We start from the raw sequence: 539,394 nt of genomic DNA, 5'->3' as shown, positions 1-539,394 counted from the left end.
TTTTAAAAACAACCTAGAAACAGCTAAAAACTTCTAAAACCATTATGCTCCCAAGATTCACATTGTTGATGTAAATGCACATACACACAAAAATATCATATATATGCTGTGAGATCTTGATATAATGGAGAACTTTCATCTTAGTTTGTAAAGTGGATTCATAATCTGATGAGCAAATTACAATTTCTGATGGGATCATAGAATCATAGAATACAGTAGTAGAGTTGGAAGGGGCCTATAAGGGATAAGTTTGTACATCACTAATGATTTTTATTTAACACTTATGAAGTGCCTCAATTTTCCTAAGCCATTATACACATATTATACAACCACAAGAGTAGCTGTATACTATAGTCAGCATGGATTTTTCTCATTCTGCAATATTAAATTGAAAACACCCCCCATGCCATGCTGATGCTTCCCATAAGCTCATTTCAAAACAAAACCTTACAAACAAAACATATAGTCCTGAACTCAGAAATGCTTGCTTAACAACCCTCTAAATTTTAATGGCAATAAACAAAATAGTCAGAGAGAATCGAGAGTTCAAAGTGTAAAAAGAGAGAAAAACCAGACCCCTTTTGGACTTTTTCTGTCAGAGTTCTCATAATTTGTTGAAATTCATTAAAAATCAGCCATGTTCACAGAGTACCTGTAATCCTATTACTGACCTTGCCCCATACTCTGAACTTCATCACCTGCAGTTTAAAAGTTAAAAAAAATGCCTGGCTGGTTTTAAATTAATTTAAGAAATTTAGCATTGAACACAATGATAAGGCCGGGCATGCTCAGTAAGAACCAACTGTCAGTGTTCTAAAAGCCAGACTCCCAGCTGCTGGGCTTGCCTAATCAGGGGGCCACACCCACACCAGACCTTTATTTCACTTTAGACAGTCATGGCTTCCCCGCCAAAATCCTGGGAAGTGTAGTTTGTGAAGGGTGCTGAGAGGAGACCACTATTCCCCTGACAGAGCTCCAGTGGCCAGAGTGGTTTAACAGTCAGCCACTCTGATTGAAAGTCTGTGAGGGGGACAGGGCATCTCCTAGCAACTCTCAGCACTCCTTCACTAACTACACTTCCCAGGATTCTTTGGGAGAAGCTATGACTGTCTAGAGTGAAATAAAGGTCTGGTGTGGATGTGGTCTGGGACAGCTTTGGTTTAAATTGGGTGGACGGTTACATGTGCCTGCTGTAGAATAAAAAGGTGGGAGAAACCCTGAAAAAGAATGATAGCGTTCACAGTGTTTTCCTTTCGGAAAGGAAAGGGGCTTCCCCTCTGCCCACTGCCCACCCATCCAATCTCCTCTCCTCCCCTTTCCTCTGTCCCCCTCCCCTTCCTGCCCTCCTCTTCCCCTCCTTGCACCTCCCCCAGGTCAGTTTCACCTATCCTAAGCATGACTGCACAGCAGTAAATCCCATTGAACTCAAAAAGCATGCAAATGCTCAAACCTGCCATCCCCTCCTTCTCCTCCTCCTCCCTCCTATCCCCTCCCTCTTGCCCCTTCCCTCCCCTCCTTCCCCCTCCCTCCACCGTCTCCCACCTAACACAACACTCCCTGTCTAATTACAGCAAATTATAGGGTTTGCTGAAAACACATCAAAGTGAATTAATAATGAACACTGATTCACACATTGTTATTTATCACCATTTCCCAGTACTTGACTTGCATAGTTGAATATGTGAACTGAACCAGATACAAAGCTGCTGGGTGGGAGCTGCTGGGAGGGGAGGCATGATCTTGGCTAAACCTGACCCAAGGAATGGATTTCATTATGAGCATTGCCCCTACCACCAATAATTCAAGCACTGCCGTGGAGTTAACTGTGATCAAAATCTGCTCCTCATGAACTCCACACCACTCTCAGAGGCAATCTATCCAGTCAGGCAAGTTCCTGAGTGGGGTGTGGTACTGCTGCCAGGGGGTTGGATCTTGAAGCTGTCTCTCTCTTTCTCGATCTCTCACTTACGCATTCTGGGTGAGACGCCAGAGACAAGGCCTGGAGATGCCTGCTCTACCTGGCACCGGTCGTGCCCAATTCTCCATGGCCAACTCTAGCCAGAAGGAGCAGGTATTGAGTCCACAGACTATGGCTGTTTTGTACATAAACAAGATTATGGGCCTGGGCTGTTGGGTGTTCTTGACTGTTTTCATAACTCCTGGTTTCTCCCTAGGCATGGATCCCCAAACTCTTCAAGAAGAAAGTGTGTACGACATTTATCGAGCAACCTGGTGAACTGGGGTGAGTGAAGCCTGATTTTTGCTCCCCTTCCCCAAGACTGAGAATAGGGAAGGACATGCAACCCCGACTTCCAGCTCCTGGGCTGCACATTCTAACTGTGCTGCCTTCGAGTTCCCCCTTGCTTCTGTCTCTACGTGATCTCTGTCCCCAAGGTAGGGATGGGAGGAAACTTCGACTCAGTTTGCCTACTTACCTAGTTTCTGAAACAATACAAGAACTGAAACACAGCCATCCTTTGAAATTTGCACTTCTCTGAATTATGCAGAGCAGTTCCCCAGCCAAATAACGTGTACACAAATGCAGACACTAGGGTAAAGTGTGCTTAGAAATGCATATATAAGTGAAAATAACCTAGAAAAATGCATTATATTGGGAGAAATGCTTTGGACAAATGTGTATTTTAGGGAAAAGTGCACACAAAAATGTATGCGTTAGGAGACATTGGCTCTAAAATGCTGATGAATTTTCATTAGAACTATTTCTCCCCCAACACACTGATGTGGGAATGTGGAAAACTGAATTTAAGATGGGACATACAAGAAACTGACAGAAACTGAAATTGACAGATTTGCCCATTCCTACTCCTAGACCAGAGGTTCTCAAAGTATGGTCCATGGACCACCAGTGGCCTCTGAGCTTTCTGGTGGTCCGTACCATATCCACGTTGATTTTTATTTGTGTTTTTATTTCTTATATTGCATATTATTGTATTAAAGTTTGATTTTTTTGGAATGCAAATTATAATAAATAAAATACAATATAGGAAATAAAAGAAGCAATAAAAATACAATTTAAAACCATACATCACCTAGCAGGGTGCATTACTATTGCTAAAACAGGCAGAAAAATCATTAAGTGGACCACCAAGACCTTCAGCAATTTTCAAGTGGTCCAGGGGGAGAAACGTTTGGGAACCACTGACCTAGGTGACTTCTAGGCTACACTCCTAACTTGTTTTCTATTTCATCCCAGCACTGCCCCATTGTCCCATTTGCAATATCTGCATGATGTCCCATGTCATTCATGCTGCCCTTAGCTCCCATGCTTTCCCCCAATAATTGTCCTCTTTGCTCAGTACTTCCCTTTTTCATCTCAGTTCCCTCCAATGGCTTCTCTATATTAGGATGGCCACTGAAACAAAAAAAAAAGGAAATACATCACCAAAAAAGAAAAGAGGGCACAGATCTGCATAAAATCTGCATGTGTCGATTTATATGTTTAGATGCAAACTGAGAAATAATTACTATAATTTAAATAGAAATGCAACACATCTCATCATGGTGGGGAAGACTGCAGCCAGGTGACCTGCTATGCCTGCTTGGTCTGCTATCTAGGTGCTACTAACTGTTGCTGGACAACTTCAAGGCCCCTCTCCTACTTTCCCTTCTTATAGTTTTTTTTAATCAGACTTGGATCAGGTAGCTGTCAAATAGAGCTCCTTTAAATAGAGGACTGTCCTCTGTATAGTAGGACACATGGCAGCCCTACCATATACATACACACCATATACACACACCAATTTCTTGCTTTTCCCTCCCCCCCATTGCATACTTGCCTACATTTCACAAACAGAAACTGGGAAACTCCAAACATGTTTGTAAAATGGTAATTCTCATACCAAAGATCAGTATCTGTGCTGTACACCCTCTTCGCAAACAGCCCGTTACACCTTGCTGAAAACAGCCTGCTCTGTTTATTCAAATGAAATGCTATTTCATTTACTCTGCAAGGGGCCTGTACTGACTTCTAGGGTGTGTGCTAGTGAGGAGTGATGCCATCAGCGCAGACTTTGGAGCAGAAGTCCAGGGCCCGACTCAGCAGGATGAGTAGGAGGGTCCCAAAACACAGCAGGGCTGGCTTACCACATTTTGAAGTGATACTACCATCCAAAGATGGTTAACAGTCATGGCTTCCCCCAAAGAATCCTGGGAACTTAAGTTTCTTAAAGATGTTGAGATCTGTAGTTCTGTGTGAGGTCTCCTAACTCTCAGCAAACTATAGTTCCCAGGATTCTCTGTGGGAAGCCATGACTGTTGGCATGGTAAAAGAGTGTTTTAAATGCATGGTGTGGATGTGACCCAAGACTATTGAGTTCAGAGTCTAAAATGACTTAACTGAACTGCTGATGCAAGTACGCTGATCATAAGTGTTTCCTTTTTCTTAAATTGAAAAAGGTTGTTGGAGCTGTTTGTGTCTGGCACTGTAGAATAGTAACAACAAAAGACATTTATCTGCATTTAGTATCTTGATAGGCAGATACATGGTGCCTCAAGGGGAGGCAGTGCACTAGCATTTTGTGTTTAAGCAACCAGGAAAGAATGAGCCTAGTCAGATCTGATGATATTATTTAAATCCAAAAGCGTGTTATACCAGACTAGCAGAATTGTCCTACAATGTTACCATAGGTAACAGTTAAAGTGAGTCTCTCCAGCTACAATGTGTGAAATAAGAGGCTTTGCATTACTAGACAGTGCATACTTTGTGTTCATGTGCGTAGAAGTGTGCGCTAAAGACAAGATGCATCAGTTCCCCACTCAAATATTTAATTTCCTAGGGAGTAGGCAGAGATGATGATGATGATTAGCATAATAATAAGTATGTGTTAAAATGTAAAATAAGGAGCATTCCCTCAATTTTTTCAAAAGGCAAAAAGAGGAGGCAAAATAAGGGCGATGACTTACTGAGGTCAAGTAGAAGAAAATATGGAAAACAAGATGGAACATATGCGGTTGATACTCACAGTCACCATTGTTCTTGTGCCACACTTTTCTCTCCATATGTACATGTTATTTTCTTCAGTTTCAAGGGACTGTTCCTAATGCAAACATTTAAAAAACTGTGTAGATCCAAAGGGAGAAATGTTTGAACTAAAACCCAGAGTGGATTCCACTGCCCCACTGACATGCAGCAGCTAGCCATGACTGGTAAATGGACTTTGCCTATGGGGCTCCAAAGCTTAAGGCTACATCCTTCAGATTTCTTCTCTGTGCTTTCCCATTCTGTAGAGGTCCCTGCTTGTGCCAGTGTGGGAGCCCTCGCAGCAAACACGTCTCCGTAGCTACGGAAGATGCCTTTGGAGCAGCCATCGTCAGCAAATGGGACTCAGCTCAACACACAACAGAGGGGCCCACTGATGCCTATGGCGAGGTGGAGTTTGTGGGCACCGGTCGCAGGCCTAGCAAGGTGAGGGTGTCCTGGTTGGGACAAAACGCTAAGCTAAGCATGAGATAAAAGGGGATAGATTGTGGAAAGAGACTTGGGTGCCTCAACAAATCCAGGGCAGTTTTACCATATGGCTCTACAATATAAAATAGGAGGGAGGGCACTGTATGGTTGGGATGTGGCATGCTGTGAGCTTGGAGTGACGGAGCTATGGATGAAGATCGGAGGGCCATCGTCTAAGCCTTTTCTTTTTGCTGTCCCTACTGCAGTTCATTCGCCTGTCAGACATGTCAGATCCTGCAGCTGCCTACGCCCTGGTAACGCACCATTGGAAAATCCCACCCCCCAACCTGGTGGTGTCAGTGGTGGGGGGTGAAGGTGAGGTGCGTGTGAGGGCCTGGCTTAAGGATGTGCTGAGAAAAGGGCTTGTCAAAGCAGCGCAGAGCACAGGTAAGGGCTATCTTGTGGTCTGTCTTCATTCTCGCCTTTTGTGCTTTCAGTATTGGTGGTTGGTCTCATGTTCAAGGTACTGGTTTTGGTGTATAAAGCCCTATATAGCTTGGAACCAGGATACCTGAAAGATCGTCTTACCCCTTATATACTCAGTCAATCACTGAGCTCTGCAGGTGAGGGCCCCTTGCTGACACCATCTCATCAGGAAGTCCGTTCTGCACAACACTGGTGTTGTAGCACAACCTTTGGTGTTGTAGCACCGCCCCTTTGGAATTCATATTTAAATATTAGACAGGCACCATCTCTGTTGTCTTTTCGGCACCTATTGAAGACTTTCCTCTTTCAATAAGAGATCCCAGTCTGTATCTGTGTTGGCATTGTTTTTAAGATGTTTTCAAAGATGTTTTCAAAGCATTTTTATGTTGTTTTATTTTTAAGATGTTTTTAGTGTTTTATTGCTTGTTTGTCGTTCTCGGCTCATTCTGGGAGGAAGAGTGGGATATCAATTTAATAAATTAATGTGATCACAGGAACATAAGAAGCTGCCTTATACTGAATCAGATGGTCTATCTTACTCAGTATTGACTACACCACTGTCCTTTGATTTTGGGTCCCCAGATGTTGTTGGACTACACCTCCCATAATCATTTGCCCAGTGGCTAAGCTGGCTGGGAATGATGGGAGTTGTAGTCCAAGAACATCGGGGGACCCAAAGTTGAAGACCAATGGTCTACACTGGCTAGCAGTGTTTCAGGCAGGAGACTTTTCCAGCCCAACCTGGAGATGTTGGGGTTGGGACTTTCTACATGCAAGGCAGATTCTCTACCACTGAGCTGTGGCCCTTCCCTAAATCAAAACATTGCCCTGATGCTAGGATGATCCATGGTCCTGCTGACACCCATAGCTTGCAACACTGAATTGCTGTGAGGATCTTTGTATCTGATTTTATCCATTTTTTGTACTGCACAGCAGACTACAAGATCATATAAAACTAAATATGTAGCATTATTATTATATAAGATCAGGCTGCAAAGCTTACTTTTTATATAATGTTAGGTGGGGCAAAAGGAAGGACTTTACTAACTGTGGTGTTGGCTTTTAGGTAGTGGGCATCTGATTTTCATACAGTACAGGAGCACAGTGGATCCCACTATCTTTTCTAGAGGTGCATCTTTGGAACTTTGCTCCAGCTAAATAAAAGTGTCTTATTGTGGGCTATTCTTACTCTCTCACTGTACAGTAGCTGAGTCAGGGATCAAGAACTGGTGGCCCTTGGACCAAATCCAGTTTCCAGCAAAATAGCTTGCTGACCAGTGCACTATACTGCCATCTGTCTCAATTGCATTAATTAAAGTACTTAATTGAAACAGTGAAGTGGAGGCCTGAAGCTATTTTAGACATATAATTATATACGTGTGTATATTCTGCTGTAATTCCAATGAGGGTGACCTTACAAATTAGCAAACAGAGCGTTCTTTCCCCCCAAATGATTAATTATTTCCACCCTGCACATATTTCCCCTGGCTTCAGTTCATTAGTTTTATTGGTTCACTGCAATGTTAATGTCCTACAATGAGGGCATACAAGATGGAAGGACAGGCAGGAACAGGAGAGGCAACAGCAAAGGAGAATGTCACATTTCAGCTGCTGCTTGGATTCTGTAGTACCAACCTAGTGTGTCATTGGATATACAGAGAAAATATTTGTAAAAGTTCTGCTTGGTACTTAGTATGTACTTTAGAGGCAGAGTGTGTTTCTCTGCCTGCATGAGTGCATTCAAACAGAATGCAGATTTGTGAAACCAACGATTTCAGGCCTGTGTTCTTGCAAAGAAATTACATGCATAACTGAAGGAGAAGGAAGCTACAGGTGCTGCATGTTCCTCTCCATAAGGGTGTTTTATTTGTGTGTTTTTCTTTTTGCTGTCAGTGTGTGTATAAGAGGGAGAGGGACGGCTGTTTTGGGGTGTGTTTATAGCTGTAATAGTATCAAAGAACAGGCACACTGCAGGCTGTCTGAGTGGGTGTGGGTGCTTGAGAGACAGAGGGCGTGAGTACTGTACATAGAGCAACGTTTCCATAGAGCGGGCTCCTCTGTGTGTACTTTGTGAGATAATCAGTTTATGTATGGGTCACAGGGCTGCTCTTTGTCCAATAGGTGTGTCTCAATGATTGTCCTCTTCTTGTATGGACATTTTTCAACCACAATAACAGGCTCCACCTGGGAGGAGGGGGGACCCTAAGGTACAGGCAGTGTACTGACTGCTTTCAGCAGATTCAGAAAAGCACGCTATCTTTTAACAACACTTTTTAATATGTTATTTTACTTCCAAGAAAATGCTTGAGGTTGTTGTTTTTTTTTGCACACTTTCACATTTTGTAATGCACACCACTTTATCATAAACTTCCCCCACCTTTCCTACTCCTGCTGCTGCACAGGTGCCTGGATTATGACTGGTGGGCTCCAGGCTGGCGTAGGCCGACATGTTGGCGAAGCAGTGAGAGACCACACCACAGCCAGTACCAACCCCAGCACCCATGTGGTGGCTATGGGCATTGCTCCATGGGGCATCATCGAGCAGCGCCATTGTCTTGTGAACCCCAAGGTATGCGAGGTGATAGAGGAAACTGCTGATGGGTACAAAGTGGCCACAGAGTTGATGGGATGGGCATGGAAGGGTTTATGACAGAATAGGTTATTTCTGCTGTTCCTTCAATTATTGCCTATTTTTTCTCCTTCTGAAGGGTTGGTTCCCAGCACGTTATCCCCGGACAGTCCCGTTGGGCCCTTTCTGCCCTCTAGATGCCAACCACTCTGCCTTCTTCTTGGTGGACAATGGGACGCAGGGCAGGGCAGGTGGTGAGGCCTACTTCCGTGCCCGCCTGGAACACTACATTGCCCAGCAGAAAGTGGGAGCTGGTGGTGAGAGACTTTCCCTGTACATAATTATTACATTTCCTTTGCTTGCCTCAGGTAGGGTGGCATCTTACACTGCCCTAAAAGAGGAACTGCGTCTCCAAAAAGAGATTATTTCCATAAAATTTGCATATGCCAATTTATCAGAGCTTGGAAGTAACTCGTTAAAAATAACGAGTTACTTGTAATTCACTACATTTTTGCATAACGAGAGGGTAATTTCGTTACATTTGCTTACCACTCGTTACAGAACGAGTGGTAACTTAATTACTTTTCAGCTGTAACTGTAACGTTTCCAACGTTCCATTTACCGTTACTTGGGGGAGGGGAAGTCTGCTCCTGTGATTGGTGGCCAAAAGAATGTGCCTCACACATGGCGAGCCAGAATACAGAAGCAGAATGGAGGTGAAGAACTGAGATGAGTGGCGATGGTGTGTGCGCGTGTGCATGCGTGCGCCTCCACCACTTGTCCTGCCGCCCCTTCCTGCCTGCCTCCTCCTCTCCTCTCATGCCTATCGCTGGCTATCGCTGGCTGCCTCTGCCCTCCCTGCTTGTCGCTGCCTCTCCCCTCCCTGGGTGTCATTGCCTCTCCCCACGTGCGTGTCATTGCTTCTTCCTTCCCTGCATGTCGCTGCTTCTTCCTTCCCTGCATTTCGTTGCCTCTTCCCCGCGCCTGTTGTTGCCTCTCTCCCTGGGTGTGGTTGCCTCTTCCCCGTGCATGTCGTTGCCTCTCTCCTCCCTGGGTGTCATTCCCTCTCCCCACGTGCGTGTCGTTGCCTTTTCCTTCCCTGGGTGTCGTTGCCTCTTCCCCGTGCCTGTTGTTGCCTCTCCCCTGGGTGTCGTTGCCTCTCCCCACGTGCGAGTCGTTGCCTCTTCCTTCCCTGCGTGTCGTTGCCTCTCTCCTCCCTGCGTGTCGTTGCCTCTTCCTTCCCTGCGTGTCGTTTCCTCTCTCCTCCCTGGGTGTCGTTGCCTCTCCCCACGTGCGTGTCGTTGCCTGATCCTTCCCTGCGTGTCGTTGCCTCTCTCCTCCCTGGGTGTCGTTGCCTCTTCCCCGTGCCTGTTGCCTCTCTCCTCCCTGGGTGTCGTTGTTGCCTCTCCCCACCCTGCTTCTCATTGCCTCTCCCCTCCCTGCGTCTCGTTGCCTCTCCCCTCAGCACAGAGGAAAGGGTCCCCAAATTATGCAAGAACAGACAAAGTCAATACTACAAGAGTAAGTAATTGTATTGGTAGAAATTATGATAGTACATAAGAAACAAAAGGTATACATATATATATATATATATATATATGAAATAGAGCAATATTAACAAAATATGTGCAAAAAAGACTCAGGGAACTTCCAGAAGATTTGTTTATTGAACATTCAACCTGATTTGTTTGCAGGGAGATTTGATGACATTGCATCAAAACAAGCCTTGTCCCTTTCCAGTGTATTTTCCTGTTACTTTTCTCATTGCAAAAAAATCTGATATTCAGTGGAAGGTTTGTGGCGCAAGACCCCCTCATCAACTACAATTGTATAACCTGAGTTTGCTGGTATGTGACTGAGTCCCACCCAAAACTAGTGGCAGTCTGAAAGTGCCTTCATGTAGTAGCCAAAAAATATATTGGAAATGCAAATATTCTTTTCAAGCTGAAGCTAAGAAGAATGTATTACAGAGTCGTTGGACGAGATCTCCAGATTACATTTTGTTCCTTTGCTTCATCAAAACCAATTCAGAAACGAGTGTGTAAATGTAACTCACATATAATAAATGAGTTCTTCTACATATCTTAGAGCACTATCACTTCTGCAAATATATCTCGATGTCTACTATGCAGGAAGTGAGGGGAAGGCAGAAGTGAAGAAGCCTAGGCCAGGGAGCTTGTGCCATCAGCTCCTGGGGTTGGCCTGGAAAATATTCTGTATTTCTTGCTTATTCAAAATATTTTAAATGCCCCCCCATCTGTATGTTGATTTTAAATAGTAGCAAAAGACAATTGGGTTGCATGATGAGGATCAAAAGTTCACAACACTCTTCACCCCTCCATAACCCCAAGAAATTGGTCCTAAATTTAAACTATAAAAAAGAACAAATATGACACATTGGCTGTACATATGCATGCATGCATGTCCTCACACACAGAGTTAATTTTCATTTAGGCTGCCTATCTAATGCAGAAACATCATACATTTTGACTGTTATGTCCTTGAATATAAGAATCAAAACTGGTTATAGAAACAGCTAGCAGCCCTTGTTTGTGATCAGGGTGGTGGTGGGGAAAAGTCAGTGCAGTTATGAAGCCAAAATTCCACAGTGCAGTCCATAAAGGTGGCATAAAGGTGGCATGCAGTCCATAAAGGTGGCAACAACAGTGGGTCTAGACATCAAGCAACTTTCTTCTGATGACAAGTACAGATAGGTAGAAACAAGAGCCGTCCAAGAATTATGATCTGCACTGGCTGAGTGGTATGAGTGCTGAGTGACAAGCAGGGAGGGGAGAGGCAGCCAGCGATAGCCAGCGATAGGCATGAGAGGAGAGGAGGAGGCAGGCAGGAAGGGGCGGCAGGACTGGTATTACCATGTACAACTGAATGTTTACTCCTGTTGCAAACCATTGTTGTTATGTGCCTTCAAGTCGATTACGACTTATGGCGACCCTATGAATCAAGATGCAGTAATGGCCACCAGCTTGGATGGCTTTAAAAGAAGATTAGACAAATTCATGGAGGACAGGGCTATCAATGGCTACTAGCTGTGATGGCTGTGCTCTGCCACCCTAGTCAGAGGCAGCATGCTTCTGAAAACCAGTTGCCGGAAGCCTCAGGAGGGGAGAGTGTTCTTGCACTCGGATCCTGCTTGCGGGCTTCCCCCAGGCACCTGGTTGGCCACTGTGAGAACAGGATGCTGGACTAGATGGGCCACTGGCCTGATCCAGCAGGCTCTTCTTATGTTCTTATGTTCTAGAGCCCTCCAACAGCATCTTTCATGAACCACCCAGTCCAGATCTTGTAAGTTCAGGTCTGTGGCTTCCTTTGGAATCAATCCATCTCTTGTTTGGCCTTCCTTTTTTTCTACTCCCTTCTGTTTTTCCCAGCATTATTGTCTTTTCTAGTGAATCATGTCTTCTCTGTTGCGCTGTGTGTGTTTGTGTGCTTAATTAAGTTTAAAACAACACAGCAGCAACAGCAGCAGAGTAACAGCAGATGTTGAAATGCAAGTGTGCCAGCGTGTGTATGCGTTTACCTAAGAAAGCAGGCTTTTACCCTGCATCAGCATCACTGAGACTTGAGACTTAGTAAAATAAGAAAAGCTAGTTTATTTATAAAAATACATTGTAGATAGAAAGGCATACCTAGTTCTAACTAACTAGCTAAGTTGGAGGTGTAACACCCAGGTGCGGGAGTTAGCCCCATGCTAGGAGAGAGAGCAGAGAAGGAAGGAAGTGGAAAGGGCAGAAGGAGGAGGGGCAGGTAAGCTTCCCTAAAGACTTAACAGTCTAGTGACAGAAGGAAGTCAGTCAGAGCATCACAGGTAAAGATAAACAAGCCTATCCATCTGGAGGACCCTTGCTCTATCTCCCTTCTGGAACACAAACAAAAGAACAAAACAGGAGTTGCTCTTGCCCCACTTCCAACATTCTCATGATGTGTCCAAAGTATGATAACCTCAGTTTCATCATTTTAGCTTCTAGTGACAGTTCTGGTTTAATTTGTTCTGACACCCAATTATTTGTCTTTTTCACAGTCCATGGTATGCACCAACTTCTCCTCCAACACCACATTTCAAATGAGTTGATTTTTCTCTTATCCACTTTTTTCACTGTCCAACTTTTACATCCATACATAGAGATTGGGAATATCATGGTCTGAATGATCCTGACTTTAGTGTTCAGTGATACATCTTTGCATTTGAGGACCTTTTCTAGTTCTCTCATAGCTGCCCTCCCCAGTCCTAGCCTTCTAATTTCTTGACTATTGTCTCCATTTTGGTTAATGGCTGTGCCAAGGTATTGATAATCCTTGACAAGTTCAAAGTCCTCATTGTCAACTTTAAAGTTACATAAATCTTTTGTTGTCATTATTTTAGTCTTCCTGATGTTCAGCTGTCGTCCTGCTTTTGTGCTTTCCTCTTTAACTTTCATTATTGTCATGATCTGTGGGTGGGTAGGAGGCGACAAGGGAGGAGGTGGAGAGTGAGACGGGGTGGAGTGGAGAAAACAATTTTAAAAAATGGAGTGGAGGGGAAAAGGAGCCAGAGGGCAAGAACATGGATAAAGGAGGAGAAGGAGGCAGAAGCAGAATGGAGATAAAGAACTGTGGAGGTGAAAGATGACAACGTGTCTCTGTGTGTGTTTGCACTTGGCACACAAAGTGGCCTCCACCACCCTCTCTGGCTACTGTGCTGCATTTGCAGTATTTTAACTTTTTTGCATCTCAGGGGAAAATGTTTGTTTGGGTGAGTGTCCCTTAGTTGGTGGCAGGGCAGGGGACGGGAGGTGGTTGAGTGAGAGAGATTATGCTGGCTGGCTGAGTGGGGGGGGAGGGGGGTTGCACTTGGTTTGACGTGCAAAGGTCTGAGTAGTGGCCTCTGCCTCCCTCCCCACCTCCCTTACCAGTGGAGAGACCACCATTGCTATCTTATGGATAAAAAGTATTATTCTACTACCTCTGTATGTGTGTGTTTATTTTTAATGTTGTTTTAGGCTACTTAGATGTGCAGCAGCCAAGGCCAGCACCTTGTAGATTTTTTTTAAAAAGTAACTGAAATGTAACTGTAGTGATTACTTTTGAGAAAAAGCAAAGTAATCAGTTACTTTCGGAGCCACTGCAATTGTAACTGTAATTACTACTTTTTGGGCCATGTAACTGTAACTGTAATTTATTACTTTTTAAAAGTAATCTTCCAAGCTCTGCAATTTATATGTACAGAGGCAAATTTAGAAATAATTTCTGTAGGTTAAATGGGAATACAATATATATCACCATAGTAGGGAACTCAGTCCTACTCAGAGTAGACCCCTTAGCACTAATTCATTCAGCAGGTACCTACTGAAGACATTTGTTTAAGAAGGCTTTCCATGAGGTGTAACCCAGTCATTTATGGAACATCAATTTTATATCTGAAGAATATATAAAATTGCTGTTTTGGCATTTGTAGGGATGATTTTATTGTTTTTAGAGTTTGTTGATCTGATTTTACTGTTTTCAGAGCTTTTTGTGTTTTAGCCTCTTTTTTAAATCTTGTACACAGCTTCAATGGCTTTATGCTGTGAAGCAGTCTATAAATTTATATAATAATAATTAGTAGTGGTAGTAGTTATGGCCATCAGCTTCAATGGGTCTACTCTGAGTAGGACCAACACTGGATACAACCAGTGTGACCACACGACCTGCGTGCCTGCTCAGTCTACTGTTCTGGTGCTAGCTGTTGATGGGTACCTTCTAGCTTCTTCCTGCTCTCCCTTCCTATGGCTCTTTATTTTAAAACTGAACTTGGGACCAGATAGACCTTCAGACAGAGGACTATCCTCTGTAAAGTAGGGCACATGGCCATCCTAAAGCCACAGTTTTTCAACTTGCTCCTCAATAATGTTACTATCAGTGAACGCATCTCCTCACAGTTCCTTTGCCGTCTATCCAGTTGCAAATCATGCCTGATCCCCGTGGACTGTAGCTTTCCAGATGCCAGAAAACAAGCATCTTTCTCTGTTTTAATCTGGTCCATCCATCCCAGTTACCACAGTTAAAAAACAGCCCCCTTTTTGTCTGTCCAGGTTCTTGCTCCTGGTCTCCTCAGCAACACTTATTACTGCCATTTCTATTTGATGTTCATATAGTGTCAGCAGTGAGCTTCCTCAGATTCACAATTCTTCATAGAATGACAGGACTGGTTCCTCTTAATTAAGCCACGTGATGCTAGGCCTCATGATGAGAGGGCTTGATGCTGTGCCCCATTAGAAAAAAGGCCTGTCTGCCACATCCCAGAGGGTGAATAAGGCTGAGGCCTACTTCTCTCTGAGTTAGTAGACCCGTTTTGTGGCTGTATTCCTTCAGACAAGTTCATAAATTATGGAATTTTATTTATTTATTTATTTGCTTTATCTATTTGATTTATATCCCACCCTTCCTCCCAGCAGGAGCTGGGAATGTCATCCATACAAACTTCTATGTCAGGAGAAATCTAGATTAAAAGAAACTTACTTTCTAACATTTAATTTTCTACATGGATTTTTTTCGTATGGAGAAACATTCAGATTCTGCTCCCCCATCTGAAATGGTGCAGCTCAGAGTAGACTCAGTTTTACTAACCTAGGTAACTAACTAGGCCACAGTTTGCTGCCTCCTAATATGCATTTTATTTATTTATTTATCTGTTACATTTATACCCACCTTTCTTTCACCATGGAACCCAAGGCAGCATACATGTGATTCCCATGCAGTCTCCCATCCGGGCACTGACCAGACCCAGACCTGCTTAGCTTCAGCATTCTGTGACTTGCTCTGCTGCTACATTTTTATAGCCATCCCCCTGGCCAATTAACTCCAGATATATTTCCTTCCTGTGTGTTATATGCCTTCAAGTTGATTACGACTTATGGCGACCTTATGAATCAATGACTTTCAGTAGCATCTGTTATAAACCACCCTGTTCAGATCTTGTAACTTGTTCAGGTCTATGGCTTCCTTTATGGAATCAATCCATCTTTTGTTTGGCCTTCCTCTTTCTCTACTCCTTTCTGTTTTTCCCAGCATTATTGTCTTTTCTAGTAAATCATGTCTTCTCATTATGTGTCCAAAGTATGATAACCTCATCATTTTAGCTTCTAATAATAGTTCTGGTTTAATTTGTCTTTTTCGCAGTCCATGGTATACGTAAAGCTCTCCTCCAACACCACATTTCAAATGAGTTGATCTTTCTCTTATCCGCTTTTTTTACTGTCCAACTTTCACATCCATACAGAGATCGAGAATACCATGTTCTGAATGATCTTGACTTTAGTGTTCAGTGATACATCTTCACATTTGAGGATCTTTTCTAGTTCTCTCATAGCTGCCCTCCCCAGTCCTAGCCATCTTCTAATTTCTTGACTATTATCTACATTTTGGTTAATGTCTGTGCCAAGGTATTGATAATCCTTGATGTTCAATGTCCTCATTGTCAACTTTAACGTTACGTAAATCTTCTGTTGTCATTACTTTAGTCTTCTTGGTGTTAAGCTGCAGTCCTGTTTTTGTGCTTTCCTCTTTAACTTTCAACAGCATTCATTTCAAATCATTACTGGTTTCTGCTAGTAGTATGGTATCATCTGCATACCTTGAATTATTGATATTTCTCCCTCCAAATTTCACACCTCCTTCATCTTGGTCCAATTCTGCTTTCTGTATGATATGTTCTGCATATAGATTAAACAAATAGGGTGATAAAATACACCCCTGACTCACACCCTTTCCAATTGGGAGCCAATAAGTTTCTCCATATTCTGTCCTTGCAGTAGCCATTTGTCCAGAGTATAGATTGCGCATCAGGACAATCAGATGCTGTGGCACCCCCATTTCTTTTAAAGCATTCCATAGTTTTTCATTATCTACATAATCAGACTTTTCTGTAGTCTATAAAGCACAGGGTGATTTCCTTCTGAAATTCCTTGGTCCTTTCCATTATCCAACTATTCTTGCGATATGATCTCTGATACCTCTTTCTTTTCTAAATCCAGCTTGGACATCTGGCATTTCACACTCCATATATGGTAATATTTCCTTCCTGGTATCCCAAAATATTTGTCTCTTGTTTTGCCATGTATCTTTTTTCTAGTACTTGCATTTTCTAGGTATCCCTTGCCTAATTTCCCTATCTCATTGATGTTTTGCCTGCAGGTGCTGGGAGTATTGAGATTCCCGTGTTGGTGCTGCTCATCAATGGAGACTCGGCTATGTTCAAGGTAATGGGTGTACGAGCTTGGGAATGGAAGGGAACAGAAGTGGGGCTTGTGGGAGACACATACTCATAGAGCAAAAAACTGTGAGAAGAGACACAACTATAGGGATCAGAGAGAGCACAGGAGAAGGAAATTTGTAAAGTGGGATGGGCAGACTTCAGGCTTGTTGGGTCTACTTTGATTTTCACAAGAACCCCAAGATCTACCAACCTGAGCAAGGTGCAAAAGACATACAGTTAGAATAAAAGAACAGGTTGCCTTCTGAGCACATTCTGAGCCTAAGAATTTGTGTTCAGTAGCAGAACTGAACTGAAATCACAAGTCCATTCCTGGTTGGTTGCAAAAGTCCATTGCTGGTTGGTTGCAAAAGTCCATTCCTGGTTGGCTTTCTTCATTTCAGCAGCCTAATTTAGGTGGGAAAGTTGTTTTGTTGATGTTAAACAATTGGGAGTAACTGATTCGCTGCAAATCACCCAGATATCATCCTTCTGCCCACCCTGGTGTAAAGATGTGTTGATATAAAGATGTTGGGTAAAAACAGCGGGGGGGGGAGCTTCAAAGACTAGAGAATGGAAAGAGGCTGTTGAAGAGAAACCCAGTGACAGAAAGTGGAGATGTGGCATGAAAGGGTACAAAATTCTCCTTGTGAAGGTGCAGTTGGAATTCCTACTTTCTGACTCTGTAATAGGGATGTGCTAGAATTCCACCCAATTTGGATTTGGTACCGAAGTTTTCATTTAATTTGCTTATTGTGTATCATTATGGACCATTCTTTTATATAGCAATTCTCCACAGCTATTTTCAATTTTTTTAAAAAAAAAATACACCTCTAAAATTGTTGTTGTTATGTGCCTTCAAGCTGATTTCGACTTATGGCGACCCTATGAATCAGCAACCTCCAACAGCATCTGTTATAAACCACCCTGTTCAAATCTTGTAAGGTCAGGTCTGTGGCTTCCTTTATGGAATCAATCCATCTGTTGTTTGCTCTTCCTCTTTTTCTACTCCCTTCTGTTTTTCCCACCATTATTGTCTTTTCTAGTGAATCATGTCTTCCCATGATGTGTCCAAAGTATGATAACCTCAGCTTCATAATTTTAGCCTCTAGTGACAGTTCTGGTTTAATTTGTTCTAACACCCAATTATTTGTCTTTTTTGCAGTCCATGGTATGCCCAAAGCTCTCCTCCAGCACCACATTTCAAATGAGTTGATTTTTCTCTTATCCGCGTTTTTCACTATCCAACTTTCACATCCATACATAGAAACCGGAAATACCATGGTCTGAATGATCCTGACTTTGCTGTTCAGTGATACATCTTTGCATTTGAGGTCCTTTTCTAGTTCTCTCATAGCTACCCTCCCCAGTCTTGGGCTCATTCATATGGCAATTTAGTGTGTGTCTGGTGCTACTTGCATCCCCTTGTAATTCGCATGGTTCACATGACGTTGCAGGCAAGCACGTATTAATACAATCCAATTATAATGCAAAAAGGAAAGGAAAAACCGTCACAGCTGCGTTGCGGTCCTTGTAGAAACTTTGCTTCAATTTTTTTTAGTGGGCAGGCTCTCTTTTTTTTTTTTTTAAATAATTTTTATTCAAATTTTTCAAAAGACAAACAAAACAAAGTCAAACAACAAAAACATAACAATACAACAAAAGAAAAAAAATAAAATAGTTGACTTCCGATTTGTCGCAGATCAGCTATAAGTATATAATATATATCAAACCTGTCCCTTAATATATACATACAGGATCACTTTTCTCCATAGGCTATCTTAGTTAATCGTCAAATCCCAATATCATCATTTTATTTTGATCTTTCAACAAAAAGTCTAAGAGAGGCTTCCATTCCTTAAGAAATGTGTCTGTCGATTTTTCTCTAAGTAGACATGTCAATTTATCCATCTCTACTAAGTCCATTAATTTCAATAGCCATTCTTCCGTTGTTGGTGTTGATTCCATTTTCCACTTTTGTGCATATAATAATCTTGCTGCCGTAACCATATATAATATTATTCTTCCATATTTCTTTTCTATTTGTTTATCCATAAAACCCAATAAAAAAAATTCTGGTTTTGACTGAATATTTATCTTTAGAATTTTTTGCATCATCCTACCTATCTGTGCCCAAAATGATTTTGCCTTTTTACACAGCCACCACATATGATAAAATGATCCTTCTTGTTGTTTACATTTCCAACAAACATTAGAAACATTACTATACATTTTTGACAACTTTTCTGGAGTCATGTACCAACGATACATCATTTTATAGAAATTTTCTTTAAGATTATAGCATAATGTAAAACTCAAGCCTTTTTTCCACATATTTTCCCATTGATCCATTTGTATGTTATAACCAAAATTTTTTGCCCACTTTACCATACACTCTTTTACTTGTTCTTCTTCCATATCCATTTTCAGCAAGAGTTTATACATTTTTGCAATTGTATTTTCATCATTTGTACACAAACCTATTTCAAAATCAGATTTACTTATTTCAAACCCATACATTTTCTTGTCCATTTTATATCTTTCTAACAATTGTAAATAGGCAAACCATTGAGAACTATATCCTTCCTTTATCAGTTGTTCTCTCTCTTTCATTATATATTCTCCATGTACATTTTCTAATAGTTCTTGATAAGTTAACCATTTCTCTTTTCCAGCCATTTCTCTTCTGTAAAACGCTTCTTGACTTGAGACACATAATGGTATTTTCGAATAGAACCTTGGTTTATATCTATTCCATATTTTCAACAGAGGACGTCTTATAAAATGATTATTAAAGTCTACATTTACTTTTACTTTGTCATACCATAGATATCCATGCCATCCCCACTTCAGGTTATGGCCCTCCAAATCCAATAGTCTTTTATTCCTCAATAAAATCCATTCCTTTATCCAGACTAAACAGCAGGCAGCAAAATAAAGTCTCAGATTTGGTAATCCCAGTCCTCCTCTTTCTTTGGCGTCTTGTAGTAATTTAAATTTAACTCTTGGTTTTTTTCCTTGCCATACAAATTTAGAGATATATTTTTGCCATTGTTTAAAAGGTAAATCAGAGGATATTACAGGTATTGTTTGAAACAAAAACATCATTCTCGGTAATACATTCATTTTTATCACAGATATTCTACCCATTAATGACAATTGTAGTTTATCCCATTTTAGCAGATCTTTCTTAATCTCTGTCCATAATTTTTCATAATTATTATGAAACAACTTTGAATTTTTATTTGTCATAATGATACCTAAATATTTCAACTTTTTCTCTATTGTAAAATCTGTCTTGTCCATTAACTCTTTCTGTTCCCTGAAAGTTAAATTTTTCACCAACATCTTTGTTGTTTGATTGTTGATCTTAAATCCTGCTAATGGTCCAAATTCTTTTAATTTGTCCATCAATACATTAATTCCTTCCAAAGGGTTTTCTAATACAATTATCAAATCATCAGCAAATGCTCTCAGTTTATATTCTTCTTTTTTTATCTTTAATCCCAAAATCCTTTTATCTTGCCTTATATCTCTAAGCAGCACTTCTAAGACCAGAATAAATAGAAGGGGAGATAATGGACATCCCTGTCTTGTACCCTTTTGTATTTCACATGAATCCGTTAAATCTCCATTAACAATTATCTGAGCCTTCTGAGATGTATAAATCGATCTAATCCATTTATAAAATTGTCTCCAAAATCCATTTGCTCCAAAACCTGAAACATAAATTTCCAATTCAAATTATCAAATGCTTTCTCAGCATCTAAGAAAATCAAAGCTGCTTGTTTATCATTTTGTTGTTCTAAATATTCCAACACATTCAAGACATTCCTGACGTTGTCACGTAATTGTCTTTTAGGTAAAAACCCCGATTGATCTTCCTGGATAAATTGTTGCAATATTATTTTCATTCTTTCTGCCAAAATCATTGTAAAAATTTTATAGTCATTATTCAATAGAAATATCAGCCGATAATTTTTTGTTTTAGTTAAATCTTGCTCCTCTTTAGGTATTAATGTTATGTTAGCATTTTTCCAACTATCCGGTATCTTTTCCTCTTGCAAAATAGAATTCATTGTATACTGTAAAGGTAGCAAGAGTTCTTCCTCCAAACATTTATAGTACACTGCAGATAACCCATCTGGTCCTGGCGCCTTTCCTGATTTAATTTTGTTTATAGCTTCAGATATCTCTCTTGACGTGATAGGGCCATTAATAGCTTGTCTCTGAAAGTCTGTAATTTTAGGCAAATTCTGTTTAGATATATACTCTTCTATTTTTTAAGATGGGATTTCCTGACACTTGTACAATGTTGAATAATATTGATGAAAAATCTTTTTGATTTTTACATTATCTGTCAGCATCTCATCTCCTTCTTGTATCTTTAAAATAATATTTTTTTGACGTTCTTTTCTTAATTTATATGCTAACCATTTCCCCAGTTTATTTGCAAATTCAAAAGTCCTTTGTTTAGCAAAATTTAATTTCCTTTCAATTTCTCTAACTGTCAGCATTGATACTTGATTCTGTAACATTTTAATTTGATTTACAATAGAAACTTTAGTTGGATTCTTTTTCAATTCTTCCTCTTTTTGTTTTATTTCTTCCAAAATTAATTGCATTTTCTGTTGTTTCTTTTTTTTAATTCAGAGTTACATTTAATAAAATATCCCCTCATAAATGCCTTACTTGTATCCCAAACAATATTTTCATTTGTTCCTTTATGTAAATTATGTTCAAAAAACTCTTTTAATTTCTTCTTACATTCTTGTACTACTTTGTCATTCTGTAATAAAGATTCATTTAGTCTCCATCTAAATCCAAGATTTTTTTTTTAAAACGTTAATATCACAGGATTGTGGTCCGAAAAAGTTTTTGGTAATATATCCATTTTAAAAATATCTTTCACTAGATTTTTAGACACCCAAATCATATCAATCCTCGAGAATGTTTTATGTCTTTCTGAAAAATAAGTAAATTCCTTTGCGTTATCATTTATATATCTCCAGGTATCCACCAATTCTAAATTTTCCATCAGTTCAAAGCAAATCTTCGGTAATTTACCCTGTGTCTCTTTAATATTTTTTTCAGAAAGTCTATCAATTTTTGGTGAGATTACCCCATTCCAATCACCCATGACACACCAATGATCATATGAAAACTCTGACAATTTTTCCATAAGTCCTGTGTAAAACCTTGTTTTATCTTCATTGGGGGCATAAATACCCACTATCAAAATTTTTATGCCCTGTAAAGTAATTTCAACCCCCACAAATCTACCACTATCATCCAGTAATATCAATTTAGGAAGCAATTGTGGGTTAATGTAAAGAACAACTCCATTTTTTTTTTAATCCAGCCAAAATAAATTCTTCACCCAAATTTTTACAAATCAAATATTTGGAATCTTTCTTCTTAATATGAGTTTCTTGTAAACAAATTATATCCAATTTTAATTTTTTCAAATAATGAAACACTTTCTTTCTCTTCTGCGCCGTGTTGGCTCCATTTATATTCCAAGTTAGATATTTGTAATCCATCTTTAAGCGTGTATTTTGAAATGTACCTGATGCTCCCTTTAATCCATCATCTTCCTTCCCCTCCTCTGCATGTTCCTGTTGACTTTGTTTCTCAGGAATTATATCCATATCTTTGAGTTTATCTTCTTCCATGTCTTTTGAAGCTTTTCTCAAGAAATCCCTTGCTTTTTGAACAGTATTCAATTGATATTTCTGTTGTCTGAATGTAAAAATCACTCCTTCTGGAACATCCCATCTAAATTGAATTTTGCATTGCTTAAGTTTTTCTGTAAAGAAAGCATATTCTTTTCTCTTACGTAAAAGTCTAATAGGAATTTCTTTCATCACCAGTATTTCCTTACCATCAATTTTAAAGGTATTGTTGAAGTGTTGTTGTAATACCATATCTCTGGTCGTCTTTTTTATAAAGTGAACAAGCACATCTCTTGGAATTTTTTTCATTGTTACGTATCTGGAATTAACTCTATAAACTTTATCTATTTCAAATTTCATCCGATCTTCATTCAATTCCAAAAATTTTACTAAAGCATTAACAATTTTATCTCTGATGTCTTCACCTGTTTCCTCAGGGATTGCACGGAATCTCAAACAATGTTCTTTATTTCTCAATTCAATCACAGCCATGTAGTCCAAATTTTTTTCTAATTCCAGATTTAATATATCTGTTCTATTCTCCAAGATTTGTACCTTTTCTTTAGTATTTTTTGCATCCTCCTTTATTTGCCCAATTGTCCCTTTAATCTCATCCACTTGTGTTTTAATATAGTCTTTTATATCTATCAATTCAGTTTTCATTGGCAGGCTCTCTTTTAATGCCCCATCACCTGCTCCCTCTCTCTCTCTGCTGCCCACAAAAGCTGTTTTCTGAATATGGTTTCTCCATATACTGTCCTTACAGTAGCCTTTTGTCCAGAGTATAGGTTGCGCATCAGGACAATCAGATGCTGTGGCACCCCCATTTCTTTTAAAGCATTCCATAGTTTTTCATGATCTACACAGTCAAAGGCTTTGCTGTAATCTATAAAACATGGGGTGATTTTCTTCTGAAATTCCTTGGTCTGTTCCACTATCCAACATATATCTGCGACATGATCTCTGGTGCCTCTTCCCTTTCTAAATCCATCTTGGACATCTGGCATTTCTTGCTCCATATATGATAAGAGCCTTTGTTGTAGAATCTTGAGCATTACTTTACTTGCATGGGATATTAAGGCAATAGTTTGATAATTACTGCATTCCCTGAGATCCCCTTTCTTTGGAATTGGGATGTATAGAACACTTCCAGTCTGTGGGCCATTGTTTTCTTTTCCATATTTGTTGACAAATTTTTGTCAAAATTTGGACAGATTAAGTCTCAGTGGCTTATAGCAACTCTATTGGTGTGCCATCTGTTCCTGGTGATTTGTTTCTTCCAAGTATTTTAAGAGCAGCTTTCACTTCACATTCTAAAATTTCTGGTTCTTCATCATACAGTTCCTCCATGAATGAATCTGTCATCCTTGCACCTCTTTTATATAGTTCTTCCTTTTATTGATTCCATCTTCCTTTTATTTTATCTCGGTCAGTGTGTTCCCCTGTTGGTTATTCAACATCCCTACTCTTGGTTTAAATTTCTCTTTAATTTCTCTAATCTTTTGGAATAGGGCTCTTGTTCTACCTTTTTTGTTGTCCTCTTCTATACAATAACTATTGTAATAGTTCTCTTTGTCCCTACGTACTAGTCACTGTATTATTGCATTTAGGGTTCTGACCATGTATCTATCTCCTTTTGCTTTTGCTTTCCTTCTCCCTTTAACTATGTTAAGAATTTTGTCAGTTATCCATTGAGGTCCTTCTCTCTTTTTAACTGGAGATATTGTCTTTTTGCATTCTTCCCTGATAATGTCTCTGACTTCAATCTGTTGTTCTTCTGGTTCTCTATCAACTAAGTTTAAAGCCTCAAATCTGTTCCTTATTTGAACTTTATGTTCTTCTGGGATGTTATTTAAATTGTATTTTGGCATATGGTTGCTTTGTTGTTCTTCTTTAGCTTTACTCTGATTTTCGATATTACAAGTTCATGATCTGTACCGCAGTCTGCTCCTGGTCTTGTTTTCACTGAAAGTATGGAACTTCTCCATCTTCTGCTACCAATTATATAATCAATTTGATTCCTATATTGACCATTTGGTGATGTCCACATGTACAGTTGTCTTTTTGGTTGCTCAAAAAAGTGTTTGCAAGAAACAAATTATTGGCTTCACAGAATTCAGTAAGTCTTTCTCCTGCTTCATTTCTGTTTCCTAAGCCCCATTTCCCCACAATTCCTATCTCTGTTCCCTGCTTTTGCATTCCAGTCCCCCATGATTATCAGCACATCTTGTTTTGGTGTGTGATCAATTTCTTCCTGTACTTCTGCGTGAAATCTCTCCAATTCCTCTTCTGCATTTACCGTTGGAGCATACACTTGGATGATGGTTATGTTCATAGGTTTCCCATTTAATCTCATTGATATCACTCGCTCAGACCTTGCGTTGTAGCTCCTAATTGCTTTTGCTACATTACTTCTCACTATTAAAGCAACCCCATTTCTTCTTAATTTCTCATGTGCAAAAATCAACTGCAAACTGATGTGGAAAACTGAAGTTAAGATTGGAAAAAATAAGAAGCTGAGAGAACCTGAAATTGATAGATTCTCCCATTTCAAGTGCTCCTGGGCTAAATAGCTTGGCGATCCCTGGCTTAGTAGGTTCCTCAGGGGCTCGTCTTCTGTCTTGTTCTTTCCTCAGCGCATATCTGAAGCAGTGCATGCCTCGATCCCTTGCCTGCTCTTGGCAGGATCTGGGGGAGCAGCTGATTGCTTGGCTGAGTTGCTGGAGGAGACACAGCCTGGAGAGTCCCTGAAGTCATTGGCGCTGAAGAAGTTGCAGGGAAAGTTCCCTGAGAATGAACTGGAGGACTTGGCAGAGGAGGTAGGAACCAGAATTGCCCCCTCCCCACAAATTCTTCTTTCTCTAAAGTGTTCCCAAGTGTTCCCATTCCTTCCCGTTTTCTATGGGATTTTGAAACTTTTCTTCACCAGTCCTCAGGGTAGTGGGCTCTTGAAAATCTCTCTCTGGAGAGGGGAATTTCATTTTATCTGAGGGATCTCCAAGGGTCTCTCAATGTTTTTTCTTACCAGGTGGAACGTATTGGGGCTCTGAGAGAACTGGTGACTGTCTATTCGGACCAGGAGGGTCTAGAGGAGTTTGAGACAATCCTGCTCAAAGCACTGATGAAAGGTGACTACCCTATCACAGATACCCCTGGTTCATCCCTGACTTTGGGGTTCCCCACTCCCATCAACCTCTTTCCAGGTTGGATATTTTTTAAATAGAAAAGTGGGCTACAAATGTTTTAAATAAACAACCTCAGCTCCCACCAATGATGCTTACTGACCATAACCCTCAGTCTTCACCTCTGAACCTAACCCTATAATGGAAGTTGGTTAATGTTCCAGGAAGTCTTCAGCTAGATGGTTTACAAGTCACTAGTTATGACACGTCTTTGTAGATGGCATCTCTAGGATGCTGTAGCAATGTAAGAAAGGAACCTCCAGAAGTGACATCTAGGACTGTCAGGCACTTGTTCCCATCTGACCTCACTCTTGCAATATGAAGTACAATGGATATGACGTACAAAAAGAAGCCAAAGCATGACAAAAACAGCCTTCAAATTCAGCTTCTGGTCAATAGTGATGCAAGCAGAGTAACAAGCAATTTAATTAGAACACAATAATAATGGAAATCAGAGAAATGAGCCAGAAAAGGTCTGATCTGGATGTTCTTCTGTGGAGTGACAGTGAAATCCAGTGAAAGTTCTTATCAAATGGTAGGCAGCCAGAGTCAACAATCACGGGTATTGGCGAAGGGCCTTAGCTTAGTGTGGCAGAGCATCTGTTTTGAATCAAGAAGGCCCCAGGCTCAATCCGTGGCATCTCCAGGTAGGGCTGGGAGAGACCCCTGCCTGAAACCGTGGAGAGCCGCTGCCAGTCAGAGTAGACAATACTGAGCTAGATAAACCAGTGATCTGACTCGGTGTAAAACAGCTTACTTATGCTAGCTTGTTATGATAAGGGTAGGTTATTAGAACAGATGGACACAGAGCAAGAGCCATTAGGAGGGTCAGGAATGAGTTCTGCTTATCAGGAACTAGTGAAGACTGAGATTAATTGAACATTTCTAATTCACATTTAATTGTTTAAATGTTGTTTTTAACACAGAAATAAAATAATAAAAATAAATACAAAAGAAAATCCATTATATTATATATTTTAGGATGATAATAATAATTATATTAGCATAAGTCACAAAACTGGCTACCCTTCCAAATGTTCTATATACATTTTGATCAGATCTATTTTAATTTAAAAATGCACCCCAATTCTTCTTAAGAAAGATTTCTATTTTTTCTTCTCTCTGCCCTGCTTCCTATTTAAAATTGTATTGTTTAGGGTTCCGTTTCCTTAACTAATCCCAGCAAGTAACCCAGGCACTTGATTTTGAAACTAACTCTCTCCAGGGATCCTACCCCACAATCATCTCCTCCTCCTTGCAAAGATCTCATCTTCCTTTCTCATCTTTTTCTTCCTTTACTCCCTTGTAAAGATTACATCCCCGCTCCTCACACCCACTGCCCTCTCCCCACTTAGAGCACTGCAGAGGGAGTGAGGGGAAGCCAAGGCTAAGAGGGTCTCTTCTTCTCCTCTCCTTGCAGCCTGTAGGCGATCAAATGAGGCCACCACCTACCTGGATGAGCTGCGTTTGGCAGTGGCCTGGAACCGTGTGGACATTGCCAGCACCGAGCTGTTCCGTGGGGACATTCTCTGGGAGGTGAGTCAGTAGGGACGAGAGGGAGGACTTCAAACTCAGAAGAGAAGAGGTGAGAGGAGGAAGGAAGCTCATTGAAAGAGGGGGAGAAGAGACGGAGGAAATCTTTGGGATGCAGCAAGAAGGCAGGATAGAGGGCAAAGAGACGGGAGCCAGCAAGAGCAAAGAAGAGCTGTTTCCATCATCCCCACCTTGGCTTCTGCCTTATGCAGGTTTGTAACATATTTTTATCACCTCCTGGAACAAACAAGAGAGAGGGAAGAGGGGACAGAGAAGCCCAGTTATGGTGTAGGATAAGCACAACCCTGGACTCCCTATTCTACTCCAGGTATCTGTGGACATACAAGGCTGCCTCTGTGCCTGAGGTATGCGCTCCACATCAGGCACACCAAAGGGAAACACACAGGATCCCCTTTGAAATAATCCTTTGATGATGACACCGGAAGGAAGAGAGATGTTAACTCTTTAAAAAAAAAAAGACTTTATTGTTAGTTCTTAGCTCCTTTCATGCACTTGGCAGGAGGACTTTTTTAAGTACAAGAGTGCAGATATGTACGTCATTTTAGACTCTGGACTTAATGGTCTTACAGGAGATCCCTCTTCACTTTTCAAAATGTGGTAAGTCAGCAGCCCTGCTGCATTGGGGGGGGGGTCCCTCCTACTCATTCTGCTGAGGGAGGCCCTTGACTTCTGTCCCAAAATCCTGCCCTGATGGCATCACAAGGAGCAAGGAAGGTAAAGGAGAAGAATATGGTTGGGCCAAGAATTTTCTTGAGGAGCAGAACATGGAATGGGGGGAGGCAAGGTGTTGGGATGGTGCAGGGGGCTCCTTTGTTTGAGATGAGTCGGGATTGCCAGCGTGGAGCGACTATTGCTAGCCCAGGCCACTTCCATAGTAGTTGAAGCATGGTGGTAACTGCTCTGTACTGTAGATAGCTTTCAGAAGACCAGGTTGACTGTGACCATTGGGTAGTTCCCATCCGTTATACTCATGGAATGTATAATAGACTCTGTTCCCACCCTGCACCTTGTATTCCCCTCTCACCATTACCCCTTCTCTTTCCTGCAGCCTAGCCTGCTGGAGGACCCAATGCGTGATGCTTTGCTAGGGGACCGTCCTGCCTTAGTGCGCCTCTTTGTGGAGAATGGCTTGGACATCGGGCAGTTCCTGACATGGGGACAGCTAGAGCATCTGTATGCAGGGGCCCCTGAAGTCTCGCTGCTGCACCAGCTTCTGGAGCGACACCAAGGGGCAGGATCGGAGCCCTCCCCACCTCCCGAATACCTGCTGTTGGAGCAATCTTTGCCCGATTGCCACTTGCCCCAGGTGGCTCGCATCCTGCAGGAGCTGCTAGGGGACGTCTGTGCTCCCTTTTATGCTGGATTGCAGCCTTCTGGTCACAAAGGAGCAGGGGTAGGTTAAACATAAGAGCAAATGTATCAAGCTAGCAGTGATGCTTGGTTGTTGAGACTAGGCTGGGCTGTCTGCCTGTCTGGCCTAGTTGCCTTCTCCCAACCCATCACAGACAGCAATGCCAGTGGGAAAGGCCTCTGACTGATCAAAAATAGGAAGAGCCCTTCTGGATCAGGCCAAAGGCCCATCTCATCCAGCATCCTGTTCTCACAGTTGCCAGCCACATGCCAGTGGGAAGCCTACAAGCAGAACCAGAGTGCAGCAGCAGTCTCCCTACTTGTGATTCCCAGCAGCTGGTATTCATTGCCATGCTGCCTCTGACAGTAGAGGCAGAACATAGCCATCGTAGCTAGTAGCCATGTTGGTATTCTTCTTGTGTATGTGTATGCATGTGTGTGTAGTAATGCTGGGAGCACTGGGGATTGTCAGGTGCTCTAGGAGACAGAAACAAGATGAAGATTTTTTCAGAGGTGGTAGCTTCATCACTCGAGTTGATTTTTTAAACTCACTTCCTCCTTTGAGGAGAGGGGTGGCTACAGTGGTCTGTACAAAAGCACTCTAAAAATATGCCATGGGCCACCCCAAGACAGACTAAATTAAAAATCCCACTCAATTTTCTCCCACGACCAAAGATGTTCAAATTTATTTTCATGATATAAATGTTCTGCTGTTACATGGGGCTCCTTCCCAGTGGTCTCCTGATCCAGTTTGCCAGTCAGGTTCACTCCCTACATAGTTTCACTAATGCTGAAAAACAGCAAAACCAGGTAGAGTGGGCATTTTCAGAGGATCATTGGCAAGCACAAAAAGGATTAAGGACTCCCCTTCCGCCAACCAATTTTTCCCTATGCGTGCCCCTATTTGCTTCAGGATTGTTTCATCCTTGCTGTCAGGTAAAGAGAAAGACGTTACTAAAGGCTGTCTTATCTACAAGCTGCACTGTTATTTTTTACCAGCTGTGTAATTAATTGTTGCTGAGACAATTATTGTTTTGCTGCGTTGCTTTGTTAAGAGATTGTTGCAGTTAGGGATGGGTGAATCTGTCCATTGTGGTTTTTCTCGTTTTTCCCAATTAAGTACAGTTCTCCACATTTCCACATCAGTTTGTGATTTTTTTTTAAAAAGCCCTCTTGAAGATTCATCATCATTTTAGTACGAATTTCTCTTACTTTACACATGTATATATGCAATTTTGCCTAATATACATTTTTTTGCAAAACAATTTCCCCTAAAATAATGCATTTTCTATGTTATTTTCACAAATATACACATTTTTACGCACACTTTACCCTCATAAATGCATTTTTGTACACATTACGTGAGTGAAGAAGTGCACTGTAAAACTCAAGAAAAGTGCAAATTGCGAAGGATGGTTGTGTTTTGATTCTCATATTGTTTTGAAAAGTGCAGATTACATAGGTTGGTCTTTAAATGTGAACTGAATCAAATTTCTTCTCCATCCCTAGCTGCAGCCTATGGTTTTTTGACAATAAATTGACGTTTATCATCTCACTATATATAATCATAAAATCTCACTGAAGTTTGGGGCTGTAGAATTTGGCGATGTAGCTGGTTCAGAAAAAGATACTTCATAATGTCACCTTTTTTTTAAAAAAAAATAGTTTTTAGCCCTCTTTGTGGAAGAGTATTTTGGAAATAAACAGTCAGGCAGTGCCTACAAAATAGACTGTAGTACTTCAGTAAGAACTGGAGGTGGTAAACATGGTGACTGTAGACATTAGAGAAAATTGAATTTGTTAATCTTGATGTCTCATTTCTTTCCAATCTTTAAGTTCAGTTTGAGAGATTTCCACATAGTTTGAACATTTTTAAAAAACTTCTCACAAAAATTCAGGAATTGCCCATTTCTCCTAATGTCCATATTTTTGCAAGCAATTTTCCCTAATATAATTACATTTTCTATGTCATTTTCACAAATATATGCTTTTTTATGCATACTTTCCCCAAATATCTTCATTTTTGTGCACGTCATTTGGTTGAAGAACTGCATTGCAAAATTTGGAAAAGTGTGAATTTCAAAGGATAACTGCGTTTTGGTGTGCAGATTCTTTCCGGAAGTGTAAATTTAAAAGTGAACCAAGCCAAATTTCTTCCCCAACCCTACCTGCCACTCTCTCTAAATCTCTTATTCTACTACCCATATACTTCTACAGTCCTTTGCTTATCCATTTGGTAATCCTCAATAAATATCTGCAAAAACTAGACTATTGATTTCAGAATCCACTTTAAGGCAACATGCACATATTTGAATAAAGGCTAACGACTGTAACTGGGATTCCTATGTTTTCAGAAAAACTTTGAAAGGTTGCTGAGGCTAAAGTTGGGGTGGAGTGTTTGTTTTGTTCTTCGGCCATAGATTCTGGGCAGCTTTTGTACATCAGCCTCAGATCTAAGCCGTGTGTGTGTGAACATTTTCTGTCATGTGCTGACCAGCCTGTCTCTCCTCTCCCAAGAGCAAGGGATCATTACCCAATGGAGATCCCATGTACCGCTCCGAACTTTCACCAAACCCTTGGACTGACCTGTTTATATGGGCTGTGTTGCTGAACCGTAGGGAGATGGCCATGTATTTCTGGGAAATGGTACGTATGATGATGATGATTAATATATCTCCATCAATGTGAAGGACATCTTACAGAGCTAAAAAACAAGTAGATAGACCCTTGTTTATAGTCCAAATTTAGACTGCAAATCTAAAAAGGAGATTGAGGTATACCTGTTATTAATCCCTCTGGTCCATCGGCCTGCCCCTCGTGGACCAGTATGCGCTATCTAGAGAGTGAGGAACTGGGCTCCCTGGGGAAGGAACAGGCCCCACTAGGTACATCTCACACTCATCCAAGGACTACCCATTTAAGGGCTATTATTTCCAATGTCAGTAGGCTTAGCCCATCTTTGGAGATTATTTCCCCCCTAGAGGACTCCTTGAAGTGACCAGGAAAACTCTCCCCCCCAAAGAACTCCACTAAACCCCATCAGTGGAAACCGAGTATCCATACCCTTCTTGGGGCTGACCCAAGACATTGCCAGAAGAATGTTCCTTCTCCCTCTGGCGTCACCTACTTTTGTACGCCCACCCCAGCGGACACTCCCATAGGGCAGCAGAGCCACCTGACCAACTTCAATTGTCCCCTCGCCCTGGGCTGGTTGCCCTCCAAGGTACCATGCCATACGCCCTCAGTGATGCCTCCACGGGAGCCCCCCCCCCCGGAAACTCAGCCCAGCCGGACAAATTTCATAAATCTTTTATCATGGAACATTGCAGGATAACGTGCTGGAGTCTCCCTCGGCAGGAGAGTTTATTTATTTATTTATTTGTTTGTTTGTTTCATTTATAAACCGCCCATAGCGAGTGGCTCTCTGGGCGGTGTACAAAAGGTTAAAATACAAAATCACAATAAAATCAGCCTACAAACAATGAACACAATCAGGAACAAAAGAAAAGAATTTTTTTAAAAAAATTATAACATAAACGCTTAAAATGCCTGGGAGCATAGCCAGGTCTTAACCTGGCGCCGGAAAGATAGGAGCGTAGGCGCCAGGCGTACTTCTTCGGGGAGGCTGTTCCACAGTTCGGGGGCCACTACAGAAAAGGCCCTAGATTGAGTAACTGTCCTCCGGGCTTCTCGATGGGTTGGTACCTGGAGGAGGGCCTTAGATGCTGAGCGAAGTGACCGTGTAGGTTCATAGTGAGAGAGGCGTTCCACAAGATATTGCGGTCCCACGCCATGTAAGGCTTTATAGGTCAAAACCAGCACCTTGAATCTGGCTCGGAAACAAATAGGTAGCCAGTGCAAACGGGCCAGAACAGGTGTTATATGTGCTGACCGGCTGATCCTCGTCAGCAGTCTGGCTGCTGCGTTTTGCACTAGCTGAAGCTTCCGAACTGTCTTCAAGGGCAGCCCTACGTAGAGCGCATTACAGTAATCCAGCCTAGAAGTTACCAGAGCATGAACAACTGAGGCGAGGTCATCCCTGTCCAGATAGGGGCGTAGCTGGGCTACCAACCGAAGGTGGTAGAATGCATTCCTTGCCACCGAGGCCACTTGCGCCTCAAGAGACAAGGAAGGATCGAAAAGAACCCCCAGACTACGAACCTGTTCCTTCAAGGAGAGTGTAACCCCATCTAGAACAGGGTAAACATCCACCATCTGGGCAGGGAAGGCACTCACCAACAGTGTCTCGGTCTTGTCTGGATTGAGTCTCAGTTTATTAGCTCTTATCCAGTCCATTATCGCGGTCAGGCAATGATTCAGCACATCCACAGACTCACCTGCAGAAGATGAAAAGGAGAAATAGAGCTGCGTGTCATCAGCGTACTTGTGGCAACGCACTCCAAAACTCCTGATGACGGCACCCAGAGGCTGCATGTAGATGTTAAAAAGCATGGGGGACAAAACCGACCCTTGAGGGACTCCACAATGGAGAGTCCAAGGTGTCGAGCAGTGTTCCGCCAAGTAGGAGCGGAACCACTGCCAAGCAGTGCTCCAACTCCCAACTCCGCGAGTCTCCCTAGAAGGATACCATGGTCGATGGTATCAAACGCCGCTGAGAGATCAAGGAGAATCAACACAGTCACACTCCCTCTGTCCCTCTCCCGACAGAGGTCATCGTACAGGGCGACCAAGGCTGTTTCAGTGCCAAAACCAGGCCTAAAACCGGATTGAAACGGATCCAGATAATCGGTCTCATCCAAGAGCACCTGGAGCTGACCGGCAACCACCCGCTCCAGAACCTTGCCCAAAAAGGGGACATTCGCCACCGGTCTATAATTGTTCAAGTTATCTGGGTCCAAGGAAGGTTTCTTCAAAAGAGGTCTCACTACTGCCTCCTTGAGGCTGCTAGGGACTACTCCCTCACTCAAGGAGGGATTTATCACTTCCTTGGCCCAGCCGGTGGTACCAGTCCTGCTAGCCTTGACCAGCCAAGATGGACAAGGATCTAGAGCAGACGTGGTCGCCCGCACCATTCCAAGCACCTTGTCCACTTCCTCAAGCTGCACCAACTGAAACTCATCCAATAACGAAAGACAAGACCGTGTTCTGGACACTTCAATGGATTCATCTGTCATAACATCAGAGTCTAGGTCCCTACAGATGCATGCGATTTTATTTTGGAAGTGCCCTGCAATGTCGTTACAGCGAGCTTCAGATGTTTCAATGGTATCTTGAGGACCAGAATGTAAGAGTCCTCGTACAACCCTAAAAAGCTCTGCTGGGCGGCAGAGAGATGTCCTGATAGAGGCAGCGAAGTGGGACTTCTTCACTGCCCTTACCGCTTTTATATACGATTTAGTAGAGGCACTTACCAAAGCATAATTGCATCCGTCTGGAGTTCGTCTCCATCTGCACTCCAGCTTCCTTCTCTCTTGCTTCATCACTCTCAGCTCCGGGGTATACCACGGAGCTGTATGAGCTCTGCATCGAAGAGGGCGCGCGGGAGCGATCGTGTCGATAGCCCGGGCCATCTCCGTATTCCACAGTTCGACCAAGGCCTCGACAGGAGCGCCAGTACTATCAGCTGGAAAAACTCCCAAAGCCCTCTGAAAACCAATAGGATCCATAAGCCTCCGGGAGCGGACCAACTTAATAGGTCCCCCACCCTTGCAGAGGGAAAGAGTCGTCGTAAGTCTAAAACTCAGCAGGCGGTGATCTGTCCATGACAATGGAGTAGATGAAAAACACCCCACCTCCAGATCACCATCTCCATGACTAGTGGCGAAGATCAAATCAAGAGTGTGACCCGACACATGCGTTGGGCCAGTAACAAATTGAGACAGCCCCATGGTTGTCATGGAGGCCATGAAGTCTTGAGCCGCCCCAGATAGGACAGTCTTGGCATGAACGTTGATATCCCCCAACACCACAAGTTTGGGGGACCTCAACAACACCTCCGAGACTATCTCTGTCAGCTCAGCTAGGGAAGCTGTTGGGCAGCAAGGTGGGCGGTACACCAACAGGATTCCCAGTCTGTCTCCTTGACCCAGTACAAGGTGGAGGCACTCTAGACCAGTCGTCATCTGGACAGGATGCCTGGTGAGAGAGAAAATACTCCTATAGACCACAGCGACCCTGCCTCCCCGGCCCTCAGATCTACCATAGTGCTGCACCGTATACCCAGGTGGGCAAAGCTGAGAGAGAGCAACTCCTCCTCTCTTCCTACCTATGCAGCAAACTACTGTCCCACGATTCTTGCTTCAAAGAAGAGAAATCCTTCTGGAAGGATGGATGTCACTGTGGGTACCCCGCAGAGTCACAGTGAAGGAAGGTGCCAACCTGCGTGGTTTGTTTTCAAGGGCTCTTGTGCACATCTAACTCCCTGCAGGTCAAGCCTTTATAGCCTGTGCTGGTCCCTCACTTGCTTGTACTTGCAGAGATGGCCTGTAGCGGTAACACAGTGCACCATGCTGTTGCACAATCCTCCAGAGTTTATTTGCCCCCTGAGAAATGGTTGGCTGTTATGCATCCTGTCCGCACAGCAGCACTTTATTTTTCCACAACTTCCACTCTTGCTGGCATGTTATGACCTTCAGAACAGGAGGTCGGAGTACTTTTCAAAGATGCTGAGGTTTTAGAAGTAATTCCAAAAGTTAATCCTGTGTAGAAATGCCTGAACGTTCTCTCTCTCTCTCTCTTTGTATATGTGTGTGAAAATCCCTGATTTATTTATGAGTCTGTATTACTTAATTATTTTCTGTGTTCTCTGATACCCAGAGGTCTTGTAATTATAATTGCTGGTCTTGGACCGTAATAAAGATTTTACTTACTAATCCCTCTGGTACCTGAGAACTTGAGAGTCTTCACAGCTCTTCTGATCCCAAACCATCGCAATGAGGGACCCACCAAACCAGGCAAAGACTCACAAACTAGAGCCCTTATAGGTTCTTGTGCTTTTTAAAAGGCTAAATGCAACTACTACATGGGGATAAATAGCAGCTCAGAGGGAGCAATTTTGAACTGCAAAATAGCACAGGGGAAACGATTGAAGACTCCTCTTCCAGTGTAACAGTCCTGGATCAGTGCCAATCCGAATCAGGAGTTCCCATGGCTGCATTGCATTTACCCTTTAAAAACTGCAGGAAATCTAATCACAAATCTCCTACTGCTTCATCCAGTTGCACACGTCCTTGTGGAAAATCTGCCCCGAATTGCTCTGTCAACCTTGATTATACTCCCTGGGACACTCCAGCATGTGAACCTGCTCCTACACACACTTCTTTATCAGAAGCCTTGTGCTGTGTCCCATCACCATCTGTCGTGCGGAAGGTGGACACACGAAACAGGTCCTGTACTGAAGGCCTGAGTGCATGGGCAGGTTCATAACGGGAGGAAGGACAGAACTACAAGCTTTCTCAGGCCTGAGTAAAGCCAGACTTCAAATTCAGTGCTAACACGCACAGAACCTGCTTTTGATTTGACGAAAGGCTGGTTTGACTATAGGTAATTTCTCCTTCTAGCTCTCAGTTGGTTGCAGGTGTTTTGCCCATTTCCTTGTCTCTGACTCTCCACTAATGGCCATCCCTTTCCCTCCACCTTAGGCACCTGATGCAGTGGCTGGGGCTTTGGTAGCAGCACAGATGCTACGGGAGCTTTCACATCTAGAGCAAGAGGCAGCGGAAGAGGCAGCCATGAAGGATCTGGCAATGCGCTTTGAGAACTTGGCCATTGGTGCGAGAGAAGTAGAGATGAGATAAGAAGAAATGGGGGCTAGGGGGTGGGGGAAGAGGGATCTATTTGCAATCATGACTGCAAAGCTACATAAATTCTTTCTGGCTCAGAATCTATGGGAATTTAGGTGTCACTGTTTTTTGAAAACAGGCTAATGGCATCTGGAAAAGGGCTCCATTGTGGGTGACAGAGCTTTAGTATGGCTAACATCTCCAACTAGCCTATACCTTCTGTACATCCTACTGCCCTTTGAGACCTATGCCAAACTCTACAGTCCAAACCTTTGCATTCAGATAAAGCATGCAGAACCATCACATTTATTGATAAAATATTGCACAAGTATTCAAGGTCAGTGGTTCCCAAACTGTTTTCCCCTCAGAGCACTTGAAAATTGCTGAGGGTCTTAGCAGACCACGTAATGATTTTTCTACCTGTTGTTGCAATTGTCATGCCCTGTGCCAGATGCTGTATGATTTTTCAATTGTATTTACATTGCTTCTTTTATTTCTTACATTGTATTTTATTATATAACAATTTGCATTCCATGTAATTCAAATTGTAATATGATAAAATACTGTATAAGAAATGAAAGAAGCAATGCAGATTCAATGCAAAATCAATATGAACATTTAATGTGGAGATGTAGACCACCTGAATGAAACTTATGGACCACTGGACTTAGATCTAGTGTGGTTCACCATTCAACATGCTGGAGTTGGACTGAAACTCCTGATTTCAAATCTGTCCTCAGCTATAATCTTATTGGCGGTTTTGCCTGCCTCTGTTCACTGTTCTGTAAAATGGGTGAATAAATGTCATTATTGGATAGCAGAGAGGATAGAGAAAAACATTTTGTACTTCAAGAGTGATATATCAGTGTTAAGACTACTACATTAGCGTAATGGCTATTATAAATGAGGTTGATTTGTGGGAGATCCTTGAAATTCCTTGACCTTGTGCCCCCAAATATGCCCCTCCTCCTTACTCTTTCTCCTCCAACTCCAGGTGTGTTTGGTGAATGTTACCGTAATAGTGAACCACGGGCCTACAAACTGCTGGTGCGCCGTTCCCAACTGTGGGGAGGAGCCACTGTCCTCCAGCTGGCTCACCAGGCTGATGCCCGTCTCTTTTTTGCCCATGATGGCGTGCAGGTATGGCCACGTGTATGTTCAGAGCACTAGATTGCTGCAAGGATACTAATTGTTTGAATGTCTCCTACAGTGTTGTGGCAACATTGGACATTCTATTCTGGATAAGGTCTTTTTCCTTTTAAGAGTTATTAAGCAAGTAATATTCAGCAGGATCAATAGCAAACGTATAAAAGTAGGAGCTGTGTCTGGGGAGCATCTGCATGGCTTAAAGCTCTTAAAGTGACAGAATCCCCATCCAAGAGGGAGCATGTCAGCCATGTCACATGACCGAAATATGTCATCCAAACTGGACCAGTGCAGACTGGAAGATGTGTGTTCAAAAACCTTGGGGCAAACCTCCCTGGATCTAGTAGCTGTCTTAGGGGCAGTGCTCAGTGGAAGAGCATCTGCCTTGCAAGTTGCACGCAGAAAGTCCCAGGTTTAATCCCCGGCATCTCCAGGTAGGGCTGGGAGAGATTCTCCATCTGAAACCCTGGAGAGCTGTTGCCAGTCAGACCAGTGTTATTCAATCTTGGATCCCCAGATGTTGATGGACTACAACTCCCATCATCCCGGACCATTTGACCGTGCTCTCTGGAGATGATGGAAGTTGTAGTCCAGCAACAGCTGGGGACCCAAGGTTGAAGAACAGTGGTGTACCCAATACTAAGCTAGATAGGGCAATGGTCTGATTCAATATAAGGCAGTTTTCTATGTTCCTAATTTTAAATGGTAGGCTTAATGGCCCTATGAGGGCCCCCGTCTTTATGTGGCAATTCATATTACTTCCCTTACTTCAAAATGGGGTAAGCCAGCCCTAGTATGTTTCAGAGCCCTCCTGCTCATTCCACTGAATGGGGCTCTGGACTTCCGCCCCAAAGTCCTTCCTTGATGGCTCCACTGCTTTGGGAATTCTGTTCTTGGGCTAAAACTCCTTCCTCAGAACTAATTCCTATTGACTTTAATGGCTTTGACTTCTAAGCATGCATGCTTAAACTTGTAGCCTGGATGGGAAGAGCATTGTGTAACACTACACATATTTAAATGAATGCTAATAACGGAAAAAAATGTTGAAGGGCCCCAACCTCCTCTGCTGACTCTCTTCTGTGTTCTCCCCCACAGTCCTTACTCACCCAGAATTGGTGGGGGGAGATGGACCGAAGCACACCCGTCTGGCAGCTCCTCCTCACTTTCTTCTGCCCCCCTCTCATCTTGACCAACCTCATCACATTCAGGTAGGTGCTGCTGGGCATGGCGTGTTTCATCACAAGGCCAGCCACAGCACTCAGGCAGATGGGTGAGGCACGTGCCATGATTATTGTTATTGTTATTATCATCATCTTATGAATAGGGATGGAGGAGAAGTTCAGATCAGGTTGCATTTAAGGGTGAATCTTTCAAATACGCACTTTCTGAAACGACATGAGAACCGAAACACAAGCCATCCTTCAAAATGCACACTTCTCCAAAGCTTATGATGCAATTCTCCAGCCAATATTGACCAGAATGCATATGTTAGGGAAACGTGGGCATAAAAATGAATATACTGATAAAAATAACATACAAAAATGCATTATATTAGGGGCAACTGCTTGCAAGAATGTGCATTAGTGAAAACTGCATAGAAAATGTGAGGAGAAATTCACACTAAAATGCTGATGAATTTTCAGGAGGATTTTTTTAAAAAAAAAAATGCAAATTGCTGCAGAAATGTGGAGAATTGAATTTAAGACTGGAAAAATTAGAACCTGAGAGAACCTAAGTGGACAGATCCTTCCATCCCTACTTATGAAGCACCTTAAATTTTCTAAGTGCTGTAGATAGTCCCTACCCGCAGGGTCACAATCTAATTGACATGACGCAAAAGGAGAAAGGAATGGGCAACAGCTACTCCTCCACTGGCTAATGGGTAGAGCTACTGAATGTCAGAATTTGCTAGGATGGCTTCTCTACAGAGGAAAGTGCGAGCATGTGCAAACAGCTCCCTTTGCTCAGTAGCACTAGTTCTCACTTTAGTGGGGCTTTCAAAAGAAAACACTAGGGAAGCTCAGCATACTGGAGTCGCCCTTCCAGGGAGGATTGTGGGATTTCACCTTCTGGAACCTGGGAGACATGGGTTCAAATCTCAGGTCATCAGGCCTGGATTTGCTGGCTACCTTTGGGAACTTGGGGCTGAACTTTTACACTCCCTTTTGGGGAATCAGGATGACACCCCGATCCTGACTATGTTTACTCAGAACTTGAGTATGACTTCACTTTTGACAGGGCCATGGATGATGACCTCCGGCTGGATCCCTCAGGCCGGATTGAGCTGGACAGCCTTGACACGGATGTGAAAAGCACCATCAGGGACATGCTGTCTGAGTAAGGGAAATGGTCATGTTCTTGGGAAGGAGGTGTGAGGAGTGGGAGGAGAGATCATAACTTTCAGGGCTGCAGCCACAATGCCTTCTCGCACAACAAAGACACCCCTAGGAGCCAATAAACATGAAATGGAAGAGTTAGCTACCGAGAAGAGTCTTCTCGGTGGCTGACTCACCTCCTTTCACTCTGATTGGCTCCAACTGGCAGGTGAGGTCAAGGAAGCATGTTAGAAGACTCTTCTCAGTGTCTAACACACTTTCCTTTCATGCTGATTGGCTCAGAGGATGCTGGAGACATAGGGACTCTTTTTTGCTCCCAAAAAAGTAAATGGTTTAAGACCCCCCCAAGACCCTGGATGACTACATCCCTGGAAAACACCTTTCATTTGCAGCACTGATATGGGTTTCAGAATTCAGCTTTCCTTTCTATGGGATTTGGGTTCCCTTGTAGAATATTGGGTTTTTTTTAAAAAAAATTACTTTTTAGCCCACACAGCCCAAGGCTTTTAAACACAGTTGCAGGCATGTCAGAAATATAGAAACACTTGGTCAGAATTGTGTGATTTGTACTCCCTATTCTTGAAGAAAGGTTAGGAGCTACAGCCGGAAGTAGAGGCATTCAAAACTGGGGTAATACTGAATAAATGAATTGGCAAGATTAATCAGTTGCAAAGTCTTTTAATTTACTTGATTAGGCAGTGTGCATGTGTGTGTGATATTCAGTTTTTTATGTTTTTATGTTTCTTACAAACATTTCCCAACATAAAACTAATGTCACCTTATAATAATTGATTCTGAGTTTCAGTGTTTCAAAATAAAATATCATACAGAACGAAATTACAATACCATTTGTATCATTTGTAATTCAGTAATATGAGAGCATTGGTCAGGGGTCTGATTACTTTTGCAAGGCGCTGTGTGTATATAACACACCCACACCCACATATATATGCACCTTTAAATCAGTATTATACCACAGTTATGGCTTCTCCCAAAGAATCCTGGGAACTGTAGTTTGCCAAGCATGCTGAGGGTTGTTAGGAGGCCCCTCACAGAGCTACAGTATGTGTGTGGTATAGTGGTTAGAGTGTCGGACTGGAACTTGAGAGACCAAGGTTCAAACCCCACTTGACCATGAAGCTGACTGGGTGACCTTGGGCCAGTCACTGTCTCTCAACCTAACCTACCTCACAGGATTGTTGTGAGAATTACAAAATAATATTTGTACACCACCTTGTGCTATTTGGAGGAAAGGTAGGATATAAATGGTATAATAATAAATAAAATTCCCAGCACCCTTAACAAACGACAGTTGCCAAGATTCTTTGGGGGACGTCATGACTGTTAAAGTGGTATCAGAGTGCTTTAAATGATGCTATGGACACACTTGCAGTTACACTGGTTGTGTTGTGAATCTGAGGACCCACATCAGTCAAACTCTGCCCTTTTTACTGAAACTCTGGGATTTTTTTAGAGTGGATGTGTTTTCCCTTCAAGCCAGCCACACACTGACTTCAAAACTGTTTGTTCCATCAACCAAACAGTTGTGATTCCAAAGTGTGTCCAATGGAAATGTTTTGCTGGGGGTGGACCAAAAAGGTCTGACATCAACAGTGGGGCTGGTGGTTGGACTCGATGGCCTAATAGTCCCCTTCCAACTCAATGATTCTATGAATAAAGATGAGCACAGCTGGATGCAGATTTGTTTCAAACCGCACCCAAACAAAATGATTTTGCTGCTTTTTAAGGGGCTAGCATGTAATCTTATTTTATGACAAAGCCTGACATACATGTGCATCATAAAAGCAAAGCATGTTTTTAAGCTTCTTGTTTCAGAATTAGCTTTTGTCCATATGTAACTTGAATTGAGTAATTGACTAAAACCCATATGGTGGATCAACTAAGTTTTCTTTATTTGGGAGCAGCTCTAATTTGGGACTATCCCATAGAGGACTCTCATCATCTCTTCTCATCCTCTCACTCTCTGCCCTGTCCCAGCAATTCGGATCCTCCCTCCACGTCTTCAGCTCGCAGGTTCTGGCTACGACGGTGGCATCAGTTTTGGGTGGCTCCCGTGACGGCGTTCCTGGGCAACGTGGTGATGTACCTTCTCTTCCTTTTCCTCTTCTCCTACGTCTTACTTCTGGATTTTGACCCTCCGCCTCCCAAAGGCCCTTCCGGCGCAGAGATTGTTTTGTACATCTGGGTCTTCACCCTGGTCTGTGAAGAGGTGCGCCAAGGCTGCTTTGTGGGTTCTCATCCTTTGCCACTGCGGATACGCCGATACTTCCAGGACACTTGGAACCAGCTTGACATCACAGCTCTGCTGCTCTTCATGTTGGGGCTGGTGTGCAGGTGAGGCTGGGCTGCAGCAGAGATGAGGACATGCCAAAAGAAAGCGTAGAGCCCTTCACTTTCTACACATGACTGCTGGCTGTAGGCCTGGAGAACCTGTGGCCTGATGCCTAATTAACAAACTTGACTACAGCTCTCACCATCCTTGACCATTGGCCCTGCTGCTTGGGGCTGATGGGAGTTGGAGTCCAGCAACATCTGGAGGACCACAGGTTTCCCATCCCTACCATAGGCCTTCCTGAAAAGCCAAGAATCATGCTCCATGAACACGAGAACTACATGCTGCATTGTACCAAATCAGACTGCAAGTGAGGGATCACATATTCGAATTTTCCTCTGCACTAAACAAACATAGCAAACCACGGAGAAAGCTCAGCTACATTACAGCCCTTCTTCCTGATTTTCTGGTTGCAGTGAGGTTTTGATTTAGGGGCAACATTCAGACATACAACCCTGAACCTGTTGTCTGAAGTGGCATAGTCTAACATTAAAATGGTTAGGAGACAGAGTTCTGGCAAAGGGCTTTGCATTCAGACAAGTTGAGCCATAGCCTCTTTCCATTTGGGGGTACACTTCTGTGCTACTCTTTTTACTGTAAAGCAGATTGTGAGGCTGGGTATTTACTGGCTCTGGAGAAGTGAAAAGGGATGGTTTGTACGCAGGAAAGAAAAGATTCCTTTCCTTGGTTTCTTACCTCACTGTATGCCTGACAGGCTGTTTCCACAGACATATGAATCTGGACGCACCATTCTCTGCCTGGATTTCATGGTATTCACCCTTCGTCTTATCCACATCTTTGCTGTCAACAAACAGCTGGGGCCCAAGATGATTATTGTCGGCAAGATGGTAAGCAGATGTATATGTGATGTGTCCATGGAGTGAATCTGCAAATAGAGAGCCTTTGAGCATGCAAGAGTGGCTGTCTAAGCTGGGATTTTAGGATGAAGTGCAGATATGGATCAGGGATGTGTATGATGAATGGTCGAAGGACTCTGTGCTTAACTGTGAACAGAATATGTAAAATGTAATGAACGTGCCAAGAAAGAGAAACTGAAACCATAAGTATGTGTGAGTGGTCAAGAGATTTTGGACCATATGTTCCTCCTGTTACAGGAAGAGCAATTTAGAGACAATTCTGAGAGGTTTGGAGACGTTGCTGGGTTTGATTTGTTTTATGCATATTTATGTTGCAAAGATTACTTCCCTCTCGAACCTTCCGTTCTTCACATGCTTCATCTTCTTCACATACTTCATCACCACACAGGCAGATTAGTTTCCTTTGATTAATAGACTTCATTACAATATTTAGATAGAATTGAAAACTGATTCGAGTGAGCAGAATTTATTAAAACACCTCCCCCTTTCTTTTCACAAAGCTCCTGTATGTCAAAGTGGTCATTTCTGCTCTCTCCATCATCTCTGTTTAGATGAAGGACGTCTTCTTCTTTCTTTTCTTCCTTGGGGTATGGTTAGTGGCCTACGGGGTCACCACCGAGGGGCTGCTCCTCCCACATGACCGACGTCTCCCCTGGATATTCCGGCGTGTCTTCTACCGGCCTTACTTGCAAATCTTTGGACAGATCCCACTCGATGAGATTGATGGTGGGTGTTCTAGGGGGCAGAGGCTTCCTTTCTGGACTCGCATCCAGCTTGCTGTATCTCAAAAAGGATAGTGCAACCACAGAGAAAATAACAGGAAAAGGCAACCAAAATAAGGTTTTGGAGGTCTTTCCCTATGAATGATTGAGGCCTTTTGGTTTATATACTGCTGAGTTTTAGATGCTGAGGGACAAGGAAGAGGAAATGATTACTGCCTTTATATGCCCTGCTTATAACTCTGGTCCCAAGAGGCATCTGGCTGGACACTGTTGGAAACAGAACTAGAGGAAGCTGTGGTCAGATGATCTAACAGGGCTCTCTCCAGGTTTTAATCAGCCAGTGTCTTTTTTTATCTCCTCCTTTTCTGTTTACACTCATAACAAAGCATGAAAACAACAAACACTATAAATACATCAACAATACATGATTATACATATGAAGACAAATTCAAAACAATTTCATAACAAATACGTAAGAAAAAGCACATTTATTATCATCATCATCATCCTGCCCTTCCTCCCAAAGGAGCCCAGGACAGTAAACACACAAGCGGTAAAACAATCAAAACATCTAAAAACAATTCCAATACAGATTCAGACGTTAAAAGGCTTGTTGGAAGAGAAGATCTTCAATAGGCAGCGAAAAAACTAAGAGACAACACCTGTCTAATATATAAGGGAAGGGAATTCTGAAGGGTAGGTGCAATAACACTGGAGGCGTGATACTGTGCGGAACAGACCTCCTGGTGATATGGTATCTGCAGGAAGCGCTCACCTGCAAAGTGCAGTGATCAACTGGGTATAAAAGGGGTCAGATGCTCTTTCAGGTATCAAAAGAAACAATTCATTCATAATTCATTTCTAACAGGAGTAAATACACCCTCTGCCCTCAGAGATGGTAGCAGCAGAACAGGCAAAGGGAGGCAGGGCCAGTCCGCAGTCCCAGGTGTTTCATGATCAGGGTCAGGCACACTCTGGCCTAGATGGCATGGTGGCCAAAGCAGCAGCAGCAGAATTTTGTACACTAATAAGCTTGGTAAGCAGTGGTGTAGTTGTTGGGGGTCATAGACCCATTACTTTTTTGGGAGCAGGGTCCCAGCCAGGTCCCTATGTAAGAGCCAATCAGCATGAAAAGGGAGCATGTTAGCCACTGAGAAGAGTCTTTGCCCTTTCATGCTAACTGGAGCCAATCAGAGTAAAAGGAGGTAAATTAGCCACTGAGAAGACTCTTCTCAGTAGCTAACACACAGCCTCCCCTTTGCTGATTGGCTCCTAAAGATGTCTGTTGTAGTGGAGTGTGAACTCATGAGATGACAGGGACAGCAGGAGAAATGTGTGAAAGTGGAAAAGGGGGCATGGCTGTGACAGAGTGTGGAGTGACTATCATGAAGGGACCCTGCACTTTGGAATTTAACAACATACTACTGTCGGTAGGGCAGGAGCTGCAGAGAATTCCAGGTCTTTGCTTCCTGTAGTGGTGGTGCTGGATCAGTGATAGATCTGATTTAGACAGATTTCCTCAGGTATTGCAGAAAGTTGTACTCTAAGGATCTTAACCTCATTCTTCCCTTCCACACATCCCCAGCTGCCTTGATTGCGGCATCAAACTGTACCTACGACCCAGTGGCCATCTTGATGGAAGACGCCAAGCCTTGCACCAACACCTATGCCAACTGGCTGGTGCTTACTCTCCTTGTGATCTTCCTGCTAGTAGCCAACATTCTGCTTCTCAACCTGCTCATCGCCATGTTCAGGTAGTACCACCAACTGTCACTGATGCCTGTGCCTATCGTGAATGAGTGTGTACCGAGCAAGTATACAAGGTTTTAAAGCAAGTATGCACCATAACTTGTCCACATACATGAAATGTGTATAAACAATAGGCATCAGAAGGCGCCTTATACCAAGTCATACAACTGATCCAACCAATCCAGCATTATTTACCCTCCAGCATTTCAGGCAGAGGTCTTTTCCATCACCAGCTTCTTGATCATTTTAATTGATGATGCCAAGGACTGAACTTGGGACCTTGAGTTTGAAAGATTCCACTGCAATCCATCATCAGTAGAAGCCACGTACAGGCTGTAAAAAAACCTCCAAATGGAACATAGTGATCTGCCTTATATCTGGTTAGAATATTTGTCTATCTAGCCTAATATTGTCTATATAGACTGGCAGCCGCTCCCCAGAGTTTCAGACAGGGAATCTTTCCCAGCTTTACCCAGTGAAGCCAGGGATTGAACCTGGGGCCTTCTGCATGCAAAGCACAAGCTCTAACATTGATCTATGGCACATATGATATCATTGATCATATGACCTGTGGCATACTTATGAGCCTGTATGATGCAGCGAGTGGGAGAAAAAAATCACAGGCATTAGAGTGTGTGTGTGAGTGAGTGTGCAAAAGGTCCTACATTCAGTGAGCATGCACAACAGCTGTTTAAGGGATCATTGTGTGCGACTCGTGGACCACACTGATTAGATGGCCCTTGTGTCAGTCATAAAGCCACTCCCTCATCCTTCTGAGAGCAGGGCTGTGCACAGCACTTATTGGGCATCCCTTAGGTCAGTTTATTTATTTATTTATTAGTTTTATTAGTCACCCATCTGGCTGGTTGTCCAGCCACTCTGGGCGACGTACAGAATAAAAACATACAAATACATTAAAACATTAAAATCTCAACAGTAGTAATAAACCTAACTCACCCCAAAAGCCTGTCTGAAGAGCCAGGTCTTCAAAGCCTGGTGGAAGCTCATCATAGCGGGGGCATGACGGAGATCGTTTGGGAGGGCATTCCACAGAGTAGGAGCCACAATAGAAAAAGCCCTCTCCCTAGTCCTCACCAGTCTTGCTGTTTTAAGTGGTGGGATAGAGAGAAGGCCTTTTGAGGCTGATCTTGTTGCGCGGCATCCTTTATGAAGCTGGAGGCACTCTTTCAGATAAATTATGATAAATTCAGATGTTATGAAGCCACACCTTCTTAGATCAGATTTTTAATCTGAGAAAACACTTTAAATAAAAGCAAGTGGAAAAGAGAATGTTAAGCAAACATTTCACCAGATAACCATGAGAAAAATAAAATGCAAAAAGAAAAAAATTGACAGATCTCCTGAAGCTTGAGGAGAGGGGCAAACAAGTGCAACGAGGTATAGGGTAAATGACTACAAAAATGATAAAAACAATGAATACAAAAGTTTTTAAAAATTAGGTCTAAATCACAAGTTTCAAGACATTAGGCAAAACTCAAGTAATATACATCTTAAAATTCGTTAAGTAGAACCCGTAAGATTTCTCCTATGAGCTATAGCGGCTACACAGAATGAGGAGACCTTCATAGTGATTTGATGGTCCTGATCGGCCAGTAGGTGATATACAAGGTCAGTCTCAGGACCCAAGTGAGGTTTAGGCAAATTTGGGGAGATAAAATTAGAGTGGAAGTCCAAGTAGAAAGGGCAGTGTAACAATACGTGGCACACTGACTCCACCTCCCCAACCCCATAAGGGCAAACCCGTTCGCAGAGGGGAACACCCTTATACCTACCCTCAAGGAGTGCTGAAGGGAGGACGTTAAATCTCGCTAGAGCGAATGATTTCCTGTGCTTAGGGATGTGCAAGTTTGTTAAATAATTGGCAGATACAAAAGGTCTCATACTGGTACAATAATAAGAGTAAGCAGAGTAAGCAGCGGCCAGGCTCAAGTTATTTTGAAGTTCTATGTCTTTAAGATGTTGGATAATGGCTATTTTTGCCTTTGAATAGCCTAGAGACCCAACCACCTGGAGCAAGAATCCAAGGGCCTCCAATTTTTTAGTCATTACCTGCTTCCATTTGGACTGGAAAACATCCACCAGCGTCAGAGGGGCCAGTCCAGTAGGGACAAGTAACAACTTCAGCCAGTAGCTGAATCTGTGCATACAGGCGCGGGTCTCGATTAATAGGGTTCCCAGTTCTAAGCGTAAGGCCACGTTGGAGACACAACTAGGGACACCCAGTATCGACCTCAGGAACTTGGATTGGATAGATTCCAGCGGGGCATAATTACCACCGCTACAGATCTGAGTCCCATAGAGTAGTTGAGCAATGGCCTTGGCATTAAATACCTGTACAGCCGAGGGGACATATTGGCCGCCTTTTGTATGGAAGAATGAAAGCAATGCCTTGACCGTTCTCTGAGCAGTCTCAGCAGACCTATTCAGGTGCGCCTTCCAGGTGCCCGAGGAATGAAACAAAATTCCCAGGTATCTGAAAGCTGTGACTTAGTCGATAAGGTGATTATCGATTTGCCACCGTTGTTTACGTCTTCTTCTGGAGAATACTAATACCTTACATTTGGCATAATTGATTTTTAGTAGTTCTTCTGTACAAAAGGAGGCGAGCTCTCTCAACAGACAGCGCAAACCAACGGTCATTTGAGATAATAGGACAATGTCATCAGCATACAGGAGTGAAAACACATGCCTCTTCGCCAAGTTGGGGGGGTGGGAATTTACCCCCTCCAGCCGTTTAACTAAAGAGTTGATATAAAGATTAAATAAGGAGGGTGCAAGAATGCAACCCTGTTTCACTCCGTTAAAAGTTGGAATAGGTGCAGATAAGTGTCCGGCTCGATTACATCTGACCCTTAGGTGGGTCTTCTCATGTAGACAATGAATTAAGCACAGCAGGCGTCTATCAATATTCGTGGCCTATAGTTTTTCCCAAAGTCTCTCCTGGGGTATAAGATCGAATGCTGATTTAAGATCGATAAAAGCAGTGAAAAGTGCTCCCCCCTTGTGGGAGGAATATTTTCTGCTAAGTGCTGGAGGATGAGGCCCTGGTCGACGGTAGAGCGCCCTAGTCTGAAACCGGCTTGTTCGTCTGCCAAAATATTTTCATTCTCCATCCAAGTGGATAGCTTCTCAAGGAGATGGCTAGCATATAGTTTGCTGATGACACTTAGCAAACTAATAGGTCTATAATTTGATGGATCCGATCTTTTACCTTTTTTATAAATGGGGACAAGAATGGCCATCCACCAGTCCTCAGGGATACAAGCGGATTAATCGATAACAGTAAACAGTGCCGCCAGAATGGGCGCCCACCAATCTATGTGTTCCTTGAGGAATTCCGGAGGGACATTGTCAACACCAGGCGCTTTGCCCATCTTGAGCTTGTTAATAAGTGCTGTTATTTCAAAGGTAGAAACTGGGGGCCAGCTTGGTAAGGTATTAAGCTGTTGATATTTTGGCTCTTAGCAAAAATGCCAGCAAAGTAGGACTCCCACTCACTAGCCGACATATGATAATCAATACACAACGGTGCAAACTGGCACCCCCTAGAGACCAGCCTCCAGAAAGTTCCAGAGTCTTTTTGTCTGGAGGCTTCTATTAAGCTTTGCCAAGCTTCTCTTTGGAAATGTTTCTTTTTCTCTTTGATTAAGATTTTATAACGTCTTTTGATACCCAGGTATTCTACAGGCAATGTTGGCAAGTCGCAAGCCCTATACCTCCTATAGATTTCAAAAAGAGTATTCTTCAATAGGACGCATTCCTGGTCAAACCAAGGCTTAGAGACCTGCACAGTAGCATGAGATTTTAAGTGATTTTTAAAATATAAGCCATTATTTAGAGATCTCAATAATTCTTGAAACAGTAAGGAGATTGACTCGGGGGCAGTTTCGAGTAAAAACCTGCCACGGAGACTAAGACTGTCTGCGGAATATAAGAATTTGGACATCTCCTGTGCTAGAGTAGGAGTCCACCTAATACAGGCGGCTCTTCTCTCCACCGCTAGATTATACATTGGTTCACAGACCAGTGATGGCTTCCCATTACTCAAGCTAAGAGTGAGCACCAGGGGAAGGTGATCACTCTCAGCTCTTATATCTACCTTACAGCTAATCACACAACTTAGCAAATTGGATGAAACCAAAACATAATCGATAGTAGATGCCCCGTAGCACGTTACATAGGTGTATTCGCCATGGAGATCTCTCACCACGCCTCCATTCAACATAACCGAATCAAGGACGTGGATCATCTGTAAAAGGCAAAGCCCGGCGAGATTACAACCTTTGTCCTTAGATTGCATGAAGGGAAGAAAATGAGGCAATTCCACAGCAGGGGGGACAAGATGGAAATGTTCATACAGGGCTATGTCGTTGTGACCCGTCCTTGCATTTAAGTCCCCCGCCACGATAAAATAAGCTGAGGGGAACTTGGCCATAAGGTTGTTAATGTATTCCTCTATCTTAGACGATGTCTCTCTAACTAATAATTTTTTAGTTTTGGCGGGGAGGTAAACATTAATCACCACAAAAGTATCGGAAAACAGGTTAAATGATAAAGCGAGAGCAATATCCCCCAGCCCCTCTACTCTCGTCTAACATATACCAAGTTTGGTTGAGCTCAGTATTGCCAAACCACCTTTTGGGCACCCACCCCTGGTACTGGGAGCTGCCTCGAGTGAATGAGTTACAAAACCGCTTAAGGCTAATTCCTCAGTGAGCCAAGTCTCTTGGAGCAATATAATGTTGTAGTTATTAAGAAAAGTAAGGAAAGTGGGCTCAGAGCACTTGTTTAACCAGCCCGCCACATTCCAAGAGATTATTGAGAGATGATCATCTACCCGTGCTGCCTTATGTCAATGAAAGGAGCAAGGTACGTTGCTAGTGATATCCGGGTTTGCCACAGGAACTCTGAGGGGAGATTGTACAATGCCTGGGGTAAGATGTGTGAGTTTTTGAGGAGCAAAAGTGGGGAAGCTGAGTTTGTCCTGCAGCAAAAAAAAAAAAAAAAAAAAGGCCTGCATTATCTCCGGTTTTTAGGTATATCCTTTTGTGGCTTACAATTACCTAAGATATTTCTATCCCACCCTCCCCCACCCCCTCAACAACAGCTACACATTCTCCAAAGTGCAAGGCAACAGCGACATCTATTGGAAATCCCAGCGCTACAACCTGATCCTGGAGTATCACAGCCGCCCAGCCTTGGCCCCACCCTTCATCCTGATCAGCCACCTACACCTTTTCTTCAAGCGCCATGTCCGCAAAGTGAAATCATCAAAGGGACGAGACTTCCGTGAGTGCTGTGGAGAAAGGCAGGCGGGGCAGGCTGGGTGAAACAGAAATTATTCTCCAGAATGGGAGATGGCACAGCCGTCCTTTCCCCTGTGCCCACTATCATACCTTCTATTCTTTTCTGCACTCTCATAAAAGCCATGGTGTATGCACACCTCTGGCTAAAAGGCTTCAGCTCCTTAAACAGTACAGTCCATGCCTACTCAGAAGTAAGTCCTCTTGAATTCAATGGGGCTTACCTCCCAGTTAAGTGAGATTAGAATTGCAGCCTCTTTTTTCATAAAGCAAGTACCCCATTGGCTTGGTCATAAAGTGGTTACCTTCTTCAGCTCCACTGTATAGTGCCTAACAAGACCTGATAAGTCAGCCATGCATCAGAATCTTTTGCAGCAGAACTGGAGGCCAAAGATTCAAGTTGCCCTGAAGAAGACATACAAAACATGTTGGGCTTAAAAGCTATATTTCTATGCACCTGGAGGATTCTTCCCTTTTATTGTTTGTATTTGATGCCTTCCCATTTAATGGTTTTGCTTGTTTGTTTTTATTCTGATGGCTACATGAAACCTCTAGGTTCAGAGTCAGTAATACCAACTGCTGAATACCAACTGCTGGGTAGCCACAAAGGAGAGGGCTGGTGCTTTCATGTCCTGCTTGTGAGCTTTCCAAAGGCATCCCATGAGAGACAGGATATTGGAGGAGAAAAGTCTTTGGCCTGATCGAGTAGAGCTCTCTTTGTGTTCTTATCCTAGAAATAACAGAATTAGAAGGAACCTCAAAGGTCATCTAGTCCAACCTTCTGCCAAAGCAGGAAGCCCATTGCTACAGCATCCCTGATAGTCCCCTACCTTCTGTATTATGCTAGATGTGTTTCCAGATGATACTAAATGATTCCAAATGGTTACATTTCATGCAATTTGTGAGAAGCTCCAAAATATATTTTTATTTATGTATGTGTACATTTATATCTAGTCTTTCCTGAGCTGAAAACTGTAACTGGTAATTGAGTAACTGGATTTACAGTGCACGCACACACACGCACACACGGTCTTTACTCTTCTCCTCTTATTTCCCAATTGTGTTTTGGGCAGTGCTGGAGCTCTCTGAGGCCCAAGATGGACGGCTGCTCACATGGGAGTCAGTGCAGAAAGAAAATTACTTAGTTGCTCAGGCCCGGCAGAAGCGAGATTGTGACACTGAGCGACTCCGGCGAACCTCTCAAAAGTGAGGATGTGGGAGTGGAGGCCAGGAGGAGTGTGGAAGGGAATCGGAGAGAAGAGGGTGGTATCGCATATACATCTTCTTTGGGAAGGAGCTATTTATGCATTCAGTTCACCAGAATGATCAACAACCGTTGACTGTTTTTCTTCCACACTAAGTATGGATGAATCTGTCAGTTCTGTTTTCTCTCAATTTCTCAGTTCTTACATTCAGTTTGCTACATTTCTGCATCAATTTGCAGATTTTTTTTTAAAAGGTCCTCAGGAAAATTCATCAGCATTTTAGTGTGCATTTCTCCAAATATACACTTCTTTATGCAATTTTCCCTAATAGAAGGCAAGTTTGTATATTGCATTCACTAATATATGCATTTTTATGTCCACTTTCCCTTAATATGTGCATTTTGGTACACATTATTTGGTTGGAGAACTGCATCAGAAAATTCAGAGAAGTGTGAATTTTGAAGGATGGTTGCATTTTAGTTTGCAAATCATTTAATAAGTATGAAATAGGCAAGTTCATGTTAAAATATGAACTGCACCGAATTTTTCTTTCAGCGCTGTTGCACACTATAGACAATTTTTTCCAAAGTGGCATCTACAGAAAAGGAAGGGAATGTAGCCAGGACAGGGAAAAGGGGTTGGAAATAGGAATGCTCAAGGATTTGGTTTGATCCACATTTTTAAGTGAACCAGCTTGATTCACACTTCCTGGCTAATGGCAGATCAGAACATAATTTTTCCTCTGTTTTTGCACTTCTCTGAATTTTGAAATGCAATTCTCCACTCATTTCATATTTTAGATTAAAATGTGTATTTTCGGATTACATGTGTGCAAAAAAATGCATATTTATACCCAAAAACCGAATTTTCTTGCCAAGTAAAAATAATTGCAGAAAGATGTGGCAACAGAACAGAGCAAATTATGAATGAACACGTGGGAAACTGACATGGACCACAAATAAACCAATGCTTCTGTTCCTAGCTGGAAATGGGAGACTGGTTCAGAGGGAAGACTGTTGTAGGTTTTGCAGTAGGACGAGGTGATGCCGAAGCATTTGGGCTGTACTGTGTGGGTGGGGAGTCTCTGTGTCAGAGGCTGGAGAGAAGGTGAGAAGGTAGATTTGAGAGAATAAAGAGGTGAGTTCACCAATCACCATCTTCATGTTGTTATTTACTGAAAACTAAGCACTGTACAAAAGTCAAAAGGAGAGACGCCCTGTCCAAACAGGTTCACAATCTAATATAAACTTATTTGGGGGGCAATTCCTATGTGGACACTTTAAAATCCCAGACTAGGGACAAATGAGAAACTTGCTTCAGTTCATTTTCAAGCCAGATCTACCAAAGTTGCACCACCTGAAACAATATGAGAACCAAAACGCTGCCATCCTTTGAAATTCGCATTTACTTGAATTTTTGCAATGCACCAACCAAACAATGTTTACCCATATGCATGTGTTAGGAGAAAGTGTGCATAAAAATAAATATAGGAGTGAAAATGACATACAAAACTGCATTATATTTTGAAACATTGCTTGCAGAAATGTGTACATTAGTCAAAACTGCCTACAAAATGTATTTATTTTGAGAAATTCACAGTGGAGAATTTTCATAAGGATTTTTAAAAAATCACAAATTGCTGCAGAAATATGGCGAACCGAATTCAAGATTGGAAAACTGAGAGAACAGAAATTGACATATCTTTCCATCCCTATCCCAGATTAACTAATCTAGAATAAATACTATTCCCAGTATCTGCCCTCAAATTGTTAATGAACATGGGAAGCTACCTTTGCCATGATAACTTTTGTTACCTGTGTCCTCCCAACCATTAGGGCCTTATTATTTATCTTCCTTGAGATCCAGTGTAGTTCAGTGGCTAGAAATTGGATGTGGAAAAACTCAGGTTCCACACACACACCTGCCCCCCAGCCATGAAGCTCACTGGGTGGGCTTTGAGCAAATTGGCCTTTCTTAGCCTCAACCCACCTGACAGGGTTGTTGTGTAGCTAAAATGTTGCTCTGAGCTCCGTGGAAGAATGGCAGAGTAGGATGCAAATGTTTTAAATAAAAACAAATGTTGGGTTTGGGATACCCAGTCTCTGATGTGGGTGCTGGAGTCTCAGAGACAAACTGGGGGTATACTTGAAATGTTGGGACATAGGGTTTTTAAGGGGAGTGCAAAATTAGATGACTGAGCTGGGAAAAGGTTGAGGGGCTGTTTAACTGTTTGAGTTTGTATTTTATCTTACATCAGGGACTCAGGATGGGTAATATGTCAGAAAGACAAAACGTAGTTATTTAGAATACCTTCCTTGCTAACCTTGACCCATATACACACCAGCTCCCATGTGTCTGCTCAAAAGGAAGGATCCAATACAACTTCCAAGATATGCTCAGGAAAGAACTCTGGCCATGCTCCAGTAGAAGGGGGTTCCCACCAATAACTCCACTCTAGACATATTCCTAACATCCCACTTTGTGCATGGATGTTAATGAGTTATCATTATGGCTTTTCTGAGAGTTTATCCAAACCGTTTTGGCATTCTTATCCTCGATCCCCGAGAATGGGATCCAGGCAGCCGTCAGAGAGAGTGGGAAGAATGGCAGCCAGAGAGGTGCAAGGGGTATGTGTGAAAAGCGTCCCTCTTGTTGTAACTCCCTCCCACTTCTAACCTTGCAGAGTGGATCAGGCCTTGAAGCAGCTTTCTGAGATCAAGGAATCGGAGCGACGCCTGAGGACCCTCGAGATGCAGGTATGAAGGATGGTGCTAAGCCGTTTGTAGGAAGGAAATGGGAAGCCACCTGGAGACAATAGGGGGCAGAGGCATTCAAAAGGGCAGCAGCTGAACAGTGAGGAGCTGCGAACAGAAGGGGAAATTGGGGGGGAGGGGAGGGTGTCCATACTTGTGCTGAAGGCCTAAGAAGATGACTTTCCAGTAAGTCCCACCAACTGAGATGGCATTTCTCCCCCACTTACTTCCACTAGATGGAGTACTGCACCAATGCTCTGTCATGGATAGCTGATGTCTTGGCCCAGAGCGACATAGCAAAAGGGATGCCGGCTCCTCCCACTCAGAAAAAGGGTAGGTAGACTGGTGGGTCTCAGAAATCCTTAGGTTGTCATCAACTAAGAGTAGAGTCATTGAAATTAATGAACCTAAGTTAGTCATGTCTATTAACTTCAATGGGTCTACTCTGAGTAGGACTAGCATTGAAAACCACCCTATGTGTATACTGACTTTGTGAATGAGCAAAGATCCCAGTACACTCAAACATAATACTGGCTATATAGATCTCTCTCTCTCTCTCTCTGTACAGAATCCCATGTTCATTTCTATAGGAGATCATTTCGTCAATGTCTAGGGCACTCAGTAAATTAGTGTGAGGTGCAGAGAGGGCAAGTAATTTGGGTTTTAGTACTGGGCAAGATTTCCATAATTCTTTGTAGACATCATGTTCTTTCTCATACTTCCATGCATACCACAGTGCCTCAACCATTCCCACTTCCTTTTCCCTTGCCAGTGAAGTGGATCTTAAGTTGAAGATAGATGTCATACTCTAAGAGTAATAGAGGAGGTTTGATACCCCATTATTTCCCTTAAAATAGATGTACTTATTTTCTATCCTGAAGATAGAATGTTTCAGCAGTTTTTCAGAGAGGTTTAGATTCAGGAAAAGTAGACTAAAAGTAGACTAGCATTCATGACATTGCCAACACACCTTTCCACCACACCAATCGGCAGTGGAATTTTGCAGTGGGTTTTAAATGTTCTTAAATAATAATAATAGTAATAATAATAATAGTAGTAGTAATAATAATACAAGGGAGAGGATAACTACATGTATGCATAAAATCATATATGCCTCTCTCTTTTATTTAAAAGCGGACAGCTGACACTCTGGCCACTTTGGCACAGGAAGCAATTGCTGATTAAATATATTTTCATCCAAGCTGTGTGCAAATGTGTACTCAATAAGCAGCTGCTGCACCCTGGAAGCATATTAGCTACCTTCTAGTCAGACTTACCTATTATTCTTCAGAGGTGAGCTGAGGGAAAACTAGTTCTGCTGGTTTGTATCAAAATCTGGCTGTGCACAGCACTGATTGCGTGGTGGCTATGAAGTCACAATGCCACCCTTCCTTCCTTCCATCCATCCATCCCTTGAGCAGTTTCACAACCTTTTAGAGATTGTTGGTGCACTTTTTTAAAAAAATGCATGAGGTGAACAATAAATTAAAGGCATTTCTGCGGCTTTAAAAAAAACACAGGACAGCTTGCCTGAAGCATGAGGGTGACAAGACTAATAACTGAATCAGTGTTTAAATAACTGTCTGCCTTTTGAAAGTGAAGACAGCTGGGAGCTAAGCTAACCTTGCAGACTTGCAGTAGAAAAAATGCTGACTGCTGTTTCAATCTTCATTTATATGCACCTCATCCATCTAGCAGGTGTGTACCCTTGTAACCCCCGTTTTTAGTTTTACTTACTTGTTTTTAAAAATTGGATTCACATTGCAAGTGAAGAGCCTGCTGTGGTCACTCTTTATAATGTTAATGTGCAGAGCTACCTGAAGGGCACAGTAGCCAGAAGCAACTGTGCATCATCCGTCTTCCTCATCCTTAGTCACTCTACCTTTCTCCACAAAGCTCACCTCTGACAGCCAAACTAGACATGAGGACATTAAATGTGTCTTGGAATTTAACATGCGAGGTTTTTTTAAAAAACAAAATGCAAATAGCATCAACTACTAGGGAACCTGCCATGGAGTGGAAGCTTAATCTTTTCATCCCCTGCTGTGGTCCTGAGGAAACTCCCTCCTTTGAAGATGCAGCTTGAATCCTACAGAGACTTCAGCTGCATATACACTGTACCTTGAAAGCCCATTCAAAGTACATTTCCCCCTCCCTCTCAAAGAAACCTAGGAGCTGTAATTTGTTAAGGGTGCTGGGAATTGTAGTTCTGTGAGGGGTAATTCACACTTCCCGGGATTCTTTGGGGGTGAAGGATGTGCTTTTGAATGGTATGGTGTGTACACAGCCTACACATTCCACTTTTCACCTACCTGCTAAACATATGTTGGTCTGCCAGTCAGAATGCAGTGTCCCCTGGTGGAACATTCTGCTATCACTATTAGAAACTCACATGCTAGTCTCTTTCCTTGCAGACTGAAATTCTCCATGGAACTTCCAAAAAGAACCAGCCCTTTCTGAAGAGAGAATTGCTCTGATCACTTGCCACTGACAAAACCCCAGGCATGTCTATGACTGGGACCTAGGTGAACTGGGAAGAGCTTGGGCTACCAGAGAGACCTTGCCATAGGTGATGGGCAAACTTGGGATTCCATGATGTCCCTCGCAATCTAGCTGTCAACGTTTTACAGTGGGATAGAAGAAGACCAAGAACGACCACTATCATAACCCACTTGCACTTGAAAACCCTGCTAGCTACACACCAGAAACCTCTCAGAGCTACAGGGACCAACATTCTTGAATTCTGAATTCCAGTTCCTGTTGAACCATTCTGGACTTCTTAAGCGTGGGATGAAGAATGAACTATCTCTCGGCCTTAATTTGTATTTCTACAATGGGAACAAGAATGATCTACCTCAAAGAGCTGAGTGACAGTTAAAAAACCCTAAGCACTTTACATGGTGGAAATGCAATTAAATGGATAATAATCATGTTTCATATGCATGTCAGTACATGAATCAGCTGCTGACTCCTTTTGTTAGATTTTGTTTGATGACATGCTAAAGGATGGGTAGAACACTCTCCACAGGAGCAGTTGGGAAGGAGCCACAGCTCAGTTGAAGAGCCTCAGCCTTGTGTGCAAAGTTCCAGGTTCAATCCCTGGCATCTTTAGTTAAAAGGATCAGGTAACAGATAAAAGGAAAGACCGTTGCCTAAGACCCTGAAAAGCCACTGCAAGTCAGTTAGCAATACTAGACTTGATGGACCAATGGTCTGACGTGTTATAAGGCATTTTCCTTGGTTCTTATGACAATCAGCCCCGTCTCTTTAGGTGCTCAGCCCACGCTGCCATGTGACTGCTTGCCATTTCATTCCTGGCTGTTTTGCAGCTGGCATAGCAGCCATGAGATCTCTACTGGCAGACTGATTGACTGACTGTTAAGGGCAACGTGTGGGATACCAGATTTATTTATTTCATTAAACATTCAAGACCAGCGGTGGGCAGAAAGGTGACCTTGACCCCCTAATAGGAATGGATAAATCTAGTCAATTTCAGTTCTCTGCATTTCTCATTTATACAATCTTAAATTCAGTTCTCCACATTTCTACAGCAATTTGTGGGGAATCCTCACAAAAATTCATTAGCATTTTTATACAAATGACTCCTCATACACATTTTATGACTTTTTGACTAACATACATGATTTTGCAAGCAATCTTCCCTAATACAATGCATTTTTGTATGTCATTTTCACTAATATATATGCATTATTATGGACATTTCCCCCTAATATTTTTGCACCTATCGTTTAGTTGAAGAATTCCATTGCAATATAGAAGTGTGAATTTTGAAGGACAGCTGTCTGTTGGTCTCTGTATTGGTTCTAGAAGTGCAACTTAGATCGTTTCTCATTAAAATGCAAACAAAATTGAATTTCTCCTCCATCCCTACTCACAGACAGCCCGCCTAGCTATTCGACATGCTGGGATTCTTGCAAAGAATACTGGACTGGCTGGACCTCGGTTGGATAATGCATGGTGATTCTGATGCTTAAGAAATAAATGCATACACAGGATCATGTAACCAAAATTAGTTAGGTTTTGACTGGTAAGAGGTCCTGACTATGCTCTCGTGCCTTGTAAATGTGGATTCTGTTGTTGTTATAAATTAGGCCACTTGTGTGGTGATTGAAGTTAGTCCACCTTTGTCCTAGAGCATATGCAAGACAGTTTTCAAACAGGTCAGGACATTCTCATCTCAAAAGAAAGACACTCTGCACCTGATTAAAGATATTTCATTCTGGTGGTGTGGAGGCTATGGATACCCTCAGAGACACTTAACCCAAGATGTCACAGTTTTAAAAAACAAAGGGTAGGAACCCTAAATATCTAGTACTTTCAGCATGCATGGAGACTTCTGGGTCAGTAGAAGAATGTAATTCTACCTCCAGATTTTATACTTAAAAAAAGAAGAAGAGGCAACCATATAGCAGAGAAAACTAGGATGGGACTCAGAGCCAAAAGAAACAGCCTTTAAAAAAAACCTTAAAGGCAATGGTTGTGGGGGTTTAACCCTTTCCATGTCATTTCTCAGTAGGATCATAGAACTCCCACAGCACCATGGGTTTGGGGGCTGAGCTCAAAGGCATAGCACAGACAGCCAACGTGGTGTCTTCCAGATGTTTTGGATTACTGGGCTCCTACTGGGAGAAAGGGTGGGAGTTATAGTTATAGTTAGTTATAGTTATTATCCCCCTTTAGAATGCACACCTTAATGTGGTGAGGGGGTTTGAGAGTGTTGAAGAAGCTGAGAGCAATGCCGTCAGGAGTCTAGATCAAGAGGCTAGACTCCTAGCAGGGGCACCCATGGCGGAATGGTCAAAGCTGAGACACCAGACTAAGATGCATCCAGACTCAAAGGAAGGCAATGGTAAACCACCTCTGAATACCTTTTACCATGAAAACCCTATGAACAGAGTATCCAAAACGCAACACGAGATAGTGCTGGAAGATGAGACCCCCAGGTCAGAAGGCACTCACCGAGCTACTGGGGAAGAACAAAGGACAAGTACGAGTAGTGCTGTGACTAATGATGCAGCTGGGTCAAAGCTGAAAGGAAGCCCAGAGGCTGATGCGCACAGATGCGAAAGGAGAGTCCGGAGTTGTACAATGCACACAATAGGAACATGGAATGTGAGAAGCATGAACCAAGGAAAGTTAGAAATTGTCAAGCAAGAAATGGAGCATATCAACATTACAATGCTTGGCGTGAGTGAATTAAAATGGACAGGAATGGGACATTTTCAATCAGGCAACTACAAAATATTTTATGCAGGAAATGAGAAATCAAGAAGAAATGGGGTTGCTTTAATAGTGAGAAGTGATGTAGCAAAAGCAATTAGGAGCTACAACGCAAGGTCTGAGCGAGTGATATCAATGAGACTAAATGGGAAACCTATTAACATAACCATCATCCAAGTCTACGCTCCAACGTCAAATGCAGAAGAAGGAGAGATTTTACACAGAAGTACAGGAGGAAATTGATCACACACCAAAACAAGATATGATGATAATCATGGGGGACTGGAATGCAAAAGGAGGGAACAGAGAAGAACTAGGAATTGTGGGGAAATGGGGCTTAGGTGACAGAAATGAAGCAGGAGAAAGACTTATTGAATTCTGTGAAGCCAATGATTTGTTTATTGCAAACACATTTTTTGAGCAACCAAAAAGACGACTGTACACGTGGACATCACCAGATGGTCAATATAGGAATCAAATTGATTATATAATTGAAAACAGGAGATGGAGAAGTTCCATACTTTCTGCGAAAACAAGACCAGGAGCAGACTGCGGTACAGATCATGAACTGATCATATCGAAAATCAGAGTAAAGCTAAAGAAGAAGAACAAAGCAGTCATAATGCCAAAATACAATTTAAATAACATCCCAGAAGAATATAAAGATCAAATAAGGAACAGGTTTGAGGCTTTCAACTTAGTTGACAGAGAACCAGACGAACTATGGACTGAAGTCAGGGACATTATCAGGGAAGAATGCAAAAAGACAATACCTCTTGTAAAAAAGAGAGAAAGACCTCAATGGATGACTGAAGAAACTCTTAAAATGGTTAAAGAGAGAAGGAAAGCAAAAGCAAAAGGAGACAGAAACATGGTCAGAACCCTAAATGCAATAATACAGTGACTAGGACGTAGGGACAAAGAAAACTATTACAATAGTTATTGTATAGAAATAGAAGAGGACAACAAAATGGGAAGAACAAGACCCCTATTCCAAAAGATTAGAGAAATGAAAGGGAAATTTAAACAAAGAGTAGGGATGTTGAATAATCAACAGGGGAACACACTGACTGACCGAGATGAAATAAAAGGAAGATGGAAGCATTACACAGAAGAACTCTGTAAAAGAGATGCCAGGATGACAGATTCATTCACAGAGGGACCGTATCATGAAGAACCAGAAATTTTAGAATATGAGGTGAAAGCTGCTCTTAAAATCCTTGGAAGAAACAAATCACCAGGAACAGATGGCATACCAATACAGTTGCTACAAGCTACTGAGACTGAATCTGTCCAAATTTTGATGCTTTAAAAGAAATGGGGGTGCCACAGCATCTGATTGTCCTGATGCGCAACCTATACTCTGGACAAGAGGCTACTGTAAGGACAGAATATGGAGAAGTGTGAAACGGGTGTATTTTATCACCCTATTTGTTTAATCTGTACACAGAACATATCATACGGAAAGCAGGATTGGACCAAGATGAAGGAGGTGTGAAAATTGGAGGGAGAAACATCAATAATTTAAGATATGCAGACGATACCATACTCTTAGCAGAAACCAGTAATGATTTGAAACAAATGCTGATGAAAGTTAAAGAGGAAAGCACAAAAACAGCACTACAGCTGAACGTCAAGAAGACTAAAGTAATTACAACAGAAGATTTATGTAACTTTACAGTTGACAATGAGGACATTGAACTTGTCAAGGATTATCAATACCTTGGCACAGTCATTAAGCAAAATGGAGACAATAGTCAAGAAATCAGAAGAAGGCTAGGACTGGGGAGGGCAGCTGTGAGAGAACTAGAAAAGGTCTCAAATGCAAAGATGTATCACTGAACACCAAAGTCAGGATCATTCAGACCATAGTATTCCCAATCTCTATGTATGGATGTGAAAGTTGGACAGTGAAAAAAGCGGCTAAGAGAAAAATCAACTCATTTGAAATGCAGTGCTGGAGGAGAGCTTTGTTCATACCATGGACTGCGAAAAAGACAAATAATTGGGTGTTAGAACAAATTAAACCAGAACTGTCACTAGAAGCTAAAATGATGGAACTGAGGTTATCATACTTTGGACACATCATGAGAAGACATGATTCACTAGAAAAGACAATAATGTTGGGGAAAACACCAGGGAGAAGAAAAAGAGGAAGGCCAAACAAGAGATGGATTGATTCCATAAAGGAAGCCACAGACCTGAACTTACAAGATCTGAACATGGTGGTTCATGACAGATGCTGTTGGAGGTCACTGATTCATAGGGTCGCCATAAGTCGTAATCGACTTGAAGGCATATAACAACAACAACAACATAGTTATTATAGCAGGTATGCTAAATGGCTAGGGCTGATGGGAGTTGTAGTCCAAAACATCTATAGGACACCATGTTGACTACCCTGGCTTTAAGAGCCTGTTGCTCTCCTAACCCCCATATTGATTTGCTTTTGCTTGTAATAATGAGAGTTTCTTCAGCAATTTGGGGTTTGAACAGAGAGCAAAGTAGTGGTTATGGATAGACTGCTGTTGTTTTAATTATTGCAAAAGGACTTACATTATGGTTCTGGAAGGCAAGCTCTGTTCCAGAAAGTATAATTATGGCAGTGTGTACTTTGGATTTTTTTAAAACAGGAGCTTTTTCTTGTATGTTTTGATTTATAAATGGCATTCCTCCATTAATGAAAACTGCTAAGGAAGGAAAGATATTTAATCAAAATGCACAAGACCAAAGTCAGATTTTTGTTCACTAAAAATGCAGTTTTCCTTGTCCAAGAATTATTAGTTTTTCTAACGTCGCTAGAGAAATATTATGGAATCATAATGGGTGGTATTTTGTTTTTTAAAGACTGGAGCAAATAGCTGAAGGACGCTGTAGTGCTGTTTCATAGATTTTGATATTTTGTAATAGACTGATTTAAATGTAATTGATAAAACTTTAGTAAAGTGTTAATAAAACATATTCCAGAGGCCTGTTATATGTTAGAAAAAGAATCCTTGACAATTACCACTGTGGACTTCTCTGAAGTATTAAAAAATGACTTTTACTTTCCCAAACATGGGGCAGGATCACTGATGAGAGGAAGAAGTTTGTGGGCCCCTCCCCACAATAACATGGAAAGCACCAGCTTAAATCCCTTCTTCAACACACAGCTATAAAAAAAGTGCAGGAGCCCTTCTGTATCTGTGGTCAGCCTGTTGTGGAGGTAAGGGTCAACGAAGCCATGGTCTGGGCCTTAACTACAAAGGAATACCCTACTGGCCAGTCACCATCATTAATACCTGCTTTATTTTTTAAAGTAAATACTGAAAATCTCTGTCATGAATTGTCTACCAATGAAAGCAAATGTAATTGGAAAAATCACAACATGCTGGTAAGCATATTATGCTGGAAACATTATTTGGAAATGACTTTAGGGGGCCCATGACCCTGAAACTGCACTTTGTCTCAAGGCTGGCCACTGGCCCTAACATTAGGCAAAGTGAAGAAGCAGCCTCAACCCATCCCCAGCTGTTTCCTCTGAGCTCCTTGCCTGGTTCCATTTTCCTGAGCTAGTACTATGGCAGTGATGCTCGATTGTTGCTGGGCTGGGCTGTCAGTCTTGTCTAGTTCTCCCAACATATTGATGACAGCAGTGCCATAGGAAAGGCCTTTGACCAAGTAAGTAGGTAATCAGAGCCAGACCAGGCCACAGACTCTCAACAGACCTCTTAGGTGCAGACATTATTCTACTCATGGGATGCACGCAGGCACTGCAGCATTTGCTTGAGCGAGGAAGTGTCAGGCAGAGCTGTCAGTGAGTGAGTGGGATGACAGTGTTGGGAGTACATAGTGGTGTGCACTACACATTCTGCTCTCTACCCCTAAGTCACCCTGCTGCCCCCAGGTGCAATGGAGGAGGCTGTCCTCTTGGCCAATGTTGAAGTCAAATTCATCTGATGGTCTAGTTGGCTTCTGTATGTGGCATGGAAGTGGGACACCCTCTTGTCCTTCACCTTGGACAGCAAAAGATTTTGGGTTGGTCCTATTTTGTCTTGTGCTTTTGTAGCATTTTTATCGTCTCCATACAGAACGTTTTTCTGGTTCCAGATGCTTTCTTGGTTAATTAGGAATTATTAGGAAACTGCTTTTATACTTGTCTGATGCTTTACTGGCCTGTTTCTGTGTAGAAGAAACAAGGCAAGGCATTTTAAATTGGACTAGAAATAACAACAACAACAACGTGCTATTTCGCCATCTTGCCCTTTCCACTGGAGTGGATTCTTCTAGGACTGCCAGGGAAGAGTCGTTTTCATTGATTCCGCTACCACAGCGTCCCCATTCACGACCATTCAAGGAATCAAAACTGCCGGAACGTTTTCGTAAGGCTTAGCGTGCAGCAACGGAACGCTGTTGCCACGTGCTTCATGGAAGTACTATTCTATAAGCCAAACCGCAGAGATAGAAAAGTTTTAGAGTAACAGCCACACTAACAAGCTTTCGGGTTAATTTGGAAAGGTTGTGTGATGCTTCTCTAGGGCGACGGAGCACGAGGCTTGTTGTTGTTGTTATGTGCCTTCAAGTCGAGTAATGTAAGGGGGTCCGAGGCGGCAATTTAACTGAACTGACCTTTTTTCCTGCTGACTCAGGCGTGTTTTGGGGTGGATTATTTTTGGCGGAAAATCCGAACCAGTCATCGACATTAAGCACTATTTAACAGCCACTGAGACTCAAGTTACACACAGTTGTTTGAACTATGTGTACGTTTAAGAGAACGGATGCGGTGGTGATAGTGGTGGTGTGGGCTGCAAGGTTAATCACAGTAGCGGTGGGGAAAAGGCTTTTTAATCCTGATCCTACAGGATGTTTTTACGATCAGATTTACACACACACACACCCTCTGCTTTTCCATATCTGGGAAGAAAATAGGACTCCTGTCGCTGCAGAGAAGTAATTTTAATCGCAAAAAAGACCTGTAGGGAAATGGTTGCTTTTATTATTTCTGCTCCTACCGCCGCCGCTGCGATCAACTGCACAGCCCCTCCCCATACACTGCATTTCTCTAAAAAATGCTGGAAGCCAGTCTGGATAACAACAGTGGTCTGCACTGCAGGATTGTCGTATATGGCTGTCAGCTTACAGTCCTATGTACACTTATCAGGAAATAAACTCCATTCAAACCAATGAGACTTCTGAGTAGACATGCACAGGTTTGCGCTGTCAGTCTCCCTTTCTGGCACTCTGGACGCCTCTGCGGGGCTGTCGTAAGCCAGGCTGTTTTCACCTACAGTGCCTCTGCCCCCCGCATCTGCAATATGGGTATAAAAACAATGGCTTCACGTTGGAATTTGCAGTGGCAGAGTAATTTTTTAAACGCTTAAAAACTTTTTTATATCATTTTCCACGTGAAACTTAACCCTAAATCGAGACAACACGAAGCAGAAAAGCCTGTCATTTCTGCTGTCTTTTGTTGGTGGAGGTGGTGGGGAGAGCAGTGAGCACATGCAGCTGTCCCATCACACACATACTCTAGGGCAGCCTTTCCCAACTAGTGGGCCACCAGATGTTGTTGGATCACAATTCCCATCTTTCCTGACCATTGGCAATGCTGGCTGAGGCTGATGGGAGTTGTGGTCCAACAACAACTGGTAGCCCACTAGTTGGGAAAGGCTGCCCTAGCGTATGTGGAATCCCTGGACTTCTCTCTCTGTTATTTTCTCCCCGGGAGACCAAGAAAAAATAGCGTCAAAATGAACTTTCTTCTTTCTGGGAGGAAGGGCGGGATATAAATGTAATAAATAAAATAAATAAAAAATTAATAATAAAAAATAAATGACGAAATCTCTAGTTCGCAAAGTGGCTATGTCACTCTAAGGCAAAACTCTATGTAAACCTATACATTCTCCCCTCCCCGGAAATCCCTCTGTGTTCAATGATACGTACGCCTAGGTAGGTATGAATAGGAAGTATTGGCAGCCTCAGCCACACCGCGCCGCTTTTTTTTTTTTTTGGCACTTTCGTTGTAAAAATGAATTTGGTTTTTCACCATAGAGGTGCCAAAAGTTAGAGTGACGCCACTGTGCGTCCATAAAGAATCGGGCAATGGCGGCTTTCGCATTTTCCCGGAGGTTTGGAGTGTGTGTTACTCTAACGTTTCTATCTCTATGTTCGCCAGCATGTGGTTTGCGGATCTGGGCAACGTTCTCCGACGTTTGACCGAGCCCGGGTCGTTTTAACTTTGTTGGTCCGGGTGGTGTGTTAAACCCACTTCCGGTTAGGGTTTGGCAAAAAAGGCTTACTAGCATCATTCAGACTTTTTGTTGAGGAAGCGCTTCCTAAATTAGGGAAGGTCTTCATTTCTTCTGCTGGGCACAGTAACAACAGGGTGGTGATCTTCGGAACTACAAGCCTAACGTTTTTTGAGTACTAGCCCATGCTTATTAAGGGGGGAGGCCTTATAAGGTACCAGCTTACAGACTCCTGTTCGCATACTACCATTTCAGACGCATTTCAATGGGGTACAATTTTGCTACTTGTGAGGTCAGCTTTCTAAACAAAAATACCTAACACACAAATCCATTAGAGGTTATGCAGTTATGTTCCTCTCTTCTACACTCTGGCACTGCTCAAAATTTAATACATGTTTGCTTATAAAATAGTGGGATTTAGCAATTTGCATTTCCTCTCCTTAATCCCCCTTTAGGACAGTTCTTACAAAGAGCAGTCGGTTTCTCCACATGTACCTCTGTTTTTGTTTCACCAATCTACTTTACCTTCTTTCCCTCAATTTATGATCTCTTAGAATGAAAGTTTCCTTTCCCTAATATAGCCCTGCCCCTCTTCCAGAGTTCAGGGTCCAAACTTATTTGTCTTCCATTTTGATGGGATCTACTATCCTTTGGAAGATGAGGAACTTCTAGTCCCCTGAAGATAGAGAAAAATCTTTGAAAACTGTCCTGTGCACCAAAAGAGGCAAAGGAAAGATTTGTGTGAGCCTATTTTTAACCATCCCTTTTCATTTGCAGGCTGCCCAGTGCCATGCGGTGCCTCCTCATCAGCCAAGACAAGCGACACGATCCAGTTATTTTGCCTGATGGTGCGACTGTGGTTCTGGGCAGGGGACCTGAGACACTTGTCACTGATAAGAAATGCTCTCGCACACAAGGTGAGTAATTTTTTCTTTTCTTAGGAATAAAAAAATCCTAGCGCGCCCACACATATATAAAACTCAGAGACCTCCTTGCATTGTGTCCAGCCTAACCTCAAATGTTCTGGGATTCTTTGTGTTGCATTTGCCAGATTTCTCCTCCCTGACAATCTCTTTGACTGGGTCACTCTTAGACAGGAATAGGGAATCTTTTTCATACCAGAGGCTAAATTCCCTTCTGGGCAATCTTCCAGAGTCCACATGCGAGTGGGAAGTGGAGCCAGATGCAAAAATGGGCAGTGCAACAAGTGTACATTTTAACTATAGGCTAGTTTCGACACATACTCACACCCCTTCTCTTTCCTACATCTAGGCAAGCATGATCAAAGAGCAGATTCCTGCCAGGCAAAAACACTCAAGGAGGGTGCAAAGGAGAGCTGGTGAGGGATGTGGCCTGTAGAGAGAAAGAGTATCTTTAGACTTGGGATGTGTGACCAACTCAAGCGGCTCAAAAGCCTGCACTACTTTTTTAGTAACTCTCTACTTTCCTAGAACTCTTTCTAGTGATGTTTCTGATGGTGCTCAAACCTCATCCAAAGCTTGAGTCTTTCTGTCATTCTGCTTGATATCCACCCCACTTGTTTAGTGTCTGCTGTTCTGTAGGAGCTACAGAATGATGACAGATGTGAATGCAGGTACAAATTACTGAACCGAACACCTCCTATTCTCCCAGCTGCTGGGAAAAAATAGCTGCAAAAATTTCCAGGCTTGAGTAAGCTACAGAGAGCCAGTGTGTTGTAAGTGTCCACCGTGCTGGAGGCCCAGACTCAAATCGCTGCTGAGCCATGAAATTCTGCGGTGAACTTGGACCAATCATGATTTCTCTGCCTACAACAGAGTTGTTGTGAGGAGAAAGATCCACATACTCTGCCCTGAGATTCTTAGAAGAAAAGCAGGATACAAGTGAGATATTTGAAATACTGAGTGGTATATAAATGCTTTTAAATAAATAAATAATCACTGCTTTTCCCATGCTGCTTCTAGAAATGCTGCCTTCCCTGCTGCCTGTGCTTGCCTTTTCAGCCACCTGCGTTGGCCCCACCACTGGGCAAAGTGAGCCTGTTTGCTCAGGCCGCACATAAGAGGAGCAGTGATAACACACACTCTCCCCCCCATACACACTGCACCACCCCGTTCCCTCTGAGCTGGTGATCCAGCCAGTTAGCTGCCTCCCCTCACCCATCCCCCAGAATGTGTGAAATGGAATTCCTGTCAGGAGGAGACAGGCAGAGGCAGGGAAAAGTTCCTTTGCCAGCAGAATTCTGGCTGCTGCCTTTGTTTTATGTGCCTTCCTTTCCCCAATTTTTGCTTTTTTTTCAGTGGGAGCTTTCATCTTTCTTGACTTTCCATTGTTTTCTTCCAGTTTCTTGCTCCTGTTTTTTTTTTAACTCCCTCCATTTTCTCTTCCCTCCTTTTGCGTCTCTCGCCAGCCCCTTTTTTTAATTTAAAAAATACTCACCATTGCCACTTCCGGTTTAGTGTTATGAATTGTCATACTCTGCCTGGTTAGAATCAGAACAGTAGAGTTGGAAGGGGCCTATTAGGCCATCGAGTCCAACCCCTTGCTCAGTGCATACCTGACAGGTGGCTGTCCAGCTGCCTCCTGAACGCCTCTCGTGTTGGAGATGGATTCTGTGTGGTGAGATTTGGGTTTTCTTGACGTGCCTTGAGATCTAATGAGCCCTGTTTTCCCTTTCTCTTCTCTCACAGTGGAGTTGCTGGCAAATTATGCCTATAGATCTGTTCGAGTCACGCAGGTAAGATGGGGAACGTCCAGAAGGTGCCAGCTCTGAACCGGGGTGGCTCTACTTCAAATGGGAGCCCTCTTGATTAGGAGTGGGGAAGCAGCTGCTCCTAGGCCTCTGGTTGCAAGTGGTCCTCTGGGCTGGAGCCCCTCATGTTTTTCATGTGTTGGCAGCGAGGGGTGAACCCCACGTCGGTGGAGGAGATACACTTGCGTTGTGGGGACAGCACGACGCTCCAGGAGGGAGAGACTCTGTGCTTGGTGAATGGACTCTATCCATATCGCATCCGCTTTGAGGAAGATTCCCGCTCCCCAAAGAAAACCCTGCTGGAGTTCTTCAGCCCCAGACGCCCTCTGAATGAGGAGGAGGAGGAGAGCAAAGCCCAGCCAGCCAAGCGCCCCAAGACCTCCTCCTCTTCTGAGGATGAGGAAGAAGATGATGACGTGAACCCTTCAGTAGTTGAGAAACTGAAGCAGCTGCAGGAGACGGCAGCTCAAGCAGAGCAGACACAACAGCCTCCCCAGCAACCCTTCTCGCAGCTGGCCCCCCAGCCCCATGACTTCTGGGAGGACCATGGCAAGCTCTTGGTCTTCACGAAGAAAGGGGTGGTGCCTAGCACCAGAGTAAGACCTGTAGCCTGTTGTTCTGAGGAGGGCACTGCTTCTTTGGGGGCTATGTAAGGAATATTTAGGGACACGTACTGGCTGAGGCTGATGGGAGCTGTAGTCCAAAACATGTGGAGGGTGACAGGTTGGGAAAGGCTGGTTTAGGGAAATTGCCCCTTTGTAATGTAATATTTGGGTGAATTGTCTGAAACTGTAAGTACAGAGACAGTACGAAAGAAATTTTAGTGAACTTAGAATAGCCAGTTCTCTACATTCTCTCTCTTTGCCCTGGCCTACATAGGATGGGAGATTGGACAGTGCCACTTCAGACTGCTGGTGTGTGTGAGCGTGTGCGTGCCCTTTTTAACCCACATAAAAACTCCTTGCAAGTAAAATCAAACACAGAATGCAAGGAGGCGTTCAAAGACGTGATCTTCCATTTGGAGTTTGAAGTGGTGCAATCCAGTCTTTAAAACCCCCAAAAGACCTCATTTACACCTCATTCTGCTGAGAGTCAGCGTGGTGTGATGGTTAGTGTGTCAGACCCACGTTCAGATCCCCACTCAGGCCAGTCACTCTCTCTTAGCCTAACCTACCTCAGAGGGTTGTTGTGAGGATAAAATGGGAGGTGGGGATTGGAGAGCCATGTAGACTGGCTTGATTAGGTCTAAGTAAATAAAAGGCGTAGGCCAAGTTACATGGTAGCGCGGCTATGAAACAGAACCCAGGGTGGGCTATGATGATAAGGGGTGGAGCCATCACAGTTTCAGTTGTCAGTGGCTGCCACAGAGTTCTGTGGGACAAAGTAAAAGCACTGTGATGGCATCACTGTTGGGAGAGGGCAAAGCCTGCTATCTGTCACCCACTCCACCCACCCCAACTCCCAGAAACTGTCACATCAAGGGGCTATGAAGCAGATTTAGCCCTGGACCCAGTTCTGTTACTGAGTACATAATTTCCTCTTGTCATCAAAAGCAGCCCCAGCTTCAGGTCCTCCTAGGCAATCATAATTCCAGGCAGTGCACAGACATCATCTTTAAAGAGGCGGTGCAGATTTGTGGGATACCGCATACTTACAACCCCCCCCTCCCTTGCTGCACACCTTCATGGTCTCCAGCATTGGCAGGTGGTATCTGCACTGCAAAGGGCTTGCAGAAAGTTGCAATTTGTGGTTGTCCTGCAACCTTTGACAGCAGACTTGCCTAAGAGATCTTGTAGGAGTACTCTAAGCCAGGAAGTGGGGAAGCGGTGTTGCTTTGGGGGCTCATAGTTTTGAGATGGTTGGGAGGTGAGGCTTGATGCCAGGCTAGATGGTCCCCTGGCTCTGACCCCTTGCTGCCTCTTTGTCCAGGTGGCAGGTTTTGATCTGGATGGAACCATCATCACTACACAGTCTGGGAAAGTGTTTCCTACAAGCCCTGATGACTGGAGGTGAGTGCAAGGCTAAGTGCCAGGGAGGTGGTGATGGATGGGAGGGGATTACAGGTGGCCATTGTGGTTTGGTGGAAGACTCTGTTGGACTAGTGGGGAGATCTGAGTTCACATACCCATTTGACCATGAAACTCATTGCGTTAATCACTTGCTCAGCCCAACGTACCTCTCCAAGGCTATTGTAAGAGTTGGGGGAGGCAAGCCACTGTGTATGCCATCCAGGGCTGCTTGGAGGAAGGGTTGGGAAAATGTAACAAATAAAAGAGAGGCAGTGGTAACAGTGGTTAGAGTTCCAGGGTAGGAGCGGGGAGACCTGTGGTCAAGTCCCTATTCAACCATGAAATCCACTGGGTGACCTTGGGCTAGTCATTTTTCCTTGCCCTGGGTTGTTGTGAGGATAGTAGGTTGAGAAGAGAACTGTGTACACTGCTTTGAGTGCCCGGGAGGAAGGTCAGACTAAGAAATATAATAAATAGATCAATAAATGGAGGATAGCCCTACTCATACAGGGAAAACTTCCAATATAACATGAGAAGAGTGACAGCTTACTTCCTGTAACAAAGGGGTTTGAAACTGGGCTCTGTGCTGCTGTTTCAGCTTTGTGTTTCACATGCTTTCTCTAATATTATCAACAGTAGCATTCTGCCCATATCGGGACAAGATAGGGACCTGTGACTCTCCAGATGATGTTGGACTACAACTCCCATCATCCCTGACCATTGGCCATGCTGGCTGGGGCTGATGCGAGCTGGAATCCTACAACATCTGGAAGGCCACAGGCTCCCTGGGGTAGGGGGAACACACTCAAGAATTGGCCTTAACCCCTTTCTCTGTTACAGAATCCTGTACCCCGAGGTACCCCGCAAGCTGAAGCAGCTTCAGAGTGAGGGATACAAGGTATGCTTTTTCCTCAGGTCACTTTGCTCACCCCAGTTTCCCGTCCACTCACCCCTCCTCATTGCTGCGGTCTTCTCTCTCCCCCATCACCAGGTTGTGATCTTTACCAACCAGTTGGGCATCAGCCGTGGGCGCCTCAGGCCCGAAGTTTTCAAAGCCAAGGCGGAAGCCGTGATTGAGCGGCTTGGTGTCCCACTGCAGGTGAGTTGGGCGTGAGGGGGAGGAGGAGGCCAGCGATGTGTCCCCCAGAATCAGTGGCAGCTGGTGGCTCCATGTCAGCGGGGCAGTGGAATCCGCTCCGGATGTTAGTCCAAACTTTCAAGGAGCTGTCCAGGGTGCTGTTGCTTGAAAGTTTGAGTGGCAGGGAATGCTGGCCTTGGATGCCTGTTGCAGGGCCAGGGAAATGATTATTATATTGTATAGTCTTTTTAAGCACTGCATGCAGAATCAAAAAGGCTGGTTGTCTCTGTGTGTGTGTGTGTGTGTGCATGCATGTGGGGGGCCCTCCTCAAAGATTTAAAACAGGGATAGGGGACTTTTTTCAGTCCAAGGGGCCTTGTGGGTCACTTCCCAGGTGCCGTATGCCAGCAGTTGGCAGGGCCAAAGCCATGCACACGCTTCTTTGTTTATTGATTTGAGACATTTACGTACCGTTCAATCATTAGCATTTGCAAGTGCTGTACATAAAATAAACTATACAGAATAAAATAATAAAATCTTCACAAAACAAGCAGGAACCCAAACGCTAGCTTAAAATGCCTGCTGAAATAAGAAAGTCATGCACCTGCAGTTCAGCAAGGAGGGTGCCTGTCTAATCTCAGTTGGGAGGGAGCTCCACGTTCCCATTTGCAGAGATGCATGCATCCACATGCTCTCCCCAGCATCCGCACACAGAGTTAAACCTCTCCCCTTCTCTCTCTCTCTTTTCTCTCTCCCTCTTTCTTCTCTACTTCCCCCACGCCCAAAGTGGCAATTAGGCTTAGGAATGGGATCTTTATTTCTAAGCCTAATTGCCAAGAGAGATGTTTTCTCCATCCCCAGCCAACCATTCCACCTGATATTCTCCTGCAGTTAGTATAGATTTGCATCCATTTGGAAAGATAAAAGGCAATACCGAAATCCAAAATAATTGAATGTGCTGCTGAAATGTTCCAGGTTCGCATTCGCCAGCAAGTTTTTTATGTGTGTGTCCCCACCCCCTCATCATCCGTCAGACACAGAGTGGGGTTCAACCAGATGTCCCAGATGTCAATAGAGACACCCCCAGGCGATGAGACTTTGGCCTAGAGATGTTTTATCGATGAAGAAAAGGCGTGATTAAAAATGCCACCAATAAATAAATCAAACACAGTCAGCGATAAGACCCACAAATATGAAAATATACTTGTAATGTACTCAACAAACACACACAACAAAGAATACTGCTACAGAACGACTGGTTATAGATCCCTTTTGACCGCTAAGCCTTTTTCAAATACGCGCACTTAGTCCTAAATCCTTAGGAAAAGTTTTCTAAGCAACCTCCTTTGGGAAATGCGTGCAAGTAATTCCTCTTCTGCATTGGCAGCTGATGAGAAGTCTTTTAATTGAGCAGCTTTATTTTAACAAGTATGGGACACAGCGCCAACTGTGTCTGTCACCCCCTCTGCCCTTCTTTCCTGACAGGTCTTTGTGGCCACGGGCTCTGGCATCTACCGCAAACCTGTTCTTGGCATGTGGGATCATCTGTGCAAGAAGGTACCAGGGTAGTAGGGGGAGAGGAAGGGGGGTGAAGAGAAAGGTCTGTGTCGCTGCAGGTTTTGACTCTCATCTCCCCTGACCCAACTTTTTTCCAAGGCAAACTGTGGCCTAGCAGTGTCTTTGCAACAAAGCATCTATGTTGGCGGTGAGTCAAGCACTAGGGTTAGGGTGGGGAACTTTTTTGCTATAAAATCCTGTTGATGCACAGGAAATAGTCTATTAGGGGCCACAGCTAGTGGTGTGTAAAGACAGAGCCAAAAGTGGGAGGGGGGGAGAGAGAGAAAGAGAGAGACTCTCTCTCTCTCTCTCTCTCTCTCTCTCTCTGTCTCTCTCTGTCTCTCTGTCTCTCTCTCTCTCTCTCTCTGCTAGCCCATCCTGTCTCTACGAAGCAATTCCTAAACAGGCAGTCTGGAGAGCAAGAAGGCACTCAGGGCCACATGACATTAGGCAAAGGGCCATAGGCTCCCCACCCTAGCAGTTATGGATGCCATTCAAAGTATAATAGAAGGGTGGGGGCATGATGCACTTAGAACCTTCCTTTGGTGCGAGAGAAAATCAGTTTCAGTTTTGCACATCTTGTTGGAGGTGAAGTCCTTTCTATACTTCTCTATGCCCCAAATTTACATGGTCCTGGATGTTAGCAAGGATCTGCCACAGATCATTTGTTTCCCACCTTGTAGTAATGGATGTGTTCACCTCTGCTTTTTCCCTCCATAGATGCAGCTGGGCGTCCACCAAACTGGGCCCCAGGGCATAAGAAGAAGGATTTCTCTTGCAGCGATCGCCTGGTATGCAACAAATGCATCCCTGTTGCCTCCTGCAGCCTTTCTTAACCACAAAACTTAACATTTAGTCACTTTAGAAGCAGCTAATCTGGTTTGGTGTCCACTTTTCTCCCCCTCATCTTCCAACACTGTTGCCATCAACCTGGTTGTCAGTGGTATCTAAACAGTCCCTCCTGCTTTTACGTGATGAGATGAGATTTTTACATGATGAGATTGTTGCCATGGATGTGTACTTGCAGGATTTCGCTGTACCCTGTATCCATGGCTTTGCTACAGAAACTAAGAACCTGCTCTCTAACATCCTTAGAAAAAATCACATTTTAATCAAAAGCAAGTTTCTAGCACTCAAGATTTTTTAAAATTAAAAGCAAGCTTAATTTGTGTATTTTATTAAAACATTTATATCCCGCTTTTCCTTCTAAGGTTCAAGGTGGCAAAGTTTAAAAGTCGTCCAATGAATCTGAAAGAATCATGCCTTTTATCTCTCACTTTCTCCTTCTGTCACCTTCTCATCGTCTTCAAATACCACAAACAGTTTGGAAACCTGAACGTTAGAACCAGAATAAACTCATGCAATTCTATTTTGAATTTTGCCCAAATTCTTTCCTGAGTTAATGGAAATCACATCAACCCCTGTAGTTGCATAACTGATTTGCGTGCTGTTTTCCAGTTTTTAAACTGGCAGAGGTGGGGAAAAGCAGTTGGAGATCTTAGGAATATTTTGGCTGTATGAGCAGAGAGGAAGAGGAGCCTGTAATGAAGCATTTGAGCTGTGAAATGGGGCAGGGAAGCTATGCTGATGTGCTTTATACACAAAGGTCTTGGCTGACGTTGGCAGCCTGCAGAGAGTCCAGCAGCCAATTGCCAGCCAGCATACTTAAGCCACCGCCTGCCTGGGTACTTTGACAGATAGAAGCAGGGCCAGATGTCTTCTACACCAAATGTAGGCAAGCTTTTCAAAGACATAGTGATGCATTTCATTTGGTATGGAACTCAGCAGCCTGAGGATGCTGGCTTTCTCTTTTTAAAACAAGTCACTAACCCTCATGCTGCAGGGGAAAAATGCAAAATGTGTAGGCAGGGAAGCCTCAGAAGTCAGCAGGGGATTAAGAAGAGAAGCTAAGTACTTCAGTGCCTACCTTATCCCTTCTGTGTGGTCACTGTCCTTGTGGTCCACCTATCTGGAGTCATCTGTTTTTACTATTTGAATTTCCCAGTCCTAGATACAAATTCTTAGGAAAATTTAGAAGCAAATCATACAAGATGAACAGGGTAAGATGCAAATTGCACGTACTTTATGTACTTTGTTTTGGCCATGGAACGTGTGCGTTCTGGATGCCAAGAGTACAAGCAGTTCTCATCTGCTCACACTTCTGGCTCCTTCCCCCACATTAACGGCTCTCCTTCTGTCCATCCTCACAGTTTGCACTGAATGCTGGGCTTCCTTTCCGCACCCCAGAAGAGTATTTCTTGGGCTGGAAGGAGGCACTCTTTGCACTCCCCAACTTTGATCCGGTGAGTAATTTTTTCAAATGTCTTGTAAAGCTGGGTCCCTTCAGATTCCATTCACATAGAGTTGGGCTTCATTTTTTGAGGATTCACATGTCTTCTTTTGTAGTCTATAAAACTGCCTTATCAGGTAAGCAAGTATTATTATCCAAATTGCAGGTTGATGGGGGTGGGGGTGATTTGAGTGTGAGAAAGTCTTGCCTAGGACCACCTAATGAGTTCGCGGCAGAGGTGAGGTTCAAATTGGGAAATTCTGATGATCCCCAGCTATTTCTTAGTCCTGCAGTCGGGAACCTCTGGCATTCCAGATATTTATTGGACTGCAACTCCCATCACCCCTAGCCAGCAGGGCCCATGGTCAGCGAAGAGAGTTGTAGTCCAACAACATATGGAGAGCTACAGGTTCCCTGCCCTTGCTCTAAGGCATCCCCATTTCAAAGCATTACTGAGTCTGGGCCCTCTTTATGGAGGACAAGTGGGGGTATATTTCCTGCCCAAAAGAATCCCTGTATGTGCTTCTGGAGGAAGTTGCTGAAAAGGTTTGCCTGTTGCTGCATAAATGCAGTGTGTGGTGTCCCACTTCCAAGACTTGTGGGAAGCTGAATGCAAAAATACGTTGCGTGCCAGAATGTCATCTGCCTACTCAGAGCACTGTTTAAAAAAGGAAAGCTGTGTGGGTGGTGGCACCAGAAGCACATCTTAAACTGTGGCCATGAAATGGGCTTGCCTGCTAGTCAGTGGAACAGCTTTTGAGCCAACATTTGTGAAATTTAGCCTAGAAAACCTATATGTAATTCTTCCACAGTTGTACATTTTCACACGATTTTAATGTCTTTATTCCTGTTAAAATGTGTGCTTTCCCTACCCACTGAAATTGAGCCCAGTGAGATCTGGCAGACTGCAAAAGCAAGGAGTCTGGCAACCACTTAATGGGCACAATCATAATAGTATTATATACAGCATCTGAGTCTATATATTTTTTATTATTATTATATTAACAAATGTACTTATTGTCATTCCCCTTCCCCCAACACAGCGGGCACTGGACCCCAAGGCAAAGCTGTACGATCCCCCAGATGCTTGCCTGACCTCGCCCTCCCCAGAGCTGGTTGTGGCTGTCGGCTTCCCTGCTGGTGAGTGACCACTCACACTCTTCTCCAGGTTCCATTTCCAAAATGCAGTGCTTTTTCTTTTTTTAAATCAGTGGGAGAAGAGTGGTGAGCAAAAGGTTAGCCCTTCCTCCAGTTTCGAGATAGGTGCCAAATCCAATGAAACCTGATGCCCTTCCCTGGGAAGTTTCTTTAGGCTTTCGAACCCAATTCCTGATAGGAGCTCAGGGTTTCTGTTTGGCTTTTTGCATGCTAAAGCCAGAGCCAGCTTCACCCACAACTATTCTTCAAGCTTTGTTCTCCCTTGGTTAGCCAAAAGGCTGGGGAAATTAGGCTGAGTGTAAGGAGAGCCCTGCCAGATCAGGCCAATGGTGCACCATAATCCAGCATCCCGTTCTCGCAGTGGCCAACCAGATGCCATGGGGAAGCCCACAAGCAGGACTTCAGCACAACAGCCCTCTCCCCTCCTGTGGTTTCCAGCAACTGGTATTCAGAAGCCTTTGACAATGGCGGTCGAGCACAGCCATCATGGACGTTCTACTTTTGCTGGAGGAGTTTATGCTACACAGCAGTAGAACTCTGAAATAAGTCACATTTCCTGACAAGGGTGGATTCTCCAGAAGGAGCAGGGGGGCCTGAGGCTGAAGCTGCCTCTTTGGCTCCTTCCTCTGGTGGGCACCAACCGCCATTAGGCAGATAGGTTGGCAAATCCAGAGAGAAAAGGATGATAATCAGGGATGTTGCAAGGATGGCAGAGGGCAGCTGAATGAAATTGTGTTTAACGCAGGGACATTTGAGCAAGGCCTATGGTGCTGCAGCTGTCCCTTGGGCTCTCCAAAATGCCTGGAAAACCCTGCTCTACCCTGTTTATGCCTCCAGCTTTTAACACCCAACAACTTCCTTTTTTTTCTCCCACTCCAGCTGGCAAGTCAACTTTTTTGAAGCAATACTTGGCCTCTGCTGGTTATGTCTATGCCAACCGGGTAAGTAGGAGGCTACGACCGCAATCCTAACCCCACTTACATGGAAGTAAGCCCCATTGAATTCAAGGGGACTTCATTTCTGAGGAGACATGGTTAGGATTGTGCTGCGTTTGAAACATATCTCCTCCCTCCCTCCCTGCAGGACACACTTGGATCGTGGCAGAAGTGCGTGGCCACGTGCCAAGCTGCACTGCAGGCAGGAAAGAGCGCAGCAGTGGACAACACCAATCCGGACTTGGAATCGAGACGCAGGTGAGGCCTTTTCCGTGAACACACGTGATTACATTGCTACCCCGGTAAGATGGAGCATCCAGAGTTCTCTGAAAAACCATCATGCCTCTTCCCCACCAGGTACATAGAGTGTGCCAAGGAAGCAGGTGTTTCCTGCCGGTGTTTCCTTTTTACCACCTCGTTGGAACAAGCCAAGCATAACAACAGAGTGAGTATTTAGCCATTATGAAGATTATGAAAGGGTTTGGGCTCCTTTTCTCCAGCGGAGGGAGCAGGTCACCTGTTTGAACTCCCGTTCCCTCTCCCATTCTTCCACTTTCTCCCTAGTTATAGAGAAATAAATCAAGATTGCAAAAGGATTTTCTTTCTCAGCTGATGAGCTTTATGAGCCAAACTGTAAGGCCGTTATTTGCCGAGAGATGATGTGCTCTATTATTGTTGGGCTACAACAGACATGTTGCCTTGTTTGGCAGCCCTTAAACAAGCCACCTTTTGTGAGCCAGGTGCCATGCTGGCTAATTTAAATCATTTAGCAAATGAACATGACCTGAGGCAGCCTTTTTTAATTATTATTACATTTATACCCTGCCTTGCTTTTCATGACAGCAACCCAAGGCAGCTTACATATGGTTCCCAGGTGGTCTCCCATCAAGGCACTGATCAGACCTGACCTTGCTTAGCTTCAGCAGGGAGTTGGCCTTATGTCCCTTCAGACATAGCCTTTCCCAACCTTTGGATCCCCAGATGTTGCTAAAGTTCCTATTATTCCTGGCCATCAGCTATGTGTCTGGGACTGATGGAAGTTGTAGTTAGACCCAAAGGTTGGGAAAGGCTACCCTGAGGTTTAGGTGAGATGGCTGGATTCAAATCAACACATCAGGTAATAGTTATGGGATAGGGTGGCAGCACACCATGATCACTCTAGCTCAGGGGTGGGGTGGAGTGGGGTGTATCTGCTGTCCTCAGTCTAAGGTCGTGTGAGTGATGGGGGGGCACACCCACTTTTGGGTTTGGCCCTGCCCATCACAGAAAAAGGTACTCCATCCCTGCTCTAACTCAACAGCCTGTATATAAATTGCCTGTCCCCCAGAAATGATGTGCAGCATTCTTAATCCGCCCATCTGACAGTCGGAGGTATCATGTGCTCTGAAAGTGAACTCTGTTCATTTGGCTACTGTACCTAGTAGGAAAAAAAGAGAGGAGGAAATACCAAGTGCTTGGGGAAAGGGTTGATGCAGGCCTGATGTGTTTCAGAATAGTCCTCTTTTGTTCAGTTAGGGGTGCCTTCCTGGTTTTCTAGCTGCTTTTCTCCTGTGCCTAGTAATCACAGAGCATCCTTCATGAATTTATCCAGTCCTTTTTGAAAGCTGTTTAGCCTACCAGCCAACACAATATCCAGGTTAACTATGCACGGTAGGAAGAACTTCTGCCTTTAACTGGCTGCCTCAGGAGCAGGTTCCTGCAGTTCTTCATGCTCCCTTATTAACCGATTGCTCAAAAGGGGACTATCGCCGTGTCTTGCTCAAGACAGCAGCACCCAACAAGACTAGAGAGCTCACTCTTTCTTTTTCATTTCAGTTTCGGGAAATGACGGAAAAGGGGCATGTGCCTGTGAACGATATTGTCCTGAACAGCTATAAGTGAGTTGCTGAATGTCCTAGAGAGGGGAGGGGAGCAGAGCTTGCAGTGGAGTGGGAGGTGCTGTTTCTGGGCAGCCACCCCCCTTTTGCTGGGTCCTTGTCCATGTCCTCTGAAGAATGGAGAATACAGTAGGGCCCTGCTTTTCAGCGTTCCGCTAATACGGCAGCTTTCAATTAGAGTAAGGCCCCACTCATATGGCGCTTGTTCTGCTTTTACGGCGTTTTTTGGGTGTTGGGCACCATTCTATTGAATGAGTTCTGCTTTTCGGTGGGGGTCTGGAACATAACCCGCCATATGAGTGGGGCCCTACTGTAGCTCTCCTGGAGTAGAATTGCAAAGATACACCTATTACAAATTTAGCAGCATTGTATTCTTGCATTAGAACTATATATTGTCGTTTTGCTATGCACATATAAACAAGCAAGTTACTTGCTCTCATGGTTGTGTGGCAAAGGGGACAATAGCCTGTTTTGAACTTCAGCATGGAGATGAATTAACTGTGTGGGGATAGATATCTCTCCCTTCCTTGTGGCCTTTATCTCTACTCCATCTTGAAACTCCTTTCCGTCTCCTTCTTGCATCATGAAAATACCACAGCCAAGTAAAATTATATGCAGTTAATACTAATTTAGTTCCAGGATAAGGACCTATTTAGAGTCCTAAATAGGCTCTATCTTTGAAACACCACTTAACTATATTTCTATTTGACAGGAATAAGTATGTGGAACCCGCATTGGAGGAGGGTTTCTCTGAAATCCTCAAGATTCACTTTGTGCCTCAGTTCACCGATTCTCAACTAGAGTCACTGTACCGGCAATTTACAGAGGGGTGACGGTACCCCACTATTTGCACCCATCTGACAGAGAGCCTTTTTGAAATGTTCCTCTATGGCCAAAGAAGGCATGCTTACAAAGTGTGAGAGCTCCCCCTGCTGGTCAAAGGGGAACCTTGCTTTGGGCTGTGGACCATCCTCAGGCTGTTTGAAAATGGGAGTAGAGACTAGTATATGATTCCCCCTTCCCCTATGAAATAAAGTTATCGAACTCAAAACTGCTGTTCTGTTTTTTCAGGGATGAGCTATTGACTTCTTCTCCCCCAAAAAACCATATCAGGGGCTTATATTAAGTCTTTTCCCTCCCACTTTTACTTTTGGAAACCACTTTGCCCTTGGACTAGAGTATCTAAAATGTTAGGAAACACTTGGAGAGGGACAAAAGACTGATGAAAGGCTAGCTCTTCCAACAGAAGAAGCCCCAAACTGGTCATGCCTAACCTTCCTAACAGAGCTAAAGTTGCACACCAAATAAGGAGGGTTGACAGGAATAAATGCAAAGCTGACTGCTTAGATCTACCTGAGGAAAGCATCATGTTTTTAGTAGGAACCACAGAGCAGGCAGCTTCAAAGAGGCCAAGCAAACTTTAAAAAAGGTTTCTGAAACATCAGGGATCCTTATGCTGCTGCTTCTTGCCCTACCCATTTAAACACAGGGATTCTCCCAAAAGGTTTATTTTACAAAAACATAATAATAAAAGAACAACCATTCATACACACATCTTGAGCTACTCTCAAAAGGCCATCATGATGTGTCCATGGTCTCTCCCTCTGGAAAACAAAAAGCAGAAGTGAGATGGAAGAACATGCCGCCACCCTGCCATCCCCAAGAATCTTGGAGGTCTCTCCCTGCAAGCAAAGATCACCACCCCACCTCTCATGAATTTCGAGAGGCCCCAGTTGTAACCGTTCAAATTAGCAGGACTCCTCTCATGAGATAAACCAGTGGACATGAAGTGGACCCAGTTCGATATAGCAAGCGCATCCTATAGGCTGGAGTGCCATCCTGGCAAAGGCAGCCAGCATCAATCACAAGGTTGTGCACACGCATGTGATAGCTAACTCCTCCCCCAGTCATTGATAGAATGCCGCTTGTTTTGTACTCAATTCGTGCAAGGGTCTAGAAAGCTGTAGAGCAAGGAAGGAAAACCTGTGGTCTTCCAGGGCAAGTACAACCACAAAGCTGCTACAGCAGGCAAGAAATGCAGATTAAAGACTGGCAGGCACCACCACCATTTTTCAAAAGTTACTGTTACATCTCTGCCACACCCCACCCAGAGCAGGTTGCTCGCTAGGCTCTTGGGGGAGAAACTTGTGCTGTGACCTCTGCTTTACAACTAAAAACAAATGCCATTTTACTCTACTCACACTTTCATTATTTTCTACTTGCATATGTCTCTTGCAGGTACTGGAAATAGAGGGTTGGGAGGAATAGGAGGGGGTGAAGAGGAGGCAGACTGTGCTAAGCTGTGCAGAAGAATCAACACTTGAGAGTTCTCATATTTCTCCATCCTCCGCCCTACACTTTTTACACCCATCCCACAGGTTTTCTCTTATTCTGATCCTGTGAAAGTCATCCTGTGCCCTCTAACTACTGCAGCCCACCCTCAGAACTGACTTTCTGGGTCCCCAGCCTTTAGCATAATTTGTCAACACATGCATTACACCAGGATTCAGGAAAACAAAATAAAACCAGGCCTATTCTTGGCCCCTTTTAATTATGAGCAGAATATCATGATCGTTATTCTGGGAAATACAATGGACTTTTCAGTGGATATGGAGACACTGAACATATCCCATGAATAACTTTGCATGCCCAGGCTGGGACTGAACATTTTTGGAAGATTTTTCAGGATGGATAGGAGGCAAAAGTATATACATGAAACTCAAGACTGCACCAAAGACTGCAGCCCCCATGTCAAGTTCTCTTCCTTTTCAGTCAGGCTTGCATGCAGTGTTTTCCCCACTCCTGCACCTCCTCGCTGCCGCTGGTAGGGATTGGGAAAGAACATTCTAAGTCTGGCTAAACATTTTGGGCAGGCAGAGGGTGGGGGAGGAAGAAGAGAACCCAACACATGTCTGCCATTTTTGGCAGAAGCACCACATTGAGCATTGTGAAGTTCCACCCTCACAAACCTGAATACACATCAAAGTATTCACTGGATCACATCAAAACAAGAGTCTAAGAGACTGTTCTGTTTTTGAGAAGTCGTTCTCAACAGCTTTGACCAAAACAGAGCCCTCCATTTTTGCAAGTGCCTCCTGGGTTTTTTTTGTGACAGGAGTCCTATGCTTCAAAAGCTAGAGTGAGAATGGCCGGGCTGTCCCCAAGAGGAGGTGAGCCCAGCTCAGGGAAACTTACAATCCATACCTCCCCCAATCGTCACTTACTGAGTTCATTGAACATGAAGGCATCCTGGTACTCTTTCATGTACTGAGTGGAACGTGACTCATCCAGAAATAGCGAGTACACACGCTTGATGTCATCCACCTGAACCTCTGTGCCCTGTGGATGGGAAGGGGGCAGGTCAGTGTTCCCAGCAGGAGAAGAATGCATAAACCCCAGGACAAGAGAAGTAAAGTTTCACACAACAAGACCTGGAAATCAGAACTGAGGACTCCCAGTTTCCAAACTGTCCTTGCTTTATGCCCCTTAACCCCTCTTCAAGATCTTGGGGGGTCCTGATGAGAGATCCCATTGCTTGTCCAGCTCCCAGCACTTCCCCTTAATACAGCCTTCACCTACCTGGTGCCCTCCAGATGTTTCTGGACTACAGCTCCAAATTGGAAGTGTAATCCAAAACATCTGGAGGGCACCAGGTTGGCGAAGGGTGCCCTAACAGAACCAAGATGTTCTTACTCCCAATTCCAATCCAAGAGCAGACACAACTGGCAATTTGTGACCCTCAGCTTTGGATCACTTTAAGCCACGTGATTTTACGTTACTGTAAACTGTCCCGAGCAGTAGGCATTAGAACAGGTGTGGGGAACCTTTGGCCCTCCAGTCATTGCTGAACTACAACTTCTATCATTCCTGGCCATTGGCCATGCTTGCTGGGGCTGATGAGAGTTATAGTTCAAGCAACATCTGGAGGGCCAAAGGCTCCCCACACCTGCTGTAGAATGGGATAGACATTTTTATAATTGGTAAATAAATACATTTACAGAAAAAGAAGCTCCTGGCATGCATAAACACTAGGGCCCATAGTGTGTGTGTGGGGGGGGGGGTGTTGGGAGTTGCAAAGAAGACTGAGGAAGGAGGTGGGGAGGGAGAAAAAGCAAGGATTTCTTGGCCATTTGACAATGTGAAGCACTGGAACTTTATCCATCTGTTGGAAGCCATTTGACACCAGGGTGCCAGACTAGGGTCAGAGCTCACCTTCCTCTTGCGACACACCAGGTTGGCTGCCGTGATGAGCTGGATGGCATAGCGCAGGGAGGTCTCCAAGCCGATGCGGGTCAGGACTGTGTAGGCATCTTCATTCATCTCAACATCTTCCTCCTCACACCTGCAAGACAGACTGCAGCTCGGAATACAGAAAGCCTTCTCAAGGTGCAGAGGAAGATGCCAGAGCAACAACAACATGGCAGGAGCATCCTTCCAAGGCAGGACCTGCGGCATTCAGCCCACTCACCGGATTTTAAGGATCTGCTTGGTCTCCTTGTCGCTGTAGGGGGAGGTCGAGATGATGAGCATACGATCCAGCAGGTCAATAGGGATGCCGTGGGGGCTCTGGTAGTTGGTGCCACGAATCCTACATTGAAGAGGGCAAACCATGACTGAGACAGCTGAAGGACCACAGTTCCTGCAGTCTGGTGGCAAGGGATCCTCTCTAGATAGCAGGCATACCCTCCCTCTGTGCAGGGCAGGATCCCAGTATCGCTGCCACATTCCACCCAGCTACATAGAACAGTGCCTCCAAAAGCCACAACTTGATACTAACAACTTCTCTTAAGTCTTTCTGTGACTTCATTCGCAACAACTAGCATCTCCATCTCCTCTCCGCAATACACCAGGGCTGGGGTACCTGTGGCACTCCAGATGTTGGTGGACTACATCTCCCAACATCCCTGACCATTGGCCATGCAGGCTGGGGCTGATGGGAGTTGGAGTCCAACAACAGCTGGTAGGCTACAAGTTCCCCAATCCCTACAATACAACATCCCCAACCCACAAGACATCCTCCCACTGTGCCCTTGTCCACCAACACCCTGCACACTTCCTTGACTGCACAGAGAAAAGCCCAGTACAGACTCCTCTGCCAGTGAATAATGATCTGAGCAGGACATTCAGTAGCAAGAGGAAAGCTTTCAGTGCACAGATGCACACGCTAATGATGTGAGAAAGAACATGTGCAGCTATATCATCTGCTCACAGAATTTGGGTCACTGTGAAACAGAACTTTGATCTGCAGCTAATCAACCATGATGGGCACTACCATCCCTGGTGCCCAATTGCCCAGCGATTATTGGGTCAACTCCTGCCCCACGATGAACTCTGCCAACCTGGTGATGCCTCGGTTGGTAGCCATGATGAGGACAGGTGCCATGTCACTCTCCAGGGCCCGGTTCAGGAAGGAGAAGCACTCAATGTCCAGCATGTGGACCTCGTCAATGAATAAAACCTTGAAGGGAAATGGGAAGAAATCAGAAGTTTGCAGGGGAGAAAAGATTAACATCGCCCACCCACACTCAAGCCAGAGTGAAGCTTAGAAGAAGACAGCACGGAGCATGCAATACACCCTCTAAAACAGAACTCACCCCTGGGATCACCTCAGCCTTGCCTTCCTCTCGCCACTCAGCTACCTTGGCATTGATCTGCTCTCGCACTTCGGATTTTATCTCACCTGTGTCACCTGGGAGCAGACACAAGTTTGGGAAGGGAGAGGGAAGGAGCATTAGCTGCTTTTTTGAATATTCAGTTGCTCCCCTATGCAGCTATAATGCCTGAAAAAATGAACAAATGACTCATCTAACTCCAGGACAGACTCTCAAAATTATTATTTTAATACCAGATGAGAGAGAAAGATATGCCCACCCTTTTAGTTGAAAGTACCCTGCATTGGGATATTCACTTCACATTTTAGGCTCTGGTCCCAAGATCACTGTATACAACATCTCAGGCTATTCTGAATGGCAAAAGCATAAAAGAGGTCTTAACGTATTTTTATCCTGCCTTTCATCCAAGGAACTCATACTGACATACATGGTATACTCTCACACATACACACACACACACCACACACATACACTTTATTCAATGTTTTTATTTATGAGGATGATTTACTGCTCCTACTTCCAAAGCATCTTCAGGGGGAAAGTCTCACAATTCCTACATTAATGTGAGCCTTTCACACTGCAGGCACCTTTGACTTGCTCCATCCCAGGCTCAAGCCCTGTAATATCACCTACTGTAAGGAGGCTTACATGGTACCTACAATGTTATCTTTTCAGCACCAGGTGAAGATCTCTTGTTTCCACAGGCTTTTAAAATAAATGTAGCATTTAATTTGCATTGGTTTTATTCTATGTTGCCTGTGGTTGCATTTTTAATTGAATTTTTAATGATGTAATTTTAAGTGAATGATGTTTAAGCTGCCCTAAAAAAGTTTTTTTGAAGAACCAGATATAAAAGTTTGAAAAAACAAAATAAATAATTCCTAAACTCCTTATATTATAATTCTTATAATTCAAATATCTTTTGAAAAGATTTTAAAAATAAAAATACTTGTCTTATAATTTATCTTTCACCATATTGGACTGTTGCAGACTGTCTTTCATACTGGTTTGTGTGAAAAAAAATTACAAAGGCTCACTGTTGTTATATGGCTTCAAGTTGATTATGACTTATGGCGACCCTATGAATCAGCGACCTCCAGTAGTATCTGTTATAAACCACCCTGTTCAGATCTTGTAAGTTCAGGTCTGTGGCTTCCTTTATGGAATCCATCCATCTCTTGTTTGGCCTTCCTCTTTTTCTACTCCCTTCTGTTTTTCCCAGCATTATTGTCTCTTCTAGTGAATCATGTCTTCTCATGATGTGTCCAAAGTATGATAACCTCAGTTTCATCATTCTAGCTTCTAGTGACAGTTCTGGTTTAATTTGTTCTAACCCCCAATTATTTGTCTTTTTCACAGTCCACGGTATGCGCAAAGTCTCACTACCCTACATAAAAAGAGATGATGAACTGCTACATTAAGAATGAGAACCCTCCAAGTATAGGTTTCCAGTGCACTACTTCCACTTCCCTCCGTCCCTCCCTATCATCATACCAGAGAAGAGTGCAAGGAAGCCCTGCGTGCGACTGTTGATGACATCAATTTCATGTAGCGAGACAGTGTGCACTACTTCCTTGCGCTTCTGCAGCTCTCCGTCAGGGCATTGCACAAACTTTGTCTGGTACAAAAAATACAGGCAGTTAAAGACCTGGATGCTGCCCAGCCCAGCCCCATTAATCTTTGAGCTTGGGGCAGAAAGCACTTGCAGAATGGGTACGTATGAAGCTGCCTTCTGCTGAATCAGACCACAGGTTCATCTAGATCAGCAGTATCTACTCTGACCAGCAGCAACTCTAGAAGGGCCCTCCAGGTGTTGCTGGACTCCAACTCCCATCAGCCCTCACCAGCATGGCCAAAGGTAATGGATGGCGGGAGTTGTAGGGCCACAGGTTCCACATTCCTGCTGCATGGGCTAGGTCTTTCCTAGTCCAACTGCCCAAGATTCTTTTACCTGGAGATATTGGGAGTGGAACTGGAGAGCTTCTGCAGGCAACGCAGGTGCTCCGCTGCTGAGCTATGGCCTGTAATGACTGCAAAGATCACACCGTGGAAGCTGCAATCCATTTCCCTTCCCCAGCTGAGCCTTGGGCTCTATGTAACCACACTCATTTGTGCCTCTCACCCCCATGGCATTACCTGTGAACCCATGGCATCATAGTCTCGTGCCCGGGTAAAGGAGCGTCCTAGTTTGGTGATCTTCCCCGTCGCTTTGTCAATGGTAATGACATCCCTGTAGAAACAGAAAGAAGGAATCATTAGGATTGGGCCCTACCATTTGGCTCTGGGTGGAAGACACTTTACAAAAAAACCACCCACCCATGATCGCTTCAGGAGAGTGAGCTAATTTCCCTTTTCTACCCACACCTGAAACAAGAGTTAAAGAATGCTTAGAAGAGTAGGTCTTCTTTCTTCATGCTTATGGATGGCGAGAAACCTACCCTACACTAATTAGGTTTCAACAAATCCACCAGCCAGGACAATTATGGCAACAGGCCCTCCCTGCTCTGGTGAGGAAATGCAGTGATAGCAAGGCTTTTTTTTTTACTATTGTTTGTGATGAAATTCAAAAGGTATGGAGATAGAGGAAGCTGAATCTAGTCACTGTTCAGCATGCATAAAACCTGAGCTGCATAGCTTCATCAAACACTATCTGTGTTGATAAATTCATTTGATATCATTGCACTATTATGGTGGAATTGGACTTCGCAGCTGGCAACTGGAAATGAATACTTGGCTACCAAGCTGAGCCATAATTTATTCTGTTATAGAGAAATATCGCTATATGTGCATTCTGTAAAATAGCCAACACCTTTAGAGGTTTTTTGTGGGTTTTTGGGACAAGACATAGACTGTTGGACTTCAGGCCTTCCCAAGCAATGCTATCTCTTAGCCCACTTTCAGGTAATGGCCTGCCACCTGCTCCTCTTCTTGACTCACCCCCATCCCCACAAACCTCAGATACATTGCAGTGACAAGTCGACTCTTGACATGTCACACACATCCCCATAAACAAGCCATCCACGATGGATCACCAGGTCTTCTTAAAGCTTCCCGTATGCCATTCCCCAACAATGTTTATTTTCACCACTCCTTCAGCATTAGACTCTGTGGACCTTCCTCATCTGGACCTTTCCTGCTTCAATTTATCACCGGTGCGCTTCCCAGTTGCCCACAGGAACCAGTAATCTCGGCTTCCTCCACTGATATCAGACAGAACAAGAGCCCAAACTCTCTGCACCCTTCCCCACTCCCCACCTGTGCACCCAACCCTGGCTCACCCAGCCTGCACTTTCTCCTTGGTCAGTGACTCGATCATCTTGGTGCCCAAGTCATAGATGGTCTCCATCTCGGTTGTCTTCAAGGTCAGCTTCCCCACCTTAGCACCCTGCAACAGGGAGGAGACAATCAACAACCTCCAGTGCTTGCTACCTTGATAAATAGGCTGCATCACACAGCGCCATCGTCACTGGGCAAATGGACCATGGGCAGCCCACCATCTTCCCCACATGACACTCCACCCTCAACTCACAGTGCCAGTTGCTGGGCGATCTATTTGGATCTCCACCACTTCACCTTCAATTATTTCTGTTTCCTCCCTGCAAGAATAACAGGATAAAACTGGTCTCTGCAGATAAGAAGGTAGAATGCGGAATACTCTCCCATCAGAGTCCCCTCTCACAACTGGTGGAAATATAATTTCAAAACCAGTCAAGGAATCCATAAGCCCTGCTTCTCTGTGAATTCCCACTCCTCAGCCAGGGAATGCAAGACTCTGTACTCTTTTTTAAAAGAAATGTTATATCACATTATCAGTTAAGACAGCATGAAAAGCCACATACAAAATATTACAAAAGCCAAAGAGTAAAATAAATCAACAAGCATGTTACTGCCCAATTTCCCACAATTGCCTAGTTTGTCAAAGTTTCCTAAAATCCTTATTGTTGATTCCCTTCGCTTCAATTTTAATCTTCTAGGGCCCAGTCTCAACTTCCTGTTCTAGAACCCCAATCTACCCCAAAGGAAACAAAAGGCCTCCAGCAGGCTTCTCACTTGATGCGGACACCAATGGAGCGCCGGAAGGCCTGTGTCAGTGCCTCGGTCTTGCTCATCTCCAAGGAGAAGATCTCACTGCCGGCAATGGCTGTGAAAGGCGTGTCAAGGCCCAGTGCCTGTGCCATTCCTGAGACAGAGGAAATATCGATTGATTGATTGCATTTATATGCTGCCTCATAGCCGAAGCTCCCTGGGCAGTTTACAACAATTAAAAAAATTAAAAGCAAGAAATGACAGCTTAGTTATGACACAGGTGAGAGAATTAGGCAAGAGTCCCAGGCGTGTCTTGACCCAGTGATACAGGAGCCCAGCAACTCAAGAGAAAGGAACCACAAAGTAGGAGACCTTTAAGCTTGTACAGATATCCCTACATAAACTATCAGCAGACCTCTTATGGTTTCCAGCATCTTCCCCCTTACCCATGGCAATGGCAGTTTTCCCTGTGCCTGGCTGACCAGCAATCAGGACAGCCCGGCCAGCAATTTTGCCCTCCTTGATCATCTCCAAGATCACGCCAGCAGCTCGACGGGCAGCCAATTGGCCTACCATGCCCTGGGACACCTAGCCAGCCGGGGGAGAAAACACAGTGAAGAAACAGGAAAACCAAAGTGTCCCACATTTTTGTTCTTTCTTCATTTCCACACTCACAGGCACATATTCCTCTCAAATGTATACTCCCCACCTACCCTGTCCCCTCTCATTCCCACTCTGTAATATCCCCTAGTTATTCATCTTTTTACTTTACCTTGCCCTCCCTGTAAATTCACAAATATATCACATAGCTACGTAAAGGCTTATGAACCTTACATTAACATCTGTCGTTTTTGTTCTAGCTACTTGTATTCAGAGTTTCTTCTCTCCCCCTCTCCATCTTTCCCTCCTACATAGATAATGGAGAGGAAATTAGCAAATCTGTGTATTTCAGATGTTGGTAAATCTTCTACTTTCAATAGCAAGTGCCTGGACCAAAGACATAGCAGAGTGAAGGTGTACAAATTAAAAACCAGGAAGATTTAACACTTCCAACCTTGTCTACCATCTACTTGTGGATGTTCAAGTGATTGCAAAGAACAGATGCTTCAGATTTTTACATGTGTAGAAAAGCTCCCTTATATTATACAAGCAATCCCAAATATAAGCCTCTCTACACACACAGGTGCACACAAACAGTCTTCTGCTTGTATACATACTGAAAGCTCCAAGTACTCAATTTTTTCTCATTTGATCAGGTTTTACCATTATACATATGCACCAATCCCACAACTCCCCAAAAACTTTCTCCAGATACCTGTCTGGGTTCCAACGTATCATCTAAGCCAAGCCCTCTAATGTGGGAGTGGGCACCTACAGGACAGACAGACAGACAATTTAGAAGGTCATTGAGCCACAAACTCATCTACCCTTGCTCTGCCCCTGATCAAGTGTTCTTTTTAAGGTATCCATTTCCATGGAGAGAGCAGCATAATCTACAATAAGGGACTTGACGAGACGTCTCTGGACATTTGCCTGAACACATGAAAGTTAAAAGCACAGAGTGAGCCCCAATGTTGCTGTACATGGGGGCTCCAATCAGTTGAGCAAAGCACTTCTATACACATTCAACTGAACATAAGAACATGCTTAGAAAGGCCTCTGTGCAACTTGGAATCCTGATAAGGCAGGGTTTCCAATTGCATGAAGGCTTCTAAGCATGTTTGGTGAAGTGTGCAAAGCCCCCTTCAGACCTTCACACTCAATGTGCATGCCCCCATCCCTTTACACACCTTTAACCTGCACATGCATACACTTTTAACCTTCATGTGTTCAAATACCTGAAGAGGCCTATTGGCATATGGGGGAGAATGGATGCTAACCCAGGACAAGGAACTCACCAATTCGTTCAATCCGGGTGACATCCCGAACTTCAGGGACCTTAGTAGCCTGAAGAAGGAGAGAATTTCGTGAGACTTACCCAGATTCAAATGTAAACTGACATGTTTTGGAGAGATTTACACTATGATTCACGTCTACAGTTAAGTCATGCAACTGGGCATGTTGGAAAGAAGCCAAAGAGAAAATCACAACTCCCTGCTCCATATCCCTTTCAAACCAATAGGAAACACCATGTTGGTATATCAGACCTTACATGACACATGTGACATAAGAATCTTGGCTGGTTCACATGTGTCCTTGATATCCAAAGCCCATTGTGCAAAATGAGTGATTACAAATCAAAACACAAACTTGCTAATTGCAATGTGGCACTCCAATCTGAAGATGTTTACCACAAAATCAGTTCACACATTTGAATGAGAGTTCCCAAGTGCTGAATACAGAGAAAGACAAAATCATAAAACTGTAAAAAAATAACATTTGTGTGCTCATTTACAAGATTTGCATGAGAGTCAGCACTTAACAGCAGCATAGTGGTTGCAGTAGGGGGGGGGAACTAAGTTTAAATCCCCCATTCAACCATGAAACTCACTGCATGATCCTGGGAGAGCCTGTCTCAGATTAATCTACTTCACTGGGTTGTTAAGAGGGTAAATTTGGGGAAGGTGGATGTATGCCACCCTGAGCTCCTTGGAGGAAAACCGGGCGGGGGGGGGATACACGAAATAAGACAGTTCTGTTTGGAGTAGGGATGGGAGACCTGTGGCCCTCCAGATCTTGGTGGACTACTACTCCCACCATCCCTAACCACTAGCTAAGCTGGTTTGGACTAATGGGAGTTGGAGTCTAACAACTTTTGGAGACCCACACAGATTTCCCCATCCCTGAAATATGAACGATGAAGTGTCGGAGACAGCGACCACGCATCGCACTGAGGAAAATAGAGCGGGGGGGGAGGACTCTCTAGACCTCCCTCCTCAAAAGTTCCGAAGAGGCCAGACGATTCACATCGTGTGCATGGTGGTGGGGATTAATCCGGGTCTTTTTCTGGAACAGAAACGAGGTTGTCGCTCACCGCGGCTGTTGCCATGCTGCTGCTCCACTCTCGCGCCGTCTCTAAGCACCAGCCTCCCCAACAGCTTCAGGAGACTGGGAGAGGAAGCCGGAAACAGGAAGCAGACCTAGTGAACGGGTACGCTCTAGTTGACCTCTATTATCGTTCCGTACTCCGGCCCGTTCCTCCCTCCTTCGAGGCTCCCTTATGCCAGCCTTCCCCAATCTGGTGCCCTCCAAAAGTTTTGGATTACAGGTCCGATGGCCGTGCTGGCTGGAGCCGATGAGAGTTGTAGTCCAAAACATCTGGAGGATACAAGTCACGATCAACTCATCCTCCGATAACCTCATGTTTAGAACTCCTTCCATGCATATCTTGCCCCAGAGACACAGTTCAGTTCCTGCTCCCGACACATTTTATTCACGCTGCCATAAGAACATCGCACTATCGATTCAGTGATACAGCTAGTTTTACTGAACAGGGGACGGGGAATCGGAGGATGGAAGAGATTTCATATGGGGAGTTTGGTTCGTAGCTCAAGAACATGGGTCTTTTTCGCTCTTGAACAATTCTAATTGTTGTCTACCTGCAAACACCTCCAGTGCAGGGCATGCTGTTTTCTACTTTTCTTGTATGTAAGACAAATATATAACCTACATACATTTAATTTTGAGTTTCAATTCCAGTAGACGTTGTTGCGTTTATCTGCAGCACAGCAGAAAACTAGAGGCTGCAGTGTGATGTGTATTCCCACAATGGGCTGTGCTAAATGGAAACTGTATTTTGAACATATTTTCTCTGTCTCAGTTAAATGGAGAAAATAGCTGACAATTCTTATGTAACTGGCTGGCTTTGTAACTGCTTTGTGCATTTCCCAGGATCCAGAGGGACCCTGCAAGGATTATTGTTTCCCCAAAGTTTCATATTCCTCTGTAGAACGTCGCCTTCTGAGAATTTATGGCTACTCCACTCCGGCAGACAAACATTCCCTCTTTGAGATAAAAATGACCTCTTTCATCCCTATCTTTACAGCCGTTGGCTTCTGTTCTATTTATTTGTTAAGTTTATATCCCACCCCTCCTCCCACAAGAAGCCCAGGATTTATCTGAATTTTTTGTTCATTTATGGACTAAATGGCCTGTGGAAGGAACTCCCTTGGGGCAGCCTTTGCTGAGCTGGCTGGGGCTGATGGGAGTTGTAGTGCAAGACATCTGGAGGATTCCTACTTGGTGTGGGCTGCCTTAGAGGCCTGACTGATGTCAACACTTTCACCATTTTAGCCTCAAGTGAAACTTGTCTGCCCCAGGGTTGTTGTTTTTTTTGAGGGGGAGGGGTTTTGGAAATTCCATAACTACTGCAACTGAGGAGCTGAGAGTTTAGCTCCTTGGCCGTTTTCCAAGAATGCACTGTATTTATATCTGCTTTGATAAATTGTGCTGCATTGGTTTTATTCTACTGTAACTCACCCTGGTGTCATATGTTGAAGGGGTGGTCTAGAAACTGTCTTTATAAATAAAATGTATTTATATTGAAATAATCTATATTAACATAGTGGCTTTAGCAAGGGCTGCAGTTTAATTATTGTCATCATCTATACATGGTACCTTATAGATAGCCCAATCCTACACATTTCCTCAGAAGTCCTATTGTGTTCAATGGGACTTCCTTCCAGGTAAGTGTATGTAGGATTTCAGCCAGAGTTATATAGACAGGTCTCTACTGTGAAAGAACTTAACAGGAATTATTTTGTTGTAGGAGTGTGGTGGGACCTTATCAATGGATCTTCTTCAAGATGTATCTACAATAACTGTTCTAACACTTTATTTAAAGAGATGGGTATGATAGAAGGTTGATGTGACATGAGCAAAAATGCAAACATTGACAAAAGTACTTAATATTTAAATAGATTTTAATTAAACGTTTTATTAAAAAATTTACAGCATATATCTGTCATTGGCATTCCACAAAAACACAGCCAAATCCCTGAGTTTGAGGGTTAAATTATTCTCAAAGATTTGCAATCCAGTCTAATCTATATACATGTGGAAGACAGTTCCACTGAGTTTACAAAATGTGCTTGCAAATCCTGTTACAGTATTTTTATATCCCTCTCTTCAACCCGCAAAGCTCCCCAAAGGAGCTCACAAATAAAAAAAATTAGAATAAACCCACAAATGTAATAAATAATTATATAAGAGTAGTAAAAAATACATTAAAACCAGAACCAAGCAAGATGTAAAACCAGGGCTGGAGCCAGGCATGCTAGGGCCCTTGGGCACCAACCTGCCCCGGGCGTCGGCACCTGCCTGCACACCCAACCTACCTTTCCCTTGGAGTGAATGCTGGCTGTGCTATGCGCACATGCCTACCATCAACCAAGATGGTGGAGGGGCATCAGCCCCTTAGGGAAGCCTCAGCCACCATCTTGGTTGATGGCTGGCATGCTTCCACAGTGCAGCCAGCAAGGGTAAAGGTAGGTGGGGCATGCAGGTGGGCGTCGCGGACCTGCGCGGTAATAGAGGGGGTGCCTGGGAGCTCCCTCTCTGCAATCCACGGTAGGGTGGGCAGCCAATGCTGCCATGGATAGCGAAAAGGAGCACTACCCACTCACCCTAAGGAAGGGCCCCTTAGGGGCCCTTGGCCAGGCCCCAACCTGGCTGCCCTCTGGCACAGACCCTGCATAAAACCATTTACTAAAAACTGCATCTGAACAGCCTTCCCAAACAAAAAGATCTTCACCTCATGGTGAAATGATAGCAAAGTCAGCACTAGGCAAGCCTTCCTCAGGAGGGCATTCCAGAAATGAGGAGTCATTACTTATTAGGTGCCGTCTTGGGTCACCACCCACCTCGCCTCCAATGACTGTGATCCGTGCAATGGGCTCTGCAAAAGATCTCAACATTTAGAGAGATTCACAAGGGAGCGAGTAGACTTTGAGACCACCTTAGGCTACAGTCCTACACAGAGTTACTTGGAAACAAGTTGCACAGAATGTGATTGCATATTTCCAAACAAACGTGCAAAATGCATATTGTTGCATTCCAAGTTACTAGAGAAAATGCACAGACAAAAAGGTAATAAGGCTAAGAACAGACTCTGTTCATCCTACTTATAGAATCCTGTGGTTCTCAGTTTGTTCTCTCTCGTTGCCTACTTCTTTCAACTTTCTCTTTTTCTACGACTCCCAATATCTCCTTTGCCAAATTTTAAAAAGAAACTCCAAATTCTGGAGGAGCAGTTCTGCAATATACAGCATGCCAAATGGTGCAACAAACAAACAAAACAATTTCTACAATACAATCCAACCACAGAGGTTCTGGATTTGTTAGTGTGGATTTCTAGATCCCATAAGTAGTGTAAAAGTCAAACTCTGCTCCTGGTTGCTAGGACATAACCTTCCTCCTTGAGTGGCGTTTACCCTGTAGAGAGAGAAGATGAGACTTTTCCTGGGAGACAATAAAAGACCACCCAGTAGCCAGTTTTCTCAAGATGTCCCAACAGCATCTTCTTCCCTTTGTCACAGTCCTAAGAGCATTGACGTTGGCTCATGGTAGTGGGGAGTGGCTAGTCAAGTTGCAGATCAAATATCTCATCCTGTGCTACAATGTTCTTCTACAGAGAAAGAAACATTACAATTATCAGTCATATTAAAAGGACTACGGAAATAACACATTTTGAACAGTCTTTATAACATTTTTCCATCATGTCATGACCTCATTCCTTCGGAATGGATAGGAAGAAGCCAACTGGATCAGAAAGACCAGTGGGACAAGTAGGAGAGGTGCTGGACTCAGAGCCAGGCCCCATTACAACATCTCTCAGCCAGGAACACCTCAAGCTAGAGTCCCCCAAACTGGAACCCCCAGAAGCAACATCCCCTGAGCCAGATTCCCCTGAAGAACTGGATCCCTTTACACTAAGGCATTATGTTCCTTAGTCCCTGCCCTCTACTAAGGCGGTGACTGACAGGCAACAGAATTCTAGGTTTTGGACCTAAGGACTACCCATTTAAGGCTCTCCAATCTGCAAGAAGGCTAGTGCTTAGGAGAAATAGTCTGGACCTATAGGAATAGAGGGCCTCAATTTTGCTCTAGGCTTTGTTTGAGCTACCAAAAGCCCTGTAATTCTAGCCTGATCCTACTTGCTGTTGGATTGACTAACAGTGCAATCATAACCATGCCTGCTCAAAATAACTCACTTCCAGGTAAGTGGGGTTAGAATTGCAACTCTGTGGGCTTTCAGTGATGGTCAGGTTGGGCACTTACAACACCCCTGCTAAGTAGGTCACTTAGTCCCGTTTTAAAGATGTGTAACTGAAGGACAGAGAGAATAGGTTCCCCTACAAGATGTGTTGAACAGGTGGCCTTTTTGTGTGACAAGAGCTCTCCTGCTTGTGGTGCGATAATGACCAAGCACTTTTCCAGAACCCCATGTCAGTCTTGATTAAAGGTGCATCCAGTGCAACATTTCGTCAACCCTGGTACGTGCGTGTGTTTTAAATGTTTGCCACTTTTTATGACATGATGCCATGTGTAATCAGGTGGGGTTCTGGCCCAGTCCAAGTAAAATCCATAGTCCCACATGCTCCTGCACATACCCAGCCACCATGCTGTTGCAGCCAAGGCACGAACATGTCCATATACTGGAGGCTGTAGCCCATGAGGGTGTGTACTGCATGGCTATTGATACCGGCCACTTTTCGTGTGAGCTCCATGGTGAGGGCCAGTTTGGCCAGCTGGGGGCTGGGAACCCCAGGAGGGGCACGCGAGGTGAAAGCCTCTGCCAGGCGTGAGAAACTGCGGTATGACATGCGAGATACGGTGTTACGTAGCAATGGGTCAGCCTCAATCTGCCAATAAAAGAAAGGGGAAAGAACCATAAGAATTGGGATGTCAGGGTGAATCATCTGGAGGACAACTGTGAGTTCAAATCAGAAAGACCCTCCCAAGCATTCAGTGAGCACCAAGAATGTGCTTAGATAGTAGTCTTGTGGCAAATTCAGAATTGCAGAGTCCCTTCATGTTAGTCACAGCCATACCCCTCCCCCCTTTTTTGCTGCTGAGTTGAGCTTGACATCTTTGTTAATGCCTTTCCCCACAACAACAGAAGGCCCAGGAGCCGATAAGCAAGAAAGGGCAGAGTGCTAGCTACTGAGAAGAGTCTAACCAATGGCTGACTTACCTCCTTTCACTCTGATTGGCTCCAATCGGCAGTAAAGGGCAAGGAAGCATGCTAGAAGACTCTTCTCAGTGGCTAACACATTATGCTTTCATGCTGATTGGCTCGTAGAATGCTGGAGACACTGGGACCCTGCTCCCCAAAAAGTAAGGGGTCTAACACCCCGAGACCCTGGATGACTACATCTCTGTGCTTAGAGAATGTGTGCAGACCCAGACTATGGGCCAATCTGCATTCTCACTACTTTTCAAATTCCATCTACTTCTTGGAGATGCTCACCCATTCTAAATGTGAAATAAAGCCATGGCTCTCTAGGTGGGAGGTGGTCTTCCCTACAGAGGTGCAAGCAGTTGCTAGGAAGGACATATGAGCTACTCCCAAACCAAAACAGCTTTTGTAAACACCTTGACTAGGGAAGTTCCCAGTTTTCTTTGGAATCGGGATAGCTGTGCATACTAAGTCATCAGCTGCTTATCCTGACAGAAGAGACAGGGGGAGAAAACACTATTGGTTATCAGTTCTGGGTGCCACATTCTAAAAAAGACATTGACAAAATTACAGTGTCCCGGAGGAGGGAAACCAGAAGAGTTAGAGGTCTGGAAACTAAGTCATATGAGGAATGATTGAAAGTGGTGAATGTGTTTAGCCTGGCGAAGAGAGGATTAATGGGAAACTTCATAGCTCTTCAAAACATCTGAAGGGCTCTCATGCAGAAGGTGAAGTAGGGTTATTTTCTGGCGCTGCAGAGGGCAGGACTAGAAAAATTGGGTAGAGATGGCAAGGAATTCAGCTGAACATTAGAAGAAAGTTCCTAAGAGCCGTTTGGCAGTGGAACAGCCTGGTTTGGGAGGGGGATGAACTCTTTTGCTAGGGCAGAGGTGAAGAACCTTTTCCAGCCTGAGAGCCGTGTTCCTTTCTCGGTAACCTTCCATGCCAGTGGTGGTCGTGGCCAGAGGCAAAAGTAGGCAAAGCAAAAATGGTAGATTTCATCTTTGTGCAGTAGGCTAGTTTGTACATTCGGGCACCCCTCTGTCCTTCATCCAGACAAGCAAGAGGCATTATCAGAGTTCAAGAACATGTTCCTGGCAGGGAAAAACATTCCAGCTGTGAAGTAGGGCCAATGATATATGTTGTCTGGGGAGAAGAGATGTGGGATGGGGAGAGTCCCAAGGGCCAGCTAGAGAGGCCTTGAGGTGCACATTTGGGTTGGAAGCCATCAGTCAGAAACCTTACAGAACTCCACAGGCCCTTTGGAGAGCCAACAGCATAATCATTATTTGATGATTGGTTAAAAACAGTCTCCATTTCAAAATTCAAGAGCAGATCGATTAATGCAGCAGATATATGGCAAGCTTTTCCTAGATTGCTTCACTTTTAGATTATAGAGTGTGTGCATGTGTGTGATGTTTGAACACTCTTGCTTGGTGAGGATTTCTGCAAGCAGAAAACTAGCAAGCCAGGAAGAAGGATTCATTGATGCTTTTCTTGCATTATATAACTCAGGATGGTGTATGGGCAATCTTTTATCAAAGAAGTAAGCAGTCCATGTCTTGGGAATGTTCCATGTGTAGGGAGTTTCGTCTTGTGGAGGAGCACTCAAAAATGAGATTTCCCCACAACCTGGTGTGGTACACCCCAGGAAAAGCATTTTCTTTTGGATGCGTAGATCAGTGCAAAGGACATTTGATGTAAAATAAGGATTTCAAACTACAGGAATTCCTAATGGAATGACAAACTTCGGAGTCCTCCTGTTTGCTGTTATTAGTATCAAAATTACCCCTTACAAAAGCACAATTCCTTTGCAGATTAGTAAATAAGAGTTCAACTAACATGAACAAGGCATGGTTTGCAAAAGCAGAGAGAGTTCACAGAGAAAGCAGTGCAAAAGAAGTGTGCAGAGCAATTCTGTTCATGTTTTCGCAGAAGTAATTCCCACTATGTTCAGTGGGACTTACTCCCAAGTAAATGTACATAGCAGAGTTCAGCCTCAATGTTTGCTCTTAAAATATGACAACTTCTTAGACTGTAGTCTTAGGCACACTTCCTTGCTAGCAAGCCCAAACAGAGTGAAACTTACTTCTGAGTAAACATGGGAAAAGGAAGAGAGAAAGCACAAGGGATGAGCTATGAAGAGTAAGAAAGGGGCATCCAAAAAGATAAAGCAGAGACAGCGTGTGTGAGTTTTCACTTGCTAACCTTATAAACTAAAAGTGAACTTATTCTCCAGGTGTGAATCCTTATGTAGCTATCCATTGATAAGAGGGAGCTATTAGCAAGTTTGGGAGAACCCAGAAGTTTGTATAAAAAACTTGCAAAAAAACTTTTAGGGGGGAAATAAAAGGGGGAGCCCCCCCCAAAAGCCCAATGAGGACTCAGTGGCCACAGAATGCTGAATGATTCTTGGGGAAAAGACAGAAAAGTGGGATGTGGCAGGGAGGGGAGAACAGAATAGCATATCCTGAAAAAGGGCACAGTGATCAGGGGAACAGGAACATTCCACACTGCAACAGTTTGTCACGGGTCACACATATACCTCCTTATTGATGACTCCAGCCTGCTCTTCCAGAAGGGCAATCAGCTTCTGGAGGATTTGCTCTTTTTGTCTCTCATCCAATTCTCCCGGCAGCTCCTCCGAATTAACTGTGAGCAGAAAGACCAGTCCAATTCCAAGATACAATATGGACGTAACAAAACAAATTGCTTAAAGGAAACAGAAATCCTAAGCAGAATTTGTGCCTGGGTCCTGTGTTTAGAGGGCCGTTAGTCATTGCAGCCTGTACCTAATCTGGTGTAACCTAATGATGGATTTCCCTTATTACTTTTTTACACTGTACTGCAACACAGTCCCAGCACAGGGAAAACTGTTCAGACCAAGAAGACTGCAGATGCTAATACTTATAACTGGGCCAGGAAAGAAGAAGGTATTACCAAACAGCAAGGGCTACTCCCACAAAAAAAATAAATCCAGTACCTGGTGTGCTGGAAACAGGGTCTGTGGGAAGTGTGTTGATCTTCTCTGTGGGAGAAGGCAATTTTTTTGCTACTGAAGGGCTCATCAGCTGTTGCTGTTTCACCAAGTGGTCCAGTTTCTCGGCCACCAAGGTATACAACTCAGCACTCTCAGCCTCACCATCTATCATAAAGAATAGAAAGTTGTTAAAGCAAGGAGCACAGAAAAACCAAATTCTGCACTAATAACAATGCTGTTCTTCATCTGGATAGCAATGCAACTAAGGTAATACAGTACAGCACTGATAAGATGATATCCGCTGCGTGACTAACTTCTGTTGGTGAAAGGATATGCAAGCTTTTGAGTTACACAGAACTCTTCAGCAGTCAGAAAAGACACTGCTTTGAGAAAGCAATAGTCAAAAAGGCAGGATATCAGTAAATAAATATATTTCTTGAACTGCAGTCTCTGAGTTCCCACAACATTCAGATTGCTTATAACAGGGGATGGGGAGCCTTTTTCAGCCCCATAGCTGCATTGCCTTGTGAGTAACCTTCTGGAGGGTGGATACTAGCAGGGCCAGAAGCAAAAACTGGATGAGATCAATAGCAGGAGTGGGGACTGCCAGGGCCAAAAGTATTCTGGATTAAGTAATCCAGAATAAAGACCACCTTGCTTCAGGTTTTCACTATGTCTATCTCTCTTCTTTTACCACGCAAGCCCAGTCTTATGACAGTCTCCTCAGAAGCAAGCTCCACTAGGTTTGATGGCAAATAAACAGCTATACTGTTTCAAATAAACAAGTGAAAGTAAATTCCCTTTTGACTTTAGCACTGGGCTTGAAGGTTGGATATCCCAGATTCAAACCTTTGCCCAAGATGGACTTTGGCAAGATGAAACACCAACTGACCCCATCCTTCCTTCAAAAAAGCAAGATACGTGCACAGTAGAACTCTCTCATGATAACTGGATGAGACATGGGAGTCAGGACACCTGTCTCTGAAACAAGGAGAAGTCTAAAGAAGTAGCCAAGGCCCAAAAGCCACTGGCATTTTCTTACCATTTGCCAGGGGCTCCTGTTGCTCAGAGGGGTGTTTTCTACAGTAGCAAGTGACAACCGGCAAAGAGTCAGGGCGCCGGGGAGGCCCGCTGGAGCCTGCTGCCTCCCCCAAGGAAGTTCCTTTCTTCCGCAGGAAGTTCTTGAAGGAGAAGGTGCGCTTCTGGCAGGCCCCCTCCCCAATCTCAGCCCCTGCCTTGGGCCGCTTTAAGGAGCCCCTGGGGGAAGTTTGGCTGTCCGAGGGGCTCCGGGGACTGTGCCGCCGTTGCAAGAGACGCTTGATGCTGGTGCGGAAACCATGCTTTGTTTCTTCCACGCGGTTAATCTCCTCATGGACGGGGCTCCAGGCTGGACATTGTTGGGCATGTTCAGCTGGGGAGCTTCAGTGGGAGGACAGGAATGGAAAAATGGGATATCTTAAGCATGCCTACTCAGAAGTAAACCCCACTGAGTTCAATGAGGTTTACTCCGAGGTAAATAGATACTGCAGTACTGGTCCCTTGTCCCACCACCCTAGGAAGCTACCATTGGTCCACCTAGCTCAGTATTGTCTACACTGACTGGCAGCGGCTCTCCAAGGTTTCAGGTAAGAGTCTCTCCCAGCCCTACCTGCAGATGCCAGGGGTTGAACTTGGGACCTCCTGCATATAAGGCAGATGCTCTGCCACTGAGCTACGGCTCTTCCCTAAAGAGGTCAACTTCCCTAGAGGGCCAACAACAGTAAATAAATTCATTTTTTCATTTATTTTTTATTTACATATAATTTTTTCCTGGTTAAGATGGTTAACAATAAATTAAAACAGCAGAGCAGTAAGAGCAGTGGCAACCATGGTCTCTGAAATCAAAGCTGACTGTGCATGAAAGAATGACTTTTGCAACCTTACGAAGGTGCAAAAGCAGAAGGTGCCCTTGGTGCTTGGAGGAGAGAATGGCGAGGAGCACCCCAGTACACTCCAATGGGGCTATAGGGTGCGTCTAGTGATCAGTGCCCAGCTCAGTCAAAAATGAATTGGATTAAAACATTTTTTTTTTAAAAAAAATTAATGTTAGTAAGATAAAAGCATAGATATTAATGGCATCGAGAAGATTTTGACAAATAAAAAGGTCTTCCCCTGGCACTGAAAAGGCAAGACTCTCAGGGGGTGGGGAAGAGGTTTTTCAAAGCCAGGGTGACAAAACCAAAAAGGCCCTTCTTGAGGCAGGGTTGGCCCTACCATTAGGCAGAGTGAGGCAATGGCCTCTGACTGCAGATGCTGAGGAGAAAAGGAGAGCAGCAAGGTGTCGAAGGACAGAGATATGTGTGCCACACAACCTATCCTTTTGCCCCTACATTAGACTGCTGCCCTCAGGTGTGGTGGAGGGATGCAGTCCTATCACCAGCATTGAAATAAGATTCAACTGCATATGGAATGGGTGGAGACACCATCTCGTTCTTTGCTGCAGGCAGCAAAATATCTTGGGCCAGCCCCGACTTCAAGTTGCTAACCACCTTACCTCAAAGGAGACCCCAAAAAGGGCTTTTGAAGATGTTCTCAAGTTTCATCCTTGCTCTCAGCTCCCTTTCCTCCCAGCTATAAACAGCAGGCCTCTTTTTCTCCCAAGGAGAATTCAAGAAAATGCTTCCAGAGGACCCTACAGGCCAGACTGCCAGTATCCTGTGAGCCACATTTCTCCCAGAGAATCCAGCCCAGATTTGGACACTGGAAGAACCTGTTCCCTTCTGGAAAATCCAGGACTCCTGCCCACACTTACCCATCACTGAGCTTTCTGCATTTCATTTTATTTCCTTCCCAATGAAACCACCACTCCTTCCCAACCCCTTTACCTGTGCATGTAACGTCTAGGATCATAGTAGCTACCGCCCACGTGACCGAGGGTCTCTGCCTCTCCATTGCTCAGTGCCCTTTGGAGGAATGCCTCCAGCACCAGCCGCGTCTCTTCTTCCACCTGCCTCCTCGGGGGGCCCAGGCTCCCTGCCATGAGCCTGTAGTATTACAAGTATAGGCTAGCATACAAAGAGAGTAGAGAGATATCTCCCCCTTACATCTATCATCAGCCCTAGAAGACAAAATAAAAGCAATACATTAGCGCTCTCTTCTGCCATCAGTTGCCTCCTGTTCCTGGTCATTCATATAATTAATCACCATACCCCCCCCAACTCTTCACACACCAAGGGCCTTTCAGCTACATTCTTCTTCCCCTCCCGCTAAAATCAGATGATTTGTCTTAGAAGCCATCTAGTTCAGCTGCCTGCTCAAAGACAAGACCATCGATTCATCAACCAGCCCCTCGCAGATTTAACCCATACAATCCAGTCCCCTAAACTGCCACAGAGATCACTGCAGAGGAAAAATCACTGTAGACATCTCAAGTGAGACAGGCAAGCCACAACGCAGCACAGTGAACTAAGCCTCAGGTCAGTACATCCTGTAGAAAAGCGCCTTCCTTACTCCAGATCTGACCCTCCTCCAACACCACAGGTGCACGCACCTTATTTTTATCCGTTCTTCCTCCTCCACCACCCGCCTTATTTAAACCAATTTCACGATCTTTGCCCTTCTAATATTATCCAAAACCGTAGTTCCCCCAACGAAATTGTCCCCCATAAAGCCCATCGCCAGTTTTTCGGCCTGGCAGTAGCAATCCTATGCATATCTACTCAGAAGTAAACCGAATTGCCGCCTCAATTCCTCGCTTCGTGTGCTTGCTCTCGCTCTCTGCCTAACCCCATTTGTCGTTTTATCTCGAATCACTTTCCCCCATCACCCCCACCTCCCCAGCCTTTGGAGGCAGATCAGAAACTCCCCCCACCTTACGGCTGAAGAATCCCATGGTCGCGTCGCCCTCCCCAAGGCACGCTTAACCCACAATCCGAACAGAAGGAAGGAGCCTAGCTAGCCTGAAAAACTTCTACGCTCCTCCATGAAACTTCTTCCAGGCTTTTGCACCGGGACAGATCTGCACATGCGCCGCCCTCTCTCGCCGGCTAGTTCAATTTCATCCCCCTTCACGTGGAAGAGGAAGGAGCAGAGAGAGGGTGGGTCTTTGAGAATACTAAACCCATGGGGTTTGAGTCGTGCTTGGAAGGCGACGTCTGTAGTCTCTGAAATCCGAGCAGATTGCGCGTGAAGGGAGGATTTCTGCGACTTTAGGAACAGTAATGCAGTGGCAAATTTAGAAGTGCAAGGTTCCTTCATGATAGCCACGCCTCCTTCCATTCTCTTTTTTTCCTGCTGGGTTGAGAATGAGATCCTTGTTATTGTCTTCTCCCACAGCAAAGACATCCCTAGGAGCCAATAAGCATGAAAGGGCAGAATGTTAGCTTCTGAGAAGAGTCTTCTCGATGGTTGGCTCACCTTTCACTCTGATTAGCAGAAAAGAACAAGGAAGCAAGTATGTTAGTAGACTGTTCTCAGTGGCTAACATACTCTCCTTTCATCCTGCTTAGTTCATAGGATGCTCTAGATATGGGGACCCTGTTGAGACCCTACTCTCCAAAAAGTAAGGGGCTAAGACCCCCAAGAGTGTGGATTATTACACCCCTGCTTAGGAAGACTCAGAAGTGAAGGGTGCCTTAATCCCTTTCCGCTTGGAGAAGGAAATGGCAAGGAGCATTCCAGTGTGCCCCAGTAGGGCTGAGCTGGGCATCCAGCAACCATTGCCCTGCTCAAGTCAAAAGCACTGGGTGGCTTTGAGAAAATAGCTAATTTATCTGCCACTTAAGTCATCCATCTAAAAAAAATCACTGGAATTTAGAATGGCTGGCAATAAGGAAAAAGATGATGTTGCTTACTGAAGACCCAATAAGATACAAAATTATAATGATTGCTTATTGAAGACCATTTATAGTAATAGCCATTTGGTGAGTGTAAAAGCCTTTATAAAACTGAAGGGAATGATAATTGTTAATTGTGGATTTTCAAACAATGGGGGGAGTTCTACATACAGTTCAGAACAATGTTTCATGATTATTTACTACATGTTTATCCATTCCATTTCATCAGCACAGCAACCCTGTGAGGTCGGCTGGACTGACAGCAAGAACCACCACAGTTTTGCACAACAGCTTCTGAGCTGAAAACATCTATCTGAGCAGGAGGAACCTGAAGTTTCAGCAGCATGACCCATTATGGTCTACAATATATATTTTTTCATCATGGTGCCAATTCTTGGAGAGGGAGAATTACTGTTATTAATTGTTAATTTATATACCATTTAATACCAAAATGGGCTTCTAAGCAGTTTGCAAGTATAAAAACCAGTTACACAAACATTAAAATATAAACATCTCTAATTAAAATACAGAATAAAATAATCCCACTAAAAACTGAAATAGAAATATCCATTATTAAAATATGCAATAAAATAATCCCATTAAAATAACACAGTAAGGCTACAATCAACTATATGTCTACTGAGAAGTAAGCTCCATTGGGTTTAATGGGACTTCCTCCCACATAAGTGTGCAGCCTAAAAGAGGAAACTGGATTTGAGAGATCGAGGGACTGCGGGAGTAGACATATGTGTGTTCAAAAGCCGGCAGAAAGCCAATATAGAGTCCCTCATGCTTCAGCAACAACAGCATTTGCCAATTCATTGATTTGCTTATCCTATTTAAATCTTTTGATCAATAAAATGATTGATTAATCAGGCAGCAGATTTATTTAATGTAAATTATTCTGAACGTTAAGCAGTTACAAATCCTGGGGGGGGAGGCATTAGAAGACGCATTCCCCCTCCTCTTCTGAGAGGCAATCAAATTAGTGTGACATGGTTGTCAGATCAGACAGAAAAGGGGGTGGTATGGCCCCCCTACTGGCTCCAAGCCACTGCTCACTTCTGACTTATCCCTTAGATCTAAACATGATCCAAAAACAACTAAAGAATGCTCCCCCCCAGAACAATTCATGAGCAAAGTTGTGCATTGAATGGGTAATTGGTTACAATCAATGGACTAAGATTAACACACATGCAATCCATTGACACTTGAATAAAGAAGTGACAACCCTATTTACCAGGGTCAGGATATGTCAAGAGTAGAGCTTTGCCTTTTTGATAGCAGAGAAAGTGAATTTTGTTACTTCCCTAATCAGCGAAGGTAGATCACTTAGAACAGAGAAGAACCACCTGCTGTTGAGGCCACATTCGCTCAGGGATAATTTGTCAGGGTCCGTTTGCTGAAGGTGGGCAGTGGCCTGGAGTCAGTGGGTCAGGCCAAAGCCATCTCTTTCTGCTATCCCTTTTCTCCTCTCTGACACCTTCCTTTTCCCTGTTTTTCTTTCTTTGCCACCCATATGATATTAGGCTGAGTGTTGCACATATTTAACCTGAGGGTTGCAGGTTGCCCACCCCAACTGAGGATAGACATGTATGCTCCTTCTTCTTGGCGATCACTCGTGATCGAGTAAGATTGTCTTCCAAAATATAGTATTTAATAATGGATCCGTCTGAATCTGTATCCACCGCCGATGTACCAGACCAGGACTAGGGGCTTCTGGATTTCACAGTCTTGCCCCCGTCGCCATTTGCCAATCGCCATGGGACTTTTGTTATGGAAGATGCCTGTGTGTGAATTTGTTTAGAGCTGAAGGAGTGACTACACTGTGAGCAGAACGGTGTGAGGGGACAAAAGAGACAAGAGTCTTGTAGCACCTGGGAGTAACTGTAACTGAACTCAATGGGACTTATTTCTGAGTAGACATGTTCAGGATTACACTGTTCAAGACTAACAAATTTATTATGGCACAAATGTTTGTGGACTAAATTCCACTTCACGTGCATGTCATGTTATGAGCAGATATGTGTATTGTTGCATGCACTCCAGTCTCCGAGTGGTGAGAGACTTCCAGAGAGGTTCTTGTGCTTTACCCAGGGTTTGGTTTTCTTGGAATGAAGGTCAGCGGAGACTGTGGTGTAGGATATACGGTTCTTATTTACATTATACCGTGCCTTGCAAAAGTAATCATACCCCTGACCAATGCTCTCATATTACTGAATTACAAATGGTACATTGTAATTTCGTTCTGTATATTTTATTTTGAAACACTGAAACTCAAAATCAATTATTGTAAGGTGACATTGGCTTTATGTTGGGAAATGTTTGTAAGAAACATAAAAAACTGAAAATGTTGCTTGCATAAGTATTCAATCCCCACATATTAATATTTGTTAGAGCCACTTTTCACTGCAATAACAGCTTTAAGTCTTTTGGGGTAGGTATGTACCAGCTTTGCACACAGTGTCAGAGGGATTTTGGCCCATTCTTCTTGGCAGATTTGCTCCAGGTCATTCACGTTGGTTGGACGTTGGTTGTGGACCGCAATTTTCAAAGAGCATCACAGATTCTCAATGGGATTGAGATCAGGACTTTGACTGGGACACTGTAGGACATTCACCTTTTTGTTCTTGAGCCACTCCAATGTTGCTTTGGCCTTGTGCTTGGGATCATTGTCCTGCTGAAAAGTGAATTTCCTCCTAAGCTTCAGTTTTTTAGTGGACTGAAGCAGGTTCTCTTGCAGTATTTCCATGTATTTTGCTCCATCCATTCTTCCTTCAATTTTAACAAGATATCCAGTCCCTGCAGATGAGAAGCGTTCCTGCAGCATGATGCTGCCACCACCATACTACACTGTAGGGATGGTGTGTCTTGAGGCAGGGGCAGTGTTAGGTTTGTGCCACACATAGCACTTTGAGTTTTGGCCAAAAAGTTCTATCTTGGTCTCATCTGACCCACATTTTCCCACATTGCAGCTGGGGCACTCTCATGCTTTCTGGCAAACTCCAGAAATGCTTTCAGATGGTACTTTTTGAGTAACAGCTTCTTTCTTGCCACCCTCCCATACAGACCAATGTTATGCAGAGCTCTTGATATGGTTGATTGGTGCACCATTACTCCACTCCCAGCCACTGAACTCTGTAGCTCCTTCAAAGTGATTGTTGGCCTCTCTTTGGCTTCTTTCACAAGTCTCCTTCTTGCTCGAGCGCTGAGTTTTGAGGGATGGCCTTTTCTTGGCAGTACCTGGGTAGTGTGATGCAGCTTTCACTTCCTGATGATTGATTCAGTTGTGCTCACTAGGATATCCAAACACTTGGATAATATTTTGTACCCTTTTCCTAATCTATGCATTTGTATTACATTATCTCTCATTTCTGTAGAATCCTTTTTGGTCTTCATTTTCTTTCAGCTCCACAGCCTGAGCAATGATCCTTCCAGTGGGGTTTTTATCCTGACAATCTGACAGCAGCTTTAATGGCTCACAGGTGGAGGCCAATGGTAAGGTAACTGTGTCCTCGATAGGGCAATTTCTTTCATCTGTGTAAACTGGGAGCTTCCACAGCACAGGAGTTGAATACTTATGCAAGCAACATGTTTCAGTTTTTTATGTTTCTTTCAAACATTCCCAACATAAAACCAATGTCACCTTACAATAATTGATTTTGAGTTTCAGTGTTTCAAAATAAAATATCATACAGAACAAAATTACAACGTACCATTTGTAATTCAGTAATATGAGATCACTGGTCAGGGGTCTGATTACTTTTGCAAGGCACTGCATATACAGCCTGAGTGTAATATGGAGGGATTCTCCATATTAACAGTTTATCAGATCTTGTTTCCCAAAGCCCACATCTTTGGGGGTTCAGACACAGAGAAGGTGTCTCTGTGTGTCTTTCCAGCTTCACCCCAAAATGAGACTGGCATAGACGCACAAACTACTTCCTTTTGGGGGGGAGGCCTCTCTCCTGAAAGAGTTCCTATGGCCCACATTGCTCTCCTGACTGATCCTTACACATGTAAATGAGGACTCATGACAAACTTGGCTAAATCCATTAACTTATGAATGGAACTAGTCTGACCAGTAGAGCAGGTTTCTTCCTTTGCAGATCCCAAATCAGAAGTTGGAAACGGGATTCATAGAAATCGCCCATCTGAACCACCCAATCCCATAACAATATACATGAGGTGAAAGAAAAAGAAATTACAGTGAGGTCAAATAGCAATGAAATATATTTTCTCTAAAGATATTTAGATATTGATCACTTCTCTATTGATCTTGTTGGGTATGGAAATATTACTGACTTGATATAAAGTAGATATCGGTTTATTTCCCGATGACCTGACCCCAAACATTCCAGTGGCTAAGTGAATAAAAGCCTGATTGAACTGGAAATGTGTTCCCCGACCATTTCCCTGTGCATATCTATACTCAGTGTCTTATATGATGTTAGCAACTGTATCACAAAAGAATGCCTGTGCTTCATTTACATGGTTGTAGACCTTGACACGCATACTCTTACAAATGTAGAAGATGTAACCTGAGTGTATTCTTAGTTTAATGATCCCACTTGTAACCGAACCTCCCATGCTCCTATCTATCCTTTGTTCCTCTAACTGAGTGCTTATCTCAAGGTCGTAGAAACTATGCAAGCCTATGTCTGAAAGAAGGCAAGATGTTCCTGGCTTTTGTTATCCTAAGCACCCCTTTTTCCATATCTTACATATTACTATGTCTAGCAATGTTTTTCTATACTTTATGACGTCTGCTCCCCATTTTGTAACCGTTGGGGAAACTATATAAATCTTGTGCGTATCAATAAACGGGGTTCCCACTTCTGAAAGGCAACTTGCTGGCAGGTCTTGGGACCCCTTTGCAAAGGTAATATTGTGTGTTATTTCCTGGCCTCTGGCAATAGATTCTTGCTCTCAACTCCGCACCTTCCCGGGTGTATGTGAGCTGAGTAGACAGTGACAGCTTGCGTTTTGGGTTTGGACCTAACAATTGGGGGCTCGTCTGGGATCTCCTGTGTGAACCGTGTGCTGCCGGTGTGTTTCTCCCCTCTTGACAACAGGCGCCACGAGAGACATTCCCTCGGTTGTCGTGGGAGGTGAATCGGTTGACAGCACGTGGGTAAAGCAGCAGTTGAGAAATCTTTGCCAGACGCTATGGGGCAAAAAGGGAGCGTTCCGGTGGAGGACGGCCCTTTGGGAATAATGTGTAAATTGTGGGAGGAGAAAAAGTTGCCGGTGTTAAAGGGCATGAAAAAGAAAAGGATGATTGAGCTCTGCGCGGAGGTGTGGCTGTGGACAACTGCAGTTTCGGTCCCGGGTGAAAGGTGGCCGAGAGGTGGTTCCTTTGAAGCCGCTCCGTTACGGGGAGTTAGGAGGCGGATTGAGGTAAACCACCCAGATCAAATAGATTTCTGGCTCCTGTGGCAAACTGGAGCGCAGAAATGGAAAGGATTTACAGTAATGGCAGTGAGATCTCTGACCAGTGAGGATCCCCTCCCAGTTATTTTGCTGATGATGAATCAGATAGAGGAATGATTTTAAGTTGTTCTATTATCCCTTCTGCCCTGGTTCCACCTCACAACCCCGGAGGTGGAACTCCTCAACCGAGGCAGAAAGATTTCCCTCCTGACTCAGATGATGAGCTAGGAGAGAGGGAAAAGGAGGAGGGGGCCTCAGGGGGAATGGTCACGCGCAAGCGAAAAGAAGAGGAAGGGAGGAAAAGGAAGGAGAAAGAACGGGAATTAGATCTGCTTTTCACCACGGAGTTGCCTTTGATTGTGCGAGACCAACCGTATCTGGATGCTGCTGGACAGGTCCAGCATACGGAGGTGGTCGAGCACAAGACTTGCCTTGAATGGGATCTTAAGGAGTGGAGTAAGTTAGCTGGAACTTTTGGAGAACAAACAAGAAGAATAAGGGAACTGTTAAGCAGATTGTTTGAGAGCCACAATCCCACGTACGGGGATGTGGAGCATCTGCTTAGGAGAGTTTTAACTGGAGAAGAGCGTAGTAGATTGTGGGCATTGGAGGCTGCATGGGCAGCCAAATCTTTGGCGCGAACGGCTTGGGCAACCAGAGCACAAGCGGCAGCGGCTTGGAGTGCGGGGGACTGGACGCAGCCCCGCCGTACTCAGTTGCAGGCCGATAGGGAGAGGATTTGGGGATATCTGAGACAAATGTCACAGAAGCCCCCCAACCAAGCAAAATTCATGGCTATTAAGCAGGAAGCTAGTGAATCCCCAAGGCAATTTTGGATGCGCCTGTTGGAGGGAGCGCGTAGCTTCACTAATTTGGATCCAGAAAAAGTACAAGATCATCCTACCTTGATCTCTTCGTTTGTCCATCAGGCACAACCACCTGTTCGTGACTATTTTCTTAATTACCGGCCAGGGTGGGGGGGGCAGCTGTGACAGTGATCTTAGAGGTAGCGGATTTCATTTGGGATAAGGAGAAAGAGCAGAGCAAGAAAAAGGAGAAAAAGGAGGATTTTCAGATGTTGGCACTGGCAATTCGAGGCCAGCCGCCGGGTAGAGGTTTCTGAGGTAGAGGGAGAGGATTCCCGAGGGGACCTCGGGCAGGAGACCAGAGAGGAAGGGGGCAGTCGCGCCTGTGCTGGCAAGGAGATAGGGCTTGTTATCAATGTGGAGATTTTACTCATTTTAAACGGGATTGCCCGTGGAGACCGGGAAACTCCGATCAATCTCAGCAATATTCTAATACTTCATATTCAGATTTTTCAGGTGCGCCTGCGAATTTTCCTCCTCCGCCACCTCCAGTGCAGCAGCAGCAGCAGCAGCAGGCGGCACAGCAGCAAATGCCGACCGCGTGGGCGCAGTATAATCGCCAGCCGCCTGCTTCCCAATGACTAAGCGTGGAGGATGGCAATGTACATGTATCAGGATTAATGAATCTTATGTCTTTAGCTGGTCTTTTTCTTCCTTGGTCTTCCCTCACCTTGGAACCGCGGCTCTCCCTTAATATACAGGATATCGATATGTCTTTCTTGATCGATACAGGAGCCACCTACTCCCTGGTTAATATTGCACTGCCGGAATGGCTCAGCAATTATGTGAAGTTAACCATGGGAGTGGATGGAAATCCTACTTCAATGTGTCTTACCTCTCCCCTGACTGTTACTTACAAAAACAGAACTTTTAACCATGTCTTTTTGTACTCTGCTTCTTGCCCTATTCCTTTGATGGGACGCGATATGTTATGTAAACTTGAGGCCACTTTAACCTGCACTCCTGAGGGGGTGGGGTTATTAATGAATATGTTAGGATCATCCGATAGTCAAGTAAGAGAAAAAGTTAAAGGATACCAGTTACCGGAAGATCTAGCTGGATTGCCAGTGGAACTTTGGGGTACGGAAGAAACCGACGTAGGATTACTTCGGTCAGCACATCCGGTAAGAATACAAGTAAAACCTTTTCTTCCCCTGCCACAAGTCACACAGTACCCATTATCGTTGGAAGCCAGAGAAGGTATAAGACCCATAATAGAGGGTTTTATAGAGAAGGGCATCATCCAGCCTCAAAGGACTCCATGTAACACGCCTATCTTACCAATAAAAAAACCCCCAAAGAAACCAGGGGATCCGATTCGTTGGAGATTTTGCCAAGATTTGAGGGCTGTGAACAGGTATGTGGTTCCCTTGCATACATCGTACCTGACCCAGTGACTATTATCAGCCAGATACCACAGAATGCCAAATGGTTTACTGTTATTGATCTGAAAAATGCTTTTTTTAGTATTCCTTTGCACCCAGACTCTCAGTTTCTTTTCGGTTTCGAATGGGACCAAAAGTCTTTCGTCTGGACCTGAATTCCACAGGGCTACTGCGATTCACCCGGAATATTCAGCCAATGCCTACGAGAAGATCTTGAGGGGTTTGTTCCGGAACAGGGTTCGACCCTTGTTTTGTACATGGATGATATTTTGATGGCAAATGAACAACAAGAAGGGTTGCGACAAGATGGTAAGACCTTTCTGCTTTACTTACATTCAAGGGGCCATAAAATTGACCCGAAGAAAATACAGTGGTTGTCACCAAGAGTTAAATATCTGGGCTTTATTTTAACCCCGGATGGACGACAAATGGACCCAGGGCGAGTAGCCACAATACAGAACTGTCCACTTCCGCAGACGAAGCGCCAGCTCAGAGGCTTTCTGGGGCTTATTGGATTTTGTAGGCCGTGGCTGCCCTCTTGTGGTGAGTTGAGTAAACCACTCCATGTGTTAACTGCAAACAAAGCACCAGATTACATAAAATGGGACCGGGACACTGAAAGGGCTTTTCAATTGCTTAAACAGAGTGTGGCTACATCAATGTCTCTAAAGCCCCCGAATTACAACAAACCCTTCCATCTGTTTGTACATGAGAGGGCGGGGGTTGCAAGTGGAGTTTTGACTCAGTTATATGGCCCTAGCCATTTCCCGGTAGCCTTTTATTCACAACAGATTGACAATGTTGCACGAGGTACACCTACCTGCACGCGCACGTTAACGGCAGCAGCCTTGCTTTTAACTAAAGTAAAGGGACTTACACTTGGACATTTTACGACTGTTTGGACTTCATATGCTCTCTCGGCATTGTTGCGCAAAGGTACAACGCAAGTTTTCTCTGCCCAGAGGCAGCAACAGCTGGAAGCAGAGCTCCTGGAGGATCCGAATTTGCGTTTTGAGTGCTGTGGGCCACTGAATCCTGCCACGCTTCTGCCTGATTTACCCGCCCCGCTTCCTGATCATGATTGCGTGCAAGTTCTGCAGTTGACGTTGCAGATCAGACCGGATCTTTCTGATGAACCGTTGCCTGACTCAGAACTCGTTCTGTTTACTGATGGCAGTTCTTACTATCAAGATGGGGTAAGGTATACGGGCTTTGCAATAACGACTCAATGGGAGATCCTAGAGGCGGCTGCGTTGCCCGGGAAATGGGGTGCACAAGCAGCAGAGATATATGCCCTTGTACGGGCTTGCCAGCTTGCTTCGGGAAAAAACGTGACGATTTACACAGACAGCAGGTATGCTTTTGGGGTTATTCATTGTCATATACACCTATGGCGATATAGAGGATTCACCACAGCGGGGGGAAAACCGATTCAACATCTACAGCTGGTGCAGAAGCTGTTACTTGCTATTCTTGAACCCTTGGAAATAGCCGTAGTACATTGCAAAGCACATACTAAGGAACAAGATCCAGTGACTTTGGGAAATGCTTTAGCTGATCAGATTGTGAGACAACCCGCTCTTTTGCCTTTAGTGCTACCTACATTGGTGTTAGCCACGACCGCTTTTGTCCCACCTCTAACTGTCTCTGTTCCCCCACAGGAAACTAAGCGATGGGCTGCCCTAGGAGCAACGATGCAACAAGGGCTCTGGACTATGCCGGATGGCACAGAGTGTTTACCATGTTCATTATATCAAGCAAAAAATCTTAATTTCACATATACGCTCATGGGGTCTGAACTGGCAGTCACCGACCAAGAGAGAGACCTCGGGGTTGTAGTGGACAGCACGATGAAAATGTCGACCCAGTGTGCGGCAGCTGTGAAAAAGGCAAATTCCATGCTAGCAATAATTAGGAAAGGTATTGAAAATAAAACAGCCGATATCATAATGCCGTTGTATAAATCTATGGTGCGGCCGCATTTGGAATACTGTGTACAGTTCTGGTCGCCTCATCTCAAAAAGGATATTATAGAGTTGGAAAAGGTTCAAAAGAGGGCAACCAGAATGATCAAGGGGATGGAGCAACTCCCTTATGAGGAAAGGTTGCAGCATTTGGGGCTTTTTAGTTTAGAGAAAAGGCGGGTCAGAGGAGACATGATAGAAGTGTATAAAATTATGCATGGCATTGAGAAAGTGGATAGAGAAAAGTTCTTCTCCCTCTCTCATAATACTAGAACTCGTGGACATTCAAAGAAGCTGAATGTTGGAAGATTCAGGACAGACAAAAGGAAGTACTTCTTTACTCAGCGCATAGTTAAACTATGGAATTTGCTCCCACAAGATGCAGTAATGGCCACCAGCTTGGATGGCTTTAAAAGAAGATTAGACAAATTCATGGAGGACAGGGCTATCAATGGCTACTAGCCATGATGGCTGTGCTGTGCCACCCTAGTCAGAGGCAGCATGCTTCTGAAAACCAGTTGCTGGAAGCCTCAGGAGGGGAGAGTGTTCTTGCACTCGGGTCCTGCTTGCGGGCTTCCCCCAGGCACCTGGTTGGCCACTGTGAGAACAGGATGCTGGACTAGATGGGCCACTGGCCTGATCCAGCAGGCTCTTCTTATGTTCTTATGTTCTTATGTTAAGTAGCGGCTGGATGGCATCATGCTCATGGGGGGCATTATGGCACGCATGCTTTAGTGGAAGTGGTGACTCGGTCCTGGTATGCTCTGGGGATCCAGCCTGTTTGTACAGCAATAGTGAAAGCATGCCACACTTGCCAGGGAAACGGCCCTGCTCTTCCAAATAGGGCCCCACAAGGGGGTAGACCGATGCCCGCTGCTCCATTTCTTCATATTCAGATAGACTTTGTTGATTTACCGAAAGTGGAAGGAAAGCGCCATTTACTCGTGTTGGTCTGCCCACTCACAGCTTGGGTAGAAGCCTTCCCTACAGCAAATGCAACAGCAACCACAGTAGCAAGGATACTACTGAAAGAAATTATTCCTCGATTTGGTGTTCCAGCAGCAATTGACTCAGATCGAGGAACACATTTTACGGGACAGGTTTTGGCTAAAATCGATGAAGGCCTGGGTATTAAACATCTATTTCATACTCCGTACCACCCACAGTCGTCGGGGACGACGGAAAGATATAATCAAGAAATTAAATCAGCTTTGGCTAAGTATACACAGGAAACAGGGTTGAGATGGCCTCAGGTACTTCCTATAGTTTTGTTCCATTTGCGCACGCGTCCTACGCGGGCTTTAGGGCTTTCCCCATTTGAGTTAATGTATGGGAGACCCCCTGTGAAAGGCGGTTCCCTGCCAAGTGTGGATGTTTCACTACTGGGGGGGATCATATAATTGTATCCCAGTATCTTTCATTACAGCAAAAGCTGTGAGAATTGTGGAGAACTGCCCGATATTCAAAGACGGTGCCTCTCGAGGACCAAGTGCACCCGTACCAACCGGTGGTACCAATCATGTGGGCTAAGAAGTTCGTGAGAGGCGACTTTAATGGAAATGGCGTTAAGACCTCTTAGGGAACAGAAGTAAGGTGTGCAGCTGACTGAGTGTATTCTTAGTTTAATGATCCCACTTGTAACCGAACCTCCCATGCTCCTATCTATCCTTTGTTCCTCTAACTGAGTGCTTATCTCAAGGTCGTAGAAACTATGCAAGCCTATGTCTGAAAGAAGGCAAGATGTTCCTGGCTTTTGTTATCCTAAGCACCCCTTTTTCCATATCTTACATATTACTATGTCTAGCAATGTTTTTCTATACTTTATGACGTCTGCTCCCCATTTTGTAACCGTTGGGGAAACTATATAAATCTTGTGCGTATCAATAAACGGGGTTCCCACTTCTGAAAGGCAACTTGCTGGCAGGTCTTGGGACCCCTTTGCAAAGGTAATATTGTGTGTTATTTCCTGGCCTCTGGCAATAGATTCTTGCTCTCAACTCCGCACCTTCCCGGGTGTATGTGAGCTGAGTAGACAGTGACAGCTTGCGTTTTGGGTTTGGACCTAACAATCTCAATGAAGGTAGATTCCAAGTAAGCATGCTCAGAGTCACAGTCTTAAGTTAATTTCCAAGTTTATTGTTCGGTTATAAATTGTACAAGAAAAGTAACAATTTCATTCAAGTAACCATAAGGGTCCAACAATGAGTTGGGTGGGACGGTGAGTGACTTGTGGGGAGGTGGGGGCACATTTATGTATCTATTTAGGTAACTTATACAACACCCTTTGCACAAGCTACAAGGCAGTTTAGAAGCAACAAATAGATTTATAAAAAAAACCCCAAAAATAAAGTAACAAAGGCTTGTATCCAATGCTAGTCCTATTAAAAATAATGGACATGATTAACTTGGGTCCATTAATTTTAGTGGGTCTACTCTGAGTAAATCTTAGTTGGCTACAACCCACAATCCTTAAAAACACATAAACCACTAAAAGAACAATTAGTAATAGCAGCAGCTGCAGTTGTGCCACCCTCCACCATGCTCTGGCTGGTAAGATAGGGGAATGAGTTTATTTATTTATTGTCCTTATATCCCACCTTTCTTCCAACGAGCTCAAGGTGGCGGACGTGACCTTCCCCCTCTTTTTGTAAACCTCCAAACCACCCTGTGAGGTGGTTAGACTGAGAGACAGTGACTGGCCCAAGGTCACCCAGCGACCTTCGTGGATGAGTGGGGATTTGAACCCTGCTTTCCCATGTCCTAGTCCAACACTAACCGCTACGCCACACTGGTGTATAAGTATAACTGAGTTATAGTTCGGCGGTTGGGGAGACGAACGTGAAATCATGGGTGAGGCTCAATCACATCATCATCTTACCGGGTGGCGAAACGAATGAAGGGGTGCATTTACTTGCCACTATTACCCATGGCCAAGGCGCCTTCCAAATCCCGGCTGAGCAGCGCACACAGACCGTGGCCAGTCGCGGGGAGGCGCCAGCCAAAGAAGGGGTGGTTTTCCAGGCTGGAAAGGGAAGTGACGCCTAGCAAAGGGTTCCCGGAAGCGCCTTGATCCTGTGTGCGAGAGAGTGTTTTCACTTTTTTATATAAGCAAGTGGAGGGGTTGCAGCAGGAGAGAGGTAAAGAAGGGGTTAGAACGTGGGGATGCGGCGGCGAGGTTTTGGGATGGCTCCGCTGGGAGGGGGCTGGGATCAGGGTCTCTGGACAGTCCCGCAGGTGCGTGGCTCCCCCTCCCCCGCAAAAAGGAGCCAACATCTGGGAAATAAAACTCCCTTTCCCCGCTCTCCTACACCAAGTGGAGGTGTAGGTCTCAGTCTTTCGTGCCCCGTCTACTGCGCAATCCTTTCCATGTTTACCCGGAGGTAACTCCCACTTGTGTCCGGTGGTGCTTTCTACTTAGGCTGGCAGCCTTGCTGAGAAGGTCGGAGTCCACCGAGGGTCCCTAATGATAACACTGCCATAGGTAGTAAAACTCGGTGGGGATGCCTGAAGGGTAAAGTCTCCCAAGCAGATGATGACGGGGGAAGGGCAGACTTCGCCTTTTAGATTTGCTCTCTGGAAGGGGTTAGCGGGGAGGATTTATACCATCTGCCCCGATTCCAGCTCTTACCTGATGCACCACTCGGAAAGTGGAAGAGGTACCGAAGTCCCCAACGAACTCCTCAGAGGCCCTGGGAAAAGGCAAATCGTTGTGCTGGGGAACGGCAGAGTCTTTCAGACTCTATGCAGAGGAGGGCCAGAGGCAACTAGAAGCTGACCCAGTGTGTGGCACCCCTTGGAACTAAATGCCTTTTTAAGTAGTAGCACAGGGGTTGAGAGACAGAGCTGTGGATCAAGAAATCCCCAGCTCAGATTTCACCACAAACTCACTAAGCAGCTTTAGGCAAGCAATGCACATCTGTAATGGGGTGGGGGGAGGAATAAGTGAGACCTGTAGCAAAATGTTGCAGTGTAAAGTCTTCTGCTTCCGATGCCAGCCATGCCTTCCTCCAAGGAACACACACACAGAGAGCTGTTTTTTGGCTCCCCCCCCAACAATCAGTCAGCCACTGAGCATGCTCGATCTTCATTGGGCTGTTTTAGGGTGGTTTTTTCCCCTAACAATTTTTATTTTTATTTTATTTTATTTGCATTTCTGCAAACCTTGAGGTTCCTTAAACTTGCTCAACTCTTTCTTTGGCTCCTGGATGATGCCATTTTGACTCGCTTCTGAAATTTGGAAATAGTGGGGATATTAGTAATGCTGGCTTTCTTTGCAGGGTTGTTGTAAGGATTGAAACTAGATAAGTCGTATGAAGAGCTTTGAATGCTTGAAAGTGCTATACAGCATGCAGGCTGCTTGGTCATTATGTAGTTAGGAAGCCTAAAGGCTACTCCCTTGCCCGCAGCAGTGACAGAGAGTGCACGAGGAGCACATATTAAAGATTCATACACTTTTACCCTCCACTTCAGCTTCCAATCAGACACTGTCACATATTGGAATAGTAATTCTGTGCAATATAGCAATATATGTACCTTTTAACCTGATTAACAGAATGAGATGTTTAAAATGTATTTTAAAAGGAAAGAATCTGCACTTTGATCCAGAGTAAGAGCCCCTAAAGATGTATACGCAGAGTCACATACCATGAATGAGTTTAACTTTTTGTGCATGCATTTGGAGAGTAGCAACATTTTTTCACCTTTACATCGGTGCATGTTAATGACTGGAATGATGGCTTCTCTTTGCGTATTGATTATGAACATAGGATCAAGGATGATAGTACAGACGGATTGTTTGGAAGTAAAATATGTGATCTTATGTGTTCCCTGAGATTCTCAGGGCCCCTATAGCTAGCCCAGAACTTTGAGTGTTTCATCTGATACATCTTCTGACACCATGAAAAGTCCCTAAAATGTGCCACTGAAAATGTAAGCAGCTAGCATGTCAAATAATGTAGTGGTCTTCAACTTTGGCTCCCCAGATGATGTTGGACTACAACTTCCATCATCCCGACTGTTGGCTATACTGGCTGGGGACGATGGGAGTTGTAGCCCAATAACATCTGGGGACCCAAAGTTGGAAGACCACTGAAGTAGTGTATGTTGGAGACGTGAGTGTCACTCTTTCTGGGATTACCACCCACCCACCCATCCTTCCCATGTAGAAAGCAAGGGAGAATGGGGAGGATTTGTTGATGCCTGTTTCCTTTCCCTTTCAGGTTGCATCCTGTCCCCAGGTCAGTAGTTTGGCCACCTGCCCTTCCTCTCCACTGCTGTGCTGCAGCCCCATAAGAAGCTCTAGTATGTGGCTGTCAAGTAGCTGAGTCTCTTCCCCACAGGGGAAGAAAGGTGAGATGGAGTTTGACGGCAACTGCCCCATATCTGTATTTTCTCATTGTACATGCGGGGAAAAGTGGGTGAGAGATATCTTGCTATCCTTCGGCCATTCAAAGGCCTGCAATAACAAATCTGCAAGGCACTTTAGGGAGAACATCACTCAGATTTGGATAGAGCTGGATACCACAGTTAGAGCAGGTCTAGTGGAGGCATCCAGAGCACTGTCTGTTCCATCTGTACTGGATCAGTTTCGATTTTTGCAGCCTGAGGATGTGGATAAGCTGCTTGAAGAAGTGCGGCTAATTACCTGCCCCCTTGATCTTTGCTCATCTTGACTTCTTATTGCTAGCTGGAGGGGGTTGATTAATGCTTCATTGGAGGAGTGGGAGGTACCATTTGCCTTGAAGGAAGCAGTGGTGCATCCCCTTCTTAAGAGGACCTCCCTGGACCCAGAAGTGTTAAACAACTGTTGCCCAATGGCAAGTATCCCCTTTTGGGCCATGGTGCTCGAGAAGGTGGCAGCAGTCCAGTTTCAGACATCCTTGGAGGAAACTGATTGCTTGGATCCATTCCAGTCTGGCTTCAGGCCTGGCCATGGCACCGAAACCGCCTTAGTCGCCCCAGCTGATAGCATTTGTTGGGAGAGATACAGGTGGAGTGTGACTCTTCTCATTCTTTTGTCATCAGGTTGACCATGGTGTCCTCCTGGAGCATCTCAGGGAGGTGAGGGTTGGGGGCACTGTGCTTCAGTGGTTCTGCTGCTATCTCCAGAGCTGCTTTCAAAAAGTGGTTATGGGAAGCTGCTGTTCGGCATCATGGGAGCCGTCTTGTGGTGTTCTGCAGGGTTCCATCTTGTCCCCCATGCTATTTAACATCTGTATGAAGCTGCTGAGAGCTGCCATCAGGAGATTTGGAGTAAGGTGTCATCAATATGCAGATGACAGCCAGCTCTGAATCAGGAGAGACAACTGAAGTGTTAGACCGGTGCTTGGAAGAGGAGATGGGCCAAATGTGGGCCAATAAACTGAGACTGAATCCTGAAAAAACAGAGGTGTTACGTGTCCCAAGTTCTCATGTCCAGGAGGTGGGGGGACAGCCTGTTCTGGACAGGGTTGCATTTCCCTGGAAGGAGCAGGTCCATAGCTTGGGATACTCCTGGATCCAACATTGTCAATGGAGGCTCAGTTGGCCTTAGTGGCTAGGAGTGTCTTTTTCCAGCTATGACTGATTTGCAAGCTATGGCCCTCTGTGGATGGGAATGACTTGGCCAATGTACTACATGCTCTGGTAACTTCCAGAATGAATTATGGGAAAGTGCTCTACATGGGTCTGCCCTTGAAGGTGACTCGAAAACTTCAGCTGGTCCAATATGCAGCAGCTAAATTACCGGCTGGGGTTCCATTTAGATCTCATATAACTCCTGTTTTAAAATAGCTGTATTGGTTGCCAGTTCGTTTCTGGGCGCAATTCAAGGTGCTCATATTAGCGTTTAAAGCTCCAAACAACTTAGGTCTCAAATATCTGAAAGAATGCCTCCTTCCCTACAGACCGTCTTATGTGTTATGATCAGCAGAGGGGGCCCTCTTGGTAGTTCCTCCACCCTCAGAAATTTGAGGGGGGGGGAGCTGGGAGAGGGCATTTTCTGTTGTAGCCCCTAAGTTGTGGAACTTCCTCCCCACAGAGGTTCATCTGGCAACTTCACTATACAGTTTTTGATGAATGGTGAAGATGCACTTCTTTACCTTGGCCTTTGACATCTGAAATGTATCGTTTTAGAAGCCACCCTATTTTTTTGTGATGACCTTTAAAAAGTTGTATAATAATAATAATAATAATAATAATAATAATAATAATAATAATAATAATAATATGCATGTATATATGTGTGTGTGTCAGTGAAAAGCTGGAAAAGATGAGTAAGGCAGTAGAAAAGAAGAAGCATGCTGAGCAGGAAGAAGTGGAACCAAAAGACAGCTAGCATTAGTGGAGAAAACAGAAATGCAATTAAAGGATGGGCAGATAGCATAACTGTTAGAAAGAGAGGCCACAATGTACTCTCCCTTCTTCCCATTTTGAGAACTCTTATAAATAAGATATCTTTTGAAGTTTTGCTGACCATTTTTGGGGTGTGATGAAAGCTCCAGAAGGTAAATGTATGAGGAGCGCCCTGAAAAATCTGTTGGGGTAGAAGGTAAGAGCATAAGAAGAGCCGTGACTCTGAGAAGCCCACAAGTGAAGCATTAAAGGCAACGGCTATCTCCAGCGGTTGCTCCCCTGTATATCAAGAGATATACCGTGCCCCAGAGTTCTAGTTTTATGGGCAATGAGAGCCAGTGTGATTAGAGTGTCAGACCAGGACCTGGGAGACCAGGGTTCAAATCCCCGCTCAGCCATGAAGCTCACTGGGTAATCTTGGGCCAGTCACTGTCTCTCAACATAACTCAACTCATAGGGTTGTTGTAAGGACAAAATGGAGAGGGGGAGAGCTATGTATGCCACCTAGAGCTCCTTGGAGGAAAGGTGGGATATATATGTAATAAATAAATAATCAGTCATAGCACGGCAGGAGGTAGGGTCAGCCCTACCATTAGGCAGAGAAAGATGGCCTCAGATGGCTGGTTTGGGATGTCATGCAAAGGCAGCAAAACTGTTGTTTATAATGTATTATTACACTTCTTGTTCCCAGGCAGTGGTCCTCAGGGGATTTTCCTGCCTCAGGTACCCAAATAACTTGATCAGACTTGGGCTACTGCAGACTTTGCATTGCAGAGGGGAGATGGTCCCATCTGCTGTGGTGCCTCAGGCAGCAAAATGTCTTGGGATGGCTTTCTCGGGGGTAGGCAGTAAGAGGCACTTTAGCCCCTCCTTGGGCATAGGAAGATAATGGGAAGCAGAGGCAAAGGTTGAACTGGCCTTTCCCTGCCCCTTTTGGAAAAAAGCTTATATCAGTGGTATCTTTCACCACATATGTTGAATTTGATATATACAATGGGACTGCCTTCAAGTCGATTCCGATGAATAGGGTTTTCAGGTAAGCGGTTTTCAGAGGTGGTTTACCATTGCCTTCCTCTGATGCTGAGAGGCAGTGACTGGCCCAAGGTCACCCAGTGAGCTTCATGGCTATGTGGGGATTCGAACCCTGGTCTCCCAGGTCGTACTCCAACACTCTAATCTCTATGCCACACTGGCTGTCTATATACACTCTCTCCATACTCTCTACATACAATAGGCCAGGATAAATGCTGGACATGTGAGACAAGGAGAGTGGATTTTTATGCACATATTTTGGGGCTGTCCTATTATTCAGACTTTTTGGAATACAGTCTGTAATGCTATGACAGAAATGCTAGGTTATTATATACTCCAGAGAGTTATTATTGGATATTTAAATAACATAATACCAGAAAGTGACTTTGAGGTAGCAATTAATTTGTTAACAGCTGCACAAATATTCAGAGCTCGAAACTGGGAAAAGGGTAATGTGCCATCTTTCATCGAATGGATTGTGGTCTGTTGGGATGATGATCAAATAACATATTTTAAGAGAATGCTAAGCTAATCAGCCAAATAGATTCATGGGTAAATATTCCTAATGTTCTGGAATGATAAAAAAACAAGATAATGTACAATCTTATGGCGCCCTCAGCTCATTGTAATCCCACATTTATGAAATTGAAGTATTATTGCATTGTACAAATTATTATTTAATAAAATTCTGTGAAAAAGAAATAAATGGGAGGAGGAGGAGGAGGACCATACTGCAGCACTCAGAGTTTCCACCATCGAGGTTAAGCGCCTCCCCCCACCCCCGATGCAACAGGAGGAAGTAAATGGTGGTGCTTTTTTCTCTTTCTCAGAGGGTTGGATGAGAAGTGGGGAGGCAATCCAATTGTGGGGAGGAGGAACTGTGTGTGTATGCAGAAGGTCCTAGATTCTGTCCCCAGCATCTCTGGGTAGGGCTGGGAATGTCCGCTGCTTCAAACCCTGGAGAGCTGCTGCCACTCAGGGTAGGCATTATTGAGCTAGACGGACCAATGTTGTGACTTGGTATAAGACAGCTTCCTATGTTAGCTGAGCTGCCTCTGTTTCGTCTGCCTGATTCCAGGCCTGGCTGTGCAATGCTGCTGTGGCTGACGCCCTGAGATGGCAAAAACGGGCACAGATGAACTTCAGTTACCACTGGGTAAGCCACCTACACGCACACCCTGCCTCCCAAACAGCCCACCAACGGAAGCTGGTTTTTCAGAGAATGTTTTAATTCTTTGTTCTCTCATCATTTCCTTCCTTTCCTCCCCCTCCATCACAGAAGAGCCCGCATCACCGGTCAAAGACGAGTGGTCGGAGGCAAGGCCAGAGTCTCAGAGCACTGTGAAAATTGAGGTGGTTTGCACAGACGATGGAGAGAGCTCTACGCACAGTGCGGGTGAGGGGGAGAAGAAAGAAGGGGGCTTTGGGCCCAGGCGCCAGCAGTCTTGAGTCGGCCTGGCAGGGGAATGGTTGTAAGGAAGGCTAAAAGATTTGCAGCAGTTGGGATTTGAGACTACAGTCTTTGTGTTTCTTCATTTGAAAGAGTCCCTCCCCCTCCTGATTTTCGATAAGACCTTTACAGACATGATTTTAAGAAGCTTTCACAAAACACAGCGTAAACAAATAATAATTCCAGCAGCTTTTCAGCCACAGTTTTGAAGGTGGTTTGTTTGAAAATAATCCAAGTTAATGATGACACAATGCTTGATGTAACTAATTTGTGGTTAATCAAATGCAGAAGTGAAAGACCCCAAATTCCTCCCCTCAGCCAACTGGGAGGAGGGGAATATGTGAGCCTGGGAGGAGGTGAGACTGGCTCACATCTCCCTAAATCAAGGAAGGGGAACCTGTGGCCCTCCGGATGTTGGTGGGCTACAACTCCCATCATCTCTGACAACTGGCCATGCTAACTGGGCTGATGGAAGTGGGCCCATTTGCACTATACTGTACATTTAAAGCAGTGTCATACCACTTTAAATAGTTTTAGGTTCCCCTAGAGAATCTTGGGAAATGTAGTTTGCTTAAAGAATGCTGAGAGTTGTTTGGAGATCCCCTACTTCCCTCAGAGAGCTACAATTCCCAGAGTGGTTTAACAATCAACCCTTCTTCCCAGGGAACTCTGGAAATTATAGCTCTGTGAGGGGAATAGTGGTCACAGTACCCTTAGCAGATGACAGTTCCCAAGATTATTTGGGGGGTGGCATGATATTGCTTTAAAATGTCTCCTGCAGATGGGGCCTAGGAGTCCAACAACATCTGGAGGGCCACAGGTTCCCCACACCTGCACTAAATTATAGCGTTGCATGATGCCTCAATGCAGCCTTTGTAATCAAGAATTGAGGGGAAGGGCCCCACAATTCTCTCAGTCACATTTCTTCCCCCTGCAGCTGAGGAGCCAGCCCGCAAGCGCAAGAAGGGCCCTGCCCCAAAGATGTTGGGCGATGAAGTGTGCAGTGTGTGTGGGGACAAGGCCTCAGGATTCCACTACAACGTTCTCAGCTGCGAGGGCTGCAAAGGCTTCTTCCGGCGCAGTGTCATCAAGGGGGCACAGTATACCTGCAAGGGCAGTGGGCAGTGCCATATGGACATGTACATGCGCCGAAAGTGCCAAGAGTGCCGTTTGAAGAAGTGCCGGCAGGCAGGCATGCGAGAGGAGTGTGAGTACCAGTAAGAAGAGACAGGGCTGGGGTCCGGGGTTTGCTTGGGGCCCAACAAAAGGAATTTGTTTGCTTGCTTTGTTTGTTCTAGAGATTTATATCCCACCTTTCCACTATAATAGCTTTCTGGGCGGTTTACAAATTCCAGATTAAGTTTGCAATTGTGGATCAACAAATCTTGGTAGCCAGTCAAAATTTGTTCTCATTTGACTACCCTCTTCAGTTTCACTCCAGAGGGAAGGGGACAGAGTCTTCTGACATCATGTTGAGCTTCTGACATAACTGGGGCTGGAGGGTGTATCAGTGAACCCTTGCCCTCCTCCACAGCTGAGGAGAGGGATGGGGGCTTAGTCTGCATTGTGCTAAGTCTCAGACATTCAAGAAGTTGGAAGAAGTCTTGTGGCTCTCTGAAGCTCAGTGCAGCATCAAGGAAAGTTCTTGCCATTCTCCTGGGCTTCCTAAATCATCCTGTATTGCCAGAAAGTCCTGCGGCCCTGGCAGACAGTTAAGGGCTGCCCTCAAGCCTGTGCTCTCACTAGAGCAAAAGAGGTACTTGCCACTCACGAACTGGTAAGGGTATTTGTAGATCCTTGATTGCCTCAGTAAATAATAAAAATGCTGGTGATAGACCAAGTGGTAAAAGCAGATTAAAATAATATGGAGCAGGGATGGGGAACCCGTGTCCCTCCAGATGTTGCTGAACTATAACTCCCATCATCCCTGACCATTGGCCAGGCTGGTTGGAGCTCATGGGATTTGGAGTCCAACAGCATCTAGAGGGATGCAGGTTCCCCATCCTGGATTTAGAGAAACCAGATTTAGAGAAACCAAAACAAGACACAGCAAAAAACAGTTGGGCGAATGGGGTAGACTTGTCTTAGTGTCTAAGAGAGAGCAATGATGACAAGAGGCAAATTCCAGGGAGGAATTCCACATCCAGGGAATATCATGCTGCAGAGGATTGGGTGGGTGGTGCTGGTGTAGCAGGAACTCTTGAGATAATGCCACTGTGCTGTGATCCCATCCCATCTTGCTGACCCCTTCCCTCCCTCTTCTCTCTAGGTGTTTTGTCGGAAGAGCAGATCCATAAGAAGAAGATCCGTAAACAACAGGAGGGAGAAGGGGCATCAGGAGGGGAGGGGGGTGGAGGCGAGGTCCTCCGAGTACCACCTCTGCCCTGTGATCCTGCTTTGCCCCAGCCTGAGCCGGCTCCCCTCACGCCCCAGCAGGAGGGCATGATCCGGCAGTTGGTAGCAGCACAACAGCAATGCAACAAGAGGAGCTTCAGCGACCAGCCCAAAGTCACGGTAATCACAGGCAATGTTAGAAATGAGAGGATGTCTGTGCAAAATATACCAGAGATATGATGTTCAGGCTTGGTTTATATCTCTTCACTGCTCAGAATACTATTTATATTTCTAGCCCAGTTTTACTCCTGAAACCCTGAATGTTGCACTCACCTCCTTAATGTAAGCCATGTGGTACACGGCCAGGACCTACTGCGTCTTCCAGAGAGCCCTAGAGTCCAGGAAAAGTAGAGAAAGCTGTTCTAGAGGATTTTTTCTAGAAAGTGGTTCCATCCAATAGCTGAGTGTTTAGCCCAGTTCTCGTGCAACACTAAACCATACTTTGGGGTTTCAGGACTAGCTGCAGCAAGCCTTGAACTTGTGCATTCCCTTGCCCTTTGGTGCAGCCATGAGGAGGAGATTAACCACCATTTAGGGTTAAGTCTGAACCCTAAACTGCAGGTAATCTTAATTATGGTTTGTGAGAACAAGCCAGTTTCATAAACTATGGCTTGAAGGAGGTTTGTTTCCACTGACCATAGTTTGTTTAACCACAGTTTGTCTGCATTTGGATGTTGCTACAAGCTGTGGTTACTCTAGATGGGAGCAAAAACTTCCAAATGCCTCCTCATGACCGCTCTGGAGGAAATGGGGGAGCATGCAAACCCAAGGCTCACTGTGGCTTGTATTTGTAACATGCAGATGCAGCCTCGGTGTCAAGCTAGGGCAGGAGCATGGCCTATACATAACTACATAGGGGATGGAACCATTGAAGTAGTTTGGAACCCTTCATAAACGAATTTGAAGGATCAGCGCACACACAGCTGCTTTTTCATGGTTACTATCATGCACATATATCCACCCTGACTTATCTTGTCTGGCACAATATGGATCTCTCTGTCTCTCTATTTGCATGTGCCTCCACAAAGACCAGCCTTGTATTTAACAACTTGCCTGGTCACCTTAGGTGACCAGGAATCCTATGCAGGTGAGTGAGAGGGGTCCCATTAGCTCATAGTTTCTATGGATTGCTGCAATGTAAGACAAGTCTGTTCTTTCACAGCCAGCATAAAAATGCTGCAGGCCAACAGAAGGCTGGATCACTCTATCCTTCCTCCAATACTGTAGTCTGCTTGGTAGAAGGCCATTTTTACTAGCCTACAAAGAAGCTAGCAACCTGCATTTCCATGCTGGCCACTGAGGTCGACTTTCCCTCTTCTCTATCCGCGGCCAGCGTGGAAACACAGGCTACTAAAAATATTGCTGGCTAGTTACTTGTATGGCCTTCAGGCTTCCATAGGTCTCCCAGACATACTTGCCCTCCCTGGAATTCCCACTTTCCCCCAGTCTTGACCCAGAAGGGCTCTTTTCCTCTCCCAGCTCCAATGCATCCTTCCCTGCAAGTCATGTTCCCTGCTCCAGTGCAGACCCCCATTCCCCTCATTGCTCATGGCCACACCTGGTGACAGGTGCTTTCAAACGGATCATGGATTAGCACTGAATCAAGGTTATGTGTGAGAGAGAAACAACACTTTTTGGAAACAAGGGACGTGGGGTGGGATTTTCTGTTTCCCACCAACCCTTCTTGCCGCTCCGGACTTTAGCAAAGGAAGCAGTGTGGGGCAGGGGGATAGTAAGTCCTGCTGAGGCTCTGACAGTGGAGCGGGTCTATGAGTTTCAAGGACGTGGGGACAGCTAGGTGTTCTGGAAGGTGTGGGGATGAGGTTCAGTCTGCTGGTGTTGGAGTTTATGAGAAGCCAAGAAGCTGATCTCTCAGCAGAACTGCATCCTTGAACATTAAAGGATGCACCTTGTGGGAGAGGGGCTCCTTGATCTTTCAAAGGGGAGAGGGATCAGGGGGGATTCTTGGAGCCCAGATGTTTACATTTGCAATCTATTTCATTCCATGACCCCCCATCTTCCCTTCTTCCTCTCCCCCCCCCCGCACAAGGGTTATTGTCTTGAATGAGGAGGAAAATGTACTCAGAAGGGGCTCCCCTGCTGGGTACGTGGGGATCACAGTAATCCTGGTGGTTGAGAATGACTAGGGGATTAGGAGACCACGGGAAGTCTCCTGGATCTTGTTTGGAAGGGATCCCAGGCTTTTGTCACTGGATTTGATTCCACCTTGTTGATTACAGGGCTTGGGTAAGAGATGGTGAGGTATGGAGGTGAGAGGAGGCCTTGGGATTGTGCCAGTGAAGGCTGTGCAGTGCTAAGTGTCTTCTGCCCTAGGCCAACCTCATTCTCCTTTCCATTCTCCTTATGTGTCTCTCGGATTTTCCGCCATTCACCAGCCCTGGCCTATGGGTAGTGATCCCAACAGCCGGGAGGCACGCCAGCAGCGGTTTGCCCATTTCACGGAACTGGCCATCATCTCGGTGCAGGAGATTGTGGACTTTGCCAAGCAGGTGCCGGGCTTCTTGCAGCTCTCTCGGGAGGACCAGATTGCGCTACTCAAGGCCTCCACCATCGAGGTGAGCAAGTGTGGGAAGGAGTATCTTTGTTTCTCCCAATGCATCACTTAATAACGTTGAGTCCAAAGTAGCTTAGAAGTTTTACTTGCAGTCCCAGAACTGTCAATGCTCTTTGTGTAGTCCAGGATGCTCACAAGAACTGCTGGATCCTGTAGCAGTGAAAAACATGGAAGCCAAATCTCTGTAGGTGAGCACGTGCTTTGCGTTTAGAAGGCTCCAAGTTCAATGCCTGGCATTTCCCACTAAAAAGGAGCAGGTAGTGAGTGACAGGAAAGAAATTTCTGCCTGACACCTTGGAGGGCTGCTACTAACCAGAGCAGACAACACCGGGGCCAAATCTTCTCCTCTAATATAAGGCAGGTTCCTGCATTCCTAACCTTACAGCAGCAGGCATGCTGCTTCCAAAGGGAACCAAGGGGTAAAATTCTAGTGTGAAAGCAATCTGAGAGTAATTGCAGAGTGTTGGTGAAACAAAAGGTCTGATTTCTCACTGAGGTGAGAAACCACTGATGATGGGCTTAGCATGTTGCAGGTTGGCATGCTCACATGATTGAGTTCCAGGGGGAAAAACACACATAGAAAACTAACATTTCAAGGAGAAGTGTTCTAGCTTAGCGCTGAAATGCTTTCTGAATGCATTGATTTTTTATTATTATTTTAGTGGAGGAGAATTCAGTCTGGTGAATTTGAACTGGTACAACCCATGCACATGGTTGCCACCTCAGTGAGAGCAAGAACTTACTCTAAAGTTATTGGAACAGAATGGCTGCCTTTGGCGTTGTGCTACACCATAGTTTAGCATGATAAGTATGAGCTGCACTGAGCCTTGGAGCCTCTCCTACTCCGGTGCAGCTATGAGAAGGAGTTTGGAAGCTTTTGCTTCCTTTTTGTGCTAAACTGCAGCTTGTTGTGTTGTTGAAACTGCCACACTGTAGTTAATGTTAATTTTGGTTTGTTTAAAAGAAGCCAACTTCAAACCATGGGTTATGTAGCTGGCTTTTTAAACAAACCGTAGTTAACATGAACTGCTGAAGAAGGTTAGGATGACACGCTAAACTGTGAATATGGAAAAGGGAAGCAACAGCTTCCAAACTCTGTGCAGCCACATCGGAGGGGAGGGAAGAGTGCACAAGCCCAAGGTTTTCTTCTTGTCTTGCTAAACGGTGGTTTAGCACAGTGTTGGAATATAGCCAATGTGAACAGTTGTTTGTGTTTGATATTTATTTTTACTGTTTTTATTGGGTTGGTTCCAGACTGAGTTGGTAGATTCAAGGGACTCTGTTAATGATGGCTTACTGAGCAACCTAAGTCAGGGGGAAACGGTGGAAGGGGAGCTGACAAGAAGATCTGTGGCATCCAATTGCCATTTGGGAACTTGCGGGCTGGCTGAACGTTGGCTCAGCCAGGAGGTGCACTCGGAGACTGCAAAGTAAAAGCTGGCTGTCACAAATACCCCTACTGGAGAGTAAGCACTCAGGACCTGCAAGAGCACTCTGAACATGAGTTGGATATGGCCTGTTTCCTCCCTTGGCCCCCCTCTGATACGCCCCTGGAACACCCTTGTTTGAGGCCTTATGCTGGCTGGCCTTACGCTGGCTGGGCTTCCCTGGTGGACTCCTGGCTGAGCCAGGATGAGGAGCTTCTGCAGGAACCTGCTGGCTCAGCCGGGGGTCCATCATATAGTATCCAACTCCCATCAGGCCAGCATAAATAGCATTTGGATTTTGCACCCTTAATTTTAAGTCCCATTTATTTCAGTGTGAACTGAGTTCAACCGGACCAAACCACTTTATTATTGTGTTATTTTAATTACATTGTATATTGCTTCTGCTAGCACCTTGGCCATCCACATGTGGAAAAGGAGTGGGATATATCCATTTTGTAAAAGATTTTGTAAAAGATGAAATGAGAAAGAGAGTGAGTTTAAATTTGGTCAGGGGAAAAAAGATGTGCAGACTGTATGTGGCATAGTCAATCAATCTATAAATGTGTGCACCACACATGTTGGGCAGCTTGTTAAGAGAGGGGTACAACTTCACACTCAGCCTGCCTCCACAGATCATGCTGTTGGAGACAGCAAGACGCTATAACCACGAGACCCAATGCATCACGTTTCTTAAAGATTTCACCTACAGCAAGGACGACTTTCACCGTGCAGGTGAGATGGGAATGCAGAGGGAGAAAAGGTATTGTGGAGTGGGAGGGGCTCTTTTCAGAAAATTCTCTCCCTTGGTGCAGCAGGCCAGAGGATTCTGGTGATTAAAAATCCGGAAGGAAGACCAATATCTTTAAGGGTGTATAAGCATTTCTCTCTGAGTTCACAAATAAAGGACATATCCAGGTCTTACATTTGATTACGCTCATATGGCCAGGGTCTGTTCTCGTATGGTGCATTAAGCTCTCCAATTCAGAACAGCTACTAAAAAAAAGAGAGCCTTTTTTTAAAAAAAGTGTACTTAAAGAAAAACATGTAGCCTTCCTAAGAAGGGTTGCTCCACCACCTTATATACTGGGTTTTCCCCTCTCTCTATATATCGATTGATCGATTGATAGAATGATAAAAACAAATTTAATACATAAATATATACTTTTAATGTTTGCCCTTGTTTTTACTTTGGCAAAGGCTATAAATAAGCACACAGAGGGAGAAAGCCCCATCAGTTTCCTCTTCCAGGGTGAGATGAGCAAAGCTCCAGGCTCTTTCTAAGCACAGAGCTAGTGAGAAAATGAGAGGGCAGCATCGCATCCAAAGTGTTTGAACAGAGTTCCAACTCCCCACCCAAAAGAATCTTCTTGCCAGCACTGGTTTTGCAGTGAGATTGGCAAAGCTTTGGCAGACTTGTCAAGGACAGAATTGGTATCTAGGATGGAAATAGCAGGTGCGTTCTTTTTCTTCCAAATTTTCTCCATAGATTTGAAAGTTAAAGGTTTTGTGGTATGGGGAAGTAGGGCTTTTTCTATTTTCTTTAAATGCCATTTTGAGGATTCTAATATGAAATTGAGGAAGCATCCAAACTAGGAAATGTGGTAGTAATGGGTGACTTCAACTACCCAGACATAAACTGGCCGCATATGTGTTCCAGTCATGACAAAGAAGCAAAATTTCTAGATATTCTAAATGACTATTCCCTAGACCAGTTGGTCATGGAACCGACCAGAGGGACGGCAACCCTGGACTTAATCCTCAGTGGGGACCGGGACCTGGTGCGAGATGTAAGTGTTGTTAAACTGATTGGGAGCAGTGACCATAGTGCTATTAAATTAAACATACATGTAAATGGCCAATTGCCAAGAAAATCCAACACGGTCACATTTGACTTCAAAAGAGGAAACTTCACAAAAATGAGGGGATTGGTAAAAAGAAAGCTGAAAAACAAAGTCCAGAGGGTCACATCACTCGAAAATGCTTGGAAGTTGTTTGGAAACACTATATTAGAAGCTCAACTGGAGTGCGTACCGCAGATCAGAAAAGGTACCGCCAGGGCCAAGAAGATGCCAGCATGGTTAACGAGCAAAGTCAAGGAAGCTCTTAGAGGCAAAAAGTCTTCCTTCACAAAATGGAAGTCTTGTCCGAATGAAGAAAATAAAAAAGAACACAAACTCTGGCAAAAGAAATGCAAGAAGACAATAAGGGATGCTAAAAAAGAATTTGAGGAGCACATTGCTAAGAACATAAAAACCAACAACAAAAAATTCTATAAATACATTCAAAGCAGGAGACCATGTAGGGAGGCGATTGGACCCTTGGATGATAAGGGAGTCAAAGGTGTACTAAAGAACGATAAGGAGATTGCAGAGAAGCTAAATGAATTCTTTGCATCTGTCTTCACAGTGGAAGATATAGGGCAGATCCCTGAACGTGAACTAACATTTGCAGGAAGGGATTCTGAGGAACTGAGACAAATAGTGGTAACGAGAGAGGAAGTTCTAGGCTTAATGGACAATATAAAAACTGACAAATCACCAGGCCCGGATGGCATCCACCCGAGAGTTCTCAAAGAACTCAAATGTGAAATTGCTGATCTGCTAACTAAAATATGTAACTTGTCCCTCGGTTCCTCCTCCGTGCCTGAGGACTGGAAAGTGGCAAATGTGATGCCAATCTTCAAAAAGGGATCCAGAGGGGATCCCGGAAATTACAGGCCAGTTAGCTTAACTTCTGTCCCTGGAAAACTGGTAGAAGTATTATTAAAACTAGATTAACTAAGCACATAGAAGAACAAGCCTTGCTGAAGCAGAGCCAGCATGGCTTCTGCAAGGGAAAGTCCTGTCTCAGTAACCTACTAGAATTCTTTGAGAGTGTCAACAAGCATATAGATAGAGGTGATCCAGTGGACATAGTGTACTTAGACTTTCAAAAAGCTTTTGACAAGGTACCTCATGAAAGACTTCTGAGGAAGCTTAGCAGTCATGGAATAAGAGGAGAGGTCCTCTTGTGGATAAGGAATTGGTTAAGAAGCAGAAAGCAGAGAGTAGGAATAAACGGACAGTTCTCCCAATGGAGGGCTGTAGAAAGTGGAGTCCCTCAAGGATTGGTATTGGGACCTGTACTTTTCAACTTGTTCATTAACGACCTAGAATTAGGAGTGAGCAGTGAAGTGGCCAAGTTTGCTGACGACACTAAATTGTTCAGGGTTGTTAAAACAAAAAGGGATTGCGAAGAGCTCCAAAAAGACCTCTCCAAACTGAGTGAATGGGCAGAAAAATGGCAAATGCAATTCAATATAAACAAGTGTAAAATTATGCATATTGGAGCAAAAAATCTGAATTTCACATATACGCTCATAGGGTCTGAACTGGCGGTGACAGACCAGGAGAGAGACCTTGGGGTGTAGTGGACAGCACGATGAAAATGTCGACCCAGTGTGCGGCAGCTGTGTAAAAGGCAAATTCCATGCTAGCGATCATTAGGAAAGGTATTGAAAATAAAACAGCCGATATCATAATGCTGTTGTATAAATCTATGGTGCGGCCGCATTTGGAATACTGTGTACAGTTCTGGTCGCCTCATCTCAAAAAGGATATTATAGAGTTGGAAAAGGCTCAGAAGAGGGCAACCAGAATGATCAAGGGGATGGAGCGACTCCCTTACGAGGAAAGGTTGCAGCATTTGGGGCTCTTTAGTTTAGAGAAAAGGCGGGTCAGAGGAGACATGATAGAAGTGTATAAAATTATGCATGGCATTGAGAAAGTGGATAGAGAAAAGTTCTTCTCCCTCTCTCATAATACTAGAACTCGTGGACATTCAAAGAAGCTGAATGTTGGAAGATTCAGGACAGACAAAAGGAAGTACTTCTTTACTCAGCGCATAGTTAAACTATGGAATTTGCTCTCACAAGATGCAGTAATGGCCACCATCTTGGACGGCTTTAAAAGAAGATTAGACCAATTCATGGAGGACAGGGCTATCAATGGCTACTAGCCATGATGGCTGTGCTGTGCCACCCTAGTCAGAGGCAGCATGCTTCTGAAAACCAGTTGCCGGAAGCCTCAGGAGGGGAGAGTGTTCTTGCACTCGGGTCCTGCTTGCGGGCTTCCCCCAGGCACCTGGTTGGCCACTGTGAGAACAGGATGCTGGACTAGATGGGCCACTGGCCTGATCCAGCAGGCTCTTCTTATGTTCTTATGTTCTAATGTTCTTAATATGGATCCAAGGTGACCCATTTGTTTGCCTTGGGGGATGAAGAAACTGGGTCTTAGTCTGCTTTGCAGGTGATTCACGCCATTTATCCCTTCAGGCATCAACAATTATCTCTTATACATGTCAAGTGAAAGGGCATCATAGTGACTCCTGGCTTGCCGTGGCATATCTGATGAGAATTTGCATTCATTTATAGCTGCCTTTCTGCCCCACTGACAGGGAGCCACCAGCCACCACTGCTTTGACACCATAAATGCTTTAATGCTCAGGCCCAGGATTTGTATAGGACAGTCTCTTTGCACACCAGTCTGTCTGCTCCCGTAGATTTGTCAAGGAATCCCTTCTCTGCATCCTTGTGATGACCAAGGCACGGGTAGCTGCAGTGTGGGAGAGAGCCTTTTGTATGGCTGTGCTCAGGTTGTGGCATTCCCTACTTCTGAAGGTCTATTTGTCCCCCTCTCTCTTTGCCTTCTGCCGGCAGGCATTGCACCAGCCAGGTTCTTGTGTGTGGCTGAACCCAGCCTTGTAAATAAGTCCACAAGAGTTACTGCCAGATTTTTTTACTAGCCTGCTGGGGGCTAGCAGAGCACAGACAGAGTGCTCTGTCTTTCCTGCAGCAGTCTGATGTGTTTCTATGCAGAGGAGGGGGGCTGCCTTCCTCTCACAGTCTGCTTGATTTCTATGCCGGGCATAGAAAAACGTCAGAGCACTCCTTCACCAACCCGCTGATTCACTTACATGCAATTGCATGTATTCCTTTCTATGCATTTCCTGGTCACCTGCAGGCTGCAGCTACCAGATGGATGCTTACAAACAAGGCTGCCATAACTCCTGTGTTCTTAGACTAGTTTTATCTGCTGTGCCAATCTCTCTTTTCTTTTTTGTTACTACTTTATTATTTTGTTAGTTTCTGTTGGATAGCGATGTTTTTCTGTATTTGCATCTGCCCTGAGTGCAGCAACACAGTGGAAGGGCAGGATATAAACCGTTTAATATCTTTATCTCCCAGATCCTTCTGACCCCCATTCCCTGCTGGCCTCATTTCCCCTGTGGGTGGAGCCACCCACCTGACAGTCACCTGACATCACAGTGACGTTGGATGATCCATTTTCACCTGCACTGGTGCTTGCAAAGCACAATGCACAAGGCTTTGCAAGCCACGATGATTAGCTGACTGTCAGGTCTTGCAAAGCGCCATGCATGGGGCTGTGCACAGAGCTTTTCAGGTGCTGCTGATCAGTGGTGCCTGCCACCCCCCTTTTTTTGGCCCAGGTGTGTCTTTACCTGTCTACACCTGACAATGGTGTCAAGAGTAGGCCATGTGGCCGTATCTTGGTCCAAATGGCCTCGCAGACCAAATGGGTTGTACAGGCTGGAGTTTCTTTTTTCTTTTCTTCAATTTTATTTTAATTCATTTACACAAATACAGGCACAACCAATAAAAAATAAATATTCATTTTTAAAAAATAAAGCATTGACAAATCAGGAGATAAAGGACTAAAGGGGAAAAATTAGACAGGAAAATACCAAAAAACAGAGGAGGAGAGAAAAGGAAGAAATAATATAAATTATTATTACAGCGTTCCTAACAATATATGCAGTTGCACATTCTCTTGTATTTTGTTAGATCAATATACAACAAAAGGGAACCATCTCTCAATAAAATAATTATCTCTTGCTGTCCCTCTCTCACTCTGACTATATTGGTTCATTTCACAATTAAAACATTCTCCTGTAATTTTGTGATCCAGTGTAGGGAGATTTATCTTTTTTCCAGTGTTGGCTTATTGTCAGCTGAAGCACTGGTCAAAAAGTAGGTTACCATTTCTCTGTCCTCTGCTAATATGTAATCCCTTATGTATCCTAAGAATACAGGTCAGAGGTTCTTTACTGCAATTTTAAATAAATAAACAAAAAGAATGATAAATGTGCATGTCTCTGTGTGGCGAGTGAGATGCATCTGTTCTCTTTCCCTGACACTCTGGCTTCCGTTCCCACTGCCCCACTCCCTACAATCAGGTCTGCAGGTTGAGTTCATCAACCCCATCTTTGAGTTCTCCCGGGCCATGCGACAGCTCCAGCTGGATGATGCCGAGTACGCCCTCCTCATTGCTATCAACATCTTCTCAGCGGACCGGCCAAACGTGCAGGACCACGGCCTAGTGGAGGCCCTGCAGCAGCCCTACATCGAGGCTCTCAGTTCTTACATCCGCCTCCACCGCCCACAGGTGTCTGGGTGGGGCAGAAAAGTAGGGCAGTGAATTTAGAGGGCGTGCGGGCAGGCAGGCGATCTAGGAAATCATTTTCACAGGGCCGGTGGGTGGATGAGGTGTGTGTGAGAGGGGCAGGTGCAGAGTAACATTCCTCTGAGGTTTGAGACCCAAAGGGAAAAAATCTTTGACAGAATTTGCCGTTAGGGTGCAAAACTACATTTGGCCTCAGCCAATCTTACTACAAGAATTCCCTGCCAATTTAAAGAGAGAATCCTGAGCCTGAAGCCTTTTATCCTTCCCACTCGAAAATCAGGCAGGGTTGGGAGAAAATCCTAACTCAACTCAAACTGCTTCCTCCCCTTCAGCTGCAGAGAAGAAAAACCTCCCAGTCTAGCTTAGTTGTGTCTCCTCTGACTGGTAGCAACTCTCCAGGGTTTCAAGCAGAGGCTTTTCCCAGCCCTACCTGGTGACACCAGGGACTGAACCTGGGACCTTCTGCATGCAGAGCAGATGCTCTTCCACTGAGCTGCGGTCCTTCCCTTTCAAAAGACCTATAGTAACAGCAGTTCTGCTTAACTGGGATGAGGTCTGCATCAAATTAAACTTTTACTGGGGTACAAGCTTATGCTCCACATTAGGGTTTACTCCCAAGTAAGTATATTTAGGATTGTCGTGTTACTTGGGTGTAGGCTCCATTGAATTTGATGGCATTGACTGCCTGAGTAAAGATGTGTGTTCATTGAGTCACCTATTTGTTAAACAGATTACGTTTTAGGGACTTGACTGGCCGGAGTCCATAATGGGTGAAGCCAAATTTTAATTGGTGAGCTTATGATTCAATGCACTCTCTAGCACCCAGTTATTTTTAAATTATTTGAAAGGCAATGGTTATGTTGGCAGTATTAAGCAGGTGCATAGGGTGTCCAACTGCATCCAAACATAGTCAAAAACCAGCTCCTTGATCTCAGGAACCATCATGCAAAATTTGGTTAAAAAATCAGTGCAGTCTTGAATGGTTCAGTCCGCCATCTTGATTCAAAATGGCATCCAACTGCATCCAAGCATAGCTGAAAACATGCTCCCACTCGTAGAAACACCATGTAAAATTTGGTTTCTGATACCTTAAGAGGTGTCAAAATGCACAGCAAACAAACGACTTTCCAAAATGGATCTGCAACTATAATCCCAGAGCTCCCTGTTTTTGGCTGACGACACCTAAGGACAGAAACCTTGTCGTTCTTTTCCGACTTGGTGAAAGGAAAAGTTCCCACTTCCCTGAGTCCTAACCCTATTGTACTAGGTGACAGGTGAGGTTTGGGGCTGACTGCCACCCCTGAATAACATTTTATAGCATTTTTGTGAGGGGGTGGAGTGGAGAGTGGGCATGTGGAAAACGGTCAGTTTCCCTTTCTTCTTGAAGCATCCCTGCATAGTGCAGTGAGAGGAGGGTTTTACCATCATAACGCACATCCTTCCCCCACTCCACTGGGTAGGGACCTGTGTAGGCCAATTCCCACTTTTACCTTCAGCTGCCCCCCACCACTCCATCAACTGTCATCTCAATATTCCATCACCTAGGAAGCTCACGGGTCCTTGTCAGGCTGGTTGTTGTTGTTGTTGTTGAGGTGAGGAGAGTATCTCTTTTATCTTTTTAACTTACATATTTCTGAGAACCTTGGGGGTCCCCTGAGCTTGTAGGAACCACTGCCTTATTTTTGGCATAGCCCTGCTTTGCTTCCAGACTGACAGCCAGCAGCAGTGCCTGAGTTTAAATTGTTCCCTCTGATGGCAAATGTGCGTGATGGGAGTGCCTGACACTTTCCTCCCCTCATTTCCTCAGGACCATCTGATGTTCCCACGCATGCTGATGAAGCTGGTGAGCCTACGGACCTTGAGCAGCGTGCACTCTGAGCAGGTCTTTGCTTTGCGGCTTCAAGACAAGAAACTTCCACCACTTCTCTCTGAGATATGGGATGTACACGAGTAGACGTTTTGAGGAGGGGGTGGATGGGGGAGGATACAGACCTCCCTCCCTCCCTCTCTATTGCTCTCTCTCACACACACGCACACTTTTCTCTCTAAGCCCCGGGAGACGTGGTATCCTTCTAAGGAGTCTTTGAACCTCAGCATTAAGACTTGTAACTGATGGACTATGATCCCACCAGAGGAACTTCATCAAGGGGGTTTACTAAGCACTTTCCTCCCAATTCCCCTTCTACTTGTATTCCCTCCGATGCTTGCCTCCCCTCAGTTCTGGTTTTGGGGAGGTGTCAGTCACGATTGTGCTTTTTGTGTGTGTGGTGGTGGGGAAGTGCAAAGGAGCTTCTCCCCAAAGACTTATTCCTCCTGGTAATGAAAAATGAACATCACACTCGCTCACACATACACACACACAAAATACCATGTGGCATTATAGGTTGACAGTACCCACATGTGCCCCACGAGGGAGAGGAAAGTATTGCAGTGGGAAAGGGAGAGGGGTTTGCCATATGCCTAGTATGTGGGGCAGATGCCCAGACAAAATAAACTCAATCATGACAAACCAAGCATCTGGCCTGGTGTCAACAGTACGTATGAAAGGAAAACAACTAGAATTTGGGGATATTTGAGGGATGGGTTGAAAGCAGAAGCCTGGAGCGTGTCACACAGTAAGGAAGGGAGGGTTATTAATGATTTTGATCAGAGATTAGATCAGTTCATGGAGAATAAGACTATGTTATACCTCTACTGCCAGAAGCAGTATGCCTCTGAATCCCGGTTGCTGGGAGTTGCAAGTTGTCCTGTTCAGAGCGGGATTCACGAGGCTGAGACGAGGGTGCAATCAATTCTTGTTTTATTAAAGTAATCGATACATCAAAGGCAGCACGCCTCATAGGAAACCCTATGCTAACTCACTACAATTTCCTAACTACACTCTAGACATGCTCTGCAACGTGTGGAAGGAGTTGATTCAGTGCCCAATTCTGAACATGGCAGACTTAAATAGGTCTTCGAGCATAACCTCTCACTCCTGCGCACACACGCCCTCTGCCCCGAATGCTTCTCCAGATGTCGTGTGTGCGGTGAAGGGGGGGGAACATCCAAAGCCTCATCGGACAGAACAGGTTCCTTATCAGCAGGCTGGGGAGCAGTGGGCGGGAAAGCGTCGGACGTCTCTAGGACCCTGCTTGTTGAAGGAGGAGTTACTGCTTTCTCAGGAGCATCCCTTAACGGTCCCGGGGGGTGTGCTTGGAGGCTGAGGGCTGTCTTCTCGGAGGGCAGGGCTATCCGTGGGAACTGACGGGGCAGCAAGCTCACTCTCCTCCTCAAGGTCAGGACTAGCCTTAACAACAACTGGAACGTCCATGCTTTCTAACTGCTGTGGAGCCTGAAACTCATGACTTCCCTCTCCCCGCTCCTCATGAGAGGGCCTGGGCTCAACACAAGTGGGGAGAGCACCGTTGTACTCAGGGTCTGCTTGCGGGCTTCCCGTAAACATCTGGTTGGCCACTGTGAGAACAGGAAGGCAGACTAAATGGGTCTTTGGCCTGATCCAGCAGCCAGGTTCTTCTAAATAGTAGGAGTCTTGTAGACTGAGGAGAATTGGAGCATGCTTTGATACGTGGTGGGAGTAAAGTGCTCCGTTGGAGTAGCAGGCCGGAAGGGTTTTCTAGGCGCTATAGAGAACTAATTGGCGCAGAGAGAGGAAATGTTAGTGTGTAGTGGTTAGAGTCATGGGCTAAGGCTGGTGGGACTTGGGTTCAAATCTTCACTTAGTCATGAGGCTCACTGGGTGACACTTGAGACAGTAATCATCTCTCAGCCTAACCTTCCTCACAGGTTTATTGTGAATATGAAATGCGGGGAGGGGGGGAGGGAAGAACCCTATGTTCAACTCTGAGCCCTATGGAGGAAGGATGGGATAATAACTGAATGAATGAAATGGGACCTAGAAGTCCTAGGTTCTTGGAAAAGGTTGAGTGACAAGGTTCTTAGTTTATTGGAGTGGCCTTGGAGCCAGAGGTGAGAGCCAGTGTGGCATAGTGGTTAGACTGTTGGACTACGACCTGGGAAACCAGGGTTCAAATCCCCACACATCCATAAAGCTCACTGGGTGACCTTGGGCCAGTCACTGCCTCTCAGCCTCAGAGGGAGGCAATGGTAAACCCCCTCTGAATACCACTTACCATGAAAACCCTATTCATAGGGTCAACATAAGTCGGAATTGACTTGAAGGCAGTCCATTTACATTTTGGAGCCAGAGGGCTGGGACCAGACTAAGGATACAGTGGAGTAGACCCCATTGAATTCAGTAGGATTTAGCTGAGTAAACATACTGGGATGACATTACAGTAGGGCCCCGCTTTTCGGCGGCCCGCAAATACAGCGGTTTTCAGTTAGAGTAAGGCTTCACTCATATGGTGCTTGTTCCACTTTTACGGCATTTTTCGGGTGTCGGGAGCCATTTTATTGACCGAGTTCCACTTTTCGGCGGGTTTTGCTTTTAGGCGGGGGTCTGGAACGTAACCCACATCAGTGGGGCCCTACTGTAATTTAGTTAGTCTATAAATGTAAATGTACTGCCTTCAAGTCGATTCCGACTGATGGCGACCGTATGAATAGGGTTTTCATGGTAAGCAGTATTCAGAGGTGGTTTACCATTGCCTTCCTCTGAGGCTGAGAGGCAGTGACTGGCCCAAGGTCACCCAGTGAGCTTCATGGCTGTGTGGGGATTCGAACCCTGGTCTCCCAGGTCGCAGTCCAACACTCTAACCACTACACCACACTGGCTCTAGTTAGTCTGTAGTTCCATTGAAATCAATGGGATTTAAGTGATTACTAATTTGTTTCATTAATTTCAGTGGGAACTAGATTCCCAATTTAGACTATATCGAACCCAGAATCCCTAGGCCCAGACCATTCTGCCTCTCCAAGGCTCAAGCCTCTTAAACTTTCCCCTGCTGTTCCTTATCTGGAACTCCCACGCTGGCAATTGGTGGGAAAAACCCAGCACTATCTGGAAAGTGGGGGAAATTCCTCTTCCTGGCTCTAATGCTGGCCACTAGGGGGCACCCAACTCCACAGATTCTAACTAGTTCATTGGATTTCTATGTATGAAGCTGCTGAGGTTTTCCTCCCTCTAGATTATTTTCTGCTAATAAAGTACAGGTGTTGCCAATGTAAATGGAAAAGAAAAAACCCTAAAATTTCAGGCAGGAAGTGGCTGTTCTTCTGTGTAATGAGATCAAGTCTCTAGGCTCAAAACAATTTATGCAAATAAAATGCCATTTTGCATAAAGTTGCTCAATTAGGATCTTTTATTCAGAACTTTTTTTTAAAAAGTGTTTGCAGAATATGGAATTATTATTTGGAGGAAGGAAAGCAATTTGATGCATACAGGGAGGGGAGCACGGCTGTAAACCATGAAATACAGATACATCAGTTATACAGTACAGAGGCATTTTTCTCTTTTTAATCATGGGATCTTTTGCAAATTATTGCCTTCAGGGTTTACATTAGGGGTGGCTAACCTGTGGCTTTCAAAATGTTGCTAGACTACAACTTCCAACATTCCTGATCATTAACTATGGTGGAAGAGGCTGATGGGAGTTGGAATCCTGTTGGGGAACCACAGGTTAGTCACTCCTGGTTTAGAACATAGGTGCATGAGGACTAGAACCTTGGGGGGGGGAGTCCCAATGGTGCTGACACTTGAAATGACTGTACCAGTCCAGATGCTATCTGTGTAGAATTAGAAAAGACTACTAATGATATGAGCGACCCCATCTTTTCCCCAGACTTTAGGGCAGGCATGCGAAACCTGTGGCGGTCCAATTATTGTATTTTATTTATGGAACGTTTAAATATCCCTTAATCAAAAAAACAAAACAAAACCTCTAAGTAGTTCACAAAAAATATAAAATATTCGCAAGAAAATAGTGATAGAATCAACAGACTTTAAAAACAAGTCAGCATAAGAAAATTATCAAAATATGGATAAAATGTTGATGAGCTCTTAACTCCCAACAGCTCCAGCATAGTCAATAGAGATGATGGGAGCTGTAGTCCAGCAATATCTGGAGGGCCACAGGTTCCCCTCTTCTCCTGTTCTAGGAGTTAGCTTATATTCCTTTCTGTGTTCTCAGTGATACAGATCCTGTTACTAAAAGTTGGTATTTTCAGTGTAAGGCAGAATTGGAGGGGGTGGGTTAGTCTAAAGCCCTAACACAACACACACACCCAGGAAACGCTTTTGCCTCCCCCCCCCAGGGCATGTTTATTCTCATAGGAGCAAATTAAAGAAAAAGGTGCAAAAATCATCTTTACAAGATAAGGTCATGAGATGCAACTCTGGGTTTGATCATGTATAGAAACAAATAGACAAACTGGTACTTCTCAATATGTGTTGAAAAATGTTTAGGAAGGAAAGGATAACTTTGGGTTGTGCAGGTCCTTTGATACAGAAACATTTATTTATTTATTTATTTATTTATTTATTTATTAGATTGAGATACTACAGTGGAGCTTGTATTTTAGAAGGTGAAGGGTAGAGATAATCAAAAAGACTTGGAGAATAAAAATTGATCAAATTTTATGGTGCAGTCACAGACCTGTTCAAAACAAAACAGAAATGAGAGAATAAAAATGTCTTTGTCTTGCACCAAAATAATAATAATGTTGGTGCCAGGCAGGTCTCTCTGGGATGCCACCACTGAGAAGACTCTCTTGTAGCCACCCACCTTAACTCAGATGGAGGAGAGCTTCCAAATATGACCTCTATAAACAGGCAGATTGGTAATGGAGCAGGCATTCTTGAAGTAGCCATGCAAGGCTTTAAAGGAATGGACAAACTTTGAATTGTTCTCAGGAATGGAACGGAAGCCTATAAAGATCTTTCAATTTTGCAAAGATATATTCCTGCTGACCAGTACCAGGCAATAGCCTAGCTGAAGTACTTTGAATGAAGTTTCTAAACAGTCTTCAAAGGCAGTCCAACATAGAATGCAGTACACTAGTCAATCCTAGATCCTCCGTGGCGCAGAGTGGTAAGCGGCAGTAACGCAGCCGAAGCTCTGCTCACGGCCGGAGTTCAATTCCAACGGAAGGAGGAAGTCGAATCTCCGGTAAAAGGGGTCGAGGTCCACTCAGCCTTCCATCCATCCGTGGTTGGTAAAATGAGTACCTGGCATATGCTGGGGGGTAAAGAAAGGCCAGGGACGGAACTGGCAATCCCACCCCATATATACGGTCTGCCTAGTAAACGTCGCAGGACGTCACCATAAGAGTCGGAAACGATTCGCACTATAAGTGCGGGGGCACCTTTACCTTTTTTTTTAGTCAATCCTAGGGGTTGCTATAGGATGGACAACAGTGACCAGGCTACATTGCAAAATACTAGTCTATGCAGTCATTGTTTTGTTTCCTTGATTTTCTTTACCCCTGTGTTTGATCCAATAACAATCAATCCCTCTTTCCAGGGAATCCTGTGAATTGTAGCTCTGGGGGGAACAGGGGCCTCCTTAAAAAGTGGTGTAGTGGTTAGAGTGTTGGACTGCGACCTGGGAGACCAGGTTCGAATCCCCACACAGCCATGAAGCTTACTGGATGACTTTGGGCCAGTCACTGCCTCTCAGCCTCAGAGGAAGGCAATGGTAAACCCCCTCTGAATACCATGTACCATTAAATCCCTATTCATAGGGTAGCCATAAGTCGGAATCGACTTGAAGACAGTCCATTTTCCATTTAAAAACTCTCAGCACCCATAACAAATTACATTTCTCAGGATTCTTTGGCAGAAACCATGACAGTTGAAAGTGATATAATACCAACTGCCAGTCTGATGGGATTCTGTTTATGAAATGGGGGAGCCTCCACCTAAGGCAGCAAGATTTCTTCAGCCAGCCATGGATACAGGATAATTCTATGCAAAACTTAAGAACAAGGCCACAGGGAAGGAGATAATTAATTGGGTGACAAGGAAAGGGGGAGAAGCTGACCCGGAGCTACTGCTTAATAGGGATTGGGGAGAAGTGTGACTCAGTTTGCATTTAAAGGCAAAATTACCAAAGTTGCACTTTTCAAAACAATCTGCAAACCGAAACATAGCCAGCCTTTGAAATGTGTACTTCACCAAATTTGCAATACAATTCTGCAGCCAAGTAACATGTACAAAGACGCATATTACTAGGGTGAAGTGTGCATATAAATGCATATATTTGTGAAAATATATAAAATTATATTGTATTGGGGAGGAAATTGCTTTGCAAAAATGTGTCTTAGAAGGAGATTGCATATAAAAGCATGTATATAAGGAAAAATTCACTCTCAAAATACTGAAGAATGTTCATAAGGACTTTTTAAACAAAAACCACCAACCGGTATGGGAAGGTGGAAAACTGAAATTAAGATTGGAAAAATGAGAAACAGAGAGAAATCAAAATGGAGATACTACCCCATCCCTGCAAAAACACATTATATTGGTGGGAAACTGCTTTGCAAAACTGTGTACATTAAGATAAATTTGCAATAAAATGCGGAGAAATTTTCATTAGGACTTTTCTTTAAAAAAAGTCAATAAATAAATAAATTTGCAAAACTGATGTAGAAATATGGCAAACCAAACTTAAGATTGAAAAAGTGTGTAACAGAGAAATGGATGTATTTGCCCATCCCTACTAGCCCAAGAGGAAAAGGAGTGCTGAGTGCAGCACACCTGGTATGAGACGAAACAGAAAAAGAAAGAGGAAGACCTGGTCCAGGGACTGAGAGAGGAGGCGGAGAGGGATCAGTCAGAAAAAGGGCTTTGTTTAACCAGGAAGAAGGGAACAGAGGACAAGAGCCTAGCTAGGGAAAGCCCGCAGAGTTGTCACAGGGCCAGCTGTGAAGTCACCAGCATCTTTAGCTAGCAGAATGAAGGGGAGAGAGTCCCACTGAATGTACAAGGACTTACCTCTGAGGAAACATGTATTGCATTGTGCTTGAAATGTCTCTGAGGACCCCTTCTGTTAGAATGTGCCAGATAGAGAACAGAGGCAACTCACCCACCCACACACCCTGTCTGTCAACCCAGCCCACACACTGTAAGCAAACAAAATAGTAGGCAGCTGCATTGTCCGTTAGGGAAACAAACAGCCTGCTAATGCCTTTATTGCAGCTCAGGATGGGGGATAAATTTGATTCGGTCATATTTAAAGCTGAATTTGTCAAATTTGCACTTTCCAAAACAATATAAGAACACAGACATCCTTCAAAATTCACACTGATGCAAATTTTGCTATGAAGTTCTCCAAACAATGTTCATTAAAAAAAATGCATATAGCAGAGGAAAGTATGCACAAAATGAATATGCTGGTGGAAAGAACATACAAAAATGCACTATGTTAGGATAATTTGTTTGCTAAAAATGTGTATGTTAGTCAAAGCTGCATTCAAAAATGTATTTATTAGAAATTTGTACTAAAATGCTGAAGAATCTTCATGAGGATTTTTTTAAATTGCAGATTGCTGCACAAATGTGGAGAACCAAATTTAATATTAGGAAAATTAGAAACGGAGAGACCCGAAATTGACAGATCATTCCAACCCTAATGACAGCCTTTACCATCCTGGTGCCCTTGAGATATTTTGGACTACTCACTGGGGCTGATGGGAGTTGCAGTCAAAACCATTCAGGGGGCACTAAGTTGGCAAAGGATGCTTTACTGGGATTAAATAAACCACACATGCTTCTCCCACCTCTCTCCATTTTATCCTAACAACAACCCTGTGAGGCGGGTTAGGTTGAGAGAATGTCTGGCCCAACATCACTCACATGACCAAATTGGGGATTTGAAACTGGGTCTTTCGGCTCCTAGTCCAACACCTTAACCACCAAGCCATACATATACTGTAATATTTGTTACAAATATATTTTTATTGAATATGTTTTCTCTAAAAAGAGGCACGAAGATACTCTTCAATGCCATTATCTGTCATTTTTACTGATGACAGAAATTACAAAAGGATGTAGCTACTGAAGGTGGAAGACTGAAGGGAAAGACTATAACATTTATTCTGCAAGTCAATGTTGTTACAATAATGATTACGAATCCTTTAATGTGTCTTCACCTTCATATGGAAAGAGACAGTGGAGCTACTTTATATCAGGGAGTGGGGAACCCTGTTCCAGAGGGCCATCTTCCCTTGTGAGCAACCTTCCAGGGGCCACATCTGGTGCTGTAAGGGGCCAGAGGCAAAAGTGGGCAACTCCAGAGGCAAAAAGTAGGCACAGCAACAGAGATGACTCTTACCTTTGTTCAATAGGCTACATCCCAGCCATGCAACTAACACTCAAGGAGGGTGCAAAGTACAGCCTGCGACAGGTGTGGCCTGGGAAGACAGGATGTGGCCTATGGAGTGGGGGTGGTCTTCTGGGCACAGTGCCAAAGGCCAGACAGAGAATGCTGGAGGGTCACTTTCAGTCCCCAGGTTCCTGAGCCCTACTTTATACCATTTATTTACAATACAAATTACTCTGCTTTCTTCAGGTTCAGGAATGGACAGCAATAAACAACAGCCTAAGGAGTGTGCGGATCCAGGCTCTTCCTGTATTAAGTAGCACCTTTGTTCATTTCCCCAAATAACTCTTTGGGATCACTAAGATTCTGTTTTGTGTAAATAAAGCATAATTGCATTGCATTGCATTCATCCTCTGATAAGACCTGATCAACAGACACCCCTCCCGTTTGTATGATCTTTTGGGGCAATGCCCTTTTTTCAGCCTTAATCCTATGTCTTTGTTACTTTTTCTGAGCACTTTCCCCTTTTCTGGGAATCCAAGAAAGCAGGGGATCCCCCACATCCCTCCCTCTTCCCTGCCCAAACTCAGCAACCAGGGACTTTCCAAGCTGTTATCGTCGTTCTTTCACTTAACCCCACTTCATGGCCTTGAATGAAGTTGGTGGCAACTGCCTGAACCTCCACTCATTATTAGAAGCCATCAGGACTTCCTAGACTTTGTAGCAGAGGAGTGGGATTTAATGGGGCATTGTGGAACACAGACGGAGCCAGAATTAGATTCTGGCAGGGATAAAATGTCTATTGGAGGGCTACTCCAGTTTCCCTAAAGAAAACTTGCCTTATCAGGACTGGAGCTGTCTTTCGTTTTGTGTACTTGCTCCTTCTGGTATCTCACAGGAATGCAGGAAGCGGCCTTATACTGAGTCAGACCATTGATCCACCTAGCTCAGTATTGTCTCCACCGGTGGTTCTCAAAACATTTTCCCACATGGATCACTTGAACATCGCTAACATCGCTGATGGTCTTTGTAAACCACTGCATGATTTTTCTTCCTGGTGTAGCAATTGTAATGCACTGTGCTAGATGCTGTATGATTTCTCATTGTATTTATGTTGCTTCTGTGATTTCTTACATTGTATTATTGTATTACAATTTGCATTCCACTGAAATAATTTGCATTCTGTTATAAGACATCAAAGAAGCAATACAACTACAATTAACAATCAACATGAATATTTAATGTGAACATACTGCAGACCACCTGAATGAAGCTCAAGAACCACTGGTGGTCCACAACCCACAGTTGGGGAACAGCCGGTCTACACGGACTGGCAGTGGCTTTCCAGGGTTTCAGATGGGGTTCTCTCCCAGCCAGTAGAGGCTGGTCCATTAGGGCAAACAGGGCATTGCCCCACCAGCCTCAGTCTGCCTTCAGCAAGCAACACACACCTACCTTTTTACCTACAGTCCAAAGGGTGGCTGGCACTGCCTATCAGTGCCGCCCTCAGTCTCAAAGTTGCATTTGTAAAACTCACCAGGGCACAAAATTAGGCTCTGCTTGTCATTGGCTCTCTTGGAGCCCCTGCCTTCTGCCCTACAAGTCCCCATGGGCACCAGCCACCACTGGTCCCAGCTGTACCTGGAGATGCTGGGAAGTGAACCTGGGACCTTCTGCATGCAAAACAGGTGCTCTGTCACTGAGCTGTGGCCTTTCCATCTCATCAGTGGTGTCCTGGAACTGGGAACCAAGAGTCATAGGGGTGGGAAAGGAATCTGTGACCAGGAGTCTTTGGGGGTCACATGGGGTCATAACCCCTTATTTTGGGGGGAATTGGGATCCAGCCAGGTCCCTATGTAAGAGCCAATCAGCATAAAAAGGGAGCATGTTAGCCACTGAGAAGAGTCCTTGCCGTTTCGTGCTGATGAGCCAATCAGAGTAAAAGGATGTGAGTCAGCTACTGAGAAGAGTCTTCTCAGACTCTTCTAACACACAGCCTCCCCTTTCATGCTGATTGGCTCCTAGGGACATCTTTTGTAGTGGAGTGTGGACTCGCAAGACAACAGGGAGAGGAAGGGAGATGAGGGAAGTGGAAAAGGGGTATGGCTGTGAGGGGGCATGGTGTAACTATAATGAAGGGACCCTGTACTTCTGAATTTGCCACTGACCTACTGCCTGTGATCATCCAAATGTTGCTGGACACTAACTCCCACCATCCCTGACTATTGGCCATACCAGCTGGTGGGAGTTGGAGTTCAACAACATCTGAAGGGTCACCTCTGTACAAAGGGGTGGAGCTCAGAAAGACAGGGGAGGTACTGTTGTTGCTGGCCAGAAAAAGTACACATTTCTGACCTGGAAACCTTTATAATCCTTCCAGGACAGAGGGAACTTTTACTGAGGGATGCTGCTTTAAAATGTAGACCTGATGGCTCCTGATGTGCTATATTGTGGCTGTCTATTCAGAAGCAAGCCCCATTGAGTTCAACAGGACTTAACTCTCAGGCAAGTGTGTGCAGGATTGGAGCCTAACACATATTTTTGCTGTTTATTAGAAGTTAATCTTTGTTAGGAGTTAATCTTGACAAACATTCCACAACATTTGGCTGGTGATTTGACCAAATATTTTTATGTGGCCAAATGCCCAGTCTTATCAGACGGGGTTATCCTCACTTACATATTGCACATGGGTTTAGAGAAAATAACTGTAAACAGTTGGAATAAAATCCATGAAAATTCATTACATTTCTATACAAAGCTCAAATATATGTTAGAAAAGCACTGTGACCAAATACTAGAGAAGTAATTATTGATAATGCATTCTTCTTAGCTTTGCTGTGCTAATTTATTAGCAAGTATAATCAATGGGAGAGAAAACCTTGATCTCAACTGAGTTCCACAGAAATACAAACTAACAAATATAAAATCCCCAAAGCCAAGGTGCTGTTTTGCGAAGTGGTATTACAATTTTCAGTTCCACACAAAAGCATCAAGACACGCATCAACCATTGTTGTGGCAGAAGATGCACAGATCACACTAATCCACATATGGCAGGGATGAGGAACCTGTGGCCCTCCAGAAACTGGACTACAATTCTTATAATCTTGACCACTGGTTGTGCCATCAGAGGCTAATGGAAGTTGGAGTACAACTACCTTCAAAACAAATACCTTCCTTTTTACTGGGGCTTTTAGCCCTTAATTTGAAAGGTTTTAGGTATCAATGGTCTCTTTTAATGTGGCAGGTCTTGCAAGACCTGTCTATTTGTACTGATTTTTTAAATGTTGTGTTAATTGTTTAATGGGTTTGTTATAACTGGTTTTAAACTTATTGAAAGTCACTTTTGGGTCGCTTTGCAAGGAAAGCAAATCATCATCGTCATCATCAACAACAACATCTAGAGGTCCACAGCTATCCACAATGTGTGGGAATAAACTGAGCACCTCCACCCCTCCACTAAAGATTTAGGCTGCAATGCAATACATGTATACTCAAAAGTAAGCTCCATTGAGTTCAATGAGACTTACTCCCAGGTAAGTGTGTTTTGGATTGCAGTCTCAGCTTATTCCAAGGTATGGGGAAAAGTCATTGGGGTAGCCCACTGGCCTCATCCCCTTCAGGAACCCCCAATGTCCACACATTGTATGTGATGTGGACATCTCCAGAGTAGAGGGTTACACCTGATGTGCATAGATTTCTTTGCAAATTGGAACCCCAGTAGCATAGAGTTCTATTTCAGGTGGAAATGTACAAGCATAGACTTCCCCTCTTCAGTGAGGTAGGGCCAGACTATGTCTGTAGTGAAGTGGCAAATTCAGAAGTGCAGGGTCCCATCATGATTGTCATGCCACACCCCCTCACAGCCACGCCCCTCACTCTCTTTCTTGCTCTCCATCGTCATCTCCATACTGCTTAGTCCTTCCCATGTGTGTCTTCTCCCACAACAGCAGATGTCCATAGGAACCAATCAGCATGAAAAAGAAGAATGTTAGCTACTGAGAAGAATATTCTCAGTGGCTGAGTCACCTCCTTTCACTCTGATTGGCTCCAATCAGCAGGAAAGGACAAGTACGAAAGTTAGAAGACTCTTCTCAATGACTAACATACTGCCCTTTCATGCTGATTGGCTTGTAGGACACTGGAGACATGGGGACCCTGCTGGGACCCTACTCGCAAAAAAGTAAGAGGTATAAGACCCCCAAGACCCCAGCCAATGACATCCCTGGGCTACCAACCTGTTCCTTCAGAGGAAGTGCGACCCCACCCAGAAGAGGCAACTTCTCCAAGTTTATTGGCCCTCATCCAGGCCATTACTGCATCCAGGCACTAGTCCAGAAGGATTCAACTGATATATCAAGGGGAATCAATAGGGTCACACTCTTCATGTCTCTCTCTCAAATAAGCCAAAAACAAATAAAGCAGAACCAAGAGCTGAAAAACACAAAAAAAACACAGGCAGAGAAAAAATAAAACTATACCTGGGGACAGGGTGGGGTGGGAGAGAAATGCTAACAGCCAACATATCCTATACACACAAAACCAGCCTAGGGAATATATTCCCAGACCACTTGATAAATGCAAAACACGGAGACAAGATGCTCAGTAAGTAAAATAATTTCTGTACCGCATATAAAAACTAAGAAAATGGCTTTACAAAGGCAATCTGATAGCCAATTGGCCAATGAAATATACATGAATAAACAATGGTATTAACAAACAATGGTAGCTTCATCCCAACAAAATACAAGGAATGTATATAATGGCACACAACAATTGTATTCTGAAGATAATGACTGCACCATCCAGATTATATTCTGAAAATAACTACACCACATCAAATACATACAAGAACTGTATATCATTGTGCAAAACAATTATATTCTGAAAATACTGACTGCACCAGCCAGATGTGTTCTGAAGACAATAACTGTGCCAAATGCATTTTAACTTATAGTCTTCTTCAGGGACATAGAAGTGCATAGATCCACAGAGCTTTAAATATATAAATACATAAATATGTTTTAAAAATGAATATCTATCACTAACGTTCTATCAACTTAAATAAAACAGGGGCCAAACAGGGACCTCTAGCGCCCAGCAAAGTTTCAAGAAAGCTCCTATGGGAAGAAGCAGTTCCTAAAATAACCCGGTTCCACATTATCCAATATGTTGCCTGTTCGTGATGACCAAACTAAAAAAACGTTATTCTCCCCAGACGAGTTTTAACTGGCTGGTACGGCGAAAAATACATTTAACAATGAGGGAACCATGATGTTAACAACAGCAAGATCTTTCGATAAGGTGAGCCTCACCAAGAACAAAGGCGCATGAGCTATAAAAAAGCTACAATGGATTAACGAGGGATCTCAAGTGGGCCTGATGACAGGTCAAGTGCGATAAGGAGAGCGCAGGTGGCCAACAGGCAAAAAGCCAGACAAAAGAAGAGGCTGTTGGGAAACACAGATTTGAGGGACTTTCTCGTCTATTACTGTATTTTAATCCTCTTCTGCAACAACAAACCAATCTTTTGTGCATTCTGTCTTGCTAATTCTGCTCTTATTATAACTGCTTTGTTCCATCTGAGAATACTGTTATAGCAGTCTTTGGGTGAACCAAAACTAATCAACTGCCTCCATGGAGACCAATCCACACAAGGAATTTCCCCATTACTTCAGCATCTGGCTCATGTGCGTACCATATGATGCACTCATCAACCTGAGTTGTCCTCCTGCAATTTCTGCCTTTATATCCTAGCATTTTGCAGAGCTGCTTTATGGTGGGTTTTTATTTGTTTATTGCAGTGTCCCGGTGCTAGTGGTTTCGGTATGGAAAAGTGAGGCGCTATGTCATGGCACTGTACTGGCTGCTGATCAGCTACAGGGCCATGGTCAAGGTCTTGTTGTTACCATATAAAGCCCTGGACAACTTGGGACCAAGATACTTGAAAGACCGCCTGTCCCCCTATAGACCCCTTATTAGACCTGTAAGATCACTTAGATTATTTGGGGAAACTATTCATGGCACCACACCCTACAGAATATCAAAGGGTAGTAACCTCAAAGTGGGCATTTTCTGCTGTTGCCCCTGTACCATAGAATATCCTTCCCTCTGCCATACATGAAACAGCAACCTCAGGGCCTAATCTACTTTCTATACATTTAAAGCAGCATCATACCACTTTAAACAGTCATGGCTTCCCCTAAAGAATCCTGGGAATTGTAGTTTGGTAAGGATGGTGAGAGTTAAAAGGAGACCCCTATTCCCCTCAATTTGCAGTTACCTGGGAAGAGAGATTGGCTGTTAAACCATTCTGAGAATGGTAGTTCTGTGAGGGGAAGAGGGGTGTCCTACTAGCTCTCAGCACCCTTACCAAACTACAGTTTCCAGGATTCTTTAGGGAAAAGCCAGATCTGTTTGAAGCGATATGATACTGCTATAAATGTATAGTGCGCATGTGGCCTCAGCTGCTTCAAACATTTTGTAAAGACTGTCTTTTTGCCTAGGCTTTCCCTGATCCATAAGACTGGATCCTGCTTTATGCATTTGAGTCCTCTGCATTTCAATTTTATTTGCATTTATATGCTTTTATGTATTTTATACTGCTGTTTTATTGGTTTTAGGTTTTTTTAAAATGCTGCTTATACAACAATGCATTTACTGCACATTTAGCACACATTACTTCGGCTATGGGGCGGTATAGAAATTTAATAAATAATAATAATAATAATTTCCTCCAAAGAATTCTGGGAACTATAGTGTACTAAGGGTGATAGGAATTGAAGTTCTGTGAGGGGTAAACTACAGTTCACAGGATTCTTTGGGGAAAGTGATGTGCTTTAAATCTGCTATAAATAGATGGCATGTATAATATTGTTTTTTTAAAATGTACACTGCTTAGAGATATTTGAAATATTAAGCAGTTTATAAATGCTTTTGGCCGAAAAGCGGGATATATTATTATTATTATTATTATTATTATTATTATTATTATTATTATTATTATTATTAATCTGACTGGTCTCAGTCGGTGTGGCTTCAGCCTCAGAACCAGTCTGGTGAGTTTTCTTCCCTGTGTTCACCTTAGTGGGGAGGAGTAGAGTTCTGTCCTCTATTTGCCAGCTGTTGTTGGCCAGGCTGGATGGTCAGCCATTTAATTTAATTCATTGCGGTCATATACGGGAACAGAGCAACAGTAGCTCTGTCAGAGGTGAATTGCAGTTTTCAGGATCCTTTGGGGGAAGCCATGTGTTTTAAATGTGTGTTAATGTACTTTTAAATGTACTGTGTGGATGTTACCACAGTTTCAAGATTACTGAGACAGAGCACTGAATATGGAACTGGGTTCAAATTCCCACTCATTCATGAAGGGCATTGGACAAAGGTCATGATAGTGGTCACTGAGTGACAGTCACAGTTTCTCAGCTCAACAGGACTCAAAGGACTGTGGTGAGGATAAAATTCTAGACCCTGTCCCTGCACCTCCCTATGTTCCTTCAACAGTGGGATAAACATGCAATCCATCAAATGCAGCAATTCACATGAATTGTGCCAAGAGTAAAAGTTTACCTATATCAGTTTAACCTGCACAGATATTGCCAGCAGAATGTGGTGTGGTGTAGGTGGCAACTATTTATTTATTACATAGTTATCTTGCTTTTCAATCCCCACCCCAAAGGCTCCGAGAGCAGATGGCAAAACAAGAAGTCAAAACCACAATAAAGCCACCAGAACAAAAATACCGTAACTGGGTAGAAAGAAGCTGAGGGAAGGAATCCTTCAGTCTTCCTCACTCCTGGCACCCTGTCAGGCCTTCACTACAAATGGTTGTCACAATTCCCAGCCAAGAAGCCCTGGGAATTATAAAACGTATAAAAGGTCCAGGTGTATATATTTCTAACACAATTTTCAGCATCTTCACTTGACCATTTCTTTGATTTATTCATTGGAGAAAGTGTTAAATTGCTTTGAAAAAGTGGCTTAAATGTGTTGTGTAAATGTGACCTAAGAGGCAAGACCCTGTGGTGGGGACACCATTTGATCCTAGTACTTAAGCAGCAATAGAATCAAATGATAGTTCCATCCCTATACCATGGAAAGGGGGAAATCTAGGCTAGTACTTCTGCTGGAAGCAGGGATGGGAGAACATGTCAATTATGGATTCTCTTTGTTTCTCATTTTTCCAATCTTAAATTCAGTTCATTTCCACCTCAGCTTGTAATAAAAACAAAGACCTCATGAAATTCCTCAACATTTAAAGTATGAGTTTTTCCTAATATAATTATTTATATATGCACTGTTCCCCAATACACATTTTTGCTATGCAATTTTGCCCTAATACAATGCAAACAATCTATATGATATTTTCATACAAAATGAAAGTTTGCATTTATATGTAAGCTTTACCCTAGTACAGTAGGGCCCCGCTTATATGGTGGGTTAGGGACCAGGCCCCCGCCGTAAAGCGGAAATTGCCGTAAAGCGGAACCCATTGACTATAATGGGCTGCGTCACGCGAAAATGACGCAAAAATGTCAGAAAATGCCGTAAAATCGCAAAATCGGCTTTAAAACGGGGAATTTCCCCGAACTGAAAGCCGCCGCATCAGTGGAATGCCGCAAAACGGAATGCCAGTAAGCGGGGCCCTACTGTATATGCATTTTTGCATGCATTACTTGGCCAGAGAACTGCATTGCAAAATTCAGATAAGTGCAAATTTCAAAGGATGGGTGTGTTTTGGTTCACATAATGGTTCAGAAGCTCTGAGTTATATAAGTGTGCCTTTAAATGCAAACTGAATCAAATTTCTCCCACTTCCTTAGCTGGAAGTCACCCTTTTAGCAAAACAAATTATAGGAAGTGAGTGTTGGAGAGGGTGACCACATAGTTTCAGAAAAAGAACTTATGGCGAGAAACACAGAAGGAATAAGCCTTTTAGGACTTTAAAAATGGCTTGAGGTGGTAGGGACTCATGTGATACACTTTGTTGTGACGTTGCAGAAACCATCCAAAGGATGCCTATAGTTACACTGAAAAACATTTTCATTAATTAAGAACTTAAGAAGACCCTTGCTGGATTAGAGCAAAGGTCCACCATTCTTTTTCTCATAGTGGTTAATTATATGAATCCAGGAAGCCCAAAAGCAATACATGGAGTTCTCCCGCACTGTTGCCCTTACTGCAGTAATTGATATTCTGAGATAAATTGCCTCTGAATCTGGAGGCTCCATTTTACCATCATGGCTAATAGCCATTGATAAACCTCTCCTGCACTGATTTATCCAAGCCAGGCTTAGGGAACCTTTGGCCCTCCAGATGTTACTGAACTACAACTCCCATCAGCCCCAGCAAGCATGGCCAATGGCCATGCATGACGGGAGCTGTAGTTCAGCAAGATCTGGTAGGCCAAAGATTCCCCACACACCTGATCTAACCCCTTTTAAATTGACTTAAACCAGTGCCCATCATGCCATCTGCTGACAGTTGAATCCTGTAATTTAAAGACACAGGCAAACAAAGGCCCTAAGTATTTGTGGAAAAATTTCCCCTGAAAAAACTGAAATAGATCTTTCTAAATATGTATATATTAAAAGCTGGATTTTCAGAACTTATTTATAGCTGATGTGTCCTGCCCTTCCACCATTAGCAATGCATGGTGATTTACAGCCTGATTCTATGTACAGGATAAATATTTACACAAAGTATATTCACGGGACTAATTCCCAGTTCAATGGGGAAAAGACTGCAGCCTTTGCCTCCCCACTGTCGTAGGAGATAGGCTGGAATGAGAGAGAGTGACTTGTCCAAGGCCATCCACCAAACTTTTACAGCTCCTGAGGATTTGAAACTGGGTCGCCTAGATCATCCTTCATATTGTCTGTATTTCATTCTTCTTTCAACGAGCATTGAGAGGCATACATGGATGGGGGCTACACCATCTTATGCTTGCAACAATCTTGTGAGGTAGGCCAGGCTGCAACAGCAATTAGTTCAAAGTTATCCAGGATATGTTATGACTGGATGGAAGCACTGATCTCCTAGGCTGAAGTTCAACACACTAATAATAACTATTACACCACCGTACTGTCAATTGCTCAGCAACAAGTACAGTTTGAACCTGTAACCTTCCGGAACCTAATTCAGCTCCCTTGCCAGTTAGGCTCCACCCCTCACTGTAAAGCCATTCTTTTTTTTTTTTACACAAGTACATCAAAAAAGAATTAAAGAACGGAAAAAGGAAGTGCTTTTACTTGAAGTGGGAAATAGAAAGAGAAATATTTTACACAATTTGGGGTTTTACAAGAGAAACAAGCCTATTGCATAGCACTGGGGCAGTCTTTACAGAAATTCACACAAGTTATCAAAGCTTTACAGATCATGTCATTAACTTTATTTATTTATGGCAATTTATATACCTTTAATTACAATTGTTTCAAAGCAGTGCACATCAAGTTGAACAAATACAATAAAGATAAAATCAGTTAAAAACTAACTATACAAACAGAAATGATTTTCAATGCCTGCTGGAATAAAAAAAAGTCTTCAGTAGGAGCCTGAAGTTCAACTGGTAGAGGGCCTATCTGATCTCAGCTGGAAGGGAGTTCCATCAAATTGGGCTCACAGTACTGAACATACAGCTCCTGGTGGATACGAACCAGGCCTCCAAGCCATGGGGGACCACTAGGCCCAAGGGTAGCCCAACATACAGCACATTGAGGTAATTGAGTCTTGAGGTAATGTGTAGTTAGGCCCTCCATATCCAATGTAAACATGAAAACTAATTATTTATAACTGATGGTGTGTGTGTCTTTTGTCCAACAGGCTCTGAGTTAGCATTGGTTGTCTGCTTTGAGTTACCGCTCTTGATTTTGAAGGGCAGCCTTGCATCAGTACAAAGAGGGGTCCCTATCTTGGCCTTTTGGATCAGATGATGATTCATGGGGTCTGTCCAACACCACACCCCATCTCTGCCTGTTTGGGACCAGTGCAAGGCCTTGCTTGGTTTAGAGTGCAGGTCTTCAAGTTGCCTATGTGCGTGATGGAGACTATCAATCCAGTTCATCCTCTACATTAAACAAGGTTAGGTCTATACATCAGGGATGGGGAACCTGGTTGTAGCCTCCCAGATGTTGTTGGTACTCAATCTTCCAGCAGTCCCAACCAGCTTGGCCAAAGGACAGGGATGCTGGGAGTTGCAATCCAAGGACATTTGGCAGGCCACTAGTTCTCCATTCCTTCCATATATGTTTACTCAAAAATTCATATAAGTGAATTCATGATTTATTCCCAGGACAGTGTATAAAACTGAAGGCACAGTATAAAGGGATCACAACTAACCAACCAAGGCGATGTGGGAATGCTGCAACAAACACATACATTTGGGCTTAAAGTAAAAGATGGCTGCGTAACTTGGGGAACGTGGACTGACAAGTGAGGACCAGAAAGCATGGAATCTTACGCTGGGCCAAATTTTGTCCAAGGTCTACCAAATTGCTAGCTTCTAGATGATATAAAGCAATTCATTCAACTACAGGCGGGCCCTGCTTATACGGCAGGTTCCGTTCTGGACTGCCGCCGTAAAGCAGAAATCACCGTAAAGCGGAACCCATTGACGATAATGGGGTGCGTCATGTGAAAATGATGTCAAAATGGTGCGCAACGGAAAAAAACCGCTGTAAAAGCGGAACAAGCGCCTTAATGCAGGGACTTTCCCTAATTGAAAGCCGCCACATTAGCGAATCGCTGTAAAGCGAAGCGCTGTAAAGCGGGGCCCTACTGTATATATAAAAGCTTCCACCTTTGCTACAATGCTACAACTTGGGAGGGAAGGAAAAGACACATCATGCTTCAAGTTCTTCAGACCTAGTTTCATAAGCAGTGCTGTCATTTCAACCACTCAGTTCAAGGAAGCAGGAAGAGGGGAGGGGGGGAGAAGGACTGGAGAGGAGCGGGAAAGGATAACCTCTTCAAAGCTGCTTCATTTAAAGGAGGGAACCTCAGGCCCCTATGGGGCAAATGCACACACATCTCCCTGGCCTTGCCCTCATCAAGTGCTTTTGCCTACCTGGCTGGAACGTTTCCTTGACCTGTGTTAATGCCTCTTGCGTACCAGGATGGAGGTGGAACTTGCTTGCATTAACTTCTGACTTTTGCATGTCTGGCCTGTACAGTTTACTGTACAATGCTATTTATTTGTTTGTTTGTTAAATGTATATCTTGCCCTTCCTCCCAGGAGCCATGGGCAGCAAACAAAAACTCTAAAAGCAATTTAAAACATCTTAAAAACAAAAGTTTTTAAAGCATATTAAAACAAAACATCTTTAAAACATCCTTTAAAAAACAACTTTAAAAACTTATTAAAAAGCAGTTCCAGCACAGGCGCAGACTAGAATAAGGTCTCTACTTAAAAGGCTTGAAAGAGGACAGTCTTTGGTAGGCAGTGATAGTGCCTGTGTAATATTTAAGGGGAAGGAATTTCAGAGCATTGATACCAGAACACTAAAGGTCCACTTCCTATGTTGTGCAGAACGGACATCCTGATAAGATGGTATCTGCAGGAGGCCCCCACCTGCAGAGCACAATGATCAGCTGGATATATAAGGAGTAAGATGATCTTTCAGGTATCCTGGTCCCAAGCTGCATAGGGCTTTGTACACCAAAACTAGAATCTTGAACTTGGCTTGGTAATCATCACGTTGGTCGCTCTGCCCAGTTGTCTCTGGCCTCACCCACTTTTTTGCCTCCCACCTCCCACCCACCATTGACATGTAGCCCCCAGAAGGTTGGTTATTCATGAGGGTATGGGGCTACACCCCTGATCTAAAGTAAAAGGAACCAGTGTGGTGTAGTCATCAGCCCAATCTATCTCTAAGGGTAGCTGTGAGGAGGATTAAAGTGAAGGGAGAATGTATGTTCTTACAAACTCTTTGGAGGAATGGTGGAATAAAAAAATTAATAATAAAAGCAAACAATAAAAATGACTGGATATTGAACTTGGACTTAGATGGATTAGAGGTGAAAATCCTTGCTGCTCAATAATGAATAGTAGGCAGATGGAAAATAGCGGGGAGGAATACAGGGTTTTTAAAGTGTGGTGTAGTGGTTAAGGTGTTGGACTACGTCCTGGGAGACCAGGGTTCGAATCCCCACACAGCCATGAAGCTCACTGGGTGACCTTGGGCCAGTCACTGCCTCTCAGCTTCAGAGGAAGGCAATGGTAAACCCCCTCTGAATACCACTTATCATGAAAACCCCATTCATAGGGTCTCCATATGTCAGAATAGACTTGAAGGCAGTCCATTTTTTTCATGATACTTACAGTACAATCCTATCCTATAGATGTTTACTCAAACGTAAGCCCCACTGAGTTCAATGAGGCTTGCCTTGCTGATGTGTCTAGGACTGAAGCCTCAAACTTTTACAAATTGCAGACTGACACTTTTTCAGAAGAAGAGCCCTGCTGGATCAGGCCAAAGGCCCATCTCACAGTGGCCAGCCAAAGGCCCATCCCACAGTGGCCAGCCAGATGCCCATAGGAAGCCTGCAACTAGAACCTCAGTGCAACAGGTCCACCGACACACACACATTTCTTTGCTTAACATCCAGCCTGAAAAAGAATTAAGGCGAACTCAAAAGCTTACTCAATACTTTGTGACACTGATCCTAATAAAGATAGGACACTGGTGCTTAGCAGCAGCAGCAGCGTACTCCGCTTGCCTGCAACGTAGATCTTGCCAGAATCTCCCACCCATGCCCGCCTGCCTCCACTGTCCATTCCAACCGAGGTTCCAATCGCGTGCTTCCTGCCCCCCTGCAATTGCCCTGGCTCAGCTTCCTAAGGATGAAGAAACCTTCGTGCTGATGCTTCTTCACGTGGACAGCAAAGGTGGATAGCATCTACTTCGTCAGAAAGAAAAAAAGGGGGGTGGAGAAAACCCCAAGATGCCAAGAAAAAATGCTTGTGAAGGTAATCCAAAGTGTTTTATTAAAAGAAAATGAGCCCATGGACAATTCCTTATTACAAAGAATCTCCATTAAGAATATTTGAAACAATTAGCTATAAGATAATTTCGAAGTTACATCTTATTTCCAGTATGTGAGTATTTTTTTTTTACAATAATTTTTATTCAAATTTTCATAAAACATACAAAACAAAATCATAAAACATTCAAAGACAAAAAACAAAACAAAAATGATTAAACAAAAAAATAAAATGTTGACTTCCCATTTGTCGCAGATCAAATCAGTTGTAGGTCTACAATATATAACAATCCTGTCTCTTAAATTATATTATAAAATCACTTTCCTCCAGTAGTTATCTTAATTAATCATCAAATCTCATAAACATTACTTTATTCTTTCCACAAAAAGTCAAAGAGAGGTTTCAATTCTTTAAGAAATATATCTATCAATTTTTCTCCAAATAAACATGTCGATTAATCCATCTCGTTAATAATAATAATAATCTTATTGTCATAACCATAGTCCAAATAAACATATCGATTAATCCATCTCATCAAAATCTGTTAGGTCCAATAATTTCAATAGCCATTATTCCATTATCCATATTAATTCCATCTTCCATCTTCAAGAGTCCTGTTAAGTCCAGTAATTTCAGTGTCCAATCTTCCATTATCAGTATTCCATAATAATCTTGCTGTCATAGCCATAGTCATATAATAAGAGTCTGATGGGAATTTCCTCTATCCCAAATATTTTCTTGCCATCAATTCTGAATAAGTTGCTGAAATATTGTTGTAAAGTCATATCTGTGTTCTTCTTTTTTACAAAATGCACTGGCTCATCTCTTGAGAGTTTTTCCATTGTCACATGGCTGCAGTTAATTCCATAGATTTTCTCTATATCAAGCTCCATCACGTCATTCCAGTCCAGAAGATTATCCAAGCCATTGATAACTTTATCTCTAATATCTTCATTAATTTCTTCAGAGATAATGTTAAATTCCAAACAGTAGATTTTATTTCTAAAATCCATAAACTCCAGATCTTTTTCCAATTCCACATTTGTTCCAATCTCCAGGGCTTGTATCTTCCCTTTATTTTTTCTTTTCTCATCTCTGATCTCATTCTCCTCTCTCACAGGATCCCCTATTTCTTTAAGCTCCTGCGTCATTTTGCTCAGTTCAATTTTCAGCTCCTTACTGCCCTGTCGCAGGGTTTGTTTCGTTATCTCAATCTCATCCATTATTTTCTGAAACATAATTACTTCCAGATTCTCAGCCACTTTCTTGATTGCCATTTTTAAAACCACGAAAACAAAACAAAACAAAACAAAAATAAAGAAGAACCACTTATTTCAGCAACAATTGGGTTAATATTCCAGGCTTGATGACATCACAGTATAAACAGAGCAGCCTGCCTTATCTCTCTATGTTCAAGAACACAAAACAAATTTAGTTCCCAGCATCAAAACAGTTAGTGGCGTCGTGAAGAAGCAGATTCGTCAAAATAAAATAGACCAAAAAGAGAATAGTCCCAGACAATATAATGTTCCTCGGAATAGAAATCCCTCTTCTGTTTATATCTTTAGAATGCACTTCCAGGACAGCTTTTTGCAATAGAAACAGAGATAAGCTGTTAATTTCGTGAATAACAGAGAAGAGTTATAGCTCACCCAGAAGTTCTTTAAAGCTGATTCATTTGACAAATCTCTTTTTGCTGCAACAATTTAAACCAAGTAAAAAAAATAATAGAAAGAAGGGTGCTTGCCTGTTAGTCCATTTTCTCTTTGAAGAAAAGATAAACGTATCGCATTAATCAGATAGAGCTTGTTCGGAAGTCCGTCCGGCATTGCTGGCTGGACCTTTTCTCATAAATTAATGAAATCCAGTCCTCCCAACAAAAACAGGCTTTTGAGGTTGATCTCTATGTTTCTCCCTGCCCGGGAGAAATTTCATCAGTCAAAAAAAAAAAAATGTTCTGACTGATTTATATCTGAATAAGCTTCTTTTGAGGCAGGAGCCCGTCTCAAAAGCAGGCACAAGCGAAGTCACCCTTCCCGGAAGTCATTTCCAGTATGTGAGTATAATGGTTGTTGTGTTTTTCCCATACCATGTGATATTGAACTGTATGATAAAACCCAGTAAGATCAAATTACTGAATACATATTTGTATGTTTTAACTTTTAGCCCCTGACAAAGGCAAAACCTGAGGTGGCCGAAACGTGTTGGGCTCATTTTCTTTTAATAAAACATTTTGGATTACCTTCACAAGAATTTTTTCTTGGCATCTTGGAGGTTTCTCCCCCCCCCTTTGCTTCTTCAGGTGGGAAAAGTGAAACCGCATCCAACAAAGAAACAAGAATTACGCCCGTGTGTTGTAGTGGTTAGAGCGGTGGACTAAGGCTGGGGAGACCCACGTTCAAATCCCCACTCAGCCACGAAGCTCACAGTCTAACCTCACAGGGTTTGTTGTGAAAATGGGAGGGGGGCCATGTACACCCCCCTAAGCTCCATTGGGAGAAAGGCGGGATATAAATGTAGTAGGTAAACATGAATGAACGAACGGACTTGGCTGCACCCAGATCCTTGCGCTTGCTCTGTGCTTACTTTGTCAGCAACTTTCCCAGAAGTAAACTGGCGGGAGGGCTCAAACATGTTTCTGTCACCGCTAAACAGTGTCTCTTATCTCTATGAATCAGTCAATGTTCCTTAACCAGTGCAATATCGCTGAGTACACATGCGCCTTTGCCTACACTGGTTTAGATATCCACGACATAAAAATGTCTTTCCTAAGCCAAAGCCCAAACTGCAGAAGGCCCGCGGGCGTTTACGCATGCTCGGTTAGCTAATTTGTCACTCTAGATATGGCGGCGGCGAACGACCGCTGGAAGGGATGCGAATGCGTGTTGCAGCCGATCACTCGCGTCAGGCCGTGTTGAAATTCTCGTCGCTCCCCGGATGAGGAAAAGTCACGTGCTGGAGCAGCGATGGCCAATGGGAAGAGGGTTGGCATGGCAACAAGGGCCGAGAGAAGCAGGCTCCTCCTCTGAACTAGTTGGCGGGAGACTGGTCGGGGAATAGGGGGACTGAGGTGAGAGTGTACAGGGGGGAATGGAGAGTGGTATGCAGCTGGTTTTCCTATCGTGATGTGCGTGTGTGGACGTTCATGGGGATTGGGGCTGCCGGTGTGGGGAGAGGGTGGGTGAAGTGTGTGAGCCCACTGGTGTTCCTTGGGGGAGAGACTAAGGTAGGGAACCTGTGATCCTTCAGATAATGCTGGACTATCCCTGACATCATCCCTGACTATCCCTGACAGCTGGGACTGATGGGAGCTGGAGTCCAGCAACATCGTCAGGGCCACTGGTCCCTCCACCCCTGATTTATGGGCTAGGGTGTATGAAGTAGTGGGGGCACTTGGAAGCAAATGAAAGGGGGTGGATGAGGGATGCTGAAAGTCTGGAGGTGGTGTGGGGGTTACTTCTGGGAGAGGTATCAGTAGAGGCCCTGTGGAAAACTAGGGCAAGGTGTATGTGGTGCAAGAAGAGGAGAGTGGATTATTGTGGCATAGGATAGATGGGGTTAATTGTGGGGGAGAGGTGGGTAGCTGGGAACTATCTGAAGGTTGGAGGCATATAATCCTTAGGAGGATTTTTGGGTGGGTGGTTCTGGTGCTGCTTGCTCAGGCATGTTACTATAAGAATTGCCCTTCTGGATCAAACCAATGGTTCATCAAGCAATGCCGGGAAATGGCTTTAAAAAGAATTATGTGAAATGCATGGAGTACAGCCCTGATAGTGATGAATGAATGCTTGATGATCTAGTAGTTTGGTTCATCATGACCATCCTTATTTGCTTTAAAGAGAACTAAGCACCAAACTCACAATAGATATATTATCCTGGAAGGTTGAATGTGTTCTTTGTTTGCCTTTTGGAATAACAGCTGATGGAAACTGTCATTTTGAGCAGAGAAACAATTTGGAGGGGGAGGAGTTGCTTAACCATTTCCCTTCCTGCTATTTATCTGCTTGGAATTTTTCTTTGCTCGTTGTGTGTGTTGGGAGGATGGAGATAAGGAAGTCAATAACATTTCTGCTCAGGTGGGAAAGCAATTGTAGTGAGGATTTTGAATGGATAAATGGCAGAAAGGGGTAATGCTAAGCAGTCTGTCCTTGCTGCTGATTGCAGCTTCTGAGGCTGCTTTTCAGTCAAACAAGCATACTTTTGTTTTTACATATCTCTGAAGCCTGAAGTACCATCGCCAGACCTTCAGTTTAGCTCTTCTTTCAGTGCAAATGCATGCAGCAAAATAAAATGACATCTTCTCTCTGTGTGCTTTGCTTCAATACAAACAAAGTTTATACATATTAAGGTTGGTAGTGCATCAGGAGGAGGTGAAAGCTGGTACTACTATTATCGGTATGTGTAGTGGCAGGAACACACCAATTCCATGAGAGTAGAGGTCCTAGACTCTTTAGCAACATATAATGTGGAAAATGGCTACAAAGGGGGTTTTGGAGTATTCATGGTTTCGTTCAGAGAGAGCCAATGTGGTGCCCTCCAGATGTTGGAATATCACTCCCATCATCCTTGATCATTGGTCATGCTCACGGGTTGATGGGAATTGTAGGCCAACATAATCTGGAGGGCACCATCCCCTTCTGATTCTGCTTTGGCTATGTAACCAGGAGGAGCTGTGGAAGCCTTTGGGGAAGACCTTGACATTTATGATGAAGAGCTTTGGCTATTGATATGGGACACTCTACATTTTTCTAGATTTGCCAAGATGGAAAACAAAAGGAAGACTTCCCTGGGAGGTCCTGGTGTGGGGGATCCTACTCTTTCCCAACGGAAAAGGCTACGAGGTGATTGGGAGGAGGATGGCCCCTCACAGTTTGAAGAGGAACTGGCTTTCCTGGATGAGGTGGAGACAGAGATGGCTCTGGAGGTGAAGGAAGCACAGTTGACACCTGATGCCATCCCTCTTGGTGAGTACATGGGTACCAAATAGGAAGGGGACTACTTAGGACAGTGAACCAGAAGGATTGAGGACTGACATACCAAGATTCACATTTATTGCTTTAATTTAGCATTTGGTATTTCTAATGGTTTTATTATGTAATTTTTAATTGTGCCCCTGAGTAATGTTAAAACATGTTGGGCACATTGTATTAAGGCGACACTTTTCAAACACCAGTGTGAGACTTTGCCTCTCCTTTTTTAATGTTTATTTTTGGTGCTTCCCCCCACCATCTTCCCGCTCTTGTTGATTAGCAGAATAAACTGGGGAGGTGCAAGATCTTTAGCCACTGAGGATCTGTAATTGGTCAAAAGGAAACTGATGCTCACGTTTGATCTGTCTTTCTTTGCTCCCTTCAGGTAATCTTTTCTCATCGGTGCGGAATCCAAAGTGGCAGAGGCCACTGCCTCCCAAAATAAATCCCAAAGAGGAGGCTCTGTGTTTCCAGCAAGTGGAACTGGATTATTATGTGGGTAAGTGCGTAAGCAGGTTGAATGCCAATGGAGAGGTCTTGAAGGTGTTTCAGGATGGATGGGCTGGGAATCCCTGGTTCTCTTCTTCCTGAGAAGGGGTTTGCTAAACTAAGTAATCCCTTTCCTTACTAAACAATAGCTCTCTGCTACTGAAGGGGAAGTCTGAAGCTGTTAAAATTCCTGGGGCTTTTGATAGCTAGAATAGACCCATAATGTTCCTAGCCCTGCATACTGGGTGGAATGGGCAAAGTCTGGAATTCCCCAGAGAGACTGTAGTCCTATTTTACTGATAGCTGGGTGGAAGGAAGGTACCATAGCAAACTTGTAGGAAAGCATATTTGGAAATCTGTGTGCAAAGCCTTAAAAAAATCTTGTCTTTCATTTTGAAAGAAAAGAAATGGGAGTTGCTAGCCCTTATGGTTGTGGAATAAAAAATGTACAAACATAAAGAGTTGTATGCAATGCTAGTCCCACTCAGAGTAGACCCATTGAAGTTAATATTCATGACTACCTTAGGTTCATTAATTTCAGTGGCACTGCTCTAAGTAGGACTTAGTTGACTACAGGTTCATTTGTTTCAGTGGGTGTACTCTGAGTAGAACTTATTTCTATATAAATCAAACTGGGCTGATTCTGCTAAAAAAGTTTAAATTAGAGGTGGCCTAAAACACTAGAGCAGGGGTTCCCAAATTGTGGTCCGTGGACCATGAGCTTCATCCTGGTGTACCGTGGATCAAATGGATTAAATATTCATATTGATTTTTAATTGTAATTTTATTGCTTCTTTTATTATATTGTATTTTATTATATTACAGTTTGAATTCTATGGGAATACAAATGGTAATACAATAAAATACAGTGTAAGAAATAATAGAAGCAATATGAATCTAATTAAAAATCATACAACATCTAGTGCAGCACATTACAATTGCTACAATAAGCAGAAAAAGTGTTCAGTGGTCTGCCAAGGTCCTCAGCAATTTTCACATAGTCCATGCGGGAAATGTTTGGAAACCACTGGACTAGAGCATTCTTTCTATATTACAGTTCCCTGGAGATTTTTTTTTAGTGGGAAGATCATTGTAATTTCAGTAAATAAATAAAAACAATATATTATTTTCAACAACTGATCGAGCCTTCCTCTCTTCCTGAGGCAGGTTCTCACCTCCCTGGATTCCCAGGAGCCACCCAGGGTCCAGTTCCTGTGTTGCGGATGTTTGGTGTCACTCTAGCTGGCAACAGTATCTGCTGCCATATCCATGGTTTTGCCCCCTATTTCTATGTTCCTGCCCAGGCTGGTGAGTGTTCAGATACAGGGGGAAGCAAGGGCCCCAGACCATCCTCTTTTCTTCTCCAGCTTAATCAGTTTCCTGCTCCCCTTCCTTTTTCTCCGAATTTTTCTCTCAGGATTCCAAGCAGAGCACCTGGCTGACTTTCAGCGGGAACTGAATGCAGCTGTCATCCGCGACATGCGATCCAATAAAGATGGTGTGAGCCAAGTTGTTCTGGCAGTGGAGATCTGCAACAAACAAAGTGAGCACGAGGGGGGGGGATAAGAGAGTGTGAGCACCCTCTTTGACTGGCAAGATCTTGGGTTAGACCAAGTGTAGGTAACCTTTGGCCCTTCTGTTGTTGCTGAATTACAACTTCCATCCTTGGCCATGCTTGCTGAGGCAGATGGAAAGTCTAGCTCAGCAACACCTAGAGGGCCAAAGGTTCCCCACACCTGGGTTAGACCCAGATCTGGGGTGCCTGCTGTGCCTTAAAATCACAGCAACCTCACTCTTTTAGCACCCTGAATAATGTTGCCCTTTCATGCCTAATCCCAGTGGTGCCCTCATGCTGCTTTGACTGTTAACTCTCCAGTGCTGTTGTAACGGCTAAGTTGGGCCTGGATAGATAAGGTAGTGTTGCATGTACAATTGGTGTAAAAGTGTTTAGGAGCTCTAAAGTTAGTGACCAATCTTAGTGCTACCCCAGCCTGTGCTTGTAAGTAGCATATCCACATACTTGGTAGCCTGTGACAAGTTAGAATTGCTGCCAAGCATCAAGGTGGGAAACTTTACAAAAACTGTGACGTTGATGAACTTACTGTTTGGAGGGTTTCCAATCTCCGCTACATGTGCAAAGTTAGAGAGAAGAAGGAAGATGCGCATCTGAAAGCTGTTGATGTCAAAAGAGAAGTAAAAAGAGCAGGAGATTTGGATTTGGGGTAAGAGGATCCACAGTCCTCAAAGGAGGCTGAATTCCCCCAGTGCCCTAAGACTCTTCCCCCCCCCCTTACTTCAGACATGTACGGCTACCATGGCGAGCATCTTGTACCCTTCCTGAAAATTACTATGGCAATGCCCCGACTAATCGCTCCAGCCAAGAGATTGCTGGAACAGGGACTACGGTGTGGGACATTGGGAGTGCACCACTATCAAGCCTATGAATCCAATATTGACTTTGAAATCAGGTAGGACCCTCCTCCGCACCCCGACTCCCCCAAAACAAGGTTGCTTGTTTGTTTCCCTCCTCAGAAAGCAGGCACTTTTATCCTGCTCTGTTCCACCAGCCAGAGCTATGCAGCTTCAACAGAGTGAGGTTTCTGCCCTCATCATTGCTTGGAAATGTGTAGCATTTGAGAATGCTCAGAAACTAAGGTGAGAGGACTGGATGAGGTTTTGGTGTTAACACATATTTTCATGTGTGTGTTCATTGAGGTGCTGTTAACTTGCTTATCAAAATCAAATGGCCAGGATCCTGCAGTGTGGAACGCAGCTACAAGCAGGATACAAGCACAGCGGATGGATTATGAGTGTGTTGGTGCCCCATGAGAAGGATCTATTGAAAATCCTGTTTGTCTCTGTTCCCTCAATGCCCCCCCACTCTCCCTCAACGCTTCTCTTTTACTGCATTATATTTAAGGTTGGTGGTGAAGATGTAAATTTTCAAGCTTCTCTACCCAGCTCCCATCAAACCCAAGATTTCTTTCCCAACTTAGGTTCATGGTGGACCAAGATGTTGTTGGCTGCAATTGGATTGAACTGCCTGCTGGAAAGTATCGCCTGCGACAAGAACAGCCGGCTGGAGAATCCAGCAAGGAGAATCCGCCCAAGGTGCTGGGGTGGGGAGGGGGCAGGTTTCCGAAGGTGCAGGACTGAGCCTCCAGGGAAAGATGTGAGTGGAGATGGGTGCATTGGCATGATGCTTAGTTAGATGGATCTGGCCAAAGTTTGATGTCTAGGGTCCTGGTTAGGGTGGCGCCTAGAGGAGGACATCTTTTCTGGAAGATTTAAACACAGTGTGTGCAGACTTAGGTTAGGAAAGCACAAGGATCTTCAAAACTGAAGACTTTTTGTTAATGACTATAGGAACACCTCATTAATTTTCCTTTTTTCTCTCTACCCATAGGTGTCACTCTGTCAGATGGAGGCTGATGTGGCCTGGATGGATTTTATTAGCCACCCGCCTGAGGGAGAGTGGCAACGCATTGCCCCTTTGCGTGTGCTCAGTTTTGATATTGAATGTGCTGGTCGCAAAGGTATCAAGGAAGGTTAAGGGTTGAGAAGGCTTAGGTTCTGGAAGTGGGATGCTAGTTAGCCAGAGTCCTGCTGGCTAACTCCACAAGTTTTTCTAAATAATGGCAAGGGTTTGTAAACCTAAAATGATCTCAGCATAAATAGGCTTTCTCAGTTAGGCATACATTTATCACTGAGATGGCTCTTCTTTAGGTCATTCTTAGAGAGAGCTGGGAATCTCAGGTAGCCCATTAAAAATAATGTGTTGAGTGGTGGTTTGTGCAGGAGGCCTGGCAAGCTGACAATGGTTGTTTGCCCAGGGCAAGTGGCTAAGGGTGCCTTAGCTGTATGAGCCAAACAGATGCTTTGGGTGAACAAAACAGCTATGTGAGAACAGTGGATTAATAGTGAAAGGCTTTTAATTGATTTCAGAGTGAACAATTTCTAGCTTAGTCTTACTGTATTATCGGGGCAGGATGTCACTAGTTCTGAGGCTTAGAGACACCCTGCTCCTGACAGTGTGTGAAGATCTTGTCAGATTAATAACTTTTGGTGTGGTTATGTTAAGGGAAGGAGTTAAATCATGAGAGAGGATTAATTGTTTGCTAGGTTTCAGAGTAGGTGGCCCATTACATAGTCCCTGAAAGGCAGTGGAGAGCTTTCCGTTTTTGTATTAACTGTCCCATTCTTTGTTGGGTTTTTTTTCCCCCTCCCATTCAGGCATTTTTCCTGAACCGGAGAAAGACCCAGTGATCCAGATTGCCAATATGGTCCTCCGCCAGGGGGAGAAGGATCCTTTCGTGCGCAATGTCTTCACCTTGCAGAACTGTGCCACTATTGTTGGTTCCCAAGTGCTCTGCTTCCAGAAGGAGGAGGAACTGCTCAAGGTAATGGTAGCGATTTCAGGGCTGGAAAATGGGATGGCCCTGTGGTGCTGATACAGGATGGAGAAGCTGAGCAGTGGTGGTGGGGGAGGTCCTGAATAACATGATAGAATGGTGTGTAAAAAGGGTGTGTGCAGCTGTATGTACTGGCTTAGTCTGTGGGAGAATAAAAACAAAAAAAAGTGCTTAAAAATAACAGCTGCGACCCTACTTGGAGAGGACGGATTTTGCCTCAGTTCCTCATGCTTTAGTGACACCCGGGCCGGACTGCTGTAATGCACTCTAGGTGGAGCTGCCTTTGCAGATGATCTGGAAATTTCAACTGGTGCAAAATGCACCTGCCAGGATGTTGGTGGTGGCCAGGAAATCAGAACATGTGATGCCTGTGTTGTACCACCTGTTTTGGTTGATGATGTGTTTCTGTAGTCCAGTTTTACAAGTGCTGGTACAGTATTGACCTTTTAAAGCCCTAAGCAGTTTGACTTGGAGAACATCATCCATTTATCAGCCTTCCTGCACTTTGAAACCCACTTCAGAGGCTCTACTTGTGTGCCCCCCCGAGATCAATTATGTTGGTGGGTATGGGATGTGGGTACAGGGCTTTCACAGCCCTGGCTCCACATCTAGGGAACTCTGTCCTAGTTGAAATTCATATGGCCCCATCATTACAGGCCTTTAACTGGGGACTGATGACCAATGTGTTTAAAAATGGCTTTCTCCTACAGAAGAATTTGATTTGGTTCTGCATGGCTTGGTGCTTCATGTTTATCTGAATGCATTGTTCCTACTGGACTGAATATGATTAGCGTTATTTCTGATTCTTGTTGTTTTATTACCTGTAGCGTTAGGGTGTTCTTTGGTTTTAAATGGATTGTTATGTACCGTGAGTTATATGTTGGAAGCTGCATTGAAAAGGGTTGACCCTAAAAGGTAAGCTATAAATATATTCAACAGAGATTTCCTTATTTAGACCACCAGAAACCTGAGAGAAGGAGGGTGACACAAGATTTTAGGGGCTTTTCTTTTCTTTTTGCTATGTCTCTCCTGAAATCAAGTGGCAAGGCTTGGAAGGACCTCAGCCTGAGATCCTGGAATACTGGACTAGATAGACCCAGTGGTCTCAATATATGGCAACTTCAAATCGTCAGATATTACAACTTTCTTCCAGGCTTGGGCAGAATTCATACGAACAGTGGACCCTGACATCATTACTGGTTATAACATCCAGAACTTTGACCTTCCTTATCTCATCAGCCGTGCCCAGACCCTCAAGGTGAGCCCAACTTTCCCTAATGCTGGAGATATTCTACCTGCCTCCCCAGATGCAATTCTGTTGCTATTCCTGTGTTGAAACAGAGGTTGCACATCATTTTGTCCTTCTAGGCCAGGAGTACAGAATCTTTCAAATCTGTGGGATGTAATGTCAGTGGAAACTGCCCCCCGCCTCCTGCCCCACCAAATGCATGAACTGTCACATTTGCAAAGGCACATCTGTACACCTTGATATGTTTTGACCTTTAGAGGTGTGCGTAGGTGCATGTGCATCAGCAGACAGGAACAAAAGCAGGAGCAGTTAAAAACTTGTTCTCTATTTCCCATAATCTGGGATATGAGTGGGGAAAACCCACCTCCTCTTCATTCTCTCAATATCAGCTGCTTGGAAAAGAGCATGCCAACAGCTGCAGCTATGGACTCTTGCCTTGCCTAATGGGCCATCTTAGCAGCTCTGGGACCTGTGGCTGCAACGAGCAACATCATCATCATGGAGAAGTCACATCAGGGCAGAAAGAAAACAAAGTCTGTGATCCTGAATCACCTCAGTTATTTCTATAGTCATCAAACCCTGAAGTAAACCTTGGTTTCTCCGTGCATGCCCTGTGCCTGCTGCTCCTTACAAGTATCGGATTTGCACTCGTTCCCCTCCCCCACCCCATGCTTCCCAGGAACACAGTCTTCTTTCTCGGTGCTTTACTTGCCTCAAATTGCTAAGGATTTCATCCAATTAAAGACATTTTAGTTGAGAGTACAAATTTAATCAATTAATTGATTAAATCTTTTTATACATTTGTACATAAGGCAAAAAGAAGAGTTTTGCGGAAAAAACGCCAGAGTTGGATCCAGTCTAAGGGTTTTTTTTCTAATAGTTTTTAAACTGAATTTTCTAAAAAGAAACAAAACCCCACAGTCAAACAATTCATAATAAATAAAAAAATGTGTTCCGTGCAAACACGGGAGGAGGAGAAGTGGATGGTGGCAGGGAGATGGCTGGGGGTCAGCCATTCAAGCAAATAGATTTGTTTAAGGAGTCCATATATTGGAGAATTTCCCATCTCTTGTGTTTACAGATGCCCATCTTCTGATAGGCTGCCAGCTGAGCCATGTCCACCTTACGATTGTGGGTGGGAATGGGGGTAGACTTCTCCTTTCAGTTGGATCTGGTCTGAGTTAGTTACACTTAGGTCCTGTTGAAATCAATGGGACAAGTTACTCAAGACTTAAGTTCCACTGATTTCAATAGGAACTAGGTCATTATTTCAATAAGGCCTTGCAGTAACCATGTCTACTGAAAAGTCCTATTGAATTCAATGGGGCTTACTCCTAGGTTAGGGCAGTTAGGATTGCAGCCTCAGTGCAACTAAGGTAGCTAGAATCCAGTCCATTGTTCTTTTCGATTCCCATGATGCACACACATGTGGCAGCAAACATCCTCCTGAAAGATGTGTTCTCTCTCACACACGGAATACCTCTTTGAGGTGGCATTTGCCATCTGAAATTTTTACAAAATACCTGGTATTTAAAATAATTTTGAAAATCTTCCCAGGTGCACTTTTCATGAATCTAACCAATTAACTTACACAGTGTTGTAGCCTTACCTATAATCCTCTGTGCACTGCTATTATCCTGCTGCCATGCCTCACACCTTCCTTTGTTGCATCCCCCAGGTCCAGATGTTTCCCTTTTTGGGCCGTATTCCTGCACGTAAGTCTGTCATCCGTGATTCTTCCTTCCAGTCCAAGCAGATGGGCCGGCGGGAGAATAAAGTCATTAACATGGAAGGCAGAGTCCAGTTTGATCTGCTTCAGGTAAGGGAGGCTAATAGACGCATTTTACAGGGGACTGTCAGGGCCTCCCAGATACAAGGCCAGCATTCTGTCCATTGGACCATGTTCAGTCTCCTAGCTTAGCCCTTCTGTTTCTCCCCTCTCCAGGTTTTGCTGCGGGATTACAAATTGCGCTCATATACATTGAATGCTGTCAGTTATCACTTTTTGCAAGAGCAGAAAGAAGATGTGCAGCACTCTATTATCACAGACTTGCAGGTAACAGTTGGCAATCAAACCATATGGCTCACCAGTTTTCCTGTCTGTAGAACAAACCTTTGGTGACTTTTATTCCTGACCATCCATTTCATCTTGCATCTGTTGTATAATTGATTTTAATGTGATTGCCTCAATATCCATAGTAGCTTCTCCTAATAGAAAAGGGGTTGCAAACCTGTGGCCTTCCAGTTGTTGTTGGACTTCAACTCCCATCAGTCTCAGCCAGCATGGCCAATAGTCAGGGATGATGGGAACCATAGTCCAGTAACATCAGAAGGGCTGTAGGTTCCCCATCCCTGTTGTAGAGAATCTTTCTTCTGATGCCTGAAATATCCTGAGTGCTTGGATTAGCCATACAATGTTCCTGATAGATACTGGGGAACACTCTTAGCCTCCCATTCCTCCCAGAACTACAGTTCTTAATGTTCTTTAGACTCAAGGGCTGGCATGAAGTTATCTTTATTTATGCCCTTTGCAAAGCACTGTGTGATGAGAACTACTTTAAGATTTCTGTTAATATACATGCTGGGCTCATACTGTCTCTCCCAATCCTACCTGGAGATGTCAGGGATTTAACCTGTTCTCTCCCGCTGAACCACATCTGCTTTCTTTTGTTTCTCTTCATCCGGAAGGAAAGGTATGATCTGCTTTTCCTGAATTCACAAGCCTTTTCTCTCCCCATCCCCCTGCAGAATGGTTCGGACCAATCCCGCCGTCGGCTGGCCGTGTACTGCCTCAAGGATGCCTACCTGCCCCTGCGGCTTCTGGAGAAGCTCATGTGTGTCATCAACTACATGGAGATGGCAAGAGTCACTGGTGTCCCTCTTAGTTATCTTCTGGCACGTGGCCAGCAAATCAAGGTTGTCTCTCAGCTCTTGCGCCAGGTGAGGGCACCTGGATTTTCTCATGAACTCTGAATGGAGACAAGGGAAGTCTCGGGCCACAGAGAAGGGTTCAGATAAATTATTTGAATCTTGGAGACTTTACGCTATTAAACATGTGCATAGTAGTTCTCAATTTAATTTATTAAATTATTAAATAATGTGCAGAGCACTTTACATTCTAAGGCTGTATTTATATGTTCACTTACCTGGAAACAAGTCCCATTAAACTCATTGGGGCTTATCTCTGAGTAGACATGCATAGAATTGCACTGTAAATATCATTTGTCACAAAAACCCTGTTAGATTGCTTCCTCTCCTCCTCCACCCATACATTTTACAGGTGCCTATTCTCTTAATTCATGACTGAGTAAATATTTTAACTCCCCAACTCTAACCACTACACCACACAGGTTTTCTTCTACTTTAATTAAAGAAGCCTTGGGGAGGCTATTTCTTCTACCGCCCTGGGCTCCTTTGGGAGGAAGGGTGGAATATAAATTGAATAAATAATAAACAGATAAATAATACCTCTCCTCTGTTTGTCCTCTCCCTGCTTTCCACTGTCACAATCTGCTCTGTAGGCAGCTTCAGCTCTCTGGCTACTATATGAACTCCCTACCCTTTAAAGGAAGAATTGCCAACATATTTTTGGATCTGCTAGCCCCAGTCACCAGGAAGGAATTGCCTTGAATGCCATGTGTAGAAAGCCACTTTGAGTGCCATAAGAACGCAAGAAGAGCCCTGTTGGATCAGGCTAGTGGCCCATCTAGTCCAGCATCCTGTTCTCACAGTGGCCAGGCAGATGCCTATGGGAAGCCCAGAAGCAGAACCTGAGCACAACAGCCCTCTTCCCCTCCTGTGATTCCCAGCAACTGTTATTCAGAGGCATACTGCCTCTGACAGTGAAGGTAGAACCTGGCCATTGTGGTTAGTAGCCATTATCCTCCATGGATTTGACTAATCCCCTTTTAAAGCCATTCAAGAGTGCCATGTATAGAAGAGCAGATAGACGTGATGGGTGGTGATGATGTAATAAATCGCAGTAGCCAAATGACTAGCCAATTATAACATTGACCCCAAACTGACATCATCTCTCCATCCAAAGGCCATGAAACAGAATCTGGTTATGCCGGTGGTAAAGTCAGAAGGTGGCGAAGATTATGCTGGTGCCACTGTCATTGAACCGCTGAAAGGGTAAGGGCAGCTGGAACTGAAGCCAGGGAAACAAGCCTCCCTCAGCCCCTGTCTAAAGTCAGGGTGAAGATGGTCCTGGTGTTGGACGCAGCCTGTTGGGAGTTGGTGCAGGAAAGCACTGGGTTACATCGGGGGTGGGGGGGTGGAAGCCGAGATTCAAAGCTTTGAATGGGAGGAAAGGAAGGGACAGTGTTGAGGATATGAGGGCTGGAGATCAGGCTGCTCCACTTTGGGGGCAATGGAGGAGAAATCTCTAGCCCAGGGGAAAGGATTCTGATGAGAATGAATGGGGTGTGCGGCTTGCAGTGGGAGAGATGGAACAAGGATTGGGTCCCTGGGTAGACCTGAGTCAGTGGTGTAGCAGCTTCTTGCGTTTCTGTGTATGAAGGTGGGAAGGAGGAGTGTAACAGACACACTCTTCTCTTGTAGCTATTATGATGTGCCCATAGCCACCTTGGACTTCTCCTCCCTGTACCCTTCTATCATGATGGCTCACAACCTGTGCTATACTACACTGTTGCAACAGGGGGCGGTTGAGCGCTATGGGTGAGTAGAAAAGGATAGTAACAGCCACCTTTTGCTGGGCTGCACAGTTAACTGAATGGAACAACAGCCTAAGTATGGGAGGAGCCAAGTAACTGTATTGCAGCCCTGGGGTGGGAGGGAGACGCTCCTTCCTAATGCCTAATATGGGAGAACCTAAGTAAGAGGGATAGCCAAGCAAGCATTGTTAATGTGCAAGCCCACCTCACCTCCATCAGTAGTTCCTGATGTCCCATAGAAAAGAGGGAGATCTCTTTTTGTCTCTGGCAAGGTCTTACTGGGGATAAAATGAGTAAGGGAATTTTGGAAGTGTGAGGATGGGAGCTACCCAAATGGCGCGTGTTACTTACTGGAGGGAGGGAGGGATTGGAGACTGGGATGATGGTGTGTAAATGGAAGTGGCTAGTGGCCAGGCTCCCAAGGGAATTTGCTCTCTGATGGACTGTTGCCTCCTCCCACTAGGCTTTTGTCAGAGCAGTTCATTCGCACCCCAACTGGGGATCATTTTGTGAAGGTGTCTGTTCGCAAAGGGCTGCTGCCTGAGATCTTGGAGAACTTGCTGGCTGCCCGTAAGAGGTAAAGTGGGAGGCACATGTGCAGGGCTTAAAGCAGGAAGAAGGGAGAGCAGGGAGGAGGGGCCAAACACTCTGTCACCCCCTTTGTGCCCAGCATAGAAACCAAGTGGGATGCCAGAGGAGACAAGCCCCTTCCTTCTCATCCAGCATAGAAATGCAGAAGGCAGGAGCTCTCCATCCCCCAGCAGGCTAAGCAACTTCTGTGGGCTTGTTTACAAGAGTGAATTTAAGGGAAGGATGTGGGCGGGGGGGATAAGAGATACCTAAAATGCTTGGAACCCTGGAGTGGGTATTAAGAGATCTAGGAATGGAAGCCAGAATATCTTAGCTTTTGTAGTGGCAGGCAAAGGATTTGTGTATGTGTGTGCGTAGCAAAGGTATGCCATCTAGTAATGTAGAGGCCAGAAGGTTTGGAAGGCAAGAGTCCTGGTTGTTAAAAGTTAGGAAATATACATAATGGATGTGTATTTGGGTCTCTCAGGTGGCAAATTATTTCCTAGCAAGTTGGGCTAGTCAGAGTGGTCAGGACAGAATCACTGATGATCATTCCTTACCCTTTCTTACTCTGTCCCATTTTTGGCTCAGGGCCAAGGGTGAGCTGAAGCAGGAGACTGATCCATTCAAGCGCCAAGTGCTGGACGGACGGCAGCTGGCCCTCAAGGTCAGCGCCAACTCTGTTTATGGCTTCACTGGAGCCCAAGTGGGCAAGCTGCCTTGCCTTGAGATCTCTCAGGTAAGCCTCCCCCCCCCCAAACTTAGAAGAGTTCTCAGGTCATGATTTAATTTTACAATATGTTAACGTCAATTAAACACAAGGAAACTACTAGTACATATTTCCCTGTTATCAGATCAGCTGGTTGCATATCAGCAGTGTGTGTGGGGCAAGTCAGGTGGTTATTAAGTTATCCCTCATTTGCTATCACTGGAGCTGACTGGAGTGAATTTCTGTAGGTATCCTTGCTGTAGTGATCCTTGGTCTTGTCTTGCTGTCTGCTTGTGGCTTGTCATAATTTATGGAGTAACCTTTCTGAACCTCTAAATGAAACGACGTTCTGGCAATTGATTGGCAGTGGGTTCAGGAAAGGCAGAAGGAAGTACTGCTCACACAAAGCACGGTTTAACTCCATGGAATTCACCGCTATGAGGTGCTTTGATTGCCAATAGCTTAGATTAGTTTTTTAAAATATTAGCCATATTCATGAAGTGTGCAGCTATCTAAAGGCTAGCTGTAAACTTGACAGATGAATGGAAACTACATAGCCTATACCCCTGCATACCCAGATGCTGGGAACAAATGGCAGGAGAAGGCCTGCTTGGTATCTGCTCAGTCACTCTTGGAAATGGAATATGAAATACTGAACTTCATGGATTTTGGCTTTTCTAGCTTTAATTTTGCAAGGTTGGTTAGCCAGTGGGAGAATATTTTTAGTATTGTTTTCGTATTGTTGAATACTGTCCCCATATAAACACTTGTGGATGTACTGTTACCACTGGGGGGGGGGAGTAAAAAAAAAGAACACAACTAGAGCCTACAACAAAACGTTGCATTGTATCCTTGCCTCTTAATAGAAGTGTTCCTTTTCAGTGTGCCAGCCAGCCATGCCCTCTTCCAGCAGGTCATTCCATCCCCCATTTTAATTTTTTCTTTTCCAACTGACACTCTGCATTCTGTGGCTTCTGAGTCAGTTGGGCTGGTGTCCCTTTAAGTTTCTTTTTAAAAGATTATTTGTTCTTTTGCAAATCTTAGCATTTCCCTGAAAGTGCTGATACCTCCCTGCTTTACTCTTGATGGCCTTGTTTTCTGGCTCAGTTTCTGTCGACACTCGCCACCTGAGTTCACTATTAGAGGGAGTTATAAGAATTGCTTCACTGGATCAGAGCAAAAAATTGTCTTGCTAGATCAATCTCCAAAACATCTCCCACTTAACTAAAAGGACAAAACAGGCTGACCTCTGTAAACTCAGGAACTTCTGTCTGCCCTGGCTGTGAAGAGATGAAGTTCCCACCTTAGCTGAGAAGAACATTAATGGGAAGGATGTGTTCTTGTACCACTTAACAGATGTTGCTAGAAAGATCTACCTGGTTGGGTGATGCCCACAGAGATCTTGTTCAGTATGGGTGGATCTGTTTCTTGAAAAGCCCATTGTTTCTGGAAAAATGGACTTTCATATATATATTAAAAAGTATGTTAAGCTTCCTTGAGCATGAGAGGGAAGCTGGAGAGTACTTTTTAAATAACAAGCCTTTTATGGAACAATAGATTGGGGAAGCCCAAGGCTCTGGTGGTTTTTAGTGGGAGCGACACATTGGCCTGAGGAAAGCCCTGTAGCAAGGGTTATATGGATGGGGTGGAGGGCAGGGTTTTGGGTTAAATGTTTAAGCAACTGTCAGTGGGAATCTCCTTGAGGCCTTTCATTTGTCCCCCCAGAAAGCCTTCATATGTCATCTTTATGCCTCTTTTCCAGAGTGTGACTGGTTTTGGGCGTCAGATGATTGAGAGGACGAAGCAGCTGGTGGAATCCAAGTATACTGTTGCCAATGGTTACAGCGCTGATGCTAAGGTTTTTATTTATTATTTGATTTATATCCTGCCCTTCCTCCCAGTAGGTTGGAGGGGAATGGGTGGGCTCCATCTATATTACTGGGCTATTGTTGTGAGAAAAAGGAAGAAGTAATGGGAGTGGTGGAGGACATCTACAGCAGTGTTTTAAAGTTAGCTAAGAATCATAGAAGGGGCCTATAAAGCCATTGAGTCCAACCCCCTGCTCTATGCAGGAATTCAAGTTAAAGCATAAAGCAATGTGAACTCAGTTCTGAAAATAGTCTTAAAGTAGGGCAGTGCATTCATAGAGCACATTAGTGAGTAATAATTATTAAAATTGCTGTCACTAGATCCAGTATTAGAGTTATAACTGTACGATTTCACATGGTGAGTTTCATGCAAGGTTATCTGCTGCCATTTATTTTGCAGTATTGACAATAACTGACTGAACCTCTTAACTGAATTGGAAAGGAATGTTGGCCTGTTTGAGAGCTTTTAATTGATAAGAAAAATGCTTGTTTGTCAATTATATTATAAAGCAAATCTCATGTAGGAATCTAATTAAAAACTACCAAGCTAACTCACTTAACCTATTCCACCTCAGTTGTGGGCCTTGTTTTGCCACCTCACACACTGTTTTTGGCAGTGTTACGTTCTCAAGAGACACTGGTAGGGGAGGGACCCCAGCAGGGAGGACTAAAGAGAATGATCAGGAGGGAAATGAGTCTTGTGGCTTGAAAAGTGGCAAAGGCAGTGGAATAAAAGGAATGAAGCAGAAGCTGCAAAAGGAAAAGAGAGCGACACTGTGTGGCTTGTGGTAGAGGCAGCTGCCATAGTCATTCTACAGCTGAAAAACTGTGAGGCACAGAGAGATGGGTAATAGTTCTCAAAATTTTTAGTTTAGTGTTCTTCCATAACAGGTAGTATATGGGGACACAGACTCCGTCATGTGCCGACTGGGCGTGCCCTCAGTCGCTGAGGCTATGGAGATAGGCCGGGATGCAGCTGCCTGGGTCTCCAGCCATTTCACTCCCCCCATCAAACTGGAGTTTGAGAAGGTGAGTTGGGCAATGGACCTCTCTCTTTCCCTCCAACATGGGCTCAGTTTATAAAGATCCTCGAAATGCTTAATGGAAGAGGCAGAAAATAGAGATGGTATTTGGAGTTGATGGAGGGAGAAGAAAAAGATGGGGGGAAAGACCAAGTAAGTTAGTGCATGCTGAGGAACATTTGTCAAATGCAATAGCATCTACCCTGAGGGCCCAAACTAGGCATGTTGTCTAATAATGTGCAATCAATGTGCATATTTTCTTTTAATATAAATTGCAGCTGAGCAGCCTCGGAATCACACGGGGTGGGCAGTGGGGGTGTTAATTTCCTTCCTCCAACCATAGCCTGGATTAAAATGGTCTTTCTGAAAATGCTATTTGCATTTAAGGAGAAGCCTCCAGTGGCCCTCAAACCCTGTACAATTACAGAGCAAGTACTTGAAAACATCCATTGTTTGTTGTAACTGAAAATCTAATCCTCTCCAACCCTGAGGACTTTTTTTTTAACCCCCATCTTCCCATATTCTTCCAGTCACTGAAACCCAATCTAATTTTAAAAAAATCTTTAGTAAATCTTCTGAAAGAGGTTCTGGCCTTAGTGCCTAAAGGCTCCTCATGTGTGATAACACAGATCTTTTCTATTTTCTCAACATACCCACCTGCTAGGTGTACTTCCCTTACCTCCTGATCAATAAGAAGCGCTATGCTGGCCTTTATTTCTCCTCCAACCCTGACATGCATGACAAGATGGACTGTAAGGGCATCGAGACGGTGCGTCGAGACAACTGCCCCCTAGTGGCAAACCTCATCAACACTTGTCTGCAGAAGCTGCTCATAGATAGGTCTGTGGGTGTTTGAGATGAAGCCCCATTCCAAGTAGGGTCTGACCTTTGGCCTGATGAGCGCCTCTTGAGTAGTAGGGCAGGGGAGGAGGTGGGTACATATGTGATCCAGGACTGAACAATGTTTATTTCAAATTCCTGGATGCTGAAACAAAACTTCTAGTTTGCCGAAAATGGCAAACTGTTCAGCATCTTGAAATATCTTCAGCATCCCAGTCTTTCTAAAGTCTGTTTGAGATCAGAATTTTGATTCCTTTGGGAACAGTTCTGTTCTGGGGAAAAGAGAGAGTAAGTTTAAATTATCTCACGCTTGCTTCTCTGCAGGGACCCTGCCGGTGCTGTGGCCCATGCCAAGGAGGTGATCTCTGATCTGCTGTGCAACAGAGTTGACATCTCGCAGTTGGTGATCACCAAGGAACTGACACGCACGGCGGATGAATATGCAGGGCGCCAGGCTCATGTGGAGCTGGCTGAACGGTGAGTTGAAGGAGGGAAGAAGCGACTTACGTTTCTTTCAACTTCTTTTTGGAGAAAGGGAGAAATGCATCACTGCAGAAGAGAGCAAGGGTGGTGACCTAGGCCCCAAGACACCCCATGTCAAGACTTGGGAGTGGAAGGACTGAATATACGCAGCTACCTTTTTGTGCTAAGTCTGACCGTCACTTATCTGCTCTGACTGACAGCAGCTCTCTTAAGTTTTCAAGCAGAGAGTCTTTTTTCTACCCCTGTCACCTGAGATCCTCATAAGTGGAGATGCCAGGGATTGAACCTGGGACCTTCTGTGCACAAAGCATCTGCTATACCACTGATCTGTGGTCCCCTTTCTTGGACTTTGAGAGCAAAGGGCATTGTGGACTGTCTGTTTCCCCTCTTCCTCCCCCCCCCCACAGGTTTCTTTGCCCTAAGCGATAAGCGCCAGTCTGCCCTCAGGATGGCGGAAAAAGGTGCGTGGGTGTGGGGTGGCTGGTGAGGCATGACCAAAGGGAAAGGCAGAAATAGTCGTGGCCAGTGCAGCTGCAAGTGGAACCTCCTGTACCGCCCACCCCTCCTGCTGTGGGCTTCCTGTCTGCCTACAGCCTTGTCATCTGCCACACGCCAACAGGCACCCTCTGGTGTGGCAGGCTTGCTCCTTTTGCTTGGCTGCTTCACTGCCTCTTGATAAACAAGAGTTTAGATGGTGAAAGTCTCCCTGTTGAGGCCGCCTTGATTGGGGAGGCAGAGCTATACTGATTGCCCTTGTGTTTCATTCTTTGCTGTAACTTTTTCTGGTTATTTCTCAGCAGTGTCTCCACTCAGGGAAAGTATGTTAATGGTGGTGTTATAATCGCACCTTGGTGACATATGTCAGGCTTTTCAGTCTCCCACGTTTTTATTTATTTATAAAAGTATTTCTATCCCACCGTATCATAAAATATCAGGGTGGTGTACAATGTCAAAACATAAAACACCATTTAAAAATTACAAATGCAAGTAATCATTAAGGTGATTGGCTAATCAAAAATAAAAATTAAACAGCTGCAGAGACACCTGAAAGTTAAAAGCGAGGATGCCTGCTGAATCTCTGCTGGAAAAGTGTTCCACAGCATGGGATAGGCAACATTAAATGCCTGAATTCTTACTGAATGACTGAGCTGAGATCTTTCAACTCTTTCTGAGGGACTCGTCCAAAGTTACTGTTTTAAAGTCATTGCTCTTGCGCACACACACGCACCCGCCCCACATCCCTCCTGCCTCTGACAATGTTCCTCGGTCCCAGTCTGTAGTGTTTTCTCCTGCTCAACACAGCCTTGAGGGTTGGTTCGAGTCCGACATGCAGCCCTGCACTCTGACCCACCTAACATCTTCTCATGGCTTCTACCCTTAGGATGCGTCGGCGAGATCCTGGCAGCGCTCCCAACCTGGGGGACCGAGTACCGTATGTCATCATCGGTGCTGCCAAAGGCGTTGCAGCGTACATGAAATCTGAAGTGAGTGGGGGAAGAGGGATGTAATGGGCAATAAATAGGGAGTAACTCTGTGAGGGAGGGTTTGGGCCACTTTTATGCATATACCTGTTCAGGTGCAAAACTGCATCATTATGTGCATTGTTAACCCAGGACCCTCAGGCAACAAAATGCTTTGGGAATGAAGACATTTTGGTAGCAACAACTCAAGTGGGGCTTGGGAAGCTGTAGCTCGTGGTAGACCACCTGCTTTGCATACAGAAGGTCGCAGGCATCTCCAGGTAGGGCTATGAGAGACCCCTGCCAGAGGGGTGCTGTCAGTTAGTGTAGACAATATTGAGCTAGCCAGACAAATAGTCTGGCTCGATAGAAGGCAGCTTCCTAGTCCCTGTGTTCTTCAGTGATTTGCATTGCAAGTTTTGGAGCCTCCTTTTCCTCACCCATTTTCAGTAGATTAACAACGCCTGTGGTGGGTCTTGTTTAAATTTAATTAATCCTTTTGTGTGTGTTTGTGCGTCACTTGCTCTCTTTCTGCCATTTTCCTTTCCCCTCTTCCTCATTGTTGAACTAGTTGGCTGGGGAAGGAAGGAGAAACCTCTAGACAAGTGGCAAGAACTCCTGGTGGGGTAGGTTTCAGAGTTGTCCCTGCACATACACCCTCCCAACTGCTCTGTGTTCAGGCCAAAATGCTCTAGTTGTTTTGATGCTGTGCAATTGACCTGATCTCCGAAGCCAGTTGCTGCTACCCTGAACTTCCCAAGTTATGACCTGCACATATGCACACGTATGTGTACATGTGCACTCCCCATACGCAGCCTTCAGGTTGCCAGGGTGGAGTTGATTAAGTAACAAGACTCCAGAGGCAGAGAGATGAGTGCTCTATATGTGCCAATGCGCACTCACCACCCAACCCCCCCCCTCCCAGCAATGCTCCCTGCGTTATGTCTTTCCCCTTTTTGTTTCTTCAGGATCCCATCTATGTGCTGGAGAATAACTTGCCTATTGACACTCAGTACTACCTGGAGCAGCAGCTTGCCAAGCCCCTCTTGCGCATCTTTGAGCCTATCTTGGGAGAGGGGAAGGCACAGAATGTTCTGCTGAGTGAGTGTGATCACTGGGGTCCAACACCAAGCGAAACTGGAGCCAGGCTTGAGCTGTGCTTTGTGGGAGTGTCTTCTCTGGAAGACAGAGGAATAAACCTGTGATCCTGCAAGAGTAATTCTCTTCTAACTTTGGATTAATTTTTATGGAATACATACCCAACCCCTGTTACTCTACTCATCGTTCTCATCATTCAGAGTACATGTCGGCACATGCTTCTGCATCTGGGGTTGGGTGGAAACAGAGCATGCTCACCTTATTTGCATTTTGTGAGCTCCAAAGCAGCATCTAATGAAGTGATCTAAACATGTGGCCCTACAGACCTTTTCAGTAGGAGGGTTTGTTTGTTTTGTCTGTTATCTGTGACACCACGAGGAACTTGTCCCTAGGAACTTGACCTTCAAGAGAAATAAGTGTCTCCAGGTTTGAGCCCTGCCCCACAGATGAGTAGGTAGGAAGAAAAGTGTGGGCTATCTTTTGGAGAGACTCCTACTCCAAGCTGTTTTTCCCCTGTTTCTGGCAGGGGCTAGATGTTCCTTCACCAAAACAAATCCTGCCCACCCTTCATTTGAGCCACAGGTGAAAACTCAGCTTTTGTACTCCCCAAAGTCATCCCAAAGAAGGGGATGGAACTGTACTAAGAACCTCCGATGAATATACAGGCACAAATGGCTTGTTCTGGGGGGGAATGCTTCTAGGGAAATCTGGGTACCAATCCATTTCCACCCACAGCAATGATGAAGGCAGTCCAGGGTGAGAGAAGGCTCGAGTACTGATCTCTCCCCTCCATTACACTTTCCCTTGTGTATATGTGGATGACGTGGAATGTGTGCTTGACCCTTAATTTCCTTCCCTTGCAGAGGGGGAACACACCCGCTGCAAAACGGTGCTGACAGCCAAAGTTGGAGGGCTCATGGCTTTTGCTACTAAACGAAGCACCTGCATTGGTTGCCGGGCCGTGCTCAACCACCATGGTGAGATCTTGTCCAGGCCTGGCTGTCTTTGTCTCTGCTTTGCAAAGTCTGTCAAAATAAGTTCCCTCCCCTCCCCCATCCTAAACTTCTAACCAGCAGTGCATGTTGCAAGATCCTATTGCCGGAACTTGCCACAGAATGAAGTATGTGTGTTTGTGTCGAAGTTCTGCCTCTGCTGAGCTTTTGTTACCGGCAGGAAGAGCTTGCAGTATATGCAGATAACCTGACCTCTTGTCACCTCTGCTAACTCCCCTCTTCTCCCTCTTTATCAAGTTTGCAGGTGGGAGAGGGAGGGGCTGTTTGGAAGTTGGGGGAGAGAGGCTGAAAATGAAGATTTCTGGGTTTTTCCAAAGAAATGTGGAGCTGGAAAAGGGGACAGGCCCAGCCAGGGTGCCTAGATTGTCTGGGAGGGGAGTGGTTCATAGTGGGTGGTATAGAGAAGAGCCAGAAGCAAGGATCCTGGGCTCTCTATGGGAACTTACTGGAGATATCCTGAAGGCCTTATTGGCACAAGGGGGAGAGAGAGAGAGGATGTTTGGGATGAGGGTCCTCTCCATGGTCCTATCATGCTGCAAACTAGATTGCAATGCACAGAAAGTAGGTGCATAGCATCAAGGAGATGGCAGAACGAATCACTTCAGATTACTCAAGCAAATGAGCCAAGCTACCCTTCAGTGAAGGGCCAGACCAAACCTGGGCCACTGATCCATCTGACACAGTAAAACATTCCTTCCCGGACCCAAAAGTGGAGATCCGTCAGACCCTGAGCATGATCAGAATTCATTCGCCACATCTTCCTAGCAGAAATGTGACTGGGTTCATCTCCATGCCATCCTGGTTGTGGCTTTTCTTCAGAATGGGTGTGGGAAAAGGAACTCTAAAGTAGAAATGGGATTGGGTGGGAATGGCTTTCTGACATGCTTCTCTCCTTCAGGTGCCGTGTGCAAGTTTTGTCTGGGCCGCCAGTCTGAGCTTTACCAGAAGGAGGTAAGTGGATCTTTGGCAGGGCTGTCAGGTAGAAGGAAATGGCCACCCACCTCAGAGGTCATGGGAACTTGGGAAGCCTGCACACTGGACTGAGATGGAACATCTGAACTAGACTTGAAGATATAACCTGGACGTTCCTGATTTCACTGCCATGAACTCACTAGGCAGCCTTAAGCTAACACTTGCTCTCTGTTTCTCTGCTATCTCCTCTCCCCCTTTCTTTCTCTCCAGTCCCTGTGGAGTTAATAGTACTGAACTGCCTATCCAGGGTAATTGTGAGGATCACAACAACATAATCTATGTCATGTGAAGCAGTTTGAGGATTCAAAAGTGCTCTATAAATACTGAGTAGCAATCAAGTCAGAGTGCTTGGCTTCTGTCACTACTGTTTCTCTTTCCCCCCTCCCTGGGTTAGGTGACCCATCTGAGCTCTCTGGAGGAGAAGTTCTCGCGCTTGTGGACGCAGTGCCAGCGGTGCCAAGGGAGCCTGCACGAGGATGTGCTCTGTACCAGGTGAGGGCTGGCCACCCACCACGCCCTCGCATAGCCGCCACCAGCTCTTGCCCGTTCCCACGGGATAGTGGGCTAAAATATGACTTTACGCCACCCCCAGGTGTTTACAGCAGCTTATCAGGCTGGTTTGAGAACAGCAAACAGATGGCTCCCACAGAGAGGTAGGGGGTGGTGGTACTCCCGAAGATGTTTATTACCTTTATAAATATAGCACCTGTCAGAAGCTGGCAGCGGCCGGGAGAGGGTGAAGTGGAGAGAGCCTTCTGCTCTCCTAACCCGGGGAGGGGGGAAAGTAATCAGCTGGGTTGCCTGGGTTTTCCAACAGAGGAATGGGCCATACAGGTGTGTAAATTGGGAAACAATGGCAACCAAGGCCTGGTGCATGCAGGTAGCAACTCCTGTACTACACAGGTGGTAGAATGGGCTATATCTCTTTCTACTGTAGGACTAGGGTACCATTTTTGAATGTTCCACTAGTGTTTTTTTTTATCCTCCTTGCATATAGATAAACCAATCCAGCACTTTCTCCCTGCTATACTAGTTGTTTTTCTTATGTAGAGTATTTCCATAGAGGAACATTCCAAAACCAGAATCCACCACCTGCAGTCTGAAGTGGTGCAGTCCATGCTATCACCTCCTTCTCCTACATAAGTTGATAGAAGCAGGGACAATAGTGTGAGCCTAGACTTCTGGATTCTCTTGGTCCCATTTTCCTGCAGGGGAAACCCAGTTTCTTCTCCTGCTAGTCTTTCTAAGCATCATCGGTCTCTTCTGCCAGTCTCATAGGATGCCTGCTATTTGTCTATTCCATGTCACTCCCACCCTTCTCTCAACTCTTTCAGCCGTGACTGCCCCATCTTTTACATGCGGAAGAAAGTGCAGAAGGACCTTGATGACCAAGAAGTGCTGATTTCACGCTTTGGGCCCCCCACGTGGTGATACCTCCTTGACCTATATTTCATCAGACTGAAATCCACCACTGCTCATTCCCTTTGAAAAGGGGGAGGCAAAGGCTCAGTGAGGCCTGATTATTTTCCAGAAGAAAATTGTTCCTGTTCTGTTCTAGACATGGCTTTTGTTGTCAGACTCAGGGGCAGAAGGTCTCTAAATATTGAAGGATAGCCTAGGAAAACTCCCTTGAGATAATTTGCGGAGGGGTGGGAGGGTTATGTTTTTGTAATATGAATTTCTACCAATAAAGATATTTCTTCTTTTCTATATGCAAGTGGCTTATGTGGGATAACCTGGAAAACTCTTGAATTCTATGGAAGGACTGGAGGATGGCAGAAGTCAGATCTGGTTTAGTGGAAGTGATTGTAGGGGCTAGGAGACACTTATGGGCCACATACTCAACAGCTGAAACAAACAGTATGGACAGCTGTAAAGCTGGTACAACTGATTTATATTTCCAGGTGTTGCATTAATGTTTAGGGTTTGCTTTTGTTTTTTCCTGGGGGAAATTTACATCATCAGTACCCATTAAACAAACACAAGAAGAGCCCTGCTGCATCAAACCAAAGGCCTGGTCCAGCATCCAGTTTCCTGCAGTGGCCAAAGAGATGCTTATGGGAAGCCCTCTAGCAGAACACGAGGGCAAAGGCCTTCTCCCACTGTTGATCCCCAGCAGCGTGGGATCAGATTTATGCGTGTAAAATTCATGTCTTATATGATGGGTAAATAATAAAATGCAATTAAAAATAAGGCATTCAGTAAGTTGAACAAATGCGTGCATGGGGGGGGGGACTATGGTAATCATTTACTCTAGGACCAGCCCTGATAGAAGTCACAAGCCAAGATTTCCTGGGTACTCTGGAAGAGAGGCAATCTATGAGTTGTGTGCAGGATACTTGCAAGCAAGATAGTTAAGATTACCAGAGAGGGTTATTGAATAGGATGTTGTGTGTTAGAGGGAAGAGGATTGGGAAGATCCAGTGTCAGTGCTCCTGGCCCCTTTTCAACTTTGCTCCTTCACCTAATGGTTGGGGTGTGAACATGTGTACTGAATCTCCTGGTGGCATTTCAACATGCCAAATTGTGCTGCCCTCACCATGTTCTGTACATCCCAGTTCTCATGATCCCTCTCTTCCACCATCTTGTGCATCCACAAAATGAGATAAGGAGAACCATAAATTACTCCTAAACATTTATTTAGTTAGTGAGTGCGTGGTGCTGCCTGCTTGCCCTTCATGACCAGACAGTTGCAGTCAACAAATGGTGCGACCAAAATAATGCAAAGATAAGCAGTTAACTCAGGTGGCTATACAGTTGTTATAAAACAAAAGCATTCAGGAGCACCAGGCTGATGTCTGTTCAAATCCCAGCTGAGCCAGGACTTGTGTCATCCTAGGGTAAGTTGAAACAGGTTATACCAGGTCAGACTGTTCCATGTCTCTAGCCCAATATTGTATACTGTGGCTGATGATAGCACTCCGGGCTTTCAGACATGACATTTGCATCCTCTACTGTTACTTCATCTTTCTAACTGGAGGTGCCGGGACTTGAACTGGGAATCTTCTGACTGCAAAACATGTGCTCTGCTGCTGACTTATGCACCCCTCCAGATTGCCTGATTGGAGCCTCAGTTCCCCAGCTGTAAAATGCGCTTCCTCCAAGGAAATCAGGTGGTGTGCAGTTTCCCTCCCCCCATTTAATCCTCTGAACAATCCTGTTAGGCAGTGCAGACTGAGAGATTGGCTCAAGGTCACCTGGTAAACCAGGCCTCCCAGGTCCTAGTCTTGCAAAGTTGTTTTGTGAAGAAAGGGAATTGCCATGCAGCATTTCACACTGCATGGAAATGGACAGTTTTGTGCACTTCAGCTAGGAACAAGGGTTTCTGGTGGTGATTTTGTTGAACCTCCCCTCCTCAGAGCCTGGCCACCTGCTTCCTAACTGCAGCGGCTGGTAGTAACATCTTCCTGCCCAACTCCCATCTGTGTGCTTGTTGAAGATGGAAAGTCACTAGTTCGTTACAAAATTGAGCAAGGAGTGGGGCGGGGGGAAGGGAGATTAGAAGAGACAGAACCATCAATGTGGGCTGTTCCACGCTTTCCCCCCCTTTCCTTTCTATATTGAGTAAGGGCCCTCCCCCAGTCCAGATGGATGGAGGAGTCAGGACAGTGGAGATAATGGGCAAAGGTGTCTGAAGGAGATAAGAAGCCATTCAGATTCTTTTGTAAGTCGTGACTCCTTAGCCATTCACGTGAGCGTCCCTCATGAGACTGATGCTGACAGGGGAGGGTGGAGCTTGGTGCCAGGTTGCACTCATAAGAACATAAGAAGAGCCCTGCTGGATCAGGCCAGTGGCCCATTGAATCCAGCCTCCTGTTCTCACAGTAGCCAAGCAGATGCTTACCCCACAAGGAGACCTGGGAGCAACAGCACTCTCCCCTCCTGCTGTTTCCAGCAACTGGACTTCAGAAGGATGCTGCCCAACAGTGGAGGTAGAACCCACCTGCGGTGGTAGTGAACAAATTATGCAAAAGATCCTTTGCCTGTTCATTACAAAGTTTTAAAAGAGTCCGGTAGTACCTTAAAGACAGCGGATTTATGGTGGCATAACCTTTCTGGGGGACTATAGCCCCGCTTTGTTACATAAAGCTTTATCCTCTGGATATACAGTGTCTAACTTAGGCCTGTGTGCAGGTTCCATCCTGATTAACCTCGCCATTTTTCACTTAACTAGAATATGTGCACTCACATTTCTCCTTTCCAGCATGTGCAATACATGAAAGCCACATGATGACACAAGGCAGAAAATGCAAGTGGATTTAACGTTTCTGCTGCCCTCCAGGGCAATTGTTGCAAAATCATCCCTGTGGGATTAGGTGAGTCGAGCACATGCTATCTTAATCCTTTGCCTGTAAAATGGGTATAACTTGATTGTTGTTTAAAAATCCCCCCCCAAGAATTTATATCCTGTCTTCTTACCAAAAGTCTCAACATGGCTAAGAATTTTAAAAGCCAACTATCACTAAACAGTAATAACAGAAAGACATAAAAAACCCAGCTGAAACAGATACCTTTTTTTAAAAAAAGGAGGGAATGCAAAAATCTAAAGCAAGGATGGAGAACCTGTGGCCCCTCCAGATGCTGTAGGACTCCAACTTCCATCAGCCCCAGCCAGCCAGAATAATGGTCAAAGACGATGGGATTTGTGGTCCAACATCATCTGGAGGGCCACAGATTCCCCATCCCAATCTAAAAGCTATTAGATGCCATTAGAATTTAAGAGAACCTTCCTATCTTGCATGGCTAATGGTCAGAGATTATGGGAGTTGCAGTCCACAACAGCTGGAGGGCACCATGTTGGCTACCCCTGGGCTAGAGCCTAAAATATAGCAATGAGGGCACAAGGTAAGCACGGCTTGGGAAGCAGATCCACAATGAAGGCTTTCTCTCTGGTTGCACCCTGCCTAACTTTGGAAGGTGGAGGCAGCTGAATAACAAAAAGTGCCTACCACACAGGACTGTTGTGAGGTGAACAAGATAAGGAATAGAAATACACAACTTGATCATGACACATACTAATAAATGCAACTTCCCCTGTTTGGAGGAGGTAATGTTGCTTTATATATATGGGGAGAGAGGGAGAGAGACCTTATCCAACACTGAGATGTGACTTCGGGATGGGGAAGGGAAATCATTTTGCAGAGCTATTTTTATTTATTTATTTATTTTATTTAAAATATTTCTATCCCGCCCTCCTACCCTAATAGGGCACTCAGGGTGGCTTACAAAAATAGAATCAAACACATACATAATAAAATTGTAAACAGCAAAATCACAAAAGTATTAAAATACAATTAAAATACATAAAATAAAATTAAAATACATAAAATGATAGGGAGAGGGAGACACACACACACACACACACACACATATAGGGGGTGGTACTAAAGGGACTACAAAGGTAAAATTTAACGTAGAAGGCATAAAATCAGTGTCAGGCTCTTTTATTTTAAAAGAATAAATAAAGTGTGGGGAAGGGGAGGGATACTATGGAACCTAGTGGAGTGGTGCAGAGTGGGGATTGTGAGCCAGCATGGGGTTGCACTTTGACTGGTGAGATCCTGGGTTCAAATCTCCACTCAGCCACACAACACTTATGGGTTAGAGCCTGTCAGCCATTGCCTCTCAGGCTAACTGACCTTTTAGGATGGGGGGGGGCGAGGAGCCATGCATATTGCTTTGACTTTATTGTCTGTAGGTTAGGATGTGACAATGTAATGACTGAAAACAAAATGAAGTGCATTAATTTCTAAAACAGAGATGCTGGGGTCCAAAGCTCACCTGGTGTCCTGCAAGACTAATCTCAGGGCTGCTGGCAATTGTTTAGTGGGGAGAGAAAGGTACTCTGAAACATATTTGTCTATGTTTGAAGGAAAAAAAAGGTTCCTGGAATGAATTGGAGCCTCTTGAGCTGTGCTGGTATGATGCCAAAAGTGCCTGTATGTGTATATATATGTATGTATATGAGTGTGCCATTGTCGTAGTTCTTAAATTCTACTCTGCAAGTCATTTATGTGGGACATGATGCAAACTCTGCCTACCATTTCCCCTTCCTTTCCTACATGAGAGAGACAGAGACAGAGCAGGGATCCATCTGAGTTGTATTGGGCCACCTGCTCTTGGCAAACGTTGAAATGTCATAGAACACCTTTCTTGTCAAGGAAGATAAAATTCCCTGTGGGGCCAAACCACTTTGAAGGGCTGTTGCAAGGCAGTAGAGCATCTGCTTTGAAGGTCCTAGGTTCTTCAGGTAATGACTGGGAGAGACCCCTGCCTGAAAGAGGCCCTAGAGAGCTGCTGCCAGCCAGTGTAGACAGTACTGAGCTAGATGCACTGGTGGTCTGACTTGGTCTAAGGCAGTTCTCTATGTTCCTATGAACCTTTGGAAACAAAACTGAGGTGGATCATTTGGTTTTTAAGTTGGAGGCCTCTCAATGCCAGTCTGTGCAAAAATTCTTCATGTCATGGAGGTCAGTGAGCAGCACTTTGCTTTTGGGGCAGAAGTACCTGCCCTTCTTCCCCGATTCCTGGTCGTCCCTTCTGTAGCCTTTGGCAACGCTCTTGCTTTATCATCTTAATTGTCTTTGCCTTGTCTTCTAATCCACCTTTGCCACTATTTTTATTTATTTATTTATTTAAGAAAACTTACATTACACTTGTATGTAAAGACCTCTAAGCAGTTCACAAAATTAGACCTTTTTTAGTCCAAGAGAGAACTGGGTGGAGGGCAAGATCTTTCCAGTCCGTTTACCAGGTACAATCCTCTAGCCAGTCTTTCCCAATGTTTGGGTCCCCAGATATTGCTGGACTACAACTCCCATCAGCCCCAGCCAGCATGGCCAATGTTCAGAAATGACCGGAACTGTAGTCCAGCAACATCTGGGCACCCAATGGTTGGGAATGGCTGCACACATTTACATGGGAGCAAGTCCCATTCAATTATTTGGAATTCACTTCTGGGTAGACGTGCCTTTTGGTCCCTGCTGTTAGGTTGCTCTTAGTGCCATAGGCACTAAGGAGGAAGTCTCACTCAACGCTTTGGGGCTTAGTCCTCCTGAGTAAACCTGACAATGTTCAATTCAGACTTGAAGTCTTGGGGCTTGATCCAGACTAACCGAACTGAGCTTCAGTCCCACTGATTTCAATTTTCCCATTGAATACTCAGTGCAGCTACCTTGAGAGCTGCAATGGTATATAGCATCACTTACCTAGGAGTAAGCCCCTTTGAACTCAATGGGAATTACTTCTTGGAGTAGACAGGTACAGTACAGGATAGAGCTGCCAGTATGGATCCAAGTCCTTGATCGCCCTTTGCCTAGGAAGAAACAAACTTTGCCTGGAATTTCAGACTGGGGGGAACATCTTTTTGCAGGGCCAGGGTAGGTGGGTGGGGGTTATTTTAGAGCCCCACGCTCAAAAGAGTATATAGGCATGTGCAACATCACTATAAAACTGCGTAAAACATTGTTTCAGTGCGATATAATAAAAAATGCATAGCATAACCGTCAGGAAATTTGCTAAACATCAGCAAATCCTTAACTATATAGATATGTTTTTAATTGGCGGCGAAAATGCACACCTCTCTTCGGAATCTTTCCCTGGTTAAGAGGTGATAGTCAAGCAAAAGTGCTTTTTAGTCCACCATGCCAACCTAACCACTCGCCCCCACCCCCGTACTGGAAACCTAGTTGCGTAAGGCCAGCGCCAGCCACGCCTCTCCACTGGGGGAATTTCGTGCTGAGATCACTCCCTTCGCCATCGGTGGCGGGATGCTATATAAATAATCCTCCGGCCAAGTTGCAGTTGACAGCGGAGACTTACGGCCGGCTCCGGAGTAATCGTGACCGAGTAGAGGAGATGCTGGACGTAGACTACGCGCAGTGAGTGAAGGGGCGCATATATATTGGGAGTTTTTTTTAAAAAGGAAGGAGGAATCCTAAAAGTGGACTCTGAACATGTGCAGAGTGAAAAGCCAATAGCCACGACTCCCGCATATGTTGATTAAGAGGGTGGGGCGTTTAAGCAAGCGTGGAGCCCCGCACTAAGGCTGGGAGAAGATCTTTTTTCCACTCACAGGAGCGCCTGTGCCCTCGGTGCGGCGTCCGGTTGGAGGTTGCCGGCTGTGAAAACTATAAAATGCCTTGCAAAATGGCTTGCAAAGGGAATTGGCCATTTAGGGGTGGAGAGCGCCAAAGAGGAGCAAATGACTCCTGTAGGAAGGGTTGGAACTCTTGGGTTCTTTCCAGAAGCAGGGTTAGGGGGCTGTGTTGCCGAACTCCTGGGTTCTTCCGAGGAAGAGAAATTGGTGAGGGGAGCTCAGGGAGATAAGTTCACTGCGAGTCCAGACTCCTGAGTTCTCTGGATTGGGGAGAATTTTTTTTAATTTTTTTGTTTTTGTTATAAATGAGAGGGTCTACGAGGGGCTTATTTTAAACCATTCAAGAACCGTCTCCTAAAACAACTTTAAAAGCCATAAATAACAATACAAAGCTAACTGAAAACGAATAGCAACTAGAATACGCTCAGTGAGTTCATCGGAGGGATGTTATTCAGAGCCAGAATTTTGGACTTGTTAGGGCTTCTAGACTGGGAGCGCAGTTTGTATAAAGGTGGGGTACAGCAGGCACACCTTGGAAAGAGGCCTGACTGCCATCTCTTCACGCTGGGACCCCACCCTTCCTCTTAGGACCTCAGGGCAATGTACAAGGTTTCTCCCCTCCTCTTCTCCATGCAACAACCCTGTGAGGTAGCTTAGGCTGAGAGTGGGTCATTTGCCCAAGATCACCCAGTGTGGTTCATGACCTGACGCCAGATTTGAACCCAAGACCCCTCACCTGCGTAAGCCCATGCGACCTACTCCACCATAGGGTCTCCCTAATCTAATGTCAAGTGCAAAAAGTGGGTGGGTGGGGGGAAGAAGCGAAGGAACATGCAGTGGGAAGGGTATATCAAATTTCTACGCTGTGGGCGCTTTTGCCTTTGGCATTTTGTGACCAGGATTCATGTATTACACCTGTAGACAGTATTCCAGGAATTGCCAGTATTTCTAGAGACGCTGCTTTCTCTAAGGCAGGTTGCTACCAATAGCTTCAGGCAGGGCTCCTTTGTACATTCATCCCTAAGGCTGCATACGCACTATACATTTGAAGCACATTATTACCACAACCCCCAAGTACTGGGAACTGTAGTTTGCTAAGGGTGCTTGGGGGTTGTAGTTCTGTGAAGGCTAATCTACAGTTCCCAGGTTTCTTTGGGGGAAATGTGTTTCAAATGTGCTTTAAATGTATAGTGTGAACATAGCCTAAGATAAATGTTTGCAGGTATGCCTGTTCCCACCGTGGCATCTCCATGTCGGGCAAAACCTGAGCTGTTGAATTCCAACCCCCTTTTCTGCAACAGTTAAAAAGCACAGAGACTTCGCCTCCTTAAATGTGGCAAACCTGCTCCAAATTAGCAGCCTCCCTGCTGCAACCCTTTTTAATCTGATATCACCCCCTCACTGTACCCCATCCCTGACTTTCTCCTTCTCACTTTCCTTCCCCTCCTCTAGCCTGTTATGCAAATGCTGAGGCCTGCAAAGGTGGGGAAAACTGTATTTGAATATTTCCTCAGCTCACAAGAGTGTGACTGTGAGAGAGGCTGGTGCTGCCTTGCATGAGGGGAGTGTGCACAGCTTCCTCAGCCAGCTGTTTCCCTCCCAAAATGCTGGTTTTTTTTCTCTCCTTGGCCCCTCCTGCCCTAAGTGTTGATTGAGACCGTACAATATATGCCAGCTTAGAATTACACTTCATGCAACTGTAGGCTCTAGTCTTCAAAAGCTTGTGCCATAATACATTTGTTAGTCTTTAAGGTGCCATAAGACTCTTTGGGTCCTCATAAGGCTCTTTTGGCTGGTATAGCACAGTGGGGAGGAGAGCCTGGCTGGGAGTCCAGAGTATGTGAGTTCAAATCCCCACTTGTGTCTCCTGGGTGTCAAGGGCCAACTAAAGATCACCCCCACAGTGAGTGGCTCAGGGGTTACATGCCCTGCCACTTGTGCAGCCGTGGGCAAGCTGCATAGTCCCAAGGAGCCCAGATGCCCCCCAGCTGGCAGTTGTGGACAAGGAAGGGGCTGGCTGGTGTAGTTGTGGCATGCTGAGCAGGCCGTAGCCAACTGGAGAGAACTAGCCACAAAGGGAGACAATGGTAAACCCCCTCTGAATACCGCTTACATGAAATCCCTATTCATAGGGTAGCCATAAGTTGGGATTGACTTGAAGGCAGTCCATTTCCATTTTTGCTTTTCCAAGACACTTTTGTTTTATAATGTGTATGCCTTTTCCCAAGCCAATGGTCTGTCCATCCTTTCTTCATATTGCCCCCATCCAATATAAATCTGTGACCCGGAATTCTCTCATACCGACATCTCCAGGTGGGGTGGGAGAGACTCTTGCCTATACGCCTCCCTATACCCCTGGAGAGCTGCAATACTGGGCTCAATGGTCTGATTCAGCAGAAGGCAGTTTTGCATGTGCAACCACTTGTCTATTTATGCACTCTGTGAAATAACAGGGGAGGGAGGAAGCCTTCCCATTAAAGAGCCCCTCAACGGCATTTGCCCTGTTTACCTTCCCATCTTTCTTGTTCAGGATCTCCCCTTCCTGCAGGAGTTTAATTATGCAGTGAATCTACTCCCATCACCCTCTTCCCCCCCCTCCTATATATTTTATCCTCCCCTCCTCCATTTTCTTACAGATATTTCCCACCAATTTCGCCAGGGCTGGCCCAAGACATTTTGCTGCTTGAGGTAGAACAGGAAATGGCTTACCCTCCCACCCTGAGCAAGTCAAGGTGCATAGTAACCAAGGCCAGCAGAACTATTTTGGCACCTGAGACGGAAAATCCCACCATCCCTTCTCCCTCGGAGTAAAAAAATAGAGATAAAATAACAATGTTCTGCCCTTTCAAGACATGGCTGCTGCATACACACCATACATTTAAAAACACATTTAACGCCCCTGCCCCCCCCCGGCAAAGAACCCTGGGAACTGTAGTTTGTTAAGGATGCTGGGAATTCAAGTGCTGTGAGGGGTAAACTGTAATTCTTCCCAGGATTCTTTGATGGAGGAATGTGCTTTAAATGTGTTTTAAATGTATGGTGTATATATGCAGCCTGAAGAAAGTTGCCTGAGGCATCTTGCCTTAACTCTGCCAGCCTGTTTAACCTCTGACTATGCTCTCCCATTCCTTATCTGACCTGCCCTCCCCTTCTATTTCCTGTTTTAATCTTTCTCAAATCCCCTCTCTTTCTTGTTGTGCACATCTCTACTTGCCTTCAAAGACACTTTGAAGAAGTCTGTCTTTATCACATTGTTTTTTGTTTGTTTATTTATTTTTATAGTACTGACTTCCAAAAATGCTTCACAACAAAGCCTGTCTTTTGTTCATTCTCAAAAGTAGCCCAGTGAAACAGGTAGCTATTATGCCCATTTTGCAGACTGTGGGGGAACTGAGGCTGAGAGAATGTGACTTGCTCAAGGTCACCCTCCTATATCCATTGACTCTGGCTAAATATATGGCTTGAAAAAGGCAGGGCATGTACCAGTCTCTCTGTCCCTAATGCAGTGTAGAGAGTATAACATGAGGCCTTCTCTGTACTCAATACAGGATAGAATGATTATTTATCCAGATTTAGAGAATCCTGTCATATCCCCGGAGCAGGTAGCAGTATTTTCTCATTTCATGACTGGGGATTTGAAACTGCGTTTGAGGCCAACATGTAGCCTGCTGCACAAACATGGCATATAGGCATGACAATTAAGCAGGAACTGTGGGGGGCTTTAGCTTTGGCTCTTGAGGCCTAGATCTATGCAGTGTTGTGCCTTCAAATGTATTCCAGGAAATTTCAGTATTTAGGGCTTTTACTTCCCCCCATACCCCAAGGCTGGGTGCCACCAGTATTTTCAAGTCAGGGTTCCTGCAAAAAAACAGAGCAAGTACATGCCAGAGAAAAGTTTTCAGAATGGCCAAGACATTGGAATTGGTTGTGGGAGACCAGACTGTAAATATCACATCTTTTGAAAAGTCTCCACCTATAATGTGCTCCAGTGTCTCATTTGGAAACAAAATGAAGAAAGTTGTCTTGGTTCAGTTAAAGTTTGGGCAGAGTATCCCTACTTGTTGTATTGCAGGGAGGAGGAATCTGTGGTCGTCCAGATGCTGTTAGACTTCATCAGCCTCAGCCAACATGCCCAGTGATCAGGAATGATGGGAGTTGTAGTCCAGCAGCATCTGAAAGGCCACAGGTGCCCCAACCCTCATCTACTGGGGAGAGGGGCCTGCTCATTTACATGCCTTGCAGTGTTCCCCTCACTGTTAAACTTGATTTGCTGGAGTGTCCAAGATTCTCAAGGGCACAACAGGCCTTTCTCCATACCCAGTTTCCTTTTTTTTATTTATTTATTTATTTATTTATTTATTTATTTATTTATTCTGACCTTAGCTTCAATTCTAAGTGACAATGTTGGTCTACAAACTTTATTCAGGTTCCTGAGCTCTACTGGACGGCTGTTTTTTTTAAGGCTGTTTGAATCATTGGGAACAACTTGATGACGGAAGAATTCTCTTGCATTTGCAACAAGATTAGTTGTGCGGTGTAGTGTGGCCTAGCTGCCACTATGCTACAAACCTCAATATACCTATCTCCATGTGTAAAATGGGAAGAATGGTAACTCAGTCTTTCCTGTTCTGTGGGAGAAGGCCCAATCCCAATAAAGATAATACTGTAAATCTCTTTGCAAATTAGAAGCATTGCATAGATACTAAGTAACTGGCGGAGCTGCAAGCCTTAATTGGTTTAGTTAGTGGTTTAATCACAAAGGATTGCTATGAGGATAAAATGAGAGGGAGAGCAATGTACGCCTCTTGGAGCTCCTTGGAGAGAAGTGGAATATAGAAATGATATAAGGAATGCATAATAAATAGTAATTAGTAGCAACTAGGGCTATCGCTCAAAGACATCTTGATCTTCAATTTTTGTTGGTAGAGTTGATTATTTAAGGTTTACTTGGAAGAAAGCCCCATTGGACACAGTGAGATTTACTTCTGAACCAACCTATATAGGATTGCTTTGTAAATATGTGTATTGATCTTTTTAAAAAAACTTCATTCTCTTTTTTAAAAATAGCTGCTTGTTAAAGGGTGAACAATTATCCTCCTCTGGCTACTTACCTGTTTAAAACATTGATCAAAAGATCCTTCCCAGTGGCTGTGAATTAGCATGGGGGTAGGAATCACAGATTTGGAACTGAAAGGGTCCGCAGATGTCATCTAGTCAGCCTATGTAGGAAATCCGCTGATAAAGCACCTCTGATAGGCAGTATCCAGCCCCTGCTTAAAAGCCTCAATAATATCCATGAGAGAGGTGGAGAAAATTAGCATAGGTAGCTATAGCTATTGAGCAATTTCCCTTCTATTTTGGCAGGTTTGAAGGGTCCCAGTATGGATATATGGTAAGTATGTTGCCTAGGAGTCTTGAGTTTTATGGAAGGGGAGGAGGGTCTCGGAGAGAGAAGGGAGTGTAAAGCTGGGGGTTTGTTGGGAGCTGTGTATGTGTTAGCAGCAAAGACAGAACCATAAGAAGCTGCCTCTTACTGACTCAGACGATTGGTCCATCTAGCTCAGTGGCTCTCCAACAGTGGTTTCCAACAGGGAACGTTCCCAGCCCTACCTGGAGATGCCAGGGATTAAACCTGGGACCTTTTTGCATGCAAAGCAGATGCTCTACCATGGTCCATGGCCCTTCTCTTGTGTTCTTGGTGGAAGAAAGTCAGTCTAGCAGACTGGGGTGGGTTTAGGGGCCAGGAGGATTCCTGTGTTCATGTTCCAATTTGGGGGATGGAGAGAAGGGGTTTTATGTTGCTCACAAACCTGTCTGTGCCTTTCCCAGTTCCCCAATGGCTGCATCTATGACTTGGACTCTTGCAAACAAGAATCCACATTTTCCTCCTGTCTTGGAGACCCTGAGAGCTCCCCAGGTAAGATACCCTTTGGGGCTGGGGAGTTAAATGAGTGAGGCAGTGAGATTGCATGCACATTAATTGTAGGAAGCATTTTATACATCAGGAATAGCCAACATGGTGCCCTCCAGATGTTGTTGGACTGTTGGACTACAGCTCCCATAATCTCTAATAATTGGCCATGCTGGCTGGGGGTTGTTGGAAGTTGGAGTCCAGCCACATTTGGAGGGCACCATGATGGCTACCCCTGTTATACATACTGCATGAATATGTTTTCTGTTCTTTTGTTCACTGATTTGCATGTGAGATTTTTTTGCCTAGCCGTTAAGATGATCTGGAGGAGAGTCCTTCATGCACATCTTTCCTGTTTAGCAGCAGTCTGCAATAGAAAACGTCTCTCTCTTCCTCCCCCTCCTCCGGCTGCCCTCTTTGCTTGCGCAATCTGGATTTAGTCATGTACCCGGCTGTTGCCATCTGATTTCTGGGATGTGCTTGCATTATTCAGGCCTTAGTGGGAGTCTGCTGAAGATATGCACGCTGCATTATTTGCAGAGAGATACTGAGTTTGGGCTTTGTAATCTCCAGAAGGCGGGAAGGCACCTGAAGATGATAATTGAGTCCTGGGGTTGCCAGCCGCTTTTGATCGGTGGCACCCAGTTGCCAAACTACCCTGGTTTACTCTAATGTACATAATGCAGCTGCCTGACACCCATCCTCGTTCTGCTGCCTGCCATATCCATAGAATAGCTTTGCATTGAGGCTCCTGAGTTGGGAAGCAAGGAGGTGCTATTTATCAGACTGAATTGCTTGTTTAGTTTTTTAAAATCCCACCTTTCATCTAGGAAGCTCAGGGCAGCACACATGGTTTTCTTCTCCCACCCCTGCTCATTGTATATGCACAACAACCCTGTGAGGTAGGCTGAGATATAGTGATTGGCCTGTGGTCACCCAGCAGTCTCCATGGATGAGTGGAGATTTGACCCTGGGCTTCCCAGTCTTAATCTGTCACTCTAACCACTTTACCATCCTAGTTGGTTTTATGGGCCTTCCCGCTCATGTCCAGAAGTGCTTCAAACTCCATCTGACAATGCCACAGGGTGGCTCTCTATACCTCACCTTCTGCCTTAAACGATGATCCTCCATACACCAACCCACACCCAGACTATAAAATCATCCTTTCCAAAAAGCAGAGAGTTGGCTGAAGTGAACAAACCACTCCAAGAGGTGTCTTGCTAGTAGGTTTTTATTTACCTCCTGCCTTTCTTCTATTATGGAATTCAAGATGAAGCACACAGGCCGTCTCCCATCCAGGCACATGCACAGACTTGGACCTGCTTAGCTTCAATAATGCAGCTACAGACAATGTCCTAAGACTTATTTTTAGTGTTTCTCATCTTAGAGTGGTGAACGCACACAAAAGGGACTTGTCTCACAGCCTGCAGCTCCACATCTTCCCTTTCTAATATTGCTGCCGTTTCTAACTAGATGACCTCTCATGATCTTAAGCTTAATTTGACCAAAAGCAGAGCTATTGGTCTGGGTTGTTTCCCCCCCCCTTCTCTTTTTCTGTCACTCCAGGGACTGCTTCCATTCTTCCTTCTCCAAAACCTTTGTGACTTTTCCCTCTTTTCTTCTATTGTTCAAGCTACTGCAAGTAAAAATAACGAAGAGCCTTCCCTGCCCACCTGTCCTGAACACTCTGGAAACTGAAAAAAGTAACTTGCTGTTGCCAAATTTTGCCCAGTTTGACTTAATTGCCATTTTTCCTTTCTGGTGGTTTGCCTTCTTCTTGGCTTCACCATCTTGCCTCTGTTCTTTGCTGATTACTTGCCTCCCCCACTTGTTTGCCCAAGTTTCATCCTTTGTTTTTTTAGGCTTCTGTTTCCTTATCAGATTCCAGTTTTAAGCTGCTGCTTTTTTCTTTTTTCTAACCCCCCCTTCACTCTTTGGCTCCCCCTTTATCTCTCTTTTATTTGCTTTCTATCATTGTCTTCTGTTTGGCCTCACTCCCTTGCTTCACAGAAGATTTTGGTGGGAAGCTGCTGCCTGGGGTGACACCAGGGAAGGCCAAGGCTGCGGGCAGGATATACTGCTTTAAAAATCCTGGTTCCGTTTCAGCTAGATCCACTACTTTCTGTGCACGTACATGGGCAAATATACTAAGATGCTGTAAAGTAAGGAACTTCCTTTGCTGAGTTTCCCTTTTGGTTGCCATACTAAGGGGAGTGTGTTAGCTACTGAGTAGAGTCTGCTCAGTGGCTGACTTGCCTCCTTTCACTCTGGCTCCAATCATCAGGAAAAGACACTGAAGACATTGGGATCCTGATCCCAAAAAAGTAAGGGGTCTAAGACCTTTTGGGACCCTAGACAACTACACCCCTGCATATATGGAGACCCGCTGCCTGCATCAGCACCATACATTTAAAGCACTATTTAACAGTCATCCTGAGAACTGTAGTTTGTTATAGAAGTTAGCTTGTTGCACCCAACTGCCCACCCATCACTGTATGTAGCCCTGAGGGGGCAAGAAAGTTGCCCACCCCTGCTCTAGAAGGCTGTCAAAGCCTATGCTGCAGCTTCTAGAACTGGGGGAGAGTTAGTAGCCAGGAATATGTAGGAGTTTCTTTAATACTGGGATGTATTAAAAACAAATCTTTGTTTAGCACTGTGTTAAACGTGGATATATTTTTTTTCTTTGGAAAGTGTTTAGGGATAGTAAAAATCCAAAATTAATAATGCCAGGGAGCCAATGGCAGTCTAAGCTTTTGAGTGTGTTTGCGAGTATCTCTGATATTGCAACAACATCTCCAAGAGAAGAGATTCACTGTCCCTGAGAGACTCCCCTCATGTCCAGTTTACACTTTCTCTATATTTATATTTTTAAATCACACAACGCTAAATAATATGCACACATTTTTATATGTGGCAAATTGGGAATGTTTGAACCTCAAGTGAGATCTGTAACAAAAGGTTGTTGTGTAGACTGCCCTTTCTCAGGATTCCAACCAGCCAGCCATGCCCTCTTCCAGGATGCTCTATTACATTCCTCCTTTCTCTCCCTTGTTTTCCATCTCTATTTTGATTAGATAAGGATCTACGTTTGGGATAACTGAGTTCACTCTTTGTATATAGGATTTAGACTTTTTCTCCTTTGCTAAGTAAAACAGGTGAAAGATTCTCCTTCCTATCGAGTTTCAACATCCTCCCCCAGCGTTGGTTTCTAAAACTACTCCCTCTAATGGGGAGAGGTGAGATTTCAGTCTTTCATCTGGGATGCGCTTGCCGCTCCCTATGCAAAATCAATGGCTTAATGCATTTGCACACACTCAGGCCTGCATCTGTCAGGTACACAGAAAGGCCTTTGTAGTCTGAGCTGAATGACACTCCCACCACCTTTCTGCTTTTGTAGCCGACTGAGAGACCCAAGTGGATGTTGGGAGTCAGGGCTCCAGAGTGCAGAAAGTGGAGAGTGGGTGTTGGGGCCGCTCCAAACCTTGTGCTGCGGCCTGGTTTTTTCCAGAGTGAACCTGTCCTGTTGAGTGTGAAGGGCAGACACATCCATAAACAAGCAATGGACATGAGTGCAAATGATGTATGGGAGACCTGAAGCCAAAGAGCCCCCCATCCCACTACTATAAGAATTACAACTAGCCTCATAAGCATGAAGGAGGGGGAAAAGGAGAAAAGAAAGGTATCAAGGCAACTTTTTAAATAAACCCACAAAAGTTACTAACCCTATATATAATTTTTTTGCTAGCATTTCCATGCTGATGGTGGAGGAAGAGGAGCATGGAAAAAAGCAGTTTAAAAAAACACTTTCAGCTAAGCAGACTGGTGAGGAGGGATGGAGCGATCTGACCTGCCTCTGACAGCCCACTGCATTTCCATGCTAGTTGTACAGGATGGGACTTCCCTTCCTCTGCGATCAGCATGGAAACCAAGCAAACTGGGAGAGGAGAGATCCGTTCCTCTATATGCCAGTCTGCTCACTCACTTGCATAGAATCTGTCAGTTCTTAAATACAAGGCTGATACGAAGTTCGGGCATAGGTGATAGGCCTACCCTAAGGCATAGCAAACATGAACCTTGGGGAAAGGATAAGGAGCTTTTCAGCCCTAATCAGTGATTTCAACAACAAAGGCAATAAGGATAGGATTAATAAGTTCCTTTTAAAAAACTAAAATGAGATTTTGCCTATGCTTATGCAGAACAGGCAGAAAGCAGATTGGGATCCACTGGTAGATTGCTGGATGATTTGCAGTACATAATACAGGTTGTCTCTGGGCATGACTGTTTGGGAGTAGAGGGTAATTGGCTCTCCTCTCAAGCTAACATTTTGCACCTAGCTCCATCCCCTTGAGCCACTATTTTACACCAGCTTTTGTTTAGTGGACCTATCAATTAAATATAAATATAAATAAATATATGCATACAAAGTAAACACTGCAAGCTTGACGTTTGCTCCAACCTGCCAATTGCTGGACACCGCAGAAGGTGAGAGTGCTGTTGCACTCAGGTCCTCGTTTCAGGTTTCCCATAGGCATCTGGTTGGCCAATGTAAGAACAGGATGCTAGACTATATGGGTCTTTGGCCTCTTCTTGTGTTCTTAACTGGATATAGAATACTCTGCTACTTTTCTTTTCTTTTAAAAAAATGTAATGTGATCCTGGGTGGTTTGATAGTCAGATCTCTCTTGAATCTCCTTTCTGACAATGCAGGGTGGGGAACCTAAGTCCTGGCAAGTCAATGTGGCCCTCAGGCCCTCTCTGTCTGGCTCTCAGGACTGTTCTCAGGCCACACTGGCCCAGCTTCACACCCTCCTTGAAGGTTCTTCGCCTGACTGGAATGTCTCTTTGAACTCTGATTATGCCTCTTGCTTGCCTGGATAGAGGACAGAAAGGGGTGGGGGAGGGAAATTACCCTACTGTACAAAATGTAAAATGCACATTCATTGCTCTGCCCACTTCTGCTCTGGCCCCGCTGGAAGGTTGCCCAGAAGGCAATGCAGCCCTCTGGCTGTAAAAGAGCCAGTGTAGTGTAGTGGTTAAAATGTTGGACAGGGATGTGGGAGACCAGGGTTCATCCCCTCGGCCATGAAGCTCACTGCATGACCTTGGGCCAGTCACTATCTCTCAGCCTATCCAACCTCACAAGGTTGTTGTGAGGATAAAAAGTGTGTGTGTGTGTGTGTAGAACCATGTTTGTGCACCACCTTGAGCTCCTTGGAGGAAAAGTGGGATCTAAATGTAATAATAATAGGCTTTTCCGCCCCTGACTTAATGGGTTGTACTTTTAGATCTCCTTTTTACTTAATGGCTTCTTTTCAGAGTCCTGTATGAACTGGCTAGAGATGCAGGAGCCTGGATATGAAGCCTTCGAGGTAGGGCATCTGGCCCAGCTGCAGAACGTCCAAGTCTCCTACCTGCATGGCTCTTATCCCCAGCTCTCCATGGATTCTATCTACAGCCAGGATGGAGTGATACCCCCACAGAACATGTGCCTTGTGCCCAAGGAAGACTACAACACACAGGTGAGGGTGGTATCCAGTGGATTTGGGAAGGGGGAGGAGACAGCTGGGACCACTGGGTTCTCCTTGTGGAGGGGGTGGGGTCCAGAGAGTCTGGAAGTGGGAATCCAGAAAAGCTGGGTTCTCAGATAAAAGATTGGGGTTAGGTGAGTAAGAGAAAGTGCTGTTGGGTGTTAAAGAGTCCTCTAGGTCACACCCAAACAATATGTTTAAAGCACTCTTAGAGCACTTTACGAGTCATGGAGAACCCTGAGAACAGTAGTTTGTTAAAGGTGCTGGAAATTGTAAGTCCGTGAAGTTAGCACCCTTAACAAACTACACTTCCCAGGAATTTTTTTGGGGGGAGGGGAGGGCATGGCTGTTTGTAAGAGTCCTTTAAATGTACAGTGTGGATGTGACCCTAGATTTGTTGGAAACAAAAAATAGAGATAACCCTTTTGCCTTGTGACCTGTGTTCTGGGTTTTTCTCTGCTGTAATGCAAAGCTGCAGCCATGGGTGTGGTTGATTTTGATTGGGGGAAATGACATCTGGGAAAGGGTTGAATGCTCTCTACCCCAGCACCACTGCTCTGATCAAATTGGCAGGCCCTGTCCTGCTGCTATGGTTCGTTTAAAAAGAAAAAGGAGTGTTAAGAAGATCCAGTCATGGTTCTCTGGCATAATGTGTTGTTTTGGCCCCGCTTAAAACTACCAGTCAGAAGGCTCAGCAAAATGTTGCAGTCAGTGGCAGCTGGTGGCTCAATGTCAGTGGGGCAGTGGAATCTGCTCCGGGTTTTAGTCTGAACTATTGAGGAGCTGTCCAGTGTGCTGAACCCCCCCCCCCAACCGTTCCTTGAAAGTGCAGACTAAAACCCGGAGCAGATTCCACTGCCCCACTGACATGGAGCCACCATCTGCCACTTGTCACAGTGCATTCCTAGCCCCTAAGCGCAATGGTCTTATTTGGGGCTCCAGCCAACCTAGAACAGGAGCCTTGTTTCAGCAAGAGGAAGAAAATAATACCTTATGTTTTCCTATCCTCCTCAAACTTCCTCCTGCTGTGCTAGATATTATAGATATAGTCACAGATAGCATTGAAAGGCTTGGATTAAAGGGTTGCGTTTCATAAAAAAAAGAATGAAGGGAGATCCCATCACGACTCTCCTGTGTTGTAGTATTGCTCCTATGTTCCTAGGGCTGGACATTCCCCTTTTGTCCAGTTTAACTTTTTCTCCTTTTTCTTTCCGTCCTCTATTTTTCCTCCATGGTTTGACATCTACAGATGTACCTCCCCTATGACCAGTACCCTGTTCCTGGGGAAGCGTCTAGCCCCTCATCTGAAGAAGAGGAATTCCACGGGGATAGTCGGAATCTGGAAGTGTCTTCTGACAGCGATTTGGAGGAAAATCTCTCGCCCGGATTTGATTCAGGTGGGTTTCTCCATCCCCTGATTTTAGATCCCAGCAAGTCTGTGCCTCTTTTGTGTCTGCACGCAGAAATATCTACTGCAGCCAATTGTGCTTCCCACTGGTGGTCTCTTGAGCACTCACACTTGTGTAAAGAGATAAATCAGTGAAGATGTAGGGAAGACGGTGGCCAGTTCTCCAGGGGTGGCAAAGGGTTGTTAATTGGCCCATGGCCCTCATAGAGTCACCATTCTCACACCGCTGTGTACAGCTAAGAATTCCAGAGTCTGCGAGGCCTGAGCCTCACGTGATGGTGAGCAATACCAGATGTACTTCAGTAAAAGCTAATTATGTAGAGTCACAGTGTGCAAGGTCACATCAGGCAAAGTGCAGTAAGCAAAGTCTTGTCAGGCAAAGTTGCAGGAGGCAGAACCTGACAGGTCAGGTTCAGGAAACTGTAGCACAGTGCATTCAGGGTCAGGCATACCACATCAGGACTCTGGAAAGCTCCCCACAACCTCATAGCAGGTGGAGCTTTCCCCTATATTGTAGGCAATGAAAGGAAGTTGCCTTAGCAGAGAGCTGAAGCCTTATCGAGGGAGGCAAGTCCTGTTCTGCATTAGGCCCTGCCTTCCTGAAGGAGCTGGCTGTATTCTTCTAAAGGACCCTTGCCATGTCCTCTATCCACTGGCTTCTGTGAGGTCAGGGAGATGAGAGATGCTAATGGGAACTCGCTGTCTGAGTGAAACGATCAGTTAGGAGGGTCCAAAAGAAGGTACCAAAGGTTTCCTTCCACCTCTAGGTGAAACAGTCTGTACCTCATTCCCTATGGCTACTAAGCATGGTGACTATGTTCTGCCGCCACTGTTGGAGGCAGTGTGCCTCTGAATGCTAATTGCTGGGAATCACAAGTGGGGAGAGTGCTGTTGTGATCATGTGCTCCTTGTGGGATTCCCTTAGGCATGTGATTGGACACTGCGAGAACAGGATGCTAGACTAGATGGGCCATTGGCCCGATCTAGCAGGCTCTTATGTTTTTATGTCCTTATCCAAGTCTTCCTTGGGGCACTGCAGAGCTAGGGAGCCATGACATCAGTGCTTATGCCATGCCCCAGTGTGAGAACCTGTTCTGATTCACAGTATGAATGGGCACCCTGCAGCCGATTATTAGGTACAGGAACACTCCTTTCCACATTGAGAAAGGCCACATCTGCACCACACATTTAATGCACTTTAAACAGGCATGGCTTCCCCCAACTGGGAACCGTTATTTGTTAAAGAAGCGGAGAGTTGTTAGGAGATCCCCTATTCCCCTCATAGACCTACATTTCCTAATGTTCCCTGGAAAGAGGGAATGACTGTTAAACCACTCTGGGTTTAATGTCAGACATTTTGATCCATTCCTTATAGCGAGAAGTGGCTTGCCCCGCAATAGCATCCCAGGCTTGGAGGGTGCCCCAAAAGAATATTAAAATCTCTTTTTAATTTATATTAGGGCAATACCTAATTTAGGTATTTTAGGCTAATCACAATGTCACAAAATAGTGTGCAAGCTTTCAAGTTCTCCAGAACTCTTCATCAGGCAAGAGTGGCGGTGGGGAGGTCGGCGGATGGTGAAGCTGTTGGAATCTCCATCTGGTCACAGTCTGAAAATGGAATGTGGGTGAGGATAGCAGGCATTTAAATGAGAATCAATCCCCTCCCACATTCCATCCTAAGACTGTGACCAGATACAGATCCTATTATTCACCATCACCCATTATTTTCTCTCTTTCCCTTGCCTTGTTTATGCTGTAGCCTGATGAAGACTTCTGGAGAGCTTGAAAGCTTGCACAGTATTTTGGTGACTTTTTGGTTTGCCTAGTAAGGGTCAAATAAAAGTATTGCCTTGATATGAATTTTGCAATCTTTCTTATGGGCCAAAATGGGTATCTCTTTTTTATTTTTTGGAATTATGAATTTTATTTACCACTGCCACCACCTGGACATTCACCTTCTTAAATTTGCTTTAAAGTGTCCTAGTCCTTATGGTTTGCTGAGAAGAATTATTTTGAGCCTGTGCCACCCTTGGACAGTTAGAAAAGCTATGCATGTATAGTCTGTTCCCTCTTTGGGACCCATTCCCCACCCCTCACCCCGGTAGCAGCCTGTGCAAATCATCTCGACACACTCATCTGAGTGTTTTTTGTCACCCTCTTCAGGCTCCCGGAGGAAGTTGCGCCTCTACCAATTCTTGCTGGAGCTCTTGGATCGCGGTGACATGAAGGAATGTGTGTGGTGGGTGCAACGTGATGCCGGCATCTTCCAGTTCTCCTCAAAGCACAAAGAGGTCCTGGCACATCGCTGGGGCCAGCAGAAGGGCAACCGTAAGAAGATGACTTACCAGAAGATGGCCCGGGCGCTGCGCAACTACAGCAAGACAGGCGAGATCCGCAAGGTGAAGAAGAAGCTCACGTACCAGTTTGGGACCTCTCTGCTGGGCCAGTCGGCCCCCTCCTAAGCCCCCTGACCAGGAGCATGAGGCTGGGACAGTTGACAACAATCAGATCTCCATTCTCTGCCTTCCCCAGAATCTCATTCTGGTGTCCATCAGCCAACCCACATGGAAGCCTCTTCGCTGGCATGCTGTGGCGGGAATAGACATGAAGACCTAAATGAGGGGGGTGAGTTCTAGTGGGTTACAGTAGAATAGGACAGGGGCGAAGGCACCTAGATGCTCTGCCAAAGCAGGGGTTGGGGATTTGCACCGGGCCTGCTGGACCTTTCTTGGAATGGATGTGGATAAAATATGATACAGCAGAGATAGGCATGGGAGCAAAGCATTCTGGGATCCCTAGCAGGCAATTGGTCTTTCCTGGGTTGATTGGGAGTGAGGACTCTCAACAGCCCTTTTGGCAGGGTCCAGTCCATATTTTTCCTTGCTGGGAGTAAAAAGGGGGTGGTGTGGGGGGACGCTAATCACATTGGTGAGAGTGGGGAGTGGATCCATGCGGTTACCTTCTGATAGGTTGGGGGGCAGAGCTACACTGAGATGGAAACCAGGAGGGCAGTGGTACTCTGGGTGGGTGGATTTGCACAGCTGGGCTGGGGCCAAAGTTTGGTCAAAGGGCATCCCTGAATTCTCTGTCTCCACTGCTTCAGCTAGCAAGTTGGGCAACTGGTGGCTTAAAATGGAGGGAGATTTTGTGAGTATCAATGCAGGGTGCCAGGTTTTCCAGAAGGAGAAGGAGATTATCTCTCTCAGGTGGGGCAGGGGCACCTAAATCTCTTGCCCCAAGAATTGTATATGTATGTGTATATATATAGTCAAGATGTTTATTTAATACTATAAGGTCTGGGAGTGTTTTTCAAATCTCCAAAAGTTTTTTTGTACAAAATCTGATTTTTTAAAAAAATTGATCTCTTCTGTATAAATTGTAAAATTTGCAAATAAAATTTTAATGAGTTTGCATAGCTTTTTTTTAGGGGGAGGGGGCTCAATAAAATCTTATTTTGGAGTATTGGGGAGTAGAAAGGCTGTACTGCCTTGTGAGCTTTTGAGAAGGGTGTAAGGTTTGGGCAAGACTGACCTGATTGTGCAAAAGAATAATTCGGTGGCTTTGGGTAACAATAAATTTTGGGCATCAAGAAACCTAGGAAACTGCCTTAAACCAGGCCAGGCTCTTTGTCCATCCAGCTCAGTATTGTCTACTCTGATAGGCAGCAGCTCTCCAGGCTGTCAGGCAGCAAATGGTCTTTCCATCATCTGCTACCTGAGATCCTTTTCTCCCTGGGACTGAACCTGAGACTTTTTTCACGCCAAACTTGGGCTGCATCACTAAACTGTGGCCCTTCCCTAGGCTATAATAATCCTGAATGTACATTCTTCACCCCACCACCACTTTATTCCTCACCTCCACCTTCTTCTCCTCTCTTCGTCATCACACCCACACCCTACATTTAAAACAAATGGCTTCCCTTAAAGAATCCTGGGAACTAGTAGTTAAGGGTGCTGGGAATTATAGTTCTTGCAAGGAGAAAACTACAGTTCCCAGGGTTCTTTGAGGGAAGCCGTGTGCTTTAAATGTATGGTGTGGATGTGACCACAGTGTAAGTTCCTCTGGAAAGGGACCTGACTTCTTGGGTTGTAGCTCTGTACAGATGCATCTGCATTGGGGCTAAGTACATAACATTTACATCAGGGATGGCCCTTGAGAAGTGGTGAACTCCAGCTTCCATCATCTCTGGCTACTGGCCATTCTGGCTAGGGCTGATGGGATTCCAGCACCATATGGAAGGTTATGGACTCCCTGTCCATGACTTTAGTTGATAATAATGTAGGAGTACAAAGTGCTTCACATACACTATGATTCTTACTGAAACTGTCACATATGTCACTATTTGTATCCATCTACTGCAGAGGCATAGAGATTCTGGATTGCCTAAGGCTACCTAGTGAGCTCATGTTAGAGGTGGGCTTTGAACCAGAGGCTTAGTAGCGCAGGATTCTACCATTACGTGTACCTCTGTGATTCTATTTTTGAGCTTTTTTCCCCAACTTGACACTCCATTCTGGCTTATATCTACTCCAGATCTTGTACAGAGTGAGGCCATCAAAATACTCATATGGATTAACTTCTCTTGAGATTAGCTTTTAATGCTCAAGAACAGATCATGCAAAGATGTCTTGGCACCCTCTCAAGCCCATTATTTCTTTAAAAAAATAATCTAGGTGAGTCCTTGGCACAGAAAAAGCTACAGGCAGACCTCCTGAATTTTCTGGAAGGGGGGGGGAAAGCTGTTGTAGATTTAGAGTCAATCCAGTAATCTCTTTCCTAGGTCTAACAACCATTGGGCATAGTGCAAGACTGAGCCACTGGATTAGAGTCTTTCCCAGTTCTCCAGAAGATGCGAGGGGCTGAGCCCTGGACTTTTTGTTGGCAAAGTATGTGCTCTACAGTCCTTGCCAAGACACTTACTTCTGAGAAAACAAAAGGGTTGCACTGCTGGATTATTATTGGGACAGATGAAGACCCCTGGATTCTGAAGGGAAGTGGCTTCAGTGGTTAGAGCAGAAAGACAGGTGAAGTCTGAAGTACTTTCTGTGTCAACATCGCTCTTTAGCATGCTAACAGCTTACAATATTGCACCAAAATCTGTTTCAACAGAGTTCTTGTGCATGTGCAAAATCACGTTTCCCTTTTGGTGGTGGTAAAATGAAGTGGTAAAGCTGTACCTGAACTACACCAGGATGTAAGTGGGGAGTTGCATATCTGAACGCTTTCCGGAAGGAGCAAACCCCCCCCCCAGCAACCATGCCTCTCCCTGCAAACAAAATAGCATATTAAAGAGAAAGCTAGATTTTCTTTTTCAAAAAAGTGTTTTAAGAAGGTGTATTTACACATGCAAGCCCTTCCCCTCCAACATACCACATACGTTGCATATGCGTGTTGCATGTGCTCCAACATACCACAGATTAATATAAGAACTGGGAACGTATGAAGTGAGCAAGGTCCGTTGCAACTTGTATCAGTCACAGTCAGTGCTGTTTCTGTTCTGCTGCAGTTAGGCTTCTGCTAAAAAGTATGTGTCTCACTGCTGCGCCTGCATTTAACATAATGATGTTGTCTGCATGCATTTTGATGCAAAGGAAACATCAGGAGGAAAAGCCATCAATTACGTATCATTTGCAGACTGAAAAAAATTTAAAAATGTATTCACTTGCCTGATTTTTATTCCTGACCACAAATGAACATGCAAGCAGGCACTTTCCACTTCTGTGTCTGACTCTATTTAGAGCACAATTTGCCACAGTCTCTAATAGGAACATGCAAATATGACCTGCAGCAAAATACTGTAATGTGGAGTGCTCCTTTTCAGGAATTCCAGCCAGCCATGTCCTCTTCCAGGATACTCCATTACTTCTCTCAGTTTTTCATTCCTTCCCCTCAACAGACACTCCAAGGCCACTGAGCACAATCTGCTATCATTGGACTGCTTTGAGGCTGTTCCCCATTAGGTTCCCCCCCAAGTCTCGGGGGGAGGCACTTCTGCACACCTTGGGGTTTCTCCAAGCCTGCTAGTACCTCCCTTTGGTGCAGAGATGGTAGTGCTTTGGCTATACGTAATGATCCACTCTCTGGGAATAAGTTCACTATCAGTGAACCTATGGCCTTCCAGTTGTTGTTGGCCTATAACTCCCATCATCCCTGACCATTTGCCTTTCTGGCTGGGGCTGATGGGACCTAGAGTCTTAAATATCTGGAGGAAGACCACTAGAATATAGAATTCCCCCTTTCTTTGCACCAAGGAGCAGTGAGTGGTCTTCTAATCATTTATGTTACCGAAAGCTCCTCTCTGCCTCCAGGATGATACTTTACTCCTCAATAGCTTGTTCTGCATGGCTTCTGGAGAAGTTTTCTAAGTAAGCTAACCATAACAGATGTTATTTATAGTCGGTTTTTTGGCCCAATGTGTCGTCAGCACTTGGGACCTTTGGGCAGCTGCCAGGGCCCCACTAAGCCCCACCAGTGCTGATGCCTACCTTGGCCCTCCTGCTTGCCTGTTCCCCATCTATGAGCTTATGGCTGGGTCTGGAAAGATGACTGCCATTTTGTTTTTCCACAATGCCTTAGACTGCCCCATTTAGTATTGCCCAGAGGCATAATGGGAAATAAAAATGGTAGCTAGCGTCTTAGATCCTGTTGCTGCCAGGTAAGTGCACAGCTGGGAGAGTGCAGTGATGGAGGTGGTGTAGTGGTTACAGTGTCAGAATGGGACTTGAAAGGTGAGGGTTCAAATCCCCCACTGCCATGAAACTCACTGGGTGACCTTGGGCCATTACTATATCTTTCAGCCTGACCTACAGGGGTGTTGCGAGGCTAAAATCAGGAGGGGGAGAGCCATGTTTGTATGCCAACTCAAGCTTCTTGGAGGAAAGGTGGGATATAAATGCAATCGTAAATAAATAATAAATAAAAACTGGAGCTCTGCTTTGGCTCTCTGTAGCTTACTTTAAAAAAACCACTAAGATGCTTTAATAGAATGCTTCGCCCATTGTGGCACCGGACTGGGTGGAAAGGAAGCTTTCAGCTGCGATGGGAAGAAAATTCTCCCTGTACATTTGTCTGCTGATTTGCACAGATTAGCCGAGGATGGGGACGAGCACTATATGTGTAATCTGTGTGTTTGTGCATATGCTCTGGTACATGCATGCACATGTTAGTTGTGGCTTGGCTGCGCCCACTTTTTGGTCACACATCCCTACTGGCATGCAGCCACCCGGAGGAGGTGATGCGACCTTCTGGCTGAAAAAAAGTTACCACCCTTGCCTTAAAGGCAGAGTTTTGCCTGGTGTGAAGAGGAAGGAAAACTCCTACAGCCTTTCCAAAAAGGCAAAATAGGAATTTATAAAGTAGCCGCTTCTGTTATGCATCACCCCCCCCTCAAAACAGAGGACACCAATTTGCATATGCTAATTTATATGAAGAGATGCAAATATAGAAATGAGTATCAAACAGAAATATAATGCAATAGCGAAGAAAGCTGTGACCAAGTGATCTGTGTGCCTACTCAGTCTATGCTCTAGGTAAGGTGCTACCTTTGTTCTTATGGTTCTTTCTTATTAAAGCAGAATTGAATGAGTCAGCCTTTCAAGCAAAGGATTGTCCTCTGTAAAATGGGCTGTGTGACAGTGGAGACCCTAGATTTATCATGGACAACTACATAAACAGGAACAGTTGGTGTATGGATCTGGAGCCTAAAGGGTGAGGAAGAAGCTGTTTTACCATTTGATTCTGCTCGCTCGCTCTGTCACACACACACACACACACCTTTGGTTTTGTATGTGCTTCCTAATGGCTTCCCGTGGCCACAAGGGGGCACTAAACCCTAACGTGAAGCAATCCCTTTGGAAAATCTGGATTCCAAAACTGTTAGGAGACCCCTATCCCCCTCAGAGACCTACAGGTCTCAGAGTGGTGAAACAGTCAGTCCCTCTTCCCAGGGAACTCTGGGAATGGTAGCTCTGTGAGGGGAATTGGAATATCATAACAACTCTCAGAACCCTTAACAAACTACAGTTCCCAGGATTCTTTGGGGGAAGCCATGACTGCTTAAAATGTGTATGATACTCCTTTAAATGTATAGTGTAGGTGGGGCCTGAATTGGGGATTTGTCTTTATCTCTCCAGGAGGAAGCTTCAAATCCTTGTCCCATAATTTGGTGGAGTGAGAATGTCAGCGATTCATGGCCTCTGTTGAAACAGGCTGGCCCACTCCAAAATGATGTTTGATCCTTGGCCTTGGCGGTAATAACTGTAATGCTTACCTGGCATTGCTACTTGTATAGGTAATGGAGATGAGCTAGATTGTGACTGTAGCTGCCTTATACTGAGTCAGACCATTGATCTGGCTTGCCAAGTATTGCCTGTTCTTCACTGGAAGCAGTTTTGCAAGATTGAGGCAGAGATGGGGGGGAAGAGAGTAGTGGTGCTGTTAGGACAGGACTTTAGGGCAGTAGTCCAGGCCCACTCAGCAGAATGAGCAGGAGGGTCCCTAAACACAGCAGATCTGGCTTATCACATTTTGAAATAAGTGAAGTAGTACACATTAACATCCAAATAAGGGTCCCCTGTGAGACAATTGTCTAAAATTACCTAAGGGCAGTGGTGGTGGCTGTCTCCATGTCAGTGAGGCAGTGGAATCTGGTCTGAGCTTTAGTCTCAATTTCTCAACTCATTGAAAGTTCGGACTAAAATCTGGGCTGGATTTCACTGCCCCACTGACATGGAGCCACCAGCCCCCATTGCCTAAGGGCCCCTTCAGATTGGTTTTTTTTGTAAGTGTATTCTGCAACATGTTATTTTCATTCAGAGTTTTTAAAATTGCAGATTGCTGCAGAACTGTGGAGATTAGAATTTGAGATCAGAAAAAATGAAATATTGAGAGAAACCAACATTAACAGATTTGTCCATCCCTACCAGATACAGAACCAAGAAGCTTTTGCATGCAAAGTCTCTGGAGAGTAGATTCCAAGTGCCACCCTTTTATTCCTAGTTTTGACAGGAGATGGGCCATTAATGTCAATTTCCTTGTGTTTCAACAACACCTGAAACTCTTTTTCTTCTGGTCCTGGGGGAGTGGGGTGTTGGAGGAAGGGGAAAGCCTAGAAGCTGGTCTCTGCATACTTGGAAATGGACTGTCTGGTACCTTTCAGCAGTAGAGGCACAGAGAAGCTGCCCTTATACTGTACCAACTCACTGTCCATCTACCTTAGTGCTGTCTGCTTTAAGTGGTAGTGGCTCTCAGGATCTCAGAGAAAAAAAACTTTCCCATCATCATCAGTTTACAGACCAGAAGCAAACCACCCAGTACACCAATATCTGAAATACATGACAAATACAAAAAAAGAAGGTAACAACATAGTAACAGTTCAGTTTTATGCCAAATAACAAAGCCTCTGGTAAGTTCTGGAAAAAAACTCTTCTAGTTTTTTATGCATACTGCTACCAATAAAAATTTGGCCATTATCAATGGCACCCATGGACGTTTATATCCCAGTAAGTATTTAATATAGAATTGAGCTAGCCTTCCTGGTAGCTTGGCTAGTAAAGGGCCAATCATTTGCTGATGAGTTCCTGCATAAAAATAGCAGAACAGAAGGTCATGTCCCACAGGAGTCCACCTCCTGCTGGTTACAAGGGCATACTCTTGAGGAGAGAGGAACAGCAGCATATCTACCCCATAACATTTTAGATGGTAGCACATTAAATCTGGCCAGCGCAAAAGCCCTACATACAGATTCCTAAAATAAGCAACTAATGGAAAGGAAGATCGTAAGAAATGCCCAAGGAATGAGGTGAGCAGGTTGTACATGAGCGAGCCAAAAGGTCCTGAGAGGAAACAACCAAGGATCTTTGCTTTATGAAGGTTAATGCAGATTCAAATCCCATCTGAAGAAAAAAGGAGGATGGCAATCCAATGCAACCAGCTTTTGGGGCAACAGTCCAAGCACTACAATAGCTATATTCGGATTAATAGCAATTGTGCTGCCAACCAAGCTCTTCTCTCAAAAGGGCACTGCCCTGTTTCCAATAATATCGCTGCATTAGGAACACATCTTGGTATATGTAAAGGGCTTGTAAGAAGTTAGCTTGAACTAGGGTTGCCAGGCTCAAGGCCTGAGAATGATTCTGTATCTTTAAGAGAAGAGAAAATTCAGCCAAGTGCAGGTTTTCTTGCAACACTATAATGGGAAAAACCACAAGGTAAATTCTCTCTTCCTCCTGTACAACCTTTAAAGATACAGAAGACCTCCTGGTTGCCAGGCCCAGCCTCCAAGAGGTCTTCTGTATCTTTAAAAGTTGTGCAAGGGGAAGGGAGAATTTCACCATGTGGTTTTTCCCATTACAGTGGCTGAATTTTCTCTTCTCTTAAAGATACAGAATCATTCTCAGGCCCTGGCTGGCAACCCTAGCTTGATCACAATTTGAATGTGATGACACCGGAGGATAAATCTATCTTCAGCTGCTAGCCATGATAGGTAGGTTCTATCTCCACCATCTGAGGCAGTATGTCTCGAAATACCAGGTGCGGGAATCACAGGTCGGGAGAGTGCTATTGTGCTCGGATCTTGCCTTCAGGCTTTCTGTGGGTGTTTGGTTGGCTACTGTAAGAACAAGATGCTGGACAAGGTGGGCCATTAGCCTGATCCAGCAGGAGCTCTTCTTACGTTCTTATGTTATATTCCCTTGATCCAGATAGCAGCTCTATAAAGGACCTGAGAAGTGATCTTAGTGATGAAAACTTTAATCGAGGCAAGAATATACTGACCTCCTTCCGTGTATAAGAAATGTAATATAGCAGATTGCCTACTGACACTTTCTGAGAAGCAAAGGATCTACGTGTAGCCCAAGAAAGAGAATGATGGAATGCCATCCCCAAACTCTTTCCCATCATCTGCTACCTCATCCTTACAACTAGAAAAACTGGGAATTGAATAATGGTGCTCATCCATGGTTCCTCCCAAAGAATCACCTCTTGAGCAGGGCTGGCCAATTTATTTATTCTTGGGAACCACATCAAAAAAGTGATTTGCAGGGCCACAAGTCAGTTTCCCCTCATAAATGTACTGCTTCAGGGTGGTAAGTCTCCATGTTAGTTGGTATCAGGTAGCTCTAAGGGTGGGATGGGAAACCTGTGGCTCTCTAGGTGTCACTGAATTACAATTCCCAGCATCCTTGACCATTGGCTGTGCTGGATGGAGCTGATGGGAGTTGGAGTCTGATGACATCTGGAGGGTCACATTGGCTACTGAAGGTAAGGCCTTCTCTGTGGTGGCACCCTGATTATAAAATTCGCTCCCTAATAACTACATTTGCCTTACACTGTCATTATTATCTTTCAGATGCTACCCTGTTCACTTGGACCTTTAATGGCCCTTCATATTGAACTGCTCCTAGCTGCTATCCATCTATATTTGTTTCTAGACTGTGCTAATTTGTTTCATTACTGGTATTTTAGACTGCTTTGAAGGTCTGTTTGTAAGCCACCTCGAGGCTCTCTAAACTGTGCAATGGCAGGAAATACATCATTTAAATCAACAGTAAACTTTTGGTCTATTAAACACCGTCTCAAAGGGCTCCCAAGTCCACAGCTGGCAATGCTTTGATTAGGACAAACCCAAACTGTCACAAAGTAGCAAGCAAGCTTTTGAATTCTCCAGAATTCTTCATCAGCATAGTAGCAGTTGGCGCTTGATGATGAAGAGTTCCAGAGAATTCAAAAGCTTGCTCACTATTTTGTGACATTTTGCTTGGTCCTAATAAAGGGATTGCTCAGTTGTGAATTTTGGATATTTTTCTTATGGGCCAATATGGCTGCCTTGGGGTTTTTTTTTATATGCATCTTAAAGGGGCAGTGTTTTGGGAAACAAAACATTATGCCCCATTTGAGCTATCCTCCCCTCTTCATGAGTCTGAGTTGGTTCCTCACGCCTGTATTTCCCTCTCCCCCCCATCCCTCCAGCTGGGTTCTTTTTCTAGTAAGGCCAAGCTAGGGATTTGAAGACGTTTATGCCACAGCTCTGGAATTTGGCACCGGTCCCTGGGGGTCAGGTGACACCTTCTCAGTGTCTCCTGTGCTGGGTCTTTAAAGAGACTGGGCCAAGTGCATTCTCCAGGGAGATCCTAAACTCAGACGGGCACAGTGTATCTACCCAGTGACTATAGCCATGCCTGAACCCGCCAAACCTGGTAAGGGACCTTAAAAGTGTCATGAAGGTCACCTAGGCAGAGATGCTGAGGAACCCTTTTTTAATCAAATAAGGGGGGGAATGTTGGGTTTGTTATTATGGTCAATACTGCAGTTCAGTAATTTTAGATTCTAGATTTAATATTCTTACAGCGGGGAGGGAGGCTGGATTCCCCAGCACCTTGTATTTGGATTCTCTCTGTGTATGTGTAAGAATCTGCCTTTTATAGGTGCTTCAGTGTGAGGCTTAAATGAGATCTGAATAAAGGAATTCTCAGATTGTAAGGGCCTGGTGTTTGAACTGTGAACAAATTTAAGTACGAAACTACTTTGGGTGCCTTTCTCAGGATTCTTTTCCAGTCTGCTCGAGGAAATGGTTGGAGACAGTAATCAGGCCCACCAAAGAGGGGACTTTTGCAAGGGACGGGGTGGGGGTGGTAAGTGGAGATGGGCTGGGGAGGGATGTGACACAGTCCCAGGCAGGAGATTGAAATAGCAGGCTCAAAAACTCCCAAATATATGGATGCCTTGAATAAAAGAAGAGGCACCCCCCCGTCAGTTTTTAAGAGGCTGAAACAAGCAAGACCCAATCATTTCAAATTAGGAATATTCATTTAAAAATATATTACAAGGGGGAAAATTAGTATCAGTTTCTGTTTTCCAGATATCAACCTCTTACACATCCCCCCTAACAGAGAGAAGAGAAATGGTGCAGTGCAGTGGTTAGAGTGTCAGACTGGGAACCAGGTTCAAATCCCAGCCCCATCCTCCAAGTTTACAGGGTTGCAAAAGGCCAATCAATGTCTCTCAGCCTAACCTGTTTCAGTGGGTTAATAAGGAGGCAAGAACAATCTTGTATGCTACCCTGAACTCTTGGAGGAAGGGTCAATCTTTTTTAAAAAATGAACAAATTAATCCCACTGTTCAGCTTCCTGCTCTGCTATATACACAATTTTAACCCTTTCCTAATTCACTAAGATTTGAGTTGGTCCCCAAGTAGGGGAAAGACACCCTCCCCCAGCTAACGTTCAGCTGCATATGTTCATCTTCAGAATCCACCTTTTCCGTGAAATGTGAGCACTCCACCTCAAATGAAATTAAGATAAGGTTTTGTTAAAACCTTATCATTGTTACCTTCTCCTCTCTTACTTGTCTCTCTTACTGTTGACATTTAGATTGAAAGCTCCTAGGGGCAAAGACCTCTCCTTTTTTGTGTATATGGGTTATGTTACTTTGTGCATGAAATTATAATTTATTGAGCCCAACAAGTTTGAATTAAACTTTGAAACAAGACAAATGCTTGATCATAGAGCACATTGAGAAGAGTATTTTTTGTTTTTCAGTGCCTGTGATAATTTTAGGCTGAATAAATTAGAGATTCTCTGCTCTCATTCCTAGATAGGTCCCTGTGCTGCTTAACTCCTGTATTATTTTGTAAAGTGCATGTATATGGTGATAAAAATAAGATATAGAAATGTACTCCATTTTTAATATTGTCCACAGACACACATAGAAGCATATAGAAATTATGAGACTGAACAACTGCCTCTCTCTCTCTCCCGCCCCCACCCTGGTCAGCAGATGGCTACATCATTTATGATAGTTGATACTACTTTGCCTTGATATATACTCTGATCTTTCGTTCACAGCTAATAAATCATCTCTCGTATCTGTATATAAAGGATGTTGGATGTTACTCATTCACCAGTATCCTGATTACTAGAAAAGTCTGACTGCAGGAAACTTTTAATCTAGCAGTCAAAATGTGCAAAGCAAAGTCTCTTCTCATAATAGCAACCAGCAGCACTCTTGTTGAGAGAAACTTGTGATCCATTATATGGGGACGGGGATGGGCTCAGAGTCTTTCCTTTGCATGTTTAAACCATCCTCAAATTAGGGGAAGGCATTTGCTGTGGGGAAATTTACTAGCCATGTCAGCCAGTTAAACCTCACAGTGCAATCCTATACATGTATACTCAGAAATAAGCACCACTAATTTCAATGGGATGAGTTAGTCCCAGGTAGGTGTGTATCGGATTGTAGCCTTACAGTGCAATCCTAAACACATTCACTGGGAAGTAAATTCTGTTTATTCAATGGGATTTAATCCCAGGCAAGATAAATATATATAGGCCTGTAGCCTCAGTTGCATGAGTTTTATTTGACTAGTTGATTAATTAATCAATCAGTTAGATTTGCATAAATCTGCATATGAGTGGAAATAATTGTTTTGAAGCAAAAAAAAAGCAAATCCTTTTTTATTTGCGATCAGAAGTATTTGTATTAAAAGTAACATTTAAAAACCCCTGCCCAATTAATTAAGACACCTTTTGGGGGAGTACCTTTTTAGTTGATAAAATGGCTTTTAATCAGTTAAGCTAGCTGGTTATTTAATTATACTTTGAAGCCCTTCCTAGTATTTATATATGAAATACAAAATCATGCAAAATCAGTCAGGATACTTAAAGGGTGGGGAACAGGTGTTACTATTCTTACAATGCATCTGGATGTGTGGAGCAGAAAATGTAATCCATGTTACTGGTTGTGATCGTCCCAGCTCCTATATACTAATAGTGTACTCTTTCTCCAAGTTTGTATCCTTATGTACCTAAAATGACACCGGCCACAAGAGAGATATGTCATAGACCTGGGGGAACCAAAGTTGCTATAAGGAGTGGGGGGGAACCTTTGGCTCTCCAGGTGTTGCTGAACTGCAGCTTCCATCAGCCCCAGCAAGCATGGCCAATTGACAGGGATGATGGGAGTAGTAGTTCAGCAATATCTTAGAGGGCCAAAGGTTCCCCACGCCTGCTGTCAGGGATCCTGAAATGTACCTTTGCAGTTGCTTGAGGCAGTGCGGTACCTTGGCTTGATCCTAGAGGGGGCTTTGTAGCACATGGCCTGGCTCACTTACCCCAGCTCTCTGTTTTACAGACCGTTGTGGGGTGAACTGTTGCACCTGTTCTCGGCTCCCAGCCCACTGGGAGTTAATCACTGGGGCAGAGGACTGGATCTGATGACCTTTTCATGGCCTTCAAATCTGTGACACTGAATGTAGCACGTGCTTGCATGGCACGTATGCAAGCACTGGAGCCAGAGTTTGGGAAATGGCATCTTGCACTTTCTAGCAGAGGACAACAGGGGGGGGGGTTGCAAAGAGGGTGGTGCAGATGAGGCTGTGGGAATGTGGCACCAGGCCCAAGAACCATCGTGATGGTGCCAGGAGAAGGAAGAAATGAGATGGAGCCAGCATTTCCATGCCTCTTTGCCAAGGTCGTAGATGCCCCACACATCACCATCACATAGGCAGGTGCAATCAGCCCAGCATAAAAGGATAATCAGGTGAGAGGTGTAGGTCTGCTAGGGGAGCATGAGGGCAGGAAAGAGGTGTCCTGTTACAAGGGTAAGGTGAAGGGAGAGGCGTAGGGTTGAAATCTAGTTTAAAGATAAAGAACCCTAAGATGGGAGAGTGTGAGTCTTGAAGCTGCCTGACAGCAATTAGCACCTGGTCAGCAGATTGAGCAGGCAACCCACAGGTCACCTGGCAACAAACTTCTCTCCGTGGTGAGATTGGATGTGTTGTATTTCTATTTATACCATAGTTATGATTTCTAAGTGAGCATCTATACATACAAATTGGCATTTACAATTTGTTCAAATCTGTTCCCTCTTCTGTCCTCTTTTCTCTTGTTTGACAATATGTTAAGTACCTACCATATCAAAGAAATCAAGCTCCCAGTTCAAATCTCACCTCAGTTACAGACCCATTAGGCAGATATATAACGTGAATGGTGAGCCAAGAAAGGATCCACACTCATCACTGTTCTGGCAGACGTACAACCTTCTGAATCCCAAGATAACCAAACTTATTTGCAGGATAAGCCAGCTGTGCAGAGTGCTGATTGGTTGACCCTTCTGACAATAATGAAGTAAACCCCCCCCTCCCCAGAGGTTGGTTGTTTTGTTTTAAGCCTTTAAAAAAATGAAATGGCTTTTTAAAAAGAAAAGGTGCTGAATGAATGTATAAGCATGCTGGGAAAAGTGTTCAAAAACCAAAAGCCTGTCCACATCATGGGGGCGGGGGAAATCCACGCTGGAGTTGGATCCTGGTATATCTGTCAGTAGAGGAGTAATGTGTGTGTGTGTGTGTGTGTATACAGCCAAAAAAACTTACACATACTAGAGGGAGTCATATCTGTACAGATCCTGGGTGGCCCTCCCATCTGCAATGTGAGCAGGGCTGTGGAGTCGGAGTTGGGAGCAATTTTGGGTGGAGTCGGTAGAAATGTACCGACTCCGACTTCAAAATAAATTTTGATTGACAATTTTTTTAAAATATAATTTCAAAATGTCAAAGAAGCTTCCCATGAAGTCAGTTGTATTTGAGCATTTCACCGTAACTCAAGATGGAAAACATTTTGTGTGTCAGTGTATGACACAGGACCCAGATGAAGACAAATGCTGTGATGCCAAGATCAGCGCATATTCAGGCAGCGATAAAAAAGCTCCTACGAGAGCTTCCAATTAAAAAAGACATTTACAGCACTTTCCAGGGCTGTGGAGTCGGAAGCAATTTTGGGTGGAGTCGGAGTCGGACAGTAGAAAAATAGAGGAGTCAGAGTCGAAGGTTCGGTGTACCGATTCCACAGCCCTGAATGTGAGGACATTAACACTGGCTCACTGTGCAGGGCTGCTAAAAGGATAACTGTGAACATTTGAATTGGGAAGTTTCAAACGCTTGGGCTATGAGCACACAAGTCGCCTACAGCGAAGTGTTTCCATTGGCTACACCTAGAGGAACAACGGGTTGATCTGCCAGTCAGCTGTGAAATCTGTTTGAAGCAGAATTTCTTTTTAAAAAACCACACTGGAGCTTATCCCACATGTATTACATTAAAAATGGGTGGGGTTGTGCGCCCTTGTTTTCAGAAAAGAGAGGTGGAGACGCACTGGAACCAGCAGAATAATAGGTGTGTCTCTACCCTAAGAGCTGTTTGACTGTGGAACAGATTGCAGCCCCTATATAGTTAAACAATATACCACTTTAAGCAGGCATGGCTTCCTCCAAAGAATCCTGGGAACTGTAGTTTGTTAAGGGAGCAGAGAGTTTTAGGGAATCCCAACTCCTTTCACAGAGTTACAATTCCCAGAGTTCCCAGGGGACTGACTGTTAAATCACTCTGAGAACTGTAGCTCTGTAAGGGGGATAGGGGTCTCCTAACAACTCACAATCCTTCTGTTGTATGTCATTACTGGCTCTGCCTGTTGAATGCTGCTGTTATAGGGTAGAGACATACAGCTGTACTGGTTCCAGTGTGTCTCCACCTCTGTTTTCTGAAAACAGGAGCACATGATGCTAGTCAAACCCTGCCCCTTTTTTCTCTAAAACCCTGTTGGATCAGTGTGGGTTTTTTTTTTTTTAAATTCAGCTTCAGACAGATTTTGCAACTGATTTGCAGATCAGCCTGTTGCCCTTCCAGGTGTGGCCAGTGGAAACGCTTTGCTGCAGGCTCAGGCAGAGATAGTGATTGGCCCAACACTTTGCTATGTGCGGTCCTGAAAGATTTGAAGTCAGCGGTGGGGAAGGGAGGTGTGTCCAGCCAAGGGCAGAGTTGCTTCAAAATGCAGCAAGAAAAGCCATTCTCGCTGCTTTTGAAGTGACTTGTATGCCCTCAGACATAGTGACTAGGCAGCCATCCTTTGTTAAGGAGATTGCTTGTTAATGGCTCAGAATGACTGGTAGTTTTTTTTCCTTCAGAGGAGATATACTGAGATATCTCTGGAGTGCTCAGAGAAGGAAACACATCATGGCTCTGAACACACTAGTTGCCTACAGCAAAGCATTCCCATTAGCCACACCTGGAAGGAAAATGGGTTGATCTGCCGATCAGTTGTAAAATCTCTTTGAAGCCGAATTACAAAAAAAATGCACTCAAGTATCCCACCAGGTTTTACAGTAAAAAGGGGCAGGGTTTGATTAGTGTTGTGTGCCCCCATTTTCAGAAGAGAGGGGTGGAGACATGCTGGAACCAGCAGTACAGTGAGTGCTTCTACCCCATATCTTAGGGAAGATGACACACCGCTTCTCCCTCAGATATATGGGGATGATGGGTAGGCCTGGCATCAGTCAACACCTGACATTTCAGGGGCAGCTGCGGGGGAACAGGACCCAGAGGTGCCACCAGTACTGTCACCTGCTTTGGGCATTCCACATTGGGCAGGTGGGTCTGCAAGCCTCCATTTTATTTTTCACAATGTTCTGGCCTAGAAAAACACTACATCAGATGCTCTGGGGAAAAGTAAAACAGTAACTACCAGCCATTTTTTGAGTGGTGCTGCCGCTGCAAAATAAGCCTAAAGAGAGACATCAGCTTTAGAATGGACCAACCAGAGAACACTTTGTAGAGTGAACACTTAATTTAACATAATGGTTCTCAACCTCTTTGGGGCCATAAAAATTATTTTATTGCATTCATTGATTTTTGTGCCCGATTCATGGACCCCCTGAAGCCCATCCATGGACTGCCTTGGGGCCCATGGATCACAGGTGAAGAACCCCTAACTAACCCTGAAAGGAGAAAATGCATCACCAAAAAAGAGGACAAAAGGTGCTGTCAATTTGCATAAAATTTGCATATGCTGAGTTAGAAATGTTTACTATAATTTAGACAGAAATGCAATACCCCTCATCATAGTTGGGAAGACTGCAACTGAGTAACTTGTGAGCTTGTTCAGTCTGCTGTCAAGGCCCCTCCTGCTCTCTGTTCTTAGGGTTCTTTGTCTTTAAACTGAAGTTGGACTGGACAGCCGTTCAAATGGATTGTCCTCTATAAAGTGGCCACCCTTTGCCATAATCCCCTCCAACCTGGAGCTGCTTGTGCTGCTACATGTTTAGGAAAAAGGGAAGTTTTTCAAACACAGAGAGCAAGACACAACAGAAGAAGAATGGAAAGTTAGTGGTGAGCCGCAGGCACCTTGTTGGTGCAGGACTCTTTTTTCTCTGGGAATCTGGCCTGGGGTAGTGGATCTCCCCACTTGGCAGGAATGTGCATGCTGGCTGTCTTCACTCAGGGCTCGTCCAAACTGACTTTGATAATCCATGTTTTCATATGTGCTTTGTCATCTGACAATACTTTTTTTTGAGCCCTCACACCCGTACTTCTTTTTCCCAACTCTGCTCCCAATTGGTTCACTTTTCCCGGGCTTCTTCCCCCAGACATTCGCGCACATGCGCAAAAGTGATTGGATGGGAATGACAGGTGTGGGGAAATGGCCAAGGACCGCCCATGAACCGCCTACATCGCTAAAGTCCGGGGTATTGCATCCTAGTGCTATGTTGAAGCGGGTGATTCCAGGTTTAAAAAAAGGAAATCGCATTTTTTGCAATACTGCAGATGCGGATTTAAACGCTATAACATCCGCGAAAACGGGCGACGTCTGGACCATGGAAAATGAATGAAGACACAAAGCGATCACATCGCTGATTAAACAGTCGTTTGGACGAGCCCTCAGAGGCATTCCTAGAAACTGAGTCTTTTGACTCAGGGCACAGGCCCATGACACATATTTGCATGTGGTAATTTATAAGTGTATACCTGCAAATACAGGTCTTTGAGCAAATTTATATAGTGGATCCTTATAATGAGTCAGGCTGTTAGTCCACCTCGCTCAGTATTGTCTACACTGACCGGCAGCAACTTTGCAGGGTTTTGTGGAAGGGATATTTCCAGCCCTGCCTGCAGATGCCAGGGATTGGACCTGAGACTTTCTCTGTATGCAAAGCAGATGCTCTGCCACTGAACTGGGGCTCCCTCACTGGACTTTGCAGCATGTCCAACAGCCCTGTAAGCAAAGTAAAAAAAGAAAGAAAGGTATTTGAAATCTTAATTCACTATCTGTTTGACTGATCAAGAGCGGTTGCTTAATTCTTTATTTTATGTATTTATGTTGTTTAAAAATAAACAATAACAATTTTAACACAAAAAAGGGGTTGATAGGGCAGGAGATCTGGGGCTCTGTGCAAAGACCTTGGCCCTTAACGGTACTGCTGCCTGCACTGATGCTGTACTAATCTGTTTGTCAAGAAACCAAATATTACAAAAATGCTGTTAAATCTGTAGGGCTCTTTCCTCCAAAGGAAGTCGTCCTCTGGAACAGCTGAACCTCTTCCTGGAAGTCACCGCTCAGGGAAGTGGGAGGAATTCATAGCTTGTCCTGCACGGTTTTAAAAGCTAAGGAGATGTTTGTCCTTTGAGTTAAACTTTAAAGATTAAAGAACACTTCTTACGTTTTTCTAGCATCTTTTCAATAGTTACAAAGATAAAAACATAATACATGTTATTTAATCTGTTATCAACAGCTTAGCATGGACCTTGCCAGCATGTGAAATGGCCAGATGGCAGGTTTTGTGCTATTGCTGTCTAAATGTTCCTGCTGTGAGCGTTTTTGAATGCATGTGCACTAGACACAAGAGGCATCCAACCCCCACTGTGAGTTATAAGGTAGGGAAATCCTGGCGAGAAAGTTGAACCTGGTAGAATGAAAACTCGAGCAAACTCATTCACACTAACACAACATTATAACAAGCCATTCCGAAAAATAAAAAAAATGGGAGGGGGAGTGGGGAACAGAGGCAGTGATGTATCAGGAACAAGTACCAGAAAGAAAGACTGTTCACAATAACTATTTTTTTTCAAATTCGGTCATATTGTATTCTGACTCTTTGTTGTTGCAGAGTGAAGCAAAGTTGTGCTGAACAAGCTAAGATGTTAGAAATAGGGCATTTTATGAACTGAGGCTTCTGAATGTATGTATTTGTGTTTCATGGAGAAGTCTGAAGGATGGAGAAAGGGCATGAGGTATGTTTATTGGAAGACCACAGTTGGTTAAGGTGGCTCCAGCTTTACATGGCCCCTTGTTCCATGTGATCTGTTTCAGCTGTGAATACTTAACAGAAATATTAGCTTGATTATATTTGGTACAAGTTCCTGAATCTTATAAGGAAGTTTTTTCTGTTCAAAATCTAAATTTGATGTGATCACTTATACTGTGTTGATGTCTGAAATATTACAATGCTTTGTTTCAGTCAACCTGATTAATCATATTTTTATGTTGATTAAATTAAAAATACATCTAGCAAAACAGTATCCTAGGAAACTTTCTTGGTTATTTCTTGAGACAATGTTAGGCTGTTCAGCATACAAGATGTCTGGGAGAAGAGCACTATTGGCCACTGCCTATACTGGCAAAATTCCTTGAGCCAGCCCTGCTTCAGGATGCTTCAATAATTCAACTCTACTATTCTATGATTCTACAATAATTACAGGGGTGTAGTCTTCTAGGGTCTTGGAGTGTCTGACCCTTTACTTTTTTGGGAGCCAGACCTAGACTCCCAGCAGGGTCCCTATGTCTCCAGAATCCTACAAGGCAATCAGCATGAAAGGGGAGTGTGTTGGCCATTGAGAAGAGTCTTCTAACATGTAACATGCTTCTTTGCCCTTTCCTGCTGATCAGAGTCAATCAAAGTGAAATGAGGTGAGTCAGCCACTGAGAAGACCCTTCTCAGTACCTAACACACTCCCTTTCATGCTGATTGGCTCCTGGGGACGTCAGTTGTTGTGGGAGAAGGCATTAACAAGGATCTCATCCTCAACTCAGCAACAAAGAAGGGGGGAAGGGGGAAGGGGGAAGGGGGAAGAGGGAAGATGTGTGGTTTTGTTCCAGCCCAAAGCAAGAAGTAAGGGAGGAGGAGGAAAAGAGAGAGAAATTAATTTTTTTTGGGGGGGGGAGAGAAAGTGTGTGTGTGATGGTATTTCAGCTGTTCATGATTTTATGTGTGTGTGTGTTGTGCATGGGAAGGTGACATGCAAATGAATATGACTAAAAATATGTGCATGGTGCAGCCAACACCAAGAGGTTAGGATCAGGAATTTCCATGGTTAAGTTTCCTCCTAAAACTTATAAAGTCTGCCTAGATGCAGTTGCTCTGAGTCTTCGTATGGCAGCCAAGAAAGGAAACTCAGGAAAGGAAGTTATTTACCTTACAGCATGATGATGATGATGATTAAAAATTGCCTGAACGAGCTAAACCCCCACTTTTTCCTAACATTCTAGGAATGTGTGGAAGAAAGAGAAGGTAACACAGGGAGATAAGAGAAGAGGGTGGAAGTATCTCTTCCTACCTTCTAGAAGGTGGCAAAGTTCAAAAGTTTACAAATTCCTCTGCAAAATGAGTGCCTGGCCTGATTAGAGAATGTGAATTCCTTCATTTAGGAAAAACAGGCATTGCTTTAACCCAGCAGTACCCCCCCCGAGAAATGTATTTCTGGTAATGGTGGGCAAATTTTGCCCCACACTTTAAAAGAAATATTGGTATATTTCGCATTAAGGCTTTTATCTAATATTTTCTCTGATGAAGTCTTAGTGATTTTGATGGAGTCAACTTTCAAGTAAACAGGTTTTGGATTTCAGCCTTATTTTAATGCCCAGATTATTTTGTTCCTTTATTTATTTACTATATTTATATAATGTTGTTTTCTGGGTATTTATAATTGACTTATAATTTGTACATGCAGAGTGCCTTCCTTTTGAGTAACCAGATGAGTGGGGTGGAGGTGGGGGTAGAATCAGCTACTTGTCTGGGCCTTTGGGATGGTGCTTGTATTTCTTTCCCCCCTCTGCCCCGCCAGCATCGCCTATGGCAAACCATAATCTTCATGCCAGCAGCTCCCAATGCGAAATGCACGCTTTTCACCATTCCCACTCCATCCTCCAAAATAATGCTTTGGGCCATGATATTCTGTTGTGGCAGCTAAAGAGATACTCCTCACTTTCTAGGTTTGTTTTTAATTGTTGTTATGTGCCTTCAAGTTGATTACGACTAGAGTTGCCAGGTTGTTGGCCTGAGACTGATCCTGTATCTTTAGGAGATGAGAATGTCAGCCAAGTGCAGGTGTTCTTGCAACCCTGTAATAGGAAAAACCACAAGGTGGAATTCTCCCTCCCCCCTGCATAACTTTTAAAGATACAGAAGACCTCTTGGAGGCTGGGCTTGGCAACCTTAGTGCCTGGATAGGTAACTGCTTGAAAATCTCATGTATGCCACACCTTGGTTTCCATGATGAAAGCAAGATGGTCTGTAATAAAATAAATGGAAAACTGGAAGTTTGTTTCTAAGAATGGTTGAAGCAAAAATCAAGGAAAAATTGAATGTATATTGATACCTGTCTGGTCTGTGCTTAGCTTGGGGACCTCAGCCTTTGAAGGTGGGCCAGGGCAGGCATTTAAGCAAGTAAAGAAATGCTGCTATAAACAAGACCTATCATTTATCCGGTCTTTTGATTCTCTGAATATTTTGGACATTCTCCAAACCACTTGCACTGCAGGATTCTCTGAGGATTCTTGTTGTGCCACATGGATTTATTTGTCACTTTGGGAATGCTGATTGTAATAATAATAATAAATAATAAATTTAATTTCTGTGTCGCCTATCTGGCCAATGGCCACTCTAGGCGACGTACAAAATCATTAAAATACAATTAATAAAATACAGTGATACAATATAAAACAGTGTAAAATCAATAAATCTGCAACAACAGTATTAAAAGAGGGCAGGAGGCATTACAGTTATAGCAGTTAACCCTCCCCAGAAACCCCGAAGGCCTGTTGAAAGAGCCAGGTCTTTAAGGCTTTCCGAAATACATTTAGGGAAGAGGCGTGCCGGAGATCTTGTGGGAGGGAGTTCCAAAGAGTGGGGGTCGCCACTGAGAATGCCCTCTCTCTAGTACCCGCCAATCTGGCTGTTTTTGTTGGCGGGATTGAGAGAAGGCCCTGTGTGGCCAATCTTGTCGGGCGGCATAATTGGTGGCGTTGAAGGCGCTCCGTGAGATAAACTGGGCCGAAACCGTGTAGGGATTTAAAGGTCAATACCAACACCTTGAATTGGGCTCGGAAAACAACTGGAAGCCAGTGTAGATCGAACAACACTGGTGTGATGTGATCCCGGCGGCGACTATTCGTAAGTAATCGAGCCGCCGCATTTTGTATAAGTTGTAATTTCCGAACCGTTTTCAAGGGTAACCCCACATACAGCGCATTACAGTAGTCCAAACGAGAGGTGACCAGGGCGTGTACCACTTGTGGGAGCTGGTGATCAGGAAGGTAGGGTTGCAGCCTTCGTATGAGGTGTAGTTGATACCAGGCTGCCCGGCTCACTGCCGAAATCTGAGCCTCCATGGACAGCCTGGAATCAAGCACAACCCCAAGGCTGCGGACCTGGTCCTTCAGGGGTAGACTCACCCCATTGAACTTCAGGTCAATATCGCCCAACCTTCCTTTGTCCCCCACAAGTAGTACCCCGGTCTTATCAGGATTCAGCTTCAGCTTGTTCCTTCCCATCCATCCACTCACGGATTCCAGGCACTTGGACAAGGTCTCCACAGCCGACTCTGGTGAAGATTTAAACGAGAGATAGAGCTGAGTGTCATCCGCATATTGATGACACTGCAGCCCAAGTGTTGGATGCGCCAGTGTGGGCAAATGTCACAATGTATGACTGTCATATTTGTAAATGTGTTTATATTTGTCACATCAGTTGTTATGTCAAGGCATGTGCCAAGTGGCATCACCATCCAGCATGAGTTCAGATTACTTAAGCCCCTTTAATTTCAATGGGACTTCAGTATGCCTAACTACTGTGCAACAGATAGTGGTCCGCACGGTGTGTGTACATATTTCACATATGATAAGTATATGTCCTATGACTGTAGTTGGTGGTGACTCTTCTCCACTTGGAATGTGCAAGTTAATGTGTACCCATAGTGAAGGCATTACTGTGTTTTGTGTATGTTGCATTAAGAAGCTTGTTGTCCACTGGGATGCATTCTATGACATATACATATATTTGGTGATGGGGTAGCATTGTGTGTGTAGAATCATACCGTTGGGCCCTCTAGTCTATTTATACCTACATGGCGCATTGTGAGGGTCTTGGGGCATGTGCCTTATGTGATTAGTTTTGCTGGGATTAAGATTCAAGTGGGATCTACAACAAAAGGCTGTAATATGGTGTGCTCCTGTTCAGAATACTCCATTTCATTCCCCCCTCCCCCCCCAGGTTTCTATTCCCCACAACAGTCAGTCCTCATTCTATGGTCACTGAGCATTCTCAGTCCTCATTAGGCTAATTTTGGATGTTCTCCCCAATTTTTTTGTACTTCTGCAAACTTTGGGAAGTCCAGTGCCCTATAGCAGCACTCCATATATTTAATATTCCAGGGCTGTTCCTGGTAAATATAAAAAGAGTCTACTTTTTGCAACTGTATTCTTGATAAGCATAACCCGATGGGGGTTCTGGGTAAATTCATACCGTGGCTTCTGCTTTGGGTATGTATTGTAGGTGTGGAAATATTTTGCATCCTATTTTGTGCCTCTACTGTAGGTGGACAATATATATTTTGGGGTATGCATTAGTTATGTATTCTGAGAAAATATCTTTAAATGTATGTGGTCTTCATCTTTCAGATCTGCCAAGAGTCTGCAAACAGTTGTGTGTGTGTGTGTGTGTAAGCGCAATGCACAGCTGAGCATACATGAGGTGTACACAGAGAGGTGTGTACATTTTAATGGGTTTCCCTAGAGTTTATAGCTGTGGCTGAGGTTTATTTTATTAATCTCTTGGAACATATTTGTGTGCCTCTCCTCCCAGATACATAGAGGAGGACATTCTTGGGATTGAGGGGGCTGTTTCCCTCACCTATAGGGGTGTTCTCTGTGAAGTCTTGGCCTAGTGACAGCAAGCACCCTGGACAGAAGCAGGGAGGGGTAAACGGAGAGACCCGGCTCACCTAAAGTGCTGATCCCAGGGGATTCTGCTCCAGCCTGGGGGTTGAGTTACCTTAGTGGGTGAGTATTAGTAGCTCGAAGCCAGGCAGCTAATTATAAACGTTTCTTGGCCCTGCCTCCTTCCTTAGAGCACGGAGCCCTGTTCTCTCCATGTCCCTAATAGGACACAGGGTTCCCGAAAAGGCAATGTGAGAGAGAGCCCATGAAAGGTCAGCAGGCCCTCAGGAAGGGTTGAAGGACCTACAGGTGGGACAGTGCTAAATCAGTGCCTCCCGGAAGAGGTTTTTAACCCACCCCCCAACCTCTATTGAAAAATGAAATATTTACAAACAAAAAGGGAATGAACAAGCAGCTGGATTAGCAATTCAAAAGAAATATTACCAATGCTGGCCTCATACACACTTCTGTTTAGAGCAGCTGTCCCCAACATGGTGTCCTCCAGATGGTTTGGACTACAACTCCCATCAGTGCCACAGTTCCACAGTTATGTGGAAGAAATGCAGCTCTTTTACATTAATGTTGTATGCACAATCATGGGGGGGGGCTGTGGCCCACAGAAGCATCAGAGAGGGGCTAGGAGGCACAATCCTGCTCCCCCATATACATTGAGTGCATCTTTGTGGGGTTCATATGCACATGTTGCAAGTGGGACCTTTATTTAGACCAGGTTTCCTGAACTGTGATCTGTGGACCACCACTGGTCTGCAAGCTGCATTCTGGTGGTCCGTGATGTGTCTGTGGATTTGTGGTTGAAGAGAGGAGACGGCACATCCATCCCATTAAATAGTCATATTGATTTTTAATTGTTTTTTAATTGCTTCTTTTATTTCTTATATTGTGTTACAATTTAAATTCCATAGGACATATATAAGAAATAAAGAAGCAATAAAAACACAATTGCTACAACAGGCAGCAAGACCCTCAGCAATTTTCAAGTGGTCCAGTGGGGGGGGGAGGTTTGGGAACCACTGATTTAGACTCAGAATGGCTCCTAGGACTGCCAGCACTTTAAATAAATAAAAATCTGGTGTATGGGTGGGATCTGGGGGTGGAGCCAGATCAGGACTGGCGATGGACCCAGTGGTAGAGACTTACTGATCTTGCAACTTTTTTATATCTCAGGAAGTGCAGCCCAGCTACGGGGTTTTTTTTTTTAAGTATAAAGCAAAAAATGCACCCAATGCAATAGTGATCTAGGGGTGGCAGGTCGGTGGGCGTATGGGGTATTAGAATGGCCCCTTGCACTTTTGGCAACTGACCTAACAGTAACTAGGGATGGATTAGCATATGCTTTCTGGGCCCAAAAATCAAACACTTGAAAAACATCAATGGTTTTGAACACTTGAGGAGCCCAGTTTCATACCCACTTCTCCCATGCCTCCTCCACAACCCACCTAGTTTTCCCATTCCCCAAGGAAAATATCCTTACTTTCAGGAAGGGAGGAAAGGGGTGTCAAGCAACCCGGGGGGTAGGAAAATGGGCCAGGAGAGATTCTCTGGGGCCCCTAGTTGGTGGCAAAGGACATACTCCACTAGAGATAGAAAGTTCTGTCAATTTTGCTCTCTCAGTTTCTCATTTTTCCAATCTTAAATTCAGTTTGCCCTGTTTCTGCAGCAATTTGCAATTAAAAAAACCCCATTACAATTATTTTGCATTTTTAGTGATAATTTCTTCTAGTAAGTACATTTTTGCATGCGGTTTTGACTGATTGACACATTTTTGCAAGCCATTTATCCTGCTATAATGCATTTTTGTATGCTGTTTTCACCAATAGATTCATTTTGTTCACCCTTTCCCTAATGTATGAATTTTTGTCCTCATTGCTTGGTTGGAGAACTGCAACACAAAATTCATAGAGGCAAGAATTTCAAAGGATGGCTGTGTTTTGGTTCTCATATTGTTTTGGAAAATACGAATTTGATCAGTTTGGCTTTAAATGAAACCTGAACTGAATTTGTCCTCTATCCCTACCCTCTACCCATCATTTCCTGCCAGGGATTATAGCGCTTCGTCATATCTGGTGTTTACCTGCCATTTGCTGCTGAGGAGATACTTCATCAGACCTCTCTTGGCCTGCGTTCCTGCCCTTTGGCACTTCTCCCGCTTTCCTAGTTTAAAGCCACTTTGGGGAAAGAAATGAGGCTGGCAGGGACGATGGGAAAGTAGATGAGGTGGGCTGCAAGATCATTTTGAGTTAGGCCTAGTCCAAAGTGGGCCAGAGTCAAAATGGGGTCAATCAATTCAAGCCAGGGGGCTTGCATTTTTAGGCCTCCCCATTTTTAATAAACGCCCTGTACTTAATATCAAACCTACCTACCCTCCAAAATGACCAGGATGGTGCTTTGTTTGTTCCTTTGCTTTTTGGGCAACTCTAATCCTTTTTCAGGGCCAGTTACAGGTTTCTATGGGCCCAGGCTTATAGTAGACCCCTTACCCCCCACCCCCCTCCAGCCCTGGGCCCTTCTAAATGCACTAACCATACAAGGCTCCTCTTCTTCCACCTTCTCCTCTCCCATTTCCAGTGCTGATTCACAGGCCTACAATTTACACACATTTTTGTTGCCTGTTGTTAGATATTTTGCTGGTTAAGGGGGAATAAAACTTCCTCCCCACACTCCCAGTTAAGGTGCATAGTACTCAAGGCTGGCTAAGTTATTTTGGCACCTGAGGCAGAAAATCACATAAGTACCTCTCTTAGGGAGTACAAAAAATACAACAATAATAAAATGAAATAACCATTTGCAGCCTTTTCACAACACCCCAAGTCAGGGCCGACACCTGGCGTATCAGCACATCCGTGTGCACACCCTACATGTTGCACACACATGCCTGCAATCATGCAAGATGGCAACAGGGACATCAACCCGTTAGGGAAGCCCCCACTGCCATCTTGGATGATGGCAGGCATGTGTGCACAGCGTGGGGCGGTGCACACTAATGTGCTGACATGACAGGCAGATAGGGCAGGTGGGCTTATTTAAGCCCACACTGCCTGTATGGGGTGGTGTCTGGGAGCTGCCACTCTGTGATCCACACCAGTATTTATTTATTTATTTATTTAATTTAATTTATATACCGCCCTAAGCCCGAAGGCTCTCCGATGCTGGCGCAGATTGGAAGGTCCACCCACCCTCTGGGCCACAGGGGCCCTTGGCCAGGGCAAAATCTGGCCACCCGCTGGCACCAGGCCTGCCCCAAATCAGCTTCCTGAGGTGATGCCTCACTTTGCCTAATGGTAGGGCCAGCCGTGCCTGTGATGGTAAACAGGAAGTTCCCCACTGTGAACTGGTACCATTTTTTTAGTGCAGTAGCGCCCCTCCTGGGGGCTTTTCTGGATGATCAATGGCAATTATATGCATTTTGCATAGGCAGAGCAATTTCAACTATGCAGATTATTCTCAACCATCAAGGAAGCCTTATTGCCCAAAATAATTACCACCCCCATAATTGTATGAAGTGAACTTGTGTGGATCTGGAAAATGGGCATGAAATACAGGAGAATCGACAGAAGCAAGTGGAAATCAGAACCTTTAAAATTATAGCCAGGAGGCCATGCAATACACACAGTGCCTCACAGACACCTCCTGCATTCTAGTTGGCAGTGAATTGAAATATGAGGATCCTGCCAACTTCTATAGGAGTGAGGGATTTGTGGTCCTCCAGATATTGTTGAACTGCAACTCCCATCACCCCCTGACCATTGTCTGTGCTGATGGGTGTGATGGGAATTAGAGTCCAATAATATCAGGGCCACAGTATTCTCATCCCTGCTTTACAGCACTGCATCTCCAAGAAGCAGGCAAGCTTCCCTAATAAGGTGTGGGTGTGTGGGCAGTTGTAGAGGGAGAAGTGGGTTTTGCTTCCTGTTGTGGCCCTTTGTGTATCTTCACTTGCAAAAGGAAGTCCCAAAACCACTAGGATCCACTTCCCTCTTCCCCCTCCAGTCTCCCACTGGGAGCTATGCAAAGCATCCCGAGGCTGAGACGGGCCCTGCAGGTTCTGGCGGAGGCCAGGCGACAGCTGGATCCCTCTGTCCCTCATGTCCTTGCTCCGTTGGCCCAGGAGGTTGGGTTATTATTGATCGCTGCTGGTGACGGCTCAGCACTCTGCACCTGGCTATATTAGGGGGTTACACAAGCTGGGAGAAGGGAGTCGGTGCTGGTGCTTTATTGGGAGGCGAGGAGTGCAGGCTCAGCACATAGTGGGAATGGAACAGGGTCAACATCATGCAAGAAGGCTTGCTTTCTAAATGAGAGGTGCCGGGGCTTAGGCCTTCCTTCCTGCCTGAACGTCTCTCTGTTGGACTGGGAGGCCCTTCCTCTAAATCCCAGAAGTTTGGGGGGCACTTGTATTGCAGAGACATTCTGCAGAGCACAAATTGTGAATCTCTCGAGCAACAGTGACCTGAAAAGAAAAGAAAACCAAAAGACTGGGCTGTTAAGGAACTGATAACCTTAGAAAAGAGAAAACAACCTTATAAAATATTACTTCTCTATAAAACAATTCTGTATTGTCCTTCGTCTCTCAAAATAAAACACAACAAATCTCTCTGTCTCCAAAGCACATTCATAAACTCCTGGCTCTTAAAATATGCCACCCTTTCTCCTTTGCTGCATTATGGTAATATATCTCATGAATAAATGCAGTGAAATTCAGGTGGAATCATTCTTTCTATTTCTGATGTTCAGGCTGTACTCAAAACAGGAACACAGGACGCTTCTTTATGCCCAGTGAGGCTTTTGGTCCATCTAGCTCAGTACTGTCTACAGCACTGACTGCCAGCAACTCTCTAGGATTTCAGGCAAAATTCTCTCCCAGGCTTACCTGGAGATGCCAGGGATTGAACCTGGGACCTTCTGCATGCACAGGGGGTGCTCTACCACTGAACTACAGCCCTTCCCCTACAGTCCCATCCATGCACAGGAAGGTGGCATCAGCAGGCTTGCAGGGGTGGTGGTGGAACCCAATGTTTGCAAAAGTAAAAAAAAAATTGTGGGGAAAAACCTAAGGGAGGGACCCCAAGGGGGAGGAAATGGGAAAAACCAGGTGGAAGGGGAATGGAATGGAGGGCTGAAATCTTAAACCTCTCCACATTGCAACATTTTGTTGGGGGGGGGCTGCACTGTCCTTTTAACTAGGGTTGTCACCTGATTAAATAAAACTTAATATTAGTTTTGGTCGATTAATCAATTGATTAAATCTGCATAAATTTGCATATACACAACCATTCTAAAGGGGAAAAGTATGCTTTTTCTGTTTAGATGATGCATGCAAGTGTTAAAAACATATTAGAAAAGACATACCCTGTTCTTTTTCACACAGGAGGAAATGCCCTTTTTAACATGATGCTTGTCATCTGCAGTTTTTATAAGTACTACTTTTATAAAAAGATTATAATTATATATATACAAGATTAATGCATGTATTTATTTTAATATAATTTGAAAGCCAGTAATAATTTTAATACTTGTATTTAATAATAATTTTTTTAAAAAAATCTGTTGGCCAAAATCAGAGGCGCGTTAGTCACAGTGTTTTTAAACTGATTCTGATTTAAGCTGATTTTGCATTCAATGGCCTGTGTAGGGAGAATTGCAAAATGGTAAAAAAAGGGCAGTAATCGACAGAATCAACCTCATCTGATTTGGGCTCTCTCCAGCATGTTCCCTGTGATTGAAATCTGGAAACAAACAGGGTTCAGTTGTAATACTGATTCACAATAACTGGAACAAGCTGTTGGATCTCACCCTTAGCCAGTAGCATAGTGACAAATTCAACAGTGCAGGGTCCCTTCATAAGTCACAGCCACTCTCCCTCACAGCCATGCACCCTTCTAAGATTATACAACCTTCTAAGACTATAGAGTAATCTGGCCAGGCTTGAATACTGCTTTAGAAGACTCTTCTCATTGGGTAACACACTCCCCTTTAATGCATTGGCTCATAGCACACTGGAGACATGGGGACCCTGCTGGGACCTGGCTTCCAAAAAATAAGGGGTCTAAGATCCCCCAAGACTCCAGACGACTACATCCCTGCCTTTAGCAGTAATCTTAACATCTTTAATAACCTTTTTAGATATTTATTTATTATTTGATTTATATCCCGCCCCTCCTCCCAGGGCGGCAGATAGTACATGGCTTCTTTTCACCAATTGGAACTAACAATTTACCATAATTAGTACTATTTGTTTTCTGCACCCTTAAAGGGTTGTGAATATGAGTAGATCTTCTGCTTGCAAATGATTGTAAGTGGCCACCTTAGCATTAGCACTAGTGAAAATGGGATTAGATGTTGGTTTGGATGGGAGCCTTTTCTGCTGAAGAGTGGAGTAAAATGCTCTAAGTAAATAAGTATATTCTTATGTTCTCTGTTCTAGTTTGGATCAATATTAAACTACTTGATGATTTCTGATGTGGAAGGTTGCTCTGTATTGATTTCAGGTGCTTCTATTCCATTTTGATGTTACTGCTTTTTATATTGTTGGCAAAGGAAGAGGGTATTGCTGTATTTTAATGGACCTGGCCAATTGTATGGTTTCCTTGTTGCTTTAAATGTCTGGGTTTTTGGTATTTTATGGCATAAATAAGTGAATCATCTATAACATTCATAAATGCATTGTCTTTTTTGTTTTTGTTTTTGCTTAACCTGGATCTGAGTCCTTGGCTCAGTGTAAGGCTGAGGTTTTGTATACGTGGTACTGTTTTGCTTATATTTCCCTAATGATATGACTTTGGACAAGGGCCATAGTTCAGTGGACGTGCTTGACACGCACATCCATGACATGCTGAAGGTTCCACTTTCAACTTTATTTTATTTGTTTGACTTAGGACAGGTCCGCACCATACATTTAAAGCATATCCAACTCACATTTAAAGCACCAGACTTCCCCCAAAGAATCATGGGAACGGTAATTTGTTGAGAGCTGGTAAATTGTAACTCTGAGAGGGAGAAACCACAGTTTCCAGAATACTTTGGGGAAGCCGTGTGCTTTACTTGTGCATTGGTTGTGCTTTAAGTGTACAGGTGGAACTATTTGTTTGACTTGCAATTACTTTTAAAAACATAAAAAATGTTTAAAATCAGCAATCCCTTTCAAGACCTTGTCCCTGTAGGTAAAATATCAGGTAGCAGGTGATGGGCAAGAGTTCTGCCTGGAACCTTGAAGAGCTCCTGCAGACAGTACTGAGGTAGATGGACAAAATAACAGACCTGATATAAGGCAGCTTCCTATGTTCATATACCAGCAAATGTGACACAGGCTTAATTGAGAATTCATCCTAAATTGTGATTTACACTCATTAGAGCTTTGATCCCAAACCATGATTTGAGCTTCCAAATGTACAGGCAATCCATGGTTTATAGTTGTTTAGCTGCTATGATTATCGTTTTCTGAGACTAAATGCAGTGGCTGTGGAGATATAACAACTCCTGCAGTTCTACAGTTTATCAATTCAGAGATCATGCCAAGCCATAGTTAGCATAAAACATGGTTTCCGAACCCTCTTCAGTAGGGATGTCAGAGAATTCCGATGAAAACAGAAATTAGAGCAGAAATTGCAGATGTTGCTTATTTGTCCTATGTCCAGAATGGAAATCAATCTAGCAAATATTATTGGTATTCATTGTTGCTTTCAGTCCAGAAATGATAGGCAATTCATTACACTTTCCCCCCATTTGCAATGTGTTTCCTTTGCACTGAAATGAATGGGGTGGAATAACATAATTTATGTAATTACATAAATTGCGTAAGTTCAAACCGTTATTTCCAATTGTAGTTTGATAGATGATCGCAAACCATAGTTTGTCAATTTAACCATCACACTAAAGCTTCCGTAGCCAGAGTTTGGCATGATATCTAAATTGTGCCAATAATGCCTATGCCTGGCTTACATTTAATTCAAGCCAGAACTTACCCCCAGAACCTGTTTAAAGCAGTTTGAGTGGAGGGCAATTTTGAGAATGAAAATTGCAGGCAGCCAGGGAATTAGTTAATTTTTTTATCCTCATCCACCTTTCTTCTCTTGATCACAGCCTCCAGTGATTGCTTTTCATTATAGATGGAGCGTTCTCACTTGCTTTTCCTGGTTTCCCCCCTTTGGTTCCATCCCACAATTATTATTGCTCTACCTTAGCCACTTGCTTCCTGCGTCCACTCCCTTAACTTGTCAATGGGACCCCCCCCCATTCATCCAGGTTCATTCTTATCCGTTTTCTGATCCTCCTCTACAGTCTCCCTATTTGCTCCTCCAAATTCACACCACATAGTTTCTCCTTGTATAGGTGGTAATTAGGGTCCTTGCTCTGGATTAACACTCCCAGCAGACACATTTACACATACAGGATGTGGAAAGCTGGAGAGCAGTCTTAAGTCTATAAAGCACTGCAATGGACAGGATGGAATGTGCCTAAGAGGTGGGATGAGGTGTACATTGGGGTTCGGAAAGTACCCACATGGGGTGCAGGGCCAATGCAATATATGCCAATAGGTGATCTACATTGTGTGGTCTCCATTAAATTCAAAGGTAAAATCTGATGTTAATGAGTCCTAAAGTTTAGGAACAAATCACTCTATTGCCTTGCATACCTCAACCCATTTACAGTGTTTCTGCACAAAGTGTGCCTTGGTCCCACCCACACTATACATGTAAAAAGCACATGGCTTCTCTCAAATAATCTAATGTGGATGACCTTTGGCCCTCCAGATGTTACTGAACTACAACTACCAACATCCCTGCACATTGGCCTTGCTTCCTGGATCTGCAGGGAGTTGTAGTTCAGCAACATCTGGAGGGCCAGAGGTTCCCCATCTCTGTCTTATAGCCTCAGCTAAAGGTTCTAGTGAAAAAGCAAATAATGTTCTCAACAAGGGGCGACTTCTTCTGCTGGGCTGAAATGTTGCTAAGAATAGTTGGTTGGCCAGTGGATTTTTATAAATTACGTCGATCCATTTACCATTTTTCCCTCCAAACCCAAATCCTTTCACACATTCTTTCAAGAACAGTAGGCCTTTCAGCATCCAAAAACAAACGTAAGGCTGGAGATAAGCATTTTATTTATACTATTCCCGTGTCTTTGATATATTCATTGTTAACAATCTTCCTTTAATAAGCCCCATTTGATCTGCATGGACATATCTATTTATCCTATTCATAATATTGTTGTTAGTTTCTTATGACTGAAGTTTAACAGGTTTATAGGTCTGTATGGTGCAATGTCTTACAAATTTCCCCCTTTTTTACTGGTTAGTGTTATCATACCCAGTGACCCTTCCTGTGGTATATTGCCCATCCAATGCATTTCATTCAGAGTTTTAATGGGTGTTCTATAATATCAATAAATCTCCTATAATATTCTGCAATAAACCCATTTAGAGCCAAGTGTTTTCCTATTTTTAAGGTTTTTCTAAAAGCTAATCTTACTTCAGTGTCACCTGTATACTCACTGTCTTCCACACTTAAGCAAAGCAGCTTAATCTGTGACATAAAGTTCCTGACATCTTTCTCAGATCTGGTGTCTGTGAATTATACCAAGGTTTATAGTAATGAGTAAATTCTTCAATTATACCATCCCTCTGTAATTTTCTGCATCTCCATCTTTCTTCCTAAAAGTAGTTATCAAGGCACTCTCTCATTTCTCTTTATTTTTCTCAACTAGCAATTTATTGTTTTTATCCCCCTGCTCAAAATAAATCTGCTTCACATTTAGCATCCCTTAGAAGACTTTATGTGTATCCAAAAGTCTAAGTTTTTGCTTTGTTTCTTTTCACCTTATCCCTGTTTCTCTGGAGTGCTTTTTTTATGTCTGTCTTCCAGTTCCTCTAGTTCTTATCTTCCTTATCTTATCTCTTGGTTTATTCTGCCCAGAAATCTGCACTGGTTGCCAATTTGTTACAAGGCCAAGTTCAAGGTGTTGCTACTGGTATATAAAGCCCTTAACAGCTTGGGATCAGTTCACCTGCAGGACCGCCTTACCCCTTATGTGCCCACTCGAGCACTTGGATCTGTGGAACTGGCCTGGTTACAGGTGCCGCATAATACTCGTTCTGCACTTGTAAGATATTATTATTTTATGTGGCAGCACCTACCCTTTGGAACTCCCTGCCTACTGACACCAGGCAGGCACCTTCCCTGCATTTCTTTCAGCACCTGCTTAAAACTTTTTAGTCAAGCCTATCCAGACACATAGATGTTGATGTGTTTTAACCTTTTTAGTTTGTTGCTGTTTTAATTGTTTTTAAAATGTTGTTAGTTAATTGTTTTTAACCATTTTATTGATAATTTTAATGTGTTTTGCAACAACGTAGAGGGTTTTTTTTTACAATCAAGCAATATATAAATGTTGTTAAATAAAAATAATGAATAGTGATGAGAGATTGCAATATTTATACATTGTCCCTGTATTTAGGCTTTCCTGGAGTTCCAAGTGGTTGATTTTGATTTCCCTTGGGTCATTCAGCAGCATGCTCTAGAGACCATATGTATTTTGCAAGAGGGATTCAAGCACATACCAGGAAATCTAAGTTTGTGCAATTAAAATGGATTAAAGTGCTCTGTCACCCTAGTGCAGCCATTGCCATCGTTTTGTGTTCCCGATGGTTCGGACTACAACTTCTATCAGCCCTAGCCAGCATGGCCAATGATCAGGGATAATGGGATTTGTAGTCCACAGCATCTGGAGGGCACCAGGTTGATGAAGGCTGTGCTAGTGCAACAAATCCACTTTAAAAATGAAACAGACTTTTTGCAGTTAGCAAAGTGACAGGGAAATGCACTGGAAATTGTGGAATGAACAAATTATTAACAAGAAGACATATAAACACCCCACAAGCAAATCAGGATGAATGCAGGATGAATCTAAACTCTGCTTAAGTTTTGTGCAAGAAAATCAAGATGAATGATCAATAAATAGTTTGTTTGGAGGAGCCCTCAGTTGGAATGTCCACCTTTTTTATCTCTTTGTTAAGAATCTATAGGTTCCACCTTCCTCTCTTCCTTCAACTCTCTCCTAAAAGTCTACCTTTACTGTGAAGCATTCAACTTAGCCCCCACTGGCTTTTCCCTGCAGCCCAGATGTGGGGAATCTTTGGCCCTCCAGATGTTCCTGAACTCCAGCTCTTATTATCTCTGGCCATTAGGCATATGTGCTGGAGCTGATAGGAGAGTTGTAGTTCAGCAACATTTAGAGAACTAAAGGTTCCCTACCCTTGATGTAGCAGACTGACATGACCTGTGAGTGGGAGGATATATGAAGGCAGGAACTGATGATTCAGTGGTGCAGCAAGACTTTTAAAGTTTTGTCCCTAGCAAAGGTGAGTGGGTTACCATTTCAGCTCAGCATCAGGGAGGGAGTTGCCTGACATTTGGGCTCTGCTTTAGGTGACAAAATGTCTTGGGCTGGTACTGTACTCCTCAGTTGTCATCATTCCCAACCCGCAAAAAGACAAATACATGCAGTTGCTCACATAATCATCCTTTTTCTTCTCCCTTCCCTTTTCCTGCTTTCCATACTTTCAGAATTCAGATTGTATGTTCCTTGGGGGCAAGGACTTTTGGGGGGGCGTACTTTGTAAAGCATTATGTACATGGATTGCATCATATTACTGCTCCTACATGTTTTGGATTAGTGTGCACATTTGACTCCATGCGCTGAAGTGGCTCATTATTCCTGCCCTGAACTGCCTTCTTTTTATTTTTCTACAGCAGCAAAGAAGAAAGAGGTGAAGAAAAAAGAAGACCCAAAGGCACCAAAGAAAGAGGAGAAGAAAGGTGGGATCAGGAAGCCCATATTGGCCCACTCAGGCACACACTGGCTAGCAGAAAGTCATGCTCCCATTGCGTTTGTGGAGTGGAAGAATGAAGAGCCATTGGGGAAACACACATTGCTTTCTTGTTCCTTGGGCAGGAGGTTGCTGAAAATAGCTTCAGCAAGAGAGTCAGATATGTTTATATAAGTACCGGGCAAGAAGGAGGTGGGATGGTAGAAGTCTGCTGCTAGCCCTGAGGCAGAATCAGTAGAGGCCAGAAGCCAAAATGGTTCAGACCTCTCCAGGTTGCTTCTCAGACCTCTCTTTCCAACATCTTAGGACACATCCAGTTTGTTGCTATTTTCAGGCGGGATTCAATTACATACCAGCAAATTCAGTTTGCACAATTATAGCTGATGGGGAGGTGTCTTGCGCAACAAACCTGCTTCCACAAAAGAGCAGTAGTTTTGCGGTAAGGAAAGTGATGAGGAAATGCACTGGAAAGTGTAGGAGAACACTTGTTTTGATGTAATGTCATCTAACCTCCCTACAAATAAATCTGAAATGAGAAGAAGGGAATGGGGAGTGCATGAGCCTACAGCTTGTGGACATAATGATACACCATTGCTGATAATTACTTCTGAACTGGGTCAGTGAAACACAGCTGAAGTCCCTACCCATACTTTGCATTCACCACAGAAAGTCATTCTGAGTCAACTATAGCAGTGTGTTTTCCTGGTGAGAGGTTTCTAATTAACCTTCCTCTTTCAACAAGCCTTTTAAGTAGAGACCTTATCCCAGTCTGCGTCTGTGTTGGAATTTAAAAAAAAAAGATGTTTTCTTTTAACATATTTCAAAGTCTGTTTTTATAATATTTTAGAATGTTTTTTGTGTTTTTGTTTGCTGCCCTGGGCTCCTGCTGGGAGAAAGGGTGAGATATTTATTTATTATTATTTAATTTGTATCCCACCCTTCCTCCCAGCAGGAGCCCAGGGCGGCAAACAAAGCACTAAAAACACTTTAAAACATCATAAAAACAGATCTTAAAATACATTAAAACAACACAGGGTTAAAAACGTTTTAAAAAACGACTTTAAAAAAGGGTTAAAAACATTATTAAAAAACATATTAAGCAATTCTAACACAGACGCAGACTGGGATAGGTCTCAACCTAAAAGGCTTGTTGAAAGAGGAAAGTCTTCAAAAGGCGCCGAAAAGATAGCAGAGATGGTGCCTGCCTAATATTCAAAGGGAGGGAATTCCACAGGGCAGGTGCTGCCACACTAAAGGTCCATTTCTTATATTGTACAGAACGAACCTCCTGATAAGATGGTATCTGCAGGAGGGCCTCACCTGCAGAGTGCAGTGATCGACTGGGTATATAAGGGGTAAGACGGTCTTTCAGGTATCCTGGTCCCGAGCTGTATAGGGCTTTGTATGCCAAAACTAGAACCTTGAACTTGGCCCGGTAGCAAATGGGCAACCATTTAAATATTCATAAGGAATATCCTGGAACAGAATAGGAATAAGGGCGAAATGCAAACTCCTAAACCTAGGAATATTCACCAAACGTACCCATTTTGGACAGGCTGTGCTACAATGAGAAGTTACGCTCGGAGTTATGGGGAAAGTAGAATGCTACCATGGTTAGGGTCAAGGGTCTAACTCTTTTTTTCCTTTTCTGTACCCTTCAGCAGAGGCTCAGGCTGAGCAGGCACCATCAGGTGAGGCCCAGATATTTCATCCTAGAAAAAAATGCCCTTCATGATTAACAACTGAGGGAAGGAGGGCTTGTACGTTGCAAGGGCCGCTTGGGTAAATGTGCAGTTAGGCTCCATGAACTCGGCATCCAGGGATATACCACTCCTGGTACGTAGCAGCTGTCAGACCCTGCTCTGTTTCATCAAGACGTTTTCCCATATCTACTGCTAGCATTTTTACAGAGCCTTGAATAAAAGGAAGCTTCTTCCCTGGGGTACGTCCCTACCCTTCAGTGAAACTCCTTCCCAGTACCCACTGCTGCCTCCTCCTGCTGCCACCACCTTTTGGGGCCTCGCCCAGCAGGTGAAAATATACCCACACCCTTCAACAATCTGGGGCTCTCCTTATAGCAGTGGGGAACATGGGAGGCAGAAACGTAGGAAGCTGCCTTATACCATCTAGCTCAGTATTTTCTACACTGACTGGCAGAAGCTCTCCAGGGTTTCAGGCAAGAGCCATTCCCAGCCCTACCTGGAGATGCCAGGGATAGATGGATCTTCTGCATGCAAAGCAGATGCTCATCCGCTGAGCTACGGCCCTTCCCAATGGTAGAGAAATCACTGATCAAATAAGCATTTGTTTTCTGGTTCATAAACATAGGAATATAGAGGGCTGCCTTACACTGAGTCAGACCATTGGGCCACCTGTCTCAGTATTGTCTACACTGACTGGCAGCAGCAGTCCAGGGTTTCAGGCAGGGAACATTCCCAGCTCTATCTGGAGATGCTGGGGATTGAACCTGAGACCTGCTGCATGTGATGCACATGCTCAACCACTGAGCTGTGGCTTTTCCCCACATTGCCCTCTCAAGTTCCATGTGAGTTGTGCTATCAGTGGGTGGGCCCCATGGACTGCAGCCCACCTGTCCTCCTTGGAACATGGGAAGCTGCCTTATAATGAATCTAACCTTTGGCCCTTCTACCTCAGTATTGTCTACAATGACTGGTAGTGGATCTCCGGGACGTCAGATGGGGTTCTCTCTCAGGCCTACCTGGAGACGTTGGGGATTGGACCAGGAACCTTCTGCATACAAAGCAGATGCTCTGCCACTGAGCTATGGTCCTTCCTCCTCAGGACCCTAGTGCAGATGTACCCACGATCCCCTGCTCTATGGACCCCGCCATTGCCCATTTGCCCCAGCACAGCTTTTGCTTCCAGCTCACCAATAAGACACGGCCCATTCTTCACCTCCTTTGGATGGAAGGGTGGGATAGAAATGTAATGAATAAATAAATAGATTCTTCCCTTCTGTGTTTTTCAGATGGAAATAAAGGGGAGCCCTCCTCTCAGTCAGATGGACTCTTCATCAAGAAACCAGAAAATTTGTTAACAGAGTGTGGTAAGTAGTGGAGCTGAGTGGCAGCAGAGAGCCAGCCCGAACATTAGGCAGAGTGAGGAGGCTGCCTGAGATGGCTGGTTTGGGGTGTCATGAAAGGGCACCAAATTGGTGGTTCAGGTGAGGAGGCTGTCTCAAGGTGGTTTATGTGGAATCCCCAGAAATTCTCTCATCCAGCCACTGACTAGACCCAGACCTCCCTAGCTCCAGTAAGGTGGCTGCAGCTAGTGCTAAGTTTCAAATTGTGACTCTGCTTTAGAGGTGAATCAGGCAGGCTAGCTAATAAACAGCAGAGCTTGGAAAAGTCACTTTTTTGAACTACAACTCCCATCAGCCCCAGCCAGCATGGCTGGGGCTGATGGGAGTTGTAGTCCAAAAAAGTAACTTTTCCGAGCTCTTACAGACATGGATGGATGAATGGTTGACCCGAATCAAGGGATGTACATGCATCTGTGAACCAGGGCCCCTTCAGATTGGTGTTCTATTGCGGTGTATTCTGTAACATTTTCTTAACACAATAATAGTGCATTAGTGGTGGGTTTATTCTGCTTTAATTTGTTCTGCGATGCTCCCCAATGCTACCACATTATTGCTGTCCAGAGGGGTTATAGTGCAACAGAAGCAGGACAAAAATAAACCAGAACATTTGTGGTATAAGTAGGTATGGGATTTCAGGAGGGAGTTATGGGATATGCAGTGACTGGAAGTGAAACGGTGACCACCCCAAATCATTTGCAGGCACAAGCAACGTTGAAAGTTGGATTGCATGTAACCTCTGCGATAGCATCATGAGCACAAATCGTCATATATGTGCAATGAAAAGGATAAAAAGGTCAAAGGAATGGAGATGCTTATCAGTGGATGGTAGTTGCACTGTGAGGTTTTGGAACCAGTGGATGGTAGCTATACTGAGCTAGTTAATTTAGAGGAAAATGGCATGATCTTAGAAAGCTCCCTTATACTGTGTCAGACCATTGGTCCATCTAGTTCGTTACTGTCAACACTGGCAGTGGCTCTTCAGGATTTCAGACAGGGATGTTTCCTGAAAATTCCAAAGACCATAGCTGGGGCCTTCTGCATGCAGAGCAAATGCTGCACCACCGAACTATAACCCTGCCCATCTTGTGAGTCTGTGTAGAAACTTTCTGTGTTGCACCTTCGGCTGGAGTTGGAGCAGCTCCGCTGCAAAAGTGTCTTTCTTGTCCCATCTCGCCCTGTGGGATGATGAGGTATGTGTCTGAGAGGAGAAGTGGATGCCACTGACTTCCATGTATCTGTTTTTCAGGGAAGGATGTGGCTATCAGCATGGAGCTGGACGGGGCTCAGCTCCCTTGCAAGCCCACAGTCAAATGGTTCAAAGGGAAATGGCTGGAGCTGGGTATTAAGAGCGGGCTGCGGTTCCAGTTCAATGACAGCTTTGACAAGGAGAAAAATGTGAGTCCTAGTAGAAAGAGAAGCTAAGGATTGGGCTAAGGGCATCAGCTCTCTAATAATTAGTTGCCCTCTTAAACTCATTTTAGACTGTTGCGATTTTATTTATAAATAATTATAAATTAATATATAAATCCCCTTGTGCATGCATCTCAAGATGATTATGGCTTTCTTCTAAAGGATTCTGGGAATTACAGTTTGCAAAAGCAACTGATAATTATTATGAGATCTTTAGTCACCTCCCCCAAACCACAATCCCCAAGTTAAGCGAGTTTCCGTTGGTAAGCATGCCCTTTGGATGATGGTGTTTCTCTGGTATAACAAGGTAAAAGATAATGTAGATCCATTTACATTACTTGGGATACTTACATGCTCTGTCTGATTACAATATGGAATTTTGCCGTGTGCTTTAGATCCCCCCGCAACTTCTCTGTTTATTTATAGTCAGTATAATATACAAGAAAAAACAGAATAATAATAAAATTGAATAATAATAAAAAAGGAATGATGGTGTTTGTCAGGGCCAATAATGGCCAAAAACTGACTATGATTTGACTTTCTGTTTATTTTGTTGTGTTTTGAGAGCTACTCTTATCTAGTAGACTTTTCAAATGTTCAAATATTCAACACAATAAATTAAGTGTTGGTACTCACTTGGCACTGGGACCCAGAGGACTTTTCTCAAAATATCCCTCCTGTTCCCGTGAAACTGCGTGTTTCTTGCTGAAATTGGAATATTTTGTCACTGGAAGTAGGTGAACCCTGTCTCCCACCCAGCCAACACAACCGTTGCTCTTACAAATGCTCTGTGAAATGTGGATGTGTAAGTGTCACAGGAACCTACTGAACAGTGCCTGTGACGTCACGAGCAACACACCTCTCCAGGCTCATGTGATTTTGAGAGTGTTTCAAATATTTATTTTACTTTAAAGAGCGTTCTAGGCTATGAACTTGCCCTGCCAGATCACTCAAGTGCTCAAATAGCCACATTAAACATTTTTGTTTAAAAAGATGAACCCTATATATAAAACACTTATTTGCCTTTCAAATAAATGTTTTAGCTCTGTGCAGCTCTGCATTCCACCTCTTCAGTACTGTAGCGCACCTGGGGTGGCCAGGTGTGAAAGAACACTCCTGCACCTTGAACAGATGTGTGTAGAAGGGAGGAGGGTGGGATATAAATATAATAAAGAAATAACAACAATAATAGAAGAGGGATTTCAGCAGGTGTAGCTTGCACAACATCAGGTTGTGTTCTGAAGTCCCATTAATTTCAGTGGGATTTAGGCATGCCTGACTTTGTCTGGATCATGCCTGTTGCATGCTAAATGCTATGACGGAAATGATTGCTACTAATGAATCTTAATCCTTCTGCTTATTCTTTGCTTACTCCTCCAGGTTTACACCTGTGAGCTAAAAATTGGCAAAGTGGTAATAGGAGACCGGGGGGACTATCGCTGTGAGGTGACGGCCAAGGACAAGTTTGACAGCTGCGCCTTCAACATTGATATGGAAGGTATCACCAGGATCCCTGACTCAGAACCCTAAGTGACCTGATCCCTTGCACTGTCCTTTGGAGACAACATTCCCCATTGTGGTCTTTTATAGTTGACCGAGGGCTGCCTTCTGTATGCGTGCCCTTCACACGTAAAATCCAAACCGTGAGAACACATTAAATGGCATTCTTGGTGTCTGTTTTCCACCTCTGGAGCTCCTTTCCTCTGGATATTTATTCCTTTGCTTGCATATTTGGAAACCTAGTCTGCCCCACTGTCCCAAGGGCTTGTGGCAGGTAGCAGAGGTTTCCTTGTCCCCCAAGTGCTTGCAGGCTTAGAAAGAAAACACACACACACAAAGAACTAGAAATACAGGGTTATCGTCAACAAACCTTTACTCAGAGTAGACCTATTGAAATTAATGAATTTAAGTTAGTCACGGCTGTTAATTTCAGTGGGGTCTGCTCTGAGTAAAAGTTTGTTGAAATCAGCCTGTTGATTTTTCAAAATCTGTATTTCATGTAGAAATATAATCTGCCAAGGCCTGAGGTTGGCTTTCAGAGATGATGCCTGAGTTTTTAAATATGTGCATAACTCTATAGTGGCATAGGTTTACTATACTGACATATTTACCTGTATATTTTTACTGTCCTACTCCTGGTGAGTAACAAAAGTGGAATAAATTGTGTAAAATGGTGGAATGACTGATGACATCAAAGAGGCTTGTGGCCCCTTTAACAACTGATTAATGCTTATGTTCACCACACCAGTTGAGTAATTCCTCTCAAACAATCTCTAGATTTCCACACAGCACAACAATACCAATGAAGGAGCTTTGGGAAGCTTTGTGGTTTCTTCCTTGCATTTGCTACGGGATTAATCCAGCCTTTTCCAAACTGGTGCCCTCCAGATCAGTACTGGCTGGGGCTGATGGGAGCTGCATCCAAAACATCTGGAGGGCGCCAGGTTGGAAAAGGCCGGATTAAGCCGAGACACCCCTTCTAAGATAGACAAGGTTTAAGATTTCAGTTTTACATATTTGCTTTCTTCTCTTTCAGCACCAAGGACAGAGGACAGTGGAAACGTGCTGCAAGCTTTCAAACGGACGTAAGGCCCATGGCTTGAGCATGAACTCTTCATTGAGTTGGTGGGAGGCTTGAAGTGCCTCTAGGCCACAACCTCAGACAGCTTGGCTCCTTTGCTCTCTGCAAACAGCATCCACTGGCAGGCTGAGCCAGTTCAGCAGGTGCTGCTGTGTGGTGACATCTTCTCTCTCTCTTCTCCTTGCAGAGGTGAAGGTGGCAGAGACGCTTCTGCTGGGGAGCTGGACTTCAGTGGGTTGCTAAAGAAGAGGTAGGTGAAGGCTGGAGAATAAGAACATAAGTAGAGCCCTGCTGGATGAGGCCAAAGGCCAATGTAGGCCAGCATCCTGTTCTTCCACTGTGCAACCAGATGCCTATGGGAAGCCCACGAGCAGGATCCAGGTGCAACAGCACTCTCCCCACTTGAGATTCCCAGCAATTGGTACTCGGAGGGTTACTACCTCTGACAGAGGGGGTAGAACAGGGCCATTGAGGCTAGTAGACACTGACAGCCTTGATGAATTTGTCTAATCCTCTTTTAAAGCCATCCAGGTTGGTGGCCCTCACAGAATGGGATGCATTAAGAGGTGAAGGCAGGTGGGGAAATAGCCGTTCTCTCCCCAGCTGAGAGCATAACACAGGGGAGAGTGAAACAATTGAGCAAAGGTTGAAGAAAAGACTTAAGGAATGTTTGGTTAAATGAAACAACGCTACTCAGAGTAGTTTGTTCTTCGGAGAATATGGAATGATTACATTTCATGTGCCAGATGTTAGCAAAACTTTGTTCAAGAACCTCTCCCTCCTGGAAACCCACTCAGATGTAGACCCAAGTCTGGAAACTGGAGAATCCACTAGGCTAGGGCTGTGATTGAAAAGGTCAAGCATAAGCTGAGAGGTACTAGAGCACTTAATGACAAAGGACAGGAGTCTAGATACAAAGGGACAGGAGACATATAAGGGATTTCAGTCTAAACGAGTTTGGATGTTGAAGCACATGGACAGTCCTGATTTGCTTGCACTAGACTGCTGGCATTGAAGAAAGCTAGCTTGGAAGCCAATCAGAGGCTGAGGACAGCAACTTCGAACATTAGGGAGATTCTCCTGCTTACCCTGGCCCCCTAATCCTCTGCTCTGTGTAGCCCCCACAAAAGCTCTGTGTGGAAGAGATGTCCATAATTACTAGGGGGATCATTTCTCTGATCAGAAATGGAAACTTTAGCAGGTCTACATTGTGCTTCTTCCACCTTTTCATCTTGTCCCTTGCAATTTGTCTGAGGTTCCTGTACGTTTGTTCCATCTTCCTTTTGATCTGGCTTTTGGCATCTCCGTGGGCTATGATAGCTAGAGAGACCGGGTTGGACTCAGTATAATTTCCTATGAGAGATGCCTGGGAATGGGGTTGAGAAATACATGATTATGGGTGCAATGTCGTCTCTTATCCATGTTGGCCATTATGAGTAGGGAAGTGGGGAGCAGAGGAGTGATGGTCATACTGGAAGCCCAAGCTTGAAAGGTCCTTCCTCCTCCTTCATGCAGAGAGGGGCAGCATGAAGAGGAGAAGAAGAAGAAGAAAAAGGACGATGACGATGACATGGGGATCCCGCCAGAGATCTGGGAACTGCTGAAGGGCGTGACCAAGAAAAGCGAGTATGAGCGCATTGCCTTTCAGTATGGTATCACTGACCTGCGTGGCATGCTGAAGAGGCTCAAGAAAGCCAAGGTGGAGGTCAAGAAGAGCGCAGGTCAGCCTGGATGCCTGGATCCTCTGCATTAGGAACCAGGAGCCATGTCTCCTGAGGTCACTGATTGGGAGCGGGGTCTCTTAGGCATGGACGGGTGGGCCTGCATCTTCACCCTGTATTTCCTGGAAGAGATTTAGGGAGGAGGCTTACATTTACATGGCGTACCTGTGATACTGTTGCTCCAGCTGACATGGGAGGAATTGGGAGCATGACAAATGGTTTCTGTGTAAATGGAAGTGGCTTGGTGGGGAGAACGTAAGGATATAAGAAGGGCTCTGCTGGATCAGACCAAAGGCCCATCTATGGTGGTGATTACATTTATATCCTACCCTTCCAAAGGGAGCCCAGGGCAGCAAACAAACAAAAAAGCACCAAAAACATCTCAAAAACAAAACATCTTAAAAATGATCTAGTCCAGCATTCTGTTCTTACCGTGGCCAGCCCAGTGACAGTGGGAAGCCTGCAAACAGGACATGAGCACAACAGCAGCTGGTATCCAGAGGCATACTGCCTCCAACAGCAGTGGTAATACACAGCCATGTGGTGCAAAGCAGCCCTGCACTGACACTGCAGGTGGATGTGTGATATGTTCAGACATAGAGAATTAATTACACTGTCCCTTTACGTACAGCTCAGCCTCCCAGCCCCTTCCTCTCTTTCCTTGGACTAGGAGAAACCAAGCTTCATATTTATAGCAAAGGTACAGCTCCCAGAATGAGGGGGTCCTCAGCAAAATGCCATCCAATGGGCACCCTTCTGTGATGGTAATTCAGCCTGGGGTTTGTGGGGACCCTGGTAGACTTGCTTTGGTGGTTGAATGGCTTACAACTGCCCATCTCTGTTGCCAACCATGTCCTGGCATTCTGGGACCACCCAGTGCAGACCACCATTTTTTGTGATAGTGGCCATTCCTCTTCTCCCCATGTCACTCACCTGAATAACTCAGCTTCTGGGCCATTGTCAGAAGGCGGGCTGCCAGTAGGAACATTTTTGTGTTTTTGTTTTTAAAAAGCTTCTGGGCAGGGATCAGTGGTGGGCCCTGTCAGGGCAATTTATTTATTTTATTTATTTATTCAGCTTATATCCCGCCCGACTAGCAAATAGCTCTCTGGGCGGCAAACATAGCAACATATACAATAATAAATTACAAAGTTAGTATAACAAATATAAAAATACACCATCTAAAATAGAAATTACAGCATTTACATAAATAACTTAAATTAAAATGCCTCAGAGAAGAGAAAGGTTTTAACCTGGCGCCGAAAGGATAATAGTGTCGGCGCCAGGCGTACCTCCTCGGGGAGACTATTCCATAATTCGGGGGCCACCACTGAGAAGGCCCTAGATCTTGTTACTACCCTCCGGGCCTCCCTATGGGTCGGGACCTGGAGGAGGGCCTTCGTAGTAGACCGTAGTGTACGAGCCGGTTTGTAACGGGAGAGGCGTTCCTGCAGGTATCGTGGTCCCACGCCGTATAAGGCTTTATAGGTTAAAACCAACACTTTGAATCTGGCCCGGTAGCATATTGGAAGCCAGTGCAAGCGAGCCAGCACAGGTGTTATATGCTCAGACCACTTAGTTCTTGTTAGCAGTCTGGCCGCCGTATTTTGCACTAGCTGTAGCTTCCAAACCGTCTTCAAAGGTAGCCCTACGTAGAGCGCATTGCAGTAGTCCAAACGTGAGGTTACCAGAGCATGAACCACTGATGTAAGGTCCTCCTTACTCAGATAGGGACGTAGCTGGGCTACCAACTGAAGTTGCCCAAGGAGCCTGCCTGCCTGCTGATGCTGAACTTGTTTATAGCCCTGCTAGGGAGCTGTCTGCAACCCAGATTAATTAACTTGTTGTGTTACCAGCATCTGTTTAGAGCCTGAATCGGTGGTTAAGATTCAGTGGACAAGTTTTGTGGCATGATACAGATGGAGCAAGTCCAATGGACATTGGATCTATGAAACTTTACAAATGGGATGTAACTTAGCTTGGACCCAGGATGTCCAAATCCTCTGAGTGGAGTATGAGAGGCTCTAGGGAGCATGAAGTGGTTTTTTCTACCCTAGACCTTGGGTACTTTCCTTCAGACCATCCTGAGTCCCCCAACAGCCCTCTGTGCACAACCCACACTGATTCCCCATCAGACGTCATGACAGACACAGGCTGTGTATTTAGGAAGGTGTCCTACGCAAAGATGCCCCTTCTCTGTTTATTTACACTTCTATGTATGTTACATTTACATCTGTCCTTTCCTGCACAGAGCTAAAGGTGGCATACCTAGTTCTCCCCATTTTCGTCCCCTCAACAATCCTGTGAGGTAGATCAGGCTCAGAGATGGTGACTGGCCCAGAGTCACCCAGGGAGTTTCCTGGCTGAGAGGGGATTTGAACCCAGATCTCAGGTGTTATTTCCTTCCAGCAGTTCTCATTTTATTTTATTACTATATTTCTATCCCACCTTTCCTCCAAGGAGATCTAGGTAATGGAAGCCCACACAGACACACATGCTAGCTGCCGTGGTCCATGCTTCAGAATTCCTGCTGAGATGAGAGCAAGAATCAGTGGCTCAGGATAGGAAGGGGATTGTGAATGGTGCAGGAGCCACATGAATGCAGCAAGGAAGAGCCAGTGTAGTGTAATGGTTAGAGTGTTGGACTACGACCTGGGAGACCAGGGTTCAAATCTCCACTCAGCCATGAAGCTCACTGGGTGACCTTGGACCAGTCACTGTCTCTGAACCTAACCTACCTCACAGGGTTGTTTTGAGAGGATAAAATAGAGAGGGGGAGAACCATGAACACCACTTTGAGCTCTTTGGAGGAAAGGTGAGAATAAATAATAAATAATAAAACAATAATAAAGTAGGAATTGGGTTGGTGCAGAGTGCCGAAGGAGTCTCAGTTCTCCACTACCCATCTCTTTGCAGCTTTTATTAAAAAACTGGATCCTGCCTACCAAGTTGACAAAGGCCACAAGATCAAGATGTGGGTGGAGGTGAGCGACCCAGACTTGCCTATCAAATGGCTGAAAAATGGGCAAGTGATCAAGCCAAGCGGAAAGTGAGTCTGAGTGGGGCGGGAGAGCCAAGGCTGCTTGGCATCCTCCGAGGGCAGAATTGGGTTTGGGTGGGTAGGTGGGAACTGGGAAAACAGCTGGGGTGTCAGAGCTTCTGGATTAGTCTTCCTGGCTCAACCACACGCGGCTTTTCCTCCTTGCGGGCAGATACATCTTTGAGAATGTGGGCAAGAAACGCATCTTGACCATCACCAAGACCACGCTGGCCGACGACGCAGCCTATGAGTGCTGTGCTAGGGATGAGAAATGCTTCACGGAGGTCTTTGTTAAAGGTGAGGGTGATTGAAGGGGTGTGTGTGTGGACAACAATGGCTGGGCTTAAAGGCAGGATTAGCAAGAAGTAATGGTGGCTGGGGGCAGGGAGGGAGGAATGGTTGGAGAGCTATGTTGGGCGCTTACAGCACTGGTCTCCAAGTTGTGTCCCTGACGTGCTGTCTGTTTGTCCCTAGATCCACCTGTCCTGATTGTGAATGGCCTGGATGATCAGCAAGTGGTGGTGGGAGACAAGGTGGAGATGGCAGTAGAAGTGTCTGAGGAAGGAGCCCAGGTGATGTGGTAAGTTCCCTGTCCATCCTTCCCCACATTTCCTTTGCAGACAATTGTCATCCGAATAATTCTCCCCCTCTTATATAGAGCTACCTCTTGAACTTTCTAATATGTACGCTGCTTCCAGACGATCCCAAGGTCAATCCATGACATCTCCAGTTAAAACAATCAGGCAGCAGGGATGTGAAAGAGTTCTTCTTGGTTAGCTCAGTTCACGACAGACAAGATCAGACTAGATGCTTATACTGGTGTAAAGCAATTTCATACATTAGTATTGATTTATCTTTTACACACAAAATTTATTAAAGATGCATACTGGGCTAGGTTTAAGGTGCTGGTTTTGATGCATAAAGCCCTATACAATGTGGGACCAGGATACCTGAAAAATCATCTGACCCATTATATACCCAGTTGATCACTGCACTCTGCAGGTGAAGGCCTTCTGCAGACACCATCTTATCGGGAGGCCTGTTCCATACAATAGGCATCATGCCTTTAGTGTTGTTCTGGCATCTACTCTTTGGAATTCCCTCCTGTTAAATATTAGACAGGTGCTGTCTTTGTTGTCTTTTCAGCGCCTGCTGAAGACCTTCCTCTTCCAACAAGTCTCTTGAGATCTTTCCCAGTCTGCATTTGTACTGGCATTGTTTTCAAGATGTTTTAATTTTTTTTAAATTGTTTTATTGTTTGCTGTTTGCCACCCTGGGCTCCTTTTGGGAGGAAAGGCAGGATATAAATAAATAAAATGCGTGTGCCTCTCTACAAGGGCAGTGCATATGGATGCTCTTCTCTGTTGTGGGGCAAGCTTCCCCCTGCCTTTGCTTCTCTACCAACTCACAAACCTGGCCCTGAATTCAATGTAGATTCAGGCAGGCTTCATTCATCCTCCTCTTCCACCACTGCCACTGCTGCCACCATCCTTCCAGGCACATGGCTAGACAAGTGTTTATTAGGGATGAGGGAGAAATTAGGTTTGGTTAATATTTTCATGCAAATCCGTCTAATTTGCAGCTCCCGAAACAATATCTGAAATGAAATGCAGCTGTCCTTTGAGATTTGCACTTCTTTGACTTTTGGGACGAAGTTCTCCAACCAAAAAAATGGGGTGCAAAAATGTGTATGCTAGGGGAAAGTGTGCGTAAAATTACATATATTAATGAAAGCAACATATAAAAATGCACTATATTTTAGGAACGATGCTTGCAAAAATGTGTCAGAGGAAATGCACACTAAAATGCTTATGAATTTTCGTGAGGTCCTTTGAAACATATATATTTGCAATCTGATGTGGAACTGTGGTGAATTGAATTTATGGTGACTGGAATAAAGAGAAACTGAAAGAAAGCAAAACTGACAGAATCGCCCATCCTCTTTATTTGACTTTAAAAAAAAGTCTTCCTGGCTTTCTTCACTATCCATCTCGATCTCCTCTTCCTCTGTTCCCCTCCAGGACGAAGGATGGTGTGGAGCTGACCCGTGAAGAGACTTTCAAGTACCGCTTCAAGAAGGATGGCAAAAAGCACATTCTCATAATCAACGAGGCCACCAAGGAGGATGCTGGACGCTACCAGATCATGACCAATGGGGGCCAATCAGAGGCAGATCTTGTGGTTGAAGGTCTGTGAGGACTAGTGGGTAGAAAAGGCTCCAAAAGGGATCTGGAGATGTTGTTTTTCTAGATAGGATCCTATGTGATCTATCCTCTACATCTTTCTCTCTCGACACCCAGACAAACAGCTCGAGGTGCTTCAGGACATTGCTGACCTTACTGTCAAAGCAGCTGAGCAGGCCGAATTCAAGTGCGAAGTGTCAGATGAGAAGGTGACTGGCAAATGGTACAAGAATGGAGTCGAGGTCCGACCCAGCAAACGCATCACGATTTCTCACAAGGGCAGGTGAGCATAAAGGGAAAAGGTGGTGCTGGTTGAGGGCCAATTGTGTATATGAGGGATTTGTGGATTCTCTGGCTCTTTTTGCACCTGCTGTTTTACTTTTGTAACTACTGCTGAAGATGTTGTGGGCAGAGTGAAATCCAGCTTCAAATCCTTGCTCAGGTATGGCTCTCATTAGAAGGCCTTGGGCAAGCAGTCATCTTTCAGTCCAGTGTACTTCAGTAGATTGTTGTTAACACTGTTCTGATCTCCTGAGAGGAAGGGAAGAATAAAACTGTAATAAATACAGGGGGCAGTGCCAGATTTGGTGGGACCTTCAGTACCACCCCCCGGGGGGGAATCCCCAGCGTGATGGGTCCCCTCTTTCCCTTACCTTCACAGGGGCAGGTAAGTGCAGCAGCAGCTGTGCCTCATGCCCACCATTTTAATTCCCTCACAATGGCTCTGGGGCCTCAGGGTAGTGTTGCTTTAGAGCAGTGCTATGTTGGGGCCCAGAAGGTATTGTGGGAGAATTAAAATGGTGGGTATCAGCCATAGCTACCCAGACTCCAGCACTGGGCAAAACCAGTGGCCACTCAGTATTGAGAGGACCACCAGGCTTGGGTGGTTGTACCCAGCGTTTTGAGTTGGCAGCAGGTCAGTGGTTGGCCCTCCTGAAGACTTAGGCCATCAGCAACTACCCAACAGTGCCTTTCTCAGGTAGCAGGCCTGAATATCATATCTGTGTTATTATTTCTTTACCTAAACTCCCAATGATACTTTCATGCTTAATGGAATTCTGGTGTTCAGATGGTGGTTTCCTCTTGTTTTGTCAAAGGAAAGCCTTGGGCTTTTGCTAAAAGAAAGGCTAAAAGAATTCTTAGTGAGGCCCAACTTTAATTTAGAGAAAGGTATGTCGAGTGTTCAAATTATGTGGGGAAAGGTGGAGGACCCTTAACAAAATCCACAAGCCCCAGTCTCTGCCTCCCTATAAATAATAATCCCATAGCCTTCCTGCCGCCCTGGGCTCTTTCTGGGAGGATAGGTGGGATATACTGTAAATTTAATAAATAAATAAAAATAAATAAATAATAGTTACTAAAGGTGTCCACCCTCTTTTGGCACCCTTGTCATTTGAACACTGGGTATGTCATTACAGGGCATTTCTCAGAGATTGGGGCAGGAAGTACGGTGGGGATCTCCCTTCCTCTACCTGCTTTGCCCCTAATACTGCTCTCATTCTGCAGGTTCCACAAGCTGCTTATCGATAATGTGAGACCAGAGGATGAGGGAGACTACACCTTTGTCCCTGATGGATATGCTCTTTCACTGTCTGCCAAGCTCAACTTCCTGGGTCAGTGCATGGAGGGACTTTGGCAAGAGGCCTTGATTTCTGCACTGAGCAGAAGCACACTTGGATTTTGCTGACGATCATAACTGAAGCACACATTTGCTCAGTACTGCTGTCTGAATCATGAACACTGGGCTTCTCCCAGCCCCAATCTAGAAACAGATGGGAGGAGAGTTGAAAGGTTACATTTCTCCCCTGATTCCCTCCATTGGTTTCTTGGACATGCCTACCCTACAGGGGGGGTGTCCATTTTGGTGTGTGTGTGTGTGCGTGCATGCATGCGAATATATGCACCCTATACCAAGAAACAGCACAGAGATACAAAAGGAATGTCCTTAACTAAAGCACCAAATAACAAGTCATATGCACACCATACATTTAAAGCACATTTTATAGTACTTTACTAGTCATGGCTTTTCCCACTGAGTCCTGGGGACTCTCGTTTGCTAAGGATGCTGGGAATTGTAGCCCTGTGAGGATACTGTGGGGGGGAAGCCATGCACTTTGAATGTGTGATGTGGAAGTGACCATTACATACAAGTTAAGGAAATAATTTGCAAACTTATATTTAATATAAACGAATAATACACACTGAACCAAAATGCCTAATCATGATCCACATGGCTGTTTCCTTAACTTGTACGTATGTTGCTCTTACAGGGCCGGCATCAAGGTTCGGCATGGTTGGGCATCTGCCAAAGGCCCAAATCTTAAACGGGGGTCCACGGGCAAGGGCCCGTTGGACTTGCTCATCCTTTTCATCATTGTGAATTTACTCAACTCTCACTCTGGCCCATGGTGCTGGTGAGAGGGAGGAGCAGTAGATGCCACAGCTTGCTTGCTCACTGGCTTACTGTCTGTCAAGGAACCAGGTGGTAGCAATAATGTAGAAAAGGAGGAGCACTGGATAGTGATAAGGAGGGAGAGTCAATGAAGGAGGGGGGCCTCATGGAGTATGTCTTGCCAAGGGAGCCTCCAAACCTGGAGCTGACGCTGCATATATCCTATAACCAGTGGGTCTAGGACAGTTTTAGGAAGCCTTTTGACCTTCTGCATATTGTTGGGCTCATATCCCTGGTCATTGGCTATGTTGGCTGGGGCTGATGTGAGTTGGAGACCAACAACAACTGGAGGGCCACAGGTTCCTTACCTAAAGTTATGAGAAATTTTCTGGTGTTCTCATTTCCCATGGAAACACTGTTAGTGGGGAAGGTTATTGCACCATAATTATATAGTTATATAATTATATAGTGATGTAGAAGAGAGGAAGCAGGTATTGTAACAGACAATACTGGCCATAGATGCTTATTGCTGTTTCCCCCTCCCCTCTTTCTCCCATATGTTTTCTTTCCCTTCCAGAAATCAAGATTGAATATGTCCCCAAGCAAGGTGAGTCTTGGGTGGATTCTACCATCCTTTCCTGAGTGGGTGGTAATGGTGGGTAGGAGGGGAGTCTGAGATCTCTGTCAACATCTTTTAGGAAAGTGAGATTCAGTGTCACTGAGCTATCTGGGGGATGCCCCATAGCTCAGTGGCAAAGCATCTGCTTTGCATGCAGGAGGTCCCAGGTTCAGTCCCAGCTAGGAGAGACTCCTGCCTGAAACCCTGGAGAGCTGCTGCCAGTCAGTGTAGACAATACTGAGCTAAATGGACCGATGGTCTGACTCAGGGTAAGGCAGTTTCCTATATTCCCTGTGTTCCCTATCCCCTTCATTTGCTGAATGCTATTTCGATGTTACTCTCCGTACTAGGAGCACTGCCAAAGATCACAGTGCCAGAGTTGTCAGAGGTGGACTGGCTTTGCTGAACCTGGAGGAGCTACCAGGCCTAGATCCTGTCTGAGCCCATGGGACTCAGTGAATGGCCACGGACAACCCGTTGCTAACCTCCAGCTCCCTATCTGTAAAATGGGGAAAATATTGTCTGCCTCATGGAATAAATGAGCAAGTGCACCTTGTGCTTTGATGGTGCTAATGAGATAAAATGCAAAGTTACTAGACATCTCCAGCTGAGACAGGTCCACTGCTGTAGACATCTCCACTTGAGGTGTGTCACTGTGGGGGAGGCTTGGACAGAAAGTTATCTGTTATTTATATATTTAAAATCATCCCTAGACTACTTTTCATTAAAAAAAAAACACCCAAAGCAATGTACCACAATAAAACATTGCAACAAATCAGCATGCACATCCAAACCCTCCGCTCTTTCCAGAGTGGACGTTGGTTTTTCATTGGGAGATGTGGATTCAAAACCACTGCTCACAAGGGTTGTCTGGTATTTCCATCTATAAAGTGGAAATGACAGTATAAAGTGGAAACGAAATCAGAAGAAAGCTAGGGAGGGCAGCTATGAGAGAATTAGAAAAGGTCCTCAAATGCAAACATGTATCACTGAACACTAAAGTCAGGATCATTCAGACCATGGTATTCCCAATCTGTATGTATGGATGTGAAAGTTGGACAGTGAAAAAAGCGGATAAGAGAAAAATCAGTTCATTTGAAATGTGGTGCTGGAGGAGAGTTTTGCGTATACCATGGACTGTGAAAAAGATAAATAATTGGGTGTTAGAACAAATTAAACCAGAACTATCACTAGAAGCTAAAATGATGAAACTGAGGTTATCATACTTTGGACACTTAATGAGAAGACATGATTCACTAGAAAAGACCATAATGCTGGGAAAAACAGAAGGGAGTAGAAAAAGAGAAACACCAAACAAGAGATTGATTGATTCCATAAAAAAGCCACAGACCTGAACTTACAAGATCTGAACAGGGTGGTCCATGACAGATGCTATTCGAGATTGCTGATTCATAGGGTCGCCATAAGTTGTAATTGACTTGAAGGCACATAACAACAACAAAAGTGGAAATGACAGTGACTCGCCTCATAGGGCGTCTGTAAGGAGAATGGATGTAATTGTAAATCACTTGGCAAAAGTGCAGAAAGGAAAGATAAAGGAGGAAGCTCTGATCAGCTAGTCTTTAACTGGGGTCCTTAGTGGCTCAGTGGTAGAGTTATCTGCTTTGCATGCAAGAGGTCCCTCGTTCGATCACCAGGTTGGGGTCTGGGAAAAGACTCCTACCTGGAACCCTGGAGGGTGGCTGCCAGTTAGAGTAGACAATGCTAAGTTAGATGGATGGGAGGGTCTGCTTTGGTATAAGCAACTTCCAGTGTTCTTATGTCCTTGTTTGCTGACTTGTGGAGTAGGGGACAGTGACTAACTTTGCTGTGGAAGAAATGTACAGTGCAGGAGTCTTCAGCTAAGGTATGAATGTGATGGAGGGAGTTGTCTCCTTTATCTCATGTCATTGTTGATTTCTCCAGAGCCCCCCAAGATCCATTTGGACTGTTCAGGGGGGACTCAGGAAAACACCATTGTGGTGGTAGCTGGGAACAAGCTGCGCCTGGATGTGGCCGTTACTGGGGAACCAGCACCTGTGGCTACCTGGCTGAAGGGCAATGTGGTAGGTATTTATAGGACTGGGTGAAACATAGCATGAATTATGTGCTTGATAAATTGCTTGCAAAAATGTGTACATTAGTCAAAACTGCTTACAAAAATGTGTTTATTAGGAGAAATCCACACTAAAATGCTGAAGAATTTTCATGATTTTTTTTAAAAAATCACAGATTGTTGCAGAAATGTGGAGAACTGAATTTTAAGATTGAAAAAAGAAAAACAGAGAACTGAAACTGACATCTTTCCATCCCTAATTCTGCAACTTGTCATTGACACAATAATAGTCCATTAGTGGCATTTTTACATTTTTGCAAGCCATTCATCATATAATGCATATTATTTTCACATATATTCATTTTATGCACACTTTCCCCTAATATATGCATTTTTGTAAACATCGGTTGGTTGGTGAACTGCATCGCAAAATTTGAATAAGTGCAAATTTCAAAGGCTGGCTATGTTTCAGTTTTCATATTGTTGCGGAAAGTGTGAATTTGATAGATTCGGCTTGAAATGTGAACTGAATCAAAATTCTCATCCTTCCCTACTGGCTATTCAATATTTTTAAAAAACAGCTGCATAGGTCTAGCAGCACAAAAAAGTCTTCAAGAGATGCCTGAAAGTCAAAAGCAAGGATGCCTGCCGAATCTGTGCTGGAAGAGTGTTCCACAGCATGGGACCGGCAACATTAAATGCCCGACTTCTGGTTGAGGCCAGTTAGGCCTCTGTAACAGCACTCTACTAGTGCTCCTCAGGATGATCTCAGTGATTGGGCTGGGATATAAGGGCTCAGGTGGTCCTTAAGATCTCAGGGGGAGGGGCAGGGGCTCTGCCATCCCTCCCTGAGCACCCGTGTCTCGCCCCTCCCCCTTTCCCTCTTAGTCAGTGGCAGTGACCCACCATGTTTGGAAGCCAGGGGAGCAGCTGTGCTCCACCTGCTCTCCCTCACTGACTATGCTACTGCTTGGACGACAATGGTCAAGTTATCCTGATCCAGAAATGGCTGTAGCTAGTGTACCAGACAAAGCTGGTAAAAGGCTCTCCTAGCCACCAAAGTCACTTAGGCCTCTAATGGCAAAGATGTATCTAGGAGAACCCCCAAGCTATGTATCAACATCATTATTAATTTATTTTTATTATTTAATTTATATCCTACCTTTCCTCCCAAGGGAAGCCCAGGCCGGCAAACAAGTGATGAAACTCTAAAAGCATCTTAAAAACAAAACATTTTACAAAACATCTTTTAAAAAAATTAAAAACAAAACATCTTTTAAAAATTCTTTAAAAACAATTCTGATGCAGATGTAGACGGGGAGTGCAGTCCCATTCAGAATAGGCAAGTGGCCTATCTTCTGGACATGGGAATAACCTACCCACAGAGTCTCTGTCTTTCCAAGATTCAAACTCAATTTATTGGCCCTCATCCAGTCCACCTCTGCATTAAGGCACCGGTCCAGGGCTTGCACAGCCCCTCCTGATTCAGACATTATGGAGAAGTAGAGCTGCTTGTCATCAGAGTACTGATGGCATTGTGCTCCAGAACCTACAGTATGTAGATGTTAAATAGACAAAATAGTGCCTTGTGGAACCCCATAACACAGGTGTCAGGGAGTTGCACTGTCCCAGTGCTGTTCGCTGTACTCGACCATATAACTAGGAATGGAATCACTATAGTACAGTGCCCCTGATACCTATACCATGCAGTCGATTTAGGAGGTTACCATGATCCATGGTTTAAAAAGCTGCTGAAAGATTGAGTAATAGTAGCAGGGTCACACTTCCTGTCCCTCTCCTGATACAAGTCTTCTATCAGGACGACCAAGACTGATTCAGTCCCCAAACCAGGCCTAAACCCTGATTGAAATGGAATCAGATAATCAGTGTCATCCAGAAACACTGTCTCCACCATCTTCCCCCAAAACAGGATATTGGCAATTATAGTTGTTACACACCATTGAGTCTAGGTTGGGCTTTTTGATGAGTGGCCACACCACTGCCTCTTTCTAGTTGCCCAACAGCACAATCTTAACTGTGTCTACTCAGAAGTAAATCCCACTTAATTCAGTGCGGAATACTCTTCAATGGAACTTACTTCTGAGTAGACATGGTTAGGATTGCAGTGTTGTTTCCCATTGAAATCAATAGGGTTTGGCTAATTTTCACATTTAAACCATGTCTAATTTTTCACATTGATCTTAGCTAACTTAGTCTGGATCCAACCCTATGTCTTTTTTGTTGGACCATCATGAGCGCTAGAGACTTGTTTTTTGCTTTGGACATTAAAAACAAACAGTATTTTGACTGTAAGCTGTATAGCTTTATTTTGGTTTTGCAAAATTTTTGGATCCACTCGACTATTTCTGCCTGCTGTCCCTTATCCCCCAGGCGTTTGTGGTGAAGGAAGGCCGGGTCCGTATAGAAGAGAGGAAGGAGTTGAGCAGTTTTGTGATAGAGAGTGCTGAGCGCTCTGATGAAGGGAGCTACACCATCAAGGTGACCAATCCATTGGGCGAGGACATGGCAACCCTCAATATCAAGGTGGTGGGTGAGTAAGGTGGCTGGAGATGGAGGGCAACCTTGCAGCCCTGGCTGCGCCAGCATGCCAATGTTTGTTACTCCATTGCTCCTTGTCTTTGGCAGATGTCCCTGATCCTCCTGAAGCTGTGCGTATTACTTCGGTGGGAGAGGACTGGGCCATTTTGCTGTGGGAACCACCAAAATACGATGGCGGCATGCCTCTTACTGGTAAGAGCTGACCATCCTGCTGTCTTGGAGAGGGGTCATAGCTCAGTGGTAAAGCACCTGTTTTGCATGTGGAAGGTCCCAGGTTCAGTTGCCAGGATCTCCAACTAAAAGGTGCAAGTAGGTGGGCTGGGAAAGCCCTCTTGCTTGAGACCCTGAAGAGTTGCTGCCAGTCAGAGCAGGCAGCTTTGAGCCAGATGGCCAAATAGCCTGACCTGGTATAAGGCAGCTTCCTACATTCAACAAAAAGTTGAAAAGAAGGGGAAGGCCCATAAGTCAGCACATGTTTTGCATGCAGAAGGTCCCAGGTTCAATCCCCATCATATCTGGAAAGGGATGGAAAAGACCCCTGTCAGCCAATGTTGACAACGCTGAGCTTGATGGATGATCTGACGTGGTATAAGACAGCTTCCTATTTTCCTATAATGTGTATGAGGCTGTTGTAGGCTCCCATTGGATAGTGCTTGTGACATCATTGGTGATGAGCAATGCACCCTCCACTCGTGCCTGTTTTAAAAGGGTTTTTTTTTTCATTTTGATGTAGTAAAGGATATATCCACTTTTCTGGATTTGTGCGTATTGCTATTATCCTGTAGAAATTTTAAAATAAACAGATTCATGTCCCTGGCATGCCTGGTGGGGATGAATAATGCATTCCTCACACTCCATGGTCACAGCAGTTTTTTAAAAAAAATCTGTGTGTTTTTGTGTGAGCTAAATATATGTGCATATTCTACTTATTCAGAGGAGTACTCAAAGCTATTATTTATTGTGTAACCCTTTAAAATGGGGTGGGGGAATGCAAGGTTACCTATTTCCACAGTGCAACATCCCAGATTACAAGAACATTTTCATTCTTTTAAAAATCAATTTTTCTTTGAAGGTTATGTATCCTCCATCACCAATTATTAAATTTATTTATTCATTATTTGATTTGTATCCCACCCTTCCTCCCAGCAGGAACCCAGGGCGGCAAATTGACTAGACGAGAAGCTTTATATCTGTCTCAGTCAATTTTGCAACTTCATGGCCTTGTATGGGGCACAGTGTATTTTGTTCTTTTGAATCTTACCCATGAATGATCTTGAGATAATATGACTGGAGCACCCTGGAATTCCTTGGCCATGAGGACAGGGCTTGCCAATTCACAATACAGCTCTGGCAGTGACCCATTAGAATACTATAGAAACAGGCCCGGCCAGAGGTGGCATCAACTTCCGTTAAGCTCATTTTTGCTTTTTGTGTCAGGATACCTGATGGAGCGCAAGAAGAAGGGAAGCATGCGCTGGATGAAACTGAATTATGACGTTTTCACTGAGACAACCTTTGAGTCCACCAAGATGATTGAGGGGGTGCTTTATGAGATGCGCGTCTTTGCTGTCAACGCCATTGGAGTCTCTCAGCCCAGCCAGAATACCAAACCTTTCATGCCTATTGGTGAGTGTGTGTGTGTGTGTTTGTGTATGTGTGTTATTGATGAAGAGATGGAAAGAGACAGAGTATGAGATGATTTGGCCATGGAGCAGTGAGAAAGAGAGGATGATAAAGGCCAGATAATCCCTTATCCCTTCTTTTAGGTGTGTGAATCACATTCCTCTCCCTCTCTTGCCTATAGTTCATTCAGAATGGCAGCCAATGGAAATGAAGCCCTGCTGGCGGTAGCCAGGGCCTTTTCTGTTGTGGCACCTATGCTGTGCAATGTCTTGCCAAGTGAAGTGCATCAGGCCCCCATCACTGTATTGTTTTAGCCAGCTAATAAAAACATGGTTGTTCAAAAAAGGCTTTTACCTGACAGTTCTGTTTTTGGTAGTTTTGACATCTTACTTTTGTTGGCTGTTTTTGATTTTGATGTCAATATTGGTGATTGGATTGTTTTGTATTTTATTATTGCTGTGTGTTTTGGATTGTAAAATTTAAAAATTGGTGGGGTATAAATTTTAAAAATAACAAAACATAGCATAAAAATAAAGGGAAAGAACCATAGCTGAGTAGGTGGGGACTGACAAAAAAATGCAGAATGCCAGACTTCGCTTATTTGTCCCATATCTGGAAGGAAAATCAATCCATCAAATATGATTCTATGATCAGTATTTGCTGTTGTTGTTGCTTTCAGTCTGCAAATGATATCTAATTGATTACCTTTTTTCCCTTGGGACAAATAACATAGTTTTTGGTGGAAGACGAACTGCAACAGATATAGTGCTGCATGCAGGGCAAAGCAGAAAACAATGCCTACTTCCATTTCTGGTTATGGAATTGTCAGTGTAGATCAGGGAACAGCGATGTGCTTGTGTATGTGTGTAATTACTCTTCCCCTCCCTCAATCCTACTTCAGCCCCCACTAGTGAGCCGGTCCACCTCACCTTGGAGGATGTAACAGACACCACGGCCACATTGAAGTGGCGTGTTCCAAACCGGGTTGGCGCAGGGGGTATCGACGGCTACCTCATTGAGTACTGCAAGGAAGGAAGTGAGTAAATGTAGCAGAAAGGGAGGCTCTGGGAGTTAGTCTCTCTCTCTCTCTGTCTGTATGATCTTTTATTAAACTCTCCACAGAAAGACTTATTGATGCCTCTCACTTATACAGTCTGCTCTCTTTATGCGACTTGCAATTCATGAAACTTTCCTGTCTCCTGTCTGCGTTTTCAGATACTGCCCCTTTCCCAGTTACAATCTAGTAAGAAATGCACTTATTTCTTACACAGCACTGGCTTTACAATGCATAAAAGCAGTGAATTTGGAAAAAACAGAGGTGTAGACAACCACATGCTCACTCTGATTTGCTGTTCTTATAAAACTTTGTTATGCCAATTGAATTTAGACCTCACAAATATAGTCTGAGAAGCCACCAAATAGATCTGATTCTGGGTAATTTTATGACTTGCAAAACTATACCTAGTCTGAATCTGGGAAATTCCTTCTCACCCAGGCTTTTGGCCCTTAATTTGAAGGGCTTTAGGGATCAATAGCCTATTTTAATGTGGCAGGTCTTGCAAGACCTGTCTTTATTTGTAGTGATCTGTTTTTAGGTTGTGTTGTGTTTGTTGTTTTAATGGTTTGTTGTAATTGGTTTTAATCTTATTGTAGTATGTCGCTTTGGTTGCTTTGCAAGGAAAGCTAATAATAATAATAATAATAATAATTTCAAAGCAGGAGTTCCTAAAATGTGCTTCAATCAAACCTTGATGAGACCACTCCTCCTCCTCCTTTTTGCAGGATCAAAAATCACCCTTCCACTTGCAACACACTGTGCCGACCCACCCAGTGTAATCTCAGTTTCCTCCCACTCCCTATTTCTGCACTGTCAAGGTTTTAAACCACATTAGTAATTCTTCAGGATGGCCAGGAAGTTGCTGTTTCCATCAGCCTTTCCTTCCCCTTGCTTGTGTCTTTTCCAGCTGCCAAAATTTCCCCGCACAAAAGATGCACGTTTCACTTTGAGAAGCCTCTGGTTATGAGCTCCCCCCAACTCCTTACCCACGATGTTAGCAAAATAGCCTTTTCACCCTGGGTGTCTTGACCCTTAACCTTTCACCCTGACTCTACTTAGCCCTTCCCTGCTGTGAGAGTGACCTAATCCAGATTTTACCATTGTAATCTTAATTGCTCTGCTTTCCTCATAAGACAATGCCTGCTGTCATTCATGGTCTTCTTCTTGTGCCCTTTTACTACCCTTGGCATTCTGGTAGCCTCACCTGGCTCCTTTGCGGTTTGAACCTTGGCCCAGCCCTGGAATATTACGTGCAAAAATAGCGATGGGGAGAAATTCTATTCGGTTTGCATTTAAAGGCGAATTTACAGAATTCTCACTTTCTGAAACAATAACTGAACCACAGCAATCCTTTGAAATGTACACTTCTCCAAATTTTGCAGTGCAGTTCTCCAGCCCACTAATGTGCACAAAAATGCATATACTAGGTGAAGTGTGCATTAAAATGCATATATTAGTAGAACTTATATACAAAAATGCAGTATGTTAGGAGAAATGGCTTTGCAAAAATGTGCATGTTAGGCAGAATTGAGTACAAAAATGCATATTTGGATAAATTTGCACTAAAATGCTAATCAATTTTCATGAGGACTTTTTTGAAAAAAGATTACTGTGCTTGTATTTGGTCTAGTTGCCCCACCTCTCTTGAGGACAAATAATCTCTGATATCACCCTTACCCTTTCCCCTCTAACCCTGCATTTTCTGCCCTCAGGTGATGAATGGATACCTTGCAACACAGAGCTGGTGGAGCGCTGTGGGTTTACTGCTAAGGGGCTTCCTACAGGTGAGAAGCTTTTTTTCCGGGTCACTGCCATCAACATTGCAGGCAAGAGTCCACCAGCCACCTTTGCCCAGCCCGTCACCATCCGAGAAATTGTCGGTGAGTCAGTTTGGATTTCTTGAGCTGTACACTCTGAGTCCCCTAGTATCTCTGCCATGTCCCCTGGGTCTCACTGACTTAGGCTATGAATATTTTTTTAAAAACAACACTCAAGCTGCTCCTACCAGGTTTTACAGTAAAAAGGGGCAGGGTTTGACTCTCATCATGTGCCCCTATTTTCAGAAGAGAGAAGTGGAGATGCACTGGAACTGGCAGATCAGTGAGCATGTTTCTACCCTTATAAAAGAAGCATGCATGCAGGACATGCATATTGCATGCAGAAGGTCCCAGCTTCATTCCTTCAGTTAAAATGTTCTTGGAGAGCCAGGCTGAGAAGGTACCAGTGGGTTAAATGGACTGTTGCTCCAGCATCTTCCAACAAAGGAACAAGACGGATGGCATGCCCTGGAGTTAAATAGCTCATATGTGACATTGTGCCTAACTGTCAACTTAAAATACTGAATGAGTTGGAGTTGCAATCTTAACCATGTCTACTCAGAAGTAAGCCTTGTTGAATTCAGTGAAGCAGTGGAGTAGGGATGGCTGCCTTAGCCGTACTTAGACCTGCTGAAATCAATGAGACTGGTACTAGTTGTGATAAACTTACTCCATTTATTTCAATATTTCAAAGGTCTACTCTAAGTATGATGTGTTAATCCATATCCAGCCCAATGTGTTCTTAAAATCACTTTGAAAGGTAGCCATTGATGCTAATTTTTAACAAAGAAATCATTAAAACAGAGGTACTCCTGGTCAGTCGGAGGGCAGTTCAGGGAATAGGGATTCAACCGGTGCTGGATGGGGTCGCACTCCCCCTGAAGCCACAGGTTCGCAGTTTGGGTGTACTCCTGGACTCAGCTTTGAATTTGGAAGCCCAGATTGCTGCTGTATCCAGGAGTGCATTTGCCCAATTAAAACTGGTGCGCCAGCTGCGCCCATTCCTGGAGCTGCCTGATCTGACTAGTGATGCATGCCTTGGTTACATCCTGCTTAGACTACTGTAACGCGCTATACGTGGGGCTGCCTTTGAAGACTGTTCGGCAACTTAAATTGGTACAAAGAGCTGCAGCCAGAGTGCTAACCGGGGCTGGTTACAGGGACCATACAACCCCCCTGTTACAACAGCTCTACTGACTGCCAATTTGTTTCCGGTCACAATTCAAAGTGCTGGTTTTGACCTACAAAGCCCTATACGGCTCAGGTCCAGGTTATTTAACAGATCGTATCTCCCTACATGAATCTGTCCAAGATTTGAGATCTTCAGGTGAGTCCCTTCTTGTGCTCCCCACACCTTCACAAGTACATATGACGTGGACACAAGATAGGGCCTTTTCGGTGGCCGCCCCTAGGTTATGGAATTCCCTTCCAAGTGAGGTGCGATTAGCTCCCTCCTTGCCGTCCTTCCAGCGACAAGTAAAGACTGTTTTATTTCAACGGGCATTTGGGATAGAGAACGACCAGGATTAGGTGTCATAGGATTGGTGATTATATTATATGATTTTATTATTTTAAATTGTCCTCTGTTTTTAACGTATGTTTTATGGTTTTAATTTTTCTCATAGTTTAATTCTTTTTTAATTGTATACTTCTGTATGTTTTAATGGTGTTGTTTTTAGTCGTAAGCCGCTCTGAGTCCTATTGGAAAAAGGGCGGGGTAGAAATAAAGTTTATTATTATTATTATTATTAGGAACCCAAGAAATTTCAAAGCTTATCAGCCTAGATAAATTGATGGGAAATATTTATTCCCTACCTTTAAACTTAGCACCAGGGGTATTGTTAGGGGGTGGCCCAAGGTGCCCTGATCCCAAGTTTTTTTTTTACCAGTTTCCAGATCTCCCCCTCTCCCCTCCCTTTTTAAAACTTGATTATTTTTTTCTTAATTTACCAGGTGGTGGGGCTGGACATATTGCAAAGCAACCATCTACCATCTTAATTTGCTCAGAGGCATCTATACATTAACATATGCAAATTTTAGTCAAGTATAAGGCTGTGCCTTGGGTCTTTGAAATATCTAGCAACATCCCTGTTTAGCACACCACTAAAGCTTTATATGCATCTCTTAAAGTCCTAAACAGTTTAGGACTATGATTGCTAAAAGACTATCTCCCCATACCAAACTGTTTGTCTGCTAAGGTTATCTGATGATGCCCTTCTGTGCATCCCTCCGTCTTCTGAGGTGTGGTTAGTGGGGACACATGGGAGGACCTTTTCTGTGGTGGCACCCAGCCTGTGGAATTTCCTGCCCTGGGAGCTTTATTTGACTTTCTTTACCAGTGCTCTGCTATTGATGAAAGACCCTGCTTTCCCAACAAGGTTTTAATTTATCAGCTTGTTAGGGAAGGTTGAAGTTTTTTGTTTCCCTGATGGCAAGACTAGACATTACACCTTTCACACAATTAGCAATTGTGCAAGTGGCTTTTAAGTAGATGTTGATGGTGTAAGGCTGCCAATCCAGATCAGAACCGTCGTGGTGGTGGGGGAGATGGATTTTATCTCTTTGCCCATACAGGGTTCTTGATGTGGATCAGGGCCCTTTCACCTCTCTATTTCAGCCCCCTTAGTCTGGTGCCCACACATCCCTCACTCCTTATTTCCCATTTGAAAGCAGCTGATAAAGTAGTAGGAGAATGATGCAACTAAGAGGCAACATTCTACCTCTGCATTTCTCTGGGGCAAACTATATATGCCTGGCATTGGTGGGCATACAAATTAAATGCCCACATTTAACTGGAAAGAGGAAGCTTGCTAATTGGTTCTAGGACCTCCTGGCTTCCACAATTAGTCCTTTTTACTGTTTATTTAGCGCCAAGGATGTACTGATGATGCATATAGCCTGCGTGTCTGTCAACCCTGAGAGCCTACAACTCACATGCAGTGCCCTCCAGATTTTTCAAGCTCCTCCACTTGCTCTCTCTTTCTCCTTACAGAACAGCCCAAGATCCGTCTGCCTCGCCAACTCCGGACGACATACATCAGGAAAGTTGGGGAATCAGTCAACTTGGTGATCCCATTCCAGGTGAGCAACTGGCTTTGGTGGTGGCGGGGAAGCCCTTCATAACACAGTGATTCACACTCACCAGGAAGAACTGAGATGTTTTCAGTTCAATTCCAAGCAATAGGCACAGCTGAGTTGTTGCCCAAGGCAGACTTTTATGAATGGCACCGCATAATGGAGGGACAGAGATGGATGGGTCCTAACTGGGAGATAAAGGCTAGCCTTACTAACACGCAAGTATAGACTGCTGCACAGTAGCATGTAACAGGGGCTAGCAAACAACATTGCTATTGCCACTCATCATTTGCCACAAGAACATAAGATGAGCCCTGCTGGATCAGGCCAGTGGCCCACCTAGCCCAGCATCCTGTTCTCACAATGGCCAACCAGCCTAGGGGAAGCCTGAAAACGACCTGAGTACAACAGGACTTTCCCCACTTGCAGTTCCCAACAACTGGTTTCCAGAGGCACATGCCCTCCTACAGTGGAGGTAGGACATAACCATCATGGCTAGTAACGATAGCCTTATCCTCCATGAATTTGTCTAATGCTCTTTTAAAGACATTCAAGTTGGTGGCCATCACTGCATATTGTGGGAGCGAATTCCACAGTTTAACTGTCTGCTGCGTGAAGAAATGCTTCCTTTTGTCTGCTGCCCACTGGGCCGATATCTTCTTCGAGCTATCCACTATGACCCCAAGGTCTTGGTTGCCAGTGCTGTCTTGGTTGACATTTTTAAAAAGTAGATACCCATGTATATATATTATTTGTATAAAAGAGGGGCCACAGGACTTTTGGAAGTAGGCAAAGTCATGGTATCAATGGCCAGCGGCTATATGGTAGATTGCCAGACATTTGTAACTTAGAGTCTGCAGAAGGGTTTGGAGACATGCGGCCCTCCAGTTTTGGACTACAGCTCCCATCATCCCTGGCTATTGGCCATGCTGACTGGGGCTGGTGGGAGATATACTGCAGCAACATATGGAGGGCCAAAGGCTCCCCAACGCTGGTCTAAAGAGGGCTAAGTAAGCAGTGATGTCTTTACCATTAGACACTTGTTGGTGGCTGTCTAAGGCAGCCTTTTCAAGGAGCAGCCTTCTTGCTCTTGCAGTAGGAGATAAGAGGGGAACTGTCTCTTCCCAGGTGCCCCTAGTGCCTGTACTTCTGCTGCTCAGGGAATGCAGGGGATGAAGGAAAGATGAAAGGCCTGAGGTAAGGAAGAGCAGAAGACAGGCAAGGGATTCCTGCAGCAACAGGAGCGGGTCTTCAAGGAGTCTAGTGGGCCAAGAAGGAACTGTTGAGTAGCAACTACTAATCAGGGGATACAGGCCTCCCATGACAGGCAAGGCCCAGGAACACTAGGATCCAAACTGAGTGGAGAGCTGGGAAGAGCATTATTTGAATACTGACCCAGGGCACCTGAATGCTTTCTTGTGCCAGGGGATTGAGACACTTCGGTGGGACAAAATATGAACCTGTGTGGGTTAAGTAGGGTCTTGGTAGGAGCTACTTTACTCCCAACTTAAGGATGGAAAACGGAATATCAGTGGACAGCAAAAGAGCTTTAAAGATGTTCTTAAAGCGAATCTAAATGTAACATGAGCATCAAGAACTGGGAAGTCTTGGCCCATGAACGTCCCAAATGGAGGTTGGCTATTATCAAAGGTGCTGTGGACTTTGAAGAAGCACAAGTACAGGGCAAACGGGACAAACGAGCTAAGCGGAAGGCACGTCAAACAAATCCTCATGGCAACCACCTTCCATCTGCAAACCTATGTCCTCACTGTGGGAGGCTGTGTGGAACCAGAATTGGCCTCCACAGTCACTTACGGACCCACTATTAAAGACTTTATCTTGGAAGACAATCTTACTCAGCCATGAGTGATCACCAATGAATGAATGGTAGGAGCTGTAATATTTGAATACTTTGCCTATGGAATCTACTGCTGCATGGGCCTCCCACGAGTGATGAGGAGTTCCAGGGCAGCACCGCCCGGGGTTTAGCTTCCCTTTGGAGGTGGAAGCAATAGAGACTTAAGATGCAATCCTAACCATGTCTACTCAGAAGTCAGTCGCATGGAATTCAGTGGGGCTTACTCCCAGGGAAGTGGGCTGGGACTGCAGCCTTTTTGTGTAATATTTGGCTTGTTTTCAAATATACAAGTTGAGCATAGATGGAGGCAAGCAAACACTCCTGATGGGTAACAAATTATCTGCAGAGAGAAACACCCTACACCCCAAGATGTTTCCAGCCTTAGCTTGCTCTCTGCCTCTCTCCCTGCTTCTTCAGCATCTCCCCCAAATGCTTCTATTATAATTTCACATACACAGACCTCCTATCAGCTCCGCCTCTCAGTGGCGTGTCTGGAGGGGAGCCAACTGCCACTGAGAGGCGGAGCTGATAGGAGGTCTGTGTATGTGAAGTTATAATCCATAAAAATGAAACGAATATACTGAAAGGGTTCATCCACAAAAATCACTCAACAACATTAAATAACTACCCCACAACGATTAACACCAAAAATAAAAAACCAAAAGCCAGACCATTAGAGATGTTCAAATGATCAGGAGAATGAATCTCAGCATTTGCAGAGACTAATTCTTGCTGCAATCTCCGTTTTTGGACTGAGTCTGAATTATTTTATTTTTATTTTTAACTATATTTGTGTAATGCTATTTCGTTTAAAAACATCAGAGTGGTTTACAAGTCTTTTAAAAAACACACCGCACAGTAAAAACCATTAAAAATACAATAAAAACAGAGGTCAGCTATTGCAAAAACACATCTGCAGACACTTATGGCTACAACCTACAGCCAAATTTTTGCTCATTTTTGTCCTCTCCCCTTTTGTTTTGTACAACATCCAGCCTGATGAAGAGTTCTGGAGAACTTGGAAACTTGCTTACTGTTATGTCACATTTTGGTTAGTCTTAATAAAGATATTGGCCAACTGTGGATTTGGATTTTTTTCATATGGACCTATACAACTTGATTTTTTTTACATTTCTAAAGCCAGGATGCTTCCAGATGACTCGTTCATTTAGCATTCATCTTGATTTGTTTGCAGATAGGTTGGATGGCATTGCGTCAAAGCAAGTGTTATCCCACACTTTCCAGTGCATTTCCCCATCATTTTCTTTATCGCACAAAGTCCAGTCTTTTGGGGAAAACAGTTACATTGCTTGAGAGCTTCCGATCAACTATAATTGCACAACCTGAATTTGTTGGTATGTGATTGAATCCCACTCCAAAACAACAACAGCCTGGAAGCACCAAAACTCAGCCCCCAACTTGAGAGTTCAGCTGGGAATAGTTTCCAGGTGTGGAAGAGAATACTAGCTGTTAGATGGGGGGCAGGTATAGAGGGACAGACACTGCTAGAAATGAAGGCCCCAGTGCTAATACCAATCATTTGATCAACTCCAGGGAAAACCCCGTCCTAAAGTCACCTGGTCGAAGGATGGAAAGCCTGTGGACCCCAAGGAGGTCAATATCCGCACCTCCGATTTCGACACCATCTTCTTCATCCGCAAGGCCGAACGGTACCACTCAGGCGACTACGAACTCTCAGTTCAGATTGAAAACATGGAGGACAAGGCCACCGTCAAGATCCGTGTCGTGGGTAAGGAAGACCACTCTCCCTTTTGAGATTTCACGGTGGCAACAGCAAATATACTTTTTTTTTTGCGTTAACAAAGTTTGGGAGTTGCAGGGCAGGTGGATATGGGGGAGACTGTGCAGAAGGGGTTGGGGAGTCTCACGCTTTCTTAGAATCACATAATTTTACAGTTGGAAGGACACTGATGTCATCTAGTTCAGTCCAATCAATCAGCATCCAGTTCAACCTCCTGCTCATGGCAGGAATCTTGTAACGCAGAATCATAAAGATGTCTTTAGTGAGGTCCACTCATGTTCAGGGGCTGTATGCGAATCGCTGGGGATGATGGTGGTGGTGATTTACCACTTATAAAGTGCCTAACATTTTCTGTGTGTTGTATAGACTCTGCCCGCAGGATCACAGTCTACTCACAAAAGGAAAAAGAAACGGGGAGGGAAGAGAGAAGCAAGCATTGGAGCAGCTGCTCCTTATCTGGCCGATGGTTGGGGCCACAGCGGTCTTTACCGTGCCATTATAGTCTTCTCGGGAGGCAAGAGGTGCAGGCTCCCAGTGGCCCAAAGTCCCATGGCTGGTGCCAGAGGCTACATTGTTCTTTGCTTCAGTTCTGCAGTCCCAAGGCAGCTTGAGGATGGCTTGGCAATTGAGGAGAGAAGTGGAAGGGAGGGCAGGCTCTGTTCCCCCCTCCCTTTCTCCTTTCTTCTCATTGCGGCTGCTAAATTGTTAATAAGCTTTAATCCAGCCTGCTCCATCAGTCCCTCTCTCCCCGTGAGAAACCTAGATGCTCCCAACTCCCAGGCCTGAAAGAGACAGGAGAGTTGGCAGGGCGCTACATGGTCCGTGGTTTGTCTGGGGTGGCAGCTATTCCCTTGCCTCTGCCCCCCAAGGGTTCTGTCTAGGGAAAGGGGAGACATTTGTTTCAGTTCACATTTAAAGGCAAGGCTATCTGATTCGCCCTTTCCAAAACAATATGCGAACTAAAACACAGCCATCCTTCGAAATCCGCATTTCTCTGAATTTTGCACTGCGGCTCTCCAGCCGAGGTATGCATACAGAAATGCACATGCTAGAGTAAAGTGTGCAGAAACATGCACATGTAAGAGAAAATAACATGCAAAAATATGCGTTGTATTAGGGCTTCGCAAAAATGTGTGTGCTAAGAGAAATTTGCACTAAAATGAAGGTGAATTTTCATGAAGACTAAAAAAAAACACTTGATGTGGAAAAGTGGAGATCTGAACGTAAGATTAGAAAAATGAGAAAATGAAATGGAGAGATTTGCCCATCTCTAGTCCTGCCCCTTCCACTGGAAGACATACCTTGTCTTTATACCCACTCTCTGTCCCCCTTTTTTTCTTTTCTCAGTACTGGGGACCCCTTTCTGCCCCTCCCCATCTCTCTTTCTCTGTGTCACTCTCTCTTATCAGCTGCCACCCTTCCCCCACAGTAAGAGGGAGAGATCACATTCTTTCATTCTATATTTAAGCTTCCTTGATGGCTTAAGCCAGATGTCACCCCTCCTGACACTGCCCAAAAGACACCCTCCCCAGACACACGCCCTTTCTGATCAGCTGCCTCTAATCCCTGTTTGGCTGGTGGAAGGCTTGAAGTGAAATTTAGCATCTTCCAAGAGCCTTCTGGGAATTTGCCTTTGAAAGAGGAGCATACTTGAGAAGGTGCTACCTGCAAACTTGTCCTCCACCCCCTTCCCACGCTTCATAGAGCCACCAGACAGGGCTGGGTCCCCGTGTTTGTGTGCACATGTCTGCATTGTGTTGAAATAGCTGGCTTCCTGCATTAGTTTGAATTCAGGGGACATCACATCAGCAGGGAACAGTTAGGTCATTTTAGACTCTGGACTTACTGGTCTCATGGGCCCCCTCCTCTTAAGATAGTAATGTGTATTATTTCACAATGTGACAATCCAGCCTTGCTGCATTTGCACATTTTTCCAAAGTTTTGATTTTTGTCCCAAAGTTCTGCCCTGAGAGCAACATTGCACATCAGTTTCCTAAATCATCAGTGTTTTTGCAGGCAACATCAGAAGTTATATGGGTTCAGTAATTCTACCCATACTTTCCCTGTTTGATCTTGTCTAGAGAGCTGGAGGATCCTATTGTGCTTTGGGGGGGAGACACTTTTGTTTACCTCATTTTAGCAATTTTGATCCTTTGTTTCTTATTTCTTCTACAGAGAAGCCAGGTCCAGCACACAATGTGCTGGTGAAGGAGGTGTGGGGTTTCAATGCCTTAGTAGAGTGGCAGCCTCCCAAGGATGATGGGAATTCAGAGATCACTGGCTATTCCATCCAAAAAGCTGACAAGAAGACCATGGTAAGGCAGCTCCTTTCCCCTGTAGGGCTGTCTCAACAAAGGATGTATCCAAAGGATGTATTTGGCTAAATTGTTTCTGGCCCTTGCTAAGAATATGTGCTAGTGGCTACCTTTCAACAATGCAAGATACTAATTGGGGTAGGACATCAGGAAGGACCATAGCTCAGTAGCTAAGCATCTGCCTTGCATGCAGAAGGTCCCAGGTTCAGTCCTGGGCATCTTCAGGTAGAGTTGGGAGACAGTCCTGCCTGAAACTGCAGAGAGCTGCTGCCAGTCAGTGTAGACAATACTGAGCTAGATGGACCAATGGTCTGGCTCAGTATAAAGCAGCTTCCTGTGTTCCTGTTGTTGTATTGTTCAGGCATTATGCCAACTTCACTGGCTTCCAACATTATTATATTACTATACCAACCACATTGACTCCCAGCCCATTTCCAAATCCAGGTCAAAGAGCTGGTTTTGACATTTAAAGCTCTTCATGGGTTAGGACCGGGGTACTTGAAGCATCAACAGTCTTGTACCCATCTGTACATTAAGATAATTAATGATGGGCCTGCTGCAGGTGCCCTGCTATATGAGTTGAGGGGCTATCAGAAACAGGACCTTATTGGTGATTGCATTCTAGCTGTGGAACACTCCCTAGAGAGGTTCACTTGGTGCCTAACTTATGGTCCTTTTGGCATTAGACAAAAAATGGTATATCTCCCCCCATTTTTTCTTAGTTTTAAACCTCTTATGGTTATGAGCTTGCTGGCTTTCAGCAATATAGGATAAAAATACTTGAGATAAATAAATAATAAATAGATGTGGAAAATGAGGCAGATACTCTCTGTATCCTAAGTTAGTGACCCTTATTTAGGCCACATCCATATCATAAATTTAAAGCAGTATTATACTACTTTAACCAGTCATGCCTTTCCTCAAAGAATCCTGGGAACTGTCGTTTGTGAAGCTGAGAGTTGTTAGGAGACCCCTATTACGCTCACAGAGCTAAAGTTCCCAGAGTTTCCTGGGAAGAGGAATTAGTTGTTAAATCACTTTGGGAATTGTAGCTATGTGAGGGGATTAATGGTGTTCTAAGACTTTCAGCACCCTTCACAAACTACAGTTCCCAGGATTCTTTAGTGGAAGCCATGGCTATTAAAAGTGGTATAAGAGTGCTTTAAATGTGTAGTGCAGATGGAACCCCAATCTGAATTCATTCATACAAACGCACTTGGATTACTGGTGTTACTACTGATACTATATCAGAGAGAGAGACCTCCCCTATCAGTGGCAAAATTTGGTTACAGCTGGAAGATCAGGCAGTACTTCTGCTGCAAAAGCAGCATGAAAGGGCATGTTGCTTCTGACTATGATGCTTCTGAGATTTGGATTAATTTGCCCTTTCCAAATGTAGTAATACCTTTCATTCTCTCAAATCATTTTATTTTATTTATTAAGAGGATTTATATCCTACTATTTTAGGCTATGGTCTCTCAGAGCAGCTAACCCCCCCCCATATATATATTTAATCTCCAAACAACAAATTCATACAAGTATAGCACAGAAAACAGCATTTAAAAAACAGCAGCAGAAGACACTTGAAGCCAGATAAAATAAGACATAAAATTGAAAGATCTAAAAGGCCCGGGCATTTTTTTTTTAAAAGCCCAGTGCCAAAAAGACATCAAGAACTGATGCATAATCAGGGTGGCCCAATCCCATGTTGATGTTCATCTCACCTGTTGAGCATCTGCCCCTCCCCTCTTTATGGCCTCTGCACATCCCACTGTTGCTTCTGGGGGAGGGATGGGGGGGGGACACAGTGTCTTTTGTGGCCCAGCCTCTCCTGTCCCAGCTCCAGCTATTTCTCTTAACAGTATCTGTCCCTGCTCTCCTCCCCCAGGAGTGGTTCACTGTATACGAGCACAACCGCCTTACACGCTGCACGGTGTCTGACCTCATCATCGGCAACGAATACTACTTCCGAGTCTACAGCGAGAACATCTGTGGACTCAGCGAAAGCCCCGGGGTCTCCAAAAACACAGCCTACATTCAGAAAGATGGTAAACCTCTAGCCAGATGGGTAGCTGGGATTGTTCCATTCTCTGGCAGAGCACTGGGACCACAAAAGGCTTAGCAGAAGAGGTTGGGGTGTCCTCCAGACCTAGAAAGGAGCAGATGTACACCCTCATTCACAGAGCAGGAGACTGGTGTGGTGAGCTGCAGCAGTGATGTCAGGGGAGACTTTTTCATAGCTCTGCTGGGTGTTTGTGTGGCAGGTAGGTGGGAACAATTTCCATTCCAGTTGCGGTGGGAGAGTGAAGAGATAAGCCTCAGTAATTCTCTATGCCGGTAATTATTTAAGGGAAAATAAGATACATAGTTGCATGCTGTGTATTGAGTGAGCGTTTAGTTTGGCCCTAAGATTTATGCATTGTGAGGGCAGTGGAGCACCATTGGGTGAAAAGTGCTGAAGTGGATTGGAATGTGGACAAACTGGGGTGGAATAGGAGGACTCCAGATAGAAGACACAATTCCAGAGTTTTCTTGGAAAAAGAGAGCCTAGGATTCTTCGGTTCTCTGGGTTGTACTCTGGATGCTTGAAAAATTTGATCTTTGTGAATATGAACTGGCCTGATCTGCATCTCTTGGACTAATGTGCAGACTGGAATTTTGCTGTTTTTCACACATCTGAATGTTCTGACGCAGTTCTTGGCTCAAGGAAAGCATCAAAATACATTAAAATGCACATTTTGAGGAGAAAAATATTTAGAAACATGTAGTCTGAGATAAAATATATTTCTAAATACATATTTAAATGTGCATTTCCATGCAGAATAATACACATATACGGGGGGGGGGTCAGATTAGTGTCCAGACAATTTGTCCCTAGATCTACTGATGGATATTCTGTCTTGTCTCCCTTCCCTTTTAGGAATGATTTCTAAACAACACAACTACAAGGAACACGATTTCAACATGGCCCCCATATTTCTGACACCACTGTTAGACCGGACAGTGGTGGCTGGATATACCACCGCCTTGAACTGTGCCGTGAGGGGACATCCTAAAGTAAGCAGTAAATGAGGAGATAGAATGGGATGACACTGAGTTGTTGGGAGTGGTTGCATCAGAAGACTGGGAGTATGGGGTGTGTGATAACAGAATGTGCGGAGTGGACTGGGTGAGGGTCGTACTTTTAACTATTTATGCTTTTTAAACACATGCACACAAGTTGACACATTACTATACCAATACAAAAAGTAATAATCTTATAACAGATTCAAGTAATCATAATCAGTCTTAAAAATGGTCAGTTTTCTTAACACATAATGAGCAACAGACTCCATCAACTATAGACTGATATTGCGAATATGATTTTGAATACGTTGTTACGTTAATTAAAGTAAACATGCCTCATGCTCTTGTTTTTTTGAGCCATTCATTTTTTACAGGTTCCGTTCTTGTCTGATATTTTGCAAATGTTCATCTTTTGGCTGCCAACACATATTACACAGGTTCAGAATCACTAGAAGGTGCTGCTGTTTTTAAATAGCTAAGGAAATGCATAAGAGGATTTAAGGTGAAGTGCTACATCAGCAGCAGCATTATTAGTACTGTGATTGTTATTTTATTTCATTTATGAATAACTTCCCATGAGATATCCTGAAGGGATTCCCAATACGATAAAAAACCACACAGAACAATTGCATATAGATAACAATTTTAAAAAATATGTTTATATATATATATATGTCATCATGCATCCAAACGACAATAGACTGATATATATAATTTTTAAAACAGTACAAAAAAACCCTCAAACTGAAAATAGATTTAAAAACAATACAAAATGAACAACTAAGGCAAAGACCTTTTTACCCAGCTGGATGAAACGAAAATATCTTCACTTGCTTCTGGAAAGCACAGACAGCGGGTGCCTCAGACACAGATGCTGTTCTACAGAACAGGGGCAGCCACACGGAAAGCCCTCCTCTGGTTGCTGTGGAGTGGGCTTCTGGTATTTTGGGGACATTAAGGACAAACTCTCCTGCCAAACACAGTAACCTACTGGGTATATAAGGGATACAGGATCACAGTATACGATAGGAGTCACCTTTACCATTTGCACAATATCAACATCTACTACTAGATTTCTTTGTAACACGCAGAACCACCTGCAGTCTGACCACTGCTCCCTTTCCATCCAGTCCCACCCACTCACCCACTCTCCCTGGGTTCCCAACCCTGTGTTTTCCTCATAAGGCAAATGAGGAGGGTGAGAAACATGCTCAGATAATCGGTGAGTTGGAAGGGGGGTGCTTCTTACCTGCTGGTTCTTCCCTGCCAAACCTCCCCTCCTGGCTGTTTTAATATTATTTTTCTCCCAGTGAGATTCCAAGAGTGCCTCCAGGCGGTCAGTATTTGGTGGGAGGGATTCAAGGACATACTGGGACTTTATATTTGTGCAATTAAAGTGGGTGAACATGCTCTATTGCCCTGGCACTACAAATCCACTTTTTGCAGTAAGGAAACTGACAAGGAAACGCATTGAAAGGTGTACGATGAATGAATGTTTAATAGGATGAATGCTCATTTTCCTGTAACAACCCTGTCAACAGAATGAATGCTCAATAAAGACCAGACTAAGGCTGTGAGCACACTAGTCGCCTACAGCAAAACATTTCCATTGGCCACACCTGGAGAAGGAAACAGGTTGATCTGCCGATCAGTTGCAAAATCTCTTTGAAGCAAATTTTAAAAAAAGCACCCAAGCTGATCCCACCAGGTTTTACAGTAGTAAGGGGCAGGGTTTGACTAGTGTCATGTGCCCCCGTTGTCAGAAAAAAGAGGTGGAGATGCACTGGAATGGGCAGAACAGTAACTGTGTCTCTACCCTTAGTCTAACCACCAGTTCCAGTGTGTCTCCACCTCTCCCTTCTGAAAAGGAGGGCACACAACACTAGTCAATCCCTGCCCCTTTTTACTGTAAAACCTGGTGGGACCACCTTGAGTGTTTTTTTTTTTTAATTCAACATCAAAGAGATTTCGCAACTGATCGGCAAATCAGCCCGTTTCCTCTTCAGGTGTGGCTAATGAGAATGCTTTGGGGTAGGTAGGCAACTAGTGTGTTCCCAGTCTTTGTGCAAGCAAGTCAGGATGAATGCTGAATAACGAGGTTGTCTGGAGGAGCCCCAAGTAAGGAAGTGTGGCTAGTCAGAATGCCCTCAGGCCATTTTACAGGGGGGAATCCACAGGTGTGCAGAAGATTAATCACCCCTCCCTCTTGCCTGCAGTGAAATCTGCTTGCGCAGATACCATGTGCTTGCGGCTGGCATCTGGCTGTGGTGTATGAGGGGAAGAACAAAGGCAGCTTATGGATGGGAGAAGGATAAAGGGCAGGTGGGGAACGAGGACTTGGGTGTAATCCAGGGGTAGTCAGTGCGATGTCCTCCAGATGTGGCTGGACTCCAACTCCCATTAGCCCCAGCCAGCATGGGTGACAAACGTTCAATTTCAGTAACATGCATTTTCAATTTCAAAGCTTAAAAAAATATCAAAAATTGTTTTGTTTTGCCCACATTTTATTTGAAAGTGTGCTAGTTCCGGGCATGCCAGGTGGTACAGTTCTGTCCATGACAAGGTGGTTTTTATCTGGATTCCTTTTAATTTCTTCTCACCCTTCTCTGTTCCCAGCCCAAGGTGATCTGGATGAAGAACAAAATGGACCTCAGTGGGGACCCCAAGTTCCTGCAGAAAAACAGCCAGGGGGTGCTGACCCTCAACATCCGCAAGCCTAGTTCTTTTGACGGTGGCACTTACTCCTGCAAAGCCATCAATGAACTGGGCGAAGCCATAGTGGAGTGCAAGCTGGAGGTCAAAGGTGATTACAGGATGAAAGGGAGATAGGCTGAAAACTTTTGGAATCCTATTCTTCAATAGGCAGCCAGTGACTACATCCAGGCTTTTGCCTCTTTCCTCTTGGTTGCAACTGGATGCTTCCACGTTAGCCCTTTTCTAGAGAATAGGCAACCTTTGTTCAGTCATGATTTATGGAGAGTCCGGAGAGTGTCATTCTCAAACTGTAGCATTCCAGTGTTTTCTGTGTTCCCTGTGCTTTTTTTAGACTTGATTTGTGGTGAATATTTTTCCTGAAGAACATGTATGTGCAGCACCAGTGTGGACATGCAAAGCATTACTGAGGCTTTCCAGGGCTACTGTCCCTTTCATTAAAATCTTCCTGTTAGCTGGCTTGGTCCCTTTTATTGCTGCCTGTTCAAGACAGCCTAGTGATGAATAGTCCTTCATTAAATCAGATTGTGTTGCCTGCTTTTTTAATGGAGTGTATTAATTTCAGGTTTCTTGAATCCCCCCCTTTTCTTTCTTTAATAGAGAAATAGTGCTATTTCACTATTAACAAAAAGAAACAAGAAAACCAGTAATTAGCATGTCCTCCCCCTCCAACCACTCAATTGAATAGAATTTACTTCTAGATAAGTGGGATTAGGATTGCTAATCCCCCACCTGCTGAATAGAAAGCAATCAAGCAGACAGGACCTGAAAAAAGGAAACATTTAATTAACATTGCAGAAAATAATATTTACTTGTGAGTAAATACTGAAGGATTTTTGCCATGGAGAAGGGCATTGCTAGATAATGTGTAGCTACATCAAGCCCTATGTTGGACCTCCAATTTAATTCCATTTCCAGCTAATTTGCAGAAAATCAGTGCCTCAACTCTAATGTGGAAGCAACCACTGTTACACATTATGCTGTCCCTTGTTGTTGCTTACAGGCATCCCAGGCTTGTCTGCTATGTGCCCTTTCTTAGTAAAATGTGTCTATTTGAATGCATGATAAATGTCGTGGCCTGAGCTAGGGCAATGGTGCATTGAGCAGAGGAGGAACACTAGGATGGCATGCTGGTGGTGGGGATGAGCTGGCTCTCAACATTAGCAACGGTCACACGGCATGTTCAATTAGAGTAGAGAACTGGGGGAGATCCCATTGCAATCCCACAGCCCAGTCACTTAATTGGTATGCCTGTTTGGCATGGATATTACCAGTTCATGCAGATCTGTTATTCAGTAAGCTTTACCCACAACCTCATACTGCTGATTTGTGAGATGGGCAGGTGTGGAAATATTAAGTGACAATACAGATCTTGCGTGCAGAAGAAGCAGGCAGCCATCAATCCAGAATAGGTTACAACTGTATTTTTGTATGTGTGGCAATAGCCCAACCCCTCATGCAAATGCAAACATTGATGTACTCTCATAATTCCTTCAAGGGCTGCCTTTTGCTCCCATTATGATAAAACATACCCTGTCTGTGAGATAATGCAGCAGAGAGGAGAGAGAATGAGAGGCAGATGAGGGAACATGCCTCACTAAACCTTAGTGTCAGGGTCTGTTTCTGATGGTGGGGCTCAGTTTTGAAACTGGAAGACTAGTGGTAAAGAATCCTAACATGTGAAAGTGACTTTCCCTCACCACTTCCATAAGTTCATTCCACATCCGTAAAATAGGTAGATATTAGGGGGTTTGTATGGCTAATCTTACAGAGAACTGCACTCTTAAGCAGCACACTTTTCTTTAGTTCTACTGCCTCCTAGCCCCTTTTAAAGACTAAATAGTATAGAAGCCTAGATAAACTCTCAAATGTGTAGAAATCCTCCTAGGTAGGAAACCTACATGCTTAAGAGTGATTGTTGTTGGGTCCAGCAAAGACACTGCCAGATCAGGTTTCTTCTTTTTGGTCAAACCCAATGTTTAGTTTTCTTCCAGTTCCAGACTTTTAAACAGATCCAGCATCAGCACCCGGCACCCTTGGGCAGTAGCCAGGTCCTGAGCACCCACAGCAGGGCCCACAGGCACAGACGTCTGCCTTGGGTCTTCCATACTGGGCTGCTACAAGCTGCTATTTCAAATTTCCTTCAATACCTCAGAGTGATGTCTGGTACTCTGGGACATTGGAAAACTTTAACCAGCAATTTGTAGATATCTGCTGCTAGAAAAATATAGCAGCCCTGAAGTAGAGGGGTTGGGGCAGTGAAGGAGGAGGGCCCCCCACAAGAGGCACTTAGGTGCAGATCCCTACCTCCTGTGGAGGGAAAGTTAACATTTCACTTTGGTTTTGGTTTCAAGTTCAGTTTGAGTCCCTGATCCTATGGTCCTGCTTTACAGGGTTATTGTTATTATATAGGTTGCCAGGTTTAAACCTGTATATTTCACCAGTACTCTTAGGATTGGGAACCTGTGACCCTCCAGATGTTCCTGGACTATATCCCATCACCCTTGACCATTGGCTTCAGTGGCTGGGGCTGATGGAGTTGAAGCTCAACAGCATCTGGAGGGCCATGGGTTCCACACACCCCTGCTTTTAAACACTGCAGTGGGGAGAATGGTAGATTGGCAAAAGAGGGAGTCAGAGAAGCGGCATAGTCTCTCGCAGCATTTGAAATTAGAATAGGCACAGTCTGGGCTAAAACCTGGAAATCCTAAATTGTTCTGAGAGAATGTGTGTTGTGTGAAGGAGAAAATGGGAGACCAAAAAGACAAGAGGGCCAGCGTCATCTTTTAATGGACCACCATATATTGGTGTAACAATGTGCAAAGTGACTGATGAAGTATTCTGTATAACTTGAAGGCATACAATTGATTAAACCAACAGAGGTTGATCACCTCAAATATCCTATGTTACAATAAGTTTGCAGATATATATTCTCTACTAACAAACCAAAACAAAATTCCCCACAAAACTGATCAAACTTTTGCACTAAAGGCAATGTAATATCTGTCATGTGCAGAAAAAAAAGGTGAATTTGTCAAATCAAGCAAGTTTTCATTTCTTCCATTTGTTTTATAGTTTATCCTAGTTTTGCTTATCATGCAGGCTCAAGGAGATATAGAAGGCTTTGAAGCCTCACCTCCATCCATTGGATATGTTATTCAACCATCTCTCCTGAGATTGTGACAGACATTGACTGTTTCTTTCCACAGGGGCTAGAATATTTTTCCTCAACCTCTTCTTAATGAAAGCCGAGAATCTCAGGAAACTGGATTCTGTACCCAGGGTTGTATCCAACTAGGTTTTACTCAGAGTAAATTGTTGACCAGCTTGGGTTCATTAATTACAATGGGTCTACTCTGAGTAAAACAGTTATCACATTCTGCACATTTTCTCTGTCCCTGTGGAACCACAGCATCCCTGCACAACCCTGGTTAGTCTGAACAGATAATGTTGCATATCCAATAAAAACATAGTATTTAGAGCACAGACATGCTTCTTTTCTTCCAGTCCAGAAATGCACAGGGAAGAGTTAGAACCAGCCATGGCTCCTTGCAGCATACTGTCAACAGGGCCCAAAGAGAGAAAGATGGGCTTCAAATATTAAGTTTTAGTGGGCAGAGAACGCCGCTTTGTCGCCTGTTTCAATCTAACGTTAAGCTGGCTTGAAAAACATTGGCTGGGTCACTCGAAGAAACATAGCAGCCTGATTCACAGAAAGAAAATGTCTTGTTTCCTGCCCCCTCCCCCAAAAATCCCCTTCTGTACCCCATCTTACTTTCAACTGGGAGGCAGGGGCAAGAAACGTTCCTCCCATGAACTTTCTTAACTTCTTAGAATCCAGACTAGCCAGTTGAAAACCAGATTGAATGTGAGAGGGGGAGTGTCTTTCTTTCTGCAGGAGCTATACTCACATCTTGCATAATGCATGTAGACATGAGTGGAACTGGTGACTTGGATGAGTAGAATATGGCACACACTATTGCTCATCCCTTCTCATTCACTGTGAGTAAAATATGTCCAGCAAAGCTCCTATTTGACCCCCTGTTCCTCTCCTCTCTTTTGCCCTATAGCGCCGCAGTAATCTTTTTGCCACAACTGCCAACACCTGGAAGAGGTGAGTATATCACACCTACCACACTTTGCTGTTCATCTGTGTGTGTGTGGAGAGGAACAAGCAGCCATTTGGATTTTGAGGCAAAACTGATTTATAGATTCACAAACAACTGCACCTTGGGGATGGGTGGGAAGCAGCCTGGAGACCAGGGCTACAGCTTGGGAGAGATGAGTTGGACTACTAGCATGGGGGTGGGGCTGAGAGGGAAGAAGGAAAGAGCTGTGTGCAATTGGCCTCAGGCCTGTTTTACAGGGGTAGGGGGTGAGAAGAGAGCCTTGGGGCAGGAAGCAAGGTTGAACGTGTGGGAACTGTGCATAGAAGCTTAGGAAAAGGCAGGGGGAAGGTTTGAATGTGGGTGTGGGTGTACCTGGATGAACTTTTTGCCCTGCCCCCAAGGAGCCAACAATGCTGATTCCTGTTCCGCCCTCTCTCCACAGGTTAGATCTCTCCCCTCTTTTTCTTCATGGTGTCCCTTCCCACCTTGTGCCAATGGTAAGGAAGAGAGGGAGTGGATATGCCTCCTTTCCTCCTCGCCCACCAAAGAAACCACGCCTATCACATTTGGACAGACAGAGCTACCACAGACCAGCTAACCCACGCCTGTATCTGTCTGTGCATCTGTGTCTGGTCAGTTGTTGTGTCAATAAAGTGACCTTGATGGGATAATCTGTGTGTCTGGTCCCCCCATTTTTATTTTCCGAAAGGGGAGCAGCGACTAAAGTTTGGCAGGGGATCCAGGCTTCAGTTTAGAGGCTGGTCCGAGCAGATGACCTGGTGGAAGATCAGCTGAGTAGGAAACATTTCTGTTCACTGGTTTTATTGTGTGTGGGTGTGTGTGGGGGGGGGAAGAAACGGGGTTGTCTCCTCCTTGGGTGTGTTGCAGCAACTTCACGCGAAGAGGAGCGGCGTCTGAGGCCAGGGAGCCTGCCTGGGAGGGGAACCTTGCTCTGTATTAGTTTTGGGGGACAGATAAAGAAATCCTTGGTTCCCCCAAGGGTCTTCTTCTTCCTAACCTGGAGAACACGCTTTCTTTTCCTCCTGCTGCAAAGCACAGAGAAACAGAGAGAAGGAGAGACAGATATGTAGGGAGGCAGACAAATGACAGGGAACGGTTTTAGAAGTTCTGAAGCTTATTGGGATATCAAAATGCCCTAAAAGCTAAAGCTTCTAGGGCCAGCGGTCCTTTGTTCCCTGTCTGGCTGAGACCTATGGCTTGCTGAGCATCAGAACCTGCTTCATCAATTGGTTCTCCCTCAGTGGTCACATTCATGCCATACATTTAAAGCACTCTTATACCACTTTAACAGTCATGGCTTCCCCCAAAGAATCCTGGGACCTAGAGATGTGAAGGCTCAGGAAAAAAAATGGAAAAATTGGTGGGAAATATTCCCCCTCTACTTTTTTAGAAAAACAAAACCAAACTGGTTTTCTCCATTTTTTTCTGGTTTTTTTCCGGGCCTTCATGGTTCTACCGAGAAATGTAGTTTGTTAAGGGTGCTGGGAATTGTAGCTCTGTGCGGGGTCTCCTAACAGCTCTCAGAACCCTTAAACTACAGTTCCCTGGATTCTTTGGAAGAAGCCATGACTGTTAAAGTGGTATAACAGTGCTTCAATTGTATGGTGTGGATATGAACTACTATATATATTGCCAATCCCAGGCTCATTGTTGACTGTGCCTTTCTGCCCATCCACCTGCCCTGAGGAGCAGCCACTGATCCCGTCCCTTCCCTTCCCCTCCCCTCCCCTCCCCTTCCCTGGTGCACAGTAAACGCCAGCAATCTGTACACTTCCCAGTTATTTCAGCAACTAGTGAAGTGTGAGCAGGGACCCTAGAAACATTGGCTGCTTTGGGAAGGAAGCCAAGGCTCACCTATTCTGGGGTGCTTTGTCTCCGCTTCTGATGGCGGTAGGCTGTAGCCTCCTGCTCATAAGTGAGTGGGGCGTCAGAGTGATGAAAGCGCAAGCGGTAAAGCAGCCGTACCCATTGCCCAAAGACATCCTCCTGTTTGAGGGGGTGTGTCAGAAGTTGCAGGTAAAAAGTGCGGCCGTTGGCTAGGCGGACTTTGAATTGGAATCGTGTCTCGTCATGGACATAGATCCGGACAAACTTCAAGGGCAGAAGCCTGGTGAAAGAGAGGGATGTGCATTTTGTGTTAATGAGGAGAAAATGGAGGAAGACCTCTCCCTCGACCCTACCCAAAGACCCTCCTTTGGTACAAAGGTGCTGCTCTCACACCTGTGTGACAGCTCAGGAATGCTGGCTGTTACCCTGCAGCTATTTTAGTAGGATGCTTCCTGTTGCCTTGTAGACTCAGTGCAAAGTGCAGGTGGTGATGAACCTGAAAGGCCTCCACCACTTGGGTTCAACATAACTGAGATATCTTCCATATGTCCTGTCATAACTTCTAAGATTGCCCTTCTACACTTATTTTACCACCTGTGCACTGAGTGTTAGGAAGCTGCTGTATACCCAGTCCTTTTTTGGGTAAAAAATTAGGTGCCAGGACTCATACCTTGATAACAGTGCTGTGGGTGCCAGCGCAAAATGGATGCCACAGGAAGCCAAAAAAGAATACCAATACTCCGTATTGGTGAACACTATCACAAAAAACCTGCTGTGTATACCACTGGTCCATCTAGCTCAGTTGTGGAGAACCTCCAGTCTGTGGGCTTAGATTCTAGCTGGGGGTAGCCAACGTGGTGCCCTCCACATGTGGGCTGTGGTCCATGAAAGCTTATGCCACTGTAAATGTTAAGTCTTCAAAGCACCATAGGACTCATAGTTGTTTTTAATTAACAAATCAACATGGCTCTCTCTCTGGAATTCTAAAACATATGTAAGATCATGTTAGGTTTTCTTATATTGTGTTTCCTGGGGTTTGTACACCTAGAGAAAAGGCTGGAGAATTACTCTGAACATGTCCCTCATCATCGAAACCAGCCTCCATCCATCTAAAGCAGGGATGGGGAACTTGTGGCCCCAGTCAGCACAACCAATGGTTAGGAGTGCTGGGAGTCATCTGAAGGGTCACAGGTTCTCCATCCCTGATCTAGGGTTAGGAGTATGACTACATAATTAGGAAACAAGTCTTCTAGGTAGTCTTGAGTTCCAGGCCTTCTCTACCCTCACTCCATGATTAAAACTTTAGTCCTATGACCACTGGCTTACAAGTAAAGCACACTCGCTTAACAGCAAGGCCCATTGAACTCTATGGGACTTACTTTCAAGAAGGCTTGCGCATCATAACTTACCACTGCTGCAAGTGCTGTGGATGTTGCAAAAGGGACTTACCCAAAGAGCTGCAGCTCCTCATCGGGAAATGCTTCAGGATCAGGACACTCACACAGACATTGCCCTGTTAAGGATGGGGCAGGCCGTGCCAGCAACATAAGATCAGGCAGCTCCAGGCTTGGGCTGGTGGCAGCAATGCCCACAGTGACCCTGTTGGCTACATCTCCTGTCTTGGTAACCTGTAAGAGAGAGAGAGTCTCGCTTGCTCATGCCTTCATATAGCAACTATCACTGGAGAAGGTTTTGGGATAGTATTAGCATAAGGAGTATTAAACTCAAAACCCAGCAAAATAGACACTTGGTCACCCATACGTCTGGGAATTTCCCAAATATTTAGTAATAATATTTAGAAGCCAAAACAGGAGTGGGGAACCTATTTTACCCCAAGGCAAATGTGGGCAGGGTAACACATGTGACCCTTGCCTTTTTAGAGTTGCCTACAATCCAGCCATGCAAACACCAGAGGTTTCTATGCATGTCACACACACACACACCTCCATCATAAGAACACAAGAAGAGCCCTGCTAGATCAAGCCAAAGGCCCATTTAGTCCAGCATCCTTATGTCTATGGGAAGCCCGCAAGCAGGACCTGAGCGCAAGAGCACTCTCCCCGCCTGTGATTCCCAGCAATTGGTATTCAGAAGCATACTGCCCATGACCTTGGAGGCAGAGCATAAAAAAAAGGTGTCCCCGCACTTACAGACTCTTAGGGTGACGTCTTGCGACGTTTACTAGGCAGACTGTATATATGGGGTGGGTTTGCCAGTTCCTTCCCCGGAACAGTACATAGCAAGAGGCATTATCACAGACACATTCTGGTCAGGCAAAAGCACTTGAGGAAGGGGCGAAGGGCCAGTGAGTTGGAGGACCACATGGAGAGACCTGGCCTTGGACTGAGGTTCCTTATCCTTCAGCTAAATAAAGGCTAGGTGATAATTGTTCAAAGCTGTCTACAGCTCTCCATGGATGAGTTAAAACAAGATTTATAATCTAGAGTTACGTATTTAGAATGTAGAATATATAATCTAGAACAGATTATAAATCTTCTGTGGAGGGGCCGATTCTGAACAGTGCCATCACCTAGCCTGTATTGTAATCATAAGACTATTATGTAGCTTGAATCAGTTGATTAATGAACAGAAAGTCATTTGATTAAGATTTCTTTTGTAGCCCTGCTTAAATGACACTTTTCAGTGGGCCTGCCAGGGTGCTGGGATCATGGAATCGTAGACTTGGAAGGGGCCTATAAGGCCATTGAATCCAACCCCCTGCTAAATGCAGGAAGCCAAAACAAAGCATACCAGACAGGTGGCTGTCCAGCTGCCTCTTGAATGCCTCCAGTGAGTGATCAGTGATCAGTGGTAGCTGGTGCCCACTGGGGCTGCTGGGGCAGAAAGTAGGGAGGCCAACAGTAGGTGAGCCCAGAGTAAATTTCACTGGCCAAGCCAACTGATTCTAGTTTTGTCCCCATCATCCTCCCTGCTCAGTTCTACAAGTATAATGCAGAGAGTAAGGTGGAGGAAGTTGACAAGCAGTGAGTGACACCCATGGAGTGGTTGTAAGGGAGAAGGCAGTCAGGTGACAGCTGCCTGAGGGCAGATGCAGGTTGGTGGACCCCTTGCCCCATTTGCCCTAATGGACCAGCTTCCACTGGGAACTCTGTATCAAACTTTCTTCCATTGTGCTTCACCTGCATAAAATTGCTTTCAAACAGGGGACAATCCTTCAGCATGCCATATTCCCCGCTGGCTAGGCACCTCTGCAGGTCTCCCATTCCAAAGTTTGGGACATCCGGTGGGCACAAAAGGGGTCTGGGCTACTGCAGCCGAGAACCTGTTGGGAGAGCAAGAACAGCACCATGGGACAAGTCTGAAAGTGTTGAGAAATTCCGTTCCAGTCAGATGACAGGAGAGCAGCCCAGAGAGGACTGTGGGTTAGTGTGAGGTCCCAGGTTCAATCCCTAGCACCTCCAGTTTTTTTTTCATAAAGGATCCGGCAGCTGATGATAAGAAAGACCTTTGCTAAAGACTGAAGAGATGTTGCTAGCCAGTCTAGACACAATACTAGGCTAAATGAACATATGGACTGGTCTGGTATAAGGCACCTTATGTAACAGGGTTAACTTCTCTTTGTGAAAGGCCTGACCCCTGAGATTCAACACATCCTTTCTTGGGAGAAGCTCCTTTTCAGGTTTGGAATGCAGTTTCAAGAAAAATACTGAGAAATGGCAAAAGAGTTACTTGAACACACAACAGAAAACAAACAAACAAGGACAGCTAGGACACACTTGGGTATCTCAGATTAATCTTCTACCAGTGAAAGAAAAATAGAATAGTAGAATTCTGGGAGCTGTAGTTTACCCCTCACAGATCTACAAGTCCCAGCACCCTTAACAAACTACAGTTCTCAGGATTCTTTGAGGGAAATAATGTGCTTTAAATGTATGGTGTGATATTTATGTACAGATTTGTCATTTTAGGGTGGGTCTCCTACTAATTTTCTCTCTCCTCCTGAACTTTCTGTATTTTTAGGCAATAATGACTAGAAATCCTAAAAACAAAAAGTGCTTACCCTTTCCTTTCCATATATGGTGAGGGAAAAGGAGACCAGATGAGAGAAACAGAAAACTAAAGGAGCTGAAATGCTGCAGGACAGATTTCCTAAGAATCTTCCAGGCAAGAAAGGATGGAGAAAAATGATTTTGTGCTCTAGAAATTTCCCATCAACCACCTGGATGGTATTGTCTGGGCAGGGGCTGCACCAGATGCTATCTGTACTGTCCTACATGGATGAGAGTCTGGGGGGGCCCTGTACAAGTATGAACTATTTGCACACTCTCTTGTACAAATATGAGAATTCAAGCAGCAGTTTCTAGCATGGCCAAAAAAAAAATCTCAAGCAAAAGTGTAGAGAGGAGACTAGGCTGGTCCTGAAAAAGGCACCTATAGTGCAGTTTTATTTATTTATTTTATTTATTTTATTCAGCTTATATCCCGCCCGACTAGCAAACAGCTCTCTGGGCGGCAAACATAGAAACATATACAATAATAAAATTACAAGATCAATATAACAAATATAAAAGTACATCATCTAAAATACCAATTACAACATTTACATAAATAACTTAGATTAAAATGCCTCAGAGAAGAGAAAGGTTTTAACCTGGCGCCGAAAAGATAATAGTGTCGGCGCCAGGCGTACCTCCTCGGGGAGACTATTCCACAATTCAGGGGCCACCACTGAGAAGGCCCTAGATCTTGTTACTACCCTCCGGGCCTCCCTATGGGTCGGGACCCGGAGGAGGGCCTTCGTAGTAGACCGTAGTGTACGAGCCGGTTCATAACGGGAGAGGCGTTCCTGCAGGTATCGTGGTCCCACGCCGTATAAGGCTTTATAGGTTAAAACCAACACTTTGAATCTGGCCCGGTAGCATATTGGAAGCCAGTGCAGGCGAGCCAGAACAGGTGTTATATGCTCAGACCGCTTAGTTCTTGTTAGCAGTCTGGCCGCCGTATTTTGCACTAGCTGTAGCTTCCGAACTGTCTTCAGAGGTAGCCCTACGTAGAGCGCGTTGCAGTAGTCCAAACGTGAGGTTACCAGAGCATGAACCACTGATGTAAGGTCCTCCTTAGTCAGATAGGGACGTAGCTGGGCTACCAACCGAAGTTGGTAGAACGCATTCCGTGCCACCGAGGCTACATGGGCCTCGAGTGATAGGGAAGAGTCTAAAACGACTCCCAAACTACGAACCTGATCCTTTAGGGGGAGTGTAACCCCGTCCAGGACAGGGTATGTATCCACCATCTGACCAGAGAAACCATCCACCAGCAGCATCTCAGTCTTATCAGGATTGAGTCTCAGTTTGTTAGTTCTCATCCAGTCCATTGTCGCGTTCAGACAACGGTTCAGCACATCGACCGCCTCACCTGAAGATGAAAAGGAGAAGTAGAGCTGCGTGTCATCAGCGTACCGATGACAACGCACTCCAAAACTCCGGATGACTGCACCCAACGGCTTCATATAGATATTAAAAAGCATGGGAGACAAGACCGAACCCTGCGGGACCCCATATTGGAGAACCCACGGGGTTGAGCAATGTTCCCCAAGTATTATCTTCTGGAGACGGCCCGCCAAGTAGGAGCGGAACCACTGCCAAGCAGTGCCTCCAACACCCAACTCCGCAAGTCTCTCCAGAAGGATACCATGGTCGATGGTATCAAAAGCCGCTGAGAGATCAAGGAGAATCAACAGAGTTACACTCCCTCTGTCTCTCTCCCGATATAGGTCATCACACAGGGCGACCAAGGCCGTCTCAGTGCCAAAACCAGGTCTGAAACCCGACTGAAATGGATCTAGATAATCAGTTTCATCCAATAGCACCTGGAGCTGGTCAGCAACCACTCGTTCCAAGACCTTGCCCAAGAATGGAACATTTGCCACTGGTCTATAGTTGTTAAAGTCCTCTGGGTCCAAGGAAGGTTTTTTCAGGAGTGGTCTCACCGCCGCTTCTTTCAGACAGCCAGGGACCACTCCCTCTCGTAAAGAGGCATTTATCACTTCCTTGGCCCAGCCAGCTGTTCCATCCTTGCTAGTTTTTATAAGCCAAGAGGGGCAAGGATCAAGTACCGAAGTGGTTGCACGTACCTGTCCAAGCACCTTGTCCACGTCCTCGAACTGAACCGACTGAAACTCATCCAACAAAACATGACTAGACTGTGTTCCAGACACCTCATTAGGACTGTCATAAAATGGGAATCTAGGTCCCGACGAATGCATAAGATCTTATGCTGGAAGTGCTTAGCAAACTCATTACAGCGGGCTACCGATGTATCTACCATGTCCTGTGGGCCAGAGTGGAGTAGCCCTCGGACAACTCTAAAAAGCTCCGCTGGGCGGGAGGGAGATGACTTAATAGTGGCGGCGAAATGTTGTTTCTTCGCCACCCTCACCGCACCTACATACCGCTTGGTAGAAGCACAAACCAGCGCATAATTGCATTCGTCAGGAGTTCGTCTCCAACTCCGCTCAAGCCGTCTCCTATCTTGCTTCATCGCTCTTAGCTCCGCAGTATACTAAGGAGCTGTATGAGCTCTACAAAGGAGAGGGCGCGCAGGAGCGATCGTGTCCAGTTATCTGAATTTGCATTGGGGGGGGAGTTTACACACACCATAGCTAATTGTTCTGCTCCCCCAAATGTTTTTACAAAAAAAAATTAATTACAGAAAAAAATTCTGCCCTACTTTTTTGTGTCCCCCCCCCCCGAATTTTTAGGCTGACTACAGGCCTGACACACACCTAGCAGCACCTGTTGCAACAGGAACAAGGTTAGAGGAGACAGCTTGCTTCCCTCTAGCCCTACGGACCTCGTAGGCTGCTTCCCACTAACAGAGATGCTGGGAAAAATAGAGGTTAAAAGGCTGAGGGTTCTGCAAGTCAGTAGAGGAGGGAAGTTCCATATCCATTTTCAATAAAAATTTATACATTTTTGCAATTATACATTCATCATTTGTACACAAACCTATTTCAAAATCAGATTTATTTATTTCAAACCCATACATTTTCTTATCCATTTTGTATCTTTCTAACAATTGCAAATAGGCAAACCATTGAGAACTATATCCTTCCTTTATTAGTTGTTCTCTCTCTTTCATTATATATTCTCCATGCACATTTTCTAATAGTTCTTGGTAAGTTAACCATTTCTCTTTTCCAGCCATTTCTCTTCTATAAAATGCTTCTTGACTTGAAACACATAATGGTATTTTCGAAAAAAACCTTGTTTTGTATTTATTCCATATTTTCAACAAAGGACGTCTTATAAAATGATTATTAAATTCCACATTAACTTTTACTTTATCATATCATAAATATGCATGCCATCCCCACTTCAGGTTGTGACCCTCCAAATCCAATAATCTTTTGTTCCTCAATACAATCCATTCCTTTATCCAGACTAAGCAACAAGCAGCAAAATGAAGTCTCAAATTTGGTAATCCCAGTCCTCCTCTTTCTTTGGTGTCTCGTAATAATTTAAATTTAACTCTTGGTTTTTTCCCCTGCCAAACAAATTTAGAAATATCTTTTTGCCATTGTTTAAAAGGTAAATCAGAGGATATGACAGGTATTGTTTGAAATAGAAACATCATTCTCGGCAATACATTCATTTTTATTACAGATATGCTACCCATTAATGACAACTGTAATTTATCCCATTTTAACAAATCTTTCTTAATCTCTGTCCATAATTTTTCATAATTATTATGAAACAACTTTGAATTTTTATTTGTCATAATAATACCTAAATGTTTCACCTTTTTGTCTATTTTAAAATCTGTCTTCTCCATTAACTCCTTTTGATCCGTTAAAGATAAATTCTTCACCAACATCTTTGTTTTTTGGTTATCGATCTTAAATCCTGCTAATGGTCCATATTCTTTTAATTTATCCATCAATACTTTAATTCCTTCCAAGGGATTTTCTAATACAATTATCAAGTCGTCAGCAAATGCTCTCAGTTTATATTTTTCTTTTTTTATCTTTATTCCCGAAATCCTTTTGTCTTGCCTGATGTCTCTAAGCAGCACTTCTAGAACCAAAATAAATAAAAGAGGGGACAGTGGACATCCCTGTCTTGTACCCTTTTGTATTTCACATGAGTCCGTTAAATCCCCATTAACAATTATCTGTGCCTTCTGTGATGTATAAATCGATCTGATCCATTTTATAAAATTATCAAAATTGGAGGTAAATTCTGAGTGCAAGAACACCCTCTCCATTTGCGATTTCTGTCAACTGGTATTCAGAAGCATACAGCCCCTGAGTGCTTGGAGAACAATGGGGCCAATACCGTAGCCTGAGGTTCACACATTTATTGAAAGACTTTTTTCCCCTTGTCCGCCCATGGGACCAGCATCCGTCTGACAGCTTCTCTCTTTTAGAGCTGAACTTCAAACCGGCTGCAAACAGCTAAAGACGCAACGAAGGGAGGCGGCAGAGTCTACTATTTGCAGCGCGCACTTTTAGTCTTTGCTTGAGCCAAACCGCAGGCGTCCGTGATTGGCTGATTTTGCTCTACTGCGCCTCCTCATGCCTACCCCATACTGCCTTGCGGCCTCCTCCGCTCCCCCGTCACGTGACTTGGGAAGGGAGTAATGGCTGCTATGGGGGCTGTTGAAAGGCCCTCCCGCCTCTCCCTCCCAATTTTCTCCGTCCTCCTTCTCCTGTTATCGCTGTTCCTTGCCCAGGCCGCTGGAGTCAACAGCTGCCGGGGAGAGTTGGGCCTCAGGGTGAGTTGCGCGGGGCGGCTGATTAATATGCATGAGCGCCGAGCTGGGATTGGGTGTCAGGAGACCGGCTGATCAATATTAAAGACAGTAAGAAGAGCCCGGCTGATCAGACCGAAGGCCTGTTTCTCACGGTAGCCGACTAGATAGTAGCACTAGAGAGTATTAAAGTAGTGCTGAGCATCACCGAGATGTGTGTTTGTTTTTGTGCACCTAGTACAGCCTTACCCTAATCAAGTCTTTTTAATGCTTCCTGTAATCCTTTAAAATGGTTAGGAAACCTGTGGTCCTCCAGATGGTGCTCCCATCACCTCTGACCATTGGGAGTGCTAGCTGGGGCTGGAGGGTCATAGGTTCCCCACTCCTGACTTAAAGATTATTTGTGAACACACACACCCCACCACCACTTTCTCTCCCATGAGTCCTGTGGCACCTGTTCTTCCTCCCATCTATTCTGTTTTCCTCACATAGAGCAGAAGAGGAGCTTTTGGGGGGTGGGGGAGGTAACTACCCTCACTGCCTCATGATGAATGGGGGTACTAGGGTTCAGATGTTCTATGGAACCAGGTGAAGTCCTCAAGGGTGTCATGTTAGTGACCGCAGGTTTTAGGCCTGATGGAGATTAGGGATTTCCGTTGCATTACAGGTATGAGTTTAACACTGCCAGTCTAGGAAGACTGATTCATCAATTGCTGTAGTTGTTATTGGTCACTGTACTTTCATATGCTTGAGCTTTGCATTGACATGGCAGAGACCAGTGGTTCCCAAACTTTTTCTCACTGCCACTTGAAAATTGTTGATGGTCTTGGCAGACCACTTCATAATTTTCTGCCTGTTATAGCAATTGTAATATGCTGTGCTAGATGCTGTATGATTTCTCATTGTATTTTTAGTGCTGCTTTTGTTTCTTACACTGTATTTTATTGTGACACCATTTGCATTCCATAGAATTCAAATTGCAATACAATAAAATACAAGTAATAAAAGCAAGAAAAGTACAATTAAAGATCTTTATTGTGACACCATTTGCATTCCATAGAATTCAAATTGCAATACAATAAAATACAAGTAATAAAAGAAGCAAGAAAAGTACAATTAAAGATCAATGTGAACATATAGAATAGAATCATAGAATAGTAGAGTTGGAAGGGGCCATCAAGTCCAACCCCCTGCGCAATGCAGGAATCCAAATCAAAGCAGTCCCGGCAGATGGCTGTCCAGCTGCCTCTTGAATGCCTCCAGTGTCGGAGAGCCCACTACCTCTCTAGGTAATTGATTCTATTGTCGTATGGCTCTAACAGTTAGGAAGTTTTTCCTGATGTCCAGTCGAAATCTGGCTTCCTGCAACTTGAGCCCATTCCGTGTCCTGCATTCTGGGACGACCGAGAAGAAATCCCTGCCCTCCTCTATGTGACAACCTTTCATGCACTTGAAGAGTGCTATCATATCTCCCCTCAGTCTTCTCTTCTCCAGGCTAAACATGCCCAGTTCTTTCAGTCTCTCCTCATAGGGCTTGGTTTCCAGTCCCCTGATCATCCTTGTTACCCTCCTCTGAACCTGTTCCAGTTTGTCTGCATCCTTCTTACAAGTGCGAAGACCAGAACTGGACGCAGTATTCAAGATGAGGCCTAACCAGTGCTGAATAGAGGGGAACTAATACGCACGATTTGGAAACTATACTTCTGTTAATGCAGCCTAAAATAGCATTTGCCTTTTTTGCAGCCACATCACACTGTTGGCTCATATTCAGCTTGTCATCAATGACAATTCCAAGATCCTTCGCACATGTCGTATTGCTGAGCCAAGTATTCCCCATCTTATAGCTGTGCATTTGGTTTCTTTTTCCTAAGTGTAGAACTTTGCATTTATCCCTGTTGAGTTTCATTCTGTTGTTTTCAGCACAATGCTCCAGCCTATCAAGGTCCCTTTGAATTTTGTTTCTGTCTTCCATGGTATTAGCTATGCCCCCCCAATTTTGTATCATCTGCAAATTTGATAAGCATGCTCTGTACCTCCTCATCCAAGTCGTTAATAAAAATGCTGAAGAGCACTGGGCCCAGGACCGAGCCTTGTGGTACCCCACTCGTTACGTCTGCCCAGTTTGAGAAGGAACCATTGATAAGCACTCTTTGAGTACGATTCTGGAGCCAACTGTGTATCCACCTGATAGTTGTTCCATCCAGCCCACATTTAGCTAGCTTGCTAATCAGAATATCATGGGGCACTTTGTGAAAAGCTTTTCTGAAGTTGAGGTATATTATGTCCACAGCATTCCCACAGTCTACAAGGGAGGTTACCCGGTCAAAAAATGAGATAAGATTAGTTTGGCAGGATTTGTTCTTCATACATCCATGTTGGCTCCTAGTAATCACTGCATTGTTTTCAAGGTGCTTACAGATTGACTGCTTCATAATCTGCTCCAGAGTTTTTCCAGGGATTGATGTTAGGCTGACTGGTCTGTAGTTCCCCGGTTCCTCCTTTCCCCTTTTTTGAAGATAAGGACAACATTAGCTCTCCTCCAGTCATCCGGCACTTCACCAGTCCTCCATGATTTCGCAAAGATAATAGACCGGTTCTGAGAGTTCTTCAGCTAGTTCCTTCAATACTCTAGGATGCAGTTTATCGGACCCTACCGATTTGAACTCGTTCAAAGTGATTAGGTATTCCTTGACCATTTGTCTATCAATCTCAAGGTCCAGTCCTGCCCCTTCTACTTCATGTTTCCTGGGAGGGTCACAGATCCTTTTTTGGAAGAAGACTGAGCCAAAGTAGGAATTGAGGACTTCTGCCTATTTTTTGTCATCTGTTATCATTTTGCCATCCTCATTGAGTAGCTGTGCCACCATTCTTTTCCTGTCTTTTACTATGGACATACCTGAAGAAAGCTTTTTTGTTGCTTTTAGCATCCCTTGCTAGCCTCAGCTCATTCTCAGCTTTAGCCTTCCTGACACCATCCCTGCAATTCTGTGATACCTGCCTGTTCTCTTCCTTTGTGGCCTGGCCTTTTTTCCACTTCCTGTCTGTGTCCTTTTTTGTTTTCAGGTCCTCTCTAAGCTTTTTGTGAAGCCACATTGGCTTCTTCTGTTGTTTCCCCCCTTTTTTCCTTGTTGGAATTGCTTGCCATTGCGCTTTTAGAATTTCCTTTTTTAGAAACTCCCACCCATCTGTAATACAGTCATGCCACAGACTGAAGCTCATGGACCACTGGTTGTCCGTGGTCCACAGTTTTGGAACCCCTGGCATAAATGTTTCTTCCTGCATTTCATACCCTTGCATCCCTTCTTGTTTTTCTCTCCAGTTGCATAGGTGCACCTGCTAGTTTTTCAGCTACCATTTTGTACATCTAATGCGGGCTCTAGTTCATGAAAACATATGCCACAATAAATCTGCTGGTCTTTAAGGTCTACATTATTTTGTTTTATTTATATGTTGTGAACCTTACTTTTTTCTGGTGTTGCCCACTGTGCTCACCATAAACAAAAGTACCAGTATCTTGTATTTGTTGTACACTACTAGCAAATCTGCAAGAGTCTGTTCCCGAGCAAAATAGGCAGTATGTTGGGAGCGAGAAGCTTTGGGTGTATTTTTACTTAATGGCAATTATTTATGTACATGTTGAGAAAATAGGTGCTGTACCTGTTTAATAGGCACACAAGGAGGATATGAGGCAGAATTGGGGAACAGTGGAGACAGAAACGAAAATAATGTTGGAATCAGTCTGTGATAGCCCTTTGTTGCTTGCAGCCAGGAGACGCCCGTGACTCTGAAGCCTGTGGACTGAACCTGCAGCTAGAGCATTCGTTTGAGCTTGGTGAGTATTTGGGTTGGGATGGACCAAGAGCGTGTGGAACATAGATAAACAATATGCCCAGAGTGAATGAGAGTATATACAGGGGTGAGTAGGCTCAGCCCCAATCCATGCACACGCAGTTAACTGTCTTCATGGAGCACATGCACATACAAGTGTATGGATGTAGGGATCTTTCTGTTCATTCAGGGACCCTGGACAAGTAGGGCTCCCAGTTGCTTGGGTAGCGTCCTATACATGTACATATCTGAGACTCACCCTGTTTATCTTATCTGAATAGGGGTTCGGTATTGCAGAACTATCACAAGATTCCTGGTCTGATGGTCTTGCTGGGTTCAGGAAGGGTGTGTTTTGTTCATTAATGGGGTTTTTCAAATTAACCTTAATTTGCATAAGTTAATATGCATCATGCTCTAGAGCAGCCTTTCCCAACCAGTGTGCCTCCAGATGTTGTTGGACCACAATTCCCATCTTTCCTGACCATTGGCAATGCTGGCTGAGGCTGATGGGAGTTGTGGTCCAACAACATCTGGAGGCACACTGGTTGGGAAAGGCTGCCCTAGAGAGTGATCTAATTTAGTATGTTTGGCTGCAATCCAATACATGTTTATTCAGAAGTTAGCTCCATTGGGTTCAATGGGGCTTACTCCCAGGTAAGTGTGTATTGGATTACAGTCTTTATTTTACTTGCACACATAGCTTAAAAGCATTGAAACTGCCAAGCTTGCCTAATGTATTTGCAGTTGGCATCCATTCATTGTTACTAAAGAACTTAACGAGACCGAAAATTTTCCATGAATAAATAAAACACCCCATGTCACTTATCTGTTTCTGTCATTGTGCCCCTCCTAGATACAGGCTTGGATTTTGTCTCTTTGGTGCATCGGAGACTGCCACAGGTGATGTGGCGTAGAGTGTAGTTTTCCCTAATGCCAGGTGTGAGGTAGAGGGGAAGAAGATGACTTGGGGGATGGCCTTTGCTCAGAGTTTGACTGATGGGGCTTGAGAAGGTCTTTTCCTTCAGGACATGGTCTCTAGTCTGTGAATGCTTATGAATAAATGACAAATGTCCTCTTCTCTGCTCTCTTGCAAAATTCTCACCCTTTGCCATTCCATTTTCACAAGCAGCACTGTCAGAGGAAAGCAGCACAGGTTTCCCTAGACTAGTTGAGAGGGAGGCAGCCCTTTCCCCGATACATAGGAATATAGGAAACTGCTTTATACTGAATCGACCATTAGTCCATCAGGCTCAGTATTGTATACACTAACTGGAAGCAGCTCTCCAGGGTTTCAGGCAGGGAGTCTCTCCCAGTCCTACCTGGAGATGCTGGGGGTTGAACCTGGGCTCTTCTGCATGCAAGGCAGCTGCTCCACCACTGAGCTGCAGCCTTTCCTCCAAGTAAGCTGTTGCAGGGAAAGGTGAAGTACAGCACCCCTGCTCCCAACTGGGGTAACAACTGCATTGGGGAAGGATAAAAAGAGGCTCTCTCCAGCCATCTAGCACACTTTCATACTCCTGCTTTTGCTCGAGGCTTTTTGATTACACTGTTTTACTATGCTACCTTCCAAAAACAGAAGTTCCCTTAAAAAAATATTAAAACAAAAGCCTTCTGTAACATCTTGTTTGAGCCCTCAGCGGTGTTTGCCTGCATTATCCTCTGGTGACCAGATTGTGTAGGTAGCAAAGTAAAGGGCTGGGCTGGGCGTGTCTTGATTGTTGTGTGCATTCCAACTCTGAGAAAGGGGGCAGGGGATGTGTAGGTCCAGTGGATTTCTAAAGGGAGATGAAGCGGGAGCCAGGACTCTTGGAATCTTCAGGAGGAAACTTGGGCCTTGCTGGTTAGATGGTATGCAAAGAGTGAAAAGTAGGACCGTGATACAGGACTCTCCTGGGTTTTCCGTCTCCTGCAGATGACAGCATCAGATTCAAAAAGCGGGGCACCCTCCTGTGGAACGTGGGCCCTGACCCCAGCCTCTCGCTAAGCCAGAAGCAATTAACTGAGGAGGAACGCAACAAACTTAGGGTGAGTGTGGGTGCAAAGGAAGAAGTCTTGCCTTTGCAGGGAAAAGCAGTCTCTGCTAGCTGAGGAAAGGGTGCATTTTGGAAGAGTCATGGACGGAAGGGGGGCTTTAGTACATCTAGGGCAGGAGTCCTGTGCCCAGGTGAGGGTGCTGGGCTTGTAATGTATGCTGTTTGCCATTCACCTACCAGCTACTAGCAGGGTGGTGTGTATGTGGTGAATGCGTCTCTAAAACACAGAATTGTAGCATCCTAATATTTCATTAACAAAAAACAAACAAACCCACAGAGCAAGTTTCTAGCTCTCCTGATGGAAGATAGAAGCTTGGAAATACTTCTCTTCCTCTCTGTTATTTTGTTCTATTTTCTTTAAAAGGATCCAGATGATTTTATTATCTACATCCTGAAAGCAAAATAAGCTAAGCCAACATATTTTGGGACCATTGAATTTTGATTTGTGCAGCCTTGGATATAACACCTTTAACTGGGATGGGGTTAGGGGAAGTTGGGCAAAGGGTTCCTCTGTTCTACCTGTGTGTCTTTTTCCACAAACCCCAGGAGGTGGCAACAGAGGGTGGACTGTACCGTGTGCGGATCCCGCGACGGCCCCTGGGCAGCACTGAGGAGAGTGGAACTGAATATGTCACCTCTTTCGTCCGAGCAGTGAGTGCCACTTGTGGGGAAGCCTTATTTGTCCCCTGGCAGGGCCCCCACTTCACTGCCTTTGCAGATAGACCAACTTCTGTTTCCCTATACACCTGCTGGAATTACAGTCAGGTGGGGACACCATCTTAACAGCACTGCATTTGCCAAGTGTGGGATACATGGCAACTGTGGAATATCCTCCCTTCACAGATCTGAGTGGCACTGACCCTGATGGCCTTTCGGTGCTAGTAAAATCTCATTCTCAGCTGGGCACTAGTTGTGTAGCCTGCCCTCTCCGACTTGCTAATTGGCTGCATTTGATAATGAGTTGACTGTTTTATTGATTTTCTGTATGTGAGTTTTATGCTGTATTACGTGTTTATATTTCATATTTTATCCTGCTTTGGGATTATTTTTAATAAAGGGCTGGCTAAAAACTCCATAAATATCTATCGAGATGTGATAGGTTTGGAAAAGGTCAAAAGTACAGTCTCTCTCTTTTTTTTTTTTGAGGGGAAAAACCGAGAAATGTGAGGAAACATGGGCTTGGTTCCTAAGATGGGTTCTTAACTTAAAGAAGTTCACAGAATGAACGTTTTCTTGTTTCCTCCTCCCACCCCCTTGCAACCACTCAACCCTCCAGGGAAGCCTCTTGGGAGCACAGCTGATGGCAGGAGGTGACAGGAAACTTCCCTTTCATAAACCTGTTTTAAGATCCAAGCTATTGTCGCAGTTAAGTTCTTTTAACTTCTGTTAGGAATTTTTGGAAGTCGGCTTGTATCAGCTTAGAATATTTGTTCATCTATCGCAGTGTTGCCTACCCTGACTGGCAGTGGCTCACCATGGCCTCAGGTGGAGGTCTTTGACCCTTTCTCCATCACCTGCTATCAGAGATCCCTTTAACAGTAGATGTGAGGGGTCAAACCAGGGACCTTCTGAAGGTAGCGCTTGTGCTTTGAGTTATGGTTCTTCCCCGTTGAAATGGATGTAGTTAAAACAACCTGCCTAGCCTAGTGAAATAGAAAATGTTGAATTCTGGCTTGATCACGCCATTCCCCCAAGTCACTTAAAAATGTTCATTATTAGCATAACTTTGTTTGGATTCAGTAATAATTTTGTGGCAAAAAACTCTTTATTAGCTATCCAAAAGATTCCCTGCCCTTGTGTGAGCCTTATAAACCACCCTGTTAAGGCAGTACACCCTGACAGGTGGGTTAAAAATCTTCCTATATAAATAAAGCAGGGCCGAGGCACAAGAGTAGTTGGAACACCCAGAAGCAAAGCCATGCCTAACAGGTTTCATAAGCTATTCAATCACTAGAAATCACATTCAAGCCTCAGATCTGATGAAATAAAATCATAGTTTCTCTTCTTTGTGATATGGCTTGATAGATCTGATTCTATTTTTGTAAGCTCCTTTGGATCCATTTAGAATTTTATTTTATTTTTATTATTTGATTTATATCCCGCCCTTCCTCCCAGCAGGAAAAGCGAGATACAGACAATTAAACTAAGCTTCTTCCATCTTCTTCCCCTTCCCCCTCCTCCCATGGGATTCAATATGGTTCTGCAGGGTGGTTAGGCAGATGACCTCAAGCTCTTCAATTTAGTAACTTTGGCAAAAACACAAGAGTTAGGATTTCAGTGGTGGCATGCTCAATTGAGGCTGAGGCTGCAATCCAAACCACACTTAACTGAGGAGGAAGCCCCATTGAACAGTTAAGAACAAATTTGAGACCAAGAAAGGCTTAGGAGAAATTATAAATATTCAGTGGGAAAAGTAGGGTTGAAGAGTGCTAAAATGCTAACTCCCTACCAGATCAGTCCTACCACCAAAAGCTTGGCCTTGTGACGGTTCCCAAAGATACTAGGAGATTGTTGTGGCTCCAGAATAAAGGAGTTCCTTCCAGGTGGGCACAGCCACCAAGAACACATCACTTATGCACACTTGGATTTTGACCATTAGTATCGTCTCATCTTAAGAAACTGGCGGCATGTAGGAAGATGGTGGCCTAGTTCAAAGTGAGTCTGTCTTTGGACAGGGATTGTTGATTGTTGGCCCTGTTCATTCACACTTGGCTAAACTGAGGAAGGACAGCTTGTGGATGTTTGCCTTGGAGCAAAATGTAAAGATGGTCAATAACCTATCTGTCTGTTTTCTTCTTCCCTGCAGTGTTCAATGGTGGAATCTCATCTGTCAGACAGGCTGACTGTTCACACGGATGTCGCTGGCAACATCATTGGTCTCTCTATTGTCACTGTGCCTGGTTCCTGCCATGGAGCTGAGGTGGAGGACGTGGACCTGGAATTGTTCAATACCACTGTCCTTCTCCAGCAGCCCATACCAGCGGCTATGTGAGTTCTCTGTCTCCAGTTAGTTGAGGATGGCAGTGGGTTCTGGGACATCACATGGGATGTAGTTAACTTATGGAACTCACTGCCACAAGATGTGGTGATGGCCATTTACTTTTTAGTTTTAAAAGGAGACTGGATGCATCCGTGGAAGATGCCTCTGTCAATGGCTACTAGTCATGAAAGCATTAAATACTAGCTGCTGGGAAACAACAATGGAAGAGAGCTATTGCCTTCATGTCCTGCTCTTGAGCTCCCCAGAGTCAGCTATGGAAAATGGGATGGTGGACTGGATAGGCCTTTGGTCTGATCCAGCAGGGTTGCTCTTAAGTTCTTATCAGAGCTCAGTTGGTGGAGATGGATTGGGTGCTGAGGATTCTGTTGTGGAGGGGAATTGAACTGTTAAGTTGAAGCAGAGAAGCATTTTGATGTGAGGAAAAATAGCTGGTTTGTAGTGAGTGGGATGGGGTGTCAAGACTCCTGGGCTCCCTGCGTGAGGGGCTTCTGGAGCCAGACCTTACAAGTCATTCTGGACGGAGAGGAGGTTATTGTGAGTTAGATTAGGAAGCAGGAATCCTCCACCTGGAGTGGGAGCCGAGAGGCCATTCTCCTAGGTTGTCCAGAAAGGGACTGGCTGAAAGCCAAAAGTCCCAATTTCTTTGGGAAGATGAGAGGGAGAACTGTTGGGTGGCTTGCTGTCAGCAAGAGGAATGAATCCAAAACATGGGCTGTGATCCTAAACACACTTAACTTGGAAGTGGTAGGTTCGATTGAAGTCGGTGGAAGTTAACTTCCAAGTAAATAGATTTAGGATTGCAGTACAGATGTGAGGGCACTGGGAGGAGTTGTCAGATTTCAAGGAGTAGAATAAACTCAGAGCAGGAAGGAAGGAGGGAAGCACCGGAATGAAAACCTCAAAAAGGGGATGTTTGATTATGACAGGTGATGTACCCAATGTGTGTTAATAAATAGTCTTCGTCAGAGGTAAAATATTCTTGTCTTGTCTTGTCTATCAGTGAGAGAGATTGCAGGACTTCACTTAGAACATGATGAGTATTCTTCTTTTTTTTTGTCCACTAGGAAGACTGTGTAATAAAATCTGTTGGGCACATCCCAGGTTGCAATAAAATTCCACTTATTTTTAACAGCTGCACGAGGCTTTGCACCTCCCTCTCTCTCTTTCTTCTGACTTTGAGTTCTGTCTCTTTGTCACCGATGGCTGTTTGCTTTCTCCCCCAGCCCTGAGACGGCAGCGTTTATTGAACGCATGGAACAAGAACAGGCCCAGAAAGCCAAGAATCCGCAGGAACAGAAATCCTTCTTTGCCAAATATGTAAGTTGGGGGGGGGAGAGGAGGGGTGCAACTCTCTCCTTTTTTTCTCTCTCCCTGCCTTCCCAGTGCGAAAATGTAGAATCCGTGACTGAGCCTCCTGACTGCTGGGTGGGCGCTGGGAGATGCCTGCTCCCTGCTCTGATATATGTTCTCCCCAATCCCTGCAGTGGCATTTAATTCTGGGCGGAGCAGTGCTTCTCCTAGCAACCAGCTCTGCAACAGCCCCTCGGGAGCCGGGACGTCAGCCCTGAGCCAAAAGTAAAGCCACACACAGCTCATTTTGCTTCCATCTTCCTCTGCGCACCTTCAATTAGCTTGGATACTTTTCAGTGCTCCCCTTTCTCCACCCCACCTCCATCCCATTGGTAGGGGAAAAAACCCTTCTGTTCCTCCTCCCTTGAGCTTTTCCTATAAGTCTGTCTTTCTTGCATAGCCTCTATATCAGAGAGGGGGGAGACACTGGCTTTCCAGATAATAATGGACTCCAACTCCCATGAGCCCCACCCAGCTTAGCCAATGGTCAGGGATGATGGGGTTACAGTTTGAAAACATTTTGACCTTGGTACAGAGCAAGGTGGAGGGCCTTAAGGTGGCTGCACCCCCTCCCAGCCATTACCTGTGTGTTGATTGGCTCAATGGGCTAGCATGCAATTTTCTAGCTATGGGGCATCTAGGAGCAGCCAAAGCCTTTAAGAGCTTATCTTCCTCTTTTTTTTCCCTACCACCTGCCCTGCTTGAGGCAAAAACTCCACTCTTCTGCCCGTGGTTTGGTGAAAACTCTTGCTAAAAGAATGCCAGCTCATTTTGTGGAAATTGAGTCTGGCACTCCTTACCAGTTTTGTCCTGCCAGGTCCCCCCCCCCCCAAGCATGACAGAATCGGAAATCCCCCTTTCTGGTGGCAGGTCCTTCCTCCTTCATGGGCACAACTTCCTTTCCCTCCATTGGCTGTCACGGAGACAAGATCATTTGTAATCCCTGGTGATGGGAGTCTTGTGATTGGGATTTGGAGAAGGGACAATGTTTGTGTGCAGTTTTGGTGGGAGGGGTGGAGGAACACTTAACATGGAATAGAGTTTTGGTTTCAAGGAAACCTTCCTCCAGAGGCAGAGAGGCTGATGGGGAGGATCAGATCTTGTGGGGTGCTTGTTGCCATTGCCCAGAAGAATTCAGGGAAGGGGCAGATTGTTGCATAGAGGAAGAGCTTCTTTTCATCTGTAACCCCACCTCTCTTTTTCTCCTACAGTGGATGTATATTATCCCTATCGTCCTGTTCCTAATGATGTCTGGAGCACCTGATGGAGGGGGACAAGGAGGGGGCAATGGAGGCAGTGCTGGGGGAGGTGGGAGGTGAGGGCAGCTTGTTTTTCCTACATTAAGGGGAGAGGTCATGTAAATAAATATTACTAGAGGAAAATGGCACTTCTGGTTTTGACTTGTTGGGAAGCAGGGATAGTTTTGGGCTTGGATCAGTCATGAGATAAGAGAGCTGCTGGATTTGGAAGAAAAAAACTACTAGTTCCCACTTTCATCCCAGGGTGTATTAACTTCCAAATAACCACAACACAGTAGAAGTGGTCCTGTCTCCCTAAAGTGTCTGCTCTGCATCAAAGAGTTTCAAATTCTGCTTCCTGGATTCAGAATGGGAAATGGTTATGTGACCAAGACCTTTGGTTGAAATTGCCCATGATTCTAGACTTCCGTCTCCCCATAAATGAGGACTAGGAACCTGCTCATTTTTTTAAAAGGGAAAAAAAGTTTGAGGATGATATTAGGATGCCTCTGTTACAACCTGAGGAGAAACAGATGAAAACAGTGGGGACCTTTTAAAAGCTAAGAAAACAGTGGGCAGGAAAGAGGTGTATATGTAGAATTAATAAGCTACAGCTGGCTCTCCTGATAATATTGAAAACAAAGGCAACGACTGACAGTACACTCAAAATAACCTAGATACCATGTGCCGTAGCTCTATCTATGGAACTCTGTGTGTGTGTGTTTGCCAGTTTCCATCCTGACAAGGCACGGGATCGAGCCGTTAGCTGCTTTGTATTTTCTAGAGCAGGGGTTCTCAAGTTTTCTACTCCACCCCCAGATGCACTTGAGATGGTTGAAAGTTACCAAGTCACACCAGTCATATGGTGGTGCATGAGCAGAGCCAGTCATAAAATGGTAGCAGATGGAGGTAGAGTTTGGCATAATCAGCTGGCAATTACTGACATCACTTTCTACTGAGATATCTAATCCATTTTTTGGAACTTGCTAAATTCTTTGTCACAGTGTATTCCTTGTGGCAAGGAGTTCCACAGACCTTTCCTCACACCTAATTACAGGCATTTATTCTGTTGGTTTTGTGATTCAGCCTCCCCATTGTAGGCAGAATTTGCTGATCCAGAGGCTCTAAGTGGAGAAGGCTTTTTTCTTTTTCCCTTTCCACCACCACACATCAAAGTCTTTTTACCTAGCTCTTGTATTTGCTTCTCTCATTCTCATGTCACATTCAGCTTCTATCCTATCTTCTTCAACAAAATACCCTGCCAGTTTCTTCCACCCCTCGTCCCTGATCCTTTCACAGTCACTTCTTCCTTCTATAACAGCTTCCCTCTCTTATCCCCTTCCTATTCCCAGTTTGGTTGATTATAATAAATACTACTGCTACTACACTCATTACACTGACCTCTGCAAAAAGGTAGCCTTCTCTCCCCTTACTATTACTGTATTTACCTTCGATCTCACTTTCTAATTTCCTTCAGCACCTCCTCTGGTCCTTTCCTCTAAGAGGAGGGAGACATTTTTCTCCTCCCACCCAATTTATCTGTCTCCAGGCTGCTTTTACTCAGCATGCATGGAATTGCTGGTGCCAGCATTGCTGGTATGTTGGCATACCCTAAGGCCATGGCACAGCTAAGGGGTGGGGCAGGCAAGTGAGGCGCTGGGCAAGCTGTGGCACTGAAACCCACCTGGAAGTGGTTCCAAGCCCACTGGTGTGTCCCAGTTGGGAAACACTTGTTCTAGCAAAAGTTAAGAGGCAAGAGATGGGAACTACTCTCATTGACCTCGGATCCCAAATGATTCTTCTGCTGCTGCAGGACAGAACATGAAGAGTCCAGCCAAAGAGCCAGGAGCTTGCATCCTTGTTTGTATGGGTGGATGAGGCAGCAGCGAATGGAAACTGGCTCTAGGAGCTTACCTGGCCATCCATGTGGATGGGCTGTGGCTGTCCTGCTTAATTTCTATCGTGAGGCTTTTGTGTAGGTGTTCTTTGCTTCACCCAGCCTGGCTTTGGCAAGGGGCTGCTGGGAAGGAACCACTCCATTTGCTATGGGGAATCCTCCACTTTGCTGTTTACACTGACCCCTGCAAGGTAGCCTTCTGTCCCGTTCTGTCTGCAGTTTGGACAGCTCGATTCCATGCACACCATCATTAGCAGGGTAACAAATCAGCTCTGCAACGTTGCCCTCCCCCTTTAATCTTCCAGGCTGACCTACAGGAATGTAGTACCGGAAAGGACCCAGGGGACAGATCAGTCTGACCTATTATTTTATCCATCCCCACTAAGCAGTTGTCAATAAGCCTGCTTCAAACGCTGCAGATAGGCCATTCAGTAGTCACCCACCCCTTTTCCTGTGATGGATGGACAGAACATCCTGGGGAAAGCTTTTCAGATTCAATGATGGCGTTTGCCTTATTGGGAACTTCTCTTTCTCCCTTCTTGAGCCATACTGGATTGGGTGGGTAAATCTGCAGAAGGCTGGTGGGTGGAGTGTGTCACCGTGTTGTCTTGCACACTTTTAATGTTCTGGTCCCGCTAGGAATCTGCGTCCACAGAAAAGGGCAACAGCTATGGGCTAAGATGGCTGTAGCAGCTCACTGAAGCTAGAGCCACCTAAGAAGGTAGGGCAGAGAGCAGGGTGCGTCTACTCAGTTGCCCTGGAGTTCCTAATATTCCTGTGTAGTTGCTTTGTATTAGCTAGGAGTAGGGATGCAAGAGTACATTGGAGAGGCAGAGCATGACCCAGATAGTTGTTGGGGGATGAAGCATGAGCTACTCCCAGTTCTCAGTGGTTGCTGTGAACCATATGAACTTCAGCCTGGTTGGCCCTTCCTACCTGTTGCGACCCAGAACCCGGCTGCATGGATCCCCCGTTGTGGTGGTCCTGGCCGGTGTTCTTCCATGCTGCGTCCCTCAGAGTGTGGGGCACTCTTCACTGTTGTGGCCCAGCTTGGCTTGCTGTTGCTTCCTAGAGCCTCTGTTTCCGCAGTAACCACAAAGGAACAGAACCCGGGGAGTGGGGGCAATTCTAGAATGTGCAGCACAGGGAGGGAAATGCAGGAAGTCTTTGGCTTTGTAGGGGATGGTCTAATTGCGGGGTAAGACCAGAACACTTAGAACAGCAAGGACATTATGATTTAACATGGAACGGGGGGCGGGGAATGACAGCTTGGAGCCAGGACTTGTGGGTAGCCTAGTTCATGAAACAGACTGGGCTGGAGATAAGAGTGAGGGGTCAAGTATGTAAGAATTAGAAGCTGGGGGCCTTGTCCATTTAATGAGGACAGTAGGGTTTGCTGATACCCCCTAGGAAGGGCTCTGTGCCCCAACCCACGTCTTTGGACTGCCCCAACGATGTGCCTGCAATAAATTGAGGTGCTCCACTTTTGCCTATATTGTACAATTCATTCTGCTTCCAAGATGGAGGGCTGGGGCAGTTAAAGGAACAGGTGCATTAGAGAGAATGCTCTGGAGGAAAGCACTGATGCTATGCAGTCTCTTTGATACATGCATGTTTCAGCTGACAGTGCTTAGGTATCGAGCTTTTTTAACTAGCCACTGTATTTTCTTTACAGTTAACCAAATATAGACTCCCACCCCTAGCAAGGCCAAGACATTCAGGCTGCTGATTCTGCAGCTACTTCATTCGCTCTGATTTCTCTTCTGCATGTTGCAGACCCCTGCCCTCAATACAGACATCCAGCTACAGCAAGCACTTTTCCTCTGCTGCTGGTCTTATAGCTGTGGCGGATTCTGAGGATGTGCTGTACGCAGCAAGAGCTGTGAATAGGGAATGGAGGTGCTTGAAGGCATTACATTCCAAGGAAATTGCCTTACTCACATGAGCCATAAGTGATGCTGGTGTTTCAAAGGACAATGTGAAGAGTCCTGAATGTGAGTCTACTGGACCCTGCTCTGTTCTACTAAAAAGCCCCAGATCTCTGCTCATCAGCAAGCTTCTCCCTGCTGATCAAGTACATTCAGTTTCTCCCTAGGGGCATCTAAGAAGTGTTGTTCCCTTGGTCTAGTGGAGCCTCCAGCTTCCCTGCTGGGCCTCTACCCCTGGAACAAGACAAGGTCAAGGCCTGTACTGCCTCACCTCAGCACTGTTATTAATTTATATCTGAACTGAAGAGCCCCTATTGAGCTTGACTCCATAACATCATAGCACAGGCAGGGGCAGGCCTGGTTTACAAAGCCAGCTTTCATAAATAAGCCCCAAGAGTTACTAGCCTCCTGGGGGCTGGTAGAGGAACAGGGAGAGATCTTCCTCTGGCAATCAACTGTACGTCTGTGCTGAGCACCGGAAGGGCAGAGTGCTTTGTCTGTTGTCTGCTTGCTCACCCACAAATGATTCTCATGCTTCCTTTCGCTACCACGTTGGTGCTCAGATATACAACAACTCTGCTTAAAGGCCCAGTGCTGAGGAGGAACCTGAAGACCTTCCTAGGTTTCCGGGCACGCTTCTTGGGGCTTGATGGAGGTTGGACTCCAATAACTTCTGGAGGGCCACAGGTTCCCCACTTCCAATTTAACAACGCTGCCCTACTTCTCACCTGAGGCTGAGCACTACCCCAAGAGATTGGTGTTAGAAACTTGTCACTGAATTTTTAAAATGTGCTGTATGCAGAAAGCTAGTGTGTTGGGAGAGCTCTTCTTCCTGGTATCTATATTGAAGGAATCTTAACACAAAGGATTCAATCACATAATCCCCCACCTCCAGCGTGGTATTCAGTGCTAGTCCTTCTCAGAGTCGACCCATTCAAATTAATGAATTTAAATTAGTCATGTCCATTAACTTCAATGTGCCTCCGTTGAGCAGGATTAGCATTAAATACCACCCATTGTATTTGATAGCACAGCCCCCTTCCACACTAGGCTTATCATCTGTTTTAGGAGCTGGAACAGTGTTCTCCCAAGGGTCATGACCAGGGTGTAGTCCAGGGTCATGTGTGTATGGGTCATAGACCCTTACTTTTTGGGGAAGCAGGCTCCCTGTCTGCAAGCCAATCAGATATCAATGCACTTCCTCGTCCTTTCATGCTGGTTGGAGCTAATCAGAGGGAAAGGGGGTGGCAGTCACTGAGAAGACTCTTCTCAATAGCTAATGCATGCCTCCCAAACTAGGTAATCCCCTCTGCCTTGATGGAAAGGATGACTTCATTCCCCCATGGAGGTTTCAGCTATGTGAACTCTCAGTGATTGGCTAAGGGCTTTCATATAAAGTAGGCTTTCCACCACATCCGCAAGCATATTTTAAATCAGTGGGCATTAGTAAGGTAGATCAACCATACTAAGTGCATGCTAGAGTTTACAGTTTGCAGTGTGGTTCTTCTCAGACTGCCTGTCCATAGCCAGGGGTGGGGAATCTGGACCACCACACGTTGTATTCTGACTCCCATCAGTTCCAGCAAGTGTAACCCATGATCATGGTGGGAGCTATCGTCCCAATGACATTTGGAGGGTCACAGGCTTTCCCTCCCTGTGCTACAATGCCAGCCTGCGAAGTCTCCCTCCAAACAAGATTATTAAAGATACCATAGTGTCTCTCATGTAACATAGCCAATAGGTGGTCACCAAAATAGGCTCTCCAGCTGAGAGGCTTAAGTTGCCGCCTCTGCTCAGACAGGACATGGCCTGGTTTTATCTGAAAACCACCATGCAAATGTTTTTGACAGGGACAAGTCCAGAGCTACCTGGAATCCAGCCCCAGCCCCCCCCCATACGCTACTTTGATCTGTACTGATGCCCTACAGGTTGTGTTTTTATCCAGTTTTATTGATGTCACGGCTTCTTTAGCAGCAGCTTCAAGTTCCAAACCTATTGCAGAGAGAGAATACCTTCCGGCCCCCTCCCCTCCCCCACTTACACTGGGTGGGTGGTACCCGAGCAATGAGGGGAGGTATATGGCTTTTCCAAAAAAAGGGGGACAGAAGTTTAGGAAGCAGGGCTGTTTTTCTAGTTTGGTTCCCCCCCTCCTTTCATTTCACACACTTTTTATATTAAAAAAAAAAACCCAACCAACCATGAACAGGACAGAAGATCAAAAAACAGAGGACAAAGACAAAATGACAAACAGACGTGCGTTTGAAGGGGGGGCGCATAGAAGGAGAGTGAGGGGGGAAAACTTTTGACATTCCAAACAAGAAGAAAGGGGGGGGAGAGTCAGGAAAAGAGTGACACAAGCAGGATTTTCATTGGACAGAATTAGGACACCTGGGTTCTCTGAACAGGCACTCTCCCAGTTTAAATCTGGGAAACAGTCACCCTCCCCGACTGGGTGAAGGGCAACCATGCAAACCACAGAAGAACAAAATTAAACAAGGTTTAGGGAAGGAGGGGAAGAGGGACACTGTTACCCCCCTACACTTAACACACACGCACATACAGAGTCCAGAATCGGTTGACTATGTTGGAAGTTCAGGGAGGTCCAAATCCAGGTTAAACAAGGAGGAAATGTGGCCTCAAACGCTGTCCTTCATGGAGCCTTTAGATGACACAAGCCCTCCCCCAATGTTGCGTGGAGAGATGCTGTGGTCTTGCTCAATGCTGGGGAGAGGGGAGGCGAGGCGCAGGGAGACATGACTGGGAGGGCATACGCAACTCTCCGGGCAGTGGAGGGAGGGAAGTAAAGTCTCCCAGTCTCCCTCCTCTGCTTCGGTTAGAGGTCAGTGCAGATTGGAGCAAAGGGCCCGGCCTGCATCCTGGCAAAATGAAGGACCCGCCCCCTCATAGGGCAGCAGAAAGAACATTCCCAATCCTACCAATAAGTAAAAGAGAGAGACCTTAAAAAAACCCAACTCATTCCCCAGCACAGGGTAAACAGTCATTTTGTCCTAAATTCATAGCTGGAAGGAGAGCTAAATCCCATATATGGGATGGGGGAAAGAGGAGAGGGGAGAAAGTTAAATCTGGGAGTCAGTTAAAGATCCCCCCCCCGTGGCTTTTGATGTCAGAACTCCAATAGAGCAGTCGCCTCCCCAACATGTGCGTTTTGTGAACACCTACTGAATTTCTGCCTGTCCTCCAGCTTATTAAAGATACAGAACCTCAGTCAGAACAGAAAGGTGACCCGCCTAAGCTCCAACTTGACCATTCTATCATAATAAAGACTCCAAAACATGCTTGTCACCAATGGTCACTGCTCCCCTACCCCCACCAGGTAAAAAGGGACTAGGGAAAAGGGGGAGTGTCTTTCCATTCTAGACACCCAATGTGAACCCTCCCTGCATGAAAAATGCTCCTTGGTGGCTGCCTTTATGGCTTTGGAAAGAAAAATGCAACAGGCAGCGACTTCCTGGGGGATTGAGGAAGGGCAGAATCTTGCCTCCCACCCTCAGATGGCCCCCCGCCGGCAGTTCCTGTAGGGTGGGGCAGAGGAAACAACCGTCCAGAAAGTTCTGAGGCTCAGCGCACAACACTGGATCCCTAAAAGAAGGAAACAAAAAGTGATGTCAACATAAGAACATAAGAAGAGCCCTGCTGGATCAGGCCAGTGGCCCATCTAGTCCAATGTCCTGTTCTCACAGTGGCCAACCTGATGCCCATGGGAAGCCCACAAGCAGGACCTGAGTACAACAGCATTCTCCCCTCCTGCGGTTTCCAGCATTGGGCATTCAGAAGTATACTGTCTCCGGCTGAGGAGGCAAAGCTTAGTCATCATGGCTAGTAGCCGCTGCTAGCCTTATCCTCCATGAATTTGTCTGATCCCCTTTTGAAGCCTCCTGTTTCTTTGTCTCTCCCACTTCCTCCCTCCCCAAATGCCAGCTTTTGGGTTAAAAACCCTTGAGATCACATGTTTTGGCCCCGGAAGGCACAACAGGCACAATATATCAGCAGCACGCTTCTAACTGAGGTTGGTCATTACTGGAAGAGAGACAAAAGGAGTCATCCCTCCTGAAAAGCAGCTTTTGGGATAGGATGGAACAGGGAATCAGTGTAGCTATTAGGAATGGGGAACCTGTGGCCCTCTAGCTGGTGATAGACTGCAGTTCCCATCATCCTTGAGCATTGGCCATGATTGCTGGGGGTAACAGGAACTGGAGTCCAGTTACATCTGGAGGGCCACAGCCTCCCCATTTCTACTTTAAACAGTGATATTACACATTTTATTTATTTAATGGAATTTGTATGCCACTTAATTATAAAAAAACAAATTACAAAAAGCCTCTGAGCAGTTTTATTTAACTATTTGGTTTGTTTTATATGTTTATTTTAAATTTTTATAAAATATTTTTTTATAAACAGGGTGATAAAAGTAAAAAAATTCTACAAATCTAATATAAACATAACCCACAATATAATGAAATTAAGAGGAATAAAACCATTCAACCAGAGAAAAATACCATAATCAAGCACCTTACCCATACTGGACCTTCCTTAAATTACCTCCATTAAGCACCCTACCATGTCCCCAGTTGCAGTAGCAAAAAGGGGATTTTTCCAGGATTGCTTAAGCACAGCAATGGTTGTATGAGCTTGAAAAATCCACGGGCAGAGTGCACTACACTAGCCAACACTTTCTTTAAAAAAACCCCAAACCCTGGAAATTCCTGTTCTAAGAAGTAAACCTCATCTATCAAATCGGAGCTGTCAGGTCACAAATGAAGAACTCTGTGTTTCAGTAGGGTTTTTTTTTTTAACTTTGGCAGGGTAATCCATAGTTCCAAGTGGAGCAGTGCATCCACTAGTGCTACCCATGCATGCTGCAGCCCTGTTTAGTGGAATTGGACTAGTCACGAAGAAGGACGGGCTTCAGTGGGCTCAAAAAAGGTAGCTGGAAAAGAGCTGTATTTGACTCCCTCAGGTTGTCAAAGGGGAAAAATGCAAGCAAGCTTAGGGCCAAGGTAGCCACGCCACAGGTGGCAGCTGTGGTACGGCAGCAGAGTACTGTGTAGATTAACAAGGTCAAGTAATGATCTCCAGATTTCTGCACTAATGACTATACGGGCATATTTCTCCTCCCATTTCCTTCTGCCAAAGGCACTCACAGTCCCTGGTGGTGGAGGGCTGGTGGTGGTTGCCTTAGTCCGAATGAATGCTTTCTACTACGATGCTGGGTTTGTCCCGTGCTGGAGGATTCTTGTTGATGTAGCTGTTCAAAGTCTTCTCCTGAAGAAGGGGGCAGGGGCAGGGAGAGAAAAGAAAAAGTTCAGAGGAGCAAATGAGATGCTCCCACCTTGATTTCATCACCTCCCATCGACTCCACCTCCCTTGTCAAAGAACCTTCGGACCTGCTTTTCCCAAAAGGACTCCAAAGACCTAGGTCCTATCCCCTCTCCAAGTTATCTCAGCAGGCCTCTCCCTGGCTTTTCATCCTCCACTCCTCTATGCTACGTAAAGGGAATTCAGGATTCTTGCTTTTCCACACACACCACTGCCTGCTTCCTTAATGATGCTCACATTATTTATTATTTATCATCATCATCTTCTATAGAGTAAAAAGTCTCAAACACACACATAACAAAATAAAAACACAACACAACAGATAAAAGCAATTTAAAACCAGAAAACATTTAACACAATAACAATACAAAATACATAAAATACTCATCGAGCAATAGAGTAATAAGGACCAAGTCCTACCCCCACTAAAAGATGAGCACCACCATAGGAGGCAAAATTAATTAACCAAAGGCCAGGAGCCTAAAAAAGGACAAAGGTGGTGCCAGGCACATCTCCCTGTGGAGAGCATTCCACAGACAGGGGAGCACCACTGAAAAGGCCTGTTCTTGTGTGCCCCACCTTCTGCACCTTCCTCAGGTGGGGCACACAGATGAGCAGTGTCTTAGGCTTGGGATGCACACACTGAGTTACAGCAGCTTTGCTGCACCCTTTTGCAGCATTTGGATTCAGTACTACATTCAATGGATTGGATCCAGTCTAGTTGAACTTGCATCAATGGGACAAGTTAGTCATGACTGAGGCCCCATTAACTTGGTCTGGATCCAATCCACTGATTTCAGGCAGTAGCCTATTGCTGCACCAACACCTTAAAGGAACAGAGGGTGGAACCAGGCTTCAAAAGATAAACTGAGATAAGACTAATGTTAGTTGTTATGTATTGCAGCAGACTCTTCCCCACCCACCCACCCCCTTGCCCTGGGATTTTCCAGACAGTTTGATCCAAATATGAATTGTTCCTGTTCTCCCTGCAACACAGTACTCACCTCTACCAGCTGGTGCCAGTGTTCAATGGGTTTACGTGGATTTGCCAGCATCTCAGCCCAGTGATCCCTCCCAGGTCCATCAGCGTCACTGCCCACTCGGCACATCCCAATGACTTCGTTGTGCCCAATGCTGTGGATGTTTAGAGTATTTCAGTGCCAGCCTCCCACAGAGGAAAAGGATGAGCTGTGGGTATGTGTGTGGGAACTCAACGCTAAAGCTTATCATCAGAAGAAAATTGTACCTGCTATGCATACAATAGTTTACTTTGCATAGTTTGTTTACATGGGGCTGCATCCCAGCGAGTCCACGCAGAGGAGACCCTTTGAAATGAATGACTCTAAATTAGCCTGGTCCATTAACTTCAATGGGTCTACTCTGAACAGGCTCAGCATTGGATACAACTAATTGCAATCTTTGAAACTGGGAGGGACAAAGCTGAATCTTGGAAGATTAACATTAAGGCCATGTGTTTTTTAAAGCTTACTACTGTGGTTCCCAACCTGGGGGCCGTGAAGTAAAAATTGGGAAGGCATGAACAGTAAAAAAATTAAATTATTTATTTCTTTTAAAATTCCCTCTCTGGATGCTGTCTGCTCCACACTGCCGCTGCAGACAACACCTCCGCTTTGCTCCAAACGAAAGGGGAGGACTTTTGCTGAAGCGGCAGAGTGTCTTTCAGGTGCACAAGAGCAGGTGCCTGCCTATAAAACGTGGCAGATGCCAAAGGAGGCTGATGGTGGAGCTACCAGGAAGAAGAAGGAATTACTATTGCTGACTCCCGTCTCCTTGCATTGCCACAGCTGACGCCCTTGCTCAGAACGAGAGGAGAGGGCTTTTCGTGAAGCAAAAAGAAGGCTGCAAGGAAAGGCTGTTTCCCCCTTCCTTCCTGGCAGGCAGTCTGCCTGCCTTTCTTGGCTCCTGCTTCACTGCCACCTCCTTTTAAAAATTATTCTTATTTGTGAGGCCGCCCAGATCTCACTTTCATCCCAGACAGAGCCAAGAAGCAGCGAGGAAGCACAGGACTTGCTCACCCTCCATTTCTGAGGCTAAGTGTGTGTGCCAGCATCCCTCCTTTCTTCCACCTACACTCTGCCCCCCCCATCTCTCTCTCCAAGACTCTGCAGCAGTTGAGGGCTTCCCCACTCCCATGTGCCCGAATGTGTGCACGCCTGCAGAGGCTTGCAGGAGGGGCAGGTGTGTTTATGTGGGTGCGTGCACTGATCTGTTTTCTGCTTCGCTTTCGTTCCCCAAATGCACGCTAACCAAGTCTTCAGTTCTGATGATCATCCCAAGGCCTAAAAGCACTAACCCCCCTCCTCAATCTGTGCACCTTGTTGTCTGCAGTGCACAATCTAGCATCCCCATCACCAACACATTGCTGCTTCTTGATTACTATTTTTTAAAAAGAAAAAGGGAAAAAAAGCTCAGCAGGTTGGCTGAGGCTGGGATCCTGGTATTGCAGCAGGGATGTATTTATTTAATTATTATTGCATTTATGTCCCACCTTTCCTCCAAGTTGTCAAGGTGGTGCACATGGTTCCCTCCCCCTTTCCCTTTTATTCTTACACCAACCCTGTGAGATAGGTCAGGCTGAGAGACTGTGTCTGGGCCACGGTCACCCAGTGGGCTTCATGGCTGAGTAGGGATTTGAATCTAGATCCAACACTGTAACCCACTGGAGTTGGGAGACAGGACTGTACATCTTCACTGGCTTACTAAACCTACTACCCTACTTCAGGAATTAGAAAGTTTCCTCTAAGACAGGTATGAGGATCTTTGGCCCTCCAGATGTTGTTGGACTACGACTCCCACAATCACTGGCCAATCTGCCTGGGGCTGATGGGAGCTGGAGATTTCCCATCCCTACACTAAAGAAGCGCATGTGTGCGAGAGCGTGTGTGTGCTGAGGTTAACGGAGGTATAGAGCCAGAATGACGACACAAAGAAATCTTAATTTACCCAAATAAGCCAGACTGGAGCCTCTGATTCAGCACTACAAGAGTATATATATATCCCTTTAAAAAACATCTATCACACTAATCATCCCCTTCAAGGTCAGACCTGGCTCTCAGACTTCCATTCTGCTAGGCTCCTCATCCCTTGAGAGAACCAAGGAATCCTAGCACTCAGACCCATCTCCGGCTTTGGACCATTTAAGGCCCCCGCTCCTTCCCGAAAACTCAGCCTTCAGCTCCAAATTCTCCCCCCATCCAAAAAAGAAGAAAAACAGCTCTTTGGAGTCCCAGCCTTCTTTTAGGTCCCATGGCCTTTTCTGAGAAGCTGGGAGTCCTTCCTGGCAGCCTCTTGCATCCTGCATTTAGCACCCCATTCCTCCCAGAAAAACTTCATCTCTGTCCCCATCCATGGTCCTGGCTCCTGGTGCCCTCTTTGCCAGAGTCCTTAAGACCATACACATCCCTCTTGCCAGAGCTAAGGCCAGAATCCTGGTGTTATCCTTTATTGCCAGGATATCAAAGAATGCACTAGTAGCCACTTACTGACTGGAAGAGCCTTCTCTATAGAATGGGGAAAGGGCCCCCTGAATTGCATCTAACATTCCTAGTCATCCCTGTTGTACTCCATCGGGGCAGAGTGTGTGAGTGTCTTACCAGTCATAATCCATGACCGCCAGGGTGATGCTGACATGTTCCATGCTGTCCTGGGGGATGTCGAAGACAAGGGCCTCATTGTAACTGGGGTTGAGTGTGTTCTTCTTGATGGAGGTCTTGCGCTTCTTCAGCCGCCTCCCTTCACACATGAGGGATGCCTTGACATAGGGATCTGGAGAGAGGAACCTGTCAGAATGATGGGGAAAGCAGCCCAAACCAAGCATGTGCACAGCTCTGCCCCATGGCACTGCATGTCGCCATCTTGGCAGTGACAGGAAATACTTCCCAATCACATCCGAGATGACCTTTGGTGGTTGCAGAGCACCATCTGCAATTGCCAGGCTCTTCACAGCATTCCCCCCCAAAAATCCTGCCTTATCCACTATAGGACCACCCTGACCTCACAGTGGGCCCAGATCCACACACATCATTTCTTGCCCTAACAAAACCTAGCCCAGGGGAGGACAGACATCAGGCTTACGGCTTCAATTTTGTTGGGTTTTTTTTACTAGAAGCTCCAAAGTCTGCCAGTCAGAGTCAGGTGCGGAGTCAGGTGTCTCAGACAGGTGGGCCTATGCTTAGACAGAAGGGACTGGGTACTTCTGAGCACAGTCAGCCCAGGAGTTTGTTTTCAGCATCAGAACTGCTGGCCAAAGTAGACATGGCACTGACGACATCGCTCAATTTTACATGAAAGTTTTTAAAAAATCAAATAAGCAGCCGCTGAGTGGGGGTGGGGATTAATAATTATGGTATTGACGCAGGTACCCATGAGGAGATTGCAAAGGGCAACTTTGAAGGAAAGATTTTTCATCAGGAGCACAACAAGGAAGGAAACTCCCTGTTCCTGCCTGCTGCAATCCGATAATTATTTTTTTAAAAACCCTCATCAATAGTTGCTATTGGCATTTTTTAAAAAATGAGCACATTAAATGCAAAGGACACATTTAACATCACATCTAGTTTGGCCCCCCAACTCACACATTCTTTCACACAAAAATCTACTGGTTTCCCTCCAGATTTTCTTAATTTTAGCAGCCTCACGTGTGGGAGGAAAGAGCCATTTTGTTACTGCTGCTGTTAAAAACCTGGGAGTCTGGAATCCTGGTCTATCTGTGGCAAAACATCCACAGATTTATCAGGAGCTTCCAATCTACCTTCTGCCCCACCTCTGTCCTAGCTGCTGAAGCTATTTCCCCATCACTACCAACTTCCTAGCATTCATCTTTTCCCTCCCCATCTTACGTGCCCTTTTCTCTCTCCTCCAAGCCCGTTCCCTCTCTGGTGTCCTTTGCCCAGCCCACCTCTGGGGCTCCACTGCTTGGTGCTAACCCTAGCATACTTAACCCTTCCAATCACACTGTAGAGTTTAGGGCTGGGCCAACACATTTTGCTGTCTAAAGCAATAGAAGAGATTGCGCCCTCCCCTTCCATGTACAGAAGCTAACTGTAATGGCAGGTGAATCTTACTTCAGCACTGGTGAAGGAAGGACAGTTTCTATGGCTTCCCACAGTACCCGGGGGCAGCTGGTGAGCTTAGGGGTGCATGCTGCCTGACACGCAGATAGCAATGCCTTCGCTGCTGCCCCTCCCGGCATCTGCCTCCTGAGGCATCCACCTCCCTCTGCCGTATGGTCAGACCAGCCCTGAGGCAGCCCTTTTTCCCTCATGGCTGCCCTGTCGGCTCACCAGAAAATCCAGTCAGATCCATGGCTTTGAGATTGGTGGCCTTGATGATGGTGACTGTGAGACGCCCTGCTGTGGGCAGGTAACAGAGGGAGAAATTCAGCTCCCCCAGATCTGCTTTTTCCTAAGAGAGATGGGAGAAGACCAAAAAATATTTAAAAAATAAATAAGCAAGGTCAGGGGAGAAGAAAGTCCCCTAAACAAGGAGGTTGCCTTGCTGGATTCTGGCACCATCTCTCAACATGGTAGCATGCATCATGATATATACTTTAACACTGTAAGCTGCCCAGAGAACCATGTTATTGGGCATCCAACATAAATATTGTGATAGTGAACAGCAAAGGCTTTCAGATAACCTCGTCCCAAGTTCTGTTGGCCTTTGCAGGGCATAACCAGCACTTTGAACTAAGTAGCCAGTGAACTTATTTTAACATTGGGTAGCAGCGGCGTCATGTGCTCCCTAAAACCAGCCCCAGTCAACAGTCTGGCTGCAGCATTGAACAGATGTACAGGTATACAGATGTATATTGTACAGACGTATACCACCCAACAATACAGCACAATAACTTGTCAGAAATCAGCATCACCACCATGCACATAACTGTTAAGTGTCAACAATATATTGCCCATCAAATATAAGACACGTATCAATTCCCAAATCAGAACATAATGTAGGTTTCATTTCAAACTACTCTCAGTAATTTATTCAGTAATTTATTTCATCTGATTTATTCAGAATATTAATAATTACCATAATGAATCAGTTACCACCACTCCCTCAAGGGTTTTTTTCCCCTGGCACTGTCAGTGAGTCTTTGTTTACTCATACTTGGGTTATGTAAGCACTCAAATACAAACCCATGAAAAAATATTACTTATTTGTGGATAAACTTACATTCTAACCATCTTTCACACAAAGCAGGAAGATAAAACCTGGTACATTTACTCTCCTATGAAAGAGTAGTCAAGGAAAATTTGTGCAGCCGCATTAAAAAGAAACTCCCAAGAGCAACAGACACAAAGAAAACACCACATTCCATAATAATGTTGGATTTCGAAGGGCTTTCACCAAATTCCATGTAAAAATTCCACATTACAACAAATATATGCATATTTAGGACGGAATGTTGTTTTAAAATTAATTTTGAGCATCATTTGCATTAGGAAAAGTACCACTGAATACAAATCTCAGAACAAATACCGGTAATTTCCGTTTTCCAAAAAAGGGATGAAGAGGAAATATGCCCAATTTAATTTCCTCTGAGTAAAAGCCAGGCTTTATCATAGGCACCATTTCTCTCTATATTTGAGATTTAAACACCAACATGGATATTAGAACTCTGCTAAACCAGACAAGTATCCTGGACCCTCTTTATCTCCATTTCTATCCAATTTTATTGTCATCTGGGGGGAAGTTTTAACAGCAGCTGTATGGACAAAAAATTAGATTGCTAAAAACACAACTTCTTGTGTATGTTCAAAGATCTGTGTGTCAAGACTGCAAAGAGGACAAGTGAAACTGATAAACTCTCCTACTCATTCTCTATAACAAGACATGCTGCTTTTACAGAGGTGAAATTGACAAGCAGGTTGACAACCAGTGTCAGTTGTGTCTATTTCACATCTACAAGTAAAGGACTTTTGCTCAATTTGCTGCTGCGCTCTTTGCACAGGGAAACACTGTACAATTCGAGCTGAACTTTCCAGAACTAACAGCTGGGGGGTATTTGTTGGGGGGAGGGGTTGCACGTGTGTGCTAATGCACACATACAGAGATTCTGATCAGAAACTCAGGGATAATCAAGACATTCCATGAAGTATCTGTATCAGCTACGAGGGGGGCTGGAACAGCAATTAACCCTGAATTTTCCTGGATCAACTGCTCTGTTTGATGTTATATGTGTATGTGCGTTATGTTGACATACATACGCATATATTGAGAAACTGCAGATATATGAGACCTTGCCTCCAGGGTTGCTGTTCTCCCCCATTAAAAAAAGGGCAACAACATGGGTGATAAGGAGGTGCCTACTCCTAGCACTGGCCCTTTCCCCTACTTTTCACTGACTGGCAAAATTATATCTGGGTCCTACTACTACTACAAGCTAGAGAAAGCTGTTTCCAGCTTCCTGAAGTTTCTGCACATACAAAACCAACATGCCAAGGAGAAGACTAGGCCAGGACCTTTCTCCTTCACATCTAGTTTTCTGTATGAAGGGAACCTTTTTGTACAGAGGAGGATGCATTCATGTGAGTTCCCACATATGGATTGCAAGAACAAAGCCTGAGCCAGGCTCTCCCCAACTGCCTCCCCCCCAGCCAACATCTCAGGGAGATCTAGGCCTTCGTGTTCTTTACAAACTAGAATATTGTTGACAGTGCTCCTTGGAGCTTAACCTTCTTGCTGAGTCTGGTAACTTAAAACCCACTTACACAGTCCCTCTACAGTTCTCTCCATACAGAGGAAATGTCAGGGAAAGAAGGATTCCAGCCTAATTTTATCCCTGGCATCTAGCTCACTATGACTGGAACCTGCAACAAAATGTTGCAGTGTGGAGTGCTCCTGTTCTGGATACTTCATTCCGATCCCACTCTTCCCCAGTTTTCCATGCCCCGGCAATAAGTCAGTCAGCATTCTGCACCCACTGTGCCTGTCCAGTTTTTTACAGGGCTGTTTTGGTGGGTTTACTGCCTTCGCATTACTCCTAATGATTTTTTTGTACTTCAGCAAACCCTGGGGTTTCTCCGAGCCTGCTGATACCGCCCTCATGTGTGTAGAAGGTGCCATAAGGAAGACTGGGAGGCCAACAGTAGGTGGAGCCAGAGCCAATGACAGGCGGAACTAGAGCCAATGACAAAGTGAGCCAATACATTCTAGTTTTGTCCCCATCTTCCTCCCTCCAGAGTTCTAAGGGGTAAAACTGAGATGAAGGAGGAGGGAGCTGAAAGCCAGGGCCATCCCCTGGAATGGTTGTATATAAGAAGGCAGACAGGAGGAGGCTGGTGGAGGGCAGACCAAGGTTGATGCGGCAGTGCCCTATTTACCCTAATGGACCAGTCTCCACAGGCTATTACCATATTGTTGATGTGGAATGAAGGACTGCATCAGGTGAGTCTACACCTGTGATCTAAAATGGTACAGCCCAGATAGTGGAGCAAAAAAAGTGTCTGCCTGAACAGCTTGTGGGTTTCTACTGATTCTTTTTACACTCTCTCTCTCTCTCTGAATGACAGGAAGAAATTAAACTGATGACTTCCTAGCAGAGAGATGCAGTGGCAGTGAAAGCTGCACCTGTAGCATTCCCACCTGCTAATATGGTTGTTAAAAGCACAGCAGCCTTGCCAGGAAAAAAAATGGGGACACAACCCTTATTTCTGGTGGGGTGTCTACCCTCACACCAAAAAGACAAACCCACTGAAGAGCCTTCCTGTGGCTAGTCAGTCCCCACACAGGTTAAGAAAAGGGAGTCCTGAACATCCCCCACCCCACCCACCACCAAACGGGGCATCCATAAAGGAGGTCTGGCATCAAAGGGAGGCAGCAGGCAGCAGGGCAGGAAGAGGAACGGAGAGGGTGCCAATCCTCCCTGTGTTACCAGGCGGCGTGTTGCTTCCTGCGTGAATATTTTATGCCCTTTTACCAGCTCGATCCCATTTGCAGTCTCATCAATATTAATTAAGCCTCCCCCCCCCCCACTGCCGCCACTCCCGCCACTCACCAGCCCTCTGGCCTGCTTTGCCAACTCACTTTTTCGGGGGCAGGCAAGGGCTTTGCTGGCCATCAGCCAGGACGAGTCCCAAAGGGACTCTGAGCGTAAGAGAAAGACAGCATGCAAGGGCGGGAGCTGGAGGAGAGCATGACGGGGCACAGATGCACCAGACACAAGAACGGATGGTTGGAGAAGACAGAGGGAGAGATGGCGGGGCGGGAAAATGAAGAGGCCCCCAAGGGGAAAGCACAGCCTTGGATGAGATAAGGCCTGCGAGATCTGCACTGACGCTCTAAGTTGGGGTGGGGCTGTTTTTTTGGCACACGTGCAAGCACACACGCACACACCCCTAACCTCAATAGTGTGCAAGGCTCCAAACGCTGATAACAGGAAGATCAATCATTTGCAGAAGTGCTCATCAGTGCTGTCTCATCAACATTTCCCGGTCTTCTGCCCACATCAGACGCATGCCTCATGTCAGCAGTCAAATACCCAATCAAAGAGCGACCCACTGGAAGTCCACCACAACCAGGAGCCAGGGTGGGGCACCGGCAAGATCCCTGTCTGATGCAACTGCTGTTGCCGATTCTGGACCCGCAATGGGCTTGCTATCTGGAGATGATGCTAGGCTAGATATATGCACTGTCGCTGCTAAAAAGTATTGGGCTGGCATTGGATGATGTGAAAAGTTTCGTGGCAATTCAGCCATGATGACTTATTCCATATGTGCAAGTCGTGATGGATTGATGAACCAGCAAAATGTAATGAGGTCTGGGGAATCTCAGGACCGGAGGCCAAATGCAGCCCTCTAAGCCTCTCTATCTCTCCCCAGGCCACACCCCTTCTCCAGAGGCCACACCCTCCTTGAGTGTATTTGCTCATCTAGACTGTATCGTTCAACGCCGATGATGCTTCTTGCTTGCCTGAATGGAGAATAGAGAGATATGAGTAAATTGACATTGGTTGTTCACCCACTTTTGCTTCTGCCCCCTGGAAGGCTGCATAGAAGGAATGCAGCCCTCCAGCTGAAAAGGGTTCCCCACCCCTGATGCAGTGGGAGATCTGCAGTGAGAGATGAACCACCTTAAACTTCTTCAAGGTCAGGACACAAATGTGATAGGCAGGCCAGGAGAGAGCTAAAGGCCCCTGCTTTGCACCCTGGTATGACTGCACAACATATGAAGAGTCCCGCTGAATGAGATCAAAGGTCCATCCGGTCCACAAAAGGGGACCCTTTTCTCCATGGAAGGCTGCTGACCCATGGGAAAAGTCAATCAGGGGCTGCAGCCAATAATAAGTGGAGCCAGACTCAGAAGTGAACAGAGTTTGCAGACTGCAGGTTTCTCTCTCTCTCTCTCTCTGCCACCCCATCTGAAGGTCGCACAAAATTAGGTCAAGGGCCATGCATGGCCCACAGTCCACAGGTTCCCCACCTCAGATTCAGTCCATTATCCAGCTTTCTTTCACAGATGCTTGAAGGCATAAAGGTATTCACAGGAACACTGCCCATGGACATGGAGGTTCCATTTAGCAATCATGATTCACAGTGGCTGGTACTTATTTTCCCTGAATTTCATAGCTGATCCTTCTTGCACATGAAAATAGAACACTGTTTCCTGTTGCATTCAGAGTATGCCCACATCAAAGAGGCAAAGTTCTTGCTTCTAGGCATTATAGAGTCGCCCCACCATGCTGTTTGCCTTTGAAGCATGGCCCAACAGTGCCCACCTACTCAAATATACACAAAGAGCTTGTCTCTCTCTCTCTCTCAGTTCTCCATTCCTTGCTTGGAAGTGTTTGTGCTTGTGAGTGACAGCCAAACATACATATATGCTGGATGGGAATCAGTTGCACTTTTTCTAGGAAGCATATCCAAAGAGAGAGGCTGGAGGGGAAAGAAGCTCTGCAGAGAGAATCACTCGGATTTGCACATTCATTCCACCAAACGTGGCTGGCCTATAACACATCTTTTTTAGAAGAACATTGGGAGCTGCCTAATGCAGTCATATCAATGGCTCATCTAGTTCAGTCCTGTCTACGCTATAGGGACTGACAGGCTCTCCAGGTTTCAGGCAGGAGTCTTTCCCAGTGCTAGCTGGAGATGCCAGTGATGGAACACGGGGCCTTCTCCATGCAAAGCATCATCTTCCACTGAGCTGCGGTTCGTTCTAGCAAAACGGCTCTAGAGCAGGTGCATAAAGCACAACATTTGTTATGTTAGTCATTCTCTTCCAGTTTGGAAATGTTTCCTTGATGGGTTACCTGGAGACTATTCTTGTCATAAGCAAGAAGGTGAACAGCTGTTTATAAGCCTGAGACAACTTCTGATATATTTCAACTGGGGCTGGACCAAATGTTCATAGGTATTTTTAAATATAATTAAAAAAAATTTTTTTTGAAGAGGTAGGGGGAAATGTTTTCCAAAAGAGTCCCAAAAGTGTAGAGTGTGTATGTATGGTGTATTTATTTCCATTCTGGGCAGTTGCTTCAGTGGAATTTCTGTCTACTTTGGGCTGCTTCTACCTTAAAAGGTGATCCCAGCCAATCAGGGAACAACTTGGGAATGTGATGACATGACTTATGCCAAGCAGCCAAATGTGGCTCTGGGTCAATGCTACTGAGGGCAATGCTTGCCACAGCGGGAAGGAATGCATGCAGGGTGTGGGGATGAAGTAAGGGGCTGTGTGGCTCATGCCTAAGCCAGAGGAAACCTCTCAGAGCCCTGCTTGCACAGGCTCTCCCCCATAGTCACCAAAAGCGTTGTGCTCCTATGTACACACAGGGCTAGGAAATCAGGGGGGGAGGCGTTTTAGCTTTGCTCTACACAGTGCCATGCAAATGGCAGCCCAATCCCTGTGAAGAGCTGAAACATTTTCACTAGTCCAGTTTAGATTTACAGACCCTTCAGCAGGGCTGTGCTGCCTTTAGTACTTCAATTTCTTGGCCTTGTGGGCAAGTGTCTCTCGACCCCCAAGTGGGACCATCCACACAGCTGTGCTTCCTTCCTCAGTTGTCCCCCCCCCTGTAAACATCAGCTGATTTCCTGGAGCTCAGGAACAAGTTCACAATCAATGACAATTGCATTCAGCAAGGAGAACATTTAGGGCTCTGGTAGTGAGTGGGGGGGGCAGAGAGAGAAGGCAACTACAGGTCTGGCCTGGGGGGCAAATTAGAACAGCTGTCACAGACAGGGAGGAACACAGCTGAAACGAAGGGGCACCTGGATGGCACAGGGAGTCGGGGGAGGAATGTCTGACTCACACCTGACTGCCCTAATTAGCCACCAGCTTCCCGAACATGAAATCCAGCTAAAAATACTCAAAGGGAGGAGAAAAGCAGACCTATCTGTGCCAACGCCATCTCTTTGAGAGAGTTCAAGAGAGTGGATGGCATGGAGGATGGGAGCAGGGAGAAGCCAACAGGTAGGAGAGAGAATGTAAGAACAGCAGCCCCGCTGGGTCAGGCCAGTGGCTGATCATAGTCCAGCGTCCTGTTCTCACAGTGGCCAACCAGATGCCTATGGAAAGCCCACAAGCAGGACATGAGTGCAACAGCCCTCTCCCCGCTTGTGCTGGTATTCAAAGCATACTGCCTCGGACAGCAGAACATAGCCACGGTGGCTAGCAGTAGCCACTGATAGCCATGAATTTGACTAATCCTCTTTTTAAAGTCATCAGAGTTGGTAGTTATCACTATATCTTGTGGGAGCAAATTCCAGTGATTAACTATGAGAAAGATTTATTTATTTATTTATTTATTTTTACATTTATATCCCACCTTTTCTCTGAGGTGCTCAAGGTGGCATATAAACATGGTTCTCTTGCACCTGGTTTTATCCTCACAACAACCCTGTGAGGTAGGTTAGGCTGAGAGACTTGTCTGGCCCAAGGTCACCTGGTGGGCTTCGTGGCCAAGCAGGGATTTGAACCCTGGTCTCAAGGGTCCCAGTCCGACACCCTAACCACTACGCTACACTGGCTGTCCAATGATGGTGGTGAAAGGGGAGTGAAGGGCCCTCTGTGTGTCCTCTTCAGTTCCCACAAGCAGCCTGCCTGCTCTCTCAAATCTCTACCTCCGTCCATCTCAGCCCACCTCACTTCCCACTGTCTTCTACCTCTTCCTAAGCAAGCACTTCTACAGGTATATTGCTTGCTACCGGTCCGCAGTATGATCTGTAGGCACATGAGTCCACCACGTTGCTAAAGCTATGCAGGTCTGGGTCTGGTCAGTGCGTGGGTGGGTGGCCACCACCAGAACTGCAAGTACGCCATCTTGGATTCTGAGATGGAAGAAAGGGAGGATATAAAGGCAAGAAAATAAATGAATAAAAGACTGTTTCAGGGTTCTTCTAGAATGATTGTAGCTGGTTTCGGGTGGGCTGATTGAGTGTTAAGAACATAAGAACATAAGAAGAGCTTGCTGGATCAGGCCAGTGGCCCATCTAGTCCAGCATCCTGTTCTCACAGTGGCCAACCAGGTGCCTGGGGGAAGCCCGCAAGCAGGACCCGAGTGCAAAAACACTCTCCCCTCCTGAGGCTTCCGGCAACTGGTTTTCAGAAGCATGCTGCCTCTGACTAGGGTGGCACAGCACAGCCATCACGGCTAGTAGCCATTGATAGCCCTGTCCTCCATGAATTTGTCTAATCTTCTTTTAAAGCCGTCCAAGCTGGTGGCCATTACTGCATCTTGTGGGAGCAAATTCCATAGTTTAACTATGCGCTGAGCAAAGAAGTACTTCCTTTTGTCTGTCCTGAATCTTCCAACATTCAGCTTCTTTGAATGTCCACGAGTTCTAGTATTATGAGAGAGGGAGAAGAACTTTTCTCTATCCACTTTCTCAATGCCATGCATAATTTTATACACTTCTATCATGTCTCCTCTGACCCGCTTTTTCTCTAAACTAAAAAGCCCCAAATTCTGCAACCTTTCCTCGTAAGGGAGTCGCTCCCTTGTTCTTGCGCTCCCTTGTTCTTGCGCATCAACCCTGCTTCCCCCCTCTCCCAAAAAACCCCAGGTTTTGTGATAAAGAAAGAGACAGGAAAAATGCACTAGAAAGTATGGGATAACAACTGCATGAAGCAATGTCATATAACCTCCCCAACACATCATCAAAACAAATGCTCAATACTCAGCTGACATCGTCTAAACTCTCTGTAAATTTCGTGGAAATAAATCAGGAGGAATGCTCAACACATGGGTTGCCTGAAAACAACTTCAGCACACTTAAGCATGCAAAACATTTTACAAACCTCCTCTTATTTATCCTTGTGAAACGGGTCAACCTCAGGGTTAAGCTGTGCATGATGCAGGACATTCGTGATAGGATCTCCCACCTTTAAAAAAAACAGTTGCAGGGGACTCCAACACTGATTGAACCAGAGGTGCTAGTAGGAGGATTTTCAAAAATCCTTTCTGCCCCTGCCCACAGCAAGAGTCACTCCCCAATCTAAACCCCCTGAAGCTGCTATTGGCCCATAGGGGGCAAATTATAGGTACCTGCAGCTTTAAGTAGGGCATGGAATTTAGACGAGGAAATGGTACAGGGGAAAGGGTTAAAAAACACTCCTCTGGTGCTGCTGCTTTTAATAAAATCCAAAGTTTTCTGCATGTATTTTAAAATTTTAAAAGAAGAGCCACTGCAGATCTCCCACGTCATGGTGTGGTTTGATCCTCTCACCTCTGTCCCATTTTACAGACTGAGTAAACCGAGGCCAAAAAGAGATAGGTTACCTCCAGCTGCCTCACGAATCAAGAAGGCCTCTACAGCCAGTCTTTCAGGTTATACATTTCACACACACACCCGGGCTCCCACAGCTAGCCCAAATGTGATGATAACCATGGCATGGGAAGGATCCCAAAGCCCTGTCTATCAGGGTCATGTACCAGATGGGCAAATCCCAGAATGGTAAAGCACAGCAGCAAACCCAACAGAAAGCAGGTAGAAGGTGTGTACTGAGGGCAGCTGGGTTAATGCAGTAAGGAGATAGCAGAGGAGCCAACACCACAGACAGCAACAATAGCTGCAACCGTCTCACTGAAGCAGCAAAAAAATCACAACATTGCAAATGTATTTCCTGAGCAGGCCTGATGACCACCAGAAGCCTGCCCCCTAAGCAGAAGTTGCAAAGGAATTTAAAGGGGTGAGGATCTGCTTTGGAGCCAGGCACTGTAGCATCACTGGGTAACCTCAACTTGTACCAGTTTCCTCCTCAGCCAGGGATTTCCAGCACAGCAGTAAGCTTTAAAGTCAGGGGGTGGTGAACCTTCCCTGCCCACCAGGACCATATTTCCTCAAGGGAAAGTGGCTGGAGTTTGCGTATCGGGAATGGGTGGGGTTCAAATTCAGTGCACACCCACCCACACGCACACACGCTGTGACACCCCGCACTCACATGCACTCAGCTTGCTGGACTTCCATACAGCACCCTGGCAAGGGACTCCCCTTTCCCAACGTACAGCACAGAACCGCTACCAGCTGCCCATGGAGGGAAAGGGGTTGTTGGCTTTATTTCCATGCTGCCTACTGAGAAAGGGACTTAGGTGGCTGGGGAGGGGCCGATGTAGCTGGGATTGCAGGCTTCTTGCTCGAAGGGTCTGAGGCTGTGGACACACCACACATTTAAAGCACACATTTAAAGAATCCTGGAACCTGTCATTTGTTAAAGGTGCTGGGAATTGTAGCTCTGTGAAGGATAAACTATAGTACCCAGAATTCTCGGCGGGGAGGGGACGTACTTTAAATATACAGTGTGTACGCAACCTGTATTACCGGTCCCTGACTTAAATGGCTGACAACCCATTCTCTTTTTGAACAGTTGGACTGTAAGGATGGGTCTGCAGCACCAGTTTATTTTGAGCTGCTGGCCCGGTGAGAAACACATGGCTCACTGTGTTAAGCACGATGTTCTCAGTAGCAGGGAGCCTATGTAGTGTGGAGTTATTTTCCTCAGTCCTCAATGCTTAGAGCGAGCTGGGGACTGGCTTTAAATGGTGGTTAAGAGCGGGACTCGTGAGCCATAAAGTACTCCATTCAGATCTCACCTTAGCAACGCTACTTTTCTCCCAGACCCCATCTGCAATAATATTAGACATAATGCTACTATTACAGCTGCGCCTATCAGTCACACTAGGGTCGGGCTGAATTTTTGCAGGGTTCATTTTTCATCACAAGAGGTGCCATTTCAGGGCTAGCAATGTTTGCTCGTTATTTGCCATGAAATCAATTGGTCTCCTTTGCCAAGAGAGGGAAGAGGGATTGCATTGCACATGGTCTCTTTTGAAGTGGCAGCTTCCCCTTAATAAGGGGGAGGGGGCAGAGAGTAACAGAAGGCAGATGGTTCTCACAGGGGATAAAAAAAAAATGCTTGCCAAAAGCAACCCCCTCAACTCCGCTGTTGATGCAGCTCACATTATTATATTGTTGGGATAGTTTCAATGGCTGGGCTGAACTGCAGCATTAACCAGCTGAATTAATGGACTGGGCTAGGTCAAAGCGCTGAGTTTAAAGTTTAAACGTTGGGTTGCCCTTTTAACAAATTTGGTGGGTAAATTCAATTAGGTTGAGTTGAATTGTTTGGTTGATTTGCAGAAGCTCCCTTCTGCAAGGGTTAAACTGCTCGCCCCCAATGTCCCCATGCACATGGGCTCCAGACTTTCGTGCACTGAGCGCAAAGATCTGAAGGAGACTTCTGAACATGCATTCAGCTGAACACACGAAGGGACCTTACAGACTTCCTTTTTACTGCACATTGATGATGAGTTGTGCTCATGATGCTATCGGGGCACACACGATCCCACTTGCAACACTAGTCCAGAGGGGCCCTAAGAAGCCTCCACATGATCGGGACCCGTGATAGGGCAGGGCAGGGCTCCCAATTACCCAGAAGTTTCTAAGCATGTTTATCAAAATGCACAAAGAAGTCCCATTGTACTCAATGCGCCAAGGTCTTCAGACCTTTGTACTCAACATGCTCTTAGAGGCGCTCAAGGATATGGGGACAGTGGGTGTGTAGCTTGCATGCACACCCCTGCCCCTCACTTTTAATCCTTTTGTGTTTAGATGCATGCCTGAAGAGGGATAGATTGCGGCAGATGCTCTTGTTTGACTCAGTGACTCAGCTTGGATCACCCCCATGCCTACCCCAAAATCATAACCCCGCTCACCGAACTGGCTTCCATAATGTCCCTCCAGAGGGGAGCATCATTGTCCCGCTCCGCAATCTCCAGCAGGTTGTCTAGAACAACTTGGCCGATGAGATCGTGACGGGAGAAGCGGTCGAAATCGTAGACACTGAAGTGAAGCTTGCGGGAGGGCAGCTCAGCAAAGGGGACGTTGAAGCTAAAAGTCTCGTTGAAAATAGGGTTCAGCGTCTTGCGATGCACCTTGGTCTGGAACTTCTTCTTACGGTCAGGCAATAGGTACATTTTCACATAGGGGTCTGAGAAGCCATTGGCATCTTTCGCAGGCAGGTCCAAGGCCCGGAGGATCCTCACCACCAGCTGCTCCGTGCTGTAGGCATAGCGCAGGGCAAAGCTGATCCGCCCACAACTCGCGGCCTCCCCTTTCTTGGAGTCCGACTCGCCTGAGCGCTGTTTATACAATTCGGGTTTAATCTGCCCAATGCTAGTCACTTGTTCTACCTTCTCCTCCCCGCCATGGACTCCTGTGTCTGGGCTGCTCAACTGTTGGGTCACGGGGCGTGGCAGTGTATTGTACCTGCAGGAAAAGAGAGATGAAGAATAAAACCCACTGGGTGTAGCAGATGGGCTTGAATCTTGCCCCACAGCAGAAAGGGGGGGGGAACAGATCAGAGGTACAGAGACTTTCATTTTTAAGATTTTAAAGCAATGGGCATAGTCCTCAGTCACCTGGCAACACTATTCATTTCCATTGTCCTCACAACAATCCTGTGTTTTGGTCCTGTAATTTCCATTTTAGAGATGAGGACAGTGACTTTTCCAAAGAGTCCATGCCATAGGCAATGCTTGAACCCCACTTTCCAAACCATTCATTGACTGTTGAACTCTGGCTATTGAATTTAGGCTCCAAATTTGTTGGCAATTCAATTCCTTTTTTTAAAAAAATGGATTAGATGCATTTAGTACCCACCTTTCACTAGAAGGTCCCAGGGGGGGTTACACAATAATAAAAAGATAAAAATACAGTACAATCAAACCAACAAAGAACAGCAGAGCAAGCAATATATAACTACTAACAGCAGGATAAACAAACAATCAAATATTCCTAAAAGCTTAGGTAAAGAAGTGCACCTTTGCATGCCTTCTAAACATATGCAGAATTGGCATTAGGGGCATATCTAAAAGGTAGGTAGCTCCAAAGTCTGCAAAGCCGCCAGACTTCAAATCTAACAAATCAGGGAGACAATCTTCCCTTCAACAATATAGCCCCACATCTGACTTTTTGTGTCCCTTCACTGGGTAAGTAAAGGTTTGGCAGTGTAACCTCAATCCATGCCTTCAGTCCTACAACTTGCCATTCAGTGGCAGCTCCATGTCAGTGAAATCCATCCTGTGTTTCAGTCTTAAATTTAAAGGAGCTTTCCAAGATGCTGAAATCTATTCCCAGAAATAGGTTCAGCACCTTAGACAGCTCCTTGAAACTTTGAGCTAAAATCCAGAACAGATCCCACTGCCCCACTGATACGGAACCACCACCGCTCCCACATTCTTCCATCCAGGTCAATACATGGCATCACTGGGCAGCTGTCAGGGCCCTCTGCTGAGGCCTGCCCAGGCTTGCTTTAAAAAAAAAAAGTCCTGGTGCTCTAGTCAGGGCTGAGTGGCTGGAACTGGGAGGGGCCATTTGCACTTCCCACAAAGCATCACTCTTGGGCAGGGGTAGCCAACATGGTGCCCTGCAGATGTTTGTTTGTTTGTTTGTTTATTTATTTACATTTCTATCCCATCTTTCCCCCAAGGTGCTGATGGTGGTGCACATGGTCCTCCCTCTCTCATTTACCCCTCACAACAACCCTGAGAAGTAAGTTATGCTGAGAGACGGTGACTGGTCCAAAGTCAGCCAGTGAACTTCATGGCCAAGTGGGGATTTGAACCTTGGTCTCCTACCTAGGTCCTAGCCCAACACTCTAGCCACTAGAAATACATTTCTGTATTTCTTTTCAAGGAAAAAATGTTCTCACAGCTTTTCACAAGCCATGTATCAAACATACAATAAAATACCATTTCAAACCATGAAACACCACCATAAAATCTCAAAACAATTATTTCAGACTATGACTAAAAGCCAAGAAGACCAACACTAAGCCAGCAGCATGTAAAATTATCAGAATCAGACGGAAACTGGGGAGATAGGAACAAACATAGGAACATCAGAAGCTGTCTTATATTGAGTCAGACCCATTGCTCTATCTACCTCAGTACTGTCTACACTGACTGGCAGCAGTTCTCCAGGGTTTCTCGGCTCTACCTGGAGATGCCGGGGTTTGAACCTGGGATCTTCTGCACACAAAACAGATGCTCTGCCACTGAACCGCGGCCCTCCCCAACTAAGGACTTTTCTGCACTTATTTATAGTGATATAATTGCTGGGTTTTTTGGATTGTTTGGCATGCCGCCACATGACATCATGATTCAACTAGTATTTTGGAATAATGTACTAAAAAATGTATTTTTCTTCTCCCTCAAAAAAAATCTGACTTTTGTGAAAGGTCCAGAATGGATCCTCCATATTTTCATTTGTCTGGCATGTGTACAAGCGCCGGAGGAGGTGGGCATGGTTTGGCAGACAGCTGTTTGATGTCAGTTCCTTCTGACCAGTGGGAGCTGTCGCTCTGCGAGCACATTTCAGATGGCGGATAGCAAAGGGAGTTCAGGGATGAGCTAGTGAGACACGCATAGTTTCTCTTGTCTAACCTCTTCTAATCTCCCATACTCCCACAATATTAGAATTCTGGAATGCTAAGCAATATATAACTTTGAAAGGGCTATCCCCAGGCACGTGCTCATAGCTGACATTTAAAGGCTGAAGGAACACCAGGGGACATAAGAGGCGTGACTACAGCCACGGAACCTGCCATTAGCGGAGAAAAAGGAAAACCACACACACAGTTGCTAATAACAGTGACACATGACCAAAGGTGCAGACAGTCAACTACAAATCCACTCTTTAAAAATGCTGGATCAAACAGCAACAATACCACCACAAACACTAAGTGTGGAAAGGCCCTCAGATCAAATTGGTTGCTAGAGGTAGCGGTAAAGTGGTCTTTAAGGCTGCTTAAAACCCACAAGGGATGGGGCCTGTCTTGTGTCCCACAGAACCACGTTCCACAATTGCGGGGCCACCACTGAGAATGCCCTTGCCCTACATCTCTCATTATCCCTGATCATTGGCCATGCTGGCTGGGGTTGACGGGAGCTGGAGCCCAGTGTCTGGAGGGCATCGCATTGGCTACCCCTGCTCTCAGGCATTGTGGGGGATTAAAATGGCAGCTCCCAGAATCAGGGAGCTAGCGCTGGTCAGAGAGCTGCCACCACCAAGTACAGGAGGGAGCCCATACAAGAGCACTTTGTCGTGTCCCTCAAACTTGGAGCTGCCCTTGCTTCCATCATTCAATGTACATTCTCCATAGATAAACCAATGCACTGTGCATCCTGTCCTTTTCTTTTCCTCCACCGACTCTGCAACCTTTTATTTATTTAAAGCATCTGTACCCTGCTCTTCAGCCAAAAAGGCTCGCAGAGTAGCTGACATACAATCTGTTAAAACATGACAGTCCCTGCCAGCAGAATTACAATCTAAAAGACATGACACAAAAGGAAAAGGGGCAGGGAGGAAAGAGGAAAAAAGCAAACTCAGGCACCAGTTCTCAAAGTTCCAAAACCATCTATCTATTTCGTCCTTATGCCCCCATCTTCCCATCCCCATGACTCACCTGGGCGTGGGTGCCAAGCTTGCTACTTGTTGATGGGAGTGGGCATTGGGAATGGTGCCTTCCTTGGTACTGGTCTGGCCTTCCACAGGGAGGTCAGGGGAGGTCTGGCTGACCTTGAGGTTGGCCTCAGGGTAGGAGTCCATATCAAGGTAAGACCTCTCGGGCATCTCGGGACCCAGCTCCACCCGCTCGGCCAGGAGGTCCCCAAAAGGCGAGTGGTGGAGGTGAGCGTGGAGGGGGTGCTCCTTGCGCTGGGCTTGTGAAGAGGAGCCTTTGTCCCGCCAAGGGATCCAGCAAAGCTTCCACGAGACGAAGAGGGAGACACCCAGGAGCACAATCCCACAGAAGGTCACAATCACCGACAGAAGGCTGACCAAGATTTCTAGAGGGGAAAAGTGGAGAGGCAGATACCACGACGGAAGGTCAATGGCAGGGCGACGGCTTCGGTGGGTACCTGGCATCTTGAACATCAGCCAAGTGAGTGTTTTGCCCCCTCCCCTGCTCTGGAGGGAAGAGCTCGGAACTTGGGACTGTTATCACCAACTGCCACAAGCCAGGGGACTTTGCAGATCCAACGTTAAGGGCTGCTTCTATGGCTTGGGGGGCATCCTTACCATCAAGCCAGTCCCAGCCCCCACTCCCGAGTGTACATGCAGCCCCTCCTCTACTCTGGAAGGAAGAGCTTTGAATCTGGATTATGCCACCCACTGCCAGGCACCAGAAGAGGCCTTTGTACACAAATCCACATAGCTCTTAATTGTATTGTACCTTTCGGTGGGTTTTGATAGGAAGCTGCTTTGGAAGCGAGTCTTGGCTGGAAAGTGAGGTATTAATATAACAAAGCCTATTTGTTAATAGGAAACTTAATTGTCTTCAAGTGTAGAGCCTTCTGCAGCCAAACTGGCACGTACCCACCCCACGCAAGAGGGAGTATTCATCAGGCTTCAGGGAACCCCAAAGATGAACTAGAAGAACTAATAATAAATGGAGTAAAAAGAAAAAGAAAAACAACAAAGAGGTGCAGATCCAAAACAGCCCACTGAGGATTAAACGTGCCCAATGACCACAGAACGCTGAATGCCTGTTGAGGGGAGGAAATAGGCGAGGGACAACAGAATGGAGTATCCTGAAAAATGGCATGGCTGACTGGCTGGCTGTCACCCCGAACAAGAGGTCCCACTTGTATTCAGCACCTATATCCAGCCTTCCGGAATTGTCCATGGTTGAAACATACCAAGATTGCCTCCCATTAAATCCCAGATCCTGGTAGACTCCACTGCCACTGCCACCACATTCAGCACAACCCCAGCATTATATCAGAATTTTATTTTATTTTTCATCCAAATTGAGCTAATTTGCATTTTTGCACAAGAATTGATATGTTTATTCTTGCTGATGTACAGCATGTGCTACTCCATCCCACCAATGCACTTTTAGGTTTTTTCTTCCAACAAGAACAGTGAGGACTAGAAGCTTGATTGTTTTAAAATATAAAAAAGAGCTTAAATTGCCAGGACACTGCACAACTTATCAGACTGAGTCAGAGGCCGTCTTTTTCACAATTGGTGGGGAAACTGGGGCCACTTGATACTATATCATTCTCATCCTCCAGGCTCCTCACCTGAGTTGATGGGACCCACATGGCCTGTCAGTTCCTGACATTTCTCGCGTTCCTGGGCGGCACACGTGTTGGAACATAGCACATGAAGAAGCTCCATTGCCCTGCGGTGTCTGTCTTCATCATAATCTCCCGACATGGTGCCTGAAGAGCAGGTGGAAAAGATATTTATCAATCCATGTTAAAAACCTAGGTCACACGAGTCTTTTGGGCCATGGTGATGTCTGCATTGCAGGTCAACATGGCTTCTCTTCAGTGTGCCACTAATTCCCAGTGCTTACTACAGTACACTCACGCTCCTTGGGAATGCTGTTTATATTGGATGCAAGAAGATCCCAAATTCAATCCTGGGCATCTCCTCATAAACGGATCAGGTTGGCAGGTGATGTAAAAGATCCTCTGCCTTGAGACCCTGGAGGGCTGCTGACAGTCAGAACAGACAATACAAGCCAAAAGGTACAAATGGTCTGACCTGGATTAAGGCAGCTTCCTACGTTTCTAGAAGTGTATCCTATATTTGCACATTTTTGGGGGGCAACTGGGGTGCCCCTGGAAATGGCTGTATCTATCCCATTTGGATTCTGTTCTCTTCAGCATTCCTTCTCAAGTGCTGGTGCTGAAAGGAAAAACACTGAGATTCCCCAACCTGTGGCCTCATCTATCCCTGCCTGCTATAGAGCAAAATCAGAGCCCTGGCAGCCGTGACAGAAAGGTGGGCAAGGGGACTAGCACAGGAATAGCACAGGAGGCACAGTACCTGCTTCCTACCTTGATGTTTTCGTGCGCCAAAGTTTAGTCATCCTCTCCAGGCAAGGATCTGGTAACCCTAGAATAGTAAGGGGGTAAAATATTGGGGGCCCCACAGATGCCCTGTGGAATCAAGGAAGAGCAAAGCGGCACAGCATAGAGAAGAGGGGAAGGAAGAGTGAAGAACGCAGTGGCCTGTTCAGGTAGGCACTGCCTCAGGGCTAGGAGCTGGCATGGCAACCTTTATCCTAGCCCTGAGCAACAGGACAATATGCCCACCTACCCCAGGGGCAGTGGAAAGAGGGCTCTTCTTCCATAGATTTCTGCAATTACCCTCAGGGGTAATTTGTTGGGGGATGCATGGAAGAAATGGGTGGCACACCGCGTTTTCTCTCTGCCACCCTCTTTATCCCTGTGTTTTCCCACATGAAATTAGGCCAAGGCCTCGCACAGCAAGCTTCCTTGCTCCTGGGTCAGAGTGTCAGGCTAGAATTGGGAAAACCTAAGTTCAAGCGGCTCAGCGAGGACTCAGCCATGAAGCTCACCAGGGGACCTTGGACCAGTCACTATCTCAGTCAGCCTCTCTCAGCCTAGCCTACCGCACAAGGTTGTTGCGAGGATAAAATGAGAGAATCATGTGTCACCTCGAGTTCCTTGGAGGAAAGGGGGGATATAAATGAAATGAGTGGATTTTCTATGACATTTGCCCTCAGAAAGCACATTGGGGACAATTAGAGTTATAGTGTATAACCTTCACCCCGCCCGCAACCCCCCCACTCTATTCTCCTTCTGAGCCAAGGTACACATATTAAAAAGGTGTGGGAAATGTCGACAGCACAGAAATAAAGCCTTTCCCGTCAGTAACCCCAACAGAAGCACTGAACGCTGTCAGCCTGCGTTTTTGTTGGTTCCAGGCAAAAAATAGCAAGTCAGGCAGGCAAGGGCAGACAGGAGACGAAGATAAGACGGGCTCACAGAAGCAACATGAGCTTTTTTAATAGGCACAGACACATTTAGGAGCAGCTGCATTTATAGGAAAGGCTTCTGGTTCCTGGCCATTCCAAGTATGGGATATCCCATTTTAGAGAATGCAGAGAGGAGGCAAAAACAAGCCCTTACGAGGGAAATACGGGCTCCCCAAGCTCTCTTGCGACACTTGCAAAGGAGACTCAGTGGGTGGCAGTTTTTAGATCTCTCGATTATTTCAGTTGCAGGTTTAGGCTGCCACCCCAACCCCACTTACCTGGGAGCAAGCCTCAAGAAATTCAGTAGGATTTACATATGAGTAGACATGGCTAGGATTGCAGCCTTAGGTACAATAAAGCATGGAGACTATTACTGTTATTTATCTTTCTGATTATGCCTGCAGGCAGGCAAATCTACACACAAAAACACCTATACTCCAGGAGGCTCATTTTACTGGAGCACTTCCTGTCAACCATGAGGACTAGAAATTGCTCTTTTTAAAAAGAACATTGGCAATTTTGTGCCCTCCTCAACCCACTCTCACCTGGCCTGCAAACTGGTTCAAGGGGTGATTGTCAGATTGCTTCAGTATTGCTGGATCCAGGATGCCAACTGGTCCAGATCAATGCCAGGCAGTAGGGTAGCAAGATGCCAATGCCAAGTCCCTGGTGATCCGAGTCCGCACGTGAGCAGCTGCAAGCTGGAAGTAGGGCATCAAATCTGCCATCCGGGGCACTGCTAGGTCCATGTGTAGTAATTGGGGGAGCGGCAGGGTGAGAGCAGTGGCGCACTCTGCTGGACGTACGAGGGAGCAATCTACAGAGATGGAAGGTGGCTGCCAAGGAGGGTCAGTGGTTTTGGCTGGCTTTACAATGCCTGGGTGGAACATCACATCCCCAGCTGACCTTGGGGGGTTTCTTCATGGTGGGAGGGGGCCGTTTTCTAAATCCTCGATGAAATTGCTTGGCCCAGGAATTGTAGCACTGCTGTTGCCACCCTCCTGGGTTACGTGGGCAGCTGCATGGATACAAAGGCTAGTTAGCTGAGGGGGGTCATACTCCTCTTCAGTTGCTCCTATCCTCCCCAATTATCTCCCCCAGCCCCACCAGATGGAACACAGCACATGGGTCTCTAGCACACACATACACAGTCATTCTTTAAGACTAAATGCTGCCTTTCCTCCAATTTTATCCCTGACAGACCAACAAGAAGAGTGGTAAAGTCAGGACACCTAAGTTCCTTGTGAGCTATTTAGTGGGATTTGTGGGTGTATAAGAAGAGGCTTGAAACCTGAGTTCCCAGAGTGCTGTATCTAGCACTGGGAATTGGATATGCCCAGAGTCTTGTGAAAGAAACACTGCTCATGTGGTGCCCATGGGTACAATGGCACTCGTGAGGTCTTCTCCTGGCACCCACAAAATCTTCTGAGACACGTCCCCCACCCCCTTGGTTATGAGATAGTGAGAGTAGGTTTTCCTTTTTCTGTTTGGTCAAGTACATAAAGTTGAAGGAGGAAGTTGGAAGAGTGCCACTCTTTCCCACTTCCTCTTTCAGCTCTATGCGCTTTTCAAGGCTCAGATTAATTCCGGCTTTGTAACGAGAGCTCTAGAAAAAGTAAAGTGAGTGTGCATGTTCTTTCTGTCTCTTGGGGGAGGGGTCTCATCCAGGGGTGGGTGGACGGAAGTGACCAGAAGGGCTGGCGCCCACGGCACTCACTCAAAAACTCAAATGTACACACAGGTCTAAAAAAAAGTGGCAATTCCAGGTTTAGAAGAATGAAGAGGTGGCAGCCACTAAAAGGCATTAACTCCTGGATTCTCTAGGTCAGGTGTGATCAGGGCATTGCTAGGTACTTAAAAAATGCAGGGCACAATCCCAAGACATTCATTTATATACATTTGTATACATGCAAATATAGGCTGAAATTTAGAAAGGGAACAACAAACTTAGGTCCTCACTGTCAGGACTTACTCTGAGCTATGGGGAGCCAACAGGATTTTCTGGTCATGCTGTTTGTGAATTGGGGCCCTGCTGCTTATGTACTATTAAAACTTTTTTTAAAAAAAAAGCCTGCTCCCACTTCTCTCGCTCACACCTCCCTACTTGCATACACGCATTGAGAGCCAGCGTGGTGTAGTGGTTAGAGTGTTAGACTAGGACCTGGGAGACCAGGGTTCAAATCCCCACTCAGCCATGAAACATGCTAGGCGACCTTGGGCCAGTCACTGCCTCTCAGCCTAACCTACCTCACAAGGTGTGAACTTTGAAGTGCAAATTTGATAGATTCGGCTTGAAATGTGAATTGAAATTCTCACCCATCCTTAGTATGCACACATATGTATATGACAATGTGTGCGTAAAGCCTAATTAGAGCCAGAAAGGTTGGAGAACACCATGTTGTGTGTGTGAAAGAGAGAAACAGACAGAGACAGAGAGGGAACCTATACTATTTTCTCCCTTTTGCCATCTTCATCCCTTTTCTATGAAGGAAGATACCATCCCAGAGCTAACCATGGGGCTCTCCTGTTCCTCAGGGGAATAGGAAGTCATGGGGGTGGAGAGAAGAGATCCAGGTTCTTGGCCACCATCACCCCTCCTCAATAACGCCGCAGCTTCTTCCGCTGCGGCCCTGCTCTAGTTGCCAGCATAAGCTCCTGCCCAGAATAACAAGTACCGGAGGCTGGGTGATGATGGCACAGTGTATCCTCCCTCCCCTCCTCCCTAATCTTTACAGCTGTGATCTTGATCTCTCACCACACACACACACACACCCCTCATCCTTGTCCCTCTCCCTGTCTGTTCCACACACACAGAGCAAACTCCTCCACACACACTCCAGGCAGCATTGGCTCTCATCTCCACACACCCCTGCACTGCCAAGTCCTCTTTCTGCTGCCACCACCATTGACAAGCATGTAATTTCAGAAACGCAGCATTTTGACACAGGGGAGAAAGCACATGCCTGACAGCTCTGTTGCCCTCACCACACCCCAAATAAGTAGGATTTGGCCATTTCGTTACTCCCCCATCCCCTGCCCTCTCAAGGTGATTTTTCTAGGACTGTTGCATTTGATTATTAACAACTATTTTGGCATCTTTACTAGTTAGAGCCTCTCTCTACACCTCATTCTGTCTCCCTATATCTATTTGCTGCTCTTTTGCCCAGCTAGCTCCCTCTGGGCTAAAACTTTTTTACTGTTCAGCTCCCAGCCATTTTGATGATGGTGGTAAATATTATCTTCCCATCTAGCCTTCCAACATACCTCAAGTCCCAACCCTACCTACTGAATTTCTACTACAACACACACCCCTGATTCCACCTTCCTTGGTTGAATAGCTAATTGTCACACGTCTCCTTCATTGTCTCCCCCTCCCAGTTTGCCTCAAAGTATCCCTCTCCCCATTTTGCCACACAGCCACCCATTCATCAGCTCCAGAAGGAATTATTCAGGCTGCGTACACGCCATATATTTCAGGCACTCCCCCCCCCCAAGAATCCCAGGAACTGTAGTTTACCCCTCACAGAGCCACAATTCCCAGCACCCTTAACAAGCTACAGTTCTGGAGATTATTTGGGTGTGGGAAATGTGCTTTAATTGTCCTTTAAATGTATGGCCTGTGTACGCAGCCTCATCTATGGGGGAAGAACATCTCCCAAAGGCCTCTGGGATGGGAGTGTGTCCGTGTGCCAAAGTCTGTCTCTAAAGTAGACTGGCAGAAACAAAAGGGAACAGCACCAAACAAAGGGCAGGAGGGAGAGACAAGCTCTGGTGCTAGATGAAATTTATTGTGAGCTCGACACGTTTCGGAACTTGTCCTTCAGGAGCTTTGAAGATCTGTTTTTCTCTTTACTCTGTCAGGCAATGCACATTCTCTGAACGGGCCCACACTAAACACAAACTGAACTCAAAGAACTGAACACATTCAGAGAATGTGCATTGCCTGACAGAGTAAAGAGAAAAACAGTTCTTCACAGCTCCTGAAGAAGGAGAAGTTCCAAAACGCGGCGAGCTCACAATAAATTTCATCTAGCACCAGAGCTTGTCTCTCTTTCCTGCCCTTTAAAGTAGACTGCTCAACAATTTCAAGTTCTTCATAGGTTCCTTCACTTGGGAGCCATCTTGAGCCTTCCACTCCATCACGTGTGTGTGTGTGTGTGTGTGTGTGTGTGTGTGTGTGTGTGTGTGTGAGGGGAGGGTGGCCTGAGAAGGTGTTAACATCATTAGATTGGCTGACATAGTCCAAGGGCCTGGATCTCTGAAAGAATTGTGACCTGCTCTGCCCTGAGTACAGCTCTGGAAAATCCTCTCCCCTGTTGGCATAGGTCAAATAAATGGCAGGATGACTCAAGGCCTCCAGCTGCTCTCTGCCACATCGCATTAGGGACCCCTTTGCAAACAAGGCCACAGCCGGCCCAACCCTCTGCCAGCCTGCTTGGGGACAGATCCCGGACAGAGGAAGCATGCGAAAAACACATGCGAGGCAGCCAGCTGTCTCTAGCGCCAACACAGATTCATTAGAATCCATAAACATGCACGCGGTTCCAGTGTCTATGCCTATATTTGTGCACAGACAGCACAAATGCTTGCCGCGACACACATGTGCTTGCGTTTCAAATACGTGCAGGCTAGTTCACATGCTCATGCTCTCGTTTAGCAAATGTGCATCCATATTTGCAAATCTAATGTCCTCGCAAGCACTGAAGAGCATATCACTAGGAACCCAGAAAGCTGCCTTATACCAAGTCAGACCTTTGGTCCTTCCAGCTCAGTATTGTCAACACTGACTGGCAGTGGCTCTCCAGGGTTTCAGGCAGGGCTCTCTCCCAGCTCTACCTGGAGATGATGGGGATTGAACCTGGGACCTTCTGCACGCAAAGCAGATGCTCTGCTACTGAGCTAAGGCCCTTCCCCATCTCTGAGGACATTTAAAAATCGCTTATCAATGTGAACCGGGAAGTTATCTATCCAGGCAATGAGATGGATCTCTGAACCCTTTTTACATCTATGGGTCTCTTCTTCCTTCCAACTTCTCTAGCCGCTCCATGGCATCTACCAAAGTAGATGCTCTACCAACTGAGTACAGCTCCTTCCCTTATTGGACAAGGATCAAAGCTCCGTAGTGCTAGGTTTAAACACTGGCATCTCCAGCTAAAAATATCGGATAGGTAGCAGATGATGGGAAAGACCCTTCTCTGCTGGAGACCTTGGGGAGGTGCTGCCAATCAGAGCTGACAGTACTGGACTAGATGGTCAGATCCAGTATAAGGCAGCTCCCTATGTTCCAAGCATGGCCACGCTGGATTGTCCCCAATATGTCGCACAACCTGGAAGAACACCAAAGCACATCTGTGCTACCACATCTACGACACAAAGCTCCTTAGAGAAGAAAATTCATTCCGACATGCTTGCATGAGCAGAAAAGCTTAATTTTGTTAAAAGAGAGGTGCCAGAACTCACATCTGCCTGTCAACCATGTTCCCTTCCTCAGAAGCCATACCCAATAAGCCAGGAGACATGTGAGCTGTCAACAGAGAGCCAGTATGGTGCACTGGTCAGACTAGACTGACTTCAGGGAGAACTGGGTTCAGATTCCCACTCAGCCACAAAGCTTATTGGATTACCTGGGGCAGCCACCTGTCAGTGTAACCTACCTCGCAAGGCAGCTCTGAGGATAAAATTAGGGAAGGCGGGGAGAACGACGTATGCCCTCCTAAGGTCTTTGGAGGAGGGATGGGATAAAAATGTAACAAATAATAAAACTTGCAACACTGGCTTAGAGAAGATGACTGACATTTTAGCTAAAGAGGTTTTAGGAGCTGGGGTGATTGTGGATGAAAGGCAATTTTTCTTGACATGTCCTAGCACTATTTTATTGCTTTGATGTACACGTGTATGAAATGCAACTTTGAAAAAGACAAAAAGCAAACAAAAAAGCATGATTTAGTGGCAAGGGAATGGCACTCTGCACATGCTCAAAGCCAGACTCTCTGCTGCAAATATAATGAAAAACAGGCCCAGTCAATGCATAATAAACAGCTTGGGGTCTCTTTACTCAAAGGACAACCTTCTAGAGAAAGAACCTCTGAGCCTGCCCAAACCTTGCAATTTCCTCCAAGATCCACCTGAGGTTAGGTGAACTGATGGTGACCAGAGGGGGTGCCTTCTCAGTCAGGGCTCCTCACATTTGGAGCTCCCTCCCCAGAGAAGCTTGCCTGGCATCTACTCTGATATATTTTTTAAAAATTTGCCCAGGCATTCCAGCCTATTAAATAGGTAACTTTAATTGTTGCTTTACAGTTCAGTCTGGTTTGATCAAACCGATGTTGCCTTTTTTATCCGTTCAGATTTTACAGCTGAATTTTATTATACCCCTTTATTCTTTTATACCGCATATTGATCTGGGAGTTGATGCTGAAGGTTAGCTGAAAGAAATACATGCAATAGGGGAGAGTCATTTCTCAGAACCAGCCAATGGTTTTTAAAAATGAATTGGGTCACTTAGCGTGGACTAGGCCCAGCTTGAGATAATGTTTTTGAGCATGAAGTTGTGAAGAGGAGCTGGAAGATTTGTGAAGTTTTTGAGAACAGAACAGCCCTGTGAGGTCAGAGTAATGGGACATTTAGCCCATCATCCTGTCTTCTGATACTAGCCAACAAGATGGGAGACAGATCTGTGTGCACTCATGTGACCCAAGGGCCAAAAGTGTGAGTTGTGTGCTGGGAAGCCCCCATTTCCAACCTCATTTCCACCATGAATGCACTAGATGGCCTACCTCTCAGCCTCAGTTCCACCCCCTCTCCAACATAAGGATAGGCCTACTTTACAGGGCTGTTGTAAGGCTTATTTCGATGACATATGTAAAATGCTTTTAACATATTATATAAGCGTTAAGTGTGATTAAATATGCTTTTATTTGATACACAAATGTGCTTCATCTTGGATATGCCTCTTGAGAGACAAACACTGCTCTGGAATGTGCAGAGCTGCCTTCCCCAACCTGGTGCTCTCCATATGTTTTGGACTACAACTCCCATCAGTTCCTGCCAACATATCCATGCTGCCTGGGGATGAAGGGAATTACCTTTAGGTGGCAATTTTCTCTCAATAAGACTGTTCCTTTTCTGATCTCTTAGGCTTCATTCCAAGAGAGGACTTGATCAGCATTTGTTTTGGTAAGTTCTTGGCAAGGTCAGTAGATATACTTGCTACACTGAAAGCATGATGGTTTAAATGGAGATTGTGGGTTCTGGGTAGGGTGGCTACGTATGCATTGGCAAAAAAAATGTGCAGGCTAATTTATATGTATAGATAGACAGACATTCAGAAATAATTACTATAATTTATATCAAGGATGGGGAGTCTGTGGCCCTCCAGATGTTGCTAGACTACAGCTCTCATAATCCCTGACCACAGACCATGCTGGCAGAGGTTGATGGAATATAAAAGTATGTGGGGAGCCTTTGGCCCTCCAGATGTAGCTAAACTACAACTCCCATCAGCCCTGGTCATTGCCCATGTTTGCTTGAGCTGATGGGAGTTGTAGTTCAGCAACATATAGAGGGCCAAAGATTCCCCATACCGGAAATGCAATTGCTGCTGGAAGGCTGCAGCTTCCCCATCCCTGCTTGAATCAGTAAGACAATACATCTCACCACATTGGGGAGGACCATGACCAGGTGACCTGTGGGCCTGCTCAGTCTGTTGTCCAGTGTGATTAACTGTTTGTGGGCAGCTTTGTGGCCCCTGTTCTCCCTTCTTACAATTCTTTCTTTTTAACCTGGACTTGGACTGGACCACTCTGTAGATAGAGGCCTCCTTCAGATAGAAGACTGCCTCTGTGAAACAAGTTACATGGTCATCCTAGTTCTTGGGACAGCCAGGAAGGTTGGCCAGCTGCATTACCTGTAGGTGCTAAAGTTAACATACCCCAGCCTTTTGCAAAGCAACCTTGCCTCTGCACTCTTTGTGTCCAGTTTTAGCATATGAGAACTGTGATCATCATCATCAGTTCTTAGCATGAGTCAGATATTGATCAGATACGGCAGAGATAAAATATCTGACGTTGCACTGATTTTTTTTTCACCTTCGTTTTATGTTTGGCCCTTAGAAGTCTTGAGGAAACTTCCTAGCTAAAGCAGTATGTCCGATGTTAGTTTTGCGTTTCTGCAGGAAAATAAAAAGGAACACCTCCTAATTTTCAGAAGAGTCATGTGGCACATTAAAACTCACATAGTACAATCCTACACATTTCCTCAGAGGTAAGCCCCACTGTGCTCCATGGCACCTACTCCTAGGTATAGAGGATTGCAGTCATATTGTGGCATGAACTTTCATAAACATACAGCATTAGATCAGATGGTGCACTTAGGTAATTTTAGACTGGACTTAATGGCCTCTGGGTGGGGCAGGGGGACTCTTTAGATGGTAATGTGCATTACTACACTTACTTCAAAATGTTGTAAGCCAGTCCTGCTGTGTTTGGAGGGGTCCTCTTGCTCATTCTGCTGAGTGGGGCCCTGGACTGTTGCCCCAAAGTTCTATTCAGATGGCACCACTGCATCTGATGAAGCAGACTCTTGTTTATGCCACAAAAAAGGTGACTTGCTTTGCTTTTTCTTCCAGAGGCAACAGGCAAATGTAGCTATTTTTCTGGAATGTACGTCTTGCAAGCAATTTAAGGTATCACTCCAAAAGCGGACAGAACAATAGGCCTATTCATACTGGCAAATTTCCATATTATTTCTATTTTTAATTGTGAGGCTTTGGCATTTGGATCTCTTGTTGCTTTCTTTTATTATAACCATTGTTTTGAAAGTCCTTTCACAGGGAATGTTATTTACTGGCACAGCACCTGACAAAGATAGGGATATTCCCATTTCAGAGACAAGGAGCAACAGCCAAAAAGTGTTCTTTGCTCAAAGCCGGCCGGTGAGACCTTTTTGCTAAGCAGATGGGTCTTCCAAATCCAAGGCTTGACCATCAGAACTTGTGTATTTCATTATATACATGAAGACACACCCACCCTACTACAGTGCCTTCCATACACATAAAGACACATGAATACATACCCTGCCCTGATGAGCACACATAAGCTTTGAGCAGTGGCACCCAACACATAGACATACGTACTTGGGCATACACGTGTGAGCACACTCTTATTTAGCTGGTACTATAAAAGCACATTCTCACTGCTTTGCACAAACCCTGGAGAAAAGTTGCATGTAAACAACTCGCTTGCAGTCAGACATACATTTCCACCAGCCTGTCACACCACCATGCACAAGCATCCATTCTGCAGAATCTCATAAGAGGTACAAAACACAGGTGCTCTTAAGCAGAGGTGGGGAGCCTGTGGCCCTCTAAATGTTTTTGGATTACTCCTTTCCGGCCATTGGCCATCCTGGCTGGGGCTCATGGGAGTCTCTGGCCCTCCAGATGTTGCCGGACTCCAACTTCCAACAGCCCCAGCTAGCATGGCCAACGCTCAAGAACGATGGCAGCTGCAGACAAAAAACATCTGGAGGACCACAGGCTTCCCATCCTTGCTCTAAAGCAACCATGCACAGGTGAAGACAAGCCTACTATTTGGCCTGGTTCGCACGTCACATTAAACCACAGTGAAAGCAAACTGTGGTTTAATGTGAACAAGTGTCTTCCTTGGCTTCCTCATGCTTTGTCTGCAGAGAAACAAACCACGAGCCTGGGTTGGGTGACATGACAACCCAGACTCATTTTCCAGAAGCACAGCAGCAGCAGGAGTGGGGGAGGAGTGAAGCACCCCAGTTTCAGCAGGACACACTGACACACTGCTCATCCACACTAAACCATAGTGTATTTTAAACTATGGTGAAATGCGATGTTCAAACCAGGCCATTAACTGTGCCAGCACCAGAGTCTTGCACATTATGCTGGACAGTCAAAAGCAAGGACTTCTTCACATAGCGCATAGCTAACCGAAGGAATTCACTGCCATGAGATGGCCCACTCATTGAGGTGACTTTAAAAGGGGTGTGGACAAATTAATGGAGAATTGGGCTTCTAGCCGTGGTGGCTATCTGTGACCTCCAGGATTACAGGCAGTCTGTCGCTGCACATCAGTTGCTGGGACTCACAAGTGGGGAGAGGACTGCTGCCCTCATATCCTGCTTGCAAGCTTCCCAAAAGGCATCTGACTGGCCACTGTAGGAAACAGGAATACTGGAGTGGATAGGCCTTTGAACTGATCCAGCAAGACTCTTCTTACGTTCTCACCAAGCATTGCTATGCTCCACATGGAATTTTACAACAACATACCTCCACTGCAAACAGTTAAGTGCACATTAGAAGCATAAATCACAGCATTCCCTGTATTCAAGGCTTTGCATACTTGCACAAATGTAGCCAAACGGTACCACCCACACAAAAGAGGGAGAGAGAGAAAGAGGTATTAAGCAGACTAAAGGTAACCTGAGATCAGCAGGAGTACCAAAAAAAATCTTTGGGGGGGGGAATCCTAAAAAGGAGTGGGGGGGGGAGAGATCCAAAACAGCCCAATGAGGATTGAATGGCCATAGAAAGCCAACAGAGTGACAGACTGAAAAGGGAACCAAGTAGGATGGGGCATGGAATGGAGTGGCTAGAAAAGTTGGAAGAAGAGACCCATAGATGTAAAAAGGGTTCAGAGATCCATCTCACTGCCTGGTTCACATTGATAAGTGATTTTTAAATGTCCTCAGAGATGGGGAAGGGCCTTAGCTCAGTAGCAGAGCATCTGCTTTGCGTGCAGAAGGTCCCAGGTTCAATCCCCGTCATCTCCAGATAGAGCTGGAAGAGAGCCCTGCCTGAAACCTTGGAGAGCCACTGCCAGTCAGTGTTGACAACACTGAGCTAGATAGATCAACTGTCTGACTCAGTATAAAGCAGCTTCCTATGTTCCTAAGTGAGAGTTGCCCATAGAGGCCTAGGATTTTAATGTAGCTAGGGTTAGGCAAATCATGTCTCCTCCCACATAAAAGAGAATCCAAAGTGGACTCACCTCCCAAATACAGCCCAATGAGGACTGAGCCTATTCAGCAGACCCAGAATGCTGCTTGACTGTGGGAGAGAAAAAAGAAAAAGAAAAAAGGGGGTGTGGGTCATGGCGTGGCTGGAATTCTGAACAGATGAACTACAAATGGCAACATTTTCTTGCAGTGCCTTTCTTGTCATTGCAAATACACACATTGCTGAATTGCATGTATGCACACACAAAGCCGCACACAGACATCCATCCATATTGCAGCACCCCTCCATTGTTGAAGTATTTTTCACCCCCCTCCTAAGAACATACAAGCTGCTTTGCTGAATCCGATTAAGGTTTGTCTAGCCAGCATTCCATTTCCAATAGATGCCCCTAGAAGTGCATACCTTGTGCATGGAAGCAACAATCATTCTCTAGTGTTTGTCCCCAGCATCTAGTGCTCTGATGCTGCTCGTCTCACACACCCTCGCCAACCTGTTGCACCTCCTCTCTTGCTCATCATTACACGCATGCTCATTTGCTAGGCAAAAAAATACATGCAGTCACGGTAGATCTCCATTCAACCTGATCCACTGCAGAGCACCTACTAGACATCCACCCATCAAAAACTTCCATGACAAACAGAGGCACAGAACTCCTGCTGCAAAAACTTCACACTCAAACTCTTGCCAGAAGCATCCTCCCTCTGTCCTCATTGCACTCTCTGGCACATAAAACTCCGCACATACAACATGCTCTCATTGCGTTTGCACAGGCCAGCAACTTAAAAGAGACTCACGAAATTCACCCCCGCTGAGCACACACACTGAACTCAGGGAAGCATATTGCACCCTCCTGCGAACCCCAAACACCCATCTAGCATGAGCTTGTTGCAAATGTGCAAGCCATGCATGCTTTCAGCACGCGTGCACCTATGGCAGCCTTGCCATGCCATCACCTGCTACCTTGCTCACCACCAGCTGGATGCCATACAGAAGGTAGGAAGTCAAGGCAAGAGGGTGTGTGTGCGTGCGTGCGTGCGTGCACACATGGGGGAGACACTGAGAGTTCAGCTCTCCAGCTCCCACATCAAACTGCTTCCATCACTCGCCATTCCCCACCCCCGCAGGCAATGAGTCACTTTGCTGTGTGTGAGGGAGATGAGGAGGAGGAACAAGAGAAAGGGGGATTTTCGAGGGAACCTCCAAGAAGGTGGATCTGAGCTGTTAGTGCCACCCCCGTGCTATGGGGGAGAGAGAGTGACACAGAAAGGAGCCTCCTCTCTTCTAGGGGGTCTCCAAGGCTGGGAGTGGAAGGGAAGGAGGTGGGAAGGTTTGGGGGGGACCCAAATCAATATGAACGCAGCTTCCACTTTAAACATTAAAAAAGAAAATGAACATTTTTTTTCTCCAGCAGAGCAAGAAGGGGGGGGGAGGGATGGCGGAAGCTGGAGGAAGGAGTTGTGGCTAATGCTGCGATTTAACACATCTCCGGTGTCAACTGTGTGCCAGGCACAGCACATTAAAAAAAAAAAAAGGCTCAAGTCCCTGCCCCAGAGGCCTTGCAGATTTCACAAGGCAAACAGTTAATCACAAAGGCTGCTTCCTTTGGCTCAATGCTGCTCACTCCCCCAGCTATGCCGAGTGTGCGTGTGAGCTCTATCGTGCCATATATGAAGAGGGCATGACTGATTGGGGCTGTTGCAATTCCAGACAGGACTGAGGACTCCTCTATGTCTGCATCTGTGGCAGGAGGAGAGAGACAGAGAAAGCCGGGCACATCTTGCACTATGTAACAGAGAGACATAGCAGAGCTAGTGAGGCATGGGCAGGTGAACAATTGCCAGCACAGCGCTGGCAGGAATCTACCACCATCTGCTCATGTGTGAAGGGGTGAAGGCAGGCAGACAAGACCTAAGATCATACGAGTCCTGCTGGGTCAGGCCAGTGGCTGATCATAGTCCAGCATCCTGTTCTCACAGCGGCCAACCAGAGGCTTAAGGGAAACCCACAAGCAGGACCTGAGCGCAACAGCCTTCTCCCTGCTTGTGATCCCTAATAACTGGCACACATACTGCCTCGAACAGCAGAGGTAGAGTACAGCCATTGTGGCTAGTAGTAGCCACTGATAGCCTTATCCTCCAAGAATTTATCCGCTCTCCTTTCAAACCTATCCAAGTTGGTGGCCGCCACTCTGACACATGGGAAGGAATTCCTTAGTTTAACTATGCCCTGTGTGACAAAGTACTTTTTTTTGTCTGACAGGGGAGGGTGCAAAAACCCTCCCCTCCCCAATCGTGGACTCCTCTTGGTTCCACAGAGCTGGTCCTCCCATTAGCCAGAGTGAGGCAACTGCCTCAAGCAGCTGGTTTGAGTGTCATGAAAGGGCAGCAAATTGTTCCTTAAAACTATTATTAGTGCCCTCTTACTGCCAGGGGAGAGGAGAGGTGCTTTGTTCCTTGGACAGCCCCTTGAAAGTTTGGGCTAAAACCCGGAGTGGATTCACTGACCTACTGACGTCGGAGCCACCAGTCTCCACTGGCAGGACTTTCAGGCAAACCCCAGGTCCCCATTCAGTGGAATATGCAGTCCCCTGCCTCAAAAGCAGCACATTTTGAAGCTTACCACATTTTGAAGACAACTTAAGCAGGAAGATAAGAAGCTGCCTTATCCCAGATCACCATTGATCTATCTAGCTCAGCACTGTCTACACTGAGGCTGTGAACACACTAGTTGCCATAACAAAGCCACACCTGGAGGAGGAACAGGCTGATCTGCTGATCAGTTGTGAAATCTTTTTGAAGCTGATTAAAAAAAACACCCTACAGTCAAAAGGGGCGGGGTTTGACTAGCATTGTGTGCCCCGCTTTCAGAAGAGAGAGGTGGAGACGCACTGGACCCGGCACAACAGTGAGTGTGTTTCTACTCTGACCGGAGGCGGCTCCCCAGGGTTTCAGGCAGGAGTCACTCTTAGCCCTACCTGGAGATGTCAGGGATCAGAACCGGGCCTTTCTGCATGTAAACCGGATGCTCTACCTTCCCCATATTTGCATTATATACATTCAGGGCTGTAGTCATCCGGGGTCTCAGGGGGACTTAGACCCCTTACTTTTTGGGGAGCAGGGTCCCAGCAGAGTCCCAATGTCTCCAGTATCCCATGAGCCAATCAGCATGAAAGGGGAGTGTGTTAGCCACTGAAAAGAGTCTGCTAACATGCTTCCTTGTCCTTTCCTGCTGATTGGAGCCAATCAGTGTGAAAGGAGGTGAGTCAGCCACTGAGAAGACTCTTTTCAGTAGCTAACACTCTCTCCTTTCATGCTTATGCGTTCCTAGGGTCGTCTGCTGTTGTGGGAGAAGGCATTAACAAGAATCTCATTCTCAACCCTGCAACAAAAAAATGGGGGCTGTGGCTATCATGAAGGGGCCTTGCACTTCTGAATTTGCCACTACACTTAGAGGGCTTGTAGGACAATTTAAAATAAAATACAAATTGCCATCTAAACAGCCCCCACCCCCATAAAAACCAGAAGAGCGCTGCCAGATCAGGCCAAAGGCCCATCATAGTCCAGCATCCTGTTTTTACAATGGCCAGCCAGATATTTGTGGGGAGCCTGCAAGCAGGATCTGAGCACAAGAGCAATCATCCTACTTGTGATTTCCAGCAACTGGTATCCGGAGGCATGCATCCTCCAACCATGGAGGTAAAGTTCAGAGCTTAAAATTACTTACCACAATCTTCTTTCACCTGCTAACTTGTGAATGCTCTTCCAGTGAACCCAGGAGTCCAGCCTCTCAGCAGCCCTTACTCACTGTACAGCCTAGCCCCTTCCCAACCTTGCACATTTAAATTAGCAGGAGTCCCAGGTCCCTCCCCAAGTCTGCTGCTGCCTTTCTTGGAACTGGCATCTATGGGTAACATGACCTACCCCTGTTGCATCCACAGCCATGTCAGGTTGATAGGACAACTTGTCACTGCCTGAACAAGGAATTCCATCTCCATCCCACAAACCTCACCCCCCCCACAACCCCCTAATGGAAGGGATTGCCACTTGATTGGCCTATTAGGGGAAGAAGGACTTCCAAGTTGCAGCAACATTTGAGGAATGGGGCAGGAGACCTCCATATTCCCTCCCTCGTAATTCTTGCCTTTACCTTCCTTTTAACTTCAGGGGCGGGGCTCTGCTGTGTTTCTCCAAAATGGACACAGAATTCCTGGGTATTCTAGGAGGACTAAGGCATCTATGGCAGAGAGCTGCACATCAGGACTCCTGAATTTTCCAGGAGGTATGGAGATTGGGGCTGGAAGCTGGACGTCAGGGCTTTTAGGAGGCAGGGTAGGGCCTAGAGCAGTGGTTCTCACTTTTTTAGTTCACGGTGCACTGTAAAACATATAAAAAAAATCTGGTGCACTTTGTGTACAAAATTAAAAATATATTAATGTATTTTAAACTATGAATAAAAATAAACTATAGAAAACTATTACTTACCCTATACAAATGGGTTTCTTCTCATTTTTAAAATATATTTTCATAATATTTGAGGCACACCTAGCCAACTCTTAGGGCGCACCAGTGTGCCTGGGCGCACCGTTTGAGAATCACTGGCCTAGGGGGTTAAGTGAGGGCTCTGAGGCCAATGTTCACAAGCAGGGTAATTATTTTATTTATTTATTTATTTAAAATATTTCTATCCTGCCCTTCTGCCCTGTAATAGGGCACTCAAGGCGGATTACAAAAATAAAATCAAACACGTACATAATAAAATTATAAACAATAAAATCACAAAAATATTAAAATACAGTTAAAATACATAAAATACAATACACACACATATACATATATATAAGGAGTGGTAATGAAAAGTCTGAAGCAGAGGTGGGAAACCTGTGTCCTTCCAGATATTGTTGGACTCCAGCTCCCATCATCCCTGGCCATTGGCCATGCCAGTTGGGGTTGATGGGAGCTATAGTCCATCAGCATCTGGAGGGCCACAGGTTCCCCATCCCTTGTCTAAAGTAAATATTCTGAGGTCAACAGTTAAAGATGGTGTGAGGAAAGTTATCCTTTAAACTACGGGTGGGGAACCTGCGGCCATCCAGATGTTAGGGCTCCAATTATTATCAGCTGAAGAGAGCGTGGCCAATGGCCAGGGATAATGAGAGGTGAAGTCCCAGTTACATCTGGAGGGCCACAGGTTCCCTATCCCTGTGTTAGAACACATCCCGGACTTTCCTCAAAAGAGCACATGATGCAGTTCACACGCATAGACATACAAAGGACACACAAAGGAGAACTTGGTAAAAACCACAATGGTTCACAAGACAAATATTACGGGTGCAGTTACTTTTGTTTAACACATTACGAATTCCCCACATGGATATTGCTTTCACACAGAATCGGGATGGAGAGCCTCTGACCTTCTGATATTGTTGGACTACAACTCCCATAATCCCTGATCGTTAGTGGCTGGGGCTGATGGGAGATGGAGTCTGGCAACATCTAGAGGGTCAGTGTCCCCAGCTCAGATATGGAAAGATTTACTTACCCTGTATACACACCTGTATGCATGATAAACACGAGTCTATTAGGCCCTGTACAGGCACCACTGTGACCTATACACATGGCAAAACAGACACATGTCCATCACATGGTTGCATTCCACAGGTTCCTACACAAAATATGATGGAAATCTGTCACGTGTGAAATTTTATTTAATGACCCTCACCCCCCAGTACTCATGCTTTGAATGAGAGGATCCCAATCTCCCATGCACATTTTCCTCATTCAAGCACACTGACACTCATGTGTCACATGCGCACGCGTTAACTTCTCACATCTCTGGGTGTGAGTTGTGATGCTGTAGCACACACACACATGCACAGGGTGTTACTAGCATCCTATTTATTACACACAGAAAAACAGCTGCTCTGTCGCACTCACACTCTTGGTGCGTACACAAACCAAGGGCAAGCAATGATAGTGTTACACACACTCTTCCGCAGGAAGATTGTTGATACACAAGTTCACGCGCAATGCGTGTGCGAGGCGAGGGAAGGGAACAGCACTCTTACAAGCATGCATGCACACCAACATTCCAAGCACACTTTTGTGCCCTTTCTACAAATCCCTCTGCCTCATCTTTGCATGCACGCATACACACATGTACACTCCCTCCTTGAGATATACAGGGTGCATCTCCTTATCAGGCTGCCCTCACTGCCCTCTTTTGCTACAAGGGACACGGCCTTCACTGACCTTCCTCCCTGCCTCGCACCCCTTCTCCTTCCCACCCCAAGCCTTTCGCCGCTTTGCACGCGCGGTGCCTCCTCCGCACCCCCCCCTTCCTCTGCACGCTCACTGGCACACACAGGAGACCAGCTCTGGCTGCTAGAGGCTCCCCTAATCACATTAGCAGCATGTTGGCACAACAGCCGCCCCGGGGAGGCTGGCCCATTGTCTGTGCCCTGACAGAGCCGAGCCCTACCAACCGCCTCCTAATTACACCCTTGCCAGGCGGGGTGTGTGCACGGTGCGCGCGCGCGCGCAGGCGGAGGAGGCCCCATGCAGTTAGATGTGCTGCCCCCGGAGCCCGCCCCCATCGCCGAGCACCAGCAGGGGCCCAGCACTGGGACGGCGTCTGGTCTGGATGGATGCAGTTGCAGCAGCAAATCTCCACTCCTGCCCCTCCCTACCCCCCCCCAAGAAGCAAAGCATTGTATACGGCCCCAGCCCCTCTATTCTGCTGCACCCCAGACACTTCCCCCCTCTCTCGTTCCCGCCTTCTTCATCTCTTCCACTTCCCCAGAAAAACCTCCCACCCATTTCATCTGACTCCCCCCACCTGTGCCTTCCCCCCACAGACTGCAGCCCACCCCCAGTTTTTCTAGCTGCACCCCCTCCATCAAATGCCCTCCCCTCTGCGGACCCAGCACCTCCCCCTCCTCCCTCTCGCCTTCCACCTGCATGCCTTCACAGCTCCCCAGTACCCCTTCCCCAAGTGCACCCCCTTTTCCCTCCCCAGACCACCGCTTCTCCTCTCTCCCTCTACCCAGCCAACCTGTCTTCCCCTTTCCCCTCCCGCACATTTTCCTTTGAGCCCTATGGATAGCCCTCCCCCCTGAAATCCCCGTCCTCTCGGTGCACCCCATATTTTCTTCTCCCACTTCCACCGATGGGGAAACCACCAGCCTCGACCGCATCGCCCAGCCCCGTGCCCTGCTCCCACGGGAGGAGCTGTAGCGGTGCCAGTTCGGAGTCCCCTTTCCCTACCTGGAGGACGGAGATGCCGGACGGAGTAGCCGGTACTGCGCGAAGGGCGGGCAGGCGGGCGCCCAAGTTGAGCTCCACGATCGCCGCCTTCCTCGCCCGGCTCGGCGGGAGCTGGTGCGGCTGGCCGAAGCAAAGCCGCTAGAGGACGCCCGTTCTGGAAATAGACGGAGGAAGGAGGAGGAGATGAAAGCCGGGGGGGGGGGGCGGAGACAGCTGCGGCAGCCCTTTAACCCAAACCGAGGTCGGTCAGGGAGCCGCGGAATAACTGGGGCGGGGGAGGAAAAGTAGGATTTCCCGTTTGGAGGTTGCCGGCAAGGCTGAAAGGGAGGGGCTCGGCGAGAGGCTCATTCATTAGAGACGGAGACGCCGTATATACAGTCTGTGCCTCGGCGGTGTGCATGGCCTAGGGTGCGTGCGCGCGCACGCCCAACAAGGGTCTTGCTGTGCATTTTCTGGATTCGGCGGAGAGGGGCGGGATGTGGGCAGCCCTCGGTTTTGCAAAGGCGCCCGGAGATGCTGGGTGGGCAGGGAAGGAGGAACGTGGGCGGTGGGCGCGCGTTACTAGGAAGAGGAATCGGATGGGCGGGGACGTGGGGGCGGTGTCTAGCAAGGTATAAGGTGCTCTGAGGGTTGCCAGCTTCCCCAAAGGTCCCTGCAGCTGTATCCCTAGATCTGGCGGAGGAATGAGCAGGGCCCGGATAAGCTTCCCCTGCTGATTTTTATTTTATTGCTATGAAATGCATAAGAAAGAACAGGCCAAGCGGGTTCCCCGCCCCTTTCCTCCCAGCTGGCTAGTTTGCACCCAGTGAACTCTAGGAAATGTCTGCACATTTGGGAAAGGGGACCTTTTTTTCCTCCTGTGTTTTGCCTCTTGGGTTTTTTAACAGGCAACTCCCTGGGCAGGAATTTAGAGGCTGAGGCTTTTCCTGCTGTCAGGTGATGGGAAGAAGCTTCATATACTTAGTTTCTACATACATGCCACTCTTCAAGGAATTAGTGGTGCCTAATGAGATCCAGTGTGGTGTAGTGGTTAAGGTGTTGGACTATGACCTGGGAAGGGTTCGAATCCCCACATAGCCATGAAGCTCACTGGGTGACCTTGGGCCAGTCACTGCCTCTCAGCCTCATGAAAACCCTATTCATAGGGTCGCTATAAGTCGGAATCGACTTGAAGGCAGTACATTTACATTTAGAGAGGTGAAGACCAAAAAACCCCCCCGGAATAATAATAATATTGGTGCCAGGGGAGAGTCAAGGGGCCAGAAGGACAAACATCTCTCTCTCACACACACACAAGTATCTCACCCCATCTTTGCCCCATTTTTGACTGGTGTGGTTGCATGCAGCAAAGACTCTTTCCTCATAGTGAATTATAGCGGAATCATAAACTTGAAATTAAAACCAGGCTACAGTCCTAAGCATGCTTCCTTGGAAAGTTAACTCTGTCAAAATCAATAGGACTTAGATGTAGATGTACTGCCCTCAAGTCGATTCTGACTTATGGCGACCCTATAAATAGGGCTTTCATGAGGCTGAGAGGCAGTGACTGGCCCAAGGTCACCCAGTGAGCTTCATGGCTATGTGAGGATTCGAACTCTGGTCTCCCAGGTCATAGTCCAACACCTTAACCACTACACCACACTGGCTCTCTCCAATAGGACTTACTTCAGAGAAAATATGTGAGCAGAACAGAATAAGAGTGAAATATAGCTGTCATTTCTCATTCAGAAAACTAACCCGTGGGGCAAAAGCTGCCCCACCAGAAATTCACTTTGCTCCTTATGTGCTTCCCCTCCCCCATATGTATATATGTTTGCCTAGGTATATATGTGGGTGGCAGGCCTCCTGAACCTTGAAGAGTTATGTAGAAAAGGGGGTTTCAGCATATCTTTCCTGGCATGCAAAACATACAATCTTTTGGGCATCATGTGCCAGGGGTAGGTGGGGCCAGAGGCAGAGCAAGGGATGTTACTGTGTGGCTCTTCCAGACTGTCTGTCTGTTGAGCATTCATCCTGATTTGTTTGCAGAGAGATCCCGTTGCATCAAAGCAAGTGTTCTCCCATACTTTTCCAGTGCATTTTCCCATCATTTTCTCAGTTGCAAAGAAGTCTGAGCTTTGGACCGAAACGGGTTTGTTGTTCAAGATCTTCCCATCAACTATAATTGTGCAACTTCAATTTGCCGGTATGTGAGTGAATCTCACCAGAAAATAGTGACAGTCTGCCCTGTTGTCCAATAGGCTACATTCCAGCCATGCAAAAGACCTCTCTTCCTACACCCACAACTCTCACTCACTGCAAGAGACATGATCATAGTTCAAGGAGACCAAACAGTTCAGGGAAGGGTGTGGAGCAGGGCTTCTGAGGGTGTGATCTGAGGGGGCGCATGGGCTGGGGAGAGTCCCAAGGGCCAGATTCAGAGGCCTAGAGGGCCACATTCGACCCCTGAGCTTGAGGTTCCCCCTCCCTGGTATATATGCTACTTGGTGCTGTTTTCATTGGCTACAGCAGAGGTAGCCAATGTGGCACCATCCAGATGTTGTTGGATTCCAATTCCCATCAGCCCCAGCTACCATGGCCTGCAGATGTTGTTGGACTACAGTTTCTGTCTTCCCCATTCACTGTAATGGACCAGCCCCCCTACTGGATGCACTTCTCTGATTGCATGGCTAGAGTGTTTGCTTTGGCAAAAGGTGAAGGTAGAGATTAGTCTGGTGGGAGGTGGTGGGGATGTAGCCACAGAGGGTCTGTCGTCTCCCCTCAGAGAGATTCAAGTTCCCATTCCTGGATTTTCAGCTTTCTTTCTTTAAGAAAACTCTCTTATTCTCATTGTCTCTAGCCCTTACACTTGTATAGAGATACAAGGAAAAGGGAGCAGGTGGGCTGAGGATTTGGCCCAAACTTCTTGTTAAAAAAACAAATCTGCACTCATCATTCTGGGTTCTGGCCAATGTGCAAAAAGGTACTTGGACAACTGACAAGCACTTGGCCACTTACGCCCCCCCCTTTTATAATTAAATTATATTGTATCAATATGTGCCACAATTAAATAACAAAACAGTGGTTGTCAAACTCTTTCACCCCACAGACCATTTGAAAATTGTTGAGGGTCTTGGAGGACCACTTAATGATTTTTCTGCCTGTTGGAGCAATTGTAACGTGCTGTGCTAAGTGCTATATGGTTTTTGTAATTGCATTTTTATCGCTTTCTGGATTTCTTATATATTGTATTTTATTGTATTACCATTTGAATTCCATAAAGTTCATGTTGTAATGCAATAAATATTTAAATACCATTAAAATATGCAACATCTAATATCTTCAACCACAAATCCACAGGCACACTGTGGACCACCTGAATGAAGCTTATGGACCACTAGTGTTCTGCGGAACAGTTTGGGAACCCCTCACTTAAAACATGGAGCTCCCTACATTTCAGATTCTAGATGTTTTACTTTGATTCTCTCCTGCCCTTCCAGTGTGTCTTTCAGTCCCCTACCTCAAATGTCTGGTTTCAGGCTTAGAGAAGGCAGAAGGGAAGGTATTGCCGAACAAGCTGTCCCAGTAGCCCAACTTTAGTAGGAAGTGTATCTCTGCAACCAGATAAAAGTATGACCCCTGCCCCCAGAAATGGCTGCACTGTGGTTCCTTCTAGCTGGGAAAATGGGGTCCTTACAGAATTAAAATTGTACATCAACAAAAGCTGGATTCTGCAACCTGTGTGACATTTAAACATTTAGTATATTTGCATAATTTTTCTTCATAATTTTGCATTAAAAACCATTTTGTACAATCTGCAAGTTATGAGTCTTTGCAGGATACTGAGGAGAGTTGAAAATCTTATTCATTCAAACATTTCCTTTGAAATGCTTCTGCAATTTCAAAAGTATTGCCTATGCACTTTCAAGCCCATCTTTGCATTCAAAAGGGCTAGAAACTTCCTTAAAACAAAAAAAGCGAAGAACAGTGGATATTACTTCTAGCATTTTTCTTGTGTTGCCAAGAATGTCAACATACATGTAGCCCTTCTTTATAGATCAGGCCAGGATTACTACAAGCGACCCGATTTTTGTGTGTGTTTTATAGAAATATATGTGCTGTGCGGGCACCACATGCTCCTGTTTTATGGTGCATTGAGAAACCACCTGGGTGTCCTTGCACCATGGAATAAACTACTGTTAGCATTTCACAGTAGGGAAGTGTTCTCATTTGCATTCTGGGAATGGGTAAAGAGACGACAAATGGGGACACAGTATCTGCACACACAAAACTATAGACTACTGGGGGCAAGGGAAACAGCTTTTTCCTGTGCACACAGAGTACAAGGATCCTGTGATGCACATGCCTTTTGTGTATACCCACTAGGGACTGCCAGTTCTTGATTGTGCACTGTCAGAAATGACTGTAATTGCTTTGTGTGTGCATGCATTATTTTCAATGCACATCCACCCACAGACACAGAATGTTTCACAGTTGTGCTCATACTATGCACATAAATGCATGTGCATGCAGGTACATACATGCACACGCACAAATCTGTCCTTTGGATGTCCATGCCTGCAGCTCACACATAGTGCATTAATTCTTACATACATACATTGGTCACACCCAAAACATCTGCGAGCATCCTTGTTAGATATACCTGCAAAAGCAAGTCTAGGTATCTTGCATGCACACAAGCTTTACACACAGACAGTACCATATACCACACATTGCATCACATATTTATATATGTTGTTTATAGTTGTTAGTCTTCCCATAATGTACATTCTCGTAGCTTACACTTATACCTTGTTATCCTTTCTTGGCCCATTCCTCCTCTTCCTCTAGTTTTATCCCCTTCCCTTTAAAAATTAGATTGTAAGCTCATTGGGGCAGAAACGTATTTCATTTATTTATTTTGTTGCATTTATATACCGCCCATAGCAAGTAGCTCTCAGGGCGGTAAACAGCATAGAATAAAATACATACATCATAATAATTGTAGTTGTATTGTAGTTGTTTTTAACTGATCTTGCTCTACGAAGTCCCATGCGCGTTGCTGGTGCTCTAGAAATAATGAATGGCTGAGCCAAGTGACGGCGAGGGTCTAATTTGCACATTCCGCTTTCTCTTTATAAGTGTATTGGCTTCTTTGTCAGTTTGCTTGTAACAGAACTCGGGGGATCATTGAGATCCCAGAACGAAATGTAATATACATGTGAGGGGTAATCTCTGTTTCAAGTGTGCATACTAATGAGACCCCCCTCACTAATTTTTAAAGCCGGTAGGAAAATACAGACTAGAATCTAGTGCAGTGTCTCCTCTGAACACTGAGGCACTGGAATAAAAGTTGGTGTGTACATTAAGAACACTGTGGTCCATGTATCCATTTGCCAGGCAGCCAGGAAAACTGCAAATGCTGCAATGCAATATCCAACCTGAAATGCTGAGAGATCATTGTATGTTTATACATTTTATTACCTGGTTTGAAGTTTGGTCATGTGAATTCATTTTTAAAGTATTTATGTAGGGGAAAAAAGATTATATTGTCATGCAGTCTCGGTTGTGAAAACTGTGATGAAGGTTGGTGTGCCTGTCCAGGATACCATTCTACTTTTGAAGTTCAAACCACAGCTCTTAACCTTCCCAAGCACTTTTTTTTTACTCATAATACCTTGTAATTATCTTTTCTATGTATATACATTCTCGCAATTAACTAGTTTCAACACTGGAATTTGGAAGATGAAAGTTTTGTGACCATTCTGATTTGAATGTGCATTCTGCAGCTTGGGAACCTCACTTTCCAAAATGAGGTTTCAGCTTGGTTTCTGTATGTGGTACACCCATCATTTGCTCACGTATGCTCTCACAGCCGCACATCACATACATTCCCCTAATTTCTCAGTATGCCCAGGCTCACCAGAGATGTCTCGTCTTGCTCATGCATGCCCTGTCTAACATGAAGCAGGGTAGCTGGGAAAGCAGACACAGTGAAAAACACACATCTTCACAAGCTGTTCTTCTGCGTGCATGCATGTGCCATTTCTGAAATATAGCTGAGTACACACCATATATTTAAAGCACATGACTTCCCCCAAAGAACCCTGGGAACTGTAGTTTGATAAGGGTGCTGGGAATTGTAGCTCAGTGAGGTATAAACTACAGTTCCCAAGAATCTTGAGGAAGACATGCACTTTAAATATACAGTGTGTATGCAGCCTAAGAAGAGCCAGGGCATGAGCCTGCTTAGATGTTGCTCTTTCTGGTGTTCCTAAACCCCGATTATGAGGCTGGTTGTGGTTACTTTGTCAGGAATGGAAAACATTCTGTGCATGCTCAGAGGACCTGATGCCTGCTGAATACCAATAAGGGAAGGCTACTTTCATGGCTGAGTGAATTTCATCTCCCCGGTCCTACTCTTTTGCTTCAGAGAATTTTGGTGGAAAACTGCTGCCTGGTATTGCGCCAGTGAAGAACAAGGATGAAGGCTGAAAATGCTCCCTCAATAATCCTGGTTCCTTAAGGACACACTGGCTCTCAATCTGCTTAAAGTGACACAAGAATCCCTTATTGGATTCACACCAATCCTGTGCAAGTTGATTTGGTGCTCTTGCACAACCAATGCGCTTCCCCCAAAAGATCAGACTTTTTGTCCTAAGAAAAGTGATGGGAAAATGCACTGGGAAGTGTGGGCTAAGACATGATGCAATGCCATCTAACCTCCCTGCCAAGAAATCAGAATAAATGCTTAATAAATAGCCAATGTCATCTAACCTCTTAGCAAAGAAAATAAGGTGAATGCTCAAAAAACAGGGTCATTTGGAAGTGCCTAAACAGGATTGTTTTAAGGTTGGCTTTGACAATGGAGTCCTTTGACCGCTCACATGATACAAACATTAATAAAGGTTATAATTATGGTTTTCAAAAGTGTGCAGAGGTTGAGAGACTCGCCTATTTGTATGCCTGCATGCATTTTGAAGACCTGCCCTTGAGAATATGCAAGTTGGGTATACATGCATCAGTGCTCAATGACCATGAATATGTATGTATACTATTCCAGGCATGAGATTGCATAGAACCGTTATGTCAGGAAAGGAGAGGGCAGCTCTTGGGCTACAGAGACAGACAGACAGGCACCTGCCTGGCACTGTCCCTCACTGTCATGTTGCTGCCTGGCACCATGTCAGCGCATCATAGGCTAATCCTGGCTGACAACCAGGCCTGCCGGGTGTCGCTCTCACAGGAAAGAGCAATTACTCAAGAACAAGCAGGGAAACTCCAAGAGGAGGAAAGGGGCGGCTCAATTTGACATCTTCAGATGATTGCAGGTAGCAAAGGTGTTTTGAGTATCGTGCTGCTAAATCACAGGTGGGGAGCCTGTGGCCCTCCATGTGTTGCTGGACACCATCCTCCCATCATCCTTGACCATCAGGGGATGATGGGAGCTGGAGTCCAAAAGTCTGGAGAGCTACAGGCTCCCCACTCCTGCTTGAAATGACCTCCATTCCAGGCTTCCACCCCTTTCCGCTTTCACCTATTAGATCAGGCCTGGGAACCCGTGGCCCTCTGCCAGTTGTACGCCAACCCCTATCAGCCCCAGCTAGCATAGCTGTTGGCCGGGGAAGATGGGAGTTGGCGTCCAACAGCATCTACAGGGCCTCAAGTTCCCCAAGCCCTGCACTATCTTTCCCAGGAAAAGCAGGCATTCTGACCTCTTTCTCTGCCTTCTGCCTATTAAAACCCTTCCCCCAGTCCTCCAACTCATCCCCCTTGATGATATCCCTTAGATTGCATTCCTTTCAAAGAGAAAACTCAGGTGTCCCAATTCTCTCATTTCCCCCTCCCCGCTTCTCTGATGTATAGCAATCCATAAATCTCCTTCCCGCTGAGAACATGAAATTCTGTGTTTCTAGCTCTCTCTCCCTTCCAGCAGCATGCAATAACTCATTCGCTGCTCTCAGAGAAGCCAGAACTCCTGGCTGCCCCCACCCAGCCTTGAGGCCAGAACCCATGCTTGGGAGAATGAAGAATGAAAGGGGTTGGGGCACAAATATGGACCATGATTTCCATGGCAACTGTATCCATGGCAATGGGCCAACCAGTCAGTCACTTCCCTTCCACATCTGGCAGCTCAGGCTGATGAGGTGGGGGAAGACTAAAAGGGAAGGCTGTTAGCTTTTACCCCATCTGTAATGGGGAGGAGAATGCTCTTCCTCAAATGATCCACACCAGACATCAAGAAACAGCTGAAGAGGTGGCCAATAGGTCAGTGGTAGAGCACATGCTTTGCATACAGAAGGCTCTGGGTTCAGTTCCTGGCATCTCCATTTTTAAACAATGATCTTGGGCAGCAAGGCTGAGGTTGACCATGGTGAACCAGAGCCAGTCAGTGTAAACAAAAAACTGGGTTTAGTGGGCTAATGGTCTGAGTCTATATAAGGCAGCTTCATATAGTTACACTTATCCCAGTTCTCTGAGCAGTGAGAAGTTCCAAGGATGTAGCACTAATCCAAGTTTGCTTTGGGGGGAGGCAGAGCTTGGAAAAGTTACTTTTTTTGAACTACAACTCCCATCAGCCCCAGCCAGCATGGCCACTGGATTGGGCTGATGGGAGCTGTAGTTCAAAAAAGTAACTTTTCCAAGCTCTGGGGGGAGGTCACAGGAAGCTTTTTGCTATTTTGTAATCTTTTTGTTTATTTACAAATATACAGGTTGAGCATAGGAGAAGGCTCAGCTTAAGCACTTTAATAAATGGCCAAAATCCACGGTACCCATGGAAGAGACAGCCAGTGGTACCTTAAGATGTTGCCAGCTTTTCAGGGTGCAAAGCACAGCTGTCTAACTCAAGAACTCAATCTTCTTTTGTTTCCTTTCATAGGCAGTCTAGATGAGGGGTGGGTAGAAACTAGATTGGGATCTACTGGTAGACCTCTGGTGATCTGCAGGGGTTTCTGACTCCCAATTGTTTTAACAATAGCAACAACACACTGGATGCTTTGTGGTGTTATTTATTGATACTGTTGTAGTTTTTTAAATTATTATTATGTTCTGAATTGTTTTTATTATATTGTTTTGTTCTTGCTGTGTCAGTGACTTTGAGGTCACCTGGTGATGAAAAGCGGCATACAAATATACTAAATAAATAAGTAAATGTCCCAAAATGTCACTTATTACCTTTACTTTCAATATTTACAGGCCCTAGCTCGGTACATCAGGAGCTGATACTCTCTGCATGTTGTTATGTGCATAGCCATTGCTGGGGGTTGGAAGACCTCTTCTGAATTTTCTGTCAGTAGTTTGTTCAATGGTATCTGCTGTTTCAGAAAAATTAACCCATAATATAAAATTAAGGGAGGGTTTAGCGAAACCAGATGCATTTCATGCTGACTGGTGATGTCAGGGCCCAGCTGGGTGAATCCTTGTCGGGGGAATCCTGGGTCAGGCTCCATGTGGGGATGAGGAGCCAGGGTCCTGTGACAAGGCCAAGAAAGGGCCATCTGCACCCAGGGCAAGTTTGGCCTGTGACACCAAGGCTGAACGGGTTCCAAGCCCAAGGGAAAGGTATTGCCTCAAATGCCAGCTGGAGAACTGGCCCATCCAGAAGAGTGTCCAACTGCAAGCCCAGGTTGTTCGGGAGTAAAGGTCTGGCTGCAGACAATAAAAACAGCAACAACAAAATTTCCTTCACCTAAATTAGGCTGCTGAAATTTTTAAAAAAGCTAATCAGGAGTGGACTTTCATGCAAATTGGCTATGAGCTCAGTTCATTTCTGGTAGTGAAAACAAATTCCTAGGCTCAGAGGCACCCTGTCCTTTCATTCCATCTTTATGGTTTTTTGTGTGGTTGGTCCATGTTGGGGTTCTAGGAAAAAACAAGGGAGATCCAACAAACCTGAAATTTGTCCATCTCTGGCCTAGATTACAACATCTTCAGCCAGGAGAGGATGTAACAAGTATCCTCCTTTCAGATATTTGCTGGCTTGCTATTGACAACAATCAGCCAGTCTATTTACTTCCCATGGCAACATATCATCTCTACTTTACCTGGCAAAAACCCAAGTCATGGAATCGTAATGGAATCATAAAATCACTAAGTTGGAAGTATTGGTGGCCACTTGTGCATTACCAAACAAGAGAGGATTTTTTTTGCATATTTGTGTATGCCAATTTTTTGTATATGTGCAGATTTAGAAATAATTATCATTATTTAAATAGAAATACATTCCATAGCGGAGATGCCTCTGATGACGTTTGCTCAGTCTGTTGTCCAGATGCTAACAGAGAAGTCCAAGGTCCCTGTTTCCTCAGGACTTGGGACTGGATAGTACTTCAAATAGAGGATTGTTCTCTGACATCCCTTCAAATGGAGGACTGACCTCTGTCAAGTAGAACACATTGTCACTCTTATTAGAAAGGACTTTGGAGGTCATCCAGTCCAAACCCCCTAAGTGTACAACAATAGATTAATCTTTCTACCTTGTCAAACTGAGACATCAGGGGGTGAGGTGAGGTAATTAAAGCTTGTGTTGTCAGTCTTGGATCTGAGGAGAACAAGGTTCAAAGCCCTACATGGCCATGATACTCACTGGATGACCTGGAGTCAGTCACTATATCTCATGGCTGAGCAATGGAGGCTGGTGGTGCTGATGTCAGTGGGGCAGTGAATCCACTCTGAGTTTTAGTCCAAACTTTCAAGGAGCTGTCCAAGGTGCAAAGCAACCCCTACAGCCTCCGACTCCATGTCCAGATTACTGCTAGATTCAGGGGTCATGACACCTCTGGACTATATTGAGTAGCAATGGCTCTCTAGGGTTCCAGATGAGCTTTTCTCAGCTCTACACTGAGATGCTGGGAATTGAACTTGGAGCCTTCTGCATGCAAAGTATGTGCTCTACAACTGAGCGACATGATCCCTTGCGGTGTTACAAGGGTGACTGGGGCACAGTTCTGAGAGTCTTAAATATGACCATTGGAGGCAGGACTGGACACCCATCCTCCCATCCGTTCTCACTGTGAATGAGTGCAGTGATTGTTGATGGAGATGCCTTTCCCTCATTGATGGGGTGGCTGATGCAGGGGGCACTCCTACACAGTTCTGTGGTCTCTTTCTGCCCTTTCAGATGTGGCAGCCATTTTGTTTTGTGCCATGCCCTCACAGCAGCCATTTTGCAAATAGTGCCCATGGCACATCCTCAGAATTACAAATATACCCACTCACCCATTGGCAACCCCTGCTCTAGATGTAATCCAGGGGAACTGGTTCCAACTGTCAGGCCAGATCCTGCCTTTCCCCTACAATCCACAGGTCATTATTATTTTATTATTATTTATTAAATTTATATCCCACCCTTCCTCCCGGTAGGAGCCCAGGGTGGCAAACAAAAACAATCTAAAAATACAAAAACAGGCTTTAAAATATATTTAAACAAACCATATTTAAAAACATATTAAAACAAAACATCTTAAAAAACATTTTTTTAAAAAAGCTTTAATTAAAAACATGATGATGTCAGGTAGCAACTTTAAAGGAGCTTGCCTGTCAAGTCCAACTGCAAGCAGTTCAATACGAACAGCTTGGAAACGCACTTCAAAGGTGTTGTCTCCCAGCATTTATCAGCTGATTGGTGCCCAGAGACATTGCCTTTAAAGTCCTTTTGCAAGTAGTTTGCACTGAAACCACTTGCAAAGGGGCTTCAAAGGCAATGTGTTTCAGCATCAATCAGCTGATGGGTGCTGAGAGAAGTGGTTTTAATAGAAACCTCTTGCAGTCAGACTTCAGAGTGATGGCAGCCTTTAACTGCCTCACACCTAACATCAGGATTGGGACAGGTGGGCGTGGGTTTGGGGGAAATGGCCTCATGGGCCAAATTAGGATCCCTGCCAGCAGTGCCAGCTGGCGGCTGCATGTCACTGGGGCAGTGGAAGGGTTTGGCCAGAAATTTCAAGGAGCTGTCCAAGGTGCTGAACCTATTGTGGGAATGGGTTTCAGCACCTTGGACAGCTCCTTGAAAGTTTGAACTAAAACCAGGAGTGAATTCCACTGCCACAATGACATGGAGCCACCAGCTGCCACCACTTTGAATTCCCTTTGCAAGTGGTTTCCATACAAACCATTTGCAGACAGAGCTTAAAGTGACAGCAGCTTTTAATTTCCTCACACCTGATATCGAGATTGGGACAGGTGGGCATGGGTTTGGGGAACATGTCCTTATGGGCCAAATTTGGACCCCTGGTGACCCTAATTAGGCCCATGCGTGGGAGGTCCCCCACCTTTAATCTAACCAGACGGTTGACAGCAATTTATGGAGGGAGGGGAGGCCAAATTTGGGGTTGGGAAAGAACGCGAATGGGGAATGGTGGTTGTCCTGATAAGGGGGTAATGGTGGAGGGAATAAGGATGAGGAAGTTTTGGGAAGGGGTCTTTGACCTGGAAAGGGGTTACTGGAGGGAGGAAGATGCCTTGAGGGGAATTAAAATAGTGGGGGTGGGGAAGCTATGACTGGAAGCTGAATGGAGACCAGGGATGGGATTCCTAAGAGGAATATTTGGGGTGGGGGTGTTTTTTGATCAGGAAAGTGGGGCGGGGGAGATGTCCTGAGAGGAATAATTATGGGGAATTGATACAGGGGTCGTTAGTGGGTTTATGACTGGAAGCTGGAAGAGCAATCTTTTTTGGGGGGGAGATGTTCTGAGAAGAATAATGAAGGCTGTCATGAGAAAAGTATTGGGGGATGTCATTGTTTTTATTGATGTATTTTTATATTTGTGTTTATTTTTTGTAAGCCGCCTTGAGGGCCTTTTGGCCAAAAGGCGGGGTAGAAACAAACAATAAGAATAAGAAGTGATCATGCCGTTGTTCCTTTACTTGTCCAGCTTTGCAAAGATCCTCACCTTTTTTTGCAGCGCAGGAAGGCTAACCAAAGCGGGCTGAGCAGTGGCCAGAGCACATGCAGGCTGTACAGAGAGAAACAGCTGCACCATTTATTTTGCTGTGTGGGGCATCTCTGCAGACATCCACAAAGGCCACCCTTGCCCGGCACTGATTTTGATCTGCAAGTTGGCTCCAAAACATTGGGGGAGAAAATGAGAAGTTGGCAGCGTGGAAAAAATCCGGTTCCAGGAAATAATACTTTATCAGTAGGAAAGCTGTTGCTTGCTAGAGGATGAAAGGAGCAGCTCCATCTCAGTGGGAGTCTCTGATCCATGCAGGGGAAGCATTCAGTGCTTCAACTCAGCTGTCCTGTCCGTGATGAAAAATGGCTCTAACTCTGCTGGTGACAGCATCACACCTCCCTTCTTGGGCTCTTTTTGTAGTTCTGGAGGAAGCGCAGCTCGATTCTGCTAATGTCAGGTTTCCAAAAGACTCTCTTGCCCCAGAACTTGGGCTACAACCAAGATCTCTAGCTGCCATCCACAGACTAGAGAAATGTGTCTCCCTTTTCCTTGCTCATTGTACCAGAACCCCAATAAAGCTGACTGGCAAAATATTCAGGACAGACTCCACTGCAGAATGCACAATGAACATATGGAACATGTACTGCCGCAGGATGTGGTGGAAGGCAGCCATTAGCTTTGATGGCTTTTACAAAGGATTTGTGGAGGGCTGTAATCAACAGCTATTAGATGTGATGGCTAATCTAATGGAACATTCATGCATGGTGACAACTCTATACAGGGCCAGCTCTATCATTAGGCAGAGTAAGTCAACTGCCTCAGTTGGCAGATGCTGGGGCGGGGACAGGCAAGGAGTTGCAGCGACGTTTTGCAGGACAGAGCTGTGTGTGCCATGTGGCCTGTCCTCTTCCCTTTAAGCTACTCTACTGTCTTCAGATGCAGTGGGGGATGCTGTCCCATTGCAGTTGTTGAAGTCCAATTCGTCTGCCAGTCGAGTCATATGTAGAATGGGGGGGCATCTTATCCTTCTCAGGCAGTAGAGTGTCTTGGGGTGGTCATGCCCCTCTGTTCCAGGGGTGGGAAAACTCAGGCCTGGTGGCCAAATATGGCCCACCAGCCCTCTCTGCTGGCCCTTGGGACTATCTCCAGGCCATCCTGCCTCCCAGCCACATCCTCTATCCCCAGGCCACACAACCCTCCCGCCTTGCTTCGCACCCTCCTCGAGTGTTTTTCCTGGCTGCAATGTGTCCTCTGATAAAATCTCTTGCTTCTCTGGATGGAGGCTAGAAACTAATTACTGTGTATATAGGTAAAATGTACATTCATTGCTCCACCCACTTTTACCTCTGGCCCCACCCCCCACTGGCATGCAGCTCCCAGAAGCTTGCCCAAAAGGGAATGTGGCCCTCTGGCTACATGTCAACTCATTATCTGAGTGCCTACCCTTATGTAGCCAAAACAGCATCACCCATGCATAAGGGGGTGGGGAGGGACAGCCAACTTGGGGAAACCCTGAGGTTTGCAGAACTACAAAAAAGGTGATCCAGGCACAGCAATACATGCCTTAGTCATCTCCAGATTAAATACTGCAACACACTCTACCCTTGAAAAGTGTTCAGAAACTGCAGCTGTTACAAAATACAATAGCCAGATTGCTTTCTGGTGCACACTTTTTAGACCACATTGCACTTGTCATATGTCAACTGCACTGATTTCTGTTTCACTTTTGGGCTCAGTCCGAGGGACTGGAGCTTGCCTGTAAAAAGCCCTAAATGGCTTAGGGGCCAGGATATGTGAAAGACCACTGCCTCCTCTCCATTATTGGTCACTTCCACACCATACATTGAAAGGACATGGTTTCCCCCAAGAATCCTGGGAAGAACTGCTGTCTACCCCTCACAGAGCTACAATTCCCAGCACCCTTAACAAACTAGAGTTCCCAGGATTTTTTGAGGGAAATGATGTGCTTTAAATGTGCTTTAAATGTATGGTGTGTTTATGCAGATCAGATAACAGTTTTGAATATAGGATTTAAGCTTTTACCTCTGTTCTGTTTGATTTTAAGGTTTCCAGTTTTCATTTTTGTTAATTAAGGAGTGTTTTTGCTCTTGTATGTAAACCTCTTTTATGGAGCCTTGAATGATATAGATATATATATTTAAAAAGCAAATAAATAAATACTATTAAGAATAGGAGGAAAATCAAATGAGGGAAGGGAGAACCCAAAAAGACTCAGCTCAGTGGCCATGGGATGTTGACTGACAGTTGGGGCAGGGGAAAGGGAAAATCGGGTGGGAGGGTGAACAGAATGGAGTATCCTGGAGGTGAGTCTGGCTGACTGAATGGGACCACTCCCCACTGCAAGACCTTGTTGCAAGTACTTCTTATATACCTCTGAGTACCAGATAAATGACAGGAGACAGGTCACCACTTTGAGGTCCCACCCAGTGGAGGCTGGTCCATGAGGACGAATGGGGCACTGGCTCACCAGCCTCAGCCTGCCTAACTTGCAACCACTCCAGGGGATAGCACTGGCCGTCAGGTCCTCCACCTCAGCCCCAGTGCTGTCCTTGTACAACTCATCGAGGAGGATGGGGAGACGACGAAAAGTTGAGTTGGCTCTCCCTATCGTTGGCTCTGCCTCTATCTGCTCTTGGCCTCCTTGCCTTCGGTCCCACCAGTCCCAATGGGCATCAGCCACCATTGGCCCTCCTTGCTTTTTTTTAAATTAAAGTTAAGTTTTTATTCTTTAGAAAACCAAAAACAAGTACACTAACAGCAAGCCAGAACAACAATAAACAGTACAAGACCCTCCTTCTTGACAAAGACATCTGATCAGGCACCAGGAGCTGCCTTATACTGGGCCAGACCATTAGCTCAATAGTATCTGTGCTGACTGGCAACAGCTCTGCAGAGAGGAGTTTTTCTAAGCCCTACTACTTGGAGATGCTGGAGGCTGAACCTGGGACCTTCTGTGTGCAAAGCATGTGCTCTGCCACTGAGCTATGGCCCTTCTCTTGGGGGAAAAAGATACAATGCTGGACAAGTTGTAGATGGCATGAGGGGGGGCTAACACCCCATAGCTCATCCTGTGCAGGCCCCCATCCCATTGTTGGACTCCTGTGTTGTTGTTTTTTAAGGAAACACACTTTCCACATGCAAATTATAACAATCATAAACTGGAAGTTAAAATAAGGTTGCACTCCTAAGCATGATTGGATGAAATGTTGACTCTATCAAAATCAACAGGACTTACTGCAGAGAAAACAGGTTTAGCGTGAGATCGCTACATGTGAACTATACTGTTCATTTTTCTTTCACAAATCGAAGAACAGAACTCACACACACAGGCACTCTTTGCTTGTGTGTTCCCACCCACAGCTCAGTAGTAGAACATCTGCTCTAAGGGTCCCAGATCCAGGCCCTGGCACTTCTGATAGGGCAGGGGATGTTCTATGCCTGAAACCCTGGAGAGCTACTGCCAGTCAGAGTAGACATTACTGAACTAGACAGATCAATGGTCTAACTCAGTATAAGACATCCTCCTGTGTTCCTGATATTTTTTTTCTGGTGCTGTCGCTGAGGCAATTTGATCCTGCAAAATGGATCATAAGTTTTTTATACATGTCTAGTCCAGTTCCTACCCAGAGAGCCCATATTACATAAGGCAAATTTATGTTTTTCTCCCTGGTCCATATATAGTGAGGTGCCAAGGTTAGCCTATTTTCCCCTCATACAAGCATGGCTAAATGGAATCATGCCAGGTACACATATTCATTTTCTAGGTGTACACATAAAATGTTATTTATTTAAAGCATGAGGGTGGAATTTATTATTATTATTATTATTGAATAATATCCTGCCCTTCCTCCCAGAAGGAGTCCAGGGCAGCAAACAAAACACTACAAACACTATAAAAAACAGACTTTAAAATATATTAAAATATCTTTAAAAACATATTTTTTTAAAAAAAGCTTTAAAAACATCTTAAAAAGTAATTCCAACACAGACACAGACTGGGATAAGGTCTCTACTTAAAAGACTTGATGAAAGAGGAAGGTCTTCGGTAGGCATCAAAAAGATAACACAGATGGTGCCTACCATCAATGCTACGCCTACTCAGAGTAGACCCACTGAAGTTATTACACATAACTAACAGGTTTATTAATTTCATTGGGTTTATTCTGATGATGATTACCCACCCTTCATAAGTAGGTCCCAGGGCAGGTCACAACAATATAAAATACTTTATAAAAACAGTTTAAAATAGTTTAGATTCACAACTAGAGAGGGTCCTAAACGTTTCCCAATCTTTGGGTCCCCAGATGTTGCTGGACTACAGTTCCCATAATTCCTGTCCACTGGCCATGCTGGCTGGGGCTGATGGGAGTTGTAGTCCAACAACATCTAGGTACCCAAAGACTGGGAAAGGCTGTTTATGTATCTCAAGTGTCAAATATAAGGGTGAAAAGGTGTGCTTTCAAAAGCTGTACAGCAAAGGTCCCAGACGCACCTGTGTGGGAAGGGAATTCCACACTTTTGCGGCAAGCTTTCAAGGCTGGGCAGGGATCTGAACCCAAGTCTTTCTGGCCAACACTCTAACCACTCTACAACGCAGCTTATAATGCAGAAATAAAAGAACGACAATTGAAAGCTACATAAATTGAAACAACCCTCCTACACCCCACTCCTACACACCCGCACATACCCAATAGTAAGAGAACTGGCAGCAGGAAAAGGAGACAGGCAGCAGATGACAGAAGGATCGTGTCATTGCTCGCCAAAAGCTGGAGATAACAAAAAGGGGTTAACTTCGGTATTTAAAATACATTTTATTTTAATTTTATTATTAAACTTATATTCTTCCTTTCCTCTAAGAAGCTCATGCCCACCTTTTAACCTTACAGCAACCTTGTGAGATGGGTTGGGCAGAGAGAGAGAATGACTAGCCCTAGTCACCCAGGGTGGAGAGAGGTGCAGTCTGTCTTCTAGGAGAACCTAGCCAAAAAACCATACAATCTTGCTTCCTGTGCCTTGGGAGCAGAGCTTTGCTGTCCAAGGATGAACGGAGCTGAGCTGAGTCAAGCCTGTGATTGACAGAGGGCCACTGATGTGTCATACAGATAACAGTTCAGTCTCCTTGGCCATCTCCGTGCATTTCAACGGCCATTGGCAAGGACAACCCTCCCCTTTTTTTGGTTTGGCCTTTTGGAGAAAGTCCTGAAAAACAATCTATAAACAACCAATCAATCTGGGCTTAAACACTTTGTAATGGCTGTTTGGAAAAGCAATGTATTCCTCTGGCTTTTCGACGACATTTTTTTTTAACCCTCATTCCAGGCTGCCAGCTCATTTTTGGCACTGCCACAAGAAGGTGGCTGGTGAATGGAATTGCAAATATTAACAGGGTCTCCTAGTAGCTCTCTGAGTATTCTACATCTTGGCATTGATGGGAGAGATGCTGCAGAGAGATACCCTTCCAAAAAGGCAACTGAATCAGAACCTCTGCAATCTTGTTTTGCTTAACGGACAGGGAATGGCATTTGTCTTGGATGTGTGGTTAGCTGGAGATTATTCCTGGCTCTGTGTGTGTTGTGTGTGTGTGTATTGAAAGGGGGGACAGGCAGTGGTGCTATCAGGTTAGGACTTTGGGGCAGGCGCCCAAGGACCCACTCAGAAGACTGAGCTGGAGGACCCCCAAATGCAGCAGGACAGACTTACCACATTTTGAAGTAAGGAAAGTAATACACAAGGTATTGTTTAAAAACTATTTAGTCCATAGTCTAAAATTACCAAACTGGACCACTGGACCAGGGCCCAGCACCAGTTGGGCAAATGAGGCATTGCCCCATCAACCTAGTCTGTTCTCAGCCATTCCCCACCTGGCTGTCTTGTTCCTTACAACCGGTCAGAGGGTGGCTCTGATTGTCATTGGTTCTGGCTCCACCTACTGTTGGCCTTCCTGCCTTCCGCCCCACCAGTCCCAATGGGCAGTATCTGCCACTGTTGAGCAAGGAGTAACTCCTCCTCCCTTATAGTGGAGCCAACATTCTGGAACCCTGGACCGAGCTTTGAATATCTGCCGTTGGCCAGCTGGGAGGCTGAATTCCCTTAAACCAGCAAAAAGATACGTTTAGCTGGCAGAGGTCAGACAGCTGCCATCCTTATGGAGGCCTTGAATTGTGTGGAGTAAGGGGAGCATGAAAACCCACCTTCTAAGAGAACCCGTATCCATGCCCTATCTATTTCCAGGGGGTGCCATGGTGTGACGGAAGTTCGAATGGGTCAGGGGCCATTAGAAAACAGCATATGAAGGGCCTTTACTGCAGGGGTGGGGAACATGTGGCTCTCCAGATATGGTTGGACTCCAACTCCCATCAGCCCCAGCCAGCATGGCCAACAGGAAGGAGTGATGGGAGTTCTAGCAGCAGCATCTGGAGGTCTACAGGATCCCTATTCTTACTGTGCATGTTTTTACTGTGATGCTGAAGTTGGTTACTGGTTCTCAGTTCTTCACTTGCACAAAAGTTCAGATCAGAGCTCAATCCGTAAAGAAAGGAACTAAAGTTTATGTGGTGGCCCAAAGCTCACTGGGGTCATTGTGTATTAATTGGGGTTGTGAAAAAATGACAGGTTTGATTGTAGAGTATTATTGTGGCTCTCAAAAAGGACATAGAGTTTTGTGATATTGGGGTAGGTCAATGTTTATTTTGGAGCAGAGCTTGGAAGTAATTTGTTACAAGTAACAAATTATTTGTAATTAATTACTTTTTTGAGGAATGAGGGGGTAATTCCTTTACATTGTGATTGTAATAGAACTAGGAGTAATTTTATTATTTTTGTGGAGTAATTGTAATGTTACCAGCATTACCTTTGGGCATTACTTGGGGGGGCAGAAGCAGGGAAGTCTTCTGCTCTGATTTGTGGATGAAAATCATGTGCCTCAAATTGGGCTTCTGTGCCGCGCCACTCTTTCCTCATGCTCTGTGGGTGGGTAGGAGGCGACAAGGGAGGAGGTGGAGAGTGGGATGGGGTGGAGTGGAGAAAACAATTGTTTAAAAAAATGGATGGTGGTGGTGAAGAATGGAGTGGAGGGAATAAGGAGCCGGACGGCAAGAACATGGATAAAGGAGGAGAAGGAGGCAGCAGCAGAATGGAGATAAAGAACTGTGGAGGTGAAAGATGATAACGTGTGTGTGTGAATACTGTGTTTCCACTTGGCATACAAAGTGGCCGCCACCACCCTCTCTGGCTACTGTGCTGCGTTTGCAGTATTTTAACTTTTTTGCATCTCAGGGGAAAATGTTGCTTGGGTGAGTGTCCCTTAGTTGGTGGCAGGGCAGGGGACGGGAGGTGGCTAAGTGAGAGAAATTATGCTTGCTCGCTGAGTGGGGGTGGTAGCACTTGGCTTGACGTGCAAAGATCTGAGTAGTGGCCTCTGCCTCCCTCCCCACCTCCCTTACCAGCAGAGAGACCACCATTGCTATCTTATGGGTACAAAGAATTATTCTACTACCTCTGTATTTTTAATGTTGTTTTAGACTACTTAGATGTGCAGCAGCCAAGGCCAGCACCTTGTAGGCGTTTTTAAAAAAAAGTAACTGAAATGTAATTGTAGTGATTACTTTTGGGAAAAAGTAAAATAATCAGTTACTTTCAGAGCAATTGTAATGGTAATGACTACTTTTGGGGGCCATGTAATTATAAGTAATTTATTACTTTTTAAAAGTAATCTGGCAAGCTCTGTTTTGGAGTGCAGAGGTGTAGAAACGTTAGTTCCTTTTAAGGCTTCCAGACTGACCTCCCTTTGGAACTTTTGTGCAAATAAGGACCTGGGAACCAGTAACCAACTCCAGTATTGTTATGTGTTTCTGGTTATCTTATTTTAATCTATATTTTGTCCGGTTCCAAGGACACAGAATGGGTAACAATGCCACATGGGAATCTACCTTATCCCAGGCCAGATGATTTGTCCATTTAGCCCTGTACAACAAGTGTGGGGAACCTCTGGCCCTCTAGACATTGCTGAACTACAACTCCCATCACCCCTGGCTAGCATGGCCAGTGGTCTGGGATAATAGGAGTTGTAGTTCGGTAATGTTTGGAGGGCCACGGGTTCCTCACATCTACAGTAAAATCTACTCTGACTAGCAGTGGCTTGCTAGGATCTCAGGCAGGGGTCTTTTCTATCACCTACGCTATGATCCCTTTTTACTGGAGATGGGGGGCTTTGAAACTGGGGCCTTCTGCATGCAAAGTGGGTGCTCAAGTGCTGAGCTGTGGTCCCACCCTGTGACTGAAGGAATGGAGCGCATATTGAAATAAATTTGCCATGGCTGCCGGAGCCCACAAGGACACCTTGAGTCACGCTGCAGATTCAAAGCTCTTTTGAGCAGTTCCTTTCCCCCCCTGCTTTAGAAATAAATAGATTTTTTTTCCTGCTGAAAAGGGTTGCAGATTGAAACATGTTGGGAATAAAGAACAACCCGTGCAGCTGGTTTCCTTCTGTGCCTGCATGCCCCAAATTACCTCCCCTTGACAGCTGATCCTCCTCCCAGCAATGTGAAAGACTCACAACATGATTGCCCTGATCTACATGGGGAATAAGAATGGACAAATCTGTTCATTTTGGTTTCTCTCACTTTCCAGTCTTAAATTCACTTCACTACATTTCCTCATCCTTTACAATTTTTTAAATAAAAAGTTCTCATGAAAATTCCCCTGCACATTAGAGGGCATTTCTTCCAATATAGACATTGATGTATGCAATTTTGTCTAATATAAGCATTTTTGCAAGCACTTTTGCCCAATGTAATTCATTTTTAATGTCATTGTTATATGCATTTGTATGCACGCTTATATATACACTTTTCTGCACATATTTTGGACTGGATGACGGCTTCATAAAATTTGGAGAAGTATGAATTTTGAAGGAGAGTACGTTTTGGCTCACATATTGTTTCGTGACATGCAAGTTAGGTAGATTTGCATTAAAGCAAACTGACCCAATTTTCTCTTCCATCCCTAATGGTGAATGCGTCCAGTTGTGAAATGGGGAGACCAGTTACTGGGATGAGGCTGTGTTTGCTCACAAGATCTCCACGGCAAACATAACAACATGTGCGACCCCTGTGAATGCCCTACATGACTTTAAATAAGTCTCACTGTGTCTCCATCTCAGTTTCACATTTGTAAAATGGAAAGTCGATTCCAACCTATCTTACAGGGCTGTTTTGGGGTGGACAAAACAATGAAGAATGTAGGAATGCATGAAAAGCCCTGCTGGCTAAGGTCCATCTAGTTCAGCATCCAGTTTCCCAGAGCGCCCAGCCAGATGCCTCTGAGACACCTGCAAGCAGGACATGAGCTCAATAGGCTTCTCCCGCTGTGATTCCCCAGCAACTGATAGTCAGAGGCAGGGGGCCGGCCTCTGATCCTGGAGGCCGATATATAGTCATGATGTCTAGTAGCTATTAATAGCTTTCCCCTCCATGAACTTGTGTAAGGCCAAACAAGCTGGTGGCCAGCACCACCTCTAGTGGTAGAGAACTCCACACGGCTATGTACACACTCCTGTTTCCTCAGCATCTGGTGAGCATCCACCGCTGGTTTCGGAAATGGTATATGCACAATGTTAGCTGCAATCCATACCTATCCTGTATCAATCCTGTCGTTTCTTATGAAATTCTGCATTTTAATGTGTTTTCCCCTAAAGGCAGCTTTGATCTGAATTGCAAAGATGAACTACCAAACTGTGTTTTAAGCTGGCAATGTGTACATAGGCTAAAGTTAATCTGTGCACCTGCCTATGAAAAAAAAACATGAAAAACACTGCCGTGATGTTTTCGGGAGAGGGCGGTATATAAATACTTTTATAAATAAACTAAATAAATAAATACGATAATTCATTAGTGGGGAAATGGAGAGGTCACATTTTGGATATCACCAAGCAGATTTAACCAGGGCCTCTTTTCCTTGTCCCCAAGGATGCAAGAAGATGAGAATGAAGGAGCTAAATTGCATTCCGGTTCCAGCAGCCAGTGGGAGCCAGGTAAGGACTAAAAGACACCATGCAACACCGCCATTAGCTACATAGGAAGCTGCCTGATCCTGAGACTCACCACTGGGCCATCTGGCTTAGTACTGTCTACAACAGGTATTGGGAACCTTTCGCTCTCCACATGTTGCTGAACTACAATGCCCATCAGCCACAGCAAGCATGGCCAACAGCCAAGGATGATGGGAGCTGTAGTTCAGGAACATCGGGAGGACCACAGGTTCTTCATAGCTGGTCTACACTGACTGGCAGTGGCTGTTCAGGATTTGAAGAAGAGGATAGTCCCAGCCCTACCTGGCGATGCTAGGAATTGAACCTAGGGCCTTCTATATGCAAAGCTTATGCCCTACGACTAAGCCACGGGCCTTTCCCATCCTTGACTTCTATGAGGGTGGGGAGTTTCAGCTGCTAAACCCCTCTCACTTTCCTCTCCATTTTTTATCCTGCGCTGAATTCTATCAGAAGAAGATGCTGCTGCCGTCAGTGCCAGCTTTGAACATAATTATCCAGTCTAAAACAGTTGAGTTTGAACCCATGCCAGGAAAAATGCAACAATGAAATGGGGAGGAGGAGGAGGAGGAGGAAGGGAGATGGGGGGAGCCAGCAGAAGGCTCAGACTGACTCTTATCTCCACTCTGCAAGCATCTAGCGTAAGGACGGAGAACCCGTGGCCCTCCAGATACTGCTGGACTACACATCCCATCACCCCTGACTATTGGCCACGCTGGCTGTGGCTGATGGGAGTTGGAGTCCAATGAGCTCCATGGCCAAGTGAGGATTTGAACGCAGGCCTCACTTGCTCCAAGTCCAAACTTCTAGCCACAGCACCATGCTGGCTCTCATCTTGCCCAGCACAATTGTATTCTCAGAGAACCTCATTTACTGGCTCTAGCTCTCCAAATTGCTAGACATTCCCCATTTTGATGAGAAAGCAGGAGCACAAGAAAGTCCCCCCTGTCCTTACATAAGCCTGGAAATGCAAACTCCAGATCATATCGTAGAAGCTGCCTATGGCCATGCAAATACCCACAAAAATAACTAGCCTGCATACCCACATAAGCATATGTTAAATCACTTGTGTGACTTAATGAAAATCTGAAGGAACAGAAGACCCAGCACTTAGATAGATAGATAGATAGATAGATAGATAGATAGATAGATAGACAGATAGATAGATAGATAGATAGATAGATAGATAGATAGATAGATAGATAGATAGATAGATAGATAGATAGATAGATAGATAATTTGCCTGCCTGAACTTATTTTAAGGGATCTTTCACATAGCTGGGCCAAAGGGATTAAAGATGGTGGCTGGGAATGATATTTTGATGCATTTTTGTGGCTGTTGGAAGTCGTTTGTTAGTAAGTGTGATTATGGAATTGGTCTCCTGAAATTCAGACGATAAAACTCAGGGAGCAGAGACCGGAAGCTCAGGGGTGGTGCTTGTCAGGTGGTGTTTTGTCACTCCAGGAAGAGTTTGATTTTTTTAATTTCAGGTATTTATATACGGCTTAATATTTAGAATTTCTTTTAAAAGAGTTTTCAAGCTTTTCTCCAGGGTAGATTCATTACCCTCAATTTTGATCATGTCTGTAGTGACGCCATCCTTTCAGTCATTGTCCACCCCTGAAAGAGAGAGGCAGAGAGTGTGCATGCTGGAGATAGAGCGGCCAGGTAAAAAAGGGGACGAGGCTCCTGCAGCTGTAGTAGTTGTGTGGAAGAGAGAATTTGAACAGGCGTACATACCTCATCGGACAACTCGACATGGATAAATGATGAATCTGTCCATTTCAATTTTTCTCATTTTTCTCATTTTTCAAGTCTAAAGTTCAGTTCCCAACATTTCCATACCGGCTTGCATTTTTTTAAAGCCCTCAGGAAAATTCACCAGCATTTTAGTGCAAGTTTCTCCTGATACTTTTTTTGCAAAGCAATTTCCCCTAAAATAATGCATTTCAGTATGTTCCTTTTCACGAACATATGCGCTCTTATGCACACTTTACCCTCCAATATGTGTTACTTGGCTAGAGAACAGCATTGCAAAATTCAGAGAAGTGTGAATTTTGAAGGATGGCTGTTTTGGTTCAAGTATTGTTTTTGTAAGTGTGAATTAAGTAGGAGTTCACCTTTATGTGCAAACTGAACTGAATTTCTCCCCTGTTCCTACTTGCGGCTATTTTAGATAGATTTTCCAGTAATAACATGATACTGTATGCAGTTTTATTCTGCTGCTTCTGAGTGTACCTGCCCCCTGCTCCTGCTTGTTTTTAATATGTGTCATGTATTTGATTTTAATGCACCTGCTCTAGGATTGCTTTGGCAATGGAAGACCAAGTAAGAAATTTAAAAAATAAATACGCAACCAAATAAATTAACTTTGTAATAAAATGGTACAGACAAGCCATAAGAATACACTGAATGATGCTTCTCAGAGGCATCTGCTTGGTCACTGTGGAAATAAACAGGATTCATGACTGGATAGACTGTTGGTCTGATCCATCAGGGCTCTTCTTAGTGCTGTTTTTTGTGTACACAGTTCTAAGTTTCTCATTAATATTCCTTCCCCCCAAAGCCCCTCCTGTGCAGGAAAGCGAAAGCGAAGGAGGAGCCTCTTCTCTTTTCCTTGACTTGGAGCAGCCCTGCCCACCACCACGGAAAACCTCGTAAGTACGACTTATGGATGTGTTTTTCTTGAGTGATACTGTGAGCCCGGCTGGCCCTATCGTTGGGCAGAGCAAAGCGGCTGCCTTACACAGCTGATGCTGAGTGTATGTGTCTGTTTTTCTTGAATCTCCCTAGATGTTCCCCCCCAAGCCCCTCCTTGCAGTCATTCCCATCCTTCTGAGCTGGTGCTCCATTGGTGGCAATGATGCTTGCTTGCTGTTGGCTGTCTTGTATAGTTGCCTTCTCCCTGAGCTCCTTGAAGAAAGGATGGACTAAAAATGTCATAAATGAGATAATAAGCAAATGAACTTACTTTCTTCTATGGTTTGTGGTGTTCTTGCATGCTTCCTAAAAGGGGGGGGAGAGACAAGTTCCAGGGACAGAGCTATCCAGGTTTGGTTTCCTGTGGAGAACACTGAAGACTTAGGGCCCATCCATACCTCTTTTTAATCTGCGGTCTAACCCCATTGTGTGTCCATTAATTCACCGGCGTCCATATGATGTTTCCCACAATTTCAGACTTTCTCTAGAGAAATCCGTACTTCCCACACCCTGCTATAAACCGATTATTAATTTTGTCCCAATTATTAACTGCTCTATCCTCTGTAGTGACTATGTCTTTCCCTGCTTTTTTTTTTTACTATGGGCAGATGATGTTAGATCCTACCCTCTGTCCACGCCTCCTCCTTCTTTTTGATAGTTCATTCCTGCTTCCGGTACTGAATTGGGATACTTCCTCCTTCTGGCTTCTGCAGCTGTATTACATTGCTTTTTTTTAAAAAAAAAACCTACTATTTTGTGATCAAACATAAAATTGAATGTTTAATGAGTAATATTTCCACTGAAAAACTATTTTGTGGTATTACGCAAACAATTCATTGAAAACAGGGAATGCACCTCTGTATTAATACATTTAAGTAGTATGTACTATATTATATGTAACAGCCCAGACAAGGGTATTTTATTTTTTAAAAGTTTCAATAAATTTTGTTAATAATAAATAATAATCATTCATGCCTTCTGCTGTTGAAGAAATTTCTATTTAAATGCAAAAAGCAAACTACTGTTATAGACCAATCACCATAAACGGGTGGATTTAGGGGCATGACAAAATGCAAAAGTGAAGTAGACCAAAAAAAAAAAAAAGGCCACATGTATGGATGCTTGAAAATCAGGTTTTAACAAATAACTCCAACCACAAACAGTACATGGTATGGATCTTGAGGCCACCAACTGAATATGGAAAATGTGGATTTTAAGGTTAGGTATGAATGGACCCTTAGGATTTATTTCTAAGTATACAAGTGGAGTGTAAGTGGAGACAAGCAATACAGCAGTTCTTCAAGCGCACATCAGATTCTCAGAGAGAAACACTCTGTGCTTTGGCCCAGTGGCAGAGCATCTGCTTTGCATGCATACGGTCCCAGATTCAATCCCCAGCATCTCCAAGTAGGGCTGCGAGAGATATGTCAGAAGCTCTCGAGAGACACTGCAAAGACCAGGAATGGAGAACCTGTGGTCCTTCATATCACTGTTCTTCAACCGTGGGTCCTCAGATGTTGTCAGACTACAACTCCGATCAATCCCAGCTAGGTTAGCCAATGGCCAAGGATGATGGGAGTTGTAGTCCAACAACATCTGGGGACCCAAGGTTGAAGAACAGTGCTTCAGAAGTTTGGGGGCTATAATTTGGAGTCCAACAACATCTGGAGGACCACAGTTTCCTGAGCCCTGATGTGGGCAATCTTGAGCTATGGACCAATGATCTGGGTCTGACTTGGTATAAGTCAACTTCCTATGTTCAGCCTTCTGCTAAGCCATTGCATTTCTTCTGCCTAAAACTGGAAGCCTGCTGTTGCTTCCAGCGCACTTGCCTCCTTCCCCTTAGCTGAAAGTCTTATTTTCCAATACCTTTAATGGCTCTCATTCAAACACGGAGAGATTGTCCATTAGCCCCCAAATGTTAGATCCCATTAAGTCAGCCTTCCCAGTCAGGTGCTCTCTAAATATAAATCTCGCCAGCCTGGAGCTGATGGGGGTTGCAGTCCAAAACATCTGGAGGGCATCAGGTTTTGGGAAGGCTGCATTAAAGAAACATCAGCCTACTCTCTTGGGATGTAAACAAGCTAGCCGCATGCAAAAGGAACAGCTGGCGTCAATTGTACTATTTATGCCTGTTAATTATTGTTTGATATGTAGTTAAGGACATATGACAAAAAGACGAACACATCTAGATCAGACCAAAGGTCACTTATGTAATCCAGCATCTCAAACTTTTCTGCACCATTTCCAGCACTTTGATATCCTTTCTGAGATGTGGAGAACAGAATTATATCCAGTATTCCAAGTGTGCTCATATTATAGATATGCATAAAAGCATTACTGTATCTGCCACTATCTGCCTCAATTCTTCAGTCTTCCTTCCTAATAAAGTCAGTACAGGCATGGTATCTGCCCTACAACTTCCACATGAAAGACAGAAGTAAATAATTAATCCAGCTTTTCTGTAATTTCCTTATCCTTCTTTAGCATACCTTTAGCTTCCTTGACATCTAATGGTCCAACCACCTCCCTAGCTGGTTTCTTGTTTCTATTTATCATCATCATCATCATTATTATTATTGGTGTCAACAATTTTAGCAACCTATGTCCTCAAATTGTTCTTTCCTTTGCATCCCTTATTGTCTGCTTTGCGGATACTATGCACTGTGAAAAAGACAAATAATTGGGTGTTAGAACAAATTAAACCAGAACTATCACTAGAAGCTAAAATGATGAAACTGAGGTTATCATACTTTGGACACATAATGAGAAGACGTGATTCACTAGAAAAGGCAATAATGGTGGGAAAAACAGCAGGGAGTAGAAAAAGAGGAAGGCCAAACAAGAGATGGATGGATTCCATAAAGGAAGCCACAGACCTGAACTTACATGATCTGAACAGGGTGGTTCATAACGAAGGTTGCTGATTCATAGGGTCACCATAAGTCGTAGTCGACTTGAAGGAACATAACAACAACAAAATTGTCTGCTTGCATTTTTTTGTGTGCAAATTGTGTTCCTTTTTGTTATTCTCATTTGGGCAAGATTTCATTTCTGAAGGAAGCCTTCTTGCCTCTAATAGCTTAATTGACTCTGCTGATTAACCATGCTGGCATCTTCTTGGACGTGGGAGCTCCTTCCATGATATATTCCAGCTGAGCTTCTGTTATTGTGACTTTGAAAAGAAACCCCAAGCTTTCTTGAGCTATTTGGTCCTATTGACTTTCCCTTTCAATTTCCTTTTTATCATTCCCCTTATTTTTAAAAAATATTTTTTCTCTTTTGAAGTAAAATGTGACTGTATTGAACTTTCTTAACTATTTTCCACATTCATATATGTTAAATCTGATAGCATTGTAGTCACAGAAGCTTCCAGTGGGTTCAAAATATTTATGACTTCCATCAGGTCCTGGGCAAAGATGTTTTTACTTTTGCTGATCTTTAATTCCCTTCTAAATTTGTGTATGGTGCTTAATGATGTTGCTTGTTTATTATTTTAATAAATTAAATAAATAACTACAATTATAATGCTGTCCCATAACAAAAGTTCTCCGGGAAGCTTACAAAGCAATAAATAAATAAATGCAACATTAAAATACAGTATAAAACAATAACAGCTCTAGCAAATTAATTTTTTGAAAACCTGAAACATAATTAAAACACTGTTCGAAACTGAGAGGCCTAGACTGTGAAGCGTACATTGTTTTAAATTTAAAAGACCTGGGGAAATAGGAATGTCTTTGTCTGATACTGAAAATACCATTAAAAAGGTGCCAGATATGGGGAGACTATTCCACAGCTGGGGTGCCACCACTGAAAAGACCCCCTTCCTGGTAGCCATCCATCTCAACTTCATTTGTCAGGGATCCGATAAAGGTGTCTGAAAGTTTGAATAGGCAAATGCAGGAGGAGGCAATTTTTCAGTAACCTGGTCACTGAATTGGAAGCAGGGTAACCACTTATGCATCGCAAAAATCAAAAGGAAAGTGGACACAAATTTCCATATGCTAATTTATATATGTGTTGATGCAAATTTACAAATAATAGCTTTAACTGACCAGGTCACCTGCAGGCCTGCTCAGTCTGCTGCCCAGGTGCTGCTAACTGCTGATGGGCAACCTCAAGGCCCCTCCTCCTCTCCTTTCTGAGGGATCTCTATCTTTAAACCTTCAAACAGAGGAATTTATTTATTTATTTATTTATTTGATTTATATCCCACCCTTCTTCCCAGCAGGAGCCCAGGGCGGCAAACAAAAGCACTAAAAACCCTTTAAAACATCATTAAAAACAGACTTTAAAATACATTAAAACAAAATAACTGTAAAAATACTTTTTAAAAAGCTCTGAAGACATCTTTAAAAAAGGGTAAAAAATTGTTTTTTTTAAAAAAGGTTTAAAAACTTATTAAAAAGCAATTCCAACACAGAAGCAGACTGGGATAAGGTCTCAACTTAAAAGGCTTGTTGAAAGAGGAAGGCCTTCAGTAGGCGCCGAAAAGATAACAGAGATGGAACACATGGCCCCCTATTTTAAACATTCAAACCAACACTTTAAATGGGGACTGCAGCCAGACCCAATTAGTTTATTGTGTATTTCATTATTGTTTTGTTTTAAATTACATCATAAACTGTCCTGGGATCAATATGATGAAGGGTGGAAAGTATACAAATACTAGCAGCCTTGTACCCAGCGTTGCTCAAGAATTCTAAGAAACCACAAAATCAGTATTGTTTTGAAAGGTTCAAAATGATTCAAAATGGCGCCCAGTTGTTTCCAAGCACAGATGAAAGACTGCTCCTTCATTCAGGAACCATCACGCCACATTTGCTTATGGTATCTTAATAGGTGTCCAAATGCATACTGAACAGACAAACAACTTTCCATTACATATAGTAAACATCTTAAATAAAAACGATAAATGGCCTGGCATAGAGATTTCAGCCTTCTTTCTCCCCTCCCCCAGGCGGCAATACTTGAAACGGATCATTGCAGAGTATGAGGCCCTGGATATGGAAATGCCGTGTATCCGCAAGTTCCCCAGGCCACCAGCTGCTCGGCCCCTGTGCCTCTGTCTGGAGAGTCAGGTCAGTCCCGAGGAGGGAACCATTTGATGGATGAGAGGTGGGAGGAAAAGACTCCGGAGGGCACACTCAGGACTGGCTAGAGAGGCCACTTACACATCTGCCAAAATAAAAGAGGATAAGAGGGCAGAAATTTGCATACAATTTAAATATTACATACATACATATATATCCATATATCATAGCATATGTAAGGCAGCATCCACACCATACATTTCATACACTCTTATACCACCAAAGCAATAACAACAGAAGATTTATGTAACTTTAAAGTTGACGAGGACATCAAAGTTGTGAAGGATTATCAGTACTTTGGCACAGTCATTAACCAAAATGGAGACAATAGTCAAGAAGAAGAAGAAGAAGGCTAGGACTGGGAAGGGCAGCTGTGAGAGAACTGGAAAAGGTCCTCAAATGCAAAGATGTATCACTGAACACTAAAGTCAGGATCATTCAGAACATGGTATTCTCGATCTCTATGTATGGATGTAAAAGTTGGATAGTGAAAAATGTGGATAAGAGAAAAATCAGCTCATTTGAATTGTGGTGTTGGAGGAGAGCTGTGCAGATACCATGGATTGCGAAACAGACAATTAATTGGGTGTTAGAACAAATTAAACTAGAACTATCACTAGAAGCTAAAATGATGAAACTGAGGTTATCATACTTTGGACACATAATGAGAAGACATGATTCACTAGAAAAGACAATAATGGTGGGAAAAACAGAAGGGAGTAGAAAAAGAGGAAGGCCAAACAAGAGATGGATTGATTCCATAAAGGAAGCCACAGACCTGAATTTACAAGATCTGAACAGGGTGGTTCATGACAGATGCTATTGGAGGTCATTGATTCATAGGTCATTGATTCGTAATCTACTTGAAGGCATATAACAATAAACAAGCACTTTAACAGTCATGGCTTCCCCCAAAGAATTCTGGGAACTGTAGTTTGTTAAGGGTACTGGGAATTGGAACTCTGTGTGAAGTCTCCTAATAACTCTCAGCAAATCACAGTTCCTAGGATTCTCTGGGGGAAGCCATGACTGTTAAAGTGGTAAAAAAGTGCTTTAAATGTATGGTGTGGATGTGACCCAAATCTAGAAATAGTTACGTAGTTTAAATGGAAATACATCTCACCCTAGTGAGACAGAGTGGGGCTAGGTTTCCATGTGCTAGCTCTTGATGAGCTTGTTATTGGTTCACAGTGAGGATTCACTGCCTCTTTAGGCACTACATAGAACTTTTTTCTTTCTTTCTAAGCATAACTAATTTAACGGGAGTTCAGTGCCACAAAATGTAGACATGGCCATTATCTTGGCCGGCTTTAAAAAAAAGCATGACAGATTTATGAAGAATAGGTTCTAAAGCCCAGTAGCCATAACAGCGAAATGGAACCTCCATATTCAGAGGCAATATGCCTCTCAGTATAGAATACTTGGGGCAAACAACAGGGAATGATCATCTTGCCCTCTGTGGCAGCTTGCTAAAGGCATTCTGCCTGACTGCTCCACGAAACAGAATGATTTATTTATTTATTTTATTAAATTTATAGCCCTCCCTTCCTCCAGAAAAAGCCCAGGGCCAGTTGCCAGGAACAGTGTCTTTCAGCCATCAAATGCTGGCTGGCTGGCTGGCTAGAAGACGGACAAGACGGGCAATTCTAAAGTGCGTTTTAAGCCTTCTGTCCTACTACTGTATGACTGTGCATAATGGGGTTGAGTGGCTTTAATGCAGCTTCGAATGAAAAGAGTGCTGTGGGCTTTTAATGCAATTGAGGGGCCTGAAAGACTATTGCAGGTCCCCGTTATAGACTTCCTGTAGGAAGGAAGCAGTACTTCATAATGGGTCTGTCCAAGGGGTGGTGGTGGTAGAATGGAAACTGATAGCTGGAATACTCCCTTTACCTTTTAGCCTGAAAAGGAGATGAACCACGCAGAAGTCCTAGCAGCAATCGAGGCAGCCATTCCCAATGCGTTTGAAATGGGACTCCTGCACAGCATCCAGTTTGAAAACATCAACGTGATCTGTGGGACTGCTGGACGGAAGAACAGGTGAGGCCTTCCCTGTCTTGTCCCTGCCTTGAATGCCCATAGGCTACATTGCTCATTCAAAGAATCTTTCAGCCTGGCTTTAGCCTTATCCTCCATTTCTGATCCTAAAAATCCCAGGAGTCCTAGCTTTTTCCATTCCTTTGTGTAAATTGTCAGGTGATGAGGGAGGGTGGACAGATGGGGAGCTAGCTGGCTGGCTGGCTAGGCGCCAAGAGCCTGGCAGTGGAGACGGAGGAACATCAGCAGGTCTGCAAGGCTTTATATTCTTCAGTAGCGTCCAATTGGCTCTTCAGCATCACCTGACTTCCCAGGCCAAGAGGATCGTGGGCTGCTGGGGCAGTTCTTGGATGAAATGGTTTGTAGTTGCTTCTTCTGATCAATAGTATTGTTGTGCACTACCCTAATCTCTGAGTGGTGCGCTTACCCAGGGTTTGTTTTTCTTGGAAAGGTCAGCGAAGACTATGGTGTCTTATAGGATATATGGTCTTTATTCACACATATTTGCAACCTGAGCTTACGACTGAGGGGTTCACAGCATTATCAGTCCATCAGATCTTGCTCCCCATTGCCCATAGCTTTGGGGGTACAGAGAGCAAGCAAGCCTCTCTCTTTGTCTCTAGTTCCCAGCCTTTCCTCCAACTGGACTAAAAATACAAAATTCTCCTTGGCTCCAGGATGCATGGAGGAGGGCTTCTCCCCTGAGAAGAGTTCCAATAGCTCCCTTTGGATATGCAGATTGACCATTCAATGTCTATTAACTCACAGGCTAGCTTAACAAGAGAAACTAGTCTGGCCGGTAGAGCAGGTTTCTTGCTTGCATATCCCAACTTCAGATACAAGATCACAGGCTTGAAGGGGACACAAAGAAATCATCTATCTCTTCCCTCAGTCCCCTAACAGTATGGAACCTTAGTGGTGCAGGGAACAGGGAGCCACTGCCTCATTCAAAGGTACCTGACACCATCTCATCCAAAGAGCCTCCCAACCCTGCAAGTCAGCCAAGCAATTTTTCTTGACATATTTTAACCCTTGTTGCTCTTGTTTGTGCCCCATTCAAACATGCATACACATACACACCCCATAGCAGGGGTGGCTAACCTGTGTGACCTTCCAGATTTTACCGGGCTACAAATACCATCATTCCTGACCATTCTCCATCCTGGCTAGGGCTGATGGGAGTTAGAAGACCATCCAACAACATTGGCAGGGCCACAAGTTCAGCCACCCTTGTCCTACAGCATGGGAACCTATGCTGCAACCTCATGCAGCAAAGGCACATGTGTGAATAGCATGAGAGCACACGGCTCATGATCCTGTGGGTCTTTAGACTACACTGAAGCTGCTCGCTGACTGTGGGCGCTTCCAGACAACCCACTGAGCATTAGTTTTCAGGGAGATTTGACTACGTTAGCTATTTAATGAGAATTCATTATGATTTGTTTGTGGGGAGGTTAGATTATGTTGCGTCACAGCAACTGTTATCCCACACTTTCCAGTCCAGTCTATTTCCCCCTTGTTTTTCTTATTGCAAAAAGTCCAGCCTTTTGCAGGTTTGCTGCGTAAGACCTCCCAATCAACTTGAATTATGCAACTTGAATTTGTCAGCACTTGACTGAATTCCACCCCAAAATAATGACAGGCTGGAAGCGCCCTAAATGGCTTAGAGAGGAGCTAAACAGAGGAGAGAGCAGGAATGACAGACACTTATTTTCGAACATCATCAGAGCAGAGCCCACACCATTCTTTCCCATGGTTTCCCTGCCCCCCAAGGAAAGGACAACTGCCTGTCTAGACAGTCAGGGAGTTCTGGGATACCTTCCCAGGAGGACATCCCTATGCATGATCCTCTTGGTTGAAATATAAACCTATGCATATCGCATGAATGAACATCCCAGAAGGAAGGCACACTTGCCTGCAAAAACAAAACAAAACCCGTACCCCTGTTTATTTATTTCATTGGCCAATTGCTTCCCATTAAACTTCCTGAAGTGATTAACAATAAAAACATTAACAATAAACAAATAAAATGAAACGTATTTCATATCCCAGTACAGATACAGATTGGGATAAAAATCTCACTTAAAAGGCTTCTTGAAAAAGGAAGCAGGCGCTGACAAGACAATGTGGATGGTACGTGTCTGATATGTAGTGGGAGGGAGTTCCAGAGGGCAGTAGTGTAGTGGCAAATTCAGAAGTGCAGGGTCCCTTTGTGACAGTCACAGCCACGCCCCCTCCCCCTCTTTTTTGCTGCCAGGTTGAGAATGAGCTCCTACTTAATGCCTTGTCCCACCAAAACAGACATCCCTAGGAGTCAATTAGCATGAAAGGGGAAGATGTTAGCTACTAAGAAGTATCTTCTCTGTGGCTGACTCACCCCCTTTCCCTCTGATTGGCTCCAAGCAACAGGAAAGGACAGGAAAGCATGTTAAAAGACTCTTCTCAGTGACACTAACACACTTCCTTTTATTATTTATTTATTTATTCTATTTCTATGCCACCTTTTGGCCAAAAGACCCTCAAGGTGGCTCACAAAAAAAGCACCACAAATACAAAATACACATCAAAAAAAGAATACAGTGCACAGGAATTTAAATAACAGGCTGATTGGCTCGTAGGATGCTGGAGACATAGGGACCCTGCTGGGACCCTACTCCCAAATAAGTAAGGGGTCTAAGGCCTCCCGAAACCCCAGACAACTACACCTTTGCCAGAGAGGAGGTGCCATCCAATTAAAAACCCAATTCCTACATCATAGGGAATGGATCTCCTGATGAGTGGGACTCTGCAGGAAGCCCTCTCTTGCAGAGTGCAGTGATCGGCTGCATCTTGAAGTACCTCACTCTGTTTTGCCTTTGCTGGTGTCAACACAGCTTTTAGCAACCCAGGAATCCTGGTTTGTTCTACCCACTCTAGACAACCAGGGCGACAGAACCTCCCCTACTTGAAACCATGGAGAGCCACTGCCAATCACTGTAGGCAACACTGAACCAGATGGACCAGTGGTCGGTCTGCCTTGGTGTACAGCAGCTTCCTATATATATGCCTATGCAATCCATCCAGGTGCTGCTTCAGCATCTGTTGCATCCCTGCCCCTTGCCAGGACAGCTGTCCCTGCCATCACCTTCTCTGCTGCGCCTGATGTCATTCCCTGCACCCATTGACTCTGCACTTGAATGAGAGTTCTGGGGAAAGTAGTGGCAGCAGTTTCACCCCTACCCCCCCTCCCACCTCATAGGAAAGCTGCACCACCACAACACCGCAGTCTTCCATCCCTTCCCTCTCTCCCTATACAGGTGGCTAATTACAGTCTCAGACTTCCGGACCCGGAACCAGCTCTTGTGTTCAGGATTGACCTTGGGCCCAAATCACTTTGCATTGCGACGCTGGGACGACCTGGTGATGGAGGACTATCGCATGCACCTCCGGAGGGCGCTAGCACGCCAGCGCCTACTGGACACTCTTAGTGACTCCTGGGATCCAAAGCAGTTGGATGGCATATGAAGGCCGGGGAAGAGAGGAATCCTTGGCAAAGAGAAGCATGTTGTTTGCCTGTTTTTCGTGTCTCTTTGATTTTTTTTTTAACTTTAGAGATGCCCCCTAAGCCAGTATTTCCTTTGACCTTATAGTATGGAGATCCAGCCTGCTGGCTTTTCCTTCAGGAATCAACGTACAGTCCTATGCTACTGGTTACTTCTGCTGATAGCAAATTTGGGAAGCGAGCGCCCCCTGGAGGCAGTTCATGGGACTCCCCCTCTTATGCAGTGTCTGTGTGCGGTACATACTATTATTTTCGAGATCGGATGCATTTTCCTTTAAACCAGCTTCACACGGGCTTCAAAACTATTTGACTGGAGGTGGCAAGCAGCTTCCTTCAGGCGCTGAGGAAAGAAGACGAAGGCAGGAGAAAAGAGAGTGCGGCTGGAAGCGCTTTGCGCTTTCCCCACAGTCTCCTCCAAGCAGGAAGGGTGCAGGGAGAGCCGTGGGGGCACCCTGCCAGCAGATAGCAGGGAGTGTGGAGGCGTCTAAGGGGGGGGGGAGCGACGGCTCCCTTCACAGGTGTCCTCCCTTGGAGGCTCCTGTTTGCCTTTGGTTTCCTTGAGAGGCTCCAAAATTGTCTCACTTCCTCAGCTGCTGCCCTTTTTACTATAAACGTTTTGGAGAAGAGAGCATCTAGTCACAAGGTATAGAGCAACTCTTCTCCCTTGGACTAAAAGCGAGATCTAGGGATACAGGGGGGGTGCCAAAGGGGGGTGCCAAGTGCCCCCCAACAAGGAGCTTGTCCCCCCTTCTGGTAACTGTGTCCCCCATTTTTTCTGGTGTTGCTGCACATTCAAAATTACACAAGCGAGTAACTGCGAGGGAGGAGGAGGGGGGTGGAGTGGGGGGAGAGAGACAAGTCGGCTGTTTTGTTGATTTCAAAACTGTTTGGTCATCACCGCCCTGCTCTGTTCATTGGTTTGCACATGGAGTTAATACGATAAAAAAAAAATGAAAAATATACAGCCTGGTACAGTAGCTACTTCAAAAACAGCCGAATTGTTTTCTCTGGCTGTGTTTTGAAACAGCTCTGCCCACGGCTGGACACATCTCCCTTCCCCACTGCTGATTAGGACTGCAAAGCTTTGGGCCAATTACTGTGTCTGCCTGAGCTTACAGCAAAGCATTTTCACTGGGCACATCTGGAGTGGCAACAGGGTTGATGGCCAATCAGTTTTGAAATCTGTGTGAAGCTGACTTCAAGGTAAAGTGCACTGGAGCTGCAGCTTCAAGGTTGGAGTAAAAAGTTTTGGCATCATGTGTCCCCACATTCACAAAATAGAAGTGGAGGCACACTGAAGCCAGCAAAACCACAAGAGTGTCTCTACCCCCAGGCAAAATGGTATTGCTGCTTTTTAAGGACACTAGAGTGCATGTAGGCATTCTTTCATGTGTAGCTCCAGAGATCCAAGGGCTTAAGCTGCCATGCAAGCCATGCCTCTTGTCATTCCTCATTCTACACGTGGGCAAACTGGTAATGATTTCTCTGGGATGAGCAGAAATGTTTCTCTTTATTAGTGCGCTTCATGTCTTCCAGGGCTTGGTGTTGAGCCTTAGCATCCCCACATAGAGGGTTAATCAACATGGTGCCCTCCAGGCATTCTTGGACCTCAACTGCCATCAGCCTTAGCCAGCATGGCCAATGGTCAGGGATGGTGAGTTGTAACCCAGCATCTGCAGGGTACCATCATATCCCAGCCTAAAGCCGGTTGCACAAGTAGCATCTCCATTATTTTTGCTGTTGTTGAGAAAAAATTTTTTTAGTGAAGGAGAAAGATGGTGTGTGTGTGAAGATAGATATATATGCACATGCACACTATGTATAGGGTGGAGCAAAAGGAATGAGAGAGGAGGGAAGATGTGAGAGAAGAGAAAAGTGGGGATGAAAAAGGATGAGAAACAACAGCAAAAGAAAAATATGGGAGAGTAGGAAGAGGGAGGCGAAAGACAGAGAGGATGAGGAAAGAAAGAAAGAATGAAAAAAAAAAGAATGTTTTGTAGGAAAGACAGCTCAATCAGAAAACTAAAAAGAACTAAAATTGGTATGACCCGGTATCTCAAAATAAGCTTTGCTTATCATATATTCCCGTGGGGGGGGGATTGTCCCTCCTTGAGTCATGCTGTCCGTGCTATTTATCGCTGTGAAAATGCCTATGGATATTTCCCCACCTGTCAAAGTGAATGAATGGTGGAATCTCCTGTCCCATTCACATGAGTCCGCCATATTTGATGGCGTCCTGTGCCCAAAAGAAGCTTTGGTCTGGAAGTAATTCATTGTCATCTCACTGAAGACACTCTTCTAGACAAATGATTTGTAGTGTCCCAATGTTTGTTTTGTGATGTACACCCACAGTTATTCATTTTTTTCTACACATTTTGGGTACTCTTGGCATGGGTACATGTCCTTATGTATTGACAAAATCCTTGAAATTTGCAGATGTTCATGCACTTTTAATGCACCTTCCATACCTCATGGAGGGGACTCCTGGCAGCCTGGCATTAGCATCACTTACTTAGGAGCCCTCACTACAGGCAGAATACGTGACCCGTTAACTTCACTTTTATGAGTCACTTTTTGCCCAATGTAGTCATTTGGAGTTACTTTCCCCCAACTCTCTGATTCAAATGCTTGAGAGTAACCACCAAATAGGAGTTCACTTTAAGCTCCCAACTGTTCCTTGGACGCCCTGCCCTTATTCGCCTCATGTATAATCAGAGAATAGTGGCTGGTGACTCTATGTCAATGGGGCAGTGGGATCGGCTCTGCGTTTTAGTCTGAAATTTCAAGGAGCTGTCCAAGGTGCTGAAATCCAGTCCAGAACTAGTTTCAGCACCTTGGAGAGCCCATTGAACCTTTAGATTAAAGCTCAGAGCAGATTTAACTGCCCACTGACATGGAGCCACCAGCCACCACTGCGAATGATGTCAGGTATAGGTTGAATCGGTGTGGCTTCCCCAAAATGGCCCGGTCGGTCCAATGGAAAGGCCTGGCAGGCAAAGTTTGGTCCAAAGGCCAGCGGTTCTCCACCCTGCACTAGTGCTTCGGCCACATTCACTACTGGCATACAGCTCTTGGACGGTTGATCAATGGAGCATGTGGACCCTCGAGGTTAAAAAAGGTGGGCTATCCCTGTCTAGTCAGTGTATTTAGTATTGCAACCTCAGAATACATAAGGGGTAGAGAACTGGATCTGACCAGTGGGCTGGATCCTGATTTCTCCCAAACCCCATGGGCCATTTTGATGGTTGGGCAGGGCCACCCACCTGTCAATCGCCTGGCATCACCACAACAAGTGAAATGCTTTCCTTTGCCCACATTATTTGAAATAAAACCATGTAGGCAAAGGCCCAAGGGTTTGCTGGCATCAACAATCAGTTGAACAACAGAGGCTGCAAATCCTGCTTTCAGCAGGGACCATATCATTATTTGTGGCACACTTGACATGATGTATGACCTCAGATGTACAGCAGGTGGGCATGACTTGGGGAAAACAGCCTTGTGCACCAAATTAGTACCCCTGCCAGTAATTAGACCTGTAGTCCAGAGGTTCTCCACTGCTGGTATACATGAACTGAAATGTTGACTCTTATCCACTCCAGAAAACTTGGGCTGCTTGGAGCAGCCTCTGCCAAAGAATAGGTCAGGCCATTTCTGCAATGTGTGCAGTGGTCACAGTCCTGCCACTGTTCGCAGAACTTTTGCCTCTGGGGGGGACCAGCAATAGAAGTTCCCTATCATTGCCATCAGCTCCTTTTTGCTGCTGGCTGCTAGAGTCATTATTTGATTGTACTGTGCTTTTTAAAAATCTGTTGTAAGCAGCCCTGACTGATGAAAATGCATTTGGAGGATGGCATACCGGTTGTGGTTGTTATTAAGAATAGAGACAAATAATTCTGTGGCACAAAAATCAGATGAACAGTGCAACCCTATACATGTCTAATGGGAAGAAAGTTCTACTGAGTTCAATAAGACTTACTCCCAGTAATTGGATGTAAGATAGGAGTTGAAGCAGATGACTACATTTCCCAGCATACCTTGCGCAAAGCTCATGAAGTGGGATGGGGGGAGCCGCGCGTGCCTCTACTATATAGCGTTTCTTCTTCAATCATGTCTTTCTGGAGCCCGCCCCCAATCCACTGCCTCATCCAGGTGTTGTGGACGGACTACACTACCCAGCGTGCCTGAGGCCGGGGGCTATTTCCGGTAGCCTGTTATTAACATCAGTTAGGGAACATCACCATTGGGCGAACTATGTGACCTAACATGCCCAGCTACAAGGAGGGAAGCAGAACCGCCAGTGAACGCTGTAAGGCATGTTGGGAAATGAAGTCCCTGCTACGTGAGGGAGACTTCAGTAGCTGGAGGCTGAGTCTGGAGCCGGGGAGTTCTGAGGCCATTGCCTCCTCCTGATCCCTAGCCCGTTTAGTCAGCAGTTAGCGATGATGGAAGTTTAGTCCAACTGCATCTGGGAACCCAAGGTTGAAGACCACAGGTTCGCCAACCTGGTGCCCTCCAGATATGTTAGACAACAGCTCCGATCAGCCCTAGCCAGTCACTGGTCTATAGAAACGGTTTATGAGTGTTTCTCAGCAGGGCTGGGATTAAGCGTTATCAAGCTTGGGCTTCCGTTGAAGGTCCACACCCCAGCGGCAGGGCCACTGACAAGAGCCCCTTGGTCCTTTTGCAGTGAGGAGGTAGACTCATTGGGAGATTCGGGCGGGAGCACAGAAGGAGTTTTGACTAAGGGCCCTCCGAAATCTGGAGCCACCATTGTCTCCTATCCCTGAAACGCAACGCATGGTGGGGTCTCCGGCTGTTATTGATACGGGAATGCTGTGTTCAGCTATGTCCTGTGCTCAGGCATTTTTCAGTGCTGTCTCATAGAGAACACTTTCTTAGAGGTGTGAATGTATGATTTGCAGTGGCACAAAGCTTATTCTGGGATGTACACCCTCAGTTTGTGGATACACACCTTTTACAGTGTCTTGGGCCCAAAGAAAGCATTGAGCTGGATGTGATTCGATGCCATGTCTTAGAGGATATTCTCCTGGATGTGTGGGTGCATGATTTGCGGTGGCCCAAAGCTTAATTTGGGGTTTACATCCCCAGTTCTTTATTCTTTTCTACATTTGTTTAATAAATAAGAGAAATTGCCATTGTCTAGTTAAACAATATGAACCAAACAAAACAATTTTTCAAACATCTCACTGAAACCTATTATTTTTTTATCCAAGCCTAATCAGTTGTTTTGGCCAGTATTACAATATGCAGTTAAATTATATATCCTGTATCACAAGAAAACCTTTAGGTTGTTAAAACATTTAAAAATTGTATTTTCTTTGAGAAAGCACTACATTCAAACTCCTTTTCTTTCCCGCATTTTGGCTGCTATTGGTGTGGGTACACAGCCTTGACAGTCTTTTGTGCCTAAGGAAAGTATTGGTCTGGATGCATTTCAATGCTCTCTAATAGGGGACACTGTCTTGGAGGCATAGATGTATGATTTGGGGTGACCCAAAGCTTATTTTGTGATGTTCACAACTTCATACCCAGTTCCTCCTTTTCTACATATGCTGGATATTATTGCCATGAGGATGCTGTATTTGACAGGGTTCTGCACCCAAAAGAAGCATTGTACTGGCTATGATTCAATGTGTTCTTGTAGTGCACTGTTCTGCAATCTTGGATTTCCAGATGTTGGACTACAACTCCAATCATCCTTGGCCATTGGCTAAGCTGGCTGGGGTTGATAGGCGTTGTAGTCTGACAATGTGTGGGACCCAAGGTTGAAGAACACTCTTGTAGTGGATACTCTCTCGGAGGTGCACATGAATGATCTAGGGTGGCCAAAAGCTTATTTTATGGTGTACACCCCAGTTCTTCTTGTCTACACATACTGACTATGATTGGCATGTATTTTCCTTGACAGTGTTTGCCCCCAAGGAAAGCACTGGGCAAGAAGCAATTCAATGCCATCTTGTAGATTACATGCTCCTGGATGTGTAGCTATATGAGGGGTGGTAGCTCAAAGCTTATTTTATTGTGTACACCCCATGTTCCTTATTCTTTTCTATTATTGCTGTTGGTGCCATGTTTGACATTGTCCTGCACTCAAAAGAAGCATTGAGGTGGATGCAATTCAGTGTCATCTTATAGAGAACACTCTCCTGGAAGTATGGAGATATGATTTGGGGTGGCCCAGAGCTTATGGAGGAGTGCACACCCCTAGTTCCTTATTTGTTATTATTATCTGTGGCTGTCACACATTTATGAATGTCACAAAAACAGAATAGTTTTGACTGGAGACAATTTTTGTGAATCTTGAAAGGGACAGTTCCCCAGTCATGATTATATGGGGGTATGGCAAAGCTTCTTTGGGGGTTAACAGACACGTAAACTTATTTTTAAGTTTTCTGACTGTGTTTTAAACTTTCCTGCATATAAGAAACTGGGATCTAGTAATCATCATAAAAGGGAAGGAGGTTTTTCCTAACAAGAGTGGTGGCTGGAAGATGGATTCCTAAGAAGGGCCACCTCCTTCCTCCAATAAGTGTCAAACTAGATGTTTGCTTAATACATAGTATGCAGCTACATATCTGGTTCCATGTGTGTATATGATTCTCATTGGTAAGCCAGCATGGGGAGAGTAGGGCTATCTCTTCACCACCCTTTGAACTGATTCTCTGCACGCATGCACTCACGCACACTCTGACCCAACTATGATGAATCTGAGGGTGGAAGAATTGGTGGACTCCTGTTTTGCATAAGGATCCTCCCCCAAAAGAATTATGGAAGGTTGCCACCAGTATGGCTGAACTACCTAACACATGCTACGCTGTTCAGCTGCTTTGAAAGCATCTAAACCCTACTGTCAAGAACTCATTCCGTCAGCCCAGCCTTAGAGAAAAATAAAGAAGAGGAGCTTTGGATTTACTCTCCCCTTAGCTCAGAGGGTGTCCAGACTTACAGTAACTTGTGATCTATGCTTAGAACACAAAGGGATAGCTTTACCAACTGTGCAGTCTTTGCACACGGGAAAAATGAATACAAAATTTATTTTTTAAAGAAATGCAAGATGCAGAGCTGCATGCTATGTGTTAAGCAAACATCTTGTTTGGCCTTAAGGTCATTGCCACACCGTAGGAATCCTGATCTGGATTTCGTACAGCAGAAGGGACTCATCCATGTATGGCCTCTCAGATATGCAGCATGACGTCAGGGGCAGGGGAAAATAAGATTCTTTCCCGAGCAGTAGTGTAGTGGCAAATTCAGAAGTGCAGGGTCCCTTCATGATAGTCACAATTATACATCCTCTCCCTGTTTTTGCTGCTGGGTTGAGAATGAGATCCTTGTTAATGTTTTCTCCCACAACAACCCTAAGAGCCAATCAGCATGAAAGGGGAGAGCGTTAGCTACTGAGAAGAGTCCTCTCAGTGACTGACTCACCTTCTTTCACTCTGATTGGCTCCAGTCAGTAGGAAAGGACAATGAAGCATGTTAGAAGACAATTCTCAGTGGCTAACATACTCCCTTCATGCCGATTGGCCCATAGGATGCTGGAGACAAAGGGACCCTGCTGGGACCCTGCTCCCCCCCAAAATAAGACCCTCTGAGACCCTGGATGACTATACCCCTTGGGTTTTTCATGCAGGCCCAGGACGTTATCCAACCCATAAATGGGGTGGCAGATTTTTTACCTTCAACTCCAACTGCATAAAAAAAAATTTCCCTCATATTTTAAGGACCTCCTGACTCCTTATGTTCCATCTCAGTCACTGAGATCTTCTGATGAGGAACTTTGGGTGGTTCTCCACATCCGAGGTTTGATTTACCTCCAACAGGGACCAAGGATTTAGTGTGGCAGGCCTTGCCCTGTGGAACTCCCTACCAATAGAGGTTTGGCAGGAACCATCTTTCTCTTCTGTTAGGCATCTCTTTTTAGACAGGCCTTTGTAATGTGCATTTCTTTCTAACCAATGCAGTATTTATTGATGCTTTTATTATTGCTTTTTAAATTTTATTGTGTCCTTGTAAGTTGTAAGCTGCCTTGATGTACTTCTATGAAAAGTGCAGCTTATAAATACTTTAGTCAATAAATATTTTTTGTGGTTTTGCAGGAATTTTTCTAATGCAGTGTGCTGTTCCTTGCAATTCTGTTCTGACATGCCCCTTAGCCAGTTCACAGGCATGGTGGATTAAACTCTTACACTCACCTCAGAGGGCATGACCTGTCTGACCTAAAGCCCTTGGAGCACCCAAAGGCACTTGCTGGGGAAGCAAGCTCTCTGATTGCTGGTGTAGCCAGTGGCCACTGCAGTCTCCATTAACCCTGAGTGAGGCCAGAGACTTGCTAGCAAATGTCTAATGGCATTTCTATATAGGAGTTCTCTCAGTGTGGCTGGTGAGGGTGCTGGGGTGAATATGATTGAGTAATCATATTTTTTATTCTACCCTTTTCCCCATGAGCTCACAGCATATACAGTTCTCTCCCGAAACCGATTTTATCCTCACAACAACTCTGTGAGGTAGGTTAGGCTGAGAGAAAGTGACTGGATTAAGCAGAGAGTTTCATGTCCGAGTGGGGATTTGAAGTTGTGTTTCCCCGGTCTAAATCCAGCACACTAACCCCTAAGCCACCCTGGCGTGCTGTGGCACCACTCAGAAAAGAGATGACCTGTTCAGTCTGTTTCTAGACCATGGGTTGCAGCCAACCTCCTGTGATAATCAGAGTGGACCCATTGAAATCAGTGAACACGGTTAATTTCACTTCATTGATTTCAAGGGGGGCTACTCTGAGTGTGACTTAATTGGATGCAACCCATTGTCTTTGGCTTTCTTCATCGCTCCCACCCCTGGCTCTGCTCCCTTGCTTCTGTTCTTTTGCTTCCTGGCTCTTATAAGGGAGGTTTTGGCATGTAGATAGGAGCTGGTTGGTACACAGCAGGACCTGGAACTGGTATCTCTTTGCTTCTTCCTTTTGCCTGCATCTTCCTTGGATATGTCGTGTTATGTCGGGATAAACATAGCAGCAAGCTGACGAGCATGGCACTAGTTGCCTGCCTCCTACCTTCCTAAATTCCCACATTAAAAAAATGCTTTTGAAATGGTGACAAGATTCCATCAGACTTCCACAATACTAGAACAGCAGGGCCCCTGCACTGGGCAAAGAAGGGTGCAAGTTCAGGCCCGAATGATGGTGGTGATATCTGCATTTGTTGCATCTGTTTGGCCACTGTTGGAAATCGCAGTCTAATCTATATAGGCTTTGGTTTGACTGGCAAAGCAAATCTCATGCTCAGTTCTCTTCTGTTATTCTCAGATCTCAGTGGCCCCAAACCCAACTACTGTGTCAATGGATATGTTCAGGTTAGGATCAGGTTTATGAGTGGCCTGGAGCTGGGGCAACAGAGCTGATGGAGTTTGTCCCCTGTTCTGATTCACCATTTACACATTATTTGTTGTGTGGCCATTTGCACATTATTTGTTATTCATTAATTCATTGTCTATTTATCTGCCTATCTGTCCCCACCCACCTTCAGTTCTTCCTCAGTAGAGTTCAAGGCAATGTACATAGGGTTTCTTGGCAGTCTCCCATCCAGATACTGACAAGATCCAGACCACCTTAGCTTCAACAAGTCTGCTACATCTTGGGCCTACTGGCCATGCCCAGGACATTATTGTTGGGTCTGACAATGGCCTTTGTAGTGAGGCCTGGAAACCTCTCTGCAGAATTGGACTACTGCCGGGATAGGCAACCTGATGTCCTTGGAATGTTGCTGCACTGTAGCTCCCATCGTCCCTGACCACTGGCCATGATGGTGGGGCTAATGCAGTCCAGTTAATATCTAGAAGGCCACAGATACCCCATTCCTGCTCTTAACATTATTTTCAATATGTTCCCAGGGTCAGAGACCCAGTTTGGAGAGCATTAAAAAAAAAGTAGGTGAGGTGAAACCAGCATTGAAAGGGGATACATCTGTGAGTTTCTTGTGCTGTGCAAAGGCTTCAAATACATACACGCTAAGTTAAGTGCATGGTTTGCTGGAGTTTGCAAAAATAACCCCACAACAATTGAACTGGTGGGCAAAGGGCTGTAGCTATGATTTTGTGAGGGATAAACATTTGTCCTGCTCCTCTTCCTCATCATGGTTTCCCTAGGATGTCAGAGGCTGTCACAAAAATGGAAATGGACTGCCATCAAGTTGATTCCGACTTATAGCGACCCTATGAATAGGTTTTTCATGCTAATTGGTATTCAGAGGTGGTTTCACCATTGCCTTCCTCTGAGGCTGTGAGGCAGTGACTGGCCCAAGGTCACCCAATGAGCCTCATGGCTGTGTGGGGATTCGAACCCTGGTCCCCCAGATCGTAGTCCAACACTCTAACCACTACACCACACTGGCTGTCACAAAACTCCCAAATAATTAACTTGTAAAGCTATTGCAGATTCTCACCAAAATGCCAAATTCACACTGTCGTTCCCCCTCCCCCAACTCCACCAGGCTTAGCAACAACCTGGGCACAACACACCTTTTGTTCCCAAGTGTCTATCTGAAACCATTGCACACTGCCAATTATAACCTGGCTTCTCCCTATGTCTCGCACATACACAGATGCAAAGACACCTGGGGCCCCCTCTGTATCCCATAGAGTTTATATTTGCAAATAAAATCATTAAATTACATTAGTCGCTCTGCACAGGCATTGGAGGCAGAGACAGGGCCTCTGGCCCAGGAGAAGAGGTCGAGTAGAGGAAAGTATAAGAGGAGTGTGTGTTTGTGTGTGTGTGTGAGAAAGTGACTTAGGCTGGCCTGCCTAAATGCCACAGGGTGGGCTTAGGCAGCACAGGATCAATTACATTCATCTTAGAGATTCTGCTCACAGGGTGAGGTTTCCTAGAGGTACAGTTTCTTTGCGGGGGGTGGGAAGAATGAGAGGAAGGTTGAGGTCCTCGGTTCTGGAACCACTCTGGAGTTCAGAGTGCAAGTGGTGCAAAGAGCCATTTTCTCCAGCAAAGGGCAAAAAACAAAACAACCCAGGCTAGATTCTAGAGCAGTGACCTAGAATTGCTGCACTCCAGAGCGTGGATGAGCTGAGGGGAGGTCATCAAACGGCAGGAGCCAATCCTGTCGACTACAGAAACCAGAATGGGTTCTCAAATGAGGAATGCAGAACCATCCAGTTGGGCTCTGTGGGATGATGTGGAAGATGGGTAATGGGAATTAAGGCCTCTTGGGCCAGGAACCAAGCTGCACCTTTAGAGCAGAGGCTCTGAGCCAGGCTTGGGGTCTTGAGGATGAGATGGGAAGTTAGGATGTGGGTAGAATTCTTCAAAGATGGAGGAGGCACACCTCTTGGCTCAGGAGCCAATCTGGGTCATTGCAGAGGTGCAGTTCTAGGCTGGAGATGGGGATCTTAGAATTGGGATTCTTGGGCTCTCTCAAAGAAAAATGGGGTGGGGTGGGTGAAAGGGAAAGAAATCTATTATACATCACGCCTGGGTGCTACAAGGCCAGGCGTGTGGGGCAATTATAAACTTGGAGATTCACACCAGAGGAAAGGATTAAATGAGGTGGAGGGGAGTGTACCAAACCCCTTCCCTGTAGCCCCTGTCCCCCACCCAACAATCACAAAAATCAAAACACAACCCAGTGTCAAATGCAGGCATTACCATCCCCCTCCCCTCCCCTCCATAATCATTCCCAGGGAATAGATCCCTGAATCACAAAGTCAACATTACACAGTTCATTTCAATACATTAAGGCAAGAGGATTCAACGCTGCAGTTCTCAATCCTTCTAGGACCAGTCTACCCTTGGACAACCCAGCCTCATGCTGGGCAAATTAAACTCTCTTATCCCTTCTTGGAGAACCCAGGAGTCCTGCCTCCCCCTCAACCCATTAGGCCCAAGGGTGTTTTTTTTTTAAGTACATGGGGATTTCCTAGATGGCTCCTAAATCTTTTTTAACCCTTACATATTAGATCCCACTCTCTACCCAAATAGGAGAACTGGATCTTTAGATAATAGTGATATCCCCTCCCCATTTTGACTTAGTAAATGCTCACTCCTTTCTGGAGAGCAGAGAAATTCTGCCCTCCTCCACAGCCTTCAGGAGTCCTGCCCCCTTGCTTTAATCCTTTAAATCATACATCCCTCTCCAAGCATGGGATTGGGCCAGGAATATCCCCCCCCAGCAGCTATAGTCCTAATTGCTCTACAAGGCAGGCCAGGAAAGAACAGTAGTGTAACTGAGGGAGGGAGCACAGAGCATGGACTCTTGCCAAAGGTGCCACTGTAAGATAGGCCTGGTGCACTGCCTGCCCTTTCCTTTGAGCAACCAGCAAAATAATTTCTCAGGTATCGAAGTCTCCTGTGTGCACAAGAACTATTCATGGGACCCCAATTTAATCATGCTCCCAAATTAGGCCATACACTCCCCACCCATACAATCTAGAACTGCCCCCTTTACAAGTCCCCCCCCGGTTACCTGTTGTGTTCACTGGTCCTCCTGCTCCACTCCCTAGCCATCATTTCCCTATGAGGCCACTTGTGCCTCGTTCTAAGCCCTATCCCTCTTTTGAAGAACCCAGACCTGGCCCCTTCCTCCTGCAACTGGAAATCCTTGAAGCTATCATTTCCCCCCTCCTAGAAGACCCCAAAGTCTTGGCTCATCCTCCCCATAACCCATCTCTTCCCCTCCCCACCAAATCAATCTAACAATTAGTTTTTTCCCCCTTTTCCCAAAACTGCAACAAAAATCCATGGTGCTGCCCAAGTGAGGAGTTGAGAACGGCAGCACAGACACGCACCCCCGCCCATAATTGAAGAGACCATGTGTCCTGCCTCCCCGCAACATTGTCATTTTGGAAGACATTCTAAAGTTTGTTTCGTTTCGCTCCCTCATTGGGGTTTGTGGACAGGAGGTGCCGGTGCGGCTAGTCCGACAAGACGAGACAAGAGCCCTTTTTGAAAGAAAAGATGGCTGCTCAACCAGCAGCACACATGCGCAGTGTTGGCAGATGTCATTATATCCACACAGTGGGGGGGGGAAGGGCATTTCACCACATAGCACTACAATGTGGCCTTGGTGACTCTTGAGGGTGTGGCAGGGCAGACAACAGCCACAAGTCTGGAGCTAGGGCAGGGCGAGGCCACACCATATGGAGTTGTGGCTCTGGAGGCACAGTGGGAATAGCTTCATGGCATATGTTGGGATGTGGCAATGAAAGAGAAGAGAGCGGGAAGAGGATGTGGCAAGAGGCATCCTGAGAGGGAGGCACACACAAAGCCATGTGGCCCAGAGCCACGGCACTGGAAGGGTTAACCCAGCCATGCAAATTGGGTGAAGATGTGTGACTCCACTCAAAAATATCCAGTAGCCCACTTGTCCAACATCAGCTGGCACAGGTTGTTGTGCAAGTACAAAAAGGCCTTGCACCAACTTACTCTTTCATCCTGGTGGCGAGCATCTTGCATCAAGATGGCTGCTGGCTCCTTCTCTGGTCCTTCTGTGACTTACTTGTTCCTACTGACTGCCTTTGCCTCTGTTCCTTCCAGCAATTTCTCCCATCTCCCTACAACTTGAGTGCCTGCATCTGCCTCTTCCAAAGGCTGCAGGCAGCCATGTTGAAACACCGCCTATGTGGACCTTCTTAGTCCTCTTCACATGCTAGGCTGGGGCCCTTAAGAGTGCTTGGTGAGAACATGGCTGCCACGACAGTAGCTCCTTCCTAGCAGCTATGATGACCACTTGCAATCTCAGCTGCATCTTTTGAAAAATGGCACTTTCCCCACCCCACATTTTCCCAACCACAAGGGCTAGAAATTAACCTTATTTTAATAAAAGCAAAAGCTGAAACTTAAGGTTCTGTGAATATCCTGGCTGCCCACATATTTATTTGCCTGGGGCCTACCACCAGTTCAGGGGTTTTTCCCCTCTTTTTTTGCATGCCTGGGTTAATCTTGTGGTCATGAAGGGAAAGGGTACATTGCTGGCCTTGATGGATGTCAGATGCACAAGGTTACCCTACATCATGGAGCATGGACACGTGTAATGAGAGCCACGCAGTACAGAAACGTGGCATGGCTCAGACAAAGCAGCGTGCTGTGCCACATGGTTAATGGCTGTGGGAAGGATTTAGCTGTACGGCACAGAACTACGGTTTCAGAGGAGGAAGAGTGGGGTGGTCAGGTGTGTGGCACAGTTGTGGCGGGGTGGCTAGCTGTAGATCTAAGAGTCACAGCACAGGTGAAGTGATACAATTGGGTCAGCCACAAGGCCTACAGTCACAATATGGATCCCTTGCACACTTCCCCACAGCTCATAATCCCTGACGTGGAGATTGAGGGGGGAGGAGTCAAGGAGTTCTCCCCCACCCCTGGACAGAGCATCACACTGAAGATCCCAGCAATGAGCAGCGGCAAGAGCCCCCTTCCCTGGCCTGTGTCCTGGCAAAAAGCAGTCCATGCACTGGGTCCTGGCGTCCAAATGGCTGCAATGGGAAAAGTTATGGAGCACCCCCTTGTATGCTGGGCTCTTTTGTTTCTTTGGCAGCTGAGCAGTGGGGGAAGAGGGGGCACTCCATCCACAGCAGATATAGTCAGTATCTGACCCCTCTCCCCTGGGAATCAAGGGGGATGGAGCGCATGATGCTGCTGGAGGAGAAAGCACAAGAGACCGCACCTACCCACAGCTTTTCTGTTGCTTTTTCTTCCCTTTCCAGCCCTCTCAATGTCTGCTACCTATTTGGAGCTGGAATGTTTGAATGCCACAGATATCCCTCTGGCAGAAAAAGTAAGAGACACCCCCCCCCCAACTACTATGGGGAAATGTTTGCATCTCCCCATTCTGGAAGTGCAGAAATGTGCAATACATGTGCCAAATGAACGTGGTGTGGAATTAGCTTCTGAAATGAGGACAAAATGAAGCAGCTTGTTGCTGAACATGCAAGAACAGCACAAACATATATGAGGGTACCAAGCCACTACTCATGAAGGAGCTGTTTTGTGGACTGTTACAGCCAGGGTTGTGTGTACTCTGTGGTGATGAGGGGGATATGTGAGAGTTGTTTCTGCATCACCAGGGTGACTTCTGGGTGTGATAAGAATCCACCCATCTGGTACGACCAATGAGATGTAGCTCTGCTTCAAAGTGAACTGCAACAGGTATCTCAGAGTGTTTGATCACTGATGGAGACTTTTCACTGCTTCTGGGCAGTCTACCAGGAAGCTTTTGCAAACTGGAAGAGATTTAGGTTCTTCTTAGAAGGCTGTTGATGCATCATAGATGATTAAAATAGGGACAGATGAGCTCATTCTTGCCCTGGAAGACTACATAGAAGTGAACCAACACCACACACCAGAGTACCCTTAGAAGTTTCTGGAGATGGTTGGTCTTGCAAGCACAGTATATGCCATTGTGTATTTGTAGCCAAGAGGTCACACCTGTGTTTAAACTTGGGGGGGAGATTCAATGCAGGTTCAGGCTATTCATCAGTTCTAGTTCACGCAAGCCTGACAAAAGTGGCCTGTAAGTAGACAACAGGGACACCACAGAATGGGGCAAGCAGAACAAATGGATCCAGTTGATCCAATGTTGGTTCTCCAACAGGGTTACTGAAACCCAGCCAAATAAGGAACTGTATGGCAAAATTTATTTTACAATGAAGACCCTATGTCAAAATAAATATTTGGCAAAGGCTGAAGCAAAGATGCCCCTTTATGCAGCTGTTCTGCCATTTGGTTCCATCTCACCCAATTCTTTGTAGCAAGCCTTGTGGGTGTCACTGTGCTAAATCTGTGGCAAAAGGGAGGCAAGAGCCACAGGCAATCTCAGATCACAAAGTCTCACAACTGGTCTCGGTTCATAGCAGTATTAGAATATGCTCGATGCTTCCTCCGGGCTGGCCCCATTCAGCTGAAATCACTTGGGACATATGGATCGTGCCAGTATTTCTCCTCCCTTCCCAATCCAGGTTGCTGATGCTAGGGTAATAACGCTGTGATGCGGCTGGCACCAACTGACTAGCTTTGGAACACTCTTGATCCATATCCTGGGAGACACTACTCTGCACGCTACTTCAGTAATAGATCGAGCTATTCTACTGGTAGGCTTGATTTGCTGAGGAGTGTGTGTCTGGTGAGTCAATCAGACAAGAGCACAACAAACTTCTTGCTCTACTGAAAAGTTCATGTGACTCACCCACAGCTGAGAGTAGTGGCAGGGCAGTAGTATAGGCCAATTATATGCTCAGGGTGAGAGTCAAGGCTAAGTCCACATGCTTTGCTCAAGGGCATCACTCAGTATTGGATGCTGAAATGAGGACAATCATGGGAATCTCAATGCCTTTTTTAAAAAGCAAGTTTCTAGCTCTTGTGGCTGTGAAAACATGCTTGAATGGGCAATGTCTAGTGAACTCTCTGATGATTTGGGAGTGGGGAGAGGAAGAAGAAAGAGGCTCTGGGAGATTTCTAATGAGTTCAGGGGATTGAGGTCTTCCCCTTCACTAGCTAACCACAGAATTCATTTTGCAAAGTAAGCATCTATGCAAATTTGGCTTCTTTGAACAGGCCTTTCTTTTTTAATAGAAGGCAGAGTACTTAACAACCCTGGTAATTGTGAAGATGTGCACAGTAAGCTGTTACACGGTTAGATGAATTGATGTGCAAACAACAGCTGCAAGGTAAGAAAAATCAGCAACATAGAGAATGAAATATATATAACACACACATACATATATATGCAGGTGTGAGATGCTCCACAGTGGGATGGCCGACGCCATCCTTTTGGAGCAGCGAAGATGATGAAGCAAGCTGTTACGCCAATGGGAGAATTGAAGTGTGAGTGCACGTGTACAGATTCACACACTCAAAAACCCCACACACTTATATAGAGCTTGGAAAGCAATGTTACATGAATATCCATACCAGCTGTCGGTTGAGTGGAATGGGCAAAGTGCTACATGGCAACGTAAAGGAAAAATAGTGCACACCCATGAGGGTGCCCAGGCAGGCTTTGGTGAGCTTCTCAAAGTATTATTCTGCCAGGGGGTGATCCCCACCCTATCCTACCCTACCCTCACCCGCAGGGTCTTTCCTCACAGCTTCCCCTGTGCCCGGCCCTGCAGCTGCAACCCTTCCACCTCCTTTTCCCCCCCTCCCCACTGGCGGAGGTCCATTGTACGTTCAGGTGAGAGGCTCCCCAGGGCAGGGCCATTTCCCCCATCACCTCTCCAGAAAGAACTTGAGGGCACGGGCGATGTTCATGCGGTGCCCAACTCGCGTCACACCCAGGTCAATGAAATCTTCCTTGGTGAGGGACGGCAGGTGAGAGCCATCGATTTCGTTGTCCAGGAACCGATCACGGTGCTCCCCCAGCTTCAGGTACTCCAGCCAGTCGGCCACATCGTACTTGGTCCAGAAGGGCAGCGGCTTGGAGCCAAATGGCTTGTCCGTAGCTGGCGGCAAGAAGTGGGTGGGCGACAAAGAGCGGCTGCCGGAGGGGAAGCTGGGGAAAGGGTGTTCACCCCCAGAAGTGGGTGAACCGCGGAGATCAAAGACGCTGGTGTATATGGGCACAGAAGGCAGGATGGGAAGGGAGGAAGGCCTGGGGGCAGGGCTAATCTTGTGCTCACTGGGCAGGGCGGCAGGGCTCGGGGCACGCCGCAGGGCCGGGCGGATGTCAAATTCCACACTTTTAGGGTGCTTGCCCTGGGGGGATTTAGGCCAATTATGGAAAAGGCTGCTTACGGGCTTGGAGGAGATCAGTGATGGTGATGTGTCATCTGAGAGCCTGCAGGGAAAGAGACAAGGAATGAGATGGTTAGCACCCCACAATGTTCTCTGCTGGAAGAGAATGGGGAAAAAAACATTTGCTGGAAATAGGCTTCCCAGTCCTGCATCACAGCCTACAACAGGGATGGGGAACCTGCGCCCCTCCAGAAGTTGTTGGATTTCCAACTCCCATCAGTCCCAGACAGCATGGTCAATAGTCAAGGATGATGGGACACAATAACATCTGTACAGCCAACCTCATCTGGAAGATCTAGTTTCCCCACCCCTGAACTATGAGGTCCTTTGCTGGCATATATCCCTGAATTCCTGCAGAAAACTACAGACAATGCTCAATCGCATGAATATTCTAGTCATGTACATGCAATGCTCAGGTGCAAGAATCCTTTTTAAAAACAAAAACAAACATCAAAGCAGATGTGGGAAGTTCTAATATGGGACCACACCATACCTTTATTATTCCACTATTAATCCACGTTAAAGAGTCATGGCTTTTCCTAAAGAATCCTAGGAAGTGTACACAGGAAGCTGCCTTATAATGAGTCAGACCATTGGTCCATCTAGCTCAGTACTGTCTACACTGACTGGCAGCGGCTCTCCGGGATTTCAGGCAGAGAGTCTCTCCCAGCCCTTCCTGGAGATGCTGAGGATTGACCCTTGGACCTTCTCCATGCAAAGCAGATGCTCTATCACTGAGCTATGGCCCTTCCCAGAGTTCTCTGGGAAGAGGAACTGAGTATTAAATCACTCTGCAATTGTAGCTCTGAGGGGAATAAAGATCTCCTAACAACTCTCAGCACCCTTCACAAACTACACTTTCCAGGATTCTATGGGGGAAGCCATGACTGTTTAAAGTGGAAAAATAACAGAAAAAAATGTATGGCATGAATGTGTCCTGGACTGAAAGCTCGGGGTGTGTGTGTGCTCATCTCTTGCCCTGTGCGTTTTTTCTTTAAAAAATTACATCCGCCATAATGCTTTTTGGCCTGTGGGTGAGAAAGTTCACTGAGGCTGATTTTAATAAGAAAACCAGCCTGCAGGGAAAACAAGCTCCACCAACTGTCCATGACACTGCAGGTTTCCTCTGCTACTTTAGATCCCCCACTCAAAATAAATACATGGGGGAAAATATTCATGTGACTGAGCATATGTCACTTGGCGCTCAGAAGCCCTCCCCAAACTCTTCCTCACGAGACAGCAAACTCCTCATAAGATTGGTTTTTTGTAGTAAAGACAGTCTATATGTTACCAGATCTAGGAAAGAGGCAGCTTCCATGTGGCAGCTCTCCAGACCTAGATGGCTTCCTCATGGATCCTCTTGCCAGTGTTAGAGGTTGCTGGCAGTTGGTGTAGAGATGGGAAGATCCACAGGACAAGCTGTGCTAGATTTGGAACACTGCCCCAAAGAAAATGCAATAATGTGCCAACAGCCATTAGAATGTCAACTCCATGGTCTTTCGTGACACTGACAGATGCCTCCTCTATGGAACAGGAATGGACTGACATAAGGCACATTTTTTCCTAACACTCACACATTCCTTAGAAAAGAGTAGCTTGCTTACAAGTCTGCTGTTGCTTCCCCCCATTCATCTGGTTGGCATAACAATAGGCTATGATGGTTGTACATAGGGAAAATCCACAACCCAACAGGAACACATGGTGAAAAAACAAATCTAAGGCTTCAGCAAGCATAACAACGAACCTGGAGGGGTTCTGGGGGGGAAGAAGGTTTTTTCCAAAATATAATTTTACTATTTATTGAACTCATATCCCACCCTTCCTCCCAAAGGAGCCCAGGGTAGCAAAATGTTTGCTCGGGATGCCTTGACGATCAGAGACACATGTGCAGTATACCTGCTGAGACTAGAAATGTCTGTTTTAACTCCATTCCAAAGCCAGGAGGCCTTGGCCTACTCCAGGGGTGGGGAGTTTGTGGCCCTCCAGGTGATGTTAGATTCCAACTCCCATAAGCCTAACCCAGCATTTGTCAAGAGTTAGGGATTATGGTTGTAGTCTAGCAACATCTGTAGGGCCTGCAAGTTCTCTACCCCGACTTACTCCTACCATGCCCCCAACCTGAGAATATGAATCTTCATCATAACCTGGCCTTCACTGACCTGACTCACATGAGGGAGCAACTCAGGGCGTCAGGTTTTTCCTTTGAAAAAAATCAGACTACAAAAACAGAGTTCTCTGGCCCCAAAAGTTCACTTTTGCCCCACCTCCATTCCAGAGCACTTTCTAATCTACCACACTCCATTCCACCTTCCCAACATGCCCGGAAGTTGTGGCTCCTTGTAATATAACCCAGCAGAACAGCCTCCGACTACCTGCTGCTCTTCACATATTTTGGATTGGTCTTGGTCACTAGCTATGCTGGCTGAGCCAGATGGTAATTGCAGTCCAAAACATCTGGAGAGCACCAGTTGAGGAAGGCTGTTCCACGCTATCTCCCTGTCTGTCCCATAGCTTCTCCCCCTACTCCTCGCCCATCCCCCCAAACCAAGACCTCTCCTCTTAAGCAAGAAGCCTCGGTCCTCCCGCAAGAGACGTGGGAGTCCTAACGCTGAGCTGATCTCCCCTCCCAATTCAAAGACAAGCGGCTTTGATCGTGTGGGTGCTGGGCCTACGGTTCCGACCTTCTCTTTGCCAAGCCCATGGCCTTGGAGGAACTGTAGTGAATTCTCCCAGCACAGATATGTGACTGCAGATGAATGACGGAATGGAGCAAATAAAACTCAGCAATGTGACTGTGTTGAATGGAGGGGGGTGGAGATGGGGGGCTGTGAACCCACAGTGCCTATGGCTCTCCGCACGCGTGTGTATTCACAGGCACAACTGCCCATGCGAGTGCCAGCAACACAAGGGTGGACCTGGCCACAGGGAGGCAGCCTCGGTGGGGAAGGAGATGATCCAGGCATGGGAGTTTCCATGACAGCAGGTGTGTGTATGTGTGTAGGCCAGAGGTGGGTGAACCTATGGCCTTCCAGATGTTGTTGGACTCCCGCTTCCATCAGCCCCAGCCAGCAAGGCTAGCGGGGAGGGATGATGGAAGTTTGTATGGAGGGCCACAGGTTCCTCACCCCTGGGGTAGGCCCAATAAATAGCAGTTAGTGGTAGAGGAGGGGGCAACTAGATCCCAGAAGCCCCAAGTCTGAAGTACCACATTTCCTTTTCCCCTAGAAAGCCTAGGAATCAGTACTCTTCCTTTGGAAGCACTAGCATAAGTGGTCTTCTTTGAACAGTGTTTCAGAGAACCTGAAGGTTTCTCAGAAGCTTATCAGGGATTCCTCAATGGAAATATCAATCACAGCGGGCAAGCTTCTCTTACCGATAGCATGTCAATCTTTGCACGCAACACACAATTATAGCAAAGTCCTGGGGGCAGTTAGGGTACACTCTTAAGTAATCTGACACAAGTGTGTGTAATTTTATTTGGAAAGGGGGACTGGCGGGGAGTTTTCCTCTCATGTCATTTCCCCAACCAAAAGCCCTTCCTGTCTGAAGCTATTAGCCTTGCTGGGGGTGGGGGATGGATGACATGTTCAGTAAAGACGTGTCTTCTCACTTCAGTAGAGCTAGTAGCAGCTTTGGGGGAAGAACAGGATTCTGCTACAGAAAAGAGAAAGGGTTGCCCTCTACTCCATCCTACCAGTTCTGTTGCCCCAAACTTTTTTTAACAATTGAAGAGCCAATCCCAGATCTGCTGGGTCAGAGGGAATTTTGCCCTCGTCTTGTGAGAGGCAATGGCAGAGGCCAACACCTTTACCTTTCAAGAGCCCTAGGTAAACAGAGTGCATCCTAGCATGCATTCCGCAAGGCTCTGCAATGAAAGTACCGTATGGCAAATACAAAGGGGTTTTTCAGCAGACCCATCGGTTGGAAAGGCTTCCCTCGCAACAAGAAATGTGAAAAACATTACAGTCAGAAGCATCTTTTTGTCAGAGGAGGCAGGAATGTAGGAAGCTGCCTTATACCGAGTCAGACCATTGGTCCATCTAGCTCAGTATTGCCTACAGTGGTTGGCAGCGGCTCTCCAAAGTTTCAGGCAGGCAAGTCTTTGCGTTGTATCTGGAGCTGCTGGGGAGTTAACCTGGGACCTCCTGCATGCAAAGCAGATGCTCTGCCACTGAGCTACAGCATTCCCCAAGTGGGAAATCTTACACCTCTACACATGCACACTTTTGGTCTCAAGCCTGCACCACATCAAGGCTAGTGCAGCCCCACCAGCCATGTATGGCAGCCTATCAAGGCCTCCACAAATCTGCCAGTTTTTCCTGCCTGCAGTGCAAATAACCAGAAGGGACTGTGATCAAGGAAGTACCAGCACGGTGGATCAACAAGTTGTGCAGGCCTGGGCTAGCCATAAGGGCAATTTGTTGATCACTGTCTTGATCTACGCTAGCAATAAGACCAAAAGGCTCCTCCAGTTAGAAAAAAGCAAAGGTGAGGGGTCTGGAAAGGGATGTCGAGTGCACATCACAAGACCTTTTGATATCAGGAGGAATTGCCTTGAAAGTGAGAACCCCAAAAGTGGGCCGACAAAAGAAAGGCTTCCATGCTTGGTCTTGCACACCATGCTCATATAAGTGAGGGTCAACCCTCCATAGGGAAAGATCTGGGAAGCTGGCTAGGGGGCTCCCTCAGTTCTTCCACCAATTGTGACTGGGCCATATTATGGGAATCAAGTGCATGTTTTAAAAGGCACATACACACATGCAGCAGGGCATCGCAAGTCCCTCGGTGCACGTGCTCATGTTAGTGCATGTGACTTCTAAATTATCTAGGAATTTCCCTGCTTCTTCAGGAGCAAACTCTATCTCCTTTGCTTGACATTAGCAAAAGTTTTGCTTATTATTGACCCAAATATGTTTTTGCCTGAACATATCTGACTACAGACACAGCACAAGAGACAAAGTGTACTTTGTGGGTGCTAGATGCACACACGTGCAGACAGACCCTATATACCCATATATGCTTTTGTAGTTACGCTAGTTTGGATGCAAGTGCACAGCTGTCCACATAAAGGCCAACACGTATGCCTAGAGGAGTTGATTCTGTGTTCTGCGTGCACGCAAAAGCAACTGGAATGGTCAGTGTGCACACACACAGCTGTAAGCCAGAGCTACAGTAAGCAGATGCACAAGGAGGAGGCACTGCGTGTACCCATCTGAGCGTGAAGGGTGATGTGCTCTGCACACAGAACACCCTTGCCCTGTGCCTGCCAGGACACCAAACGATGTAATGGTGGTAAAAAAAGTAAAAAATCATAAAAAAGCAAGCATTGACGGGAGAATGAGAAAAGGAGACAAACCCAACTGAAACACGAGATGCGGCATGCACGGGGCTGGCTTCCTGCTTCTCCTCCTCCTGCTGCTGCAGTCGCCTAGTACCTTTGCCTCTGCAGTGAGCTGGGCCTCTCTGAACCGAAGGAAGCCACTGCATCAGGCGGACGTGACCATGATACCCCGCCCATCTGCTGCAGCTTGGTGCTCAGCTCACTGATGATGCTGGCCTTCATGGTGGACATGGGGGAGGCCTTGGGTTCCTCCCAGGGCAGCGTCGTGGACTTCCGCTGCAGCTCTTTGCCTGGCTCGGTGGGCACTGCCTGCTGGTGGTAGGGTGGGGCGGGCGTGAGGGCAAACATGTTCTCAGTACATGCCGAAACTGAGATGGTAGAGCTGGTGGGGGTAGCCACCGGCAAGCGACCCGGGAATGGCCGTGAGCGTAGCTTGGTCTGTAGTGGGCTCTTGTCTGTGCTGCCGCCGCCACCACCACCACTACCACCACCTCCGCCGCTGCTGCCACTTCCCCCAAAAGCCTGTCCATCCAAATAGGTGATGTAGGTATCCAAGAGTTCTGTGCCTTCCCCAGACATACTGGACAGTGTGGAGACACTACTGATGGTCTCCAAATGGTGGTCGCTGCTGCTGCGACTGTCCACCTCCTCGATCCCTGAGTCCGTCACGGCTTCAGGAGCCTCCGCTGCAGGGATGGCGATAGATGATACGACAGACGAGAAGTTGACATGAGGGGCCTCCTTGGTTTCTGCCGCTCCGGCTTGTGTCAGGGTGGCCACCTCACTGTCGTAGGACGTCAAGCTCGATGCTGTGGAGTCTAAAGTGGCAGGAACAGGGGCAGCGGCTGGAGGGGTCATTACTAAGGGAAGCTCATTAGATGCTTTGGGAGGAGACTCGGGCTTATCAAAGCTATTGGAGAACTCAAGGGGCGGCGGGAGCGGCTCTGTGAATACAAATTCATCATCAACATCAATGGAAGGGGCAGGAGGGGGCAAAACCAACAATGGGAGCCCGTTTTCTTCAGCCACGCGCTCTACTGGTGAGACAGTCACCTCGACTTTCTCACCCTCTTGACTCCCTTCCTCCTCCTCCGTTGGGCGGCAGTTCTCCACAAAACGCACATGCAGTTCCAGCTTCTCCCCTTCCTCAGGCCTCTTTTCCCAAGGTGCCCCCCCTTTGGCCGAAGCTGGAGGCTGGTGCTCAGGCGAGTGATGCCGGGGGCTCTCTGGCTCTTTCCGTGGTGATGCAGGCCGCTGCTGCTGGTGCTGGTGGTGCTGCTGCTCTGTTGCTCCCCAGAGGCGCAGGATGGAGCTACCAGGAGACTCGGGAGTTTTAGGAGCCTCTCCAAACCGGGGCGAAGATGGGCGCGAGTGCCTGTCTTCTCGGCTCTCCTGCTGGGACTGGGATTCTTTTAAGGCCCGCTCACGAGCCACTAATGCCAGCCCCAAGGGGGATCCAGGGTCTAAAATCTTGCCGGTCAGTGGGTGAATGAGAGGAGCTGAATGAGGCTGGAGTTGGGGTAGGAAACTGGAGCACACAGATGTGAAGGCGCTGGTGGTGCTGGCTCCATATGTTTTAGAGGCGCGAGACTGGAGGTAAGCAGGACTGCTTCCGCCACCACTGCTACTGCCAAAGCCAGGAGCCATGTTGAGCTGGATGTATGGCTCACTGGAGAACATGCCTTCGTCAATGGATTTGGAGTGGCGGAGACGGGGCACAGGGGTCTGCTGGGATTCATCGTCCGGTTGCTCAGTGGAAAGGAAGAGAGCAGACTTGCGGCGAGCTTCACTGTACCACTCGCGGTCCCGCCGGGCAGCCCCAACCAAGGCCGCCCCAAACTGACTGGTGAAGTCCATACTGTTGTGAAGCTGAAGCAATGGCACAGGCACCACTGGTTCCGGCTGGCTCTCTGCCTCCATGCTGCTTCCCTGGCTGCTGCGCCCGCTGCTGCTGGTTGAGGGAGCTTTGATGATGATGGTGGGGATGGGGATGGAGCTCTTCTCCGGTGGAGTGGACAGCGGGGGCTGCGAAGTCTGCATCTGGGAAGAAGTGGCACCTTGCTGCTGGCGCTGTTCATCCTCCACTTTGGTCTGCTTGACCAGCGGCCCCTTCCGGCGCATGGGCTTGGTGGGGACGTACATGGCGGTGTTGGTAGCCCGTGGAGGCAGGTTGTAGTACCGCAGGTCCGGGGTGTGACCCCGCCAGCCACGTGCGGTGGACCCCTCTGCCCCCTGCTCAGACTCTTGACGGTAAAGGGACATCTTGTCACGGCCGCGGGAGGGTGGCTCATATGCCGGTTCCTGATGCAGGGAAGCTGAATACAGCTTGGCCTCGGTGCTGGGATTGAAGGTTGAACGGGCTAAGGGCGTAACACGCCCAGATGCTGAGGGTGAGGTGCTGCTGTACGGGGGGTCAGGGGGGGAAGTGGTCGGAGGTGGGGGGATGTCATCAGAACCAGGAACTGAAAGGCTGCGGCTGAACTTCATGGCAGGGGGAGTGAGGTAGGGCTTCTCATCCTCAGCAGCACCTGTGAAGGGAAGTAATGCTACCATCACTGAATGATCCTCCCATCCCTCCAGTGTCTAACCCCAGGGCCACAGGTATCCCTATCCTACTGTAATTAAAGAGAACAATCTCCCCCTCCTGGCTTTTCTCTTTCACATTTATTTCTTCCCATTGATGGTTATTGTCCGTAAAAACAATATAGACTTTTTCTCAGTGAGTGATCATGGGATGAGTCCTACAAATAGCCAGACTGTTATGGGGTAACAGTACAGTTCCATAGATGAATGTGACCATACCACCACCCTACACCTCACAAGACAATCTAGGGGGCCTGGCTGTCCCTCTCTCTCTACAATCCCAACTCTCCTTCGGTCCCAACTACACAGCCTGTTTCACCCCCTCCAGATCCCTTCTCACCAATAGACTTCTGGCGTAGCATCATGCCTGGGGGATGACTGGCTGGTAGGTATGATGGGCGCTCATAACTGGCCTGGCTAAGACGGTGCTGTTCAAAACCAGGCTGAAAGAGAGAGAGAGACAGAGAGAACATAAGGACATAAGAAGAGCCTGCTGGATCAGGCCAGTGGCCCATCTAGTCCAGCATCCTGTTCTCACAGTGGCCAACCAGGTGCCTGGGGGAAGCCCGCAAGCAGGACCCGAGTGCAAGAACACTCTCCCCTCCTGAGGCTTCCGGCAACTGGTTTTCAGAAGCATGCTGCCTCTGACTAGGGTGGCACAGCACAGCCATCATGGCTAGTAGCCATTGATAGCCCTGTCCTCCATGAATTTGTCTAATCTTCTTTTAAAGCCATCCAAGCTGGTGGCCATTACTGCATCTTGTGGGAGCAAATTCCATAGTTTAACTATGCACTGAGTAAAGAAGTACTTCCTTTTGTCTGTCCTGAATCTTCCAACATTCAGCTTCTTTGAATGTCCACGAGTTCTAGTATTATGAGAGAGGGAGAAGAACTTTTCTCTATCCACTTTCTCAATGCCATGCATAATTTTATACACTTCTATCATGTCTCCTCTGACCCGCCTTTTCTCTAAACTAAAAAGCCCCAAATGCTGCAACCTTTCCTCGTAAGGGAGTCGCTCCATCCCCTTGATCATTCTGGTTGCCCTCTTCTGAACCTTTTCCAACTCTATAATATCCTTTCTGAGATGAGGCGACCAGAACTGTACACAGTATTCCAAATGCGGCCGCACCATAGATTTATACAACGGCATTATGATATCGGCTGTTTTATTTTCAATACCTTTCCTAATTATTGCCAGCATGGAATTTGCCTTTTTCACAGCTACCGCACACTGGGTCGACATTTTCATCGTGCTGTCCACCACAACCCCGAGGTCTCTCTCCTGGTCGGTCACCGCCAGTTCAGACCCCATGAGCGTATATGTGAAATTAAGATTTTTTGCTCCAATATGCATAATTTTACACTTGTTTATATTGAATTGCATTTGCCATTTTTCCGCCCATTCACTCAGTTTGGAGAGATCTTTTTGGAGCTCTTCGCAATCCCTTTTTGTTTTAACAACCCTGAACAATTTAGTGTCGTCAGCAAACTTGGCCACTTCACTGCTCACTCCTAATTCTAGGTCATTAATGAACAAGTTGAAAAGTACAGGTCCCAATACCGATCCTTGAGGGACTCCACTTTCTACAGCCCTCCATTGGGAGAACTGTCCGTTTATTCCTACTCTCTGCTTTCTGCTTCTTAACCAATTCCTTATCCACAAGAGGACCTCTCCTCTTATTCCATGACTGCTAAGCTTCCTCAGAAGCCTTTGATGAGGTACCTTGTCAAACGCTTTTTGAAAGTCTAAGTACACTATGTCCACTGGATCACCTCTATCTATATGCTTGTTGACACTCTCAAAGAATTCTAATAGGTTACTGAGACAGGACTTTCCCTTGCAGAAGCCATGCTGGCTCTGCTTCAGCAAGGCTTGTTCTTCTATGTGCTTAGTTAATCTAGCTTTAATAATACTTTCTACCAGTTTTCCAGGGACAGAAGTTAAGCTAACTGGCCTGTAATTTCCGGGATCCCCTCTGGATCCCTTTTTGAAGATTGGCGCTACATTTGCCACTTTCCAGTCCTCAGGCACGGAGGAGGACCCGAGGGACAAGTTACATATTTTAGTTAGCAGATCAGCAATTTCACCTTTGAGAACTCTCGGGTGGATGCCATCCGGGCCCGGTGATTTGTCAGTTTTTATATTGTCCATTAAGCTTAGAACTTCCTCTCTCGTTACCACTATTTGTCTTAGTTCCTCAGAATCCCTTCCTGCAAATGTTAGTTCAGGTTCAGGGATCTGCCCTATATCTTCCACTGTGAAGACAGATGCAAAGAATTCATTTAGCTTCTCTGCAATCTCCTTATCGTTCTTTAGGACACCTTTGACTCCCTTATCATCCAAGGGTCCAATTGTCTCCCTAGATGGTCTCCTGCTTTGAATGTATTTATAGAATTTTTTGTTGTTGGTTTTTATGTTCTTAGCAATGTGCTCCTCAAATTCTTTTTTAGCATCCCTTATTGTCTTCTTGCATTTCTTTTGCCAGAGTTTGTGTTCTTTTTTATTTTCTTCATTTGGACAAGACTTCCATTTTCTGAAGGAAGACTTTTTGCCTCTAAGAGCTTCCTTGACTTTGCTCGTTAACCATGCTGGCATCTTCTTGGCCCTGGCGGTACCTTTTCTGATCTGCGGTATGCACTCCAGTTGATATCCAGTTGGGAGAGAGGAGAAGAAAAAGAAAAAGAAACCAGAGAACCCATAAGCAATGCTGCAAGAGCAGATGAAAGGACCAAAGGAGTGTGTGCAGACATAACAACAACAATAAATAATTCCTCCCTCTAACAGTGAACTCAAATGAAGAGTCCGACAGAAATGACACCAAGATGGGGTGATTAAAAAATACGAGGGACGCTTGGGGGTACAAATGACCCTCAAAACAACTTCGTGAAGATGATCAGTAGCCATGGGATATTGAGTGTCAGTTAATTATACAGCCACGAGAGTGGCTGTATACTATAGCCAGCGTGGATTTTTCACATTCTGCAATGTTAAATTGAAAATACCCCCATGCCATTCTGATGCTTCCCATAAGCTCATTTCAAAACAAAACGTTACAAAACCTATACTCCTGAACTCAGAAACGCTTGCTTAACAACACTCTCAATTTTCATGGCGATACACAAAACAGTCAGATAGAATAGAGAATTCAAAATGTAAAAGGAGAGACAGAAAGAAAAAAGATCCTTATTGGACTTTTTTCTGTCAGAATTCTCATAATTTGTTGAAATTAAATTAAAAATCAGCCATGTCCATAGAGTACCTGTAATCCTATTACTAACCTTGCCCGGTCTGACCTTCATCTTCTGCAGTTTAAAAGTTAAAAAAATGCCTGGCTGATTTTTAATTAATTTAAGAAATTTAGTACTGGAGTCAACGATAAGCCCGGGCATGCTCAGGAAGAACCAACTGTCAGTGTTCTAAAAGCCAGACTCACAGCTACTTGGCTTGGCTTATCAGGGGGCCACACCCACACCAGACTTTGATTTCACTTTAGACAGTCCTGGCTTCCCACAAAGTATCCTGGAAAGTATAGTTTGGGAAGGGTGCTGACAGGAGACTCCTATTCCCCTGACAGAGCTCCTGTGGCCAGAGTAGTTTAACAGTCAGACGCTCTGATTGAAGCTCTGTGAGGGGAACAGGACATCTCCTAGCAACTCTCAGCTCCCTTTACTAACTACACTTCCCAGGATTCTTTGGGAGAAGCCACGACTGTCTAAAATGAAATAAAGATCTGGTGTGGATGTGGCCAGGGACAGCTTTGGTTTAAGTTTGGGTGGGAGACTATGTGATGTTCCTCTATTAGTGTATATATGGTAAGTGCTGTTTGTATAGGAGATACATGGTAAGTGGAATGAAAGAGGAGGGGGGAGTGAATGGGCAGTAGAATGCTGGATGATTGGCTGAATGTTTAAAATGGCTGACAGTATAAATGGAAGGATGTCAGGTAAATCTGGGTGGATGTGAGGTGGAAGGTGGATGTGAGGTGGAAGGTGGATGTGAGGTGGAAGGTGGATGTTAGTGGGTTGTTTTGGTGGGTTTAAGAGAGGAGATTGTGTGGAGAGTTGGTGGATGTGAGGTGGAAGGTGGATGTGAGGTGGAGTGTGGACGTTGGTGGACTTGAGAGGGTTGTTTTGGTGGGTTTTGAGAGGAGATTGTGTGGAGAGTTGGTGGATGTGAGGAGAGGGTGGAGTTCGGATTAATACTAAGACAAGTACCTCAGGAATAGATGAAACCATATGCTTAAGTGCCTTTATAAAGAAATCTTGTTATCTTTGTTATATTTAATAAAAACTATATTTGGTTTACCGAAGGCCTGATCCTTGGCTGAGGTTTCACAGACCAGAAGGGAGGGTAAGGTAATGACCAAGGCTGAAGGGAAACTGTAACAATTGGTGGCAGCGGTGAAGGGAAATATAACACCACAAGTATTCAGAGCAAACCAGGATTATCTGCATTGATACAAAGGGAGTGGGACAGCTTAAGCACTCAGTCACAGAGGTAACCTGATAGAGAGACTCAGGCAGAGTCTCTGGGAATACTGGTTATAGGACGTGACTGGTGGTGCTGCCTAGCAGGGGGATCTGTTGAGATCTGTGCTAGAGCGGGGAGAGAAACCATAAAAAAGGACAGTCCGGACTGGTGGAGTCCCTGGTGGTGCCTAGTGACAAGCAGTAGCCAAGAGCAGGTTGGAACCTGACAGGGAGAGCCAGGGAAGGGCGTCACAAGTGGTGGCAAAGGTGGGATACGAACAACAGAGAATCCAGATACGAATACTAGAGAATCCCTAACAGTGGTGTGGCAAACAGAAATAGCAAAACAAGATTACTTGTGAGAGTGACTGGCAAAGAGTGTGTGGCAAAGAGTGAGTGACCATGGCTGAATATATAAAAATGAAAAGAGAGGAGCTGGTGGAGAAGTGCATAACATTCAATTTACCTCACGAGGGTAAAGGGGTAGATGAATTGAGGGTAGCACTTATAGGATTTGCAACTGCCCAGCAAAAACAACCTGTCAGGGAAGAGACCCCAGAAGGATACTCAAGCAATCCCACTTATATAGAGTACTTGAGAGAGAAGTTAAGATGGGAGCATGAGTTGGAAACTGAGAGACTGAGGATGGAAGGTGCAGAGAAGGAAAAACAGAGGGAGTTGGAAACTGAGAGATTGAGGATGGAAGGTGCAGAGAAGGAAAAACAGAGGGAGTTGGAATTTGAGAGAATGAGAGTGGATGCCGAATTACAGGTGGAAAAGTTAAAGTTTGAAAGGGAGAGGTTTCATTCTGATGAAACAAGAAAGGACAGAAATGAAACTGAAATAAAAGTTACACCAAAAGACTTTGCAGTGTTTGAGCCTGGACAAGATCCACAGATTTACCTCAGCACTTTTGAAAAAGCAGCTCAATTGTGGGGGCTACCAGAGGATAAATATATGCAATATTTATCAAACCTGATTAAAGGGGAATTGGCAGAGGTATACCAATATTTCCCTTCAGACAGGCCCGTCACCTATGCTGAGTTTAAAGAGGCAGTATACAAAAGATTCAGACTGGGACCTGACTATTTTAGAAAGTTATTCCGAAACTGTCAGATCCAAGCAGGGAGGTCTTTTGTTGAACTGGGAGCTAAGTTGATGGATATATTTGGAAAGTGGATGAGTAGTGCCAAAGCTCAGTCAGTGGAAGAGGTGAAAAGCCTCATGATACTAGATCAATTATTCCATCAGTTACCACCAGAAATAAGGCTTCTTGTCAAAGACCGTTCCCCTACATCGGTGCAGGAGGCCGCAGAGTTGGCAGATCACTTTGCCTTCAATAGAACTGGCTGGGTGGGGAAAACATCAAGAGAGTTTAAACCCAGACCATATAATGGTGGCAGAAAGGATGTGGTGCCACAGCGAGTGAGTCCTCCAGTAAAATCTGAAGGGCACAGGACACCCCAGAGTGGATCTGTGTACCCTAAAACAGAGGAGAAATTATGCTACAAATGTGGTAGACCGGGGCACCTACGTTTTCAATGTGGGGTTGCCAATCCCATTAGTAATCCTGCTCAGGCAAGGGCAGTAAAAATAGAACCAAAAAAATTAACCACAAAAAAGGTTCAGTTCTGCCAGATAAACTGGACAGAAGTAACAGACCTTGATTCAAGTCTGAGAGAGGAAGTGAGTGTACAAGGGGCAAATTATTGGGCATTGCTTGACACTGGTGCCGCTCAGACGTTACTGAGGCCAGATTTAATAAAATCTGAGGAAATATTACCTCAGGAAACAGTGAATATCCAAGGAGTGAGGGGTCAACCAGAAAGCTTGCCTGTGGCCCTGGTGAAAATGGCGTGGAGAGGCCGAGAGGGCAGATATAAAGTAGGCATTAATGCCCAACAACAAGAACCAGTGATACTGGGAAGAGATGTTATGGGGGCACAAGGGAAAATATATGTGGTGACCAGACAGCAACTTGGCAGAGAAACAGAAGCCATGTTAAGGGGGGCTGAAGGAAACAGGGTGGAATCTGTTTGCGAGCCTCAGGTCCCCATAGCAACCCTTGGCAGGCCTGCTGAAGGAGACAAACTGTATCAAGTGGTCTCTGGGGAAGAGACAGAGCATTTCAGAGAACAACTGAATAAGGATACCAGTTTGAATCAAATAAAGGAGCAAGCCCTGACCCAACAGATTCCTTTCACTGACAAACTGAGGAATCAAGTTGTGTGTGAGAATGGGATTTTATATAGACTGTGGATGCCTGCTGAGAGAAAGGATGAATGTGAACCAGTGAAGCAATTGATAGTACCTAGCAAATACAGAACCAGATTGCTAGAGGTAGCCCACGATGTCCCATGTGCAGGACATCTGGGAATAAAAAAAACCAAGAGGAGATTGGCTGCACACTATTATTGGCCAAACATCTCCAAAGATGTAAAACAACATTGTCTATCTTGTGGTATATGCCAAAAGGTGGGAAAACGTGGAGTAAAGACTAAGGCACCCTTAAAGCCCCTTCCTATAATTGGACAACCCTTTTATAGAGTGGGAATAGATTTGGTGGGCTCTTTTTCCAAACCCACAAGGCATGGCAAGAAATATCTAGTGGTGGTGGTGGATTTTGCCACCAGGTACCCAGACGCAGAAGCACTGAGATCTGTAGAAGCCCCTGTGGTGGCAGAGGCTTTATTAAAAATCTTTATGAGGCTGGGTTTCCCTCATGAAGTGCTGACGGATCAAGGCAGTGTATTCATGGGAGAAGTGATGCAATGTATGTGGAAATGTTGTGGTCTAAAACATCTAAAGACCACTACTTACCATCCCGCCACTAATGGGCTAACTGAGAGATTCAATGGAGTTTTGAAGGGCATGATAAGAAGCTATGTTCAAGATCACCCACAAGACTGGGATGAACGTTTTGGATACTTCTTATTTGTATACAGAGAAGTCCCTCAGGAGTCAACAGGCTTCTCACCCTTTGAACTGATGTTCACTAGAAAAGTGAGGGGACCTTTGGAACTGTTAAAAAATTCATGGGAAGGAACCCTGGGAGAGTACAAAACATCTGTAGTAGATTTTGTATTGGAATTTCGCAATAAATTAACATCAATGATGGAAGTAGTGAAAAAGAATTTGAGTCAAGCTCAGCAGAAGCAAAGTTACTGGTATGACAGAACAGCCAGGGAACGTGTGTATGATGTGGGAGATATGGTTATGGCGTTCATACCCAGGAAACATGACAAATTACAGGCTAACTGGGAAGGACCATATACCATCAGAGAAAGGCTTGACACAGTGACGTATGTAGTCATCACAGACCAATTAAACAAAAGTAAAGTGGTTCATGTAAATATGTTAAAGCCTTACCATACCAGGGATGCAAAGGTGTTGCAAGTTACCTTATTCCCTGAGGGAAGTGGGCCTGAACTTCCAGATTTGGTACAGGAAAGCAAAGACAAAGGAGGGGTAGATCAATTGGAATGGTCAGAGGAGGTGAAGGAGGAAGTAAAAGAAGAGATTCTGAGAGTTTTGAAAAACTATGGGAATCTCTTTGGCAATAAACCTGGCCGAACCAGTATAGCCAGACATTCCATTGATACTGGAGAGCATGCCCCAGTCAGATCTGTACCGTGCTGTGTGAATGGGAAAGTTGTGAGTGAAGTAATCTGTGTAGGACATGGGGTGGGGAGTGGGAAAGTCACCCCCTTATGGAGCAAGGTAGAGGCAGTGCAATCGTGGCCTATCCCCTTGCATGAATTGACAAAGAAAAAGTGTTCTGAGCGTGTGGTATGGACGAATGAATGTCAGAAGGCTTTTGATCTGCTGAAGCAAGCCTTGTGCCAAGGACCCATATTAATAGCACCAGACTATGAGCAACCATTCATCGTGGCTACAGATGCATCAGACCTCGCGCTGGGAGTCGTCTTGCTGCAGGAGAGAGAAGGCACCAGTCATCCAGTGGCGTATCTGAGTCGCAAGCTGACGCCGAGGGAGAAAAACTATTCGTCGGTCCAAAAGGAGTGCCTAGCGGTCGTGTGGGGACTGAATAAGTTGCGCCCATACGTATGGGGACGAAGATTCATGGTAACAACGGATCATCGGGCCTTGTTATGGTTACAGACTATGAAAAACCATAATACTATGTTGCAGAGGTGGTCCTGGGCCCTACAAGACTATCAAGTGGACTTCCAGTTCATAAAAGGCAAGGACAATGTACTGGCCGATGGACTTTCCAGGCAAGTGGCTGGGACTGCAGTGACGTGACCCAGATGAAGGAACAAAAAAAAGACATTTTCCCCATAGAGACTTGTTATATTGTTAACGCGACGTATAAATCCTAGAACAGGAATAATACTCTGCCTTTGTTTTAAGGGGGGGGGAAATGTGATGTTCCTGTATTAGTGTATATATGGTAAGTGCTGTTTGTATAGGAGATACATGGTAAGTGGAATGAAAGAGGAGGGGGGAAGTGAATGGGCAGTACTGGATGATTGGCTGAATGTTTAAAATGGCTGACAGTATAAATGGAAGGATGTCAGGTAAATCTGGGTGGATGTGAGGTGGAAGGTGGATGTGAGGTGGAGTGTGGATATTAGTGGGTTGTTTTGGTGGGTTTTGAGAGGAGATTGTGTGGAGAGTTGGTGGATGTGAGGAGAGGGTGGAGTTCGGATTAATACTAAGACCAGTACTTCAGGAATAGATGAAACCATATGCTTAAGTGCCTTTATAAAGAAATCTTGTTATCTTTGTTACCGTATATTCCGGCGTATAAGACGACCCCCAACTTTTCCAGTTAAAATATAGAGTTTGGGATATACTCGCCGTATAAGACTACCCCTGCTTATGACATACAGGTACTTAGCAGGAAAACTGTCACTTATAAACTTATAAATATTAATATTTGGATTGTCCAGTTGTTTTGTTTTTGTGCCTAGGAATTACCACCAAAAACTGGGGAAAGATGTGAGAAATCTTTTTTTTAAAAGCAACATTAAATGCCTAGACTCTAGTTTCCAACACTATGGAGTATTTATTGATTGATTAAGAGAATTTATATCCTGCCCTTTTGCTGTTAAAAACAGAGCTCAGCACAGCTTACAAATATAGTAAAAACAATAAAAATACACAATCAGAGAAAAACAAGCCAAAATGTTAGGAAAAGGAGTCTTTCACACCACATGCTCAGTTCTAAATACTGTTGCAGCAAGTTTTACAAGTTCCTCCAGTATTCCACTGGTGCAGGCACTCAGACATTCAAAGTACTGTATGTTTCTTAGGTTTTATAAAAGCAGAGCTTTGCTTAACTCAAAATTTCTTCTCCCTTTGATAACCACATCTACACAGGTTCCACCTCCATACTCAAAATGAAACTGAGCCTGGAAGTGTACAACAACCCCACACATACCTTGCTAATTCGATTATCAATGCCAGGATGTCTGTCTTATCGACTACTCTACTGCTCCCCCCTCACACACACACACACACACCGGGCATCATGAAAGACCCAGTCCTGGGCTCAGAAAGAAAATAAATATCTGGTCCTCTTCAAAGTATTGATAAGCCTCTTGTTTTAATTGAAATAATAATTATAAATTCTTGTTCTTATCACTAATGGGAGTTAATTATCTTGCATATGCTGCTGTTGCTTCTATGGCTGTAACGGAGTGAGGTTAAAGATAAGTGAAATGCAAATAGGAAAAAAAATACAGAAGGCAGTAACACTTTCCTAAATGTAATACCATACCAACCACAACAAGATTCCTATAAGGCAAAAAACTAAGCATCTCACAACCAGTCAGGATTCCTAACCAAAAACCAAAAATATGATAAATGAAGAAATATTTATATAAGCATAACTATCAAATATATTTATTATTTACACAAACTGTAAAGGTATTTATAGTGCAATCTTAAATTTATTTATTCAGAAGCAAATCCCAGCGTATTCAATGGGGCTTACTCAAACAGGGACAGAAATGCAACCTCAAGTGATAAGCAACTTCATTCACACAACCCAAAATTCCGAATCATGCCACTTTACGCTGTTTTGCAACTGTTTATACTTGTTTTTATGGTTATTGGATTTTAAATGGCTTTATTTCTTGTTGTGAGCTGCCTTGGTTTCCAACCCTACCTCACAGGGGTGTTGGAAAGACTCCATACACACACGCACACACTGCAGATGTATAAATACATACAGCCCATATAATAGTTTATTGTCAAACCAATTGGTCATTGCAGAAAAATCAGTATTAGTTTTTTAAAAATCAGTATTAGTTTCCTACAGAATGAAAACTGCAATACCTAAGTAAGCCCTGCCTACTTGCTTTAAAATAGGACTGGGGGGGGGGCAGAAAGAGAACACAAACACAATTCTTTTTTACATTCACTCCAAAGTCCCATTGATTTTCAGCACATTCATAATCATGTCTACTCAAAAGTAATTCCTACTGAATTCAATAGGATTTACTCTGGACATATGGGATTCGCACTGTTTTTACCCCCAAAACAACTATTGGGAAAGGTTTCAAAACACTGCCCAGGATCTGACTCCTACACACAACAGGGGGAAAAACTGAAATGTATATACCTACCCAATTTATGAGATTTTCAGATAAACAGGAGGGGAAACCACCATTTTCTGGCCTCGCAATGAAGTTTTGCAGACACTGCCACCAAACAAACACTTCACTGATTGGCTGAAATCCTGAACGGGCGGGGTTAAAGCTACGAAGTGCTATACAGTAGTTTAAAAAAAGATTTAACCGGGGGGGGGGCTGACGTTTTTATATATATCTCGAGAATCGCACCACCTAGAAACTTAATTTTTTTTTTAAATGAAAGCTGAGAATCCGGGCCACCTAAGGGGCTAGCCGGGCGCCGGGTGGCATGCTTAGAATCCGGGTAAAACCTGGCTATCCGGGCAATATGGCAACCCTAATAAGACAACACCCGGCGTATATGACGACCCCCGACTTTGGAGAAGATTTTCCAAGGTTAAAAAGTCGTCTTATACGCCGGAATATACGGTATATTTAATAAAAACTATATTTGGTTTACCGAAGGCCTGATCCTTGGCTGGGGTTTCACAGACCAGAAGGGAGGGTAAGGTAATGACCAAGGCTGAAGGGAAACTGTAACAATTGGTGGCAGTGGTGAAGGGAAATATAACACCACAAGTATTCAGAGCAAACCAGGATTATCTGCATTGATACAAAGGGAGTGGGACAGCTTAAGCACTCAGTCACAGAGGTAACCTGATACAGAGACTCAGGCAGAGTCTCTGGGAATACTGGTTATAGGACGTGACTGGTGGTGCTGCCTAGCAGGGGGATTTGTTGAGATCTGTGCTAGAGCGGGGAGAGAAACCATAAAAAAGGACAGTCCGGACTGGTGGAGTCCCTGGTGGTGCCTAGTGACAGGCAGTAGCAAAGAGCAGGTTGGAACCTGACAGGGAGAGCCAGGGAAGGGCGTCACAGACTACACGTGCCTATTGTAAAATAAAAAGGTAGGGGAAATGCTGAAAAACAATGATACTGTTCACAATGTTTTCCTTTTGAAAAGGAAAGGAGCTTATCCCCCTCCCTCTTGTCCCTCTCCTCCCCCTTCCTTTGCCCCTCTCTCCCCCTTGAAAGACCAACCCCCGTGAAAGACCAACCCAACTTGTGTTTTCATTTTTACAAATTTGTAGGGCAGCACAATATCTCAGAAAGGAGGTCAGATCCCCTGCTCCCCTGGTGCATTCGCTATAGCTGCCCAATTTCCCTGCTTTTTAAAGTTTGATAGAAATATCTGTTGGCAATAGGTACGTTCTTAACCAGCAAGGGGTTTTTTTGGCCTATTAGCGAATAAAGAAATGGGTAACTGGGATAGGGGTGAGGATGAGTGGAATACCCACTCTTGGGGGTAATGGCTGGCTGCAACCCTAAAGAAGAGCACTCCTATTAGGAGGGAGGATACACTTTTACAGGTCTCACTGGTCTTACATAATTTCTATTAATTTGGTTACTGTAAACTGCCCAGAGAGCTTTGGCTATAGGGCGGTACACAAATACAATGAATGAATGAATAAATAAATAAATAAATGCTGTTTTTTGAGAGTTTAAAACGTTTAATGAATATTAACTCAACAATTCTTACAGTAATACTATAAGATGTTGTTGATGATGATGATGCACCTTAACAACAAACACCATTTTGATCCTGTCTTTCCTACAGTGTAGTCAAGGTAGCATACCTGGTTGTCCCTCTCCCAATTTTAACTCCACCACAACCCTCTGGAGTAGATTAGACTTAAAGTGTGTGCGTGTGGACGTGCGTGTGCGACTAGGACCCAAGATCACCAAAGGAGCTTCATTGCTCAGTGGGGATTTAAACCCAGATTTCTCCAGTCCTAGCCTCATTCTAACCGCTACACCATTCTGAATCTGTACATGCCTCAAAATGATTATCCTCATCCTAAAGATATTAAGGGCTAAGGAGAAGAGACAGTGGCTAGCCTCAGGCCACCTAGTGAGTTCAGGGCCAAAGTGAGATTCAACCTAGGATCTTCATGGCTTACACTTCATTCATAACCACTGTACTACATTCATATCCACCAGTCTTTTACCAAAACAACAAAAGAACTCAACTTTGTAGAAATCAGTAAGTGGCCAAACACAATCCACATGCTGAAATGCCACCATATAACACGGCCCTCTCCAACCTGGTGCCCTCCAGATGTTTTGGACTACAACTCCGAAGTTGGAGCTGATGGGAGTTGTAGTTCCAAGATGCCTGGAGGAACCCAGGTTGGAGAAGACTGATATAAGAGAACACAATTTTGGATCTATAGTTTTCTTTCAGCTCACAGGGCATTTCCCTTGGAATGCCTTTCCCTCTTCCTAGCCCTGTTTACAGATCCTGTACATCTGGGAGTTTGCATGAGGCAAAATCCCACTCTGGCTTCCCAAAGGCCTTTCTGCACAATCAGTAAAAGCACACCCAAAGAGCAGTACCACAAGACCCTTTCCAATTATAATTGGGGAGGTCATCACACTTTCTAGTTATTTAGATAGCAATACAAAACTTGCCAAACTTATCATGCACACATGTATTACAAATCAAACATCATCTCCTTGAGAAGTTCTTCAACAGCTCAAAATATAAAATGAGCAAAGAATACAGTTTTAGTCGGTCTATTTTTGTTCAAGTCCTGGATAGTTAGCCTTGCATTTAATAACAACAACAACTTTTTCTCCAAGGAGCCCAAGGTGGTATACATGCTTCTCCCATTCCTCATTTAATCCCCACAACAATCCTGTGAGGTAGGTCAGGCTGAGAGGCAGTGACTGGTCCATGGTTGCCCAGTGAGCTTCATGGCTGAGTGGGGATTCAAACTCTGGTTTTGCAGGTGCTGGTCCAACATGCTAACCACTATGCAACATACTAGTAACTTGCCTGGTTATAAGAAGAGCCTTGCAGAATCAAACCAAAGGCCTATCTAGCCTAGCAGTTTGTTCCACTACTGGCCAACCAGATGCCTTTGGGGAGCGCACATACACAGGGCTTAAATATTAGGCAGGCGCCATCTCTGCTATCTTTTCGGCGCCTTTGAGGACTTTCCGCTTTCAACAAGCCTTTAAAGGTGAGACCTATCCCAGTCTGCGTCTGTGTTGGAATTGCTTTTAATATGTTTTTTAAAAAACAATGTTTTTAACCCTTTAAAAAAAATTTTTTTAAGCTTTTTAAAAAAATGTTTTTAAAGTTGTTTTGTTTTAATGTATTTTAAGGTCTGTTTTTATGAAGTTCTGATGTGTTTTTAGCGCTTTTGTTTGCCACCCTGGGCTCCTGCTGGGAGGGAAATAAATAAATAAATAAATAAATAAATAAATAAATAAATAAATAAAGGCAATAGCCCTCTCTATTCATATCATCTAGCAACTGGTATTCAGAGGCATTCTGGAAGCAGTATTTGTACCCTGATATGGGATGGTTTTGCATAAAGAGTGGGTTAAAATTATTTCTAAATAAATAAAGTAGCCCTAATGACTAAAAGCCATTAATAGCCTTAACCTTAATGCATTTGTCTAATCCGTCTTTAAAGCTGTCCAAGGGGACAGGCACTGCATCACCTACTGGTAGCAAATTCCATAACCAGGCAACCAGGAATTCCATGCAGGTGAGTTTGTTGATGGAGAAGGGAGGGAGCCTGCATCTCCCCATCATCAACCAACATGGAAACATAGGCTACTAGTCTCTTAGCAGGCTAGTAATTTTATCTTGTAGGCTAGTACCTTTTCGTTATCTTCAAGGCCACACTAAGAAAATGACTGTAGAGGCTTATTTTTAGGGCTACAGAAACTGCAGGCAAGCCCAGAGAAACTCTGAAGGCTTAAAAAAAAGGGAATTGTACAATTCCAGACGATTAGCCAAGCACATAGACGCTGCCCCAACTAAAACTAACACTAGCTCATACAAATACCTTTTCTTCCAGCTTCTTTTACACCTCCCCCAGTCTCTGTTTTCTTGATCATTTGAACTTATGGGGGTCATGAACGTTTATCCCTTAGGCCTCTACGGTAAATGCAAATTAGATGCTTTTACTTTTACAGTAGGAAAAGGCCATAGCTCAATGGTAGAGCACCTGCGTTGCATGCAGAAGGTCCCAGGTTCAATCTCCATCATCTGTAGTTAGGGCTGGGAATGTTCCCAGTATGAAACCCTGGAGATCCGCTGCCAGTTAGTGTAGACAATACTGAGCTAAACAGGCCAATGGTCTGACTCAATGTAAGGCAGATTCCCATGTTCCTCCATACTACAATCCTACCACTGAAAGCATCTAATTTGTTTTTCACACTGAGGCTTTTGGGAACAAAAGCTCAGAGAGGAAGTATTAGCCACTTCATTTAAAAGAACTCTTTATTTGCCAGATACTCTTTCTGCAAAGTAAAACTTTGGTTAAAACAACAACAGAAGTAACAGATCTTGCTAGGTAAGAGATGGGAAACCTGCAGCTTTCCAGATATTGGTGGCCTCCAACTCCCATCATCTGCAGCCAACATGGCCAATGGCCAAGCTGATGGAAGCTGTTGACTGGCAACCTCTGGAGTGTCACTGGTTTCCCATTCCTGCGCTAGATCCGTGCTCCAGTGCAGGAGCCAGAGCCAATGGTGGGCAGTTCTCCATCCTACCTCAGAGGAGAAATAGTTCTTTGCAGTGCCCCGAGACTTCCCCAGCGAAGGAAGCCCCCCGCTTCCACACCCATCCCCCACGTTGATAGTCTGTTGAGCTGCTGCCAGAATTTCGTCCAATTTGTCTGCAATTAGGGGGAAGAAGAATGAGGCAAGATTATAATAAATGGAGCAAGATGACAATCGTCCCCACAAAGAGAATCCCCATATCCCTTTACACATCAGGCTCAGGAAGTGCTCTTCTTGACTGGTCTGCTCCTAAACAGAAAATGGAGTCCATGAATCCTAGCTCCTCCTCCCCCGGCCAGGCACCAAGATTACGTTAAGGGCAACTTGACTTCAATGTCATGTGTGATTTTTTTTTAATGGATGCCTTCAAGTCAATCCAGACTTATGACAACCCAATGAATAGGGTTTTCATGGTAAGTGGTATTCAGAGGGGGTTTACCATTGCCTTCCTGAGAGGCAGTGACTGGCCCAAGGCCACCCAGTGAGCTTCATGGCTGCGTGGGGATTTGAACCCTGGTCTCCCAGGTTGTAGTACAACACTCTAACCACTGTGCCACACTGGCTCTCTCAATGTCATGTAGTCAGTTCTTATTTTTTCATGAGTATCCCAGTAGTCCCTCAATGTGTTTTAAATTTACAGAGAAAAATTGCATACTCTGAATCCAAGATAACTATAATCTATGTTATCTCAAAATGCATTCTTGATAAAGAATTTAAGCCTCCCAGGATCAGAAAAGGTTACAAAAATAAAGTGCCTTATTCTGAGTAAGACCATTGGCCCATCTAGTTCAGCCTTTCTCAACCTAGTGCCTTCCACCATATGTTTTCATTTTGGAGTACAACTCCCAACATTTCTGACCACTGGCCATGTTGGCTGGGGCTGATGGTTGCAGGAACTGGTAGCTGGGAGTCCAATAGCATCTGGAGGGCACCAGGGTAGGGAAGGCTGTTTTAGTCCAATATTGTCTACTGTGACTGGTGTCAACTTTCCAAGTTCTCACACAGAGATTTTGCCTAGTCCTGCTACCTGGTCCTGGGGTCCTGCTACCTAGTCCTGGGGTTTCCACCTAGGACCTTCTGCATGCAAGACTGATTTACAATGATGTCAGCAAGGCATTTCCCACTGGAAACCAACCCATCTCCTGCCCATCTCTGTACAAGAGTACACTTCTTCAAGCCTCCTAGGAAACCCAAGAACTGCTACGTTCAACTTCCTTGCTCAAACCCCAGGCTTTAAAGATGATGTTTCCACTGCTGCTGCAAGACCGCCCTGCTACCAGACCCTCCCTTCCCTCCACAAGTAAAACAACTTCAAGCAACCTGGTCTTTTTTTCCCCTTTCAGGCCAATTGGCAAAAAAGAAATGGGCAAGGCTAGGACTTATCATAGCCCATTTACTGTAAGCTGTACACCAGAGATGGGAACCTGTGGCCCTCCAGATGTTTTTGGACTCCAGCTTCCATCAGCCCCAGCCAACATGGCCAATGGATTCAAAGATGGTGGGAGTTGAGAACAATGGAAAACAAGACAAATTTTGTGCTAGGCTCTGTTCTGGATTTAGCCAAACTTGCAGGAGTCTGCCCAGATGCCCCACCAAAGCCAGCACAGGATGCTGGCTTTCAAAAATTGACAAATGTTTGACTTCGGACTTGTCACCTATTCTATACATCCTAGCCCTGGTTAGGCACCCTGGTCCTTGAGTACTGTTCTGCTATACCCCACACCATGGTAACCCAAATATTGCAAAAACTAAAACCAAATTGGGTTACGCAATGGTAACCCAAATATTGCACGCACACACACACACAAAAGCCAAATTCTGTTACTTGCTACATAAATTACTCTGCAACCCTGTTTTGCAATGAAGCATTAGGAGCATTCCCAGCTTCAGGTACTCAGGAGAAGAGTTGCATCCCAGCTATCCAACCTTTGCCCTCCCACCTACTGCTGGGCATCGCTAGGGCATGCTTTGTACTCACTCAAAGCCATCTGATAGACTGTCCGCTTCTTATCAGTGCCCATTGCTGGCTCGTAATCTGCAGAGACGACAGGAGGGGAGGATAACAGGGATGGGGGTGGGGTGGATTGGTGATGGCGTGTCAAGGAGGGCCGGTTTGTGGAGCTGCACGTATTGGAAGGGTGTGTGTGGCAGCATTAACGGATGGGAGCATAAGGTGGGAGAGTGCAGGGCAGGATTGGGTAGGAGGCAATGAGAAGCAGGTGGCTCAGTGCGTGCGTGGCAGGGTAAGGAACGTGTGACACTCACCTGTTTTCTTCTTCCAGGGGGAGACTGAATGGTGGGAGGGAGATAGCAAGAGGGGAAGAAATTAGCACCTCCACTTGTGGGGGAAGGGACAGCTAGCTGGGAAGGAGGCCTGGAACCTTAATTACACTGGAGGACTAGAGGAAATGGCCAGGATGACGAGAATATGATCATGGGGGGAGAGAAGGAACTGGGGCATTAAGCCATCTATCACTGCCTTCAACTGAGGATGGGGGGCCAGAGAGGGAGAGGATCCTTCAGCTCAAGGTTGTAGTCACAGGTGCAGACCTGTGAGGGCCTAGCCCCCACTGATGGGCACAACCTCATCTCTAACTCTTTTACTGGTAGAGATATAAGGAAAAGCATGTGGGGAATATTCTACCCAATCACTCACTAAGAAATAACCTGAAACAAATTAGGCTACCTGAATATACATTCTGGGTATTCTGCAATGATCCCCCATTACTTTGGACCTCTTCACCCCCAAACATCTCGTTACTGGCCTGTTCCCAATGGTCCTTCATCTTTGTCAGATGTTTCTTTCTAACAAAGTAGGTGGGGAGGATTTCGTGGCATCCACGGGGAGTGGGGGGAAAGAGAAATTCATTTGACTTGTGGGTGGATACTTAGTAAACTTGCAGTTACGGGGTGTCCGAGAGCTTTTTTTAATCCATTTCCCCAATTTTGAAAACATGCTTTAAAAAGAGCTGCTTCATGCTTCCGTGGTGTATTTTAAAAATGTCCCCACAAAGGACCCAAATAATGGATCCAGTCTCTTTTCCAGGGATGTTTTGAAAGAGTGTGGTAACCTGAATGTTACCCTCTTGTACACACCCACACCCCAAAACATCTAAATGTTTGGATGGGTTGGATGTTTGAATCAGCCCTACTATCCCCCTCCCCTTTGACACAGGAAGATGCCTGACAGCACTAGACAGAAGCAGGTCACGGGTCAAGGTGGGGAGACCTTCTTTAAGCATGACTCACAACAGCATGAAGGAGAGGGGCCCCTGAATCTCCATTTCTGAGAAACTGGGCACTGCATGTGTCTGGAATCCAGCCAACATTTTCCCCATTACTGGAGCTTTATTCTGGGGTTCAGGAACTCACCTTTCTCAACTGTGATGGGTTTTGGGAGTCCCAGGCAGCAGTGAGTGAACAAAAATAAAGGAGATGGGAGACCGAAGAGAAACAAGAATATACAGCTCCCATCCTTTGAATAATGATACATAAAACTGGGAGGTTGACATTTATCAATCAAATAAATACACATTCCAAATTTTGCAACCAACCCAACCCCCGAGATCTTGCAGTTAGTATATGATTTCGCATGTGCAACTCAAATATTTTATTTTAATTTTTGAATTTATTCCAGATGCAAAATCAGGCTTGACTTTCTTGCCCCGCAGTATGTCCTAGCCGTGGCAATCATGGCTGGAATTTTATAAACATACTCCGAATTCTGTGGTACCACAGATTATTTTGGCTCCAAAGCATCATGGCTTCCAGCATATCATTCCAAAGGCTGAGGCCTGTGCAGACATTACAAATCTTCTTGATGTACACATTCACACTGAGAAGGTAATGCATAACTTAAAACACCTATGGATACATCTGTAGCTTCCGGTCACAATAGGGGGCTGTCCTTTCATTATCTGCTGTAAATGCTTCCAGGTAGGTCTCCTGGTGACTTGTTTCAAGCAAAATTTGAAGGAGGATTTGGGCAAACTGCAGTGAAATGTCAAGAGGAAGTCCTTTAATAGGCAATCCCTGGGTTTTGCCTACATAAACCAACAGTTATGCTATGGGCAATACCACCTTGGATGCACCCAAGATTACACAACCTTTACAGGGGCTTCTTTAGGACACACTTGTTTGCATCGGCCTTCCTCCCCTCCATCACCACATGCAGAATTCCTGAAAAAGGGTGATAAGCACATAATCCTTGGATAGAGTGATGCATGCCCTGGGTAATCTGAGGCACACATACTCCATGCAAAAGATTCACTGGAAACACTTGTGACATGTCTGTGTGGTGATACTGCGTGACTGAACCTGGAATCTTATGCACCTGGAGCTATTGTAGTAATTATGCTTAATTGTATCCCTTTGGGATAATCAAGGTGCATTGCATGGAGAAGATTCTGAATGCCTGACTCAGCCTAGTTCATAATTTGCAGGTCTTCTGCTCTAAGGCAAATGATGACATCCATCTGAGACACTTTAGGGCAGAACTACAACCATTACAGGGTGGCCAAGACAATACTGTGTGCCAACAAATAATAGCTGGAAGAAGTAGTAGCAGCCCAAACTAAATAGGCCACAAAAAGAGGCATGTATCAACTGCATAATCATCATTAATGTACATATATAAACACCAGGTCATTGGTGTGTCTGTTGGTCACACTATGCTTCTGGTGCAGTGTTCCCTTCCCTCTGGTAGAGGGTGTATCTGTATGAGAGTTTCAATATGAGGATTCCCCACATACCCTCATAACAGGAAATGGTAACCTGTTATCATCCTTACCCATTTCTTCCAACTCAGATGTCATGGATTTTGAGCGTAAGGAGATGGCTGGAGGAGGCAGTCGTCTTGTCTGCTGTGGCGCAGCTACAGTGAAAGGCAAGAAGCAATTATGGGGTCTTGCATGTGAACCAGACTTGTGTCCTCCAATTCCCATCACCAGTCTTTCCCCAAACCCACTGGACCAAGCTCTCCTCCAAAATAATATTTTTGTCTTGCCTACCCATCCACTTTGCCTCTGGCTCGAATGTAGTAGAGCCTATTCACTGCTCAGTGAACTCAGAAACCCAGAAACCATGTGGTAGCGGACGAGGGCAAGGAAGGAAATTGAATTGAATTGAAACTTTATTTTTACTCCACCCTTTTTCCAAACTGGAACTCAGGGCGGCTTACAAATAGAACTACGTGTAGTTAAAAACATAGAAAAGCATACAATTAAAATACAATTAAACTATGCACAACCTTAAAACCGAAAAACAAGGGGAGAGTTCTCAGAATAACTCAAGAGAGAATAGTATATAAGCCTAGCCATCCCGTGAAGACATTGAGGGTGCCTCCAGATGGGTGTATATTGTGAAACTGGTGCTCCTCGGGCATGCAAGTTTTTTGCATTGTCCACACATCAAAATGCCAGCCTCCCACTCCACTCCCATCACCAGTTAAGCAAGATTTGCCCTTTATAGGGCAAATCGGGTCAGTTTAAAAAAATCCTGTTGCTAACAAACTGTTTGAGATATGTCAATCACACATTTGCAAATTGAGCCCCAGTCTGGAAGCATCCTAAATCAGTTGTTCCTGAAGAGTCAAATGATTTGAAACACACTGGGCCACATCTATTTCTCAGAGTGTACTGTTGAGGTCGCCTCCTGCTTTGATCCTTTGATACTATACACATATACCTGGGAATAAGCCTTTCAGTGGGACTTTCTTCTCAGCAGACATGCACAGGATTGTGCTGTACCTCACTAAGCATGATTTCCTTCAGATAGAGCTCAGGTGTCCTAGTTCCAAACACTTTCAGCTTCCAAGAACATGGGGACATAACAAACTGCCTTATACCACATCAACCTATTTGTCCATCGAATCCAGTATTGTCTACTCTGACTGGTAATGGGCCACACACCATCTGCTACTAGATTATTTTTAATGGATATGCCAGAGATTGAATTCTGGAGTTTCTGCAAGCAAAGCAGTGCTCTCTCAGTGAATTATCACTTGATCCCTTTCCAGAGGGATGACAAGTCCTGCCTCCCAAGCTTACAAAACTCAACCTTCTCCTCTGGATATCGCTGTCACCTTGTTTCTCAAAGCCTTGAAACCAAATATCCTACTCCCCATTTAGAAGAATTACCACTCCTGCTTCTTAGCCCCAATAGGTCCCATTCTCCATACCTGCTGGAGACCATACTCTCCCATCTTTAAAAACACCCAGAGTGCATCCCAGAAGGCACTGTGGTACCTTTCTTCCTCATGGCCTCCTCCATCTCCGGATTCCGTGTTACCATGACAACCTTCACCATCAAGTTGTTGCCCCCCTGTCGAATCATGTTGACGACCTGCCGATGACCAACTTTCACTACATTCTGTCCATTTACCTGGAGTGAAGAACTGATGGTATAGTTGCTGCAAGGGGCAATGGTGGTATGAGGGAAGGGGGACTTAGACAATGAAGACAGTACGGGTATTTCCAAACACAGTGGCCCACTACGCTCTCTCCCTACCACTGGCATGCTTCAATCATCACATGTATTCCAGTGACCACACAGACGAAGTACGAGACCCTACTGTGTGTCCTGCCAACATCTGAACCATATTTGGCAGGACCTTCTCAATGGCTTCCCCCAAGCACTGGGACTCCTTGCCAAGGGAGACCTGGCTAGCTATGTCTCTAATGACCTTCTGCCAGCAGGACTTTGGCCCATAAGCTCAGCTGCAAATACGTGGTAAACTGGTTTTTACTGATTGTTTTTATTGATTTCACTGATATTTTACCTGCCTTGTTTTAATTTTTTGTTAATTTCGTATTTTATTGCTGTTACTGTATCTTGCAATATTTTGTTGTATTGTATTGTTGTTAGCTACCTTGAACACCACTTGGTAGAAAGGTGGGATATATATTTAACAAACTGGGTTGTGTTCAGGCTTAGTTGTACTTGGAGTGGACCAGCGGTGGAGAACCTTTTGCCCTGTAAATGTTGCTGAACTACAACTCCCGTCATCCCTGGCCATTGGCCATGCTTGCTGGGGCTGATGGGAGTAGTACTTCAGCAATATCTGGAGAGCCAAAAGTTCCCCACCCCTGGAGTAGACTAATTTAAGTCTCATTGATTTCAATAAGTCTACTCTAAGTAGGGCTAAGACTTCCATCCTAACTGTGTCAATTCAGATGTAAGCCCACTGAATTCAATGAGGCATATGCCATGGAGAGTGGGGTAAGGATTGCAGCTCAGGCCTAGATCCAATCTACAGGGGATAGAGAGGATTGCGCCTCCCTCTCTAATAATACAGAAAGTTAGGGTCGCCCAACATAATTGATTGATAGTAGATTCAGGGCAGACAAAGAAAGAGCATAATTTCTAGAATTAAATGCTACAAGATGTAGTAAGATGACCAGTAGCTTAGCAGGCTTTTAAAGATGACTAGAGAGATTTGTGGCAATTATTGGCTGTTAGCAGCTAAATGGAGCCTCCACATTCAGAGCAGCATGCCTCTGAATTCCAGTCACTGGGGAGCAACAACAGGAAAGGGCTATTGTTTTCAAGCACTACTTGTGGGCATCCCAGCAGCATCTGGTTGGTCAGTCTGGGAAACTGGATGATAGATTAAATGGGACTTGCGTCTGATCCAGCAGGGCTCTTATGTTTTTTACAACTAATTCTAATAGGTGGGAGGATCATGGTGATGTGTGCAATGTGTGTGAAGACATAACAAAAGCCACACAACTGCACTATGTGCCATTCAGTCTAATTACTTCATGAAATACCTATTTATTTTTAAATCTAAAACAGAAAAAACAATCAAAACTGTAAACTTGGAAGTTACAATCAGGAAAAACACTGGATACATCATGAAGTTTTGAAAACTGGCAATTAAGAACACAACACATGCCATGCAATGGCATGGATTTGTTTTAAACCGTGGGAGCCTACTGCAGATGCTCAGGGTAAGCGCTTGTGTCCCCACATGCACCCCCTCCACATATAACATGTATGGCCGAGCGTCTGTGAAAAGTCACAAGAGGAACACTGAGGAGGCAAGCCAGCCCAACTGTTACCTCAATGAGGAAATCCCCCATGCGGAGACCGGCACGCCAGGCCACACCCCCTTCATCCACTGACTCCAGGTACTGTAGCGCAGGGAAAGCAGGGGTGGGTGTGAACTCCTCAATTGGGGTCTGCGCTGTAAAGAGAGAGATGTGTTAAGTGTCGCCCCTGGAGCTAAGCATCTGCCAGCCTGAGGTGGGTGGGTGGGGTGGCAGGAGGGCAGGACACGGCCATGGCTTTGCTTGGCATTTTTGTGACACCCACTCCCTATGAAATCAAACAAAATTTGTTTCAGATCCAAGCTCTAAAGGTCCTTGCATTTCAGAGTCAGCAGACAGCAATGGAGCTTGAGAAGTGGTAACAGAGTCAACGCTTCTGAGCATGTACAAAATACTGTTCTCCCTCTCAGTGCCATAGTCCGCTCCTGCGACAGGTCTTTAGGTCATCGTTGTATGTTCAAGGTGAACTTCAGCCCCAGTACCTGTAACTTTAGAGCACGGCATATATCCTGGCTCTCTAATTTAATGCAAGCCATAAACCTAGAGCCAGGCTGGCTTTCCATCCTGGAAAGCCAAATTTTCTACTTTGGGCAGTAGCACCTTCTACCCAGCTTTTTTTCATCAGTTTCCCATCATCTTCCCACTTTCTGTCAAAGTAGAAATGGCACTGTTCCCGTGGCCACTGAGATATTTCATGACTACAACTCCCATTATCCCTGGTCAGCTGGCTGGGGCTGATGGGAGTTGCAGTCTAACCACTTCTGGAGGACCACAGGTTCCCCATCCCTGCCTTGGGTATTTTCTACCCTCTTATCAACTCTCCCTATGCCCATCCTAACACCAGGATGTTCATGGCCAGTTAAGCAATAACTAAACTTCATTAATTGATTTTCAGTATGCACCAACATGCACTCTGGAGCAGGAGAAAGCAGTGGAGGTTGATGGGTGGGTGGGGCAGACCCAGGCTCCTTTGACACCCAGTCAAAATGGCTAGAGGTGGCCCTAGTGTGATGCTAACTCCCGTTCTCACCCTTGGCCCCTCTTAGCACAAAGCCAAATCCTTCGTTGTCCTTCTTCTGCAGCAGCACTGTCTTCTCTTTGATGATGTAGTCACTGCAAAGGAAAGAGACGACAGGACAGGTTAGGAGCCAGCTACATTCCAAAGGGAATTCCTAACTCAGACACTCTCCCAATACACAGAGAATAACCAGAATGTAATACATTGCCCCGTGCCCAGACTGCGAACATAGCATCACACATTCAGTGCACCAGGTTTGCACAACTTGCTGGCTGCAAATCTCTCCTCCTTCCCCTCCCCATCCCTGTACAAAGCTTTGATACTGCAAACATAGCATCTAGTGCACACTGTAAAACGGAGCCTGCAGGAAAAAGCAGCACATTGACAAGGTTCTGAAAGGGCATGCAGGTTCATTGCAAAGGGAAATAACACTGCTAATTTAGAGAGCACTGAACAAATTCCTGCTGTTGTTGGCTCTAGCACTACAAATGCAAATACAAACCCTCCCTGTTATACAGGGCTGAGCTTCTGGAAGTCTAGAAGACAGTGCACAACCTCTGGTGCAAGCAGCACACTCTCACTGCAAAAACAGAGGTCAGTGCACACGATAAAGAAATTACCTCCTTGGAATGCACTGCACAGTACTCACTATCTACACTACAGCTTTGCCAACACGTATATAAAGTCAAGAGCACAAACTTCACACTGCAAAAATATTATACACTGCATTGTGGTCTACCACTGCAAATCTAGGGCACAGAAAAGCAGTACTGCTAATACAGAAAACACTACACAGACATACACCACATACAGTGTCCACTGCACAGCCTTTGTCCACTGCAAGCAAATCCAGTGCACAGGAAAGCAGTATGGCTAATATAGAAAACATTGCACAGACATACACCACATACAGTGTCCACTGCACAGCCTTCATGACAAGCAGTGCAGCAGAGCACAGCACAGCACAGCAGAAATACAGCTTATTGTACAGGGCAACATTCTGCAACACAGAATATATTGTGTATGCTCACTGACACTGCACCAGGCTCCCACAGGCTATGCAGATCAAACTGCATGTACAAATACAGATCCTACTGCAAGTATACAGCAGTACTGCAAATATAATTCAACTATTGCAGACAAACTGCCACAGTACAAGCAGCCATTTATTTTGGCTTCAACTACAGCATTTACAAACACTGCGCAGGCCTCAGGCACTGCAAATACAGCTGCCATTATACATGTCTGCTGCCTGGTTTCCTGTCAGCGTGCTGTGAGCAGTGAGCTCTGGGTTTCTGTTTTTGGTAGTGCCAGCCAAGACTGCACAGTAACGCCCCCAAAGTATTTTTGTCCTGTCCAGTGAACTTAATTTATGAGTGTGTGCTATTCCAGTTATACTTGCAGCGCTGTGTTTATAAGCAGCAGTCACTGCATTTGCAGTTTTGGAGAGCATGGTGCTCTACCACTGCAAATCTAGCGCACAGGAAAGTAGAATGGCTAATAGAGAAAACTCTGCACAGATATACATTCCAAATACCAAGTCCACTGCACAAGTTTTGTAACAAGCAGCACAGTAGAAATAGAGCTTACTGCACAGTTCTGCAACACAGAATATACTGTGCATGCTTATTGGCACTGCAGCAGGCTGGCACAAGTTATGCATAGGCACCAGTGCACATGGCTATAGAACTGCACCTGCAAATACAGAGCCTGCTGCAAGTATAGAGCAATACTGCAAATATAAAACCCACTGTACTACCACTCCATTCAATAACACAGAAAAAGTGCCACAATGCAAGCAGCCATTTATTCTGCCTACAAGTAGAACATTAACAAACACTGCATAGGCCTCAGGCACTGCAAATACACCCACCACTTTACAGCACTCCAAAACTGAAAATGCAATGCCTGCTGTTCATAAACACAATGCTGCAAAGGTAGCAGGAATGGCAGACACTCATAAATTAAGGTCATTGGGCAGGACAAAAGTATTCAGTAAGCTTCACTGTGCAGCCTCAGCTGGCACTACCAACCCCTCCCTCTCCCAGCTCGCTGCTCCTAGCAAGTTGACAGTAAAAGAAGCAGCAGCAGCAATAAATTGCCTGTTTAGCAATCCTATAATTCTAGCTACTAACCACAAGCATTGTCACTAAAGCTTCCCTGATATCACTTCTCCAAATGTTACTTTACTCATCACGAATCCCACCTTTTGGCTACATTGCACATCCCGGCCCGACCACCTGTACACACAACAGTCTTTCTCTACATCAAGGTAACGTGTGACCCCACCAAGCCAAAAACAGCCCACAAGCCATGTATAGTGGCCTATAAACAGGAAGGTCATCAAAGCACCTGGCAGGCCACACAACATACATGGGGTGTTCGATTTGGTGGGTCAAAAGATATGTAGCCTAACCTATACAATCTATACTTGAATCTGTAGCAAGGCATATCCTTAGTGTACAACAGCCACTATTCAACATACACAATGCACGAGAAAGATAAGTACACACACAATTCCCACCTAACACATTTTGGTATATATAAGAGATGTACTCTTTTTAGACACATTTTTGACTGGCAGATGAACACATACAAGCAACACACAGTGCATAGAAATGTGTGATACTGCCACACCCACAGACAGCAATGCTGGCAACAGAAGATGATTTCCTGGATACACAGCACACGTGGGAAAGCTGTGCCAAATGAATATACACCATATCTCACAAAGAGCACAGTTCACCATGCTCATAAGTGAAGTCTTGTACCCAAATATTCACACACATGGTGACAGTAGCCTCACACCTCACATAAACCCACTCCCTATCCAAAACACAGAGATGCTCAGCACCCCAAATACTTATTTATTTATTGCATTTCTATGCCAACCAAAAGCTGTCTAGGCTATTCACAAAACAATGCATCTTTATCATGTTCAAGACTAACACTTTGCACTTCCATGTACCTCCAAGCAACCCCCCCCCAAAACCCCACAACCTCCAATCCCCTCCTTCACAAAGGTCCCTCTGCATTAAGAAAGCATTGGACAAGACAGTGCTGGGGACAGAATTCTGAACAGGATATTCCTGGGGACTAAACGTGACAGAAAGGATCATCATGCATCTTTGTTCAAGACTGACTCTCGGTGCTTCCATGAAAACCAGCACCTTGCAGCGGCTAGAGCTTAGAACTAACCTGTGAGGTTCTAGTGATCCACATGGACCCAACCAATGAAGAGAAAGAAGGATGAGGAAGCAGCTCCCATTTGCTCCATATCCCATCTTCTGAAGAAAGGGGACTTATCACAGGATGGGGCAGTTATGTGTAAAGACTTGCAAAGAACTCAGTGACACTGCTCTACAAAAACCTCTCTTCCATCGGCATTTTGGCCACACAAGCCCAGCATCCTAAGGTGGCAAACTGCAAGTGACACACCAATTTTCCTTTTATGAGGCAATCAAATTATATTCTCTACAGAAACCCATGGCAAAACAAAGTCTTGGAAACATCTCTTTCTGTTCCTATCTTCATGGGCCCAATCCAGGATACAACTAAACCTAGCCACAGTTTTTGACACTGCAGCGTAACTGTAAAGGGAATTGGAACCTCAATCTTCCAGTTAATAGGAAAAACAGCATGGTTTATTCTATTAAATATAACATATGCAGAGACTGGTGTATGTATTCAAAGGATAACATGCCTGTACTATAAATGTGAGCATATGTGGAAGCATACATGTCATATTCAAATGTTCACAAGTTAATGCAGACTTCACATACAGTAATCTGTATGCACACAGGAAGTTATGCTTTCATGCATGCACTGAACATGTACATTTGGATTCATAGAACCCACATGCAACTACAAATATATTCACATGGACAAAAAAGGTGTGTGGGGGGGAGGATCACATTAAATACATACTATACACATGCACAAACCTCCGTGCAACAGACTATTGCAAAGATAAGTAATTGCACAGATACATAAGCAATACACGTTTCAGATCCTGTTGTGTACCCAACAGGAAAGAGTGTCTTGTAGTGTGTGTAGAGGATTTAGCACACCATGCTCCAAAGACTCAGGCTCTGAGGTCCTGCTATGAAGAATAAAACAAAACCATAATCCAGAATGCATGTGTGTTGCTTACTATGACACAGCTATGTATGTATGCATAGACCAGACATTAAACACATGGATGCCAAAAAGAGGTGCATGCGCATATAAGTATACAATACTTTGCTTCCTAGAACTCCTGAGCTACCATAATCCCATACCACAATACAGTTATGACGGCAGCATTAATCAATAGTGCAGTATGCAGCGGATGGCGCCCATGCATGCCTAATCAGAGACACACACCCACAGATGTACACACACATAAATCCTGACTTCACTGGCACACATGCATCCATGGCCACTTCACAGCATACATGCTGAGTTTACACCCATGTCACTTTCCATCTTCAAGAGTCTTCATGCACAAAGATACCATGCATACCCTGTACAAATCGTTCCCACACACTTGTGTGCATCTATACAAGAGACACAAATCCTGTGGTTGGATACCTAAGCAGCTGTTATACCATACACCCCGACCCCTATGCATACACACACACTCACTCACTGATGTACACCGAGAACATAGGTGCAATCCTTTCAAAAGAAACACACACACACCTCTCTCCCTCTCTCCATAAGCATGGTAATTCCCCCCCCCCCCGCGCGTGCTCACATACCTAATATCTCTGGCAAGCACCTTCAACCCATCACACACAGTCAGCATTGTCCCCCTGTGACTCCCACTCGCATCCATCCATCCATCAATCCAAGCGGGCGCGCGCAGGCTGAATGGCCGGATGCATGGAGCGGGGGAGGCGTTGTGCGTGGAGGGCGCGAGCTGGAAGCCGGCAGCCGCGCTGGATGACTGACTGAATGGCTGCATGAATGGCGGGCGGGAGCGCGGGCGTGAATGGGCTGCGGAGGGCGGGCGCGAGGCAAAGGGATGAATGGGGCGCCGGGGAAGGGGGCCCACGAGGCACAAATGGGGGCCGGCCCCACTGGACTGGGAGGCCGCCACGCAAGCCCAGGCCCCAAGGCCGTGCCTGCCAATTGCTGCTCCGCATCCGCATCCGCCCGTACCTGTAGATGTACCAGACGCTCCGGCGCCGGGGCCCCAAGGCCGGCCAGCTGGACGACAGGGCCGGCTGTTGTTGCTGGCTCCCACCGCCGCCGTCGTAGTGGGCCATGGCTCCGCCGTCGTCGTCTCCGCCGATCCCAGGCTCCCAGCCGCCGCTGCCGCCGCCGTGGGGCCCAGCCACATTCTAGGGGCGCGCGGTGGGATGGGGAGGCGGGCGGGGGGCGCAACAGCGGCAGTAGCAGCAGCAGCGGCGGGAGGGCTGCACCATACTCACATCATGGCACCTCGGGAGAGAAGAAGAGGACGACGACGACGGAGAAGGAGGAGAAGGAGAAGAAGAGCGGGGGGCTGGCAGGCAGGCCGGCCGGCCGGCCTTGTTCATTGGCAGCAGAAGCCCAGTACAACGCCGCCGCCGGAGCAAGCGGGAGAGCGCACGCCGACCAGCCGGCACGCTTGCTTAACCCCTTGCGCACAGGAGCGCCCAGCGATGCCGCGGCACTGCAGGAAGCGGGCAGGCCGGCTGGCTGGCCCAGCTGGCTCAGCCCTCGATCATGGGAAGCGGGGAGAGAGTCTTGTGCCTCTGAGCATGTGCAGAGCGCCCTGCACGGAGTAACCGCCAACAGAAAGCACATGCACCGGACACCCACACCCACATATACAGGAGGCATGAGTTCCGGTACCTCTCCTTTGAAACGAATTGTACATAGTCTCCTCCCCCCATCTCTTGCTCACACACACACCACAATGAAATAGACAGATTCATGCTTTGACTGGTCAGTCGGGACAGCACCTATTCCAATAGGTGAGACAGGACAGGCAGAAAAAAGAATGTGCTTCTTCACATAACGCATCATTCATCATTTTTGGAATTTGGTGCCACAGTAAGTAATGATGGCCATTAGGCTTAGTTGGCTATAAAAGGGGATCAGACAAATTTATGGAGGATGATACTATCAATGGCTATTGGCTATAATAGTTACATGAAGAAGCCTCCACTTGTGGGATGGGGTAGGGGGTGGGAAATAGCACTGTGGGTTTCCCAGAAGTATTTGGTTGGCTACTGTGGGAAGCAGGATGTTCGACTAAATAGATCCTCCTCGGTCTAATCCAGCAAGGCTCTTGTTCTTTATGAGAGAGGCTCCTGTGGAAACAGAAGCCAGTACACCAGAGAAGGATGCAGCTCCACTCTGTTTGAAACAACTGCACGGGAGGGCTTGGCAATGGCATATTTTCTAAATAGCTGGTTCCATCTCTGCGGAAAGAGTTTTCCTATGAACAGCTTCTCACCTGAACCCTTCTGTTAGAAGACTTGCCTTTGGCTTTTGGATCATGTATCAATAGGCCTCATCCCAGCAGTAGGGATTTTCAGCTCTGGATGATGGGTCTCCATATGGGGAAGCAGAATTGGGGCGCTGTTTAGAGAAGTGGATCTTATCCAGTCCCACCTTGTGTAGTTGCTGCATTTGGGGCTAGACAACTCTCGTTTCCCTTAAGCAGTGGCACCAATTCCAGCTGCAGCTTCATCGCAATGCTAGGGAAGGGAGCCTTGGATAGAAAATGAGTGGGACAAGGACAGTCCAACGTATGAAGGGCTCAATTACCATGTTTTCAGCAAGAGAGATTTTGACAACTGCTTGTTTTTAGTCTGGGAATACTAGAGCTTGTCACAGCCCAAACCTCTTTACACATTCCATATGGTGACTGCAAACATGTAATGGTGATGCCTGAATCCACCCTTCCTTCACAGTAAGCATGATTAGGATAAAGCTGTAAGTCCTATGACTTGTTCCCAAGCAAAAATGTGCATAAAACTGCACAGCCTTATAGCCTAATTCAGCGCATTTAACACTTGGCAGTGAATACAATTTTGTTGATTTACTCCCAAGTAAATGGCATACAGGATTGCTTCCCTTTGGATGTTTACTTGGGAGTAAACTACTGAATTCAGTGGGGCTTATAAATTACCTCTGCAGGTAAGATTAAGGTTTACCTTGCCAACTTTCTTGCAACTCTCCCTGTACCACACTTCAAGGTCTAGAACTGCCTCCCCCTCATGTTTCTCATACATGCAAAATAAGAAATTCTACTTCATGTAAGGCCATTCATATTCACATGCATATGTACCTTCATACATACAAGCTGGTAGGCCATATTCTTGCTCTCCTGAAATAATTTCCTCTAGGAAATCTCCATGAAGGATTTTTTTTGTAAAAAAAATTGGCTCTTTTTATAAAGATCATAGATAGCTGAAATAGGTACTTACATGGACATATTTGCAAGTCTGCACAACAGTTCAAATCTGCATGTCAGGATACACAGTTGCTTTGGGGAGGGGGTCCCAAAGAACATGAGATAACAAAACAAGGGAAAGAATACCTTCCTTTGGAAGAGTGCACCCTTTTGGAATACATAAAAGTCTTTGGCAAGTGGAATGGAATAGCAGACATCAGCAAGCAAGTCTAGAATTTGATGCAAAGGTCTTGAGCCACCAGGACCCTGGTCCTAAATGCATGTCGTTGAAAGCAGCCCCACCCCCTCTAAACATTTTGACTGTTCACTCAAATAGCTGTGCTGTAAATCTGGTAAATTAAGAGATACTTCTTAGTCCTCCTTGTGATTTTTTTTTGGGGGGGGTAAGAATACCCATTTCTACAGCAACAGAAATTGATCTGGGAATAGATATTACTTTCTCACTTTTGTAACACTACAGCATGCTGATATGTACAGCATGATACTTATGTATGCAGTATGCACACCATGCATTACCTAGTCAGTAATGTTTGCACAATCTTGTAAGGTCACACACACACAGAACAAGAATTACACATTACCTATGCTATTTCTCCCATGAGGTTGGGGCAAACTGCATATTAATACAAGTGTGTAATGAAGCCCCAGCAGCCTTTTTTTAAAACAAATTAAGAAACGAGGAGAAAGAAGCAGCTGGGGATGGGACCATTTTGAGCAGAGAAGCAGTGGGTGGGTAAAGGGTGCTTAACCCTTCCCCCTCTGGACATTTTTCTGCTCTTCATTGCACACACACACACACCACTCAGCCCAGGCTGCTTTTCCCTCTGCAGCATTCTGGCAGTATGTTTGCCCTCATAAATCCAGAGCCTACCATCAAGTAGCAGCAAAAGGTGATTCACAAGAGGTTAGCATGCATCTTTCCAGGGGAAACTGCCTATTTCTAACACAATAAAGAAGGTGGGAGCACCTGCTGCCATAGTATAAAACTATTTTGCTCCCCAGGCAGGAAAATGGGACAAAATCATAAAGTGTGCACAAGCTCTCATTCTTTCTCTCCCACATATGCACACAATGTTCATTAACTTGCAACGCATAGTGGTGCAGTAACAATGCACAGTCCTTTGTAACGGACAATGTACAAACTCTCCAAAACAGTGTATCAGCCTATCTTTTTCTTTCATGCACACACATGGTTCCACACAACTCTCCTGAATTCTTGCATCTGTCCTTCTTACAACATATTTCTCAGTTCAGAGTTGGAGATGCATCTCCCCATGGCCAGACTAACCTTGTCCTACACCAGCAAGCAAGTCTCACTCTCTGAATTTTGTTCCCATTACAGAAGCAGATCGGAACACAGGTGAAGAGAAATGGGTCAGTATCAGCGAAGGGGAGATCCCCTGCTGTATCCCATCACCAAAGCACTTGCATTTGCCCAGCAACTCTCCCCACCATTCCTGGTCTAGAACCCACTCCACTCACCCAGCCACATCTGGCCCCATGATGATGCCCAAACAATTCACATGGCTGCTGGCATCCCGGCATGGCTCATCTTCATTGCCTGGCTGGGGGCAAAAGCCACTGCCCCAAAGGGTGCAGGTTCTGGGCCTATTCAGCCACTTGGCACCAAGAACCCTAAGCAGGAATCATGCAAGTCCCATGGTGGGAAGCAGGAGGGGTGAGCTTGTGCACAGGTGCGCAGACCCCACACAGTACCTCAACCAAGAACCCTGGATTAAGTGGTTCTTTTCCAGATTCAAAGCCAGCCCAGTTTTAGATGCACTGCCTGCTTGCTAAGCTCAAGGACATTTGCCGACCGAATGGCACACAGCACAGCAAACTGGAGCATTGGAGGCACACAGGCTCGGCATAACTGGGTCTGCTGGGGAGGGAGAGCCAAATGAAAGGATCCAGGGTGACAAGGGTGGGGGAGGAGCCCAGCGTGAACTGTAGAGGACAGCGGTTTGAGATTGAGGGTCATAGGCAGGACCCCAAGATAATCAACAGAAGGAGGGGGCCAGTCATGCCCCCAAGCCCCTCAAAACTACAGGACTCGTGGCATGAAGGCCACAAAGGTGGGCAGCATTCCCAGTGCTGGGAAAGGCAGGCAAGTGGGTAGATGGATCAGAATTTGGAAGTATCAGTGGGGAGATGATTTGGGGAGCACAGGGCTTGGAAACGGAAATAGGGAATGTGAGTCGACTTTACAGTGATGACATTAGTCTGGGGGTAAAAAGTTAGCATAGTGTTTGAGGCTGGAGAGCAGGAAGATGGAAACTCCAGCAAATCTACAAGTTTCATTTGTTCTGTTTTACTTTGGCCATGTTTCTTTGTGTCTTTTCTGGAGCCCTTTTGTGCAGCCAGGACAGGGTGAAAGACAGTGGACGCTGGTCCATTAGGGCAAATGGGACTTTGACCCACCAACCTCAGTCTGCCCTTATCTAGCCCCCACCTGCTTGCCTTCCTACTTACAACCAGTCTGCCTGTCATTGGATCTGGCTCCACCTACTGTTGGTCTCCCTGCCCTCTGCCCTACCAGTCCCAAAGGGCACCAAACACCACAGGTGAAGGAGGGTGAGAGTCAATACACATGAGAGAGCAAAGAAGCCTGTCGCCCTCATGCCAGAATTGTTGGAACTGTGTATATTGTTTTTTAAAAAACCACAAAAATACACAGATTCACAGAGGACAGGCGTAACAATGACTATTAAGGACAAAGTACATGTTACAGTGTTTTAACTGTAGGCCAATGGCCCTTATACGGCATAACTGATATAGAACAAGTGGTGGAAAGGCAAGGTGGGGAGAGAGGGTGCTTAATCCTCTCCGCACCCACTGTTTCAATTCCCCCCTTTTTTCCCCATACCACAGGATTTTAAATGTATGTTTGCCCTTGTAGACACATGGCTTCCTGCGAAGAGGTATGGAATATTTAAATAGCTTAAGTTTGTAATGCAGTGTAGATGTGCCCAAAAGGACTTAAGGAATCTGAGTCTACATCACACTTTCATCTGCCTGGGAAGTTTGCCACCTCTTGTCAGTTCTTCTTATTCATGGGCTGACAAGAGGCCTGTAAAGCTAGACAGGAGTAATATGTACAAGATTTAAGAAGCTTAGGCTGGAGAGCTACAACAGAGTCCGGTAACCATTTGGAGCAGCAGGAATAGGGAAATTGCAGTACTGCTTGGAAACAGGTGGCGGGGTGGCCACAGCCTGTGCCATCAGGCAATCTTGTTGGCACATTAAGGGTTGGGGAGGTCCTCAGGGTTGGGGAGGTTCTCAGCATAGTATTTTCATTGGGTCTCCTCACATACTTGTGGGCTCCCATTGGACTCACCCTGAGATGTGGCACAGGGCAGCTCCAATTTTAAATTTCTCACAATCCCCCAGAGTACCTGACATAATATAACTCTAGGGCATTGTGAGAAAGCAAAATGGCACCTTGTAGCTGTCTGCTGTCCGGGGTGGGGTGGGGTGGGGTAAGGCATGAATCGGTGCCAGAGGATCCTGCTAAGGTTCTGGGGCCTGGCAGTTGCCTGAGGATGCTGGGTGCTGTCACCAACCATGCTGCACATGCAGTAGAATGAGGTGAAAGAGACCAGAGAGACAGAGTGGGTTCTACCAGTTCAGTCTGTGGGTAGGTAATCATATTTTTTTAACGCTCTACAACATTAAAAAAGAAAAGAAAAACTTCCTAAAGCTTAAACAAAAAATAGCACATCAGGGACTATGAAGAGGGGCCATAGCTCAGTGTTAGATCGCATGCTTTGCATATAGATGGTCCCAGGTTCAGTGTCCAGCTAAAGCAAGGGTGGGGAAACCTTAGGAATGCAGCCCTCCAGGCCTCTCTGCGTGGCCTCCAGAACTCTCCCCAGGGCACACCCCTCACTGACCCTGCTTCACACTCCAAGGTATCAGCACAAGTGGGCCGTGCCCCTGCCTAGGGGCCCAGTACGTGACCAAGAGCATTAGGTGCTGGCGCTGAGCCTACATTTTTGGTTCCCTGAAGGACTAGGATTTGAAAGGAGGGAAGACAGTGAAGCTAGGATTCCTGAAGTGCCTGGGAAGGGAGTAACTCGAATAGAACTGATCAGGCAGATGGGACTTCAAGGCTCCTGGGGGTTTGGCAGGAGTGTAGGCTCCAGAAGTGGGAAAGGGTGAATAGTGAAGCCAGGGACTCTCGAGGAGTGTAGTCTGAAGGGATTCAATGTAGAAGGTTGGCTAGGAAGCAAGATTCTTCAGATTCCCTAAAATGGATAGGTGAGTATACTGGCACTATGGGAGATGTTTATTTAAAATATTGTTTAGCCACCTTTACTTGCAAAAGCCATCTTATTGAGAAGGGTTATAGAGTGGTGAAACAAGATTTGAACTCGGGCTGGCAGAGTGTTGAACATGGACTGGGGAGACTAGGCTGCATACACAGCATACATTCAAAGAATCTGGCTTCCTCCAAAGAATCCTAGGAACTGCAAAGAGCTACAATTCCCAGCACCCTTAACAAGCTACAGTTCCCAGGATTCCTGGTAGTGGTGGGGGAGTCATGTGTTTTAAATATATAGTGCATACACAACCTTAGGCCGAAAGCCCACTCCACAGGATGGCCCTGGGCAAATCATAGTCCCCCATCTATCTCCAACACTTCTTGCACGGCTAATCAAGGTAAAGATAATAAAGCACACAGGATATGGTAAGTGCTGTGTAAATGATTCATGTAACTTGATCCGGAAGTGGTGGGTGCTACAATAATTAGTCTAATAAGAGCTGAAAAATTGGCCTCCTCCTCCTCCACATGTAGGAAACAGAAGAGATATTTTGCCCAACTGCCGACCAACAGCAAACTGTGCATTCACAGGAGGGACGGGGAATATGAAGCCTTCCCAGTGTTGCTGGCCTACATCTTCCATCATCCCTGACCATTGGCCATGCTGGCTGGGGCGGATGTCAGCTGAAGTCCAACGACATCTGGAGGGCCACAGGTTACCTATCCCTGACTTAGTAGGCAAAGATAGGCCATTCTGCATATTTTGGGAGCTGCTTAGCGGAGGGAATACAGCTTGGTCATCCAGTGCTGTTGCTGCACAAGGTCTTGTGTCTAACGAAGTTGAACTTTCAGGTCACCAAGTGTCTGACTATGCCAAATGGCTAAGTTGCTTTAGATTTCTTCTCCCAGACATGAAAAACATAGCATCATCTGCCTAACTCAGTAGCTGAGTCAAATTAGACGTGACAGTGGCAGATCTATGTGTTTGTATCTGCTATAACTGTGTAGAAAAAGAGGGGAGTTGGTTTAAGAAGCAAAAGGAGTTCATGGATGGGGAGTAAGGATGGGAGAGAAATTTGATTCAGTTCACTATTTAATATGAAGCTCTCTAATTCACACTTCCTGAAATGACACGCAAACAGAAACGCAGCCATCTTTCAAAATGTACACTTCTCTGCATTTAGTGTGGCAACTGTCCAGCCAAATAACATGTATAAAAATGTGTGTTTTAAGGGGGATTTGCATAAAAACACCTATATTTGCAAAAAAGAACATACAAAAATGCATAATAGGGGAATTTGTTTGCAAACGTGTATATTAGAGAAAACTGCATACAAAAATTAGTATATCAGGAGAAAGTTCCACTAAATGCTGATGAATCTTCATGAAGACTTTTTTTCTTTAATTTCCAAACTGATGCAGAAATGTAGAGAAGTGAAGACTGGAAAATTGAAAATCCAAGAAACCTAAATGAACAGATTTGTCCATTCCTGGTGAGAAGAAAGAAAAGCTCTTAGGAAAAGGGGCTGCAGGAGGTTATCTATGCGGGGGGGGGGAGAGGTTTAGCTGCCCTCAACCATGTGTTCCTTTTGTTCTTTAAATCAGGTCCCATCAAGCCTTATTTTTTATGTGTTTGTAGCAGATCAAGATTTAAAAACACAGATCTGCCATCACATTTAATTTGGCCCTTAGGCAAGACCCTATGAGAGGCAGTGCAGCATAGTGGTTAGAGTGTAAGACTAGTCTGAAGAGGCAGCCCAAGTTTATTATTCTCATGAAGTGGCTTTCATCATTCATCATCACTGGCAATCATTCGTGGCCGAGTAAGATTGTCTTCCAGGGTAAGGTCTTTAACGGTGGGTCCGTAAGTGACTGTGGAGGCCAATTCTGGATCCACACAGCCTCCCACAGTGAGGACATAGGTTTCCAGATGGAAGATGGCCGCAATGAGGATTTGTTTGACTTGCCTTCCGCTTAGCTCATTTGTCCCTTTCACCCTGTACTCGTGCTTCTTCAAAGTCCATAGCACCTTTGATAATGGCCGACTTCCAATTGGGACGCTCATGGGCCAAAGCTTCCCAGTTCTCAGTGCTCATGTTACATTTTTTAAGATTAGCTATAAGAACATCTTTAAACCTCTTTTACTGTCCACCAATATTCCATTTTCCATCCTTAAGTTGGGAGTAAAGTAGCTGCTTTGGAAGATGGTGATCAGGCATTCAAACAACATGACCGGTCCGGCGAAGTTGATGTTGGAGGATCATTGTTTCAACACTGGTGGTCTTTGCTTCTTCCAATATGCTAACATTAGTCCTCCTATCTTCCCAAGTAATTTGCAGAATTTTCTGGAGGCAGTTTTGGTGGAAGCTTTCAAGAAGTTGGGAGTGGCGTTTATAGATGGTCCATGTTTCACAGGCATACAGTAAGGTCGGTAGTACAATGGCTTTGTAAATAAGCATTTTGGTCTCCCTGTGAATATCCTGATCCTTGAACACTCTACACTTCATTCAGGAGAATGCAGCACTCGCAGAGCTCAGATGATGCTGAATTTCAGCGTTGATGTCAGCTTTTACAGAGAGATGGCTGCCAAGATAAGAAAAGTGATTGACATTCTCCAGCGTCGCACCATTAAGCTGGATTGATGGTGCTACAGAGGGATTGGTTCGCACTTGCTGATGAAGCACTTTGGGTTTTTTTGATGTTAAGCGAGAGGCCAAGCTTTTCATATGCTTCTGCAAAGACATTTAGGATAGTGTGAAGATTTTCCTCTGAATGTGCGGAGACTACATTATCATCAGCATATTGAAGTTCTACAACAGAAGTTGTAATTACCTTACTTTTTGCTTTCAGCCTACTGAGATTAAAAAGCTTTCCAACTGTTCGATATGTGATTTCCACACCAGTGGGAAGTTTCCCCTCAACAAGGTGTAGAATCATGGCAATGAAGATAGTATATAAGGTCGGAGCAATGACGGATCCCTGTTTGATCCTGATCCCACTTTGAATGGATCACTTTGAGAGCCATTGTTGTCCAAAATTGTCGCCGTCATGTTGTCATGGAGGAGTCGCAAAATATTCACAAATTTATCAGGGCATCCAATTTTCAGAAGGATGGTCCAGAGAGCAATTCAATTTACAGTATCAAAGGCCTTAGTCAGATCAATAAACACCATATACAGAGGTCGATTCTGCTCCCTGCATTTCTTGAAGCTGTCGTGCAGTGAAGATCATGTCCACTGTCCCCCTGGAGGGGCGGAAACCATTTTGGGATTCAGGGAGGATGTCTTCTGAGATAGTTAGGAGGCAATTTGTGAGGATCCTGCGGTAGCTAGATGCCTCGGTAGTTCCCACAATCTGTTCTATCACCATTCTTGAAAAGAGTGATAATTATGGCATCCCTAAAGTCTTCTGGGATCTCCTGCCTCATCCAGATTTTTTCGATGAGCTTATGAAGTTGTTGTGTAAATTCAGGCCCACCTTCTTTAAATACTTCAGCAGGAATCCCATTGGGTCCATTAGCTTTGTTATTCTTCATTTGATTGATGGCTTTACTGACTTCATCCAAATTAGGGGATACTGCAAGCTCATCTCTAATTTGTTGTTGTGGGATTTGCGAGAAGATCTCACCAGCCACATAAGAGTTATGATTAAGGAGGTTGTGGTAATGCTCTTTCCAATGCAGTGCAATAGATTCCTTATCCTTTAGAAGTTTGGTACCATCTATTGAACGTAAGGGATTTGTACCATAGTTTGTTGGCCCGTAGATGGCCTTTGTGGCATTAAAAAAGCCTCATGCATCATGAGCATCTGCAAAATGCTGGATTTCTTTAGCTTTCTTTATCCACCAGGCATTCTTAAGTTCTCTAGTTCTTCGTTGGACCTCAGCCTTTGCACTGGCATAGATTTTTTTCTTAGCAGCACAGTTAATATCTTTTTGCCATATCTGGAAGGCTTTCCTTTGCTTGTCAATGTCAATCTCACTATCATTCTCATCAAACCAGTCCTGATGTTTCTTAGTTTGGTATCCAATAGTTTGTTCACATGCTGCAATAATGGAAGTCTTCAGTTTAATCCAGTGTTCCTCAACATTTTCAGGGAGTTCCGAAGGTAGATGTTTCTTGAGAGTTGTTTGAAAGCAAGCTCGCTTAATAGGATCTTGAAGGGAGTGGATGTTCATTTTATGCCTTGGTTTTCTTCCTTGGAGCCTACGTTGAGGAACAATATTAATGGACATAGTGCATCGAATTAATTGGTGATCTGTCCAGCAGTCATCAGCGCTCATCATGGCCCTGGTGAGGAGTACATCATGACGATGTAATCCAGGAGATGCCAGTGCTTCGACCGAGGGTGCTTCCATGATGTTTTAAATTTATCTTTCTGGCGAAAAAGTGTGTTTGTAACAACAAGATTATGCTCTGCACATTTAGTCAGAAATAGAATTCCATTCAAGTTGCTATTGCTGACACCTTCTTTCCCAATGGTTTGGGAAGGTGGCTTTCAGTCACTCTCTCATAGCCTGACCTGTTTCACAGGGTTGTTATGAGAATTGTGTGTGCATGTGTGTGTGTCTAGGTGGACTATATTGTTTGCTGCTGTGACCTTAAAAGAAGAGCAAAATATAATGGCTATATCCAATGCTATTTCTACTCAGTGCAGACCCATTGAAGATAATGAACAGGATTAATTTAGGTTCATTCATTTCAATGGGTCTGTTCTAAGTAGGAATAGGCATTGGATGCAATGTAATGTGTCTCAAAGTTAGCTCCCACCTGATGCAGGGATAATATCAATCCACCTTACCAGGTTGATGTGAGGACTTTTGAGACGATCTAGGTAAGTGTTTTGAGCACTGAAGCAGCAGTGCCACCACCACTACTACTACTACCACTAATAAAAATAATTAAAATATTTTCATTTTTAAAAAGACATTTTATCTATGGGTGTGGCCAAAAGGGGTGTGGCTACCTCACATTCTCACATGCTCACACACACACAGAGCTCCCTTCCTCAGCTAATCCATGCAGGAAGGGTCTTACTACCCCCACTCTGCTCATCAAATGATCAATCTGATGAATGGGAAGGGGGCAAGTATCCACATCAGCGCGCTGGGCTCCCTCCACCCCCACCCCAGTATTATGTCTTCTTTAATTATTTTTATCCTTTTTACTGCTGCCACCAAAATTGGAGGGGGAGGGGAATATTGCAGGGAAAGGGGAAACAAACCCCAGATTTGGGATTAGCCATTCCTGCGTTGTTGTTTTTGCTGCAACAGACTAACATGGTTGCCCCTTACACTTGAGTGTAGAAGCAGTCCTTCTCATTGATCTTTCATCAGTTCTTTAGTACAAGCTTACCACTTCATCGTATCCCACCTGTGACTCGAAGTCACTGTGATGCCTTCAAAGATTCCTTACAGAATCACCAGGTTGGAAAAGATCAGACAACCGCCCAATTCAGTCCTATTCCACACATTAGTGCCCCTCCTATGTGCACTTCTTTCCTCTCATAATTCAGACCCTGAATGTCACAGGCAGCCAGCCAGAGCAAACTGGATGCAACACACCATGATGCCCATAGAGCACATCACTCTAGAGGACTCAAACAAGTGAGCCAAGCAACACCCTACAGAAGAATGTAAGAAACAGATCAACACCAATTCCTTCTCAAGTCCAAACAGTTATATTCTGAATGTGAAGCAGATCCCATTCACAGTGCAATCGTATACATCCTTACTCAAAAGTTCCACTGTGTTCAATGGGGCTTACTCTCAGGTAAGTGTGCACAGATTGCCTTCCTAAATGGACATTTTATGGGGGTGTGCCAGCTCTATCAGTCTCAAGTCGTGACTGTTCCAGAAACCACAGAAATATGGAAGAAATTTTCCTTCTTGACTTCCATATGGGTGCCTCCAGATGACCCATTTATTGACCATTCATCCAAATTTGCTTTCACAAAGCTTATATGGGGCTAGATTATATCATCTTTATTGAGCATCCATTCTGATTTGTTTGCAGGGAGATTATACGACAAACAGCATTCATCCTGCATTAATCCTGGTTAGTTTCTAAGGTCTTTATACATCTTCCCATCAATTCATTCATTCATTCTACACTTCTAAATGAATTTCCTCGTAACTTTCCTAACCACAAAAAATCTGCTGTGTTTTTAATGTGAATTTGCTGTGTTGGGGTGACAGAGCGCTTTAATCCACTCTAATTGTTGTGTAAGCGCTCAAAACAGAAAAACCACAGGCTATCCTTAATAAATGTATCCAGTAGTCTTGAACCCAGTGATAGTCATTGCTTCCACAACACAGAGAACCAATTTAATAATGTTATTTCTCAAAAAAGTTAACTAATTAATTAGTAGCAACTTGTTAATTAGTTGTCATTCTCTTACATCCCCATCTTCGAAAGTGCAGAAATTATAGCCCCTGTAACAGTTCTTTGTTTTGAAATTAGCAAATTTCTTTACTCCATTTCTGACCCAAATGCCATGTTTGCATGATCAATGCATAAGCATATCTTCTTGCACCTCCCTCTGTGTGAGCAGTGAAGCAAGACAGGGAGCATCAGTTAACCATAGCTTCCTGTTAAGTACAAACTTGGATCGTAAAGTATAATCAGTGGCTTCCAAAGAAGCCAGGACTCAGAAGCCAACTTTAAACTGTATCCTGGCTTGTTTGGAAGCCATTACAGTGTCCTGGCTTTCATGTAATGGGAAGCTATGGTTAAGTGTGACTTTCAGTTTTGCTTCACTGCTTGCACAAAGGAAGCAGTAAAGTGGAAGGGGCTATGTGTGGGTGCAGGCAGCTCATGTAATTCATGGCTTATTAAGTTAGGATTTGATGGTGCAAACTTGATCAAAGAGACTATTCTAGAATTTAACTCATAATGGTCAGAAACTTTGCTGCTTAGAATGGTAATGTATGGGCTTTCGTGAATGAGTCTAAAGAACACACAAAACTGATTATGTTTAGATATGTGTAAGATGTCACCAGAAGAAATTGTGACCTTTATGATCTTAATATACTAAAGATCTATGCAGACTTGTGCATCTTTGTAAGGTCACATTTTGACATGACTCAACCTTGCACACGACCACAGATTGCCTAATATTTTGGGATCATCGCTCACTCACCTGGGGGCATCAAAGCTGTCATAGGAGCCAACTGTGTAGTGCCTGAAGAGTCGTTTGGCTTTATCGCTGCGGCTCTCTGTAAGGCAAAGCAGAGAAGGGATGGGGATTAGGATGGGTATGGTACACAGGCAGTATCTTCTTTTTTACTTCAGGACTTCCTGTCCTGCCTGCTGCTTCCTTTGGCAGCCACTGAGTGGCAGCACAAGTTCAGTGCAGCTTGGAGCACATCTATAGGGCCTACCCATTGTAGAATGTGAGGAGATGTCATGGAAAAGGGGGAACAACTACTGACAACCTTGAATGGAAATGCACTGCCTTCAAGTCAATTCTGACTTATGGGTGACCCTATGAATGGGGTTTTCATGGTAAGCGGCATTCAGAGGGGGTTTACCATTGCCTCCCTCTGAGGCTGAGAGGCAGTGACTGGTCCAAGGTCACCCAGTGAGCTTCATGGCTGTGTGGGGATTCGAACCCTGGAATAAAAGGGAAGCCTGCATCCCTATTTTTCAGGGACAGTCCCTATGGTTTGGTATTTGTCCCTGGTAAAACACTGCCCCTATTTTTGTCTTTTGAGGTGATTGTGAGATTGTCTTTTTACATTTGTATTCAGCACATGCATATATACATATGTACACAGACGGCATGTAAAGTTGTTTTTATTAATAATAATAGCAATAACACAGCTTTAATAGTAATAATACAGCTTTGTACTCTGCTTGGTAGCCGCTAGCAGTGAGGAATTCCATGCAGATGAGTGAAGTGGCTGGTGGAGGAGGAACCTCCTCTGCACCCACTGTAGAAACCAAATGGGCTGCTAGGGGAGGGAAGCCCCACCCTCTGTGCCTGTATAGAAATGTAGTTGGCTGCTGCAGGAGGGTTGGAGCTCTCTGCCCCCTCCTCTGCCAGCCCTCAGCACGCTAATAAAAAACTGTGCAGGCTAGTAGGGTTTGTGGGCTTACTTATAAAATGACAATAGTAGTAGCACTAGTAGTAACACTAGTAGTAGTAGCAGTCATCATCATCATAAACGAATGGTGCCAATGTTATAATCCTTTGGCACCAGAGTATACCTTTTGTATTTGGGCATTTTAAGCATTTATTGCTGCTAGTCTGTTCTATTGTTTTATCTGGGTTTTTTTTAAATTTTGTATTATCGTATCTTATCCTAGTATGACTAGTTTAGTCACGGTTATTGTGTACACCCTGACACGCTAAGGATGAAGGGCAGTTGAAACATATCTTTGGAAATAAATAAATACATCCATCCATAAATGCTATTATTGACATTTTGCCCCCCTCTGCCACTCTAGAACTCTTTGTGTAGGGAATTGCATCTTGTTTCTAGTAATCATTAAGGCACCATCTAGTGCGCAGGCTGCTATTTCACACATTGCAGCTGGTGAGGCTCATTTTGAACTGTTAAGTGTAGTAACAACATATTGTAGAACAATTCTGTTTGTCTGGAATAATACTCTTAAATCATATTATCAGATTTAGCCTGTGACTAGGTTGAATCTGTCTCAGTTGTCTAACAAAAAATGCCAGCACACCGATTCCTCTCAGCGCTCTGCATAACTGCCTGTCAAGATATTAAATGTTGGCAAATGTATTTTGAATTGTGACTATTTTATAGTGAACATGAACAGATCCAATGTGAGATTAAATAATCTTACATTTACAAAAAAAGGAAACAGTTACAGTCAGTTTACTAATCACTTTAACCACATGCCCTGTTTCAGAAGCCAGTGCAGACAGCTGATTGCAGAAAAAAGAAACGCAGAAAGCAGAGAGAAGCGTTCAATGATGTGTGCAGTGGAGAGTGGTGGCTCTGAAGTCAGTAGGGCAATGAATCTACTCCAGGTTTTAGTCTGAACTTTCAATGAGCTGTCCAAGGTACTCAGCACTTTGGACAGCTTCTTGAAAGTTCAGACTAAAACCCAGAGCAGATTCACAGCCCCATTGACATTGGAGCCACCAGCCTCCACTGGAAGTGTATATATGTATATGAAGTTGTGTGAGAAGAGGAGTGTCATAAGTAAATAGTAACCTGATTCGCACATCATGCTAAGCCAAAACATGATGTAGCACAAACACACAGGCTCCAGGAGAGGAGATCGTGGCTATTTTGCTCCACCCCAGTTGTTCTGCTGCTGCACTGTACTGCGTTGCGCTGCACTGAGCTAAGCTGTAGCTTGGCTAAGTGTGCTGTCTGAACTAGGCATGTGTTTTAACTCTCTCCAGACTAACCATAAGCTGTAACCAAGATTTGTCCTATGGTTTACGGCTTGTACTTTGTCCGGGAGAGCTAATGGTTCAGATGACATGCTAAGCCAAACCATGACTTAGCGCAGCAGTAGAACAACTGGGGAGGAGCAAAGTGGGTGTGATCTCCAGTCTGGGAACCCGGATGCATGGTTTGGCTTAGCATGATCTGAGAAGCAGGCCACTGTCCCTATTTTCATTTGTAAAATGGAGAACAGCATGTGATTGGAAGAAAAATTACCTGTACTGCCAGAAGGAAGGCCACATTCTTCAAGTGGAATACATTAGGCAACTTAAGGAAATATGCCCAAATTGAAATAATTGTTGTGATCTTCAGTTTCATTAGTTTGGTCACAGTTAAATTTCATTATAAACATGTAGACTGGGGCAGTAAACCTGTGGTCCTCCATCTGTTGTTAGACTACAACTCCCATCATCCCTGACCATCAGCTATACTGGCTAAAGCTGATGGGTGCTGGAGTCCAACAGCATCTGGAGGACCACTGGCTGTCCACCCCTGTTCTACTCGTCCTTTCAGACAATGTAGCGATCAATCACATTTTGCCTTTCTCCCATAACAGTCAGTCAGCATTCTGTGCCCATGCAGCATGCTCAGTTTTCATTAAGCTGTTTTGAGATTTTTCCCTTGCTTAGGGTCTCCCTGCCCACTTTTTTTTGTACTTCCGCAAACCTTGGGATTTCCCCAAGTCTGCTGATACCTCTCTCTTGTGCATGGACAGTGGTGTTTTGGCTACTTAAAAGTGTGTGTGTGTGTGTATATGTGTGTGTAGTTTTAACTAATTTTTATTTTCATTGTATTGAGTTTCTTGTACACCACTTAGAGACAATTGTAATTAAGTAGTATATAAAATTGTCTAAATAAATAAATAAATATCTCTGTGTGTGTGTGTGTGTTGATGGGAGGGAAAGGGGTTAGGAAGCAATTTGGAACACTTACCTTGCCTCCCTTCCTGGGACTTCCTGGGCACTTCCTCCACACAGTCCGATGGGAACCAGCCCACACGACCCTTTACCTGTCCCTCCCAGAAGCCGCCTTCCCCAACACTCAGCACTGAAAAGGAGAAGGGCATAGTTAGGGGCACAAACATGCAATGGACGAAGGTGGCCAGCCTTTGCCACTTTAAGGTTCATTACTTATTCAGAGCCACTGAAGCATCACTGCCAAGTCTGAATCCCCATCTGACAGACACCTTCACTATCCCTGGGCCATTAACAGTCGCTCAGCCTAGCCTTCCTCAGAGAGTTGGTGTGTGAGGAATGGCCTGTGTAGAGTAGAAAACTGAATTCAATTCAAGGCCCTGGCTTTTCTGAAGATATGCACTTACAGCTTTCTCAGATATTCCCTGTGTTTGGGAATCCTGCTAACATGACTATAAGCAGATAAGCAAATATGAGTTTAGCTGAGTTGGGCCCTTCAGTGCAGAACTTGCTTTTTATTTTTTCCTTTTTTTGTTTCTCCTCCCTATCTTTTAAAATCAGCTCAAGAGAGCAGGGGTGGGCAACTTGTGGCCCTCCAGATATTATTGGACTATGATTCTCATCATCCCTGACCACTGGCCATGTTGGCTGGGGCTGATGGGAGCTGAAGTCCAACAGCATCTGGAGGGCCACAGGTTGCCCACCTCATTTCTACAGATTCTTTCAGACTATGTAGTGACTCATCACCTTTTCTCCGCACATGGAAGGTTTCATATGCGGTGGAGGATGTCTATTAGGGCTACTGAGGCTGTGACCTACCAAGTGAAAAGCCCAGCAATAATTTTTAAAGTTTCCCTGAAAATCTCAAAGCCACACTCTTTCCTGTCCGGCACATTCTTCTACATTCCATTTCAATGTGTTTCCATCCTTCACATCAAATGGAAAGAGACAGGAGGGGAAGGAGGTGGTAAAGAAGGTCTGCCTGCTAACAGGGAGGTCCCACCAAACAGTTCCATGCTCGGAGTTCCCTCAGACCTGGAGCTGGACCCATCAACAGCAATGGACACCAGATTAAAAGTCAACCACTTCTGTGCAGTCCAGTGCATCTATACACATGGCGTATAGGGAAAGGATTTACTTCTGATGAGTGGATGGGTGTGTTTTGTTTTTGCTGTTGCTAGAAAAACCTTTCCCACTGAAAAACAGCTTAGGAATGGCTAGAGGCCAATGGTGGTTTCAAAGTTGCCATCTTCAGCCTGCTCTACACATGCGGCTGAATTAGAGGCTGAGTAGTAGGATTCTGGACTGTGCCACCTCATACTTCAAGGGAATGGGGAAGCACAATGTTTGAATGCTTCTCAAGATGAGAAGCTTTTTAAAAGGGAAAATCCATGAGAAGGCTATGCTAAATAAATAAATAAATCCCTTGATATAGTATGTAGAATGCTTTTTTTTTATAGTTGAACATTCAAAAATTATATTCCCCACCTGCATTCTGAAGTCCACTATACCATTCTCAACACTTCTCATCCTCAGCCGCACTTAATTCTGACAAATGTGCGAACCAGGCCTTCAATAACATTCAGTCCATTTTCTTAGGAAGAATAGGACCCCCCTCTCCTCTCAGTAATTTGTGTACTGCATAATGTCTTGAGATCTCCTAACAGCTTTGGAGATCGCTAAATACTTATTTTTTGTGCAACGTTTTTGAAAGGTCACAGTCAAGATAGGAAATCAACACCTTCAGTATGCAATATATCCATCAGTATCTTTCCAAGCTCCATTATTACTTTCATGACTAAATGCCAAAGAAAAGGTCTTGTCTAGTTTGGTTCTCAGGCTGCAGTCTTATAGCTGCTTCCCTGGGAATAAGCTCCACTGAGCTCAATGGGATTTACGTCTCAATAGACATGCACAGGATTGCACTGTAGGTCTTTGTAAAATGGTTTAGCTGACCAGCCTCCCATTCACCTGTGCAATTTGCAGCAGTTAGACCACTGAATTGCTATCTGTGGTTCACAACTGAATTGCAATCACTTACACATGTCTCCATATTATATATTACTATTTAGGAGATGTCATACCCATGATATAAGAATGCATGACTGTGTTGTTCTGAATTGTCTTGTTTTTCAGCATTTCTTGTATTTTTAAACAGGCTCATTAATTTCAGTGGGTCTACTTTGAGTATGGCTTAGTTGAATACAACCCAAAGAGTTGTATGCAGCCAAGTTCTACTCAGAGTAGACCTACTAAAATTAATGAACCTAAGTTAATCATTTCTATTAGTTTCAAAAGCTTTGCTCTGAGTAGGACTAGCACTGGATACAACCCGAAGTAATTAATAACACAATTAGAAGTTTTGTATTGATTTCATTGGCCATTGTCTATATAACCTTCAGTGTAAGCATATTTTTGGGGAGGGTAGATGGGTTGTGTTGGTTTGCAATCACTCCTTTCCCCTCCCACCTTCTTGCTTTTCAACCTGCTTTGCACAACTGCACTGGAATGCAAAAGGAAGTTTCTCATTTGTATGCTTTTAAAGAGGTTGGTCTCCCAAGCGGTGGCAGTAAGAGAATGTGGTAGTCCTCAGAGAAGAAGGTAACCAGAACTGTGGTTCATGAATGATAAAACACAATTTAAGAATCACTGTCCCAGAACATCACAGCCCCAGTGAACACAATCGGTACTCTTTTATTTTCATGCCTCTATCTTCAATAGGAGAGATACCGTAGCTCAGTGACAGAGCATGTGCTTTGCATGCTGAAGATCCCAGGTTTAATCCCCAGCGTCTCTAGTTAAAAGGATCTGGTAGCAGGGGATGCAAAAGACATTTGCCTGTGACCCTGAAGAGCTGCTGCCAGTCTGTACAGACTGTATTGAGCTGGATAAACAGCCCAAGCTGATAAAACGCAACTTACTACTTTCCAGTAGAATATAACATATATCTCTTATTTCAGGTACCACCGTTCAAAAATAACCTTATTTCACAACATTCTGACCTGGCCACCTTTCTCTGGACACAAATAACACTTAAGACCATGAGCCACTCATGCGTGGCTGACAGATGCACTTCAAGACATGCTAGACACCAACTAAAGACTGCACACACACACACAAGTGCAAGCCAGACTTCACAGGGACCCCGATTCTCAGCTAAGGTTGTATCAGCCAAACATAAGATTCTCCAAGTGTGAGGTAGGGGGTAGCCTCCGCATAGAGAGACCCAAGAACTTTCCTGACCCACACACCATCTGGGTATATCTTGATTGCTTCCTGCTCCCATGTCTCATTATGAGTACAGTGTGGGTTTCCATATTCATGTTGAGGCCCATATAGAGTAACTCCATACTGTTTTACAACGTCCCTTTTAAAAAATGGACTCCTCATCTAGTCACTAGTCATATCCAATGGTCAGGGATGATGGAAGCTGCAGTCTAACATCTGGAGGGTACCAGGCTGGGAATGACTGATCCAGATTATTCTCTCCCTGGCATCAGGAGGCAACGTTGTGGGATTATAATTTTAACTTTCTCTTTCACTCTTTAGGACACCCAAATTTTGTGTTTCTTCATTTGGTGAGGCTGGCTATGACAACGTTTGAGAACTCCCATGCTAAGCCCTTGGTCTCGCCCAAAGAACCCAGGTGTCACAGGGCTCAAGGAGAATCCCCGGGCAATCCAAGGGTGTGCGCAGAGATCAACGTACCCTTGATCTTCTCGCCCTTGCTGATGGAGAGCTCACCCTCGGCCTGGGCCTGGTACGGTTTCACAGCCATGAACGTGCGACCAGGCACAGCCGAATAGAGTTTCCGCTTCACTCCCCGGCTACTCGGCGTGCTGCCTCCAGTGGAGTCCTTCTGGTAGCCACTGGAGCTGCCAGGAGAAAGAAAGAGAGACCAAGATTTAGGCAAGTATGGTAATTGAGTCCTGAGTCTGAGCTCCCTCTTGCCTCTGTTTTACCCAACAGAACTCCCAGAAAGAACACAGAAATCCTGGCTTTGATTAAATACTGTGGTTTTCCTAGCTGGCCTGGAGGGCCAAACTGCACACTAAGTTAAATGCAGAGCTTGGAAAAGTTACTTTTTGGACTACAACTCCCATCAGTCCCCTCCAGTGGCCATGCTGGCTAGGGCTGATGGGAGTTGTAGTTTAAAAAAGTAACTTTTCCAAGCTCTGGTAAATGCATGTTTTATTTTGATCTTTTGATGATGATGATGATGATTTTTAAATAATAGCTGCAGGAAGCCCAGTTCAGGATTGGAACTGCAGCATGTAGGAAAGGGGTTTATAACCCTTTCTTCCTGAACCATAGTCACAACAAAAATAGCCTCCTAAAGCTGTTACTTGGAAACTGCTGTCTGGGGCAATGGCAGCTGAGGTGCAGTGTATTTTTATCAGGCCTGCAGCAAACTCCCCCATCCATCCCTGTATGACACATTTCTGATCACCTCCTGCTATTTTTTTTAAGATGTACATTTCACGTGTATTTAATGTAACAGAAGTGAGACCTGTGACAAAATGTTGCAGTGTGGAGAGTTCCTCTCCAGGGTTCCAGTCAGCCAGGCATGCCTTCTCCCAGGACACTCTATTTCATTTCAATGAATTGCATTCTCCCTCCCCACTCTGGACTTCTGATTCCCCCCAAAACACTCAATCAGTATTCCATGTTCACAGAGCACAGTCCTCACTGGGCTATTTTTGGAGCCCCCTCATTAGGGTTTTCCCCCTCTACAAAGGTTTGTTGTACTTCTGCAAACCTTTTCGTTGCTGATGCCTCCCTTCTTATGCATGGATTGTGCATAAGGATCCACACTCAGAGAATGAATTTGCAGTTGGTATATTGAACACGTAGTTTGTCTATGATTTTATTGTTCCTGACTTTTTTCTCTAGTGGGGCTAATCACAGCTTGAGATATGTGTGTGATTTTGATTGAGAAAACAGTGCGAGGGGGGGTACTTAAACACCTCCTCTCCAATGCTGCTGTTCCAATCAAAATTGGAATGTATCCATTGGCTCCTTTTAAGTTGCTGTTGTCTTTTTGAAAATGAGAAATTTGGATCTCCCACATCAAGTCCATTTCAGCCCTAAACCCCCTCATTCCATCTCAAGGGAGTCTTTAGTCTGTGATATTCTTGAACCTAATCCACTAGATCCTGGCAGTGGTGCCATCAGGCAAGACTTTGGGGCAGAAGCCCAGGGCCCCACTCAGCACAATGAACAGACAGGCTACCAAATTTTGAATGATCAGATTTTGAATTTAGTAAAATAACACACATTATCATCTAAAAAGATTGTCTTACCCCTTATATACTCAGCTGATCACTGCACTCTGCAGGTGAAGGCCTCCTGCAGATACCATCTTATCAGGAGGCCCATTCCACATAATATAGGAAGCAAACCTTTAGTGTTGTATAGGGTTACCATCATTTTGTCATTTGAAAGAGTACATTTGGCTTCAATAAGTGAAAAGTAAGGGTATGCTGTTGCACCATCTCAAAAAGAGTACATGTACTCTTAAAAGAGTAAGGCTGGTAACCCTAGTGTTGTAGCACTGACACTTCGGAATTCCCTCTCCTTAATTGTCAGACAGGCACAATCTCTGTTATCTTTTTGGCCCCTACTGAAGACCTTCCTCTTTCAACCAGCCTTGTAATTACAGGCCTTATCCAGTCTGTGTCTGTGTTGGAATTGGTTTTTAAGATGTTTTTAAAGTTGTTTTTAAAAGTTGTTTTTAAGATGTTTGGTTTTAATGTGTTTTTAAAGATGTTTTGTTTTTCTATGTTTTTAGAGTTGTTTTGTTTTTAAGATGTTTTAGAGGGCTTTAGTGTTTTTGTTTGCCGCCCTGGGCTCTTTCTGAGAAGAATGGCAGGATATAAATGTAATAAATCAATAAATCAATAAAATGATCCCGCATCACTGCATCCAGCTCTCTACAGGAAGACTCAGGAACCAGGCCTTCAGACCCCCCCCCCCCCGCTTACATTAGAGTGCCAGTCAGATCATCTCAGTTCACTCAAAGCCTCAAACAGGAAGCCTCAACCATACCTGGGTCGACCGCGCTGTTTTTTGGCCTCGTCTGTGTGGCGCCCGCGTGATGGAGAGCGGCTGCGAGCACCACGGGGACTGCTGGAACTGCGTAAGGTTCCTGTGGTGATCTTCTGGCCCTGCACAGCCACAGTGGCAGATGAGGTGGATGGGGGGGCATAGAGCATCCAGTCTGGGAGGTTCATGCTGGTGTCGCTGTTGGCTCGCAGCAAGGTGTGTGGCACCATCAGGCTTTGAGAACCATCCCGGCGCCGGCTGGCATATTGTGGGGTCTCTTGGAAAGGTACTGAAAGGGATAGTGTTGTCAGATAAAATATTTGAATAAGAAACTGGGGAGCGGAACATCATGGGGAAGTTGGGGTGAAATGGGTTATACTTTGGGGGAAGGAAGTGTTGGCTTGAGATCATGGTGTGGGGATGATGGTTTTGCACCCTATTACCAAAAGCCTTAATGGAGTGTGAGTACGGGTGGGGCAGAGTTGTGTTTTATGCTGCATTTCTTATGGGTGTAGGGTTACCAGACCTCCATTTTTCAGCTGGAAACTCCGGTGTTTGGGGGTCCCCTCTGGGTTGACTCACATTAATCTCCTGACTTTCAGCTTTCTTTTTTTAAAAAAATTAAGTTTCTAGGTGGTCTGGTTCCAGAGATATACACCAAAATGTCAGCCATCTCCAACAACTTCTTAGTTGCTCTAAATTCTGCTCTAATCCCTGCCCTTTCAGGTTTTTTGCCAATAAGAAATCAGGGTTGTGATTGACAAGGAATTATAGAACCAAAAATGTAGAGTCAAATTGAATGGTCTCCCTTTAAGTCAATTCCAACTTATGAACAGCGTTTTCATAGTAAGCAGTATTAAGAGGGGGTTTACCATTGCCTCCCTCTGAGGTTGAGAGGCAGTGACTGGCCCAAGGCTCAGAAATGTGCTTTTTCCTGCTTTTCTGAACATCTTTTTTTCAGTCTTATTCTCTCTTGTGTGTAGGAGTCAGACAGGTTTACATTTTGAAGAGGGCAGTGTTTTGCAAACTTTCCAAACTGAAGCTTTAATCCAGTACTTGCTTTTCCAGAGTAAACATACCCAGAGTAAGCCCCATTGAATTCAATAGGACTTCCTTTTGAGTAGACATGGTTAGGATTGTGCTGTAAATTGATGGGACTTTTGAGTGAACACAGGAAAGAATTGTGTTTGTGTTATATATCTTTCTCTTCCCCTCTAATCCTATTTTTAAAGTAATTGGGCAGGGCTTACCTAGCTATCACTGTTTTTATATGTAGGAAACTAATACTGATTTTATTTTTTTTAATGTTCTGCAATGATCAACTGGTTTTGACAATAAACTATTATATGGGGTGTATGTATTTTTGCATCTCCAGTGTGTGTGTGTATGGGAATATTTCCAACAACCCTGTGAGGTAGGGTTGCAGTCTGGAAACCAAGGCAGCTCACAATAAGTAACAAATCCTTTAAAATCCAATAACCATAGAAAAAAATATAAACAGTTGCAAAACAGCTTAAAGTGCCATGATTCTGAATTTTGGGTTGCGTGAATTAAGTTGCTTATCACTTGAGGTTGCAGTTCTGTCCCTGTTTAAGTAAGCCCCACTGAAAACATTGGGACTTGCTTCTGAATAAATAAACGTAGGATTGCACTATAAATATCTTTACAGGTTGTGTAAATAATAAATATATTTGACAGTCATGCTTATACAAATATTTCTTCATTTTTCATCTTGTTGGTTTTTGGTTAGGAATCCTGACTGGTTGTGAGATGCTTAGTTTTCTGCCTTACTTGTAGGAATCTTGTTGTGGTTGGTATGGTACTGCATTTAAGAAATCATCACTGTCTTTTGTTCTTTTTCTATTTGCATTTCATTTACCTTTATCCTCACTCCCTTTCATCCATAGAAGCAACAACAGTAGTTCCATGCGCTCTGCTCAACCTTCTTAAACCCACTGATGATGCACCTTGTTGTTTGTTTCTTGCCCAATAATGGTAAAACAGAATTCACATATTGGGCAGCGTGCCTGCAATTGTTGTTGTTCCCAAGCTGCTGCCTATGAAGGTAGACCAAATCATGTGTGCTTTCTCTGTCAATTATATTCACTGGAATTGGGTTGGCTGATAAATTGAGTTTATAGCAGCCCACAGGCAAGACAGAAAAGGGTAGAGTATCTTCTTACTCATTACTCAGACCTCTTTCTGAAGTGAAGGGTCAAATCTGTAAAGAAATTTGGATGTTAAAAGGTAGGGTCAGGGCACTCCAGGCAGGGGGTTGTCAACCTTACTTGGATATGGATATCTTTGCAGAGGATCCCTAGTCAAGCTTTACCAACAACACAATCCAAACCATATCTTCAGAGAAGTAAGTCCTATTGAGTTCTATGGGGCTTAGTCCCTTAGTAAGTGTGTTTAGAATTGCAGCTCTTCAGCGGCATCCATCTTTACTCCTGAGTGCTCCCATCTAACATCTCCACAACACTAGGCTCCTTTCTTCTTCTGGTGACTGGCCTGGCCTGGCCTGAGGGCATTTGAACCCTTTTTGCCAGAAGCGAATTGGCTAGATTAAATGTTCCTTACCCAGGCTCCATCTTTTAGCTAAGATTTCTATGTTAATTTCCAATCAGACAAATGTTTTTGTATGAATTGTATGTGCCAAGCAACTGTGGTTGATGCTTAATTTATCATGCTTAATGACATCACTTGGACCCGCCCCATGACATCACTTGGACCCGCCCCATGACATCACTTGGACCCACGCCATGACATCACTTGGACCCGCTCCATGACATCACTTGGACCCGCCCCATGACATCACTCAGGCCCGCCCTCAAAATCTCAGGGTTTGGGCTGCTTCTGACCTGGCAATCCTATATGGGTGGTTGGCATAGTTTAAGTATAGTGGTGGTGGCACTGGGTGTGCCTTTTAGCTTCCTGAGAATCTTAGCTTTGATTTTTAAAAAGAAGGCCTTATGGTTACAACGATGAGCTTGAAAATGTGTTGGAAATGCCTGCTGTAATCTCAGAAGCCAAAGGGTCAGATGAAAAAGATTTCCAGTGGTAAGGGAAAAGGTTCCAGTGTCTTGCAGAGATCTTTGTCCCTCCCCATTGACTGACAAAATCTGAATACACATTGCAAAACAAGAGGAATGCTGCCCATTCCTAGCTGTTTCTGGTTCTGGGTTTCAGTAGGGGAGGAGAAAGGTAAAAAAGAGACAGGAAAGAAAAGTGTGTGAATGTAGTTGACACTGAGAATGAGATAATGATGTGCAAAGTTAGAGATACATGGAGGTGGGAGACATGACAATAATTGCAAGGGAAGGGAAGAGAAGAGAGGGAGCCAATAAAAAGGAAATGGGGTGAACAGAGAGAGTTGAGTTGGTTCCAGTTTTGACAGGATCTTTCCCCAACTGCTCTCTGTTATGTTAGTGAGCCCCAATTAGGGTTGCCAGGTTCAGGGCCTGAAACTGATCCTGTATCTTTAGGACAAGAGAAAGTCAGCCAAGTGCAGGTGTTCTTGCAACTCTGTAATGGGAAAAACCACAAGGTGGAATTCTCCCTTCCCCCTGCACAACTTCTAAAGGAGGCTGGTACTGGCAACCAAGAGGTCTTCTGTATCTTTAAAAGTTGTGCAGGGGGAAGGGAGAATCCCACCTTGTGGTTTTTCCCATTATAGGGTTACAAGAACACCTGCACTTGGCTGACCTTCTCTTTTCCTAAAGATACAGGGTCAGGCTCTGACCCTGGCAACCCTAGCCCCAATGGCTGTGAGCATACCTTATGGCAATGCCTATAATCTGCCATTTGCTATTTCCCACAATGCTCCAGAGTGCCAAACATAGCATTGCTCTGGGGAACTCTGGGAGATCCAAACAGCAGTCTCCAACTTCCCACAACGGCCTGAAGTGATACTATATTTGGTGCTCTTGAGCATCATGGGAAATTTAAGATGGCAGGCAGGGATTAGTTCTGGTGGGTCCTCACAGGGTTCTGGGGCCCTGGCAATTGCCCAAGGGTGCTGGGGGCTGAAGGTGGGCCTGGGAAAGAGTAGGGAGAAAATGGCTGTGAGGAAAATAGGTGAGGTCAAGACAGTGATAACGAAGAAGACTGTGATAGCAAGAGCAGTGCAGCAATGGAGAAGAGCTTGGCACTGTAAGGAGCATTCTCAGCTAAGAAAGGCAGGCACAGGCCTGTCTCTATCAGGGCTTTCAATACATGCCAAATTCCTATAAGCTAGCACAATTTTTAAAAGAGCCCAAATCATGTTTTAAATGCTCCAGCAATGCAGTGGCCTTGATTAGGGATGGGATCCACTGGTCATCGGCAGTTTGAAAGCATTCCGTTGATCTAACAGGCCGGTATTGATTTGAGTTCATTCTTTGTCCACTAGCTGCTGCTTTTACTGATCAAACATTGATATTAATGTCTATAATTTGAAAGGAAATATCGATAAAATTATCATTCTTATTTTTGCTTCACAAAAATACAATCCACAACTATAGAGAATAAGTGAATTAATGGAAATTTCGATACCAAATCCAAATTGGGAGGAATTCTAGTACATCCCTAGCCTGGATAAACATGTAAAATTCTTAGGTGCCACCATCAAATGTCTAACTACCTGCAATTTCTCCAATGTTGGTCTCCATGATGTCAACAAAGTGGCACGAAACAAAGGCAGTTCATGTTACATCCTATTAAGGCCTAAGGCCCCTACAAATTCTCATTTTCATTTTGAAATGTATCCTTCGTGAATATCGCTAATGCCAAAGACAGTAATTTATAATTCAGTTGTACATCTTAGCCAAGGTTTTCCGTTCACTTTATGGATAGAGAAAATGCAAACACCAAGGTGTTACTTGTGAAAAGTGGCTTTAAACTAGTTCATCTCTCATTGGCTTCAGACATGAAGCTAAACCATGCTTATAAGCCCAGCCTTTCCCAAACTTGCATGCTTCCGCTTCCCTTCTTCTCTTCTGGCATGGCTGTAAGGAGAAGATAAGAAGCTTCCAATTCTGTTTTAGATCAACAACAGTTTAGCATACTGTCCAGACAGCAAACTGTGGTTAATCTTAACTATGCTAGTGAAAACAAGTCAGCTTCATAAACTATGATTTGAAGATGGTTTGTTTCCACCAGTGATAGTTAAGATTAATCACAGTTTAATGTTTTGACATCATGCTAAACTACTGTTGATCTAAAACAGAAGTGAAAATATATGAATATGAAGGGGAGCATATGATCTGGGGTGGGTGGGGCTAGGTTCATTCTCAAAATGTTATATTATGGTTTAGTGTTATGACCAGACAAGCCCATGCTATCCCCTGAAGTTCCCTGGAAACTGTAGTTTTGAAATGTCTGTTCAAAGACAAAGAAATCTACAATTTCCAGGGGTCTCTCGTTCGTGTGTGTGTGTGCGCCGGAGGAAGTGTAGCCATGAAAAATTAAGGCTGCAATCCTTTACACCCTTACCAGGGACTAAGTCGCACTGAATTTAGTGGAACTTGCTTCTGAGTAGACATGTATCAAATTGCACTGTAAATCCATTTACATTTGTAGTGGACTCACGTTAACACCAGCCACCCACTCAACCCACAATCACACTCACCCACATCGGAATCCCGATGGCTCTTGATGAGTTCCCCCAGCTCAAAGTTCCCTGCAATGACTGCGACCTAATATGGAGAGAATATGTACATGTACAGGATATAGTCTTCTCCAGGATCTGACAAACCCATAAGAAACAGAGGATTTCATGAGTTTGGTTTCCTTGAGAAACTCAAGGTTTCACTGCTTTGATCTCTTCCTTGGGCCCACTGTCACCAGGATCTACTAGCTACCCATGTCAAGGCTATTTCTTAGCCCAGTCTGAATTCTGTCGTCACAAATAGTGGATGGGGTGGTAAAACTGCATCCATTTCAGAGTGGAAATCTTAGATTATGGAGTATTCCTCCATATAGTTGCCCCAACTTCCCTATCCCTCAACCTGAAAAATTAAATGTCAGGAAGAAGGATTCAAACCTGTGTTGATCTCTGAGATTTTTCTATGGACATTTATTTATTTATTTTTATTAGTAGTAGTAGTAAACAGGGAAGCATTTCATTATATGAGCCCTTGTTTGCAGTCTGGAATGGTGCAGTCCAGACACAGGTTTACCACAGCCTTGTAAATAAGCCATAGAAGTAACTAGCCTGCAGTTTTATATTTTACTAGAAAAGGGATGGAGCTCCAGCAGCATTTCTACATTGGCTGCAGAGGGAGGGAAAGAGAACTCTGTGGCAGCCTGCTCACTTGCCTGCATGCAACGTCTTCTTACCTGTGGCTTACCAGGCTTGTGCTTACATACACTGCACCTGCTATTTATGACAATGTATCCTATGTCTTGTTCTTAATTAAATGAACCTGTGCTGTGGATATGCTCACATTCTCTCACACACAATCTGGACCTAGGCAACTGCCTTAGCTGAGCTGCAGCAGGCCAGGCAAAAGTTTGGAGTGTAGCTGCTGAAGGGAGGGGCTGTGACTCAGGAGTACAGCATCTGCCTTGCATACAGAATGTCCCAGGTTCACTCCTTGGCATCTTCAGGAAGGACTGGGAGAAAACCTGTCTGAAATACTAGAGAGCTTCTATCTATCAGCTTAGATAATACTGAGCTAGATGGACGAATGGTCTGACTCAGTACAAGGCAGCTTCCTATGACTACTATGATTCATACAAGTAGGGCAGAGCTATGCCGAGAGTCCTGTGTGCCTTCAGAACTCTCAAACAGCCTCTTTTCCTGGCAGGAGTTTGCTGGCCCAAAGCTGAACCAGTGTTAGGGGGCTGTGAGCTGTGCCTGATGGCTTGTGGGATTTGATACATGGAGGGGATGTGGAAACTGCTCCTTCCTGGTGTCTCCTATGCTGTGCAGAAGATAGTGACGCACTGAGGCTCCAATGCTGGAAACAAGGCAGGAGATCTTGGTTCTAGATCCCCAGATTTCATAGAATCTGGCAATCAATGCAAAAGAAATAAATACATTTCTTTTTGAGAAATACCTGAGTGTAGTGTAATCTCTACTAAATGAGACGAGGAACCAGGGAAATCTTATTCCTTAGCATATCAGATCAGCCTAAATCCTCAAACACCCATATTCATATGATGTAGGGCTGAGGCAAGGCATTCAGGGGCTCAGCCCTAGAACATGTTGGCTCAAATTAGGTCAGCGTGTCCCACTCTCATTCTCTCTTGGAACCCATTCACCACACACCTGGAAGGCAGTCTGACCATGGTTGTTCTTGATCTCTTTGTTAGCTCCCCGGTAAAGCAGGATGCGGGCACAGCTCTCCTGGAAGGTAGGGGCAGAAGAGGAGAAAGAGAAGGAATGAATAAAGCACAACTTCCATCCCAACTGCTCTCAATGGACAACTGCTTGCACCTAGAGCAGAGATGGCTAACCTGTGGCCCTTCAGATGTTATTGGACTCCAGTTCCTATCAACCCCAGCCAGAATCACCAATGGTCAGAGATGTTGGAAGTTGTAGTCCAACAACATCTGGAGAGTCATAGGTAAGTGACCCCTGATCTAGAGATGGGATTGTCCTACTTGCCACCCTGGGCTCCTATTGGGAGGAAGGGAGGGATATAAATCTAATAAATAAATAAATAAATAAATAAATAAATAAGAATGTATTTACACCTGTGACTCGCAACATGCTTAAATGAGACTCTTTTTAAAAAGTTATTTCATCCCCATGCAGGTATGTAGAAACAAGCCTACTGAGCAAAAGTAAAATGTACACCAATTGCTCTGCCCACCACTAGCATGCAGCCCCTGGGAGATGGCCCATAAGGAGATGTGAGCTTTGGGCTGAAAAAGGTTCCCCATCCCTACTCTGAACCCAATCAGCTCTACCTACTGTTCAAAGGGATAAGGCAAAGTGAGCTGAGACTGATGGCTCCTTATCATTACTCCTGTCTCTGCTCACTTACTTGTGGAAGGCAGCAACCAGCAACAAGTGGTGCATTCACGGCAGGACTTTAGGGAAGAGGTCCAGAGACTTAATTCAGCAGAATGACTAGGGGAGCTACCACACACAGCAGGGCTGACTTGCCACATTTTAAAGTAAGTGAAGTAATATACAGTGCCATCTAAAGAGGAGGTGGGCCACAAGGCTATCATGCCTACAGTTTAAATTCCCTAATTGCAGCACAGGCAGCGACAGCAAGGAGGAAAAATATCATGGTCACAGTTCTCTGGGATTTGACAGTAGGCCTTTTCTGGGCCTTGGCAGATGCCCCCAAATGCCATCCCCTGATGCAGAACTGTTTCGCTGAGCTCAATCCTGAAAAGGAAAGGTGAATTTGGACTGAATACAATGAAGGCACTTCCAGATTAGCCTGACTATTCTAAAACTGTTGTGGGTTTGCAGAGATGGGGGAGAAATTCAATTTTGTTTGCATTTTAATGAGAAACTAAAATAAAATGTACTTTTAGAGCCAAACCAGTAAGTGAACCAAAACACAAATATCCTTCAATACGCTCACTTCTCCAAATTCCGCAATGCAAATTCCCAACCACTGTGTACAAAAATGTATTATATTAGGGGAAATTGCTTGCAAAAATGTGTATATTAGTCAAATGCACACAAAAAGGTGTATTTTAGAGGTTTTATATAAAGTTTAGAGGGTTTTTTACAATCAAGTGGTATATAAATTTTGTTTAAAAAATTTAGGAGAAATTCAACTAAAATGCCGACAAATTTCCATGAGTATTTCAAAAAATAAAAATTTTAAAAAATGCAAATTGCTGCAGAATTGTGTAAAACTAAATTTAAGATTAGAAAAATGAAAAGCTGAGAGAAACCAAAATGGACAGGTTCATCCATCCATATGGGGTGTGTGTGTGTCTTTTTCTTTACCCATTCCTACCTTGTTGTAGAGTGCACAAATGTGTAGTGCTGTGTTTCCGGATGCATTCTGTGCCCCTGGTTCAGCGCCGTAGAACAGCAGGTGCTCCAAGTGCTGTGAGTTTCCATGTTGGCAGGCCTGGTACGTGGAGAAGCAGAGGTCAGGAATGGAAGGTGTAGGCTAGATGGTCAGATGGACAGGTGCCAAGTCACAGCCACCCCCCTCAATCTTTAGGCTTGGAACCAACCCTGGCAGGAGACACACACAGGATGTAAGATGGGTAACCTATCCCTCTTGACTGTACAATAATCCGGGGCTGCCACACAGGGAATCTCAAGAGTGCTTGGGAGCTTGACCAGAATAGGTAAACCTTTACCTGGTGTATTTCCTGCCAGCCATTCTCATCAGTGGTGCCGATGTGAGCCCGGTTGTAGAGCAGAAGCTCACAGCAGCGTGGGTCACCTCCAACCATGGCTGTGTGGTAGAGCGGAGTCAGCCCACGACGGTCTTTGTAATTGGGTGAGCCACCCAAGTCCAAGAGTGCCTGCAGGAGTTAGGAAGGAAGACATGAATGGCAAAGACAGGGTCAGTCCAGAGTTGTTTCATGCCAGACCCAAATTAAACATTTTGCTCCCATTGCAATGTTTTATTGTATGCTGAGCAGCCTTAACTCTGTGGTTTTGAAGATACATCTGTTCACACATGCATTCCCTTCATCTCTTGATCTGTTTTAATGTGCTGTGTTGTTTAATGGGATTGTCTTATTGCATATATTAATTATGGGTGCTTATATCTCAATGTTTGTGTCATTGGTTTAATAACAACAACAACATGGGTGTGTGTGGGTGGGTATGCAATATAATTTATGTCATCGAATGCAAAAGACCAGGATGTCATATCCAATACGTAGGAAAAACCACAACTGACCTAAGCACACGCTTGAGAAACCACAAATCGGCAATCTTAACAAAAAAAGTGGAGCAACCAGTTGCAAAACATTTCAACATTGAGGGTCACAGCCTGCTGGACTTTTCTATAACAGCGATAGAGATGCCAGCAGATCCAACAGCATTGACTAAAAGGGAGAACTTTTGGATATACTCTCTGGACACATTGGCACCACATGGTCTGAACCTGGAGAACAGTGCAAACATTGCTTAGCTTCTGCAAAGGAAGCCCCTCTGAGCATTCCATCCTCAAACCTCAGTAACTGCCACCTTGGTAACAACATTGGTATGTTAGCAGCTGATGAAGGCGAAAACCGAGAAGTTTTGGTAATACAATAAAAACCTCTGTTTTGTTAATCACAATTACATGCATATATTTTTAGGTGTTAACAGAATCCTTATAGGGATCCAGAGCAAGATTGGGTGAAGTTCTGCTCGTTGCTTTCAAATCTCTCTCTCTCTGGCTAGGATTCTATTTTCATATTTTCATATAATATCTGTCACTTCCTTACTTCTTCCCCTTTATAATGTATCCCAGAGATGGCCAGCAGAGATCATCAAAAGGTTCTCAATTGTGGCTCCCTGGAGTGCAGGAGACAATAACTCAGCTGATGAGTTTCTATGCAGTCTCCAAAAGAGTGACTCCAAAAGCGCAAGAAATAGCTCTCCCCCCAAAACGTATACCATAGCTGTGGCCCTTTAAATTTTGGCATACTGGACATTGAATCTCTGCACAAATGCACACTACGGGCCCACAGACTGTGACTCTTTGGCTGGAAATCTGAGCTGGCATGGAATGCAATATATCAGATTATGCTTAAGAGGGAACCCAGAAAATCTGCACACAATACAAATCCTGGCATTAGTTTGTAAGCTTCTCCTGGCAGGGACCTGTCCTAGCATAATACTGTAATATCCTTGGGGCAAAGATCTTTTCCTGGCATAAGAACGTTAGCTCCTTCAAGCAGGGATCTGTCTTCTTATACTCTGTAAAGTGCCATGCCCAGACGCTATAAGTAAATAACAACAAGGAGCAAACAAGATGGATAAGATATATTGGCATTGGAATCTTTATTTGCTACTCTCACATCTCCCACAACTTAATTCACACATCTCACAGGATTGAGAGCATCAGGTGATGAGCAACTGGCATTACCATCAGGGCCTGATAGTGGTGGGAGCACACAGCTTTGTGGAGTGCCGTGGCTCCATCCCTTGCGCGGAAGTCTATGTGGGCGCCGCCAAGGCAGAGCAACCGGATGACATCAATAGTCCCATCCAACTGGGCAGCTAACGTCAAAGGTGTCTCTGCAGAGAAACAACAGGGTCACTATTGTGGGGAGAGGGATGGGTTGTGTGGCTAGCATTCAAGACTACCCTTCTCTCCCCCTTTGCACCCCTTGATAGTTACCGCCAGTGTCAGAATCGTGATAATTGGGGTCCAGCCCTTTGTCCAGGAGTCGCGCCACTTTCTCAGCTGCTCCATGTTGCACATACTCCAGGAACTTCTTCAATCCCGTCTGGGGAAAGATTTGCCAGTGATAGCCATTGTGGGGCAGGGAAGGGAGGGGACAGAATACTGTGGGTTGAAAAGAGGAACACAGTGGAGCTGGGCCTAGTGCTTAAGGCTCCCAGAACGTCTTATGGGCATGAGGAGTTCCAGTGGGGACAGAAAGCTCTCTGCCTGCAACGGCTCCTCTAATCATTTCAATGGAGAAGGAGCATTCCCCTCTCACATTCTTTGGTATCAAGGCTTATTAAATGCCACCTTGCCCACCAAAGTTACTAGCCTTTTTGTTTGTATAACTAAACCAGCTTGCTCAGAAGTGAGTGGCTTGCCACTTTCATGGAAAGGGGAAACATGGTCAGCATACTCTCCCAATTTGTCTAATTTGCATGGTATTTTCATAACAGAGCATACAGGGCCATAGGGTTTGAATGTTGTGACTGTAATATAAATGGCAACTTCCAGATGCTCTCCTGACAGAGATTTTTAAATTTGTTTTGGGGGGGGGGAGAGGTGTTGAAAGATCTCTCTTGTCTCACCTTAGTGTGGAGTTTTGCTAGCTGCTTCTCATCCAGGTTGGTCTGCTTGTAAACTCGGGTTTTGTAACGAAACTGGAAGAGGGGAGGCAATGGAAGAGAGGGGCATGTTACTGCAGTTGCACACAATGCCTAACCATGTTCCAGAGACACATCCCTGTGTTTTGACCCTAACCCCACACTTCCATAGGAAACTTTCAGGACTGCTTTACATAAAATAAATCTCCCACACAGAAATCACTTCTATATAAGAAGCTTCAAGTGTTATTCACAGAGGATGGGAGACTGGACATGTGCTGCACAAGTGTCAGGATGTTTCAACGAGCAGTACATGTGCTGCCATCATGCATAGCAAACTAAACACAGGATTCATGCAATTTCCTCAGCACCCTCCAACATGTCACTTATTACAACAGGGATACCCTTTCATACTTCCAACACCCCTGTTCTTACACCAGGGGTCACTGCCTAAGTTGGAGAGGCTCTCCTCCGCACTGAATACAGAACATAGGAAGCTGCCTTATACCAAGTGGGATCATTGGTCCATTTAGCTCAGCATTGTCTACACCAGCTTTTGCCAACCTGGCGTCCTTCAGCTGTTTTGGACTACAACCCCCATCAGTCCCAACTAGTGTTAGTTGGGGCTAATGGGAGTTGTAGTCCAAAACAGCTGGAGAGTATTAGGCTGGGGAAGGCTGGTCTACACTGACTGGCAGCAATGCTCCAGGATTTCATGCAGAAGCCTTTCCCAGCCCTACCTGGAGATGCCAGGATTGAACATGGAACCTTCTGCATGCAGGGCATGTGCTCTGTCACTGACAGAGGCTGCTCCCCAACACCGTTCACCTGCTGTGTCCATTTCCTCTTCAACAGCTTATCCTGAACTGCTTTAAAAGCCAGGAGGATATAGGTTCTTTTAGTTAAAAGGTATGCTAGAAAAAAACTTAATTATTGCATTGTGCTGCAAATATTTCAAAATGAACTTCGTCAGTTGAAATATGTGTAATAGTTACACAGTACTTTATTTTATGAAGGACTATGTAACACCTTCATGTTCATGCATGTGCATTTCCATGCAGGTGCATGCAAGTGCACTAGAGATAAGGTGTATCTGGCCCCTCCCTGCATCATAGATTTAATTTCTATAGATCTGGAAGAAGAATGTTAACAGATACTTGTATGATTCAGTACCTCCCACTTCTCAAGTAATGCCTCAAACATCTATTTTCTCAATCCTTCTCTAATTTGCTGAATTTGTCTCTCCCTCTGTTGCTTCCCCGCCACCACCTTCCTTTGCCTCATGTATCTGTATATTTAGATTGCAAGCTTATGGTTTCATCATTGCTAATCTTAGGTTTTATATTGAACATATACTGGGCTGGATCCAGAGGAAGCAGATCATACTTTAGTACCATTGAAATCAGTAGGACAAATTGCTCCTTACTTAGTTGTTTCACTGATTTTGGGATGGGGGAACCTCAAACTTCACTAACTTCTGGATTCAACTCACTATATATTTATACTGCTCATAGATTGTGTTGGTTCAGCCCACCACTATCTATGATCAAACAGGTTTGGCAAGTTTTTGCAGTGTTTATAAAACCTGCAATATCCATTATTTTGGTCAAAAACTACAGAGGGAGTAAAATAAATTTAAAAATAAGAATAAGTGTCTACAGTATGCCCAATGATGGGTCTATCATGCCATCTTCAATTATCTTTTTAAAAACCTAATCTAACAATTTAATTTGACAGTGGTAGTTAAAATAATCAAATTTTGCCTTTCTGTCTGACAGCAGGCCTACAAGGCAGGTGACATGCCTGGTTTACACAGAATGCTAAACCATGCTTTGTTTAGCCAAAGTGTGGTTTGTTTGAATGTTTGAACCCAGCTCAGCAGATTAACCATGATTTGTTTTTCTAGCAACAAACCATGATGTGAAGCTGTGGTTTGTTGTTGCTTTACAAACTGGATTGTTCTAGCTATGGTTTGGTGTTTTATTTGAACATGACAGTCTTGCTTAACTTTGGTTTGTTTGGTCACCTTACCCCAGACACTTTCCAAGGCAAAGGGTAGCTGGAAAAGAAACCAAGTTTTGGAGAACCAAGCTGTGGCTTCTTTGCTCATCTGTGGGATGACCCATGTTTTGTTGAGCAAACCATGGCTTAGCTTGATGTGTGAAAATCAAACACACAATACACATAGTTTAAAGGCATTGGTGACTATGGGGTTTGATGGTATAAAATGTCCTTTCCCCATTCCTTACTGCCTGCTGCTCACTGACTGGAGGTGGAAGTGAGAGAAAGTCGCATCCTGAAACTGCATGACCTAGAAACCAGGATTAGATAGTTCCAGATGTGTTTGCCTGTAGGAATAGGGGCTTCTCCTTACCTGGGCACCTGAACTGTCTGTGACTCCCACTGCTTCTCAGCAGTGGCAGTAACTGTTGAAAACTCTAGGGGAATTATGTTATTAAGATGCCCACTCCCTAGTCTTTGGGTATTACTGCTGTGGTGAGAGAAGGGGCACCCAATGGACATCTACCCACTATCTTCTTCTGAGTGTGCCCTAAAACATATCTGAGCCTCTGTTGATCTGGTATTATAAGTTTTGTTGGCTATGGTTTTAGCTCTGCTTCACAATATTTATTTTTTATATTATGTTCTTTATTGTCATTGTTAAGTTGCCTTGAGGGACTGAATGGTGAGATAAAAACGTTTTATAAATAAAAGCATTTAAAAAGTGGTGGTGGTAGGAAATAGACTGGCCTCTTCTTTAGAACACTTCTACATCACCTGGGAAATTTGTTTTTAATAGGGCTCCTAGTGGATCTATGCCTCTTTTGTTTCCATTGGGCAACCTCCATTCTGACCAAAGGACCAGTAGACTTACCTCCAGGTAGGGCACTCCCTTCTCAAAACTCTGTGGGTACTCGCGCAAGAGGCGCTCTTCGTCCAGGAATTTGGCATCCCGCCCGTTGGTGGCCGGCTGGAAGAGCCCATAATTCAGCACGTCCTTGAGGCTTTCATTGAGTGTGCAGAGGATCTGTTGCTTTGCCACCCAGATGGCCGCATCAGGGTTGAAACGTAGGCATTTCTGAAATGGGTTTGGGCCAGTGGGGGAAGGGGGTGGAGTTGAGAGCAAAAGGAATGCATCAAAATGGCAGAAAGTGGCATCTTGTTTGAGCTTGCTCTAAAGCAGGATCTCAGCCCTTTAAAATCTGTTTTATTTGTCTGTCAGGCATGGAGAACCTTTGGCCCTCCAGATGTTGCTGAACTACAACTCCCATCATTGCTGACCATTGGTCATGCTTGCTAGGGCTGATGGGAGTTGTAGTTCAGCAACATCTGGAGGGCCAGCAGTTCCTCATTCCTGATCTATACCCTCTCTTTCTTCCAGGGGACTCAAGGCAGTATATGATGTCACCCTTCCCCCATTATTTATACTGTACTCACAACAACTCTGTGAGGTAGGTTGTCAAGAGGCACAGTGACTGCTGGTTCAAAATCATCCAGTGAGCTTAGTGGCTCATTGGAGATTTGAACCTGAGTCTTCCCAGTCTGATTCTGACTAATCCAACACGTTAGTGATTCAAGTGTAATCCTTACACCACACTGGGGTGTGTGTGTGTGAGAGAGAGAGAGAGAGTATATATACAATCCACCTTTCGGAACACTTCTACATCGTGGGCTATTCATTTTTAGAAGGGCAGCCAATTGATCAAAGACCTTTTAGCCAGAAATGCTATGACGAGGGCGACCTAAGGTTACATAACGTGGGGAAAATGAATGCAGAACAGCCAGGATCTAAACTGAGGAGGCTTAATAAATTTAAAGCTCTCTGATTGTACACAACACATAGCTTTTATCACCTATGTTAATTCACATGGAAGGGCTCTCTGACCACCAATCCCACAACAGTCATTTTGGGGACATACTATTGTATAAGGGTAATTTAATTGTCACCATCCCCACCAACTTTACCTTACGTGTCTCATTCTCAGTTGTGAATGTGACTCTCAGATCCTATTAACAGTGGTTGTTGATATTTATTGTAGCATTTTTAAAACTTGATAATAAAAATCAAACGTTAAAAAAGCTATCTGATACCATTAGTACTATTCCATGTCAGTGTCTAGTGCTTTTCATTTTATCCCTGTGCCTTTGCATTAATTGGCCAGCAGAACCCTGGAGGTCCTATGTTTTATTGAACCACTGTGCAGAATACAGCCTGCATATTTTAGTTCATATCTCCACAAATGAAAGTGACAAAGATTTTTTTTTCTTTAAGAAAAATTGTTAATTGAAAGCTGAAATTCAGGCAAGGGGCCTACCGTCTCCCTGAAGGGACAAGGTCCCTACAGGCCTCCTGCAGCTATAGCCTGGGGCAGGCCTAATTTCTAGTGATTCTTCAATACAGAGTTCAAGGCAAAATCTGAGAAGTAATACAGAGAATGAGCTACTAAGAATGTCAATGTTCTTTTGTAAAATGAATTGGGGAAGGGCCTTAGCTCCAGGGAAGGGCTATAAGCAGTGCCTTTTTTGTGTGATGGAACTCACCAGTACAGAGTATTGGCACCTTTTTTTTAAGATGGCATTTACAGCACTTTCATCAAGGTATGACTAATGGCACCTCATTTTTTAAAAAAACATCTGGCTGTAGTACTTTGGCAAAGCATCAGATTTGAATGCAGAAGGTCACAGGTTCAATCCCCAGTAGGCTGGGAGAGACTACCTGTCTGGAACTTGGAGAGCCACTGCCAGTCAGTGTAGACAACACTGCGCTAGACGGACCAATGCTCTGACTCAGTATACAGCAAGTTCCAATGAATAATTAGAGGTATATCTGAAGGCAGTATTTGTGTAGGTGTATGGGGGGCGGGCGGAGAGGCTTAAACACTGTGTATGGGATGTATTCAGCTCCCCTTTTGGCTTAGCTGTGCTTTTGGCTGAGTTGTATGGCAGATGGGCGTGACTTGGTGAAAAAGGCCTCTCGGGCCAAACACAGAGGCCTGGTGGGCCTAATTAGGCCAGAGATTCCCCACCACAGGGGTAGACCTTCTGTGGTCCCATGTCTTCCCCTCGCTGCCTCTAGATGTACTCTAGATGTGCTGTTATTGCTCATCCTGACAGCAGGCAAGACACACCACCTCTTCCCAACAATGAAATTACTAGGTTTAGAATGCAACATGCCAATTTCATTACTCCAATTTACATTTGCAAAAGGGGGATTTCAGCTGTGCATGACACAGGCCACTTCTGCATGGAAGGTTTTTTTTTTAGGTCTCAGGCATGCTCAGTCAGCCCACCACACTTGCGACCTGCCAGCCACTGCATGTGCCCCATTGCCTGCCTCCACCACAGGCAGCAGATCTGCAAAAGGGTTAGCAGTGCGGAGTCTTGTGCGAGGGAACCCATGAGGAGGCTGTGACACAAACAAACAAAATCTCAGAAGCTTGCTGTCCTTCTGGTTGGGGAGGAAAGACTGCACAGGAAGAGAGGAAATCTTCCCATAGGGATGTGCTCCTATTCTAGGCATGGGATATGATTTGGGGGGGGTGCAGGACATACCGGTTTGTGGTGCAGCCTTATTATAACAATAACATCAATCTGAATCGAATGGTAATAGAGTTCCCCAGCTTTTGCTCCCTGTGGCTCCGTATATCTCCCTGCAGAGCTCCCAACCCACTTTAGCTCCGAGATGGGGTTTGAACTCTATCTGACTCTCCTGGCAGTCCCTACTTCCTTCCCTCACCTCTCAGTTTTCCAGGGTCAGGTTGGGGGGGGGGGTTGTGAAGGGACAACAAGCCAGACACATGGTGGCAGTTCCATCCCTGTTTCCATGGACACAACAATGTGTGATCTCTAGCAACGGTTTCCATGGTTGCCCCTGTGAATAGAAATGGGACCCAAGATGAAGGGGGAATGTGGCTTTAAAGGAGCAGTAAAAAGATTGGGTAGAGGGAGAGTGAGAAAGAAGAAAGGGGACTGTCTCTTCCAGAATGGTGTGTAGACTAACCAAGCTGGGGTTTGTGGCAACTTTATGTGACATTTGCATTAGTGTTTTAAACCCTGCCCTCCAAAACACTGTCTACACAGAGCAGAGTGGGGGGATCCTCTGTGCTGTTGTGTGGGTGGGTGGCATCGGCTTTGAAAAGGAACATACAGGAATAGCGGGATGGAATTGCGAAGACTAAGTGAAAGAAAGCTGGGTTATTTTAGCCCACTATCAATAAAAAACAGTGTAAAGGTCACAGGCATTCTGTTAGTACAATGCTTAAGAACATAAGAAGAACCTGCTGGATCAGGCCAATGGCCGATCTAGTCCAGCATCCTGTTCTCATAGTGGCCAACCAGTTGCCCATGGGAAATCAGCAAGCAGGACCTGAGTGCAAAGGACACTCTCCCCTCCTGCAGTTGCCAGCAACTGGTATACCGTCTGCGCCTATGGAGGCACAGCGTAGCCATCATGGCTTGTAGCCTTTTCCTCCATGAACTTGTCTAATCCTCTTTAAAATCCATCCAAGTTGGTGGCCATCACTGCCTCCTGTGGGAGTGAATTCCATAGTTTAACTGTGTTCTGTGTGAAGTACTTTTCTTTTGTCTTTTCTGAATCTTCCAACATTCACCTACATTGGATGTCCACAAGTTCTAGTGCTATGAGAATGGGAAAAAAGCTTTACTCTATCCACTTTCTCAATGGCATGCATAATTTTATAGCTTGGGCTAACCCTGAGCTTCTTTCTGGAGCAGACAGGTGTTTTTTACATTGTAGGCCTGTAGGCAGGGCCTGTCCTCAATTTTAATTTTCGCACAGCACCTAGGTATTTGAGGTGTTTTAGAAACAATTGAGTTGTATTTCAACGGGTCTACTCTGAGTAGGACTTAGCTGGATTTAACAAAATTTCTATACCACTTGATTATAATAAACCTCAATACTAATAAAACATTAAAACACAACCCATTGTTATTATGCCAGTGGTAGTATGCGTCCTGCTTTGCAGAGGACAGTCCTTTATGTGAAGGGCTGCCCAGTCAAAGTCTGATTTAAAGATAAAGAACCATAAGAAGGGACTCTGCAGGGCTCTTGAAGTTGCCCATCTACCACAGTTTGTGCCTGGATGGCAGACTGAGGAGGCACACATTTCACATGGTCACAGTCTTCTCCACTAGAAGGAGACATGTTATATTTCTGTTTAAAGCATGGTAATAGTTTCTCTATGTGCACATATATATAAAATCAGAGCTTGGAAAAGTTACTTTTTTGAACTACAACTCCCATCAGCCCCAGCCAGCATGGCCACTGGATTGGGCTGATGGGAGTTGTAGTTCAAAAAAGTAAATTTTCCAAGCTCTGGTTCTAATATAGTGGTTCCCAAACTTTTTCCCCCACAGACCACTTGAAAATTGCTGAGGGTCTTTTTCTGCCTGTTGAAACAATCGTCATGCAGAGCCAGTGTGGCGTAGTGGCTAAGGTGTTGGACTACAACCTGGGAGACCACAGTTCGAATCCCCACACAGCCATGAAACTCACTAGGTGAGTTTCACTAGCTCTGTATAAAATAATATATGCAAATACTATACAAACCTCAGCTCTCTCTCGCTCTGGCAATGTGTATCCTCCTTTGGGGGGGCAACGACCACCCCAGAACTCAGGGCTAGTTCTAGATTTGAGCAGGCCCTTGGCAGAGTGCCCTATCTTGGTCTTCCTGCTGCTTACCTGGTGACTGTGACAGAGGTAGCTGTGGATGGCTGGTCTGGCAGCTGCCACTGTAATGCCCTGGAGCAATACTATGGCCACATTCACACCATACATTTATTCCACTATTATTCCACTTTAAACAGTCATGGCTTCCCCTAAAGAATCCTGGAATGTGCAGTTTGTTACGAGTGCTGAGGCTTGTTAGGAGACCCCTATTTCCTCTCACAGAGCTACAATTGCCAGAGTTTCTTGGGAAGACAGACTGACATGTTAAACCACTCTAAGAATTGTAGCTCTGTGAGGGGAATAGGGGGTCTCCTAACAACTCTCACCTTTCACAAAGTACACTTCCCAGGATTCTTTGGGGGAAGCCATGACTGTTTAAAATGGGATAATAGGGAATAAATGTATGGTGTGAATGTGGCATGTGTTTGGGACACTGTAGGAAATTAAAATGGCAGCTCTTACACCCAGCTCCTTTTGAAAAGGGAAGAGGAAGGGCAGGCATCAGTGGTAGGCCCTGACAGCTCCCTAAGGACACCGTGTGCTGACACTGGGCATAGTGGTGGCAGTAGTAGCAGCAGTGTTATACTTCCAACATGGATGCTACTCTTAAGAAGAGTTTTACTTTCTCAAAAGAGACATACAGGAAGGCACACCCTCTGACTCCTGTGTATTGGGGGGTTGGGGGGTTGACTGGGTTTACTTTGTTAAGACAAAGGTATTCCACATATGCTCCAAAGTTCTCTTGCCTTTCTGATGATTTCAATTGTGACTCCATGTGTTCCAGGAATGAGCCTTGCCTCAGATTGAGCCCCACAAACATGGACCCCAGAAGTGTGTATGTGTGTGTGTAGAGCCCCCACAAATAATAGTCTGAGATACTGACTCATCCTCCCAGAAGGATTATCTGGCAAATATGACGGCTGTTGTAGTCAAAGCTAATGAACATGCTTTAAGTGTTATCATGTTTCCTTTACTATCAATTACTAGAGGCTTAGATTTCTTTCTTACTGTATCCATTGTGAGGGACTCATTTCAACAGTATTGAATGGGATAGTTTATGGTTTCATTATTAGCCCATTAAATAAGCAGATGTAGACATTAAACCTGAAGAGTTGGCAACATTCATGATATCCTTACTACTCCTTAAAACACTTCCAAGGTCCTTGCCATTGACACATTTTTTGAGGTTATATGGAAGTTGTACAGTGTGGACTCTCTGGGTTTAAGAGTGCCATGACCCGCTCACAAGCCCTTGGAATACGATGGGGCAGTAAAAATAAATAAAATATGCTAATAAACCCTGTTGGGATGTCAGAGAGGCTCACATCACTGTTGTGCTGGTGTGGTGTATTGGTTGGAGGGTTAGACTATGATCTGAGAGACCAGGGTTCAAATCCCCACTCTGCCATGAAGCCCACTGTCTCTCAGCCTAATCTAGAAAGACTGTAGCCCAGTGGCAGAGAACCTACTTGGCCTGCGGAAGGTCGCAGGTTCAATCCCCAGCATCTCCAGGTAGGACTAGGAGGGTCTTCTGCCTGAAACCCTGGAGAGCTGGTGCCAGTTAGAGTAGACAGTACTGAACTAGATGGACCCATGGTCTGACTTGGTATAAGGCAGCCTCATATGTTCCTAACCTTCTTCACAGGATTGTTGTGAGGATAAAATGGAGAGGGAGAGAACCAGGTATGCCACCTTGACTTCCTTGGAGGAAAGGGGCCATGTAAATGGAATCACTGTCTTCATCAACGGAGGTGAAGCAGGCATAGAGACAGCACGGAGACTTCTGGAGTGCTCAGGGAGGGTCCATGCAGTTGTGCAAGGACACTGATGATGGAGGTGGGGACAAAGGGTGCCTAGGTCTGCAGATGGCTTTCCATATCACAAGGTTGCTGAATAAAAGGACTGGTGCTGGTGGCACAGAGAGAGAGAGAGAGAGAGAGAGAGAGAGAGAGAGAGAGTGTTGCTGAGTGTACTGGTTTTATTGCTAATGAACTGAGAAAGGAATAAGTTCCCTTTAGTGCTGAGCTAAGGATGAATCCAGTTCTGCATTAATTACCCCTCTAGGGAGTGAGTGGTGGTGGGGTGGAGCCCTGCCAAGTAGGGAAGCCCCATTTTATTTTGTCCATCAGCCACAGCCCTTCGCTCCTGCCTCACTCTCGTTGGGGCACAAGCAGCATTGCAGAAGGAAGGATCTAGGGAAACCCATGTCCCTCTCTGCCCATAAAACTCTCTGCACATTAATCTATTCCCTCCTCAAGTAATCCATGCCATACAGATTAGAACATGTCCATGCAGAAACAGAGAAAATGGGCAAACAAGGAGTCCTGGACCAGAGGAAATCTACCCTGTACCAGAGGAAATCTGGCCACCCAGTTCCTGAAATAATTTAGTAAAATTTGGCACAGCTTACTATAACTAAACCCAAGCACATGTCGCTGAAATAAAAACATATTTGCAGTGTTGCGTTGCACAGGACACCCCCATGGCCCATCTGCCCCCTGCCTCAATGAGTCCATCTCCTTATTGTCATTATCACCAACTACTACCCCTTCTCTTCCTCATCACTGCTATCACCTGCTTGCCTGCCAGGCAGAGAGCCAATGAGCAAATAGGCAGTGGCATCTTCTTACACAACGGAACTGTAAGGAGGAAGAGCAGATTGCAGTGGTGAAGAGAAAGAGCAGGTCCAGGGGCTCTTGTCAGTGGGCCCCCTACTGAGGTGTGGGTCCTTGGCAGATGCCTGACCATGCTGACCCTTGACGCCAGCCCTGTATATTATTTCCCTGTTTAACCCTGCTTCAGTTTCTCTTCTTTTACTGTGTAGTTTTATAGATTATAGGACTTGCCCTCATGCTTTGTAATAATGCCACCTATAGATGGCATCATCATCATCATCACTATTATTCCATAGCTCAGTGGTAAAGACCAGCTTTACATTCTGGACATCTACAGGTAGAGCTGAGAAAGATGAAGTCCCCTTTGAAATCCTGGAGATCTGGAGATAGACAATAGTGAGCAAGATGGACAAATGGTCTGACCAGGTATAAGGCAGTTTCCTAGATTCAACATAATCATCCAGATGGTTCAAGCAATAGAATCAAGCCACAAAACACAGATCGTGTTGGTCGGGGGGGGGGGGATGAAAAAAAATTAAATCTGTAAAGTAATCCAGCATCACTTGTTCTTGATTTCTGTGGGAATCTCTACCAAACACTCAATATGGAAATCAGCCAAACTCTGAAAACATCTATCACACATGCCTCCCTCCACATCTCAGCTTACACTTGGCCACAGGTGACCCTCCATGCTCTCCCACACACTGTCCCTCTTTGGCTCCTCACCGTCTGGTGCAGGTCAGGAATGCCAATTCGGAAGACCATCATACTGAAGTGGGCGTCCTCAGGTACCAACATGGAGCAATTGTGGGCAGGGTTAGCAGGGCTGGCAGGGGGGCTGGGCCCCTCGTGGGAGCTCTCCGAGCCCGACTCCCCTTCGGGGCACTGGGAGAGGTGCTCCTCCTCCGCGCTTGATTCGGGGCTCTGGGGCATCGTCAGGGGTGCTGGGCACCATCACTGGCTGCACTGCAGGGGTGGGAAGAAAAAGAAATCAAATGTTATCTCCATAAAGAAGTGTATAAGGGATGCATTAGGAGCATGTCCTGTTCATGGGCTTCCCAAAGGCATCCTGAGAACAGGATAATGGACTAGATGGGCCTTTGGCCTGACCCACAGGGCTCTTCTGATATTTTTAGCGATAAGGGGAGATAGAAGCACAGTGATGATCTCTGCAGCCCCAAACTACCAAAATGTGTTCTAATCAGAGCTTGGAAAAGTTACTTTTTTGAACTACAACTCCCACCAGCCCCAGCCAGCATGGCCACTGGATTGAGCTGATGGGGGTTGTAGTTCAAAAAAGTAAATTTTCCAAGCTCTGGTTCTAATATAGTGGTTCCCAAACTTTTTCCCCCACAGACCACTTGAAAATTGCTGAGGGTCTTTTTCTGCCTGTTGAAACAATCGTCATGCAGAGCCAGTGTGGCGTAGTGGCTAAGGTGTTGGACTACAACCTGGGAGACCACAGTTCGAATCCCCACACAGCCATGAAACTCACTAGGTGACCTTGGGCTCAGCCTCATGAAAACCCTATTCATAAGGTCGCCATAAGTCAGAATCGACTTGAAGGCAGTACATTTACATTTTTTATGCTTGATCATGTTTGATTTTTGCTTGTATTTTTAAAGATGTGCCATACACCACCTGAATGAAGCTCATGGACCATGGACTACAGTGGTCCATGGACTACAGTCTGGGAACTCCTTGTCTAACACACACATATGCATTCAACACAAGCAGACACAGACCAAAATACGCATTCAAACAGCCAAGGCTAACATGCAAGTCAAGCAAAAAGGATACCTCCTCTCCCCTCTTTATTATTTATTTATTTATATCCCACCATCCTTCCAACACTGGAACTCTCTCTCTGCTATGCCAACACAAAACAAAAACACACTATACAAATAAAACATGCAGACACACAGCAGAACTAGGCACTAGGGTGAAAACTAATTTTGCCACCCACCCCGCATCTTGTGCCATGCAGGAGGTCCAATTGTGTTTCCTCCTCAACAAGTTTTCTCAATTGCTGCTCCTTCCCCCTGCTTAGTTAATACAAGTGAATGGAGATACTTCACTCCATTCATTTGTACGGAGTGAGGGCAGGGGGAAGGCTGCAATCAGAAAACCATGACTGAGAGGGGAGGATAGACAGACTAGAGATGTGAAGGCCTGGAAAAACTTGAAAAACTGTGGAAAAAAACATTTTCCCCTGGAGAACTGAAAAAAAAAACCAGAAAAAGTTTTTCCCCTCCTGATTTTTTCCAATTTTTTCCAGGGCCTTCACTTCTGTAGGACATACAGAATTCCCCCCCACACACACACACTATTGTACCAAGCATGGGGGAAGGGAGTGGATTGTGTTTTCTCCGTGATTGTGTTCCTTGTTAGCTCTGAAATCCTGAAACTCTGCTGTTCTAGGCAGCTGCCTAGGCAGGCACTGAAACAAAGGTGCATTCCAAATACTCATGAAAGATACAGACATGGCAAGAAACTCAGGGGAACATATATATGAAAAGGCAGATAGAGAAAATAATGTATGTACAGAAAGGCATACAACTCGTGTATAGTCAACCTACATCCCACTCCTGCTTCTAATGCATGATTATTGACGCAACAGCCCAGTTCACACATAACACTAAACTAAACCATGGGTAAGCATGAACATGTTATAGCCAAGGTTTGTTCTTGGCCTGCTGGTTGTATTTTGTCTGGAAGTGACAAACCATGAGCCCAGGTATAGTCGTAATGCTAAGCCAAAACATGGCTTAGCTCCAGGTAGCAAAGCAGCAGCAGGACCAGGAGAGGAGCCTCTGGCCATTGATCAAGTGGCCATTGATTTTTACTGTGAGTCCTTGCGCATTTATGTTTAGCCAGGGCTTGGCTCAGTGTTACATTTGAACTCGGTCACCGTTTGATGCTTTGATATCATTAAGAAAAACCTGCACATATTTTAACATGCTCCCAAACTGCTTGTGGAAAGTGGCTGTTAGTGGTGGCACACAATCCTACCTGTCCACACACACACACACACATATGCTTGCACATATCCATCACTCTGAGGGTAATCTGTTTATTGAGCATTCGTCCTGATTTTTCCCCAGGGAGATTAGATGATCCTGGCTCTTGAATGACCATTCATCCTAATTTTTTTGCAGGGAAGTTAGATGACATTGTGTTACCTACACTTGCCAGTGCATTTTCCTGTCACTTTTCTTATCCCAAAAAAGTCCAGACTTTTGGACAAGTGGGTTTGTTGTGCCAGACCTCCCCATCAACTGTAACTGCGCAACCTGAGTTTGGCAGAATGTGATTGAATCTCACCCGAAAATATGAACAGCCTGGAAGAGTCCTGAGTAAACATGCACAAACTCTCTCTTGGCCTGCCCAGCGCAAACAGATGGGGATTCTCTCACTCCTCCCACTTCTTAATTTCTGTATCTCATTCAGATCTTCTACCCCTCTTTGTTCCGTTTCTCCCTACTTTCCCAGTTTCCTGTACTGCTCCCTCTACAAGATGTGCAGGGTGTAAATTCCTCGTCTTGGATCCTTACTCTCCGTGGCATCCAAATGTTCCCTTCCACCCCACCACCTCCACCCCAGTCTCCTTCACTGACTTTTTGTGCTCCATGTCCCAGTTTCCATCCAGCCCCAGGGCCCAAGCAATCGGGATGCAAGCAGCACACGACGTCCCAGAAAGCAGAACAGTCCTGGGACGTCTGCCCCACTTTCAGCACCTGCCAAAAGGGCCTATAATTAGCCCCAAAGAATACCACTTGCTCTGCCCCTGACCCCTCCAATCCCATTTGCTGGATAGCTCAGCCATGCAGATACTGTGGCAGGTGGGGGGAAGGATTGCTCAAGGGCTGAGCATGTGTTTTTTGTGAGAAAGGTCCCAGGTACATCCCTGGCAGTTCCAGATAAAAGGATCTCAGGTAGCTGATGTGAAAGACTGTCTGCCTGAGACCCTGGAGGTCTGCCACCAGTCAGAGTAGGCAATGCTAAGCTAGGTGGACCAGCAGTCTATCCTGTCCTGGTATAAAGTAGCTCCCCTGTATCTGCTCTGCAGAAAGGGAATTCTCTCTGGCATTACATGGAGGTGATCACGAGAGAGAGAGAGAGAGAGAGAGAGAGAGAGAGAGAGACCTTCTTCGGCAAAACCCTCAGAGCCCATCCTTCTAGGGATGGAGCAGAATTTTGGTTGGTTAACCCTTTAAAGTGAACCACGGTAAGGGCACAATCAAACTTCTGTTTATGCCGGGTTGAGGAGATGGATCAGGCAGACCTCCAGCTGAGCTGGCGGAGTCCCAGCTCAGCCAGGCGATGCCAGAATTAAGTCCCTCGTTCCGCTCAGCCATGGCTGAGCCAGGGGCCGGCCAGTTCAGCCAGAGATCCGCCGGGGAAGCCTGAAAAGTGAGCCAGTGGAAGACCTGCAAAAGGAGCATTCCGGGGGCATGTCAGAGGAGGGACCAAGTGGGGGTTCTTACACTATATCTAGGTCCTGTTCGGCTTCCTCCTGTGGCCCTCTGTCCCGGCAGCTAGCCTGCTGGGAAAAGAGGTGGCAGAAGAAAACATGTATTTTGTTTGCTTATGCTGGGCCCTACTGCCAAGAGGCTTCTGAGCAGCAGCCGGATGTGGCAGTCCCTTTCATTGGCTCCACCTCCACCAGCTTCTCTCCCGCCAGCCACCAATCCTGGATTTATATGTGGATTGGAATTCAGATATCAGTTCAATTGTGCACTTTTCCAAATTGTGTGATGCAGTTTCAGTTCAAAATGCACACATAAATGTGTGTTTTGTTTTGTTTTGGGCAGAAATGCATACAAAAAGGGCAGAGGAAATGCACAGAAAAGGATACAAAAATGTATTTTAGGGAAAAGTGTATATAATTTAAATGCAATTTTTCATGCAGTTTTGTTAACTGTACAAAAAATGGAATAGTGGAATTGAGCACATGCAAAACCTGCACAGAATGGAAATAGATCGATCTGTCCATCCCAATAACCATGGCTACATAAGATTTCCCCCTATTCTTCAGAGGCGTTAGAGATTGCCATAACTGTAAAGACAGGACTTTCGATATATCAAGAAGCCAAGTCAATGAGATCAGAGGGCAGTTCACATAAACATCTGTCCCACTTTGAAGTTAACACAAGCTGTCTTTTTCTGCATAAGCTGTGAGTTCATCTCGGGAATGGTTCAGCACATGGTCCATTTCATGGTTCAATATATCCTGTACAACTGTCCAAAGCACACTGAACAACTAGAAAAGCACCAAAGGGCAGGCAACAAAAATAAAGGAGGCAGGGAATGCTGAAGGCATGAAATAAGATTTAGTCTAGGTCCAATGCATTTCAGAGGAATTCTCACCAAGTGCATGGAACACTGTGCACTTGGTGAGAATTGCTGCTCAAAACGTGCCTCCGAGAAAGAACTGTGGCTGTGTAACCACCATACATTTAAAGCATATGATTTCCCCGAAAGAATCCTGGGATCTCTAGTTTATCCCTCACAGAGCTACAATTTCCAGCACCTTTAACCAATGATGGTTCCCAAGAATCTTTCAGGTAATCCATGTGTTTTAAATGAGCTTTAAATGTATCATGTGCATTCTGAAACATGTCAGACCTGGAACAGATCTTATTTCAAATATTTGGAGCATTTTCTTCTCTCCCTCTTTTGCAAAGGAGGCTGAAACCAGATTTCTTGACATACTATAAATGTAGGAAATGGGAATGGACTGCCTTCACGTTGATCCTGACTTATGGCGACCCTATGAATAGGGGTTTTTTTCATGATAAGCGGTATTCAGAGGGGGTTTACCATTGCTTCCCTCTGAGGCTAGTCCTCCCCAGCTGGCTAAGGCCTGGTCAGCTTGCCACAGCTGCACAAGCCAGCCCCTTCCTTGTCTGCAACTGCCAGCTGGGGGGCAACTGGGTTATGTAGCTTGCCCATGGCTGCACAGGTGGCAGGGCATGTAACCCCTGAGCCACTCACTGGGGGTGATCTTTAGTTGGCCCTTGACACCCAGGAGACACGAGCGGGGATTTGAACTCACAGACTCTGGACTCCCAGTCAGGCTCTCCTCCCCACTGTGCTATACCAGCTGTTCTGTAAATGTAAATGTAGACATGGACTTAACTAAACTATTTGCAGGAGCTGGTTCATCTGTGCAAGGCCGGGGCACCACAAATCTCCTGTGCTTGATACTGTAAATACTCCAGATGGAAGTTAATAACAATGGTGTTAAACGGTATTAGCACATGAGTAGTAAAATGTGCGCATATATAACACTGAATTCACCTTCATCTCTGGGCGGGGCAGTAGTGTGGTCGATTACGTTTTGGTTTCTCCCTTTTTACTCAATTTTATTGCGTATTTTGCAGTGGGTAATAGATTGGACAGCAACCATCTCCCATTAATGTTGTCATTCTCACCTCTGGAGTCTGTCCATCTAAAACCCAACATCATTTATACCCACAATTCCTTCTCCCCTAGACATAGAAGGATTAAATGGTCTTCGGACATTTCAGCTAGGATAGCTGCCTTCTTAGAATCCCCTTTGGCCCTTGCTCATAAAGAACACATTATGAATGCCACTGATTCCCAATCCAAATTAGCTGCCTATTCCAACTTGGCCCTTGCCCTGGACCCCTTCCTAAAATTTAATTCTCGCCATCCAAAGCCTCGCGGCTCCTTTCGCCCCACCCACTGGTTTGACAATGAGTGTGTCGCTGCTAAGAAAAATTTGAGGAGGATCTATCTCACCTACAGAAGCAATAATTCCAACTATCTGCCGATGGAATATTACGCTGCCAAGCGCTTTTACAAATCCCTTTTGGTCTCTAAAAAGAGACAAGCTACTCTCGCCGGGTGGAAGGCGCTAATTAACGCCTCTAAACTTAATGATTCTAAGCTCTTCTGGGCTCTGGTCATGGATGCCCTGTCCTCTTCGAACCCGGTTGCTTGCCATATTCCTTCCCACGTTTGGGAAAAACACTTTTCCGATTTGTTTAACGAGCCCACATCCTCTTCTTTCAATAGGTTAGACAGCTTTGACTTCCCGGACCTTCCTCTTTGGCTCCCTGTCTCGCAGAATGAGATTATTTCTCTTATTAAAGGCCTGAAGGCTGGCAAAGCCCCCGGCCCTGATGCTATCCCTCCTGACCTTTTGAAGTCACAACCAGCATGGTGGGCCCCCCTCCTCTCCAACCTTTTTACGTGGATAAACAATTCCAGTTTTATCCCCGCTTCCTGGCTCAATGCTATTGTGATTCCCATCTATAAAAAGGGACCTCAGGATAACCCTCAGAATTTTAGACCTATTAGTCTGCTCTCTACCGTTGGGAAACTATATGCTAGGTACCTTAACGGTAGACTTACCACCTGGATTGAGGAGGAGAATATCTTAGGCCCCGAACAGGCTGGTTTTAGAAAGTCCAGATCCACTCTCGACCATTGTGCCCTGTTAAACCACCTTGCGGAAAAGTATACCGGCCCCCTAGGGAATGGTCTTTATGTGGCCTTTATCGATCTTAAATCGGCCTTCGACTCAATTCCTAGAGACAGGCTCTGGGCAAAGCTTCTGCAAACCACCATTGACAAAAGACTCCTTTTCCTTATTTTTCAACTTTACCAACCTTCCACTCTACCAGTTCGGTGTGGAACAGATGGCTCCCTTACCAACCCTATTTCAGTTACCAGAGGGGTGAGGCAGGGCTGCATATTGGCCCCTACCCTCTTTAACCTTTATCTAAATGACCTTAGTTCATTCTGTCACTCTGCCATTTTTCACCCTCCCAAAATAGCAGACCATGCCTGTCCTCTGCTACTTTACGCCGACGACACAGCTCTTCTGTCCCTATCTAGAATAGGCCTTAGACGGCTCTTTCGCGCTTACATGGCCTATTGTGATGAAAATTTCTTGACCATTAATTTTTCAAAAACTAAAATCTTGTTTTTTTCTTCTCGGCCTTCTATTTCAGACTGGCGAATTAATGGTCAGAGGATTTCCCAAGTCAGGGAGTATAAGTATTTGGGGATAATGTTCCACTCTTCACTCTCCTGGACCCCCCCATCTACGCTCCTCTGTACCCACGGCCAAGTTCTTGGCTAAAGCGCTACTCCGCTATTTTTTTTCTAAAGGCGGGCAATTTATACCTGCTGCCACCAGAGTCTTTTCCGCTAAAATTGCCCCCCAGCTCCTCTACGGAAGCCCAATTTGGATCGCAAATTTCTGCCCCAAAATTGAGGCTGTTCTTTCCAATTTCCTCTGCTCCATTTTCGGAGTGCCCTGTTGTGTCCCTAATGCAGTCTTAAGACTCGAGGCCGGGCTCTCCTCTTTAGAATGCCTTTCTTGGTCCCGAACATTGTGTTTCTGGTCCAAGATAGCATTCGCTGATCCTGTGCTGGGATATCTTAATGCCATGCAGATTGACCGCTTCAGCAGTTCCTGGGCCAAAGTGGTTCAGCACAAACTTTCTTCTCTTGGCCTCTCTACGGAGTTTTTAGCCACACTCGATTTTGGCACTGCCAAAATGACCATTAACAGACGTCTAAAGGACATAGATCTTCAGTGTGACATAGCCAATGCAGCTAAAACCTGTTCTCCCCTCCACTCTGGATTGAGGTTCTTTTCCCCCCTTCCTGACCCGTATCTTGAATTTTTAGATCTGCCGCGCTACAGATTAGTTTTTACCAGGGCTAGATTTAACTGCTTAGCATCAGCCCTTCTTGAAGGCCGCTTTCGGGGCATCCCACATGCTAATCGCCTCTGTCCCTGCCGACTTAATGAAATTGAATCCCTGTTTCATGTTCTATTTATTTGTCCTCTTTACTCCATTGAACGCACCAAGTTCCTAAATCCCTTGATCGTGAATTCGCTTGGAGGTACAACTTTGGACAAACTGAAGTTCCTTTTATCCGGCACAGACAAATCAATATCGCTTGGGGTTGCTAAATTTCTCCATGCGGCCCAATTTTTACGCAGTAGATACATTTCTAGTATTTCGTGTTGATTTTCTTGTGCTAGACGTACCTACTTGTTTATCCCTTTTTATCTTGCCTGTTTTAATTTTCTTATTTTCTTATTTGTATAACGGGTCTATGACCGTACCATTAACTGAATGAATGAATGAATATAACACTTGTACAACACCTCAAGTGTTACCATTACTGTCAAACATCACTGTATGTGTGAGACTGCACATAAAAAGACACAGACAGACAGATATCATATAATCATAGAGCCTCTTGGAAGGGACTTGCAGGACCATTAACTCAGACCATGAGGCTGTGATTATGCAGAAACAGAGGGAAATTGCAGAATTCTATGTCCTAAGAAGCTGAGCTTGCACACAGATTTTTCTGATAACATTTCTGAGTACTGTATATCCTCTCTTTCGTTCCTCCGCCCCAAGGGCTATTTTGCAGAACACATTTTTTTTATGGCTGTTGTCTGTCCCCTGCCACCCCGCATAATGTCCCAGAGCAATGTTAGGTCTGGGGAATTTTATGTGATGCAAAATGGCTGCCAGGCTGCCAACATAGTTGCTGCCTCCACTGTCAGAGGCCGTATGCTTCTGAATACCAGTTGCTGGAAACCACAGGAGAGTGCTGTTGCACTCAAGTCCTACTTGTGCCTTCCCATAGGCATCTGGTTGGTCACTGTGAGAACAGGATGCTGGACTAGAAGGGCCACCGGCCTGATCCAGCAGGGCTCTTCATATGTTCCTGCCACTTGCAATGGCAGAAAAAAAGAACCTTGCTGGGGGGGGGGGATGAGCTCCTATCTTGGACACTGCTGGAGAATTTGTCCTCCTGCTAAAGAATATTGGGTGAAATGTTCCCCACCATCTGGGCTCCTCTAGATGACCTGTTTAACCAGCATTCATTCTGATTTGCTTGCACAAAGCTTATGTGGAGGTTAGATTATATCCAATCTTTACTGAGCTTTTCTTCTTCTTCTTCTTCTTCTTCTTCTTCAGGTTACAATAATATAAAATACAATATTAAAAACAGATTTCTTTGCAGATAGGTTATACGAGAATAAGCAGCCATCCTGCATTCATCTCAATTTGCTTGCAGGGCATTTACATGTCTTCCCCTTAGTTATTTATTCATCCCATGTTTTTCAGTGCATTTCCATGTCACATTCTAAGTTGCAAAACATCCTTTTTATATATATGTAAAGTGAACTTGTTGCGATGGGTGACAAGAATGCTTTAATCCACTTTAATTGTGCAAACCTAAAACTCCAATGTGTGTTTCTGCAAAACAATGACAATCTGGAGATACCCTTTATCTGCCCACAAACAGAATAAAGAATTTTGGGAGGTCATTATTCACTCAGCTCACTTCCACTGAGTGCAAGACAGGTGTCCAAATAGACTTAGAAGTAGGCAGCCAATCCCTTATTTATACTCAAACTGTCCCTACTACCCAGGAACCGAGTCTTTATTTTCTGGCTCCTCTCCCTGTCCAAACTGTCCAGTTTGTCTCTGGTTTTTGCCTTTGTGGGGAGATGTTGTAGATGCCTTTCTGAAATGTTAACATGCATATGCATGCAATTGCAGTTCTTCTGTTTGAATCTCCCTGTCCTGTGACTGAATAGACACAAAATGCTGGTGCATGAATATTAAGCGCTGTTAAGGTCCCACATGCAGGATTAAGGCCTAAGAAAGAACAGCAAGGAAAGAACAAAGAGGGGGCTGTTATGGGTGGGTGGGAGATATTAGGAAAAACCAAAGACAGACTTACAATTAGGAATGGAAGCATCTGTCAGTTTCCGTTCTCTCAGTTTCTCATTTTTCCAATCTTACATTCAGTTCTCCACATTTCTGCAGCAATTTGCAAATTCTTTTTTAAAAAAAATCCTCGTGAAAATTCTTCAGCATTTTAGTGCAAATTTATCCTAATAAACACATTTTTGTAGACAGTTTTGGCTAACATACACATTTTTGCAAGCTATTTCTCCTAACAGAATGCATTTTTGCATGTTATTTTCACAAACGTTTTGTAAACATTATTTAGTTAGAGAACTGGATCGCAACATTCAGATAAGTGCGAAATTCAAAGGATGGCTGCGTTCCGGTTCTTGTATTGCTTCGGAAAGTTCAAATTTGATACATTTAACTCTAAACGTGAACTGAATCTAATTTCTGCCCCATCACTACTTACAGTCAAATTGGATATGACACACTATTTTTGTGGATGCCGTGCTGCCAGTGGTGTCTTTCCTTCCCATGAAAAAAGCAGCTTCTAAGCTCAGTGGAGGCTGATCCACTTGCTGCCCCACCAAGCCCAACCTGCCTTCAGCCAGCCCCTGCCTACCTACCTCCTTACGTAACAACCAGTCCAGGCCTTGCCACCGCCTGTCAGCCTCCTCCTTGGTTGCACTGTTGCCCATGTGGCCTCAGCAGGGAAGAAGATGGGGACAAAAGCAAAATTAGTTGGCTCTGCCTGTCATTGGCTCTAGGTCTGCCAACCATTTGCTTTGGCTCCACATACTATTGCCTCCCTGCCTTCCACCAGTGGTGGGCGGGGACAGAACCAAAAGTAGGTGGAGCAATATGCTAATTTCTGCACACACTCGCACACCTCTCTGTCCTCCATCCGAGCAAGCAAAAGGCATTTTTCAAGGACACACTCCAACCAGGCAAAAAACCTCAAGGACAGTGCAAGGTAGAGTGGCGAGGGGCATTTTGAGAGTCAGATAGACAGGCATGGAGGGTCTCAGTTTCTTCACCAATGCTTTAGACCCCTTCCTTTTTCTATCTCCCCTTAGCAGGGGTGTAGTTGTCCAGAGTCTCAGGGGGTCTTAGACCCCTACTATTTTAGTAGCAGGGTCTCAGCAGGGTCCCCATGTCTCCAGCATCCTGCAAGCCAATCAGCATGAAAGTGGGAGTGTGTTGGCTACTGAAAAGAGTTTTCTAACATGCTTCCTTATCCTTTCCTGCTGACTGGAGCCAATCAGAGTGAAAGGAGGTGAGTCAGCCACTGAGAAGACTCTCTTCAGTAGCTAACACACTCCCCTTTCATGCTTATTGGCTCCTAGGAACGTCTGTTGTTATGGGAGAAGGTATTAACAAGGACCTCATTCTCAACCCAACAGCAAAAAAAAAAAAAAAAGATGGGAGGGGGTGGGGCTGTGACTAGCATGAAAGGATCCTGCACTTCTGAATCTGCCACTACACTACTGCCCCTTAACTACTAGACTGGTAAGTCTGGAAGCTCACAGGTACTGTACCTGCCAGGCCTGTGTGTGTCTGTTTTTTTAAATACCTGTTTCTTTTAATTTACAAATTTACATACTTCTGCAAACCGAGGGAGTTCCCTAAGTATCTAGAAACTACTACCTTATTATTTATGGCTCCCCCATTTCGCTTCCAGCTGTTAGGCATTCAAAGCCTTGAGTTCCTTGTTAGCGGGAACTCTTGTTCAGGGTGCCAGCCAACCAGCCCTAGGAATATATAGGAAGCTGCCTTATATTGAGTCTGAGCATTGGGTCCATCGATATTAGTATGGTTTACACTGATTGGAAGTGGCTCTCTCAGACAGACGACACTCGTATCCATATCTGGCAATGCCAGGGATTGAACCTGAGACCTTCTGCAGGCGAAGCCGATGCTCTGCCACTGAGCTACAACCCTTCCCAAAGGGCCATGCCCATCTCCAGGTTACTGCAAGCAGGCCATTACTCATCTCCCCTCCCCCCCCATTTTCCGTTTTTCTTTTCCAGCCGACACTCAACACTCCATGGAGAATCACCGTGCTCAATCCTCATTAGGTTGTTTTATGGATATTTTGCCCTATTAGTTTGTTTGTTTTAAAAATCATTTCTGTGTACTTCTGCAAACCTTGGGGTTCCCGTGAGCATACTGATACCTCTAAATGGCCTTGTTTCATCTCCATTTCTGTTGGTACCACCTGAGTTTGCTATTAGAGAAAAAGTGATGATAGGGGAGAAATATAGTCATACATGCACAAATTAAGGTTTCTTGGGGTGGAAACACATTGGTTTGCTTAGTGGATCGGGGGCAAAACCTGACTGGTCAAGAGGAAGAGCAATGGATTCACTGAAAATGCTGGCTGACCATCTACGTAAAGGAAAAGTTGACGCTCGGTGGTGAGTCGGGGTGGGCAAATCCATCCATTTCTGTTTCTCATTTTTCCACTCTTTACATTCAGTTTCCCAAATCAGTTTGTGAAAGTCTCAAAAACAAGTCCTCATGACATTTCAGCAACATTTTAGTGTGAACCTCTCCTAGTACATGCAATTTTTGACCAATAAATATATTTTTGCAAAGCAAACGCCCCTTATATAATGGATTTTTGTATGCTACTTTCACTAATGTATGCATTTTTATGCACACTTCACCACAGCATATGCATGTTTGAACACATTACTTGGCTGGAGAACTGCCTTGGAAAATTCAGGGTACTGTGAATTTCAGAGGATGGCTGTGTTTTGGTTCATGTCTTGCTTCAAAAAGTGCAAATTAGCCAGGTTCGCCTATGAATGTGAAATGAATCAAATTTCTCCTCCATTCCTAGTGGTGAGAGCACATACTCTGCACACAGAAGGTGCCAGTTGCAGTCCCTGACCTCTCCTCTCCTGATAAAAGTTTGAGGTAATACGGCTGGGAAGACACCCTGGGAACTGCTGTCTGTTAGAGTAGACCAGCCACCCTTCCCCAACCTGGTGCCCTCCAGATGTTTTGGATTATAACTCCCACCAGCCCCAGCCAGCATGGCCATTCCAGCTGGGGCCAAACCAGGATAGCCACTCTAGTTGGGGCTGATGGCAGCTGTCATGCAAAGCACCTGGAAGGAACCAGATCATGGCAGGGTGGGGTAGACAGTTGTGGGCTAGGTAGACCAGAGGTTTAAAGCAATATAAAGCAGCTTTGTACATGCAAAATCCACTAGATTTCTAGGTACATACACATATACTATTATATGTTAAGAAGAACCCTGCTAGATCAAATCAAAGATCCACCTAAGCCATATTCACACTGTACATTTATTCCACTATTATTCCACTTTAAACAGTCATGGTTTCCCCCAAAGAATCATGGGAAGTGTAGTTTGTGAAGGGTGCTGAGAGTTGTCAGAAGGTTCCTATTCCCCTCACAGAACTGCAATTCCCAGAATTCCCTTGTAAGAGGGATTTATTATTAAACCACTTGGGGAATTGTAGCTCTGTGAAGGAATAAGGGTTTCCTAACAACTCTCAGCACTGTACACAAAATACCCTTCCCATGATTCTTTGAGGGATGCCATGACTGTTTAAAGTGGAATAATAGGGGAATAAATGTATGGTGTGAATTTGATCCCTGTCTAGCGGCCAACCTGATACTTCCTGGAAGCACATAAGCCAGGGTTGCAGAACCTCAAAAGCGGAGGCCTCTCCAGGCCTCTGTCTGGTCCCTGGGCCTCTCTCCAGGCCACCCCCCCTCCTCAGCCCTACTTCTTGAGTGCTTTTGCCTGGCTGGGATGTGCAAGGACAGAGTTCCTGATCATGGTACTTGCTGGCGTGGATGGAGGATACAGAGGCGCGTGTGAGGGTCTACAGAAACCAGCCTACAGGACAAAAGGAAAAAAATTAACATCCATTGTTACACCTACTTGCCTCCAGCTCCACCCACCACTGGCATGTGGCCCCCCTGGAATATTGCTCTTGGACTGAAAAAGGTTCCCTGTCCCTGCCATAAGCAGAGCATGATGAAGCCAATAGCATGTTTCTGTTGATGCTCCCCCTTCAATACTTGGTACTCACGAGTTATACTGCCTCTGGACATGAAGGTTCTGTTTAACTAATGGCTAACAGCCATTGATAGGTTTTTCCTTCATGAAACCATGTTAAAATCTTAAAGCCATTCAAAAGTCACTGACTACTCAGTCACACATTTGGGGACGAATACCCTAGAGGCAAAACACACACCATGACACACAGAAAGAATCACCCATGTCTGCACACACCGCAGCGCATCCACCTACACACAACCATTCACCAAATACACCCCACAAATAATGAAAGATGTAGCAGAAGATAGTGACATGATGAACACAAATACAGAAGGCGAGATCAACCCAACAGGCAGTACAAAGGGCTGTCTAGAGTGGCAACATTTCAGAGGCTCCAGGCTAACCAGGGAAAACCTGTATGGTACGGCTGGCCAAAACCCCAGTTTGGAGTTAGCGTATTTAGTCCCCAAGCATTTTTCTGCCCCTCCAAGACACACACACTCACATTTTGGCAGTGGAAGTAGAGACAGTGCTGGGCGATAACCCCCCACCTTGGCTGATCTGCATGGATCAGCTGAGAAGGAGTTCAGTGGCAGAGCATCTGCTTTGCATGCAGAAAGTCCCAGCTTCAGCCCCCGGCATCTCCAGGAAGGGCTGGGAGACCCTGGAACTGCTGCCAGTCAGTGTCAACAATACCAAGCTAGATGGACCAGTGCTGTCAACTCAGTGGAAGGCAGCTTCAATCAAATAGTAGCTTTTCAGCCACACCCATTGCTGGCATGCGGGGGGGGGGGCAGAGGTTGATCAAGGGTGAATGCAGCCCTTGGGCCAGAGTGAGCTACCCCTGTAAGGGAAGTGCAACCAAACTCCCAAGTTTTGGGACTCAAGGGTCTGAGGGGTGGCCAACTGTGTTTCACCACAGTTGTGTTCTGCTGTTACCTTCCAGTTTTCCTATGCCTGCAGCCCTTTCCCTTTTGCGCCATCCACGTTAATGGAGCTAAGGGGTCCATTGGAAAGCAACTTGGGAAGCTCTTGAGAAGGAAACACAATCCCTTCCTTCATGTATAACAAGGTGGATGGCAAAAAACTTTTACGCACGCACGCACACAAACACACATGGCCAATGGGCAGCATTTGTGGCAAGATTTATACTCCTAGGCAAAGCTATCACATGTTTAGCTTCAAAATCTAATTTTGGCTTCTCTCCTTTCATTTATTTGTTTAGGGCAAGCTTACCTCTTCTATTTAAAGCAAAGTCTTCACCTTAGGCAAAGACCCATTTTAAGTTTGCATAGATTTAAACAAATTAACGCAGACAGATGAGTAATGGCTATTCCCCCCCCACTTCCTTCTAAAAGAGAGAAGAAGCCACTAAGGCGGGGACTGCTTGCACACCATACATGGCTCCCCCCCCCCAGTTATCCTGGGAACTGTAGTTTTTTAAGAGTGTGAGGAATTCGGGAGTAATCTATAGTTCTCAGGATTCTTGTGGAGGGTGCTTTAAATGTATTGTGTGTACACATTCAGGGAATCATTATTCTGTTGTTAACTGCATTCCTCAGGGGTAATCTATGGGGCTGTGAGGTCGAAGCTAAAACTGGACAGGGCCAAAGCCAAAACAAGGCAATCCCTCCCTCTTCCCCCCAGCCCTTTTCTCTGTCTGTCACCCCTTCTCTCTCTCTCTCTCTCTCTCTCTCTCTCTCTCGCTCCCTTTCTCACCCTTTCCCCTTCTTTGATACCCACATGAAATAAGATTGATGGCTAACTGTGTCCCATCACTCCTGTTCTAGGCCCCCCACCAAGTCCCTCCTATTGGTTGATCTGAGACCCTGCCTTCTCCCCTCCTCATTGCCCTCTGCTGCTCACTGTGGCTGGTCCTTGCCTCCATGTTTCTTTATGACATTGTGCATATGTGGCCATGCGCAGTGCCATATGGCAGCGGTGGGGAACCTCCAGCACACATGTCAAACCTGGCCTGCCAGGCCTCCCCATTTGGCCCCTGAGGCTGTTTTGGTGAAACCATGCCCACCCACCCACCTGGTGTGGGGTGAGTAAGGGCAGGGTTTCAAAGAAACAATTGGAAGCTTAAAGAGGGCTCTTGATTGTTCCTTTGCTGGAGCAAGGCGTGCTCCCAACTGCCATTCAGACGATGGACAATAGCCATGTTACCAAATTCCTCCAAGCTACACAGGAAGTGGATTGGACTGTGAAAGACCAACCCAAAATATGTTTGCATTTTTACAAATTTGTAGGGCAGCACAATATCTCAGAGAGGAGGTCAGGTCTCCTGTTCCCCTGGTACATTCACTATAGCTGCCCAATTTCCCTGCTTTTTAAAGTTTGATAGAAATATCTGTTGGCTATAGGTATGTTCTTAAACTGCAAGGGTTTTTTGCCTATTAGTGAATATAATGCATAATTAATATATGGCAGCATTCACTAGCATAAGGTGTGGAGATGGCTGCAAGTTTTGATGGCTTTATATATTAAAGGGGGCAGCAGGCTTGCAGGATCTACATTGTTTTTTACTAGAACCCTGAGATCAGCAACTGGAGCCAGGTGCAAAAGAGATGTACTCAGCCCAGGAATTTGTTTTGAGTATCCAAACTGAATGGAGCTCATAATTCTTCAACACAAAAACCTATTCCTAGTTACCACACCCCCGACTTTATTCATTTTAGCTATAATTGTGTGTGTGTGTGTGTGTGTCATTTTGTCTGTTGCCATTAAACAATTGATGGAAAGTCAGAAATCCTTGCTGATATTCTTCAAATCACTCTGAGATCTACTAGTAGATCCCAGTTCATTTTCTGTCCACCCCTGGCCATGACCGGATTCATGGAGAGGAGGTTGATTAAAAATGACTGCTAAATGGGACCTTTACCTTCAGAATAAGTGGGACTTGCAACAAAATGTTGCAGTGTGGGATGCTCCCAGTTCAGGATTCCAGTCCCCCCATGCCATTCACCCTCACCCTACAGCGCTGATCGTCCTGATCTGAATGCCCCCTTTTCCTGCTATATTTGTTTGTTTGTTTATTAATAATAATAATAATATTTAATTTGTTTGTCGCCTATCTGGCAATTAGCCACTCTAGGCGACGTACATTAAAAAAGATAAAATACAATAATATCAGATGCAATCACATTAATAACAATAGATAGAAATACTGGACAGTCATCAATACATATAAAAGCAATTATATTAACAACATACGATAGATGACAGACTCATGACGATTTACCCATCCCAAGGACCTCAAAGGTTTGTTGGAATAGCCACGTCTTCAGGGCCTTGCGGAATACATCTAGGGAAGGGGCATGTCGAAGATCACATGGGAGGGAGTTCCAGAGAGTGGGGGCCACCACAGAAAAGGCTCTCTCCCTAGTACCCACCAACCTAGCTGTTGGCAGGATTGAGAGAAGGCCTTGTGTGGCTGATCTAGTTGGGCGGCATAATTGGTGGCGGTGGAGGCGCTCTTTCAGGTAAGCTGGGCCGAAACCGTACAGGGTTTTAAAGGTTAAAACCAAAACATTTGCATCCCGCCCTTCTAGTGCAAAAGACCTACACTCGCTATTAACACCACAGAAGATCGCATTTACAGATCTCCTGCATCACATTTGGTTGGTCCTCAGAGTACGGATGTCAAAGAATTCCAACAGCAAAGGAAGTGGAAATTGCTGCAGTTTGTGTGTGGTCAGGAACAGCAATCACTCAAGTGAATACAATCTCTATCCATTCACATTGTCATTTTTTTTCAAGTCCACAAAGGATACCTCATGAATGGCTTTTTTTAGATTGTTTTGATGTTTCTGTTACAGTGCAATGAATGTAAGTTACACAAGTTACATAACTTACGTTAAATAGTGGACAGCAAGACAAATAGTATTTGGCAGAAAATGGAACTGCAGAGGAATGGAAACAGTCCTGACTGTTTACAGGTTGGAATGGGAATCGCTACCTTCTTACATCCCTACTCAGAATAGGATGTTATCCTCACAACAACCCTGTCAGGTAGGTTAGAGGCATCATTTAGAGGGCAAATTTAATCTGAACTAGGAAAAGTACAGTTACCAGCTTCAGGACAAGCCAGGATCTTAAACTCCAACTAAATTGGTTTATGATCCTGACTTTTTCTGAAGTTAGTAATCAGAGGCTGTGCTTGCACATAATACTAAAATTGTCAGTGTTAGGACTTGTTGCAGGGAGCCTCAAGCTCATGCACTCCCTCTCTGTTCTCTGGCGTCCACAAGGAGGAGGTCAGAAGCTTTTGCTTCTGTTTACATTAACTGCAGTTTAGCATTATGTCCAAACTCTAAAGATTGGTTGATCTTAACTATGGTTTATTGAAACAAGCCAGCTTCAAAACCCATGGTTTGAAGTTGTCTTGCTCCAACAAACCATAGCAAAGATCCACCAGAGTTTGCAGTTAACCTAAAACAGAAACAAAAGCTTCTGGGAGGGGAAAGTACACGAGTCCAAGACTCACTGTAGCTTGTCCTCATAACACTGAACCAGGGGTAACCAATGTGGTGCCCTCCAGATACTGTTGGACTTCCACTCCCATCGTTCCTGACTATGGGCCATGTTGGCTGGGGCTGATGGACATTGGAGTGCAACATCATCTGGAGGGTACTACATTGTCTACCCCTACACTAAACGATGGTTTAGCATTATGTGCAAACAGCCATAGTTTCTCAATTTGGACAAAACAGGAAACTATGGGTAATTAGAGATTTCCTGGTTTATTTGTGGCTTGCGCAAAAGGAAGAATGAAGGGGCTGCCTGCTCAGGCAGAAGACTTGTTCATATCCCACCTTGTTAAGCCAAGAAACAAACAGCTACTGTATTTCAGAGCCAAGCAGTGTTTTAACCTTACATTTCCACATCCCAAGCTCTAGTCCAGCCATTGCACTTGCACTCAAGCATCAAAGGAAGAAATATAGGACATCAAACAGGAAAATCCAGTGCACAGAGCTCAAAAGATACATCAAGGATGCTTTATTGGCCTGATGCATTTAGAGCCTGTTGATTCTTCCCTTAGGGGTAACTAATTTGTTGCTTTAAAAAAAAAAGTTTACACTCCATCTCAACATTTAATATTTTTGCTCCTTTTCTTTTTAAATCAGCTGTCCCTGAGGAATGTTCAACAGACTTGAAACAAAGCGGACCAGCAAACTAGCCTCTGAGCAGCTTTAAGCTCTCTACATTCTTCTGCCTTGAGTACTCCAAAACGATTTGTCCCCCAATAAAATCTGTGCTCCCAGCCCACTACTGAGTGTGTTGTCACTCAGACAATTCAGCATGCTCTCATTTCCATCCACTGATCGCATGGAAATGATGGAATTCCTAAGTCAGCATTTGATGTCCATCCAGGCATAGTTGGGTGGGTGGGTATGAGCAAAGGAATGCAGGCAAGATGGATGTACTGCTGGTTGAGGGTCCTGTAGATCTGGGTGCAGCTTCAGGGTGCTCTGTCCTGGACCCAGCACTTTCACTGGTGATGGCAGCGGTCAGGAGCCCTTTCTACCACCTCTGGCTCATTCTCAAGCTGTGGCCTTTCCTAGAAAAAAAATGGATCTGGCCTCAGTCATCCTTGTTATGTCCAGATTTGAATTACTGTAGTGATCTCTATGTGGGGTTGCCGTTAACAATGGTCCAGAAACTCCAATTGATCCATAATGCAGCAGCCAGACTATTGACTGGAGGTTGGCAACTGGACCATGCAACTTTGATCCAGGGTTGTCTCAATGTTTAAAAGGGTCCTGGTCAAAGTGACCTTTGCTGGCCCCTGGTGGGCTTGCTAGTTACAATGGCAGCTCTTTAAGCAGCACAAGACTGCTGGGTCTAGTCACCTTTTTAACGGTCCGCAATGCTTCAGAATTACACCAGGTCAGGGCCACTATAAGAGATTAAATATTGGCTTGATCTTAGAATAGTAGAATTGGAAGGGCCCTATAAGGCTATTGAGTTCAACCCCATGCTCAATGCAGAAATCCAACTTAAAGCATACCCGACAGCTGGCTGTCCAGCTGCTTTTTGAATGCCTTTGATGTTGGAGAGCCCACCACCTGCCTAGGTAATTGGTTCCATTGTTGTACTGCTCTAATGGTTAGGATCAAGCCTCCTGATGCTGCTTGAAGAGCCAGGTAAAAAAAATGTTAAGGAAGGGGGGGCAGGCATCAACCAGGGGCCCTGCCAGGGTGCTGGGGCACTGGAAGCTGCCCAAGGATGCCAGGTGCTGATGCTGGTCCTGCTTCAGTCCTGTGCCAACGACACTGGTTCCCAATTTATTTCCCGTCGCAATTTCAAGTGCTGATAGTGACATTAACTGTTAAAGCAGGGGTGGGGAACCTCAAGCCTGAGGGCCCAGTGTGGCCCTCCAAGCCTCTCTACTGGCCCTCAGAACACTCACCAGGGTGCACCCCCTCCTCAGCCACTCACTCTACAGGCCCTGCTTTGCATCCTCTTTTGAGTGTTTTTGCCTGGCTGGAATGTGCCATTGAACTCTGATCATGCCTCTTGCTGGTCGGGATGGTGGATAGAGAGGACCATGTGAGTGTCTGTAGGTGCAAAAACCAACCTACTGTACAAAGGTAAAATTCACATTTGTTGCTTCACCCACTTTTGCTTCTGGCCCCACCCACCACTGGCATGCGCCCCCCCCCCAGAAGGCTGCCCAGAAGGAAATGCGGCCCTAGGGCTGAAAAAAAGGTTCCCCACTCCTATTTTATAGCCTTTCACAGCCTTGGAACAGGTTGTCTCAGGGACTGCCTTCTTCAATATGAACTTGCCTGAGCCCTAAGTAGTTCTGGCTCCAGATTTTTGGGGATCTCTTGAGCAAGTTGACCTTCATACTCTTTCTCCTCTTTGCTGCTCTTGCCATTACCCTTTCACATTTCTCCCACCCTCTCTCTCTCTCTGGGCCCAGTCTGCACCTCTGGGATGAGTGAGAGAGGGCAGGGAGAGAGGACAGGGCTGTGGAGGCTATTCATCCCTCTCCTAGTTTTTCTTGCTGCTCATTCACTTGGAGAAGGCAGGTCAACAAGCTGCAACAGGAAGGAGGAGAAGCAGAAGAGCTAGCAGAGGCTCCAGGGATTGGCAGAGCTCCCACCCTACTGAGGTGTGTGCCTTGGCAGTTGCCTAATGCTGACAACCGCTGGTGCCAGCCATGGTCCTATGACCAGCTCCAAAGCTCTACTCTCTATTGGATTTGGAGACAGGGCTTTTTTGGTTATGGCACCAAAACTTTGTGATGCCCTCTCTTGGTCAATTTGCTGAGCTCCCTCTTTTTCTACTTTTAGTTAGGTTTTGAAAACACATGTTTTAAAACAGGCATGCAATCTTTGGTTCCCTTCTGTATTTGGTGTTTTCTTTTTTCTTTTTAAACCTGTTTATTCATTTTCCCAGACTACAAAAGCTTTGCATTTCCAACATTTGGTCACATTACATCCTTTGTATGGAGAAAACAGACATCAAATAAAATACGACAATACTAAATAAATTGTTGTGTGCATTCAAGTCAATTACGACTTATGGCGACCCTATGAATCAGCGATCTCCAAGAGCATCTGTCATGAACCACCATGTTCAGATCTTGTAAGTTCAGGTCTGTGGCTTCCTTTATGGAATCAACCCATCTCTTCTTTGGCCTTCCTCTTTTTCTACTCGCTTATGTTTTTCCCAGCATTATTATCTTTTGTAGTGAATCATGTCTTCTCATGATGTGTCCAACGTATGATAACCTCAGTTTCATCATTTTGGCTTCTAGTGACAGTTCTGGTTTAATTTGTTCTAACACCCAATTATTGGTCTTTTTCACAGTCCATGGTATGCGCAAAGCTCTCCTCCAACACCACATTTCAAATGAGTTGATTTTTCTCTTATCTGCTTTTTTCATTGTCCAGCTTTCACATCCATACATAGAGATCGGGAATACCATGGTCTGAATGATCCTGACTTTAATGTTCAGTAATACATCTTTGCATTTGAGGACCTTTTCTAGTTTTCTCATAGAGGCCCTTGCCAGTCCTAGCCTTCTTCTGATTTCTTGACTATTTTATCCATTTTGGTTAAGGACTGTGCCAAGGTATTGATAATCCTTGACAAGTTCAGTGTCCTCATTGTCAACTTTAAAGTTACATAAATCTTCTGTTGTCATTACTTCAGTCTTCTTGATGTTCAGCTGTAGTCCTGCTTTTGTGCTTTCCTCTTTAACTTTCATCAGCATTTGTTTCAAATCCTTACTGGTTTCTGCTAGTAGTATGGTATCGTCTGCATATCTTAAATTATGGATATGTCTCCCTCCAGTTTTCACACCTCCTTCATCTTGGTCCAACCCTGCTTTCCATATGATATGTTCTCCATATAGATAAAACAATTAAGAACAATACATTTTTATTCATGTGTTGGTGGATTGCTTTTATTTATTTATTTAGTATGTAAATATATAAATAAATTGCTTTTATTTATTTATTTATATGCTAAATAAATAAATAAAGTCAATCCATCAACACATGAATAAAAATGTCTTGTTCATAATCGTTTTATCCAAATACTGCCACTGAATGCAGGATTTTTAACTGTGTTTGTTTGGGTTGCTTTATTAATTGCTCTTGTGTGATTTTGCTTTCTTTCTGTTGTACCCCACTTTGAGTACATTTACAGAAAAAGCAAGATAATAGTAGTAGTAATAAAGATGTTGAAGATGATGATGAAAACATGTGTTGCCTGGAGCATCCATAGGGGACATCTAACATCCTCCTTTTCCTGGATTCATACAGATGAAAAAGATTTCTGTTTTAGTAAGACATTCTTCGCTTCCTCCTGCTTATATTGTTCACATGAGCAGGAGGGAGGAAGGCACCAAGCAGAAAATGTTTCAAGGTGCCCAAAGTGCTACATGGATCTCCATGGCCATTATCTCACACTGTCAGCAAAGGGACAAAACCTAGGATAGCCTCCCCCAACCTGCTGTGCTCCAGATTGTTTTGGGCTAAAACTCCCATCATCCCTGACTGCTGGCCACACTAGCTGGGGCTGATGGGAGTTGTAGTCCAACAACATCTGGAGGACACCAAGTTGAGGAAGGCAGATTTAGAATAAAGTCCTCAGCCCAGAGCCAGCCCAGCAATGTAGGCAGACCAGGAAGTCATCAGGAACATGAACAATGCAAGGGGCACCGTCATTATTATTATTATTAGAATTTATTACCCGCCCATCACCCTGAGGTTCCAGGGCAGGTTACAACAATTTAAAAAAATATAATTAAGAACAGTTAAAAACAACCTAAACAACATCACAGAAAATAGGGTGGGTCCTAAAAATATACATCTCAGGTGTCGAGGGCCAGGGTAAAGAGGTGCGTCTTCGGCATTCACAGAAGTTGTACAATGAAGTTGCCGGACGCACCTCGGTGGAGAGGGAGTTCCACAGCTTAGGGGCTGCGACAGAGAATGCCCTCTCCTGGTCCACCACCCCTGACCTTCCAAGGGTGGTGGAATTTAGGGTGGCCATGTAGCCTATTTTACAGAGGACAGACCTCTATTTGAAGGGCTGTCTGTTCCAGGTCCAGATTAAAGAGGCAGAACCATAAGAAAGGAGAGTAAGATGCTTTGGAGTTGCCCATCAACAACAATTAATACATTGACGCAAACTCAGCAGGCCAGAGGTCACCTGGTCACAGTTTTCCCCAATAGGGTGAGATGGATTATATTCTGTTTAAATTACAGTAGTTATTTCTAAAGTTACATCTATACATATAAATCAGCATTTTTAATATTACATTTTTATTTTTGCAAATCTGAATCCTCTTTTTTGCATAAGAGGCCACTCTGTGGTGACTTCCTGCAGGAAGAGTACACCTCAGAATCCTCAGTGGCTTTGCGGGTGGAACTCCGTTTGAGCATGGATATCCCTGCTCCATCTCACCTAAAGCAGAAAGCAACCTTGAGCTAGCCGTGGCAGAATCCCAGTCTGCTTTGGCTGATCATACTTTGCAACGACACAGCTTTCTTCACTCAGAAAATTAAAATGTTTCATTCAAAGCATGTTATGTCAAACAATAAAAAAATTATGTATATTTTGCTTCCATGGCATAAATTGGCTCTATTTGCATTCTGTATTCTGAATCTGACATTTGAGAATTTCTTTTTCTCAGAGGATCTGTGATAGAACAGAGCAATAGCAGGCGGAAAGAGTGGTCTGTACATTTGTGTGGGGAGTGGCGCATGACTGGAAGCTGCAGAGGAGAGATGGGATGCTATGCAGGAGACAGAAATTATGTACATTTCCCCATGAACATTGCAGTCTTTGGCAGCCAATGAGACTACCTGGCATTTACTGACCACACTTTAGAGTGTTCAAAGCACTTCACCTAGATTATTTCAGTAATCTTTAAAACAATCCTGCAAAGTAGACCAGTATTATTATCCCAATATTGCAGGTGGGAGGTTGAGGGGGAGTCTGTTTAAATGCAACACTCCCTCCTCTTTTGTGTACTCCATTTCCCTTCCACTCTCTCCCTTTGTTTGAGCAAACCATACTTTACCATTATATATGAATTGGCAGAGTCAGCCAATGAAATACATTGTTGGATTTAGACTATGAAGACCTGGATTCAAGCCCTTATTTTGCCATAAAGTTTACTGAGTGACATTAGGCTACTAACACTCAAACTAATGTACCTCACAAGGTTGTTGTGAGGATAAAATGACGGGAAACAATATATCTTAACTTGAGTTCCTTGGAGGAAAGGCCAGACAGAAATGTTAATAAAAAATTCTAGTCTGAGCAAACACCATTGTTAGGTGCTACATATGAAATGGGCAAACCATAGTTTGCCTTCCAAACAGAGATTAAAACCATGTCTTGAAATGGGTTCAGTTCCAGGTCTGAAGGCAAACCATGGTTTGCCCAGTTCAGATGTAACACTAAACTATGGTTTGCTCATACAGCAAAGGAGGAGGGGGCCTGAGACATTTTCATGATCCCCTAAAAACTCAGTTTGGAGGATTGAGAAAGTTTGGAGGCTTGCCTAAGGGCAATTGAGTTTTCAACTGAAGGCTTCTCAACTCATCCTTAACCATTGCACTACTATACCAGCTCCAGAGGTAGAGTTACACTCTGCACTTAATAATCTTATAGGGGTGTGGGCTCTAGCAGCAGGGCACATTCCACAGCTTGGAAGCTCTTCTGAGCAAGCCCAGTTGCAGGGATGTTGATTGACTCAAGGCAGAGGCCCATGATGCAGATTTGCACAACATTTGCATATGCTAATTTATACGATGAGATGCAAATGTAGGTCTCAGACTAAAGTGAGATGATGGGTGGCTGCTGTCTTTGTGGCATGCTCAGCAGCCTTGTAAGCAACATTTTTTTAAGGGGAGAAAAGGGAAAGAGATCTGGGGCCCAGTGTTAAAAACCCAGGGCTTGGGCATGGACATCTACGGGGGGTAAGGGGGACGGTTGCTCCCCCAAATAAACCATAATCACTAAATTCCCAGCTTTTATAAGAAAAGAGAGAGAGCATACAAGACTGTACACACACCATACATTTAAAGCACATTTTGCCCCCAAAGAATCCTGGGAACTGTGGTTTATCCCTCAGAGAGCTACAGTTTGCAGCACCTTAATAAATACAGTTCCCAAGGTTATTTGGGGGCAAAATGTGCTTTAAATGTATGGTGTGTACACAGCTTCAGTTTCTAGCATTCGTTTAACCTGAGATATGAGGTAAAATGTGCAGATATTAATTTCCTCATTTGTTTTCTCAAAAACTAACCTGCTCCCACCTTTCAGTTACCTGTGCTTGTTTGTTTATTTGAAGTATTTATTTTGAGTCTCCCCCATCCGGGGGGGAAATCCTACAGATTCCCATGGAGTTGGGGGCTGTAGGACACACTCTAACAATATACTCTTGTCCAGTTGAAATGGTCAGGAACAGCTGAGCACCCAATCTTTGAAATGGGTTATAAGCAGGAGAACATCGTAGGGCATAAGAACCATAGAGTTGGAGGGGGTCTTGTAGAACATTGCAGGGCACTAGAATTATCGAACTGGAGAGGGTCATGTAGGCCATCTAGTCCAACCCCCTGCATGATGGAGGAAATCCCCAACAGGTGTCTGCCGACTTCTGCTTGAAGACCTCCAGTGAAAGAGAGCCCATCCCCCCCCGGTAATTGGCTGCACTGTCAAATTGCTCTTACCATCATGGATGGCGCCCGAGCTCTTTTTCACATATAAACACTTATTCGCATGAACACACCACCCATTTTCTTGCAAGGCTTTATAATAAAGCCTGTGTGGTGCAGTGGTTAGAATGCCAGGCTATAACAGGAGAGACCCAAGTTCAAATCCCAACTCAGCTGTGAATCTCACTGGGTGATGCTGGGTTGGTAATTCTCTCCTAGCTTGATAACCTACCTCACAAGGTTGTTGTGAGGCTACAAAGGGTGGGAGAATAGAACTATGCACACCACAGTTATCTCCCTGGAGATGAGCAGAAATGTAATAAATAAATAACTCCTACATTCCCTTTACACACTGACACTCAGGCGTGTGAAGTCCATGCATCAGCATGTAACTCCTCCATCTCCTTCATGCAATCCTTTGTCCTTTTCTTATCAGCTGAGAAGAGGAATGGAATGCTGAGGTGCAAAATCAGCACAGACTGGAGGCGAGTTTGCAGTCACAGACCATGCCACCATGGGGCATATACAGGCAAATCCTGGGGCCTAGTCTGCTCCCCCTTTATTATTTGCCAGTTGCAAGTAGGAGTGAAGTCGTCGTGTATGGCTGGTTCCCCCCCCCCGCCACCATTTTAATTCTCCTTGAAAATAATCTTGGATCGGCCCCTGTGAAGTTACATGAATGTTGGCATACTTTAAATAGCAGATGCATAAGCACCTCCAGACTAGCATGTGTTCTTTTGTACCCATGTAGTCATTCAGTATGCGTATATCAAATAGAAGATATATGCACACTTGCGCTAGTCTGAATATTATGCACCTGCTGTTTCCAGCATGCCAACAATTCAAGCGGCTGCAATTTCATGGGCCACCCACCATCCTTGAAAGAAATGCATACATTTTTGCACATTTGTACATTTCCACATTCACAAGGGCATGACAGTATGGATGTGCATGCATATTAACTGCTGCAACCCATACAGAAACATTTAAACACATACACATCAGACAAGGAATGCACATGAATATGACACACATATATACTCTCTTTTGTCAAAGCACATGCGCGCACACAGACACATACTTTCTACCAGATGCCTGTGTACAAACCAGGATGTTCAAACCTGTATGCACCCAGATGTGTACACAATGCTCCTATACACTAAGGAATATTGATGCACACAATTTTTTTACACATATAAGCTTACATGTACAGATAGACATACACCCCTCCAAGGCCAAATGTGCACATGTATGTGTGCATACCCTCTCCTCCAAGCATACCTACTCCCATGCCCAAACACGTCCTTACAGGCATAGAGACGTGTCTACATGCTTTTACAGACAGAGATTCTCACACGCACTGAGCCAGGCATGTGCATATTCCTCCTCTCTCACACACCGCAGTAACTGTTCTCTCTGCACACCCAGCAGAAATACTCTCAGAAGCATGAATCAAAGACTTGAGAGCTAAGAATAGCCAAGCCCAGCTGGGCGGGGGAGAAGCAGCGCAGGCGCTGTTTGGAATAATGCCAGCCTGAGAATGGTGGGGGAGAGAGAGAGAGAGAGATGCCCCCCTGAAAGTCCATCTGTGAAGGTAGAGGAGGCAAATGGATTGGGAGGAGATACTTGCTAGATCCCTGCCCATAAATGGGTTTTTATCAGAAAAAAGATGTGTAGATAAATAGATAAGATTACATAGATCTGGAAAACAAAAGGAAATGACAATGGGGAGGATGATAGAAAAGGCAGGAAGGTTGGGTTTTTTCCTTCTCTCCCCCCCCCACATCTTGCAGACCCAGCCTCTTCACAAGCCCAGCCTAACAACTCCAGTGGAGGGAAGGGAGTGGGGCATTGACTATATGGATTGCACGGAATTGACCATGCAATTGTAGCCATGCTGGTGCATGCATCCAGAGTGCACAGTCAAAGCCTGGTGTGTGAGAAGCATTGTCTTGCCTGTAAAGGCTGTTGAAAGCTTGATCCTGTCTCAATGTCAATCCTTGATACAAAGGCTTCTCTCTCTCTCTCTGTATTTCTTCTTCAGCCTTTCTGCATCCCTCTAGTGCCACGTGCAGTGGGTGTGAAATGAAGCCAAATGAGGCCAGCTCTCTCACATACACAAGTGCAAATATCCCCATTCTCTCTTATGCACACTCACATATTTGCAGATTCATATAAATGCTCATAAAGTGGATCGCCCGCCCTTCTCCCTCTCACATACACTGGCTCAGATGCACATGTATCCTGTATACATGCTCTCATTGTCATCCTTACATAGAATCACAGGCAAATCTTGAGACTGCCATCTAGTCCAAGGTGAAAAGTGCTGGCTTTGGACCCAGAAGGCCTGAGCTGCAAGAGCTTTGGTTAAGTTGTTCTCTCACAGGCTGTAAACACACTAGTCACCACAGCAAAGTGTTTCCATTAGCCACAGCTGGAGGGGGAATGGGTTGATCGGCTGATCAGTTGTGAAATGTCTTTGAAGCGAATTAAACACACACACACTCAAGCTGCTCCCACCAGGCTTTACAGTAAAAAGGGACGGGATTTGACTAGTACCGTGTGCCCTCGTTTTCAGGAGAGGTAGAGACGCAATGGAACTGGCAGAACAGTGAATGTGTTTCTACCCTCAATCTTGGTTTCTCCATCAGGAAAATGGGAATAAGAAGCTGAAGGGACAGGTTTTGAGGCAAAGATGGGACTTGCAGCTGTTTATGTGCCACATAATGCTAATTTATGGTTGACTGAGGGCATTTGCAGGACAGAGTCAGTAAGAGGGAAGTGATGGGTGACCCTTCTCCCGCTTGCTTAATCTCCTGTGCAAGTCTCTTTCCCGGTTGTTTTTAAACTGGTTTTCCCCCAGCTAGGCACTGAGATCAGAAATATGCCCAGTGTAGGAGAAATGGCCAGGAAGTCAGTTGTAAAGGAGAATGGGTGGATATGGAAAGGGTTAGGAACCCTCTCCCAACTGTCAATCCTCCCCTAAAAATGCACCCCCTGCTCGTACATTTGCAATACCTCTGCAAACACAGGTTTAGGAAGACAACATTTGCCCAGATGTGTCATTGCCTACTTTGCAAGGATTGTTGGGATGAGAAATTAATGAAGGAGATATATTGTCAGTGGTCTTGAATGCCTGGCACTCTGTATAATAATAAATTAATATACCCACACACACAAAATAAAGACCCCCTTTCATAGATTTAGAATTCTATGGGCTAATCCTACAAAATATTCATTAATTCATATTTGCAGACTTCCCATGTATAATGAAGCACACTCCGTTACCCTAACAGCATGCAATTTGTATTCTATGTATGGTTTATTTGGGAATAAATCCCAGGACATCTCTCATTTCCCCCAGGGTGTAAAACATTTTTGCATAAAGAAGCCCTTGTGAAAGTGTTCTTTGCAGCTAATATAGCACTGTGGGAGCTACTTTTTCGATGGGTTCATCCCACATCTTTCACGACCACATGGCTGGGGCTAATCATGAGGGTTTTCGTACAGCACCACAACCCTTGGGGCAACTCCCTTAGCCCCACCCATGTGTTTGCAGGCCTTTCAATATGACTGCAGTGCTGTGGGATGAACCCACAATCAAGCAGCTGCCACAGCACTGTGGTAACGTGTTAAGATTGCTCACACAGGGAAATACAGACAGGCCCAGCAAATATGGCACCTAGCAAGCACCACTAAAGAAGATACACACACACCCCTTCTAGCACTGCATGGCCGCTTACAAATATACACACAAGCGGAGATGGCTTATAAAGCAGATCATGAAAGCGCCACAAAACTACCCCCACAAATGCAAAGAGGCTGTTCACACACTATCATTTTATAAGGCAGTCATGTGTCCAACGTTTCAGACCTTTTGAAGGATGGTCTGGTTCAAGTCCAGTTTAAACATAAAGATCAAGAACCGTAAGAACAGGGGCCTTGAAGAAGTCCATCAACAGTTATCAGCACCAGACAGCAGAATGAGCAGGTACACAGGTCACAGTCTTCCCCGCTACGGTGAGCAGGACCATATTTTCTATTTAAATGCTAGTGATGATTTCTAAATTTGCAGATATGTATAGATGTAAATGTACTTATATGCACATTTTGTGAATAGGCAGCATATGCAAATTTTATGGATTTGTTTGGCTTCTTTTACTCTCTGTTTTGGTGATGCGTGCCCTTTTCTTTTGGATTACAAGACTCCATAGGTAAGAAAGTGGAACCCTTTGTTAATACGCTTGGTTCTGCTACCTCATCTTGTCTTTGTAACCACTATATGTGACTAGTTTTCAGATGGAAGAGAAAATCAATCTGAACTGTCCTTGACCTCTGCTAAAAGTTATCACATATGGGTAGTTGTTTACTGCTGGCCAGGCATTGCCAGAGTCACAGAGGCCACAAAATCTTATAGCCTGAGGAAACAGTGTAGTCCAGTCGGGTGAGACAGCTAGCCACAAAATTGCTAGGAGGCTTTGGGCAAACCACCACCTGCTCTGAGTTTCCATTTCTAATGTGTAAAATGGGAAGAAGAGTAATCCGTCCCACTAGGGGAGCATGAGAGAAGGCTGTCAAAGCACTTTGGACTTTGGGGTTGTATCCAACTCTACTCAGAGTAGATCCATTGAACTTAATGTACCAAAGTCAGCCATGTCCATCAATTTCAATGGGTCTACAGCAAACAGGGCTAACATTGGACTCAACCCACTGACAATGCAATTTACCCTGAAATAAATCCCACTGAGCTACTTGGGTCTTACTTGCTTGTTAAGTGTGTTTAAGATTGCAACCTCAGTGCCCAATCCCATTCAGATGTAAATCCTGCTGTGTTTGGTGGAGCTCATACCAAAGTGAGGGAGCACAGAAGTCAGCCTAAGGCTGTGGTCGTGTTCACATTTACCAGGGAGTAACTTCCATTCAAGTCAGTGGAACTGTACTTCTGAGTTAAACGTGCAAAGGCTTGCGCTGTTAAAAGTGCCATTGTTGTTAAAGGGTGAACAAATGCAGGAACCAAACCAAACTATGGTAGAAAGAGAATTCTATATCACACTCATATTAAAGGGCACAAGAAGTACACACATATGCACAATTATTAGTATGCAGCTACCCCCACACTGAGAGGCATGGATAACAGAACTCCTATAAGCCATTCACATATAAAATATTAAATAGAAGAACCTATAACCTGTAAGATATTTAACAGAAGAATACTTGGAATTCTGTGAGGCACAAGTTCATAGGTAACTGGGGGGGGGGGGCACCAGAAAAAATATCCGAACAGAATTAAGGAAATCCAGATAAAAGCTTTCTATTCTTCCTGTAACCACATGTTGCACAATGCTCAGAGAAGTGTACTGTACCAGCAACAATACAGCTCAAGCTACATTTGTATAAGAATCCACAATGGATGTCACACAGGGAACAGAATATTAAAGCCCCACGTCCCACAAAGGGCCACAGAGTATAGTGGGAAAATCATGCACACACGCGTGTCAGCTCCTAAGAAGCCACATGGAGATACATTTACAGCCCAGCATGAGTTTTGCCGCGAAGGAGTGCCAAAAGGGCAGATCGCACTAAGAACCCGCCGCGTGCCTGTGCACAGATGGACTGTAGCTGCCACAGCTCATATATAATGTGATGGGGATGTGCACATGCAGACCTCATGACTGCACCCACATAACAATATGTGAACATACAGATGAATGCATATCCGGCTAGACTGGCAGACATGGGGTTGTGTGAATGCTACGCAAGCACACACACACACACACACACACACACACACACTTTATTCATCTCGAGGGCATGAAGGAAATTAAACCACATGTATACCTTTTACAAAATACAATCAACTTCCAAAATTGTAAATTTGCCTTTTCTTTTTTGTTTGTAAGGGTGGTAGCGGGAAAGGCGGGGGGGGGAGTGGCAGAAGGGCACACAGGGAAGGGGGGGATAAAAAAGAGTACTAAAAGGGTCCAGACAGCATTGAAGCTCAAGCTCATTTTTATTTCTGAATCTTCTGCAGACACCATCTGCACATTTTCACAGGAGAACCAGGAACTTGTTTTCATATTTTGCAGGGAAAGTGTTGTTTGGGAGGGGGGGCAATACCAGGTCCTGCATTTGTGCAATGAAATCACAGATGCACACATACCGTTGCTGTACATGTATACAGTATGTGAGCATGTGCACTCACAGCGAGATGGATTTATTTATTTATTTGGCACACATTTTGGCTGGATCCAGATATGCTTAAAGCGCTGACACCCAATCATTCAGATAAGCATGCCCACACAAGTACTTATCTGCTCCTCTCTCTCTATTCACAACTGCAAGCAGATATGGAGACCAAGGGGGGGGGGGAATGTTCCTACAAAGGTATGGCCACTGCAAGGGATAAAATGTGCACGGCATGCATGCACAAGGGCAAACACATATGCACATATGCACAAAGAGATGGATGCACAAGGGATGTGCAGAAAAAGACAGTTGCACACACACATCTCGAGGAATAAAGCATGCATAATTTTGTACCTGCAGATTAAACACTTAGGTAGGGAAACTAGCATAATGGTGCACATGATGGCATATACAAATACAGGCACATGTGAGATGGATGTGTACACCCTTAAACATATGGTACACATTTCCCCCCATGTCCCTTCTCCCCCTTTCTTTGTCTCAAATACATTACTACCAACACATCTGTACATGCTTACAAAAATGCTCACACAGCCACAAACGCAGGCTTACTACCCCCAGCACCCATGGACCTGTATATATGTCTACACATGTGCAAGTGTGCACACAATGAGCTACGTCTACATGCGGAAGCCAAGCTGCACACCCTGTGCATGGAAACACATGTCCGCACGTAGCCCTTCTCACGCCCATTTGCCCGAAGCTTCTGCACCTCAGCTTTTGAAAGAACCCCCCCCTTCTGACTTCTAATGAACTACCAAGTCCTATGTGAGTGCGAAAGGCGAGGGAAGAGGGGGGAGCCTGTGACCCTGACACACATAAAACACATTTTCTTACTCACTTCTGTTCCACAGCAGATGCTGCCCCCCACCCCACATCACAGGCGGAGAGCCCCACATTCGTAAAAAGGGGGCCTCCAGAGGGGGCGTGGCAGGGTCGACAGAAGTGGCCGCACGCTATGGCTACGGTGTCACCTCCAGCGGCCATGTGCCCCCCCCACCGCCCGTGTCACAGCAAGGATCATGGCACCCTCCCCTTTCCCGTCGTGGGAACCCCCACCTCTCCCCCTCCCCACCAGAGACGGTGGCGTTTCGCCTCCTACACAAGAAGACCTATATCCACCCCCTCTCCACCCCCGGCATGCAATTGCTGCCCCCACCCACCCGAAAAATGAAGCCACCTCCCGGCAGCCCACCCCCGCATGCCCCCCTTCCCCTTAACGCTCCCGTTACCTGCCGAGGATGGGAGCCGCTCAGCACATGCTCTCCTTTGGGGGGGACCCTCAGGCTGGTCCCCCCCCCTCGCTCACCTCTCCACCGCCACCCCTCTTTTTTGCCTGGTAGTGTCCTTGCAGTCCTTGTGGCGGGAGGTGGGCGGGGAGGGAGCGAGGTCCAGATGTTTCCTCTGGGAAGGGAGGGGCGGAGGCGAAACCACGCTAATAATAATAATAATAATAATAATAATCGGAGGGTGAGGGGGTGCTTCAAGCTTCCATGGCGGCGCCCTTTGCCGTCTACGATCAGTTCAGTTTCCTTGGGCTGCGCTGCTGCCAGCCTCTCCCTCCCCTGCCTGCCTGCCTGCCTCCCACCCTACCAGTGCTGGAGAAGATGCGCGCTCTCTCTCTCTCTTTCGCTCGCTCTGCCGCCCCACCCCCACTCCTGCTCTCTTTCTGCTGTTCAGGAATGCACGGTTTTGCCCAGCCCCCCCTCATTCATAACGTCACGTGGGTGTGGATGTGGGGAGGTGGAGGGAGAGAGAGAGGAGTGATCGTGCAACCACACCCCCTCCCCATCTTCGGCCAGCAGCCTCAACCTCTCAACCTTCCTCCCCTCTGCACACACTCATGGTACACACCCATGGTACACACCCATGGGCTCCCCTTTGTATCTCTCACAGCTCTTAGGTCCTCCTCCCATCCTCCTTTTCCCGTCTCATCCTTTTTTACGTCCCATTTACCCATCATTTTGTATCTCCTGCTGCCTCCTCAGGGACCAACCTCATTTCCACCCCTCTGTTGAGTCGCACGCTGCTCCTCCACCCCGCAAGTCTTGTTGTGCATCTCTAGAACCAAGGCGCCTCTGCCTTACCACCAGCCACCGTATGGTGTTTCCACAAAATGGAAATAGACTGCCTTCAAGTCAATTCCATTGTAGCCTAGCACCTTAACCACTGCACCACACTGGCTCTCTGGTGTTTCCACAGGTGAGGTTTAAATTAGTTTGGGCTTAAAGAAACAGTGTGTGGTGTGGAAATAAACCAACCTTGCCCAAAATATACATCTCAGTACTTTTTACATCTTTCATTCTTTATCACTGTTATGGGTGGCTATCAGGCCCCCACATCCCCTGCATCTGCCTGATCCTTACACCCTGAATCCATTTCTATCCCAGGATCTCAAGATATCCATCTGCTACCTAGTGGGACTTATCTACAGGTCTGTTGGCAGTAGTCCAGAGTCTTGGGTGGTCTTAGACCTCTTACTTTTTGGGGAGCCAGATCCTAGCAGGGTCCCTATGTCTCCAGCGTCTTATGAGCCAATCAGCATGAAAAGGGAGTGTGTTAGCCATTGAGAAGAGTCTTCTAAAGCAGTATTCAAGCCTGGCCAGATTATTCTATAATCTTAGAAGGGAGCATGACTGTGACTATCATGAAGGGACCCTGCACTTCCAACTTTGCCACTACATTACTGTCTGTTGGGTACCACCAGAGTTGCTCACAACTATGCATATATATATGTAGGCGTCAGTCCTACATGCATCTTAGATAAACAAACATCCCTTCAAATCTGACCTCCTCCCCAATCCATTTAGTCTTGCTCTCTTAATTGTGGGTCCTGGTGTCAGCCATTCCCCCCCTGCCCCCCAGTCTTCTAACAAAGTGGCTTGGAAATGGTGGCATGAGTGGAGGACATGGCTGGTGCTTATTGGGACTGGTAGGGCGGACAGCAGTGAGACCAACAGGAACTGGAACCAGAGCCAATGACAGGCAGAGCCAACTCATTCTCCATTTGTCCTCATCTCTCTTCCTGCTGAGTTCTACAAAGGCAACACTGGGATGAAGGAGGAGGAAGCTGACAGCCAGGACCAACCTCTGGACCAGTTGTCAGTGAAACGGCAGGTGGGCTTGGAGGAATCGAGACTGAGGTTGGTGGGGGTCATGCCCCATTTGCCCTGATGGACCAATCTCATGGAATGTACATAAACTAAGGTATACTTTTAGGATCAATGAGACAATGCTTGGCTATGATACTCAAGAGCAACATTAAGAAATGGGACCCATTAAGACACATGAGATACATGACATGGCTGCACAAGGCTGTACATGAATCCTGGCATTCACTTATTATTTATTTGTTATAAGTATTATACTATTCCTCCATCATATTCCCCGGGTGATTTATAACAAAACTCAAATGTATTTTAAGAGTATTTGCTGTGATGGTTGAGATGGCTGAGAGTGCAATCCTATGCATATCTACTCTGAAGTATATCCCCACTGAGTTCAAAGGGGCTTAGTCCCAGGTAAGCAGGCTAAGGAACTGAACTGTGAAACACTAAGTCCCTACCTCCAAGTCTCACCTTTGCCACAAACTCATTAGGTAACATACTAGACTTAGCCCCATCAGGGCCGGCCCTACCGTTAGGCAGAGTGAGGCCATTGTCTCAGGCACCAGATGCTGGGCTGCATGAGTGTGGGAGAGAGAAGTGATGGAGAAGTGTTAGAGGACAGACCTGTGTGTGCCCCACATCCTGCCCTGCATCCTCTTAAAATAGCCTGCTGCCAATTAGGTGTGGTGGAGAACACAGTCCTCTTGCCAGCATCAAAGTAAGATTCAGCTGCCAGTCTAGCAGGTTCTGTATGTGGAATGGGGGGAGAAGGGAGACACGATTTTGTCCTTCACCTCAAGCAACAAAATATATTGGGCTAGCCCTGAGCCCCACCCTGCCCTATCTGCAACACAGAGAGAATAACAGAATGATCTACCTTACATGGCTGTTGCAAGCAATACTGAATAAAGCACTATAACCATCATATTCCTCCATCAGCACCACAACCACTGGAATGCAGTGTCTCCCTGCACTTCCACTCTTTTTAAGTAAAGGAATTTGTGCCTTTGGCACTTACACCAAAATC

At 45.0% G+C, this 539,394-nt stretch overlaps 13 protein-coding genes and 1 non-coding gene across 32 annotated transcripts; 8 read left to right on the top strand and 6 right to left on the bottom strand.

The window, feature by feature from the left end:
• Positions 1 to 1,987: 1,987 nt before the first annotated feature.
• TRPM4 (transient receptor potential cation channel subfamily M member 4) lies at positions 1,988 to 58,715 on the top strand. Of its 2 annotated transcripts, XM_061589763.1 has the most exons (25): positions 1,988 to 2,071; positions 2,175 to 2,242; positions 5,248 to 5,425; positions 5,674 to 5,854; positions 8,296 to 8,462; positions 8,602 to 8,779; positions 16,632 to 16,696; positions 25,001 to 25,183; positions 25,393 to 25,492; positions 26,967 to 27,082; positions 28,149 to 28,493; positions 30,968 to 31,096; positions 36,052 to 36,181; positions 37,187 to 37,332; positions 38,434 to 38,546; positions 39,577 to 39,675; positions 41,673 to 42,029; positions 42,743 to 42,875; positions 43,457 to 43,631; positions 45,213 to 45,381; positions 50,505 to 50,686; positions 51,774 to 51,906; positions 54,589 to 54,661; positions 54,895 to 54,991; positions 57,073 to 58,714. In XM_061589763.1, the coding sequence occupies exons 1-25, from the start codon at positions 2,006 to 2,008 to the stop codon at positions 57,075 to 57,077; spliced, it is 3,588 nt and encodes a 1,195-aa protein (XP_061445747.1). In that variant the 5' UTR covers positions 1,988 to 2,005; the 3' UTR covers positions 57,078 to 58,714. The 2 variants fall into 2 exon arrangements, with proteins under 2 accessions (XP_061445747.1, XP_061445748.1); XM_061589764.1 differs by lacking the exon at positions 54,895 to 54,991 and having other exon boundaries at positions 57,073 to 58,715.
• Positions 58,716 to 66,038: 7,323 nt separating this feature from the next.
• PNKP (polynucleotide kinase 3'-phosphatase) lies at positions 66,039 to 80,812 on the top strand. 2 transcript variants are annotated; one of them, XM_061588632.1, is made up of 17 exons: positions 66,039 to 66,340; positions 66,904 to 67,043; positions 68,796 to 68,842; positions 69,004 to 69,453; positions 70,787 to 70,866; positions 71,707 to 71,764; positions 71,858 to 71,965; positions 73,430 to 73,501; positions 73,601 to 73,649; positions 74,222 to 74,292; positions 75,712 to 75,804; positions 76,835 to 76,931; positions 77,829 to 77,890; positions 78,033 to 78,142; positions 78,242 to 78,329; positions 79,700 to 79,761; positions 80,474 to 80,812. In XM_061588632.1, exons 1-17 carry the CDS (start codon positions 66,312 to 66,314, stop codon positions 80,592 to 80,594), a joined length of 1,737 nt encoding a protein of 578 aa, XP_061444616.1. In that variant the 5' UTR covers positions 66,039 to 66,311; the 3' UTR covers positions 80,595 to 80,812. The 2 variants fall into 2 exon arrangements, with proteins under 2 accessions (XP_061444616.1, XP_061444615.1); XM_061588631.1 differs by having other exon boundaries at positions 66,039 to 66,418.
• Positions 80,813 to 81,253: 441 nt separating this feature from the next.
• Positions 81,254 to 92,482, bottom strand: RUVBL2 (RuvB like AAA ATPase 2). 3 transcript variants are annotated; one of them, XM_061588635.1, is made up of 16 exons: positions 92,374 to 92,482; positions 91,298 to 91,346; positions 90,715 to 90,770; positions 89,846 to 89,987; positions 89,424 to 89,553; positions 88,903 to 88,969; positions 88,652 to 88,758; positions 87,510 to 87,603; positions 86,868 to 86,991; positions 85,356 to 85,450; positions 85,101 to 85,219; positions 84,230 to 84,349; positions 83,974 to 84,103; positions 82,986 to 83,100; positions 81,963 to 82,002; positions 81,254 to 81,365 (listed from the first exon to the last, which is right to left on the bottom strand). In XM_061588635.1, the coding sequence occupies exons 1-15, from the start codon at positions 92,386 to 92,388 to the stop codon at positions 81,977 to 81,979; spliced, it is 1,389 nt and encodes a 462-aa protein (XP_061444619.1). In that variant the 5' UTR covers positions 92,389 to 92,482; the 3' UTR covers positions 81,254 to 81,365; positions 81,963 to 81,976. The 3 variants fall into 3 exon arrangements, with proteins under 3 accessions (XP_061444619.1, XP_061444618.1, XP_061444617.1); XM_061588634.1 differs by lacking the exon at positions 81,963 to 82,002; XM_061588633.1 differs by lacking the exons at positions 81,254 to 81,365; positions 81,963 to 82,002 and adding an exon at positions 82,013 to 82,582.
• Positions 92,483 to 94,276: 1,794 nt separating this feature from the next.
• BCL2L12 (BCL2 like 12) lies at positions 94,277 to 104,608 on the bottom strand. Of its 2 annotated transcripts, none has more exons than XM_061588772.1 (7): positions 104,349 to 104,608; positions 103,363 to 103,595; positions 101,541 to 101,917; positions 100,502 to 100,663; positions 100,064 to 100,170; positions 96,950 to 97,201; positions 94,277 to 95,964 (listed from the first exon to the last, which is right to left on the bottom strand). In XM_061588772.1, the coding sequence occupies exons 2-7, from the start codon at positions 103,515 to 103,517 to the stop codon at positions 95,917 to 95,919; spliced, it is 1,101 nt and encodes a 366-aa protein (XP_061444756.1). In that variant the 5' UTR covers positions 103,518 to 103,595; positions 104,349 to 104,608; the 3' UTR covers positions 94,277 to 95,916. The 2 variants fall into 2 exon arrangements, with proteins under 2 accessions (XP_061444756.1, XP_061444757.1); XM_061588773.1 differs by lacking the exon at positions 104,349 to 104,608 and adding an exon at positions 103,708 to 103,898.
• TRNAI-UAU (transfer RNA isoleucine (anticodon UAU)) lies at positions 102,148 to 102,216 on the bottom strand. The gene has a single exon. It is a non-coding gene; the product is annotated as a tRNA-Ile (tRNA).
• A 13,377-nt stretch (positions 104,609 to 117,985) lies between the features above and the next one.
• NR1H2 (nuclear receptor subfamily 1 group H member 2) lies at positions 117,986 to 140,144 on the top strand. Of its 2 annotated transcripts, XM_061589974.1 has the most exons (10): positions 117,986 to 118,097; positions 120,180 to 120,309; positions 124,403 to 124,480; positions 124,604 to 124,720; positions 125,712 to 125,981; positions 127,044 to 127,288; positions 129,565 to 129,744; positions 131,803 to 131,902; positions 137,405 to 137,613; positions 139,439 to 140,144. In XM_061589974.1, exons 3-10 carry the CDS (start codon positions 124,441 to 124,443, stop codon positions 139,583 to 139,585), a joined length of 1,308 nt encoding a protein of 435 aa, XP_061445958.1. In that variant the 5' UTR covers positions 117,986 to 118,097; positions 120,180 to 120,309; positions 124,403 to 124,440; the 3' UTR covers positions 139,586 to 140,144. The 2 variants fall into 2 exon arrangements, with proteins under 2 accessions (XP_061445958.1, XP_061445960.1); XM_061589976.1 differs by lacking the exon at positions 124,403 to 124,480.
• A 24,551-nt stretch (positions 140,145 to 164,695) lies between these two features.
• On the top strand, positions 164,696 to 189,786 carry POLD1 (DNA polymerase delta 1, catalytic subunit). 3 transcript variants are annotated; one of them, XM_061589577.1, is made up of 27 exons: positions 164,697 to 164,903; positions 166,586 to 166,797; positions 167,189 to 167,302; positions 168,460 to 168,600; positions 168,710 to 168,835; positions 169,592 to 169,760; positions 170,289 to 170,403; positions 170,699 to 170,828; positions 171,526 to 171,692; positions 172,858 to 172,962; positions 174,632 to 174,772; positions 174,899 to 175,009; positions 175,702 to 175,893; positions 176,999 to 177,087; positions 177,517 to 177,633; positions 178,093 to 178,206; positions 178,791 to 178,938; positions 180,671 to 180,766; positions 181,668 to 181,805; positions 182,463 to 182,638; positions 182,963 to 183,115; positions 184,503 to 184,605; positions 185,550 to 185,682; positions 186,543 to 186,656; positions 187,591 to 187,643; positions 188,059 to 188,156; positions 188,999 to 189,785. In XM_061589577.1, the coding sequence occupies exons 2-27, from the start codon at positions 166,596 to 166,598 to the stop codon at positions 189,093 to 189,095; spliced, it is 3,342 nt and encodes a 1,113-aa protein (XP_061445561.1). In that variant the 5' UTR covers positions 164,697 to 164,903; positions 166,586 to 166,595; the 3' UTR covers positions 189,096 to 189,785. The 3 variants fall into 3 exon arrangements, with proteins under 3 accessions (XP_061445563.1, XP_061445561.1, XP_061445562.1); XM_061589578.1 differs by lacking the exon at positions 164,697 to 164,903 and adding an exon at positions 164,918 to 164,960 and having other exon boundaries at positions 188,999 to 189,786; XM_061589579.1 differs by lacking the exon at positions 181,668 to 181,805 and having other exon boundaries at positions 164,696 to 164,903; positions 188,999 to 189,786.
• A 5,644-nt stretch (positions 189,787 to 195,430) lies between these two features.
• SPIB (Spi-B transcription factor) lies at positions 195,431 to 211,977 on the top strand. The gene is made up of 6 exons (XM_061589084.1): positions 195,431 to 195,544; positions 201,127 to 201,154; positions 201,592 to 201,679; positions 206,990 to 207,192; positions 208,451 to 208,598; positions 210,776 to 211,977. The coding sequence occupies exons 1-6, from the start codon at positions 195,522 to 195,524 to the stop codon at positions 211,072 to 211,074; spliced, it is 789 nt and encodes a 262-aa protein (XP_061445068.1). The 5' UTR covers positions 195,431 to 195,521; the 3' UTR covers positions 211,075 to 211,977.
• Positions 211,978 to 220,698: 8,721 nt separating this feature from the next.
• On the top strand, positions 220,699 to 292,154 carry MYBPC2 (myosin binding protein C2). Its single transcript, XM_061588028.1, has 30 exons — positions 220,699 to 220,806; positions 246,349 to 246,414; positions 248,087 to 248,116; positions 249,415 to 249,492; positions 250,775 to 250,923; positions 252,319 to 252,436; positions 253,475 to 253,523; positions 253,707 to 253,769; positions 255,035 to 255,240; positions 258,157 to 258,289; positions 258,453 to 258,577; positions 258,755 to 258,860; positions 260,302 to 260,468; positions 260,581 to 260,746; positions 261,970 to 262,076; positions 263,433 to 263,462; positions 265,401 to 265,540; positions 267,922 to 268,081; positions 268,177 to 268,281; positions 269,527 to 269,715; positions 270,614 to 270,748; positions 272,482 to 272,649; positions 275,579 to 275,667; positions 279,074 to 279,269; positions 281,457 to 281,596; positions 283,485 to 283,644; positions 284,517 to 284,653; positions 287,279 to 287,465; positions 291,445 to 291,488; positions 291,926 to 292,154. Exons 1-29 carry the CDS (start codon positions 220,785 to 220,787, stop codon positions 291,453 to 291,455), a joined length of 3,432 nt encoding a protein of 1,143 aa, XP_061444012.1. The 5' UTR covers positions 220,699 to 220,784; the 3' UTR covers positions 291,456 to 291,488; positions 291,926 to 292,154.
• A 1,204-nt stretch (positions 292,155 to 293,358) lies between these two features.
• On the bottom strand, positions 293,359 to 296,555 carry GARIN5A (golgi associated RAB2 interactor 5A). The gene is made up of 3 exons (XM_061592101.1): positions 296,472 to 296,555; positions 294,781 to 294,959; positions 293,359 to 293,611 (listed from the first exon to the last, which is right to left on the bottom strand). Exons 1-3 carry the CDS (start codon positions 296,553 to 296,555, stop codon positions 293,359 to 293,361), a joined length of 516 nt encoding a protein of 171 aa, XP_061448085.1.
• Positions 296,556 to 301,877: 5,322 nt separating this feature from the next.
• Positions 301,878 to 313,639, top strand: EMC10 (ER membrane protein complex subunit 10). 3 transcript variants are annotated; one of them, XM_061590257.1, is made up of 8 exons: positions 301,887 to 302,067; positions 305,809 to 305,875; positions 307,784 to 307,896; positions 308,451 to 308,555; positions 310,711 to 310,892; positions 312,129 to 312,222; positions 312,390 to 312,480; positions 313,467 to 313,639. In XM_061590257.1, the coding sequence occupies exons 1-7, from the start codon at positions 301,933 to 301,935 to the stop codon at positions 312,471 to 312,473; spliced, it is 780 nt and encodes a 259-aa protein (XP_061446241.1). In that variant the 5' UTR covers positions 301,887 to 301,932; the 3' UTR covers positions 312,474 to 312,480; positions 313,467 to 313,639. The 3 variants fall into 3 exon arrangements, with proteins under 3 accessions (XP_061446242.1, XP_061446241.1, XP_061446240.1); XM_061590256.1 differs by lacking the exon at positions 312,390 to 312,480; XM_061590258.1 differs by lacking the exons at positions 308,451 to 308,555; positions 312,390 to 312,480 and having other exon boundaries at positions 301,878 to 302,067.
• A 5,608-nt stretch (positions 313,640 to 319,247) lies between these two features.
• SYT3 (synaptotagmin 3) lies at positions 319,248 to 365,732 on the bottom strand. Of its 5 annotated transcripts, none has more exons than XM_061589769.1 (12): positions 365,160 to 365,732; positions 362,044 to 362,270; positions 347,456 to 347,928; positions 345,967 to 346,024; positions 345,202 to 345,342; positions 343,581 to 343,962; positions 339,829 to 340,381; positions 327,959 to 328,079; positions 326,270 to 326,441; positions 323,660 to 323,789; positions 322,481 to 322,601; positions 319,248 to 320,918 (listed from the first exon to the last, which is right to left on the bottom strand). In XM_061589769.1, the coding sequence occupies exons 5-11, from the start codon at positions 345,335 to 345,337 to the stop codon at positions 322,515 to 322,517; spliced, it is 1,581 nt and encodes a 526-aa protein (XP_061445753.1). In that variant the 5' UTR covers positions 345,338 to 345,342; positions 345,967 to 346,024; positions 347,456 to 347,928; positions 362,044 to 362,270; positions 365,160 to 365,732; the 3' UTR covers positions 319,248 to 320,918; positions 322,481 to 322,514. The 5 variants fall into 5 exon arrangements, with proteins under 5 accessions (XP_061445753.1, XP_061445754.1, XP_061445750.1 ...); XM_061589770.1 differs by lacking the exon at positions 362,044 to 362,270 and adding an exon at positions 357,929 to 357,987; XM_061589766.1 differs by lacking the exon at positions 362,044 to 362,270 and having other exon boundaries at positions 345,956 to 346,024.
• C11H19orf81 (chromosome 11 C19orf81 homolog) lies at positions 365,173 to 401,435 on the top strand. Its single transcript, XM_061592100.1, has 4 exons — positions 365,173 to 365,273; positions 395,765 to 395,885; positions 397,795 to 397,934; positions 401,228 to 401,435. The coding sequence occupies exons 1-4, from the start codon at positions 365,173 to 365,175 to the stop codon at positions 401,433 to 401,435; spliced, it is 570 nt and encodes a 189-aa protein (XP_061448084.1).
• Positions 401,436 to 416,165: 14,730 nt separating this feature from the next.
• On the bottom strand, positions 416,166 to 537,426 carry SHANK1 (SH3 and multiple ankyrin repeat domains 1). Of its 5 annotated transcripts, XR_009758348.1 has the most exons (24): positions 536,493 to 536,842; positions 502,841 to 503,080; positions 494,685 to 494,888; positions 491,795 to 491,866; positions 491,160 to 491,268; positions 490,905 to 491,056; positions 489,178 to 489,345; positions 488,823 to 488,939; positions 487,163 to 487,240; positions 485,519 to 485,585; positions 479,914 to 480,199; positions 477,574 to 477,740; positions 473,885 to 473,998; positions 470,665 to 470,740; positions 451,880 to 451,962; positions 450,862 to 450,986; positions 449,047 to 449,182; positions 447,591 to 447,674; positions 444,780 to 444,836; positions 442,793 to 442,917; positions 427,486 to 427,588; positions 424,583 to 427,090; positions 420,513 to 420,659; positions 419,186 to 419,264 (listed from the first exon to the last, which is right to left on the bottom strand). XR_009758348.1 is itself a non-coding variant. In XM_061588748.1 (23 exons), the coding sequence occupies exons 2-23, from the start codon at positions 503,045 to 503,047 to the stop codon at positions 418,697 to 418,699; spliced, it is 5,532 nt and encodes a 1,843-aa protein (XP_061444732.1). In that variant the 5' UTR covers positions 503,048 to 503,080; positions 537,257 to 537,426; the 3' UTR covers positions 416,166 to 418,696. The 5 variants fall into 5 exon arrangements, 2 of the variants coding, with proteins under 2 accessions (XP_061444732.1, XP_061444731.1); XM_061588748.1 differs by lacking the exons at positions 420,513 to 420,659; positions 536,493 to 536,842 and adding an exon at positions 537,257 to 537,426 and having other exon boundaries at positions 416,166 to 419,264; positions 424,657 to 427,090; XM_061588747.1 differs by lacking the exon at positions 420,513 to 420,659 and having other exon boundaries at positions 416,166 to 419,264; positions 424,657 to 427,090.
• Between the last annotated feature and the right edge of the window lie 1,968 nt (positions 537,427 to 539,394).

The sequence above is a fragment of the Rhineura floridana genome, chromosome 11 (genome assembly GCF_030035675.1).
Source record: "Rhineura floridana isolate rRhiFlo1 chromosome 11, rRhiFlo1.hap2, whole genome shotgun sequence".
NCBI classification, from domain to species: Eukaryota; Metazoa; Chordata; class Lepidosauria; order Squamata; family Rhineuridae; genus Rhineura; species Rhineura floridana.
Note: the sequence above shows the minus strand (reverse complement) of the source record. Positions and strands in the feature narration are given on the sequence as shown.

Coding starts and splice junctions, on each gene's coding strand:
- SPIB (XM_061589084.1), top strand. CDS start 195,522: ATGCTGGACGTAGACTACGCGCA. Junction 201,155..201,591: donor GGTCCCAGTATGGATATATG/GTAAGTATGTTG, acceptor TGCCTTTCCCAG/TTCCCCAATGGCTGCATCTA. Junction 201,680..206,989: donor AGACCCTGAGAGCTCCCCAG/GTAAGATACCCT, acceptor GCTTCTTTTCAG/AGTCCTGTATGAACTGGCTA.
- C11H19orf81 (XM_061592100.1), top strand. CDS start 365,173: ATGCCGGACGGAGTAGCCGGTACTGCGCGAAGGGCGGGCAGGCGGGCG. Junction 365,274..395,764: donor GCCCGGCTCGGCGGGAGCTG/GTGCGGCTGGCC, acceptor CCCCTCCCCCAG/GCGGCAATACTTGAAACGGA. Junction 395,886..397,794: donor GCCTCTGTCTGGAGAGTCAG/GTCAGTCCCGAG, acceptor TTTACCTTTTAG/CCTGAAAAGGAGATGAACCA.
- RUVBL2 (XM_061588633.1), bottom strand. Junction 88,970..89,423: donor TCCATTGGTGTCCGCATCAA/GTGAGAAGCCTG, acceptor TTATTCTTGCAG/GGAGGAAACAGAAATAATTG. Junction 85,220..85,355: donor AGGCTGAGGTGATCCCAGGG/GTGAGTTCTGTT, acceptor TTTCCCTTCAAG/GTTTTATTCATTGACGAGGT.
- NR1H2 (XM_061589974.1), top strand. CDS start 124,441: ATGGCAAAAACGGGCACAGATGAACTTCAGTTACCACTGG. Junction 124,721..125,711: donor GAGCTCTACGCACAGTGCGG/GTGAGGGGGAGA, acceptor TTCCCCCTGCAG/CTGAGGAGCCAGCCCGCAAG. Junction 137,614..139,438: donor TCCGCCTCCACCGCCCACAG/GTGTCTGGGTGG, acceptor TCATTTCCTCAG/GACCATCTGATGTTCCCACG.
- BCL2L12 (XM_061588772.1), bottom strand. CDS start 103,517: ATGGCAGGGAGCCTGGGCCCCCCGAGGAGGCAGGTGGAAGAAGAGACG. Junction 100,171..100,501: donor CCCTGTTTCCAGCACACCAG/GTACTGGATTTA, acceptor TTCTGCTCACAG/TTAATTCGGAGGAGCTGCCG. Junction 95,965..96,949: donor TGCAACAGCATGGTGGCTGG/GTATGTGCAGGA, acceptor CTTTCTCTGTAG/AAGAACATTGTAGCACAGGA.
- PNKP (XM_061588631.1), top strand. CDS start 66,312: ATGCTTATTAAGGGGGGAGGCCTTATAAGGTACCAGCTTACAGACTCC. Junction 75,805..76,834: donor CACTCCCCAACTTTGATCCG/GTGAGTAATTTT, acceptor CCCCCAACACAG/CGGGCACTGGACCCCAAGGC. Junction 79,762..80,473: donor ATTGTCCTGAACAGCTATAA/GTGAGTTGCTGA, acceptor TCTATTTGACAG/GAATAAGTATGTGGAACCCG.
- MYBPC2 (XM_061588028.1), top strand. CDS start 220,785: ATGCCTGAACCCGCCAAACCTG. Junction 220,807..246,348: donor GCCTGAACCCGCCAAACCTG/GTAAGGGACCTT, acceptor ATTTTTCTACAG/CAGCAAAGAAGAAAGAGGTG. Junction 270,749..272,481: donor TGAGTACTGCAAGGAAGGAA/GTGAGTAAATGT, acceptor TTCTGCCCTCAG/GTGATGAATGGATACCTTGC.
- SHANK1 (XM_061588748.1), bottom strand. CDS start 503,047: ATGCCCCAGAGCCCCGAATCAAGCGCGGAGGAGGAGCACCTCTCCCAG. Junction 488,940..489,177: donor GCTGGCAGGAAATACACCAG/GTAAAGGTTTAC, acceptor TCCACGTACCAG/GCCTGCCAACATGGAAACTC. Junction 419,265..424,656: donor AGCTCACTGCAGAGGCAAAG/GTACTAGGCGAC, acceptor CTTTCCCTGCAG/GCTCTCAGATGACACATCAC.
- SYT3 (XM_061589769.1), bottom strand. CDS start 345,337: ATGTCGGGAGATTATGATGAAGACAGACACCGCAGGGCAATGGAGCTT. Junction 343,963..345,201: donor TGTGGGTCCCATCAACTCAG/GTGAGGAGCCTG, acceptor TTTCCCCTCTAG/AAATCTTGGTCAGCCTTCTG. Junction 322,602..323,659: donor ACTGGCACCAGCTGGTAGAG/GTGAGTACTGTG, acceptor CCCCTTCTTCAG/GAGAAGACTTTGAACAGCTA.
- EMC10 (XM_061590256.1), top strand. CDS start 301,933: ATGGCTGCTATGGGGGCTGTTGAAAGGCCCTCCCGCCTCTCCCTCCCA. Junction 307,897..308,450: donor AGGAACGCAACAAACTTAGG/GTGAGTGTGGGT, acceptor CACAAACCCCAG/GAGGTGGCAACAGAGGGTGG. Junction 312,223..313,466: donor AATCCTTCTTTGCCAAATAT/GTAAGTTGGGGG, acceptor TTTCTCCTACAG/TGGATGTATATTATCCCTAT.
- GARIN5A (XM_061592101.1), bottom strand. CDS start 296,555: ATGGGAGACCTGCAGAGGTGCCTAGCCAGCGGGGAATATGGCATGCTG. Junction 294,960..296,471: donor TTGAAAGCAATTTTATGCAG/GTGAAGCACAAT, acceptor TCTCTCTTACAG/GTTACCAAGACAGGAGATGT. Junction 293,612..294,780: donor GAGGAGCTGCAGCTCTTTGG/GTAAGTCCCTTT, acceptor CTCTTTCACCAG/GCTTCTGCCCTTGAAGTTTG.
- TRPM4 (XM_061589763.1), top strand. CDS start 2,006: ATGCCTGCTCTACCTGGCACCGGTCGTGCCCAATTCTCCATGGCCAAC. Junction 25,493..26,966: donor GCTCAAAGCACTGATGAAAG/GTGACTACCCTA, acceptor CTCTCCTTGCAG/CCTGTAGGCGATCAAATGAG. Junction 54,662..54,894: donor TGAGGACCCTCGAGATGCAG/GTATGAAGGATG, acceptor TACTTCCACTAG/ATGGAGTACTGCACCAATGC.
- POLD1 (XM_061589578.1), top strand. CDS start 166,596: ATGGAAAACAAAAGGAAGACTTCCCTGGGAGGTCCTGGTGTGGGGGAT. Junction 171,693..172,857: donor AGGAGGAGGAACTGCTCAAG/GTAATGGTAGCG, acceptor ACTTTCTTCCAG/GCTTGGGCAGAATTCATACG. Junction 182,639..182,962: donor CAGAAGCTGCTCATAGATAG/GTCTGTGGGTGT, acceptor GCTTCTCTGCAG/GGACCCTGCCGGTGCTGTGG.